Below are 576716 nucleotides of genomic sequence, written 5' to 3'. Positions count from 1 at the left end.
GAGCTAAAATTGAATGAACAAACAAAAATGCAGAGATGCTACAACAGACCAGCTTCCTCCATGTGGCAGAATTACTCCAAGTAATTGGAGTAGCCCAGTCCAACGTGCATCCTTCCTTTCCTCCTTAGCGACAGAACTACCATTTTATTCAGGGCAACAACGGTTCTCAGCTAAAAGACTACATTTTCCAGCATTCTTTGCAGCCAGGCTTGGCCATGTAACTAAGTTCCCGCCAAAGAGATGTAAGCAGAAGAGTTAGGACTTCTAAAAAGGGAGAGACAAGCTCTTTTTTCTCCCTTTTGTCCTTGCAACTGCTTAGAAAGCAAATAAGATCATTGAAGTCCTGCACCCTTACTGGAACATGAGATAACCTGGAGGCTGGAAACTACACTGAGGACAGAGAAGCAGAAAGACAGGAGCCTGACCTTGGAGCTTTCTGGCTGGTCCTGCACTGCCTACCTCTGGATTTCTTTTACATAAGAGCAAGACGTGTATCTATTTTATTTAACCACTGTTTTGTGTGTGGTTTTGTTTTGTTGTGGCATGGGCGGAGTCAGGGTTTCAGTTAAATGCAGCAAAATCCAATCTTTATTCATATGCTACAATGAGAGTGTTTCCTATTTACAGCATCTTGAAGCAGAAAGGATCTGACTGGCTTCCTCAGTTCTTATTTTTAAAATCCTAGGAAAGTTCTCAGGTTGGCCCAGCCTGGGTCAGGTATTATCCCTGGACCAAGCAGCTGTGGTCATAGGAGCGCGTCCTGAGAAAGGCCAGGAGCTGAGAGGCGACAGGATGGCTCCCATGCTGACCACTGCCAGCAGAGGGAGGGGTCGCAGGCCTTAGATGTAAAGAGAGAGATGAGGAGACAATGCCCACAAGCCCACTATAAGAAGGGGTGGGTTTAAATTACCTTAATTTCCCCATTTCCGGCACATATCATTGTCACCTGTAATGATATCCTTTTATGTTTGTATAAGGCTAGACACTTGTGTGGCAAATTACAACATACAATCCATTTTCACAGTGATTACTTCATTGGATCTTCACATGAATCCTGTAAGGTAGTTATGTGAAATCCCCATTTTACAGAAGCAAAAGGAAGACTGAGAGAGGTTGAGTAACTTGTCCAAAGTCTCAAAGTTGGGGAGTACTGGAGCCGGGTCTCCAGGCGAGGGGCAATTCCTAGCCCACCAACGAACAGATTCATTAAGCAATAACTGAGCTTCCCTTACAGAGAGAGGAGGAGATTAGAGCTGACTTCCCTCCTCTCCCATCCCTACCTCCACGCCCTAAAAAAGACACAGCTCTGTAGTCACAACACTTAGAGTCTAACTGGTGGGGCAGGAGGAACAACAGTGCAGCTATTTAAAACTACAAAGCAGAAGCGTAACTGTAAATTAAATAACGTCTCCAGGAGGGAGGGAAGGTAAAGACCGCCTGTGTGTGAAGCGAGGAGTGGTCAGAGCCAGGCGGCAGGCCCTCCAGGAAGGCGGGCCATGGTGCCTGGTGCTGGTGTTAGCCCAGGAAATCTCCGACCCTGGCGGCGAAGCTGTGAGAGCAACAATATCTCAACTGGGACTTTTGTAAAAAGAGCTTTTGATTAGCCTGAAACGTTAGTGTGACTTATTTTCTCAACTCTGATAAATATTTAATTATCAAAAATAATGGTGTCTTTTTTTTTAACCTTTATGAATCTAGATCACAGTGAGAATTTTATTAAGGCTCTCTTGGCAGTGAACGGCATCCTAGTGTGGCATCTTTTAACTGACATTCCTATAATTAGAAGCCATTGTCTTTTCATACCACAAATTTGAACTGGCTAATTACTCAATGAATATTTAGCTTCTTACCTAGGCAAATATTATGTGAAGAGAGGAACTTTACTGAATAAGAATGCAACCCAGAAAACTTCCTGGGAGCCAGCTGTGGCCTGTTCTATTTGAGGTCTTCTCCACTATCTCTCTTCACCCTATCTCCCAACCTCTTCCATCTCAGACTCACACACACACACACACACACTACACATTCTGGCACTTCTGGGAAAGCCAATGGGATCCTTAGTTGTCGTTGTTTGAATTTTCACATTTTTCCTTTTTTTTTTTTGTGGAAGATTAGCCCTGAACTAACATCCACTTCCAATCCTCCTCTTTTTTGCTGAGGAAGACTGGCCCTGAGCTAACATCCCTGCCCATCTTCCTCTACTTTATATGTGGGACGCCTGCCACAGCATGGCTTGCCAAGCTGTGCGTAGGTCTACACCTGGGATCCGAACTGGCGAACGCCAGGCCGCCAAAGCGGAACGTGCAAACTTAACCACTGTGCCACCGGACTGGCCCCTCACATTTTTATTTCTTAATAAAACATTTGCTAAAATATTTCAACCATTCAAAAATCTTAAAGAATAATATGACAAATACCCTATGCCTACATTGCAGCATGATAAGTAAAACACCCCCAATACAGTTGGATGCTCACGCACTGCATCCCCTCCCCACAGGCCTCTCTTCTACCCCCTATTCCCACTCTCTTAAATTTGACCATCTTGAATTGGGCGTTTATACTCCGATGTATTATTCATAAATAGTACACAGCATTATTTTACACAGCTTACTGCTTTTATAAGTGGTATCGCAGTGTATATATTCTTCTGAATCCTGCTTTTTTAGCTCCGTGGTGTTTTGTAAAATCATCCATGTCGATCCATGTAGCTCTACTTCATTCATTTTTATTACTGGAAAGAATTCCGTGGCGTGAATATGATACAACTTATTCATTTTCCTGTTGATGGAAATTTAGGTTGTTTTTGGGTTTTGAGGGTTTTTGTGGGGTTTTTTGTTATTACAAATCATGCTGCTATGATTCCCCTGCTATATATCTCTTTATGCACTTATATGAGTTTCTCTAGAGCATATACCTAGACTTGCCAAATTGTAGAGAAATGTGTCTTCAACTTCACTAAATATAGCCAAACTCCACTGCTCAGCGAACAGCCGATAAACCACTCAAGAAAAACTGATGGTTTTTAACTCATCTTATGGGTTTGGGCCTGAAGAACCATGTCAGCATTCCTTTCCGATACCCTCTCGTGGCTCCAGTAAGTTTCCAGAGGCCCCTTCTGTGTTCCTTTCCCAAAGGATGCTGGTCTCGGTGAGGTACCAGTCAAAGGCACAAAGCCATGGCCCCAGTGAGTGGACTGGGAAGACTGGCCTGCCTCATTTTCAAGCTGGTCTCCTCTGAGTCTCAGAGACTCACAGCAGGCAGGTAGCATGATGGGCAACTCTGCCTGCCACCCACTGCCACGAAATATCGAGGACCTGTGACTTGTGCCTCTGCTTCCCAGGGACTGAGCAGGGACCACGAGGCCTCAGGAAACTCAAAAACAGCTGCAGGGGATGAATATATTGGTTCTACGGCCCCACAGAGAGAGCTGAGAAGTCTTAAGGACTTGCCCTGTCCAGGGCTACTAGCATTGTCCTAGGAAAATCCCAAAGGGTGGAAAGCTTTCCAGATGGAAGAACAAATGAATCTCTTCGGAAGGATGAGCAAGCACTGTGGAGACGGGAATAGGGGAAAGATTTAGGGAGCAGGGCGCAGTGCGCTTCCTCAGGAATCACCTTTTATAAGGAGCTGCTGAGTCAGTCCTTCATCAGACTCTAAGGTGTGGGGAATTGGGGCTCCCGTGCTTGAGAGCTCACCTCTGGTCTTATCAAGGGCAGACTGGGCCAGGCGTCCGGGAGGCAATCTGGCAGCACCACCACTAGCCCCGATCCAAGAGCTCCCTTAATCCCAGGCCTAGCCAGCCCCTTCCAGGAGGACTGGCTCCTTCTCGCTCAAGCATGCTGCCAGGTCCGAGTCTACCAGAGAACTTGGTTGGGCCCCCAGGACTTTGGGGAGCTGAGTGCCAACCTCGAAGAAAGCTGCCTTCTCTGCAGATCCCCAGGCCAAGAAGGAAACACCAAGGCCACCTGCAGCCTGACCCGGGGGGGCCTGACCACAGAAGGTCTCCAGGTAGCTTTGTAGCCTTGAGATCCTCCCTCCACCTCTGCCACCACCTCACCACCCAGCACTTTACGGGACCCATTCCCTCATCTGGCAGCTGGAGTGGTCTCTTTATGAGCCTGGTGGCCTCACATGCAGCTGCCTCTCTGTAAACCTGGAGAGGCTGAGGCACAGCTCTCAGTAACTGAGTACTTACTTCTGCCCTGAGCTTCTTCCTCATCCTCCCCTCCCACTCCCCTGGAACTATCGCTTCCATGGGTCCCAGTGAAGCTCAAAACAGAAGCCAGCTCCCAAGCCACCCGGCCAACAGCAGAGCTGGAATTTGCCATCAGAACCTCATCTACAGAGAGCAAGGTGCCAAGATGCTGGGAGCTCAACTCCGGCGGGGGACAAGGGGAGCTCATCTCCGCCCCCTGGCTGGGTAGCCCCCCACACCCTTTCAGCCCCTCCACAATGCCTGAACTAATTTCATCCAATTCTACTTTAAAAAAGGAAACCCGGGAAATAATTACTTCAGTCAGACATTATTTACTTAAGTAATTCTTTACTCAAACGTCTTTAGGCTTTATTTTACTAATACTACATAATTACGTAATTGTGTAATTAGGAAGAAATTAAATGACAAATGTTTGCTGAGAACAAATGGAAAAAAATAGATCCTTTATTTCCCTGAGTGCTCCTGGCTCAGTACGTTACATCTTCTTCCCCCTCGTCCCAGTTCCCCGCCTCGTCTCCCCCGCCCCCAGCCTCCCTCGAGTGGGGATCTAGAGGGTGGAGTACCTGCACAAGTAGCAGCGGGTGCGGGCACCCTGAGGCAGAAAGCAGATGCCTGTGAGAACTAACCTGTGTCTCCATTCACAGCCTGACCTCCCTCCCAGGCTTGGGCAGCAGTTAAGCCTCCTCTGCTTTCCCCTGACGGTCTCTAGGCCCAGGAGACCCATGGAGCTCCGATGCACAGCAGCCTGAGAGAAGCAAGGACAGCTGGCCCTAACGCCAATTCAGCTTTTCCTGCAGACCCGCTCCCAGGGTGGCCAGCTTCCAAGGCTGAAGGAAAGAAACGATGGGCCCACTAGGTTGAGAAGGAGGTGGGAACACATCTGCTTCACTCCCTTCACAGGGACCTACAGTGTCTGCCTCGAAAATCTACCCAACAAAGAGGCATGGCGTGCACCCCAGGACTGAGCTGCCCACGGGGGACCCATTCACATGGGCCACCACACCTCCTTCCCTCCTTCCTTTCTCCAACGTCAGCAGCTGTGGAAGCCAGTGGAGCTTCCTGTGGGTAAAAAATTCAATCAATCAACCACCCACCTGACACCCGTGGAGCATGTCTTTTGTCCAAGTTCTGAGGGGACGCAAAAGAGCAGGCAGGCCACAGCTATACTCACTAATACGTCAGCTGCTTGGAAGTTGGCGTGCAGAGCAGCGCTATTCACAGTAGAGAGTTTCCTAGGCCAGCCTGCCAAAAGAAAGAATCACTTATAAATGTCCCCAGCATCCAGGACCAAGTAGCAGGAGTCTGAGCCGTGGACTGAGGTTTGGAGGTTTAGGTTCTGTCTCTAACACTTAGAAGCTCTGCCTCTGCACAAGTTACTAATCTTGCCCTCCCTCCATTTGCTCATCAGTAAAATGGGAACGATGCACACCCTACTAGATTGTTGTGAGGGTTAAATGACTAGACATCAGTAAGGCACTCAGAACAGCACCAAGTGCTCAGTAAGCAGTAACCACATTTGTCAAAATGGAACTGCAAAAACCAGCCCAGACAGAGTAGAAGGGTGCTGCACGAAAGCACCCAGTTTGGGTGGCTAGCGCTGGAGGCCTCTCCCCACCTCCAACAGCTCTGAGCCGTCTGTGACTCATGAGCTGAGGGCAGGGCCAGCAGAGCAAGAGGTGAAAAGATGAGAAAAGCAGCAAAGGGACTCAGGTCCCAGGGGAAGGAGCACGGAGCCCCGAGAGAGGGACTTCCTGCTGACCGAGCTCCCCAGAGAAACTTCTGCCTGGGGCCTCTCACCTTGGGGGCCAATTTTAGAAAAGAACACAGTACCACATTCTGACACCCTTGAAGACAGTACTTTCGGAGGTTGTCTAACTTTTTTTCTTCCCCAAAACAAGAGTGATCAAAGTATGAAAGTGACTTCCCCCAAGGTCTCTATTCAGTTTCATAAGAAACAGACAAAACCACGTATAAGCACATAAGCACTAATGGTGGGTCTTTGGGTGTCTGCTGAGGTGAAGTCCGTTACAACGAGGGGAAGAAACCAGGAAGAAACCACCTCAGGCTAGGGATGGGACTGGAGGTGGAGGTGTGCAGGAATAATAGACACCAGCTGGGCACCTTCAGCCCGTGGGACAGCAGGAGAAGGAGGAGCCCAGGACCCTGCCCTCCCCACTGCCCAGCCCTCCCTGGAGTAGACAGAGCAAGCACTTCCGAGTGTGAATCCCAGCTCAGCCAGCTGCTATCTGAGAGACCTTGGGCAAGGGGTGTGATCTCTCTGAACCTCGGTTTCCTCATCGATAAATCAGTTCTTATAAAATGATTGAATGAACTTTCATGAGATTGTTAGAAGGATTACATGAAATAAGGCATTATAAAGCACTCAGCTCAGGGCCTTGGCCGGTATAAGAACCTCACAAATGGTCATTCATTCATTCATTATTATCATTATTATTTAATGGCACCACCACTAGTCCTGCTACAACAGATCAGGTCCTAGAGGGGATGTCTCGTTTGGGAGCCCAGGGAAAGGGTGGGTTCCAGGCCACTGCAGGCAGCAATGAGGTATGCAGAGGAGAGGGGAGGGGTGGCCCGGGAGGAGGGGAGTGAGGAAAAGCCTAAGCAGTTGTAGAAGATGGACATTTCAGAGTCCCATGTGTGATCCATGGCCAACCAGCCAGGGCTGCCATCCCCCCACACTGCCCAGATATAAGACACGGTTAGACTGGGAGAACTCTGCATAAGACAAACTTCCACCCGACAAGGAGGAAATTCTAACCTCCTCTCTCTCTCAAGCATCCTCCATAAAGCTTCTTATTTCCAGGAGCCCCTTTGAGGTCTGTCAGTTATAATCCCCTGGGGTAAGATTCACTCATTCTCTGTCAGAGGCGAGCCTCAGAGAACTGCCTTTTTTAAGATTTGCCTGTACTGACATTGGGCAGCTCTCACTGCCCACACCTCCTCTCCCTATTCAGCCTTTCGAGCTCCCTTCCCTGGGGCTTGGCCTGGGCGTGTGCTGTGTGATGTTAACCAGGGCTCTCGCTCTGGTCATGATCCAACCCTGCTTTAAGGCTGGGTTTGGTGTCCGATCCACGCTCTCCCAACCTGGCCCTTATTCTGCCTTTGCTGCTGCCCCTCGTGGTGGCCAGCTGACTGGCAGAGGCCTCCCTGACCCCCTGGCTGAAGTAGATCCTCTTACCTCACTCTGTCTGCTTCTCCTTTCCAGGCAGTGCAGGGTCAAGCAGCAAATAAGCCAGGGAAGCCAGAGTGAGAACAGCCACACCACTTCTCTCTAGGTCCAATTTCAAGTTTAATTCAATGCAATAGATACTTACAGAATGTCTAATACGGGCGGGCTCAGAACCAAGTGTGTGTGAGTATGTGTACAAGTGTGAGTGTGTGTGTGTGTGTGTGTGTGTATGTGTGTGTTGGAGGGTCCTCTGATGGGACAGATGGAGAGTCATCCTTGTTGGCTCACCTCATCTTTCAAAAAATGAAATTCAGGACTACTTTGAATGTTTTATAGAGCACATTGCAGTGGGTCAATACTGACCAACGGATGAACCAAGTTTTTGAATCCCAGGGTTTTCTCTCAAGTTGGGTCCCCAGGGTCTGGAGGAAACCCTAGCCCACCAGCCTTCAAGTCTGCTCCAAGTCTCCTCACTAAGCCTTGGCTTTGCCTCCTGTGGCTCCTTGGCTGAGAGCTGGTAGCAATCAGGATAAGTCTGCAATTAACAAGGTCCCCCCCCTTGGCTAACCTTAACGAGGACAGAGACAGCCAGCGCACAGCCTGCCCTCACCTTCTCCTCCGCGCTGTTTGTTAGCCTCGCCGATTATTATTAGAGGCTCCGCAGCGTTAATCACCTCCCTGGTGGACACCCCACCTTCCCCTGGCTCCTGCTCCTACAGCGTCTGCATCTGACCTTACTTCCCAGGGCTCCCGGGCTGCCTGCTGGCAGCTCCTGAGGAGGAGCAGAGGTGAGCCCACCTGGGGAGGACTGGGAGATCATCTCTCCCAGGAGGGTGACCTCTGCCCTGAGCCCCCAAGGACAGGGACTGGTGAGATAGAGGGGCGGGAGGAGAGAGGAGGAAAGGAGAGGGAGGAGGAATTTTGGAGAAGTGCCGAAGCTGAGGCTGCCCTGGTGCTTATTGGTGTCTGGTTGAACCCTTGTTAGTACATCCAGAAGGATGCCAACAGGGAAAGGAAGGAAGACCAGGTGATGGCAGAGCTCCCCTCCCACAAATCAATGCCCAGTAATACAGGAGGGTCATTAGCATTTCTCTGCTTCCTCAGAAGACTGCAGAAGAGAAAACAAACTTCAGTTCCAGTGGAAGAAATTTAAGTAGCCCGGAGGAAGAACTTCCCCACCGTGAGCAGGCTTGGCTTCCTTGGAGAATTGCCTTGCATCCTTCCGCAGCCGAGCCAGTCCTCACCAGTTTTCACCTCGCTCTCCCTGCTCAAACCCTCTCAGTGGCATCCACTGGTGGGGAGGAATTCCAAACATGGGGCCTGATGTTCAAGCCATGCCCTCTCCACTTCCGGGCACTCTCTTGGCCCCACTGCTCCAGCCATAAGTGCTCCTTCCTCACTCTGGCCTGGCATTCACCAGGCACCACAGCCTTGTTCCAGGGGTAGGGCCCAAGCCTTATCCATCTCTGAGTCGCCTCCCTCCCAAGCGCAGTATCTCAGAGAGAGGTGCTCAATAGAAACCATGTGTTTGCCACAAGGGACAATGTAAGTCCTGGTGTCCTTGTCATTTGTGGGATGTTATAATCAGAGTTTTAGAATAACAAGGAAGAGCAAGAAAGGGAATATAATCATTTACAGGGCCTTATTACCTCATTTCTTCCTTGTGACCACCCTATTCAATCGGCATTATTATTCCCATTTTATGTATTTGCAAACTGAACCTTAGAGAGTTAAGTGCCCAGGACCACATAGCCATTAAGAGGCAGAGCTCTGCCACGTGAATTGAGGTCTAACCCCAAAGCCTAAATTCCCTTCACTATGGGATAGCCCCCTTGGTCAAAACTCCCTTAGATGTGAGGTCAATTCCACCCAGCCTTCTAACAAAGAACTTGCACAGGATTTGCAAAAAGGTGGAACAGGTGAGATTTCACATTTCATATCACATCCATATCCCCATCAACCCTTTGGAAGAATCCCATTTCATCTAGTGATTTCCGGGAGTGAACGGTATTCATTAATTCAACAAATTTTCAGTAAGTAAACTGAGTGCACGCTGTATGCCAGGTTCTGCTTTAGGCGTCAGGAGTACAGCAGTGAATGAGACAGATAAAAATGCCTTACCCTCTCAACAACAAAGAAACAAATAACCCGATTAAAGAACGGGCAAAGAACTTAAATAGATATTTCTTCAGAGAGGGTATACAAATGGCCAATAAGCACATGAAAAGATGCTCAACATCACTAATCGTTGGGGAAATGCAAATCAAAACCACAATGAGATATCACTTTACACCCATTAGGATGGTTGTTATTAAAAACAAACAAACTAAAGCAGAAAAGAATGTTCACAAGGATGTGGAGAAATTGGAAGCCTCATATACTGCTGCTGGGAATGCAAAATGGTGCAGCCCCTATAGAAAATGGTATGGCATTTCCTCAAAAATTAAAAATAGAACTACCATATGATCCAGCAATTCCACTTCTGGGTATATACCCAACAGAATAGAAAGCAGGATCTCAAAGGGATATTTGTACACGCATGCTCATACAGCATTGTTCACCACAGCCAAGAGGTGGAAGCCTGCTGGTCCATCCATCCACAGACGAATAGATAAACAAAATGTGGTCTACACCTACAATAGAATATTATTCAGTCTTAAAAAGGAGGGACATTCTGACACATGCTGCAACAAGGATGAAAGTCGAGGACATTATGCTAAGTGAAATGAGCCAGTCACAAAAAGTCAAACACTGTGCAATTCACTTATATGAGGCTCCTAGAGTAGTCAAATTCATAGATTCAGAAAGTAGAATGGTGGTTGCCAGGGGCCGGGGAGGGGAAATGGGGGGCTGCTGCTTAACGGATACAGAGTGTCAGTTTTGCAAAATGAAAAAGTTCTGGAGATTGGTTGCACAACAACATGGTTATATTTAACGCCACTGACCTGTACACTTAGTTAAGACGGTAAATTTTGTTATATTTTTTACCAAGATTAAAAATTAAAATTAAAAAAAAAAAGAAATGCCCTGCTCTTGTGGAGCTGACATTCCTGCACTCTGAAATGCCACTGGTTTACGCCCCGTGGCTTTCTCCTCCTGGGCCCCCTCCCCTTCTATGGGGAGGGGCCAGGCAAGAGGTCAAATAGCCATGAAGATTGCTTCCCCTGCCCCCTCACCCTTTCCTGCACACTCCGACCTGCCAGCCCTTCATTTCTTTGCACATCTATCTGCCCAAGCTGGGAGGGTCAGGCCAGCTCCTCTCCTGACCTGGCTGTCACTTGCCTCGCTCTCACTGGCACCCCCTGGAGGGGAGTCATGATGGCCGTCATAGCACAGCCCTGCTGGAGGCTCCTTGAGGGTGCCATCGGAGGTTTCACCCCATAGAAATCAGAGGCCCTCTCCTCTTCCATTCCCTAGACTCTCCTGGGCAAGAAGTTTGTTGACCTGTCACAGATCACCTGACGGGTGTGCATGTGGATGTGCGTACATATGTGTGTGCACGCCTAGGGGTGGGGGGCTAGGAAAGTGGAAGTGGGAGGTGTGCTTCCAGAAGGACCACTAAATTTAGCCAGCTGCCTGCAGGCCACCAGACAGCCCGGCCTTTCCCCAGAGAGCCCACCTGGCGCTAATTGTTTGTTGTTCTGCTGCAAATGCAGCTTCTCCCCTAAAGTCCTCTCTGTCCAGATGTTGTCATCGGCCAACCCCATCAGGCGGGGCTGGCCTGGGGTCTGGCTCTCGCCTGTCAGTCCTGACATCTTCAGTGGATAATGGAACGCAAGGATGTGAGAGGCAGAGCAGGTGCATGCTAATGAGGAGATCAATTTTAATTATGATTTTAATTAAACACCCGATCCAGTAGGAAATATGACAAGAACGAGGCTGGGGCTATGCAACCTGAAAGGAGGGAGGGGTGCGGGGGAGGGAAGGCACCTCCAGGCCTCCTCAGGATTTAAAAGAAGTAAAGGGCAGCACTGTTGGGAAATAGAGAAAAACCTGAGCAACCTGAAATTTGCACATAGTAAGCCTTTTCCTCTAAAGAGCTCTCAGACAGCTAGACTCCTGAAAGAGGATCTTAGCAACGAGGGGACCTTGGAGATCCATGGGCCCTGCCCCTCCATTCACATGGGGAAATGGAGGCCCAGAGGGGGGACGCGACTTTCTCTCATCTGTTCTCCATAACGTACTGTCCATGCCTCCGATAAAGTACTTATCACACTATATAATCATTAACTCTTCACAGCCTCCCTATCTATTTATATTAAATTATAATAAAGTCAGAGAGCTGTTCGTGCAATGCAAGCCCTGAGGGCAAGGCCACTTCTGCAGAGTTGTCTTTGCACAGCCAGCAAGCAGACGCTAAGATGAGTGTGGATGCTCATGGTGGTGATGCCTCCTCTACCGCAAAGGAATTACAGGTAATAAAGGGTCCTCCCCAAACTCTGCACTCCACTCCTGCTCTGAACAATACCTGATACGTAGTAGGCATTCAGGAAATGTGCATATGACAAAAAATTACATAAAGTCCGTAAAATTTAATGAGAAGTCAAGAGCAACACCCGATTAGTCCATTGTTTTTAGGCCAGGCTATCAAATTTCTCAACACTGCCCTGATGGAAGAGAGCAATGTGCATGTGCTGTGTGTGTGCGCATTGCTATGTGTTGTGTTCTGTGTATGTGGTGGCAGATGAAGGCAGCTGGCGGGAGGAGGAAACTCAAGGAGGCAAAGGAGCTAATTCTGCAGGACTCTTAGTAATAGGCAATTACAGAATAATGCAATGGCACAACTGCAAGAGACTTTGTAGATGAGCACTGTCCGATAGAACTTTTTGCAATGATGGAGATGTTCTCTGTCTACATTGGGTGATACAGTAGCTTGTAGGCACATGCAGCTGTTGAGCATTTGAAATGTGGCTAATGCAACTGAGGAGCTGAATTTTCAATTTAACTTTATTTCAATTAATTTAAATTCAAATAGTCACGTGTCACTAGTGGCTACCATATCACTTAATCTAATCTTCTCTTTGTTCAGCAGAGGAAATTGAGGCCCAGAGAAGTAACCCTTGGACATCCCCCAGGCTCATATATTGGCCTTCACAGGCAGCACATTAAGACTCAATCCTATTATAGCTTTCTGGTGCATAAACAGAGTGGTTATAAGGGGGTTCCACTTCCAGGAATGTTAATGGAGTCTCCCTATAAGACCTAAGGACAAAGGCCAAAAAGATTTCCCCAGTTCCCCAGATAAGCTTGGACTAGGAAGAGCTGGAGGCCAGGGCGAGACCTTGGGTAATAACCCAAGCACGCTTCTGCCCATTCCACCACCTCCACTGATGCCCCAGCAGCAGGGTCCATCTGGTTCTTCCCACCTGGGTAATATGAGGTCTTTCTCATCTCTTCACCTGCAGCTAAAGTCCCATCACTGGCATGAGCAGAGAAGCTGAGATTGGAGATGGTGGCAGAAGTTAATTGGGATTAGATGTGCATGCTTCATGGCTAACTAAAGCACAGATGTTCTAAAGCCACTTCTTAAGCCAGATCATTTTCGAAACACTCTCCCTCCTTCCTCTCTGCCTCCTCCCCACCCTACCTCCAGGTGCTCCGGAGGTATCAGTTGGGTTGTTTCTTCTTCAGGAATGTTATGACTCAATATCAGTTAAAACTTTTCCATAATGAATGAGGTCATTTGTGGGAGGAGAAAACAGGGACTCCTCGCCTCCCTCTGACACACCCATCTCTCCTCCTTTCCTTTACCCTCAGGTCTCCTCTGCTGTCTGCTCTATTCTTCAGGCTGCTAAGGCGAAGGCAGGGTACGGACAAATCACCCCTTATAGTCAGAATACAAAGAATGCCCATTATCGAAACACCTTTCAGGCTCGCAGATTGGCAGGGATGGAGAATCAGGGAAAAGCATGGCTACGAACACCCAGAAACGCTCCCCCCCACCACAGCCTACCTGGAAGCCCCTCACTGTTAGGACAATTGAATTCCAAGCTTCAGATGAATTCTGGTTCTCAGATTCTGGGTGCTAGTTCACCAGGAGCACCTTCTTAGAAAAGACGAGTTCACAACTCTCTGCTCCTTTCAAGCAAGCAAGGGATCAAGAAGGACAGAAACTTAAGCAATTTCTGTCTGTGATTCAAAAAGCACTTTTCCTCCTCATCCCACATCTGAACAGGTTCCATATCAGCTGCACCCTGGAGTGCGACCACACTGTCCCCAGACCTGACTCTGATTCATGCATTCAATACCGTCTAAGGAGGACAGAGGCCGCCTCGCTGTGGACACTGCAGTCTTCCTGGGAAGGTAAGACCCTGCCTGTCGGAGACACGTTAGCTGAAACAGACAAAAATCTAAAAGACAGCCTGCTGACCCACCAGGGCACAGGGGAAGGGAGGAGCATGCCAGGCGAGAAGGCCGCCACGTGGTAAGGCAGGCTATGAAGCCATCAGCCAGGAAATGGGTCAGGGACAGACAGGGCGGGTAACCCTGTCAAGCAGGCCCTTCTCACCCTAAGTGGGGTCTCAGTCTGAGAAAGAAATCACAGAGTGGTTTTGCAACTCCCAATCAGCAATTCTTTCTGCTCGTTTCTTAAGGAACTCCTTCCAGAAAGCAGCCCAGCACTACTTTGTTATTGGAGCCCATCCCTTGTGCCTTCTCCAATTCTTTTCAACAAAGTCATCCAGCACCTACTCTGTGCTTTCTTCTTCTTTCTCCTCACCACTGAGGACCTCTTCCCTTGCTAGAACAATGCCTAGTCCTCTTTTAACAGGATTCCACCTCTAGAGAACAATGGCTCTGGATAGTGAAGGCTGGGGAGGGAGGCAAGGGCAGAAGCAGAATTGGGAGCAAGGGGGAGGAGTGATGGACACCATGTCTCTTAATTGGTATTCAGATTCTTGCCTGACTCAGCATTAGCCTGTCTCCTAGAGTGCTGCTTGCATTGGATGACCTTGAAGGTCCCTGAAGGTGAGGGCTTGGCTACGAAAGGGTTGGACAGCTCCAACTTTATCAACTGGAGATGACTCCAGGCCCCAGACCAGCTCCAGGTGGCATGCTCGCTACATACCTCCAGGGCACTGCATTCAAAGGCAAACAAACCCAGAACACTGTGTTATTTTAAACTGCACGCCCACACAGTGCTGCTAGGAGGATCTAGGATGGGAAACCAGCAGGGAGGCCAAGATTTCAAGCTGACAGCCAAGGGGACCCACATCTTGCCCCTGACTCTGCACAAACACATTTCTTCTCCTACCTAGGTCTGCCCACCCACTACCGTTCTTTGCTGGCAATTAGCAGGCCCTGACCAACATACAAAGAACTGAATTAGCACTGATAACATCTCCTGTCATCCCAGGCCCTTCGCCCCAAGGTCATCACGCATCCTGTAGGCATGAATCCTCTTCTGGTCTACTCCTCTGAGATGGGGGAGGCGTGGATGGAGTTGCTCCTTGCTCAAATTGAAGACATTCCAACCTAGGCTCAGAGCTTAAGAAACCCGCTGCCGGTCAGCAAACAAATCCAGGTGGAGCCTTGGCACCCTCATCTTTGAGATCTTCTCACACCCACCAACATATCAAATCCATCAATCAGTGTTTAGTGAGCACCTATTACGAATGAGGCAGCACAGAACACTCACAGATGTGTAAGACAAGACCATTGTCCTCACTTAAGAAATTTACAATTTTTTGAGGAGGTATATCCAGGGTGTGCTGGTGACTACTCAGGTGTGAACTACTCAACTCCAGGAGTCCAGACATGCGGAGCAGAGCACAGCGGCCCCGGGAGTGATGCCCATGACTATGTTACTAACAACGGGAGGAGGTAGACGCCAAGCACAGTAGGAATGGGAGGAGGATTACTGTGGGAGGAAGGGATGGAGCGGCTTCACCCAAGTCTTAGGGCTTGAATTTAGCTTAGAAGGATGATTTGGGTTTAGTTGAGAGGAGATGGGTGCAGAAGACATTCCAGGGGGGTGAAATCCCAGGAGGCAGGAGGTCTAGTCAGAAGGAGCTCAAGAGGATGAACAGAGCTCTGTTCAAACTATTGAACAGAATAGTTTAGCTGGAAAGGAGAGCTTATGTGGAGCAGAGATGGGAAACCTGTTTGAAGAGATAAACTCAGGACCAAATACCAGTGAAGAGCCCCAGGCAGTATTCCTTCTTATTGGAGAACCACGTCCTAGATCTTCCTCGTGTTGACAAAAGGATCTCAGATTTGAATTACTGGAGGAGGTTCAGATCCAGACTGTGGCAAGCACCTCCAAGTGCACGCTCACCCTCCATGGGCAGCAGGGCTCCCGTTCAGCCTCCCTCCTGAGGACCACCCTCCCACTTCTCCAGCAGAGCCTCACACAAACGTCTCCATTCACTTCACTCCCATGCTTTACAGAAGCCTCAGCTGCCTGCTTCCAAACCCACATCTTCCCTGCACCTGCACCCAGCCTCCCTGCCTCCCTCCCATCCCAGTGGAGGTAGAAGCCAGTCCCTCTACCTGTGCTCCAGATCTCACCGGCTCAAAACACTTCAGAAACTTATCACACTGATCATGCCATCTCTCTCTCAAATTTTCAACTTCCCCTCCCTGCTTGACTTTCCCATCATTATTCACATACACTCTAGAATCCCCTCTCTTAAAATCAAAACCTTCGTGGACCTCACACCCACCTTTAGCTACCCACCTTATCTCTGTATTTATTCCCTTCCCAACCAAGCTGCCCCAAAAGGCTCGTATACAGATACTTTCTCCATTTTCTTCCTTCAACTCACTCGACTGTGTCTTCTACAGCCCCACACATACACGCCCACCCACAAACACACCCCACATACCACTGATACTGCTTTTCCTAAGACCACGAGTGACCTCCAGATTACTAAATCTCATGTACACTCTCTGATGTCTCCATCCTCTTGACTCTGTAATAGCATCTGACCAGCTATCCCCTCCCTCCTTTCGGAAGCACTCTCCCTTCAGTTCCTGTCACATCACACTCTCCTGAAGCCTCCTCTTTCTTAAGCAAACATTACTGACTCCTACTATTTGTGCAATTCTAAGCACTTTATATTTTTAACTATTTTAATCCTCAAAACAATCCCATGATATAGATGCTATTATTTCCCCCATTTCCTAGGTGAGAACACTAAGACACCTAGAGAAACTTTCCCCAGCTTACTTAGCTAAATATTGCAAAAGACAAGATTTAAACAGACAGTTTGGGTCCTGATCTATGCTGTTAATCACCATGTTATGCCATCTCTTTACCTGACTATATTAATAAAGATAGGATAGAACAGGCTGCAATAATAAACAACCTCAAGATTTCAGTAGCTTAATAGAACAAGAGTGTATTTCCATCTCATGCTATAAACCCAATACTTCTCCCCAGAGAATCTGCTCCACTCAGTCACTCAGGGACCCAAGGAATAAAGTCCCCACCATCTTGTAGCTGCAGGATGGAAAGAGAGAGACACTGGAAAATCATATAAGGGCTTTTCCCTGTCATTTTCACTTATATTTCCTTGACTAGACCTAGTCATATGACCCTACCTTATTGCAGGGGGAGGGGAAATATTGTGGGCAAATGGCCTATTTGCTGAGATAACTGTATATGCAATAGTTAACTTTAAATGTTGGAATTTCTCCAGCCCTAGTCTTAGGCTCTCATCATTTTTCACTCTCTACTCATCCTCGCCCATGACTTTAGTATCTATATACTGAGACTTCCCAAATTTATATCTCAGCCTCCTTTCTGAGCTCCCATCTTGTCTACCTAACTGCTTACTTGATGTCTTTAAAAGGGTATCTTAAAAGCATATTAAATTTAACACATTCAAAATAAAACCCTTGGAGTTCTCCCCCATCACAATTTCTTTCCTCCCAACCTGTGTCATTTCAATAAAGGATACTTCCATCCATTTAGTCACTTCTGCCAGAAATCTGGGGATTATTCCCACTCCCTCCCTTTACTTCCCATATCCAACCTATCACCAAGTCTGGATAAGTCTATCTTCAAAATAATGTTAAATCTACCCAGTTATCACCAGAGCTGTCACTCTTGTCTAAGCCACCATCATCTCTTACTTAGACTACCGCCATAGCCTCCTCCCTGTTTTCCCTATTTTCTCTCTTAACTCCTTCTAGAACCTTCTCCACACTACAGCCACCATGATCTTTACAAAGTGCCATTCAGACGTGCTACTCCTTTTCCCCCTGAATGATTGTCCATATTGCTCGGGGCGGTGTCCAAGGTCCTTAAAGAGTCCTACAATTCCCCCCAGAATCTAGCCCCTGTGTAACTCTCCAGCAGCATCCTGTGCCACTCTTGCCCTCATGCACCACTTTCCAGCTTCATAGGTTTTCTTTGAGTTCCCTGAATGTGCCATGCTCTTACCAGATGCAGCCTTCAAACATCCTGCTCTCACTCCCTGGAACGTTCTTTTCACACTCTACCTCACAAAGTCCTTCTTACGCATGGGTCTCAGCCTAAATGACACCTCCCAAGAGACCATCCACGTAAATGTAAATGAGGCCCTCCCAGTGTATTATCTCATCACACCCTACTCTTTTGCTTTATAACACTTACTACAATTTGTAATTACATCTCTATTGTGACTTCTTTGTTTAATATCTGGCTCCCAGAGAACCATAAGCTCCACAACAGCCATGGTAGAGAACATCGTTTTTCACCTCTGCATCTCCTGCACACAGTATCTGGCATATAATAAATCACCAGTCACTAATTGTTAAATGAATAATCCAATGACAAGATAACCTCTTGCTCCAGAATACACCTGCAATGGTCAGCAGATTCAGCCTATGAAAGAACTGGCTTACCACCTCCCCATCCCCCTACTCTCTGTTGATGTGTTTATGACGAACCAACAATGACCATTTGTTTCCCAGTTCTCCAAAGAACACGCAGATCTTCATCACCTAGAATGAGCCGTGAGCCCGGCTCCTGAGGAGACTGGGGTTGCATCTCCCAAAGCTGAACTGTTCTGGGTCATAGACTCAGCAGGGTTGTAGTCTGTCTATCTATCTATCTATCTATCTATCTATCTATCTATCTATCTATCTATTTATTTATTTTTGCTTTTTCTCCCCAAATCCCCCCAGTGCATAGCTGTAGATTTTAGTTGTGGGTCCTTCTAGTTGTGGCATATCTGATGCTGCCTCAGCATGGCCTGATGAGTGGTGCCATGTCCATGCCCAGGATCTGAACCGGTGAAACCCTGGCCGCTGAAGTGGAGCTCACGAACTTAAACACTCGGCCACGGGGCCGGCCCCTCTTTATTCATCTGTTAAAATTGATGAATTACTAACTGAACTCATTAGTCCAGTATGCAAAGTCTTTAAAGATTTTTTTTATTTTTTATTTATTTTATTTTTTTTTAAAGATTTTTTTTTTATTTTTTTCCTTTTTCTCCCCAAAGCCCCCCGGTACATAGTTGTATATTCTCCGTTGTGGGTCCTTCTAGTTGTGGCATGTGGGACACTGCCTCAGTGTGGTTTGATGAGCAGTGCCATGTCCGTGCCCAGGATTCGAACCAACGAAACACTGGGCCGCCTACAGCAGAGCGCGCGAACTTAACCACTCGGCCACGGGGCCAGCCCCATATTGATGTGTTTATGACGAACCAACAATGACCATTTGACCAACAACAATGACCAAAGTCTTTCACAAGCTGAGCCATTCTGCTTTTCAACTCTATTGCTACTACAACCAGTTGCCACAAACATAGTGGCTAAAAACAACAAATTTATTATCTTATAGTTCTGGAGTTCAGAAGTCCAACATAGGTCTCAATGGGCTAAAATCAAGACGCTGGCAGGGCTACATTCCTTTCTGGAGGCTTTAGGGGAGAATGTATTTCCTTGCCTTGTCCAGCTTCTAGAGGCTACTCGCATTCTTTAGCTCGTGGCCCTACTCTTCCATCTTGAAAGCCAGCAACATCAGGTTGAGTCCCTCTCATACTGCCTTCTCTCTGCTTTTCTCTCTTCTGCCTCCCTTTTCCATTGTAAGGACCCTAGCGATTTCATGGCGCCCATCTAGACAAACCAGGGCAATCTCCGATCTCAAGGTCAACTGATTAGCAACCTTAATTCCATCCGTAACCCCTGTGCCACACAAGCTAGGATTTAACAGGTTGCAGGGACTAGGACGTGGAGGACCATTATTCCGCCTACCACAAACCTCACTTCCTTCCACCTCTCACCCCGAATTCTATCCTTCCACCTCTCACCCCAAATTCTATGTTTTAACCACAAATAACTTGAGACTTAAAGCCATTGTTCTGAAGAGCCAGGGCAGTAGGAATGAGGATCTACAGGAAACAATACAAGTTACCTCTGAAAGTTCCCCCCACATGTTCTGCCTCTTTTACCTCTTCATACCATAGATCACCACCTCGCACTCTTTTTTTTTTTTGAGGAAGATTAGCCCTGAGCTAACTACTGCCAATCCTCCTCTTTTTTGCTGAGGAAGACTGGCCCTGAGCTAACATCCATGCCCATCTTCCTCTACTTTATACGTGGGACGCCTGCCACAGCATGGCGTTTGCCAAGCGGTGCCATGTCTGCACCCGGGATCCGAACCAGCGAACCCTGGGCCACCGAGAAGCAGAACGTGTGAACTTAACCGCTGCACCACCGGGCCAGCCCCCATCTCGCACTCTTAATTTTCTCACTTGAAAATGAAGATAAGGATGCCCGCTTCTCTCGGCCGTTGAGAGGATTAAATGGGTTAACCTTTGTACAGTGTTTAGGAAGTCAGGATAGTGGATGAGAAAGAGCTTATGCTCTGGCTTCAAAAATCTGGGTTCAAATCTTGATTCCCAACACGTAAGACTTGTGTGGCCCCAGCAGAGTATTTAATCTCTGTAAATTCCTTAAAATCTCCATTTCCTCAACTATAAAGTGAGGGTATCAATAATACCTATCTTATAGGGTTGCTGCGAGGATCAAATGAGATAAGTTATGCAAAGTGTTTTGGCATATAGTAATTGCCCCATCAGATTAGGTATTATAATTATTAGACCAGAATCCCTAATAAATTGTAGCTATTCTTTGTTGTTATGGCACTTTATTTCATTCCTTTAGCTGACAAACTCTCAAATCTCAGCTTTCATATTACATCTTCAGGAAAGCCTTCCCCTTTCTCCCAGCTAGAGTAGTCACTTATTTCCCCCATGCATTCCTGGACCACCCCGCCCATATTTGTATTACAATGGATTGAATTAAGTGCCTTTGTCTACCCCACTGTCATCACCAACACACACACAGAGGACCATGAGCTACTGGAGGCAGGTTCTATATTCCATACATCTACGCACACCCAGTGCCTCCTTCAGGGTCTAGGCAGTGTTATGTTTAAGAAATGTCTGTCGATTGAACAAACATAGAATACTAAGTTCTTACTTAGAAATTGCCATAACATAGAATATTTGTTCATTTGTTTGTCTAAGCATCTGTGATGTCACTCTACTCTCAGTATTCAGGTTGGTGAGGTACACACTTTGTTCCCTGGGTGCAGCAGTCCTTGGGGTTCAAGCAGAACTGGACCCCCAGGAGAGCTGCAGCCAGAAAGCAGGATGGCCCCATGGCCAGCACCACTCTAAGAGGAGTCCCATGTCGTGTCCCTCAGAACACAGCTCCCCCACTTGCAGCCTAGGGGCTTTCATTCCCCGCTTCAGCAGCTAGGCCCTGCAGAAAAAGTCTGCCCCAAGCAGAACAGGGCTGAAAATCATATTTTCACAGGATGTCAAACCTCCTCTCCTACCTTAAATGAAAGGTATTATTTCTGAGAGGAGAATGTCACACTCTACCACCAAAATTCTGCTTCCTCGGCAAAAACCCCGGCAGTTTCTCTGCACAGCTGGCAGCTCTCCACCCAAGGCCAATGCTCGGAAATTCACCAGGCACCACGCAAATCGTGGCAGCACGAGCTCCTCTGTGATCAAAACAAGGGGAAGCAAGCTCAAGGAGCGTTCGCTTTGCAGAAATGGAGTAGAGACAGGGGATACGGTCCACACACACCACCCCAGGACCCACAGCAGGTCCTGACTCTCCTGGGGAAATTCACCCATCACTTCGCCAAATAAATTATCCCCAGCTCAGCAACCTCTGGGCCTTTCCTGTAATAGATGATTTTCTTTCAGCTTCATCTTTGGTATATATAAAAATATACCCTTCTTAGCTGCCAACAAGCTATCAGTCCCTCGTCTCTAAGCAATTCATGCTAGAGACTGAGACCTCTTTCTGATTCACCCACATGAAGCTGCCCTGGGATAAAAAGCTCGGTACAGAGCTGGGAGGGTGGAAAGGTGTCAGGCAGTGACTGAATTCGAGTAAATGGGAAACTGTCTTTACTTTTTAATGAGTGAGAAGGCGCTAGGGAGAACGGGTCAGAAGCCGCGTTCTGTCCCTTGAGCCTCCTGTTGTGTCAACTTCTGCGTGTGTGGCCTGGGGGCTGATCATGCTCTTCGTCCCTGGGAGTCCCAGAAGCACTAGCTGCCTACCTAGCCGCCAGCTCTAAGTGTGGACACGTGGCCACTGTGGCCCCATTTTCCCAGATCTGGAGGATTGGGGCTGACTTTTCCTCTCCAGCCACTCCCAGAGGCTCCTGCTTCCTGACAGAGATGTGAGTCAGCCCTGGGCAAGACCCAGATGACTAGCTCAGGAGTTCTGCGTCTTCTGGGTGCCCTGTGGCTGGACTCAGGTGCAGACCTGCTCCATCCTAGCATCCTCCGTGTCAAGGATCCAGCTCTTCTGAGTCCAAGAGGCCAAGTGTTTTGCCAAGATGGATTCAGGTACACAGATGGTGACTTATGTGTGGCCTGTAAGCTCTCTCGGTAAGGCACCCCATCCCCCACGCTGGGACCTGAGCCGAAGGGGTGTGCCATACCTTCGTGGAATGCTTTCCCAGGGTGCCCATCTCCTCTGGAAAACTCCCAGTGACTACAAGTGCCCTGCTTAGCAAGGCCTCTCCACTCAGAAATCTCCAGCCTGCTCTGCCAGCACCTCGCTCCACGGCAGGACCGGGACTGTATGCAAACATTTGCTTTGATTTGTAAAATGATCCATATAATTAGGGAAAAGAGTTAAATAAAGGGACTGATTTCAGAGAGCAGGCTCTTAATGACACTAATACCTGACAAAAGGGGTCATTATGATGGGCTAATGGGCCTTGCCTGGCGTTCAGCTCTCTCAGGACACAATCCAACACACTCAATTATCTGCTAATCAGGGCCATTTTGTCAGAGGTTATTGCCCTGAAGTATCAATTATAGGAACATTATTAATACTTTATGGGGAAACCACTTGCATGAAAGTGTTAAACTCACGGGGGCGAGCCCTTCTCCCTCCTCCCTCCACTTGAACCCATAAGTACCGTCTCTTCTTGCCCCCATTTAACTCCCCAACTGGGGCTTTCCGTGACCCATTGGGTCTACTGGGAAGGAGCCAGGGCCATGATGATGTTCCCAATCCTGTCACCTGTGACCGAACTGGCACTCCCAACTCTTAACGCCACCAGCTGGCAACAGTGGCTTAGCCCGAAGCCAAGGTGTTACTGATTCAAGATGCAGAAGGGAAGCCGGGGGCCATGGGGCCGCGGGGACAAGTCTGTGTGTGAGTGTGTGTGTGTGTGTGTGTGTTTCTCTCTGTCTCGCTCTCCCTCCCTTCCTCCTCCTCCTCCGTTTTCCTTTCTCTCTTTCTGTGTGTGTGTTTCTCTCTCTCTGTCTCCCTCTCTTTCTCTCTCTCTTCCCCTCCCTCCCTCCCTTCCCTCCTCCACCTCTTCCTCATCCTTCTTCCTCTCTCTGTCTCCCTCTCTCTGTCTCTGTATGTATGTGTGTGTCTCTCTCTCTCTGTCTCCCTCTCCATCTCTCTGTCTCTCTCTCTTCCTCTCTCTCCCTCCCTCCCTCCTTTCCTCTTCCTCGTTCCTTTCTTCCTCCTCCTCCTTATTCTTCTTTCTCTCTTTCTCTCCAATGTGGTCCTTTCAAGGAAATGGAAAAGAGATGGACAGGAGACCTCGCTTCAGGATACAGCCTCTTCAGGATGCAGTCTATGCTGCTCCCTAGAACCCACTTCTCTTCCATGCTGGACACATGGATTTTCCACCTCTAAGGAGGCACCATCCAACACAGAAACCGGAGGAATAACTCTAAAAGATGATGTGATTTCTTTCCCATCATACAAACTATAAAGAACTTTAGAGTCAGGACAAAATATAAAAAGGACTTTAGTGTCAGATCGGTGAGAATTCAAACTTCTGCCCCAGCACTCACTGGCAGTGGGATCTCAGGCAAATCACTTAACCTCTCTGAGCAGTGGTTTTCCAATCTCTGGGGAGGCAGTGTGTCATAGTGGGGAAAAATGGCTTTAGGACTGGCTTAGAATGCCACTGTGCCACTTCCTAGCGGTGCAAACTTCAGCAAGTTATTTCACCTCTCTGAACCTCAGCTGTTCCCATGTAGGACAGAGAGAGTTATATCCATATGCCAGAGCCATGGGAGTGGTTAAATGGGAATATGGACATAAGCACTGGTACAGTGCCTGACACATTGCATTCCCAGGGAGCATGATATTAACTTTGCAGCTGGCTCTGAGGTTGAAATATTTGTTCCTAAATAAATAATGAACAAATGCACAACAGAAGTAGTTTCTCTCTGTTCCTCCACCCCTGAATAATTAGACAGCTACCAGGGCTGGAAAAGTTAATGGATTTTTCCAGCTAGAAAAGAGTAGTAGTGGCCCCTTGAAAAGCCATCCAGTGTTCCGGCATCATGGGGAGGTGCTCAGCCTGCTTGGGAGAGGCTGCCTTTTGGGAATGGATGGAACTCTCCGCTTCCGTGGCCCCGCAGGCCTGGACCTGCCCCTCACAATCAGGGCTAAACTCGTTTGGTGCCTCAACAGGAGAAACGAGATGCAGCACCACGTGCGCCTCTCCTAGAACCTGGTCGTAGGCAGAGTCTAGTCTCATGAGAAAAAGGTAGGCAGAAGGGATGGGGGATTTTGCTCTGGCACCACAGGGATGGTTACTGTCATCCCTGTCGACCCTACTCTGGTTTAGAAAAGAGAAATTCAAAACATAGTTGTGTCCGTGCGTTTGCTAATAGTCATTGAGGACCTCCTATGAGTTCAGCAGGGGGATCGCAGTCTGAAAGGGGGAGGCCACACAAGAACAGATCAATTCTGCTTGAGTTTGACCCGTGCTCTAATCTAAGTATCTAAGTCCAGAGCTTCCTGCAATTCCTGGTCAGGCTGAAGGACTGTAAGTTGTTCTGGGGATGTGAAGCCCAAGAACAGGAGTGCAGAAAAAAACTCAAGTGTTAGAAGAACTGTCAGAAATTGGTGATGATCCCCAGTTCAACTGAGTACCCACGTCACAGAGATGAATGTCGTTCCTAACTCTGAGGTTTTAGGGCAAGAGTGTTAACCCGACAGCAGTTTAAAAAAGCAGGAACAAGCTGTGCACCCTCCTTCTTGGAGACCAGAGAGGCAGTCAGGCATTTAGGGAGAAAGCGGTCTGGTGCGGTGTGATGACCAACACTACATTCCGTATCCCCCGGATGCGGCCGGAAAAGAGGAACAGACACTTAGAAGTGAAAGGCCTCACATCCTGCTTGGGGCAGCCTCACCCAAGAGTCAACGGTGACAAGTGTTGGTTGAAGGCCCAAAGGTGCTGGGAACCCAGCCTCCCGATCCTTGATTACGGCTTATAAATGTGCTGTTCGGTGGGCCTGGGTAATTAGCGTTTGCGTTAAGCAGTTACGGGGTTAAGTGCTACCAGGGGTTTGATCTGGGCTGACAGCGTCTGAGCTGCAGAGTGGGGTGGTTGCCTAGCAACAACACCTGTAGCACATTAAGCAGCCAGTCAGCTTTGTCAACTTCTAGCAGGGGCTTTATAGAGCGGAAGATGGGGGTGGAGGAAGGATTAGGGGCCAGAGAAGTGGAAAGCTGGACAGTGGGTCTCAAGATGAAGAGAACGGGAAAAATCAAGTGTTTTGTGAGGCCCTCGGAACAGCTTTACGTCTAGTTTCCTCGAGCAGGAGGCAGGGAGGCAGCTCCAGGTGTAAGCCCAGGGTAGGTGTCCTCGGTACAGCTCTTGTTGCTTCCTGAGACCCTCACACCGGCAGCCGAGTGAAGCAGGAACCCCTTCCTCAACCCAAGCCCTCTCTCAAATAAGACATCTCAAGATTTGGTGATTTGGGGGTTGGGGGCAGAGGAGGAAAGGAGGTGCCTCTGTGGTTTTGTTTTCAGATTCAGGAGGATCGGCGGCTCTTTCTGCTGACTCCTTTTTGAGGACAGGATGGCACGGAACAAAAGCAAAGACCTGAGACAGTAAAATCTTTCTCACTACCTTCCTTCACACCTTCCTATACGTCCCTCACGTCAACTCACACACGCCCGAGATATGACTGGAAAAAAGAAGAGATTTGGGGAAGGGCAGGGAGAATGTATGCAGAAACCAGGAATATCGTTGCTGCTGTCTTTACAGAATTCATGGTCCAGCTGCCCCTTGGCTTTTCTCAGAATTCCAAAACTGCCTCTGAGTGGGGGCTGGAGGGACGGAGAGTGGCGTACCGGTGGGAGGGCGCTACCCAAAACGTAACAGAAGACTTGGGGTCAACTCCACTTCTGTCACACGTAAGACACATAGCCTTTGGCTGACCCCTGTGCTGAGACTCAAGTGTCTCATCTGTAAAGCGGGGGGTAATTACATCTGCCCTACTTACCCCATGGGGATCAAAGGAGGCTGTTACGTAGAAGCATGTTACAAATGCTATAAATGCCCCTACATGTATAAGGTATTCGTAATACAAAAAAGATGCCAATCTATCTGCTCTTTTGGACTGGCCTGAGGTATGTGCTGTTTGGCCCAAAGCAAAAGAGAAAGGAGCAGCCACGAAGCTAGGTTGCTGGGTAAGTCGGTGGTAGAATGGCTCTGAGAGGCAGCCTAGTCAACTCTGCTGGTCTGGGTTCACTGGTTCAAATCCAGCCCTCGGCCAACAATGACTGTAATCATTGGGTTTGGAATTCAGAGAGTGTGACCTTCAGAAGACCTTTTGCTTGTCTATTACCCACTAAGTTTTCATCATACACCTCTGCAGGAGGTTACAACAGCAACTGAGCGAGGCTGGAGAACCCGGCTCACAGTCCCAAACCTATCTGCCCAGCCTCCCCTCCACAGATCAAGGCCTCTGCTTCTAGATTATCTTAAAAGGCAGTCCAGTGACTGAGGGGCGCGTGTTATCTGCCCTCTGGCTTAGGAAATGAGCATCAGCCAGCCGAGCCATGGCTGAAGTGACTTGAGGGTCTCCCGGCCCCACCAGGATCCTCCCTTCGTGTCTGAGAAAGCAGGCGAGTCTCCCTTTCCACATCACACTTAAGACACTTCCTCCCCCACGCTGTAAGTCACACCACATCCGCTCGGAAAAAAGGAGAATGTGTGCAGAAACCAGCAGATTTCAAGGCCTACCTAGGATAAAGGAGCTACTCACAGCCCAGGATGCACCAAGACCTGTGTGTGTTTTGTGGGCTTCCTGCCTGAGTGGCCACAGGGTCGGTGGAGGCCCCGCCACATCCAGGGTGCCAGATACTGTGACTGTGTATGTGAGCTGCTCACCCTACGGCTTCTCCGATCCCCGTGTAGTGTCGTTATTTTCATGCTCTGGGTTATATTTAACTCAAGTCATAATATTTAGGGGGTTGGAAGCCTGCTGTTTCACCAAGAAAGGCATTTGAATATTCTCAGTTCCAGAGAATTCCAAGGGCTCTGGGAAGAGAGTGAGGCGGTTGCCCCAGATTTGTCTGACACATCGTGGTCACGTGGACTCCATTAGCTGATGACTGAGGCGTTGAGCAGGCAGCCTAAAGGAATGTTGTAGAAACGATGAAGGGGAGCCAGTGAGTGATGTCGGCAGGAGGCTGATGCCTCTGGGGGTCCCGGGGCACTCGCCCCACATATCCCCACAGGGAGGGAAACTCTAATTGGCAATATCGCCTGCCTTGTCACCACGCCACCTCTTACACCTGGTGTCAGTCTGACGAGGGTGCACAACTAAAGTCCCACGTGACAAGAGGAGAGGCACACCCAGCTCATCCCAGACTGAGGCTCTCACTCCTGATGCTTCTGATAAGAAAAGAAAGCAGCCAAAGGGAGCCCCATCCTAATACTGGGAGTCAGGGTTTCCCCCAAAGAAGCCTCGGCCAGACCAGCACGGGGCAAAGCACAGGCTGTCCACAAAATATGGAGTCGTGGATAATATTATTTTATTCCTTACAGTGTGAAGATATTCTTGAGGACGTGGACTCAGCTGTTTCCAGATTTTATGGACAATCTGTATATACTCTGAAATTCTGAGTCTCCAAGTCCATCTTCTGAAAATTCGTTCTACGTTGTATCATACAACACATCTCTCTGGGAGACTCAGACTGATTCCTTCAGCACCACTTCCCTGAGCCACAGAGGGAAGTTTGGGCAGTAACCAAAATCCACTGGAGTGGAGTCTATGAGTAGATGGAGAGTGAGGACAGGCCGGCTGGCCACGTGTTTTCTGGTATGGTATCTAGACACAAGCAGGCCTCAAAGCTTCAGGAGAGGAGGAGTGTCGTGTCCCAGGGACCAAACACTTTCCGGTCTGAGCCAACTCCAATCCCCTCACCAGCGAGAGCAGCTGGCATGAGACCTGCAGGGTGTTTGGTGAGAAAAGTCCTGCTAACGCCTCAGAGGGTCTTGCCAGGTGGAACGGTCTAGGAGTCGGTCACTCAGGGAGCAGGAATTAAGGGGACCTTTGCAATCACGGGCTATCTGGGTCCCCAGCTGTTGAGGCCACCGTCTCATCTCCAGCCTGAATGAAAGCACTAAAACCAGCATTTGCCTCACATTCATGGGAACTGACATATGGTATAATTTTTTTTTTTAAATCTTCCAAGTTCCCTAGGCAGCTTTGACGTGAATATTAATACTAACATAATTTCATGATGATTAGAGAACACAATTAGGGGCTATTAATAATGACACAAATAATGACATTTAAGGCCTCATTTTAATTTGAGTAATATTCTGTCTGGTGGTATTTAAACAGCTCTGTCTAGCACAATTAGTACAGTGCTGGGGTGCAGTCACTGCTCACAGCATCCATCAGTCCCACCTCACCAACCCACCTCCATGGCAAGGGAGACGGACAGGGAACACTGCCCCGAACCCAAGGGGCACTCAGAGAGAGCCTTCAGCTCCAGTCACGGCCTGGCTGTCAGGGATCGGTGCCTCGGACAGAGGCCTTGTGAAGTGATTGCAAGAAAAGAGTCCAAATTAGGAAGGATCACTGGTGGCTGGATTGGAGCCCACGCAGCAGTCAGTGGCTTCCATCCCTAGGTACCACTCCTCTCCCAAAAGTTGGAGGGATAGTTTAGGTTCCCATGTTTCCAGCTTCTCTCAGTTAAATCCTACTTGACATGCAGAATATGACTTCCCATTTAGTCCCAGAAGCCTCTCCAACCATTCTTCTTCGGTCCCATTATTCCACTTCTGTCATAGGACATAGTCCATTCTATTGTAATTAGCTGTTACTTATCCACCTCCCCATCAGACTGCTCTCTTATTGGGGGATTGGGCTGTGTCTTATTTTGCCTTTAAACTCTCACCTCCCAGGCACATAGTAGGCTCTCAATGGGTGTTTGTTGAATGACTTAATGACCAAATGACTGAGCGTTCTGCCTTCCATCCACTGGACACATGTTTGAAGCTGAAATCCAATTACAGCATTATACTTGCAGAGCTCAAACCTGCATCTTTTGGATGTTTCTTACCAACAGCAAACTTCTGAGAGATGACTGGGCTGGCTGAGGGAGGTGCACAGAGAGGAAACATCTGTGAAATTCAAAACTTCAGTGGTTAAACAGGTAGAAGCCAGTAGAAGCCAGTGGCCCTAAGGACTGAAAATAACCCAAAGTCCCTGATGTGTGCTTTGACCAGTGAGGGGAAACACACCCTAGTTTCATGATATATTTTGGAGTTGGAGACTAAATTCTGTATGAGGAGACTTGGTAGATAAGGCTGTAGCTAGAAGATAAGAAGAATTGGTAGAAGATTGCTAGAAGAATTGGTAGATAAGATAGAAGCTAGGTTTTCTCCCAATTCAGGTTTCCTAGGCAGAAAGGAAGAACCAAAAGAACAAACTTCCTGATAAGTGAGGATCTTAAATGAATATATGGGGGCGGGGGGGAGGATGGGGAGAGAAGGAAAGAATAGTCGTTGAGCACTTATCCTGTGCAGGCACTTCTGGTACCTTACTCCCGCTATCTTCCTGGATCCTCACCGTATTCCTATGAGATACACATTGTTGTTATTTTCATTTCACAGATGGTGAAACTGAAGTTTAAAGAAGCTAAGCTAACATGCCAGGTCGCACAGCAATATGTGGCTGATCCAGGTTTCAGACCCATGTCTGTCTTACTCCAGAACCCAGATCACAACCACCCACTGTGACCGGGAGGATGAGGAGCATGTGGGATGCTTACGGCTCACAAGAGGCAGAAGGCCACCTCCCAAGTGGACATGACAGACAAGGCAGCCTCTTGATGTCCCTCCCATCTGAGGATTCCCTCAAGGTCTGTAGGGGGAGAAACGGAAATGCACAGGCCAAGGGCTAAAGCAGGCAGCCCTGGAGTTGAAAAGGGCAGGAGGCTGGCCCGCTGGAAGGGGTGGCACCCAACATGTCTGAGGACAAGGTTGGCAGGCAGCTGACTCCAGCGAAGGCCCACGGTGCTTTGGCCGAGGTCAGCGAGGCTGCAGAGGCTGGGCCAGGGTCTACAAACAGCTGGGGAAGTTAAGTGGAACCTTTCTGGGTAAGTGACTCTGTCTGCCCACAGGACCCCCTGCCAAGCCCAGGCAGGCCCCAGCCTGACACACAGCAACCTGTCTGGAGTCTGTTCTACAGAGGCCGAGGGCCTGGTTGACAGCAGGCTGGTAATTTTGTTATAAGACTCCCCCCACCACCTCCAGTTGCAAGCCTCCTTTCGTCTGAATCCCTGATATGTAACTCAGGGAACCATCTGAATCTATGGCAAGGGTGGCAGCAGCAGCAAGGTGGCCAAAAGCTGGGATAGGATCCAATGGAGGATGGAGGCTGGGGTGCTCCAGGCTGAGTCCCTCTATTCACCAGAGGCCATCCACCTTCCCTCAGCATCCCTTCCAGGCAGTGAGCTGGTACCCACCACCCCTCACAAAGCCACATGCACACTTATCAGACAGGCCTGGGGAGTTCAGAAGGGCACTGGGTCCCACATTAAGGGATTCTTGTGTCAGCAGGAAGCCCTTATAAGCCCCAGGGCTAGTCACTCATCCATTTTCTCCTCCCAAGGCACAACGCTGTTTTCCACTGCCACCTACCACCCTCCACCAAATTCCCAAATCCTCCCGTCTCTCCTAGTCCACACAGCCTGGGGCTTCTGCCCACCCATCCCTCACACCCAACTGCCCCGAGGCCAGAACAGGAAACAGGGCTTGCTTCTGCAGGGCCCCAGGATCCTCATGGCCTGACCATTTGGGGAAGCAGCTTAGAGGGCATGCGGGGGGCACAGGAAGGGCTCAGAGGAGAGAGAAGGACAGGGCTCAAGAGCAGCATGGAGATGGGGATCTCAGGACCCAGAGGGGGCAAGGATCAGAGCAGCCACGTAGAATCAAGCCAGGGACCAGGGCAGACTGCCCTTCCTGGGTTTCCTCTTTCGGCTCCGTGGTTGCCTCTCACTCTAGTTTAACACAGGTTCACACCAAACTTCCCATCTTCCCCTGCTCACCTGCAACTCCTCCCAATGCCCGAGTTCTGTGACTGACACGGCTCTTCTCCCAGTGGAGAGGTGTCTCGAGTGACTCCTGAATGCACCCACCACTAATTAGAAGCAGAGTAACACTGGGGCCACCTCCCAGTGCCTCTCTCCCCTCTACACTCCATCGGGACCACTCGAGGTGAAGGCCTTAGACACTCTCGCCCAGACTACAACAAGAGCCTCCTAATTAACACCTGGGCCTTCTCTCTCTCCCCGCTCAAGCCTGCTCGATCCACCATTATCAGAATGAAATTCCCAAAGGGAGAAAATTGTATCCAACACTTATGAAGAGCTTCCTAGGTTCAGGCGTTATTCTAAGCACTCCATATATTACTTATTTGATCCTTACAACAACTCCATGAGGCAAGTACTCTTCATCATTCCCACTTTTCAGAAGAGGGACCTGAGATACAGAGAGATTAAATAATCTGCCCAAAATTACCTCCATAGCTAGGAAAGGATAGAGCCAGGACTCAACACCTCCACTCTCACGCCTAAGTCAAGAGTAGCAATGATCACATTATATGCCCTCTCTCCCCAACAACTTCTAGGGGCTTCTCCCTATCTATCCCACCACAAATCCCACCTCCTTACCTTCCATGCCATCCCAAATCTGTGCTGACCCACCTTCCTACTCTATCATCCTCTAACCCCGCCTTCCAGCCCCAGTCACTCCCTTTTCTTCCCCCAAGCACTCTCCAGCCCGGGTCTGTTTGTTTTCCGTGTACCTTCTGTCGCCCCATTTCCCCCTGCCCCAATCCCTCCCTTCTCATCCCCACCCCCGCCTGAAGCCAGTCTTCGCCCTTCTTGAACCCCTCTTAGGAAAGCAGATTGTAACGGGGCGGGAGGACTGGCCTGGGACATACGGGGTTAAAGTGCTCCCACTGACGCCGTCACCTTGACAAAGCAAACTCACCTGTGCGCATCCACATCGTTTCCATGTCCGTACAAAGGGGGTGCTGAGAATGGTACTCATTTTCAAGAGATTAAAAGAAGTAATTTGGGAAAAGCACCCGGGTCCTGAAGGACTCTCAGTCGGGGTTCATGTTCTTCCCCTCCGCTCCCCACCCTCCAGCACTGACCACGTCTCCCTGACATTTCAGCCGTTCATTCGGATCCTCCGCAAAGTGTAAGTTACTTAGGGGCGGGGTTGACCTGACGGTCTCTGAATTCCCCTACACACCTTCCAAGTGCCAAGCATTCTTGGGGCTCAATAAATGTTTTTTGTATCAATTTCTTTCAATGCTTGACCAGTGTGAGAGGCGATTCACCTGCCAAAGAAAGTAGGGCCAGATGATTTTTGAGTTACCTTCAACCTTGAGAGCCTAAAACTGAAGCAACCTCCATAGAGAGAACTTGTGCAAAACACAGAATTCGTTCCGCATCTTACACTCATGGTTACCAACGATATTAGCTTGAGGTCACAATGACTCTTCCGATCGCCTTCTAGCTCCCTCACATTTTTCCCCTCCACATTATTTTTGCCAGGGGTCTGGCATTTCCAGTCAACACCAGGAGGCTGAAGTTCTCTGGCAGCCCCCAAAGCACGGCTGCCACTGGTGGAAAAGTCAAACTGGCAAATAGAAATGTCACTCAATCATTCCTCCCCGCTTTCCTCTCATTGGCCTTCCCCACCGCATATAATGAGAAATTCTTTTTGCCCAAATATTGTTTGAATTTCAAATACACAATTTCCCCGGGGGTGACCAGATGAAAAGAGAAACCTGGTTTGCAACACAAGACCTCTACGCGGAAGTTGCAATGGAGCGAACACCGAAACTAAATTTTTATTGAGCTCCTTGAAATGACAGAAGCACATCAAGGCAACCAGGATCCCTTCCCACTGTGGTGTGCTTAAATTCTTTTAAGTGAACACCGAGGAAGCACCCCTCCAGGAGTGAGGAAAGAAGGAAAGGATTTTAAACGCAGTGGGCAAAATGAGAAGTCTGCCCGTGGTGTCAACCCGCTCCCTGCATCTACCCCAGCGTGTGCCTTCCTACGCGCCTCTCTGTATAGGCACTGACTGTCCACAGCCATTGTTCTTAATCTGGGGGGAGTCTAAGAGGTCCTAGGGCAATGATTCTCAATCCTGGCTGCATTCGAATCTCCTAGAGTGTTTTAGACAAAAAACACTCATGCCCAGACCCTACCCTGGACCAATTAAATCAGTGTCTGTATGTAAGGCCCAGACCTCAGAATTTTATAAAAGCTCTCAGACGATTCAGGTGTGCAGCCAGGGGGCCGGACCCGTGGCTGAGTGGTTAAGTTTGCATGCTCTGCTTCGGTGGCCCAGGGTTTCGCCAGTTCGGATCCTGGGCGCAGACATGGCACTGCTCGTCAGGCCACACTGAGGCGGTATCCTACATGCCACAACTAGAAGCACCCACAACTAAAAATATACAACTATGTACCAGGGGCCTTTGAGGAGGAAAAGAAAAAAAAGAAACAAACATATAGCCAGGGAAGGATGTATACAGAAAAGAAGGGTGTAAGCACCCTGCAACGGCAGGTCAATTTTTGCATGCATGAGAATGTGTGTGTTTTGCTGGGGTGAGGGGTCATAACTTTCAGACAATTCTTTAAAATATATGCAACCCCAAATCAAAACTACACTAAGATATCACCTTACACCTGTTAGAATGCCAAAAATACCCAAAACCAACAGTGACAAATGTTGGAGAGGTTGTGGAGAAAAAGGAACCCTCATACACTGTTGGTGGGAGTGCAAACTAGTGCAGCCACTATGGAAAGCAGTATGGAGATTTCTCAAAAAGTTAAAAATAGAAATACCTTATGACCCAGCCATCCCACTACTGGGTATCTATCCTAAGAACCTGAAATCAGCAATTCCAAAAGTCCCATGTACCCCTATGTTCATCGCAGCACTATTTACAATAGCCAAGATGTGGAACCAACCTAAGTGCCCATCAACTGATGATTGGATAAAGAAGATATGGTATATATACACAATGGAATACTACTCAGCCATAAAAAAAGGACAAAATCATCCCATTCACAACAACATGGATGGACCTTGAGGGTATTATGTTAAGTGAAATAAGCCAGACAGAGAAAGACGAACTCTGTATGATTCCACTCATAGGTGGAAGTTAAGATATAGACAAGGAGATCTGATCGGTGGTTACCAGGGGAAAGGGGGGTGAGGGGGGGAGGGCACAAAGGGTGAAGTGGTGTACCCACAACATGACTAACAATAATGTACAACTGAAATTTCACAAGGTTGTAAACTATCATAATCTTAATAGGATTGGCAACAGTTGTTAGCTCAGGTGCCAATCTTAAAAAAATATATATATATATACATATCTGCAACCCCATAGAGACCTATTCGATCTTCAGCTTGTCTCAGGTTCCTTCCAGCTGGAAAATAATACGTACCTAAGATGCTGTTGTCCCTAACAGGGGAACCAAAGGTGAGCGTCTGGTTCCTTGAGGAATAACCTTGTCGATGGAGCTCTCACATGGTAAGAAGCTGTCAAGGAGGGGCCCAGGGACATCGATGTGGGGGGAAGCCTCACTGAGAAACAGGGGGAGGCATTCTTGCAGGAAAACACTGGGCACTCGGCACAATTTGTTATGTAGGGAGCCCTGCCTGAGGCTCAGCTGACAGCTGTGCCCAGCTTGGCCTCTGAATCCAGACATTAGAAGCTGAGTCCATGGAGAGGGGCGAATGCCCAGGATCTCTTATTTTTGGGAGTTCCACGTTCCTGGCTGATGAGCACGCTCCATAAAACTGTCCTGAGAGCCAGCTTCTAAGTGTGCACTGGGGGGCTGGAGGGCGACAGATCGGGGTAGGGTCAATAAAGAGAAGGGCCCAAGTCTCTGAACGGTGTCCACAAGACTAAAGAGGCCCTTGGAGCCTTCAGCATCACTAGAACGTGATTTCAATAAACCCAGGGTGTGGGCTTCAGGCTTGTGTGCAACGATCTAAGCCAGGTTGAAAGGGAGACTGGGACAAGGACGGAAAGTGCTGAGTCCTCCAGACCCCAGCAGCCCTCCTCCAGGCACTGGAGGCCACTCTGTTCTGAACTTCACTGGCCACTCTCCTCCTGCCCCCCAGGGCCTGGTCGGATCTCAGAGTTTGGGCTCTGCCAGGGTACAGCCAGGCCTGCCTGGAACCCTACTGGTGCCAAAAGGCAAGAGGATCAGCCTTGGGGCTTCCCAGCCCCAAGTCAGCTGCCTAAGTGCTCAGCCCTGCTCATGAAAGGGCCCCCTCTTCCTCTCTTTTCAGCCCTGCGCTCTAATTTATCCTCCCCTTTGATAACCAACTCCAAACACGTTCAGCCGAGGCCAGGCCATCAGCGCACAAAGGCCTGTGCTCTCCCGGCTGAATGCAGCACTTCACTCTTGGGGGGATTTCTATAGAAGGCAAAATCCACCAAACAAGCTATTACACTTAAATCAGACAATGCCCGAGGTGACGGCGAGGCGACCAGCGTTAATGACTCACCAGCAGCGGGCTTCTCTATTAGGAAGCTGTACCGCAGCATGGGAGAGCAACCCGCTGCCCTGCCCAGCCTCTCGGCCATATCCCTCTCCTCCTGCTCCCGGACTAGAAAGTTGACCCTCTGTGTCTGCCGGTTCTCTGAATCCTAAGGGTTGATTCCCCCAGGCCGCACAGACTGACTCTGGACTCCCTCTTCGCCTAGGAAAAAGAACCGAGAAATTAAGTCTGGTCGGCCCCTTTCTCTCTCCTTTATTCTGAAGATGAGGAAACCATGGTAATCGCTGAAAATCACACAGTCAGCTGGTGGCAGAGCCAGAATTAGAATCCTTGTCTCTCGCCTCATTCAGTTCATACAAGAACCAATAGAAACGAGATGATGCACAGAAAGCGCTCAGCATAGTTTCTGGCACATGAAAGCACTCAATAAATATCAGCCGTTGTGATTCGTTATAACAGAAGCAGCATCATTTTTATAGAAGTCATTCAACTACTCACGGGGTGCCTGTCATGAGCCGGGCAGTCTTCAGGGTGCTGGGGGTGAAACAGTGATCACGACACAGCCCTGCCCTCCTGAAGCGCATGTTCTAATGGAAGGTTCAAACTGGTCAACAGGCGATTGCACGACCTAGTAGCGACAGGCCAGGGGAAGTACTGGGTGCCTCAGCAGTCCACAGAAGGGCACCTAATCCAGACTGTGGGGCTCGGTGAAGAGAAACCAGTGTCTCAGCCGAGACCAAAGGATGAGTTGAAGCTGGCCAGGTGAAAGAAGTGAGAATGAGGGGGACAGGGTGGGGCAGACACAGACTTCTAGGAGGAGGGAGTAATTGTGCAAAGGCAAACAAGAAATGCCAAGAAGGAGGACAAGATGCATTCAAGGAAATGAACAAAATGTCAGTATAACAGGATAACTGGGCATGAGGGGGTGGAGAAGGGAGGAAGGCAAATGGTTGTGGCCTGATGCTAGAGAAGTAGGCACAGGTCACATCCTGAATCACATGGTGAGCCACAGAAAGGACCCCAGACCTCATCCGGAGGAGTAAGGGAATGAGGTGATTGATGGGCACGCTAGGGATCACAGGATGCACGTGGGAAATGGACAGGAGGGGAGCAAGGCGGGCAGCAGAAGACCAGTTAGCAGGTCAAGTCCCAGTTCAGCACTGATTCCATGTCTCCCTTTCAACACTTTATATGGCTCTAATCTTGAGTCACCAAATAAGGCCCACCATTAAGAGGGCTCACAGAAGGGGAAATAAGCTGGGGCCACAGGAACAGAGAAAGGGAACGATGGCTTTCCCTGGCCACTTGGATCATGATCCAACAAGCCTGGAGCACCACATAGTGAAAGCAAGCTCTTCTCCACCAACCAGAAGTGTGACCTTGGGCAACCTCCATTTCCCCATCTGTACAATAAGGCCTTTTTCCGTAATTGGTAAATTGGCCTTACCAATCTCCCATTCTGTGGTTCTATTACTTGAAATACACATCATATATTTTTATTCTAAGATGCCTTGCTTTGCATTTTACTGTTTATAAAAACAAGACAAAATGGTTTGCATCTTATAATAGCGGAAACACAGCTCACCAAAATCAAGTGTCCTGCACAGGATCACAGACATTTCCTCTTCTGGGTTCTCATCATTCTGTCCAAGAAAGGCCCAGCTTTGACAGTGGCCAGGAAAAGCTGGTGGGAGCTGTGTTCCTGAGCTGTTTCAGCTCTCCCTGCAGCCTGTGTAGACTCATGGTCTTCAGAAAACCCTCTTTCCTGGGCCCCTTGCCCTCAGGAGTGAGCTTCTGCAGACAGCCACAACATCTTTCCTTGTCCAATAGTTCTGATAGCTACTAAGCCAGAAGCCAAAGCTCCAAGGATTTTCGGCAGGTGAACAAAAAAAACAAATTCAGGCTGGGGTGGGAGAAGAAAAAACCACCTCAGAGCTGTTTTTGGTTGGAAAGTGCTCTCCATCCTGTAGCTTTAGGACACAAGCAGCATAGCATCCAGAGGCACACAGCTGCATGGAACAATTCAAAAATTGCCTTGTTGGACTACAACGTGCCAATTTTTCAAATCTAGAGCCATTTTCACTATTACAGTCTGTGCAGCCTAAGCCGGGAGAATTTTCTTCTGGGAGGGAAAATTGATTCCGAGGTTACCATTAACCCCCATTAGCACAGCATGCCCCATTCCAAAACTGTTCTTGGGAACCGAGGGGGCCGGAGGAAGCTATAGAGGCCCATGGTGAGGTTGGTGCCCAACATCACAGGTGCTAACAGCCAAAGTCCATCAGCCCCATGTCTCAAAGGGCAAGAGAGGGAGTGGGAGGGAGCAGGCAGGGAGAGAGGGCGTATAAAAGGATCTGGCCATGTGTTTTTCCAGGAATTCCCAGGCTTTGGAAGTTTGCCTGCATGCCTCACTTCATCTGGGTGGACTCGGAACTGGCATGAGCTGGACAGTAGAAACCAAGATTAACACCTGCATAGGTTCTCTTTATTTTTGACCTGCATCCCTCACCTGTGACTGCCCTCTGACAGGAGCCAGAGCCTGGTAGAGGGGTGTTCTCCAGAAGCTGGCTTGGAGGTACCCATCCCATCTCCATTCCTTGTCCTCCTGCTGCTCAGGGCCCAGTGTTTGCAGCCACTCTGCTCTAAGACAGCTGGCTTTGCCCACCCGAGGTGGAAAATCACTCTAAGCTATTCTAAGCACAGTCAAGAGCCGGCAGCCTCGACCATGGGGTGTGCTGTGAGCTCCATGTTTCCAAACATAGAGCAGAGACCTACCAGCCCTGTGGAGAAGGCAGTGGGGACAACGGCTGCTGCAAAACAAGGAGAGAAAGACAAGTGTGTGAACAAAAGGGGACAGCAGGGGACCAGGAGAGCAGTACATCCCCTGAGCTTCAAGCATTATTTTTTCACATGCTACCATAGCAGTAGACACTGGTCTTGGATCTGGCAAGCCCAGTCTGAATTCTGGCTCTGCCACTTGTCCTTGCATAAGTTACACTTTCTGAGTCTCTATTTCTTCTCCTATAGCCCGGAAGGAAAAATAATCACCTGGCAAAGTTGTCAACATTAAATGAGATAATATAGGAAAGGAACGATTATATAACAGTTGCTCAACAAATATACGTGTGTGTATACATATACACATATATGTCTGTTTGTATATACAACAAATATATATCTGCATGTATATATACAAATGACTAAGGAAGCCCCCGTCTATTCCAAAAATGTCTCTGTTGTTCATAGAATGACATAGCTTCATTGTTGTGTTTGCCTCAGAGCCTGAGTATTGTGGCTACATGGCTTCCCAGCTCTGAACTTCGAAAGTTCCTTTCTCCCCTCACCCCTGCCCCTCCTCCAGTACCACCATTAAGCCATCCCTCCTCCATGACTCTCCAGGGATGCCATCAGCTCACGTCACTGTTCTCTTCTCCCTGGAGAGCTAAGTCTACCGGAAGAGCATTGCAAAGGAAGGCCTCTGGGGCTGGGGTTACTGGAGAGAGAAAAGTGCTCCAGGAGAGCACATCTTCCTTTATTCCACAGACATTTAGACTGTCTGCCACACGTTGGGCCCTGTGCTAGGCCCTGGGGGTACAAGATGAGCAAGATCCTGTCCAGTCCCAGCCCTCCAGGAGTGCAAGGGAAGCGGAGGCACCCGACCCACGCACAGCCCATTACAAGGATACCGTGGTGAGCAGAGGGCAGGCTCCCCAGGAGCAGGCGGGACAGAGGCGTGTCATGCAGGCAAGACCAAGGAGGGCGCCCCTAGGGGTGGGCTCGGGCACAGTGGTTGCTTCTCTCCCCTGCAGACACTGGGAAGTTGACCTCTCTTAGTCATCGGACGATTTGTGAGGGAGGGGAGGGGAGCGCGCCAGGCTAAGTGCTGACGGGATGTCCCTGTCAACACAATGTTCCGCCTGGCCGGGCCTTCATATATAAAGATATTTAATGAATTAGTTAATTAATGAGAGGCGTTTGATTGATAGATCATATGGCGCTCGCAGCAGGGTGAGTCTGACCCTCGATATCGCCGCCTGGGCTGCAATCCGTCCCCCTCATTGGTCGGGAGAGCGCGGTCGCTCTGGCAATTTGCATGCATTTAATGTAGCTCTTTAATAGGATGTAATGTTAGCGAAAGCCAAAAGCGCAGCAGCTGTAACTTAAAAGACAGCCCCATTACTGCAAGCCTTATAATTAGGGTAAGAGGGAGACTCGGTCTGCCATATGTTAAACTCTTTTGAGGTTAATAGCTCTGTAAGATTTTTGCAATTTAAAAAAATTACACTTGAAGGATGATGACAAGGCTCATCAATGAGGCGCCTCTCCACCGGAGGGAAGGGACAGGAGTATCCCATGGCCCCTAAGGCCCTCTTCCCCAGGGACACGGGGAGGTGGCCTCTCTCCTGCCACAAGTCGCTCCTGTCCTCACTGGCGTCCCCCACCCCCGCCCCATCAGCGCAAAGCTGCTGCGTCAGCTCCGCGGCCTCCGAGCTCTCCCCACCTGGCTCTGCGCAGCGCCCCGCAGCCCCCGCTTCCGCGGGTCCCGGCCTGGGGCTGAGAGGGCGGGCGCCAGGCGCGCGTGCACCCGGGGCCGCGGAGCAGCGCCGCGCGTGCTTACCTTGCAACGTCCCAGGCAACTCCAGAGCAATTACGGGTCCCCGCAGGTTACCTGGCGCTGATTGTACAACCGGGCCCGAATCGGGGGACACGCAGCAGGCACTGCCCCGGGGGGAGGAGAGGAAATCGCCGCGAATTTGGTAATTACGTGGCACAAGGCCTTGGGGGTGTTTCCCCCTCGTCTGTGCCCCAGCCCACGAGGCGGGGGGTGGGGGGCGAGTGTGGGGCCGAGCCCTGTCCTGGGCCCGAGGGGACCGAGCCCGGCCGGTGGACCCGGAGTGCTGGCCCCTGCACCCCAGCTGCGACGTGGAACAGGAAGGCCTCCCTCCCGCTTACCAAGCCCCGCGTGAGCCCAGCTGCACCCTCCCAGCCTCTGGTGTCTTTCCCCAGTGTCCCTCCCCAGCGGCCCTGGGCACCAGGTTGGGGGCAGTCAGGGGGAGTCGCTGTAGAGACCAGAGACGGTCTCTGGAGACCAGAGTAGCCCCCACTGGTTCGGTCCCCTCCCTCCGCCTGTGCTCGGCGGGGCGCGAGGAGAGCGGCGGCCGTTTGGCAGATTCTCTCCCCCAGGAGTTCTGCCTCCCGCATCTTTCCCCTCCCCCTCGCTTCCTCGCGCAGCGCGTGGGTGTCGGACCAAATTCCTGATGACAGACACTCCAGACAAAACAACAACAAGGGAAAAAAAGAAGTCCCTCTTATTTTTTTGTAAAGGGGGCTCTTGTTAAAAGGAAATTACAGGAGGGATAAAATTACTGCTAATTGCACAATTATCTGATTATCTCTGCTACCAAAAATACATGAGATCTTTTTCCCCTCCCAGCCACTTAAAGAATTCTCAGGGACATCTCTTGGGGAAGGGCACAGATCTTTCTTCCGCTAAAACCCAGAAAGACCGAAGAATACGAGGAAAGGGGTGTGTGGATGAGGGTAGCAAAGAAAAGATGCAGGGAGGCAAATGAGCGTCCCCCAGAGAGGAGAAGAGAAAGTTTAAGACAGGATAAGAAAAAATGGAGTGGAGGAGACGGGTGGCAGAAGATGGCAAGAATGCATCTTCCGGTGAATTACATGCCAGAGCTCACAGGGCTGAAGAGGGGTGAGACCCATGGGGGTTAAGCCACTTGTCCAAGGTCTTAGGATCTGGAAGGTGTAGGGGAGAGGGTGAGCTGGTGTTGGGAGGGCAGTAGGGGGCAGTTCCAACCCTCTAAGCCCTCATTGTCTTTTGGGGGCAGAGACTATGGTGGGCTTCTGTGACCCAGGTAGAAAAGACTTGTTTGTATGATAAATCACTTTTCGAAATGCTGCTTACTGGTAAAAGTGCACTGCTGAAAGGGAACCCAACTTTTGTCAGTGCTTTATGGTTTATAAAGCATTTTCCCATCGGCTTTCTCACGTGATTCTCTCACGTACCCTGTTCCCGATCAGAATCCCCATTTTTGAATGAGCTAACCAAGACCTGGAGGATGGAGGGAACTCCCCAGAGCTCTCACAAGTTGTCTCTGGAACACCCCCGGCTCCAGGCCCAGCGTCTTTGCACCTGTCTCCCAGCCTTTCTTGGGGAGAGGAGCTGAGGCTTACAGGATTTCTCTGCATGGACTGAGGACATGTAAGTAAGATGCAGAAGCTAGGTGTCATGATCTTCTCTGCACTCATTATTTTTTTAAGTCAATAGCTCAGGCACTCTCTCCTCTTGGATGTGACCCAGTCATCTAGAGCTGTTTTCCCACGGGAAGGGACTTCACTTGGCGCGCCAGCCTGAAATGTCACTTTCGGGTCACCAGCGATGCCTCAGCTCCTTGATGGGAAGAGGCACTGGCAGGTCCTGGATATAGAGTCCACTTCCTATACTCCCACTCCCCCCTAGTCAGCCAATTAGGATAAGGGGTGAGATTCCCCCCCCCCCCACCTTCTTCCCCATCCTCTCTGCTGCCACAGGCTGGGGAGCATGGAGATTCAGAGGCTCCATCCCCAAGAACCTTGGCTGTGCCATACAGAGCTAAGGACCACTGCAACTTCCTGGAGACTCCTTAGCAGTCAAGGCCATTCCTCCATGATCACCACATCCCCACCACTCGCTCCCCCACAGAGCACGGATGGCTGCTTCAGAATTACCATCCACAGATCAATTGCAGGGCAATTACTGGGCCTTGCGTGCAGCTGGCCGGGCCCGACTCTGGAGCAGCGTGGGGATGCATGCAGGAACATGGATTCCCTTCATTAGGGCAGCCAGCCTCCAAGGGAGACCAGAGCAGGGCTGGAGACTCCCAGGACTGGGGGCTGGGAGGCCTTCGAGGAGGCATGGCTTTGACCTGAGGATGAGTGAAGAAGAGAAAGGGTGAACTGGCCTAAGAGGGCCTCTCAGAGGAAGAGGCTGACCTTGGGCCAGTCCACCCATGGAACCAGATCCCAGCATCCTCTTCCCCTACAGTCAGCCCACTTGAGAGAAGTTAATGAAAAGTAAACAAACTGACCCTTCCCATCCACCACCCCTTGACTGAAGGTCCCGGTGGCGGAAAGGAATGATCAGCCAAGCAGGCTCTCTGAGGCCAGAGCAGGCGAAGGGCTCAAGCTTGGGACCATCTCCTGCTACAGGCCTGCCTGACAGAGGCCCCAGGCTGTAGGGACCCAGTTTTCCTAAGACCAAGCCCTCCATTTGTTCATCAGACATGGTCCCTGTGATGTGGATGCTGAGGATTATCCATGAATCAGACTTACCCTTCTAGGAAGCTATAGTCTGGTGGGAAAGACAGACAAATGGCCACTAGACTTGGAGAATATTAGATGTCTCCAAATTCAGCACCCCCAAACTATAAAGAGGAAACGGAGGTCAAGAGTGAAATACCTTGAGCAAGCTTTCACAGTGTGCTGCGGCAGGCTCATGGCTAGAACCAGGTGTCCTGACTCCCAGCCCTGTGCTCTTCCCACCTCAAGGCAGAGTTAAGTAGATGCCAGCCCTGAAATTTGGCCCCAGCCAGAGCAGCTGGCCTTCCTTGCTCTCGCCCAGCCCTGGCCACCTTCTCCCCTGCTTCTCCCCTCCAGGTTAAGATGCCTGATCAGCAGCTGCTCCTCAGCTCTCCTCCATGACCGAAGGTTTGGTGTTTCATTTCTACCCAGCAGACGAATTGATGACATTTAAATTATTCCATACCATGCATTCTCAGGCAGGAGATGGGACATAGGGAGACTGGGACAGGAAGAAAGGGGGCACAGGTCAGGAAGAGGGATGGTGGACCACAGCTGGAGTCCTCTTCTGGTCACCAGAGGAAAATGCATTTTGTATTCTACTCTCTTTTTCAACAAGTATGGGGTTGGGGGCTCCTTGCTATTCTTCTGCCTTGCCAATCTCCCACCTCAGGGCCTTTGCACTGGCTATTCCCTCTACCTAGACTTTTCCAGATATCAGCATGATTCCCTTCTTCAGCTTCTTTAAGTCTTTGCCCCAAGGGAGCATATCATTGGAGACCTACCCTGACCCCCCCCCCCACCCCCACTTAAAACTGTAAGACCCTCCTCCCGGCATTCACCATCCCCCTCCCCCAGCTTTCCAGTTCCCCATACCACAGAATGACTTCTAGCTGATTGATTTCTTCATCATGCTTTCTGTGTGTGCGTTTCACCTCTGCCACCCCTGGAAAGCGAGTGTCACGAGGGCAAGGGTTTCGTGCGTGTTGTTCACAGTAACTAGAACATTACTTAGCAGGTAGTCGATGCTCAGTACATCATGGGTAAAGGAATGAATTAATGAATCAAGAGTCTTCAAATGGGAGAGCTGGGAGAGACCTTGAAGGCACACTGATCTCAACCCCTCAATCTGGGGGTGAGGAAAACGGCAGCTGGAGAGGGCAAGAGAAGCTTCCATGCAGGCAGTGACGTGGGAGCTAGACTTTCTTTCCCTTCTTCCCTTTTTCCTCTTCTTCAACTATTTCATTTTGTGCATTTCTTCATTCATTCATTCAGAAAATATTTAATGGACACTTACTACTTACTAAACACTGTGCAAATAATAATAATGATATTTAACATGTATTGATCACTTTGTTCCATTTATCTCATTTGAACAACTGTAAGCTTAGTACTCTCATTATTCTCATTTTACAACTGATAAAATTAAGGTTCAGGGGGCCGGCCCAATGGCACAGTGGTTAAGTTTGCACGTTCCACTTTGGCGGCCCAGGGTTCGCCAGTTCGGATTCTGGGTGCAGGCATGGCACCATTTGGCAAGCCACGCCGTGGCAGGCGTCCCACATATAAAGTGGAGGAACATGGGCACGGATGTTAGCTCAGGGCTAGTCTTCCTCAGCAAAAAGAGGAGGATTGGCAGTAGTTAGCTCAGGGCTAATCTTCCTCAAAAAAAAAAAAAAAGAAAGAAATTAAGGCTGAGAAAGGTTAGGTGACCTGCCTAGTCACATAACTAGAAAATGGAGGAGGGGAGACATGTACCAAGGTCTGCTTGATTCCGAACTTTTGCACTGAACCACTACATCTCCCCCCGCCCCCCTTTCCTTTTTCTTTTCCCTTCTTGTCTCTTGGGCCAGACTAAATGGCCCAACCAAGGTGGGAGGTGAAGGTCACCCAGAGCTGGAGCCCTTTTGAGGCAGCACAGTCCTGCTACTCCAAATACCCTACGAAGCCGCCTCTCCCCATCCCATCTGCTCTCCTCCTCCTGGCCCCCCACATGCAGACGCTGGTATGATTCACAGCACCGAGATTGGTCCCTGGAAGGAAAGAGAGCTCATAAAACCTTACAGCAGTTTTATAAGGTATTCTTAGCTTTTACAGGCATACTGGGCGGCCGAGGCTGGCGAACAGCAAAGTGTCCTGGGTGGATGGGCGGACCCCATAGACCCAGAATTGGCAAGATCAGCTGCAAGTGTTTTGTGAAGACAGCACCATCTTTTAGCTGCCTAAATAGGGAAGGGCGATACCAGGAGCAAGCGTTTCTTCAGATCACTCTAGTTTAAAGAGCACTTTGACAGTTAATGGCCACCAGGTAAAGTAGGCCTTATTTCAGAGTCACAGATGAGGAACACTGCACAGAGAGGTTGTGTAGACCACTGGTGGCTGAGCTACGACTCACCGTCCAGCTTTCCTTCCTGAATTCAGATCTGATGCTCTGTGCCTGGGATCGCCCGGCGTGGCACTAACTCTCAATGACTTCTGAGCTTGGGACTTTGGTGGAGACATCCGGTGGGCCAATGCTGTTATTAGTACTTGATACGGGATTGTCATGAGGATTAAAGGAGCTACCATATATAAAGAGTGGCTAGCAGTGCCTGGCACAGAGTGTTGACAGTGTGGTATAGAAGTAAGAACATGGACGCCAGAGGCAAATTCTGGAGTTTGGACCCCAGCACCACTAGTTCCTGGCATTGTGACCCTGAGCAGGTTATTTAAGCTCTCTGTGACTTGGTTTCCTCATCTGTGAACTGAGAATGGTAATAAGAGAGCTTATCTCATGCAGTCAGAGGAATTCAATGAGGTAACAGATACGATGCATGTAGAGAAGTCCCTGGCGCTCAGCAAGGGGCACGCAAGGGTTTACTATCTTATGATGAAGTCCCGTTTCAGTCTTTGGTCTTCTTATTATTGTGGCCAGAATCCAGAAAACTCAGGCTTGAGTTCTGCCTCCCGCAATAAATGGCTGCTTGACAGGAGGCAAATGGCTTAACTTCCCTGAATCTGTCTCCTTGTCTGAAAACCGGGGACGGTAATGCCCATCCCACTTACCTCGATGGGTTAATGTGAGAGCGAAAGCCCTTTGTAAACTGTAAAGAATAATAAAAGTGTAATAGACAAATGAAAAAGTAAAGTCGTAATACAGTGTTAAGATATTTTTTGAATTTGTGGCAAAGAGGAAAATATAGAGATAAGCATGCACGCTTGTACAGACGCGGGAGATTTCTCACAGGATAACTAATGGACCTAGGAGATGAAAGAGTGGGCTCGGGGACTTTTACTTTTTACTTTGAACCCTTCTGTACTATTTGAATAATTTTTTTTAAAATAAGCATGTTTTCCTTGCATAACTTAAAACCAAAGCAATATTTTTCTAAACATTACGAATTATTAGTAGATGGCCTGTGAGTTCAGGTTCAGACACTTGATTCTTGTCCTGGCTCTGAGGTAGACACGAACAGGTACCCAGCCACTTCACTGGTGGCCTCAGTTTTTCTGCCCGTAAAATGGGATGGCTGCTCTGTTTTCACCTCCCGGCTTTACGAAGCTATGGGGAAGATAAAGAAGGGGTCCTTATTAAAAATAAAGATGAAGACAAACACAAGACTGTTTTTGAAACTAACTTATTACCTCAAACCTAAAATCGGTAAGCTTCTTGGCCTGTCTCAGGCATAAGGCATGGCTCCCACCCACAGCCTGAGGGAGAGGAAAAGTGTTTTTGTTTGTACCCTGAGGCTCCCTATTGATGTTCACAGTGCGTTGACCCTGCTCCTAGCCTGAGCAAGCCAAGGCCCCTACCCTCGCATCCAGACTAGCAGAAGAACAGACCCCATAAACAGAGACCCAGGAGTTCAAGGATCCGGAGTCAAGGACTCCCGCGAGGAGCAAGCCCTCAGAAGAAGATTACAGTACTTCCCGCCTAACAAGACATCCTTGCAGCTCCAAAGGGGAGGAGAGAGGAAGCCAGACTGGGCAAGTGACTTGTTACCCATTCCTTGCCCCCGCTGCTTGGCCCATTTCTTCCCTCTCCTCTCTCGGTGCCTCCCTAGAAGCTGCCACATCCCCGAAGCCTCGCTTCTCTCCCTTCTCTTCGGCAGTGGCTGCTTGGTATTCACGCCATGTCATCCTTGCCTGTCTCCATTTGGAAAAGTCTCTTTTTGACCTCTCTGTATCTCTCGGTTGCCTTTGTGGGGGGAGAGAGTGAAGGGGAAGGGAGAGAGAGTGCGTCTCAGCATTTACCCAATTAGTGGTAATTAGAAGGCAAGGCCCGGGTGCTCTCCTCGCAGCTGCTCGGAAGGACAGAGCCTGCTCCGGAGGAGCTGCTACATGGGCATTGGACACACTCTGTCGACCAGCCAGCTCCTACCCCTCAGATCCCGGTTTCCTTCTGCATGCAGTGTACACACTCATCTTTCTCCCCACAGCTGCTTCGCCCAGGCGTTACTCCTGGGGTTTGCCCTTGATTCTCAGCCCCCAAGACAGCAGCCCTGGGCTATATCAACCTGCCTCAGTCTGGTGCCTGTGCTGGGCTAGCGGCCTGCTTCCCACGGTAACCCCAGCCCCGCCTCCAGGAGGGCGCAGCTCTAAGTAGTAGGCACCCACCACTTTGGTTCCTAGTTCCCCTTGAAGCGCCGTGGTCTGGCACAGAGACCCCTGCAAGGCAGTGCAGCACGGGTCCTAACTCCAGGCTCTTTGGTTTGGTCACAATTCCTCCTCCGCTCACTTGAGCCCAGAGAGCAGGTCGGGAACTTTAGTAGAACGTCCAGTCCACTGATGGCGTCTCCAAAGGTCAGCACATCTATCTGTCCTCAGCCAGATCCCAGTAGGTGGAGTGGAAGGAATTGAGAAGCCATTTTTATCAGGAGCATGGCCTGCCCTGACCCCAACATCAGGCACCAGCTGTTTGGTCCTGTCCATCCTGTCAATGCTTATTAATGATTCTGATTAACCTCTATGGAGATCCATTATCGCCATGCCAGGGAATATACTGTTAATTCCCATCTGTGCCGGATTACTTACAGTTAGTGGCTGGTACTTTTCCATGGTCTCACAACACATCTTAATCAGATGGTGAGTGGGTTTAATTAGCCGAAGTATAGGTTTTATTTTTTTATTCATATAACTACTTAATCTAATGGAAGCCTATTATCTGTGGCTTTTTTCCCATGCATAATTATTGCCGTTTTTAATTGATGGTGCATCAGGGGTTGCGGCTACAATATGGCAGCTGGAACACAAAGTCGCCTTTCGCCGAATGAAGGTTGAGAAAATGAGTTGTCAGTGAGGCATCAGATTTCTTGTTTTCACTGAGATGTGAGCTCCCATGTGGCAGCTGCTGGCTCCTGCCAAAAGAAAGGAAACGTGGTTCTCAGCTGGGCAACCCCTGGGCTTCGCTGTGAAATGCCCTTCAGGAGCCCCGCGGCTGGAGCCCAATCAGGAGCAGCTGGGGAAGGTAGCGATTTGTCAACCAACCGGATCACAAGCAACCCCAGGGCAGGGACCAGCTCTTTTTGTTGTTCTGCTCCCTCCATCCCACAAGCCCTGGGATGGGCTCACGCGCCCTGTGTGCTCGCCGTACGCACGCAGTGAATTAAACTCAGGGCTGAGGTGGTGCAGGAGACCTGGACTCCCGCACAGAAAGTCCTTTGTCTGAATACGAAGATGGACCTGAGGCTCCCTCTGCAGAGAGAGGGACCCACTTTCAAATTTGGGCAAGAGCTCTCATTCAACCTACAGAAGATCCTAGCTGTGCCTATTTAGAATAAGACCCTGATCTTCAATGGGATGAATTGTCAAAGTTCCAGGGACCACTTAGGACAGAGCCAGATCTCCAAGAACATGAAAGTGTCCCATTTACACAGATTGTACAAGAGATAAAGGTGGGAAAATGTCTGGTCAAAAGTAGGAATCCATCGATTTTCTAATAACTCTAGAACATTTGGGCTTCCTAGAAATAAGCTAACTCGAGGGATTAGTGGGGGAACCTGGCAGCCAGTTAGCAAAGCTCCCAGCTGACCCAGAATGGAAGGATTCCAGGGTCTGTGATCAATTTTCAGAGTACCCTGGGCTGAGCAGGACAGGGAGCCCCAGTCACCCGCAGAGAAGCTGAGATATTCACAAGACAGAGAGTGTTGTCCCTCTTGCTCTCTCTCAGATGCCCGCCCCCTCTCTACCTCTTTCCTCCAGCTCTCTCCAGACCCGTTAGCTCCAGTCAGAGGAAATCTGCATAGTTGGGTTCAAGGACTTGTTTCCCCTCCTGCTTGTCTTTTCCTGTTAAATAATGTGACACAGAAAGGAGGCCATGGAAAGAAAAGGTTCTGGGGCTTTCTGGTTGAGCTGTCTTTTCCAGGAGAGTCTGAGTTACTGGGGCAGGAGACGTGGACTTTCTCTCTCAGCCCACGGCCATGCTGCGCTATTGTTGTTGATGGCATTGGGTTTATTCCTTCCTTCCCATTTTGCAAAAATATTTGTACAGAGACTTCTGTGCCTGACCCGCAGTCACCAGCAGACAGGAGCCACGGATTCCTCTTGCAGCGTTTTACAGGGTGACGGATCAGATAATGTACACTTAGCGAGTGCACAAATAATGTGAATCAGGGTTGGCATAGTGCAGTGAGGTGTAAAAAAAGCAATTTGAATTGTTCTAGGGAAACGCCAGAGCCGCTCTGACATGCTTGCTTGCCAGAATGCTGCCCTGTGCCCCTCCGGAGGGCTGAGCTCCTGGCTCTGGCCGGAATGGCAACGAGGCTGCCCAGCACTCCTGGCCTGGAGGGGAGCTTCCCCAGAGATGAGAGAAGCTCTGCCTCCACACAGAGAAGGGAGAGGACATGAGTGACAGGATGAAACAGAGCTCCAGTTCATCCTGGAGGGGATGGTTTGACCCACTGGTCTGTTGAGACTGTCATCGGAAGGAGAGAGGGAAAGAGAGTGAGAAGGACTCTGCTCTGCGTCTGCGGGCCTGACCACACAAGGGCAGGCAATCTGACACTCTACTTGGGTAGGTCTATCCTTAGTCTTCTTGAACTTGGACATGTCATCCAGCCCATCCCCCTGCCTCCAGACAGAACCGTGCCTCCTCTCCCACACAGCAAATGGGTTTTGAATTTGTTTCAAAGGCTCTCCAAGGGAAGGAGATCTCACATCCTCTCTTAATCACCTGCTCTAGTGTCTCACGACACCCACCCTCCGGAAGTTCTTCACATTCAGCCTAAATCCAGCCCTTCAGGCCGCCTTCAGCTCACACATTCTCGTGAGGGTCTGGCCATGCTTGGGAGGTTGATGGCACGTGAGCCTGTGTGCGCTTAAGCAAAGACCTAGACATAGTGCCAAGTTCTCGCTCTCCTGGTGAGAGGTGGGAACGTGAGCAGGTAGCCGGCTCAGCCCTCAGGCCAGCCCTCCCTCCCACTGTCCTTTCCAACCCTGGCTGCCCTGAGCCGGTGTTCTCAGGCTCCCGTTGCTCTCTGACGCTGCAAAGCCAGACTACCCAATGACACTCTGCAAGTGGACGTGGCTGATCCTCTTTTCGTGCTGTCCCCGTCAGCCTCTGCCCTCACAGGCCCTCCTCCCACCACGCTGCTTCCATGAGGTTTTCTGTCCAGCACGGGTGACAGGCTGTTTATCACGGTGACACCTGCTGGGCAGTCTTACCTTGCAAAGCCGCGGAGTCTCTGCAGTCCTCCCAACCCTCACCTCTCCCAGCCCTAACCGTCATCTCCCAGCTCTTGGGGAAACCAAGACTATGCACACAGAAGATGGTCAATAAAAGGGTTTGGATTTATTTTTCAATAACAATAGGCAGACAACGCCAACCTCCTCCATTAAGTCTCTTTGTCAAGCCAAGCTCCAAGCCTGAAACTCAGCATCTGGGTGCTTTACGAGACCTGGTCATAGGGGAAAGTGGTAGGAAATCTCTTGATTGTTTCAGATGAAAGCCGATTACAGGGAGTAAGAGAGTTTTCTAGTGGCTCCGGAAGCTGAGAGGTTCCCGGATAATGGATGGTCAGGCTGCTACCTGCCCACCTGCATTACCGACCTCAGAGTGGCCAGGCAGGGAGCCCGGCGTAGATTAAGAACCCAAACAAAAGGGAAGATAGGACAGGCCTGGGGACAGGCAGCCTGCTGAGGGACTGGCGGAGACCTCCAGATTTCTTTCCCAGGAAATCTGGGGACACATTTCCATGTTGTCTTTGCATAAATTTGTGTGCTGATTTGCATATATTTGCATTTTTGCCTTCAAAACACCCAAACTCCCAGAATATAAAATAAAATGCGCTTGATTAATTAATTGGTAGGATGGACGGCAAATGTAGCCATACTAAAAATACAGGATTGGTGAGGGACCCTGATCAAGGGACAGATTTTCTAGGTTGTCCCCCTAGGCCAGGATGGATCTGGGGCTATGGTGCAACCTGTTCTGAAGTTGTCTGTTTCCCCAGCTAACAGTAGGCCCTTGGGAGCAGGAGCGTACAGAACTCTTTGATCTCTGTATCCTTGGGCTTCAGCACAGGGTTTGTCACATGTGAGACTATTAATAAGTGTTTGTAGAGCATGTGACCCAAAGGCTAAGTGAATGAATGACTCCCCTGTAAACTTATGACCGGATGATGGGATTAGAAAGAACTGACACTCCATCCTCCTGGGAACCAACAAGGCAGGCTCAGAGGAGTCCTTGGAGGGAAGTGGAAGAAGTCTTCACAGACCTGCTGATCTGGGACATGGTTCCCGGCAAACCCTTAGGGAGGACTTCCAGGAGTGAGTCTGGAGTGAGTCCGGAGCTGGTGGGCAGTCCCAGCCCAGTGGCAGGGGCTCTTGAGACTGAGCAAGTATAGACAGAGATCTGGAGCGTGTGATGGCAGGACCAAGAGAACAAAGTAAAGGCCATAGAGTCAGCCCAAACGAGGCTTTCTGGTCTTCCGAATCTGGAAAGCACCCAAGGAAGTGTCCCGGCCCATCCTCCCTTGGTGCCTAGCACAGGGCCTTGCACAGAAGAGATTCTCAGCAAATTCTGGTTGAAGTACCTTCCACAGAATACCCAATAAGTATTGATTAATCCACCCATTGATTCTCTGGTCACCTTTCTGCAGCCCTTAATTCTCTCCCTGACCCAACTTCTCACTCAATAGTCACTACTTCTCCATGCTTCGAGACACATGGTTTTTGCAGACCCTAAGAGAGCCACTATTTGGTACCAGGGTATCCCATACGTATGATATGGCCCTTAATTCTTTGAAACAGGAAGTTGTACGTGATGTCTCACCTAATCCTACTTACTATGACAAAAGTCTGCTCTTTCTTACCCCCAAATTGGAAAACATCAAGAATAATTGCTTTTTGTCCTATGCACACCTCCCCTATGTTGACCCACAGTGAGAAATGGTCAAGATAATGGACTTTGCAGCTGAGTGTCCAGATTAGAATCCTGGCTCTACTCTGCTTAGCTCTGAGACCTTGGACAAGTTGTTTGACTTCTTCCTATCGTCTTTAAAATGGGGAAAATATTGAGAGCTACTCCATAGGATTGTCCTGAGGATTATGAGGTAATATGCATAGAGTGCTTAGAATATTATGTGGCACATAGGACATGCTATTTGAGTATTACCTATTCTTATTCTTCTTATTTTTTGCTGAGGAAGATTAGCCCTGAGCTAACATCTGTGCCAATCTTCCTCCATTTTATATGTGAGTCACTGCCACAGCATGGCTGACGAGTGGTGTACATCCACACCCAGGATCCAAACCCGCGAACCCCGGGCTGCTGAAGTAGAGTGCACCTAACTTAACTGCTACACCATGGGGCCGGCCTCTATTCTTATTTTATAAGATAGCTCCTCACCCTTGCTTCAGAGGAAAAGAGAAAACAAAAATGGCTGAGTGAAAGTGATGAGGAGATGCAAGGAGAGTTTCACAAAAGTGGCTGTTCAGGATGCAGAATGAGATTTAACAGTTTCCTCCTCACTGTGTGTCTCTCAAATATAAACCCTGCAGCTAATGCCTCAGAGAAGCCAGGATGCTGTTTGGATAAAGAGACAAGGGATTCTCGGAAGCTGACCCAGGCATCTCTGGCAGTCTGAGACACGTGGCCTTGTCGGGGACACCAGAGAAGCCAGGGATTTGGGGATGCGCCCCAGGCTTTGGGGATCAGGCTGATGTGAGGCCTGGGAGAAAGGCTGCAGAGGAAGCAAGTCCGCCCAGGTATTAGCAACCAGGGCATTCTTGGGCTTTGGGTGCCGGGGAAGATGGAGGAGAGCAGCCCTCGGTTAGAGGACACTGGAAGATACCAGAAAGGAACAGTTGGTGCTGACACTGTTTCTTCTCCCTTTGCCCTGGCTCTAAATGCAGCTTGGACACATGACCAAAAAGAGGAGAATTTGAAGAGACAACAAGCTTATCCATCAGTTCCAAGGAAAACACCAAGTAGGGACCCCAGAGCCACAAAGTTTTCCTGAATTGATGTGGAAGGCATCAGGAGAGAGCTGGGAACAGAAGTGGTCTATCTCGTCGAGTTCCTGCTGCTGGGCCAGGTGGGTTTTTTGCCTACTTTATTTAATTTATTCTTTGCAACAACTCTGAGATGAAGGTGATATTGTTCCCATTTTACAGATGAGAGTAAGAGAGATTATAGATTTGCTGAAGCTCAGAAGATAGGTAAACGGAGAAGGCTAGATTGGAGTGCAAGTCTACCCAACTCCAAAATCTGCTCCTTTTACAACTTTGGAAGAAGAAAATCACAAACTGGGGAGAAAAAAAAACATGGAGGCAGAGGTGTTGAGAAATGAAGGAGATGAAGGAGCTCGGTGGGGGTTGGGGAGGAGTATAAGCAAGAGCTGGGAAGTTGTATGCATATGACATTAAGTAAATAGTATGCAGATGAGATGCAAAAACCACATGCAAATGAGTAAGTGGAGTTTTTTTTAGCCAACCACTCAACTCCATTTGGCACAATTGCAGCACAAGGCATACCTGCCCAAAGCAAGCAGCATCCATGCTTCAAGCAGAAATAACGTCTGCTTGGATTAGAGATGCCCCTTGCTCACTCTTGCTGGGATCCCTTCCTTCATCCTGCTGCTCTTGTCCTTTGTCCCTCACCCCCCTCATCCTGAGCCTGAGGCCAAACACGCACGCATCCCTCCCTCCAGACACTCCAGAAGACAGCTGGCCTTGTCAGCCTCCTAATGGAGTGATCCTTCACCTCTTGATCTGTCTCCACTTCTGTTTACCTTCACTGGGAGGCGTTCTGGCCACCTGGGATCAACAATTCCCATTTTCCTGACCCCACTTGTCAAATGAATCTCCAGCCCACTGCCTTCCTTTACCAAATGGCAGCAGAAATGAAACGTACCCTTTTAAGTAACTGCCTCTGACCTCAACCACGCTCAGCAGCTTCTTAAGTTAAGCATGACAGCTGCTTCCCAGCCTTGTCTCTGGCGCATCTGGAAGAAATCTTACAGGATAATCTTGTCACGCACCTGCTTTAGTAGACAGTAGTTGGTGGCCACTCCCATTCTCGGAGATGCCTGAAAAAGAATCTAGGGCTGGCCCTGGCTATCCATTCCAATTTTAATCTCTTCTTTTCTGTTTGGAAGTTCTTGCCAAAGTCTACCTGATATCCTCACTTTTGTAGTGTCAGTCTATTCTCTCTATTTTGTCTTTAGTGGGGATGGAGAATCTCTGCCCTCTTTCCTTTTGACGTAAGAAAGGAATGGGGAATTGAAAAGAATAAGCTTAGCAATAGAGAGTTGAGACACTTATTGACAAAATGCTGGGCTTTTATTTTCTCCTGCCTCCTCAGAAACCATAGCTCATGTCCAGGGCTCTGTGCCAATGACCCATGAGACCTCCTGCCTCTTGGCAAGGGCAAATCATGGAATCTGAGGAAGGCAGTGATCTCTTTGCACTATGCTTTTTATGTTTCCAAAGGGGGCTCGGGATAATCATTTCATTTTTAAAGTCAATATCACTAGAGCCATTTGCAAGACAGACTGTCCATGAGAGGAGATCATTGAAAGACAACATCCTATTGGTCAAAGTATTCTGAGGAGTTTACATAGTCCAGCTTAGAGGCCAATTTCTTTGAGAAGCTTTCCTGCCCTCTCCAGGTTCAGATTTGGATTCAAGCAACAAGTGTTAACTGTATATTATATACCAACCACTGTGCTAGATGCCTTCATATATATTATCTCTGTAAATCCCATTATCATAAATGCCTTCAAGACAGATATTCTTATCCCCATTTAAGAGATGAAGAAACCAAAGGTCATGGCTAATTTAATAACTCCTCAGTCTTCTTTGGGACCTTAATAGTCAGGAAGTCCTATCAGATGTCTTCCTAAATGCTTTCTTAATGTTGCTATCCTCTCATCATCTTCTATTCCAGTTATGGAAATCAAATGGTTGGTAAGCTTGAACTACCTTCTGTGACTCAAGGTTGACGACGGCTGCAAATCCCATTCCTCAACACCGCGCCCCCCCCCCCCCAACCACCATGATTCAACCCACGCCTCTGGATGGCAGCTCCCCAGCAAAGGTGAGTGGTGGTGGAAAGACCCTCTGGCAGGGTCACGGGCAAAGTGACAATCCCTTCCAGCCCCCTGACTTTGCTCTAGAATGACTCACAATTCCAACTTCAGGCACTTTCTCTTTCTTTTGATGTCGCTGTTCCTGGCATCTTCAGCAAGGAGGCTGGGGAAGCAGGCTAGAGTGTTAAGGGGACACACGTAGGCTGGTGACTGCATTAAATGCTGCAACTTGGCATCTAAGTGGGCTGCTGTTTTGATAAATAGCATTTTCATCATCCAAATCTTTTAGTCATTGGGCTTCTGCTGATCTAGTGCTGGGCTGAAATGTATATGAAGTGAGCAATATGGACATGGTTCTGCCCTCTGGGAGCTGAGGTCTGACTCCCCTCAAGCTGGATAATCACCATCAGCAGAGCCAAACCCTCCTAAAAGCCATGAGACCAGAAAGCTTCAAAGAAATCAGAGGTATTAAATTTGGGCAAGGCAAAAATTGCAAGGTCTCCTCTAGGCCACAAGGAAAATTCCCAATTTCCCCTAAAAAATTGCTCTACACTGATTCTTCTCTATACATGGGGGTCTCAGGAGCTGGAACAGTATGGGACACAGAGTAAGCAGCAAATATATGTTAGATGGATGGAGAGATGAATGGATGTTAGATGAATGGATAGATAAAAATTGGATGAAGAGATAGCGTGGGGAAAGTCTTCTCCGATCCCGTAAAATTCACCATCCACACGGGTCAAATGGCCTTGTCTTACTGTCTTGCCTCTGTCTGTACTCTGCTACACCAGCCCCTAGGGAGTTTGAATGTTCCTTCCTCACATCTCTGTGCAAAGACACTTTAGACACCTCCGTCTGCCTGGGGAAGCTTCTCTCTAAGCCCTGGGACAGCTGGGACGATGTCTGGCCCCGAGTTCTTTATAAGGAAGCCTTAGACAATGGAGGTCCAGCTCCTGGGAAGCCAAGAATCTTTGTTAAAAAGACAGCTAGTTAGAGAGTGGACAGGATTTTTAAATGCATGAATGTGCTGAATAATTAAGCAAAAACTTTTGTTTTCATGGAAAAATTTCCTCCAAATGCTATATCAAGCAGGGCACTGAATTTGCCACAGGCAGTTGTTGGCAAGATAGTGAGACTGTGTTTCTTCCAGTCCGGGGAAAGGAAATTCAGATCAAACCTCCAGGCTGTGGCCCTCAGTTCAAACAGAGCCCATTCTTTCTGATGCAGAACAGTCACTCTGGGCGAATCAGGCAAGGTCTTTCCAAGGTCATTAAGCCTTTTCCCTGCCTCTCTGATGAAATCACTCATGCTCTTCCCTCTGTCTAGATTTTCACTGGATCATAAAATTTTGGAGCAACCAATCCTCCATTTTACAAAGGAAAACATTGAGAACCAGAAAGGTCAAAAAATTTGCCAAAAGTCCAACAGCAAGTGGATGGCCAAGCTGATTATCTGAAATACCCAATTCTTACCCTTTACTATCTTCTCTGCCAACCCAAATGCAATTCATCCTTTAACACCCGGCCCCAGTCTCCTAGCCCCTTCCTCAAATACTTTTTTGAACCCACCACCCTACCAGGATCTTTCTCCCCTTCTCCGAATTCTTAAAACAGTTACTTCTTAGAATGTTTGCCCTCTGCATCATTTATGATATCATTGGCTCCTGCCAGGTTGTATTGTTAGGTAACTATCACCTGTCAATATCTTTTTGATAAAACAGATTCCAAGATCATGAAGGGCAGGAACTCTCTCCTACACCTCTTTTGTATCTCCCTTAAGATATAGCATATGATACTTGATAAACATTTGTCACAAATGTAGATCAATGGATAGACAGAGGGATGGACTGAATGATGAATGATAGTGTTTAATAGGTACTTAATGAATAAGAATAAATAAAATGATAAATTAATAAGTTATTCCAAGCAATTTAGTATCAGTTGTTTGCTTAAAGATACAGCAGCAGCTTACAGATACATATATGTATATATACACGCACATACAGTACTTAAGCATAATGGTCCTCACGCCATCTCACTTTGTATTCATTTTACAGATGATGAAACTGGGCACAGAGAAAAAAGAAGAAACCAGCCACTCTCTCATGGCCAGGAAAAGATATGTGCATGTCCACCTTCATGAATTTTTGTTCCTTCAGACAAGCGACGAATTAGAATAACCTAGGACGCCTTCCAGTGGATGCTCTCAGGCCCCAGGGAGCACAGAAAACAATTCTGCCCTTCTAAAAAAGAAAAAGAAAAGAAAAAAGAAAAAATTACATAGTAATGTTTCTTCTTCTTACGCAAAATTACAGGTGTGACTGATGGGTTATTAATTACAAAACGGCCTTATTAAGCTCTAATGAAGGCATTGGGTTTTTTTTCTTTTATTCTCTAAGTACTCGTAGAAAAATTTAGCATTACAAATTACTCGAGTCAAAATTATTTACCAGTATGGTAATTCTTTCCAAGACAACTCTAGACTTGAAGTCATTTTCCTTACCAGTACCACCCGGTAGAGTAATTGGCTGCAATTAGCGATGACTTTGTCATTCCTCTCCGAATCTGGCTTCAGCATCCGTGAAACATGCAGATCCTTTTCTCTTTCCCAATAGGGATTTGGAGCTTCTGCAAATCTTGTCCTCCACTTAGAAAGGGAAAAGGAAGGAGTTCCCCTGTGTAACACATCACCGCATCGCAGAGATGGGGTGGGGGCGGGGGCGGGGTGGAGGGGGGGCTGCCGTCATCTAGCCCGGAGCTCCTCAGAGGGAAGCACAAAGGTAATTTTAGGTGATACGTAGATGAACCTTAAAGAAAATTAGTAGTTAAGTTTATTTTAATATACGTTAGAATATATGACTTGCACACCAAACCCATGTATTATGGATCGTATGTTTACAGTGAGGACAAATTTTAAAAGTAAGCCAATTGAAAGAAAAATGAAGCTCTGTCAAAACTCAAGAAAACAGTACCTGAATAAACTGAAGTTTAGAAAATATGATAGCCACACACCCTCATTTTACGGGACCAGAAACTGAAGCTCAGAAAGGCAGCCCCGTATCTCCTCTCCTCTACACCAGGCAGCATCTCCCTTCACCCTGGAGCAGATATCAAGAACCATGTGAGATTGGGAAAGCTCCTTTTGTGTCTAGGAAGCCACGTTTCAGGATTGATCTTCTCTTCCCCGAGCCTCCTTCCCTTCTTCCCCCACTCCAAGGTCCTGATCCCCCAGTGAGAAAACTTATGCTCAGATCACTTCAAAATCCGCCATCTTCCCCATCCCTAGCTACTCAGACACTCATCAAACCATACTTGTCCTGGAGCCCCATCCTTCGTGGCCCCATTTCAAACCAGTTATCCCAATGGTTCAATATGCTTCTCTTGGCTAGTTACACATGTATGTTTTTAGAGGTACCTCCTAGGAGCAAGAGAAGGGTTCTAATGGTAACATCACAGGACAAGACACAGGAAGACCTCTTCTCGCCTTTCAAACATCAACTGGAAGATGTTATCTCAACTGGCTAGGTTTTAGTTTCATTCTATGAAACAGTTGTTTAATTAACACTGCTTTGCAAATAGTGTCCAACTATGGGACCCTCCTTACGACATTATCCTTCCTACCCTCCAGCCTGAACCACGCAAAAACTGTACTGATGATATTTTATGAGGTTTCTGTGCATGTCACTGAGCCCAGGTACATGGGCAACCAAGTCACTGGTTCCCCAGGCCAGGACCTTCCAGGGAGCCAGAAGAAAAACAGCACTGGTTGATCAGCCCTATCCAGTGACCAAAACTGGACACCGCTCTTAGGAGTTCGGCCTCAGGGACACTTGTTCCTTTCAGAGTTTGGTTGTCTAGGAGTGTTAGCCTCATGACCTCTCTTTCTTTATCCAGAAGTCTCTGGCCATTGCTGGCCTCCCCTTCTTTAGCTCAAGTCTGGGTCTTACGGAGGAAGCTGCCCAGTTTCCCGGCCTCCCTCAGTCAATCTCATGTGGCTTCCACGTGTTCCTCCAGCACATGACGTAGAGGTCTCTGGGGGCTGGGGCTTGATCAGTGTATCTTAGCTGCTGAGCCAAGTGAAGGCAAAGTCAGACTCACCCCTTCCTGGGCCTCAGTTTCCTTGACTACAAAATGAAGAGATGTGATTTAGAGCCAGTCCAGGGTGCCCATCCAGCAGTCTGTGACCTCTCCCTGGCACCATGCTTTCAAACCTTTTTCTCTTGCATTTTTCTCTCTGTATCTCATAACCTGCATTCCACACAGATGATAAAAGAGCTCAGGGTTCATCGTTAGATACCTTCACAAAAGAGTTCTTCAGGGTTCCTACTTGGCCTTGACAAAGACTTTGAAGCTGAAGAGTCATACACACTTCTTTCTCTGAAAGGTCCGGGTAATGGAGAGTGAGGGGTCTGAAGGAAGTCCAGGCTCTGGAGTCAGGCAGCCCGGGTTCTGAGCCCGGCTGCACCATCGCTGGCCCAGTGCCATGAGCCAGTCACTCAGGCTCTCTGAGCTTCAGAGTCCTCATGGGGAAAATCGGGAACCACGGCCCCCAGGTTACAGGGTGGTCGTGAGCCATAAATGAGGTCACTCACGTGGCTGGCACATAGAAGACACTCAGCAAGTGCCACCTGTTGAGTTTGAACAACCATTTGCTGAGACCCGAGCTGATCCCCTTAACATCAGCCTGCTTCCATTAATGACTTTCTCCCAAACCCCGGATTTAAATTGTGTGTTGAGTTTTATCTCAAAATAAAAGACAGGAGAGTGAAAGACTGGATCGGGTACAGAAAGCCAAAATAACAGTCAATGTTGCCCCAACCCAAATAGCAAAAAAAACCGAGAGGGTTCTGGAAGTCTGAGTCCCTAGTTTCAGTGTTGCTACTTAAACCTAGAATCCTTATGCCCACCACTATCCCCTCATCCCTTTTCATCCCTTCTCCTTTCAATCAAACACTTCAAAGAGACGCCCCGAGAAGAGAACTGTGAATTCTCCGCTCACTGGTTTTCATGAGAGGAAACCAAAGAATGTTTCTTTTTGAGACTGCGTCTGCTCATCCAAACCAATTTTACTAGCTGAGGGGACTTGAGCTCAAAGGCAGGCTCAGGAGCTGATGAAATTCAGATGTGAGGCTGCAGAGACACCACAGCACCAACAGGAAAATGAGAGGAGCCCAGCATGGCTGAGCAAGAGCCGGGCCGCAGGAGAGGGGACAGGCAGAGGGAGAGAGAGGCCCCCAGGGAGAGCGGCAGACAGGAAGAGAGGAAGGGAGCCCAGTGAGGCTGAATGAGAAGAGAGCGGAGGAGACAAAGCCCAAGAAAGCATTTTATTTTTCTTCTTTAAAGAACAAAAAACAAATACTCAAACTGTTTCAACTGACGGGAAGTGTTCGTCTGCCGAAGGCATATTAGAACGAGAGATAAGGAAACCACAGAGATAGGAAATAATTATTTTGTATCTGTCTTTATAAATGAAAATGAAGGGCATTAACTTAAATAGGATTTAGATTTTTCAGGGACAGAAGGGAATGAATTAGGAAATATTTTGATAACATAGGAAATGTTTATTAAAAGGTCAGGGGGCTCTTGAAACTGACAAGCCCTCTTGGGCCAGATGAAAACCTGCTAAGCCGAGAAGGAGAGCGGGAGGGCCAGAGCTGTGGGGTCTGGGGGCACCACTTGTGCGAGATAATTCAGATCAGGATAGAGGATGGATGGAAAAGGTGACTGACCCCTCGGCCGGACTTGGGAGTCAGTGACCTAAGTCAACAGGTGTGAGTCAGGCAACTGCGCTGAGAGAGCAGAGCGAGCGGATAAGCACAGAGGCATCAAGCCAGACTTAGTCCCCGCAGGCTCGCTCCTCCTGACTCCTGCCCTCCCACAGTTCGTGGGAGGGGGTGGAGCACGGAGAAACCATGTGGGAAGGGAGCCAAGTCCGTGAGGATGCCACACTTACCGTCACTGAGCATTTCCAGGCTCCCAGAGTCGCAAACCCACAGACTGCAAAGGCCTCTGAGAAGACCCCTCACCCACCTCTTTGTCTCGGGCAGGTACCCAGCCCAGGCCAGACAGAATTATCTCCAGCATTTCTTGACTTTTTCCAGGGAGGCGGCTGGAGAGCAGCAGGGAGAAGCCCAGACTCTGGCATCAGTTTGCCTGGGTCGAAATTCTGATTCTATCTCTTTCCAGCTGCTGACCTTGGATAGTTATGTAACTTATCTGAACCTCAGCTGTCTCAGCTGTAAAATGGCAATCTAATGATCATCCTTCTCTTGTGGCACAGTTGGAGGGATTAAATGAGATAATATAAGAAAGTTCTTTGAACAGCAAATACAGTAAATGATAAAATGTGGTTATTATAACACAATTATTAGTGGCATCCTGGCTTACCTTCAAAACCACGTAAGTTCCTCTCTACACCAAAGCTGAGTCTCTCCTGCTGCCATTTGAGCCTCTCCTGATTGGAAACAATGGTTGCTCGTGTCCACTCACATCCTCCTGCCTTGGACCTTGAACTCTGTCACAGAAACGGCTCCTCCTCACCACCCTCCTTTAGAACCACTCAACATCTCCTTCAGGGCCCATCCAGTGGCGCAGCAGTTAAGTTCACACGTTCTGCTTCTCGGCGGCCTGGGGTTCACCAGTTTGGATCCTGAGTGCAGACATGGCACTGCTTGGCAAAAGCCACGCTGCAGTGGGCATCCCACGTATAAAGTAGAAAAAGATGGGCATGGATGTTAGCTCAGGGTCAGTCTTCCTCAGCAAAAAGAGGAGGATTGACAGTAGTTAGCTCAGGGCTAATCTTCCTCAAAAAAAAAAAAAAAAGCAAACTCCTTCAACAGCCCCCAGCAAGGCTGCAGGTGGAAAACTTTCGACTGCTGAAACCAGCATATGACTGACCATGTTAAAGGCTCTCACAGGAGACAGCATCTGCGGCTCAAGTTCAGGATGGAGGGAAGCCACACATCACCTAATCTCCCAGCAGCCTGTGGCAACATGAAGTTTGGAAGACACTTCAGTGTGTCCACCTCCACCTCCGCACAGGTACCGTAAGGAACCAGGAGGCTTTCCAGGGGCAGAACTCCGCGAGGGACCGCTCTGCAGGTGGCTAAGCTTAGCATTTCCCTGAGGAAATCTGGGGGCTGGCTCTTTGGACTCGCTGAAAGCTCTCTGCTGACAGAATCAGATAATCAGCTAATACCCGACCCTGCCGCATCCTGAGCCTTGGGACGGATACATAACAATGTCATCAGGGCTGCCTTCTAAGAGCCTTAGCCAGCTTACTGCCTCTTTGAGTGAGTCTGCCCCGGTAATTATTCCAGGCTCGGGCTGTGAGGAGGGCTAAGTGTTGTGTCACTGTAATCCTCTGGAAAGATCTCTCATTGGCCCCATCAAAGGGTTGCGCACACAGCCTATTCTCTTCTCTTCTCTACATTTAACTCTCTCAAAGTTCTGTGTTGGCTCTTGGAGACAGTAGCTTACTCCTGCCAAGGGATAGTTCCCATAGATGAGTTCCAGAGGAAATGGGTCAAAGACTAGTCCTGGGGTCCACGGTGGGGGGTACAGGGGGGTACACGTCCAAAGAGCCTCTGTTTCAGGAATCCCAAGCTGGAGTCAACCCTTCTCAGCCAGCCTTGCAAATGACCAGTGGCTACTCAATCAGGTCAGTGGAAATGGTACAAATGGAATTGCAGAGGCCCAGGACTTCCACCTCCAGTCCAGAGGCATTCTGGGGAGGGAAAAATATTTGATATGGTGGTAAATTGTTGTTTGTGCTTGTGTGCAAAGCTAGAAGAGTAAACTGCTCCTCAGTCTGGAAAGGGTACTGCAGAGTGGTAGAGCAGAGCAAGATACTGTTGATGATAATAACAGCAATAATCACAATACCTTATTGGTACAATAATACTTATTGTAGTGGTAAGAGTGGGGGTTCTGGAGACAGACCTGGATTGGAATCCCAGCTTCACCACGTGTGAGCTGTGGGCTTCCCTTAAACTCGGAGCCTCCTCAATGTCCTCATCTGTAAACAAGGGGATAATAATAGGATCAACCTCACAGGGATTTTTGCGAGGATTAAATGAGCAAGTGCACATAATGTAACGGCCGGCACATCATGAACGTCCAATACATTTCAGCCTTCCTTAACTGCTTGTATATTAATGCAGCGTTTTACAGTTTACAAAGCAATTTTACACGCATTTACTAATGCAGTTCTCACCAAATCCCCCTAAGAAAGCCATTATGAGCTCCAAGTTTTAGGTATGGAGCATTGAAGCTCAGAGAAATCTCATGACTTGCCCAAGGTCAATAACTCACATTTTAAAATAATCAAATAGAGGCCAGTGGCTTGCGTAGGATTTTGAATATTTGGTTCAAGTATCAAGCACTCAACACCAAACGAAAATCATGACCCACTGCTTGAAGTGTCTTGCAAAGGAGTAGGGTTGAAGTTTCCTACTCACCTGGCCTCTAGCTGTACCTGAGTCAGACCAGATCATGGCCCTGTCTGGGCCTTGGTAGGCTTGGGGATTGATCAATGTCATAATGCAAAGTATTTCAAAGCCACTAGGATTCAGGGCTCCATCGTAGCTCAGTGGAGGGTGTAGAGAAGGGGGTGACAACGTGGCACATGAATAATGCATACAGGGTGCTAAGCTTCAGTTTCAGCCAGATCCAAATGCTCATGTCGTCTTTGATTTTCCCGTCTGGCTGTGCCATTCCCTACAGCCACTGATCCCAGGGACTTCGCTGTAGCCGTACGGCCGCCCGCTAAATTGGCTGTTCTTGATGGTGAATAGAAAGAGGAGGGGGGCTTGGGGCAGAGAGAAAAAGAAAGATAAGTCGAGGGGAGGGGATTAGGGAAGATGAAAGAGGGAGATGAGAGAAGGAAGATCTTTCGCTGGACTACTCTTACTCAGACTGCCACGGACCCCGAGAACTTGGCGAGGTTTTGTTCCAGGAGAACTTTCCTGGTCTTCTCACTGTGTGGTTGTCACAGACTGAACTCTCTTCTCCCCAAGAAGCGGGAGTGGTGGAGAGCTTGGGTCCCCGCCAGAGGGAGAGACCAGAAGAGGAAGTCTGCCCCGGTTTGCAGGGGAATGAGAGGAGAAAAGCAGAACCTCCAAGACGGGCATGTGTCACACAGCATGACCCAGAGCCCAGCCGAGGGAGCCGAGCAAAGAGAGAAGCAGCAGCATGGATTTGCGGGGTGTGACACAGGCAGCTTCTGTCCCAGCTGCAAATCTGGAAACAAAGGAGGACTACAAAACCGACTTGCGTTTAGCGAGAGGCCAGGCACCAAAACAGAAAACATCACCCTCACCACTGCTGGGCGGTTAAGATTCCCACTAGACCTTGGAATGCAATGTGGCCTCTGTGGGTCAGAGGGTCAGAAGGTCAGAGCCTGCAGCAGCATCAAGGGGGGACCAGGAGGGGAGGCAGGACACAAAAAGACTTGTGAGTCAGCAAGTCACCCCTTTGGGGGGGGAGTGGATTCTTTAAGGGGGTGTTCTCAGTTCCAATCCAAGGAAGTCAGGCTTTGACCATCACAACTAAAGATGCTTCCAGTTGTTCTCTTCTTAAAAACCAGTAGGTCGACTACTCCAGGATAAATCACCAATAGCTTTGTTTTCTTTGGGGCAGCCAGCCAAAGCAGCTGCAGCTGATTTTAATGAGACGTGATAATATTCTCTCAGTTCTGCAAGCTATAGACTGAGCCCACCGAGGGAACCTGCTCAACCCCCAAAATGATGAGACTTGTCAAAATATGATCATTTTGTTCCTTATTATAAATGAAAAGAAGATATGATTTAAGTGTCATCCTCTGGGTGTGTGAGCCAGATTCCTATAAATCAGTCATCCAAAATAAACTCTTTGGAGTGATTTCACTACAAATACGCTGGAAACAATTTCTTTAAACAAAGCATAAAAGTATTACTGTATCTCTCCAACATCGAAATGGGTTTAGACATGCATTATTGGGTTGCTGGGGTATTCTTTGCCTAAAATATGTTATTTATGGGTTTGCGCCTGACAGATGAAGTCAGGGCTGCCTGCCTGCTGGAAATCTCTTGCTTGCTTTTGTGTCAGGCCCCACAGTGAACTGGTGGGAAGAGGAGGGGGTCAGGGCTAGGGGGAGATCTCAGGGCCAGGCTGGGGTCCCTAGCCTTTGCAGATGTGACACTTGGCATTTCCAAAGTGCCATATAGTTTGAACCTCCATCTTGCCCCAGGGTGCCTGCATCCTCGATGTTAGAAAGAAGACACTATGGGGATGAGTGTGAGGTACTCAGAGGTTTTCCAGAAAGGAGGATTTTTCTATTGAGCCCCACGGCTCGCTCCTTCCCATCTCTCTGCACTCACCTGGACAGGCATTCCTTCTGTGCCACATTTTGTAATGCTCCAGTCTGTCCGCATTTTAACAACCTTGTACCTCAGTCGAGATAGAGTCTGAAAAGTTTAATATCATGTCAAATGAGAGAGCCAATAAAACTTGACATTATTAATATGATGTCAAGGGTTTTTTCCAACTGCTTAGGGAAAAAACATTGTGTCCCATTAAGTATAGCTCCTTGCACTAAGAAATATTAAGTGACTTTTCAATGACTACCAGCTGGAACTATTAGTTTTTCTTCATAAGCGTTGATGCCGTCGATTCTGAGAGGCCAGTGGAGAACCTTTCAAGAAGATGCTGGATGAGCCCGTGCAATCAGAAAAGCTTTTAGGTTTCCCAGGGATCTCTCTTTAAGTGGGCCTGTGTATGGAAATGGGGATATGAATTATTAAAAGACTTAAATACATTTGGCTGAGTGAGCACGAGCTTTCGTACTCCCTCTGTCCATTTATCCCCACAGGACAGCTGTAGCCTCTCAGGACAATTTGGTGTGGACTTAAAAATAAGTCCAGAGCCCCAGAAAAATGGAAAAATAGGGCCTCCCCTCCCTGCCCTGAGGTCCCTTCCCCAGCCTTCAGTGGCCTCTCAACGGGCACACGAGCTGCTGGCACCGCCTGCCCCACGGTTCCTGCCCCGGCGAGGGAGAGAGGTGTGAGTGCTGACAGCTGTTCCCAGCCTCTGCTTACACTGGGCTTCTGGGAAGCAGGTTGTCAGGGAGGTGGAGGGGGCCTCTGTTTCCCTTGGCCCAGGTCCATGGTCGCCTTCCAGCACGTGGCTTTCTGTGCCGGACTCCCTTCCTGGGAAGAGGTCGGGCCTTAAAATAAGCCGACGTGACTCATGTCTGAGTTGGGAGATGCTTTGCACAAGTGCTGGCTTTTCAGGAATGTGCAGCTGAAGCAGCTGCAAAGAAAGCTCCAGAGGCTCAGACCTGGGCTTGCAGAGAGTCTCTTGGCTGCTGAAGCCCAACTAAGATTGTTTTATCTGTTCCCGCCTCTAGAACACTTGGAAACCAGCATATGTCCTCTGCTTCCCTATTCCTGAGAGAAGCAGAGTCTGTAGCATTTATTCCCATTTCCCACCCCACCACAACACCATTTGTCTGCCCACCCCATTGTCCCGCCACCTTCACTGCGGGATGTCCTTTATAGTTCCTAGCCACGACCCTGTCTTACGGAATGTACCGTGTTTTCATTCTTAGGAATCCAGGGGGCTGGCTAAAGAGGCAGTTGAAGGCTGGCGCTTATTTGTATAAGGCTGGAGTATTTATTGTAGGGTTGTGTTCCTTTCAGGAGATCAAAAGAAAGACACGGACCACAAACAGAACAATCTCTATTTATACGCTTCTGATGTTCCAATCGACATGCTTCCCCTTGCTCTTTGGCCCCACTGGTCCTGCACCATCTGGGGGCACCTGACCCCTGGAGCTGGCAGATGGAAGGCAGCTTGTGCATCTTAAATTTCACGAAACGCTTGGGAGACCCCTGGGGAAAAAGCCCTTGGGATGACCCTCATGGCACCTAGAGCACTCACACCCCAGCTTGGCTGCCAGTAGAGGTGATGAGGAGAGTCCCTGTCCGTGGGTTCCTCTCTTCCCCCTCGAAGCTCAGGATTGAGAGATTCAGCCACGGGCGAAGAAGGTTGAGTGAGAGACTTATCTCTTACGGCATAGATGACAGTAGTGACACCTCTCTGTTCCCACAACCTTAGGACAAGAGGGAAGAAAATTATTATGATTGTGGAAGGGACTTAGGCAAGATGCTAGAATCTCCCAACTTACAAGATGGCAGCCTTGATGAAGGCGTGGAATCTTTTTGAGTGTAGCAGGTCCCTTTTCTCTGAGCTCTTACCTTCACCCCAGCTCATATCTGACAGACCCTAGGCTGCCCCTTTCCTTTCCTGGGACACGATCTAAGGGGTTCAAATAGCTGACTTGGGGCTCTGAGGCGATAAGTCCAAGATAGGAAAGAGGTAAGTGAACCGGGGATAGGGAATGAGATATAAACAGGTCTGCAGCCCTGGGTTACCGTGGAGGCAACCTGGTATTGTACAAGGGAGAGGAGACTGGAAATAAGGACCTCCAGACAATGGGTCAGGAGCAAATTCATCTCTACCCTCTAGACTTTGGTGTCACCCTCAGTAAAAGGGGGAAAATAAGACCCGCCTGGACCTACATTAGAATTGTTGTTATGATCAAGCAAGGTAATGGGTACAAACATCTTGAGAAAAAAGGTAAATTACTTTAAAAAGTGGGGAGGATTGCTCTTCTTAGCAGCCAATCTTCCCACTCAGAGGTGGCAGTGAGGGTGTGCTCCAGTGCTGAGAGGTAGAACCCACACATTTACGATCCCTTCCAGCTCTAAGAGTCCGTGGATATATGTTCATTTTTCCCCTGTAGGTTCAGTTAACCCAGTCTTCATCAGAGGCAGGGCACGGAAGCAGAGTATATGAGCTGGCAACTCTCAGTCGACTTAGAAGAAAAACTGACATTAGGGACACATGCTACAAAATGATGAACCTTGAAGACATTATGCTAAGTGAATTAATCCAGAGAAATACAGTATGATTCCACTAATATGAGGTACCTAGTCAAATTCATAGAGACAGAAAGCAGAATGGTGGTTGCCAGGGGCTGGGGGGAGAGAGGAACGGGAAGTTAGCGTTTAATGGGTACAGAGTTTCAGTTTGGGAAGAGGAGAAAGTTCAGAAGAGAGATGGTGGTGGTGGTTACACAACAACGTGGGTGTACTTGATGCCACTGAACTGTGCACTTAAAATGGTAAATTTTATGTTGTGTATATTTTACCACAAGAAAAACAAAAACTGACATCAGGTCACACAGCTATTAAGTAATAAATTATAATTCAAACCTAGGACTAAGCACTAGCTACTAAAATGTACTGTCTCTCACAACAAACTGACCTGCCGCAGTCCCTCTGTAGGTTGGCAAGGCTGTCCTATTTGCTGTTCCATAGGTGAGGCAGCAAGGCAGGGTTCAACACTGGTGTGGGGGTGTCATAAGTACCCCTAGGTACCAAGTGTGGTACAGTCCACAAAATCTGGGGTGTTGAACATGAAATCAATAATTCAAAAAGATCTATGCACCCCTATGTTCATTGCAGCATTATTCACAACAGCCAAGACTTAGAAGCAACCTAAGTGCCCATTAAGGGACGAATGGATAAAGAAGATGTGGTATATATATACAATGGAATACTACTCAGCCATAAAAAAGATGAAATCATGCCATTTGCGACAACATGGATAGACTTTGAGGGTATTATGCTAAGAGAAATAAGTCAGAGAGAAAGACAAATAATGTATGATTTCACTCATATGTGGAAGACAAACAAACACATAGATAAGAACAATAGATTAGTGGTTACCAGAGGGGAAGAGGTGGGGTGAGGGCGAAAGGAGTGAAGGGTTACGTATGTATGGTGACAGATAAAAACTTGACTGTTGGTGGTGAACATGATGCAATCTATACAGAAATTGAATTATAGTGACGTACACCTGAAATTTACACAATGTTGTAAGCCAATATGACCTCAATAAAATAATTTTTAAAAGAAATCTGGGGTTCACAGAAAGCACTAAGGCTGCACCATCGCTGTTGGGATAGCCCAGTGCCATCTTGGACCCAGCAGTTGGAGCCTTTCTCCAGGGCAAATGGAGGGGAATTGTTTCTCACTCCCTCTTGCTGCAGCTCAACCTTCCTTCACCTTCCTGCTTTAATGTCTTAATCAAGTGGCAGATGAGAGGAACTGATCCATGCAAAGGACAGAAGGTTCGACAAGATGTGTGGAACCCACTGCCGCTCTCATCCCCCGCCCCAGAGTCACCGCCCCACCAAAGAGAAAGACAGGGGAGACAGAAAAAGAAAGAGAAAAAGGCGAGAGAGATTTTGTACCCTTAAGCCTCCACTGCCGCAGTTCAAAAGACCAATCTTTACTGAAAATAAATTTAAAGGAGAATTTTTGATGTATATTATGGTCTCTGGTGGTAGACAAGAGCCCTGCCAGCGGTATATGGAGTTATGCAAAGCCAAAGTGGGATTACTTAAAAGTGTCTGTAGTGCTTTGATTAACTGGTGTGTATTTTATTTTTTATATGACACAATCACAGGCCTACATTGATAATATCTTGCTATTATTGTCTGACGCTTGACTCTCCCTTTTCCTATGACTTAGAAGTGGGATCTCTTCAGTCTGGGGCAAGGGGCAAAGGATCAAGATGATCCCAAAAGGGATAAGATGGAGACATGCCCATCCCAAGTTATTTTTTTTTTAATGCATTGTATAAAAGCCCTAGGACCAATCACAGAAAGCTAAGAAGTAGGAAATCAGACGTGGTGATTCAAGGAGCAGGCCAAGTGCATGGGCTGTAAGAGAGTCCAAACTACCTTCTGGAGTTCCTCATGTCTGTCTGGAAAATATTCCCTCATTAATACATCCTCTGGGAATAAGGCTCTGTGCCAGTTCAGCTCCAAACCCATCTTGCTGTGTTTTGCTTTGTGATACAGGGCTGGGATGCTGCAAACTGCCTTTCTCCTTGGCCAGCTGGCTCCTGTTTGGTTCTACCAAGAGGGGGAGCTAGAGGGAGACTGGAAAGCTGGAGGAGGGGAGAAAGGATTTGCTCCTTCCTACTCACTTGCTGTTTCCGCCAGTGTCGCCCCAGCATCGGACCCCTTTGCCCAGCGGCAGCAGTTTCCTGTCTCCAACTTCCTTTGGCTCTCCCAGGACCAACCTCACTGCACCCCATCAGAGGTCCCCCCACCACCCAGGCAGTGCCCCCTCCTTGGAAGTCAGAATCCCCACCCTGCAGAGCCCCTTCTCTGCACTCCTGGGGTACTAGCAGCAGTAGGACACATCCTTACCTCAGAGCTCTGAGCACTGGGGCGCCTCCTTCAGCACCCTCTCCTCTAAGGTCTGGATCCCAGCTCTGCAGGGTCCCTGTGTACTGATAGCCCCAAGGTCTTCTCTTTGTTCACCCAGGTCTAGATCATAACTGCTTGCTTCCATGGAACCAGTACCCTGTGTAAAAGCATTTCTGTCTTCCTGACTGGACCCCAATGATACAAGCTCCTTGAAACAAAGTTGTCCTGAGCACAGAGGGTGCCGTTCTCCACCATCCTTGAGGCAAATATGCAGACCAGGGCTGGGGCGTGGCTGGGCTGTATTTCTGAAGCTCACAAAACCCAAGAGGAGAGGCCCATGGAGCCCCATCAGAGAATAGTTCTGAGGATGGTAAGGGCACTGACTTTGGTGGCTGAGAGACCTGCAGAATCCTCACCAGCCCGCTTGGAAGGAAAGAAAGAATGACCACACCCTTAAGATAAGGCAAGGGGAACATCCATTCAGTCCTTTGCTTGGGAGCCCTTTCTGCCAGTGAAATGGGCTGCTGGAATGTATCTTCTTTGTTTGGAGAATGGGCAGGGCAGCTGTTTTCCTGGCTGGCTTTCCCCAACTGGGTCCACCGCTGTCCTCCTGTGGAGTTCACAAGGACAAACTCAGAGACTTATTTCTAATTTCCAGAGATTTCTCAAGTACCAGGTTGGCTCTCCCTGCACCCTAATGCCTTATGTCCCTGCTTTATATCCTCATGAGCTCACACACTACACTATAGTTCTTGTCTGAAGCCTGGGCAGAGAATGCCGTTGTTGACCTTGTCATCCTCATCCATCGGTGTCTAAAAATAGGAGCAAAGTCTCCATCATCACTGTGCAACCGGGGTTTGTGTTTGAAGGCGTGAACGCCATACTGCTGTGTTCGTGGCCATGGCCTTCCTGCTTTCCCAGCTACCCTGGCAGGACTTTGGACCTTTAGGAGTCATTTCATGCCCCCCGGCCCAGCCAGCTTCTCTATCTAAACTTCATCTAAATGTAGTGAGGAGTCCTCTATCTTAAAACACACCATGAAATTCCTTTAGTGCTGAGCTCTATTGTCTTCTCGTTCACTCAGGTTGATCTGTAAGCATAGTGAAGTCAGAAGATGGCCTCTTACTAGCTGTGTAACTTTTAGCAAATTGATTACTCTCTGTGAGTGCCAGCTTTCTCCCTTGAAAATCCGGGTGAAGACCGTCTATTTCACAGGGTTGTTGTGAGGGTCAAATACGATAATATATGTGAAAGCATTTTGCACACAGCGAAGTCCCGTACAAATGGGAGGTAATATTATTGCAACAGTCGCTGCCCAAGCCACTCACTACATTATTATTATCTAAGTCCTCCTTCTGGTGCTCTAAACTCATTTCTTTTTCCTCTGTCTGGTTGGTAATGGCTGTAGATTTCTCCCTGGGGCTCCAGCTGCAAAGACAGAAGAAGGCCGAGCAGCCATGTGTCTCCAGTCCCGACTCTCAGAAGCTCCTCCAGGCCTCTGGCCCGCCCAGTTCCCCAGAGCATGGCCCAGGCTGTCCCTGGGGGGGCCATATGTTCAGGCCTCTCCAGTTCCAATGTGGAGCCTCCTCAGGCCAGGCTGGCAGGAGTCCAACCGGCATCTCCATGAATCATAACTGCCTGTGGCCCATTATGCAGGTCAGGGTGACTGCGGAGGAGGCCAGGGCCCTGACCTCAGAGGTCCCTGGATTATTTATGCCTTTGGCTTCATGAGCTAATTTGTGCCTTTGTCCAGCCCTGGGGAAATGGCTTCAACCCCCTTCTTCCCCAAGGGCTAGGTGAGTTCCATTCTTCATTTTCTACCTTATAGGAATAAATAACGGGGAGGGAGAAAAAAAATCTAAGCACTCCTATGTACTACGTCCTATACTAAATTCTGCAGCTAAAGAAAACAACAGCAGATTGAAGAGAGAGGACTCCAGCCTTCAAGGAGCTTATAAGCGGAATGAAAATTATCACCTAGTCCCACAATGCTAGACCCTTTTGATCAATCCAGTTCAGCATACGTGCTGAAACAGCACGAGGCCGTGGGGCCATCAGATTTGGGGAAGATTAAGGGAAGTAAGAGTAATCAGGGAATATTTCTTAAAGAACACCCATTTTTCTTTCTTTTTAAACATGTGCTTTGCAGAAAATTAGAAAAGGGGCAAGTAAAAAGAAGAAGAAAATCACCCATAATCCCTACCCGAAGAGAACCCCTGTCTACAGGTTGATACATGTCCTCCTAGACATTTTTTGATGCATATATTTATATTCATACAATTTTAATAAAAATCAAATTGTTCTGGGTGTACTATTTTATAACCTACTTTTTTCATTTAATTTCATATGTCAATAGATATATATATCTTCATTATTTTTAATGACTATCAAGTATTCTACTGCAAGGATATAAAAGAGAATGTGTGATTTTTCTTACCAGTCCTATTCTCAGACATTCCAGGGATTTCCAGTTTCACACCACCTTAAACAATGCTGCTGTGAACATCCTGGCACTTGCTTCTTCGTGTACAAGGATGATTGTTTCTTTAGGATAAATTCCTAGAAATAAAGTTACTGAGTCAAAGGATTAACATATTACTAAGGCATTTATTATACTCTATCAAATCCCTCCTTAAGTTTTGCATCAAGGTACACCCATAACCGACAGAGGAATGCCAAGTTTTAAATTCAGCTTTGAAGGTAGGGAGAGATGTGGACTGGACAATAGGCATGGAGACAAATTTGTCCTGGGGAGAGCAGGGTCCTTTGTTCAACAAACATTTACTTAACCCTGACTAGGCCAGACACTACACTCAGCTCTGATGTACAAAGACAACAAAACCTTTGAGAAACTCACAAGAATGGGAATTAGAAAGAATATGGTTTGGGTTAAGCAGAGCATCTGTGTTAGAAGAATGGAACGTAATAGAAAAGTGCCTAACAAAGATGGGCTTTGAAGACCTGACTGAGCAGTGCGATGAGGGCCTGGTTTTGACAGTCCATGAAATCACCCTCAGGGGTTAAGAATGAGGCCTGAGTCACAGATACCTGGATGGCAATCCTGGTTCATCCACTGCCTAGCCATATGACCTGAACAAGTAATTTAATATTTAGAGTCTCATTTCTTCAACTATAATATAGGGAATATAATGGCTACCACATTTGGCTGTCATGAGGGGAAAATTAGCAAAGGCACGTTAAGGGCTTAGCATGAAGTAAGTGCTCAATAACCATTAGCATTATTCTTGTGTTGAAAGGAGGTGGAGAGCAGGTTGGTGCAGGTGTGAGAAGATGTAACAGCCCCCACATCCCTGGCCCAGCAGCAGGCTGGGTTCTGGCCAATCCACACCCTCTGTACAGCCTGTGGGCCCCTTTCATGGCGACTTCATAAGGGCTGGTGTGGAGTGGTCCAGCTGGCTCTCTGAGAAGGCAAAAAAAGAAATAAAGCTGAAGAAAAATAACATCCCCCCACCCTAAGTGACTCATGAGGTCCTGAGGAGGGGTCACTACGACCCCAACATTCCTCATGCCCACCTGTCACAAAGGGCCTGCTGGCCAAGCTCTGTGGCGCCTTCTCTAGGGGCTCGCCTCGAGTCTCCCGTGCAACACGGGCTGCCAGGCATCTCTGTGAGCCTGTGATCTGCCTGTTTGGCCAGTGACTACCTGTCAATCTCCCTCAGTGTCACTTCCTATAAACAACTTGGAGAGAGTGACACCTCGATACATCAATTCCATCTGAGAGTCCCCTGACAGGCCTCACAGCTCTTGAATCACCAGGGGTGATTCATGACCAGGCGTAAGCACTGATGGACCCTTCCTACCTGCCGGGCTCCCTGTCAGCCTCACGCCTGTCAAAGGAAACGCCAGTCTTCTCCTCAGACCAGGCTACTTTTACCATCTCTTGCCCACTTTCCAAGGAGGAGGGGAATTCATTTGTTCTTCCATCCATCCATCCATTTATCAAAGGTGTCTGGGTCAAATCCAGTGGTAGCAGGAGCCTTAGAGTGGAGGGAAAAGATCTGAAGTCAGTGTCACAAGATCTGGGTTTCAGAACTGACCCTCCATCAGTTTTCCTGCAGCTCTTAAAGTTATTTAACCTCTTTTAGATGGTATAACTACAAACATCTCTGGTCCACAGGTAAGAAGAGACATTGAACAATCACAGAACATCAACCTAAAAGGGGAGATCTTCAAGAGCACCAGGTTTAACTGGATTTATATTCATCCATTGCACAGATATTTACTGAGCATCTATTACGTGCCAAGCACTATCCTAGTGTTGAGAATATATCAGTGAACAGACCAAAAAGTCCTACACTCATGGCGCTTACAATCTACTTGAAAGAGACAGACAGTAAATGAAATAAATAAGTACATTATATAGTGATAAGTGCTAGGGAGAAAAATAAAGCAGAAAAAAGAAATGGAGAATATTGGATTTAATTTTAAATAAGATAGTCAGAGATGACCTCGTGGAGAAGGTACTGTTTGAATGAAGTGAGGGAGCCAGCCATGTGGCTCTCTGGGGAAAGTGTGCTCCAGGCAGAGGAAACAATATGTGAAAAGACCCTGAGGTAGGAATGGCCTCTGTGTGCCGGGAAACGTAAGTTCCATGAGGCTGGAACAGAATACAAACGGGAGGGGAACAGGAGGTCAACTTGCATAGGACCTTGTAGGAAAGGACTGGATTTTATCCTGAAGGAGATGCTGGAACGTTTCGAACAGGGGAGTGATACGGTCTGATTCATATTTTCACAGGATCATTCCGATGCTGTATGGAGAATAAGATAAAAACAATAGCAGCTGATGCTTCCATAGCACTTGTCATGCACTAGGCCCTATTTTAAGTTCCTTATGCGTATTAACTCAATCAGTCCTCACAACAACCCTGTGAGGTAGTGTCTGTCATCGTCCCCATTTGACAGATGAGGAAACAAGAGCATGGAGACATTATAAGTGACTTGCCTAGGTCAATAGCTAGGAAGTGACAGAGCCAGGTGTTGTTTTTTTTTTTTTTTTGAGGAAGATTAGCCCTGAGCTAACATCTGCTGCCAATCTTCCTTTCTTTTTGCTGAAGAAGACTGGCCCTGAGCTAACATCCATGCCCATCTTCCTCTACTTTTTATATGTGGGACACCTGCCACAGCATGGCTTGTCAAGCAGTGCCATGTCACACCTGGGATCTGAATCAGCGAATCCCGGGCTGCCGAAGCAGAACGTGCAAACTTAACCACTGCGCCACTGGGTTGACCCCAGAGCCAGGTCTTGAATCTAAGCAGGTTGGCTCCAGATTCTGTGCTGTCCCCACCCTACTCTCCTGCCAAATTGGAGCAAGGGTGAAAGCTACTAGGGGTAACGCCAGTGGTCCACACTAGGTACATGATGGTGCCGGTGGAGAGAGAGAGAAAATTCTGGCTATTTTTGAAGGTAGAGCTAATAGGTTCTTCAGATCAGATGTGGGGTGGAAGCAAAAGAGAGAGTCACGTTTGTTTGTTTTTTTAACTTGAACAACTGGACAGATGGAGTTGCTTTTAACTGAGGTGGAGGAAATGGAGGAAGCGGAAGAGCAGGAGTTTGAGACACAGTGTTTGGAATTCCTATCGGACATCTAAGTAGTAGGAGGTCTGAGCCTGGAAGAAACTGGGGACCTGGGGTCTCAAGTATTTGCTCAGTATCACAGAGCTAGTTAGTGAACGGGATTAAACCCTTCAAGGATGAGCATTCCCCCCACTTTGTGCTTCTAAGCACCTTTCCGATCACGAGGGGGAAGCAAGTCTACCCGCACACATCATTTGTTTATCAAAGTGGAAATCCGGTGCTGGAGGAACCTCCTCTTCCCCTCCTCTTCCCGTGCTGGGGTGACGGTGTTTGCCTGCTCCATCTGGAGTGGGATGGGGTACCTGAGGGAGCTGGTAACCCAGGTAACTCTCTCTCCAGGTGGTGAGAGAGAGCCGCCTTTAAATGTTTGCCGAATTCTATGATTTCTCCCTCCTCAGAGGAAGGCACCCCTGAGGAGCTGGTGTATGGCCTCCACAGAAGTCCATCTCACGTTGGCCAGGAGATGGCGATTACACGGGGTACCACGGCAGCCTCTGCCGTGGGAGCTGGAAAGAGCTGCCGGTGTTTATTTGGGTGGTGAGCTGCTATTTAAAATCAGGCTTTGTTTCTGAAAATGAGACAGCTGGGGCTACATTTGGTGGATAAAGACATTTTGTTGAACTTTCAAAATGGGGTATTATTTTCCATTTACACTTATTTCACGGAGAATTGTAAGAAGATGAGATTGTAGATGTGTCTGTGATATGCAGTAATGAGTGATGGATCTTTGAAGGTAAAAATATCACTATGATAGTCTTTCTTTTCTCTCTTTTTTTTTCTCTCTCCTCTGTCTCTCCTCCGGGTCTCAAGTTGGGTGGGTTTAGGTTTTGTTTTGTTTTGTTTTTAATATCGAAATGGAGAGTGTCTCTAGTGGGAGTAGAGACTGTTCTCCGCTCAATGTTTGTCTTAATAAAGGTTAAAAGAAATGAAATAATATTAAAAAGGCTCTCAGGAGACAGGAGTAGCAGATGCTTCCAACTCCTTGGATTGTGGGGAAAGGAGGCAGGATAGCAAGTCTGGGGAACCCACAGGGCACAGAGCGGCTGATCCCTCGAGGCCACCCACCCCAAGGCTGAAAACCTCAGGGAACCAAGGAACAAGGGGACAAGACCAAGAGGACAAAGGAAAGGAGAGGAAGTCAGATTCCAGGAAGACATTGCCAACTCTCTCTCCATGCCCAAGGCCCTCTGCTTCTCTAGGGACTGGCGTTGTGAAGGGTACGCATCCCAGAGGATGCAACATCAAATGCGACATCTTTCCTCCTCGTTGCTCTCTACCTCCTCTTAATTGCTTTGGAAGGAACCCAAGAAAAGAGAAACTAGAAGGAAGAAAAACATTCAGCTTGATTTTCTTGGTTAAGAACTTAGATAAGGAAACCCATTGGTGTTTATTGAATAAATAAATGAATTAATCATTAGCCTATCAGTCACTACATCAAAGAACCAATAAATGAATCAGGGAATCAGTGAATTTGGCATAAACTCTCAGGATTTCTTAACCTCCTGCTCCCGAACACAGACCTCTGTATCTTTGTCTGACAAGGTTAATATCCTAAAAAAAAAAAAAAAAAATTGGAACTTATCACCATCCAAGGCCTGTACCATGCAAGGCCCACACCCAGCTATGTCCTCATAAAAGTACTGGAAAGACCCCTCCCCGTTGTGCACAAATATTAGGTAATAGAAACTAAAATGTTAAAAGGAAGGAAGCAAATATTTTCCAATATATTGAGTTCAGACCAGACACTGCATACTTGTGGCCTAACTCAGCCATAAGGCAGGGTTAAATTTTAGAGTGTTGCAACTTTTGAAGGTCCCTTCAACTGTGCTTTCTTCCTCAGCACATTCTGGGTACCACTACCCTCCAACCTACTGCTATCGACTGATGTGATGGGGTGTGTCCTTCTTCAAGCTGAGCTCCTCTGGGGACAGGTCTGCGTCTTCCTCCTCTTGATATCTCCCAGCATCTCTAGTGCCCAGTAACATGGTGGCAACATGGTGGCCATCAGTAGAGGCCTCTTAAATTGAATTCAAGGTAGTCATGTCCAGAGTGTCAGCTTTTCTCCCAAAGACCATGCTTCATTAGGCTACAGCAGATGTCAATCCATGGTCATTTGTAAATAACAACTTTGTTTTTTAAGACCAAATACCCTGGAGTCATCCTTGACTTCTCCCTGGGATGTAATCCATAAATTCTGCTGGCACTGGTGAACCAGACTAAAAGATACAGCGACTTGCCAATTAACTCTACCTAATAACTGGAGGCAGCTGAGAACATGATACATAAGAGTCCGTTAAGAGAGAGTGTCCTGCATTTTGATCTGAGGGCAGTAAGAGAATAAGGAGCAAGAAATGAAGAAATATTTGTCTCTGAGAGCATAATTTACACTCGATAAGTTGAGTAGGATCAACTATGGAGCAGGAAGCCAAAAGAAAGTCTCAGGTCTGGGAAGAAAGGACTACAGGAAAGCAAGAAATGAGCCAGAGGTCCCCAACAGCCCAGAGCAGGTCATTTTTGCGGGCTTTATTGGGCAGAGGATGGGGTGGCCTGCTTCAAGATTCTGCGTCTGTCTAACAGGGAGAGAGGGAGACGGAGTGAGAGACAGAGACGGGAAAGAGGTGACAGTCTACATGTGAGTGACATGTACGATGCCCAACTCCTTTTCCTTACCTAGAAGCAGAATGACCTCCTTCTCTGATGTCAGGCCATGTAGGGGGTGGGGAAGTTTGGCCTGAAGAGAGAGAATCTCGGAGGGTCAGAGAAGGAAGGGATCTGCGTGGTCATCTCGCCCAAAGCCCCCATCTTACAGATCAGGAGACTGAGGCTCAGCGAGGGAAGACTGAACTGCTCCGTCTGAAATCACCTCCTGTTCCACAGCGTTCTGTAATTTCCTACCTCCCACACCCATCCTCACCTAGAGGATTAGACTGACGTTCCAGAAAAGCACACCACATCTCTGATCGTTTTTTCTTTCTTTTTTCTACTGCCTTTCAAACAAGTCCTAGATTTTGAAAATAGAGTCTCCAGCCCTGACAAGTTTGAAAACTGGAAGAACGAGGGGGCTGAGGAGGCCTCTGTGAGGTAAGGGGTTGGTCCCTCCCTTCTTAGAAAGGAAGGACAGCAAGCCTGGTGCAGGGTTCCCAAATGCCAGTCACCTCAGGAGCACATGGAGAGCCTATCAAAACTACAGACAACCTTGCCTCAGCCTTGAACACTCTGACTCCATAGACCTGATGTGGGAATCTGTAGTTTTCACCAGCACCCTAGGTTATTCGTACCCGCTGGGTTGGGGACCCCATGGTAGAGGACAGCCCTCAGACAGAAGCAGGGAGCTCAGCCTCTCACTTGGTATCCGGATGTACCAAGCTGATTTCTTTTGTCCATACAATGGGAAGGAGTCCCCACACACCACTTCTGACCTCCCCAGTGAGTGAGTCAGTGAAGACAAACAACATCATTGGATCCGAAAAGATGCTGGGCTCCTCTGAAGACACTCTGTCTGTCTGGGATATTACTGATTCAGATTTTAATTATTATCAGTTCTATCATTCAGTCCTTGAAAGACGGCTGATCTGAAACAGCGCCACACACACCCAAAAGTGACTCCCCACCCCACGGTTCACCTTTTGCCAGCCCACCTGGGACATGTACCTCAGCAGCTGACCCCCATTCTAGACTAGCCCTTGATTTAAGGCCACGGGGGAAGTAATTAAAGGTAATTGAGGCTGCAGCTTCTAAATGAAGACATACTGCCACCCGGGCAGTAATTAATCACCTCCTCCACCCTTCCCCCAACCAACATTTGGTTCAGACCAAACCAAGCCTTTGTATCCACATGCACAGGCAGACTTCCAGCTCCCTCCAAAACCTCGTCCTGGTTGACATGCTTTAATTACCACCACGGCTTATCCACCAAGCTACCCCACTTAACATTTGTTTTTATGTACACTGAAGGCAGCAGAAGCCCCCACCCGTGGCTTCTGACCATCTCACTTCCCCAAGTCTGTTATGGAACATTCCAGAAAAGATAAAGAGTAATGCTCCTCAGTTGGTAAATGTCAACCAGCTAGGTTTTCTGCACAAGCTCTGGGTTTTACGTGCCCCACACTATTCTAAGCTGATAACACAGATAACCCATCTGGTCATGGCCTGCCTTCCCTCCCAGGTGGGCAAGGGATTATAGCTGTTTTAACGCTGGGAGACTCAGAGCTTGTAAAGAGCCCTGTGCTCTGAACAGAGGGACAGTTACATAAGTCCACCTCGCTCTGACACTGCAGGACAGCAGGCTCCAAGTGGCATCTAATTACAGGGAGGCTGATGGCCACAGCTGAAGATACTGTCAGAGGACCCCGGTCTTGGCCTGCTGATGTCCCGCCAGCAGTTGCACTAAAACGGAAATTAAGTGCGGTGTCATGGCCATTTAGGGCATTAGGAATGGACAGCGCCCGGGAGCTGCTTCTGGCCCCTTGCCCACCTTATTAACAAGGTGCAAACAAGGACCTGTGCTGGGAGAGGGAAACAGCTGGAGAAAAGAGACCTTCTCTGCAGGTAGAGATATGAGGAGAGGAAGGGGATGCAGGGAGGCTGTGTCCCAAATCACCTTGGCTGAGAAGAAGATTGGCTTGATAAATGAGGAAAAAGCATCAACCTCTTGCTGAAACTCTTTAAGGAACATTTTCTAGGTTGCAAAGTTTCTCCAGGTCCTGAATTTCTACTCTAACCCCCACTACCCCCCAAGACACACACACCATTGGGGGCTGGGGAAAGGCAGAGGACCAAATCAATGTTCTTTGACACCCACCTCTCATCCTTTACAACTGGCTTGAGGCCTTCAGGCTAGTTCGGCAAGGCCCTGCAAGGCTCACCAGCCTGCCAAGTTCTCCAGCTCCGAATCTGGGGAAATCCTGGCCTTGGCCGCCATCCAGCCCTTGGATACCAAGGCTATTTGCTAAATAAAGACCACAGGCCCCAGTGCTGGAGGAGGGCCTGAGAGCTCCCTCTTCCCTCCTCTCCTGTCACCCTCCGCCTCCCACACACACCCTGATTTCTCCTCCTCGGTCACCCTGGCCTTCATTTCTAGCCATTGTCCTGGCTAGATGACTGACAGGCTCCTCCTAGAAAATGTAAACTCAGCCAGATTTGGATGACGCAGCAAAGAGAATGAACAGCATGGCTCCACTCTGCGTCCTCTTCACCCCATTCCCACTGGAACACACACACCCCAGGGGTGCTTGTCTTACCTCCAGCCCAAGTGCAGCTGGGGTTGGGAGGATCCTAGGAGTCTCTAAACAGCCAGCCCGAACCTTCCATTCTGTGCCCTGCTTTCTTATTTCTTTGCCAACAGCCGTAGCAGAGGTGAATTGGGACATGGGAAACACCAGCTCCCTTTGGATAGGGGAAAAAAATTAAAAAGCCCGTTTTTCTGTCCTGTCAGGTCTATTTAAGTATTTAATGAGGTGAGATAGTACCAATAAATTTAACATGGCACAATAACTCTGATGATGTGGGCCACAGACTAATAAGCTTCCATCCCGGGGACAGAAGAGTGATCTTGCCTTTGCGAGATCTTATCGGGTTTGATTGCTTTGTTCAGATATTAAAAAGGTTGAGCAAGGACTTTCGGCACTGCCACAAATCTGTGCGAGTCCTCCCAGCCTAGAGAGATTGAAGCCAGGCTGCGGAATACAAGGCTGTTTATTTTAATTGACAATTGAGAGGAGTGGAATAGGTAGAAGGTGGAGGGTGGAGGGTGGGTGGGAGACACAGGGGGCCCTGTGATTAGGTGGCTGGATTGTGTGTGTGTGTTCTCCTTCTCTTCAAAGCCTGTGGCAAAGCTTAAAATCTGAAGGTCCATCCAATTGAGTGTCTGCTCCTGAGGCTTCAAAGAGTCTCTTCCCCACTTGTCTTGAGTGAGGAGACAGGCCATTGACCCGTGTGTCACCAGTGATTTTTGTCCTTGCCTTCCAGGAGCTGAGACCGGCTGCAGACATTTCCCAACCACTCGTGTCCAGCCTGGGCTGCTGCTCCCATTTGCACAGAGTCTGTCCTCTCCTTCTTCTGCAGATTTATGGGGCTGTCGCTAAAGCTCTTTGAGGTCAGAGACCGCAGGGTCCGCTTCTAATTCCTCCACAGCATGCAGCAAAGATCAGAACTTCTAAAGTTTGAGACACACACTTTTGGGGTAAATGCAATAATTTTACACTTAGCACATCAGTGAACATTTTAAAGTTAACTTTTAGATATTTATATTAGTGTATATTGTGTGTACTATAGAAATATAACTAATACATCGCACATAATTTCACAGATATTATTACTGAGGATGAGGCAAAGGCGGAACATAAGTTTTCAAAGTGAGTCAAGTTCAGGTAAATTATTAAATAAATAGCAGTACAGGGAGTATCCAAATGAGTGAAGTTTGGGAAACACTGTATTAGCTGATTTACTAATTGATGAGTTAGTTGGTTGGTTGGTTGTTGGCGTTTTGATTGATAGATTTTTTCTCCCTCTGATATTTTATTATGAAAATTTTCAAACATAGCAGAAAAGTTGAAAGAATTGTGTAGTAAACACTCAGATACCCACCACTTAGATTCTACAATTAACAGTTTGCTATATTTGTTTATCATGTACCTGTCCATCTAGCCATCTCCTCTCGTGTCCTCCATCAATCCTCCAATTATGTTTTTGGATGCATTTCAAAGTAAAGTACAGACATCAGTGCTCTTCACCCTTAAATGCTTCAGCATGCATATCATTAAAGTTCAGTATCTGTTTACAGTCCTTTTGGAAGTAAAATTTACATACCACGAAATGCACAAATCTTAAGTGTATCGTTCAATGAGTTTCAATAAGTGCCTACACCTGTGGAACCCAAAACTCTATCAAAGTACCCAGCATGACCATCACTGCAGAAAGTTTCCCACGCGATTCCCAAGTAAGCCCCATTCCCATCCTACAGAGACAACCACTGTTGTGATTTTTTCACTGTATATTAGTTTTGCTGTTAGTCAGGTTCATATAAATGGAATAATACACCATGTCCTCTTGTGTAAGGCTTCTTTCACGGTGTAAGGCAAAATGTTTTTGAGATTCATCCACGTTGGTGCATGTATCAGTAGTTCCTTTGTGTTGTCAAGTGGTACTCCTCTATGTATCCATGCTCCTGCTGATGGACACGTGGGCTATCTCCAGGTTGGGGGCTATAATTAATAAAGCTGCTATGAACACTCTCCTACAAGTCTCTTTGTAGATATATGTTTTGTTTCTCTTGGATAAATAACTAGGAGTTGTATTGCTGATCACAAGATAGGTATATGTTTAGTTTTAGAAAAAATTATCAGATCTTTTTCAAAGTGGTTGTACACTGCCACCAATAATGTATGAGACTTAGAGTTGCTCCCCATCTTTGTCAACATTTATGTTGTCAGTCTTTTAATTTTAGTCATTCTAATGGATGTCTAGTAGTATCTCATTGTTGAACATTTTTCTCATGTGCTTATTGGCCATTTGTAAACTTTCTTTAGTGAAGTATCTCTTTAAATCTTTTGCCCATTTTTTTATTATGTTGTATGTCTTTTCATCATTGAGTTGTAGCAGTTCTTTGCATATCCTGGATTCCAGTTCTTTTTCAGATATGTTTTGCAAATATTTTCTCTCAGTCTGTGGCTTGCTTGTTTTCCTAACAGTGTCTTTTGGTGAGCCAAAGTTTTCTATTTTGATAAAATCTAATTTATAATTAATATTTTTTACTTTATGGCTATTGCTGTCAGTGTCCTAAGACACCTTTACCTACTCTTAAATCACAAAATTTCCCAGGTTTTCTTCTAGAAGCTTGACAGTCTTAGCTTTCACATTCAGGTCTATGGTCCACCTTGAATTAATTTTTGTATATGGTATGAAGCAGGGGTCAAGGCAAATTTTTTCATATAAATAGCAAGTTGTTTCTGTAAAAATTGTTGAAGGACTTTCCTTTCCCAGGTCGATGACTTTTGCACTTTTGTGCAGTCAAATGACTATCTAAGTGTAAGTCTGTTTCTGGGCTCACGGTTCTACTTCATTGGTTGATGGATTTTTTTTTCTCTCCAAAGCCCTAGTGCATAGTTGTGTATCTTAGTTGTAAGTCCTTCTACTTCTTCTGTGTGGGATGCCACCACAGCATGGCCTGATGAGCAATGTGTAGGTCGACGCCCAGGATCCAAACCGGTGAACCCTGGGCCGCTGAAGCAGAGCACGTGGACACTACACCACAGGGCCAGCCCCTGATTGATGGATCTTTAAGAACAAATTCTTAGACTGTGAGAGCTTGAAGGAAACTTATAAATTCTTTAATCTATTGGTTTGTAAACTTTCTTGGCTTACAGATCCCTTTAAGAATCCGATGAATATTTTGGACCATCTCTAAAGAAATTGCACATAGATATAAATGTTTGCATATAATTTTCAGGGGCTCATAGACCCTGGAAGCCTACCTATATCTCAACCTATATATTTACAGAAGAGAAAATTGAGGCCTAGAGCAGTAACGTGATATGTCAAAGGCTATAGAGTTTAGCTAATGACAGAGCTCAGGCTAGGTGCAGGGCTTTTTATGCTGCTACACTGACCCCCTCAAAAATGAGCAAGTCACAGTCTCTATTATCCAAGAGCTTACATTTTAATGAGGAAGTCAGATATGTTCACAACTAACCATAATAGAAATCATCATTAGATAAGAAGCAAATCAGAAGTATGTGCCTCAAGATCACAGAGATTCTGGGTAATGAGGGAAGGCTCCATGGAAAAGGAGGCATTCGAGCTGGACCAAAGAGACGTGAAGAAAGGATGCTCCAGTCCAAGGTATTGCACAATGAGCAGACTAAACTGCACAGAGCTAAAACCTGGGTCTGCGTAGGTATGAAGCAGTAGACATTGGCACAGTAATGAAAGTGTTTTGATGGTCATAATAATACTCCTCACATTCCTGCGGATGGAAGAAGAGTAAATGGCTGGGGAAAACTTCCACGGGTTGGTATTTTTTTATACTTTGTCCCTGAAGCTATCACTACTATGAATTGAAAACTCTGTGTTTCTGGGTATATTTAGAAAAGCAGGTTGAACAACCTCAGGGTGAGAAAAGAGGAGGAGGGGAAAGGAAGCAGTTGAGCAGAAAGAATTCATTAGTTGGTGTCAGCAGACCCAAAATTGAAACTTATCACTAAAATTTACTAATTGTGTGATCTTGCACAAGTCATGTAACCTTTCTGACTCTCGTTTCCTCGTTGGTAAAATGGGACTAATCATAAACCTGACCTCACTGGGTTGTCGCAAACTGTCAAAGAAATAAAATATGTGAAAGCACGTCACCCTGGGCAGAGAACTGTGCAAAGGGGAGAGTCATCATTATTATAAAGAATTGCCTTGGGCCTCAGCTCTAGGAACACACACTGCTGGTGCTGGGCAATGACTCAGGGGGACAGTCAGTGCCGGGGGGACAAAAGCACCCATACTTACAGCCAACCTCTCAACAACGCCTTCCCTCACCAAAGGCAAAGAGTTGGGTGGATGCTCCAACATGACCCACAAGGATAGGCTTCGTTTTCGATGTGTCCCATTCAAAGCTGCCGTTGAAGTTTATTTAACTCTCTCTACTGTGTCTTTGTGGGGGGGGGGGGGGGGGTCTTAGGAGAAGAGGGGGAAAAAACAGATATTATTATTTCCCCAGACTCTCTTTCTCAGTCAGGATAGGCTAGGTTACACTGCAGTAACAAACAAACTCAAAGTCTCACTGACCCACCAGAGCAAAGGGTCTTATTTTGTGAACAACACAATAGAGTATAGAACAGAGCTGAGGATCTTGCTCTGTGTCTCCTCACTCCAGGAATAGACTAACAGAGCAGCCATCATTTCAAGCATGACCAGTCACTGTGATCAAAGGAAAGACCATTTGGGAAGATCTTGCATCAAAATTAAACTGCTCTGGCCTTGAAGTGGCAATCGTGACTTCTGCTCACAACTCCTTGTCACATGGTCACACAGTCGAACCCAAATCTAAGGAGTCCAAGAAGTGCAATCCCAGCATACATTTAGAAGGTGGAGAACTGGAAAGAGGATAAAGAACTCTGAGGACTGCCCTCTTCCCCGAACCATGGGTTCACGCTGTTTCACATTCAGTGGCTTTTTACATTCTGTTTCTTCTCTTTGGAATGCTATTATCTCTTCCTAGAGAGTGCCCGTTCATCTTCTAAGACTCATTTGAATGTCTCCCCATTTTGAAGCCACTCAAGAACCCCTTATCACACTGTATTGCAAGGTTGAATTTATCTGTACATTTCCCTACTGTGCCGAGAACTCCTTTAGGGAATAAAAATGAACACCTGGGGGCTGAATGAATGAATTCTGATACTCCTTGCCCCAGATGGCCTGATCTGAATTCCCCCACCCCAACCTCATAAAAGGCCCTGAGTGTCACAGAAAGAGAAAAACAAGTTTTGCCACACCCTTCCCCAATATGTTCACATAATAGTTAACATTTAGCAAGCACTAACTCATATCAGGCACAATTTAGAGTGTTATTTATATCATCTAATTTAATCCTCACCACAACGTCATAAGGCTCCTTGTGTTAGAGATTATGACATTAAAGTTTAGAGAGATTTGCTGACCTGCCCAAGGTCGCATAGATAGTAAGTGAGAGAACCAGGCCCGGAACCCAGGTTTATCAGAAGCTAAAATCTATGCTTTTTACCACTCACTGTGTTGCCTCCACATGTTACAGAGATAGGCCACTGATACAGGCCCATCCTTGTGTGAGTCAGATTGTTCCACTTTCTCTAAGCACACTGCTGACAACAAAGAGAGGAGAGTCCCTCTGTCTATAGTCCCTAATCAAATGTGTGCAAAGATTAGAGAGTGAGAATACAGTAGAAGCTCCACTCCATTAAATTCATCACAAAGTTCATCACAGTTCCATTTTTCGGGAGCCCAAAGCAAAACCCATCATGGAAACTGGGCTGTCCGACCATGACAAAGAGAAGACTGGTATGAATAGTTCAACGAATTGGGATTATTTAGCCTGAAAAAAGAAGACTAAGAGTGACTGAATAGATGTTAGTTGATGACCAGATGTTCACTAAATCCACTGAGGATGAAAAAGACGGCACTTAAAATTCAGCTTGCGGGATTTCAATTAGGCAGCAAAAGACTTTTTTAACAAAGGAGTATTAAATATCTTTGACTAATGAGGGGATGGAGTCCTTCTTTGAGTCTAAGGTCTCTATTCAGTTATTTATCTGTTTATATATTTAGCCACTTACACGTTAGTTCTTTTAGCAAACCTTTATCAACCAGGCACTGTGCTGGGTACTAGAAATACAAATAGGAGTAAAAATAATTCTCTGCCCTTGAGATTCTCTTCCTGGAATCTTTTCTCAAGATGTAAACTTTCTTTGAAAGATAAACGACAACTCATAACATTTTAATACAAATACATTTTTTACATTTCCCAGGAAGGCCCTGGTTACCAGACTTGGTGTATATTGCTTAGGATGGTCTGAAGAGAAAGAGGGGGAAAATTAGGATTCCATTGGTTTCCTACTGCTGCTGTAACAAATTACCACAATCTTAGTGGCTTAAAAGAACACGTATTTGTTCTCTTACATTCTTGGAGGGCCAAAGTCTGAAGTCAGTTTCACTGGACTAAAGGCAAAATGTCAGCAGAGCTGATTCCTTCTGGAGGCTCCGAGGGAAAATCCTTTTCCTTGACATTTTCAGATTCCAGTGGCCACTCATATTCCTTGGCTTGCGGCCCCTTCCACCATCTTCAAAGTTCATCATTCCGGTCCCTTCCTTCTGTCATCACATCTCCTATCTCTGATTCTGACTCCTTCTGTTTCCCTCTTGTAAAAACTGTTGTGATTATATCGGCCTCATCAAGAACATCCAAGATAATCTCAAGATTCTTAATTTAATCATATCTGGAGAGTCCCTTTTGCTGTATAAGGTAACATACACAGGTTCCAGGATTAGGACATGGACGTATTTGGGGGGCCATTATTCAGTCTTCCACAAGGACAGAAAGACTATTACAGCAACTTTCCCCACTTGGCAGTTGTATCCAAGATTGGCCCTGACATTCCATATTGCTGAGGTTATAGACGATGGGAGGATGTCTTGACCAATGTCACACAGTTGATACTGTCAGACGCACTGGATTTACTCTGTGATATGACCACTCCTGTGGGGGAGTTTACGTTTTGTACAGGCTAAAGGCAAGAGAATGGAAAAAATAAATCTTTCATATCCAAGCTATAACAATAGCTAACACTTATTAAGCATTTATTATGTGCCAAGTATGGCACATTTATTATGTGTCATGCTAAGCACTTTATATGTATCTTTCAAAGTTATTTATCAAAATAATCTGTGTACATAGGTAAAAAAATAAATAGTACTAAAAGACTCACATTGAACAGCGGCAGTCCCCTGATTTACTCCTCCTCACTTCCTTAGTCCCACAGAGATAACCTCTCCCAACTCTTAGCATCTTCTATTGGCATTCACCTCCAATATTAAAAAACATATTTATAGTGCTATTCCTCAAGTTTATGAGTTTTCGACAGTTTCTACTAAATTCCTACTATTGCAGTTGAGGGTTTCACTCTCTAATGTACTGCCTTCCTCTTCCTACTTTCTCTCCCCTCTCCTTTCAGTGTAATTACATCACAATTTGGAGTTAAATTAATAGTCTGTGTTTATGACTATTATGACCACATAAGCATTGTTCGCTGCTGAGCCAGGTAGGTTACCACACTTATGTGGCATTTCTCACACATTGTTTTTCCTGGAGTTTATAATTGCCCTTTTTTTTTTTTTTTGTAATCTGCTTTTTTACGTGAACTAATTACTCTTTTTCTCCCCCTCAAATGTCCCAACTGATCGATCACCTAGCAATAATTTTCAAAACATTTATCCATCAGTTCCTTTTCTTGCCACAGTCCTCCATTCTCTCGCTTCAATCTGGACTTTTCCCCTTGAGGCTAGGTACAGGGCTGTTGCCCAGGGGCTTGGCTTTTACCGTCTTCCTACATTGGATACCCAAAGGCCCCACAGCAGATAAGTGTCAGACCGCAGATTTGAACCCAAGTTTGTCTACACCAGAAACCCACACCCTTAGGGGCCACAGGATATGGCTTCTGTAAGTCAAGCATTCTAAAGAGTGGCTGTAAAGTTTGAGCGGGAGATAGTTGCTGCGTAGAAGTAGTTACTGTTGGTGGTCGCACTGCTTTTGAACTCTACGCTTGCACACACTTTCGAAACAGATGACAGTTCTCAAAGTGTTGGGATTTGCTCTTCACACCTGGAGTAAACAGCACGTAAACAGGGAATTTTTTTTTTTTAACCTCACAGACATTTCCATGTAAGTTTGTTCCCACTTTGGGAATCCTCCTTTCCTACTGTAAGGCTTTGTTCAGAAAAAACATCTGGTGGCTGTGGATTGGTTTTTTTTTCCTCCCTGATTTATTTATTTTCTCTACCTTTCCCCTGAGGTCTAGGAAGACTTCCAGTGGGCACATAGCCTGCCCAACCTGAGGGGCAAGGTAGCTTCTATCTGAACCACGCACCCCTCTACCCACCACCCCCACTCCTTGTACACTCGCACACACACGCACACACACAGACTCCCTGAGCACTCGGCCCCAGCCCTACTGAAGATGAGAGAAAGGTCTGGTCAGTGTCAGAAGACATGAGGCTTATCAACCTGTTTGCACTGGAATCATGAGGGTGAGAGGCACAAGGCGGGGGCGGGGGCAGGGGGAGAAGACAGAGGTGTTATGAGGGGATTTAAAGCTGCTCCTAATCCTCCTAAATGCCAGTTTGCATCTTTAATACTCCCAACACCCCCACAAACATAGACATACACCCTGGAGAAGCCAAAATTGCAATCAGATTTTACCATCTACCTAGGTGAAACCACGGCGTCCCCAAAGGGCAGAAACCCTTTCAGAAGCAAAGTCCCACTGATGCGATCCCACTGAAATGGACCTGCACCACAGTGCTCGCTCCCACTTTCTCCCTTTCTGTTTCTTCCTTTTTCTTCTCCCTCCATTTTTCCCCCCTCTCTCTCCATTGTTTTTCTCCGGTGTTCCTTTCTTTAAAAAAAAAAAAAAAAGAAAGAAAACCCAGCCACCCTGTTGTTTATCTGTTTGTGCTGTGTGTGTGGAGCTCGGGGACCTCCCTGGAATAGTTTATTACGGCTTTTCTGTTTAGCTCGACTGCAATATAACAGAGGTAATACAATCATGTCTCAGCTCCATATGGTCTCGGAGGCTGACAAGCAGAACAACCTCTGCTTTGTTTGTGTTTTACTTATGGTATTATGTGAGCCACGTGGGGCTGCTGTGCTGGGTTCCTCCCGCAGGACAGATCAGAGAAGGAGCCAGGTTCCATGTCGTCTCTCCCCACCCCCTTCTACTAACACACACACACACAACACAGGGCCTGTTGGAGACGAGACGATAATGATCAAGCCCCGAGCACATTAGGGGCAGACAGGGAAGGTGATGTTGTGGGGAGAGTGAGGATGAGAAGAGGAAAGTAAGCAATATTTATTAAGGTGTGCACATATTTTACTGGACACTTATGTAATCCTCATACATCTCTTTGGAATATATATTGTTGCCTCACTTTCTTCCAGAGAAAACTGTGGTCAGTAATCTCCTTGGCCTTTTCCCTATTGAGTGGTAGACCTAGAATTGAATCCTTAGCTGTTTGATTCCTAAGCCATTCACAGTCTACTACCATGTTTCTGTCTACAATGAGTGTGGAGGGGTGGGGGGCGGGTAGGTGGGGTTCTGAACAGCTCTTCTGAGCAAAGAGCCTACATACTAGGCAATGACACAAGATAGATCACCACCCTGCCAAACTTGATCTAAAACATAGTTATAAGGTCACAGGGGTTTAGCTCCAAGCAGGCATAGGGCCCCCAGCCACTGGAGCAAATGAGGTACTGTATCTCGAAAGCATTTTGAAAAGTGAGATTTCAGTACAGCATACTTCCAAGGTGGGTCGTCTTTGCTGCAGTTACCATAATGAGGTTTTACCTAAAAATGCAAAGAGAATGAGTCAGTGGGGAGGAGTTAGGAATATATTAGAGATGGAACAATGGAAGACCCAAGCCACTAGTAATTACTGAGTATCTTCAAGGTGCTAAAAATATAAAAAAATTAAAAATTAAAAAGCATGTGGTAGACAGATCCACTGACCATATAGCTTAGATTTTTCTGGACAATTCTAATTCTAAATATTCTCTTTAAAAAAACAGAACCAGTGGCAGGTACTGGAAGTTCCATGATTTGGGCATCTAAATCATATGAAATAATAATAATAGCTAATATTTGTTCCATGAGCGAATTCTGTTCTAAGTGCAATTCGTTCCCTATCTCATCGAATCCTTGCAACCGCCCAAGGTGTAGGTGCTATTATTAATAGTACCTGACATACAGAGGTGATCAATAAATATTTGGTGAATGAATCATCGTATCTGTTTACTTGGCTAGAAAACGAGCCCACAGAGATACTTCATCACACGTCCAATGTCACACAGCTGGTGAGGGATCGAGTGACAATGTGAACGCAGGCCACCTAATTCGGCAATCTACTTTTCCACCTGAAAGCAACACCAAATCTTTCATCGGATCATGTGGTCCAATTTCTAATTTGAAATAGATGACCAAATACATGTGCCAAGTGTGCCAAAGGGACCCTGTGTGGCTCCAGCTGCAAAAGGACCCTATAAAAGTTGAAGATGCTCTAGGTGGTGAGACCTGGTTTCCAAGGAAAAGCAAATAGTTTGACTGGAGAATACTGAGGTCAGCCCAGGGTATGAGCACCACCACCTAGGGAGACCCAAGGCTGGCTCCTGTTTAGTCTGGGCCTGAAGAAGGGATCAGTGGGGAATCTCTCTGTTATCAGGACAGTGGCGGCCCAGCTCAGGAAACATCATGGTCCCAGCCACGGGCAATGACTATCTTCTCCTTCCCTCCTCCTCTGCAGGCCTCAGGCCTGAATCACACAGGGCGATCCTAGACTCACACTTGTATCCAGCAACAATAATCAGTTTTAGTTGTAGTCGCTGTGGCCATGGTAGTGGTGATAGTCAGCATTCACAGAGCACTTCTGAAGTGCTAGTGACTTTATATACATCTACTCACTATTCTCATCCACTTTATGAGATCAACTTGATGAACCCCATTTTGCAAATGCCGAAACTGATCTATTAGAGGTTAAAACCAAGGATACACAAATTGTCAGCATCCAAATAGGATTAAATCAATGTTATGGGTAGCCTTGAAGGAGAAAAGAAATTTTTTAAAAATCATGCTTAGGGCTTAATCGTGGAGAAAGTAAGGAGGGAGGGTTCCGTTCTTTCCCTTGGAAACAGTAGAGGGTTATGCGGTGGATGCTATGGATATGAGCATCTGCATTTTTTAGTACAAGCTAATTGAACCACCTGATTCTCCGCCACCATCTGTCTCCCAGACTCACTATCATCCTCCCCACCCACCCCTCGGCAGCAGACACTATAGCAGCCTGGAGCCCAGAATAGTCCCTAATTTCATCAGAGCCCAGAAGAGATAGCTCTGCACTCTATGCACCCATGACAGGGTGCCCCTAAAAAGGAGGCTGCCTAGCATTCATTCATTCTACAAGTATTTATTGAGTGCCTACTGTGTACCAGGCACGTTTCTAGACATCAGAACAGACCAATGAACAGAGCAGACCAAAAAACTCCTGCCTTCATGGAGATTACATTCTACCAAAGAGACTTAGAGTGTTCAGAATCAACAGTCCACTCACCTTCCTCAAAGAAAAGTCAGTCCATCAACGAGCCCAGGGATAATGATGGAGCTTCACGCAGCTAAATGAGACCTGATGTCACACCCTCCCAGCACCTGCCCTTCCCTCACCAGTCTTTTGTTCCAACAAAAGCAGGGGTGAATGTCCAATTCTAAGTCAAACCCCACCCCACCAGCGCCTCTGATTCGGCCCCCTCTCCAGACCCTGCACTCTAAGCCCCTGCTTCTTCATTGGTTTGCATCATAAATGTGTAATGCCAGTCTAAGAAAAGCACCCAGCCCAACCCGCTCTGCCTTGCATCCATAACAACCTTATCAAAGGGTTTTTTTTCTGAGCAGGGAGAACAGAGAGCCCTCCAGGTTTTGATTCATGGCAGGTGAAGGCTGGATGTGCTGAAAGCTGATTGAAATCAGCGAGGTCAACAAAATACAGCTGAGAGTGCACAATAATTGGGAGAGAAGCATCGCTTGCTTGTGTTTTTGTGATCCCCTGCACTTTCTAGCTCCTGTGTTTAAAGGGAAGTCTTTGTCTTACACACTTTATTGCATTGGTGTGTGCTTTATTTGTATAAACTTCAGATTTTGCTGACCCACAATTTCCTCTCCCTTTGTCCTGTAGCCAGCTAGATATTTTGGTGGGGGTGGGAGGAAGAAGGAGATTGAAGGGAGGGAGGTTTAGACTCTGGATTTTCATGTCTGAAGGAAATACACACCCATACACACACACACACATACGCACGCACACACACACATACTCCCTTCCGTTTTGTTTCAGGAGAGGAAAGTCTGCTCTCTACCCGTGGCCCTTTGATGCTGAGAGAACTACTGCTTATCAAAAGGACAATTCTAACTCAAGGACAAGTGACCACACTGTATTTAAAGTCTGCATCCTCACATCCTCACACACATCCACACATACTCTCCCTTTACAGAGGTTCTATCTGGACTGAAAGTTCTCTGAAGGCGGGAGAGCTTTGTCTTGTTCAGTGCACCCTAAATCCTCAGCACAGAGCTCAGCACTTGGTTGGGGATCAATAAAAGTTCATTGAATGAATGAATGCTCAGCTGAGACTTGGTGATGCTACTAGACTCTCCAGAGCCTCTGCTATGCAAGCAGGGATGAAGCTATAGGTGAGTTTTAGCCCTCAGAGGAAGAAAGACAACAATCATGTGGCCATTGCACAGAGAAGATGACACTGGGACTAACCCAGAGCCTTGGAGAATACTGGTGAGGCAGCAAGGACTTCAATGGAAAGTGACATTCTTCAAACTCTCAGGTCAGAGAGCATCTCCATTAGCTGAGCATTGTGGCTTTGAAGGTGATGTTGATTTGGAGTCTCATCTCTTCTGGCCCAGGGAATTTTATCCATTGGATTCCATCCCATTAGAAGAAACTCAGTCCTGTTCTCCCAAGTGTTGATGATTATTATGCCATCTCACTCTCTGCCCAAGAAAGTCTGCTGTCTATTTTGAGACCTTCCCTATATAGACGAGGCATGATCACTTAATCCCTGGTCACATCGTTGAACTAGGGAATTTCTCGCAACTACCATCTAACCCTGGTGACCATCAACAGTAAACACCAGAAATATGTTTCTTCTTGAATTGAAAGCCTTTCCTGCTGGCTTAAAGGGGACCCTGAAGGCACATACTGACACCCTTGTAAGGGAAGTGGAAGCTTCTTTGTCATAGTAGAATGTCCATCTTCCCATTTGTAAATTCATAAGGTTGTAAGTCAAGAAAATAGTAACAATATTAGCCAGATAAGCAGCCAATTCTGCCATCATCTCTCATGTGGGCTGCTACAAAGTCTTCCTAATGGATCTCTCTCTATGTCCATCTATCATTCAAACTGCTGCCCCAATAATCTTCCTGAAGAATAAACCTGACAGATAATAACAAGTGTTGGCAAGGATATGGAGAAATTGGAATGCTTATATATTGCTGGTGGGAATGTAACATGGTGCAGCTGTTTTGGTAAATGTTCCAAAGGTTACCATATGACCCAGCCATTCTACTCGTAGTTATTTACCCAAGAAAAATGAAAACATATGTTCACACTAAAACTTGTACATGAATGTTCATACCAGCATTATTCATAATAGCCAAAAGGTGGAAACAACCCAAATGTCTATCAACTGATGAATGGATCAATAAAACATGCTGTATCCATACAACAGAATATTATTCAGCAACATGGAGGAATCTCAAAGTATTATGGTAATGAAAGAAGCCAGTCACAGAAGGCCACATATTATATGAGTCCATTTATATGAAATGTCCAGAATAAGCAAAGCTATAAAGACAAAAAGTAGATTAGTGGTTTCCTAGGGCTGGGAGAGATTGGTGAAACGTGTGTGTTGGTGGAGGGGTGTTAGTGCCAAAGGGTATGAAGTTTCTTTTGGGGGTGATGAAATGTTCTGAAACTGACTATGGTGATGGTTGAACAACTTGGTGAGTATACAAAAAAACATTGCATTGTACACTTTAAATAGGTGCATTGCATGGTATGTGAATTATATTTAAATAGAACTGTTACCAAAAAATAGAGGCAAAAGAAGTTAAACCTTCTCATTTTCCTACCAAGACTTCTGCTGATTTCCTATCACCCAAAAATAAAGCCCAAGCTCCTTGGCCTGGCACAGAAAAAGCCTCTTGGCAACTTGGTTCTACTCTATCTTTCAGCGTCATCTTCCATTCCCCTTGACAAGTACCTAAGTCCTGAGCCTCTGAGCATCTCCTATTCTGGAACACACCACGCTGTTGCTGCCAGGGGCGTCCCGCCCTTTGCACTGTGTTATTGCCACCTGGAGTGCCTTTCCCCTGATCTCCACCTGACAAATGCTAGTTTCTTCCTCCAGATCCAAGACGAACATCACCTCTTCTGAAGCCTGTCCCGGCTTTCCCAGGGAGCATTTCTGTCACTTCTGGGCTGCAACGACATTCTGTTTATAGTGGATCCTGGTGCTTATCACATTTTATTGTAATTACCTGTCTGCATAGTACCTTCCCCACTCGCCTGGACTGTGGCCACTTCAAGGACAGAATCTTTGCCTTATTTATTTTCGTACCCTTCTCTCCACCCCATTCCCAGCACATGTCATCAGACAAGCACACAGACAGAGACTTGCACAGTTAAGACTGCACAGCTTAGTGTCCAACACATAAGAAGTAGTTAACAAGTGTGAGCGAGAACATTTGATGTCTGCAAATGTTAAAGATAGGGGCAAAGGGAAAACAGTCAAAGACGATGACTCTGGCACTGGAAAAACTAGGCGTGACTCTCATCTCACTCCACTCTGCCTGAGCAACCTTGGTTAACAACTTCAGTTTTCTCCCTCACAAAAGATAATGCATAGCTGGGTGGTCTGATAATCAGATTGTGTAACAGTAGCTGAGTGCTGTGTTAAAGGACTTTACATTCTCTCATGAACCCCTACAACAACTCTTTCAAAGAGGTATCACTGTGCACATTTCACAAGTAAGGGAGCTCAAGACATTCAGAGTTCTGTTTCCTTCACCCCAAAGCCTGAGCTTTCAATCATCCAGACAATTTGCGTGTGTAAACTGATAGTTGCTACTGATTACTTAACGTTCTTCCAACTTTCAGAAGACCCTGGAGGGAAAAAGCACTAGGTACCACTCTGAGAACATCTTCCTGATGTGAGCTATATTCACTTCAAAGTGCTCTGCCCTTCAAAATCAGTTTACTAACCTGGGGACTTCCAGATTTTACCATGAGGCAAACATCTACACAGTAACTTCCATCCACTGCTCTCTGCTCTCGGCCCAGCCAGTCTCCCTCATTTTTAGGACCCAGCTCAAATCCAGTTTCCTTTAAAACATCTTCTTAAACAACATTTTTCGGTATTCTTTAAGACCTTACATTCTGAACCACTTATTTTAACCACACACCTCTAAAGCTTGCCCTCCATTCACAGACAAAACTGTCCATTTATATCCCTACTTCTATCTCCTTAATACCCACTGATTTGCTGACACTCTGCCATACAGATCCTGTCCTCAGCACTCCGTTAGGACTACCTGCTCCAGCATTACCTGCAGCCCTACCTCAGCGCCAGGTCAGATTCATTTTTCAGAGCGCTGCTCCCTGACCTGCAGCATCTGACTTTTGAAAGCGCTGACTCTGCGTCCTGGACACTCCCCCTCCCTCCTGCGGCCTCCTCAGCAATGTACCGCCCCTTCCCTGGCACTCTGTCTCCCTACTCCCTCACTGCTTTCCCTACCTGGGCCTGCCTGAGGCTCAGGTGTGGCCCCAGACTCTCCAACATTCACACTCTGCACCTTGAGGTGCGATGTCTCCTGTATGTCAGGCTCCAGCCCTGACTTCTTTCCTTAGCTCCAGTTAAGAGTCTCCAACTACCTTCCGGACATTTCTGCTTAAATACCTCACTGTCGCTTAGCATTTAATACGTCTAGACCCTGTGTGTGCTACTTATGAGCTGTAAGTATCTTGAGAAACTATAAAACACCTCTCCCATTTTTCCTCAGCCCCACACTAACGTGGTCTCTATCAGAATGACACGTGAACTTGTTTATCCCACCAAACGAGTCAGCTGAGATGGGAATGTTCACGTTTTCAGGAAATATCTACATCATATATCTATATCTACGGATATCAGAGCCTGTATTTTGTACCGGAACCCTTTCAACTAACAGTCAACAAATCATCATTTGCTGTCTATTCTGTGCCTGGCACTGTGCTAGATGCTTCTTGAGATACGATGATGATTGCTATATAAAACCTATCATCAAGCGGATTACAGCATGTACCTTCTCAAAAATAGCATAGCATAAAACCACACTCATCATCTTCCCCCATAGCTGACAATCATTTTAGTCATCCATGTTTATAACAGTTGAAGGATTTTTTTCCAATTCCTTCTTCATCTTTTCTATCCTTGCCCCTAAATTGGACCAATCCCCAAATCCTGCTAGTTCGTCTTCCTTAGCATCCTTTGTACCCATTCCTTCCCACTCTTTGCCTCAACATATACGTTTAGGCCCTCATTGCTTTATGATAAGACCTCTGCAATGAGATCTTTCCTATGCAAATCTTTCTACATCCTCTTCCTCTTCTAAAGAACCTCTCAGACCTTCCAAAGTAATCCTCGCAATATACCAGTTCCAGGAATTCACTCCCTTGTTCAAAATTGTCATTACCTACAACAGCTTTCACAAAATTATGGAATCTTAAAGTTAGGAAAGATCATGTGGGTCTTTGAGTCAAAACTCCTACCCATTGTCTCCCATTGTCCTCCCGTCTCCTCCTCTTGAATTTAGCAAGGAATGAGGAACTCACTCCATCCCAAGGAGTCCATTCCATCGTTGCCCTAATTGTTAGAAAATCCTTCTCAGATTGACTTTGCTGTTTTCTTATCATGTTCACCCAGAGGTTCAAGTCACCTTTTTTCACTTCGTACTATCTCCTCCCACTTTACTCTAGTTCCCTGAGAATCCAGAGACTTTCTCGTCCTCAAACTCAACTCCACCCAGTCTTCCTGCCTCCAATCAGCTTTTGTCCTCTCTGTCCTCATCTTCTGGGCAAAGGAAGGAAAAGGACAGGAGGCTGATTGTCAAAAGGACAAGGTCTCTGTAGTGCCCAAAAGGAAAGTGCGGCCTCTTTAGCTTTCTCTCCTGGTTGATGTTTGATGTGTGTGCATATGTTTTGTGTATTCCTAAGCAGCTCAGTTCAGCTGGGTTCAGTTTTCTGTGTTCACTCAGTGTTTCTGGAGGATGAAATCCTGCATAAGCAATGCACATTTTGCATTACGCTTAAATTGTTCACTAATATACCCATCACACTAGAACAAACCCACCTTTAATCAGTGAAAACTCTTCCAGTCATTTACTATTGCATGCACACTCACACACACACAGAGGACATTAAGAGCAAAGTTTAAAAATAGACCCATAGGTTAACATTCAAATAATGAAAAAGTTGACCTGGGGTTTATTTCACTGTTTATTACAGTTGAATCTGCAATACTCTAGACCAGTGGCTCTTCTCTGGGGGCAATTACCTTCACCCTCAGGGGACAATTGGCAATGTCTGGAGACATTCTTGGTTGTCATAACTTTGGGGAGTGCTATTGGCATCTAGTGGTCAGGGATATTGCAAAACATCCTACACTGTTCAGGACAATCTCATCTCCAAGACAAAGAATTATCCGGCCCAAATTAGAGTAGGTTGAGAAACCTTGCTGTAAACCTACTCCTCTATTTTTATTTTTTCCTCCTGGCCTGCCTAGATTTGAAATTCTGTGTCAGTGGGACTGGCCAGAGTGCTGGGAGGCAGCCAAGGGAACACCCACTCCCTGCAGACCTGGAGGTTTGTGGTGCGACCTCCTCTCCCATGCCCTGACCTCTTGTGCCCCAGGCAAGCCCATTGAGATAATTGGGTCAGAAAAGCAGGCACTTGGCTGACCACCAGCTGCTATGTCGGGCTGAGTTTCCCCTGGGAGTGGGGGATGAGGGGGGAAAAAGAAAACAAAGGCAGGGAAGATAAACTACAGGGTAAGGAGCCGGTGGGGAGGGGCGGGTGGAGAAGTCGGGGCAAGGAGGTGTGGACGAGTTTGCATCATTATGACAAGCCTGAAGATTTCTTACCTTCCATCAGCTAATGACAAAAACATTTCTCCTTACAGCTTAGTAAAACCTTACAGTTTGCAAAGTGTGCTGCGCTTGTTATCTCATTTAATTCTCACAACCATCCAGCAACACAGGGAGGGCAATTATACTCGTCAGTTTATGGAAGGAGAAACTGTGTATCAAGAAGACTCGAGATCCCAAAGTGAGCTCAACACTTGGTAGGTTCTTGAGAAATATCTAAGAGGGAGAAAGTGGGGAACAGAGGGAAGAGAAAAAGAAAATAAATGAGATAGTGAACGTGGAGTCAGGACAAATAGAAAGTCTTGAACATAATAGATGTTCCACGAATGCTTGTGTGTTCTCTCATGATTTGTCTTTAAGAAGATGAAGTCTACGGGAGGAACATGAGGGCATGACCTTAACATAGTGCAGGGGAAAGAAATCTAGACTAGGAATCCCAAATCCTGAAGTGTACCCCACTTCTGCCCTACCTGACAGGGCTGCCTGGCCTTAGTGGACCAGGCTCCTCTGAAAATAAGGAGGTTGAAGTCTCGCCTCTCTGGGGCTCCTTCCAATTCTTGAATATCTAGCCTCCTCCATTTTGAACATCCCAGGCTGCTCAGCCCCGAGTTCAGCCTCTGGCCACAGGCCGTAGCATCTGGACAAGGGACTAGAGGGTGCTAGCTTATTCACGTCCTTGTAAACAGCACTTGGAACTTTCCAAAGCACTGTCATAGGCTCTGCCTTTCAATCTTCACCACAACTGGCTGAGGAAGCTAGGGCAGGATAACAAACCCCTCCCTTTCTGACAAGAGACAACATGTAATGACAGAAAGAACACTGGATGAGGGATCAAGAGATGTGCATTCTCTTCCAGGTTGGCCCATTTCCTTACTCTGGGTTCCTCCCCACTTCAAACACTGCAGGGGCCACTGTTTGCAATTAGAATAACATCCGGTCTCTTCACCTGGACCCCTAAAGGGCTTATATGACCCAGACCCTGCCTACCTTTCTGACTTTATCTTCCATCACTTTCTGCTTTGTCACTCGCTCCAGTGACACTGGCTTTCTTTCTGCTCCTGGAACACATCAAACTCACTCCTTCTGTAGAGCCTTCACCCTCACTGCCCCCTGTCTGGAAAACTCTTTCCCCAAATACTCCCTTGATGGCTCTTTCCCATCATTTGGGCCTCCCATCAAATGTCACCTTCTCAGAGAGCCTTTCCTAACCACTCGGATTAAAGGAATTTCCATGTTCCCACCTCCCCACCCCTTACTTGCTAGCCTCTGATTTTATTTTATTTCTTCATAGATTTAGGAGAGAACATTGCTAATGTTTCCTTCCACATGGAGGATCCTTCCATTAGACAGAGTCATACTACCGGTCTCTCCCAGCCTTTACTCACTTCTCCGCAAGGCAGGTGTGTCTTATCTGATGAGCAAGTTTGGAGAAGTTGCTGAGGCTACGTGGCTCAATCTCTCCCTCTCTTTTCAGGATCTGCTTCATGCAGAGAGTGTGAGCGCTGGTCTGCTGTGGACCAAGAAGTAGGCTTGGTGGTAAAGCTTCCACCCCTTCCCAGGGGAGGCCTGAGATTGACCATCACTGCCTGGGACTGGATGTGCAAGTCTGTCTAATTCCAGGGTACAGCACCATGAAGCCCATTGTTGCTGCCCTCCTGAGCCACATCCTCCAACCCAGCTTTGATGAGCCATAAAGCTGGTGTTTGGGTCTGCACTGTCTGACTCATACGTCTGTCTCTCCAGCGGTTCAGAACTCAGGCTGCAACAGCAATGCCGTTAATGGGCTTCACTAAACCACAACATTTACCTCTTCCTGAAATCATCATATTTATTGTTTGATTCACTTGTTTACACATCTATTGTCTGCCCTCCCTGCCACCCCCCTACACCCCTCCCTCTCCCTACCATCCCGTACAGAATGCAAACTCCTTGAGGCCAGGAATTCTCTCTCTTGTGTTCATATATTCTGTGCCTGGAACAGAGCTTGGTTCAAGTAGGAGTCAAAAAGTACCTGTTGAATGAATAAAAGAGACTTCTAGATACCTTGGCACTGCATAAGACCCCCAGAACTTTGCACAGCCCTTTGGGTGGGGAGTCCCATTAATGACTAAGACTGAATTTCGAACTTGCTCAGAAGAATGGGAATCCAGAATTGGATTCAAGTTGATTTAAAGAAACTTTTAGAATATTTCTTACAATCCTAAATTGTAGATGGGATTCCTAACCATGAAATATGATTTCCCTAAGATAGGGAAACTGAGGCATACAAAGGCTCAATTACTTACTGAGGATTCTCCAGTCAGCCAGTAGCAAAGCTCTGGATCGAGGCTGCTTTACTCCATACACTTCTTCTCCACCCGCAGAGGCAAATTGGGCTCCTGCCATTCCTTTATTCGGAGAACTACTGAATGCCGATTTTCCCGTCCTTGTCTTTCCCTGGGTCTATCGGTCAGTGCCAGGTTTCAGTTTCATTCAGTTAGAGGCCCTGAGGACCTTCATTCTGCTGGCTCAGACTCTCTTAGGCTCTGAGTAGAAGCTAACTCAAGCATGGGGCCCGTGAGAGCTCCATCTGTACCAGGAAGCACACTCTGAATGTTGCTGTCCTAAACGCGCTATCTGGTGGGCTTGGGTCCCCTACATGCTCCCCAAGCTTCAGCTGGCCCCACTCGTGATGGGCCAGGCAGTGCGATGGCTCCTGCTCTTGTTCCTACTAGAGTCTGGGGCTGCAGAATGCCCTGAACCCTTGCCTGCTTGGCCAAGTTTGCATCATCTTATCCAGCCCTCACCAGCTTCCTTGGCCCCCTCCCTTAAGGACTGCACCTGTCCTTGTACCTGAGCCACTACAAAAGTTTCCGTGGCAAACTACAGAAACCTTTCCGAAGCGAGCTCTGCCTCCTGACTGATTTTAGGATCGCCGCCGTCTGCAAAGTCCCGCTCTGGATGTCAGGCCTGGCCTGGCGCCAGTCTGACTTCACCCCTTGGGAAGTGGGCTGAGAATTTCTGCTCCCACCATTTCTCTAAAAGAAACCCTTTAGGCCCACCTCATCCACTTGCTAGCCTCATCCTCATCGGCCCCTTCACCAGTCTCAGCCTGGCCCTCCAGGGAGCCACTCCCTGTTAGGCCTGCTGTCTGAGTGGCCCCTCCCTCTGGAGTGACTTCCTTCCTTGGGCGTTGGCTGGCCATTCTCCAAGCAGTCCCTCTTCCTGAGCATTCCAGCTATCTGCCTCAACTTCTCCCTCCCGCCCAGGCCCTTCCTCCTGTACATTTCACGTTTGAAACAGATCATTTCTTTACTACTGCCTCTTGCCAGGGTTGTGAGACACATCCAGTCACAGAAAACAAAAGCATGGAGCTGCTTACCACTTCTGGAAATGAATGAGGCGAAAACAGGGAAAGCACAAAGCAAAAAAACAAAAAAAGAAAAAGCTGTGGCTTCTGGGCAAAATGCAGGAGCTGCTATTTTTTTGAGAGTCTCTGCCTGACCCGGGCTCTGAGTTAAGAGCTCAGGTGGTGTGGTGAGTGTTAACCGCGAATGAGGGACCCGAGAGGGCTGTTTTCCCATAAAAACAAAAATAGTGTTCTAACTTTTCCATCTTGTTACCCCAAATGAGAGTGGAAGGCTGGGATCCACTCGGCTCCTGTGGCTGTAGGACGCCCAGCCTCATCTCCCACCCCAATCTCCCTCCCCAACTCCCTTTTCCCTTGGCTAATAAGTAATCCTGAGAAGGTTTGTGCACTGTGCTTATTGTATTTGGCTCAGAAATACATTCTGTTTATCACCCCCAACCTCAGGCAAATGCTTTCTGTTATCCACTTGTATGCCTGAACACATGGAGCAATCGGGTTTAATGTCATTTTCTGGGTAACTGCAGGAAGCGGAAGGTCACTGGGCACAGCAAGGACTTGGCTCCTCTGGGGAATTAGATGCCCGAGGTCTGGTCAGCTCCATCTCAGGCTCAGCAGGTTTCTCCCAGCCATAGTGCCAGGCCTCTGGGACACCCAACTAGTTCTGTGTCTTCATCCTGTTCTCCTCCTGGGGTGATTCCTGAATCCGCCGAAGACTACGCTCACATTCCATAGAATTTGCATATAGCACGGCAATTTATTGCGACTCTAATGGAGCAGAATAACTGACTCAGAAATTACCTACGTCTTGTTTTCCTCTGCAGCAGCCTCGACACAAAGGCACGGAAAGTATTTCCTTCTCTCTTCTCCCCGCCTCCTTCCATCCCCTCCCCAGGCTTTTGTGTCCTTGAGGTCTAAGTCTCCTCACTCGGTTCATAACATTTACCTCTGTTTCATAGCACAAAGGAGAAGTTTCTGGGATGCCATTATTTTTGTTAAAACTCAGGGACAATCAAGCAGTTATATAGGATTTGTCATATAGAGGAGGGGCATGGTGGCTTTGCAGTGTAGGGTTTGAAGAGGAAAGGGCTGGCAGAGAAGGAGAGCCTGCCGCTGACCCTGGAGACGATGACTGGAAACTCAGGGAGGGGAAGGAGGAGAAGGAAGACGCCTACAGTTTCCAGGGAGGCGGACACCTGAGCCCCAGAGAATACAGCACCTCTGAGGAGGGAGGACTCACGTGGGGAGAGCTGCAGGGGTGCCTGTGAGCACTGAGCCCCCTCGCCCTGGCCTTGGGAAGCTCCACGAAGGCCCCCGATGACTGAACTAGCACAGAAGGCATCAGCTCATCCGTGTGGACCTGGGCAAGGAGCACAGCAAAGTGACCCCCACAGACGGAGGACAAGACTGGGGACACCTCACTTCCACCTTCTGAGACCTGAGAAGCCCAGCTGTTTTTTTACTAAATGTGAGGAGGCCCTGAAAATATGCAGACACTGGCAACCTTGGGGTCCGTGCTGGGCATGTTTTTATCACATGCTTTCCAACCCATTGTGAAGTGGTGGGCTACTTGCCTCCAGGGAACTGAGCAGCAGTGGTTATCCTCTGGGGACAGGGGTAAGATGGGCTTTCAGCAGCTCATACAGGCTCCCAGAAGCTGCTTAAGGATGTCTGCAGCAGGAGCCAGCACGCATTTAACTGGATCCCATATTAGTCTGATGGGCCTCATCCAATTATCAGACCTCTCCATACTTATTTTCTGACTCTCCGTGTTCTGTTGCTTTCTCTGCTTCGCTGTCCTCTGATCTTTGGCTCACATTTGTGTCTATGATCCTATTACCTCCCAATTAGATCTTGGTGTTTTCCCTATTAGTCCCTGGCTTCAACTGATTTGCCTTTAGGATTGAACATATACTTCTGGTCCTTCCTATATTAAATTTCCACTACTCTTGTTTTCAGAGCCTAGCTTTGTTTCTCATTTTGGAGCCTAGCTTCATGTTGGAACAGATAGCTATGTTCAACTCTCTTTCTCTCTTGAGGCTTTTGAACGCATCCAAATGTGCTCCCCTTTTCCCAGTCCCACTGCAGCCACTGACTGACCTCAATCACTTCACAGATTCCTACAGATCTTTGACCCCCGGCTCATGAGTCTTCTCCCCATCTGAATCTCTATTGTCATCCCAAATGGCTTTAGTCTTCAAGAGGATGACTCATCTGAAAACTTAACCTCAAACTTTCTTGATTTCCTTTACTTCAACAAATTTAACCTCCATTCCATTCAAGTGACCCACTTCCATGGCAATACCTTAGATTTTGTCATTACCTAAAACTGTTCTATTGCCAAACTCTTAAGGTCAAAAGGCCCACTCTCCAAATCCAACTTCTTATCTTTCCATCTGTGACTCCTTTGAGCTGCTCATCACCCTCCTCAAGAACGCTAGTCTCTTCAGTTCTTCCCATCTTCTCTTGACCAGTCTTTCTGACTTTCCCTCCAGATTCAGCCATGTAGCCATTTCTCTAACAAGAGTGGCAAACACATGGCATTATTTGTGCTAGACCCTATTAAAAGCTCTTTCTGTATGTTAACTTTCTTCATCTTTTTCATCAGTTTACAAATGAAGAAAATGAGGTTGAGTAACTTGCTGAAGGCTTCCTAGCCACAGCCAGCTACAAAATTTGCAGAGCCCGGTGCCAAATGAAAAGGCAGGGCTCCTTGTTCAAAAATCAGGGTAAAAGCTACCCTTAAAAGTACTAATATATAAAGTTCTTTCTTTTAAAACATCTTATCCCTTATGAAACATAATAGGAGAAATCACCATTCTAAGTAGAAATTTTAAATTATTAGCATACATTTTACTGTTCACGTTTGTATTGTGCAATGCCAGTTGTAAATGGAAATATAAGAGCATTTAACGCATATGCAGAACCACTGGTATTTCATGCTCATACGTGCATTTGTATTTTACTCTTACCAGAACAGCGGAAATGCTTCCAAAACTAGCTCTTTTTATTTCATTTCTTGATATGCACACATTCTTTCAACACTCCTTGTCTTCAACTTACTGGTGAGTAAAGAAAGACGGAAAGGAAGAGGAACTACGTGTTGTCCTGTCTTTCCATTTCCTCGCATGTCACGATTTTGGCCATGAGTGGTTGATTGATACAGGAAAGCAACGCAAGTGAGAAAGGATATGGTAGGGTTCCTTGGTCGTCTGTGTTTCTTAGAATGCCTTTGCCTTCTTTCTGCTTTCGAAGCAAATTCTAGTTGAAGGAAAGCATGGCCTGGTTGGGCTGTCAGTGCCAGCTCATTCAGTCATAGAAATGTTGATATGAAACATGAGCCCAGAATTTGGTGGATCCACGATACCTGAGAGTTCTGCAAGGCTCAAAGTGTGTACAAATGAAGCACGTTACGGAAGCCACATAGCTGCCTGGATGCTAAATGCAGATGAGGCAGCAAGGACTGAGGGACATGCACACATACGCATCTCCTCTGCTACATGCATGCTCCATTGCACCGTTAAACTTAACAATACACAAGTTTGAACATAAAATTATTAAGAATTTCAAGATAGTGTCAGTAGAGGTTTTAGCGAAGTGTAATACCCTTCTGAAGGCAAGACTCTGTCAACGGCATTTGCCGCACACCCAAGAAGCCAGCCCTGCCTTTAATTCATAAGTGATGGTGTCACAATTTGAACCCAAGAGCCTGATTCCAGAATCTAGGTTCTGAACCACTACAACTATACTACCTCTCTTGAATGATATTGCTTTTCTTACTGTGTATTAATTTAGCTTTGTCTTCTTCACCACTGCTCCCATGTCAAAATTATTGGCAATAATCACACAGCTAGCTGATTGGGACCATCAGGCTACTTGACATTCCTTTCTTCAGACTCCAGTAAGCTTCCTTTCCTGTTCCCATGGTGGCAATTCTTAGATATTTTTCAAACTTCTTCCTTAGATTTGAGTCTCCTGATTGCCACCAAACCACAATTTTTCCATATCGCTACATCGTTTTCTTAATTACCACGTATTTTGTCCAAATGATATATCTGAATTTACTCAGCCATTTACCTATTGCTGTACATTTAAGCTATTTTTAATTTTTCCTCTAACACTACAATATTGCAATGAATCACATGCATCTCCTACTTTTATGAAATAAACTTGCCTCCAATTTTACAGGAGAAAATAGAACATATCGGGTCTAAAATCCTTCTTTCCCAAATTTATATATATCCCCATTTAAGTTCACACTTTCTGTCACTGGTTGGGTTCCCCGGGAAGCAGACTCTGAGAAGGAGCTTAACATTCAGGATGTGTGTTAGGGGTGCTCTCAGAACAAACACCTATGTGGGGAGAGAAGAAATCAAGATTGGGCAGAGGGAGAAATTGGGCTGAAGTGCCATCACAATGAGGTCTCAGCCACCCCTGCAGAGAGCTCTGGACCTGGAACAGCCCTCAGAATTTTCTGGGTTAGAAGGATGGAGCTGGACCTTCACATCCCTGGCTAACCACTCGTTGGACGTCTGATGCCCCAGGGAAGGGTGTGGCCTCGCTTGAGGCAACTCTTTTTAACTGGGCAATTCTCAAAGAAGTAGGGAATGCCCATCAGCGGGGCAGTTTAACTCCTGCAGTCCTAAAGGGTAGAAGTGGGCAGCTCAACCCAGCATCGGGGACACCTTCCCTCCTACCGCAAGGAAAGAGACGATCTTCCTCTTTCTAGGACAAACCTCTCCATCAGCCCAAGGTCAATCTTTCCACATATGCTTTATGCCTTCCTCTTCCCCTTCCCTCAAATCTTGTCCAATTAATCATCCCAACTTTTCCCAAGCTCTTCCATTTCCTCTCTGATAACAGCTCCTTTAAATCAGCCTAAGAACATACTCAAGTCTTCCCCCATTAAAAACATCCCATTACTCAGCTCTGCTTCCTCCAAAGCTACTGTCTTCTCGTCTTCCTACCCATTAACATCCTTCAAAGAGTGATCTCCACTTGAAATCTCAATTCCTCACTGTGCATTCACCACCCAGCCCAGAGTCATCTGGCTTCTGCCTCCCAAATTCTGAAACTTCGCCCACTAAGGTCTCTCAGACCTGCTCATCCTCATGCTCAGTAACTGCTCCTCAGCCTGACTTCTTTGATGCACACAACACAACTGATCACTTCTTTCTTTAAGCCACCTCTCCCACTTCGATCTTTGCCACAGCACACTACTTGCTCTTGTCCTACCATCTTTTCTCCACTGTTCTTCATCAGGTCCCTTCACTGCCTCCCCTTTATTAACCCCACAAAGGTTGTTATTCTCCAAGACTCAGTTTTTGCTTCTCTCTCTGCCTGCACTTCCTACCTGATTTCATCCACCCTCACCAATTCTTTATCTTCAGTACCCACCTCGTCCTAAGTTTTAGATCTATTTATTTTGTAAAAATAGTCTTGATTGCCCAATACTTCAGATTTTTAAGTTACTTTTTTAAATTACTCAAGTAATACACGGTTTCTACGGAAGATTGGGAAATGTGGGTAAGCAAAAAGAATACAAAATGCAAAACCCTGAAATTCAAACTTCCAGAGATAATCACTACTGATATTTGGATGTATGTCTAACTTTATGGGCTCTCTCTGGGCAAAATATTGAATTTTGGGTATAAAAATTTCTTTTTTCCAAAAATTCTGATCATATTTTACATATGACCTGGTAATCCTTTTTTTTATTTTTGTCTTTCAAATCACTAAATATAATTCTACAACATCATTTTAATGGCTGCACAGCATTCCATGGTGGGACGAGATCAAAATTCTTGTAAACTTTTCTTCCAATTTCTGCACATTAGTCTTGTTTCAACATTTTTCACTACCATAAGCAGCATGGCCATGAGTGTCCTTGTGGCTAAATTTCTGGGAGCAAGCATACAAACATTCTTAAGGTCATCCATAGATATTGTCAAATTACGCTCAAACAAGGGTACCAATGTATATTCCCACCAGCAGTGAGTGAGAGCACCAATTTCTCCAAACCCTTGCCAAGAATAGATAATAGCATTAATTTTAATTTTGCCTATTTATTTTTCTTACCTTTTCAATAGTGTTTATTTTTTCTATTTGTTTAGTGTCCACTTGTACATCTTTCTTTGAAAACTACACTGTTGTTTTCTTTATCCATTTTATTCCACAAAGATGTTCTTTTAGTCATTGATTTGTAAGTACTTATAAGTACTATTTCTAAGTACCTACAGGATGGCTACAACTAGATTTCCCCAGAGCACTTCAAGATCAAAATTTCCAAAACCAAAGTGATTGTCTCCCCCATGAAAAACACTTACCCCTATATTCCCTCTCTCACTTAATAGTGTCATCATCTCCTACATTAGCCAAGACGGAAACTTCAGAATTAAGCACATCTCTTCCTCCTCCTTCTCTTCTAACCCAGTTACAGAGTCTTGTCCATTTACTCTCAAATAGCTCTCAGGTCTGTCCCATCTCTTCTGTTCTTCCTGCCACTGTCTTAGCTTGGTGGTAGTCATAACCTCATGTCTTGATCTCATCGTTTCTTGTTTGAACTATTGCAAAAGGCTCCTAATGATAGCCAGCTGTCTCCTCCTCTATTTCATCCTCCTTGCTGACACAGAATAATTTTCTTGTTCTAGTGCAGAATAGGAAAGAACAAATGTGGTCGTGCCAATCCCCTCCTTCAGCTCCCACAGCCGTTCCCCATCACGTTCAGTGTAAGGTGATCATTCCTTAGGATCGCATGGGGGGCCCTGCGCAATGTGGTTCCGAGTTACTTCCCACATTCATCTACATTATTCTAGCCTTTGCACTTGCAGCCGGTCCTACTGAATATAGTTCCCCCAAAACATCAAGCTCTTATACTACTTTATGTCTAATCTTTTTGCCTGAAGCGCCTGGTTACCACTCCGACTTACAGCATATCTTGCCCCTGGAAATCCCTAAGAAATAAGTCAAACATACAAGCTTTGGATCTCAGCTAACTGGGAACTGGGATAAAAAGCTGACCCCCTTATTGCTGGAAGCCTGACTCAAACAGTAGCTGAAGGAGTTCTCAGTATAGCGTAGTATCTAAAAGACACACTGCCTGGGTTCCAATCCCAGCTCTTCACTTATTGGTTCTGTGATCTGGGGCGAGTTCCTTAACTCTTCTGTATCTTAGTTTCCTCATCTTGGAAATGGTAAATCACCATTATGACTCCTTATACGTTCTCATAAGTATACGTAACACACTTAGAAGAGTGCCTGTCATGAATACAAGTTAGCTATTATTCAATGTTTCTTAAATAGATGATATATTTGAGGTAACTAATGTTGGTGTCATCTGACTATATATGAAAGTGGTTAATTGGATGAAATGGTATAATCCGGATGCAAGCTCTTTAGAAAATTTAAAGCACCATGGAATTGTCCAATATTACTATCACTCTTAATTTTAAACAAGGTAAGTCTCTATACTTCCAAGAAAGTATATATCATGATCTAACTCATAAGATCCTTATAAGAATTAAAGGAGATTTTTGAAAAATTTTTTATACCCCATCCTACTACTAAAACTGAATTTTTTTTTTTTTGAGGAAGATTAGCCCTGAGCTAACATCTGCCACCAATCCTCCTCTTTTTGCTGAGGAAGACTGGCCCTGAGCTAACATCTGTGCCCATCTTCCTCTATTTTATGTGGGACGCCTACCACAGCATGGTTTGATAAGCGGTGCTAGCTCTGCACCCAGGATCCAAACTGGCGAACCCCAGGCGAGCGAAGCAGAATGTGCGAACGTAACTTCTGAGCCACTGGGCCAGCCCTCAAAATGGTTTTGAGTAGTTAAATTTAACCTTAAAACTTATATAAAAGCAAAATGATGGAGTAGTAAGAGCACTTAAGAATTAGACATACTGGGGTATAAATCCAGCTCCTCTCACTTATTAATACAATGACTGCTCCAAGGCCTAAAGATGTTTGTGAAAAACTGGGCATTCAGGAAAGATCATTATTGTCACTTGATTGAAAGAAGACCACCACATCAAGGCATTGTTGGCACCGGGAATAAGACAGACAATCAGAGGAAGGAATTAAAGGCTAAATGATGTTTAGTCATTCAGAAGAACCAGAGGACAATAGCCATGCTTCTCAAGTAGCCAGAAGCTCCTGGACTCACCCAGCCTAGACTCAGATTCTAAGCAGAGTCTCAGAATCTCCAAGCAGAAGCCATTTCAAATGCTACTATTTAGCCCTTGTTCCATTCAGCTTTCTATCGTAGTTAATTATTTCTGTCTCCTGCACTAAATTGTATCTTCCCTGAAGTCGGTGACCTCACCTTTGTAAACCCAATACCTGCACAGTACTTGGCATTCAGAATCAGGCGTAACTGCTCCCTGAATGAATGAAAGAAAAAATACCATCTGCCCGGTGAACTCCTAGACACGCATTAAGGCCCAGTTCTCTCTAAAAAAAACCGAATTGAGAAAAGAAGAACACAGATTTCTTTCAGAGAGAAGTAATGAGGGACCTGGATGGAGAATCCCAATCCTAAAGAAAAGTTTCCAGAATCATGGGGATTCAGAAAAACTCTGCCAAACTGGACTCCACATTTGCACCTAGATTACCAACCTGTGTGCTGTTTTACACACACAAATCCCCATATAGATTGTGAAGGAGTCTAGGTCTCTGAAAGTGGCTGGGCCTGTAGGGGAAGCTGTTGTCAGAACTTCCTATGAGTTGAGCTCAGCTGTAACTGCAGCTGGTGTCCGGAGACCTCAGACAACAGCAGAGACAAGCAAAGCAGCAGTTACACCACAGGGCTGACTCTGCAGCGTGGGAGAGCTTGGCAGGTGCTGAAAAGGGACTCTGCTACTGTCCCCCAGCCCATGCCCAGCAGTCCACATTACTTCCAAAATGTGCTCATCGTGATGACAGTGACAATCTCAAGTCTACCGGATGAGTCTCAAGTTCCAAGCCTTTCCAAGGGATGTTGGGTTTCTGTATCTGGGTCCTTTCTTTGGGGCATGCCCTTTCCTTTGTTTTCTACCAACCCTGTTCAGCCTAACAGTCGGCCTCACAAGAGCTAATCAATACTCAGAGGCAAAGTTTCTTAAAAAAATAACCAAACATAGTGGCTGAAGGTTTCGAAAGGTTTGGATCTCCTGGAATGGTAAGGGGGGCCTCTCTCATCCCATAGCCTGAGCATCCCTCCCTGCCTGTGGGATTCTTCCTCCAAGGTTGATCTGGACCTGGGAGCGGGTAACATTAATCTCATGGGTCTAGAACGTAAGGATCCACGAGGGGTTTTCCAGTGATTTCTAGATGTTGCATCTGACCAGCAAGCCACGTGGAGGTAAGACTGGGTGTAGGCATGTGTGTGCAGAAAGCAGCGTGCGATTGCAGCTGGCCTGGTCTGGGCAGAATGGGGTCCAAACCTACGCATCTGTGTGTGTCTTCTTCTCCTTTTTCGTCTTTGTTCCTTTTCTCCCTGTGAATGTTTTCTTTCCCGAACCTGGGGAGTCAGAGAATCCCAGCACATTGTTATTTCCTTCAGTATTTGTAGCAACTTGTGCTCAGATTAGCCCTGCTGGTTTTAATCGGAGACATTTGCAATTCCAGTCAGTCGGGTCCTTGGAGTCCCAACCCCAGATCACATCTCTGGGGTCTGCTGGTCTCTCCCGGGAGTGTGTCAGGGCTGGATGGGGGCAGGGAGAGGCCACAGAGGGTGAGCAGGAGGAGGGAGTCACACACAGGGGGCTTTTGTCCCCTGGACTCTGCGTTAAAGCAACTACAATGTGAAATCAAAGAAGACATAGAAGGGAGAGGCTGTACCGCATCCCAGTGTGAAGAAAACAGCCTGCTCTGAAGTTATCGCGTCTCGGAATACAATGTAATTTCTTCTTGGGCAGTGCTGTGATCGCCTGACCAGCAGGAAGGGCTGGAAGCTGTGCAAACCCACCAGAAGGAGAAGGCACAATGAGCCCGGTACTGTGGTTCCAGGCCCTGGACTCAGGTTTCTCCAGCCTCTCATTTGGGCCACAGACAGCACCGGCGCCTTCTTGCTGGGCTCAGACCGAACCTCCAGCCAACACCTTCCAAGCCCAGTCCACCTTCCTCGCCTTCCCCTGCTCTTGAATCCCAAAGACCCTTTGCCTCTTTTGTCAGGACTAGAGAGTCCACAGGGTACAGAGGTGACGTGGGCACCTGAAGTTAGAAGAAAATTTCTGCCAAGAATTCCAAAATACCCAGAGGCCAGAGAGCACAGGAGGTATACAGGCAATTCTCTGGTCCCAGAGAAGCCTCCGCTCAAACCCTCCTGATGTCCGACACCCCCTTAGTCAACATCTTCAGAGAAGGATTTATCTACATCCCTCTGCACCCCATTCTAATATCCACCTACCCCCACGTCATCCTTCCCACTTCAGCTTGCGTCCCTTTCCTACCATTCAGGCCCCAGACGGCAAGAGCTGCCTCTCATGAGTAAGCTCTTCCTTACCCACATACAAAGACTTTCCACCACCTTTCACAGGGCCCAGAATTATGGGAAATTCAGAAGAAACTAGCTGCATGTGGGTGGGGCAATCTGCGTCTATTGTTTTCAGAAACTCAGACGAGGCTGACTCAGGTTATCCAGGCACAAGCGAGGTGTCATTTCAGTTATCTAGGTCATTGTGTCCAAGAGGCCCTGGCCGCAGAAGTTGCTTTTCCTTTCCTGCCAAGTCATGAGGGAGAAAACACTCCGTTGGCTGTGTCTCCAGGTTTCTTAGGACGGGAAAAAGAAAAGGACTTGATTGACCCTTCTAGGGGCCTGAGACTTGGAAGAGGGATCCAGCGTGGGCCTGTGACTCCCCATGTACTTCAGCAGGAAGACGGGCGTGGAACTGTTTTTTAGGCATAGAGAGAGGGAGCGGTGCTCATTGTACGTTATCTCTTGCCCCCAGCAAGCTCTCAGTGGGGGAAATGGCTCCAATGTGGGGTGAAGGACTGTGGGGCTGAGCTGACAAGAAACTACGGATTGGCTGTGGGCAGCCCACAATTTTTCTTAATTAGACATGGCATCTTGCCCATCATCGAAATAAATAACAGGTGTCCCCTAAGGACACCACATGAGAGGTGCCATTTATCGCCGTTCTAAGAGGAAACTGACAACATGACGGGTGACATAGCAAAAATAATGAAGAAAAATGGTAGTAGGCAAGGCAAGGCCCCATCAGCGGAGCCTTGCAATCAGTCCCCAAAGGGAAGCCCCCTGCCCGGCACTCCCCTTGGGAGAGCAGCACCTCCCAGGGTGGCCCTCTTCTCCTGGCAGAATTTAGATCTTCCGTTTTCACTAGGCAGGTGCCATGTGGTAGCATTTCAGGGTCATCTGCAGTTCCTCCTGGGCCCATCATGGGTCACTGCGAATGTGGGTCAGAGCCCCTGAAATGCCACTTTGAGAGTTTCATTATTTTAGATATTTCAAGTTCAAGCAACTCAAATTTGTCTGTGTGGATTATCTGTGCCAAATGTTAGATTGTAGGCCACCAATCCACCACCTGACATCCTTCTGGCCATTCTCCTCCTCTAATAGTTGGTTGCTAGATCCAGTCTAAAGGTGAAGAGATGTCCCTCTCCTGTCGAAGGATTATCCCCCTGCCTGTGCTCAGCATCCTGTGCCCTGCTGCCTCATCAGAAATTTCTCTCCATCAGTTATTTCCTCTCTAACCATTATATTTAACTCTTTCTGTCTACGTCACCTCAGGACTCAAAAATACTCAAGTCACTTCTGTTAAAAACAAAGCAATCCAGTCGGCCCTCACTGCAGTCTACACACCTCTTTACTACGACCCCCCACCTCCTCCCCTCTCAGCCAGCTTTTCTAAAGCATCCTCACTTCTTACCCTTGACCACAGTCTATCTCAGGTTGGCTTTTGTCCCATGATCACTGAAACAGCTCTTTCCAGAGTCGCCAGCGACATTCCAAGACTAAATCCAACAGTCACTTTTCAACCCTATTTTACTTACCACTCCTCTTCCTTGAAATTCTTTTCTCCCTTGGCTTTGGGGAGGCCAACTTTCTCAAATTCTGTTTCTACTTCTCCAGCCACTTCTTCTCAGACTCCACGGCAGATCCTTTTCCAGTGCCCCATCCCATAAATGCTGGGAATCTTCAGGGTTCAGCCTCAGCCCCCACCTCTTCTGATTCTGCCTGAGCTTCCTGGGCAGACTCATGGATTCAATGATCTTACAGGTCTTGACAATTCCCAAGTCTGAGTCTGTAGCCCAGACTTCTCCCTTGAATTCTATTCTCATACATCCAATCATCTACCGGAAACCTCTCTGTGAATATTCTATAAGCACCTCACTTTCAACACGTCCAGAACTGAATTCCCCTTTCTCTCTCTTTCACACTTACATGCACGCACACACACATACACACTTAGCCAAACTTCCTGCTCAGGAATGGCACCATAACCCACTTTTATGAAAGAACAGTGAAGACAGGGAGCTGGTAGCCACACAGTTTTTATACTGCTTCTCATAGTCCTTGGTGCTCTGAAGTCAACTGGCCAAACCTTACTGGCTGGGACCTTGGGGTGGACCCAAAGAGTCCAGAGTGCATATGTCTGCCCACACAAAACTGGGCAAAGGCAAACACAAGTCTGAGGGATTCTAAAGATCAAGAATCAAGTGAGGCCGAAAAGCAGAAATGCAGCCTTGACGATCTATCCACATACAGCAAGACTCTTGCAAAGGGCAGATGGATGTGGAAAGATGGAAGCAGCCCCAGGAAGGGAGACAAACAGGAATTCTTAGAGACCCCATCATTGATGAGTTTCAGGGCAGTGGCCCCAGCTGGAAGGGGCTTGGTCATACCAGACAGGGAGCCCAGAAGATTTTAGAGTGGGAGAAAATTCCAGAGTGGGGCATCAGAGCAGAAGTCCTGGCCTATGGACTGAATAATAGTAGAAGCACAGGAAATACTCTGACTAGCAGGCTTCTAGGTATCCAGGGCTCATCCAAGTGCACCAAATCCTGGGTCCAAGAAAATACAACCTAGTTCCAATCCCCACCAGATGGTTGGCTGGAAGCCACTGCCTCAGTGAAGACTGCCTTAGAAACTAGGGTGGGCCTGAGCTTCCAGCTCAGGCTCTTCTTTGGATCCCTTTGGAAGATGGAATGATGGGAAAAACCTAAGGCAGGATAGCAAGCGACGGAGCCTGGCAGCCTGTGTCCTATATAATTGTTCTTTTGTATGCATTTTGTACTGTGGCATCTAGAGGTCAGTTCGCTGTGGTTAGCTGGCCTTTTCGCTCCCTGGGCAGTTTGATTTGGAGTTGCATGTTTGGGGAATGAGGAGAACAGGGTGGCTGAGGGCATTTTCTACGGGCAGCAACAGTAGAGTGTTGTCTTAATAGACGTTTTGCCCTCAGACTCATCGATGGGCCAGAAGGGGCTTTCTAGTGTTACAATTGAGTCTATTGAAGACGACTGCAAGAAAAAATAGCCTTGGTGATGTAATCAATGTGAGAGCCCAATGCCTGCTAAGTATAGATACAGCGTGGACCTTTATGCGTTGATTGAGGGTGTCTTTTGTACAGGGATGAGGCTGCACTGTAGCCCCCAAGTCCGCCTTCTGATGGTAACATGAAGGGGAGTCTGGAGAGGCCTAGGATGGGAGAAATGAGAAATAGAGAAGAGGAGAGATAACTAATACTTTCCTTGCCTTTACATTTACTAAACTGGATGTCAGGCTGTTGGGTAGGCGCTAGAGGAAGAGTCTCCGCTCTCCGGGAGTTCACAGATTTGGGGAAATGAATATGTAAATGAAACATTCTAATGTTTTAACACTAGGTGGTAAAAACAATAGGAGTAATAAATGATACTTGACATGGACTGAGCATTTATGACGTACTACATATCGTGGGAAATGTTCTCAATGCATTAGATTATTTAAACCTCCTATCAACCCTAGGAGGAAGACTATTATTATTTCCATGTTACAGATAAGGAAGTTGAGGCTTCCAGAGGTCAAGGTCAGGGAACTCATCTGAGATCACTTAGCTACATGGAGAAAAGCTGAAATTCAAACCCGGGGTATGTGTGCCTAGAGCCCACACAGTCAACTCCTCCACCTGCTGCTGCTTCACTAGTTAAAGGAAAACAGAAGAGAGAAGGATCAACTCTTCCCAAAGAGTGCAGAGGTGGCCACAAAGAAGCAATGATCTGAGCTGACACAGGATAAATTCGTAGGCATTGATGGGAGACAAGAGAAGACAAGGGCGTTCCAGGTAAAGAGAGAAGCACAGACAAAGGCAAGGTCCAGAGATACCACCTCACACCCATCAGAAGGGCTGTTACAACAAAGGCCTCTTACTAAAAATTTTGTGTTATTAAAAAGGACATTATTAAAAAACTTTTATTCAAGTGTTGGAGAGGATGTGGAGAAAAGGGAACCCTCATACACTCCTGGTGGGAATGCAAACTGGTGCAGCCACTGTGGAAAACAGTATGGAGATTTCTCAAAAGATTAAAAATAGAAATATCATATGATCCAGCTATCCCACTTCTGGGTATTTATCTAAAGAACACAAAAACAGTAATTTGAAAAGATCTACGCGCGCCTATGTTCATCGCAGCATTATTCACAATAGCCAAGCTTTAAGTGACCATCAACTGATGAATGGATAAAGAAGATGTGGTAGATACACACAATGGAATACTACTCAGCCATAAAAAAGATGAAATCTTGCCATTTGCAACAACCTGGATGGACCTTGAGGGTATTATGCTAAGTGAAATAAGTCAGACAGAGAAAGACAAATACGAGATGATCTCACTCATATATGGAAGATAAAGAAACAAACACATAGATACAGAGAACAGATTGGTGGCTACCAGAGGGGAAGGGAGTGGGGGGAGGGCAAAAGGGATAAAGGGGGTCATTTGTATGGTGAGTGATGGAAACTAGGCTTTTGGTTGTGAACATGATGTAGTCTATACAGAAGTCAAAATATAATGAGGTACACCTGAAATTTATATAATGGTATAAATCAATGTAACCTCAATAAAAAAAATTAATTAAATTATTTTTAAAAAGGCAAAGTCCATTTGGAGAACTAGTCAGTATGCATACGCCAACACACAGTCACATGTTCACACACAGCCACATACATGTACACCCACTCACTTGTACATGCACAAACGTGTGCACATATTCTCACACATTCTTTCACAAATGTACACTCACTCTGACACACACATGTACAAATAGCCAGACCCATGCTCATGTACACACCTGCACACACACTTTACTTGTCCCGTGAGATGTCTGCCTGAGGGGTATATTCATTCCCATCATTCCTCTCTCCTTCCCAGTCTTCGACTCCAATGGTCCAATAATAGAAATAATTACCCATCACTGAGCTCTATGCTCCAGGAACTACACTAGGTGCTCTCTACACACTATCCTTAAAGCTCATAAGAAACCAACAAGGCAAGTATTGTGATCCCATTCGACAGATGTGGTTACAGGCCTCAGACACTCTAAGGATCTCCCCAGGGGCCACATAATTCATCACTGCCTTTAAACCCAAGTCTTGTCATTTTCTGTAGCCTGAGCTCTTTAAACCGCTAAACTGCCTCTCAATATATAAAAGCCCCTAGAGCAGACTTTGTCCCAGAAAGGGGTGATCAAGCCCAGGCAGCCTGGAGAGCAATGGGCTGGAGCTGGGACCCACAGTGATGGACCCCATGGAGGCAACCCCTTCTCCCTTCAGGCTCCGGGGCCTGTGAATGGTGGCCAAGATGTGGAAGAGTCACAGAGAAATGGGAGTGCTTCGTATCACTGTGGTGACAACAACTGCAGTCATCACAGAAGTTTGGAGTTCCAACTGATCTTAAAGGACGAAGAGACTGAGGTGTTGGCCAAGGGTTAATGGATTTGCATCCAGAGACTCAGAGAGATCTGGTAACAGGCCTGATTCTAGGCCCACACTCTTCCCACTGGCCATACCACCTTCCAGCCCTTACAGTGCTGCTTAGAAATCTTCACCATGGGTACTTTTTATTAATTAACTTGCATGAGCAAATATGTAGGATTGACTAATTTGCATGGACGAATTTGTTTTGTTTCTCCGCACATGCTCTGGTTCCCAGGAATGCACAATGCTGAGCAAAGGCCCGGTGAGATCCCACCTTAACAGATGGCCTGGTTGTAGCCCAGAGAGATTAGCCAAAGCAAGAAGCTTAGAATAACATCTTGAAGACCAGATTCTAGATGTCCGTTGTCCCATATCCGGTCCTGCCAGGTTGGTGCAATTTTTTCTCTTCATGTTATTTCCTCGAAACATCGCTCTTCCTTCCTCCCCCGACCTTGTGGGTCTCGCCCCTCAGGTCTGTATCTTTCCTGAGGGGTTATTTTCCTCCTTACTGTATCCCTTCCTTGATTTTCCCACTCTGCACTGAGCTGATTTATAGGCCAGAGTCGTCCCCTGGGCTGGGCAGAAAAATAGCAAGGAGACAGATTAATGATCCCCTCAGCATTGCCCAGGAAAATGCCAGCACAGGAGAGGGAGTGCGGCACAGCGAAAGCTGGAAAACCTGCATCCATCTCGTATGTGCGACTCTGCTGAGCATGAACATGCCCATCTTGTGCCGACACCTGGTGTTTGGGGCAGGGAGAAAAGATGTGGAATGGCTCTGACCATCCGCTCCCACTCCTTGAATTATTAGGGTAGAATGGAGGACTTGCGGAGCAGCAAGGTGAGGATGGAAAGAGACATAGTACTTAGGGGTTCCCTAGAGAAGCTGTACTGCTGAAGTTGACATGGATTAGTCTCCAGATAAAAACAACCTTTGCTGCATTGCTCCTCCATTTGAAGCACAACACACCAGAAATGTGTACCCACAGTCTTGCACCTCTTTACACACTCACACACACTCACATTTTGCTATAGGCATATCTACATGCAAAGCCACATTCCTGGCCCAGGACCCGCCTTGACTTTAGCACAGGGCCTGCCTGGGTTGGCAGGTACCGTAGTGGGAAAGGAAGAAAGACACGGAAACCTTTGCAGCCCCGGGTCCCCAGCACGCAGTCCCAGCTCCCTCTAAAGCCCCGGTAGGCTAGGCTGGCTCCCCTCCTTCCTCCTTTTCTAATTATGACACGCCCCAGGGGGCCAGAGCGAAGAGAGGGGAAGGCTGAGTGAGGACTGCGCGTGGGAAAGGAGGGCACGGGTGGGGGATGGCGGGGGAGGCAGCTGAAGCAGACATTTTGTTCTGGGGAGACACAAAGAGGAGTCACACCTCACCTTCCCTGCATCCTCAGGGAGGTGAACCCGCAAGAATTCCACAGCCACCCTCACTGTAGGACCAGTGCAATGGAAAAGGGAAAAACCCTTTAGGCTTGAGTTTCAATAGTAGGCCAACTTGTCTTAGAACCATAATCAGGTTCAATGTCATTTATTCTGCTGATCCTTCTGTGAAGCAAGGAGACACGAATGGTTTTTGTCATCATTTACGTAAGGGAGACTGAGTTGATAGAACCACGGGACTGAAGCCACAGGGCGTAGGCCTATTTGCTCCAATCCAATGCATGCTTCATCGCTTTCCCTTCTTGGAGGACTGGCTTTCTCTTACATTCTTGGGGTTAGAATATATTAACAATAACCTCTTCCAAGTGAGCAAACATAGATGTACCAAATAATCCCTCACCATTCATAAAACGAGTTCACAGTCATTTGATCCAACTGAACAGATTTTTATTGAAGGTTCCACTATCTGCCGGGCACTTTGCCAAGCGCTGGGAATGTGGGTCTGGGTCAACCCAATCCTGGCCTCAGGGAGCTGGTGGTCCAGCAGAGGAGGCTGAATGGAGGGCGATGGGCCTTGTTATTTCATGCACGGTCCCAAGAATTCTGTTAGGCCAAGGCCCATGGGAAGGAGGAAACCTGCTCACTCGTCAACCGAAGAGAGAAGGATAACCCTGGTGAGGAGGAATTCTCCAGAACATCTTCGGCTTTGGTTAATCCCATTCCCCGGGCCCCTTCTCTTCCCCAAGACTTAGAATTAAGTTAAAATGTCAGGTCCTCTCGAGACAATAGAGTTTCTTCTCTTCCTAGATCTGTTTTGTTGTGGTCATGAAGACTGCCCAGGCAGAGATTCAGAAATAGGGACTCTTCCAATTAAGTGAGATTTGATTAAAGGGAGCCTCATGGCCCTTCACATGCGTCTTTTACTTCATTCTTGCCTTGCGACCCCAACTTGGGCTGACAAGCATAATAGATCTCCTTGATACATCTCGTGCTAAAATAAAACGACTCGTCAAAAGTGCTTAGAATCCCTCGAGGCTGGAGTTGGCTAATGATGTCATTACTCCACAGGGCCTGGCGTTATTTTTAGGATGGCCATTTCCTCCCACATTAAGGCTCATTAGGGTTTTTTGTCTCTGTAGTACTCTACCCACACAATAGAGGTCACACACAGAGATGAGGCCTGGTCTGAGCCTGAGGCAGGCCACTCACCCTTTCTGGACAGCTGAGTTCCAAGTAAGACCACTTGAAGCTGAAGGAAGCTTTTCTTTAAGGGTGGGAGGCCAGACTAAGGTCAAATACTGTCTGGGCTGGACTTGCGTCAACATAGCCTGCTTGCCAAAATAGAAATGGCCAGGTTCATGTTGTCTACACCCCATTTACCTCTTGTCCCTTCATACCTTTCAGCTACTAGCCAGTTTAAGATACTTCCAACCCAGCTCAAATCACTGGGCTAAAATAGCCTTGCAAATACCCATCACCACAAGACAAGTTCTCTGGACTCCAGGGTGAGACAACCTCTGCTATGCAGAGAAAAACATTAATCTATTTTTACCAGCATAGGCTTTGCAATCAGACAGATCTAGGTTCAAATCCTAGGGTTGCATTTACTGCCTGTGTGACCGAGGCGAGTCTCTTAACATCCTTGAGCCTTATTCTCCTCATCACTAAAAAGAAGACAATAATGCTATACGCACAGGACTGCTGTTAGAGAACAAATAAGAAAATACATGTAAGGCACTTAGAGTCCCTGGCAGGAGGAAAACACTTATTAAATGCGACTGTTGTTATTACTCATCATCATCTCTAGTATTATTATAAATCAACAATCTGCAATTTTGAAATCCAAAAAGCTCTGAATGCGGAAACATTTTTCATAACTTATTTGGCAGTAAAACCTGACCTGGACTAACCTGACTTTCTTTGTAGTCCTCATTTATCCCACTTAAAATGAATATTTGCTGCAGAAATCTGAATGGTTTTTCCTTACAAGTTGCTATTCTAGACTCTGCTGGGGGGGATTGCGTAATAGTAACTGTACCATATTACTTTTCTAAAATCTAAAAAATTCCGAATTCTGAAACACAGCCGGCCCCAAGGGATTGTGGCCAGTATTCTTTTTCAAGCCAGACAAATCTCACAAGGCAGTGCACAAGCCACCACTCTTTCTCCCTACCTAGAAAAATACAAAGAGTGTCGATTTCCTGACTGGCTACAAGGCGGTCACCCATCTCCCGGAAATCACAGAGCCTCCAGGAAGAAAAATTGGCCCATTTTGCCACTCACAGACCAAATCTGTTACTAGATCTAGATTCTTGGCAAATCTGGACAGAAAGGGTAAAAAGGAACTCTAGGCTTAGAGTCGTGCTTTCTCTGAAGATCTTATGTTCCCATATAAGCAGCACTTCTGTTAACTGAGCACTCACTGTCAACCGTGCTCTTTACACACATCCTAAACCTCACAACCAGAACAGAGAAGGTATTATTGTCCCCACCTTGTAGGTTTGTAAACAGGACCTAGAGATGATAGGAACCTAGACAAATTCCAGCCTGATTTCAAAACCACTGTTTTTTTCTCTATAGCCTTGCTTGCTGACTCTCATAGAACCACAGGGAAAAAACAAAAAGGGAAAGCTTATTGTAAATTTATTTTAGTCCCATTGCTATTATATTTTAAATATGTAGCTTTATTTCTTTTAAGAGCCAGGCCCTAAAGAAGGGTCAGTTTGCGAGTTTGAGAAATAGTGACTTTTTCTACTGCAAATGGTCTCTAAATAACCAGTGTTCTCAGAAAATGACATTGACCTGCAACTCACCTTGTGGGAGGAGTTTGAGGATTGCGGTGGTGGTGGAGGTGGGTATGTTTTCCCCGGGGAGAGGTGTTTTGTAGCTGTGTTCCTTGTTTGATCTGAAGAGATCACTTGAGCATGAAGTCCAAAAAGGGAGATCTGGCAACCTTGGCCCTGAACCCACTGGTGAGTGTTCCAAGTTACGCTCCTCCAGCACACAGCGTGCTACACCAGGCACGAGGCTCTAGCCATGACAATCCGCCTTTCCTGGAGCCAAAAGTAGAAATCAAAGGCAGCACAAAAGATTAAAAAGCAAGTGTCCAAAACCAGAGAGAGCAACTCACCCTCCCTCATGACACCCGATGAGACAAAGACCCCGCAGTAAAGGTGTCGTGCAGCCCGCAGATTAATCTACACTATGCAGAAGTGGTCCTAGTCCTCCTTTCCCCCATAATAGGATGCCCAGGAAGCCTCACAATGAATGCTTCAGTCAACAAGATAGCAAGAACTCAGGCTGGCTGGCGGTGTATTGTTTACCGGCTACCTAGGGCTTTGGATTATGAAAAGATGCCTGAAAGAGACTTTGTTATCTCATTGTACCTTTGCAAGTCACCACTCAGTTCTGTGAGCAGCACTGCTCCTCTTAGAATTCCTGACTTTTGATTTGAGGATGTGATTGCTCCTAGGCCTGACAACAGGAGGCTTGAAACCCAAGGGTAGCCGCCGGGCCTGTGGTCGCCTGCAAAATGGAGGTGCAGCTGGGGTTTCTGACAGGCCCCAGTGAATTCCAGGCAGCCTGCCAGGTGGCACAGCTGTCAGTGATCCATGAGGTCACCAAGGTATGAATCAACGTTGGCGGCATCCATGGTTGCATCCATAATATAGATGGTTCATGTAGCATGTCACAGGCCAATGAGAAAGTGACTTGTCTTGGAGGGTTTTTTCTTTTTTCTTTTAATCCCAGTAGCAGGGAAAGCAATCATCCAAGAAATGGAGAGTGTGAAACAGAGAGCCCTATCCAGGTGGGATACTCCTCCGGCTCTGACATGTGGCCATGGAAGTGGCATAAATTCTGGTCACCGTGCCCCAAATTACAACAAAATTCTGATCCCATTTCTTCTCTACCATAGAAAGCTAAGGCCATGTCCCTGCTCTACTTTCTTAGCAGCTGCTCAAAGACTCACTAAACATCTTGTCTAATAACCACACTTTACAGATGGGAAAACTGAGCTCTAGAGAGGGGAAATGACTTTTCCAAGGTCACAGAGTACACTATGACAAAGCAAGATGGAAGTCATCTCTCCTGATTCCCAGGCTAGTTTCATAATCCCAACCGTTTCCTAACCACCCCTCACTCAGAAACAAACACCCTCAGATTTTCGAATCCGGAAAAAGAAACATATATGCGAGAGAATGTTGTAATTTAAAATGGAAATCTGCTCTAGAATGCTGATAACAACAACTGATGACTACTGATGAATATACCGATAGCTTGACATTAACAAAATCAGGTGCTGCTGTGTGAATAAGTGTGATGTTAACAGACAATTCTCCACAATATATTTTTCATGAGCAAATGAGAGGATGTGAAATATATATTATGGAGGATGGTGTTAACGTCATGTTTATCTGCTCTGCAGCAACGTGATATTCTTTGCATTATACTTGCATTATACTTTGCATTATACTTGCCTGAAGATAATATGATTCCACGAACCTTGAAGTTGGCTCCAAACTTTTCACAAATGCAATTGAGGGTCTGTCCTCACCCTTGTTCCCTGCTCCTCGCCCCCACCACACACACACCCATTGAAGGATGGTTTCAAAAGATAGGTCTGTATTTTTAACAGACCGGTGAACAGTAATGAATTCCCCCCAGCATGTGCCATTATCTAAGATTCCTAGCTGGTTGCCATTTTGCTTTGGCATCCTTCCCAAAGGACCGTCTCTCCCTCGCTGCCATTACATCATTCACACATTCTAGTCACTCAAGGGTTTTAAAGCCCTGCACATTCACCACTCAGGGCTGACCACCAGAGCAGAACTCCTCAGGGGTCCCACCTACCTCTCGACTGGAGTAGAAGAAGGGACCAGTCTCCAGTCTTCAGGTGAAGCCTTGCATGTCCCCACCGAGGTGTTTGGCAATGGTAGCAGCTCCCTCCTAGGATGTCCCTCTCCACGTCTGGCACCGAGGAAGGCAAAGTTAGACTGACAACAACACTAACAAAGATTAATTCCTGTGTCTGATGAGAGTTAATTTCTCTGATTAGAGGACTCTCAAAGATGTGCAGTGACGAAATCCTGACTGGAAATATTCAAATGGCAGAACGACGGGGCTAAGAGCCCCAGTCGCACACCAGCACCTCACACGAGACCTTCCTGAGCCTGGGCACGTTATGAGTCAAACAAATAACAGGAATAAACACACTAGGGCAGCGGGCTCTGGCTGGCTAGGTATTTATGTATTTATCTATTTCATTCCATTTGTTTATTATTTATTTTCCTTTCCAGAGCTTCTTGGAAGTTCTTGTCTGAAAGCACATTCATTCAGAAGGGCGAGATGAGAGGTGCAGAGGGCATATCTACCTGGAGAAACATTGTCCGGTTGGATGGAAACTGATGGCTAATGGAGCTGTTGCACTGGTCCATCCGCCCATCCCCCAGGAGTTTGCTTTGGATCATGGAGGAGGAAGAAGCTGATGGACAATTGGGACGATCCACTTCTAGATTGCTGCCTTCTAAGGGCATGTGCACGCGGGTAAGGCAGATGAAGGAGGTCATCCGTCTAGAAATAGTTGACATTCGGAATGCCAGCCTCACTGGGCTCTTATCAGAGGGAAAGTGGGAGGTGGCTGGAGAGGTGCGAGCTTAGAAGGCAGACTGACTTGGATTTGCATTCTGGCCCCATCGTTCCCATCTATGTGAGTCTGAACAAGGCACCTAACTTCTGAGAGGCTCAGTTACCTCCTCCAGAAGGAAGAGCATCCTGTCTATTTTAACTCCTTGGCACACACAAGTTGTCAAAGAGCCAGCCCACAAGGTCCCCTCTGTCCCCATGCTACTCCTCACCTTTGGGATCTGGCCAGAGAAAAGTCCTCTGGCTTCATTCTGGGAAGATACAGAGGCTGTGGGATCTGCTACTTGTAGAGAAGTTTAGCGACTTCTGGCTAAGAGAGAAATATAGTCTTCCTACTGGCAGGTAGGAGGGCAGAGGAGAGAGCCACTTTTCATACCTCTCACACTGTCCCATCCCTTCCCTTCCCCCTTAGCCCAAACTGTCATTCATCGTCTCATAAACACATATTGAGCACTCACCAAGGGCCAGCACCATACTAGAAGCTGTCCACAATGTGATGCTCCAGCTCCCTTTAACAGAAGATCTCTCTACCACAAGAACATTTACCAACTTCATAAGTGTTCATTGAGAGTCTATTTTGTGCCAGGCACCATAGTAGGCTCCCAGGGTAGGAAGACAAAGTCTCCCTCCTAAGGAGCTCATAACCTGTGGATGCAAAAGAAGCTGGCTTTGGTCCGAAGGCAGTTCATTCCTTGGGGTTTGGGATGTGAATGCCCAGCACTCCCCTCCTGCACTGGGCTAGTACAGATGTAAAGCTGCAGTCAGCACACTGCTAATGGGGCTTTGAAAGTCTCTGCTTTATTAGGGCATCCAGGAAAGCCGATTTCAGCTGCAAATGCCTTCATTGCCTCCCCAGCAGAAATGGCTAATACCTGCTTTCTGGGACGCGCTCATCAAAAGGAAACTCTCAAAGCCCCATTAGCAGTGTGCTGACGCTGGCTGTACATTCTGAAAGGGCAAAGTCCAGCGGAGTTAAAGGAATCCAGCCTATTTGTCAACACCAGAATGAGTCAGAGCTCCCCACACTACCCAGCCCACCACCCCCAGTCTTTGCTTCCTCCCTCTCACCTGGGGGCCTGAGGGATTACGATTTCTCAGCAGGGGGTTCTAGAATTCTACAACCCACACACTTCTCCCTCCTTCCTTTGGCTCCCCGCTCCCACTCCCTGCCAGTCTCAATTAATCCTACAACCCTAGAGAAGCCTAAACAGCCAGCATGGGCCTGTACGCCGAGGACTGCCCTGCTCTGCCATCATCTGACTCCACCTGGAGAAGCTCTCCAGCTCTGTTGTCCTGAGCACCTTCAGTGGCTACCCAGGCTCCTAGAGTCTTGACGTTGGAAGGAGCCTTCAAGGTCAGCTGGCCCAGCCTGACGTCCAGCAAAAGAACTCCTCCCAACATGTGGTCAGTTGGTCTCCTAGGAGTAAAGATGACTGTCCCCAGAGAGCTTTTGGAGGCAGACAGACTTGAGGGTCCAGCCCAGCATGCAAGCTGTAGGACCTTGCTAGTGCACGTCAGGCTAAAAGGAAGAGCTGCCATCACCATCTGGCAATGCTGTAAATGCCAAAAAGATGATCTCACCTGAGATTTTCACCAGCCAGCTGTCCCCCACCCCAGACCTCATCTCAACTCCTGCAGTGACCCAAGCTCACATCAAGAGGATGCCCAGTACCAAGAAATACTGGCCTTGCCCTCTCCTTGGGCCACCCAAGAAGAAAGGACAAGACAGGAATTGAGATTCTCTCAACTTTGTTTATCGTCCTAGTATTCAATAGACAAGCAAGGTGATGTGGACCACGAATGAACAGGAGTCATTAGAGAATCTAGCAACAAATGCAAGATTTCAACAACACCGAGCAAGCCCTGCTGTGCTGCAGGCACGTGGTAGCCCCTGGGTATACAAGGCTGAATGATAAACTCAGTCCCTCACACTGAGGACTCATGGCTTAGTGGGTGAAGACAGACAGAAATAGGAATTATATGTAGCCTGATACATGCTTTATCAGCCATGTGAACAAATGGCTTTGTTTTATTTATCCTATTTGCTGTTGCCATGGCGTTTGTCATTGTTGACCACGACCCCTTTCTTAAAATTCTCTACTTATTTGGTTTCTGATTTGGCTTTCTCCTGGGTCATCTTTTCTTCTGAGACCACTCCTCAGTCCCTTTCATTGCACCTCTCCCTCTGTTCACTCCCTAAATATTGGTACTCCCTAAAGAATCCATTTCTTCCCTCTTTGCTGCTCTTTCTGCAGCTTACATTCTCCCTGGAAAATATCTTTTGCTCCTAGGCACTAACAACACCTATATATTGAAGGCCCCCAAATTCGTATCTCCTATCCAGACTTTTCCTGAGTGACATCTCCAGGACATATATTACTTGAACATTTCTTTAAAATACCATGTACCAATAATATTCTAAATGCTTTGCAAATACTAACTCTTTTAATCCTCCTAACAACATAACAACCCTATTGAGGGGATGCTATTGTTGTCCACATCTTAAAGTTGGGAAAACCAAGGCACAGAGAGGTTAAGTAACTTGTCCAAGATCACACAGCTAGTGAACATTGGAGCTGAGTTCCAAACACACATGGTCTGGCTCCAGAGGGTGTCATGCCATGCTGTCTATATACCTCAACATATTATAGGCACATGAACATATTATGGCAAATATAAACTCAGTTATCAAGAAAATTTCTGCAACAAAATTAAATGAATATGTGTAGGAAAAAAGAAAAAAAACCTTGGTTATCTTCTCCCCAACTCCACTCTTCCATTTGTTTAACCAAACCTTCCACTTTTATTAATGGCATCATCATCGATTCAGTCTCGAAGAAAGAAACTCACCGCCTGACACATCAAAAATGTTCAGTGAAGGCTTCTGAATTATATTGAATTGAACTGTTCTAAACTGGATTGAAGTGAAGCATGAAGGGAGCTCACAGTGAGAACTTCCACTGGAGAATTGAGGAAGATTTTAGAGAAGGGGGGACATTTGAGCTGAGCAGGATATAGCACATTACAAATTGCATTACATATTCACACTGTTAAGGGGCTAAGAGATCAGGCAGTTCCATGCTCTCATTTTACAAACAGTGAATCTCAGGTAGATAAGAGGAACCAGTGATAGGAAGAAGTCTGGAACCTGGTGGGAGAGGAACATTACTACTTACTACTCAAAGTGTGGTCCATAGACTGATGGGACCAGTGGTATTGGTGTCATATGGAGGCTTGTTCCTACAGACCTGCTCCATCAGAATCTCCATGTTAACAAGATCTGCAGGTGATTTATCTGCCAGTAAATTTGGAGAAGCGTTGCTCTAGGACTGTTTCTGTATTGGCCAAGGGAACCAGATTCGTCATCCAAACCTCACAGAATCCTCATTACTCGATTCCCTCTGGAACCCCTGTAAGTTCTGGTAAGCACATCTCTCCACTGGCCCGCACCCTGCTCCTGACAGCCTCGTGGAGATTAATATGATTGCATGCATACACGTCTCTGTTGTCTAGAGAAGACTTCATCCTCAACAGCTCCAAGGAGACACAGTTGTGAATGATGTTGGTAAATGTTCAGCAGTTGGTTTTGACAAAAGGAAGACAGAAGGAAAGAGGATGTTTTTGTCCGTGGTGTTAACTCAGCCCCAAGCCCTTTTAGTCCATGGGGCTAATGGGCCTGCTAGAAGTGGGACATAAGTGCCAGGAAGGGAGTGAGGAGATATTGTTAGAACCAGCTTGCTTGATTAATGTGGTCCAGGGGGGTGTTGGTTAAAGTCCTGGAACCTGGAAGTATTGGGATGATCTCGGCCTCAGAGTATGGGACCGGGATGAAGGCTATTGTGAGTTAACTGAGGATCTCGCTCAATCCACTTTAGCTGTGGAAGAGAAGCCAAGGTCCTGAGGCCTGGGTTAGCATCAAAGGTGGATGCTGTCAGATGGAAGGGGTGGTACATCTGATAGAACCAACAATGGAGGGTGGCAAACAAGGTTAGGAATCAGGGGAAAGTATAAAAGTGTGGGCTACACATAATAGGAAGGAAATAGTCAATTAAAACAAAACAACCTTCAGCCACAGGTGCTGTGGCTCAGGGCCACTTGACAGTTGGACACAGGCTGCAACCATAGAGGAAAGAGCAGCTAATGGAAGGGGGGAGTCTTCCAGACAGTTCTTCACCCAACAGTTACTCTTTTCTTGACTAAACCCATGGAAGATGATAAAACCCCCTCTTCAACAGCTGGGAAAGCATTCACCGACATTTTGTAGAGACATTTTGTTGCAGAAGCCATTCATGGAACAGGTTTACATTGGAAGAGAATTGCATCTCCTGAAATTCCTGCATTTGCATGAATATGTGTCGTAGCAAATAGGAGCAGAAATAGCTAAAGTAGGAGAAATGCAGGGAGACATCTGTCTGCTTTGGAGCGAACAGTTGGAGGCTAACTACAATTCTGCCATTGGCCTATCAGCTCTGCTGCAAGGAAGGGATGGGTCCAAATTCCACTGGCAGGAGATGCAGAAGGGGACTTGTGGCCAGTGCTGATCCAGCAGGATAAGAGAAGAAGGTTCAGAGAGGATCAGGGCAAAGTGTCCAGGGGCACCTAGCACAGGACCAAACCAGAGTTCTACTGGTATACTAAGGAGAGCAGTTAACTATAAACAGACCAGAATGTTCCTTCCACAAAGCAGGTCCTGAACTTATCCTCCTGTTGCTGTCTCTATAGAGTTTAGATAAAGAACCGCTTCAAGTATTAAGAGCAGATGGATATGATCTCAGAAAGGATTAAGGTGGCAGAATCCCTTAGAGATGGTATATATTTGGCCTGTCCCTTTCTGTCTCCTCCTCTCCTGCTCAGGTCTCCAGTCTCCTTTCTTCCCTTCTTCCCCATCTTTTCTCCTTTTCTTGGCCTTCTTCTGATTCTCCTGGCTCTAAAATGAAACTGAAGTTCATATTTTATTATTTATTACAGAGAATTTTATGTTTTCTGGTCTTGGTTTAGAAAATGAACAAGCGAAATAGCTTTATTTATTTATACATTTAAATAGACTAAATTAACTTGATTTTTATGTTTGCTGTCCTTTGCCCTAAAGAGATGGTGCTTTTGGTGCCAAAATGGCATCTACCCAGGTCTGTTACTAACACAGCATTTGCAAAGGATGTTTACAGAGAACAGTGTTGTAGGTGCCTTCTGAGCCTGCCTAGTAATCCCAGCCCTTCAGAGGGTAACATGAAACCTCTTATCTAACACAATGAACTGGGACTCGAGCCAGGACAGAAAGACAGACAGGTCAGGTAGCAATTCAGCGGTGTCCACTGATGCTGGGGATTTCTCTATTTGAAGGTCACAGAATTCCTACTTGCTCACCTCTTGAATCATCTGCTTCTCTCTGCAGATGGTGCCAGAGACCCAAAAAAACCTAAAATAGTCATCTTTCAAGGTTAACAAGATGCTGTTTAGAAGCCCCAGCATGACTGTCAATGGCCAATCAAAGGAAGCTGTCAGTGGGTCCCCTGAGCAAGGGTTTCAGTTAATGCAGAGAGTGAGGCTGGGGAGGCCACACATCGAGAAGAACCAGCTGTTTGGCTTCCTACGTGGGAGCCCAAAGCTCAAGGCAAAGGGGATGGGCTTTGCCATTCCCCCAAGCAGAACAGACCAGAATGGTCCCGATAGTTCGTCTGCAACCAGGGGAAACTTGCTACAATCTGGGGCTCATTCAGTGAAATCCATTGTCCTCTCCCCATGAGAGGGACTCTCAATTAACGTCCTCCTCAGGCCCTTTTCCCATAGTGATCTGTTTCTTGCAAGGCTTTTTTTTTTTTTCCTCAGATAATGCAAGGTGGACTCAAATGAATACTATAATTCCAGTTTGGGATCAGATTTATGCAATGGCTTTTACCAAACATAAGCTTCAGTTTCCTTGTTTGTAAAATGAGGGAGTTGGCAAATACAAAGGGTAACACAATACCTCAACACCACAAGAATACTATCAGGAATTATTTTTAAAGAGAGTTCTTGAGACTAGTGAAAATTAAGAGTTTTCCTTCAGAATCTTCCATAATCTACCTCCTTTAAGTCCAAGTGCAAGAAGAAGGGAAGAAGGGAGCAGACCACTTGTGACAGGTGACATCATGCTAATAGACAGCGGAGAAAATAGAACTTCTCAACTCCGTTTACTTCTACCTTCTCTGCCAAGGAGACCCATCCATCTTCAGTCTGTGAAGGGTAGAATAAACTCGAGCAGGAACAGACTGAAGCCTGTGATGGGTAAAGAGATAGTAAGCTTCATATCAACCCCCCAATAAAATTCTAGATTGCACTATCAAAGAGAAGATTGGGAACACTCGGTAAGGAAAATGGGAATCGTCAGAAGCTGGCCTGGGTCCAGTAACAGAGTCATTCTAGGGATAGCTCTTCCAATATAATGTCAAGTTGGGAGAGAAAAGCAGGATATTTTTAAAAGTATCTTTTAATAAAGATTGCATTTAAAATATTATTTATTTATTCATTCATTCATTCATTCATTTACAAATCTCTACTAGAGTGTAAGCTTCATGTGGACAAGGAGTTTTGTGGGGAGTTGTTGCTCTTTTGTTTACTGCTGCACCTAGAACAAAGTTTGGCTCATAGAAGACACACAGTAAATATTTTTTAATAAATCAGTGTATGGGCATAATAAAAGACTGGAAGGAGACAGAGCAAGAATTAACGGAGATTACCTCTGGGTGATTAGATGTTGGGTGATTTTAATTTTTTTCTTAATGCTAGTTTTTTTCTCTATTTTCCATATTTTCTGTAATAAGCATAGGTTACTTTTATAATCACAAAAATAAAAAATACTGTCCTCTTTGAAAGACTTCTTCATGACAAATTAGTCTTATTTATTCTCTTTGGAAGTATCACTAGACTGATAGGCCAGAGGAATGTGGATTTCCGTGAAGTGTTTCCCGAAACCTCTCATGCCGTCCTTTGACCCAGAGGAAGAGTTGTGGGCTCAGTGATGGCTGAACTGAGTGGATTTGTTGAATGACTAAACCCAAATAGTGTTGATTAAAAGATCAATGCCAATTCCAAGGAAAGTCTCCAGGGGTGTGATACAGGGACCTGTCTCATTCAGCGTGTTCTTCAGAAGCTTGGATGAAGGCCCTCCTTGGAGGAAGGCCTACTTGCTTCAGTTGTAGACAACAGATGGCTGGGAAACCTAGCTGATACGTCAGAGGACAAGATTCAGATCAAAAAGATCTCAACAGTCTTTAACTATGGGCTCAAACCCAAAAAGTTAAACTTGATAGGCCCTATGCTCGCATTCCAAGAATATCTGTAGCTCAGAATCTAAAATAGAAAGACCTGCTTAAGAAGGGTTGAGAAAAGACCCAAGCAATTTAGCTAGGCTTCAGCTTCTGATGAGTCAACAGAGCAATGCGGCTGCTCAAAAAGCTAATGCAACCTTGGGTCACATTAATAGAGTTCTTATGTCTAGATTTAATGTTGACTTCAAATTTAGCATTCTGTGATCTGTGACAGCATTCTCAAAGTGTCTTATGGAATATTCCATGTTAAATCGGAGTTTGGTGGTCATGTACATTTGGGAATCACTTTATCCTCTGTTCCCTTTTTGGAGATGCACAGCGCATATTAGCATCTTAAAGGAGGTGAGAAGAGCTGCAATAAAGGTCGTCCTAAATTATTTTACTAGGAAATGTTTTTTGTTTTTTGTTGTAACACCTGTTAACAATCAGAGCACACTTCAGGAAAAGCTGATCTACCATAAACCACTCTAGGTATGAACTATATCATATATGTCTTTGTCCTCCTTAGCAAATAGCACAGGGCAGGGCACATAACAGGTACTCAGTGCATTCTTGTTGAATGAATGAAAAAGAACGTACCAGAATACTATGTATCACAAACTCTTCAAATCACATCATGTAAAAGGTGCACAGCCACCAGGCACATGTCCAAAGGAGAGCCAACAGAATGGTAGGTTTGAAGCCTTGGTTATCTAAGCGAGGCTTCGCCTGGAAAAGAGAAGTGTTGGTCAGAACAAAGCACTGGTAGGATGAGGATGGGATAGACTGAGCCTGGCTGGGATCTGGAAATGAGACAGATCCACCAGGAGCAAGTAGGGCATCACAAGTGACTAGCAAAGTCCCAGGGACAAGCGTAGATAGGGAAGTAAAGAGCCTCAGGGTCCTGGAGCACATTTCTAGGTGAGAGACTCCAGAGGGACCATTTGGTCCAGTGATTCTAAGCCCTGGCTGCACATATTAGCCCCCTGCATAGTTTTTTTAAAAAAATACCAATATCTGGACCTCTTCCTGGACCAAATAGATCAAAATCTCTGGGGATTGGCTGTGGTACTGGCAGGATTGGGACTAGGATGAGGCAAGCCAGGTTCCTGGGACACAAATGTAAGGAGATATCACTCTCAGGGTCAGACGAGTGCTGTGTCGGCCCCTGAGAGTGATGCCCTTCCATTTTGCACGCTAGGAGTCCAGTCTGCCTCGCCCTAGGCCCCATCCAGGTACTAGGACTCTGGAAAGTTTCTCCCAGGTGATTCTTGGATGCAGCCAGTTTTATAATCACTGATATACTCAAACTCATTCAGTCTTCAGGTTAGGAAAGAGGGACTCAGAGCCATACAGAAAGTTAATGTCACAGGCAGGGCCAGAAAAGACCAGCAGAGTCCGGCAGCAGGCAAGGGGCCAAGGAAAAGCACTTGGCGTCAAATACTGAGGACTCATCCATAGGGACAGGGGTTTGGCTCCACTCCTAGGATGGCCTCTTGAGGGAAGACAAGGCCCCAGTCCAAGTACTGGGTCCCAAGCAGGGAGCCGAAGCAGAAAGCTAGGTGTTAGAGAACAAGTATTTCCCCAGTCACAGGAGCTGGACCACAGGCTGACTTAGTCATCATGAGCAGACGTGACCTAGTGATGGGGCTGAGAGGGCAGCTCAGGAGCTGGGGTCTGCGATTCAGGGGCCCACAGTCTCCATGCCTGAGCAGGACCGAGCCGGCAGGATGGGGCTCCACAACACAGTGGGAAATACAAACATTTGGAAGGAAATCGGATGGAAAAGGAATCAGATTTATTCCAAGGGATTTCAAAAGGCAGGACTCAGACCAACAAGAGAAATCACAACCTCGTCCCAGTATTAGGCATTTCTCTCAATTGGAGATTCCCAATAATGGAGGACAGCAGTGTGCATAACCTGATGAGAAGTACTGAGGAAGGTTTCAAGAGGGTGGTCTCCACCGGACAAGGGACGACTTTGTTTTAAAAGACTGCTGTTGCCTTTCAAAGATTCCAAATCCCTTGTTTTCTTTTTTTTCTTACGTCAAGGAGCTCCGCTCAGATTCTACAAAATTCTCTATCAATCCAGGTGTACAAGATGGTAAGGGAGACCACAGGGGCATTTGAATATAATTAGATTATGAAAGACTGAGGTTTGGATAAACCGGGTAGTCTATTCACAGGTAATTTTCAGGTTAAAACTACATCACTGCTCCGCTTATAGTCATCATCCTTTGATTTCTCTCTTCTATTTCTCCTCCTCTACCTATTTGCATTGACCCAGATCAAGTCTAATCAAATCAGCCAGCGTTTGTAGAGTGCTTACTGTGAGCCAGGCATTGTGCTGGACACGGATCTTCACCTCAGAAGTGTGTGGCAGAGAGAAGATTGAGCCCGTGGAGTCAGGGTTAAGGGGATAAAGAAAGTCAGGGTGTTAGATAAACTTCCTGAGGCCACAAACCCATTCCCCATCCACTGAAGCCCAGTGTGGAGAATAAAGATGCAGAATCCCCCAGATGCGCTTCCTACAACTTCCACACCACAGTCCAGAGCCAAAGTCAAGAAAAGAATGGATCCTAGGAATTCCAGAATGTACCCATGAGGCTTCCATGATACAGGGCGAAACGGAAGATTCTCAGGCCAAGGAAGCCGGGCAGTTGGTTCCTGGGTAGATAGTGTGGCAATATTGAGTCAGGAGGAAAGACATGGATGAGCTCCTGCTTGCCTTAGGACCTCTGTCCATGCTGTTCCATGGAGCCTGAAGCCCTCTTTGTGCCCTCCCTGTCCCCCTACACTAGCCCTTCAGAGGCCCTTCACTTTGCTTCCAAAGTCCCTTCCTCCAGAGAGCATTTCCAATTCACCAGATGAAGTTGGTCATCTCTCCACAACATCTTCAAGTTTCCCTGTGTAACATTTATCACAGTTGTACCAGGTAACCATTTGTGTGACTGTTTTCCCTCTAGACTATAAGCTCCTTGGGAGTAGGGACCTCGAATGAATGAATGAATGAATGGCATAAGTCAGAAAACAAAGAAGCAGCAGCCAACAGGAAGCAGGAGAAATAGATAGACTGAGGCTCCAAAGCTGGAGGCTTGGCTGGAGCAAACAGGAAACCAGGAGCAAAGCCTGGGGTCAGGCACAGATCAGGTAAAGAAGGAGCAGGGGCTGTGGGGCCAGGCTTGCAAAGGCTGGATTTCAACAGTGTCCCTTGGAGGGAAGGTTTGGTGCTCTCTTGTTGGGAGTGGATCAAGCTTTCAAGAAGAGGGCTCCCCCTGGACCCTTGCTCCCAGCACAAGCAAGATAACCTTCCCATGACAGAACTAACTATCCAATATAAATTAGGCTGCACATGAGTTTATGGGACATCTGTCCTCAGACCACAGGGATTTGAGATCCCTACTTAGCAAGGCTGCCATGTCTCGCTTACAGCTGCCCTGGCCTTCTGTTAGTTTTTTTCCAACTATAGCTGAGGGGACTTCATCAGCCCCTCTCTCTGCACCCTGGCTATCTGATGCCCTGAGTACCTCCTGATTACCCAACTGAGACTCCTAGGGGAACTTAAAAGATAGAAAAAGGATGATGCGTCCCAAGGGGCAGGCAGAGTCAGATCTTAGAACACAGCTGGACAGGGACTGATTAACTGTATTAGGACAGGAAAGACAGCAGGGGGTCTGCGATCTAGAATTAGACTCATCTACTCAGGTGGGGCAGGCACCAAGGGGAGAGCAGAATGACCAATCCAGTGGGAGGAACATAGAACTTGACAGATATAGTAACAGGCCACAAGAGAGTCGGGGCAAGAATTTAGCTTTGGGGCTTTTGTAGGAAATATTAGGGAGCCCCTCCTGAGTGGATCCGCACAGAGATGCACATAAGAAATAAGTCAAATAGAAGCAACGCTCAGGAATCCAAGGAGGCAGGAAGCCACCTCTGGGGATGTCTTTTTGCAGGTAGCAAGGTCACAAGGCAAGATGCAGTCTCCAAGGGGACTGGAGTTCAGGGCAGGACACTCAAGGAAGGAATGTCCTCAGCCTCTGAGGGCCTGAGTACCAAGAAAATAACCAAGGCAGGGACTTATGGACAGAGATCTATGCCAGAATATCCACTTGTCAGAATGAGTCACAAGATTAGGGACAACAAGCAAGTAGCCAGGGTGACAAGAGCAAATCTACATTGTTGGATGGCAGCAGCTTAAATTCTTCCAGCCTGAAGTCAGAATTGATCCTGGAGCCTGGGCAGAGCTGAGCCTGCATCCGTGGCAGCCAAGTGGATTCAGCTGAGGGAGGAGAGCAGTGCAGTGTCTGGGAACAGGTAAGGCCTGACAGACAGAACACAAAGGATGCCCTGTTCTGCTCCAGCTGTTTCTGATAGCCTGACTTCTCGCTCAGGGGTTCAAGAAGGATGAGGAGTGGGCTGACATGGGCCTTGGAGAGCAGCCACTCCTTGCTTGGAGCAGGAGTGGGGCGAGTGTGTGAATGTGGATTTGTCAGAGCATCTGCATGTCCCGAGAGGGCGAGAGGCCTCATCAACTAAGAGGAGAACCATGATTCAAGCTCAGACGAGGGGTCTGAGTGCTCCACTGCAGCAAGGACATGGCTCCTCCACAAAGACAGAATGCACTTCTCACCATCTGAAATAGTTTCATACATGTTTCTCACTTTTCTTTCTTTTTTTGGGTATTTGTTTAGCTTCTCTCTTCCTCAGTAGAAGATGGCAAGGGCCCTTCCTGTCTTGTTCATCGCTGTACCCTCAGTGTCTACAACAGTTAGGCCCCATAAGGATTTGTTGAATGAATGAAGGAAGGAAGTAGTGAAGTGATCCATAGTTCTGCAGGCATTGTGCAGACTGCTGCTCAGGATTCGTGAAAGGAACCCTTGTTCCATGCTTCTGCCGGGACCCCAGCCAGCCCAGCGGGTCTAGGAGCGCTGATCTCTACAACAGATTCACCTCCCCATTCCCACTCAGTGAGGGCAGCAAAGCCCAAATTCGGGTCAGGCTCCACGTCACGTGTCTACGACTGCCTCCTCCCTCTCAGGATCTAGCGTGGGCTGTCCAGGTGTGTTTGTGAGAATCTGGAGCAGCAGGGGAGAGAAGCTCTGACCAACTGGGAAGAACTGGCTTTTCATGGGACCCTATGGCCAATAGATGTGTAGCATGTGCTAGCATGCCGAATCCTGAACGAGGGACCCAGGAACCGTTCATCACGCCAGGTAACTCTGGGCTGGGGGGAAGGGGGTCACCACTTTAAGTGAAATGTTTCAAGGAAAACAGAAATAAAAACAAAAAGCGACAACAACAACAAAACAGAAAATCAGGGTTAGTGTTGGAAATTCATTGATTTCCCACGTGGGTATGAATTACAAATGGGGTGGGAAGAATGACAGGTCATAGAATTTCTACTGTGAGAGCACGTGAGAGCCCTCACTGTGCTCTGCCTATTCCCTGAGTGCCTACTGTGGTCCAGACACTGTACCAGGTGCAAAACATATAGTAATGAACAAGGTAGGCCCGGGGCTTGGAGACAAGAAGAGCTATAATTGGGAAAACAGAGAGTCCTGTGGAAGCATAAGGGGGCACCTCCATCAAATGTGAGGGATGAGCCAGGTCAGGGCAGGCTTCCTAGAGGAAATAACAACCAGGTTGTGACCTAAATAAGAAAAGGATTCACCAAGCAGAGAGAGAGGGAAGAGCATTACAGGGGGAAGGAACCATGTGCATGATGCCCTGAGTGAAGAGAAAGCCTGTAGGGAACTGCAGGGGCCTCAGTCTGATTGGAGTGGGCAGGAGAGAGAGTTGAGAAATGAGAGGTGAACAGAGGCCAGATCATGAAAGACCTTGCAAATTAGCTTCAGAAATTTAGATTTCTTTTGTCGATGGTGGGGTGGGAATGGGGTAAGGTGGAGAGCGCCAATTGAAAGATTTTAAGAGGCAAACGTGATAACCACTATGCTGTAGAAACAAAGCTGAAGGATTTTAAGAAAGTGTGTTCTGGAAGAATCTCTTCCTATCGGTTCTTCTTAGAAAACCCCCTCGTAATGTTTTAGGAGGAGGTGTCTTTCCATTTTCACTGATCTGTTCCTAAATTGTCCTCTTCAGGGACAGTGGTCCTGCTGTCTGCATCCCCTGGCACAGTGCCTGGCACATAATAGATACTCAACAGACAGATGCTCTTCCTTTCCTGAGGAGCATGGTAAGACTTAAATGGCAGAAAGGACATGTTCACTGCTGTTCTGTCCTTACCTCAAAGGGACTGGAGGAGGAGAGGGTGTATACAGGCAATCTGAGGGAGACAGTGAACGCCAAAACGGTCCCAGCCTGCAGCAGAGACAGCTAGGCACTCCTCAAACCCCATTTCCTCTTCCTCCTAGGCAGGCAGCAGATGACATTTGTCAGCCTTCTTTAGAGTGAGACATCAACATATGACTGAATTCTAAACATGGAAATATGGGCAGAAGAGAGACTCTCCTCTCACAGGTCTGGCCCACAGATCTTCTCTCTTATAGTCCCCAATCTCCTTTGCCTTCTTCCAGTTGAGTGAAGAGGAGTCTGAAGATCTGCAGAGGGGTAGACCACAATGGGGAAGGAGCCTTAGTCCCCAAATGACCGAGAAAGCTACTCAACTCGGAACAGCCTCACTGAAGTATAATGTGAGTGAGTAATGAACTTCTGTTGTACTGAGCCACTGAGATTTGGGAGTTATCTGTCATAGTAGCCAGCCTCACTTATCCTAACGAATATGTAGCTTACTAAGCCCCACCTTCACCAAACCCATTCCAAAGGGCCCCAAGAAGAGGCTTACTCTATGCCAAGCTGTCTCATTTTGGATGACAAAAAGCACCACAATGCAAAAAATGCCCGTTTCTCTCTGTGAACAAAGTTCTACTGGAAGAATGCTGATCCTCCCACTTGAGAGAGTCTTAATACCACTCCTGGAACATTTTCGTATTAGTTGTTCTGATTCCCAGTTTATGGAATTAAAAATGAAATCTCTAATTGAAACAAGCAACTGACTCCACCATTCAATTCTGTGTTCTTGCTACACATGTTCACACGTTCACATGGATGTGAACACAAACTTGTTCAGTAAAAAGAACCTAGTGGTGAAGTAATACGAGACATAATATATAGTCAATGAGTTCTACGTGCTGGGGAAAACTTTCCTGGTTATTACTAAAATGAGGAATTATTCTCTTCTCCCCCCACTCTAAAAAAAGTCAGGGACCGTACATCTCCTCCCAGTGCCTCACATTAGCTGAGAAAGTACACAAAGCAGAGAGACAGAGTACAGCTATAGTGTATAAAAAGATAACGTTCTTGGGGTTATAGATAATTTCATAGAAAATTCATAGAATGAATACACAGATGGTTCAGTATTGCATGGATCTATTCAGTAGCTGTTATAAACAGCAGCAGCTAGAGCTACAGAAATATAGTTGATGGAGATTCTGTACTTAGATGAAAACTTTAAGAAATTGCTGCCAGAGAGACTGAGAATTGTTTACAGTTAGCATGGAAGGAAGCAACCATTCAAAATGAGGTGGACTATCCACAGCAGCCGGGAATATACTCAAAGATACAGAACCAAGGAGGGGAAAAAGGAATTCACACAGAAGCAGGACTTGGTTGGCTAAAGATTTTTTAAATTCCCTAGTGAGAAGGGAACTGGAGTTAGAACCACCTTAAATATGATATGCCACTTGAGATGTGCCTACAGTTAAATCCATCGTATATCATTCAAGACAGATACCTGGACCAATAGAGCAAGAGACCCCAGCTCAAAATTGCAGTCAAGTTTCTTATGTCCCAGAGTGGGCAGATCAAACCAACCCACAGCATTCTAAAAGAATGAAGCCCAACCTGGCTTTATTCTAAGTGTGTTGCACATATTGTATAATTTCTTAGAAAGCATCTTCAGATTATGAAAGCTCTTCCCCCAAAATAACGCTTGTGGAATTCCAGTTATATGCTTGAGTAACAAATGTGATTTGGGTAGTAAGATTCATGAGTGTTACCTAGATTCAAGCAAAGCCATCCCTCAACTCTCTCTTCCCTCGCCTCGTTCTCCTTTTTTTCTCCAACCAACTCCATCTCTCGGTCTCCCTCTCATCTCTCCATCATCTTCACTAGCACAAGTCCTTGGTTCTCCTCATCTAGAGATTTTAAAAAGAATGAACCTAAGATATCCATCTGTATCACATTGAATATGTCCCCATCTACCAGGTCTGAGTGAGTGGGAGCATCTTTCTGCCACAAAGGACCCTGACCTTCTGCTACAAATGACAACGGTCCATGATGTCCCCTCCTCCCTGATAGGGCCTCAGCAACTGCTGTGAGAACACTTCTGCATCAAAGGGCCCAGTGTGAACACCAGCAGCTCAGCTGGGCCCCCAGTGGCACTAAGGGAATTTGGCTGCTATCCTAAGAGATAGACAGAGCTCAGGGGACAGCAGAAAACAGCAGGAGAAGGCCAGGAGACAGAGAATGAAGGAAAAGGAAGCCTTGTGACAGAACCCTCCAAAAAGAGCAGCCTGAGATGAGCTGACTGTCCAAGCCGAGAGTAACCCTCCCTCTGGGTTGATAATGCAGAGGAAGCCCTGACCCTTCCTTTAGAAAGAGAATGATTTCAATATTCTATCCCAGGACTTCAAAGCATTCCTTCAACTAATTATTATGGAGATATGTATTAATTGGGAGGCTGCACCAGCTTCTTAATACTTGCTCTATTACTAGCTTGAAAAGCAACTCAGAAGAGAAAATCCAATTGTGTCCAAGGTGATTGGGATGGTGGGCAGGGGAGGTCAGAATGGTTTGATGCCAGCCCTCAGAGCATTAGCAAAACAAAACAAGATCTGATGAGCAGAAGCAGCAATAAGATCGTTACTACCACCGATATGAAAAAAGGTCCTAGCCCACTTTTCATCCTTTCCCGCCATACCTGCACCCTTCCCAGTCCCTCATGACTAGGTCTTCTAAGCAAAATAAGCCAGAAACAAAAGGACAAATAGTACATGGTTCCATTTATATAAAACATGTAGAGCAGGCAAATTCACAGAGACAGAAAGCAGATTTAGAAGTTACCAGGGGCGGGGGGCAGGCGGGGGTGGGGCAGTGATTGCTTAATGGTTAGAGTTTCTGTTTGGGGTGATGAAAAGGTTTTGGAAATGGATAGTGGTGATGGTTGTACTTTATGAATGCAATTAATTCCACTGAATTGTACACAGAAAATTAGTTAAAATGATACATCTTGTGATATCTATATTTTACCACAATTTAAAAAAGTAATAATATAACATACCAAAACTCACTGACTTGTACATTTAAATAGATGAATTGTGCGATATGATGAATTATATATCGATAAAGCCGTTTTTAAAAAAAACAAACAAAAACTAGGTATACTAATGACCCTCACCTGCAGGCAGATTCAAGCCTCTTCTAGCTTCTTCCTTCCTCATTCACAGGGAACCCCTTATTTGCCAGGGACTCTGCTAGGCACTGAGGAACAGAATAGACATGGCAGGAGTTGTTGAAGTAGCTTAAATCTCCTCCTTCCAGCCATCCGATGACTTTAGCATTGAGTATCCCTTTGCTGTTGTTACTCAGGTTTAGTTTCCTAATACCGACCACAGAACTATATGTCTCCAGGTTTATTTCTGATTCTCAGCTCACTGGCAGCATCTTATCTGTTACAGACATCTCTGTTTTCATCTCCACCCTGAGTTCCTACTCCACCAGCCTGACCAATCTCCAGTTGTTCTAGAAGGCTCTGCTTTCTACTAAGTCCCTTTCTAATCATCCAAGGTCAGTGGTTCTGACTTAAATTCCCACTGTCAGAGCCTTGGTGCTCTGTAGAGAGACTCACTGATGCCCACTGCCTATCTGTCTGAACTTCTAAACACCCCCCACCCCAATTTACTTTTACCATATTCTTTTCCTTCCTGACAGGTAACTTTGCAACTTTCCATGGACCCCCCTGTTATTGACTTCATATGTGTATTGCAACTAAAAATCCTATTATGCAGTCATCCCTGCAAACAAGTTTTCTCCCTATCACATGTCCCAAAGATTAGGTTCTGGTATCACCTTATCTCCCTTGCCCCACCCACTCTAGTGATCCATGGCCACAGAATCTCAAGATCTGACAACTGTCTCCAGTGTTATATCTGAAACTCAAACATGGTCCCACCTGGGCCAGGAGATCACTTACCAACACAAATGCATCTGGAGTGGTAGCTCTCAATCTTTGCTCACACTGGAATCACTTGGGGAGCTTTTCAAAAATACTGATTCCAGGGACTTCTCCAGCAGACTACCTTCAGACTTCTGTACGATTGGCTCTCCTAGGTCTCCATTCTCCTGGCCCACCCTGCAGATTTTGGATTTGCCAGCCTCCATAATTGTGTGAGCCAATTTATCCCTAGACCACATCCCCAGAGATTCTGACTTAAATGGTCTGGGATGGGGTCCAGGTATGGGAATATTTTTAATGTGCTTCAAGTGACTCTGATGCATATCCAGAGTTAAGAGCTACAGATCTAAGGGGACCAGATAATATCAGAATATATTTACTCCTTCGTTCAACAAGTATTTATTGAGCACCTGCTATGTTCCAGCCATAGAGTCTAAGATAGAATGAACTAATCAGTAAAGTGTCCTGTTCTCAGGGAGTTTCCCATGGTTGGTGGGGAATGAGAAAGAAAACAAAGAAGTATGATTGTATAGCTAGAGATAAAGCAAACATAAAATATATACAGAGGATTTTTATAATTTGTGCTCAGGAACCCTGGATTTAGGTTTTCAGAACTTATGAGTAGATTATTGGCATCAGGGGGTGGATCCCAATGGTCTTCAGAATTAGGTATGAAGTAGGGAAGTCCCCCTTCAGAGAGTCAGAAACTCTGTCCCTATCTCTTACTGAGCTTTAAGCCATTCATAAAACCAGGGTGGTGGTTGAAAGACAGCAGCTGTGTTTTCATGGGGGAAAGAGCCAATGACAGAAATCTGGTTGGTGCAAGGCTTTTAAAAGCGAAACAGGATAAACAGGTTTGATGGCAGCCTGTGGGAGGCAGAGGGGGGATTGAGCCTTCCATTTCCTTCTTTCTACAATTGACGCTTTCTTTTTCTCTCACTTCAAGCTGTTAAGAAGGAAACAATATGGAGGGGGCAGGTTTTCTCAACTCATTCTCTCTCCCCTGAACTCAGTGGGGCTTTGATTGGAGATCCCAGGAGAACCAGGCTGACTCAAACCTTGCCAACCCTTGTGTGCACCAGATCCTGGCAGTCTGTACTGGGATCTGTATACTTCGTACTTCCAGAGGAAAAGACACAAAAACAGGATAGCAGTTAGTTGGCCCACAGTCAAACACAGGGCTGGTGTCCTGCCTGCCATTGCTGCTTTGGGGAAATCCCTGCTCTCAGAGAGCTTACAGTCTGGTGAGGAATTGGAGAATAAAGTGCTAAACAAATAGAACGTAGATTTTCAGGGAAGTGGACAGAAAACTAAGTAGGGTACCATTTTAGGTGTTTTCAAGGAAGTTCTCTCAAAGTAAGTGACATTTGAGAAAAGGCCTGAATGAAATAAAAGAATAGACTCCAATTGCCTAATAAATAGGAAGACTCTCAACAACATATGGCTCTTCCTTTTATCCATTCAAATAACAAAACTGCCTTCCTCCAACTATCCCCAACCCAACTCTTCCCTAGAAGCTGCTTTCCAATGGTTCTGGGGTATAAACCATCTGGATCTGGGATCTCACTCCATGCCTTCTTCAGTAAGCCATGCCTACGGTCCATAACTCCTGTTGCTGAGTTCAAGTTTCCTTATTAAGTTGTAACCCCCGAACTGAGACCCTCCAAAGCCTCAAACCAGCTCTTACTCATATTCATAGACAGAGCTGGAAACCCCTTTGGAGGTGCGTAGTTTCATTATATGTCACATGTTATCTGGGGGAGGCTGTTTTCCCAAAGATAATCACAGCCACCAAGTCATCACTCTTGATACTCACGGTAAGTCCTATTGGCTAGAAATGGGAAAACAGTGAGACCTCCTAAGACAGCCTCCTTTTCTCAGAAGCCACGCACACAAAGTCACAGTCTCTTCTGCTCCCCACGGAATGATCATCGGGAAGTTCTTCCACGTACTTAACTTCAGTCTCTTTTGTTCTAACATCACCTCTTCTATTGCCTTTACTTGTATTTCAGCAATGAGCTGGACAGAGAAGGGGCAGTTCTTGCCCAGCCAAAATTCACCCCCAAACTTCTCCTGTATCCTCTGTTGGTGAGGAATAGATCTGAGTAAGTGCTAGAGGAGAAGAGAAGGGTGGATCGAGGCCCTATTAGCCACTCTTCCTGCGGGGATGGAGTTCAGGGCTGGTGGGCATGTCACAGCCAGAAGGATGATCTAGACAAATTGGATAAAACTCAGGAAAGAGCAACACACCAAAAAAAAAAAAAAAAAAAAAAAGATGATGAAGAGGCCGGAGGGATTGAATGATGAGGAGAGATTAAAAGAACTAAATATGGACAGACTGGCTAAACGCCGATTAAAAGCAGCGATCAGAACTGTCTGCGGGTATCTGAACACCAGCGGGGAAGAGGGGCCGCACTAGCAGGTGTGGGGTCAGGCAGGGGGGAAGTGAGGTGGACTGAGAATAAATGAAGGGAAACTGCTAGGGGCAAACTGCTGGGTGGTGAAAGAGCCTCTATTAAGGGAAGAGGTGGGAGGTGGGCAGGATGGGGGGAGGTGGGCATAGAAGAGGGGGACATTTAACATATGGATCTCCCCCTGAGACTTCTAAATATACCCAGTGATATTAAGCAAACCCTAGAGGGATAGAAGACATGCCCCAGGAGACCCTAGGTGTGTCACATGGCCTGTGTCCTTATGTAACATCTAAAGCCACAATGGTGAGTTCCTGCAGGCCTGGATCCAGGGCGGTCAGCGGTCAGGAAGGACAGGACCATCAATCAGGGCATTGGGACAAGACATCCCAACTGACACTGACCTCTTATGCCCCTTTTTGTTTTAAAAAAGTAAAATCCCGAATCAGAAATATCCCCTTTCTGCAGAGAAAGAGGCAGCTGGTCAGCTTGACAGGCGGAAACTACAGCTTTCTCGTTAATGTGCAATCCTGAAACGGTGATGTATGGCTGGTGATAGATCATGTTGGGTTTCCGGAGAGCAGGGAAGGCTAAAGCCGGAGCCTAATTCATGATGCATGAACGCATTGATCTTCCTGGCTCTGAAAATACAGTGTAATGAACCCCCGCTAACACATCATTTTTATTCCACTGCACCTCGCTAATATCTAATGATTTCACCTTCTACTGTGATCAAACATAATTGTATGGGAGTTTCAACTTTGTTCTTTGATACGAGAACATCGCTGCCCAGCACTGTTTTGCTCTTTACTATTGGTAGAGTAAGTCTGAAACTTACACATATAATGATTAAGATCCTGCAGATGAGCTGTCCTATGGCCTTTTGAGGAGCTCTATGTGTTCTCATATGCACACACCGGTGTGTGTCTGTGTGTGTAGGAAGCACAAGAATGTGTTTTATGCATGTGTTAAACCAAAAGCTAATTGAAGGTAGGAAAGATTTTCAGAAGCAGGTGTATCTTCCCTGGGTTGGCTATACCCTTTCCCATCAATCCGCCCTTGGGAAATGGCAATTACTTAGAATGGAGATTACCTTGTAAATGTTATTGTTTGTGGAATCCCATCTGCTGATTGAAATCACTATAATAATCTGGTTTGAAGTCCAGGAAGCTTCCTGAGGGCCTCTTGCCAGCCTGTCCTTGATAGCATCCTATCCTATGTGTAGCTCATGTTTCTTGGACAGAGCTTTCAATTGCACTGCTCCATTCTTCATTTTAAAAAGAGCTTTTTGGAAAAAATTAATATTAATTTTATAACTCCAGCCATCTGGCCTGAAGGTAGTTGATTTCTGATGAAGGAACAGACATTTACAGCCCTTCTGCAGATGAATTGAGCTCTCCTTTGCCAGGGCTGTACTTGGAGGCAGGGCACCAGGGTGTGAGGCCACTTCTGACACTCACTAGCTGTGTGACCTTGGGTAAATCACTTAACCACTTGCTTCATTTGGATCCCAGTCTCCCCAAGATCACGGAAATCCTAATGTCTTTTCTTGTCTGAATGCAGGTGGCTGAACCAAATGATTTTTTAATGTCTCTTGCAGCTCAAGGATTTATGATTCCATGATATCTTAACATCCTCTTTTGCTCCCCGATCCTGAATGCTCCTTTCTTCCTTATGTCTGTAGAGTCTGCACTCCTTGGAGACCCTGCCTTTCCCACAATGAGAGTTGGACATGTGTAAATCATAACCTCACATCTTGGGTAAAGAGAGAGACCTGCATTTCTGATGTCCTTTTTTTTCCCCCCCCTCCCCGGTCTTGTTTTTTTTAAAAAAAAGAGTGAATTAAGCAGAATGATTGCCCAATTATTTAGATTCTTTAAGGAATCTGTGGCAATATTAAGTTAACGCAAAACTCAGTTCTCAAGGTCAAGCTCCCGTACAGCTTAATAGGTAAAACTTTGACCCCTGTCCAGGCCTTTGATTTTGGCCTGTGCTCTGTTCCATGGGGAGCTGGTGGAAGGTTAATACATCAAAAGCTAGCATTTGAGAGAAATACAGTCCAGAGCTCGTGATGCAGGTCAGGGTACAGTATCTGACTGCAATCAATATGCACTTAAATGTTTGGATGATCTAAACCTCCACTTGGCACAAAAGATCTTCAGAGAGACCTTTCTTAGGAGCAGAGAAATTACTATTCTAGAGCTCATTGTGGGTCTTCTCAGCCCATTTGGGTTTCAATGGATATGGTGGTGAAAGGGGCAAGGGAGGACCCTTTGGGATGAATTGGCTCTAAGTCTGGCCACCACTGCTGAGAACAACTGGCCCAATTCCTAATTATTACCTCTCATTCTCTGCCTCTGCAATGGGGGTAATTATTGAGATGTGTACAAGGTGTGTTGAAGACCATCGGATAGAAGGCAAATATCACTGTTTACACTCACAGACTTGACAGAGCTAGAAGAGAAAAAGCTTTGAACTTCCAGTCACCCATTGTTCTAAGGCCCAAACTGCAGGAGAACATAAAATGTCATCTGTTTATTTTCATCTTTGTGTTCCAAAACCCTACTAATTCTGTGACCAGAGTTGGGTTCTAATTCTTTATTTTAGTTTTCAATGAGTCACAGACCAGGGCTGGATTAAAACTAGAATTTTTTTTTTTCTTATTACTTTGCCAATTTCTTGAGAGACATAAGAAATGGAAAGTGGAGAAGAAGTAGATAGACCCCAAGAAGCTCGGGATGGAGTCCAAGAATGAGAGCAGAGACGCAGAGCTAAACTTGGGGTTGAAGGAGGAGAGGCATACCGGCTCCTGTTTTGGTGAGGAACAGAAAGAACAGATCCATAGCAAGAGGGATATGTATTTCACATGTTACATACGGATATCAATTCATACATTTCCTTAAAAACCAAATGATATTATGGGGAAGATCTTTGGTTGGGAGTGAAGCTTAATTATATGCCATGTCCTGGATCAGAGCAATGTGGGTGGTGGGTGTTTTTGAAGGACTAGGAGTAAACATAAAGAACGGGTTAGAGACAATATCTTAAATTGTAAGGCAGGAATTCAGAAAAACATAAGGCAGAATTTATTGGTCTTGTTCAGTGACTGAATGCCAGAACAGGCAACTGAAAAAGCCAGAAAATCCCCTTCCACAAAAAATTTGAAAATGTGACACCCTTTCCTGAAGGGTTTGGGTGTATTCCTACCTAGGGACTCGGTACTTGACCAGATAACCTGGTGAAATTCCTTACAGGTCTAGAAGTAAATAAAGGCAAGCCCTGGTTTAGCACATGGATCAGTGAATTCTTTTAGTAGATTACCCTTTTCCCGTGCACTTATTATTTGGCTTTTTAGGGCAATTTCACTCCATAAGACTATTATATATATATTTTTAAAAACACTTAAACGTTAATGCAAAACCTGGGGGAGAGGGTAAGGATGTCAAATACATGAGCAGCTCTCTGAAGGGATGATGTCTCTGCTGAAGGATTTGACCCCGATAATCTAATTTGCTTTAAATTTGAAATGATCCTTCATTCTCTTATTATAAGGCTCCATGTTGTTGGCTCATAAAGATTACAATTTCTTTTCTTCCAATCGTAATAAATCCAATTCAAGTACCCTCTTGACTTGAAGTTCATCACAACAAAACGCAGAGGGCAACGTTCCCCTGATGTGCCTCTTGGGGAGAACATACTGGTCTCTTCTGCTGGAGATGATGCAAGACTGTAAAGTGAGACTCTGTCTTCCCTCTTCTCTCCCCCACCCCCCGAACCTCAATATAATCTGTGAAAAGAATACTGTGTCTAAATTATAGCTGATTCCTCATTATCCGGCAGTAAAAAGGTTAGGCGAGCCAAAAGCCAGACTGACTACAGCCTCACATTTTATCTTTCCGCCTGGGAACAGTTCAGTTTCTCAAATCCATTTGAAAACACTTCAGCTCATTCCATCCAATCTAGGGATTTTAACCTTTTTCTTCCTTTCTTTTCTTTTCTTTTTTTTTAAGCCGGCAGCTGAGAATTATAACTGACCAGCCTATCGCCTGCATATCTATCTGTCTATTGATTAGTCATGGGTCTAGGGTCTTACAACAGAACTTGACTTTTGGATAACATTTGATATTGATTCAGAGCTAAATTGGATGGATGTTTGAAGGACCTGGTTGTACTATTGAGGGGTTTTTGAGTGATAAATCTTCATAAGAATTACAGCACTTGGTACAAACTTAGTAATCATAAGGCCTCTGGCACCCAAAGATATAGCTTTGCCAACCAGTAACTATCCCAATATGGATGGAAAACTTGAGTTCCAGGCTACCACAATTTGTTACGTTAATTAGTATGAACTGACGGAAGCCAGCTGCTGTGATAGGGCCTGAAGACAGAGAACAGGGGACCAAGAAGGAATACTGGTGCTCTAGACAAAAACAGTAGCTCTAACCCAGACAGCACAGCTAAGTCTACAGGCATAACCATTATTAATAGAGAAGACACATCTCAAGGACAAACTTCTCTGTCACAAACATTATTACCAGACATCGAAATATATAGACAGTAGAGGGATGTGTGCCAAGATACCAGCCAACAAAGATTATGACCAAACCAATATTAAATACTAACTAAAATATAAAATAGTAACTAAAATAACAAAGAATGTATCAGAAAACCTAAACTGTGCTGTCTCCCTCTGGCAAAGAGAAGGAAGGGAAAGAAGCAGATTTAATGCTGTGGGAGGATTGGGGGAAGGAAAGAGAAGAGATTTACCCCTAGAGTGGTTCTCAACATTGGCTATGAATCAGAAACATCAAAGGAGTTTTTTTTTTGAGGAAGATTAGCCCTGAGCTAACTGCTGCCAATCCTCCTCTTTTCGCTGAGGAAGACTGGCCCTGAGCTAACATCCGTGCCCATCTTCCTCTACTTTATATGTGGGACACCTACCACAGCATGCGTGCCAAGCGGTGCCATGTCTGCACCTGGGATCCCAATCGGTGAACCCAGGACCGATGAAGTGGAACATGCACACTTAACCACTGCACCACCGGGCAGGCCCCCAGAAGAGCATTTAATACAACATTTCCCACTTAGAGAGTCCGAGTCAGGAGATCTGGGGTGGGGTCCAAGAAAAGCTCCCTCCACCAGAGGTGGTGATACATCTCCAAGATGGAGAACCACAGGGCTAAACTATATGTTTCATGAGGAAAAGAACAATGTCTCGTTCTTTGTTTTATCTCCAGCGACCAGATTGGTGCCTGGTTCGTAGTAGATGCACATAATGTTTATTTTAATGGCTGACCAAATGGCAGACTGACAAACGGGATGAATGAATAAGCAGTTATTGTGTCCACTAGGTGCAGTGTCTGTCCTAGGAGCATTTGTAGTATCTCCTATCATTCTGCCTGTTCTCAATGAGGGAGATGTTATTTCTCTTTCAAAATTGGGGTACCTAAGACTCAGGAAGGCTAAGTAATTTGTCCAAGTTTATATACCAGACTGGATGATGGAGCCTAATTGGTAGTCATGTAAGAAAGGGAGGGGAGAGGGCAGATAGAGGATCTGGAACAGTGACTGTTCCAAAATTTCTGTAAAGGAGTGTAGGGATGGCACTCTGGTTGAGTGGGGTTTGAAGACTTGTCCTGAAATTCCGTTTGAAGGCAACACGTTGATTTTACCTATAAGTTTACTTGGGGAACTTGGTGGGGGGAAGGATAACAAGGATTCTGGGAGCCCTCACTCCCACTCCATCTTATCAACTTCCCAGCAAGTCACTGGTCTGGAGGAAAGAGTACAACAGCTCCCAGTTCATCCTTCTAATGTCTCAGGGAAACAGAAAAGATATCCCAGAGTTCTCTTAACTTCCCTCATTTCTCTCTGTCTGCCAGCTAATGCCTGAAACTTATGTTAATGAAGAAAAACTTTGGGTTCCCATAATAAAATATGAAAGACTTAAAACGCAAATCAGATTGTGTATTGAAACTCATTCACACTAAAGTCAATCTACCAATAAGGGTAAATGACTGATAGCAGGCACTTTCTTATTTTGCAAAGGAAAGGGAGGAAAGAGAACACCTGACATTTGCCACTGAGGTGGAATAAAGGAATCTTCTTCGTCTTTACAGATTTGCTTAGGATGAGCCCTATTTACATTCAACTGGGAGGGGACAAATAGAAGCTGTGCTCAGAGGTATTTTTGTCATGGGCAGCTGTGAATACATGCAGCTTTTCTTCAAATGATTTATGGAAGGTTTTTTGTTTGCTTTTAAAATGTGGAATAAAATAGCTCCATTCCCTGAGGCTTCATCAACCAAGCTACCACCATCCCAAAGCTGCCTGGAGAATCTGCAATGTGCCAAAATCACCCAAACCGGAATCTGGGCCTGGAAATCAAGAGGCTCGCTCTGTCTCCAGCAGGATGGGGGGACTTGAGCAAGGCCCTCATTCTTTTAGTGTCTCGGCTGTAGGACTAGGACATCAGCACCGGCATCTGTGTTCACGGAATATTTGTCAGACAGTATGTGAAGCGCTTTTTGTGCATTATCTCACTGAATCCTCACACCACCACCACGAAGTACACACTCATATTTTTCGATTTTAGAAATGAGTCTTAAAGCGCTTAATGTGGGTTGACAAACTAGCCCAGTTGGTAATTGGAAGATTGGGTATTTCAACTAAGGCCTTTCTGAACTTGGAGTCCACTGTCTTAGACACACTATGTTATAACGCTGCTTCCTGGGGAAGTGATGAAGATAAAAAGAAATGATCTGAATGAATATGCTTTGGACAGTTATATATACACGTTCACATCTATTGTGATATACATATTTACATACATATACATTATATATATTTATATCTCCATTTAACACTGCCCCACGCAGCCCAGATTGCTTATAACGTGATTTAGTTCTAAAATAGGTATATAAATCCTTTTCTTGACACCACTGGTTTTCAAAATGCAACCCCCAGATCAGCATCAGCAGCATCTGGGAATTTGTTGGAAATGCAAATTCTAGAGTTCCACCCCAGGCTACTGAATCAGAAACTCTGGAGGTGAGGCCCAGTAACCTATGTTTTAACAAGCCCCCCTGATGATTGTGATGCATGTTTAAGATTGAGAGCCACTCAGTACTATTGAGCTAACATGGCAGAGGGTACATTCTCGGCCAATGACTATAAAGGCCCCAGACTGCAATTTACTCATCCATTGAGCTCTCCATTGGCCTGCAGAGAAACCTATGGCTTGTCTTCTTGCCATTTATTTTATATTCTTGTTTTGACCCTTAATGACCAAGAAAAAATCGTGCATGTAATAACACTGAATTTACCTTGAGGAAAGAAAGGATGAGTATTATGCTGAGTGTTAATATAAAGGCTCCACAGAGGACCGAGGTGCATTAAAAGAAACAGTCCAGGAAACAGAGAACTACAGATGGGTAGATATTTTTTCTATTATGGAGGACATGGTAAGCATCAGTGTATTCTGGGACAATTGACCAACATTTCTAGAATGAGTAGCAGAAAGAAATTGGTTGCAGACATGCCAAAACATCAGGGGATTTGAGGAGAACCAAAGAGCTATTGCAGAAAACCATCTTCATAAGAATGATGCTAAAAAGGGTACATGTACGTGTTTGCACATGTGTGTGCATCCATATTATTTACTATATGTTTAGCAATACAACATGGACTTCAGAATTAGACATACTAAGGTCTAAGTTCCTAACTGGTTTCTAACTGGTTCCATCACTTACTAATGGTTACCTTGGGTAAACTACTTAATATTTCCAACCCACAGTTTCCTTATCTGTGGATAAGAATAGTATCTCCCTGTTACAGAAGTATTGGCTTTGATATAGCACTTAGCATAAACCCTGGCCTGTATACAGTAAGTGTTCAATAAATTATTATTATTATTACTAATAGACAAAGTAGCAATGTTAGTATTATTTCCTTAATAAACTAGGAAGCCTTCTTAGAAAAGATGAGATTTTAGTTGAGTCCCCAAGGAGAGAAGGGGAGGTATCTAACAGAATCCAGTAACAGACCCCAGAAGTTTCTACCTTAGCTTATTCATGGCTGATTATTGTCTTCTTTGTGAGAGGATATGATTTTTAATCATCTTTTTCTCCTAACCTGTGGATTGCTAAGCATGGCCATTTCTCCTCCAACCCTTCACAGCATCTTTACCTGACTTACTGAGTCTCCAGCTCTTTCTTCCTTTCAAAAGTTCCCTCTCTTGCATTTGGTTTTGTTTTGCCTCCACTTTTTGATCTCCAGATTTGGTTGTTTCCAATTATTTGGTCAGTAGGGTTGAACTGCCTCCTGGGGTCTTGTTGCGGGGTTTTTTTGGCAGTCTTTAGGATGTTTTCAGCACCATCTAGGTATGTCTGCTTCAGTTGGAGGCCACCCTCTGAAAGAGTTTTTCTTTTTCTTGCAGGAAAAGCTAAGAGGATTGTACTCACAGCCCTTTGCTACTTGCATGTTGCCCCTTCCACATGGATGCTCTGGCTCTCTTCTTTGGCACCACGCTAAACCTTATTATAGTACAAACCCTAGCATGTTGCATTGTATACTGTAGGTGCATAATGAATGCTTGTGAAGTGAATAGGCCATGTAGATGCTTACATTTTAATAGAAAAGAAAGAAGATGTAGAGAGGTCAGCCCCTGAAACCGCAAAAAGACTTGCAAAGGAGGTGGTACAGAGACTAGGGGTAAAGAAGCAGAAGGAAAGAGATGGAGGGCCCTTCCGCTATTTTTCAAATGTCACATATGATCACCTGAAGAGAGGAACACCGTCTGAGAAGACAGTGCTGGAATCCGAAAACCTTTGTCCAGAGCTCATCCTGTTAAAGGCCTCAGGAGCAGTATACCGGCTGGGACTTGTTATATGACAGCTCCTCATGTGCAATACCCCGGGGAAGAAGTGTTGCAAGAGGGCACACCCCCCAGGCTGGGAGGGAAGGCAGCAGCTCTTCAGTCTTCTGCCACTGGTGTCTGGGCAGCTGGCATCTCCTCCCCTCATGCTGTGTATTTACCCAACTTCAAAGGCCAGGGTAGCCATCAAAGGGAGGAAGAGGAAACAGATGAAATTAACTTCCCCCCTCCCCATCTCAGCCCCACTTCTCTATTAGAAAGCCTCCTTTGCCAAAATGTTAACTAGCAGCACACACTGTCATCGTCAGATATGTGTGTTTGCAGCAGTAGCCAGGAGGAACTTCTCAATCTAGGGCCAAGATATGACTCCCCCAGGCAGGTGGGAGCTAAGCCATGAGGGTCTGTTCTATACTGACTGTCAGGCGCAAATCACTGTCACCTTCCCCAGAAAGAAGGCAATGGTGTTTTGTTTTGTTTTAAACTAAGTTAGAATCTGAGCGTATGTGTTAGATTAGAATGGAACCTGTGGAGCAGACAGAAGGAAAGAAATCTACACACGGACATGTTGAAGCTGGTTGCGTTTCACATCAGGCTGGGTTATCCTAACCTGACACAAGAATGACTGCCAATCAAGAAAAAGAAAGACACTGAGAAAATATGGCTATGTGAAAAGAGCAGGGGATTTCGAAGTCAGATCTCTGCAAGTTACTTAGCCTTTCTGAGCTGCAATTTTCTCATCCGTATAACAATACTACTCAGTCGTCGCAAGAATTAAATGAGATGTTCTATATAGAGTAACTGGCTCATAGTGAACATTCAATAAACATTAGCGTCTGTATTAGTTTCTTCAGGCTGCTGCATCAAATCACCACAAACTTGATGGCTTCAAACAAGAGAAATTTATTCTTTCACAGTTCTGGAAGCCAAATGTCCGAAAGCAGTATCCCTGGGCCCAAACCAAGGTGTTGGCAGGGCTGCACTGCCTCTGGAAGCGCTAGGGGAGAATCTGTTCCTTGCCTGTTCCAGCTTCTCGTCACTGCTGGCATTTCTTAGTTTGTGGCAGCATCACTCTGAACCTCAAGGCCAGCCTCTTTTTTTTTTTTTTTTTTTTTGAGGAAGATTAGCCATGAGCTAACTACTGCCAAATCCTCCTCTTTTTGCTGAGGAAGACTGGCCCTGAGCTAACATCCATGCCCATCTTCCTCTACTTTATACGTGGGACGCCTACCACAGCATGGCGTGCCAATCAGTGCATGTCCGCACCCAGGATCCGAACCGGCAAACCCCGGATCACTGAGAAGGGGAACATGAGCACTTAACCACTGTGCCACCAGGCCAGCCCCCAGTGCCAGCATCTTTAAATCTCTCTCTGCTCCATCTTCACATCACCCCTTCTGTACACATGTCAAGCAAGTTGGCAACTCAGAATAAGAAGGCATCAATATTAGTAGGTATATATCACTTGGATGTATAAGTGTACTCGTGCTTTTTGAAATTTGGTTATATTTATAGTCGATTATGTTATACAAGATCTTTTAATTTTACTCATGTAAGGGACATAAGCTAGTTCTCGAAGTAACTATATCTGTACAATGAGGACTCATTGAACAGGATTTTAATATACTTGCCTAGCTTTTTTCCTGTACATATTAGATACTTCTCATATACTGCCTTGAGCTATTAGTTAACTTTTCACAAATCTTATCCCTTTAACTCAGTTATAAACTCTTTGATACAAGAGATCACATTTTGCACAGCATTATACCTTTCTTAGTGCTGAACATAGTATATTGGTCAATAAATATTTGCTTGATTGATTAATTTTAAAATACTCAAGAAAGTAATTGTGAAGGAAGATGAAGGCAGGTCCATTCAACGTTTGAGCTTCGTGGAGAGAGAGATTAGAAAAAAATATCTTAAACCTTGAGGGAAATATTGATGCTTCTCTCTCTTATTCCATACTTCTCAGTTCTGATTAAAATTTGTATACCTTTGTCAAAATGCGTTTCCAACTAGCCAAAGAAAAATAGTAATAAAGCATTTGAATACAGATTCTATCTGTATTATTCCTTTTATCCAGTGAAGTAGCTTGACAATCTGGATCCCCTCAGCAAAATTTCAAATAATGTCCCCTTAACCTTTTTTAGGATCAAAATAAGCCTATTTCAAATTTTTCTGCCAGAAACGCCTTTGTATGATATGCTTATCAGTGGAGAAAGAAAGAGAGTGCTTCTAAAAAAGACTTTATTATGCATGTGAGGCAAACCAGCACATATCCTGGCACAGAGTTAGTGTTCTAAAACACTAATTTCCTCCTGTTTTCCTTTTTGCTTTTTCGTCTTAATAAACAAATTTAACAGTCAACAGAATGAGCAACTAACCTTCAGAAAAATGATAATTGCTTCCAGAGTAGAGGGTTTAACTGAAATGCAAAGTGTAGATGATATATTTTATGGGAGGTTAGAGACATAAAAAGAAATCCTGTAAATACTCTGAAATAAAAAGAGAATTTATTAGTGAGTAGGAGGCTATGGTAATAGTCTTCCTACTGCGATTTCTAGATGTGCTGGTGTCCTTTCAGTGACTCTGAGTTTGGGGGCTTTGCGAGAATGCCGGGAACAAGGGGGCTCAGCTGTCTTTAAGGTGGAGTCTTTGTCTTTCCGGGAAGAAGGTGAGGTTTTTATCTTCTCTTTAGTGTTTATTTGCAATGCCTTTCGGAGTAGAGGAGCAATCTTTTGAAAATGATGAGAATATGGAATTGGCCATTGTAACCTGATTCAGCAGCCCAGTTCCATTTGGGTGATTTTTAGCCTGCCTCTGAGAAACAGAAATGGACAGGTTGGAGTCTCCCCAGACCCCAGATAATTGAGTTGAGCTGGTGTTGTGTACTCGGTGTTTGTGCATTAGCTGCAGCCCTCTTGCCCTCTGCAAAACAGATCTCTTTTCTCAATTATTCAAAATAGATAAATCAATGATATTGTTAAAAAAGAAGAAGAAGAAAACACTAGAAATATTCTCCTCTTTGTTTCCATATGGAAAGCACCATCTAAACTTCAATGATTTTAAAGACAATTTTAGTGAGGGGAGAAAGCCCATCTGTACGGCTCAGCAAATTAATTTTAAACATTTGAAGATAAAAAGGCTGGATTCCTAGGCACTAGCTTTAAAAGTCACAATCCATGGCAATCTGAGGTATTCACTGACTAGGGGCTCTTCTGTTTATTCCAAATACCCCTTTATCATTGGTTTTGAAAGAACCTGGCTCTCTGTAAAGCACTGCCAATTGGGAAAAGAATCAGATAATGAAGAAGTGATGCTACCACGATGACATGCCTTTAGGTCCTCAATAGGATTTCTTCTAAATCAAAAGACTGCTTTACTAGCGCATTTGATGGAGGAGGGGGAAAGGAAGGAGGAGGACTTTTCCTTTTTTGCTTTTTCATCTTCATAACAAAACACATATTGAGTGAAAGCCCCTGGATAAGCCACAATGCAAACCCAGAGGGTGAAAGAGATAATTTTGTAAATTGTAAATCAGAAATTCTATTTGCAGTAGATGCTGAACATATGTAATTTACCAGCATAACATTGTTACCCTGAATGCAAGTGTGATGGATGCCTTGTAAGTTTGAAAAGAGGGGACAGAGTAATTTAAATATCAAGTATGATGTTTCTAGGTCCTCTGGAACTGCAGTTTCCTTGGGAGATCCTGTAGGAGCAGAACATAGACCAATTGGCATTACCTGAAGATGGAAGGCTGGACAAATGAACTGGGAGTCCCCCTTGGGCTTCTTTCATGCTCAAACAGGAATGGAATCAGATGAAGTGAGTTGGTGACATCTGATATTAAGGTGATCACGCTTTACAAAGTGCCTCTTTAGGAGACGAACATGGCAGACAGCTGACCAATTTAGGATTGCTAACCTTTCCTAAGTTTGAATCGACTGCATGAGATTTTTCTCCTCCTTTGCATTAGCAAGCAAAATGTGCTCCTCAGGTTGGCCATATGAGAAGCCAGGTAATTGACTCTGGTGGGAGGACATGAGTGGATGGAATAGCAGAATAGGATCAATCCAAAGTCCCATGGAGTAGCTCTCCAAGAAGAGTAGTAGGCTTTAGGGTCCTGATCCTTGATTTCTCTTTCTCATCCTAGTGTGTTAAGCAGCAGCTGTATACTTTCCCTACTGGCAATGCTATTTCTGGGCCAAAGCTACACAGACAAGAGGAACACTTTAGATGAAAGATAAATAACAATTATTGGAAATCATAAGGGCTTTTATTTTTTTGTAATTGAAGTCATGAACTGTACTAATTGCCTCTGAAACTATATGCTATTTACTGCCTTTTATTAACTGCAGCGTAGGAGAGTATGCCCCTTCTGTGTATTGGCATCTTGTTGATATATTGAGATTTTTTGCATAAATGTGTTATTCATCACAGACCAAACCACATAAATAAAATATATAGTGAGATATTAGTACTGCAACGAAAGTCTTAGAGAAATAGCTTAGTAAGTGACAACGCTGTCAATGAACATGAAAGACTGAAATTAAGCATTGCTTTTCTTCAAAACACGATCTTTAAACAAACGGAACTTCAGTTCTTCATAGTCTGGGGACAGGGGAAAGAAGATATTCAAAGCACCACGTGGGGTGTCTGCTAGCTGACAGAAGGGTATCCTTGGAGAGCTGAAATAACTTTTAAAAGAGAAAAAAAACCTACCTAAATCTGCAAAAGAGTCAGATGATTATTCCTCTTCTGGAACCCTTTTGACAAACCCCTACATTTTCAAAGAGTTACGTGGGATTTAGCCAGCCATTGACTTTAATGTGAGCTGCATTGCTAAACCACATGCAGTCCTTTGGAAATTTAGGGGTTGGGGTTTGCTGTAAGTCAGACAATGGTTCGACTTAAGTCCATAGAACTTAAAGAATGAACAAACATGGGCACTTTAGAGCAAAAATACAAAATCTCTAAGTAGCCTACTAATCAGGCGGGGATAACCAGAAAGAAGAAGAAACAGAAGTAGAATATCCAATTCAAAATGCAGTTGAGGGATCTGAGTGTCATTTGAAACCATAAGGACAAGCATGAAAACTTGGACAGGGCCATCGTAAGACCCCAAGGATGGGCGTTTGAGAATATCCTCCTAAAACCTTTTCCTGTTTGGGACTGCAAGATAGATGATCAAGACAATTTCTATTCAGAACTTGTTCTGTTTACAACCCATATTACAAAAAGTTATATTGCCATTGTCATCTTTTAGCAGCATGAGTGATACCATCTCATATTCATAATGTGGCTATTTTATATTTGCAGCTTTATGAAAATCTATAGATATCAATATCTGTTTTTAATGGATCTTGCTGAAATCCTGCTGCCTGAGAAGTTGTGCTGTGCTGCTAAGGAATTATCACAAAGCTAGATCTGACAATTATGATATCACATCAGGAAAGTATGGCTTTTAAAGGGTGGGAAAAACTTTCACAGCATCATGACCAATCATATTTTAGTTTGGAAATAAAAACTAAGGTCTGTATGTGATAATTAGTTGAGTTACCTCAGTCGCAACAATCCCTCTATCCCACCCAAGGCTGTCTGTCAGTGTCAATGAAATTGAATGTCAAATTGAAAAACTCTAAAGCTATTTCTTCCATATGAGAAAATCACTAGCAAATCACATCTTCCTTTCCTACTGGCAAGATAAGCAAAATTAGCACATATCTCTCTCCTTGTTTTGTCAAACTTTAATCAAACTGTTTACCCCAAGTGTGAGGCTGGTCTCATCCTGGATTTCAGCATTTTCTCTCTAATGTCAACCCTTGATGATTTTTGTGAAATGTATTGATTTGACTTCTTTGTAGCAATTGACGTGGCTAATCACTCCCTCTTCCTTGGTTAGTTCTCTTTTTGTTCTTTCCCTATCCTCATGTCCCTTCCACTCAAGCTCCATCCACTCCTTAAACAGTTAGCATTCATCATAGTGGTACTCCTGGCATATTTTTAAAATGTCCTTCAATACACTTTCTCTGAGTGACCATCACTCTCTCCTGCCCTCACCCAAGTGCATGGCTTCAACTTCCACTACATGCTCTTGACTCCCAGCTCAGTCACTTTCCCAAGTTCTACACCAGCATTTCAGGTAATTTATTGCCTGGCTGAATATTTCATAGACACCCCAAAGCCAACTTGTCCCAAAGTGAAATTATCATCTTCTTTCCACTGCCCATCTCGCAAACAAATAGTCATCAAATGGACCTGTTCCATACCCCTATACGTGTCTGGGAGAATGGTACCAGCATCCACTCAAATGCTGAAAGAACAAATCTAGGATTCGTTTAAAGACTTTTCTATCACGATACTACTAGAATAATCTGTCTAAAATGTAAATCTGACCATGACATTCTACTAATTCAATGGGTTCCCATTAATCTATAATTAATCAACAATTGAAACTTCCTAGCTTGTCAATCAAGGCATTCCCTGGTTCCTGTATATTTTTCCCAGCATCTTCTCTTACCACTTGTCCTCTGGCAAACCTGTGATCCAACCACTCTATTTGTCATTTCCCAAAAATGCAGCAGGCTCTCCTAAGCTTTTGGGCCTTGTAAATGACCTCCCGTCTAGTCACACCTTCCCTCTCCTTCAATAGCATCCCTGTCTATCCTGTGGAGACTTGTTCAACTTCCAAGACAGCATGATCATTCTCCTGTGTGAATTTTTCTCTGGTACACAGACATTCACATCTGCCCTTTGGGTATAGTTGGGTTTCTCCTTTCTCTGTTCACATAGAGCTGTGTGCACATATTACAACAACATTGATCACGTAATAATCATGGTGTACATCTGTATCCCCTAATATACTCTGAGTTCTTTGATGGTAGATACAGTTTCTCATTCATCTTTTTATTCCTATAACTTAACAGTGACTGTTCCATTGGGGTGCTCTATACTTTTTTTTCTTTTCTTGAATATTTGGATCAGCCACATACACCTGGATCTATTTCTAGATATCTGATTGGAACAAACTATGACTTGAGTCCCTGTGGAAAATTTCCCTTCCATGGGCATTGGAGCTGCTCTGTGACCCAGGTTATATGTAGCTTTCTGCAACCTATGTCAGTTCTTCCCTTTCCTTCAAACTGATATCCAAGAGTTACTGTCAACTCTATGATTCTCAAAGAATAAACCTGTGAGTAAAGTGCTTAAGTACTCATTTAGGAATATGGATTCAGCTGGCTTTATATTTCATAAAGATTCACAGACTGATGACCCTAAAGATGAGCTGCTTAGCCTTAATCTAAGTATAGATGAGCTGTCTACTAGATAGACCAAGAGTCTATCTAGTCCAATATTCTAACAGACTGCTAACTTACCTAATTTAAGGAGGACTTTCTATAAAAAGCTGACATTTATTACAATTGTAATACACCTTTTGACAATGGAAGCTGAGGCTTAGGGATTATTTCAGTCTGCTCAGGCTGCTATAACAAAATACCACAGACTGGGTGGCTTAAATAACAGACATTTATTTTCTCACAGTTTTGTAAGCTAGAAAGTCCTAGATTAGGGTGCCAGCATAGTTGGGTTCTGGTGAGGGTTCGCTTCCTGGCTTACAGATGCCTCCCTTCTTGCTATGTGTTCACATGGCCTTTCGTTGGTGCCTATATGTGGAGAGAGAGCTCTGGTGTCTTCCTAGGGCATTAATCTCATCATCGGGGCCCCGCCATCACTTACTTCATGTACAACTAATTACATCTCAAAGGTACCACTTCCAAATATTATCATATTAGGGGTTGGGGCCCCAACATATGAATTTGTGGAGGACAGGGCAGAGAAAAATATTCAGTCCATAAACTGATTAAACTACTTTTCTACATGTACTCAAATAATCCAGTAGCAGGGCAAATGCTGACTCCAAATACTGTTTTCTTTTCCCTAATAATTTGTCTTTATTGCTTTTTTACACACGGGTACTCCAATAATTAGCATTATAAAAAGCAAAATGTTACAGCTCTCATTGATTATCTCTGACGTATTCCCTAAAACATGAATCTCTCTTTAACACTTATTTTTCATATATGTGTATCCATATTTCTCAACTGTTTTAGTGAAGGCAAACAATATAGGGTCTCTCTCTCGCTCGCTCTTTAAAGTTTTCTCAGAAAAAAAAAAAGAACCAGGCTCTTGGTGCTGCTGGCAATTTTATTCTACACAAGTAGCACCCAGATTGTAATTCTGATAAGTATTTCAGTTCTTTCTTGAAAAATTAAATTCACAAAACAATTGATTATCAGTTATAAATGGCAAAAACACCATCTGGTTTTCAAAATTGGTTACATCCATGTAGCAAGGGGAAAAAATGTTGGAACTTGTAGTTGGCGAGGAGTTCTAGTCCACGAAGCAGAAAATGACGAGCTTTACTATGAGAAAGCCAGAGTAGTCATAACTTGTATTTAGCGGCTGCAGGAATCTGATACGTTCTTCACAAGTTCCATATGTTAAATCGCTTGGCGAGATCTTCAGTGTGAAAGAGCTGAGGGTGGGAGAGGAGTGTGGCTAGCGGATAGGGTAGCAACAGCTTCATCTTAAATTTTCAGCTCTGGTTCTTTCCATGTAGACCCAGTGCTGCAGATGTCCCGTGACCTGGGAAATCGGATGTGCAAGTTCCTTAATCTTACGGCACAGGTGGCATTTTTTGGTGGAAATTTCTAAAGCTATTTGCATTCCTCTGGTGAGGTAAGTCATACAGCATTAGCATTTCCCACAGAAATGTCCCATGTTGCTCTTTGCCAAGTGGAAATTTGAGTAGGTGTTCATTTGATGTGCCAAGAGAATGAAGGGAGATGAAAACACTCCACATCTTCCAATGTCCCCATACTGTGTTCCTAGTGTGGGAGGACTGGGGCTTGACTAGATTCTCTTGGAGATTCAGCCTCATGAGGAATGCTTTTCCTTAGGATTATAATGCAGTCCTGTTATTTTAAAAAATGTTTCTGAGTTGCTGGCATATTTTCACCTTATGTTAAAAATGTAGCTATCCTATGCTTATTATTCACGCATTGTGATGTGAAATTTATTCATTCACTTAACGAATATTTATTGAGGCACAGTATAGCATAGCGGTTAATTGCATAAGCTCTGTCTGCACCTTAGAAACTCTGACCTTCAGAAAATGACTTAATCTTTCTAACTATGTTTAAAAAATATAAAATAGGAGATAAAAGTAGTACGTACTATGGGGATTGTTCCAAACATTAAATGAGATTAGGCATGCAAAATACTTAATTAAAAACTCCATAAGTGCAAAAGTAGCAGTAATACTAATAATAGCAAATATTAAAATTATTATACACTAGGCTCTGTGCTAGGGTGCTAGAGTTCTTGACATATAGGACCTTACTTTATAGTTTACACATCACTTTCAACATACATATGGCCTCAAATTTTCTATCCTAATTTTGGTGGGACTCTGCTTTGCATTTTGGTCTGAACCAGGTAGCTTTACTCCTAAAGGTGTTAAGAATAGGTAAGACTTTGCAGACTGGACATTATCCCAGTGACTGTGTGGTGATGGTCTCCTGCCTCATGCAACGCTATTTGCCTGCTGGAGCTTTCCCCACTTCTGGGGGACTGCCTGTAGTTCATGCATGGGGCCTGTAATTACAGAGCAGAATATCGAGGGCTGTGAAGACAGGGCAGTCTTGAAATTAGTTTATGCATAATGGATAATAGGAGGCTGTTTTTAAGTGTAACTCATTTGGTGGGTTGGCAGATCTTGACTTCCTTTTTGATATGTAACATTTATTTATTTATTTTAGCAAGATGAGACAGAGGGCCCAGCAAGTCATTTAGTGCAGCTCCTCTAGACTATAGCTCAGACTTAGCAATTTACATTCAGTAATCTCTTGGTCATTTAGCCACAGATAATTTGTCATGGTTTGTTTTAGCTGTTGTGATATTGATATTTATTATGCAAATTGTATTTCCTACATCTTATTGTTCTGCATTCTATGAATACTTAAATTATTATAAACCTTTACACTTAATATGGCTCGTCCTTCAATTTGATGCTTGAGCAACAGAGGGTCAGAGCGCACACGATCTTCTAGAGGGGAAGAAAATAAGTAATTAAAAAGCAGACAAACAAGAGAGCCAGCTGCCTGGTTGAAAAGAAAGCAAAGGCAATTTCGGGGAGAGAGAGCGAGTCCGGAGAAGCAAGTGGCTTCAGCTGGGAGAGCCTCTCCCAGAGACGCGGGAAGCTCGGAGCACCTGTTGGTCCCCAGACGCCTCAAGAGGGACAGGGGGCGTAGAGGAAGGGGGAATGGGTTTGAGCCCTGAACGAGAAAGATGGTAGACCCTATCTTCACACCCCTCGCCTCCGCCCTCCACTCCGAAAGCTTAACAAAAAGATTTGTTATTGAGTGTGTGTAATCGTAAATATATAATATCGCATGTGTCATATATATTAAGTACTCATATATATTAAAGCCAGGAAGGAGACCTTCAGCAAGCTGAGGAGTCTGAGTCGACCCTCCTAGATCTACCTTTCCTACCGCAAAGACACCGACTCGAAAATCCCAGAGCCCAACGCAGGCTCCTTTCTGCCAACTATGCCCAAGTCTACCGCTAGGCTGTTGAGCGGGCTCTCCTGCTCCGCCGGACGTGCAAAGCACGCATGCACTTCTCCCAGATTGTTTTGTCAATCCGGGGACCTGCATTCTCACTCTCCACTCCCGAATAGCCCCCATTTCCCAAAGATCTATTCCTTCGGTGCAAGGTGAGTGACGGAAATTTGGAACCTCTGGTTTCCAGGCCAGATGCACTCGGTTTACCGGTCAGGGGAGCCTCCTGGGGAGACTCTCCAGTCGTCGGTCTGATATAGCGATTGCTATAAACACTCCTAATAAAGGTGTGTAGGAAGCTAGACCCGCCCCCTGGAGCCCGAGCCCCCAAACGCCAGGCGCCCACAACACTTTTTCCTTGATCCCGGGGAAGCAAAAGCGAATTTTAACATAAACATATTTGCATACGCCCCTCCTCTTGGCCCCGCCCCTAGGTGGCGCGGGCGCGCCGCCGAACGCCAGCGCAAGGGGGCGGGGTGGGGGAGGGAGCGAGTCCGCCGGGAGCCGGGTTGGGCTCGCGGCCCTGCGATTGGTCCGCCCAAACCCCGCCTCCAGTGCATGTCATTAGCATCTAATTAGTTGTCCGCTCGGGCTGGAGAGGAAGCCAGCGCCGCCAGTCTGAGGCAGGTGCCCGACATGGCGAGTGCTGTGCTGCCGAGCGGATCCCAGTGTGCGGCGGCGGCGGCGGTCGCGGCGGCGGCGGCGCCTCCCGGGCTGCGGCTCCGGCTTCTGCTGTTGCTCCTCTCCGCCGCGGCACTGATCCCCACAGGTAGGTGTGGGCACCGGCCGGTCGGCCCCCTAAATTTCCTAAGGCGCCCCAGTAGCCGTAGCCGTGGAAGGGGGAAACGTTTCCATGACAACCTTCCCCCACTTCCTAAATCCGAAGCGGAGGGAGTGTGGAGAGGAAACTCAGGGCTGAGATGGAAGGGGCTGAGAGGATCGGTGATCCCCCTTCTCCTTTGCCCAGCTGGGTGTGAATTAGAGCCCTTAGGGATGGTTGCACCCACACCTTTCCTCCCCAGCTTTGCGCGGGGTGCGGAGTGGAGTGAGAATGGGGGGCCTGGGGCTAGAGAATATGGGGGAAGGGAATGTTGGATCGAAGGCACCCCCCCAAACCTTCCGGACCCTCCCAAACTCGGTGTTGTCCCCGTAACTTGCGGGTCCTCCCGTCTCCTAGGGCTGCCCGTTCGCCCCCGCCTCTCCAGCGGGCCCCCAATTCTCCATCCCTGAAGCCTCCCCATGGCTGACTAGAGCCGCCTCCAGCGTGATTCCTCACTGGTCCACAGGACATCCCCAGACTTGTCTGACCGCTTCTGGTCTCCCGGCGCTCTGCCTTTCTCCCTTGTCCCCGGAACTGCGCGCCCCTCGTGTCTCCCTCCGGCCGAATCGCGGCCCCTCCGCCCCCTCCGCCTGGCTGCGGGTCTCCTTGGCCCGGGTCCATGCAGGGAAAGTTCCCGCGGCCCGGCCCCGCGGGGGAGCGATTGCTGTTGCCACCTCTGCGGGAAAGAACCGAGAGTCTGCAGCCCGCCTGCCCCAGGGCGTCCTCCGCGGCGAGTGGGGACACTGGATTTCCAGGCTGCCCGTGCTTTTCGGCAGTCCGGGGGTGGTGGAGGGAGCTTTCGCGGCCTCTGCGGCCAGGCGGGCACCCTGAGGGCCTCCGGGCGCCCCCTGCGTGCCGAACTGTCTTGGGAATTTGCCCAGGGGCGGCTCTGCACGCCCGGCGCCTTCCCTGAAGACGCTGAGCACTCGGCACGAGCACGATGTGTGGCTGCCCGTGCGCTGGGCGCGTTGGCGCGGTCGGGAAAGAAGAGGGCAGTGTTTGCTTTTGTTAACAAAAGGGAGCTGGAGCTCTTCCCCAGCGGAGAGGCCGGCCGTGCTGCACCCTGCCTCCTCCCGTTCCCGCCACCGCCGCGCTCGGCGGTCGCGTAGCGTCCCCGCGCCCCTGGCCGCCTGCTGCATGCTCGGGGCGCGGAGCCGGGACCGAGAGGCACGGGGCCGCGGGGGGACGGAGAGGTGCAGGAGGGGATGCAGCAGGGCTCGGCGCCTGTAAAGCCCCTCCTTGCAGCTCAGGAGCTGCAGGACCCGTGAGCAACAAGTGGCGGAGGACACCGAGAGCTCAGCCCCCACCTGCGGAGCCCCCGGCCCGGGCGGGCGCAGCGCTGAGGCCACCCTGCCGCTCCCGGGGCTCCTCTCCGCTTGGGCTGTGCCTTTTGTTTACACGCTAGAGGACACACAGTTACGTAAACACCGCAGGAGACACACTGTAGGAAATGGGGATGTCTGAGGGTGCTACCTTTGGGTTTGGGGAACGCCGGGTTGGTTCCTTCCCCCCAAAACAGGCTTGCAAGGGAGCTCGGCTTGGGGAACCTATCGGCGATGAGTAGGGATGGGAAATCTGGCAGCAGCTTCAGTTCCAGAGCTGAGGATTTTTTCTTCCATGCCACTATCTGTCTCCGGATGTTGTTTATGTGTTTTCCTCTGTGAATTCTTAATTTATGTGTTACGAGGTAATTGGGTTCAGCCGATGCCGGTGTGGTTACAACTTCATTTCGGGTGATGTCTCTGACTGGATGGGTTCAATAAAATCTTCCTGAAAGAGATCCCTCGTGCTGCTGCATTGTAAAAAGCGCCAGTGTCAGTTAAACGTGAGCGTGAGTAAAGGCTCGGTAACTGGCGCATAATAGAGGCAACAATAGACTTGTATTGGCTGCAAGAAGAGAGGGAGAAAGCGCTGGTCGGGGATATTGCCTTTCGACTAAAAATGGGAGCCGTGCAATGCCGCTTGGCAGCAGAGTAGGATTAGATTATACCTCCTCTGTGTCGAGCCTGCTCGTTGAAGGCACCAGGTAGTAGCAGCAGCACTGGGTTCGTAACTATCTCGCGGTAAGAAGTTGCCTGCGCAGCGAGGGATATATGCTGACTTGGAAAGGCGCGGTCTGGAACGCAATCGTGCATGTCAAAGCTACAAGAAAATTCTGTTGCCAGTTACCATGGAAGCAGCTTCTTGCTCTTGTGTACATCCCTGTTTTTACGCTGGTTATCAGACTTGTGTTCAGATTAGGAAGTAATTGGGTTTGATTTGTAGTGAGGGGGTGAGATGACTTTCTTTAAATCTTTTTTTCTCTTAATGCATTTTTCTTGGTGTGATGGCTTTGAGCAGGGGTCTTGGCCTAGCCCTGGGTCCTAGACTCAGAGTAGAGGTCAGGTGTGCAGCGGGGGACTTTTCATCCTTAGTCCTTTTAGTTTGAGCTTTCTCAGAAGCCTCCATTTCCCACTCCCAGGGTTAGAGGAACCTGTTGGTGCTGCCTTCTGACTTCGTGAGGCTTGTTTCATTTCCATCCTCGTGGGGATGGCGATCGACGGCCCTTGTGCAGTAGGTCCTGGTTCCGTCTTTGCTGTAACTGAATGCATGCCTCCACTGGAGAAAATCTCCCATCCCTCCTGTGGTGTTTGGATGAAATGGATGTTAAGGAGATGCAACTAGAAGGGGGTTGTCTAAGCGCACTCCTCAGTATAAATCACGCCTGTTCCGTTTAGGTGCCCACACGGTGTTGTTTCTGAACCATGGTGGATTGCCCTCCTCTTCCGTTTTTCAGCATTAGAGAGGATGGCTGAAGCTGGGGGTTTGTGGTGGTGACGGGAAGCCCCGGGGCTGAGGTTTGCTCCTCGTGGCCTGTTGGGGCTTGTATACCCGGGCTAGGGACTTTACAAAAGTGCCGCCCTGCTGTTGTTGCCTTTCCCTGCATCAAATTGAATAGCCGCAGGAGGGACTTGCACTTGTCTGTGATAGCTTTGATAGAATATCCCTCATTAATGCCACTTTATATTTACAGTGTGTCACTGGAGACGCACAAGGCTTCATTTAGTGACTTGTGTGACGAGACAAGCTTGCATTATTTGCCTGGGACATTTTGGAGGAACAAGAGATCCATTGAGTAATCTTTTGAAATGAACAAATACGGAAAAAGGGGGGAATAAAAGAGCAGGCAGTTCTCCGGAACAAAGAGCTTTATTCATATGGATGTTGTACATGCTTTATCCAGTTTTCCCCAATGGCCCTCCTGGTACAGGGCAGTGGGACAGGGAAGACGCCAACAGGCAGGACACTTTTGCTTCCTCTCTTACTTCCTGACTTCATGTTCTTATCCGAGTCGGTCCTCGGCTCCCTGACTGCTCATCTCGCTCCACTCCCTCTAAAACCCCAGAAGGTAACGGGTTCCTGGGTCTAAAAGGGAGAGTTTGAAATCCTTTCTCCCAGTACTGAATTTCAGCAGAAGGAAGTGCTAGCTACCTGTTGAGACTGATGGTGGTTGGAGGATATATTGGTTGAAGGGAAAGACATGTCACTTTTCTATGACATGGGTCAAGGAATGGTTGATAGCGAATGTCAGATTGGTAAGATGTCTTGCAATTATAATGTTAGCCTTTCTGTTTATTTTTAAAGAAATGTGGAAACTGAAATCCAAAATCTTCATTATTATTAATGGTACTCTTGGAGTTTTAGTGATTTTTGCCCACACCTTGTACATTTTAGCCTCATACATAAGTGAATTTTTATTATTCCTTAGCCTGTTTTGCTAAATGATTTTCAGGCTTTAAAAAGTTGATAATATTCCTGTGAATATAAACTGTCTCATTCTCTGGGTTTCTGTATGTGACATTTTAATGCCTAATCGGTCACTTAGTATTTACATTTTAAAAATGGTTTTGTGTGTGTGTGTTTTTCACAAAAGGCCTATTTTTATGTGGGGAAATCTCTTAAAATTGGGCCAAATTAATCGATGCTATGATTTGAATGGAAATTTACCAGCATATGAAGAAAATTTATAAGAGATAAATCCGAAGGATTCAAATGCTGTATCTTTCTCTTGGGAAGAATAGGACTGACCATTATGCTGGGCATTTTTAACTGAAAATTCAGCACAGAAGGGAGAAATCACACAGCGACATCTGTTGCAGAATTGAAAATTTGCTCCTTTGAGTTGGAAGCAATTAGTCCTATGTAAGCACCTAATGGTGTCAGTGTGTGTGTGTGTACTCACACAAATATAGATATATTTGCAGTTATATATACATATATATGCACGTATACAGAAACTCACCCAACACAATATTCGTATTCTCATTTTAAAGTATTTATTAGAAAATGTAACATTTTAGCACCAAATCTCTTTTTCTTAATATTACCTGTTGAAGAGTTAGAGATTCTTGTAATCATGGAATTTTTGAAAGAGGAAGCATATTAGAAATCATCCGGTGAAATCCTAGTGTTTTGCAGGGAAGCAGCCAAAGCCCAGAGAGGGAAGGACCTTACTTACCATTGAACTGAGGCTGAGTTAGCTACGCATCCAGGGCTAGGAGCAGGTCCCTTGACATGGAGCCAGTGAACCTTGTGTTCCTCCTCCCAGCAGGGATGCCCAGTGAGGGATATGGATCGTGGGTATGGTTCTTGGCTAGGAATAGTTTGTATTCTGAAGGCAGCAAGATTAATTGTTGCTCCAGGTAATAACCCGTGGATCAGAGGAGTGACCTCTCGGGAGAAAGGACCAGTTCTTGGTAAGGTTGTTTTTGGTGATGACGAATGATTCTAAACTTCTGGACTTTATTTGGCAGCCACAACAGGAATGTCATCCAAAGCACCTTCATAGGGAAGAGCTCTGGATTTGTGTCGCTGTAATAAAAGTCAGATGTGCAAAAACTAGGCTTCAGAAGACTCAGCTTTAGATTTTTAAGCTTTTTATTTGTCTTTTCAAGGATTAATATTAACAATAGAACTGGTTCTACATAACTAAGGAAAAAAAGAAGAGTCTTTGAGTCAAGAACAAGAACACATCTTGATTTTCTTACCAGGTACTCGGTACTCGTCACTTTTCTTTAAGCTGAGAATAATTTTTTTCAGGAAAAAATTATTTTACTTTTTAAGATGATCTTTTTCTTTACATCAATCATATTTTCTTTATTTTTCCATTTTATTATGGAAATTTTTAAATATTTACAAAAGTAGAGAGAATGCCATAATTCACCCTGTGTGCAGATCACCCAGTTCACTAATTATCCACCTGTGGTCATTGTGTCCTCCGTATGCTTCCTCCCCTTCCCAGATTATTTTAAACAAATCCTGGACATTCTGTCATTTCTTCCGTAATTGACTTTAGAATGAATGTCTATAGGATACATGCTCCTTTCCCCGCTCTCGTAATAACAGTATCATTAACTGAATGTACATCTTCTCAACTGCTATATAGAATTTTTGTCCTACCCTAGCGTTACGGAGGAAGGTGGAGTGAGGGGTTGTTAGAGGTGGTAAAAGCTGAGGCAGAAACCAGAGAAGCTGGAGTGTGATTACTGCCTGCACTGAGGAGACCCTTTCGTGTGGTTTGGTTTATTTTGAGCAAGGTTTTGTTTGGATCGGAGGAGATGAGTTTTATTGTTGTGTAAATATGGTTGTGTAAATATGCAGTAATTGTAGCTAATCCCTTAACTGTGGCGTGCTGTGGAAAGCACCCATGGAGAGATTGGCCATTTCCAGTTGTTCTTATAATGAATACTCTCCATCTGCGGACTTCTGTAAGGAAAGGCTATTTTAGTTGATGGCTGTGAGATACCTCATTCGTATATTTATCTTTAAATGCCTTCGTGGTATAAATGTCTTTGCGTTTTGTAAATATGTGGCTTAAAAGAAAAAATGTCTTTTCCCATTTCTAACTGGCTAAGTGCTAATTTCAGCCTGTATTCTTGAACTGAAGTGATCACAAAATGCCTTCTTTGTTGTGGGAAACCCATACAACAAGCTGTAAGTATTTTGGGTCTTATTTTCGTAGGATGGGGGTGTGGGGTGGTTGGGAGAGAAAAGACTATTACTTTTACTTCTCAATATTTGCCCCATTGATTTAAAATATGAATTTTTAGTTTCAGCTGGAAATGTTGGAATGCTTCAGTGTTAATTTTTGAACTTCTTTGGTTTCTCAGAAAATAGGTTGGTTCCAGTTTCCATGGTTCGGGAAATGTGAGGTTGTGTATGTGTGTTTTAAGAAGTTCTTTCTCAGATGTATTTAATGTGGACTATAAATCTGAAGCATTTAGTTTTTTGGTTTCCAGCCAAGCAAGTAATTACACATGAGATGGTTTTGAGGGGTCTGAGCAGCCCTGGCCAGGTAAAGACCCGCCTCCTGCGCCCCTCTTCGGAACTGGCCACCGTGCGGGAGCAAAGCACAAAGGAATCCCTACATTCACGGTTTGGGGAGCGCCACCAAAATCGAATAAAAAGCCTTTGTTTGGAAACCATCAATGAAGGAAGGAACCCACTGGAATGTTTGTAATTACAAGTGGCACCTCCTTGTTTAAATTTCAGAAGCCACAGTTTCTTTTTCAGAGATTTAAATTGCAGGCTCTAGCCAGCAGCTGCTGTTGCGGTTAATGGGCACTTTCTCTTTGAAGATCTTCCAGTGCTGGTTCTCAAAAGCTTTGGGTGCAGTTGGCCTTGAACTAGGGTTAGAAGAAGGGGAGAAGGAGGTATTTTATACACGCACAGCAAAAGTGACTTGTGGCCTTTATTATTACTCAAAAGAGAGACTTGGCAGTAAGGTTGAGAGAAAGCGAGAATTAAGAAAAATCTTTTATGAGTGACAGGTGTCTTGAACGGGGTGATTATCTCAAGAGAGATGTGAGGTGGGGAAGATTTTTTCTTTTAGTAGATGTTTTACTGGAATATAGTTATTTGACCCAACATTTTGATCTAGGTATTTCACAAATGTTAAATAGGCTTGAAATGAAAGTGCTGTGATATATATTTAAACGCTACTCCCTGTTTGAAGTTGATATTCCAGTGACATGGACTTTTAGAAATGCCTAGAATAGGTATCTTGCTCTTGGCAGTCTTCCTTGGTGAGGTAGGCGCTCTGATTCCTCTTGAGCTATCCAGCACTGGACTGCAGTGTCAAGTTGGAATTAAGTTATGAGGTCCCGGGGGTAGAAGGAGGGCAGAATCTGCCTGAAAACAAAAGATTCACCTGCCTTGAATCCCCCGTTGTCTGTACCGTATCTCCACTTGGCTTGGATTAACCAAAAAGTTAACATGTCAAAAATTGAAGCTTTCATCTTTTCTGCTGTAGGTATCAGCTTTTCTCAAAATCTGCATTATTGCAAATGACACCATCGTCATCCTGGTCACCAAGGCTCCTAAATTTGGCCTCCTTTTTTCCCCTCCTTAGCTTTCACTCTTGGACTGAAATGAAATGGGGCTGATTGTTTCTCCGCGACATCCTCTGGAAGCTTCAGTGTCCTCTCCAAACCACGTATTACTAGCAGAAGCTTCCTAGCCAATTCCCCTGCCCCAGCCTCTGCGCGTCAGAATTTTGGTCTACCTACTGCAGTTGTCATTCCTTTCTGGACAAGATCATGATGCTTCCCTTTCGGAAATCCTAATCTCACATTCTTGCTTCTTGCATCAGTTTCACAATCCACACTGTTTTGTCTCCAGGTTGTTCCTTCCTCAGTTGCTTTCTTACTCCCTCTCTAATTGCCCTCATTTCTTGTTACTTTTCAGCCCAATCCTGATGAGACTTGAAGACTGATGATTCTCCAGTGAAATTGAGGAAGAAAATGGTTCCCCTGATCAGCCTTCAGCTGGTTGCCTTTGCATGAAACTGCTCTCCTATCTGTTTTTCTCTTAACTGTTTTAGTTTGTAGACGTAGGCTGGCTGATTCTCCTCACCTACCTCGAGAATAAACATCTTTCCTTTGTGTCTTTCAGTTTAACACATGCTTATCTAAAATATACCCCAACCAAGACATTTCTTTTCCTGCTTTACAGGTGTATACATGAGCATATTTCTTTACAGGAAGCCAAAGTGTGTAGATATTATGGCCGTCATTTTAATGAAAATTTTAACCTTTAGAATGCCTGAAAGTTTATTGCTCCTATTTGGTAGTACATGTTTGAATATGGGCATTTACTACAGCATGAAAATGGTGTAATTGACTAAATAAATTACAAGTTGGCAAAGTAAGACTTTCAGACAATAAATTAAGCCCTTTAGGAGCAGGAAGACTCCAGAAGGGTCCGAGTCAGAGGGCATTGTCTGGAGCTGCTGACTTAGCATGAATGAGATCGGTCCCTCTGAAGATGGTCCAAAATATACCACCTTAGAAGACTGTTTGGTGCTCATGTTTGGTACGTCTGGTTACTAAGTAGTACCTACCTGGGAAACTAGGAGGGACACGTGCTAAAACCTCAGCCTTTATAAGCTGGCGTTTTAAAGAGCTCTGACTTTGGGAGCAGTGCCGCCTAACTAAACGTGTCTCCAGCATCGTGGCACATCGCAGCATTCTAGTCGGTAACGTAGAGGGTGAATTGTCACTGGCTTCAGAAGAAAATGAACATTTGTTTCTCAGGCTCACTGCTAAACTTGTTATCTTAAGGATCTTTGCAAAGGCTTTATCTGGTAGTAATATCTGCCACAGTTCTTCCCTTATTTTTTTTCTTGTCTGGCGTCGTTCCCCTGCAGAGTTCAGTTATTGCTAGTAGAAGGTTCAGCAGCATGATAATTCAGTGATAGGAAAACTTGATTATCATGGAGTATTTTGGGGCAGTCTTGGGGAAAAGGTTGTATGTCAAAATGCCAGATGTATTGGCTCTTTGCACAATATGCCTGTGCTAAGCCTAGCCACTCAGATGTACTGCAAGTCTGCAGGGTGATTCTCTCTTTGAGTACTAAAGGAACGTTGCTTCATTTCTCTTGCAGAAACCCTTACTTAAACAATGAAAACTTCAAAGATAGGGAGAAAAAAAAACAAGTTAATTTAGTACTAAATTACTACTCAAATGGTTTTATCTCTTAAAAGGTTGAAGTAGAGATTTGCTTAAATGACACTGAACTTCACTCTTCCTCGAGCATATCTTGTGAGCATACGTCATTGTGAAGAGACCTTCATGAATGTTAGTTGCTGTTGGTTTCCTTCCCTGAAGCAAATCTCTCCATCTCAGGGCCGGGTTGGCAAGCAGAATCCCGGTTCAGGTTACAGAACAGTAAATCCTAATGCTTTACTCATGAGTTAAAAATAGCACAAACAACCTACCTTACAGGGTGTTAAAAATAAGATCATATGTATGGATGTACTTAAGAAGGTGATATTTTATATATATGACTTTTATTAAAACAGCCACTACTTAATGATAGGGGTTATGGCTCTGGCTACTACTGCTCCTAATCACATTGGCAAATCCCTCGCATGTTTGGGAATATTGACAGATACTCTGCCGAAAGGATTAATTCAGTATGTACTCAACTGTCTGTAAGGTGAAACCCAAGCACCAAGCGGCAGTAAGATCCCACCTGGAGTTGAATGTTTTGTCGAAGTAGATGAAATCTTCCAGTTACTTTGGAGAAATGGAAAGTGATTATAATATCAAATTTCTGGGCCTTGTAACATAGCGAGGACTTTATTATTTTACTTAGCTGCTTATATTTTCTATACTACATTTAATAAAGAGCTTGTATTTCTGTAGCTAACCCATAAAGCGTTTGGTAGAAAAATCGGCATTTAAAAATTATTTTTAAATTGAGTATATGCTTTATCCCAGGCACGGTGTGAGGTGCATTTGTAGCTGAGTAGATTCGTCGCTGTCTTCCAGAAGGTCATAGTTTATTTTTTTCAACTTTTATTTTGAAAAATTTCAAAACCACAGGAAAGTTGAAAGAAAAGTACAGTGAGTGCTTGTACACCCCTTGCTTAGATTTATCAACTGTTAACATTTTGCCCATTTGCTTTATCTCTAGCTCTCTGAATAATGTATACACACATATATATTTTTTTCTGAACCACGTGAAAGCAGGTTGCAAGGCATAGTGACACTTAACCCTTGAATACTTTAAGCACATAACTATTCAAGAAATTTAATGTTGATTCGGTAATGTATCTGATATCTAGTCCATATTCAAATTTCCCAAGTCATCTCATTAATATCCTTTATATGTGTTTCCTTTTCCTCCCTGATCCAGAATCCATCGGAGAGGACACACTGGATTTGCTTTTCATGTCTCTTTCTCTTTTAATGTAGAACCGTTCCCCTGCCTTCCTTTTTTTTTTAAAAGGTTTTTGAGAGAGGAGGTGTCTTTTGTGGTGGTAACCTTATGTGGGTCCAGATCCGCTGTTTTGTAAAATGTTCCACAGTTCTACAAATGGTTTGATTGTTTCCTTGTAGTTTGATTCAGGTTACAATTGTAGGCAAGAACACCACGTAGCCGATGTTGCCACGTTCTTAGAGCAGCACATCAAGAGTTTGTCATATTATTGGTGATGGTAAGTTTGATCCCTTGATTAATGGTGTAAGTTTATTCACTTAGTTTAGGTGGATTTATAGATTTCTCCTGGTGCTACGGCTGGGTTCGTTTCCCAGTCAGGGAACCATACTACCTGTCTGTGGGTTGTCATACGGTGGCAGCCGCATGTTGTGATGCTGAAAGCTATGCCACCGGGATTTCAAATACCAACACAGTCACCTGTAGTGGACAGGTTTCAGTGGAGTTTCCAGACTAAGACAGACTAGGAAGAAGGACCGGGCCTCCCACTTTGAAAAATTGGCCACGAAAACCCTATGAGTAGCAGCGGAGCATCGTCTGATACAGCGCCGGAAGGTAAGAGGATGGTGCAGAAAGACGGACGGGGCAGGGGTCCCCTCTGCTGTACACAGGGTCGCTAGGAGTCAGAATCAACTTGTCTGCACTAACGACAAACACATTTCTCCATTTATAATTAATAAATAGTTGTGGTATATTTTGAGACTGAATATCCTGTTCTCTAACACTTCACCTACTGGTTTTGGAAGCATTGATAAACCTTGTCTGAAACAAATATTACACCAGTGGGTACAGAATTGTGCTTTTTCTAATTCTGTTCTCTACATTGGGTAGAGGCATTCTTACATAAAGAAGAGCTTGCCTTTCCCCCTTCTCTCCTTTTTATTGAAAATCACAATGGACTCATAGATTAAAAAAAAAACCTCAATGTGGTACATTTCATTTGGGTCCACTTGGGCCGGTGGGAACCCCTTCAGTCTGGCTTTTGTATCATTTTGATATATCTCTGTTGCTTTTTAAGTACTTTCTTATTTTATGCTGCAAGAAGATGTCTCAGCTCACCTTGTATTTCCCCTGTCCCAGACCTGGAATTGGCTATTACAACAAGAAGTCCTGGTTTCTTTTAGTTAGAGAGTAGTATTTGGATACCAAAGAGGTGTGCTCATTGCTTTTGACTTGTTGTTTCAGTGGACAGAACTAGGAGAGAGAGAGAGATATATATATATATATATATATGGGAAATATATATATTTTTGCATGTATATTGTATAGATGCATATTCATTATAAATAAATAAATTTATTTATATATAAATTTATATGTATTTTTAATTTATATTTATTTACCTAAACCATGAGTTCATACTGAGGCCTTCAATTCCAGTCTAACACCCCAAGGTTCTTTCTCTACTTCTCCCATTCCTTATTTGTATCTGTGTTCTCACATGGTGAGAACCTGGGTTCCCAGCCACATCCGTGTCTTATAATTAATATAAAATTGTTTTGGAATTACTCCACCAAGAGCACTGGAGACAACAAACCTATCAAGTAAAACTCAAGATATTTCTGCCCTTGTTTTTGCCTTTAAAATAGATCAGAGTGAGGTTGGCAGAGTACTGTGTTCACAAGTTCATGAATTACTTCCTTGTGTGTGTGTTATCAGTGAGATAACACAGGGTCATTTGTTTCTGTTTGGATTCAATTTTAGCTTTTTTCCCTATCGTTGTTGATGTAATTATATATTTTGAACATGTAAATCATCACCATGGCTCAAAAATCAAAATTATATAAAGAAGTCTCGCTCTTCCCTGTACTTTCCAGCCCATTCCCACATGCCTTCCTGTAGTAGCCAATTTTGTTCCTTTGTCATATGCCCTTCCTATTTTCCTCTTGGAAAAAATAATAGATAGTGTTGTTCTTTCTTTTTAAAAATTTATCCACAAGCCATGTTAACTTCTGCCTATACTCTTCTCCTTATTTGACAAATCCTGGGTCCTCATGATTTCCATCCATCTGGCTTTAGTTTACTTTAGGAGCCATTTTTGGTTTTTTTCCAATATCTTCCTATCTCTTCCATTTCTACCTTCTAGGGAAATAGTTCTCTTTGGGTAGATGGAAGAATTCTGTATCTACTTTTTCATTTAATTCACCAAATTACTTGCAAGAAAATGGGGACTGCCCCTTTTCGTATAATGCAGTGTTTGTCTGATGTTTAATAACCATGACTTACTTTGCTTCTCATCAGTCATCTTTTGTCCTTCTCCTTATCCAATAAATTGGCAAATCTATGTCTCGAGGCTCAATGCCCCACTTCTTCCCACTTATTTTTTTTTAAATTATGGTATGCTTACTTACTCTAAAGTGCTCAGCCTTTTGAATCTTAACCTCAGACCATGGTCTAAAACTGCTTATTGGACATCTCAATCTGGATGTTCCATGGTTATTCCAAATGATATTAATGACAAACAGCAACTATCATTTATTTAGTATCTTTAGTCATCATCTCATTTAATCCCCACCATCACCCTCTTAGTAGTTACGTCTCTTGCTTCATTTTACAGATGAGGAAACTGAGAGGATGATAGGTTCCTTGTCCAAGAGGCACAAATAATAAGTGGCAGAACTGGGTCTGTCTTCAAAACTCATAGTTTTAAGCATTTAACTGTATTTTCTTAAAATTCAAGATGTCTGAAACTGAACTTAGCATCTTTTTTCTCCAAATCTCCCTTTATCCTGTATTTCCTATCCTAATGAAGGGTGCCACCATATACCCAATGAGTTAAATAATCCGGGAGACATCTTGGAGTATTTCCTCCTTCGCTCTCCTTTCCTCCTATTTGTTGCTAAGTCCTGCTTTTCTCTTGCATTCGCTCCTGTCTATTTCACCACCACTGTCTTAGTTTACCCTTATCCTCATTTTATGGATGACGAAAATAGATTTAAGCTGATAGAACAGCCCCTTAACTGTTCCATTTACCTATAGTCTTATCTCTTGTAATACATCCTTAACACTGCTTCTAGACGGATCTTTCTAAAACACATGTTAGATTGTCCCTTTCTTGCTTAAAATCTGTAAATGTTTTCTTGGCACCTTAAAGATGGAGCTTACACTTTTTCAGCATGACCTACAGTGCCCTTCATCACCTGACTTCTGTGTTCCTCTGAGGCGCATCTCTTGCCAGCTCTACACACCACGTTCTTACTTTAGGACCTGCTTTAGGGGCTACACACAGTGTTCTTTACCACAGTAGCTGTGTCCTAGGTATGCCGTGCTCTCTCAAGCCTCTGCCTGTTGTGTGTTACCTCCTCCTCCTAAAGCACCCTTCTCTTTATGGCTGATTCCTGCCTGTCTTCTGAGATCCAGCTCAAGTGCTGAATCCTCAAGGAAACTTCCCTGACCTCTCAGGTTGCTTAGGTGCCTTTTCTTTGTGCCCTTTTTCTTTACTTCCTTAAGGGCTTTTTCTGGCTTATCTTCTTCCTTCCTATCAAACATCCTCTGAATTGCCCCAGGTTCTCTCTGTGCATTTCATGTTTGTCCAGCTTGTTTCCACCAACAGAAATGTCCCACCCTCTGGTCTTCCATGTCAGCTTGTTTAAATCTTATGCATACATGAAGACCCGAGTCCAGTGTTTCTTTTTCAAATCTTACATGATTTCCAAACAGAATATAATGTTTTCCTTTCGACTTCTCTGACAATTTCTCTAGCCATTCCATGACATTGAACATGTCTTTCCTTATTATATGTTGACATGTGTCTGTGGATGTGTGTCTCCTTGCCCTTCTACAGGAGGAGCTGTTTCTTATTGATCTTTGTGTCCTTAACAGCACAGAGCACAATGCCCTACACATAGTATGTGCTCAGTAAACATTTGTTGAAGCAATGAGTGAACTGGAAATTTGGTATCCATTGCCCATTAAATAATTTCTAGTCCTTTCAGCATAAATATGAACAGGAAACATGGTGATATTAATTCAGTCTTGAAGACCAGTATAAAAATGAAGCACTCCCAGGTTGTTTATTGCCTCACCATTTTTTTCTGTTATATAATCTGATTTCTAATATGTATAGCCTATCTTTTCTCATTTGTTATGAATACTGCTATTTGGATATAGAATTTGTACTAGGCCTTTGTGTTTTTGAATTTAGGTTAGTGGTTGTCTTATTATCAGCCTTTAGAACTATTAATTCTTAGTAGAAGTTATTTGTTCTCTCATAATGGATGAAGAGCTGTCGACGTGCCTGACTTTTTCACAGCCTGAAGGACTGACTTCTAGTGTGTTTGTTCATACTTGGTTGTTGGGCAATCGTTGAAGACACTTAAACTGCCAGCCCAGATAAGGTAACCTCTTTCCATTTATTTAATCACTCCACAGGCCTGGGGTGGCTAGACTTTGAGTCGTTACTAAGGCCATATCGGCACTTTAGAGTTGAATTAACAAACCAAGAAACTTCTCTCTGAAGCCATCTGCTCCTCTTCGTCTCAGTGTTCATGAAAACCTTGTCTTGAAACTGAGATATATTCTCGGGAGAGGCATGATGAGCATAGGGAATTTAAACCTCAGGGTAACAGTTTTCCTCATACAGTAATAAAGATAGATGTGGAGTCAGTGGCTACAGATCGAAAAATAGATCAGTAGTCGGATCAAACGTGAGAAATGGCTTTTGCTATGTTTGGAAAAAATGAGATGGGTAAGGCAGTCTGTTTTGGGGAGATGCCTCCACTATTTGTGTGACTATATAGTTGGTGCTAAACAAGACTGTGGCAAAATTAAGCTTACAAAGTTAATTGCCTCCAACTGATCTAGTTTTAAACAGAAAGATTTCCTGTCGGTCTTACATAGAAGATGGGAGAGATTTTATATGCAGGCAGAGGGAGAGATTGCTACCATTACCTTTTAATTTAAGACAAGTTTGGAGTTTGTTCTTTCCTGTGAATATAGAGGTGGAACCCACTCTAACCAGAGTTTATTGCTGTAATATTTTTTAAATGCATTTGTGACACTGATATATCTGTGACCTTGTAAAGGCGTTTTTGAGGGGTGGGGGTAGCTAGCCTTTTTTCTCACTGTCGTAAGTGGTGTCTGCTCAATAACTCTAACGTCCCTACAGTATTGGAAGGGGGAGGAGGACTTATCATAACTTGTGTTTTATGGCCTGTTTCTAAAGTATTCCCTTCATATTCACATCCATCCATTTAGACTTCTCTTTTCCCTGCCTAAGGCGTGCATCCAGCCTAGTCTGTGTTTGGTGCTTTAAATGCTTTGAATTATGGAGAATTGTAGCGTTTTTATCGATGCTTCCCTTGTAGCTATATAGCTATGTATTGTCTTAGGTTACACAGCTTGCATTTTTTAGACATTGTGTGTGGATTATTGCAATTAGTTGAGGTTTGAGTGGAATGACACGTCTTCCTTGATTTCTGCCATGTGCCGTTTTCCCTCTCTTGGTAGACGTTTGTTCAAGGATTGCCTTCTTAAGCAATCCTTCAAGTTAGAAGCATTAAAGCCTTCCTTTCCACCGTAAATCTTGGTAAATATATCTATCAGCATGACCTACTGTCAAGTAAATAATGATTTGGTAGCGATATTCTAGAAAAATTATATCTTTGAAATACAGATTTTGTCAGCGAGTTAATGTATAGTGTATGATTGGTATTACCCAAGAAAAAGAAAAGATTAATTAATCAGTTCCTTCTAGAATTAGATGGCTAATGCTTCAAGCATCCTGTTTAAAAACAATTGCATCTAGGTCCTGTTGGCAGGATTGCATACTTCATTATTCTGGTCATTTGCATGAAAACAAGTTGATGATTCTTTAAATAACCACCCCATTCAGTTTTCTTTTTCTCTTGAAATGTTATTCCTCCAGCATTCCATTCCATTCATACAGAAGCATGAATCAGGTCTTAGAAAGTCAGAATGTCAGGCTGAAGTAGTAGCAGAACTTTTCCTCACCTTTTTTTAACCAAAAATGATCTCCTATTTTCATATTAATTTGCATCTCTTTATCCTTGTTTCATACAGTGAGTGCGTACAGAGTTATGCTTTAATAGAATATTTTTCAAGGTTTTTGAATTTTTTTTAAGTGAGGCTGTCACCTTCAAGATTTTGACCTGAACTTTTCATGAACTAAAGGAGCAAGTAGAAGATAGACCAGAAAAAAAGAGAGAGATGAATATATAATCTCCTTATAATGGAATAACTGATCAGAGTTAAATTCATTTTATAACATTTATCTGGAGCTAGCACTCTACCATTTCAACAAGAGAAGCTTCACATTTATGTATTTCATCTCCATAGGATTCCCTTTGGAAAAAGCCTTCTGCTTTTTTTAAAAAAGGTTTGAAAACCACTGGCCTAAATATAATGAGTTCTTCAGGTTCAAAACAGCAAGGCTGTAGAGAATGACACCCAGTTTACCGAGAAAAGGTGTCAGGGCTGAGGCCAGAGACAGAGGCAGTAAGGAGGAACACTCATTTGCATGATCTTTGCATATTCTCTTTGTGGCCACTGCAGATAACTGGATAAGAAGCTGAGATTTCAGATCACTGTCATCTTTGTCTTTCTGTCAGAGGGATAAGGAGTAGCATGGAGTCAGAGTGTAGAAGGCTTTCCATTTAAACAAACAAGGTCTTGAAAACATGGGGAAGATTTCCACCGAGAAAGAGATGAGAAGCAAGGACAGCGTTCCAGGTTGAAGAACACTGTGAATAAAGTTTACAGGTAGGAAAGCTAAAATGGTATGTGATGGATGGGATTAGCAAAAGATAGCCGGGGGGCCAGATTGTGGAACAACTTTGAATGCCAAATTTTGATTTAATTCAGGAGGTCATTGGGGACTATTGAAGGGATTGTGAACAGTGAAGTAACATCAGCTTGGTGCTTTAGGAATGTGAATCTGGCAGTGGTTTATGATTAGATTAGAAATGAGAGATTGGTTAGGAGTCTAATAGTTCAAGTAAGACTTAATGAAAACTTGAACTAGGGCAGTGGAGGAAGATTGGAGACAGAATTGAGTGGATTTGGTGCCTGAATGGAGAATGGGGATTGAGAGAAAATAAAAACTAGAAATGAAGGTATGCTTTGATTTTGAACTTGAGTGGCTTAGGATAATGGCTATTCCAATGAACAGAAATGAAAAGATCATATGAGTGTAGTAAGGGAGGACAATGAGCTTGGTTTTGGATATGTTAAACCTGAGCTACCATTAGAACAATGTGGAAATGTTTAGAGAAGGTAGTTGGAAATGCGGTATTAGAGTTTAGGAGAGAAGTTGAGCGTAGAGCTAGAGCTACAGATTTGAAAGTCATCAGTAAGGCGTTGATTGCTGAAGTCCTCCACTATGCATTGATTCAGTTACTTATTTGATAGACATAGATTGAAATGCCCAAACATTGTGTTAGGTGATGGAGATGAGTACATGAGAGATCCTGAAGGGATGGTGCGTAGAGGTAGAACCTTATGAAAGGTGTGTTTTTAGGGGACACAGTAAGGAACTGTGATGAACACCAGGAAGGACTAGTCAGAGGACCAGAGGTTAATGGTGTAGAAGGAGGAGGGGGTAGTAGGTGGGAGATAGTCAGGGTTGATGTGGGATGGAAGTCTGTTAACTAAATTGCTAAAGAGTTGTGAAGAAGGGAAGATCGTCTTCGAAGTGAATAAACTCTGGGGAGGAGGTTCTGTAAGAATGAAGTTAGACTTAGGTAACTTAGCCAGTCACACAGCTGGGATGTGACAACACTGGAACTAGATTCCAGGTTTTTGGACAGGCATGTACTGCATGGAGCCCAGTTGTAGTACACCAGGACACCGAATTCTGCCTCTACCGTGCTATGGGGAACTGTGGTGAGCCTGTTCAGCCCGTCCATATTACTTAAAACGTTTAATTAAGATTCTTGAGGTTGTGGTATTGAATAAAGAGCGAATTAATGAACCTCGCAACTGTCCTTGTGTTTCGTGTAATGAATGACAGCTCTGGCAGGCATCAGCGTGGAGGGAGGATAGATGGAAGCTGTTTTTCTGGAAGCGCGCTTCTTTAACAACCACCACCAGAGAACAAAAACAAATCCTAGTGTAGCACAGGGAGCACTTTCAGGATGGCAGGAAGAATCTAGGTCAGCTTAACGGCAGCTCCTGTTCTTTAGGTAGATTAATGTTTGCCACCCTGGTTTTCAGCATGCTGTGCAAAGTCCAGAAAGACTGTGCGTGGTCCCTTAGCGTGTATTAGTCAGCGGGGGGTCACGAATTAAATTGATGTGTGGGAGCATTTTGATTTACAGTTGAGCAGTGAGAGTGTAGCTCAGGCCTAATACGGCAACCTGCTGAGTTGTAGTCTGCATTTCCTTAACTGTTTTATGCAAAAGTTAGATCCTTTTGGAATTTTTGCATATTACTTTTAGGAGATGACTGGTCTTCTCCTATAGGTAGGATGATCAGAAAGTAGCTCAGTTTAGCAATGGAGCCTGAAACTTGAGCTGGCTAGTCTAGCATCTTTAGCATCCCTTTTCCCAGCCACATGCCTCTCCAGCACTGTTCAATAGAACTTTCTGTGGTGAGGGAAATATTCTGTATCTGTGCTGTCCAATATAGTAGCCACTAGCCACAGGTGACTATTGGGCACTTGAAATGTGGTTAGTGCAACAGAAAAGCTGAATTTTTAATTTTGTTTAGTTTTAACTAATTTAAATAGCCACGTATGGCTAGTGGCTACTATATTGGACAGCATAGCTCTACACTAAAAATTAAGATGCCAAATTCTCATGCTGATCATTAGCATTAACTGGTGAGAAGAGGTTGGAAAGAGGAGTTGAGTTAGGATATTGACACTCACTCCAAATTCAGTAGATTTGTATTGAATCTTGGACTCAGCTATTGTGGGCATCCAAATTGTGCATTTTTCTCTACCTTTCTCTTGCTTTTCATGTGTAAACGTTTCTGGAATATCTTAATTGTCCTTTCTTCATTTGAAGAATTATCCCTTTTGGCCTTCGAGAGGTATAGCTCATCTTGTGCACAGATTAATAGCTCTAGCTTTGTCCTTAGAAAGCTAAATCTTGAAGGTTACTGTTACATGACTGTACTGCCGTATGCCAATTCACATTGTTATCTTTTTTTTTTGTGATGCTGAAAGTGAGTGAAATGTGAAAAAAACATTATTCATTTTAAATAGTTTTGACTGCCAGGTTAATGCGCCTCTTAAGCGGAGCTTCATGAGGTCTGGCCATAGTAACTGCTTTTAACTTGATTTAAAGTTCTTAAACATTCTGAATTGCTTCACCTAATCTTTTTATACTGAACGTACAATTTTCAGGCTCTTTTTTATTTTCAAATCCATAACTGACAGCTGCTCAACACCTCATTCAAATAGTTTTAAGAGTTTTAGAGAAAAGTTGGGACAGGCTGGATTTACTGACATCAGTAGGATTGAGATACTGTGGATTTAAAGATGATAGAGAAGGAGAAAGAAAAATATGAAATAATTATTGCATGTTCACTGCTTGCCCAATGACAGTGATTTGAAGCCTAATAACTAACAAAACTGAGAGATAGCAGAAGGACATTTGAGTTAACTTTCAAAACTTAACGTAGGGGATGAATATTCCATTTGAAAACAAGATTTTCATGTGCGGTCCCATTTGTTTAATTACATTTTAAAGAATGTTGATGCACAGAAGTGTATGTGTACTAAAACTTCACTACAGACTGTTTTTGAAATATATTCTAGAGATTCTGAGAGACTGTAAGCTCCTTGAAGGAGCTAACTCTTCAGGGGAGTCTGCGATGTCTAGTACACAGCAAATATTTCTCAAATGAAATCGACCATTTTATAAGAGAAACAAGGTCATAAGATCTTCTACCTCTACGTCCAATGACAAATGGAACTGCCCTGTGACTCAGCTCAAGAAGGCTCTGTGCTGTAGTAATATAGAGAAGCTTCAGGGTGTAGCGTTGGTCCAAGAGTTAAAATTAAAGTGACTATAAATTTTATCCTCAGCCTTTTGATGCCCTTTGCGTAAATGCTGCATGCATATCTCTGTGTGTGTTTCTGGGTATGTGTATCACCTCCTATGTGCTAAGCACTGATAAGAACTAGATTTACAAAGGTGAATTATATAGGGACTCTCCCCTCCAGGGACTTATATTTTAGGTTCTTGTGCAGGAGACAGTAAAAATAACAATGCTGTATGCTAAGAACCATAACAGACATAATTTGGGAATGCTGCAGAAGTATAGAAGCGGAGTACCTAACTCAATATATAGAGTCAGGGAGGACTTTCCAGGAGTCCCTTGAGTTGGGTCTTGAAATATAGGTAGGAGATAGCCATCCAGATGGTATTAGGCATTTTTCCACGTGGAGAGATAATATGTGGACAGATCTGGAAGTACAGAAAGCACGGGGGATGCTGGGAACTGCAAATAGTTTGGCATGGCTGGGGGTAAAGCCTTTGAGGAAGTGGGAAGAGATGAAGCTGGAGAAGGTACGTGGGAGTCAGATTATGGAGGACCAGCTTGGAGGAATTTAGTCTTTATCCCATGGAGAATGTCAATAAAGGGTAGGGAGGGTGGGGTGAGGAGAATCAGACTGGCTGCCTTTGTAATAGATTGGGAGGATTAATGACCAGAGATAGACGAGTTAGGGAGAAGCTATGGAAGACCAGCTGAGATTATGAGGGGCTTAATTAAGGGACTTGCTATGCAGTCTGGGAGGAAGTTGGTTTCAAGATATATTTAAGAGGGTGGAATTTCATGACTGAACAAGGGAGTGAGAAGAAGAGAAGTCTAGGTTAATTCTCAGGTTCTGGCTTGGCCACCTAGGTGGGTGATAGGTCCACTAACCAGGACAGAGAGTTGAGAAGGTGGACAGTGGATGATGTGCGTAGCTTTGCAGAGGTTGGTGGAGTATCCAGGTGGAGATATCTAGCAGCAGTCTACAGCACTCATTTGGAGCCGTGGTCATGGATGAGCTCTCCTATACACTGGGGAAGAAGAGAAGGGGAGCCAAGGACAGAATTTCAGGGAACATCAACAATTAAAAGGAGGCCAAAGAAGATGAACCAGGGAAAGGAATGAAGAAGGAATGGTCAGAGATTTTGAGGAAAAGCAGGAATGCTATTTGTCTTAGGATCCAAGAGAGAAGAGAGTTCTAAGAAAGGCAGGGGAAAGCACAGTTAAATGCTACAGGGAGGTGTAACATTAGATACAGGGGGCTGTTCATGGACATAGCAATTAGGCATTTATAGGGGAGCTCTGCCTAACAATTTCAGTGCAGCGGTGAGTGGAAACCACACGGCAGTGGGTAGAGCAAATGAGGCAGGAATACAGACAAGTGTTTTAAGAGTCTTAGCTGGTGAAGGTAGGATGAGGGAGAAGGAAGTGGAAATAAGATGTAAGATTGAGGGAAATTTAAAAAATATGTATTTTTATATTAAAATATATATTAAAATTATATTAAATATATATAATTTTATATTATGTATATTTAAATTAGTGAGACTTGAGTATGTTTATATATCTCAAAAATAAGAGGTAATGGGGCTGGCCCTGTGGCTGAGTGGTTGAGTTCGCACACTCTGCTTCAGCGGCCCAGGGTTTTGCCGGTTCAGATCCTGGGCGAGGACATGGCACCGCTCACCAAGCCATGCTGAGGTGGCGTCCCACACAGCACAAGGGCCTACAACTAGAATATACAACTATGTACTGGGGGGCTTTGGGGAGAAGAAGAAGAAGAAGAAGAAAAAAAAAGATTGGCAACAGATGTTAGCTCAGGTGCCAGTCTTAAAAAAAAGAAACAACTAAGAGGTATTCCAGAGGGAGATAGAAGATGGAGAAGTGAGAGTTGGTCACTGGGGGAGCAAGGGCCTTGGTGAAGGCCAGGAGGAGGCATTTGCTTGAAAAGGAGGAGGGAGAAGAGATCATTTTTTTCTTCTGAGATGGAGGTAACGGGAAACGCCTTGAGAACACGGGTGTGTTGTTGGATGGCATGTGGGAGGGCTGAGGGCCTGAGAGAGGGAGGGTCTCCTTGGGAAAGCTGGAGGAAGTTGTACCTGCTGACGGTGGAGGGAGCCGTGGGGGATGGGATGCTAGAGGGAGAGATGGGGAGGTTTGAAACACCCCCCTGCGGGAATTCAGAAGGTTGCAGATAGCACCCGGCTGAGGTTGGAAACCTCGCCCTTGGCTGCTGGCCTCGCCTGGGGCGGCAGACTGGGTGCTCCTCCTTCCCAGAGAGATGCTTTGCTACTGGCGTTTTTCCTTGGTATATTCTTTCCTTCTAGAGGGAAGGCAGGTCAGTATATCACCGACCTTCAGAGTTGAGGGGACTTTACAGATCGTAGGGGCTAACCTGAGCTTGTAAATGAAGAAACTGAGGCTCAGAAAAGTAAAGCGACTTACTCAAGTAAATCCAAGGCCAGGACTGAGCCCCTGACTTGCAGCCCAGGGCTCTCTTTCCTCTACCCTTGCTACCTCCTTGATAAGGATTATGAATAAATCTCGTTCATTATAAATGCTCTTAATATTCTATTTTGGACACAGGGAATTCTATACCATTTTCTTTCTCCCAACTTTTCTTCACTTCTCTCTGCCAGGTTCAAGCAGGTATAACCATATTCTAGAATGCTAAAAATAAGTAGGCTTGTCTATTTTTTCCTAAGTGTAGATGCTGTTTGCTCAGATGAGAATATTATTCGGGACTTGTAAAGGTAGTTCTTAAATGGGGAAATGTTTGGAATTTCTAGTCTTATAAACTATCTAATTTTAAAGATAGGTGAATGTATTCGTTCATGCATTTATTCATTCCACGTTTTATTTGTTCTTTATTTCGAGAGTAAGTACCTACTAGGTGCCAGGCATTGTTACAATGTAGTAGCACAGAATTCCCGTATCTGTCCGAATATCTGTTGAGAATTGGCTTTCGTATTATACACTCTCCATCTAGAGCATCAAGTTTAATATCAGTAACTTGTGAATGCCTCTTTGGGATCTGCCGTCTACGCCTTTAGCCTCCACAAGAGCTAAAGCAGCAGATAATAGCGTATCTGTTGGATAAACACAGATTTGGCAGTTGTGATTTAGTGTGGAGCAGGGGACCCTTAATTAATTATCATTGTTTATAATACATTTTTCTCCTTTGTTTCCAAGAAAGAGAATAATTCAGCGATACGATTGATAAATAAAACATGAAAGGTCAGTTATGGTTGCCCTGGTAACTATATTTCTCAGCAAGTATTTTGTTTGCCATGAAATGTGTCCTGGGTGATTTCCTGGAAATCAGACTCTGAATGTCATGACTTTTTGTATTCGAGTTTCTTATGCACTCATTTGGGAGTGACAGTTTGGTAGGGTTTTTTGGGTTGGATTTTGAAGTTGTGTGTATGATGGGGATCCTTGTGTTTTTTTCTTTTTTTTGGAAGACAAACAGAAAACTGATTTGTGTGAATCTATTTGAGTCAAAGAAGAACTTTCAAGTCTAATGTGGAATTTAAGAGTATTTGAATGATTTTTGAGATACATGAAATTTCTTAAAACTGGAATATTTTTATGTAGAATGTAGACAAAGCATATTTTCTAATAAGTGTTCAGGAATGTGTTAAAACATACCTTTTGATTTAATTCCTATGCAATTAATTTTGAGTAGAATAAATTATTCTCAAAAACGTATTAAAGATGAAAATCAAAATAATTAAGCAATTAGAGCAATTGCTACCTTGAAGATTTTTGGTAGTATGAATTAAAGTTAAGTGGATAATTAAAAAAAAAAGTTTAGCATATTCTATGACCCCGAGCAAGAACCTACTTCAAGGAATTCAGCATACGGAAATAGTTTAAATATATATGCAGAAGGGGGTAACTGCTGCATTGTTTTTAATAGCAAGAAATTGGCAACAACCCAAATGGCCATCAGTAAGAGACTGGTTCAATAAATTATGGTCTGTCCTGATAATAGAATACTTTGTAGCCATTAAAAAGAGTGATGTACATCTATGTCTACTGACAGGAAAAGATTCTCAAGATATATATCAGTAGGTTAAACAAAAGCACCTTGCAGAATACTGTATGTGTGGAATGATCCTCTTTTTCTTACAAAACTTCTATTTCATGTATAATTAATCTATAATGCATACTATGTAATTAGTCTATTCATTTCAAATTTGAAGACTAACCACAAAGCTGTTAACAATGGTTATCTCTGGAGAGTGGGATTATGAAGGCCTTTTGCTTTCTAAGTTATATTTGCATATTGTTTGAAATTTCTATAACGAATATGCGTTACCTTAGTAAAGAAAAGATACAAAGCCTGCTCTTTAAAAGGTCCAGAGAAGTCAGCTGAAATGGATGCTGCATGTAAGTGCCCCAGACTTTGTAGAAACCTTTTATTTACTGTTTGTGTCTGCGTACCTCGGACTTGGAAGAAGTGTTTATATTTACGTCTCCTATGCCCTTTACCCTGACTGATTTTTAACTCTTTCCTAGATCTCTACCAGCTATTTTATCTTCTCATGTTTCAGTAGTTTTCCAGCATATGTTTTTCTTCAGATGATCGCTTTGCGAGGTAACCTGTTTTATTTCTATTGTTTAGTTGCTGCCGATTATGCTTTGATGGACTTTTGCTTTTTGTTGAAAGAATTTTTGGTGGCCCAAGTTCTGGATTTCTTTTATTTTAAAATTTTGTAAACTCTGTATACCAGAGAATTTAGGAATGGAATTTGTGGTCTTCAGGATTTCATCTGGTTGTGATTTGCTAGATCCTGACTGTGGTACTGAATGTATAGGGGGGTGTGTGTCTGTGTTCATTTGATCCCAGTCTCTCTCTGGACTCCAGTTGCAACAGCAGTCTGGAGAAGAGCTTTTCCGTAGTACTATCAGTTTGTCTTTTGGGACAGTGCAAACAGGATTAGGAGGAGAATGCACGTGGGCCAGCCATTTATTGCCATTGTCAGCGTCTAAGCTTAGTTTGTTAGCCCACACAGTTGGAGCAGAAAAGAGCAACTATTTCCGACCCTCGCTGAGAGGGAGGCTGACTGAATACACTGATGGTATATGTTAGGGTAAATCTGCGTAATGAGTAGCTCTTAGGTCACAGTGCTGACATTGTGGATATATTTTATGGATCTGGCGACTTAATGCAACTTTAGCCTTACATTTGTTATTTTCTCCCCTTCTGCCTTGGTTACATAAAGCTGGATAGGTACTTTGTTTTCTTGGAAATAACCATTGCTGGTCCTTGGGAAGAGTATGAAAATATGCTTTTAAAGAGGTTTTGGATAAGAGGTTGCTATATGATGGATTAAGTTTTTCAGTAGTTTTTTAGACCATGACGCATGCAACCGTATGCACAATAAATTACTGCGTTCGGTATACCTTGTTGTTGTTTTTTTTTCATTATACTTTCATATTTCCCTTCTTTTCCCTTTTCTGTCAGTCCAAACCTAGCTGCTGTATCCTGTCCACCTTAATCTGTCCATTCATTTTTGTATCCTAGCCTACCCTACTGTACCCTACTCTATTCTGTCCTGTCCATTTCTAGTCTATTTCATTTAAACAAATGCTGGGTGAGACCCATTGAATTTATTTTAAGACCCACTATTTGAAAGTCATTGAAAGGAAAGATGGCAGATTGTAGTAAGTAAAATTGCCAAAGTGCTTGGATGTTATATTTATTTCTTTGATGTTGCCTGTCATTTTCTGTGGAAGTCGGTGTGTTGTTAGCCTTCGCTTATGGTGTGTGTCCCATGGCTTATTCGCTAGCATGGTAGGATGCCAGAATTAAGCTACCTCATTATGAGATGTATACAGTTGTTGATTTCTAAGCCCTCTCTCTCCCAGGAAGAGTTTTTAACGAGGAAACCTTGGTCATCCAGATTATCATTGTGTAAATGTTGAGTAGTCTGAGTATTCAGTGATGCTAATAAAGTCTGCATTTTCTCAGTGTGGTTTATGCACTACCGACTGTTTAATTCTAGGATTACTTTCTCCTACCACCCAGCGTGCTCCTGGCCCCTCCTGATGCTCGCACAGAGAATAGGAACCCATTGCAGTGCTGGGCGATGCCTCTGGGCCCGAGCCTCCCAGGTGAGGTAAATCTGCCTCTGAGAAGGAAAAAAAAGGGAGACAAATCACCAGTCGCCCCAGTATACTACTTAAAACCACATGGAACTGATCTTGGCTTATCTGGCTTTGGTCATCTTTTATTGTTGGTAATTTATTGTTGACTTTGCTCCTAAATAATTTTATAACTGAATTTTGACCTTAGTTTTTAGATTATATAAACACAATATAAGTTACATTCTTGAGACTCTTGACAGTACAGATGCTTATATCTATCTTATATTTACTGTAGAAGCCAGCTCTGTGCCAGGACATAATTCATCCTTGATAAATGTATTGATTTGATTTGAATGTGAATGGCATATTAAATGCTGAGATCTAATATGCTATACTATAATAATTTTAAAATTTACTGTGTGCTTATTATGAGCACATTATATTCATCATCTCATTGAGTTCTCACAAATATTCTGTGAGGTGTAGGTACTCTCTTTCTAGTGATAATTTTGTTTGATACTTTTAGGAATTTGTTTTTAAATTTACAATAACTGAAATTTATTTTTTTTGAGGGTAGAGTTCTGTGAATTGACAGATGCATAGATTCGGGTAACTATGTGTGACTACCACAATCAATACACTGTTCCCTCACCTGCCCCAGCCCCCTGCCTGCTGGCTCTTTGTAGTCAAACCTTTCCTCTACCTCTGTTTCTTTAATTTTATGTTTATTTTGAGATATATGGTATTTTAACTAAATAATTTGTAGACTAACCTTTCATTTTGAATGTGAGTCTAAAATTTTGCAAGGACACGAAGTGAAAATATAAAGGAATCGTTATTAAAAATTCACATTTTACATCCAGAAGACTTTGTTAAAAAAAAATCATGTGTCTTGCTTTTGTTCTTTGTGCGGAGTCTTGAGTAGATTTGCCAGGACGACAATATAGAACAAAACTTAAAAAATATTCTTTGACATCTTTTGAATTGATACTTGGAGTTCTGAGGTTTATTATAATGTATATTTGCATCTCTTCTCAAGAGAATAGAAAGTCTCCTTCCTTTAGTGTTAAATTTATTCAGCTAAGCTCTTTAGTATAAGCTTAAAGAATACACTTCAGTCCACCTAAGTTTTAATTCATGAAACTCTGAGACAAGTAGCCACCGATCTCTTCTCCATTCTTAATAGTTTTGTGTCTTTGCCAGCATGTCATATAAATGCAGTCATACTGGATGCAGTCTTTTGCATCTGGCCTCTTTTCACTTAACATTGCATCAGAAATTCCTCAATGTTGTTGCACGTATATTGCTAAGCAGTATTCCACTGTATGGATGTACCACAGTTTATCCATTCATCTATTGAAGGACATTTAGGCTATTTCCAATTTTTGCTGATGTGAGTAATGTGGCTACAAATCTTTGTGTACAGATTTTTTTTGTGGACATGGTTTTCATTTCTCTTGGGTATATGCCTAGAGGTAGAATTGGCAGGTCGTACAGTAAGTATATGTTTAACTTTTAAACAGACTGCCAAACTAATTTCCAGAGTAACTGTACCGTTTTTCATTCCTGCTGCAGTGTATATAAGAATGCCATTTGCTCTGCACCTTTAACTAAGAACTTACTGCCTAATCCACGGTTGTAAAGATTCTGTCCTGTTTTTTTTTTTCCTAAAAGTTTTATAGTTTTACATTTTGCATTTAGGTCTGTGATTCATTTTGAGTTAATTTTTGTGTAAAGTATAGATTAAAGTTTATCTTTTTTGCATATGAATGTTCAGTTGTTTCAGAATTACTTGTTGAAAAGACTATCCTTTCCACTTGGAATCACCTTTGTACCTGTCAAAAATCAATTGGCCACATTTGTATGGTTCATTTTTTGGACTCTCTTTCGTTTTAATTGATTAATGTGTCTATCTTTTTGCCCGTTGAGGTACATACTTTTTAAACCTCAGATTACTGATGAGGAAGCTGAGTCTGAGTCAAATTAAGTACCTTGCCTAAGGTAATTCAGCTAGCAAATGATTGAACCGGTACTCAAACCTTGCTCTCTGGCTCCTCAACCCACCATTTGCTGAGAAGTGATGTTGCCACCTGTTTCCATCTTAGTTATTTTGCTCCTGGTAGAAATTTCTGGTTTTAAGGAGATGTTAGAACAGAATGTTTTTGGAAGAGTGGATGTGACAAGTAGATCTCATTGAATTATCTGAAATGTGAAATCAAAGTTTTTTTTCTGATTACGAGGCTATTAATTGCTAGGCCATATTAGTTAGCAATATCTTTAACAAGGTATAACCTTCTTTTCTAAATCCGGCTTAGCTGTATGTCATTTTCCTTTATTTTAAAGAGAGCAGTAGAAGTATATGGTCCTTGTATGGCAAGGAAAGAATGTTTAGGATTTGTGAACATGGGAACACAGATGGGCTAACAGTGACTTGCATCCAGATGGCTTATGCAAGGAACTTGGTAAGAGGTGAGAGAGTGACACTAATGTGGCAGTGAATAATAAATTAACATTTCAATGTTGGCAAACTAGGGAGTTTTGAAGAATGTCATGTTTAGTTAACTTCTGATTTTGAAAACTAAGCTTGTACATTGATAGGTTAATAACTAGGTATACTCACACACACACACACACACACACACTCACTCATATGCACACCCCTGTATATACGTTTTGAGAGTCATCTTTAATGGCTTTAGCCTAGGCACTCTGTTCTTTTTTTAAAAAAATTTTTATTGAGGCGTAATTGACATATAACATATTAGTTTCAGATGTACAATGTAATGATTCGATACTTTGTATACACTGTGAAATGATCACAACGGTAATTCTAGTTAACATCTATCACCATACACTTTTTTTTCTTGTGATGAGAACTTTTAAGATGGCACTCTGTTCTTATATAGTGTTGAACCACGTAAGGATGTTTCAGTCAACGACGGACCGCATATACAATGGTGGTCCCATAAGATCAGTACCATATAGCCTAGGTATGTAGTAGGCTGTATCATCTGGGTTTGTGTAAGTGCACTCTATGATGTTCGCACAATGACAAAATCGCCTAACGATGCATTTCTCAGAATGTATCCCTATCGTTAAGTGATGCAGGACTGTATGCTTTTCCTTCTGAGAACCCATTTATTTACTTTCTTCAAGAGACGAAAGACTTCAAAACTTGTATCTACATTCCATTGTGAAACTTACTTTCGCTCTGTGGGCTCTGATGTCTGCTTAACTGTAGGATACAACTACTAGGATGGCCTTTTGATACTGGAAACTTACAGACAGAACTCTTTCTCCTTAGCCTCACAAATAAGCAACCATTCTCAATTTCCCCTTTATTTTCTATAAGATAGACTTGCTGTTTGGAACTGCAGAATCTTTTTTGACTTCTCTCTCTGGCCCTGGTATGATCAAGTCCAAGGCCAGTTTCTGCTGATTGTTTCTGCATGGTTGATTTGGATCCACCTCCTCTCACTCCTTACACTGCCTCCCATGGCCCCTTGCCCTCTTCCTCCTCCCTTCATGTACAGCCATCAGCTCTGTTCAGTCCTTACCAGCTCCGGTACATGAACCCCTTGCATGCCAAAGCAAATCTTCCTAGTTTTATTACCACTGTTCTTGTCACTCATCCTATTCAGAATGTTCCCCTTCTCCTCCAGTATCTGCAGATTGAAAGTGAAGCATAACTCAACTGCCATCTCATCTGTGAAACCCTCCAGTCCACTCTGGTGGGTATGTTCCCTCCCTCCTCTGATCCTGAAACACAGCCAGCGTATTGCCCAGGCCGGCAGCATCAGTATCACCTGGGAACTTGTTAGAAATGCAGATTCTCAGACAGACCCCACTCCAGACCTATGGAATTGGAAACTTGATGGGGAAAGGCAGCAATCTGTGTTTACAAGACCTTCTGGTCATTCTGATGCTTGCTTGTTTGATGGCCACTGCCCTATGTATACCCGTGTCTGCATACTCAGTCCCAAATGCTGAGTAGTCCGACCCTACTTTTTAGCTCACTTCCATTTCTTAGTATCTGTCAGTTTTTTCATTTTGAATACCCATTTCTCTCTTTTGAAGCCACTTCTAATTCCTCATTTAAAATATCAGGCTCAAAATTCACTTCCTTGAGAAAGGCTCAGTTTACTGTCTGAGTAATAGGGATTCAGTTTGTACTGTGCTCATTTCTCCTTGTTGATCATGCTCCTCTGTAAGGGCTTTGGCTGATTGCTGTATATATGCTCTGTTTTTTTCGAAGGGTGTAATGTGTTCCCCCAAACTGGCATAGGATACATCTGGTACAGATTTTTGGTATGTCAATTTCACTAGCAGATTTGAGAAAAACATTTTTTTAAATATCAATAAGTACATTTACCATGTAGAATGCGAAATGTGCATGAATTTTCATAGTTAGCCATGGCTGTATTCAGGCAACGTTTGGCTGTGTCTTAAGCCACCTAGGGTGTACACTGTTGCCTCTCCTCTGCTGGTGGAGTGTCCTGGTTGGAAAGTCTGGGATACTTTGGATGAGATGAGGAAAAGGGAGCATGCACTGCAGACGGAGGGCTGCTTTTGCCTTCTGGGTCTTTTACTTCTTACCATGATTGAGTCACATGTTTGATCTTAGTTTCCTCATTTGAAAAATTAGGATAATACTGCCTACTTCCTATGATTGTTGTATTGCAAGGATTAAGTGAGATTTGATAGGCAGTGTCCTCATACAATCCCTGTCCTACTTTAGGGGCTTTATAAATGGTACCTTTTATCATTAATTCCACTAGGACGGGGCGTCTTTTCAAAAAATACTATTCCACAGAAGCAGTTCTATTCTCTGCATACTAGGCATTTAGTAAATGTACTGACTGAGATATACGGCATTTCATGGTTCTGTTCTGTGCAGGCATCCTAATTTGTACAGGGCTTTGAAGTTTTAGTGCTTTGTAATCATTAATGAATGGTAAGAAATATTACTTGACTTTTTTGACAAATCTATGGCATTTCTTAAAATTTTTCCATTCAACTTTAGTTTTAATGGATGATAGCTTACTTTCTAATAGTGTTTGAAAGGTTTTTATGGTTTTTTCCAGTAGAATAAATTAGGCTAGCTAAATGGGCTTTTTGACACAATGCCCTACCAAGAATGTTGTTTCATTGTCATTGCCTAGTTTAATCAGTATTATTTGAAGACAATTTCGAACTACTCTGGTACTTGGTGCTTTATTTAGTTTTTATTCTTTTCCTAACACATCTAATTAATGGAACTGTCCAGTGGTCTAACATGGAGAAGAAGAGAAGGTGACATTATGAAAAGTTTAATCATTATAATGGCAACTAACATTTCAGACAAATGTTATAGTTTACAAAGTACTTTAATATGCATTATATCAGATGTCACAATATCATGTGAAGTAGGCATTATTTTTTAAAAATTTTGTTGATTAGAAAACTGAAGCTCATATTAATGACTTGTCCAGGATCCTGGAAACAGAAGGTAAAACAAAAGCCCCCGAAATTGAGGGTAGTATGGTTATGATGAGCAGTTTCACTTCCTCGTGGGTTAACACATAGAAACAACTTACGGTTTCATGTCATCTAAAAGCCCTGTCTCCCACAATTTATAAATGTGCCCCAGGAGCCAGACCACTTGGGCTTCAAATCCTGGCTCTGCTAATCCCTTTTGTGTGACCTTAGACAGGTCATTTAACCTCTCTGAGCCTCAGTTTCCTCATTTGTCAAATAGGAAGGATAATAGTATCTACCTTATAGAATTGATGTGTTAAAATAAGTTAAATAAATATAAAACTATTAGAGCAGTCCCTGGGACAAGGTAAGCACTATGTAAGTGTTAACTATTATTATTTAAGGGGAGTGGTTGGAGTGCCTTACATGCAAAGGGAAGTCAATGCATTTAGATGTAGCTAAAATTAGAGAAGTGGAAATCAGGGCTTCCATAAGAGTTTGTTCTGATAGAACCGATTAATTCTTAAGCCAGCCTCTATTAGGGTGGAATGCATACAGTGTGCATTTTAGGTAGCTATGTCATAGCCCTGTCTGGATTTTCTTGAACGTAAGTTTGTTTACTGCTCTGGCATAAGTGAAAATTTACAGCACCTGATTTGTGTTTGTAAAAACTCATAACCCGCATAAGAACTGCAAAAAGGGACCCCCTCGCCCCATACCGGCGGACTCTTTTGCCTTTCTGAAAGAAACACACCCACTCCACCGCATGGACGCACACGCCCCTCCCTAAGATATAACGTACATTAGCCATTTCTGTGATAACTAAGTTGTTAATTGCTTTCTTTAGAAATCGTAGTCTTTCTGTTTGGATTTTCACAAGTGAGACAAATATCCTATTCATGAAGCTTTGTCTGTTCTTTTCTTCCGGATTTGGCAAATCACCTGTTCCAGGAGAGCCTTCATTATTTTAGAGAAAGCTCCAAATCTGGCTGTCTTTGAGCTTTTTCCTTCCCAGTCCTCCTGTCACATCTCACATAATGTAGTGCTAGGAGTACAAGACTGACATTGTGGTGCCGACAGTCTGCCTTCTTTGTAATTTTCTGTGTGGCTTGAATTTTTTTTCAGTAAACATGTGTCTGTTTTACAAAATGTGGAAAAACTTAAAAAATTAAAATTCTGGTAAATGTTGGAATTAAAATTTGCAAACTGCAAATCATTCTTAAAGTTTCTACTTGTCTTTCTTATGGATACCGTATACCGAATGCTTTTGTATTAAAGTCTCTTTGTGTATGAAAGCCACAGGCTGAGTGTAGCACCTGGCTATGAAATGAAATGCTTATAGAAATGTATTCACTTTTAATTTATTAATGGCAATAATCAAGATGAAAAGCTTTTCTTAATAATTAATGTCAAGAAGAGAAGGGTAAACTTAAGACAAGTTTGTGACTTGTCTCCAGGGGATGTATAGATGTGACTGGGTTTGTGATTCAAAAAAATTTTTTTTCTTTTGATTTTTTTCTTTTGTTTGAAGGTCCTTGTGTTTCAGCCTTGGCTTGCTGTAGAGTTAGGAGCAAATTCTAGTGTACTTATAAACTCATTCATTCTTAGAGAGTGAGAGTATTTTAGATTTCCCTCCTTTAGAAAAATATTAAGATTACGATAGTATTGATTCAAGTGGTCCCTGTTATGGCCCCTCTTTTTTTCCCTGCCTAACAGCCTGGAGTGGCTTGGTGACAAGCCACCTGTTGCACAGGGTGTGTATTTCTTTATGGCTTGGTATGCCTAGTAAAACTCAAAATGGAAATGTCCTAGAAATTGAGCTGCTTCATAGTTGGGTGGCTCCGTGAGCATTTAGGAAACGCTTTGTGAAACTCTGGGCAGCTTTTGTACTGCTTCTGATGCTTCCGTCCATCATTTTGGGATCATGGCTCTTCTAAGGAAAGAGCACATTTACACCTTCAAGCCTTTCTACCTTCAGTCAGTTGGGTTTGCGTATTCGAGCATATTCCATGCTGTGATTGGCAGCCTTTGTGTTAGGTACCCACTCTGAAGCGTCCCATATCGTTTAGAAGGTCGAAGTAGTCATCAGTGACTGAAGCCTAATTTAGATTCTTAAATCAAAATCATTGTGGAAGGAGCCTGCTCCTCCACTGCAGACGTCTTCTGCATCTCATGAGTGTGTTCATCAGAGAACAGGCTCTCACCCGGTCTCTCATAATATAAAAGTGTGTTTTAATCCCTCTTAACAGGTTCTGCTGCAGTTTATTTATAACCAATGCATTAAAATGAAAAATACTGAAAGGGTCCTAAGTGGAAGGCGGCCGTTGAAATATTGCCGTATTTAAATTATAGAATTTTGTCAGGCTGATTTGTGGAAAGGACAAGTCAGTGTTGGCTGGTAAGTGATGTACGCACTGGCTTCCTGTAAGTTTGGATGGGGCTTCCTGCGCTGTGTGTGAGTGAGTCGTGCAAAGTCTGGTTCTTGCAATTGAGTTGATTGCTCCCTTGCATATTCATAATCATATTCATATTTGGTCAACTTTCACGCTCTTTGACATTTTTTATCTTTATGAAGCATGACATATGTTAGAACTCTATTGGCCTTCTAGACTTATTGCAGCACAAAGACTTGAGATCCCCATTGAAAGAATTGTCAAGTGTTTTGTTTAACCCCTTTCTTCCCAGTCTGAGTTTGATCTCACACATGGGGAACATAAATATACGCTTCAATATTGGTGCAGCATGCTAAGCATCTGAAGATCCTGTTGATTTATATTTCTACTGCATTTTCTCTTTCCTGAAAAATCTCGCCAGAGACTGAAGTAGTTGGGCTGTATTAATGGATGTTTATGTTGTCCTGTGACAGCTGGTTTTGCTAATTTGTTTTTACAGGGCAGTTTATAGTAAATGAATGGCATGCTGAATATTTTACTGAGATTTCAGATTATCTAAAGAATATTTTCCGGTTTACTAATTGGTAGATAATGCTGAGTACATTGATGTTGACATGAGCAAATGGATTTAAAATGATTTGAAGTGAGCTTCATTAAAAGATGCTCTAATCACAGTCAGCAGGAAATGTCAAACTGGTTTTGCCTTCATTCACTCTGGTGGACCAGGAAACTTTGCGGACTTGGGGTGCTATGAGTCATTGTGGTTCTGGTTTTAGGGTGGCCCAGGGTGGGGGAAATGATAGAGGCCTTTTTGTAGCATTTTGGCCTTTACCATCTTTTCCAGAAAGTAAGTAACACATAAATTATTAATTACCTGTATGGGTAAATGAGCATTCTCTGAAAATCATGGTTGTCTTGCTGGAGTTCCATAATGCATTATGGATGGATACATGGAAATCATGTTTGCTGCCCACTCAGAACTGGAAGGCAGTAAATTATTTGGTACCCATTCCAGCAGAAGCCTATTCTAGAATTAACGCTAATGTGCTCATCAAACCGTCAAGAAAACCCAGGCAAATGCATTCTAAATTCCCACGTTAAAACCTATAACACTGGTTCTACTTTTCATTCCTGTAAAAACTTACACAGGCTGTTCGATCAAAGTTGACCTCTTAGGGAAAAAAAATCTAAGGATATCAAATATAGGAAGTAAAGATAACAGTGAAGAAGGCAGATTCTGGAATAAGACTTTTCAGGATTCAAATCTCATTTTTTCCCATACCAACTGTGTGACTTTGTGCAATTAACTTGACCTGTCCGAGCCCTAGTTTTCATATCTGTGAAATGGGGGATAAGAATAGCTCCCTTGTAAGGTTATGGGAACATCTGTATATCTAAGTGTAGGTTTATATTTGTATCTACAAAATGCTTATCAGAGTATAAGGCACTTGGTAAGGTCTCCATCACCCTTAGCTAATGTAGTCAAAGTAAATTTATTTCCTCTTTCAGATACCTGTAGAAAGGTTGTGGGCTTCATATACCAAGGCATTAACCAGACATATTATTTCTACTGATTTTAAATTTTATAAAAGCCTCTCCTGTCACTCGAACCATAGCTTTCGAGAATCATTACAAAGCTCCTGATGAGAATATGATGTTAGATATGATGACACTAGCCTGAAATTCATGCAGTAGGTTATTGGGGAAGCTTGGCAGTAATCTTATTTTTCTCTTTGAATCCCATCAAAATGCCTTTTTCCTTCTCGGCCTGACACAGTATGCTGAGGTAGTAGTGCTCCCAGGCAGAGATCAAGGGCTCTAATGATTTCACAGTAAAAATAATGTGAGGCAGGAGTTTGTATAATGCTAATGGAATCTAGCTACATGGCAAGCAACCTGTTCTTTTCACTCTCCTCATTAGCATCAGATTTGCCCTGCTGTGCGGCTGTACAGTTTGGGTCCCTTTTAAAGAACACTGGGCTGGGTCAGCTGACATTGTAGCATTGTGAGCTCTGTGCTCCGTAGACAGGAGTGCCTTCTGGTAATCACTTGAAAGCATCGTACCAGATTAGGAGATTGATCAAGTATGCTGACACAGGTGTAGAATGTTCTGGACCACACAAACTACATGGCTGAGTGACCTAGTGTGGTTGGTTCTAAGCTTCTGGCTGTATCCGTGTGAATTCGGGGTGTGTGCTTGAGTAGAAATTGTCCAGCTCATCCACTCAGGGTTCTGCGGGGCAGCTGTGAGCTGTGTGGTCCCACCTACCCCTGCACTTAATGCCACAGTGTGTTTTAAAGGTGGGGGAGGGAAAAACAAAGCACAGCTTCTCCCTGGAATGACCCTATTAGCTTTTCACTGTTTCCTGTAAACTGTGCTGGAAATGTAATAATCTGTGATGACTCTGAGCGCAGGACCCAGCCTCTGTTGACAACACCAAATGTACGAAGTGGCACACCGGACTGCAGATGTGGTTTGTGGGTTAGTATGGACTTCCCTTGTCAATGGGGAAACGGGGCTTAAGTCAGGCTTAGAAAATGAGAAAAATGCTTAAGGGATGTGACTAATGTCTCCAATGTGCACTACGCTACATAAACCCATTATGCGCTTTAATTTAATGTTCTCTATAAAGATTCAGGACCTGTCAGGAGAAGGAAAGAAACAAGCAATCCATCTTCAGTGAATTGTGAATAGATTTTTATATTTTTAAAAATACGCATTCACCTAAAACATACTTTTCCCTTTATTCAATTTTCTCCTCGTCTGGCCCATTCCCTATCTTGCACTGCCACTCCCGAGGCTGCTTGTGAATTGTTTTGTTCAGTGAAATAAGACTAATGTTTTAAATATTTAACATTGCTAATTGATTCAATGTAAAGGCAAAGGGAATAGGCGCGGAGTGGAGTGCCTTGCGTCGCTGTCGGCAGACTTGAGCAAACAAGACTTCGCAAAGTCTGAATTGAAGATGATTCATCTCAGAAGCTGTCGGCCTGTGGATAATAAGGCATTTCTTGCAAGTGGCGATGGGGCTGGGATGGGAGACAAATTAACTTGCACCTGGGCGCTGGAAAACTGAATACAGATGTATTTCTATAGAAAATTTGGCTCTTTTTTTTTTTTTTTTTTCCCTCTCGAAGCTTTTTGTTTTCAGGCTTCAGGGGTAGATTGGGAGGTGACCAGGAGGATGTGGCATTTCAGCGTTGTCTCCTTTGCATGTTGGGAACATTGAAACACTACCTGTACTTCACTAAAGCGAGCTGAAATTTGCTGATGATTTTAATTGATGAGTGAGGAAGTGGAAACCCCAGTGGGTCAGTGAGAATTTTTCCATTATAAAAACATAACCTTTCAGAGAGTACCCAATGGCAGTGAAATGTCAGGTACCTGGATTTTTACAGAGGAATGGAAGGCAGATCTGTGTTAAGTTACCTATAATATGATTGGAAACATGAATGTACGTATATACCTCATTCTCTTTTGAAGTTGTTTGTTGGCTGCTGTGTGTAGGTGAAAAGTAATTGTGACAGTGGCATCATTTTTTGCTTTGAGTTGACTTTTTTTTAATTGGAGAAGGCTAACGGCATGTTAAAAAACTAGTTATAACCAGGAAACGTAAATATTGTAGCAAATGTGGATATTGGGAGTTAGGCTCAGCTATTCTTTTTATCTGCAGGGGAGATATTAGTAAACTGAGGCAGAGACAACTTGTTTCAGTGGTTGCGGTCAAAAGTGTAGGAAAAAATAGACTTGGTGAGATGAAGCAGAGCTCCCATGTGGGGGCCGTGAGAGCCCTCAGGAGATCAAGGGATGGCCTTCAGTGGGTCTGTGAATCTCTGGAATCACATGCCATGTTCTGTGTAGGTTTTTCTGGAAGGATCTCTTAATCAGAGTCTTAAAGGGTTAAAGAGAGCATTCTGAAATAAAGCCACTCCTGCCTGCTATCTTAAGTGCCCATTTACCAGGTTAGCTGGAGCTTTCTGTGTTGTGTTATTCTTCTCCTTCCTTCCCTTTCACCGTACCCTTCCGCAGAGCGCACCCATGTCCCCCTGCTTCATCCCCCTTCGTACTTGCTTTCCCTTTTATCCTTTACCCCACTGCCTCGCTTATCTGTGACCTCTTTAAAAAAAGACGATCTAGGTGCCAGCCATATCGACTGACACACAAACTCGAAGGGTCTTCCTTAAGCCTTCCTTGCCTCAAAGTCAAGGAAATTGACTCCCAGGCTGGGCAGGGAGAGAACAATTAAGTCTTGTTTGATGATACCCCTTACCTTGTTGATACACAGATACTTTTCAACATAATGATGGTTTCCTATCTTCCATTTCTGGCCTCCCTCCCCCTCCTTCACATCAAAAATAAATTACTTGTAGAATATTTAATAGGTTCATGGGGCTCTGCTCTGGTGTTATCTGTTTTAATTCTGTCTGAGATGAGATGCGGCACTTGTCAGCAGAGGCCGCTGGTGATGTCGGTCCACCTTGCTGAGCACGGGTCACGGTGGCCTGCAAACCTAAATTGGGTGGTTCAGCGGAGGGAGCGTCATGCTGTTGAGTGGGAGGATGAACCCGAGGTGCTCACATTTAGCTGCTGGATATCGTGCAGGTGGGATGGAAGGCTGTTTCTTTCCAGTTTAACTGTTGCCTTCCTCTGCTGCTCTTCAGCCCTTGATCTGTCTGGCAGAAACAGCCGGCTGTCTGCGAGAGGTCTGCAGTTTAACTTCTGTCCCCTCTGCTGTGCTGAACTGCTACTTCTGAAGGTCACCAAGCACCGGTGGCCCTTAGTTGAGCATTATCTTCCTTGCCTGCCCCACTGTATTTGGCACCATTAACTCTTGTTTCCTTTTAGAAATTCCTCCATTTCTTCTGCTCTGCTTCTACCTTCTTGGTTGGCTTTTTTGGGCTGGCTCTTTTTCCTTCTTCTGCCAGCTAAATGTTTCCCAGTGTTTTGTCCTCAGCCATTTTCTTCTCCATTTCCATAGGCCCTCTCGGGTGTTCAACTCTCATTCACTCCCACTGGTTCAAGTGTCGCTGGTCTCTCTAGCATTTTTTTTGTTTAAGTTCCTGAACTGCATTGTCAACTGCCTCCTGTTCTTGCCACCCCTTGGAATCCCACCGCCCCCTCAAACTTCTCTTGTTTAAAGGAGAACTTATCTCCACGTAGCCCCCATCCCAGTTCCCAAACAAATATACAAATAGACAAAAAGACAAAACCCCGGGTTAGAAAGGCTGCCCCTGTACCACCACCAGAAGCAAGCCCCTGACCAGTGTGTCCTTGTTTATTACCTTTCATAGCTCCCCATTGTTCTTAGGTGGCCCCCGGCCTGAATCTGCAGACGTCTTCATCTTCCTTCCATGCTTCATGTGCTCACTGGGTTCTCTTGACCTTTCTAATAAAAAATTTCTTAAGTGGGACTTCCCGGTGCCGTGGCTCAGGATCAGCTGTTGATTGCCTTATGGCTTTTGTCCATGCAGCCCCCGTCCATCCCATGACTGCAGGCAGATTTACCTTCCTTATACACCATTCTGATCCCTGCCTGGCTCCAAAGCTTCAGTGTTTCAAAAGCAAAATTCTTCGGCCTGCTGGGCTCACCCACTGCCCTCTGGTGCCAGTCTGTTGTCCCAACTTACCGTCATCCACAATTTGCAGTTTCTTACTCCTAAGAATTTGTTTCTTAACATTTATCTTCTCCCATATTGTTATATTGAGATATTATTCACCTTTTATATTTCTATATGAAGATAAAGCCTTCCCGGATCCCTTTGGCTTTATCTCAACTGTTATTATTCTTTATGAGCTTTGTAATATTCAGTTTTGTTTAGAGTTATTTGTGTTTGTGTTTCCATTTTTTCACTATGCCAGACTATACATACTGACAGAGTAAGAGCCTTATTATATATATATATATTTAAATTTCATATGCCACTAGCACAGTACTAGCTACATGTCAGGGGTCCAGTAAATATTTGTTGAATGAGTTAGTGAACTCCTACACTGAAATTCTACTTCAGGTTAGCAGTCTAACCCAGAGTTACTAAAGATCTCTTCCTACTAAAGATCTCTTGTCTAATTGTTTTTGGAGCCTTTCTACTTAGCCATGCAAATTAGCATGAGTTCATAGGCGCAGAACCTGAAATAAATTAATCTATACTTGAAAGGAACCAGGCTGTGGCTGTATAAGGGTTTTAGTAAAAGGAAATTGGAGAGCAGAGAGCCAGTGCCCCGTTGTCGATGTAAGTGATGTGCTTTTCTTTTTCCTTTTCCTGGCACGTGGGCAGTATAAGGTGGCTTTTACCTTCAGTGACTCAGGCCAGAACCTTGGCAGTGTGGTTAGAAGAGCTGAAACAAGACTAAGATACATGAGAGGAAGAAGGTACGATGCCTGACCTTATTAATTACTCAGTAAAGAACTTCAGTATTATTATTATTGCTGTTACCATTCTGTTTTCACCATTTATTGTTACTTTAAGACAATACCAGGTACAGGGCATTTAAAGAACTTCAGAGGGAATTATGAACACCCATTAGTGAAAGGTTACGTGTGGTTTTTAGGCCCTCAGATGGATTTGTACAGCCCTTGGTTACTTGTGGGAAAGGACTTTGTCAAACTTACCAGTAAAGCTGTGTGTAGCGGAGTGGTATTGTTTCAGGCTATTTGTAAATAGTGCATTGTGTGGCACACTTGCAGCACCTGGAAAGCTTGGCCTTCGGGACTGATCGTCAGTGCTGTTTACAGTTGTGGCAAACCAATAGCCACGGCCAAAGGGAAAAGGTTGTGCATTGGGAGTCAACTTAAATGAAAAGGGTGGGTGTTTGGCTTCCTTCGCTCTGTGTAGACTGGCTGTGCTGCTGCATTTGCTGCCAGGAGATAGGATTGAGACGCTTAAGAACGCCTAAGCATTGGTGGGGGCTTTCTCCAGAAACAGAAGCTTCTTTGTGAGTCTACCTGCCAACTGGAGAAAAAGGGGGCGAGGTGTTCAGGTGCTGGTTTGCAGGTACCAAAGCACCCAAGTACATGTACAGTTCTAAAATTCAAATCCTATTTGTGGGAAATCAGTAGAGGGTTTAATAGAAGGTTAAACAAATTATACATATACACACAGAAATAGTCTGGCCTGAGTATGGAAAGGCCAGGAAGTCTGAATGTTATGGTGAAGTGCTAGGAGGTAATTTATTTTTAAAATTTATTGAACCCACTGAAGCATAAGTGTGAGGATAAGAGAAACCATATGCACATATGGTCCAGAATGAAATTCTTCAGATTTCTGAGATGGATGCAACCAGTGACTAAGCCATTTTGAATTAACTTTATGTGCAAAAGTCTTTCCAATTTAATCTCTTCAGACTCACTAGTGGTGGAAAGACAACTGGTTAATGCTCCCATTAGCCTGGACTTCTGGGAGGGAAATAAGACTCTGTTCATCCTTGCTCTGAGCTGACTTTCTCTATCAGGGGAAAAAAATGGGGCGGGGGGGGGGGGGGGGGGACATAGCTCTATTTTTTTTCCAGAGAGAGAAGCAGGTCTGAATGAAATTTTTCTCATAGCTTTTGGTTTCTCCTGGGAAGATGTAATTGTGACATTGTAGTTATAAATTTTAAGCTTATAAAGTCTAAAACCATAACAAGGGAATATATATTTTTCTTTTTTGGTCTTACAGTTATTAAAGTCAGGCCTTTTGTTGGGTGGGGGCAGTAAATGCAGTAAGTGCATTTGTAGTAGAGAGTAAGCTGCAGTAAGATCTAATCAGAGGAAGAATCTAAAGGAGTCAGAGCAGAGACAAATCACTGACTGGAATACAGAAGTGCATTGTGCAGCAACAACACTCCTTTCCATTCATTATTGCAGTTATAATTATGGAACCCAACATATTTAATTGGCGCGGTGTACTCTTCTCTACTGAATAGATTGCATTGTTCCTGTTTAAAAAAACCCTCATGCATCATGAATCCACGCACATGTTGCTCTTTGGCTCTCGAGAGGTTTCTTTGTTTACATGATGAGTGATTAACTGAATTGTGGAGCCTTGCTATGCGTCATCTGCGAAGATGAAGTGAGAGGGGGTCTCTGCGCTGCCCTAACTTTGAAGGGCTTTGATTAATTAAAAAACTCTATTAGATCTTTGTGAATATGTGTGCCTTAACTTAGAACTATTTAAATGGCAGTATCAGTTGAGTTTGATATCTGGGCTAGTCTTTTATCTGATTCCAGAGGACCTGTTAAAGGAAATTCTGTCTGGTGGGAGTGTGACTGGTGTGTGTGTGAGATTTCGAGTTTCAGAAGTGGTATTGTTGAAGAAGTGTGTGGTTCCTGAGCCCCTGTAAATGAGAGCAGTGGTAAACGTGGATGGGGGGAAAAGGGACCTTATGTAGGACTTGTAGGTGAGTACCAGAGACTTTTTTCCTAACTTGCAAGATGAAATGCATGCATGGACAGGGGCAGGGTATACGAATAGTTATAATTATTATTGTGTAATAATAATTATTATTATAAAATTATTATTATTATTACAGCTAATATTTGTGAGCACATACGGCCAGCCGAGCACTGTGCTAAGTGTTTTACATTCATTGTGTCCTGGAATTCTCACAGCTCTTCCTAGTGTCTTCTGTTATCCCTCTTTTACTAATGAGGAGACCAAGCCTTGAACAGATGACTTCATTTCCTTGCCTGAAGATCACACAGCTAAGGAAGCTGAGACCTGGTGCCAGTTGCCTCTCACGGTGAAGGCCATGCCTGTTTCTGCTCTTTGCTGTAGAACATACCGGGAAGGCCTAGCTCATTGTTGTAAAGCCTTTATAATTTTAGTCGTGTTGTTCCTCATTACATATACTCACTTATACTTTTGAAAATTACTCAGAGCTTGATGTGCTTGGAGAATCTCTGCGGAGATTTGGAGGGGTACTCTGGTACCCCTGGAACATCAGCTTGTTGCTTCCCCAGCTAAGACCGACCAGGGGAAGGAGGAGAGCACCCGCATAGCTATTTCCTGTGAGTGCCACAGGTAGTCCTGCTGCTTTTGGATGCAAAAGGTCTCTAGTTCAATTTCTTGCTGGAATGGATTCTTCACAAATAAGGATAATCCTTCATTTGATGTTTGCTCACATGGATTCCTTCTGTATTCTGTACTGTCCACATTGGGTTTTGCAATTTTTATATATTCTTGCCAGAATGCACTTATTCATTAGCTGTTTTTATTAGTGTTACGGTTGAGATGACATTTTCCATTCTAAACTCCAATTTTCTGTGGCTTTTAATTTTACAAAACAATGACCTATCAGGCTGGAACTCCTTCGGCTGGTTTTTTGCTCAGAGAGGAGGTTTGGATGTAGGTTTTAAAGTCTGTTTCACTTTTCTTGGCAGCCTAGACATTTAGATTCATGTAAGTGCTCTTTAAATAAAGTTGCAATTGCTTAATTATTTAAATAAACGGAAGCTGAATTACTTAAGGATTTGCTGGCAAGACAAAAGATTCCAGATTTTCTCTTCTACCCCTCACTCAGAATTTTCAGTCCCATTTTGTGCTGGCCAACTAAGAATGCATTTCTCAGTTGTGTTTCGATATATCTGCAAATCCAGGCACACTTTTTGGAGATCTTACCCAGGCTAAGTCCGTGGGTTTTATAAGTCAAGTTTGAAATTTTAGGTTATACTCAACTGCTTACTTCAAATTATGTCTTTTCATGTAGCATTATGGTTAAAATGAAGACTTTTTATCAAATTCAACTTATTGAGCACCTGCAATGGGAAAGGGAGAGTAGCAGAGTGGAAAGAATAGAGTTTGGGAATTTGAAAGACCTAGGTTTGGAGCCTGACCCTGTCATTGATGTGGCTCTGTCACCTTTGCAAAGTTATTGAACCTTGCCGAGCATCCGTTTCCTCTTCTGTAACCCACCTCATACGGTTGAGGGGGGGATTAAGGAAACGTGTGCAAAAGCCCTGAAGCACCTAGTGTTTAGTAGATGCTCAGTATGTAGTAACCACAGAGTCTGTGCCTGGCACTATGCCAGCTTTTAGAAGTTCTGAGGTGGATAAAACAGAGGTTGTTGTCCTTACTGAGCGGGTAGTCTGGCAGTGGCAAAGCATTTCAAGTAGAGGGAATAGCATGAGCAGAGGCAGGTTTGGAACCATGCAAGTCCTTCAGTTATTTGGCAAACTGTTGATGTTCCAGCATGCCTAATCTTAACATTAATATAATTGGAAATATTAAGTTGATATGGTGTTTTTGTGCTTTATAATACACATGACATACATTGTTTGATTTGATACTTGGAAAAACCCTATGTGGCAGACAGGGATTACTGTCTCTAGTTTATGAGGGATTTGAGTGATTTACCCAATATCATGAAGGTAGGGGAAGAGCCAGGATCAAAGTCCTGGTTTTTCATTTCCTGCCCAGTGCTCTTTCTGCTGTATCGTTCAGCTAGACGTATGTCTTATCTGTATATGCAAGTGCTGAGCCTTTAATGATAACAAGACTTTAAGAATTTTCTTTTTGCTTAAACATTTTTACTCAAACTCATCTGACTTAAATTATACAAAATCAAATTAAGGTTCTACTTTAGCCTCTATATGTACGTCTCTTGTGACCTTGTAATTAAAAAAAAAATTATAGTTGTTTCCTCCCTCCCGCCCAGATATTGTAGAGTCAGAATTTCACCTCTTAATTTTACTCTAAGTGCAGGTTCCTTTTTGCATCAATCTATTTTATGATGTCTTACAGAATGGATGAATCACTACTTACACACATTCAGATTTGCTGAGTATATGTTGTAACCCCAACTACCCACTTCTTCTTCTTCATTAATGACAACAATACATCTTTAGGGGGAGGTGTTCTCTTTAAGGGCCCACATTTGTTTCACTGTACTTGTTTCAAACATGTTGGATTTTGGCTGAAATTGTTAAGATTATAGCTCTTTTGATGTCACTGATTTTTTAAAAGCAATTCCATGAATAAGAAACTAACCGCCCCCCCGCCCACAACGTCCATTCTCTTTGCTCTCTAGGAACCGTGCCCCTGTGCCTGTTGTAGGTTGTTCCACAGGAAAGGCAGAAGCACGGCTCCGCTTCTTAGAGTACTTACTTGAACCCTGGAGTTGCTTTTGAATCCTGCCAGTTATTGGCATTTCCAACTAAGAATGCAGAGCATGCCTGTGCTGTCAACTTGATCTTTGAATACGATGTTCCCGTGAATGGATAGAAATGCTAATGTGCCAGCGATCTGTGAAATACTTCACCGTGTTGGGCACACAACAAATTAACAGGTTCTTTCCTCTCATGAGGAAGAGCATTTGAAGGGACTGTCTTTTGGTTTTGCTGGGCAGATATTTTAAAGCTGTTCCTTTCCGTTAGGGAAGAGGCTGCTCAGGTGTGAGCGTTGGGTCACAGAACTGGTGTGGCTTTCCAGGAACACTGGAAGATTTTCTTCAGGGGCTTGACTCTATTGGAACCTTTGCCACACTTGAGAGAGTCATTGAACATTCCAGGAACTTTGTTCACATTTGAATTCTTAGTGCATTATTATATAGAGTATGTATGGGGATTTTCCACCAGACACTGTATTTGTTTATATTTTCTTTTTTTCCCCCCATTTTTTTCCCTTGAAGTCTTTCTATTCTTAGAGATACTCCTGCTCCCTGCCCACACGCACCTTTTTTTTTTCTGAAATGGATTGAAGATTTGCAAAGACATGATTATTGGACTTTTCACTGGGGGCTGCTCGTCATTTTTGGAGCTTCTTGTGTGAGGCTTTTTGAGTTTCTATTTTGATTTGGCAATTGTGAAAAAAATGGAAGGACTTAAAGCTGGTAGGCAGTGAGATCCAAGATGGATTTGCCATATTAATAAAAAGAATCAGAAAAGAGAGCCCAGAAAGAGCTGGCTCCCCTCCTTTGCGGCCTTTTCTGGTCTTAGCTGTCAGAACAGTCACTCACCACCGTGGGATGGAAGGAAGGTTGAAACTTCCTCTCCAGTACTTCCAAGAAGCTGAAAGTTTTTATTTTATGGACTTTCTTATTTTATGAACTGGCAAGAAAACTGGGAGGGGCAGGGAAATGGTTTCTTCCTAAAATATCTGAAGATAGGGTGCAAGATTTATCTGTTAAAGATAGACAGGTAGACAGATATACCATAGAAGCACCACTAAGAGATGCCTCTTTTAGGATGAAATTTGCTTAAGGAATGGTCTTTGACCCTCTCTCATGGGCCCTAACCTGAAATGAACTCTTGGAAAGACACAAAGTCTTCTCAACTTCACAGAGAGGAGGGAGGGCCTTGACAGTGGGCAATGAGTGGCCCTCAGTCCGGAATGGCAGGCGTGCACCCTATCGTCCCATCTCCTACTGGAACTTAATGTGCCTTTTGGTTTGTCATTTTGCCCAGGGGCTTTCAAGGAATTTGAAAGGTGATATGATGTAGTGTCTTTCCAATTTATGAGGTTACGCTGAAACTCTTTTCCTTGACCCTATGGCAAAACCAGCTTCTTAAGGTTTGAAAATATTTTTTAAAATACGGCACAAAAGTGAACATGAAACACTGAAGGGAAATATCTGCCCAGCAGACTGTGGTTCTGCACCAAGAGGAGCGCTTTACTCCCACCTTGATTTACCTGGCAGGAAAGTATCTTTTGCAGATGCTACTGAAGTTATTCTTAAATTCCTGTGCTTTGAATTATGTCTCTGGGAGCCATTCATCTTTGTCACCTGCTTTACTTCTGCTATTTTTAGCCAGTGCCAAAGACCTTACAGCTTGCTCCAGTGAAGGATAAAGAATTAAGATCTGTTGTAAACAAAGGCTCATCACCGCGTTGTTTTTTTTGGTCTGAGAGCTTCCTTCAAGTTTTCCTTTGAGTCAACTTTAATTGCCTAGAACCTGAAGGGCTTAGCCTCTCTAGGAGAGAGAACTTTGTCAATTTTGCTTCCAAATCCTCAGAGAGCAAGGCCTTTTTTTTTTTTTTTAAAAAAAAAAAAGGACATTCTAGAAGAATTGACCAATAAAGGACTGCTCTTCCATCTCTATTCTCATGTCAAAACGATAAGCTATATATATTTGTTTAGAAAAATAAAAGTGGGTGGAGTGCCTTCTAGATCTGGGAGGCTAGATCTGATGAGCACGTTTCAGAATGTGCCAGTATTTGTTTAGCTTAATCTTGGGATAAGGAATTATAGTGTTTAAATTTCATTTTTTAGGCTGCTGGGTGGGCAGGGATACTTATGTTAACAGTCATGAGGGCTCGTCTCTTTGACTTGGATTTGTGGTAAGAAAGTATGTTTTTGGCGTAACTCACGACCACCTCTGGGAAGAAGCGGTTCAAGGCACACACCCCATGAGTTTCTCTCTTTCTATGCGACCAGTGCATTTACAGCACAACTAGACTAACCAGACAACTAACGTAATTTTATCTAAGTAATTAGGTAAAATTAACTAACTAATGTAATTTCATCATGCAAATGTTAGATGCTTATAGGTTTAGTTTTTCTCTTTAAGAAAGTGAGGCTGCCTCCCGAATCATTTCTTCCATCCCCAGGTTAATCACTCCCACTTTCCCCCCATAAAACTTATTTAGGAGGCTGAAGTATAATAGATGTTACCCAGTAGTGATATTTCTTTCCCATATGAACTTTGTGCTTAATTTTTTAAAAGATAAAGAAAAATGTATGGTGAAATATTACATATGCACAGAGCCCAGAAATTGCATTTTATTCTCCTGTTCTTCCAAGTTGAGTTTTGTGCTGATCTTATTTTTATCTCTCCATCTATGTTTGCAGGGCTGTTTCCCCCAAGTGTTAATGTAAACACATTTTATTTTGAGACAGATCAGTTCACTTCCCTCTGGAAATCCATTCCTATAATGTGGTAAACCTCAATATAACTCTCTGGTCCGAATGACATTTCATAACTGTGTACAAATCAAACATACTGTTGATATTAAATGACAACATTTAATGCTTGTGTCAACAATTCACTTAAGTCTCATTTCATTAAAATACTCCTGATCTGGAGAGAAGCCGCTTGTCTGAGCAGATAAAGCACTTGACTTTCACCTCTAGTTTCCAGGTTAAAGTGCAGGCAATGAGCTGTAATTCAGGTGGATTTCATAGCTTCTGGCCAAGGGGATTGGAAGTGAAATCTAGTTCACATAATCAGAGGAAACCTTGGGTCACCTGGATGAGAGAGCATCAAACCCAGAGATTTTTGCTTTATTCCCTGTATACGTCAGCTTGTCTGTGGGGCTGATTTTTTCCAAAAAAATCTTTGAAATAAGAAAGTTAAGTAAGAAATTAGCATGGTTAAGAAAGTCAACGCGATCACTACTTGATTTCTTTTCCCTCCCTTTCTTACCCTTCACTGCCAGCTTCAGGCCCCTCCTTCTCGCCTGGAGGCTATTTTGAGAACCTTTCTGTTTCCTTTTAGCACTAGATTCACTCCTGTCATCTCTTCCCAGGACCTTCTTGAGGGGACTGGCTTTTAATGTTTTCCAGAGTGTCACCCTGATTTATGTTCCAGTGTTCTATACACATTTACTCCTCTGATTGCTTCCCTGTAGTTAGGAAAGAAGCCAGCCCAATTAGGAACCCCCTCTTATGCTAAATTAGCAAGGACCAGTGTTTCCCCACACTTCATGGTCATGGTACCTCCACTTCAAGAAGAGCCTCTTTGTTGGGATCACTTGTGTCTTAAGCTGAAGCCACTGCATAGTCCCTAACTGTAAGTGGTCTGTAAGGGACATTTGAATAAATGCTAATAGTTGCTGCTGCTATATAAACAGTCCCGTAATGTTTTCATTTTGTATGACTCATTGAAGTTTAGGGCTTGGCTGCAAATCACCATCTAAACCCTTTTTAGTGTTGCACCTCCTGTGAGCCCTCAGCAAACGCAGGGTAATAGAGAAGCAGGGCCATGAGCCTTGTGGTTGTGAGTAACTGACATCTCCACTTGGCTACAAGTGGTAAAACTCAGGGATTGTGCTGAATTTTTACGTACCTGTGCAAATGCAGAAAGACCCCGAGATGAATTACAACCCTTTCCATAGTGGAACAATGGTAATGTGAAGTAAGTGGCTGTTCGGCTTCTCTCAGGTCTTGATAACTTGGGAAGGCAGATAATTAATACAACCAAGATGACAGTGGACCGTAATTGGCTGCGTGTTATGAAGTTTAGACGTTTCTCTCCCTTCTGTCTCTGGGAGAAAGAAATTGCTCTAGCATATGTGCGCAGAAGACATAAAACTTGCTACAGCAGTATTTTTATTTCCAAATTATTCTTAAAGCTATTTAAAAGTCACCACAGAACGTACTTTACAGAAGCAATTTCATGGCTCCTTTAGGTTTTTGTGTAAATCCAGATAACTGAAATGTTAGCCCTGATTCATTATTGAAAAGGACAGAAGTACACCAAAGCTGGTGGTGAAGTCTGGGTACAGTGTAAAGGAACTGGGGGTGAGAGGAAGGAGCTCCTAAGAGTGTCTTCAGTTCTTTCAAAGAATTTCTGTTGTGATTGGTAATGTTGGGGGCATTTGAGAGACGATCATTATTTGAGAAATGGTTCTGAACTAGAAACTTGCTAGCTTTGACTCCCGTTAATACTCACTGGCAACGATAGCCATTTTCCATTCCATGAGATCAATTTGGAACTTGAGCATAATTTTATTTCTGCTTCACAGTTCTTAAAATCCTGTTTGGAAATGTCATTAGGAGGATAAGGGATGTAATGAAAAATACGTTTTCTCATGTACCAAATCAAAGTGTATAGTTATGGAGCTGGCTATCTATACTGAACAACAGTTAACAAAATGAATCGGCTGCTTTCAGCATTTGAAGTTGTATAGTGTAAAATTCAATGAAACATTCAATAACTGGAAAGATCACATCAGCATCAAGGATGCATTTAGCAGCTTTCCTCCTATCATATTACTGGAGTAGAAGCACAGTTTAGAACCAGGAATAAAAGCTATGAATGAAGTTAAGAACTGTGGGAGGCCTGGAGGTAGAAAGGTAAGTAGGAGTGGCTGTGCCTTGGAAACCCAAGCTTGGATGCAGGTGGAAAGAAACTGACAGAAAGATGAGCCTTTGGGGACCAATATTTTATAAGAATGGTACTCTTGTCAGCATCTTCCACTGAAGCCTGAAAGTTATCTTTTGAAACTGGCATCTGTCAGACCCCTCCTTAGGGCAAAGGACCTTATTTTTAGTGGTTGAACTTGCTAGGTCAAATAGAGGGACTATGTCCAATTCTCATGTAGTATGGAAAAACTACATACTACATACATACAATACACAATTATACACAAAACTACATACATACAAATCGGATGGGATGAAAGGAGCTTCCTTTCTAACCAAAATTTTTAACACCTTTTTATACTGGGAAGTTATCACATCAAGGAATGAATGAATGAGTGAACAGATGAAAAAAATTAATGACAAGCTTTGTTTTTCCTGGACAGGTTTTGTTTGCTCTAAAGAGATCTGGCATAATCTTGTTTTCCCTGGTATAAATCCAACAAAATGCATACTTAAGGGGTGTGGGGTGTGTGTATGTGTATATGTGTTTGTTTCACTATAATGTATAATGAGATTGTTGAACTCACTAGAATGTTTGGAACTATAAAGTTAAGCTGTTTAGAAATATTGCTTTGTTACACATTGGCTTAGGGAAATACATGTTTTCGTATAAAACGCCAGGAGCATTAAGTGATGACATTGCTGGGAAATGCACCTTGCCATCTCAAGCAGTAGAAGCAACTTTTAAGAATGCACATGTGAAAAACTGACAGTGGGAAAATTACAAGAAGCTCATATATTCTTGAATTTTCTCCATCTGAGTTTTAGGCAGGGGCTGCTTCTGATTATGGCTCTTCCAGGGGGAAAAACAGTTTTATAGGACTGACCTTACGTGCAAAATGGATAGTAATTCAAAGCCCTGAGGGGGCTTAAGAAATGAAGGTGGCTTATTGGTGTTGGCAGGAAAAGGGTTGGCTGGTAAGCCCATTGAGCCCCTTAACTGAAAATGCTGACAGGCTGAGCCGAAAGCCTGTGTGCTATACCAAGCATGATCATTATTTTCATTGGCAAAATGTATTGCTCGCAGTTTTGGGTAGTCTGTCCATTTTGTCAGTAATTTAATCTAGGTCAGGAAAGGCATGGGGTATGACTGCTATTGTTCAGCATCCCTGCAGGCATCCTGGCAGGGTCCGTTCCAGCTTTTAATGAGGAGCCTTGCTTTATGTTGGGGTCCTGCGGTGGCTTGCAGTGTCTATTTTGGGGTGTTTTAAGATGGGGGTTAACTCTTGAAATTAGACACAGTGCTTGCCTAAAAGATGATGAGATTTTTTTTCCCCCTTGGTCTCTGCTCCTTGTTAAATTGATAATTAGGGGAGACTTTTAGACAGAAGTAAAAATATAGATGACATGAGATTGTGTCGAAGGTGATAGTTTTCCTTTCAGAGGAAGAATAATTCTGAGGATTGGAAATAAAGAATTTGAAGACAGAAACTTAATACATTTGAGATCTTCTACATTTTTATACTAATTTTATTTCACAGTATGTACTAACAATAGATGACACCTTGGATAATGTATTTTTATACTTCTTTACCCAAGATTTAAGCCGGTACATTTACAAGATGAGGAAATACATGTTGACTTTGTAATATTGCTCCTGAACCCATTCTGTCTCTCTCTTCCCCTTTGAGTGGTGTTCTCTCACCCCCAGACCTTAACACAAATTTGTCAGTTATTCTAGGATAGTTCCATGTTTTCTTTGGTTTTTCAAAATATTGTCGTTTATTAACTTGAGTTGAGAAATGAAGAAATAAGATGATTGCTACTTAAATTTTTAAAAGATTCATATACTAATGAATTTGGTTCTTTAGATCATTTTGGGACTATCCTTGGCAAGAAAAAGAAGGCATTTTCACACTTTGTCATGTCGTCTTTAAGTCAACCAAGGAAGTTGCAGAAAGAATTTTCTAAGCCGCATGCTGGATAGGGGACATGTAGTTGTGACGCAGCCTGCATTCTTTTCTCATCAGATATTTGGCAGAAATTGTTGAGACATTCTTTTCCTAACTTCCTTGATACTCCATGTACACCATATAGGGATTTTTGTAGTAGAAATAGGTTCATGTTCTGATCAAAGTAGAATGAGGAAGGGAAAGTATTGCCTCTTAAGAATAGGAATGAGAAGAACGCATTTATAGTTATTATTACATTGTACATTGTTATTCAACATTAGCTATACATCGGGAACTTAGGGAACTGTATTAATCTGGGTCTAGCCAAGAGAGAGAAATCACAGTAATTTGAACAGGGAAAGTTCAATGTAGACTCATTCTCTATAACAGAGGGTTGGGATAACAAGGGATTCGCTAGTAAGAAGTAAAGAGAGCTCTAAAGAATGTAGGAGTAGCAGATATAAGCAGCAGCCACTACACTGGGGCTGAGATAGAGCACTCAAGGGAGGCACCCTGCCTCCTTCACCAGGCTGAGATCCAGACTGTGTTGGAGCAGAGAAGTTACTGTGGTGCTGTGGAACTTGCTGGAAATCTGCCCTCTAGGATGCTGGGGAAAACTCTTCATGAGAACGTGTCTCCTTGGAGGCACTCTAATACACAGTTGCCTGAGGAGGGTGCTGGGGAAGCTGGCTGCTCCTGGTTGCCCTGCTCTGTAGGACCTGGGAACTGGGGACTCTGTGTGCACCTCAGGAGCTGGATGCTGGGAAGCCCTGTTCCTTCCGCAGCGCCCTCTACTGACAACGCTTAACATTGTGCCAGTGGGTAGAGGAAAAACATTTAAAGGGCCCAGATCCATTTTCACAGAGCAGGCAAAAAGGGTGAATTTGAGCTTGAGAGGCAATAAACCAATGACCAGCAAGGAAATCTCTGGTTCTTTTTCTTTAATCCTAAAGAGACTAGAACTAAGTATTGTTTATCCCTTTTTACAGGTGAAGAAATTGGTTTAAGCTCAGAGAGATTAAGTGACTTGTTCAGGGCTGTGTAGCTAATAACTGACAGATCCACATTTCAGAGCTAGATTTATAATTTTTAAGGCCCATGTGCTTACCACTGGCCTCTCTGAAATACAGATACCAACAGTTCAATCTAGAAACTGACATTTGCACTAAATACCCTTGTCTGGATATTATACCAGAGATCACTATTGAGTTCACTGTATAGTTTCCACTGATAATGGGAGCTAGGTGGATAACTACCTGTCCTGTTTTTACCATAGATGATCAGAGGTTGACACTTAAAGGATTAGGTTGTACCTCTTTCAGTGGAGTCCCCACAGCCTCCCTGCCCGAATCTTAGCTACGTTCTTCTTAGTTAACTAGTGTTCAGGCTCCATGCCTGGTTGGCCATTTGACAGCTCCCAGGGCTCTCCTGGGCTCTGGAGCGTAGGGACAGAAGGTGGTGATGGCTCTTGGCTTTGTATTTAAAGTGTTCCCTTTTCTCCCTCCAGCCTCTCTCCCCAGGACGGCCCTGGAAAGGCCGCCCTGCTCCTGGCTATTTCCTGGTTGAGACTGAATTTGCAGCCCTCCTCTTTTGGAACCTCTGGGGTCCTATTGGGCTTCTTATGTTTACCTCATTTTGCATAATAGATTTATACCTCAGATTTTTGTAAAAGAAGTATATTTCCGTACTGATGTACACTATAATTGTTAGAGCTACTTTATGTTTTGACTTTGCGTGAGTCACTTAACCTCTCTGGGGCTTAGTTACTCCATCCATTCTTTAATCTATAAAGGGGGATGGCCTTTCTAAAGCTCCTCTCATCTTAAAAACACTCCATGGCTATTTCTAGTTTAACATCTTTTGGCAGCGGTTCCAAACGCACGAGCTTTCTGTTGCCTGGTCCTCTCCCTGGCAAGTAGTTGATGAACTACCAGTAAATGGAAGACGTTGTGATGTGCTAGTGAGAGCTGGCTTTGAAGTCAGACCCGCAAGGGTTGAAATCTTAGTGCCAAAACTTAGTTGTCATGAGGCTTTAGCCACTAATTCATTTTTCTGTGTCTGAGCCTTTTACCTTGTATAATGGGAACAACAGTGCCCGTCCCATTGTGTGCATGCGGAGTAAGAGAGATAATATATGTAAAGCACTTCGTACACAGTCACTAGCACATAGTAGGTGCTCTATAAATGATAGCTATTATTATGACCATAAAATGTGAGCTGCTTGAGGGCAGGGGCCCTGTCTTAGTCACCCTTGAATTGCTTGTAGTTTCCCATATCTAACAGGAGCTCAGTAATATCACCGTTTTGAACTGAAATGCTTACATCCACTAGGGGAGTCCTTTCCAGGTGGAGAGTCTTTATAAAAAAGTAAATACTTTTCATATAAATAATCACCCTGGAGTTTATCTATTTTATAAGCTTGATTGCACATATTCTTCTGTCTTAAAGCAGTACATCTTTATGCTTTTATTAAATTTCTTGTTAGTAATTTTCTGTCTGACTACACGATCCTTTGATTTTTTTTAAACCACTCTTATGTGGTATAATAGTAATAGTAGCAATATTATTAAGGATTCACTATGTGCTAGTCATTATTCCAGGCAATTTACACATTCTAATTCCTTTAATGCTCATAATCCTCTTATAATCTCCGTTGTCTAGGTGAGAAACTGAGGCACTGACAGGTTAAATAACTTGCCTGAGGCCATGCGGTCCGTGAGAGGGGGGCGGCAGTCTGGCTCCTGAGCCCCTGGTCTTCTCTCCTCTCTTGTGTTACTTGGTTGAACTCTGGCTTTGGAACACTTCATTAGAGGTCACTGACGAAAATCCAATCAGACCAAATCGGCACCGGTCTGGAATGAAAGGGAAGGCGTATACTTCAAGGCAGCTTGACATAAATCTGTTTTTAAGCCTTTAAATACATTTTTGGGGGATTACCTTCCCCTTTCTAAATAACTTCTGAGATCAGATTGAGCAAAAGCCAAACACATGTAACTTTTATGTTTTAAGATTAGCACTGCCTTTGACACCACGATCCCTGGCAGTCATTATTAGTCTCCTTCTGTGCCACACACTTAGCCTCACCTCTCCCCTCCACATCCTTGGCCCCCAGAAAAATAACAGCAATAATAACCTTCCATGCCGTGGGTTTCCATCTTCCTTATATAGGATCTAGGGTTAGTTTCTTCCTCCAGTGTCCCTAATCTGCCTACTGGTGTTATCTTTGCTATTTAAGCAGTCTTTTAAACATGCGGAAGATAAAGACTACTTGATTTTCTACTGATAATGTGAAGTATTTGTGATGTAATTTCACAATATTGATAAATAAAAAAATGGGACCAGTGACTTATTCTCAGATCATGTTAATGAGGCCCCAAAAGTGGTCATCTGGCCCCCTCCTCCCGTCCATTTGGAGGTAGAGGCCGAGAACTAGGGAACTCGAATGAAGTATGTGTTCAGATGCCAACAGCCTGTTCCATTTCTCCCTTCATTTTAGTAACAGCATTATTTTCACCGTTAGGACAAAGATTGGCTCAGTAGACTTTAGGAACCGCTTTAGTCCGCGTGGATAAATGAAAAAACACAAGTGATCAGCTTTCATCATGACAAATGGAAACTGTCATTTAATTTTTATCCCCAATTATACAGCTCCGGGACCAATTTTTCAGGTGGAATGTTGGAGCCATTAAAAAGAAATAAGTAAACTATACCATATTCCATCATTTTTCTGGCAGCTAACCAATGATCTGTAGCCTTATTACATGTACGTTTTTATAGAGATATTTTTCTCTTAAGTTTGTGGAAGGCTTTATTAACTCTTTACTGATTTCTCCTGGAATATGTTTTTCCAAATGAATTTCTTTTTGTCCCTGAGTGTTGGTTGGGATTTACCTCTGATTTTGCCTGGCAGCTGTACTCATTCTCATCTTTTACGTTCTTCCGTTACTGTCATTGCATGGAGTAATGTTTCTTTAATTCCAACTGGAGTTATGTTAATGGTCCTAATGTTGGCTACACACCGTGTTCCATTTGGATTTCAGAATGTTATTTATTGGAAGTAGAATACATATATAAAACCCAACGGGCCACCCCTAGTCTCCTACCTAGACATGACACTGAAAAACTTGAGTATTCCCTTCTCTGCTCCCATGGCATTATTGTCCATTCTTCTACTGTAGTACTTAATATGTCATGTTGTAATTTATCTGATGTCATGACCATCTTCCCCAGTAATCCGAAATTTAAGGACTATGGACATCTTGTAATTTGGCTGTTTTATCTTTGTATCTGCAAAATTAGAGGAATGCCTGGTACACACTGGATATACAAAAATTGTGTTTTTAAAGACTGATTAAATGCTTTCTTTTTCCTTTTGGGGGATATTTTATAATTAAAAATTCTTCAACAATATTGAGATCCAGTATCTTCCGAGGACTCTAAAACCCTTTGTAAAACCATGTGTTTAATCATTTTTATTCCCTCTAGAAAAATTTTGCATGTGGCAGGTAGTCTTTGAATTTTACAGGTGAGAGCAATTGACATCAAAGGTTACTAATGATTTGCCAGATATTAAGAACACCAGAGACAGGCATCGCTGGGATTGGAATCGTTGACTTTTGCCTTTCAAACCAAAAGAGGTTTGGGAAAAAACCCCAAGTTACACTGCTTTGGGGCTTTGTGCTCAGATTGTACAATCTGCCATTCCTTGTATTATCAAAAACATCAGTGATTTATTTTGATGCATAATTAATATGTAAAATGGTGGTGGGGCAATGGTCAGAAGACCAGGTTGTTTGGCTTTGTAGAAGCTGGTTAACGGATGAGGCCTTTAACTGCATCTCTCTACATATTAATGTTTTTTTCTTGGTGTTCAAGTCTTTTCTCCTTCGTTCACCTAATTAGTAAATCATGGGAGCCTTTGGCTCAGAGCCAGAGAATGTTTGCATCTTAGCATCAGAACAGTTAAACTTACTTTTTAATAAAAGAGGTACTGGAGTATATTATGAACAGTAAGGCAGTATTGCCTTCAGATGCATGCCCTGGCATATGCTTGGAGGAGAAATGATACCCTCTTGTATCTACTTATAAAACTGTCATCTGGTACTGTTACCATTAGAATATGCAAGTAAGCTTATAAACATGCTGATGAAAGGACTCTTTTGGCTTGGAACCTTGTTAAGCAAAAGGTGTTAGATCCTGTCTCTTGTCCTCAGGGTGCTGGACCGAACAGCTGCACTTACCCTTTTTAGTGCCCGTAGACTCCTGCTTCAGAAGAAGCAAATGGCCTTCTGTTAGAGTTGCTATAATATAAAGTTACTTTTAGACAAGCTATTTACTGGGAATATTAACATCTTAGTCTAGCTTGGCTAACAGCAAAAAACGTAGCAGTTTGGGAATGTCTTTCCTACTTTCTTTTTCCTGCTAGTTATAGGAGGAAATTCAATGAAATAAATATACATGATTGCTGATCTGTCATAACTCATTGCTTGTGGTAGGTATCTATTTTTAAGGCTACATTAGGTCTTCCAGTGGGAGGAAGAACTCTTGGATTTGGCTAATGTACCTGCACTGATGGAGAGATGATAATATTCTGTTTATTCTCTTGTATTATAAATGAGAGCTTTTGTTGAGGGTGTGGGGTGTTGGGATTTGGAAGTGGTGAGTCACAGAATTGCGGAGTTAGAAGAGACCTTAGAGATTGTACTCAGCATAAAGATTTGAAGTAGGCCTTTTCGTTTTTAAATAACTGTAAAGACTGATTTTTCATATATTATGATGTTATTATTCTCTGTAACATCCGCTCGTTGGTCTCTTGCCTTGCACTCCAGAGTCTAATCCTGGCTTGTCACTGTCCATTCAGTGTGACATCCTTGCCTGTGCACAGTCTTATATATTATATGCTTTAACATCTCTATGCCTGTGTCATATGTTGTGCCCTCAACCTTCCTTGTCATCCTAATCATTGAATCAAATTTAGAAGTCACTTCCTCTGTCCAGCTATTCCTAACATTGTTTCTCCACCTCTTTGATGCCCGGATAGAGTTAGATGGTCTTTCCACGTTGTGCACCACTCCCCTTTCCCTTTGGCCGGCCTCATACCTCCCTCCCCGACTTAGCACATGCCTCTTATCTGCCTGTACTTTCTATGTACTATATGATAGTTTCCTGTTGTTCACCTGGCTCCATGCTGGACGGCATTCTCTGAATGCTGGGATCAGATCTGAATGCATCATAGAATTTTGGGTTCCTAGTACAGTGCCCAGCTTTTCGTAATATATGTTACTGGATGTATATTGTTTCTATCAGCTTAGAGTAGAAGTAACTCTCACTTTTCTTGTTTTTTCCTGTGGGTATAGCTTTTGAGAGTCTCTTGATCTCAGGTTTTACATAATGTTGAGGATGGTAAAATAACAGGAGGGGTGCTAAAGGTGTCCCAGGACAATTTTTCATTGATTTCAGAGTCCATGTTGCTTTCTGAAAATATTAGCCTGTGGCATTCAGGTGGTTGGTGTGAAGAAGAGTCAGTATCTCGCTCACTTTCTGTTAAGTTTGATTGTGTTCATAAATTTAATAGCACACTGAGCAATTTTCTCGTGCAAAAAATCCCTCACCTCATCTTGAATGTCATGATAAAAACTTGCCTACTGTTCCCAGGCAGTGTGCTTAATTTTTTCTCCAGTGTGTTTGCAGTTCTGTGTAGGATTTAAAATATTATTATTAAATGTCTTGGTAGAAAAGAAGCAGCATTCTCGTTTTTCTTTTAATCTTGTTTTTGTCTTACGGCATATTCAATATCTCTGTAAGCTTTATCCATTTTATATTTGAATAGTTAAAGCTTCAAGGCATCGAGGTTCAAGTCATTGTTTTCATCCATATGTTCCATCCTTGCTGGAAGGTGGAGCACGTCCCATCCTTTTCATATGGTGGGAGCTCCCTCAGCCAGCATCTGGGTGATTCCTCAGCCTACAGAAACAGGCCTGAGAAGGCAAGAGCTTCACTCTCTTGGGGTTTAGTCATTTGTTTTATTTTTTTTTTTCAGAAAGAGAAAAAAGATATATTTCTGAGAGCAGTGATTGCGAAAATCTTGAACTAAACTTGACTTAGGTTATTGCACTTGAAAAATGAAAGCCAAAGGGCCGTTGAGTATCCACAGTTTTCTCAAGTCTCTGAAGGAAAACTTCAGGAACCAGAGTCTATTGGATTGTTACTCAAACGGTAGCCTCCTGGTCCTGTTGAACCTAGTGCATTACTCTATGGAGTAAGTGGTGTTTCCTCAAATTCACCTTTGCTGTCTGCATGGAGTCAATACATGGATACCTGCATTTGAAGAGAAACAGCTCATGTCTCTGAAGTGGTAAAGCATCTTATTTATTTAAGTAATTTGAGATTGGGTATAATTTCTTTCTTTATATTTGATTTATTTTTCATTCAAGACTTTAACCAATTCGTTGAGCACCTATCCTGTGCCATGGGCCATGCTGGATATTGGGAAATAATGGTTAACAAGAGAGAATCCCTGCCCTCCAAGAGCTTAGAGTCCAGTGAGAACACAAGCAGTTAAACAACTACGGTGTATCATGGGTGGTAAGTGTGGGGAGAACGTCTGTCAGGAGGTGAAATATGTGCCGCATAGCGTATTAATACAGTGGTTATATACTCTGAACCGAAATTAGAGCACAAAGGATTATGGGAAAAAACAATTATGACAGGTTTGTTTTTTTTTTTGCCAAGACCCACTATGGATGGAAATCTTAAAAATGTAGTTTGGGTATTAAAATATATGAATTTCTGGGACATTTCAATGATTTGTGAGTACAAAGGAGTAGAATATTTGAAATCAGACCTGCCTTGGCAAATGTGGGATAAATGTTTGCTGTACTTCCTGGTTTCTGAATTTATGGAGCTGTTAATACAGGGAACAGATTTAAAGGAAAAAAATTACCAGCATATAACGAAGGCATAACAGAATTTATTAAAAGTCTGACTTACTTTAAAAATTCTGAACCCTCCTTGAGTGTTTTGATGAGAAAAAACAAACCAGAAAAAACGAGCAATTGTCATGCTCTCAGTGCAGATATTATAAAAAGACCTTCTGTGCTACTGGAGTGTTATGGATTCCCTCTCTCAAAACACCACTTGGCTGTGCTTTGTCACTAAAGTTGTTCTGACAGTTTCCCATAGATAACCCTGAAATGAGTGTGCATTCATGACTTTGCATAATAATTGTATGCCTTTAATATTGCTGAGGTCGGCATGTGGACATCTCTGCAAAACATTAGTTAAAGAATTGGTCCTTTTAAGCTGGAGTCTGTCAGCAGACCACATCCTTTGAGGCCATGAATGGAAATGTGCAGTGCTTTAGTGTATTAATCTACACAAGTTAGTGATCCACAGGCCAACAAGGGTGGTATGGAGGAACTAGAAGATGAAGATGCTTGAGTAGTGAACAGTTTTTAGAAGAGAGCAGCTCTCTGGTCTAGTTTTTCCCGCAGTCAAGACTATACCTAAGTCATCTGGGATGGGCACCTATCTAGGCTCTTTTGAAAATGCCATGACACCAAACCTTTGGAAACGTGAAGTCTTCCTTATGCCCGTAATATTATGTTTTCTTTCACTCCATTCCTTTACCTCTTGGCCAGTTTTCTCTTTGGTAATAATAAACAACTGGTTGGCCTTTCATTATAAAATCATTTTATTAAGAGTCCCTTGCTGGAAGTAGTGCCGGGGGCCCATAGACTGCATTTTGAAAAGTCCTTTGGGTTTGGGTAAAGTTTTGTAACTGCTTTGTATGTCAGGTAGAAGACCCACTGATGACGTACTGTACCCCTCTCGGAGTGGGTGCTCTGATGCTAATGCTTCACTTTTAATACTGCTTGACAGGATTTAACCACACATGCAACAAATCAATGCAGTCTAGAGCACAGAAGCACTTGATCTATATTGTTTGTCTTCTTTTGACTGATGCAGGCAAAAGAAACCATCAGATAGCTTCTAGGTTAATACAGCTTTGTTCTGAAAAGGAGGCAGTGATGTATTCGGGGGTACATATGGCCAAGGCCTGAAATGAGGAAGGTATTTACTGGTTGGGACAACAAATAGTCAATATCCAGCTAACCAGTGCTACAAAAGGAGCTTGGTTCTTTGGAATAAACCATGTTATGCTCAAGTTCTCTGACAGTTTATTAGTATCACTGAAAAACATAGCCCACTAAAAATCCTAAAGGATTATTTAGATGAAAGCTCTGTCATTTGTGAGTGTCACTTACCTATACATTATTTTAGAGCTGTGAAAATAAATTAGACATAAGGCTGATGGTTTATTTTTATTTCTTCTCCTTTTATTTTTTTTGCCCCTTCCAAACCTCTGTGAACAGTTCTCTCTGATTTGTTTCATCGTTTCCTTCTCCTGCCTGTAGAGCATCTGTTGGAAAATAATGCTTGTCCTGTCAGTTTCCAGAATCCTCAGCAAACCGAAGTGTGTGCTCAGGGTAGATGTCAGCATTCTACTGCTGCTGCCACCAGGCTACTGAAAGACAGAATTAATCCTGTACTCGTAAAATTCACTTTAAAAAAAGGTCTGAACACCTCTATTTGGGAACAGGAAGCTCATCCCAAAATGGACCCAACAGAACACTAACAGAGATGTGAATTTGGGCCAAAGGCACAAATACAGGATGATTATTACCTGGTATTTAGTGGATGATTCTTTGTTCTGAGACTAGGTTATAGTGTTTTGCTGAAAGCTCACAACAGATCAATAGTAATTTTGTTATGGGCCAGATGTCAAAACAGAAATGTGCTCTGGAATCCCACTGACTTGCTATGACAAGTAGTATGCTAAAAGACATTCGCCCAGCAATCAGGCATTTCACAAGATTCCTGTAGGTCTATTTCTTTCATGTGGAGCCTTAAAACTATGTATTGTTAGCTGAGATTCTCTTATTTTTGTTTTCCTTTCTCTGTTACATACTTCTTTTGACTGAGAATAGAAAATCTCCTCAAACTCGCCCCTTTTTCCTGCCTCATGTGTTGAGTGTAATGTCTACATGGTAGCTTCTGGTTACAGGTGTCATTTTTATGGTAATAAGTAAAATCTGTGGTAGGAAGATGGCTCTGAAGGAAAGCAAGCCAGCAAGAAGCCTGTTCTTTTTATAGGTCCTCTGTAATCCAGCTTTGAAGTTTTAATTTTGGTCTGATTAGGATTTGAGAGTTAAACGACATTTTGTGATGAAAGGGAATTTCAGGGATGTTGGCTTGCCTTTTACTTTGGTATATTACTATTTCTCTTCTTCTGCTTCTCTCTCCTGTGAAACTGCTGATTATCCACCAGCTTCTGGATAGGATTAGGACCGCATTCTGTAGTCGAGAAGACTTCTTCCTGTGCTGATTTGTTTTTGTAGAAATATTCAGAATAAATCGGATGGCAACAACTGGCAGATTTTGGCAGATGCAGTTTGCTGGTGTAATTTAAAATGGCCTTATTTTCTTAAGTCCAGAGAGAATTTGGCCTTATGTCTTGTCTCTCTGGACCTGGCCTCCTTCCTCCCCTTCCCCCCCAAAAAAGGAAAAGAAAAAAGGAAAAGCCTTTCCTTCTCAGGCCATAAAAGGATTGAACAAGCTCAGAATTATGTGTTCAAATGTGATAGAGCCCTCCATTCCGCCTCTGGAACAGGTCTTGCATTTCTTACCATTACCCCTATCTTTTGGAGGGGAAATATCTCCAAGTGGAAAGAAACATTCCATCCAAGGATGTAAGCTCTCTTAGAGCTTATTACTCTGCCAGATTTTGTTGAATATGAGTATATATAATTCTTGGTGCTGCTTTGCAGATCCCTCCAACAGACATTTTCCTCACTCGCAAGAAGAATTACTTGGATTCTATTGTTCTTTCATGTCTTTGTTGCCAGAGCTGTTCAGAGCATTGGTGCTGATAGGAGTAAAGCGAAGAGAACAAAGGTCAAATCAGACTTAGGTACCTTCTAAAGTAGCTCTTCAATGTGTTGACTGACCACTGAGAGAGGGCTTTTTTTTTTTTTTTTTAAGCAAAAATTAAGTGCACTGGGGCTGGCCCAGTGGTGTAGCAGTTAAGTTTGCACACACCGCTTGGGTGGCCCAGGGTTCGCTGGTTTGGATCCAGGAAGTGGACCTATGCACCGCTCATCAAACCATGCTGTGGCAGGCGCCCCACATATAAAATAGAGGAGGATGGGCACAGATGTTAGCTCAGGGCCAGTCTTCCTCAGCAAAAAGAGGAGGATTGGCGGCGGATGTTATCTCAGGGCTAATCTTAGTCAAAAAAAAAAAAAAAATGAAGTGCGCTCCTACTGCATTCCAGGCTCTATGGTAGAAGAAGGAGGGAGTTGCGTGATTAGTCAGTCTGTCCCTCCATCTCAGAAACTTACAAGCAAGTCGTCACACAGAGGCACTGCCCTCCTACTGTCGGGTGCAGGGGAGCATGGATTTGCGCACATTGATCCTCATTCTCTTAGTTCTCCTGACAGCTCAGTTCATAAAGTGCCAGATCATGGGACAGAGAAGCTAAATGGCCCGCTGAGAATTAAGGCCCAGACTTGGACTCATGAGACAGAGCATTTATTGTCATTGTTGTTACCTCAGCTGTGTTTAAGTGCAAAAGAGTCAAAGTACACGATGTAGGAACTTGAGACATAGAGCAGAGAGTCAAGAAGAGAATGCCAGGTGGGTCCCCCCCAAACAAAATGCAATAAATGGGTTGGGTTGAATACAGGAAGTGCAATTATTACCTGAGAGCAAAGTAGCAAAGAAGCTCAAGAAGGTGAAGCATGTTTCCAGGAACACTTCTGGAAAAAGCTCCAATGTTATATACCCAAATGAAAAGGTATAGAGCATTGCAGAATTAGAGAAAAAAGAACAACATAGGATTGCCTTGCCCCTTTGTGCATGTGATGCACACGAAGTGAGCATTCCTCTTTGTCCGGGGTACATATTTATAGAGAGATTTTTTTCTAGTTCATTTTAATGGATAAAGTGGGCTGGTAAGTCAGATGAAGAACAGTAGACAGTTCCCTTTGTCCAGCTCAGAGCTCCTGTCACCATGTAATAGGCTGGTCCTCGCCCTGTTGGAAAGTGTCTTTGTAGAGATCCTTAAGTAATGCCATGTATGGTTTTCAGAGGGTTTAGTAGGTTTCTTAAATGTTCCCCATCATGTATCAAGCTTTTTCCAAACCGGTCCAGATCAGGGATTGGCAAACGTTTTCTGTAAAGGGCCAGATAGTAAATATTTGAGGCCTTGCAGGCCACACGGTTTCTGTCACAACTACTCCACTCTGCTATTGTAGTGTGGAAGCAGCCACAGGAAATACGTAAGCTAAAGTGTGTGGCTATGTTCCAATCAAACTTTATTATGGATATGGAAAATTGGAATTTCATAGAACTTTTGTGCATCATGAAATCTTCTTCTTTTGCTTTGTGTCAGCCATTTAAAAATGTAGACACCGTTCTTAGCTCTTTTGGCTGGATTTGGCCCGCAGCCCATAGTTTGCCACCCCATGCTCCCGACCCTTTATTGGCTATGCTTCCCAAGCCATGTTATTAGTTAATTTGAAGCTTTACCATATTATGATTGAATTTGGTAGCAACTATGTGAGAAAGTGAAACATTCATGATAATCCTCAGAGGACTGGTTCTCTAATTAGAACACAACTTTCAGAAAATCTCTTTGAAGGAATATAGTTCATTCCACTTGAATCGGGGCTGGGGGGGGGAATTTTGTGGCTTGAAGAATGGGAAGGCAGAGGTGGAAACAAAGAGGAAGGGGCAGTCGTGACACCAACACTGTACACACCGTGTGCACCAACACTGTGTTAAGTGCTGCGTACAAATTACCTCACTTGGTCCTCACAGGATTTGCACAAGGGGAGAACTGTTCTCATTGCCATTTTACAGATGAGGAAACCAGGCTCGGAGGGTCGAGAATCTTGTTGAAGCCAACAGAGTAAATGATGGGGCCTGGATTCCAACCCAGGCTCTCTGGGACAGGTGGGTGGTCCAGGAAGGGAAACACAAATCATTTGGCTGATGTGGAGCACGTAGCCGGAGCCCTGCATGTGGTCGCTCCTGTGTACCTGTTATTGACTTGTCTGTAGCAAAGCGGAAAGGTGGGGTGATGAGGGAAGTAATCAGGAGGCATTAGGCACGAAAGAACATTATACCTTTGTCAGAGGTTCAGTTGATTGTTGAAGTCAACCTGTATCTTGTCAGGCTTTTGAAACCAAAGAGGAGTAATAAAAAATAAAACGTTCACAGAAACTCATGTATTTAAAAATGTGGCAAATCATAGACATGGAGAACCCAGTGGGAAGGTCCTCACTGCTGAGTTCATGAACTCCCATTTGATAGCTAGAACGTCGTGTTTTAGAAAGCTGGAGACGTTTTGACTCATTGCCAGTCATTTACTTAAACGTAAAAGATCTTAGTGTTAAAATTACTTATTTGAAGTGCTGGCTACCTAATAAATTCAGGGGGCTATTTTAAACATTGCCAATCTAAAATGTAATTCTATTAAAATAATTGAGTGTTTTCTGAGTGGAGAATTCCCTCGTCCTCCTGTCCACAGTCTGCAAAAGGACAACATAAAAATGTCCTGGAATGTCCTCTGAACAGCATTGAACTAACCGACGTGTTTGCACAATGTAAACCTCGTCAGCAAAGAATTTCCTTGACTATACATATACCCCTTTAAAAGGCAAAACCCCCAACATAATATGACAAGTTTATTCTAATAATGGGAAATGGGGATTACATTTGGAATGATACCTTATCAGTCCTGGGAACCTTCTGGGTTTGTTAATTTGTGCTCATTTCTCTGTGTGATTGAAGATCCTGTGTAACTTGAAACGTTTGCGTTTTCTTCCCTCTGTTCATTTCTTGGGCTCCTTTTCATCCAGCAGCTTGGGTTACCTTGAATTAAATTGGTTTATGGCATGCCGTTTTCGGTAAAACTCTGTGAAAGAAATGGTCACATAACTCAGAAAGGTTTGCCCTTGGAGTGATTTAGTCATGCTGGATGATAGCTGAGGAGGCTTATTGACTCTGAGCTCCCTTTGGAACCGGATTCAGAAAGCTGTGCACTTCTGTGGCACCTGTGAGGCACTCGCTTGAATAGAGCTCCTGAGAAAAGCATTTCAGTTATTGGCATTTTTCCTAATGCATTTTGTATGTGTCTATACCACAGGGAGAAATGTGTGGTTATTGTTGAAATATTATCTACATGGCTTTGCAGAAGAGGGAAAGCCACTGTACAGCAGTCATCAGATGAGCCTCAAAGCGTTGGCATGATTCGGGGTCTGTGCGTCTGACCCCTCAAAACACCAGAACAGATACATGGCTGCATTGCTTGGATATCCTTATCGGACTCACAAAATGCATTAAAGGGACCTTGACCTTGACATGGTGACCATGATTTGGAATGTTGTTTAAATACTACCATTTGTTCACCTGGTTTTGACCAGGAAGCTGGGCCTTGACCATTGGAGTAACCGTGCTGTGTGAATCTGATAGGAAATCGTAGGAGTTAATTTCTCAGAAGTGCGTAGGGGTTACTTTCTTTGTCCCTTTGAACAGATAGGCTCCTGTTTAATCAGAATTTGTGTGGACAGATTTTTGTCTGTCACGTGTGAGCTAGGCCTGTTGGATTTGTGTAAAGGGAGCAGTTTTAAGTAGGTGGATGTGTAATGCCCTTAGGCTGTCAGAGCCACCTTATTCGTTTCAACAAATCCCTTCTCATCTACCAACATTGCGGGAAGTTTGAGTAATTGATTCTCCTGAGCAATACAAATATTGGAATTCTTAATCATTCCAAGAGATGGGCAGAGCTACTGCTTTTATATTTTAAAAACATCTGTTTATTCTTCTCAGGCATTCATTAAACAGTTATCGATCGACACTCTACCACGTGCCAGGCTCCAGGCTAGATGCTGGGGATGCCAAGAGGGAAAAAGGCAGACTCTCTGACCTTCCAGTCCACTAAGGAAGGCAGATCCCAAATGGATAATTATAATGCATGCATCCATTAATTCAAGACTTTTTAATTTAATTAATATGTGCTAGGTGCTGAATGGGAGAAGAAGGGGACGATGGTCAGCCTAAGCAGACTTGACCTCTGCCCTCATGCTCCTTGCAATCAAGGAGTAATTATTAAATATATTTAATATAATTATTTATTAATTTAATATAATCATTTAATAATATATTATTATATATAACATGATAAATATAGAATTTAATATTATTCATTGATTATTATATATAATATATTTAATGTAGTTATTTATTAACCAAACAATCACACAAATGTACAATTATGAAGTGGTACAAGTGTCATGGAGGGGAAAACTATGGTGCAATGAGCTCGTATACTGAGAAAATTTAATGTGGTCTGGATGGCCAGAGTGGCCTTCGCCCAGGAAATGATGAATGAACTGTGGTCTAAAGGCTTCGTGTGAGTTAACCAGGCTGTAGAGGGTAGAAAGAGCTTTCCAGAGGGAACCAGGTGCATCGAAGGAATGGAAAGTAGACTGTTGTGGCTGGAGTTGGAGAGCTGGGGCAGAGAGGTGGGTAGCTGCCAGATTGCTCAGGCCTTGCAGGCTGTGGGAAAGACTGGGGGCTTTATTCTGAGAGGCGTGGGATGGCTTTGAGGGGTTTTAAGCAGGTAGTGAGGGGTAACATAATCCTAGTTGTTTTCTGGTTGAGATTGCGGTGGGTACAATGTGCAGGGGTGTGAGTGGATGCAGGTAGGAACTGATGGTTTAGGAGGTGACTGTCTGGACAAGAGGTTGCTGTGGGTCGTATTAGGGTAGTGGTGTGGGGAAGAGGAGAGAGATGGATGGAGTTGAGTAGTATTGGGGTGAAATCTACAAGCTTGGTGATGGATTGGATATGGGCTGTGAGGAAGAAGGATGGTCCAAGGATGATGCAGTCAGAGGTCATTCAGTAACATTTTATACTGATACATTAAATAATATGAAATAAATCCTTACTTTACTTCTTCAAGATTAAATTTTGTCTATTTCTTATAGTAGTTGTCAATCTATTTTCCAATTTTCTGGTACTTTTTTGTATCTTTGAGAAAGAAAATTGTAGTTCTTACCCCTCCTGCTCCTTTTAATATAATTAAAGTGGTGGAAGTACTCAGTTATGACTCCAAAAAGAAGCGCAAAAAGAAGCAGATCCAAGCCAGAAGATAATATCAAAGTAAAATATTTCCAACAATGTCAGCAAAATGTAAAGATACTGTCAGAAACAAACATTTACTGCCTCCTGCCTTCTCTACCGATTTTAACTCAAAATTTAAATGATTTTTCTCGTATCAAAAATGAGTTAAAATACTAAGGAGTCTTTTATTCTTCATAAACTGAAGTTGGAGTAATTTATTTTATCTGGAGGAGAGTATTAAATTAGCTGTCAACTGTGCTACACAGGTGGATGGTAACTTTTGAATGAAATGACCACATCTCCAGTCCTGAGGCATTCATTTTAATCTCTGCTTTCCATTGAAATAGGCAAAACATGAAGTGTTGAAATAATAGTACTAAAATTCCAAGTAATTGCTTTTGTTAGCTCAACTCATGTTTACTCATATTAATTACTGAAATTTGATAGCCCCTTTGTTTTCTACTTAGCATGACTCTGAATGCAACGGACAGAGCTATAAATCAGGTAGGCGGTTCTCACTAAAGACAAGACTCCTCTGCTTTGATGTTGGCAGCTTAGGGCTAATTCCCTCTGCTTGATAGGTTTATAATTCAAGAAGATGTGATTTAACGTTGATGGAATTTATTTTTGAAATGCATTATAGGAAGAAAACCTTTCAAAGTAAAAAATGAAATTTTGAGGTAAGTCTTAAACAAACAAAGACTGTGTCAGCGTCTCTAAACACCCAGCTTGAGCGATCTCTATAGGATGGGTGTACGTGTGCAATGCCTGTTCACCTTTAGCTGGAGGACAAAGTGACAAGAGAACACATGGGAACTCTGGAGTGCTATGAATAAGACACGCCATTAAAGACATCGACGTATCGTTTCCTCTCCTCTTTCTAAATTTATTTCACATTACCTTCTTTTTATAATATTTCATTCATGGTATTCCTTACAAATTATTTTTCCATAGGTGATCCTGAGAGGTGTAAATTTTTTTTTTTTTTTTGATATTTAATTTGAACTATAGGTTTAAGAATTTGGAGAAATCCTGAGTCCATTTCTTTTTTCAACCTGCTGATTCATAAACTTCTTCAACCTCTCACCCATTCCATGTATTCATTCCCCTAGGAAGCACTGAGTGCCAGGCTCTGTTCTAGGCACTGGGGATTAAGCAGGGTATGAGCCACACTAAGTCCTTGCCCTCATGGATGTCCTCGTTTTGGACACTACTATTATTAGTACCACCTGAAATCACATTCTCTATTTTTTTGTAACCTCATGGCACTGTTAATTCAGTAGAGCTCAACAGACAAACCTAGTGCATGCTATTTGATGAAAATTTATAATACCAATTCTCTGCCTTTTAAAAATATTGTGTATTGAATTTTGTATAAATAAATGACTTGGGATCTTTTAGAATACTAGTTAATATATTTTGCTTAGAGACTATTAATATGGATTGGTTGTTTTGTCCATGGCACACTCAGAGAGATTGCTCTGCTTTTTGAGTTCTCAATAATTTTTTAAAATAGTTTTTTCTGTCTCCTCTTTTGCTCTCAGCTTTTTATTTTCCCTTTTTAAAAATTTGTTTTGATTCTGTTGTAGGCTGGAAAATAAGAAAGCTAAGATAATCAGAAGTGTATGAAAAAGTATGTTAATAGAGAAATGGTGAGGGCCTGTTGTCCTCCATTTAATAGAGTTAAATGTCGTCTATGACTTAAATGGGACTTAAGTGGGCCTGAGCCAGTTGAGTAACTGAGATGCTTCCCCATGGGATCTCTGACACCTGGAGGTTGGGCTTACCTAGTACCTGGCCTCGTAGATGAGATCTGACTATTATCTTGTCCAAGACATACTCCTGTGAAATCCTTTGCGGCAATAACCTCTTAATTGTAATGTAGGATAATGTTTTATAATTTTATCCTTTCTGGGTTTCCACATGTAGTCTCAAACACACAGAGTGCTAGCTTTTTTCTCCTCCATAGCTAAGCTCTGGTGAGTGAAGTCTTTAAAATGACATCTCTACATTCTGTCAGTTGTATATTAAGAATTATAACAAAGCAAGGAATAGTGAAAATAAGAAAATTGAGGAGCTTATAGACAATTGCAAAGCTTCTAGACTGGACACTAGATTACATGAACACACAACATATTGATTTGGGGAATAAAAGCTGTATATAGTTCAGATTCAAGCTATGACAGATGGGGCTTCACTAGCAACAAATCTGATGACTTCTAGGCACAATTCCAAACTATTGAAAAAATTCACCAGATGCAAGGACGCTTGCCGTTCTTAATGGATTCACTTTTATATAAATGAGTCCCATTTATATGTTTTCTCCCATGGCCAATTATCCTGTCGGCATTATAAGAATTATTATTTTATTATTATTTTTCCATTTAATGGATGTATTGCCATGTGATGGTAGGGTAGTTATATTGGTAAAGTTGGCTGCTTTCTAAAGGACCCCATGAATATCTAGGTATTTTAAATAAATGTCTAGATATTTTGAGTTTACATAAAGTCACAATCCATGGAGAAGAATTTTTTCCTAAGTATTTGTACCCTTGTTTTGCAATGCTTTTCAAAATTGACTCTTTCAGAGGAGGCAGAACAAGTTCATGTACTGGGCCTTTTATAGAATTTAGAAGACTCAGACATGTTTCCTTTAGTTCTTGACATTATCCCCTTTGATTACTTTCCAGTTCATTGTAAATATATTTTCCTTTTTTTAGGTTTCTAATTAATACACGTCAAGTAACACACGAATATATTTCCCTTTACAGAATGTTTTAGATATGGCTGAAGTCCTACCAATGACCCCTGATCCATCTTAGCATAGCTGACTTATTTTCTTCTGTACTTTTCATCTATGTCTGTATGAATGTCTGTATGTGTGTATGTGTCTAGATGTAGATAGAAGCATGGAGTCCATAGACACTCAGTGGGATAGCACGTGTATACTCATCGTCTTGCAGCTTGCTTGCGTTGACCAGCAGTGTCCTGGAAGCATGGCCATGCTGTTACATGCAGGTTTGGCTTCTCTGTTTACTTTCTGCCTTGTATTCCATAGCCCATATATACCTCCTAGCCACTCCCTTGTTGATAGACATATGGGTGTTTGCAGATTTTTCCTACTGTAAACAGTACTTCAGTGAAGATTCTTGTACTTGCCTACCCATGCACATGTGTGAAAGTTCATTTAGGATAAACACCAAGAAAACTGGCACTGCTGGGCCACAGAGTTTGCACATTTTAAATTTTAATTGATATCATCCATGTCTGGCTGCCGATCATTTAAAACTTTCTGTCAGTAACTAGGTGGTTTTTTTTTTTTAAGTGAATAGAGTGGACCAAGTGGTGTTCTTACGTGGAACAGAAAGATGGTTTTATTATGCCCTCCTATAGTCACATGCCCTCTCTATCCACGACTTTTATGGAGTTTTAGAACAGATTAACTGAAGTGTGTTAACATACATGCCTTGGGGGAGACAGTGGTGTTTTCCTGGCTCTTGCCTTGTCCATCCCATTTCTCTTCCTGTTTCTTCTTAGTCTATCTGTGTGAATGGTAGTGACCCAGTCCTGCCATTTCAACTAAAATTATCCAGATTTTAAAAAGAACTAAAATAAGGGCCGGCCCCGTGGCTGCATGGTTGAGTGTGCACGCTCCGCTTCAGTGGCCCTGAGTTTCACTGATTTGGGTCCTGCAAGTGGACCTAGCACCACTCATCAGGCCATGCTGAGGCAACGTCCCACATAGCACAACCAGAAGGACCTACAACTAGAATATACAACTATGTACTGGGGGGCTTTGGGGAGAAGAAGAAGAAGAAGAAGAAAAAAGATTGGCAACTGATGTTAGCTCAGGTGCCAATCTTTAAAAAAAAAAAAAAAGAAGTAAAATATGCCAAACCTTCTAAGCTGTGGAGAGACCCAGAGGGAGCAGAGGGAAGCGGAGAGCAGGGTGAATGAAGAAAAGAATTTCATGGATGAAACCAAACCTGGTGGAGCAGAGCCCACAAAGACCTTGTCCCAACTGATGTAGAGTAAAGGGCGAGTCTCCTGCCAGAGGCATCTTTCCCGGCTACACTAGGGAGGACCTCGAGGCGAAACTCCTTGAACTCCTGCTTCTCAGAGCACGGGGTGAAAAAAAGGGAGAGCTGGGGAGTGAAGCTGCACTGCGAATCCACCTCCTCCTGCCTCAGGAGAGAGTGGGCAGCCACACTTTGGGTGACTCTGAAAGTAGAGAAAACAAAGGTCTGTGTCAAGAAGAGGCTGAGGGTCAGAATCTGGTCCTGTGTCTTGGTACTACTCTTAATTGTGGTTTGTTTCCTTCAATTTTACTTCGTATGTGAGAGAGACCATTCCGCCCCATTGACAAATTGAGGTGATAACATTTTCCTAGCATCCTCTAATCATCCAGCATAAAATATCCCTGAAGCTCAAAAGAAAATTCTTGTTTGGGAGATGCCCTGTGCTGCTTGCTAAGATTTATTTTCTTTTTAAAATGTCAGTGTCTGTTGCCTTTCCTGCAGGTGGGCCTCCTGCCTCCTTGTCGCCTGAGTCCTTCAGTATCTTAGGTCGGGCTGCATCTGTTCCCGCAGAGCTTTCCCTTTCTCCAGCAGAAAGCTGGTTTGTTTGGCTGACAGATGGGGTTCCCGCTTTGGCCTAGATGCGCCTAGTTAAAGGGTTTCTGTTTGAAGCCCGCAGGTGAGGCCCACGTCCACACAGACCCCTGCTTCCAGAGTTCCCTTCATGGTCACGTAAAGCAGTAAGGAAGTTTTTAATTGACATTGTCTACTGTTAAGAGGGCATAGTGTGGACATCTTTCGAGAGGGTTTACTTTATCTAGGCAGTGTCAGGCTATCAATTCATTGGATAACACGGAGTATTTGCTTTGAGGAAGAGAGGAACATGTTATTGTAGTGGGTCTTTTAGAATCTCTGCACATCAAAATTCCCTCAGAAGCAACAATCCCCCAAACCTATGTCACAGTCTAAACCAAAGCTTAAACTGTTTGAGTGATAGGTGTGGTTAAAATAACAGTATTTAATGCCCAAAGCACATCAAATTTGGGTGAACGGGATGCATTCTGCATAATGCCTAGAGATGTCTCGTTATGGTGTGGTTACCTAGCAACAAGTGGAAACTGTATGAAAATGAGGTGCTTATCTGTTGTTGAAGTGGGCGCAATGAAACTTATTACGCTAGCCTGTTTTGCTTGGCATGTTATTAAAATCACAGCTAATGTGGAAAGAACTGGAGCCTGTTCCCATTTGATACAGAAACAGTGTTAAATGCAGCTTCTGTAAAATGCCAATACTTTAGTCAGGAAAATAGAAACTTGCAGTCTCCTTAAACACCCAACATTGAAATGTTAGAATTTGATTTATATTATCAAAGATTTATTAATAATAAAAGAGCAGACGGAATCTGTAGGGTGACTTAAGAAGCAGCTGGTTATTTAGATTGCTAAAAAAATTCAGAGAGCCATTTATAGTTTCGTCTATAATAATAGCCTGGTACAGCTCTGCTTCTCCTCGCCAAATTGTATTTAACTGTCTGCTGAACTTATTGATGAATCCTAACCACAGACTTCTTAAGTTTGTTTAATTTACAGAACTGTGATGCACTGTCAGGAGCCTTAAAAAAGGTTCTATTTTTATTTAATCACTTTAAAACAAGCTGCAAATCTTTTATGCTATATACTGTTGTGTATTTTGGGAAATAGCAAAGCTTCTTATCTTTAGTCTATCATTGAGTTTTGTTCTTGTTTGTTTGTCTGTTTAGAAAAGTATTTTACTGTAGGCCTGTCCTACCACTTGTTTGTGTATACTTCAGGTGGCTTCATATTGAAGTCTCATTTCACATATATTTTTAAAGAATATCAAACTGAGAATACGTACCAAAATATCCTCTTCTGGGTCGTCTGTGATCCTAACATGACATAGCACCCGTTATCCCAGGGATGAAGAAAAGTTCAAATACATTCTCTGCCCATCAAACACCTGTGATGACACACAGAAATCTGGCATACAGGACTCAACTCTGTTAGTTGTATTCTGACATTACTTCTGGGGCTTTGGAATGCGTTTATGTGTAGCAGATGGAGCTATTAGTTAGCTGTGCTATCTTGAAGAATTGCTTTCCCAGGTAATCAGCTCTGCTCATTTAGGATGTCGTTTCCCCACCTCGATATGTCAGCTTAAGAAGCAGGAATGATTAATCGCTGCGACTGGACGGTGCACTGGAATAACTCTGTGAGGGGGACCATCCTCTGGTGCTCCCATGCATCAGGGAGTTCGGAGTGCTCTGATGCAAAGCAAGCAAGATGGGAACGATGACCAGGATGCTTCTTGAAGCTTACCTGTCAGTATATAGAGTTGCTGTGGCAACCTGAAGATTTGCAATTCATAGGAAGAGTAGAGCGAGACAAAACCTTAAGTCGTGGCTGTCATCACGGTGGAATGGGTGCCACCAACACCTGGCAACCTCTATTACTTCAACTTGTTTCTTTTCACGCTTGGAGGAATAAAATGCATGAAAGATTAATATGCATAGTAAACCTTTTGTTAAAATATGTATATGTTCTGCATTTCAGATGAGTAAAAACTTCAAGGGTTCCCCTTCACTTAAATCAATATTAGTTAATAATGTTCACAGTGAGCTTGCCATCATACTCTTGAAAGAATAAGAACTATGATGCAAGGATAAAGATAATGCACCACATTCTCTTTCTAATTAAAAAAAGGGGATAGATTGCTGTGTATTTTAAAAATGGTTGTCCCTCCTGGAAATGTTTGTGCTGTATTAATCCAAGTTATGTACCCTCCCTCCCCTTGGCCCCCTCTCCTTCTTGCTGCATAGCAACAAGAAAATAAAGTTCTGAGTTTGTTAGTTCTCAAAGGACGTTTCTGCTCCTGCTCGTTAAATGATGGGTATTTTAAGTTTATCTAGGTGCAAGTACAATCCATAAAGATGCATGAAAAGCATACACTTGAGGATTTTCTTTCTGGAAAAACAAAGCATCCCAAACTGCTGAAGTTTCTAAATATGGTCACATCATCTATGCATATTCTGTAATTTCATCAGTTGAGGGAATGTAGGATTCCCAGCATCAAACTGACGTTCCAGTTGTCCTTCTTAGGGATTCCCTTGAATGTTGGAGATGGATGGCTACATAAATTAAAACATATTGAAGTTTTGCCCAGTTGTCACTAAGGCTTAGTTTTTGTATTTGCTGTATTAAAAATGCACAAATATTTTTAAAAGTGCGTGCAGCATTTTCTAGGTTTATATTTTAGTGTGTTTAGTGACCTGTCTTTTTTGCTGTAGAAGAAAATATTTTTCCAAGTATGTGTTTTAAAAACAGCTAAAGTGAACTTTGCTTGGAATTTTCTGGGGTACAGAATCTTTTGGAAATCTGTGTCTGAATGTCAGAAAAATGTAGAGTGGCAATAAAACCACAGCCGTCGGTTTCCTGATAAGTGCATTAGTTTGGAATTAAATCTGAAGGGCTGATGTGTTAAAAACATATTAAATATTTAATATTTAAGATGAGCCTATAGTGTTTCTCTCATCTTTCCGAAGGGCAAAGTGAACTCTCAGTGCCGTTCTAAGGAGTTGCACTTGTAAAAAGGTCTGTTCGATTTAAACCAGGATCCAGGAATCTAGGTTATGGCTAAGAGGATGAGAAAACAAATAGATGTGTTCAGCTTCCACAACTGCCTTGATGGCTTAGCTGCCATGTTGTCCCTGTTGCGATGGGAAAGCTTTGTGACTGGTGTGTTGCCGCTCACTGCCGCGTTGGGCATTTCTTCAAACCGGCATAGTGTTGTAATTGGAGATGATCTTCTTGAAGATGGAGCCTTTTATTTTTGTGGCTTTCCGGGGAGTTGTAATGCCTGCCTACTTTTCCTTTTAATCAGATATTTGAGAGCTGCAGCTTCGGGTCAAACGGGCATATTCACACCTGATTTTTACAGTATTTTCAGTCACTTGAGTATTATGTTTAAATGGAAAACTATCCTGAATAGTCCCCTTTTAGGAAATAGTCTGCCCGCGAGCAGCATTTTCCAGCATTTGGTGGATTTGAGAGATGGCACCGACACCTATAATTTGTAACCCAGTAAAAATTGTTTACCTTGCCTGGACACACTTGTGGACTAAGGGAAAGCTGCTCGTTTTAAGTTTAGCTGTGTAATTTTACTTGTATGCCTAGACGTCCTTTAATTTATTTTCTAGGGAGCTAATAACAGTAGGAAGATTTTAAAGTTAATTGCCAGATTCCAGGAAGGATTCCCATGGATGGGCTGGAAGAACACCCTTAGGGCATACGCCTGTGTGTGGATATGTGACAGAGTGCTAATTCTGAGTTCACATAATCATTGTACAGAAATATTTAAGATGGGGATCTATCAAGTCTTATCTGTTGAGACGTGATCCCTTTTATATCTGGCAGGCCTTATGCAACAAATTTTCTTTCTTTTAAGTGATCTCTGAAGCTGTCAAGTTCATTTGAGTGAACCGTGCTTGAGAGAAACGTGTACAATTTTCTCTGGCAATGGCATGCTGCTGATGACATATTTTTAGAATTAGCTTTTTCTCTCCCCCACCCTTCTAGAAACTGAACTTTTATTTAAGCTCCCTGCTGTTAACATTGGAGAGAAGTTTCCTGTGCCAATGTTTGCCCAAATGGAAGAAAATGTTTGCATTTTGTATGCAGTGTTCATAAACTTGATGAGTCTAACAGTTTGGCACCGCTGGTGAGCACGTCTGCTTTGAGTTCTGAAGGGCAGGCAGAAACAGTGCAGTACGGCACTGCAGCCACTCTCAGAGGTGTGGCTGGGACGCTCCTCTTAGTGGCTGGAGGACAAGAATTCAGAATTCACTTTTCCTAGTGCATTGAAGGTCAGTACTTAGGACAGAGGCCTCCAGTTTTGTCACGTAGTTGTGAGCAAAAGAATCATTTCTTCCCTCATTCATTTGGTTCAAGTTAGCTGCGACCCTGGATTGATTTGATTTCTCTAGGCAGGATTGTTTTAGTGAAGCCCTTTGACCCTCTCTTTCTCGACTTTTGATTTTGGTTGTGAAGATCTTGCCAAACTTTGCCAGGGTGGATTATGGACATTGAGCCCTTCGCCCTGGAAGCTGGTGCCACCATATTCAGTATCTGTAACATGTTCTAGGCACTCTGTAAAAAAAAATCACTGCAGCTTGATTTAATGTAAAGTGAGATTTTTTTGTGTGTGCAATGCAGAGTTCAGGGAACACAGAATTTTTAAAAAAAATCCCTGCACAAGCGAGTCATTTGCATAGAAAACTCGCCACGGATGATAAAGAGTATGAAAACAGTAGGGCGTTAACTGATAAGCGTACCGCAAATGACCTAGACAAGGATCCAAGCAAGAATGATTTGTTCCAAGAACCTGTGTGAGACGATTTAGGAAGATGCTCTTTTCTTTGGCCCCCATCCTACAGCAGCATTGAATCGGGTAAAGGAAACTGCTTTGGCTTTGCTCACCATCAGTAAGCCAAGAAGAACATGGCATGGGTCATTAAGATTTACAGCTCAAATGTAAATAATTCAGGACCCACAAACAATAATTAAAAAACCAACTGTGGCACTGCTTGGAGTCAGGTCCTCTGGACCTCCTTTGAGGGGGAGCCTCTCCTGTTTTGGCTGGAGACTTGTCCATCTGGGTACAGATGGTTCTAAGAGCTTTTTAATGACCTTTCCTAATGCTGTTGAATGTGTCTTTGGACACCATCATAACCAATGGATGAGGAGGGTGGAAACAGCAGGACGGTGGCAGCTGAGGAATTAAATGTCCTGAATTTGTTAGACATCTGCAGAAACATGCAATTTGTTGGGCAGGAAATTGTAAACAAAACAGACTGAGTCAATTATCAATACACCTGTGACACCCCAGGATGCCAGCTCTACTAGTTTAATGGCAACTTTCAAAGTCCGTACCCCCTGGAGCAACCTGTTGAATATTCCAAAGGAGTGCCAGGGCTGTTGGATGCTTCCTTTGCCCATGTGGCCAGAGCCTGGCTGATAGCTTTCAACCAGCAGAGGAGCAGAGGATGTTCACAATTGTCAGGAGGATGTCACCTCCAAGTTCTCTACTATTGGTTGTCTCCTTGTTTATGTGGTGATCCTGTGTGGCTGTGTCTTTTCTTGTTACATTATACCCATCGTTCTTAATTCTAAGTCAATGATGCTTAACCAATGGTATGTTTCAGAGGCGCTTAAGGAGCTTAAAAAGTATACTGCTTAGAGCCTTCTCCATGGAGTGTCTAATTCAGTAGTTGTGGTATGGGGCCTTGGATATGTGCATTTTTTTAAAAAGTTCCCCAGGTAATTCTGATGTACACACCTGGTTGAAATATTCTCAAGAGCGTCTCAAGGTAACACTGGAGAGTGTGAGAGGTTCTGGACCAGGTCATGGGAAGCCTCAAACTGAATTCATTGATCAAGAAACCAACTCAGTGCGCAGATAAATATCATTCCGGGCTTGGGCACAATTGAGATGAAAGTGGCTAAGGACAAAAATGTGTCCCCCTGACTAATTCTAATAGAACAGCCAACTGACTGACTTTGGGTTTGGATGGAAGCCACTTCTTGATTCTAGCATCTGTTCCCAGCTCTGGATCTTCTCATTTAAGGTCCATTCTGTCATCGTGTTCACCCAGTTTAACTAATCAGATTATTGAATCTCAGGGGCTCCTTTTCAGGTTCATGGTCAAAGATTTCTTAATTCTCTAGAGGATTCAGTTAATTTCCTACTTCAAAAGACCAGATGGGGTATTGGCTTTATGAACCTGAAAACATAGCTTTCATTAACTGGGAGATTTTTGCAAATTGGAAATCTCTGATGATTGTAATTTGTAATAATTATTATGAGTAGTTTGAATTTTAAAAATTCAAAAGGAATATGTATGTTTATGGTTTGTTTCTTAAAGGCAAGGGATGGGCATCCGAGGGAATCCCCAGCAAACTTTCTTTTACCTTATACTGGGATTGGGGAAAGAAAGGAAAGGGTAGAAATGTTGTTTAAAATTACTTGCGTGCTTTAGAGTGTTTATGAGGGATTCAGCACTATTATGAGAAAGGAGAGTGAGCAGGAGATTGATCGAAACGAGGGGCAGTCTATAAGGAAGAGGCAGATGATTGGAAATGATTTAGGAACTGGAGAAAAGCAGAAGGTGTGTGATTGTGACAATATTAGAATGGAATGAAAGGGGAAGGGGATTCTAAGTATAAGGACTTCAAAAGGGTCTGTCTGGCAAGTGTCATATGCTGCCAGTAGCAGACCATAGCAAAATTAGAGACCCACTTGGCTTTGTGTTAATATATTTACATTTTCACCCCTTATTGATTTTGGTTCTTGCCTTCAGAAGAATTTTGCTTGTGCATTCATTTATGGGACCCAGTTAACCGTGCAGTCTCCTTTTCTTCCTTTCTGTAATATTTGTATTCTAAATTATGATTTAATGGGTTCCTGAATCTTTAATCTTTAGTAGATTATGATGTTGTATAGTTTATGTAAATATTTGTCTTGAGGTGCTTTAAGTACTTGTTCCTGTAAAGCCTCACATTTGAATTGTTTTATTGCAGTCACTCTATTTAAATTGAGCCCTAATCTCTTCAATCCTATTGTCAAGGCCTCACTCTTGGCTTGGGTTTAATGGAGATAGAATTTGGTTGGTTGCTTAATGTGGTATGTTTAATTTAATTTTTCAGGTAGTGATAAACATTGAGGTTTGGGCTATAGGCTCTTTGACATTAATATGTATAAACCCTGATCTCAAATATGGAGCAATTTAAAGTGTTCTCTGAATGCAATTTGCAGCAGGATTTTTTTTTTTTTTAAAGAGGATAATATGCAGTAATATTTCTGGTTCTCATTCTGCTGTGGATCTTAGCTGAACCAAACCCCCAATGGCTCACGCTTTCCTGAGGCTAATAGGATTTTTTGGAAGCCTGGAAGAGTAGTAGTTTGATATTTATTTCACTTCTCATGTACTGTAAGTTTTTTCTAAATATAGCCATCTTGACTATAAATAGATCACATGAAACAGTAGACTAGTGGACTGTCCATTCTTGTTATGGCTAATAATATAAACCACTCGACTGTTCCACTCCCCTTATATCTTCGGGCTATCTTCTTAAAGAAGTTTCATCTTCTTTTGTGCATTATCAGAATACACAGAGCATAACCATTGAGCCATCAATGACCTTTGCATTCCAGGATGGGTAAGGCAAATATTTTTCTCTTAGTGTCTTCAGAAAATCTTACTTTGCTGAAGAAAGACTTTTTTAGATGTGAAGGGGAGGGGAGGAGGGCGAGCAAATTTTTCTTCATGTCAGGTTGAATTCCTGTACTACTCATTGATATATTGCTTCTTACCCACTTCTGAATTAGGTGTTAAAGCGTCAGATACATACTATAATTTGAGGTAGATAAGTAGAAATGCAGCATCTTTTCACTTCAGGGTCCTCTGCTTTAAGCAGCCTTGAAATGTTCATATCTGAGTTCTGTCTATCAGGGTGATGTAGTTACTTTAGCACAGTAATGAATTACTTCACCACAAGTTTCCTGCAAACAGTGAGCTCCCTTAGTCATGTATTGCATGATTCAATTAAAAATGTTTTGATTTGCATTTAACTTTGCAGGAATTGACTGTCAAGGTGATATAACAGTTTAATGAGCTACTGGGGAAATTGTGTAGTCTCTAGCCAGACAGTTTTCAAGTGAGTTGAGATCTATTTTCCCCCGGATGCTTAAAGAAAGATATGTATTGGACCACATTTTTCCCCAGACGTTTTGTCCTGTGTTTCTATAAACACACCTACACATACATATTGAATTATCTTAAAACCTCTGTTTATATTTAATAAATATCCATCTCAAAAGCCACTCAGTTCACTGATGCTGCTTTTTCTACGTTGTTTTAGAAACTTTTCCCCTTTCTCATCTCTGCTGTCATGTTAAACTGAATGCCCTGTGGCTGTTAAGATTCAGTCTAAACAATAATTATTTGAATAGTTTGAAAAAGCCAGAATATTATACAGAACATTTTCTATTTCATTTCTTTACTAGCCGACCACATTTTGTTGCCTGCCTGAGTTTTTAGACTGCGAGTATGAAATCTACCAGTGTTTTTTCCTGTGTGTCTGTAATCCTTGCGATTAACCAGCATGAAGGGGGCCAGTGGCTACAGTCTCTGACAGTAGACCCCACAAGTTAGTACTGTGGCTAAATGTCGAACCTGAAAATAAGCCATCTAGGTTTGCGTAGGACAGAATACTAGGATACCAGGACACCAGATGAATTTAAATAGTGTGGTGTGCTTTATCTGTGGTTGTTGGTTCTAACTGTCTCTGCTGCTTAAACACTGATAAGGAGAGTCCACAGGAATACTAGATGTGATTTGTGCTACTTGAGTTTACTGTTACCCAGCAGATTTATTCCTTCCATGTTTACAATCTGAGCAGTTCTCTTCATATCAGGGTTTAGTGATTCTGATGGGCAGAAATAGAAATATATTGTTTCATATTTTTTTCACTCTAGAGATTTAATACAGGAAAGCAGCGGACAATTGGCCAAAGATGCACAGCTTTGACTATGATTCCTGCTTTTCACAAAAATGTGTCTTTGATTATCTCTTCATAAACGCATGACCTGCAGCTAAAATTTTCTGTCACTGTCTTCACTGGAGTTGTATATTACTGGTTTGACTTGGCATTATCAGCACAAGAGCTATGCCACTAGAGTATTTTAAACTGCAAGCCAGACATGGCAGGTGGCGTGGTAGATAATAATGAATTGAAGGTCTTCACAAACCCCATATTGCTTTGTCAACATCGTCTGTGTTTTGGGGGTTCCTTTTAAAGGATGAGCTAAACATAGTGAGGTGGGTGTAAGGCCTGTCAACCCTAAGATCACCCTGCCTTATCTTTCTTTTATGCAGCTTCTTCCAGGAAGCCTACCCTGATTATCCTAGTTGGAATCAAATTCTTTCTTAGGATTTCCACTGTTTCTTGTTTTTACAACTCTGATGTCGTATTACTTATTTACCTTGTGTGCTAATTTTTTTCACGTCTTCTCTTATAACTTTTGAAAACTCATAACTCAAGCAGACTCTTAAAAACAGCTATCTTGTTTTAGTTTTTAGCTACTTCCCACAGCATCTAACAGATGCAACCAATAGTCAATCAATATGTAATATATGAATGATGAATCTTTGGTGAAATTAACTATCAAGTCATGGAAATAGAGGATGAGTATAAGAATAACCAGCATTTGGCTGGCTACTTCAGGTTAAAAATCACTCTCACAGGTGCTGTCTCATTTTCTCTTCATAATAGTACTTGAGGTAAGGAATATTCCATTTTCCAGGTGTGAAAACTGAGAAGGTTAAGAGATGTTCCCGAATTCATTGCAGCTGCTGTGCAATTTAACCGGGATTAGAAACCAGTTTTTCAGACTCAAAACTTTTCCCTCATTAGACCACTCTGCTAGAAGATGTGCTGGTTCTCCTTCGCCCAAGCCTGAAGCTGTAAGTTCCTTCTAAAATGCAGCTCGGGTACAGGAGATCCTCCTTATTAGAGGATAATTGACGCCTGGAAAATGTCGCCAAAGTGAATTCACTTAAAGCAGGTACCAGAATTTCATAGTAAATAGAGAAAAGAACTTTGGTTGAACGTCATCATGGGGAGTGAAACTAAAAATTAAGAATATTATTTTATCTTATAGTTAGCAACATTTAAGCTATAATTGCAACTCTGCAAGTCTTAGAATGAGCAAAGAATCAAGTGTTGATTGTTTCTGCAGTGCAGTTTTTCTGGTGAAGTTGGATGCAGAATGCCACAGCGTCCTTTCCTTCACTCAGGTGCTTAGCCTCTCTTAATCCTTACAGTTTCCCTCCTGCTTGTCATTTGGTCTCACTTTGCCAGGTACTCATTGGTTAGTGATGCAGCTTTATCATCACTTTCATTGATTTCATGACATTCTGCATCTTTGATAAGAGTCACAATCTTATGGTACAGTCTGTTGTTTCTGTGTATGCAGTGTAGAACAGGTCTCTTCCAGAGACCTATAAAGAATATAATTCTGTGGATAGAGAGAGACTGTAGTGTTAATTGGGTAGGGATTAATTTTATAAGTGGTTGGCTTGTTTTTTTAATGTTATAATGACTTTTGCCTTCTCACTATGGGGACTCAAATGATGAATATTAAGATAGCCAGGACTCCTTGAACTAATAAAAATATTACATTATTAAATATCATAAAGCCTTTCTTTCCACAGTAGAAGTGTTAGGTGTTTTCTTTTTCTATTCTCTAATCACGCACGTACTTTCGTGAAAATAAAAGTCCATCAGGTTAAACATAATCACAAAAAATAAGCAAATGGTTCTAGAATAGGACTTCATTTTAATGCATTCAGCATTACTTAATGAATTAACAGCTATATGTGGGGGGTGTGTGTGTGTAGAGTATTTACATAAAGGATTACTCCTGAGTGTAATATCATGAAACTGATGGTAGGTATCAGCTTGAGATTAATTTTAGCTTAGTAGTTAAGAGCTGAATTCTGGAGCTTGCCTGGGATCCTGTCCCACCTCTGCCATTTCCTAGCTGTGTGCTCATGTTCAGGTTCTAGAATCTCACTGTGCCACAATTTCCCTGTCTGGATAATGGAGGTACTTAGAGTATCTTCCTCATGGACTCATTTCGATAATTGAATGAGTTAATTTCTGCAAAGTGTGTAGAACATGGTAAGCACTCAATAAATGTTGGCAGTTGTGATTTGATCATTATTAATATTATAGAGTTTTTGTAGGAGGAAACCAGAAGAAAACTGGTTTAAGTTGGGCAGAGCATGTTAGGCCTGTCTTTTGTTTTGTTGTCCGCAAAGTAATAATCTCATAAATATTTGTTGAAAGAAAAAACCAAGTTTACTGTTGAATGATATATGAGAGCTCCTAATACTCTTGAGCAAACATTTTTAGATCGTCTAAACATTTAAATGTAGAAATGTTGTCTATGCACATCCTCTGTTCCCCCTCATGTCTCTCTATTCTCAAATCCCCTCCCATGGGTAAATAAAGCAGACATTTCTTTAGGTTTTTACCAAGAAACCTTAAAGTGATTAATTTAATGGCTGAATGAAATGGTAGTTTTTAATTTCTTAGGTGTAAACACAGTGGATGTTCAGTGAGAATTTATCTTTCAGTTGATTACTTGCTTCAGGTTTTAGGAGTGATGGTGACAGATGAACAGTAATTGAGGTGTGAATAAAATTTTGAAAAAGATAAATGATGTCATTTCTTGCGGAAAATGTTGCATTCTTCCATTATGGTGCGTGGCTATTTATTAGCTATTTTTAATGGGTAAATGTTCTTGCTACTTGTAAAATTCCTATGGTTTTGAATTGGCTCAGGATATGTTAATGGTAAGTGATGTCCTGGAAGTAGGGACCTCACTCACTGGCAATCACCGTTGCCCTAAATGACAGACCTAGTACAAGACAAATTTCAGCAATAAGACTTTGCTTCTCTTTTTCCCTGAGAGATAATGACTCAACTGAGGGCTGTGTCGCTGACATGCTGGCTCCCTCACCAGTCCCCTACTTTAGAACCAGTTGGAAGACTGCATTGTTCTCCCTTGTATAGACATGCAATTGTAAATCACTTTTGAAAAGCAGATTCAGTGTAATTTTTAAAATGCTTGAGTTTGCTTCATAAAGCTGTTTATAAAGGCAGATTCAGTATTAGGGTTTTAATTCCTTAAGTCCTGCTTCATATAGCTGTTTATATGCTTTCTCACTTCAACTTGGTTTAGTTGTAAACCCAAAAAAGGGCCATATATTACTAAAAGTGAAGCTAGAATGTTTCCAAGCTTTACATGAAAAAATTCTCAAAATCTGTCATTTAGGGTTTTGTAAAAATTTTTGGTTTTAGTCTGGTAAGGAAATGCTTCATGAAAATCAGCCAACAATTAGAATGAAGAGACTTAATCACTCTCTTTTATTTTAGTTCAAAGCATTTGCTGTGTTTTAATTGACTTTGTATTTGTTTTTATCAAACTCTGGTTTTATTGGGTGAAATGAAACTTCAGCAACTTAGGAAGTTCTAGTTTGCCATTAAGGGCATAGAAAATAACAGGCAACAAATGACTAAGGATTAACTTTGTTTTTGTGAAACTCTTCTGATAGAATTTTCACTGTCTTCACTTTCTTTGACCGGAAGGAATTTCACTTTTTCTAATTGTTTATTTTAAGGGTAAAATAAGTCAGAGACTGTATGGGGTCACCAATGGGTAGGCTTATTTTGTTGTTTAAATATCATATGACAGTTTGGAATGGGGCTCTCCTAATTCTTAGCATATTCTAGTTCTTATTAAATTTAAAAATGTAAGCATTTCCTATCATTCCTTAACTAAATGTAGTAACGAAATTTTATCTGAAGTCGGGAACATTATCCAAATCTGATTTGATGTGTATAGGACATTGCACATTCGTTGAGTGGTACAGATTGTGTTAAATGGGCCTGAAATAATGTTCAGGCAAGAGAATCACTTTCTTTTCTTCTTGACACAAACAGTTTGTCACAGATATGCATTCCTATCCCTATCTTGTTAGTCTAGTCGTTATATTTTTCATTACAAGTTTTATGCAAATATCCTAGTTTTCCTTGATTAGGTTTACATGACTACATTGCAATTATGGACTAGGTGTTATTAATATGTGCAATTAAACGTGTAATTAATATGTGTAATTACACAGTGAGAGGTATGCCAGAGCCAGGTTCTATGCTGATTTATTGTATGGGTGCTGCACGCACAAAGACATTGTTAGGATTTTATGCTTAACATTTACTCCCACTGTAAATCTGCAGTGGTTTGTCACCGGGGTCTATGCTTTTTCATTTGAGTGCAGGAGAAGCGTTTTTATGGTTGTGGGAGCAACTGGATTGATTGTCTTTGTGGCTCTATCAAATATTCTACCCAGAGAACCCACAGAAGAAAGATGTGGTGTGATGTCCTAGTCCTGAGTGTGTGAACACCATGCTATGCTTGCCACACCGGGAAGGCACAGATTTTATATTTTTATTTTATTTCAATTAATTAAATTTATATTTTAGCTCCACATTAAACTCATCTTTTAAATAACCTTTTCCTCTTCCATGTCCTGTGTTTGGTTACTTTCCCTCTTAGCTAAATTAACCCATTTTAAACAGCTAAGAGCACCTTTCAGCTTTATTTGCTCCCATCTGTGCCCGTCATATTCTCAGCCATGCCATCATCACCACACGTTTTGTAAGCTCTATACCAGGCATAATGCACTGCTTCCTTTTCAGCATTTCTTCTACTGCTCTTTCCCCATGCCCCCCCCCCCCCTTGCCTGTATGTTTCTTTTTCTTAGAGAGGAATTTTGAATTAAACCATGCCAAGAAAAGAAAAATGGCAATGAGACAGTATTATAAAGGACTAAAGTGGTGTAGAAGCAAGTGAGATTATTGAAATCTCGTGGACATGAGGAATTGACAAGGGTAGCTGAGGTTGACTATGGGACATACCCTTTCCTCAAGTAATTGTGCTGGACGTAGACATTATTAGAGAGAAGCTAAGGAGCGTAGCTTATAAGAGGCTTACAGTGGCAATAGCAGGCATACTTACACATGGCATCATTAATGAGCAAAGTAGTCCAGGTCACAGTTGGTTGGAGTCCGCTCAAAATCTTCTGCAACATGTTGTTTTCAGTGTTTTGGTTAGGGCATTGGGATGGCCCAAGGGCTCAATAACTACTAGCATATAATTTTGATTTGAGTGCTTAAGTAGATATGCTTTCCTGAAAAAACATGAGCATTAAAGGTTGACTTGGATTTGTATTCGGCATGTTTCCAAGGGGGACCTGGGAACAGATGTGTCGTCTGCTCTGAATGCATTGGGATCCATCCATGTTTTGCTTACAGACCCCCTTCTGTCTGGTGCACTCTGCCCTCTAAAAGCTTCCTGAATTGCTTTGTAAACAAGGCAGCTACTACAGCTGCAACTGTTGGATTTGGACTTTCGCCAGCTGGAAATTTATCCCTGCCCTAATGCTATATATCTGGGAGCAGGCAAAGTGGAATTTTTTTTTTTTTTAAGCATATGGAAGCATTCCCAGAGGAAGATTGTGTCGAGGGCAAAGGAGCTCAGATTCCTTCTAACTGCTTGCATTCTCTGTGGATTTATGTTGACTTTTTTTCTTTGCCACCAGGGTCAGATTTCGGCACCTTTCCTTTATGCTCCCCAGTTACTTAGTTGGGCTACTGCTTCATTAAAAACCCATAATTCCGATGCCCTTTATCTTGGTGGGCCCCCTTGGGTTCAAGAGTACTTACTTCAGCCGCTTGAGTGAATGAAGATTGTTTTTCGAGATTCCTTTCTTTGGTATGCTAATATTTAACTATGAAAGAAGAGAAAGACCAAACAAAACAAAATGAAAAACCAAAAAACAAAAAAGGGATAAAGTAGAGAATGCGCTTTCTTAAGAAATCTTGTTCAGGGATTAGCCCTACCTGGCAGTTGCTTCAGAGACCGAATGCTGCACGGATTTCAGGATTTCACATTCCCTCTGTATACAGAGAGGTGTTGCGACGTCTTCTTTGAGTGCCAAAATGCCAGTATTCTTGCAAAAATGGAAGTTTAGTTTTGCTTTATCATATTCTTGGCTTGTTGATGAGTTTCCCATTTAAGCCTCTTTCTTTGTCCTCCCTTATCTCGCTTTTGAAGTCTTCTGCTCAGGTGGATTCCTTTATGCCTTCTCACTAGATCAGGATTAAAAAGAAAAATGTCTGTTCATTGCTTCATATACTTTATAACTGCCTGGGCTTCTTTTCTGACCTCTGAACTGATGATGTGTGACACCAGAGTGCGTTTAGAGTTAGCATTTGCCCGTCTGTCTGCTTTTGGTTTGTTTCATAGTACTGGATTAGAAGTAAAATCTATTTCATTTTAGTAGCAGCAGCAAGCACAAAATCTTGAGGTTCCTACCAGTATTCTCTTTTTGGAATAATATCCAAATGTAACTTTTCTGTTGGAATAAGTATTTTCTGGCCAACATCTCCCCCGTCCCCAGCTTGTGTGTGATGAAATAACGTCGACTGCTCGTGTCTCAAGGTTTTGGTTATTTAGGAAGCCCTTCCACGTGAGGGTGATGTCTTAACTCCCAGCTCTTGGAGTGGAGATGATTCTGAGTAAGTGCTAGAAGGAGGAGCTGTGTAGAACCTTTGTGATGCAATATGGTATAGTAAAAGGAGGATTAAGTGAGATTTCCCAGGATTAGGATGGGAGCAGATCCGTCCCAGGTCATGTAATTTTAGATCACTGACCAGCGCAGTCGTGGACTTCCCCGCTGCTTTTGGCCGCCCCTCATCTTGGAAGAGTGCTGGCCTGCGTAGTGGGTTGGAAATGCAGGCCTTCATTGATTTATTCCTTTTGGTTGCAGTCCCAGATCTTGAGCTGTGCAGGGATTTCAACTGATCAGGGACAGCCAACTTGCTGGAGTAGAAAGAAGCGAGCTATTGTACTGGGGAAAAATTTGCTGTTTGAAGAACTAAAATTGACACATTTTCTTTAGGCAAAGGAAAGTTAATAGTTGGACTATTATTTTTTTTAAGGGGGACATTATTGCTTCATTCTTATTCCCAGTGTTCACGTGTAAAAATAAGAAACAATGTGGCTTTTGTTTAAGCTGTTGCCAATACCAACATTTACCACCTCCTTCTAAGTTTTTTTAAGGGACTCTGTTTGCCTGAAAATTTGCTTAGGGCTGAAACTTGTCATTCAGTTTCTGAGCCCAGAGGCAAGTTATTTCCCCTCCCTTTAGAGCAAGAACATTTTTTAGAAATTGGATAGTTGAGCTTTTTTGCCATTTTGAATTGCTTATCCTTATTCAATACACAAAAACTAAAACTCAGGCTTTTAGACAACAGCTGGTCATTTCAAAGTTTATCTTGAAACAAAAGTTGTCCTCTTGGCGTGGGGTTTTGAAACCTTCTTGTGTCAACCATCGGATTACTGGGTGCGTATCTAGTTAATGAATCATTGACTAATGCTCCAGCCTTTCTGCACCAAGATGCTGCTGGCCCACACTCCATGCCTAGGCTTTGGGTCTTCTTCCTTATGCTGATGGCAGATTTGCATTCAACAGTCTAGTGGCTCGACTTGAAAGACGATAAGCCAAGGTTAGGGCACCAGAGAACAGCCTTTTTTTCCCATGTGAAATTAATACGTGGCAGAAATGCATTTAGGTCCTTGCCCTCATTGTTAACATATCAACCGGTGGAGCTCAGTCTCAGAAAAGTACAGCGTGGGGTCTTTTTAGCCTTCACCCAAACCTTTGTAGCACATCTAAGGCTAGAGTATGTTGACCCGCCAGGTGGTGAATCATTACAGTCACTCCCAGTGAAATTGAGCAGCAATAGCACATAGTACTTAGTGTGATATGGGAAACTGCCTCTCTTGTATATATACCCGACACTAGATTATTAAATTTTTATCATGCTTTCTCAACCGTGGGGTATTTCACAATTATATATCACTTTTCAACATAGAAATTGCACAGTAATGTATAACCTGACATTTATTATGGAAAATATGATTTTATTTGGTTATTAATCTTCATTAAAGGCATCGTAAATGATCTGATTTTTTAAAAAATATCAAACCTCCTTAAAACATCTTAACATCCTAAATATATTCTGGGGTCTAGCACATTCCAGGGGGATTTGGTTATAATTTTTCTGAATAGAAATCCTTAAGGAAGCAAGTGAATATATGAATAATGAGGGAGGAAGTATTTGAGTATTTTTAAGGAAACAAAAGGCAGCTTTATTTTTAGAATATGGAGTCTAAAGATACCCTGTATATTTTTATACCAATATAAAAATCAAGAAAAAAATACCTTAATGAAAAAGCTGAAAAACTCATCAAAGTTAAGTAAAATCTAATTAGTCATTTAATTATAAAGGCCCAGATTTTATTATGCATATTCTTTTTGAAATTATATATTTTGCATTTATAGTAAAGCTTATAGAAATAATATAGAAAATATATAAGCACACCTAGCTTTGTCACATCTTGTCACATACTTTGCCATGTGTGCAAACCCTCTATTCCATTTGCCTCTCCCTCACCTCATTCCCCATCCCCCTTCCTAGGGTTAAACTATAATCCTGAATTTAGCGTTTATTACTCCTATATCTGTTTTAGTCATTTTCCTACAAACGTGTTCATATATAGGATGCAGTATTTTTGCATGTTTTTAATAAAATACTAAACACGATATATAAATACTATCATGCTGCCATATTCTGAAATTTACTTTTTACCTTCAGCCTTTATTTGTGAGAATTATTCATTTTGATGCAGCTAGCTCTAGTTTATTTATTCTCACTGCTGGGTATTATTCCATATTGTGAATATACCACTATTTATTTTGATGAGCTTCTAGGTCGTTTCTAATTTTTGACTTTTATCCCAGTGCTACGACGAATGCCCTTGTACATATCCTCCTTTATACGTCCTCCACTTTTGAACACCTGTAGGAATTTCTCTCGGGTAGTTCCCAGAAGTGGAGTTACTTTGGCCATCCCCAGCTTTCCTAGGTGAATCTATGCCTCTCCAACGTGACGTGCTCACTGATGCTCCCCCAAGCACTGTGCGAGAGCTCCCATGGCCTCCCGTCTCCTCCAACACTGGCGTTGCTGGATAATAAAATTCTTGCCAATTTGATGGTAGTGAAAAGATATCTCCTTGTTTTAATCTGCATTTTCCTGACTCGTGAGGTTGAGTATCATCATTTCATATTTATTGGCCATTTGGGTTTTCTCTTCTCTCAGTTGCGCGATCAGATCCTTTGTCTGCTTTTCTACTGGATTTTGTCTTTCTTTTTGATATGTAGAAATTCTTTATGTTCTGAATACTAATCCTTGTCGTTGGTTATATGCATTTCAAGTGTATGAAAAAGGCAAGCGCCTTTTTGCTTTGTTTATGCTATCTTTTGTTGTACAAAAGTTTTTAGTTTTGATGTAGGCAAACTCAAGGTCATAAAAATGTCCTCTTTCCTTTTCTAAAAGTTTCGGGTTTTTTTACTTTCAGATAGCCTATCAGAAATTTTTGTGTAAAAAATGTTAGGATCTAATTTTAGTTTTTTGCATGTGGATATCTGATTGTCTTAGTGCCTTTTTTTTAAAAAAACATCTTTTTTTTAAGAACTGCTTTTTATTTTTTTAATTGTTTAAAATAATTTTAACTCAAGGGGCCGGTCTGGTGGCGTAGTGGTTAAGTTCGCACGCTCTGCTTCAGAGGCTTGGGGTTTGCCTGTTCAGATCCTGGGCACGGACCTATGCACCGGTCATCAAGACACACTGGCAGGCGTCCCACATATAAAATAGAGGAAGATGGGCACAGATGTTAGCTAAGGGCCAGTCTTCCTCAGCAAAAAGAAGAGATTTGGCAGCCAATGTTAGCTCAGGGCCAATCTTCCTCAAAACATAAATAAATAACTAAATAATTTTAACTTGAAAAATAACTTCAGATTTATAGAAAGTTGGAAAAATAATACAAAAATATTCCTATAAACCTCTCCCCCAGGTTCCCCAAATGTTAACTTCTACCACGGTAGGCTAAGGCACTATCTGCCATATTTCTCCAGGGTAAAATGACTATTTCTCCCTTTGTAATTTTAGCATCCATTCTGGCTTGTGGTGTTTGCCAAACAATTTTCTATTTCCATCATTCTTTTCACTTATTTTTTCAAGTTGTATCAGTACCATTTATGGAGGAGTCCATTTTCTCTTCACCAATTTATCCTTTTACCTTTATACTGATATATAAGTCGACATCTCTGCTGGAATCTGCCAAGTCCGTTCTTTAGGGGTTTGTACCCTTTTGCCTTCTCAGCAGCAATATACAAATGTACTGTTCCCCCTCAGCCTTACAAACAGAGTATGTTGTCCAACTTCTGGATTTTTGCCAATCTGATCAGTGAAAAATGAATGCATGTCTCTTATTATAAGTAACATTGAGCATCTGTTCATATGTTTGGGGCCATTTTCACTTATTCTTCTATCTACTCCCTGTTCATATCTTTTGCTTATTTTTCTATAGGGATGTTGGTATTTTTTGTTTAGATTTTTTAGGAGCTCATTGTGTGTAAGGGACATTATCCCTTTATCTGTGAGAAGTTGCAAATGGTTTTTTCAACTGTGTCATTTGTCTTTGTGCTGATGGCATTTTTTGCTATGCAAAATATTTTTATTTTTAAAAAATTTTTTATGTAGACAAATTTATTAATCTTTTATTATTTGTGGATCTGCCTTTTCTCGCTTTTAGTTTATAATGGAATCCACCCAAGTTTTCTTTCTTTCAATAAGTGCGTGATTTTATCTTTGAATTTAGATTTGTGATCCATTTGGAGTATATATGCTGCTACATAATGTGAGATATGGATGCAATCTAATTTTTTTCCAGTGGCTATCTGGGTGTCCAAACAGCTGTTTATTAAAAAGTCCACCTTTTGGGGTGCCCTGTGGCTGAGTGGTTAAGTTTTCATACTCTGCTTTGGCTGCCCAGGATTTCGCAGGTTCAGATCCTGGGCGTGGACCTAGCATCACTCATCAGGCCATGCTGAGGCCGAGTCCCACATAGCACAAGCAGAAGGACCCACAACTAGAATATACAACTATGTTCTGGGGGGCACTGGGGAGAAGAAGAAGAAAAAAAGAAGATTGGCATCGCATGTTAGCTCAGGGCTAATCTTAAAAAAAGAAAGTCCATCTTTTCCTTCGTTGATCCTCCGTTGATTCGAGACGTTACCTTATCATCTGCTAACTTTCCATGGAGACTTGGGTCAGTTTCTGAGCTTCTTGTTTTGTTGCATTGGTCTGTCTCTTTATTTATGCAATCAAACCACATTATTGTACTTATAAAAGCTTTCTAATATGTTATTCCACCTATTAGGGCTAACTCTATCCCCATTCCGACATAGAACATAGGCACATACATGTACACACAGACACACACTCACACTCTGCTTTTGTTTTTCAGGTTTTCCTGGTAATTCTTTGTTTGGCTTGTTTGTTTTTTATTTATTTAAATTTTGAATTTTACAACCAACAGATCTAGCTGGCATCCAAATAGTTGTCATTTCTTTGTTATTTCTAGAGACTTTTTTTTTTACCACCTATTATTGACCAGTTTTTATTTATGTGTCATGTGTGCTTAAAAAGAATGTGCCATTTCTGTTTGCTGGGTGCCAAATTTTGTACCTTTATCACACACATTTTTAGGAATTCAAAGTTTATGTGGGATTCTAAAGCAATGTGACGCACGTTTCAGATTCAGGGATATTCCACAGTCTCGTCTCATATCCGATGTTCATCCCCACAGAGTCGGCGGTGGACTGCAGGACGACTTTGAACCACTCTAGAGGTGTCCTGTAATTTTCTGGGGAGAGGACTCGTCAGGCTTTTAAAGATGTCCTACCCTCAAAAATGTAAAGTCTATTCTACGTTAAAGTGGACAAAAGAATGGAATTTAAATACTCAGTGACAAAGTATACGAGGTGCCCTTGGAAAATTAAGAGATATAAAGAAGTAGCTCTGATTATACTGTTGTGCTCGGGAGACGTTGGTTATAAAATGAAAGTCTATATTAATATTTCCGTGAAGTTTCTGAGAGGTAAATGTGTGCATTTACAATAATGGTGTCTTTCTCTCATCTTTCTTTTAGGTAAGTGACAATCTTGGACCCGTCAGATTCGGAATGGATGGATGTGTAGGGCTCCATCCCTCATCTCTGATGCTGTGCTAGTAAGTTGCGGTTGACATGTGTGCTGTGGTCTGGTGTGGGCAGGGGGGTTGCCTTGACAAAAGAAATTAGTTTTCTGTAAATCCTTTCTCTCTTATTTGTTATACGTGTTTTGTTAAGAACTCTTTGTACATGTGGTCACTGAGATTACACAGAAGAATAAAAAGAAGGGGTTCCCGCTTTCAAGAAGACTGGATTTCAGTAAGGATATAGCAGAAAGAACTTGCTTCTTGGAGTTGTGTTGTGTTGGAATTCCACTGTTCCATTACTAATTGTTGCATAGCTCTTTCCTCCCCAGTTTCTTCATTTATTAAGCGGGTATAATAATACCTACCTCATCAGACTGCTGGGAGGATCAGATCAGGGAATGTTTGTGCTTATCCGACTGGTCCAGTATATAGATTTGTCTGTCCTTTCTTCTTTTCAACTCCAGCTCTTTATCCAGAAAGAAACAGCAAGGTCTAGAAAGCAAGAAAATAGAGACCAGCCCACCTCCTCTTATCTGAAGTGTCTTTGGCTGAGATTCAGGAAATTTTGGAGACCAAGTGCCAAAGAGTTTTCTGAAGGAATCTGTAGTGGGTTCAAGAAGGCACTTTGCAAAGCAGCACGCACTCCTTTGAACTTCTCGTAGTCACATTAGCAAGGCCTGGTTAAGTGAAGCTGAGGTATTGGTTCACCAGTGGCCTTGGTTGAATCCTTGTGAAAATGCTACAGCATGATGTTGAGAAAATATTCCTTTGTTTAATCTTAAAATGGAATTCAAACAAATACTTAAGAATGTAAGCTGAAGTCTTTTGATCTCATGTGATTCTTTAAATAATTGTCACATTGTTGTGTTCAGAATTATCTAGCTATCTGGGCTAGTAAACAGATGAGCAGTATTCACTGAGAAGAGGAAGTATGCACAATCTGGTTTGGAAAGTGGCAGAGAGCTCTGCCTAAGTTGGAAATACATAAATCAGAAAAGGCAGAGGGAAATGCGGGCGCGGGCAGTTTAGTTTATATGGCTCAGATACTTCTTACCCAATGGCGAACAGCCTAACTAGAAATGTCCCTCTCTAAGGAGAGGCTGGGGCAAGGGAGACTACAGTTCATTGCACATTCAGAGATTAAAATATCTCCAAATTAGTTCCAGTGAATCATTTTAAATTATTTTAAAAGCTCTTTATATTTTAATCAGAGCCTATTCACGACCAGTTAATTTGGATGGCACGTTCTAAAATTACTTTCCTCCAATGATGTGTTGTGCCATTGCCTTGGAATGAGGAGACCTCCAGGAAGAGAGGAACTGGGGAGTCTGGAGGTCCCGAGGAGCTGTCAATCTTAGTCAGATATTTACTGGTTTAAGGGTAGAATAAGATTTTGTTCTTGCCACCTGATTTAGATGGGATAATGTTAAAATTGCTGTTGTAGAGAAAGTAGGTGATTACACAGGATTCCAGAGGTCTGGCAATGCATCCATTTCCCCAAATATTCAGGGAAGACTTGATGCGATGGCGTTGCTCTGGTGCGTGCTTTTGATATTTGGGTGTAGTCTTTGGTTTAGAGAAGTGCTGCTTTAACAGCCTTTGGTAACCTCAAAATGTTTCTCCATCATTTTGTCAATCTTTCCTGCAATAGTAAAGTTGCAGGCCTTGTTAAGAAAAGTTCTCACTGCATGGAACACTTCCTTAGTCATTAAGGTAAACATCAGAGAGTACAGTGTCCTTCATTGTCACTTTAGAATAAAGAATAGAGGGCTGTCTGGATCACATGTTGGTCCCAGTTAGACTTTCATGCCTTGAGCTCAGTGGTACCATTCTACATCTAGCATGCTACATCTTGATATATAGACTTCTCATTGTGGGAGAGGGCAGCATCGTCTTCCTGGAAGCCATTCCTTTTGCAGTTAACTACGGTAGAGGAGCCAATAATGTTCAGTATTTCCATGCTTTCCCCCAAAAACTATTGGCTGAAGGTGCCAGAATCCATCTTGGGAGGTTGTGTATTACCCATTAGTCACCAATCTTCTGTAGGGAAAGAATTAAAATAGGAGAAGAAAGAGATGGACAGGATGAGTTTTTAAATTATCACACTGAGTAGCAACTGCTAGTCAAGAATTTTTTGGCAGTTTGTTAGAATCTCATTTTAAAGCAATAACACACTCAGAGTTGTATTCAAACACTGAGATAAATGCATCAACCTAAATTCATGGTTTTGTTTTTTTCCGTGTAGCTGCTAATTATTGAACATAACGAGGCTTGTTCATAATTTCTTTTCTCCTGCTTGATAGCCGTAATCCTGTATTTGTGCTGCTGTCATTCCCATGGTAACAGACTAATGTTTGAAGCATAAGATTATTAAATACAGAACAGAACATTAAAATAATGCTCGGGTTCTGACTTACAGAGAGACTTTCACACTGGGGCAAACTTCAAAAAAGAGAACACTTATACAAAAAGCAGTTTACTTGGCCAGTAAATGTTTAGTATTCCCATAGCAATTATGGGAGACATTTGTTTGAATTATAGCCTCTTCCCTCCCAGCCCATCATCTCCTTTGGCTTTGCAGCCAAGTCTTAATCTGGTGTTTGTGATGTCAGTCTGTTGCCATGGGAGTTATTCTGTCACCAATGTATCGTGACTTCACTGCAGGATCGAGGTAGAAGAAAATTTAGGATGAAAGAGAACAACTCTAAAGTTAATCTTTAGCATGTCTGTTTTGCAAAGAGATATTCTTTTCACCTTTACGTGCTATTAAAAAAAAAAGTTAGTTAAGCGATGCTTTGTTGAAGGTTGACCCATCATAAATGTCGCTGAAATCACCAAAATGCCAAAAGCCAGCATTAAGGAAAAAAATGTTACGCAGCTCGACCTTAGGTCTTTGAAGAGTGGTCAAGATTTATGTTTTTAATCCTTTGCTGCAGTAATGAAGCACAGCCGTGTTTGCAGCACATAAATTGATACACCAATTTTCCTGGTTTTCTTCTAAGAGAATTTCTTGTGTCTTAAATCTGACGTGATCGCATGCACAGGGACATGCTTCTTGCCTCAGCGCCCTTTGCTTCCACCGCCGTTAGCAGCCACGTCGTCACCGTTCACAGAGATGTGTGGAAGCGCTGCCAAACCGAGAGGTGTCTTTGAAGCCAAATTTTGTAGTGCTCATAAGCATGTTAGCATTATGGTCCCTCTGGGGCCCCTTCGTCATCTGGTATCTGGGACATTCTCCCATTTGGATGGCATAAAAATAATCTATACTCTTTCCTAGGGATGAAAGATTTCCGCACATTTGAGCGAAGCACACAGGTGGTGCTCAGTACACGATGAACTCTTTGAATGTCATGAACCAGTAGTACGCACAGAACACATGTACCTTCACCATTTTTTAAAAAGATATAGGTGATAGAAGGAGCTAGAGGGGAAGACAATGTTATGTAATGAGTCATCTTTTGGACCATGTTTAAATATTCTGTATAATTAGAAAATTAGCTACAATGAGTCTTTTTTTTTTTAATTGGGATTACATGGTTTAGGATTTTCTTCTTTTTCTTCTTCGCCATCTTTGAACTTAATGGAGAGTTTTAATGTCCTTTTCCTTCTTAGAAGAAAAGCTAAGGTAGCCGAGGCTAAGCAAGTTCACATGCTTCAGACATCTCATTCTAATTGCTGTCAGTTTGTCCCTCGAAGGCTGTGGTGGTCACCTTGGAATCTGCATGAGCCCGCTCTGAGTTTGTCGTAAGACTCTTTCCCTTCTGCTCTCTCACCGAAGTCAGCTTTCTTCTTAAAGGAATGATGCTGTGCCGTATGAACTCACGTCAGCATAATATGCTGTGCACCTTTATAATGATTTTTTCAGCATTTTGTTGAGCCAGCTTCAGTAACGGCAGTGAGTATATGTGGAAATGATTTTCTTTAAAAAAAACAGATATAGATTAATACATTGGTTTAGCGACTTTTTTTCCTTTTCCTTTCTTTCTTGTTTTTTTAATTCTGTGGAATGACATCTATGGTAAATCTCAAAGAAGGTAGAGGAATTTGTTTGTTTCTATACTTTGTGTCAGTGGTTCTTAAACCTGGGGCACTTTAAAAAGCCCTGATGCCTAGTTTCATTCCCCAAAGATTGTGGTCTCATTATTGTGGGGGTGTGGCCTGGACTTTGGAGTTTTTAAAAGATCTCCAGATGATTTTAATATACAGACAAGTTTGGCAACCCACTGCTTTATACGTAGTAATGGGTGAAAATTGAAATATCAAGGGCAAGTCTAAATATCACAGATGTATTTGATTTGTAAGAGTCTGTTTTCTTGCTCCCTACTTTATGCTGATCTCCCTGGCACTTTCTCATTTCCTTTCTCATAAACACACACCATTAAAATAATCCAAAAATCCTGACCCACTGTTTTTTCCCTTTCTTCGGGAGTGAGAACAATGGATGAGCACTAATGACCCTCTGGTGTTTTCTTTGGCATTCTACTTTTGTCTTTTAAAACCATTGACTTCAAAATTTTAGAAGATCTTGAATTAAGACTATGAAACCAAAAAAAATCCTGCAGCTAGTAGGGAAGAGAACAAAGCCTCCTGTTTTAGAAACTTGATTAGCACTGGAAATTGAACTTCAGTTTTGGACATTGGGTTCCACACTATGCACCATTGTGCTCAGCCTGCATGCAAATTGTTTTCCTTAAGCTCTTTATAAATGATGGGATGACATTAAAAGAATAGTTTAATCATGTTTTTGTTTTTCAATATGTAACGCTAGAGAAGAAGAGGAAAAGTAGATTTCTTCATCTCATAAAACAAAGTACCTTTGCAATAAAGTTCTGACTAAAACTTAACTCGGCATTTTTTCATTTATCTTGGTTATTGCTTTTCACATGTCTTGTGGTTCTTGTAAACATGATTTCCCCTCTGGATCTGGATACAAAGCAAAGGTTATAAAGGAAAGTGTTGGTATCCAAGCATCTTCCTTCTGATGTGTAGCCGTAAGAAATGTGTTTGAGCTTAAAAGAAAAGTAATAGGGTTGCTTGAATTTTCTTACCTTTCCTTCAGATTCTCTTTTACCGCTTCTGTGGATAGCCTTAAAACTTGGTTTAGATAGAGATCTGATGTAATTTCATGAAGCAGTGCTGTCAGATGACTGCAAAGGATGTTCATATTTCTGTTGACAGTCTTGTAGATTTCCAAAGAGCATGCGCAGCTGTGACACCTCTAGATCTGTATCTGTAAGCGCAACCATCATCTTTGTTTTAAATGTTTGAATTTGTTTTAAAATAGTCTAAATGATTACTCTGCCTGTCCAGATTAAGTAAAAGGGCTTCCCTAAGAGCTTGAGTAGTTTTTTCTTTTGATCAGCCATAAAGATAGATTTGTTTTTATAAATTCAGCCTTCTCCTAGCACATGATTTATCACTGTGATCGGTAACTCTATATTTGCCTGATTTATTGAAAAGTCCATTTATTATCAATAATTTTAGTTTACATTCATGGCGAAGGACAGTGCGAATGCCATGCCATAAATGCTTTCTTATTTTCTCTCTCTTTTTTTTTTTCAGGTGTTTTCCTCTTTCGTAGCTCTTTGAGTTAGGAAACAAAATTTATAAGATTTCCTGTCAAATTTCATATTGAATTTTAAAAGAAAAATCCTAAGAATTTAATTTTGGAATTAAAGGAACCTATAGAGGTTCTTCAGGGCTGTGGTTTATTATTTGCTGTTTTTTCTATAAAGGGGATTCAGGATACTCTCTCTTAAAAATGCTTCTGCTTTGTCTTTTCAGATACTGCTGACATTTGCTCCTGTTTTCTAAGACTTGTTCTTCTTGCTAATAATGATAGCTCTTAAAAACATATTTTATCCCAACTCCTCTATGAAATCTTTCTTTCATTACATTTTGTTTTCTGGGCCGGCCCCGTGTCCGAGTGGTTAAGTTTGTGCGCTGCGCTCTGCTGCGGCAGCCCAGTGTTTTGTCAGTTCGAATCCTGGGCGTGCACATGGCACCACTCATTGGGCCACGCTGAGGCAGCGTCCCACATGCCACAACTGGAAGGACCCACAACTATGAATATACAACTATGTACTGGGGGGCTTTGGGGAGAAAAAGGGAAAACAAAAAATCTTTAAAAAAATTTTTTTTCTTTTCTGTTATAAAAGTAGAACATGTTTATTTTAATAAATAAGAAAATTCAGAAGAGTATAGTTTAGAGAATAAAATTCACCAATAATCCTACTACTCAGAGATAAATACTCTTGATAGTAATATCTTCTGCCTTCCTTTCCTATTGCCCTGTATGGTTCAGAACTGTCTTGGCTTACCTTTATTTATTTGACGTTGTATTATTCACAATGTTTTGTCTTTATAAAGTTCTTCAAGCATACATTTTAAAGACTGTGTAGTAATTGACTTGGTGGATGAACCACAATTGACTGAACTGTTTCTCCATTGTTAATCCCCTAAATTGTTTCCAGAATTTTCCGTTGTTAATAGTGCTTTGATGGACATCTTTGTATTTGATATTTGTCTATATTTCAAAGTATTTCTTTGGAGTAAGTTTTCACAATTAAAATGCCTGGATCAGAGATACGGACATTTTCAGCTCTAAACTCTTATTGCAAAATTACTCTCTAGAATGGTGGTTTTAATTTCACTCCTGCTGGCTGGGAATGACCACTTACTACACTGTCATTGTGTTGGGAATTTTAGTTTTTAAAATCTTTGCTCATTACTCAGAGGTACAAATATCATTTTTATTTTAGTGTTTGGTATTGGTGAGTTTATTTTTCTGCAAATGTTTATTAAGCATTTGCTCTTCTTTTTAGCAGTTCTTGTTTAGGTTTTTTACCCATTTCTGAATCAGTGTTTAAGGATGTGTGTGTGTGGTCTTTAATCAATGTAAATAGGCTTTTCATGTAAAGATAATAACCCTTTATCTGTCCTATTATAATTCTTTAAAGATTCTCTGCCTAATTTTTGCCTTTTCTGCTTGAATAAGAAGAGCTTTAAGAAATCATTTTGCTTAATGAATGATTCATTCATTTAACAGACATTTATTGAGTGTCTATTATGTGCCAGCACTGGGGTCTGTTACTGAACTAACAGACAAATACCCTACCCTCTGTAGGACTTATATTCAGGGAGGGCTGGGAAGGGAGGCAGTGAGAAGTAAGCCATGAACATAATAAGTGAGCAAATTATATTGTGTTTTGAGGGTGAGAGCAGCTATGGAAAAGTAGAGCAGCGTGAGAGGGACTGGTAGTTCTCCGGGGGCATTACAGTTTTAGCTGGGGTGGGATGGTCAGCATTTGTCATAATGAGAAAATGACACTGGAACAAGATTTGGATTTATTGTTTTTACTTCTGTAGGAATATTTGTTCTTAGTGGTGATATTGTTACTGTGGACCTACTATTTTTCTTTTTTTATAATAAATCTGGTTTAATTTTGTGCTGTGCAGGTGATCTCTTTTTGAGGATAGCCAGCAGGAATCACCTGGGTCCAGAATCCTCCTTTTACTTTGCTGGCGGGTTTTGGAAGGAGGTCTTCCCGTCTGAGTGCGTCAGTAGGATGCTTTTAATCTGCTTTTAATCAGGGCTCCAGCAGCTGCAGCACCAGCCTGTTGACTTTGTGGCCCCTGTACGTCAGAATGTGCATAGCTGTAAAGAAGGTTCGTAAGTGTAAGTTGAGAGCAGAGAGGCAAGAGGTAAAACTGCAATGAGATGGATTCGCCACTCGGTGAGAAATAACTGAATGTTTCCTACAGTGAGCCTTAGTGATAAGTTTTGTTTCGGGGGAAACAGGAAGAACAGCGAGAGGAGTGAGTTTTCACTTTTCATTATTTGTGTGATGAAATTTCAGGGATTCTCCCCTCTATCCTCCTCTTCTTTTTTGCCTCCTCTTTATTATTTCTACTTCTTCTTTTTCTTGCTTAATTCTAGAATGTGATAATGTTGCTGGGTGTGACGTGTTCTCTGGCGTAACCATAGCAGTTGGTTTCGGGGCCGTGTTCCGAGGCCATTCATATTTTAGGACGGAACTATGTTGTTTTGTCATTCATCACTCAAGTCTGAAAGACCATTGTAGCTGTTTTGCTGATAAAGAAGATGAATGCAAAGAAGAAATAGTGGTGAACTAGACAGCTCTGAGAGTTGTGTTGCCTTGAAAAGGAACATGGGATCAGAGAGAAGTTCCTTATTTTTGTTTGTTCAAATTGATAAATTCTTTAAATTGTACGTCTAATTGTACTCATTTTTTATAATTCAGTGCAGCAAGGTTGTAAGATTCTAGAAACTAACGCACATTGATTTCTTTTGCGAGTTTGGAGACAACTGTTGATTCATGAAACATGACAGGAACTTTGGGTAATTGTCAATTGTGGGACTCTTTCTTCTTCGCGTTCCCCTTGCTTTGCTATCGGCAGTCATTAAATTGATTCAACTTGAAATCTGAATGAGAAATTAGTGTATTCTTATGAATGTGCCTCACATAAATTTTAAATGAAGTGTTTGACTTTTTCATCCAAATCAAGTTGGCAAAGAATTTTAATTATTTCATTGGCTGAGTTATGAGATTCAGTGGAAGTTCAAGACTACTCAAACCAGGGTATATTCAGAAATAAATATAATTAAATGCTCACAAATGTGTGTGTCTTAAACAGGAACTGAGCTGTAATATTTGTTTAATCAAGGAACTTCCTCTTTTGTTTTGTCATCCGCAGTTCTCTTAATAACCTCCTTTAAAAAAAAAATAGCCTGAGGTTTTGGCAGTGCCTGTGGGAGCCTCACGTGCTTTTAGAGAATGAATGGTGGTGCTGTTTCAGTTTTGCTTTCAACCTTTCAGTTAACCAAACATTTACATCTCATCATGGTCACCTACTTTTTAAAATCTCCCCCTCGCCCCCTCTCTGCCTGTTTCTCCCTCTTTCCTTCCCTCCTCCCTCTCCTTCCTCTCCCCCACCCACCTTCTCTCTCTCAATGAATGCCACCTCGAACCTTGTATGCAGAGACAAGTTCTCTGGACAGAATAGTTGGGCTTGTCCCCTTCCTCCAGTAGGATACCAAAGTCCCTGAGCAGGACTGGCCTGAAGAGTCGCAGCTGGAATGTGTGCTCCTGGGCATCTGAACAGGAGTGGTAGGAAATGGGACTATTGCTCAGCAAGGTACAGGGTGAAGAGAGCGAAGCCACTGTTACGTGCTAGTCCTTGTTCAGGTCTTGTTTTTTTTGTGGGGTGCGGTGGGGTGCGCGGGAGTGCCGCGGGATGTGGTGGGGTCGTATAAAGTGATCTCACCCCCTTCCGATGGCTCAGAATAAGGAGAAAGGAGGCATCTATGGCTCATGAATGTATGGATTCACAACTTTAAATAAGTTCTACTGAAGACTGTCAACATCCTAGGGTGACTTCCCCTTTCTCTACTTTATTTCCCATCTTTGGAACCAGAAGTAGCTCAAATTAAGTTTGGGTAGCTGAACATCCGCAGTGTCATTTACTGTGGACAGCAGGTGTCCCTGAAGAACTTAAGCAGATTAAACTGATTTCTGTGTACTTCTATTAAGTTGGTCTAAGAATAAAGCTTATTTTATCATAACATTATTATACAAGCTTTATACATTTGGAATGTACAGAAAGCAGGAGGGAAAAACATCAGTCCATAAGCCATCTCTGAGAGACAGATGACCAGTGTTAGCATTTTCTTCAATTTTTTTCCTAACCGTTTTTCTATGTTTTTTCCCCTTTTTATCTGTCTGATTTACCTATATGTGATTATACTATATATATCATCTTTAATCCTGTTGTTTTCACTTAATATTATATATTGTGTTTCCAATTGTTATTATAAACTTTATACATACCTTTAAAGGCTGCATAGTGTCCTTTTGAATTTACATAGCATAATTTAATTAACCATTACCTCTGTTTTTAAAAATACACATGGTGTTTTCAAAAGATTTTTGCTTTATAAACAATGCTGTGATGAACATCTTTGTGTATAACACTTTCTCCACATTTAAAAGATATTAACAGAAATAAGGTTATGAGATTAGGAACACTTGCGTATGTCATTTTAAATTCACTGAGTTGTGTGGGAGAGGAGGTTCATCTTTTTTTTTTTTCTTAACTGTTTTTGGAAATAGTTTCAAACTTACAGAAAAGTTGCAGGAATAGCACAAAGAACACCCATATTCCCTTTGTACAGATTCACCTCTTACTGACCTTTGCTCCCTATGCTTTATCGTTTAGTGTATGAACACTGTTGTTCTCTTTCCTCAGGCCTTTTTTTCTGATCCATCTGAGATTAGGTTGCATACATCATGTCCCTTTGCTTCCAAGTACGTCAGACTGTATTTCCAAAGAATAAGAACATTTTCTTTTGTAACTATGGTACAATGATTGGCCCCAGGAAATTTAGCATTGACGTAATGCTGTGGTCTTCTATCCGTGTTTCAGATTAGTCAGTTGATCTACTGATATCCTTTATAGCATTATTCCCCCTGTAGGACAATGTCAATTCCGGGATCACATACTGCATTTAGTTATTATGTCTCCTTTAGTGGGGGAACAGCTCTTCAGCCTGTCTTTGCTTTTATAACGTTGACATTAAAAATAAAAAAAGCCCCCAGGGCTGGCCTGGTGGCATAGTGGTTAAGTTTGGGTACCCACTTGGCAGCCCAGGGTTCGCAGGTTTGGATCCAGGTGCAGACATGGCACCACTTGTCAAACCACCTGTGGTGGCATCCCACTTTATATAGGGGAAGATTGGCACAGATGTTAGCTCAGGGCCAGTCTTCTTCATCAAAAAAGTCTCTCTCCCTTTTTTTTTTTTTTAAATAAAAAGGTCCTCATTTGGGTTTGTCTGACATTTCCTCATGATGAGATTAAGGCTACATATTCCCAGCTGGAAATAATGCCTAAGTGACATGTCCTTCTCCGAGTATTATATCCAGAGGCGTCCACTGTCCTTCTGCCCTTCATTGGTGATAATAATTTTGATTATTTCAAGGTGTTGTTTGATTTTTCCACTGTACAGTTACTATGTTTTCTCTTGCAACTAGTAAGCAATCTATGGGAATACACTTTAAGATCATGAAAATATCATGTCCTTCTTCAAAAATTTCCCCTTAGATTTAACTTCTATTGATGATTCTTACATGAACCAGTCTTTCTTATGATGACTCTAAACTCTAGCATCAACATTCACCAGTCAGTAGTCAACATTCTCCTGTAAAGAACCCTTCCTCCCATCTACCCATCAATCTACCCGCCCATCCATCCCTCCATTCATCTGTCCTTCCATTATCTATCTATCTATCTCTCTAATTTTCTATCATTCGTATTGACTAATAGACTCCCCTTTTTAATGGTTTATTACTTATTACTTTTCTTAAATATTTTTATGCTTAAATTCTTCTAGATTTAACTAGTGGGAGCCTCTTCAGGTTGACTCCTGTGTTCTTTTGACACACTCCCACGATTTTTTTGAGCGCTAATTTTTTTTCTGATGTAAGATGTTCTAGGCTCATCTTGTACCTTTTCTGCTGTAGCCCTGTAATCAACCATTTCTGTGAGGATTTCTGGTTCCTTTTAGAGGAGCATGGTCGTAGAAACCAGTGTTGGGGAGCTAGGTGTGCTGTTTACTAATGGAATAGATTTGCTTCTGGGCCTCTGTAAGAGTCAGAGTTAGGAAAAGTATTATGCACATGCGTGTGCACACACGTACATATTTTAGAAATCGTGAGTTCACACTAGTGCTTCCAAGTCCGGACTATTTCCACAGGGGCTGCTTCTCTGCATTCTGTTTTTGATTCTCCTTCTTCCGCAGTGAAAACCCTGGCTCCTAGCACATTTACTCATTTGCTCAGTCCTATAGTACATCTAAAAATAGTTATAGAATTGCTTCGCCTATTCCACTACAGGAAACAAACCTACTAAAAAAGGTCAGGGCGTGTTTGCAATCTTCCCTTCATGCCTTCCTAGCAGAGTATGTAGTAAAATACTAAGGTCACACTTGTATTACTCTTCTCCTCCTCTCCCTTCAAAGTGGTTATGTTATTAATTTGAAGTACGTTTTTGTTCATTTGCTTCAGCTTGCTTTCAATTTTAGGTTTCTATTTTTTCCCACTCTTGTTTAACACTATTTTTTGAATATGTAGAACACTAACATGTTCCCCAAATTCCAAACGCTATGTAAGGGTAAACTGAGATGCGTGTCACTGCAGGAAGTCGGTCATTTATTTAAAGGAAATATGGTTCCTTCTCTTAAAGTTTACAATTATCCCCTTACTTTATTCTTCTACCTTTTTTTTTTCTTTTTCCTAATCAAGTGTACTTGTCAGGAATTCAACGGGAACAAAAGCCACTTTTGCTTCTTACAGCCAGCCTTAGTTTTCATATAGTAGAAAATAAGAAATGGTTGGATCACAGGTTGGGCAAGTGCCAGGTACTTCATGGTGTTCCCTTTCTTAGCAGGCGCTTTGTCTGTGTATCTTGGTGACAACACTGTTGCTACCTGTTTGGCTTTTTTCTTTCTCTTACTTTTTTGTAAGTTTATCAGTGTTAAATTTCATTAGTTCCCACTCTCTAGTTGAACTCTGAAGACATCTTTGAGTGGTGGGCATATCTTCATTTTTCAATGGTTAACCTTCTGGCTAACTGTCCTTTATTTTTTTTTAACAAGAAGGCGTAAAATATATTTAATATAAAAATCTGACATATACTCCAGAGCTATAGGGGATCTACGTGTGCTCCTCCCACTTTGGGTCATGGTGAGATTTACAGACTGACTTTGTTAAATATTTGTAATTGATGGACTCTGCCCATGCGATATTCTTATATCCTCTTCTTGGTCAAAATTGTACTTGGGGTTTGTGGAGTGATGGACTCACAATAGTTAATCTTGAGTGTCTTAATGAACTGCCACGTAGCTTCAGGTGAAATGTGTTCGGGAGAGACCTTGATTTGTAGAATTAAGGGTACAACAAGCTTTGCAATTGCTCCTTTCATTCCAGCAGGTAGTTTTTTTAGAGGTAACTCATGTCATCTTAATATCTCAATGTGTCTGGTTTTATCCTGTCTTTATATAGGAAAAACCTCAACGCATGGAAAGAAATAAAGTAGCTTGTGCACCAAAGACGCTTTAGAATTAGTGTCTGGGGGGCTGTCAGCAAGCTTTATTTGTATTTTGGATGCTGGTCAGTTGTGACTCTTTTAAGTCCAAGAAATTAGAAATGGATATGAAAGGAGATTGCCTTTGTGTAGACTATTAGCTGTCCTGAGAAGTCCATTTGAATGGTGAAGTTAAGGCTTCATTTACTTGTATTTGGGAAGGATTTTCTGATGAACAGATTGTGAAATCTTCTTGATTAAGTTAGCCACTACTCTAATATGTACCTGAGGCTGCCTTTTTTTTTCTTCAATCCTTCAAACTTTCCTAGCTATAAGAAGTGAAAAATTTGGCTTCATATTAGATAGACCTCATATACATTCCAAGACAAACTTAAAATAAAAACCGTTATTTTGAATGCATATGTAATAGAATAATTGAGATGATCGTCAAAAGTCTGTCCCCTAGTAGAGTCACATTGATGGCACTGGCCAGCAGGATGGAGGCATTTCTTTACGGCCCTTTCAACTCTAAGAGAAATTAACAGATGGAAACTGTATTAAATGTCCTCACATGTAGGAAAAGCTTTGGAATATCTTTAGCATTTTACTTAGCAGCAAATCTTATTTCCACAATTTTATATATTTTAACATGTCGTGTTGAGCTTTTCTTCCCACTTGCATTTAATGTGTATGTTGTTTTTATCTTGTTCTTTTGAATTTTTTAACTGAAAAATCTATTCCTTTGAAAATGCATTTTTAAAAATAAATAAGTGTTGTTCAGCTAGGTGGTAAAAACTAAAATTAGTATGAATGTATGCTGAGAGCAGTAATAGGGTCTCTTAAGCTCTCCTGTATAGGAAGGCGAGCGATCCATCAAAGGCACAGTCTTGCAGTTAGGTCTTCTATTTAGATCAGGAATGTTAAGAAAGATGGATGCTAAATGTCTTTTAGCTGCATTGTCCCCAAAACATGAAATGAAATCTAAAGACTCTCAAAGAAAGTTTCAATTACACTAGCAAATGACTTGAACAAGGATTGGGGAAGGGGAGGTCATGGGCCAATGGAATGCCAGTTGTGGATTTATATTGTTTAAAATGAAAACATTATTTCCATTAACCCCTTTCCACTAACACCTCCACCAGAGTTATTTTCAGATTGTACATTTGTAGGTGTTAGTCATACTTGATAGAAATACCTTATCACTAGTGTGAATTGCACAGCCTGTCCATGGGTGCATTTTTTCCCGTGTCCAATACACAATCCGACGTTTCATTTGGCTAATCCTCTAGAGAGATACTGGCATCCCTGTGTTCTCCAGACTTGATTTTTAAATGTGGCAGTAAGCTACCCAGTTGCAAAGAAGCATTTATAAATGTTTTAATTAAAAACAGAAGAAATGGATTCTGTGTTGTGCTTTTCTATGATAACAGCCAATCGGCTGCCAAATCACACTGGGTACTTGAGTTTAGGGAGGGAAAACTCTGGGTTTAAGGATGATTCTGAATGGATTTGTCCTTAACTGTCGATGTGGGTGTGAGTGTGGTTTTTGCCCTCTCACTGCAAGTGGAGAAAAGAGTTGGTAAGCAGAAGATGAAGCATCCTTTTAATGAGTCGGCTATAGTGTGCACTCAGGGCAGACACTTTAAAAGAGCACCATTAATTTGAATAAAACAGGAGAAGGTAGGTACTTTGTACATCCATAAAGCACTGAAGGGGATAAATCCAATTATCTGTTCAATATTTAATGGCCGTAAAGTTAAAAATTTTAAAGGCAGCACCTCGGAGACTGCTTAGTCAATTCTGTCCATATTATTTTTGACATTCAAAAGTCAAGGTAGAATAGCCCTATTGATGACAGCACTCATCATATTGGTCTGCTGATTTAGTGGCAACGACCCTGGGACTTGTGTTTCTCTACACAGATGAAGATCAGTTGCATTTTTTTAGGAACTGTTACGGAATCCTTGGGGTCTGCTGAGCTCTGACTTGCTTTTTTCGGTCCTTTGCTGTTGGTTCTTGGTATGAAAGGTAACTAAGGATGGTTGACTAGACAGGCAGAAAACAAAAGAACCAGAATAAAGATCAGCTGTTTGTACTAAAATATTGCTTTTAGAGAAAACAGAGAATTTTTTCGTAGGACTTAAAAAATCCCTATCTAAGAAACTCGATTAGAAATTCTCTTCAATCCCAAACCTATTTTTACAGATTTTTTTGCGCGAAGTAGGTTGCGAAGAAAAATGATAATTTATTAATTCTGCCACCTCGATCCAGTCTTTTCCACAGCTATTAGCCAGAATACTTTTCCACAGTATTTAGCCAGGGATGCAGGTGGGCAGCGCTCTAACAGTGGTTCAGAGGCAGGTGAATCATAAAGCGCCTAAGAAAATCGATGCACTAGTGACAGTTGGAATGAATGTCAGTAAGACAGTGATTTTGTGATATGGTAAAGCTTTATTCTTCTTGCCTATTAGCTAATACAGGATCCTCATTAGCCATTAACATGCTCTCACCTTGTGTGGTCTAAACTATAGAAGGGTATCTTGTGTTTTAGAGAATGTCACTGCTAGTTATGTTTTTCTTATTCTGTTTTATGTATTTCCTTTTGCACTGAATATTCCCTTTTTGTACATCTCTGCTGTGGGACTGTTTGTTCCCTGGGCATTAGATCCCTTTCAGTGTGGCTTTGGTTGCCTGTAGCTTTTTATGTTTTTATTGGAAAAAATTTTTTATCAACTAATACTATGTGTACGTAAGTTTTGACATGATGGAGGTTTACTGTTAAATATTGTAGAGGAATTATGCAGGAAGACAACCTCGATATTAAAGAAGCAAAGTTAACATCCGTATTGCGTGAATTGTGAGATGATAACAGGACATTTGTTTTGTTTTGTTTTGCTTTAAGATATCGAAGAATTTCCAGAAGTGTCCTGCCTGTTGTGAGTGTTTTTAAGGAGTCTGGTTTTCCTTGGGAATACATATAAAGTCCTTTTCTTTTTCTTTCTTATTTGGCTACCCATTTCCCTTGAAAGGGAGACTTAGTTTGTTTTACTCCATTTTCAAATGCAAATGTAGCTTATTCCTGTCGCATGTGTGGTCTCTAAGGATGAGACTTGCTGAAATCTAAAACCATTTAGCTTTCTGGGATTCTGTAGTTTTAAGTGGCTTGTTCCTTGTTTTGCTCCAAGTGTCTTGAGTGATTTGGCTGTTAAACCAGCGGATATCTTTGTTTTCTTAGTTTCCTATAAAGAAAATAAAGGTGAGAAAATAATGATTTCTTGGATAATTCAAAGAGAAGATTTAACATACAAATCCCTGACATGCTACTCTACTAGGACTTCCAAATCAGCTTATGTTACAACTCAGCACGACAATTGTTCAACTCATTTATTTTTAAAGAGCTTTTATATGTGATACATGTTAAAAGAGCCAAGGAGAGAGGGACTTTTGATACCATTCTTGAATATGACCGTGAACTTGAAATATGTGGGGTATTTCATCCATTTACTCACTTGTGATCCACACAACCCTTAGATTGTAAGCTTTTTGAGGACAGAAACCCTTTTTTATGTACATATGTATTCCTAAAACGTTTCTTTTTTGTATGATTTTTTGGTATATCTTTATATTGCCAGTATTATTATTTACATAATATTTTCCTTTAAGATGATTTGTTTTTTTTACCCAGCCTCATCCAAATCAGTATTTGCTGTGAAATTACGGGTTTGTTAGGCTGTGTTTTCTTTTAATACATGTTTATAATAAAATCTCAAATATTAAAATTTAAAGAGTTTTATGTACCACTTAAAATCATTTCCTGTATCATATTTGAGAAACAGCGTCCTAGCCTTGTCTTGCATGTCCTCAGATTTAGTGAATATTAGTTTAATTGTGTAGGGAGGGAATAGATTTATTATGTACTTAGTGTGCCAAGTACTATTTTCAATGGTTTATATATGTTTTCTCATTTAATCCTTTTAACAACCCGATGAGGAACATGTCCGCATTTTACAAATAAGAAAACCGAAGCTCAGAAAGGTTAGGTGACAGTCCCATGGTCAAATAGGTTAGTGAAAATTAGAACTGAGAGATGAACCTAGATGCATCAGATTCCTAAGTCTGTGCTGTTTGTGCTACAGGTTGCTGACTCCCGATAATTAATGAATTCACCTTCTGCATTCATATAGTGGTCTGCTTTCCCATTGCTACTCCTCTGTTTGAAAGAGCGTTTCCTCTGAATGGTGTTTATAGTTTGTGATTTTCCTCTGAAATTGCATTTTGCTTGGTCGTGAAAGTTGTCATTGTCTCTGTCCTTTTAGGGCTTCTCCGCACTTCTGAGAGCTATATGTTCACTTCTGATTTTTTAAAAGTATCACTAATTAAGGGTTTAAAACAGATATTAAGCTCCTTATTTAAGTTAAAGCTAGTCTCTCTGTAGTTGTTTTTCATTTTATGTGGCCTAAATCTTGTGATACTTTGGAGATAAAGCTTGGAGATGATCTGATCCTTATCCAAAATGACTGTTTGAACCCTGTTTTCAGCACATGTGATCACGTGTGTCATATATCCTTAGCTTGATTACCTCCAATTATGGAGTCTCAGTATCTACCCTGTAGCTGTTACTAAAAAATGAAAGAGGGCTTATGCAACTGTAGTCTTTCAAGATGAATTTCCTAGTACTTAAAAGTTTCGAGATAGCCCAATGCCTCCTTATTCAATTTATTTATTTTGGTGGTAGAGAACAGAAAAAAAGTTTTAAAATGACTGTTTGCCTTGTGATAAATTCAGAAAACATATTATTATATTTCCCCTTAAATCATTTGGTTTCCATTTTGGATCATCGTTAGGGTTTCATTTTCATTCAGCTGGATGGCATACCCAGAGATTGTTTAATGGGATCACTTACATTGATGGATGGTTTAATATTTTGAAGATAGCACACAGTAGCACTTTTAAGAGAATGATCAGGCCTGGCATGTGAGGGATGTGAATTGCTTAAATTCGACATCAGAGCTGGTGTAAGTGTGGTTTTGTGGAACTTCTCTTCAGCTGCTAACTGAGCATTTTGGTACTTCTTTATTTTTTTCCCCAGATGGTACCTCTCTTGATTTTCTATCTGACTTATTTACCATAGAAATTAAGGGAAATGGGGAAATAGGGGAACCACGTGTCTTCCTTTCTGAGTATAGAGTCTGGCTGCTCTGGTTTTGAAGGGGCTGGGGCCACTGAGCCCTAGGAATCAATGTGGTTTAAGGGTTGGTGCATCTTCATAGCTGACTTCAAATAGGTTGTTTTCACCCCATTGATTTGGCCTATATCTCTTGATTTTGTGATATAGTCTATACTGCAGGGGGAGGAAGAGGCTGCTGTTTTATTATTCCCTCATAAAATTAATTGGCGCCTAAAACAAATATTATTAAAGATACTCTATTTTACAACATTCCAAGATGATTGATATAGTTTCAGTGTGGAGTTTATATTCTGTGTGTGTATGTCAATAAACTCATAAAATCTGGAAAAGGAATTAAGCCGTAATTTCAATTTTAGTCTCAAAACGTAAAGTTGCTCGGAGGTGGTGACCACATAGTTCCCCCAGTGACTCCAACAAGCAGATGCTTTAACATGCCCACATAGAACTTTATTCATTTCGAGAAACCCAATCACCGCTCCTTCCCTACTCGTTGTAGAGAATTTGAGCTTTACTGAAGCCAAAACTCTAGTGCAGCGTTTTGTCAGTTAGAGAATATTTTGAGCTTCTGTGTTTTGCCTGATGTTTTTTTTTCCCGCAAATGTGTGAAATGTTGGTATCACAAGAAAACCAGGCTATTTTTGCTCTTCTAAAAATGCACCTCCACGGTCCCCATGCTGGACTGAATTTCTTTTTAATGTGCTATTTTCTTCCATCTAACCTTTCTGGAGGGAGGAGTAATAAGTTTATTGTCAGTATTGTGGATATTTTAATTGAAGATAAACGAGTTTTCTTTTTAAATGTCTTCAATATTACGTATCTTCAGTTTTATTATCCTAATTTCAGTAGATTGGCAAAGCCAGATAAGCTTAACAACCTTAACCTGATTCTGCATTCATTACAGCTGCTAAATCAAATAAGACCTGGCTAATAGAAACACGGCTTGTGCAGCCATTCTTCAATTTAATTAGAATATTGTACATTGCAGTGCACTTATATGTGTATACCAGAGATAGAACTTCATAATCAATTTGGAAACACTCATGCTGCACCCACGAGCTAGAGATATTTATCATTTATTGTGAAATCCTGTCTTTTGGGGGATGTCTTTAAATTATTAAATATCAGGATTGATTGAAGGAAGGGCGATGGGGCTAGCTCACTTGATGTGCCCAGCGAAGGTTAGGATTTTAGATCCCATTTCATGACAGCAGAGATTGGTAAACTTTTTCCGTGAAGGGCAAGATAGTAAATACATTAGACTTCGTGGGCCATACGGTGTCTTTCACAACGACTCCGCTCTGCCACTCCAGTGTGAAAGCTGCCACAGACAGTATGTAAACGGATGAGCGTGGCGGTGTTCCAATAAAACTTTATTTATGGACACTGAAATCTGAATTTTCATGTAATTTTCGTGAGTTGTGGTATATTATTCTTTAAAAAAATTCCTTTCAACCATTTAGCAATGTAAAAATGATTCTCAGTCCGTGGGCTGTACAAAAGCAGACAGCGGGCTGGATTTGGTTCCTCAGTCTCAGTTTGCTGACCCTTGTATTACAGGGTCCCATTTCTTCTTGTATTTTAACTTTATTATTTATATATTTATTTATCTATTTACTTACTTTTTCTTAGGCGATTTGCTCCGCATCTTTGCTTGCTCAGTTCTCCATAATACAAAAGCTGCGAGTGGAATGACTTTTTCCTGTCATTCCATTGTCTGCCCATCTCTGCTTGATGTGGCAGAGGAGAGTCAGCTGTTCAGCCTCCAGTGAGAGTAATTCCTGTTATCAGTTGGTAGTTGCTGTTTAATTCTCGAGGTGCAGACAGTGGAGCAGAATTGACTTATCTCGTTTTCACATTCTGGGAGATGATCCGTTAGTCCTGAGGATGCTGGCCGATTTCTGGTGTTACTCTCCCTGCATGGTCATTAACAACAGCAGAGCTCATAAACTGATCCCAGGTTTGAGCTGTAAGTTGTTGGCCCCGTAGACTTCATAGACAGACTTGCTGTCAGTATTTATATCCATGGAAATAGTCTCAGCTTGGCTTTGTTACTGTAACCTAACTGACTAATACCTGTGTCAGTAGATTTTTAGGTTGGGTTACAAGAGGGTTTTTGTTCCAGAAACTTGCTGCCAGACACATTCACCTCCAATTTTTACGAGACAATGAATGATTCAAACTTGAGGTTGGCATTGTCTTTTTAAAATGCTTTTCAAGAAGGACAGGATTAATTTATAAGATCCAGATTTTGAGAAATTCTTTTCTAGTGAAAGTTCAATTTGCTAATAAATCGGTGAGAACTCTGTCATTTGACATTATGGATGCTTGTCTCTTTATAAATATAGAATTAGTCATTTAAGCTTGCCATTGGCATCTTTTGCAGGGGTGGACATACTCTTGTCTCTCTAGAAGATACCTTCTAGATTGGTTGAGAATAAAATACTATTAGTTTCTCTCTTGAATAGTGGAACTTAAGGATGCATTTAGGTTTATGAATTATTGCTGTTGCCCACTCATTCAGCTTTGGTGATTGCAACCAGCATTTTTCTAGAATTATTTGTTAAATAAGAAATTTAACTAGCTGTCTTCTTCGTGAGTTTAGCTAAGTCCTGATCAGATCGCCCTGTGGTTTGTTGCAAAAACTTTTAGTCCTTGTTTTGCATCACCATAGAAGAAAATTTAATGGAAAGATGAGTGCTTACCCTAACTCCTGACATTTTTCTTCCTTCCTTCCTTCCTTCTTTCTTTCCTTTCTTCTTTCCTACCTACCTACCTACCTGGTGACTGGAACATACCAACTCTCTCCAAAAATGTTCTGCCATTTCCTTCCCCCCAATAAGCAAGTTATTCCTAAATGACTTGAAAATAATTGCAAGTATTGGAGAGGTTTCTTTGCAACTACTGTTGGCAGTTTTTTGGGTGGTACACAAAGTTCTGTAGGTCAGCTTGAAATCATAATGCTTGCAAGGAAAAAAAAATTAAAATTGACTTCAAAGGACAACTCTGACACGGTCAATTAATAATTAAAACAGTTTTTTAATGAGCTATGCAATTACCTGTATGTCCCTGGAGATGATGGTTTATGGTATTATTGCAGTGCCCTTTCTTTAGTCATGGCGCATGACATTTGTAATTTAAAGCCGGCTAGACATTAAAGTGACAGAACTTTCATTAACCTTGTCTAAAGTTTGCTGATGACAAATGACTTATAAAACATGCTGTTGTCAAAATATACCACATATTTAAGTACCTTAGAAGTCCTATGGGCTCTGAGAGGCTATGAAGCCTCAGAGAGAGACCAGGGCCACCAGTGTTCTCGGGAATTACCTGACAGGATCCCCAGTGACTGGCACTATTTCTTCATACTCAGGTAAGTGGGCCCTGCTTCACACAAGAGCTAATCTACTTTTCATGGCTCTCTGGTTCAGCTGGGTTTCCCATGGGTTTTTGTACCCGTGACCTGATTCTCTCAACCAGTGGTTTATGACTGTTGAATGATTTCTTCTAAATCTGCCTTGGCATGTAAACTTTAAAGTCTAACAGCAATTTTATTTTTTCAGCTCAAAACCACTACAGCAATTGTTTAATTTTAGCTTTTCTGGTACCTTGCTTTTAAATTCTTAGCCATCCCCTTGTGCTATATCCTATCTCTTATTTTTTTTATGTCTTCTCCCTCTTGTTTCAAATAAAATATTCTCTTTTTTTGCAGAACCCGTTAGGGGCGTTGTCAATTTTGTAATTTTCGTTACCATATTTCTTTTAGAAGAGTATTTTGAAAGTACCGAAGGAGACATTGCAGAGGGATATCCTTTTAGAATGAGAACAGTAATAAATAGATAGTAATTAGTGTTTAATGAGCAGGTAGTATGTGCCAGGCACTGAGCTAAGAGTTCTATCTCATTTAATCCTTCTAGTAACCGGAAGTGATGATACTGCTACTCCATTTATAAATTCGGAAACTAAGGCACAAAAAGATTAAGTACTTGCTTATTGTCACACAACTTGTAGATGAGCAAGGATTCCTAACTGACTGAAAGCAAATATCTTGCTTGCAACTCTTTAGTAACATGGCCTCTCAACTCACATAAGTTGCTTATTTGTTTACTATGCTTTCATCTTTCTACAGTACAGTAATTTCATCTTTGTACTGTCCAATATACCAATAAATACCAATAAATAAATGTACACTGGCTAGCGTATCAGCAAAACTGAATTTGACAGTAAGCAAAAGTTGAGTGTTTGTATCTTATTTGAAAGAATTTATAACCACCTTTTAACTCAACTAACCCATAATAGATACTTCATAAGTATTTGTTATTATTATTAGCATAATTCCCGCATTTAATCTGTCCCGATTCTGTTATGAGTCTGTGTCTTATGATTAGTTCCCGTAAGGCGACACAACACATTGTCTTTTTCCTTTTGATACATGTCCATACATTTCTTAAACACTATGTATTATGCATTACAAAGTATTAAATACTTCCATCTTATTGAATACATTTCTTCCATATATATTGCTGAATAGTAGTCTATATTTCTGCATGCTAATCTTAACTATTTTTGGTTGAAGTATAACACCAGAAAGTTGCACAAAATGTAAATGTGTAGTATGGTTCAGAATTTATCACAAAATAAACACCTGATTAACCATTACTCAAGTCAAGAAATAGAATATTGCCAATAGCCCAAAAGTTTCTGTCTTGTCCTCTCAAAATTACTATTCTTCTCTCCTCCTTAAAGATAACCCAGATTTGAACTTTAAGGCCATAGCTTTGTATTTTTCATTTCTTTTTGCTTTGGATATTTTTAAACTTATGATGGGAAATGTCAAACAGACAAAAGTGTATTGGACCCTTCTGTTCCCATCACTCAACTTCAACAATTATTAATGCATGGCCAATGTTATTTCATTTATAATTTATCTCACCCATTTCCACCCCTCCCCTGATCACTTTAAAGCAAATCGTAGACATTATATCATCTCATCCATAAAGATTTCAGTGTATCTCTCTAAGAGACAAGACTCTTTTTTAAAAAATACTATTTTCATACCTAAATAAATTAACATTAATTCCTTAGTATCAACAATATCCAGTCAGTATTCAAATTTTGTAGTTATATTATTTTTACTTTTTACAAAAACTTTTTGTTTGTTCGAATCAAGAGCCAAATTAAGTTCATGAATTACAACTGGACAATAAATATGTCAAATCTCTTAACCTATGGCCTCTCCCTCAGTTCCTCTCTGTTCTCCCTTGAAGTTTGTTGAAGACACTGAACTGTTTGTTTAATAGATCTGAATCTGATTTTGCTGGTTACAGATGTTCTTTAACATGTTTCTTTATCTCTTGATTTCCTGTAAATTAAACTAGATGTATATCTGATTCGGGTTTGATTTTTTTTCTTTTTTTAGGGAGGGGATGGGTGGATAAAGGGCAGGAATACTTCATAGGTAGGCATATAATGTCCGTACCTTTTTGAGTGTTTTCTGATGCTAGTAACTATTTGAAGATAGATCATTGCTTAGATTCGTTCTTTTAATAAGGGCTGCAAAATGGTAATAATCTCATTCTATCATTCCTTCATAAAGAGAAACTTCCCCTCATCATTTACCTTAAGATTCAGTACACATAGGAAGGGCAAGATAAATGACTGATTCTTTACCTTTACTGACTAATTCTTAAAATAGTTGGTTCTCTAGCACCCTTCAAAGGCAATCATGGAAGTTTTGTTTTGTTTTAGTATTATTTTGAACTCATAGCTTGAAACATGCTTCAATCTACTACGATTATTATTCTATTGATGCTCAAATTACCCTGTTTTTGCCAGGAGAGCCTCTTTTTGTTGGTTCCTGAGCCCTTTTAACATGACTTCAGAATCTTCATTCACATTGTTCCTTCCTGGTTGTTAAGATATTCCAGGTTTATTTTATATGGTTGGCTTTTTGCCATGTCAGACCTGGAATCAACTATTTCTCCTAGGAGATTGTTCCTTTTAATGGGAAGTGTTATTTAGAAACCATAATCTGGTCACTAGGGGATGCTTATTAATTTTGGGTAGATCACTGTTTTTCGATGTTTTTAGTGTACAGAGCTCAGAAATGCATCGTTGTCTTAAAGATAAAATGCATAATGACTTCATCTTGTCTCTTCCGATTCAAATTCAGGGCTACGTAGTTTTTGCTTAAAATCATACATTTACTTATATCACATATTTGTATTTTCATTCATTTATGCCAAAAATCGTAGTTCCTAATGACACCAACATTGGAGGTTCTCGAAATGGGATACATCAGACAGTCACTGGTATAGTCTCTGCTTGGTAAAGCTCGGCATCTGCATTTTTAAGTTCACAGATGATTCAGATGCTCACCGAAGAATGAGAACCACCAGTCTAGTCTATGAACTATTGTACATTATAGGTAGTCAACTGTATCTCCTATTTTCTTCTAAGAATTTTCCTTTCTCCCTTGATTGACCCTGTTCTTGGTGAGCCACCTGTGTACCATCTGAATTCTTTTTTTCTTGTTTCACTCACTGCTCTACACATCTAACAGAAAAGACGACGGTTATTTCACTCCTCTGAAAGCTAGGCCGCGGCTGTCTTTGACCACTTGGAATGCTAAAATACAGGTGAACCGCACAACTGAGGCTCTGCCTGAGGCCAGAGGGAGAATCCTCACTGCTTTGAGCAGATTGCCTGATACTGGAGTAGATTTGCTTAAGGGCAATTCTGCATTTGATAAAATATCAGAGCAATTTATGTCCTTGTCCCCTTGTTCCCTTTCTTTCCTCTTATGCAGAAATGTTAATTGACAATCAAAGGAGTAACAAGTGCATACCTGAAGTCATAAGCCTTTGGGGGCCCATCTTTAATACTTCTACAGATCCAGGCCTGGTTTGGGTTATGCCTTTTTTTATGCTCGCTCACCTGGGAGTGCCAGTGTTTTCCTTGTTCTTATTTCTGAATTTAGAGTTCTGAAATCTAACTCTGGCTGGTCATTTTATTGCTTCCCTCTTGGAACGGACTATAGGTCTATGTGGGTCCATCCAGCTTTTAATTGATTTCATATTAATAAGAGAGGAGAAAAAGAGTTAGTTAACCTGGAAATGACTACATCATAAGATCAGATTTTGATTCTAAAAATCTAACCACATCAATTTTGATAATCTTTTAACTTCATTTAATATTAACTTAGCTTTGTTTCTAAATTTGCAAACTTTCACATTTCATTAAGGTTTTTAAGAAACAGGCAAAATGACCATTGTTATTCTCACTTTATGGTGGAAAATGGAAATTCAGAGCAATTATTCAACCTCTCTGTTTAGGTCACATATCTTATAAATGGTGGAGTAAATACTCATGTCTGGTTCCTGATATTCTTTCTGTTATAAAGCGCAACTTTTCAAAAAAAAAAAGAATGTAAAGTACCTTCCAGAATATTACCATGCAGGTAAAATAATTTTATGAGAGGTCAAAAACCAATCAGACGAAGAGAGTGAGAATCCTGCTAAGTGCCTGGGATGGATTTATTTTTAGACCATGGCACTAAATTGAACTTTAACCTTTCTGATTGTTAGCCAAGACATAAAGGGGAAGCTTTGGCTCACATAATACTTACCTGTTTAAAGAAGGCACATGAATTCACATGGAATGCAGATTTTTTTCCTGGCATTGAATTCTGTGGAGATTATATTGTATGACCTTACTAAGGGATATTTGTAACAATGAAGCATGCTTTCCCTGATGATTTTGTAAAAGACTTAGAAATAAACTTCAAATGAGAACTTTCCATACTCTTCTTGACCAATATCATGTGAATTCATTGGCAGGATTTTATAGAAGGAATATCAGACACTAGAGGTACAGTGCTTATGGGAAGCATTTACCCTAGGTTTTAGTGTTGGCATGATGTATCTTTTCAATGTTAGCCTATTCGTGTCTTTATCTTTAAAGAGCTTTTCTTGTAGTAAGTATATAGTTGGGACTTGCCTTTTAAAAAAAACAAGTCGGCCAGTCTCTGCTTTTTAATTGGAGTATTTAGACCATTTACTTTTAATGTAATTATTGACATGCTTAGATTAATTCATCTTATTCTTTGTTTTTTATTTGTCCCATTTGTTTTTTGTTCTCCTTTTCTATCTTTTCTGCCTTCCTTTGTGTCAAATGAGTACTTTTTTATGATTCCACTTTTATCTCTGTTGGCTTATTAGCTATAATTCTTTTTAAAGACATTTTTATGTTTTTTGTGTTTTTTTAGGGTTTGTAGTGTATATCTTTAACTTGTCAAAGTCCATCTACATGTCATGTTATACCATTTCATGTGTAATGTAAGAACCCTACATCCTATACTTCTCTTTTCTTCTCCCAGCCTATGTGCTACTTTTTTCATACATTTTATTTTTGCATATACTATAAACTCCACAATACATTATTATTTTTGTTTAGTCAATTAATTATCTTTAAATAATTTAAATAAGAATTTAAAGATATTTTAAAAATAATAGTAGAACATTCTTATACATTTACCTGTGTAGTTAATGTTTTTGGTGTACTCTGTTCCTCTGTGTAGAGCCATGTTTCCATCTGATTTCATTTTCCTTTTGCCTGGCAACTTTTCTTAACATTTTTAAGGATATGGAACAACACAGAACAACAAGGAACTACATTTTCTGTTCCCATAACTGAATGATTTTGTTTTATTTTTATTTCCTTTTTTGTCTCTATGTTTCATTTTGGGCCATTTCTATTGTTTTGTCTTCAAAACAAATCTTTTCTTCTGAAATGTCTAACCAGCTGTTAACCTTATCCAGTGTATTTTTCATTTCCCTTATTGAAGTCTACTTCTAGAAGTTCCGTTTGGGCTTTTTAAAAAATATCTTCCATGTCTCTATTTTGAGCATGTGGACTACAGTTATATTAACTATTTTAATGTCTTTGTCAGTTATATCATTTGCATCAGTCTGGGTCAGTTTTGGTTGGTTGATTTTTCTTCTCAACATGGGTCTTATTTTCCTGCTTCTTTGCTTGCCTGCTAATCTTTGATTAAATGCTAGACATTGTGGAATTTTCCTTATTTGGTGCAGGATATTTTTGTATGTACTCTTGAGCTTTATTCTGGTGTGCAGTTATGTTACTTGCAAATAGTTTGATCCTTTTGGTTCTGCTTTTAAGATTTGTTAGGTGGAACTGGAGCAGTGTTTAGTTTAGGGCTAATTGTTCCCACTACTGAGGCAATACCTTTCTGAGTACTTTATGTAATGCCTGGGAATTATGAGGTTTTCACTCTGTCTGGGAGGAACAGGCACTATTCCCAGCCTTGTGTGTGTCTCTCACTGTTCCCTGTAACATTTCAGATGTTTTTCTTCCCAGCCCCGGGTAGTTTATTACACTCATGCACTGATTAGTGCTCTGCTGAATATTTGAGATGGACCCTCTGCAGATCTCTGGGGTTCCCTCTCTCTACAGCTCTCTCCTCCTTGGCACTTGGTCCTGCAAACTCTAGCTGTCTTGGTCTCTCTGGGCTCCACCTCAGTCTCCTCCCTAGGCTGTGTCCTGGAAACCCTCCAGAGAGTAAGCTTGAGGTAATAGTAGGGCTCACCTCATTTGTTCCCTGTCTTCTCAGGAGTCAGGATCCTTTGTTGCCTCACGTCCCAGTGGCTTGAGAACCATTGTTTCTTTGCCTTTATCTTGTTGTTGTTGTTTCAGGTGGGAGGGTAAATCTGGTCCCTGTTACACCATATTGTCAAGAAGCATAAGTCTTCATTAGTTTTAAGTGGAGGTTAAATAAGAGTCATTAATGCAGAACCCTTTAATAGCCAAGTTATGTGACATTAGGTTTTCACTGTGAATGCTTCTGACTCTTTCTTCACAGGTGAGTATATAGGGATCAGGATGGCCAACCATAAAACCCAAGTGGGGGGTATAGTTTTATTAGTCACCTTGGGGCTGCTGTAACAAAATACCATAGACTGGGTGGCTTAAACAACAGAAATTTACTTCTCACAGTTCTGGAGGCTGGGAAGTCTAACATCAAGGTGCCAGCAAGGTAGATTTCATCCTGAGAAACGAGGTCTTTATCACTGGAGAGAGAGCAAGCAAGCTCTCTGGTGTCTCTTCTTTGAAGGGCACTAGTTCCTTCACAAAAGCCCCTCCCTCAGGGCCTCATCTAACCCTAGTTACCTCCCAAAGGCCCCATCTGTAAATACCATCACACTGGGGATTAGGGCTTCAACATAGGAATTCTGTGGGGGGACACAAGCATTCAGTCCATAACAGCAGCCATAAGTGAAGTGTAGTGTTCTGGGAACCTGCGTCTTTCCCTGCGTAACTTGTGCAGCTTGCGATTAAGGCCCCTGAAGCATACCTCTGCTCTGATCTCTTTCTTACTGCTCTAGGAGGTCTGTGGCAATATAAAGAATGCTTTACCCCTCCATACATTCGAACCTTACCTGTACTTTTCTGGCAAGAGAATTTTTGTTCCCATAATTCTTTTTGAAGTGCCAAGAACTTACTCAGTTCCACTGGATTAAAGAGAGCAAAATTATCTGCTTGAATCAGGAGCAACTTGTAGGAAGAGATCAGGGCTCTGAAGCCTGTTGGGAGATGTGCATTTATAAGGAGATGGCTTCAGCAAGGATAAGTCATATCTTAACATCTTAGTCTTAAATGACAGATTTGTTGCAAAGAAAATGGGAGTGGATAGAATCAGTGCTGTGTCTTTTTTCCTGTTGCAGCATTTCAGAATAATGTATTGTAGCTCGATTTTTGCTTGTGCTTCTCCCTTCAGTTAATATTAGAGTCAGAAGCCCGATCAGACACAGTGCTGTTTTCTGGTCCTAATCGATGCTGGTGGACAGATGAAATCTGCAAGGATATTCATGAAATCAAAAATCTTCTGTGAATGAGGTTGTGGATTTTATTTCAGTCATTAATGTTGTATAAATGCAAATATGCTTCTTTTGTTATAGAGATTCAGGGATGCCAATAGGCCCTTAGATTTGTTCAGGATTTTATGTGGCATCAGAATTTTGTATTTTAATTTACTCTATAACTTGGTAGCTGTGTTTTCTCTGAACATCTGAGAGAGATTTTTCTTCCCAGTTTTAAAGATTAATTTTAAAATAAAATCATGGCTACGTTTTGTTAACTAATACATCTTCTGCCAGGCTTCTTGTAGCAAATGGGATTATAAATCTTACGTGTCCAGTTTATATTACTTTCTCAGAACAACTAGTTAACCACTCTCATAGAATCCTAGGACTGTTTAAAAATAAAATAATAGCCTCTTTAATGTTCTGCAGGTTTGCCCAAGGGTTGCAACGAAGGTGCCGTTAGGAGATATATGCTTGGATTATGGAAATTGTCTTTCTTTTAATGGCAGCTTTGCAGTCAGACTGGGTGGTTCGAGGCATTTGAGTTCTTTTACGTAGGACAATCTGCCCTGACAGTGATTTCATGATGCCCTTTTTAGGGAAGAGAAGCCTCTCTTCTTAGAATTCTTCTAACAAATTATTATTGCTTAATTAACTAAAAAACCAAAACACAGCCAGATTCTCCTCCCTCTGGTAGACACTGGGGGCTGTAAGGACTGACACACTGCTTTCTCTCTAGTCCCACATTATCAAATAGGGCAGCCACTAGTCACCTGGGGGCTAGTTAAGTTTAAAGTTAACTAAAACTAATAATTCAGTTCCTTAGTCGCATTAGCCACATTACAAGTGCTCAGAAACCACAGGTGCAAGAACTTTGGTCATTGCAGAAAGTTCTGTTGGACATTGTTGTGCTAGAGGCTATTATACAGATTCATTCACCCCAAAATGTGGTTGCCCTGGTATTGTTTTCAGTCTCTTAGAGTCGCAGTAACCAAGGGACAGACAGGAAAACAAAAACACAAACAAAAACATGCTACAAGGAAAATTACCATGGCTGTTAATGTGTTCTTGTCATTACATGTGCTCCTAATATTAGGATTTTTTCCCCCAAAATATTATCCCTCTAAAAAAGAAGTCATTATATATATTCAAGTTCTTACAAAGGCTCTCATGTTATAGATCAATCTCTCAATTACTTCAAACATCAAAATGGCCTTCATGAATGCTTGCTTACGGTGCTTAAAAAAGTCACTTGGTAGAGTCAGATAAAAAAAGAGTAAGAAATTTAATATAAATTTAGTAATTTGAGTATGACCTTATAAGTGTTGAATATTATTGTAAACAAGCCTTTTAAAGAACAGATAAAACAATATCGCAAGTGTCTTTGCTATGGAGATCGCAATTATATGCCTGAAAGGTGTATGGATACTGTCCTACTATTTAGGGAATTGGTGCTTGTGGCAGCTGTGTCATATATGAATTTTAAAAAGTGCTGTGTCTCAATCTCCAAGGGAAGATGATTTGCCCAGGTACCCCTAAAAAAGAGTATCTAGCGATAATGAAGATGCTTTTGTGCCTGGGGAGTTCTTAATGGAATGTGAGAGGAGAGAAAACAAAGCACTTTTCTGAATTAAACATGCTCTGTAATATTCTATGTGATTTTGTTTTTTTGTTTTTTTAAGGGAGATTAGCCCTGAGCTAACATCCACTGCCAATCCTCCTTTGTTATTTTTTTTGTTGTTGTTGTTGTTGTTTTTTTTTTGGTGAGGAAGATTTGCCCTGAGCTAACATCTGTGCCCATCTTCCTCCATTTTATATGTGGGACACCTGCCACAGCATGGCTTGGTAAGTGGTGTGTAGGTCCGTGCCCGGGATCCGAACTGGTAAACCCCAGGCTGCTGAAGTGGAGCACATGAACTTAACTGCTAAGCCACCAGGCCGGTCCCTTGATGTGATTTTGAACATGTACATTTAAGTAAATGAAGGAGATATATCTAGATGTTCAGCCATCTCAATCTCAGTCCTAAAAGTTAACATAGTCGAGTTATAAAAAAAAAATTGCCTCGGGGCTGGCCCCGTGGCCGAGTGGTTAAGTTCGCGCGCTCCGCTGCAGGTGGCCCAGTGTTTTGTTGGTTCGAATCCTGGGTGCGGACGTGGCACTGCTCATCAAACCACGCTGAGGCAGCATCCCACATGTCACAACTAGAAGGACCCACAATGAAGAATATACAACTATGTATCGGGGGGCTTTGGGGAGAAAAAGGAAAAAAATAAAATCTTTAAAAAAAAAAGATTGCCGGGGCCAGCCTGGTGCCGTAGTGGTTAAGCTCACGTGCTCTGCTTTGGTGGCCCAGGGTTTGCAGGTTCGGATCCTGGGCATGAACTATACATCACTCATCAAGCTGTGCCTTGGCAGCATCCCACATACAAAATAGAGGAAGATTGGCTCAGATGTTAGCTCAGGGACAATCTTCCTCACCAAAAAAAAAAAAAAAAAAGGCACCTTTTTTTTGAGGGAATAATCTCATGTAGAAAATGGGAGATTTTCTTATATTTCAGATTCACTTAAATTTGGACATATCAAATGTTTACTTTTAGAGATGATCTTACTGGGTTTTTTCCCCCCAGAAACACTTAGAGTTTGCAGAGGAGGATTTCCTTAAATTTATTAAACCAATGAAAGTAAAATCAGAGGTCAGCTGAATAATCTCCTTAAAATAATGTTAAAATATAGAAGATTTATGCATATATTAATGTGCTAAAACTGCACAGAAAAATAAAAATCTGGAATGAAACAAAATGTTAACAGTGGTTGACTCTGGACAGTGGGGATTCCTGTGATCTCTCTTTGCTCCTTTATTCTTTTCTGTTTCCTTTTCTATGATGAATATGCATTAGTTTTATAATTAGAATAAAGAGAAAACTTTATCCCTTAAAAAGAACATATTAAAGAGAACTCTTGATTTGATTTATAGGTGCGTACTTTGTATGTTAACTCAAGTAAATGGAAAGGAGCATCTTTGCACAAAGACTAGTTCCGTGTAGGCACTGGATGCTTTTCTAAGAGAAAGTGTATCATCTAGCCAGCCTCTCTTGTTTATTTTCATCTTTAGCAGTATTCAGAATGTCATGCAAAAAATCAGTCTGGACAATAAGTCTTACATAAATTATTCAGCCTTTCGTTTCCTCCAGCATGTATGGGTAACATTGCATGGCCCGTCTAATGTCCCAAATTCCAACTGCCAGGATGCTAGGATACTCAGAGGAAGGATTGACCACATGTGAAATAGTTTGAAACTGCTCAGCTCTTTTCAGACCATTTCACATTAATTCCTGGTGAAATAATGTAGAAAGATTACTTTGGAGGTGAAAGTAAATTAGGTCTACTGTTTTTTTTTTTTTTTTGTCATTGACTTACTATGACCTTGAGTAGGTCAAATTATATATTTCTAATTTCCTCTGTATTACTCCTCATTTGATACCTTAGGAAGCTTTTTTTCCTGGTAAATTATTTTGACCTAGTTGGAAGAAACGCATGTTCTAAGAAATTTGAACTCAAATCTATTCTTGGTGTGCTATTTTTCTTTTTTCCCCACTCCAGTGCCACTTGTTACATCACACAGACTCACTAACAAAAAGACTTCTTTCTTTGCATATTGTTGTGGTGAGTGGAAGAAAGCAAAAGATTAGAAACGTGCTGCCTTTAGAAAGGGGACTTTTTTCAAGGTGTCTCGGGAGGTGAACTCCTAGGTAGTAGGAGACTAACCCTCTTTACCATCTTACAAAATGCATACAGATGACCTGCATGTAAAATGCACTGCCTGTTGCTTTGGACATCACTTGACACTAAAAAGCTATGCATTTTGTATTTTTGCATGTCGGAATCTTAGCCAGAGGAATTAAAAATAAATATTTAAGTAGGTTCCTGACTTTTCCTATCAAGGAGGCACTGAGACAGGCAATTTGCTTAGCAAGTCTTTTTGTTCGTTGTTTTTGTGCTGCGGAGAAATGTGATGTTTGCTTCTGATGATTCCAAATGCGCATGTATTATATGATCAGAGCAGAATAGAGAATGCGCCAGTGCTATCTGTGGAGGGCTGTTTGATAACGGGTGACCCTAGTGACAGAAATAAATGTGCCCTGGCAAAAAGGAGCCATTAATCTGGGTGAAAATATTACCACCCAGTGTGTGGATTAATCCACATGTATAAAACCTACTCTATGCTCTCACAGACGCCAGATCTGTCAGCAACCGCGCCCACGTTCACTGGGACTGTTGTGGGCCACTTGCGTAGAATTTTCCCATGTTATTCAGACTGAATTTCGAAATGCTCTGGTCCTGAAAATTGATTCTTGGTTTAAGCAAAATTAGCAATGTGGGCATTTTAGCATTTTTGGTTCAATACTTTGAAAATATTCATAAATTTGGGTCCAAAGAAAGGAATTTTTTTTTGTCGCATTCAGGATGCTGGAGGTGATTGAAAAGTTATCTAGAAGTCGTCTTGTCTAGTTTGGTTGACACTAATAGTTGGCTCATCAAAAAAGTTGTAACAAATTACAAAGACATACTTTCAACTTTTTATTTTAGCATTTATATCTATATTGTATACATACATATTTTCTTTTTTTACTTGCCAATATTTGATGTTAGATCACAGCATTTTCTTTTCTAATTGGAATTCCCTATCATCTTCCTTGCATAAACCACACCCACAATGCAATCTCTATGGTTTCCAGTCCATGTGTGTCTAAATTGGAGTAATAATTTAAAGACATTGTGAAACAATCTCAATGCAGAATCCTTCTAGACTTTTACTAAATTTCCCTAGAAACTTTTCAGTTGTCTAACCTACATCTGATTCAGTGATGCCTTTTTTTTTTTTGAGGAAGATTGGCCCTGAGCTAACATCCATGCCCATCTTCCTTTACTTTACATGTGGGGCGCCTGCCACAGCATGGCTTGATAAGCGGTGTGTAGGTCCTCGCCTGGGATCTGAACCAGCAAACCCCAGGCCGCCAAAGCAGGGGGTGCAAACTTAACTGCTATGCCACTAGGCTGGCCCCCAATGATGGTTTTTAAATGACTCATCTTTATGAAGTCCTTTCAAACATTCTGCTTAATTTTGATAGAAACGACACATTGCTTTCCTTTTACTCTCATATTTCATTGTTTTACATGATATCTGTTTACATACTATTTAATTACATTTTGAAGTTACATTAACAAACACAGCTGGAATAAATGGGTTTGGGAACAAACCCAGTGAACTCATGGTAAACATGCAACTCAGCTGGTGGGACTAGTCCTGCATGGGCAGACTAGAGAAGCCTACGTGTCTGATTATTTAGAATGCCCCGAGCATCCGTTAACGTGTTTTACAGAGGGAACGGAGATCATTATTTAATGAAGCCCATCAGGTTTTTCTGTAAACATCTATAAATAGCTACAGCTGAAAAATGATAAAGAATTTAATTTTTGCCATTGTATTCCTTTGTCTTTTCCAAATTAAAAGCCATGGTATGGTTAACAGTAATGAAACTGTTATTAAATGAGGTACATGTCAACACTGATATTCTAAGTTCTGAATTGGCTATTTTACTATTTGGGCATTTATTATGGGTGTAGTATATTAATAGATTGGTTTGTGATGCTATTTAAAATTTTAGAGAGTAGAGAGTGATATGCTGTCAAATGTGAAATAAAATCAGAGAGGTGAAATTGTCAATGACTTTAGTATTGACAGTTGCAGGATTCTAGGAGCATCATAATACCCATATACTATGTCAGAAGTATGATATTATCAGAGTAGATCTGGTCCCTACCAAACAAATTAAAAATAAGGCATTTTCTTCTCCTCCTCCTCCTCCTTTTCCCTCTCTTCGCCTTTCCCCTGCCCCTCCCACTCTTGCTTCTCCTTGCTTTATATTTTACTCTGCTATAGCAAATGCATGGGGGGACTTTTTAAATGATGGTACATATGGCTGTGGTAGATGTGTGCTCCTACCAGACCAAGTCCAGATGTTTCCATTGGGAAAACGGGCAAGGAGTTGATTTAAGCAAATGTTTATTTAAAAAGGAAAAGGAGTGAAAGAAAGATACAAGAGAATGTTATTTGGGAGGGTTTCAAGTATAAAAGGGACTTGATGGCTGTAAATGTAAATGTTAGGAACACTCTTGAACGGAAAACTTGCCCTAGAAAAGAGTTAATAGAAGCAAATATTTCAGGAACTGTAGGTTTTGAGACTGAGACACACTCATTGCTAGAATAAGAATGAACATATATTTTACTGAGAAGGATCACAGATATATTCAAAATTAGAAGAAGCAGCAGTCCCAAGATCATTTGATTCAGGCCCCAGTAAAAGCACTAAAATAGTCCGAGAATCTTAGCCTTTCCCATTAGGGAACAAAGAACATTCTTCAGCCTTTCCTAGTTGAACTGATGCAATGATCAGTGGACCTTGAATCTAAGGAAACAAATTTCTGTTTATCTTAAACCTCCTTTATTGTGCTTTTGCATGCATTCATCTTATTCTTTCCATTATTCTTAACTTAGTCATCCAGGTTGCTGCTTAAAAAGGAAAATTACCCTAAAATGGGCTTGGCAAATAAACAAATTTATCACTGTCCAGGGTTTCTGAATCCTTCTTAACACATTTCTTATAAGAAGAGAAGGAACCATTTTCTTTAAGATTGAAAAGTCATTACCTGGAGCACGCGTAATCAACCTTGGTCCGCAAGTTGAATGATTCAGTAGAATTTAGAGGGTTCTGACATTCAGAGAACAGCAGCCAACTGTCAAAAAACGGTAGGAGATGGTAATAATGACCTCCATTTAAGGTCACTGGTGCTTGAATGCATGCTGTATTTTGGCACTTGCTATGGCATGTCCTGCTGAGCACGGAACTGGTGCCAGGTTTACTCTTTGGGGCCAAAAGAACTGTGAGTGTAGTGACGAGAGGCAGAAGAGCTTGAGCTCTAGGCTTGTAGGATTGATCCTTAAGAGAGGATTTATCTGGACTGGGCATGTCTGCCTGGTTTTCCTGTTGGTAGGGACTTGAAGAAATCAGTGAAGGAGATACACATGAACTTCAGATCCTTTAACAGATAATGATAGCTTTACTCTGTATTCCTGTCACTTAGCACCTAGTGGGTGCTTGATTGTTTGAATGAAAATGAGCTGAACTATGTTTTCTAGGTAAGAAACATTGCGTAGACATCTAATAAAATTAATGTCGGCATTGGATTTGCAAAAGTGGTGATGTTACTGGTACACATTTAAACAATGAGGAGTACTTCCTTTGGGGTTATAAGCATAAAAATACTCAATGACCTCACAGCTCTATTGGTGTTTATTTGTGAAGAAGGATTAAGTAGTATATTGCCTTTTTTACTTTGCTTTTAATCATTCATTGTTAAATAGAGGCTTTGGCCTTCTGTCTTTGCCAAGACCTACCTAGCTATGAAGACTGAATTATAGAGATACTAATAATAGTCTGTTTATACTGTTATTCTCCAGGCATTTGCCTAAAACAGGTTTAAGGAAATTTCCTACCAACTAAACCACAAATTTACCTGTTAATTAAAACTATTTTTGTTGACTAGGTCTCAATGCTCTTGAGGCCTATAGGAATTGTACTTAGCTATCTTTTTTCTTGAAGACAGAAAACAGGAAAGCTTGTCAGGTTTAAAAAGTAAAATACAAAACTGTCAGTTTTCTGATATCAAGGTACATTCTGTAGAGAATCAACATTCCAAATGGCTAATCTAGTTAATTCTCAGTGGTACAAGATAGGGCAAAGGGGATTGACCGTGTTTTGACACTTGATTTCATTTTGTTTTACACCAAGTGCTTCTTAGGCAATTCTGCCTCATCAATATTCCATAGGTGTAGGCATCATTAACCTCAGTGAAGAGTTTATTACAAGCCATTGTTAGAACTTGTTTTTGAATAATATTACTCCATTATTTAAATGAGACAAACCAGCTATGCCCACACTGAATCAACAGAGTTTAAAATTGTTCAGAATATGGAAGGACAAGGTTTACGTGTGTGATTGGGGGCAGGGTTGCTTGTATGTATGAGCGTGTGTGGGTGTGGGTGCACGTATGTGTGCACGAGCATGTGTGCACGTGTGCCAACACACATGCACAATCTGAAGATCCAGTATGAATGTTCCGTGAAATAAATTTGGTTCTTAGAATTGCTTCCTTCTCAATCAGATGCAAAATACGGCAAGGAACCATAAGCAATCATAAATAATGGCTGTATACACCATTCAGGGTCAACTTCAACAAGACACAGGTCACTCAATTTATTCAGAGGCCACAGTGCTGAATCTACTCTGGGACTCTTAAAATGTTTCGAGTGACAGCTGGGTAGTCATAGGTAGAACCTGAGTTATGCACTGATTTCCTTTACGGGCTGTGCGTTAACTACAACACTACTACTTCGTTATGATCCTACTGACTTCTCTCTGGCAGGAGAATTACCAGGTGCCCAGCTTTTGCATGTCTGGAAACCTGTCAGCAGCTCTAGTTTAAAAACGATTGTTTGTTAGTGAGATTGCAGAGACAAACACTAGGAGCTGATGGCGATTTAATGTGTGCTATAAATGGTGTTTTACTTGCTTAAAGGTGCCTTTTTGTTTTCCATTTCTCTAGCAATCTCCCCCCACCCCACAGTATTTAGTGGAATTTGATATCCAAGAAATAGGGCATTCTCAATTACATATAGACATTATAGAGTGTTTTAGGGGTTCTTAGTCAAAATGTAAATTATAGGTTAAAACGTAGTTTTGAGTACTTTGAATGCCAGGTAGATTTGTACTCGGTAAATATTAGTGGTTGCCATGAGGACCACAATGTAACAAGGCAGCTTCATCTTACTGTCGAATTAAAATCTTAAAACAATGAGTTCTTGTTGGATCTTGTTGAGTGGACTCCAGGAGCCCAATAAGACTTTAAAGGAAGAGGCCCTTTAGGAAGGGCTCAAGGTCACAGTCATCACTCTGTCTTTGAAAACATGTGCGTTGCCTCCCAGACGCTTTTATTTTGCCCTAAGACTGCGACCATCTTCCGTCCAGGGGTTCTGCTGACAGCGTGACCGCACAAGTACAGTTCCCTTTCCGTGCATCAGCACAATCAGAGACTGCAATGCTGTTTGTGGCCTTTAGGACTTAGTCATGGAATGTAAGGAATTTTCAACAGGAAATGTATCTGGCTTTGAAATATTTTCATCCGCTGCAGTCGCTTAACCTGCATGCCTTGTGGGTGTCAGCATTTAATTCCAGGATTTCGTGTGGAATGTGTGTGTATATGGTTTTCTCTCTCAAGTTACCCGTTTGATGCTGTTCATGTACAGTCCCTGTTACCATTAATAATCATGTAAGCAGTGTTAGCAGGTTTTGGCAAATGCTGCATTTCATCTATGCCTAAGAACGTAAAACTTTTATCACAATATAATTTAATTTCACTGTATGTTTCTGGTTAGGATGCAGCCACAAAGTCAGCAAAAAGTGAAAGTTGTTTTCAGGTGGCTCCTTTGTATTATAGTTGTACCGATTTGATCTGGCTGCTTTTTAAGCCTTCAATAACAAGTACAATGTCAACGTCAGCTTTCAGATATGTGATTTAAGCAAAAGTCAAAGTAGCAGGTGTATCATTTTATTGCCAAAGAAAGGCTTATTTATGCCCTCCTCTAGGTGAGTAATATTCTCAGCCAGTTACCTGTAGAATTTGACACAGCGGTGCCTGGTACGTAGTAGGTACACATATTGTGGCTGTTATTGAAGGCTCTCAAAATATGTTTGAGTGAAGGGTACCTAGGAATGGAAATATCAAGGCTATTGTGAGGATAACTGAGGAACACTGAGTGGAGCTTGTGTGATGTCACATTTTAGTGTACACTTTCTTGTTTTCAAGGCTCTCAAACTTAACCCTACTAGGAGATGAATCGCATTTGGAGCAGTACAGAGTCCATGTGTGTGTGTGTTTGCAGATGGCATTCTCCTATATTTAAACTAAAGAAATTTAGAACATTCAACAAAGATTGAGTCAGGGCCATCTTATCTTACTCATTCTTAAAAAACCAGTAAATATTTGTTGGCCAACTAGCGCAGGGCTGAATATATAGGAGATAGGCAATTTTGTGGAATGACTGATTGAAAATGTAAGATTCGCTGTAATCAAGGAAGGGACCCATTTTTCTAAGAAAGATTGTAATCTGACTATGTCGCATCTGTGCCTTGCGCTGGTCTTCTACCAGGAGTGTTACCTCAATAAAGCAAAGCCATTAGAGTACCTACTAGGTGCCAACCATTGTACTTGGTGCTTGAGATATCTCCTCATCTTGATATATTGTACAAGTCAGAAATATAAGAAATTTGATATTGAAATGAAAGAGGATTTTTTTTAAAGATTGGCACCTGAGCTAACATCTGTTGCCAATCTGCTTTTTTTTCCTTTCCTTCTTCTTCTCCCCAAAGCCCCCCCAGTACATAGTACTGTATACTCTACATAGTTGTATACTCTACAGTACATAGTTGTATATTCTAGTTGTGAGTGCCTCTGGTTGTGCTATGTGGGACGCCACCTCAGCATGGCCTGACGAGCAGCGCCATGTCCGCGCCCGTCATCCAAACCCGCGAAACCCTGGGCCGCCGAAATGGAGCGCACAAACCCAACCACTTGGCCACGGGTCCAGCCCCTGAAAGAGAATTTTTAATCCAGCTTTTAGATCCTGAAATTACCTAATGATCTGTTGAAGGGAATGGCTTGCCTTGCCATCTGCACTGGTCGTCTCCCAGTAGCTCATGCCTCTACAGTATACTGGACCACTCAGCTGGAAAACTGTCAGTCTTTGTACGAATGATATTTTAGATCCTAGAACATCTATAGAACAGTTTCTCAAAAATCCTCACCATCTTAGGACGAGCCACACGGATATGCCTCTCATTATGTAGTATTTTCTGAAAAATGGTAATGCGTATATGTGTACAAGCTATCCTGAGAGTCTGCTTTGACGATTGATTCAAGATTACTCATCTTGGTTTGTTTGCTTGATGTGAGAAGCATAAAACATTTATCTTTCTGTTCTGACAATAAAAATATAGTGGTTGGTATGAAATACTCAATGGGCATGTGAAATGTTGAATGATAAGGAAATAGTGTTTAACATATCGCATATGGGAAGCAGACTTAGAAAAGTGGTTAATTCTAGATTGATTTGTACTCCTCAGAGTTTGTGGGGTGAATTGAGTGAGAGAGATGATATTTGAAGCAAAAGTAATGGGTTTGCATACGGTGGACTAGATGAGATGATCCTATTGTCCGATGTGTTTTAAAATTATTGATGTAACACGATGAATCTCAAAATAATTATTCTTAGTGAAATAAGCCAGATAAAAAGAGTACATACTGTATGATTCCTTTTATATGAAATTCTAGAAAAATGCAAAATAAACTACAGAGGAAAAAAGGGCATCAGTGGCTGCTTGAGAGGTGGGTGGGAGGTGGGGGTACAGGAAGGATGGATTACAGATGGGTACAAGGAAATTTTAGGGTTGGTGGATGTGTTCATTATCTTGATCGTGGTGATGTTTTCACAGTTGTATACATATGTCAGATCTTATTAAATTGTACACTTTATATGTGTGGAGTTTATTGTGTGTCAGTTATACCTCGATAAAGCTGTTAGAAAAAATATAATTTTTTATGGGACTTGCCACATGGTAATCAACTCATGGTTTAGTATCTGTCTTTTATACTAGACTGCAAGCTCCGAGAAGACACGCTCTTTCTGTGTTGTCTTCATCTGCATTCCCAGTGCCTAGTCTGTGAGGGGTACCTCCTGGGCACTCATTTAAGTATCATGAATGAATAAGCAGATGTGTTGCTGAGCTAGACCACAGACAGCTCTCATTTACTCTGTAAGTCACTTGCTATGTGCCAGGTACTATGCTAAAAATAATCTTCACAACATGTTTTTCGAGAGAGACCATCTTATTATCCCCATTTTATAGAAAAGGAAATAGAGCTTAGAACAATTAAGTAACACGCCCTAGATCACTGGCTAATAAGTGGAGAGAAAACTAGAATCCAGGCTGTCTGATTGGAAGTCTGTGATGACCTCTGCACTTGTGCCCTTGGCGTTTCTTTATGGTTTATGTGGGTTTTTATGAAGCCGTGACAGAGAAATTTGCAGGAATATAAGACTCTGTTCCTAGCACCTCACCTTCAACACAATAGAAACTCAGTAAACATTTAAAAATGAAGGAATAACCTAGTGCTGAAAGGTCTTCTTACAGGAAAATCCTTTTCCTTTTGTTTATTTTCCCAGCATTAATAGAGCAAAGTTGTCATATTACATGCAGCCCTGTTTGTGCTGCCTGAAACCCGAATGCGATGCGGAAGAATAGGGCAAGCGGAAGAAGAGGGTAAGCGGAAGAAGACACCTTTAGGGGCGCAGGGGTTTCTGCCAGCACGGCTAGGCTAGCCGGGGCTCCTGGAGGCTCTGAGGAACTCTTCTGCCCTGTCACATGTGAGGTTTTGTGCGGGAGGGGGAGGGAAACAGCATATATTTACATTTTCTTCACAGTTGTATTATTTGTCAGAGTCCTCTAAAAGCTAGTTGACTTTTATAGACCAACATTAAAATTCCAAAAAGGGCTTACAAAACTGTTTGCATTGTAATATTATAACACGCTCAGAATACACTTTTTGCTCCCTTTTGGTTATAATACCATCTTGTAAGAATTGTAGAATACAAAGAATGGTTACATTTCTGAAAATTTATGCTTTTCTTTTTAGGTAGTGGAGTTTTTTTTAAAAGCTGTTAGAACACCAGTTTATCTCCAGGGTTTTGTGTGTGTGTGTGTGTTTAATGGTAGTGCATTAAACTTACAAACACTGCCAAAATTTTTTGAGTTCAACTTAAAAGTAGTAGTTCCCAACCAGTGGTGTTCTTTCTCATCTGTAGAGGTCACATTGGGATTTATGTGGGCTGATATTTTCCATGTAAGCGCTGCTTAAATAAAACACCTGGGATGCTTTATAGCCCGATTGAAAAAAAAACCCCTTGTAGGGAAGTGGGTATACCACCTTATTTCATTAGACTCATCGTTCGTTGACGTTCTCTTATTTCTTTGTTTATTCATTCAAAACCATTTATCAAGGCCACTCCATGTGCCAGGGCGCATGTTAGGTGTTGAAGGTAAGTGGGGAGCATTCATGAATGCCTTCTCCTTTAGTGGAGGGAATTTATCCTTTCTGCCTGTCGTTTTGCTTTTGGAGATAATGGAAGTATCAGAATTGTTAATACTTTTATTTTTACTCTTCAGCTCTGACAAAAATCACAGCTTCTTTAAGTCAAGGTGCTTGACCTTGCTGCCCTCGTTTCTTTTTTTGTAGAATGGGCATAGTAACTGCTTCTCCCATGTGAGTTCTGTAAAAACTAATGTCCTCCAGGAAGAGAGTTATAAAAATGCGTAAAATATAAGAGAATAATTCAGTGATCAACCCACTTTCTGAATTTGTGCATGTGAGTGTTTGTGTGTGTGTGTGTGAGTGAGTGATTTGAAGTTGAACTATATCTATTTAATTTTTGATTTCTAGGTAGTTTGCCTATAACTTGATTTCTCTTGAGAGGACTTTTGAATTAATTATTTCCTTATCTTTGTGTTCTGGATTGAAAATGCTGAAAGTTTTGGGTTTTGGAGTTTGATAGTTTCGATTAGTGTCATTCTAGCAAATTAAGCTTCTCCAAGGTGTGTAGGATATTTGTTCAAGTAGAGGGAAATGGGCACAGACAGAATTTCTTTTAACTGGCGTAGGTGGATACATTAGAGATGTTTAGGGAAATCCTCTCTACAGTGTATTGGCGGTGAATAAAATGAATGCCTAATATCTTATAATTAAGTTAATGATCACTAATTCGTAGAGAGTCCTTCTTTTTAATGATATCGAGGAATACTCTGGAGACTCTGAGGTGGCTATCCTTCATTTCAGTATTATTTGAAAACTTTTAGTTATTATAGTCCTCTAGTTTCCAGGGGAATTTCTTATGCACATAAACTTGCTTTTTCTCATGACCTCCTATTACTATTTAGGGTTTAATTTATCTTGTGTTGGGATTATCTAGCCACTTGCAAATCCCTTAAAGGCAAAGACTATGTCCTATTGAAGTTTGTGTCTCCAGTACTTTGATCAGGTCCTGTTACACAGTCAGCTGGGGAAATTGTTGGCGCTTGACCATTAACAGAAGGGTCCATCACCAAGGCTCAGGGAACCTCCTGGTATTTCTTGACCCTCCCCATCGGCCTGCTTTGCCCAGTTGACTTCCAAGTCCTGAGAATCAGGGTTGTGTGGGTGGAAAGAGTTTGCTTGGTCCCTTACTGCAGACGTATCTAAGCTTGCATGTCTCATCCCAGCTGTGTGACCTTGGGTAAAGTTACACATTCTCTGGGCCTTAGTTTCTTTAATTTGAAAGCGTGAATAATCATGCTTAATTTATAAAATTGTGAAGACTAGTTAAAATAATAACTAGCATAATGATTTGCAGTGTGTCCCCAGTAAAGGATAGTTTCCCTTTATCTTTTTGTCAGTTAGCCCCCTTCAATAATTTTTAAAATCTTACTTCACACCAGATTATTGTAATAGCCTCTTAACTGTTTTCCCTGATATTTTTCAGTCTCTTCTGCTTCCAGGTCAGCTTAGATATTGCTGCTAGTTAAATATTTATTAATTATTTACTGTATGCTATACACTAGGCTTTTTCTGTCCTGTTCGTGATTTAAAACAAAGAACCCATCACTGCTTTGGACCCAGAGAGTAAAATATACTGAGGTTGGTGGCCCATAAACTAGTTTTCTAGCCTTATCTTTTATCACTTTCCTTCACATATTTTACAGTCCTTACAAACTGAATACACTGTTCTTCCTAGTTGTTAGGAATTGGGATGAGAAATCCAAGGATGTAGGAAGACTCAAACCCTCTCCTGTCAATTACTTCTCCCCACCTAACCACCCTCTCTTCCCAGTGCAGAAAAGTACAGAATGGGAATCTAAGTACCAGCCCCCGAGACTCCAGTGTCGACCTCTGAGAGGAACTGATTTGGGCCATAGGGTTAGACTTGAACTCAAGTGATGCTTTCAGCTCCTCTGTCTGTTCCACATCTTCATCCTGGAATCTTATTAGTGCCTTTTGGCCAACCACGCTCAAGACAAACTGAGAAGAGAAGGAGCAAATAGAGCTTAGGAGAGCAGGTCTGATTCTAACCCTCCTGGCTATATGGAAGTGAGTACAAATAGAACAGCCACTCTGCCTCAAGAGGCTAGGCCTTGCCTAGCTCTGCTTACTGCAGGAAGCCAGGAAGCCAGTCCAAGAGAGAGCAAAAATAGATGCTGAGCCTCTAACACTCTGATCCTGCCCACTTGTAACCCTCAATGCCAGAGACTCTGTGCTGTCATGATAGGTTACAAAATCCTCCTTTCGTGAAGATGAGTTGCATGGTATCTAGGAAAGCAGTGAGCAAAGGTGGATGGCATGGAGAAAATGGGATAAAAGTTCCATTCTCTCTACTCCTGTTACGTGGCCTGAGCTGACAATTATAATGTTCAAGGTATTTCCTTTCTTTAAAATTTACTCCAGCTCTTATTCCGCTTAGAATGCCTTCCCAACTCATTCTTATACCTTCGCCTATCAGCCCAAAGCAATTTTTAAGTTATTTCTATGCATTATGGCAAATATAACTTCCATCTTTCATTACCATTTTTCCTACTTTTTGGTTAGTTCGATAAGGGTCTGTTCATTGCCTACTGCCCGTGAAGTTGTAATCAAGCATAAGGCTTGATTTCTAGTCCTTGAACGAATTAAGGTCTACGTGCATCTAAACAGAACACTACAAGGAGTTTGTTATTTCCAAGAAAAGGTGCAAGTGAGTGATGAGGCTAGAAAGATTGGCACTGGCCAAGTTATCGTGGTCACGGTTTACCATACTAAGGAGCCTGGATTTTATGAGTGAATGCTCACTAAAGGATTTTACCCAGAAACGTGCCCAGGTCAGACTTGCATTTTAGGAAGTTCACTCTGGGAGTTTTGTGGAAGATGGATTTAAAGAAGGCGATACTGGTGGAAGGAAGACCAGGACAGAGACTGTCACAAAGATCCAAGTGAAACGGGGCCAATCAGGAGCAGTGACAGTAAGGACCAAGTATGTAGAATGGTCAAGAAACACAAAGGAGACAAAGTCAACATGATTCCAGGATGACTTCCAATTTTTGGCTGGTTTGTTTGAGTGGATGCTGCTGATAGATAAAGCTGGGAGCATGTTTGTGAGGGAAAATGATAAAAGTTTTATTGTGTCTTCTTTCCAGCATTCTAAGTTTCTGAGAATAAGATCCTAGCATTTGTCCATTGGTCTGTACATCATCCATTCATCCATCTATGCAACATTTATTGGTACATAGTATGTGTCAAATACTGGACAAAAAACGTTGTGTCTATAGTGTGTGAGTATGTGTTTTTGTAGCACTATATCTGTTTATCCTTAGAATAGCTTATAATAGATGCCCCGTAGTATTTGCTGAGTGAATTATGTGAAAGATTTCCTGAAGATTCTTTGAGAAACATGATTTAGAATGATAATACCTGCTAATGCCTCCGTCGTCCGTCACCCCCGACATATACTCACAGGGAAATATGGACAAAATGGGGTTCACAAGTGATAGAACTCTCTGTATGTCAGAGTACTATTATCACTCATATGGCACATTGAGTAGCTATTGAACCTTGGCTTGTGAACCCATAGACAGAAAATTGCTAGGACTTCACTTCACAAAGGGTGACATATATAACAGATCTTGCATTTCATTAGCTGAACAAATTTTTCTGTTATAGGATTAGACTTTATAAATAGCAACATGTGGCTGTTTACATTTAAACTTAAGTAAAATTAAAACTTCAGTTCTATAGTTACACTAGTCATATTCCGAACGCTCAGTAGTACATGTGGCTGGTAGTTTCTGTGTTGGACAGTGTGGATGTAGACATTCCCATCATCACAGACAGGTCTGTTGAACAGTGCTGCTATAAAGAGTGTAGTGTAGATTAAAAGCACAGGCTCTGCAGCTAGACTGCCTGGCCCTCAGATCTGCCTGTGCCAGGCATTAGTTGAATGAAACTTACCTCTGTCTTAACTCAACTGCAAGGTGGGGATGATAAATAATACCTGTTTCATATGGCAGTTATAAGGATTAAAGTAGTTAATTTGTGTAGGTTACTTAGAACGTTGCCCAGCCCTGAACAAATGCTGTGTTTGCGGCTGCCACCATCATCACCATCACCATCATCTTTTGTCTCCTTATTGAGGAACATATGTTCCTTGAATACGGAAGAGAAGGGAATTTGCTTTGCTCCCTCTCTAATATTTTTTTCCTGGAGATGAGCTCTTATCTGGCTTCTGGGGAGGAGAAAGAAAAAAAAAAAAAAAAATATATATATATATTTTTTTTTTTCTCCTTCTTTATTTTAGCCAGCACTCAACATAGCCTTTGACTGTTAAATAAAAATGTGAGTTTAGATGTGTTAGAAGCTGTTTTGGAAGACTATTCCATATAAATCGTTCGTTCATTCACTCAGCGAGTGTGTGGGGATTGCTTCTTAGGTGCAGGACACTGTGTCTGCGTGCAGTGGGGACTGAGGGGCGTCGTTCAAGGCTGAAAAGCCCTGTGCTGAAGGGATGCTGCTCTTCGTGGGGACCGGGGTGGGCTTTCCTTCACAGGTTTCTCGTGATACTCTCAGCTGAGATGTTGCACTGAATTCCCTTCTGTAGATTTGTATTATTTTGGAAATTTTGTTATGGTAACTTGAGGGCCTTTAATTTGTTTTTATTAGATTCTTTTTTAGCCTGTTAAGGCAGTGGGCTTTTCATCACTGCATATGTACAATTTGTTATTGGTGTTATTGGGAATTGCTGATGTAAAGCGTTCTATGACTTTTGGGAATATTAATAAGCCTCTTAAAGTACTTGTTCAATTAGATTCCCTGACCTGCTGTCCAGAGGTTGAGCTATCATTAACTGAGGAAGCTTTCTCTGGTTTAAATGGTGACGGAGAAAACCATTGTCTTTCTGCTCATCTCCGTCTTGCCTGTTTCCTTGGCTGTTTCCCTGGGAGCAGAGGAAGAACAGGACCCCCGTTCTGGAACTCCGAGGGTCTTTCCTGCCCTAGAGAACTAGACAGAGAGCCGGTTAGATTTTATATTACTATTGTGCCTATTTTTGATTAAAAAAATGTTTGCTATATCCAAAGGTTTGAAAGATTAATAATTTGTTTTACTTATGTGGAGAATTGCTTCCTTCTGCCTCAAGCATTAGGGTCAGAGTGCCATATTTTGTTTGCATAAAGTTTGAAGTGTTTTCTTTAGGTCTTAGAGGAGTGAATAGGAAGACTTTAATTGTTTACTGGTTTCAGACTTACCGATCTGGGGCCTTTAGATCAGCTTACGTAGGACAGAAAAACCATTCCTTTTTAATGACACTGAGTACTGTCCCTTGGGACTCCAAGTAGCCATGAAATACTTGGGTTGATGCTGGTACCTCCTGCTATCAACCACCGATCTGTTGTGAAATTCTTTTGTTGTCAGATTTGTGGTTTCCTTTTCAGATAATAGATCATCTGATTTAGAGCATGCAGGTACATCTTCCTAAGTTTCTATGACAGAAAGATATTGAAGAGGAGGGAAAAAGCCAAATACCAGAGACTGGACGAGCTTGCAGGAAATTGCAAACATGGTGGAATTTCCAGTGCTTTCCATTTTTTGAAGTCATGGATAATTTAAAAAGTATTTGCTTTTACTTTTGTTTGTTTTTTTGCTTGCAACCACGTCTGTCTGCCAACCTTTCTAAAATGTCATGATGTAATTATTTTAACAGGCACTGTATGCTCCTTTATTTGGGGGATATTAACCTTTCTAAACAAAAGGAATGTTAATATACTCTGGAGACACAACTAATGGGATTTCATTTTTCTTGTTAGGCAAGAAGCTTGATTTTTTTTTTTTTTTAACTTCTGGTAAAAGAATGCGGCAAGTGAAATAATTGCCTTAAGCTAATCCATGATAGCGATTTTAAACGTGACTTTCCAGATCACTTTTATATGGCTTAGGAAGAATAATGTGATTTTCTTGTTTTTGTTTGCTTTAGCTAAACAGTGTTGAAGGATGATATAAATTCAATGCATTCAAAACAAAGAAAATGCTAATTGCTAATACGCTGAGTTCTTTTAAGGCATAAAATATAGTGTTTAATTCATAAGCCTTGTTTAATTTTATATAGATTTAGTCAATTTTTTGAAAGTTGGTATAGGACAAACTCAGAAAAAATTAGCTAGCTAGCCATTTTCTTAATCACTGTGTGTTCCTATTTGACGATTAAATATATATGACCTGAGAATGTTGTCCTTTTTATGAAAAGATAATGGTCATAGGCTTTCAGGTAGTAAGGCAGAGCACTTTTAGCATTTTTAAAGGGTCCTTCCTCTCTCGCTGGTTCTCTCCTTCCTTCCCTCTCTTCTTTCTTTCTTCTTTCGTCCTTTCATGATGAGTATCTACTGAACCATTTTCATGCACTTCCTGAATCACCCTTTGACCAGTAGCATGCACTTGCAGTGGGCTGGCTGATGTTAGAGATGGTAAGACAGTGAAACAGATTAAGACTAACTGGTCCACATGGGTGTCAAGACCGTGACTTTAGCCTTGTTATTAAGGACTCTCAGTCATGGAACTGCCCAGCCCACGGTCCTACAGACAGGTGCCTACAGACAGGTGCCGTCCGAATGAAATATGCATCATTAATCCCTTTGCTGATGGGGGGGGATCTAAAACAATGGGATGGGGAGGAGAGGAAAGAGAAGGCTGTTGAATCGAACTGTGATCTTCTCTGCCAAGCCCTTGAACAGCTTTCCCTTTAAGCAACAAAGATGACAAGTTTTTGCTATTTTGGATTAGTGAGATGGTATGAAATGGTTTCCCTTTCCTTCCAGGCAAAAATACCAACAGAATCTGCCTTTGGAATGAAAGTGCTAATTTCATTTGGTGACTTTCAGACTTGAAATATGGGCTCAAACAGGAATTGTGCATTAGTCAGCTGAGGCAGCGGAGGTTATTTTTACAGTGCTAATTATTATTTCATGACAGTGATTTACTTTATGTTTTCTGGCGTTTACACCCCCAAACTAGCCATTGTTTTGGGAATAGAATTGGTTGGGTTGTCATGCTCTTTTTCAAAGACAGATCTTACTATTTTATGGGTACAGATACTTTCCTGCAATAAAGAAGAAAGCTTTATTGAAGAGAGTCTTGCATAGGAAATGTAATCTGGATAAATATTCAGAACTAATAGGTTTATATTTTAGTCCTGATTTTTAAAGTATATTTTTCTGACACCCTAATCGCCTTGCTTTATCTGCGTTAAACTTAATCTGTTTTACTCGGATACAGCTAAATTTTTGTTACTCACATTGCACTTAGAAAGGAGCAACACGTATAGTTAACAAATAAATACAAAATGAAATTGAATATAACCCCTTGATGCGTAAAGGAAGATGAGTGGAAGGCTGAGTTGATTGCATGTCTGAAGGCATATCTGCCTGATTTATGCTCTAATTTTAGTACTGAGTTTCCTTTGTAATAGTAAAATGTCACATTAGCATGTCCCTTTTAATAATCTAATATGCTACCAGTGACAATAAATACATGCACCAAGTCTAGCTCAGGGTTTCTCAAACTTCATAGGCCTGTGACCCTTCCCGATGTAGTTAAATTGCTCAGATGACCCTCCTGTCATATATTTTTAATTGTAAAGCACTTGAAATTAATCATGTTTTATTTCTTTTTAAATAAGCACCTCAAGAGCCGTGGCAAGCAGTTTTGCTCACGGCACTTATCCACTCTTAAAGAAAATTAAAGGTTGGAAAGGGCCTTGAGTCTCGGTGGCAGTGAAGCCATCTACGTGGGGGAAAAACAGAGCAGAGGAGAACTGCGTTTACTGCCTCTCTACACAGTCTCTTGCCTGCGCACTAGTGAAAATTGGCATCGGTGACTATAACAAAGTAAAAGCATTTTGAATTATTACCGCACATCTTCAAGTGGCCGTAACCCAAGATCTCAAGCGCCTCCGCGAAGGCTAAGGTTTTCTACAATTTGTATGGTAACTGAGTGCCTTTAATTTAAACTACACTGAGCTAATCTTTAGGAGAATTGGAATCTGCCTCTGAAGTAATTATGATTTACAGAAATTGATAATTTGTCTTCTGCATGTGTCTGCAGGAAGAAATTACTATTAAATTCGATTAACGAATGACAGATATCAGCCCAGTAATTTGCCATCTTTATTAGCAAACTTGGAAAACTTCTAACTGTAATCTTTTCACTCAGATCAACTCTATTCTAGTAAAGTTTATCTAGAAATAACAGATACACATGGCTTTATTATGACCCGCCTTACCTTTAACAAATAAATCTTGGTGTGGTTTGTCTTTTTAATCCTCAAGCACAACCTAGATGCTCAAACTGATTTCCCATGATACTTGGAACTTAATAATATGTAATTAACTTCCAAAAATGAATGCTCTGTTCTTTTGAATACATTCCTGAAGAATTCCCTCGAAATACATAAAATTGTGTAAAAGAAAGCAGAGCATTATATTAACCTTATTTGTCATGCACCACTTCGTCAAATGTTTTTCTTTCTCTTTAAGCAGGTTGTAGTTGTGTGTAATGGACAAAACTGTCGGTGAAAGCTGAGCCATAATATATGATTGACATTGTGAATGGCTCTGAAACCTACTTTGGATGTACATAGCTGAGATATAAAGCTCTTGTAGCATGGCAGTAAAGTGAGGACATGAAGCTTTCTTTACGTGAGTAACATGGCGTGGTTTTTAAAATTATATTAGTGTACATGTTTTTATACAGTTAAAAAAATAATCTAGTATATGAAGCAGCTTCATAGAACTGTCACAGTGGTTAAAAATGCTCTTTCATAATTTCATGTCAGGAGAATCTTCTTGCATGTCAAAAAGGGAAGGCGAACTATTAGCCTTTTAAAGACCCAGAGGTAAAGTTTAATTTTATAATGACATGAAATAAATGTTCTATTATCTAAGTAATAGTTCACCAGAAAAGTCTGAAATGGCCTCCTTTCTCAAGGATGCAGCTTGTGTGTGATGCTAATATTAAAATGGACCTGCCAAATTGAGTGATGGGAGGTGCTAATAACTCCAAGTGGGGCGATGAAAACAACATATTGCACACACCTGCTCTCAGCTTTATGTCAGTCTCATTAAGTTATTGAATGGGTGAGTGTAATGGGGAGGGAGGGAGGAAGGGAGATGTATGCCAAGAAGAAGCTATGTGTGAGGCTAGGGCCCTGTAACGTTGAGAAAGGGGGGTGTTCTTTGCTTAGGAAGTCTGACTGTCACTGAGGTTAATCCTTGACCTTTGACCCGAGAATGCAAAAGACATTTAGACTTTCATAGCAGTCTGTTCCAGGCAATTGTATTGGCGGCGAGGATTGTTTCTTTCATCTGGACTCACACCTTGGTTTATTGGTGTTGCATTGAAAATGTATGTTTATATACTCATGTTGTTTAGGTGCACTCAATTTTGTTCTGTTTCTGACTTTTAAAATAAACCAATGGGTGTTTTTCCCTGACAATACATGATATCGTTATTCTTTTTTAAGTAGGGTTATACGTAATCTGATTGGATAGAAGGATTAATTCAGGCAGTTTGCTAGCAGTTGTTGCTAGTAATAGTCACTATCCTGAACTGGGACCGTTTAACTACAAACAAAACAAAAGCCTAGGGACTGAATTGTGCGGCAAGCCCTCATAAGGTATGATGGGTTCTGGGGGACTCCAGAGGGGACTCCCTCTCCCTTTGGCCCAATCTTAGGCCTCTTCCTGACAGCTTCTGTTCATCCCAAGGAAGACAGGGAAAAGTTGAGTTCCAAAAAGAATGCTGGTCAGCTCTCCATTATTCACCCCAACGGAAAAGAAGCTTCATGAAATGTCTTTCAACGATGGATTCCTAAAATTATTCAGTTGATTTTGTAGTGTATTATAAAATTTTACCCATGTACATTAATCTAATTCTGTTTTGCGTATTCTCACATTGACATTCATTCACAGTCCCTAAGCATATAACTTTTCAATACAAGCCCAGCCATATAGTGTGTGGCAAGATAAGTCAATGTGGGATTAAAAGCTGTCAGGGATAATGCTAAACCACATGTGGGTATTTGAGAGGGGCCTGTGTCTGCTGTGCCCCTGTCCAGCCTGCAAACTGAGGATCTTTGGGAAGAGGAACTTTTTAAGATAATAGGATTCATATGAGCAGAAGGGTCCATCAGAGATTGTCCACTTTCAATGGTGATGATCAACAGATAACATAGTGATTGGTCAGGCATAATGCGGGATAAAAAGAAAGGACATCCGGAAAGCCTAATGAAGAAGATGATTTCAGCTTATGTTTTCAGAGGAACAGTTAGATGCATGTACGTTTTCCTTTTTAATTTAGAATTCAAAAAATCAGCTTGAAATGCAAACAAAAATGATTGAATGAAGAAATGCTTGAACATCTGGGAAGTGAAGCAGGAGGGTTCCTAGTTCCTGATAGGGTACGGAGCACCACGGTTCAGCTCTGACGAATGGCACCCCTGCCACTGGCCTCTCTCTCAACCAAAAGTGCTTCTTGGAAACGAATAATAAAACAAGCAGGATGTAAACATCAGCAACTTAAGTACTTGCCAGCTCAGTTGTTGGGGATGGAGGTAAAGCTAAAGATTAAAGACAGCTTGACAAAATCCTACACACCATCCAGCTGGGCTTTACACATTATGAGATGTGGTAGGACAGAATGAGGGTGTTTAAAAAAATTATTGCTATTATGCAGCTGGAGGGCAATGGGCTGAGTTGGGAATATGCCAGGAGAACTTGTGCTGCTTGTGTAGATAAACTTGCAGGACTTCAGCTTTCAACTCCATCCAATCCTTTCTGTCAAATTCTCTTAACCTTGTCCTGTCCCTTGCTGAGCACTGACATTTTCAGAGCAGAAGAAAATCATGTTAAATTTATGTATGAGGAGGGGGTTGTCTGTGTGTATTGCTAGACTCTGGTTTTAAGTGTTTGGGCTCTTTTGATTAGTTCTGTCTTTGGTTTGTTTTGTAGTCTCAGAAGAGCTCATAAACCAGTGCTGGTTAGGCGTCTCATTTAGATTCTTGTATTCTCTGATCTGCGTGGAGGCGGTCGGTCCTTTCTTGTGGTTCTGCAGAAGAGCCTCAGCCCCTACTGAGGAGCCAAGGGGGTCCCCGAGTAGTGCAGTGCTCCTGGACCACCTAGGCGTGTTCCAACGCAGACAATGCTGTTTTAGTCAATTTAATTTATTGGGATTTTGCCCAAGATTTTGTCTGATGAAAGAGTTTTGAAACTGAGAAATATTTGAAAAGCTCCTATGTTGGAGGATTGTGAGAGACAGGATGGAAAGGAAGATTTGGGCTAAATTGTAGACAAAGAGGAATATATCTTTATTTTACCTGTAGACAAGTAATGGGGCACCATTGAGGATGACGGAGCCGGGGAGAGACAGTGTGAAGGATGGACTGGCGCGAGACTTGTGTCAGAGTCTGCTTAGAGGGCTGTTGCGGTAGATCGGTTGGGGTATGATAAATGGTTTGTGTTAGAGTGCAGGAGTAGTCATGAGACTCAGGTCTTGGAATTTTCCTCCTAAGTGCTTTTTCTGTTGTTCTGAGCTATCTTTTCTAGAGTATATATGATACAGATTTGAACTTTATGTATAAAAATAAAGGATAAGCAATGTGCATAATCTGATGGAATAACTTGGAGAAGCGGAGATCCTGGCAGTCCCCGGCTTTTTGCCCTTTACATTTTGCTGCTTCGTTCGTATATTCATAAATATATTTAAATCAGTCTGAATATTTAGGTCATTTCTGTCATTTGCTCTTTTAAATAGGAAAAGACAGTTCAAGTTAGCCTGCGTCCCTAGGTTTAACTCCAAGGTCTGCTACTCCTTACTCAGGAGAGCTTTGATCAGCTTCTTTACCTCTGTGCCCCAGTTTCCTTACCTGTGAAATGGGGATGATAATTGTGCTTCCCTCTTAGGGTTGCTGTGAGGATTAAATGAGGATGGATATGTAAAGGCCTTAGAACAATCTTTGGTACTTGGCAAGCTTTTATATAGTAAAGAGCATAGACTTTGGAGTCAGACTTTTGGGTTCAAATTCTCCATCCATCTTTTACTGGTTGCTTGACCTTGGACGATTACGTTGACTTCTCTGAGCTTAGACAATAATATCTACCTTATAGGGCAGCTATGAGAATTAAGTGGGGTAATACAGATAAAGTGTTTTCACGGTACTTGACTTGAAATAAGGACACAATGCATGATAATTGTTTTTGTTATTACCATCATAATCATTGTAATTTTGAATAATGCTCTAATGAACATCCATACACACACACTTGTGTATGTCTTCGTGAATGTTTACTTAGGGTAAATTCTTAGAAGTACTGTGTCCTCTTGACTTTCTAAAATGTCGTTAATAAAAAAAAAGCTTTAATAAAGCTTAGTATATTTTAAAAAATGACGAACTTTTATTGAGCACATAGTAGGCTCAATTTACCACCCATGTATAGAAGGCAAGACAACGATGAACATTTCCTTATATGTATTGACCTTATAATCTTTTTTTAAAAAAAATTTTCTAATAAGCTTTTTTTTTTTTAAGGGAGTTTGGCCATAAGCTAGCATCTGTTGCCAATCTTCCTTTTTTTTCCCTCCTCCTCCTCAAAGCCCCCCAGTACATAGTTGTATATTCTGGTTGCAGGTTCTTCCAGTTCTTCTATGTGGGACACCGCCTCAGCATGGCTTGATGAGCGGTGCTGGGTCGACGCCCAGGATCTGAACAGGCGAACCCTGGTCTGCGGAAGCAGAGCATGTGAATTTAACCACTCGGCCACTGGGCTGGCCCGATAACCTTATAATCTAGTGTGAGAATTAAGAGATGAAACTAAATAACTGTGAGAAAGTATACAACATGACACATGTCTTTGAAAAGGGACAAGGTACGATGGAAACACATCCATTGGAGAGATTAATTTTGGCTGAGGGAAATCAGGAAAGGCTTCATGAAAGAGGTGACAAAATTGGATATTGGTGATGGTTGGACTTTGATAGATCGAGATAGGAAAGGTTGTTCTGGGCATAGCAAGGCCTGCCATATGGCCATTTCTGTCACTGGCGGGGGGGGGGGGGGGGTGAGTCTTAGGGTTCAAGCACATATACTAGCCATTGGCTTTGGAGAGTTAGACACTGGTAAGGAGCTTATCTTCTCCTCTCCACTCAGGGTTCTTCCACCTAGATTCTCTTTATCTTCCCTCCGTCTGCTTCAGGACACAGGCAATTTTTAGATTTCCTAGCTTCTCTTAGAAGCATGATGCCACATCATGTATTACTTCAGACTATTCGGGCCGGAGTACTCATGCAACTCTTAAGCCCGTCAAATGGAATTCAGTTTCTAGGTTCTCTATGATTACTTTAATCTGGTTTCTCTGAAGAAAAGTTCGTCTCTCGTTACAGTGTGATGGCAGGGCTTTGCGAGTTTAGGTATTTTAATGGAGTCACAGTTCTTAAGGTAAGTTAGAGCCTTTCAGTTGTTACTTATTTTTCAGTGACACTTATGACAAATGGCTGGCATAATTTATTTTTGCTTTGTAGATGGTATAACTGGAGGGAGATCTTGTGTATTGGGTATGCATTCTTGTATGAATTCATAAAATTTCAGCCTAGAACATTGGATTGGATGTTAAAGCATTTATGTTGACAAGCAAGAAGTAAATTGTATTCTGATCCAGTATGTATAATAATGTGCAACCCAATTCACTAAGTTTGTATTGGTAATTTTGCATTGCTTTGAGACTCAAGTTACATATATAAGAGTTGACAGTCATTTCAGCATGTGTTAGACTTGAACTCCAGAAGGTAAAGGAGAAGTTCTGCTACTTAATTTCTGGTCAAAAACAGTCAAAACAGTGAAAAAAGGATGCTTATGTTATTCTCTGCCTCACATTGGTAAGTACACAGTCTAACCGAATCCAGGATTAACCAATGCTGTGAGCTACCTAGGTAGGTTGTTTCCTTAAAGGTTTCATATGACAAATTTGTAATTTTATATGTTATTTCTAGGTCAACAGTTAGATTAATGTTTTATCTCCTGAGCAAAAGCACAGTACTTCTTTGTAAATTTTATCTTACTCAAACTGAAAATTGCAAAACAAAGAATTTTCTAGTTCTCGCATTCCTTGGTGGAGAGTTTTGTTTATACAGAGGTTATCTTGAGGTTTATTTAATATTCCACTTAACTCTAAATTTTCTGCAGGTGAAATAAATATCCTATTTAAGATTTTCAAATCTTAATTAAAGCTAGTTAGTTGTCGTTACTGATCGTTTACTAACTTTTATTTATTTTTGCTTTGTTATAACCCAGCAGGAGGCCACTTAAATTGATCAGAATATAAGTCTGTCCTGCTCACTAAAATATACCTGGTGTCTAGCCACAGAAAATACTCAGGAAATATTTGTTGAATGGGTAAACTAATTATGTCTCTGACCTAGGGGGGTATAAATCTAAAAAAGTAGTTTAAAGTATACAGATCTCTCCATCAGCCCGAGAACTGGTAACTTTGGACATTTTCTTCTTCTATTTGAGCTTGTATGAATTTAATTTTTTTTTGAGGTATTATATGTCACCAGTTCTTAAGTAGGCATGGGAACTCATATTAATGTTATTTTTGAAATGTATTACATTTTGGAGATTTTATATCAATATATTCTTCCATTTTCATGAATTGAAAATGTATTTTGTTCTGTGACCCTCCGATTATAGGAAATTTGATTTTAAATAGATCCCATTTTACCATGTGTATTATTATCCTGCTTTTTTTTTCTCTCTACAACCCCATCCTAAAACTCGAATACATTTCAGTAACTGTGTAAGCCTCATCATTAAAAACTCTGTAGTGTGGCCAGTTTTAGCTGTTTGTCAGGGAGTTCCTAAAAAAGACATATCCGAAACAGGATTGTCATAAAGAGTTTTGTCTCTCCTCACAGGGACATTTGTGACCAAAGGTGCAACTAAGATAATCATAGACATGACCCAAATGCCATAAAAGCAAAAATGCAGCCGTAAAACCCACATGTTATTTTATCTTTATTTTTATTTAATAAACATTTTAGGTATGTCAGGTATGATTCTTAAGTAGTCACTGTGCTCAAAAGAATTTTTCAGACATCAAGGGAGAAAGACCTGATGATAGCGGACTCGGGAAGAATCATGGATGAAGGCAGCCAGGGGTCGGCATGCACGCTGGAACTCTGGTTTTATGGCCTCTGGGTAAATTGGAATCCCATCCTTCTAACTCGGATGCCCTGGTTTGGGATGGTAGAGCAGATCTGATAAATAGACTGATTTTAAATTTGATCCCAGGTAGTTTGGATGATCTTACTGGAAATACAGGTAAAATTTAGTATAACCAGAAGGATCAGTACTTTTCCCTCTATCTCTTGTTATCTAAAATGTTATGAATTTCAGTTGGGCTTGAGAGATAGCAGATTGAAGAGAGTTCAGTGCCTGAGCGCTCGGGTAGAAGATTTGATGCACTTATTCTGTGTTATAGGTTGAAAGGAAATTTGTTCTCTGAGTTGATGGTTCAGAGACTTGCCAAAATGGAAGTTGCCCAACTGGTAATTAACTTTGCGTCTAAAGCTCTTTCCTGCATTGCCTATATTCTGATATTAGATAGCTGCTCGTATGGCCATACATCATTAAATAATTGGAAAATGTTAAAAATGGAAAATAAATTCTGAATTAAGTAACATTAGCGAAGAGGCAACAAGGTAAGAGAAGCCTCTGTGAAGCTCTGTGACAAAACCTCCATGAAACTATGATTCGATTTTCTGCTTTTTAATTCCCAACATCTTTAGATAGTAAAAAAGATGGAACAAACCTCTTTACAACAGCAGGTACAGGATCTTACGAAGTGTATCACTCTTCAGGTCTCCCTCTCCCTCTTGATCAGTTTTATGCCGGGAAAGATTGCGGAATCGGGATATTTGGAGAGAAAGCAGAGTGAGATGTCGATGTCCAGGATTTGAAGCCAGTTGAGCTGTGACGTAGACCAGAAGAGGTCTGCTGTGGCCAGTTTTGGCAGCAGGCAGAGAGACAAGGAGTCGTGCGCAGTGCGGTTTCTGGGTGGAAGCGTCTGCCATTGGTCACCAAGAGACTTCAGAAGGCTTCAGTGGTTATGATGCTTGAAAGCGTGTTGGGTTCAAGCATTTATAATGTTCTTTAAAAAGAAATGAATTCAAGGTCAAATAGGAAGAGTGCACTAGTATGTGCCTAGATATTAGTTCTTTAAATCTCTGTCCAAATGGTAACATCTCTAAAATTTGAGACATAAACACTTGGTAGTTTAGTCTAAGGCAAATATTTCAATAGTTTAAGTGAATTTATTGCATCACAGCCCTGCTACTTCCTGTCCGTGTAACCTCAGGCAATTATTTAAATTTTCCTGTGACTTAACTTTCTCATCTATGAAATGCAGTTAACAGTGGTTCTTATTTCTTAGGGTTTTTGTGAGTTTTAAATGAGTTAACATATGTCGAGTGCTTAGAATAGTGTCTAGCTAATAGTGACACTCTCTCTGTGTTAGCTGTCATGATTATGATGTTGGTGTCCTCCTCCTCTTCCTCCCTCTTCTTTCTCCTTCTAGCATCTGTAGAAGTGTGAGCTTTCTCTCCGGTCAGCCATTCACTCCTTCAGAAGAACCGGTCTTCCGGACCAGTATTTTATACCCCAATATGTTATAACCCACTCAGGGCCAGTCAGTATGCTGGCAGCTTTGTGCTTAGGTTATTCCCAGCCAATCTCTTGGAAGCAGGACTTTCAAATTCAGCCTGAGTTCAGCAATGGTCATTGTTTCTCTCTTGTTATCCCTGAGGTGATTTATTACTAGAAGCACCAGTGTGACCCTCTTATAACGTGTTTATCTATCATCAGTTCCTTAAGAATGGATTTTTAGTAAATCATTATTACAACTCCATGGAGTTGTGTGTTGTTGAACTCCATGCAACAACATTTGTGGGCCTCTAGTTTATGTATTATTGTGATACAAGTTATGGGGAATACAAAGAAGGCAACAAAACTTAATTGCGAAGATACAAGAAATGCGCGTGAAAAGTTAAGTGGCATTATGAAAGAACATTAGTAGAGAGCCAAGGGAGATTTGAGTAAGGAGACAGAACACCTGCCTCCAGTCTTGGGGGAAGAGTTGACAGAGGTGTAAAAGGCAGGATCTCAGTAGGTAGAAAGGAGGAGTGCAGGCCGAGAGGCAGAGAAAGGCTCTCTGGTGCATTCAAAGAAATCCCCATGAGCTCCTTAGTTTTCCTGGGAGAGAGAGTTTATGTTGAGGAATGATCGAATAGCAAGTTGCTAAGCTAGGAAGATGTACAATTATGTGGAAAGAATGAAGCTCGTGTTAAGTGTGAGACTTAATGTCTACAGCACATCAAATTAACACATGTATTAAGCATTGACCCTACCGACTGAATCTCAATAGGCAGCTAACTGGAGAGCATCATCAGGGATCGAGCTGCAGATGCCTATCAGAGCTGCTGGCCCTGGAAACCACTGAGAAGAGGCGAGAACTAAGAGCCTCGTCTTTGGAGCCGGTCAGGCTTAGACAGACTTCGTTTTAAACTCAGCCCAGCTACTTACTAGTTGTATTAGTGGACAAGTTAATTAATTTTCTGAACCTCAACTTCCTCATTTGTGTGCAGGTGGCACCTTTGAAATGTTGTAAGGATTAAATGAAAGAAATAATATATATAAAACTCTTGGAAATTCAAACATATAGTGAGTACTTAATGGTACCTAACAGCAGCACAGTATGTTTCAACCAGATAGAATAACTTCAATTTTATTTTTTCCCCGTATTGAGATACCATGTAAAGTGTTAACTGTTTAGTGTTCCGCGTCTTTAAGAAAAAATTGGAAAAACACTCCTCTGCTTATTTTTAACCTTACTACTGTGAAATGACAGTGCTTCTAATTATGGCTGTGAGATCTAGTAATGCTTTTAAAAGGACCGTATGGTGAACACACACAGCAGGAGAGGACTTAAATTTGGTGTTTACTGAGTTCATGTTTTGGTCTCAATTAATATATTTTAAATTTTCAAGAAGGGTAGAAACCAGAAGATAGGTACAGTTGACGAGTTAACGAGAAAATTAAATAAGCGTCCCACTTAACCAAGTGTTTTAGTAATAGAAGTTTTGCTGTACTAGGAGTCCCTGCTTCTTTTTCCCCAAATTTGTCACTCAGTTTTATTTTTAAATGTTGACGTGAATCCGGTTTAGTTTTCCAAGCACTGTAATATGGTGGAACGAATACAGACTGAACAAAACCCCAAGTTCACTTTCCTCGGTGCCATTTTCTAGCGTGTGTGATCTGGTGTAAATCATTGCATATTCTTGAGCCTCACTTTCTGTAACATGGGGATAGTCAGGGTGCTTAACCTACATGTTTCACAAAGTATTCAGGATTGAAGAAATAATATATTTGAAACTCTTTTATAGACTCCAAAGCGTGGTTCTCAAAGTGTGGTCCATGGAACCCTGGGGATCTCAGATCCTTTCTGGGGCCCCATGAGATCAAAACTATTCTCATCACACTAAGACGTCATTTGCCTTGCCAGTGTGTTGACCTTTGCACTGATGGCGTGTAAGCAATGGTTTGTAAAATTGCTGGCACCTTAGCCTGAATCAAGTTAGTGGCACCGAACTGTCCTTGAAGTCGTTGTATTCTTCACCTCCACATACTTGCAGTAAAAAAAATGTCCCTAATGAAGCATTAGAAATTATTAAATTTATTGAATCTTTACCCTGAGTACAGGTCTTTTTAATAGTCTGTGTGATGAAAGGGGAAGTACGCATAAAGCACTTCTGCTACGTTCTGAAGTACAATTGTCTAAGGAAGAGTACTTGTGAGACTGAGTTACTAGCTGAACTAACCAAATGTTTCATGGAACGCCATTTTTACTTGATTGAATGATTAACAAACTGTGGTTATTCAGACTTGGGTATTAGGCAAGAATAATATTTTCTCAAAAATAAAGTGAGCCTGGGGGCAGGCCCAGTGGTGTGGCAGTTAAGTTCACACGTTCTTCTTTGGCGGCCCGGGGTTCGCCAGTTCGGATCCCAGGTGCAGACATGGCACTGCTTGGCAAGCCATGCTGTGATAGCTGTCCCACATATAAAGTAGAGGAAGATGGGCATGGATGTTAGCTCAGGCCAGTCTTCCTCAGCAAAAAGAGGAGGATTGGCATCAGATGTTAGCTCAGGGCTAATCTTCTTCAAAGAAAACAAAAAAACACACACAACATAAAGTGAGCCTGTCATTTTAAGGGAAACAATGGACAGTGTCTCTTCTCAGTGATAAAATTCAAGCTTTCAAATGAAAATAAGAATTTTAGAAAACACTTATTCTCCACTGAGAACTTGACAGCTTCCTAATACTTTTCTGATGAGATTGGTGGTGATACTAATGAACGTGATTCTTTTTGTATAATAAAGAAATGTGTCAACACATGGAAGATCTGCGTAACTCAGGGAACTAATATGTTCTAGGTGACCAATCCATGCCATTGAAAAAAAATCAGGCACGGGTAAAAGGTTCGTTCAAAGTGCAAGACAGACCAATGGATTTTTTTTTTTTTTGAAAGATTGGCCCTGAGCTAACATCTGTTGCCAATTTCTTCTTGTTTTTCTTTTTCTTCTTCTCCCCAAAGCCCTCCACTACATAGTTGTATATTCTAGTTGTCAGTCCTTCTAGTTCCTCTGTGTGGGATGCTGCCTCAGCATGGCTTGATGAGCTGTGCTAGGTTAGCACCCAGGATCCGAACCGGCAAAACCCTGGGCCGCCGAAGCAAAGAGAACTTGACCACTCGGCCACGGGGCCAGCCCCAGACCAATGGATTTTTATGTAGCAGAGTATGAAAGTTCTTGGATGGAGTTTCCTATTCCACATTCTAACTTAGTGTTAAGAAACCACCACTTGTTGAGTTTTGGTATAGTATCAAAGAAGAATAGTCATAATTATTCGAAGAGACTATTAAAATATTGTTCGCTTTCCAACTGCATATCTTCACGAGGATGGATTTTCTTCCTTTATTTCAATCAAAACAACATATCACACCATATTGAATGAAGAAGCAGATAGAAGCCAGGTGTCTACTATTAAGCTGGACATTAAAAAGATTTGCAGAAATCTTTCACTAATCTTTTTTGCTTTGGAAAATATAGTAGTTTCACAAAAATATTTATGTTAATGTAATGGATTTATTATTGTTTTAAATAGATTAATAAAAATCTTTAATTTTTTTTTTTAACTTATAATATGGTGAAAATCCATAAATATAACCCACATTAACAGAAGCTTTTTAGGGTCCTCAATAAGTTTTAAGAGTTTTAAAAGGTCCTGACCTCATGAAGTTTGAGAACCACACTTCGAAAGTGATGATTAAGGCTTAGGATGTTTTATGGTTTACCAGTGCATGCTATCGCCATCTCGTGACAAAATAGGGAAATGCAGGTACTTGTGAAGAGCTCAGCCTCAAGGCCCTTGGAAAGATTTAGAACAATTGCTTCTTGGAAATTTATCAAGAGAAAAGAAAGATATAAGCTCATATTTCCAAGGGATTTGTCTTAATTAATATTTTTGGCATATATATCTTTTCAGAAGGCAAGTAAAGAATAGTTAATTAAATGGTTATTTTTAAAGGCTAACATTGGTTTTAGGCCAATCTTATGATAAGAACACATTTAGTTGTTCTGGTCAGTGTGTATATTTCATAGTACACAGAGCCCCCTTGTATGTAATCTTATAGGCTACAGAATGCGTATTCACTGTTTGAAATACTGATAAATGTCTATGGTGGTATTTTATTTTGGTGACATATCATCATCCCGTGTGATTGATTTAAGGTTCAGTCGTTGGTCAGTAACACAAACTTTGATGGTCATATTCTTCTGAAGGGGAATGTGATCAGTTTTTTCTGATGAGGATTTTAGGCCCACACTATGGTGAAGAATTTGGATTCACTGCCTTTAGATGCTACATCCCAGCAGCTCTCTATGATGTGTCCTGCACAAACATGCAGAGTAAGCATCGTTCCTTGCCTTCTGGTTTCTCGAGAATAAAATATACACTGTAAATATGCACAAACATGTCGAAGGACATATAGGCAAGTAGAACCTAAGCCAAATCGTGAAAGATGCAGCTGCAAAGAAACAGGCTCATGAATAATGAACATTTATGCTATGGAATCACTTCAGTGTGTCTGTTTTTGCATCGCTGAGCTATGTGAAAAGGAAGGAACCTTGCTTCATTTTCATTCAGTTAGAGGGAGGCCCACTGGCCAGTTTTTTGACTCAATTCAGCTGATTGTTTTCAAAATAACCTGTTCTTTTCAAACAGTTGTGTGTGGGGGGACAGCTGCACTCAGCTGAAATGACTGCGAGCCCTACGCTCTAACTACTGTACTAATTTTCTGCCTATATTCACTATGTGCCCAGTGACCCTGCTGATGAATATTTTAGACATCTGCATGAATAATCAGACTGCCCACAGGAGAGCCACTTGCTTGTTTGTGAGGCTGGAAATGCTATCAAGATGATGGTGACTCTCATTCTGTGTACCAACCTGAAAAATAATAAATACCTAAGTAAATTCTTAATCTGGATTGCTTTGAGCATCCACAGATGCTCTGAAACTGGATGCCAAATTTTACATGTAGGTAGATGTGTGTGTTTGTGTTTTTGAGAAAACTCTGATGCGGGATCGGTGAGCCGAGGAGTCGAAAGAAAGATTTCTTAGACTCTCAAGATCTGGCAGTAGTGCTCTTTTATTTAGAGAATAGTGTGGAATAGCATGGGGACAGGACCCATGGGCAGTCAGAGCTTCTGCTGCTGCCGCTTCTGCTGCCCCCGCTGGCATGGGGACAGGACCCATGGGCAGGCAGAGCTGGTACGTGGGGACAGGACCCACGGGCAGTCAGAGCTTCTGCTGCTGCCCCGAGTTGAGGGTTAGGGCTAAATTTAAGGCATAGGTATATGATTCATCTCTTTACAAGACAAAGGAAAGAACATGAAAAAAAGTTAAAATGGTATCAGTGCAGGTGGGGTCTGGTCATTGGGTGATCCCATGATTTTTAGACAAGAATCAAATCGGATTAAGTAAAGGTTAGAAAGGTTAGACGCCACCACCCTAAACCAGTTACATGAGATTGCCAGACAGCAACCAACTTAAGTTCTTGCCTCTGGCATTGACCAAGAGCCTCTAGAGATAAGACCATCCCCCCCTCTTCCTGGCACAGAGAGGGAGGCATCTTCACAGATAGAGGTTTCCCTTAGAAATGTAAATGTTTCCCAACAAAGGGGCAAACAAATTCCACTCCTTGGAGCCTGAATCTCATCTGTAGTTTTAAAACTAACCAGCCTAAAAATCCTCATCATAAACTGTTTTAAAATTAAGCAACCTAAAAATCCTCATCAACTCCAGAGCTTTTACCAGTCTTTCCAAAGGGACTGTGACCCCATAAAGACTGAGAACCATGGGATGCTGCTTTATAGTTTTCAAAGTGCTTCTCCTTGCATTTTTATTTGATCCTCCCAACAGTTCTGAGGGAGACGTGGCAGGTATTCTCTCTCTCTCTTTTTTCTTTTTTAAAGAAGAGCATGACTGGGAGCTTAAGTGGTCTTAAGTTTCATCCTGTAGGGACAGGGAGCCATTGAAGGTTTTAAGTGAGGAAGTGATCTGATCAGATTGTTGTCTAGAGAGACTGCCCTGGCAATAGTGTAGAGGATGTTTCAGAAGAGGGGGAAGCTAGTTAGAAGGCTGTTTGGAAGATCAGATGAGAAAAGATGGTCAGCCCTAAATTTGTGGCTATCAGATTGGAAAAGAGCCAGTGGATTTGCAGAATAGTTGAAATCCTTTGGATTTGTGTACCATTTGGTGTTGGAGGGAGGAGGGGAAGGTAAGGGGAAAAAACAGTTTTTGAAGATGACTTTCTGGCTTGGTTGACTAAGTGAATAGAAGCAGTGGGAAGCAGGAAAATGATAAACTTAGTTTTAGCCATGTTCATTTTGAAGAACTAGTGGGACCTCCAGAGAGAAAGACCAGTAAGCAATTTGAAGTGCTAGTGTGTAGGGTGAGAAGTGAAGAGTGCCAGGGATGGAACAGTGAGAAACTATCAGCCGGCGTTCAGCCAGCTGGAGCGATGGTTTCAGGGAAGCCCAGGGAAATCCAAGGGTAGTCAAGAAACATCACTTTTTTTAATTCTCTCTATTCCTGAGTGGAGAAGTAGGGATTAAATGCATTTCTTGACTCTCTTTATTTACATCAGATTGCTCCATTTTTTCTGAATGACCTTAAATTCATTAAATTTACATAAAACAGATAGGCTACAAGCTGCCTTCCAGTCAGTAGGGGCATCAAACCAAAGCTGGGTTGAGGGTACTCCCTTATAATCTCTGTAATCTTCCCCATTCTTAGATATGGCAATTGACAGGTTATCAAGCATATGTAAATGCCATACCAACCCAATTTTAAATACCTCCCCTCAACCCATGCTCCACCTCTCCTCCCAGGTAACAATGCTGGAACCACAATTGCTTCAAGATAACCTCACATTGTCCTCAGTGATTCAACACAGGCTCCTCACTAAGTATAGCATTCCTTTTGATGACTTTGCCAATACTCAGATCTCATAGTTCTCCTCCCTAAACTAAAATGACCTTCATCTTCATTTCACTTCAGCTGTGCACACACATGCCACACCTAATAGATCTGCTCCACTTTCAATATTTCAAACTCGATTAGTCTCCTCTTTGAAATAGCCTTCTAACTTCTATCTGCTCCATCTCACTTTTTCTCCTGAGCCTGCTGTTTTCTCTCCTCCTGGTCTGCATCCCTCGTTCACATCCCTTGTTCTGTCCTTGTTTTCCAGTGGGGGGAGAGAGGAGACCGGCCACTCCCTTCAAATATCCTGCTTCTGTCCCCAGACCAGAAATAATCAGATGGTTCGGGAATGATTGCACTTGCCCTGTGGATTTCCTCACAGTGTTCTTTGGTAATCTCCAATCCAGCTTCTTTCCCTATCATCTATTTTTTTCCCCCCTCCTACTTTCAGGCAGCTGGGCATTGTTAGAAAATCTCAAAAACTGAGCCAATCGGATCAATGAATCTAAGTTGAATAAAGGAATCTATCAAAGACGCCCTCTACACGCACAAACACCCAGGGAGGGGGACCTTAGAACTGTGCTGAGGAAAGATAGATCTGTGTTTCATTTTCATTTCATTTTTTTGTTTCAGCTAGCTTTGTCTATGGGAATATTTTTATGTGTGTGCGAATATTTGTATCACTGATAGCTCAGAAATTTGGGGTCTTCTTAACTTTGTATGTATGTATTAGAAAATCAGCCTTTGTACATTTTTTTTCCCTTACAGGTATAGACTTGATAAAAATCTTGATGAAAATTCCCCCAGATATTTACCCTTTGCGAGTTAGGAACTGAACTGTGCAAATGCTTTTTCTTACTTCTAAGCCGTGAGTGATATTTATTTATTTTATTTTTGTCAGTTGGTTCCATGGTTCATGAATTCTTTATTACGGTAGGAGTCATCAATGGGCTGGAGAATCATTGAAATTGTAAGTTTAGGACATTAGTTGGAATAACCTGAACAATGTGCTTACCTTTTGGGCCCTTAATTTAATTTAAAATTAAATGAGTCTTATGATAGCAAGCTTCACAGATGTGCCTGCAGGGCTTTCGGGATGAGAGTGTGTGTCTGTGTGTGGGGAAGATCTGTTGTTCAGTTGGATAGGATGGAAATCTTTGCCTAAAAACACTCATTGTTTAGGGTGCATAAATAACTGCACGCAACATTCGCGAGAAGTTTCATTAGAGACTGAACCACTGGCTTCCAAGACTATAGCAAAGTGAGTGAAAGTGCTGTGAACAATGTCTTTCTTATTTCCTTTAAAATACCCATGAAATTGTCAGAAAAGGAAACAAATCCCCAGAAGTAACCACCATGAGTATCAGGCATTGAGCCCCTTCTAGGTTCTGGAAGGAATTTTTATTGTTTCCTGTGGTTGAAACCAGATTAAGAGTTGCCCCTTTTTCAGCATCCAGCGTGGTGACCTGATCCCCACTCCCTCCTGCGCTCCCCCCCCCCCCCCCCCCCCCCCCCATTTTCTGTCTGTTGTCATGGAATCCTGCTCTCCTTGTACTGGCGTGTTTTCCCTTTCATTTGTCTCCGGTGCTGTTAATTGCTTTAGTTGATTTGGTAAATAGCTGCTACCTGCTCCTTCTCAGATTTACTCAGCTTTTTTGTGGGGTGCAGAGGAAGGGGTGGAAACTGCTCCCATTGAACAGACTCCTGGCTCCTACTCCGGTTCTGGCTTGGCCTGTGACCTGCTGTTTGGAGGTCAAGCACCGGGATTTGCACCTGCCACCAATCATCCTTTAGCCCTCCTTTTGTCACTAGGGTGGGTTTTGTTTATCTCCTCCATCAGTGAGCCCCATAAGGATGGGGAAGGAAAAAATTGGGGGGTGGGGGTGGATTCCTTCTCAATGAATCCCCAGCACCTTGCTCAGTTCCTCGCACATGATAAGCTTTGAAGAGATTTGTCAAATTCATTAATGAAACTCAATCGTTGGTGAGAGCTTTAGAGCAGTCCTCAAGTGTGGTAAGCATTCAAGGCCAAGGTCAACAAACCAAGCTCAAGGACATAAAAAAGGAACCAAACCACATATTATAGATGAATAATTAAAACAAATATGAACAGGTCCGAAGCAAAGAAGTTGTAGGAATCTGCAGCAAAATCCTTCTGAAACAGATTTGCTTTATGAAACAGGAAACTGTTAGGAAAGCTCTGCTTTGAAAACTCAATGAGATACATAAAGAGGTTGCATCTAGTAAATGAGAATTTTAGAAAGGGTGTAATGAAATGAAAACTATAGTAAGTAAAGTAAATCTTCGTTGTAAATAATAAAAACCAGACTTAGAAAACACAGTCAATGATAGAGAATAAACTTCAGGAAAATGCCACAATGCAGGAGAGAAGCCTAGAATGACACATCTCCAACCCAGAATGAGAGGGATTATTGAGGAAGACAGAGCAAAACAAATGGATCAACTGTGACAGTTTTTGGAGGGGCATTTTTTAGGTCTAAAAGAGACTTGATCTTAGGTATTGGTATGCCATACCACATTCCAGGTAGAGTTTCTAATTATAAATCAACACCAAAAAATACACGGATGCTTTTTCCTTTTTTACTAGAAAACTGGTCGGTAGAGTAAGGGAAGTAAGAGTGCTAAATTATTGCTCTTTCATTAAAAGGAGACTAATGTGATCTTCTGGGGTTACGTTGAGAGTAGACACATAGTGGTTTGAGGCTTATTAAAAGTTTTTATAACTAATAGGAGTAAAGAGACAGGATGCCTATAAAAATTAATACAGAAAACAGAATCAGACAAACACCATAATCCCATATAGCTACAGAAAACAGACCCACATTCCTTGCCTTTCTTCTTCTGCAGGCTCACATTTATATCTCATTTTCCAAAGAGAGGTTGAGTTTGGAAACATAAAAATATATATATTTCCAAATAATATGTCATTAACTTGACTCTTAAAAATCTTAACTACTCCTTTCAAACAACTTGTGTGATCTAGGCAGAGAACAGAATTTGACACTTAGGACATTGTCTTGTCATTGCAAAAGCATATGATCCAGCTACTATGGCATATAGTAAGCATTAAAGAAATATTTGTTGAAGGAATGAATGCAGACATAGATCAATTAACTAAATATGTACTTGGAAAATGTAATTTCATCTACAAACAACAACTTTATAAGTAATCGTACTGCTTTTCCTTCGTTGTAAGAGAGAGAGAGAAAAAATTTACTCTGAAATCTGGACAAAACATCTGTCGTGATGTAAGACATGGAGGAAATGTTGAGATTAGCGTGCAGTAATGAACATGTGGGTAAGTGCTGGGGAAGGCAGAAATCAGAACTTAAATAAGTCCTAATTTTTAGGCTCTCAAAAGGTTAATTCAGATTGTTCTGGATGTCGTCATATCAGAAAGATTTGGCCAATCTGGTAGAAAATCAGAGGTCAACAGAAGTGATTAAGCAGCTAGAAAAATCAACTCCAAAGGAAGATCATAGTATATAATTTAGAAAAAGAATTTGAATCTCTCTAAGCCCAGGGAAACAGAAAGATAATTTAGAGTGATTTGGAGAGCTGTGAAGCTGATGGCATCAAGTTCTTAATAGACAAAGGAAAGAACCATACAGCATCCAAGGAAAGCAATAAAGATGTTTTGATAAAATCTGACACCCCAAAGAAAGACAACAGCTAACGTTTATTGAGTACTTACTATGTGTCTGGCACTCTTCATGCATCGTTTCATTTAATCTCCTCAGTAGTCCAAGAACTTGGCACTCACATCTGCATTTTACAATGAGGGTGTTGAGGCTTGGTCACCTGGCTGATAGGAGGTAGCACTGTATTTTGAATTCGGGCTGCAGAGCCCAACCCCAGTCACTATAGGCTCCTACCTTCCAGACTAGGCAGTTGGTTACCAACAGGTATGTTGTGCAGAGATTTGACAAAATAAACCAGCTGGTTTTTCATATGCTAAATAGATGATCAGGACAAGCCATTTTTAATTAAGTTAAAAAAAAATGATCTCATGTATTCCAATCAAAGGTACACTTTTGTTCAGTCTTCTGGATGAATGAACCCTTGCAGAAACAAGATTTGTATACGAGAAGGCTTTCTTAATACAAATGTAAAATAAATAGGTATTAAGCTGTGGACCCAGTAGGGTGAGTCATATCGAGCAAATGTCAGGCCTTCAGGAGGTTTGACATGCCAGAAAGTTGGCTGCATAGTGGCGTCTAGGGTATTGGAGAGAGAGACCTGAGTTGGGATTCCCTTTCTACCTTTCATTTGCTTATGACCTCAAATAAGTCATCTAACCTCTCTGGGAATAATAATACTGCTTACCCCTTGAGGTAGAAAATTTGATATGATGATGTAAAGATAGCATGCCTGTATACAAATAAGATAGTATGTATGTGTGAGATGATAAGAGAAGATATATAGTCTCTGGCCCCCGTTCCTGGCACAGAGTCCTGAAACCCTTGTAAATTCCTAAGTGAAAGGGCAGTAGGAGCATCTCTTGTTCTAATATTTGGTCTTTGATCCCATTCCAGACACAGGGCTTCTAAAACCCTTGTAAATTAGTAAGTGATAAGAGCATTAGCAGCATCTTTTGTTCTGTTGAGGCGACTCTGGGTGGGGTGCTGGATGGCTCCTGGGTGGGGGCTGGTCCCCAGAAAGACCAAGGCATGATTAGAAGCTTGGAATTTTCAGCCCCTCCCCCACCCTCCAGAGAGGATAATTGATCATGTCAATGCGAGGAAGCCTCCGTAAAAATCCCGATAGTATGGGGTTTGAAGTGCTTCCAGTTTGGTGAATACATCCACATACCAGGAGGGACGCACCCCACCTCCACCTGGACAGAAGCTCCTGTGCTCGGGACCCTCACATACCTTGTCCTGTGTGTCTCCTCATCTGGCTGATTATCTTTATCCTTTATCACATCCTTCAATAAACTGGTAAATAGAAGCATTTCCCTGAGTTCTGTGAGCTGCTCCAGCAAGTTAATCAAACCCACAGAGGGGGTCTTTGGACCCTCCAATCTATAGCCAGTTGGTCGTAAACACAGGTGATAACAAGAGCCTGTGACTGGCATCTGAAGTGGGGGTGGACGACGGTCTTTTGCGACTGAGCCCTTACATGTGAGATCTGATGTTATCTTTGGGTAGACAGTGTCAGAACTGAGTTAAATTGTAGTACACCCAGCTGGTGTCAGAGGCTTGCTTGTTGTTGTGGAGAAAAGCCCACACGCATTTGTGACCAAAAGTGAAATGTTCTGTGTGAGGAGTAAAAGAGACTCACAGGAGAGAAACACAGTAGGGATGAACTGGATTCTTCCTAAACAGGAAGGAAAATAACCTCAGTTTTTCAGAATGGCATGTAGATAAGGTAACATGTATTATGTATGTAAGGAAATTGCTTATTATCTCAGCGCCCAGCACAGAATGACCATCAATTAATAGTAGCTGGCATTATTGCTATTCATTGTTCAGTCCTCAAGTAAATACTCTAAAAGTACAGCCAAGTGGTACTGTAAGGTGGTAAGTTTTAAAAAAGATTTTAATTTTCTGCAGTCCTCTCAGATGATGTATTTAATAGTAAAATTCCACCCTCTGTATACTCTTTTCACAATTTTTACAGAATGCTTTGGTGTTTTCAAGGCGGTAGTCTGTTCACTGGAAACGTAGCTTATGACAAATTCAGTGGTTGCCGAGCTCTAATATGTTAGGCAGAAGCATGCTTTTAATATTCATCATCTTTAAGTGCTACCAACTGACATTCAGTACTAAACGTGCAGATATGGGTGCTGAGCAAAACAGAGCTAGGAAGAGGACTTGCTAATTTGTATTCTAGATGGAAATCTGAAATTAGTTTCCAAGATTTTTAAATGGATTTTTAAATGCTGGGCACATAGGAGATTGAGTTCCTATTAATATGTATAAGGTTTGAGAAGATATTTAGTGAAATATTTGTATAATTTAATTTCGGTCATAATCAAGTAGAAAACCATAATAAGAAGGACATTGTACTTTAGTTTGGTGACTGTTTTGTGGCTCATAGTTAGGAATATCTTTCTGGAAAAGCCCCAGACAACATATACATGCTTGAAAAGCCCTTCTTTATTCGAACCCAAAAGTCAGAGGTTATGTGTGTATAAATTACTTGCGTTGGATTGTTTTATGTTAATTTCACTTACGTTAATTAATTTAGAGATCAGTATTGGTAATGATTTTTTTAAAGCATTTATTGATAGTTGTGCAGAGCTCTGTAATCTAGCTGCTTTTATATTCCTTATTATACAGCGCAGCACCGTTGGTTCACAGAAAACCTGGTTCCTGTAGTTTTGCTTAGGGCTAATTGAGTTTAATGTAGTTTGGTGTGCAGAAGGTATTGACTTGTGCATAGTATTTAATTTGTGTAAATATGTGTGTATGTAATGTTTTGCCCCTCTGAGTTTTATTTTAAATGTAACCCTTGAAACTGGGATAATAGAAATTCTTAGCTTAGGCCTGCTAGCAATTGCAGGTGCCAACGGTTTAAACTGCTGTAGAAATACAATTATGAGCAGCCAAGAGCAAATCTTGTTTTAAGGTCCATGTGTAATGAATGCCTGTTAGTATCATAGAATACAATTAAAAAGAGGTTTACCTCTCCTAAGCTGTGATTGGTTCTTTCTGATGGAAGCGTAGAGTCCCATGAGTAGAATGTGTACTCTGCTCTCGGTGATTTAGACACCAGTGAGCCTGGCATACTGCAGGCTTGGATAAATTCAGGGCAGTTATAGTCAGGCAGAGATGGGAAAAGACTGAAAGATTAATGAGGGAGCTTAAAACAAAGCTCCAAAAATGAGAGCAATGCACTGCTTGGTCTTATGTAATTGTGCCGAATGGAAGTCAGTCTTGGCTGCTGTTCTTTAAAAATTGTAGGAGCTTGGCAGGAAATGTGTGTTTGTTAGAAAAATCGGATCTAGAGAGTGATAGTGAAAACCTGGGACAAAATATCTAATCCTTGTTTGCCTGTGTATCCCCTCGGAAACACACCCTTCTCTTCAGCCTCCTTTATTCCAGCTTGACTAGCCCTCCTGTGACCCCGCTGCCCCCCACTGCTTCTTTCTAGCAAGGACCCTTACTGAGAACTCGTTGAGATCTGATCCACCGCTGCCTCCCAGAGCAGGGCCACCAGGAGATGCATGTCAGAGGTGTGTTTCTGGAAGTTGACACTCTTTTACCCCAACGCCTGAAAGATCTCGAGCATATACAGGTGTGAGAGCCCTCTGAGAAGGGAATCCAAGTTATTGTTGGTTACCCGTGGCTATTGTGGGTACCAGAAACAGGGTTATTTCTGGTTGATGGTTGTAAATAGCAATTTTGTTACATTTCCTATAGATCTTAACTTAAGGGGTCCTAATGGCTTTAAAATGCTATTTTGCCTTTGAAAATCCTTTTAATAGATGCTGTAACGAACCTTCCATTCGTGTGATGGACACAGTTGAGCTGTGGAGTGCAGCTGGTCATATTGCTAATGTGAGGCTGGGCACTTAGAGGAGAAGAAAAGAAGCTCATAAATAACGCGATGTAGGTGAATCACTTCTAAAATTTAAAGCTTGCCAATAACAGTGAAGAAAAGCTGCCTGGAAAGAGAAATTGCCAACTCACAAGCAAATTCTTTAGCGCTTCAATCTAGACACACACCAGCTTTTTAACTTTGCTTTCTGTTTCCTCTTCAAGGAGTTTGGCGCCACCTACAGGAAGCAGGAAGCACAGAAACCAGCTCAGCCTCTCTGCGTACAGTACCTGGGTCCTGCCATTGGTCGTTCCTCATCTTTAGTTTTTATAAATGTGATCACTTGTTCATCATATAGTATTTATCAGGCTTCTTCTTGGCCATGGAATGAAGCTAAGCTCTGTAGAAAAAAAGGTTACATCTGTACTAGCTGTTTGGCAGGAAATTCTTCACCCTTAATTGCTTTTTAAGGTCTCTGTCTGTTTCTGCTGTCATGCACCTTTCCCACAGACACACCAGCAAGGCAGAAGAGAGTTATCGATTGGGTCCCGGAGTGTATCCCATGTAGAGGTACTGCTGACTCCTTCACATCGCCTTTTGTTTCTTGTAGAGAATGTGCCATCCCAATCTGCATGTTTCTTGTTGAGGTTGTTTCATTTTTCTTTGTCTTATTTGGAGAGAAATGTTAAAAACCTTCACAACAAAGAAAGTTCAGGGTGCATGATTCAGGTTGGAGAAGGCTAAGGGGAGACACGGGATTACAGGTGCAGTAAGAGGAGCAATTATCTTCATTCATCAGTATCTCATAACTATATCACTCAGTTAAGTTCCCCATTGTTTCAGACTAGAATGATTTGGCTTGAAAGGAGTTAAGAACAATGCAGGACTTTTTTCTTTGCTGTCTGAACAGCTGGCAGCTCTTTATTTCCCCACAGCATCTCTAATCCAGACCCTGTCCCTGGCTCCATGGTTGTGCGTCCTGCCGGGTTCTTTGCACAGCTCCTCACTCTCCTGCCCTGGAGCACCCACTCACATAGCCTAGACCAAATCATTGTGGCCCAAATTGGATTGATCTCATTTATTTTTTCCTTTTTCGTATCTCTTACCTTCAAAGAGCAACAACTCACCATCACATAACTAGGCCTCCTTCAGTAGGTCTGTGTTTTATTTTATTCTCTTCCCTACCCCTTCTTCTGGGCTAATGATACCATAATTCATCCACTTTCATAGAAAATAACTCTTAGCTTAAAAACTTCTCCACTACTGAAGTGCAAAGCAGTCAAGTCCTGTTGCTTTACCTGTGTAACATTTCTTGAATTTTCTTGTTCTGAAGCTTAATTTGTGCATCATTCTTCTCACCATAATTTCATCTTCTTGCATTTTCCATAACTCAGCCATTCCCGGGTCACTCATCTTCTTTGGAAATTCTTATCAGTTGACTTCCAGTAGATTTGAGAAAGATTTGGGCTAGAAAGAGCTAACTAGTCAACGGTAATTTCACCCACTCACTCACCCTTCCCTCCCAGTTAAATTAGGCTATAGAATTTCAAGATTGTCTGTTTTTGGACATTTGTGCTAGTATTTTGATTTAAACATCAAAAGAGACTTTAGAGATAGAAAATATATTAGTGGCTTGGTGGCAAATGTCACACATTGGTGCTGGAAGATTATAAATATAACACTTAATATATTTTTATCAAATAGTTAATTAAAAGTTCCTCAAAATATATAGTGCCTCTCTCCAAATAAGATATACAAAATGGCCAGTACGCTCATGAAAACATGCTCAACTTTGTTAGTCACTAGAGAATTTCAAATCAAAACCATAGTGAAATACTACTTCACATCCGCTAGGATAGCTAAAATTAAAAAATACAGACAATAATAAGTGTTGACAAAGATGTGGAGAAATTGGAATCTTCATACGTTGTTAGTGGTAATGAAAAACAGCACAGCCAATAATGTAAAATGGTGTGGCTTGGTAGTTTTCTCCAAAAGTTACACATAGAGTTATCATACGACCCAGCAGTTTCACCTCTGGCTGTATACCCAAGAGAATTAAAACATAAGTCCACACAAAAATATGTACATGAATGTTTATAGCAGCATTTTTCATAATAACCAGAAAATGGAAACAACTCAAATGTCCATCAACTGGTGAATAGACAAACAAAATGTGGTATATCCATGCAATGGAATATTATTCAGCAACAAAAAAGAATGAGGTGCTGATACACGTTATATATAATGTGGATGAACATATTATATGATTCCATTTATATGAAAAGTCCAGAATAGGCAAAGCTCTGGAGACAGAAAGTAGATTAGTGGTCTGCTGGGGGCTTGGGGAAGAGGAGAACAGGAGTGGCTGCTAAGGGGTGTGAAGCTATTTTTGGAATGAGCTGAATGTTCTGAAATTAGATAGTGGTGATAGTTGCACATATCTGTGAATAATACTAAAAACCATTGAATTGTACACTTTAAATGGGTGAATTGTATGATATGTGAATTATATCTCAATAAAGCCATTATATATACACATTATAGGTACATATATACATATATATATAGAAAGAGTGGGGTTATTAGCAGCTGGACATAGTTAGAATTTCTGTCTGATTCATCTTTGCATCTTCCAAAGTACTAACCACAATACCTTGCACATATAAGTCCTTGATAAATAGTTGAAGAATGAATGAATGATCAAGCAAACAAATTAGTGAGTGGTCTTATTACAATGTGTGGAAGAATCTTTTTGGGAAGTGCTACAGGAGAGAGAATAAGAACAATGGCCAAGGACTGAAGCTTCTGTCCACTCAGGCTGACAGTTCAGCTGTATTGTTATCAGCACATTGATCTGCTATCGGAGCAACAGAATCATGCTATGCTCTGACATCAGCTAGATGGTGTATTTCTTTTTCTTTTGAGTGATAGGTTGGCCGTATATACTTTAGCAACTGTATGTTATGTGGATGATGCATGATGCTAGTACTCTGTTGTGACCTTTATTTTTATGAGCTGTGAGGATTAAGAACCTACCAGTTTTAGTTTAATTAAGCAGTAAGACACAGCAGATGGTGCATTCCTCTGGCTCCCTCCAGCAGAGCTCTAACCCTATGGAATGCTTTACCTAGAGTGTCACACCACCACTGTTGCAAAATTACTAGGAAGACAGACACTTGGTATTAATGTATTTACAGCAGGACTTGAATACCACGGGAAGTTCTAGTGGTTAGCAACTATTGGAACTAGGCTGTTAGGAAGAGGGATCCATGGCATTATGGTTGTGGCTGTTTACTGCCTATCTTTATTCTCCAATATTTACAAGTAAAGCATATGAAGATTTTTATTACCCTGGTATTCTTTTGTGTAATCTGGGTCAAACATTAAGAATGCACTAGAATAGCATTTGCATCTTTTAAAGTGCTCAGAGAAGAATAGGTAAATGGAGAAGCCCTGAATTAATGGCAGGTTGTTTTATTATGTTTGCTTTTAGTCACTGCGGAGGGCGTAGAGAGTGTCCTCCGATATGCATTTCCCCCAAGGACTATGTGCTTACCGCCAGCATATTTACTCCAGAGCATGTTAAAAACATACATAAGCAGAGAGAATATGGAATTAACCCGGCGCTGCAGGTCTTCAGGGAGAAAACCAAATTGTTAAGTTGAATTACTTTCTCTCATTGTTAAGGAAGAGCCTGTCTGTCTAGCTCAGATTCTTTCCCCTTTACTGTCTTTGAAAAACTGAATTACTTGAAAGCTGGCATAAAACTTGTAATTACACAATATTTTAGATCCTGAGATAATATGCCTCAATTTTTCTCATTAATGCAATATGTGAAATCATCAAAATGAAATACATTCACTTACTGGCTGTAATGTTGTTAAAAGTATGAACTATGTGGCTATTTTAAAATATAGCTATAGTCGCTTTAGAGAGAATAACCCATTTGTCTCATCTCTTTGCTACAAAGACTAGATTTGGAATTCTAGTTAAATCGTGAACTTCAAAAATAATATTTTAACAAAGAGGATATAATTTCTCTTTGGAAAAGCCCACGTTTTATATTGAATTTTTTTTCTAAATTATATAAAGAAACTGTTTCCTTTGATTTTTAAGGGGATTGTCACCACAAAACCCGTAACTACATCATCCTTCCAGATAGTCTGCTTGGAGACCTTTTATAATTAATTAAATGAAGCATTTCTTTTCTGGCTTCCCACCAACTGCAGTACACTCAGGCCTTGAAGATATAAAAATGAAGGTGTAAACACTAATTTGGCAATTCTTCCTGTAGGAATAAAAGATTATTAACCTTTTAGTTAATACTCACCACTATGTAATATAGGGAAATATCTCTATACATCTACCTGCATAGGAAATCCAACATAATAACTGACGGTAGCCTATAATTATTAATGATTTCGACAGGAGAAATTGCAAATTATTTTTATATGGAAGCATATTTTATTGCAAAATTAATGGTATTTCATTTCTTTACAAAACTTGATTTTCCTCTAATTAAAATTTAGAGAAGGAACTAGATTATTTTCTGTTTACTCAGTGTGTAGGTAATTTGCCAATTCTTTTGTAGCTCTGTTTAATAAAAGTGTTCTACAGGACCCCAAAATGAGACCTCAATAGGAAGATAAAATTATGCCCAATAATATTAGGGATGTTAGAATTATTTATTTTAGTTCCCCCAAATTGGTAATACATTAATTCTGTATCATCCAGATTGTTTATCTAATGATAATACTTCCCTTTTGCAGTGGTGCTGTATATTTTGCATTATTTTTGTGTTAGAGGAAGTAACAAAATCTGTCAAGATGTGCCTACACCAGTAATTGACAATCTGCAATTGTGGCCTCAGTCTTTCCTGAGCAGTCTAGCCCTTGTGTTAAGATTCAGAATTTCTTTCTGATTGAGAATCAGAAAGACTTGCCTTCAAATCCTGACTGTACTGCTTGCTAGCTGTGTGACTGTATCATTTAGGAATTCCTTTTGGCTCTAAAAGAGACTCCCAAAATAGTGGTTTAAACACTAGTTTATTTTGTCACCTACAAGAAGTCTAGAGATGGGCCAACAATTCGGAGCCTCCACCTAGTCTTCAGGAACTCAGCCAACTTCTTTCTTTCTTTCTGTTTCCCCATCCCCAGTTGGTGACTTTTATCCTGGAGGCCACCTCGTAGTCCAAAGTGACCCCTGGAGCTTTAGCTAGGACCACTGCCTCTTAGGCAGCAGGAAAGACAAAGAAGAGCTCCTCCTGCCAGAACCAGTTTCTTTTCCAAACCTCACAACACTTGCACTTACAGTGCATGACCTAGATGTGAGGGAGGTAGAAAATGTTATCTTTGCCACAGACAGCTAAAAAAGAAGGGTTCTGTTACCAAGGGCCGGGGGTGGGGGGAGGGGGGAGGTGGGGAGAGGGGAAGAATGGATATTTGCTAAGCAACTAGCATCCTCTGCCGTAGTGACCTTAGGCAGCTTAATATCATTGAGCCTCAGCTTCCTTGTCTTTAAAAATGGTTGTAAAATTAAGATCTAATTCACGGATCTTATTGTTTTGGGTGTCAAGTGAGTTAATAAATCTAATGCATTTAGCACAGTTCCTGGCATATAATAAGTAAGCAATAAATGTTAATTAATATTCTTTCTAACTACTTTCTTATTATCTCTAGGTTAATATGCTATACTTAAAATGTTCAAATGTATTACAGATCTTTATTGCCCTCCCAGCTCACCACCTACCTATTCTTACAAGCTAGAAACCTCAAAGCAATCTCTGAATAACTCTTTATTGTTGTCTGTACCCCATAGTCACCAAGTATAATTCTGCCTGCAAAATTGTTCTTGGATTTCTCATCCCTCTCACTCCATGTTCATTGCCGCTATCTGAATTCAAGCTGTCTTCATCCCTTGCCTTCCACAGAACTTCACTGTCTATCAGATAATGTCCAAACTCCTTAGAATGGTATTCAAGTCTTTATATAATCTGACTGCAGTATTAACAGTTTTATCTTGATTCAACCACACCTCCCTAGTCTCTCTAAATCACACATTTCTTGTTCTCTAACTTCATTGAAAACTCTCTATTCTCCAAATAGGACATTGTGACTCTAGTTTCATCCTCAGGATACATATTGAAGAATTCTCAAGTTGAAACACGAGGAAGCTAAGCATAGATGTGTTTTTCAGTTTATAGTTTTGAATATCAAGGTGTGATTTCTGGAAACTCCTTTGTGATTTTGTTGACGAGGCCAACAGATAGATAGGTGTACCAGCACTCCCTGTCATGGCTGGGTGTCTAAGCATATAAACATGAAAAAACAAAGGGCTCTTCAGTCAAAGGAATGGGTGCTGGGGAGTTGATGTCTCTCTAATGGACGGCTTAGTGTGTTCAGCAATTCTCAAAGTGTAGATTTAAGTCTAGAAACTCATTATTTTTACTTTACTAGACAATAGCATTAGTTTAGGTACTTAATGTGAGTATTATGAATGTATTTGGCTTTCAAATTAAAATAAAGTAGACAAGGTTACCTTTATTGGTGTGTGTGTGTGTGTGGAGTGCGTAATAGGATGTATAATATAATTTCAAAGCCCTCTGATGCAATATTTTGAAACTAAGTTTGTAGTACAATTAAAACATATCTTTGGTCATAGATTACTTGGCCTTTTGCCATTTTCATAGGCAATGTCCTACTTAAATAGGCTGGATTGGCTGAGAAAAATAATTGCTGCTATGAAATAATTTTGCAATTACCGCTGTAATTAAGGGCAGTTTGTTAATGAAAGTGCTTGGTGAATAATGACTGCAGGGCACTCCATCTTGCAGCTTCATGCCAGATGATTGGTTCGTGTGGTGGAGGCAGTTAGGGAATTAGTGACACAGCTGTCATGGTTACAGGATGGATGTAAATATCCTCTGCAGTTGATGATGAAGAACAGTCATTAGCCTCCTGCCCCTTGGGAACTGGTCAGAAGAACAAAAATAAACTTAACACATGATGGTAAAAGCCATTCCTTATGTCTGCTTTTCTTCGGTTTGAACAATTAACGTCCTAATAGAAACTGCAGAGAGCATGTGGATGCGCCCTCGCCATTCCAGGCATGTTAGTGTGATAAATGTTCCTCCTGGTAGGGCATTGCTTGTTCACAGTTTATAACTGCTCTTATTAGCTTATGGGCCAGTTAAAAACTGCTCTTTAGAGACCCACGGGCCCCATTTAAATTTTTCTCGTTCATCTCCAGGTGTTGTGTATTCAGTTCGACCCTTTGAAGAGTGCCCACGGATGGATTTTTACATGCTGTCTGCATGGCTGCAGGGGCAATTGAAGATCACTTTTCTGTGGTCGGGCTTATTTGCCTGTGTAAAATATATATTGTTCTGAAGACGACCTGGATGCTTATCTGGTCTCGCTTTGTAGCTTGAAAAAGTCATTGCTGAAGGGTGAGGATCTTTTCCTCTTCTTCTTAAAATAAGGCATCCTAGGTGTTTAAGTGTGCTTCATGTTTATATTCATTTCACTTCCTTGGTGTTTTGATGTTGTTTTTCATTGTAAATTTGCTTAAGCAATCTTTTGTAGAGTAATTTCATAACATGCACACACTGTGGTTTTACATTGAGATGCTCGTGATCTGCAACTCATTAACTTTTGCTGACTGGGAAGTCAGTATAGCATGTTGCATTTTTTCTCACTTTATCTTGCTACGTAGTCTGTTTCATTTCTTGTAAAAGATGTTAGCAGAACGCTTCCGAAGAACTTAAGCATGACTTCTCTGGATGACCAGTGTACTAAATCTTCTCTTTAGGGCCCTGAGGATAGGTCATCAGAGTTCGTGTCGGTACCTCGAGTCAACCAGATAGCCTTGCTAAAGGGACATAATGGCTTTCTGGGTTTCAGCTCAAAATGACTATTCATAGCAACACTACACATTGTAAGGATGAGTTTTCGCTCCACGTCTCTGTAAGATTCCTTGCATTTGCTTAATTCTGCTTTCGATGCCTGTGTCTCCTCCTGGCTTTAGCAAAAGGAGGTGCCAGGTGGAAGGGATCAGGATTTTGCCTCAGAACTATCACACTCTGTGGCCCAAACCTCTCCCTCTTCCTTTTCCCTTCTTTGGCCGTCACGGAGAGAAGGAAAAATGTCAACAAGCTTACGTGTGAACAAAGCCTTGTTCTGTTGTTAAAATGCTCCCTGGGCTCCTGAGTCATTCACTCCCCCCAGACGAACTCGTTTTCTCATTGTCCATAGACCAGTCACTGTGGAGATTTTTCTGGCTATCTTGATTGTGATCAGACATTCTAGAATACAAGTTAGCTTTCTGGTCCCAAATGGTAGGGGTGAGTCCCTAAAAGCCAACTGACCTGAAAAACCTCACATATTGAGCATTAAAAAAAAAAAAACACACACATATGTGTGTGTGTGTGTATATATATATATATATACATACATACATACACATATGATCTCAGGCCAATAAATGACAACTTCCCTTTGAAAGATTCTCAGGCATGGCCATGGCTAGCAAAATTATTTGGGTTCTGGTGGGATGTGACTTTCCAGGCATACTCTTCACAGAATGTCTGTGTGTGGGAGGAGCTGGTATGGCTTTACATTAAATCAACATTAGGAAGTAGGTAGAGAGACTTGTGCTAGAAAACACCCTCCCAGCCTAAGGAAATTGCATTGCGTTATTACTTATTCTGTCTTTTAGCTAGAGTATGGGCCTTTGTGGTAGGTCAAGATAACTAAAATAGGAAAGAAAAAAACAATTGTGTCTTTAATTGGTGTCACTCGAGGTAGGGGGACTGGGGAACTTTTTCCTCCTTTAGGAGAGATGTGACATGCTGCAGTATTTAGAATTTCAGTGTGTGTTCCCGTTATTGTTTTCTTTGGTGGCGTATTGATTTTTTTTTTTTTGGCTAAACATATGAGACCTGCGTTTAATTGAATTTCTAAGCCAACTGTACAGGCACCTTCATAAAGTATATTTAAAGATGCACTGCAGATTCTTAGAGAGGTGGTCATGTGAATTTAAGAATCTGCAAGGAGCAGCAGGGGAGAAACAGTTTCTAAGTTTGCATAAGTAGTTGAAATTCCCAAGTAAAAGAGAATCTGTTCTCATGCAGTTTTCTGGGCTAGTTTGGACAAGAGTTGGAGTCTCACTTTTTCACATAACAGCTCTGGTTGGGTTTCCCTCATTTCCTCAGGACAAGTCAAAAACTTGATAGTTCTCCACAGTGAAAATGGATCGTGTCCCATCCTGTCCTATCGCCATCCTTTCTATCAAAGCAACACTAATTATAAAAATTGAACATAAATTTGTACTGTTTAATAGGTTTGGGTTTAATTTTGCCTCAGTGGGATGACATTCGATTAAAAGAATCCTTTTTTCCTCCTCCTCCCCCCTTTTTCTTTTGGTAGAACAGTTAGTAAAGGCGTAGGAAATTGATTTTAGTGTCACAAAGGACATTTCTGACAGGAATGTACTTTGAAATGATTCAAGGCATCTGTTTCTCATGCATATGCCCAGCACTGCTGAGAGCTGTACCTAAATTAAACTGTTTAACGTGGCAGCTCTGAATCTGGTCACAATTTACATCCCAGTTGCTGGGTTGGAATTTTTAACGTTTCATGAACTTCCTCCCCTCATTTACAAAACAAGCGCTCACTCAAAGTGACCATTTGTTCTAGATGCCAATATGTCATGGTCAAAATTGATTTAGCTTTAGAGTTATTTGTTTTCCTATGGTCACTTTGCCTATGAAATGAAACCCTCTTTCCAGTCGGTACTTCTCCTGGCCGCGTTCGGGGAGCATCACTTGGGGGGCGTTTTTGTTACTGTGCGTCTTCCCCTGGTGCCGTGTCTGTCATACAAGCTGGCTCCCGGAATTCCACCGTTAGTAGTTCCTGAGCACAGGAATTATGTGCACCCTGCTCACTGCCACCTCCATGGCATCCAGCATAGTACCTGGGAGGCGCTTCAAATACATCTTTCAAAAATGAATGGGGAATGAACGCTTTCCACACAATCCTACTCTTGTCTTAGACTCTTGACTCCAAGGGCTCACTTGTCCACCCTGCTCATGTTTCTTAAAAATTAGTGAGGCTCACTTGTATCGATTTTAGTGAGGCATGTCCTTTGAAGTTGAAGGGCTGGGGCAATTATTTTGTGTGTATGAACTTTTTACATTCATAGAAGAAGTAATTTACTAGGGATGAGAAGGAAAAGTGACTAAGTTGATGCATAATAGGGACCTGAGCTCATTAACTTAATTACTTAGTGGTTCCTGACAATTCTTTTCTCCCCCAGTGTTCACCCACTTATCCTTACACAGTATTTACCAGTGAGCTTTGATTCAAGAATCCTGAGGGGAATGGCTGCTACTCCTGCCTTCTCTATGCTTCAGTCTACAACCAACCGAGGTAGTGGTGGTGTTTGTACAGGGGTATCCTGGGACAGGATACTAGGGGTATCCTAGTGCCCCAGTGGACTCACTTGGTTGACCTTGAAGATTAACTGGTCACTCATAATGAACAAGTTGAGAGCATTATTCATAACATTGTTATCAATACTCTTGCGTTGCTGTTAGCAGTTCTCTGGGACTGTATTAGTGAGGATAGAAAGCTTTGAATTTGAAGGGACATAATATTTAGAAATTTTATTTCTTTTAGTAATAGTCTAGAGTGGATGTCCCAGGTCTGTGGATAGCCTGGCTCCATGCAGCCATTTAGTGACCTAGGCTAAAGGTGGCTCTGCCATCTTCTACATGTCGCTTCTGGGATCATTCTGGTCACCCCATTTCAGCCTCCTGGAATGAGGAAAGAGAAAGTGGTGGAGGAGCAGCCTGCTGTTTAGGCGCCAGGCTAGAATTGGCACATGTCACTTGCACTCACATTGGAATGAACTTGGTCACCTGGCCAACTTAGCTGCACAGAAGGCTGGGAAATGCAGAATAGCAGCCCAGCTTTGTGCCGGGCTACTTGGAAGAAGGGGAGAATGGGTTTGTGGACAGTTGGCAGTCTCTCGGACCCTAGGCCTTTCCTAACCAATTAACCTCCCATCACCTTTGTTTTGCAAAGTCTCACAGTTGATCTTAGACTCTAAACAATAGCTAATGCTATCTGCGTAGGGTGATCGAGCCCCCCTTAAGGCTCGTGGGACCCACGCTGCTCATAAAGATGACTGTAACAACTGGGAGAGCAGCTAGCTCACCTCCTTCTGGTTAATATCAGGGGTTCAGTACTTTGCACACATGTATTTTACACTTTGATCACAACATAAATCCGTCTGACAAATACTTGCTATTTTACAACATTTGACTGCTTCATTTCCTTTCACCTTTTTGTCTGTGGAAAGCATGGTAGGATGGGGACGTTTTGGTAGATTTGTAATTCTTTTTCTTCATTTGAGAAGACATTGTACATACTGTTTTTTGCTAATCATTATTCAGGAAAACCCAGAAGGCATAATCACTGTTGTCTGCAAATATTATTGTATGTCATATGCAGATGGTCACTGCCTAATGTAAAATTAGGTTTCCATTCAGGATCTTTGTTCAGAATCAGTTCTTGAGTTGACGTGAGAAATGTTGCCAGTATTATTGCTTTGGCTTTTCTAGTATATTTCCTCCAAGGATCTACAGCATATTTTCCCCTACCTTGATTAGATTTTAGAGACAATGTCTGATTTTCTGCTCACATTGTTTAGAGAAATTATACTCCCAAACATCTCCTGATGCTCGAGGATGAAATATGTCAAGATCTTTGAGACATTTGAACCTGTATTGAGATTGGCTTTAGTCTCCTCTGCAACTTTACCACAAACAAGTCATTGTCAGAGTTCTTGTCGTGCAATTAATGTTATTTTTAAGGGAGGATTTAGATGATAGTCATCTGACTTTTTAAGTATTAGCACAACCAGATGGTTTTGGTTTTGCACAGACACAAATCACCTTGAGTTTTGCTTTTATTTTTGGTGAGGGAGGGGCAAGAAATAAGTTAGTTGTATTCCAAGCCAGGGTCAATATATGCTCTTTGTGTAGAAGGTAGCTTCATTTTAAATATACTATTCTTTGATATATCTCATTGGTCTAGTATTGACACTGCATAAATAGAAGTAGATATTTTTTGAAGTTTTCTGAGTATGATTCACTATACGCTCATGGTCCTGTGATTTCAGCTGTATTGAGGCTACTATTAATGGATTAGGACACTTCAAGAGTATATTTATATAGTGTCCTACCCTCCAGTGATCAAAACATGAGATGCTTTGGTGGAGAACTACTTGCTAAAGGCAGTGGGGAGAAAACACACCTATCTAGTGGTGATATTAATCTGTTTTCAATGTCTTGTGAATGTGCTTAATGTCTAGGACATGTTAAATTGGAGTTAGCCAAAAATAGAGTAATCCAAAAATGAAGTAGCATTGGAGCAAAAGACACATCATTTTTTTTCTGATAGTTAACCAATTGCCGCTTTGCTTTGCTCACTTATTACAGCATCTCTTATGGCTGTCACTGCACTGTCCCATTTCTGTGTTTATATCGCTGTCTTCTGGACTAGACTATGAGCTTCTTGCAGGAAGGAGACATGCTCTAGTCAAGTTTGTGTGGCACATCTACTCCATAAATGGTTGATGAATTACAGGAGGAATAAATATCTTAAAGCTGGAAAATCTTATCCCTATGCCAGTAGGTAGAAACTAATCTAAAGGTACTCCCTCAAAGTTTAGAAAAACTGGCATTTATGTTTTCTGTATATAGGAAATCTTTTTGCTGCCCTTCTCTACTCATCTGATCACTTAATCTAATGTTTCTTAAAAACAAACAAAAAAGGGGCCGGCCCAGTGGCACGGTGGTTAAGTTCTCATGTTCCATTTTCATGGCCCAGTGTTCACTGGTCAGATCCCAGGTGCTTATCAAGCCATGCTGTGGCTGATGTCCCACATATAAAGTAGAGGAAGATGGGCACAGATGTTAGCTCAGGGCCAGTCTTCCTCAGCAGAAAGAAGAGAGTTGGCTGCCAATATGAGCTCAGGGCTAATCTTCTTCCAAAAAAACAATACACACCATGTATATTGGTCTAAAATGATAAAAAAAAAAACCAAAAAAAACTTGTTTTATTCACCTCGTTGTAAAAACAAAAGTTCATGAAAAGAGGGGGAATTTTTCTCCCCTGAGATGTGTCTGACCTCACCAGCAAGCTCCTCACCCACCCTAAGCCTGTTTACTCATCTGTGAAGCTGAAGCGATAATGGGGGACTTACCTCAGGGGCCGTGCTGAGGACCAAAGCGAGGTGTTAGCCCAGCGGCTCCCACGCGATGAGCTCCTGACGTATGTTGGCCACGAAGATAGTGATGATTATTCCAGTTTGTTCTTTTCCTCAGAGGTCTTCCTCCATTAACTTTTTTTTTTTTTTAAAGATTTTATTTTCTCCTTTTTCTCCCCAAAGCCCCCCAGTACATAGTTGTGTATTCTTCGTTGTGGGTTCTTCTAGTTGTGGCATGTGGGACGCTGCCTCAGCGTGGTCTGATGAGCAGTGCCATGCCTGCGCCCAGGATTCAAACTAACGAAACACTGGGCCGCCTGCAGCGGAGCACGCGAACTTAACCACTCGGCCACGGGGCCAGCCCCACTCCATTAACTATTTTAAATTTCTCTTATATATTGTTGTTTTACTTCGTTGTGCTCTTAAATAGAACCGTTTCCACAGAAGTCATCGAGTGGCAGCCTCCATCACTGGGCACAGGGCTTCCGGAAAGTTAGGTGGAGCTCTGCACAGTCGTGCAAATAGGACATAATAAGATCGTCCCTCTGCCTGCTTCGTGGAGGTGTCAGGTCGCAAACTGGGTGAACTATGTAAAGTGGCACTTGTTTGTCTTTCAGAGTATAATGCACGTACCTAATAGAATCCCCTGCTATCAGATGCTTCTGAAAGCTGGCTCACAGCATAGTGAAGTGATAAGACGCTGCAGACTTTTGTTACCTACAAATACTCTTTTTCCTCATTTTAAAAAGTAGATTTCTAGGTCAGAAACTGAAATGTGTTTAAGGAATTTCCTCCCCAACCTTTTGTTGAAGAGAGTATTTTCTGTTTTTTCTAGGATCTGGTGACATGGTAGAGTGCACCCCAGTTATCTGGAGGTCACATGTCAGATACCCTCAGCTATCTGGAACACCACTGAGGGGTCTGGGGGAAGCCACAAAGGCTTCTTGAGCTGCCATAAAACACGTCACAAAGTATTTGCTTTAAAACTTCGGCGAATTATTTCAAGAAAAGCCCCTGGGGTTTCACCAAGATGGAATTATTTCTTAGTTTTATAATCCTAGAGAACTTGTACAAAATCTTATCTGTCTTGGTTTTCTTTGCTCCAACCCCCACACAATGGAGCCAGAAAATTTGAGGTTTGAGAGGTGCAGAGTGGGGGATGCTGCTGGATACAAGTGGCACGAAAAGTTCAGTGATAACGCTGAGCAGGATGCCGATGTGACCTGAATCAGCAGTAAGGTGAGGTTGTTTTTAGTTTACTCTGTTTGAGAGGGCAGGTACTATATAAACTTTTAGAGTGTTGTCATCGATATAATTTCAGTAAGAAAGAAACTGATTATATGGAAAGCTTCATCATGATTCCAGATAAATTAGGAATTCCCCCTTTTTTCTAGCATTTTCTGCCAGCCCCGGAATTCCTGGGGCGTAAAACTTGTCCTTTTTTCGTCTTTTGCCTTTCTCTATTGTGCAAATATGATTCTCTTCTACCTTATTTTTTCCCTTAAAGGAATTTAAAATACACATTTAGATAGCAGAGAAACTTAAGATGTCTTGAATATTGGATTTATCAAAGTTTGGATTTTTTTAGGGTGAAACATCCTACCCTGCATTAACGCTGTTACCCCAAATATTAAACAATAACCACAGCCACAAAACACAACTGTGCCAGCACCTACTTCCCCTCCATAACTACATTCATAACTTGAGCCTTGGGGTTATTCTCCAGAGTATCAATGGAATTTAGCAGCAGGCCGTGAAAATAGAAAGTGCTCAGTAATCCTTGCAGCAAACAGTTGGTGGTAATAGGTACTGTTTTTATCCCTGTTTACAGATGAGTTGTGGAAGTTAGAACTGAGTGGCTTGCTCAAGTCACACTGCCGGAGAGTGACCAGCATCAGCCCCGTCGTCCATGTCGCCAACTCTGTATTTGCTGCAGGGCTTACTTGCTGAGCTTCCAGAGAAACCTGGTATTCCTGGACTTGCCACCTCAGTTCTCTATAACTTGTAAGAACTGAGTTCCTGTCTCCTAATTGACAAAGAGTACAAAGAAAACAAGAACTGACTGAAATCTTTTATTGAACTTCTCTGGATGATTGAATTGGCATAACTGCCTAGCTCAAAGAAAAGGAACTATTTTAAGAGCACTGATATTTCATGATTCACCTCCCCCCACCATTCACCTACTCTTTTATTTTCTTTTTTACTTTGACAGAATTCTTGGGTTGTATACTGAAAAGCCTGTGGGTTAAAGCTAATCTGTATGTTTAAAATTCTGCATTGACAATCCTTCTTTTGGTTTTCCTTTTTTAACTTTTTTAGAGGGTTGACAACTTTAAAAAAACGGCATGTTCCTTTAACCCCAAGAACATTTTATTTAAATTTAGTCACTGGTTTGGAGAAAGAATAAACAGAACCTTCACTTAAATGTTCCCCTGTCTTAGAAGAATGAATGGGTAGTGATATGATTTATAGCTGGTATAAGAAAAAAGAAGATAAAAGAAAATGGAAACCCAAAATTATTGGTTTCAGCAGAGCATTTCTGATTTAATTCTAAATTGTGAATACAGTTTACGCCTTGCTTAAATGTTTCTTGCCAGGTTGTGGAAGCAAATCTCTAGCTTTTGTGTAACATGTAGCTTAATTCAATGCTCATTGTCTATATGGATAATTTAAAGTGAGGAGAGGAAAGCCATCATCCATATTTATATCTAGCACAGTCCCTCAGTGAGTATTTGCTGATTGAATAAATAGAAGAATGAATGAATGAATGAATTTCACTCAAAAAGTAAAAGATTGATGTGTTAGTGTTTATACTATGTTTAACAGTTAGATTTTATGAAAGTTGATGATAAAAGGAATAGTGCAGACTACAAAATAGTTTTTTTTGGTGCCATTGAGGCCTGTTCCTTGCTACAAGAAAACCCAAGTGGGAGAAATGGAATAGGTTACTTTGTTAAAGAATTCACTGTAAGAATCTGATATTTTCCTTAGGGACCCCAAAGGTCAGCTTTGTACTGAATGGAAATTATCTTTCATGGCCTTCATCTAAATGCTTTCTAATGTATTTAGTGAGTGAGAACACGGATTTGGAATTAATAGTGGTTACAGTTTCTGTATATGTGAACATATCTACTGCTGTGCATGACTTATCTCTTCTTACATCTGAACTTCAACCATGGGTTTCCCAAAGTTGCTTCTAGAAAACAGCATTGGATGTCTTTAAGTGACAGTAGAATGTTTCACTCGAGAGTATTGAAACTTTCTGTTTTGATGTTTAAAACTTTCCCCCGTTAAGGATAAAGACTTTCTTGCAGGTAAAAAAAATACATATGTATTTTGTGTCTTTTAAAGTAATCATTTTAGAAGAGCCTATAGACTTATTCCATCATGGCTGCCAGTGGGCAAAATCTTTTTTCTATTCTTTTTATGAGTTTTATTTGGATTATTTGAATAATCTTAGCAGTAGCAGATCTTTATCCTTTGCAGTAATTTGATGTGTTTGGAACCAGCCCAAAGTCATTCGGAATCACGTTCTTAAGGTGGACATTGTAGTTGTGGCTTTAAAAAAAGAAAGCCCAGGTAGGTATAGCTACAAAACACAAGGACGTGGGTGTGACACATTGGCTGTCATGGAAGGGAAGGGTAAAAGGTGTGGTGCAAACTCTGGGCGGGGGGGGCAATGGCAGTGTTCCTTGAATAAATATATGTTTTTCCAAGACAACTATTTTGAAGGATAGTACACATTTTAAGTTTTAAATCTTTTAATTCCAGTGATTTTTCTTGAAAGTTTTAAGCTCATTAATTAAAGTCTCGCCCTGTACAGACTTAAAGACCAGTGTGCAGCCCTGGGCCAGGAAGAGCCTGGTGCCTGGGGCCTGGTTAGTCCTAAGAACTGAAGGGGAACGTGAGCGCCACATCAGCCTTGGCGTTAGGTGATGCTAGTAATTGGTCCTCTGCATATCTTCTTCTGGCTTAAATGGTTGAAAATCCATTTTAAATTGTTCTTCTGACCTTATTCTTTTGTGTGTATATTTTTGGTCTCGTCTCATTGAAAACATAGTAATGCTCTTTTGGCTTTCCTGTTGATGGAAGATAGGGCCCTTTGAGGAACATATTTTCTGATTTGCAGAATCTGGCCACCTGGGGCATTTTACCCTTTCATGTTGCTTTTTGCGAAGGAAATTTTTATTGTCAAAAAACTATCTAGACTCTCGTTATCATACATGCCTACTTCTGATTGAAGTTTTTACCAAGCAAGCATGACCAACACATACTTTCAATGGGTTGGAGGCATGTCTATAACAAATATCCCTGCAATGTGGGAAATTAAATTTGCCCTCAAGTGTGGAAATCCAGATCAACAGAAATAAAAGCATTTAAAATATACGTTATAAATATTTTATAATAAGTGTTTGATTGGCCTGAAATACTGTAACTGTTTTAATGCAGCAGCATGATGCCCAGCTCTGCCTCTGCATCCCTCCCTTCCTCCCTCCCTCCATCGATCTGGTTCCTACTATATATGTATTGATGGACAACTTAAATACTTCTCATTTTGAAAAGTGAAGGATAAGTAATTAAGCAATGCATCCATAAGTTGGTTACCAGGTTTTTACTGAGGCCCAATAATGAATAAAAAGTGCATTAACCAAATTAAAACTCTTGCATGTCTGTATCTTGGCTATTGATGTGTTTTTGTGAATTTCATTAGAATATAGTGGAGTCATTTTCATCAAAGGGCTTCCCAGAAATTTCTCTTGTATTAAAGCTTTGATTTACTTTTAAATTGGTTACAGGAGATAATCCTGTGACAGTTCATCTTGCTCACTAATTTACGTAAGATAATCCTAATTCTCAACGACTCGGAAATCTAGAAAACGTATGACAGGATTTTCTCTTGAACCGTATTCAGTGCACGAATAAATGTTTTCCCAGATTCTGTTCCCTATCAGTGACAATTGGGATCTTTAAAATGGTGCACTGCTAAGGTGAGTGGATGCCTGTTAATCTAGTAGGTGATCTGTGTGTGTGTGTGTGTTTGTGTGTGTGTGTGTGTATGTGTGTTTCCCCCCGCAAATAAACTTTAAAGTTTTGAGGTTAAATAATGCATATTGCTGAAAGCAGTTTGATGCTTAGAAAAATCGGTTGGAATTGCATCTGATTGAAATTAGACATTACACTGCCTGCAAGTTTACATCGTGTATTCTTTTGTTTCACTTGTAACAGAATTGGATCAGAACTAAATATCCTGAAATGAATGACCAGTCTGTTTCTAGCTCTAACATGAGTCACAAATAAAGGATTGAGGGCACCCTTGGTGCTTCACCTCTTTGAATGCTTTAGAATTGGGCTGTTGCCCATCCAAGAAAAATCTGAAGTCAAGATGCTAGTTCCCTATTAGCTGCCGAAAATACAAAAGGAGGGAGCTAGTGGTGGTGGAAGGAACTAGGTTTTAACAGAACTTTAAAGAATCCCCCTTCCATTGTGGCCAGCCAATGCTCTATTTATCCTTTATCTCATTGTGCTGTGACTCTCCAAGCTAGAGAGGAGAGAATAGATTGAGAATCAAAGTGTGGATAAGAAGCAGAGAGCAAAAGGACAAAAAAGCAAAAACTGACTAGAGGAAGCAGAGGACTGCAAACACAGAAAATGAGAGGAATTTCAGAGACAGAATTGGACAGAAACGTGCTGAAACCAGAAGAGGAAAGTTCTTTCTGATAATGCAAACTGGGTTGAGGTCTGTGTACATAATCAGAGACTTGTCTGAGTTGGAAGGAGCCCATAAGTGGGAGTCTAGGTAATCTTCTGGCCCTTCTCGGGGTTAGATGGCAGGTGAGGCCACAATCTAACTTTTTTTCTGTCTCGACATCATCTCCATTAAGCACTCGTCAAGCAGTGACTTGAGGGCTCCAAGTGATTTGGGTTCCAGTCTCTCTCTCAGAAGTCGGTTTCTCACTTAGTTGAATGAGTTCACATTTCACCATCTGAGCATCTGTGTCTCCTGTCTGAGTTTCTACTTCTTGCATGGTGAGACAGTCCATGCCGTCCTGGATGATAGTACCGACTGACAGGGGGAGTCCTGCCTTTGCTCTCCATCTCTCATCAGACATGGTAGGTTGATAGGTTTTTCCTGTTGTTTACATAATTATTGTGCACAGGTATAAACACAATGGCAGTAATCTCGTATTACCAGGTAACAAGACGACTCCAGAAACAAGGACAAAAACTGACTGTGTGAAAAGAGGCATTTAATAAAGTGAAGCTTGTCATTTGTTTTGTTTTTCTTATTTGAATTGTGAATTTACATATATTTGCTGGTTATTCATTTTATTAATATTTATATGTGTATGTAACAAGGTTTCATCTTAGGCGGTTTTAATTCTTTGTATGTCTGTATACCTGTTTGAAGTATGATATCCAATCAGGTTATTTCTTTGATAATTCTAAGATGAAATGCATAAGTCGTGGATGTGTCATTTTTAGCACAATGTCTCTATTTAAGTTTTCTTTGAAGCTAGGAAGTTTGGACATAAGCTGTTTATTATGCCATAGTTATATCTCTTCCTAAAGAAAACCACCATTGAATTAACTTTTGCATAGTGTATTTCTATCAAAGCATTTGATCCTTGTTTCTGCAAGATAATCCTAAGAACTTTTTATTTTGAGAATAGAAAACCATGATGGATTTAATTCATAAAGGGAAGCTGCTGCAAGGAATGTAAATGTAAGCGCTTGATAAAGTAGGATTTCCTAGTTGCTATGGCAACCTTTGGGTCATGAGCCTGAGAAAATATAAAGTAAGTCCTGAAGCTGTGAAGATGATTATAAAATTTAACTGTCATTCTTCATTTAGAGTTGATGGCAAACATTATTTACTTAAGTTTATCTCAAGGCAAGCGAGGATCCGTTTTTAAAAATCTGAGAGTCAGATCACAAATGAATCCATGTCGCACATGTCTAACATTATAAAGCACACACAGCATTTATTATTCTAACCAGACTATTTGTACATAATATCCCTGTAGATTTAGTCACCTTCCTATGGAAGCCAACAGTTTTCATCTCTTGAATTCTTAATGAAAACTGTAGAATGCAGCTGTATACATTGAGTAATTTTGCAAAAATACATGTGCTTTCCATGCCAAACACAGGGCCTAGGGGATTGTGTAGGAAGGAGGCCTTTGTGCCTTCTTTTCAGGTTCAAATATAAATAAACTGTTTGGGATGGACAAGTGCCAGGAAGGGATGTTAATACACTTGTATATTTTCAAAATATACCACAACCTGGAGATTAAAGAGATGGGTTAGAATCTCTTTCATTCATGCTTCCCCCCTCCCTGCCAGTGGGTGGTGGTGGTGGTATCTACTTTTTCTACTATGGAAGAATGAATACAAGGTGTCAAATTCCTCAATTGAAAAATGATGCTTAACTGTGCACTATGACAAAGTATTAGTTTTTCTTGCTTTATCTTTTACAAAATGCTGTTAATTTGCGCTAATGACCTATGAGACCCATTGCAAATTACCCAATCTTGCAAATTAGTGAGTATGTGAACAAACACTATAAAACTATCAGATACCGCATCAAACAAACGTAGTTTATTGCAGGAAGAAAAATAGACTTGCATATTGAGAGGGAACACATTTTTACAACCAGATAAGGACCTTCCCGTCGTCTGCTTGCCCACTGGGGAGTGTCAACACATTATATGGTCTGTGGCAGCCAATGGCTTACTGGCTCTTGAGCAAAAACATCACTTTTTAAATGCAGGCATAGAAAATTGCAGTGATTGCATGCAGACTGTTACCTGGCATTGAATTTTTTTCCATACCCTTTGCTTCCTTAAAAATTTCTCTTTCCAACTTGACGCTAAACAGGAGAACAGAATTTAAGGTTATTAAGAATAGAATGTATACTTGGCTGCCTCTTCCGTACCGCACCCATTTGAGTCTGAACCTGCAGGATTACTCATGCCCTCCCTTTCAGAGGATGAGGTAGAATCCAGCCCACACACCCAGCAGTATACACTCTGCTCATCAAAGCACTTTTCTCAGTTGGTTTGTTTTCATGTCTGGCAGCAGAAATAGCTGCTCTTTTTCTTCCTTTTTTCTCCTGGCATCTTGTAATTGCAACTGGTAATGTGTCGTCTTCCTAACCTGGGAGCAACACAGAGATGGCAGCCTTCTCCCACTCACACACAGCCTAGGTCCCAGCTGGGACCCAGGGACAAGTTGGCACAGCACCATTTTACTTTTCGTCACTCTCTCCCCCTTCATCTCGAACCTTCCCTGGGTCTACCGGTTGCTCCCTTTATTCTTGCCTCCCTGAGGTTACATGTATTCTGCCTGGCCTGCTAATAACCACAGCAGCAAAAACCACATTGGTAATGAGCATTTTTAAATGCTTATTTTTTGTTAGGCACTGTAATAAGCTCTTTGTTGTTTGTTTGTATTTACTGAATGCTTTACTCAATGTAATTTATATAGATATACACATATTTTTAAATTTTTATTTTAAATTATCGTACAGTAAGATTTCCTTTTGGTGCACAGTTTTATAGATTTTAACAAACATACACATGTTGTCAAGATATAGAACAGTGCCATCACCCCAAAAACTCTCGTGTCCTGTGATAAGCCTTATGAATGCATTTGCTATTTAATCTTCATAATATTCGGGGTATGTACTCTTATCTCTCTTTTTTACTTTTTTGATTTTATTTTTTTGGTGAGAAAAGTAAGACTCAGAGAATTTAACTAACTTAGTCAAAGTTATCCTAATAAACAGTGAAGCCGGGATTGGAACCCAGTTCTGTCTAAGTCTAGAACTCAAGCTTTTAGGCATTATTCCATATTACCACTCAGGAAAAGTGGCTTGGGGTTGTCCTATCAGTAAGGTCTCTGTGTGAGTTTTAAATGATACAATGTGACGTTACGTCTTCTAAAGGATCGCAGATATTTTTATGTGCTGGACTTTCAAAAGACCCTAGTAGACTAGGGTTTTTTTTTGTTTGTTTTATTTTGTTTTTTCTTCAGGTAAGACCGGTAAGAGGAGTGACTTGAACATCTTCGTGATTCAGCTAGAAACCATTGATGCTTTTTGGACTCAACTGCCCAACACCCATGTCTCATTACCATCATGCTTATTTCCCCCCTGTGTCATTCAGCTACACATAGAAACTGGAGCTGGGCTTTTCCATTAGCCATGGTCAGCTCACACTGTCCTCTCTCTCTTTTCAAAAATAAAACCCTTTTCAGTAGCTGTGGGCTCTTCTGTGAGGGTGAGTCAGCTTTAGGCATAATAACCAGAATCTTTCATCCATGCTTTCCCTCTAATGTGCTGATGGTCCAATCCTAAATATCAATACAGCATTTTGCTTTAGACTAGGGATTCTTGTGCCATCATTCAGTATAAATCCCCTGAAGTGCCAAAGAAAGTATGAGCAATAAAGGAAGTGCTAATATTCTGTTTGGAGAAAGAAACGGGGGGGGGCAGAATGCTTTCTTCAGGTAAAGGCTAGTGCTTCCTAGATGCTTAGAGAAGCTCCTGTCTCCAAACTGTCACAGCCTAGAGCCCGCCTTCAACTGAGCCCGATGAGGGTAAAGGTGATTCTATGACCAGAGCCTACATGTATGTTTAACAGTTTTAAATAATGTATTCAGTTCCTCAGAATGGCCATAATCAATGAGGATCCTGGAGAAACTATGAGGAAGCAGCCCCTACATGTTCTCATTGTCTTTTCCTCTTTCTTTCTCATAGTTTTGCTTTAAATGCAGTCATCATAGATCTAGGCTGTTAAGATACATTGTGAATAAAAGATATGAGCGTTCTCTTTGTACAAGTTCAAGAACATTACTCCTGAAAATTTTGCTTCAAGAGTTCTTCTTCAAGATATTTGGATAGTACTTGTTTTGTGTGATATATGTGCTTAAGAAATAAGATCCACCTTTTATTGGTATAAAAAAAGGAAGGAAGCCAGATATTAACATGAAATCATAGTTTGGATTCTTTGATCCTTCTCAAAGCATCGTCTCAGACCTTCCCTCCTGTTAGAAAACACATTCCTGTCTAAAGACAGATGACAGTGCCTGTCTTTAAAGTGAGGACTTGAGTATTAAAAGCCTAAAAGCCATGAAAAGAGTTTTTCTTCTATTTGTAACACCATTCATGATGAAGAGGATAAGAATTATTGCCATAATTTAGCTGAGGGAGCCCCCTGAAAATTCTTGACTTGCAATAACTTGTCTCTAAGAATGTCATTCATAATTATCTTTGAGCAGCTAATAGTACTGCAAGTTTTATGTGTCTACGTAGGTAGTTGTGGTTCTTTATTTTATTTTACTATTTTTCTTCTCTATTTGTAACCTAATTTAGCCTGGATCAACTGAAAAATCTGTTATATTTGCCTTTTATAATACATTTGGAGTAGCTAATCTGAAATCACAGTTTTCAATCAGAAAGGAATATTGGATGCCTTTATGGAAAGATTACTACAAACTAAGTTTTCTTTCCTTTTTTCTGATTTAGATTCCTTGAGTACACTTTGTTAATATTTGAACATTGAGTCAAACAGTGTATTTCTCCCATTTTTAAACTCTGCAAATTCAAGGCAGGGGCCTCTGCTTCTGTCTTCAAATGAATGAGAATACCATTTTAAGGGAAAATGGCGGCTACAATGTCAGTGCTCTGTATCACCTCTATCAAAGAGACTGATTACAATGTTGATGGTGATTCTCAAGGCCATCTCTGTCTTGCTTCTGCTTCTTAAGAATGTATAATGCAGTCCAACCTTAAGACAAATAGGTCAAACTGCAAAACTCTGCAGGAATATAAGAACGAATTTCAAAATAATAAAGCAGTCCAACTTTGAGATTCTATATACTGTATAAATATCTCCTAACTTAGAGGAAACATGTTTTAAATGGCTTTTCCATGATGATGCATATTGATATCTGGGCTTACCATTCTAACTCCTTTTCAGCTGTGGCTTCTAGAATTTGTTAAGAGTTACTGATATTTAATCTTTAATGATGGTTGAAGGGGGATAAAAAGTCCATACACAGTGTTTCACCAATTTTTGCTGCTAATGAACTATGGAAAAGATTTGTTATCCTGTGGGGCAGGAAAGAATATTTTTGAGAATATCCCATGTGCAGATAAAGTAAGTGGCCATTTCTGGACCTGTCAAAGATAAAAATAAATGCAGTGTTCAACTGTATTAAATACCATTCTTGAGCATAAGGCAGAGTGCATTTGTCTTATTTCATTTGTCTTCCCAGCCTGTGCCCATTTAGCACTGCAATAGCAGTGAACTCCGTGGGCAGTCAAGCCGACTCTTTCATGTTTCCTTCCAGTTCTAAATTGAAAATATTTTTTTGAAAAGAACTATGACAAAAGCAATTTGAGTTAGTGATATCTTGAAAGAGAACCCAATTTAAGATTACCTTTATGGTTGGTCATTGTTACCTACAGTAGGCAGATGTCATGGTGATCTTCTTAATATTAGTATTCTGAGAGAGTCTGACCTGCCAGTGTTCAGGTAACATCACAGATTGGGCTGTAATATTGAAATTTCAAGTGCTGGTTACAAGGGCTGCTCACGGAAATCTAGTGCAGAGAGAACCACTGTAACTGAGAGGGGTGCAGCCATGCTCATGCTCTGTGACAGTCTTCTAAATTTAGCCAAAGCCACGTGAACCCGAGCCGTTAATTAAAGTGTGTCGAGAAGGGGCTTTGTAACTGTAAAATGTAGAGAAGGAAATGGGGAAACAACTGGTGCCTTAGCTGATTTTCCGACCTGTAACTTAAAATGTTGTCTCTCTCTATTTGCTCATCAAAGACCCACCATGATAGTATAGAGCAATCATATCTTTTAGAGTTGTGCCATTACAAATGTAACAGAATCAATGATTCATGAACATATGGAGCTAAAGTCTTTTACAAGATGAAGTGATGACTCTAGAAGGAGAAATTGTTGTTAAAGAGGACCATCTGTCTTTAAAAGTGTGATTTACTGGGGCATTCACCTCTCCCTCAAGCCGTAAAAATAGGTCTAGCGACTGGATCTCTTCCTCTCTCTCTCTCTGCCTTCTTCCCTTTCTCCTCCTCCTCCTCACTCTAATCCTAGCGCCAGAGTCAGTCAATAGATTCTGTAAGAAATGATGCTATCATGAGTCATAGAGCTTCTAGAGAGAGGAATGCAGCATCCTGGCATCTTATTTATACTCCTAAAATCCCTCCCAGACAAATCACAAGTGTTAGAATTGTCTGTATGTGTCAGAGGAGGAACCCAAGACAAGGAGAGAATTGGTGTGCCTAACGCAGAAGAGGTCAGTAACAGTGCTGAGACTTGTGCTCAAGTCTCTACTATGTGGATTATTCACAGCAACTATTATTCCCCAAAGGATCCCTAATTACCACCTACATCCCTGTCAGTTGGTGTGTGATCAGGGTATCTACTCTTATTTTAAGCTATGCAGAAATGAAATGAAAAACCAGTGTTACTTCTAAGGGACCATGCAGTGCATTCCAGAGGCAAATATGAATGTCATTTAGCTCTGCCATTGTGGCTGATCCACATTAGTGCAGCTCTCCATTCTTCAAAATAAACAAGAGCTAGTTATTCTTAAGCCTCAGTATCCTGCCTGCTGGTTCACTGTTTACCATCGTTTTCCAAATTTACGGTCCCGTAGTTTGTTTGGCTTTTAAATCCATTTTGGTGCTTATAGTTCGTGTCATGTTCTTGGCCCTTGGGGATGTTTTGGATCACATAGGATGCTCTATTGAATATATATTAGTTTCTTGATCTCAGCAGAGTAAAGGATGCTGAAATATTTCAGAAAGATGTATTCTGTAAAGATTCACGAACCGCATACTCTGCCTGTGTCAGAAGCACAACATGTATGATTTTACTTGTGGCTTAATCAACAGGAAAAAACGCCAAGCAGCTTTGACTAGCTGGCAGTGGATCTGTTTGTGTTTGCCTTATTTTTTATATAAGACACCTGCTGGAGATGAGAGCCGGCAGAAATACCGAGTAGGTATCCAGGGCTTCATTATAGCAGTATCTCTAATGATCAAAGAAGCCTTTTTATACAATCTTGTTCCTGATCATGCAGCTGAACATCTGTCTACCTGTCTGTCCACCTTTTAATTGCATCATCCAGGTCTCTCTGATCCTAGACGGTTCTGTCAATGCAGCTCTGCTTTCTACCGTTTCTGATCATAGTTAACACAAAATTTTCTGTAAAGCAAACCAGTAAAACCGAGAGCTTTCTAATAAACTTGAACTAAACCATTTTATGAGCAGTTAATTTTGTATTGCATATCCAGTGAAGCTCTTGTGCTAATTTAGTCTTCAAAGCCAAATACTGTATAGCAAGGAGGGGAGTGTGTTTTAGGAGTACTTGAAGCATTATATTTATTGGATACAAAAGGAGTTTGTTCTACCTAGATGCTGCAGTCTGCTAAACACTGATTTGTTTTTTTAAAAAAATTGGCAGTAGGAGTCAGGAATTTAATTCACTGATTTCTTTATTAATTTATTTGTCAAATACTTAGAAGACAAACCCATTATGTGTAGTACTGTGTGTGTGATTCAAATGTGAGATACTGTTCCCACTCTAAAAAGAGATGAGATATGTATAGATTAGTTTTAAGAGAAACATTATATATTGATTTTTATATGAAAATACTCAGAAAGTGGTAAGACACTCCAGTGGAGGAAGAACTCACTTCTAGTTGGACTGATCAAAAATGATGACATTTGTGAAAGGAGGGACCCTTAAGTTGGGCCTTGACAAATGGGGAAGATTTGTGACATATAAGAATATAATAGGTGAAGGCATTCTAAATAGAGGGACCAGCATGAGATAAAGCATGGGAGCAGGAAACCCCAAGTCTTGTTGAGAGAATGGTGTGCTGGAGGCTAGTTTCACTGAAACCTAGGGAGAGCAATCACGAGAAATGATGCTGGGAAAGTGGACTGTAGTAGATCCTTTCAAGATTTCAGTGTTACATTAGGAACTTTGGATTTTCTTCAACAGAAAGCAAGTCATTCAAGACATTTAAGAAGGTGAAATAGCAGAAGTATATGTGGATTGCAGAAGGGAGGGACTGAAGATTGATCACAGTAGTCCAGCCAAGCAAGTAGTGCGAGCTTTTACCAGGGCAGACGTGGGGAATAGATACGAAGACCTCCAGCATGTAGAATGTACAAAGTCGGGGCCATGATGGCAATGAGAAGAGTCAAATGACTAGAGAGGATGCCCTTAACAGTGATGGAGGGGCCAAGAGGAGGGACAGCTGGATGGATCAATGCGATAGGTTTGTTGTGGACTTATTGAATGCTCAGTGATCCAGGTGGAAATGTCCAGAACTCTGTTATCAGTGTAGATAGGGGAGTGGATGAAGTGTGTAAGAATGTTGAGATATTTGAGAGTCTTCTATATACAATTAATAGTTGAATTGATAGCAAATTTGTGACAAAATATGTCTAAGCAAACTGTTTTTATTAAGTAATAAGCATTGTGTCTCATTGAGCTGATAAAATTCTATGCAAGAGTTAAGACTTTCTGAAAGTTTTATATGGCCTAAGACTCCTCTCTCCACTTTGTTAGGTATGAGGACCCTCAGAGGAATAACCACATTTAGTGGGCAAGGAGAAGGAGAGCAATGGGGAGGAGGGTACAAAACCCAGAAAAGTCAGCAAGGATAATAGGGAAGAGTTTTGAGGTGGGAGTGGGTCAGCGCAATGTTAAATACTGCGTGAGCCTGAGATAGATGAGAAGAGGCTATTGGATGTAGTGCCCAGGAGGAAGCTGTTTCAAGAGAGTAGCTTCCGTAATTTGGTTGGAATCCTAAGAACCGAAGGAAGGAGTACTGGGTGAGAAAGGGGAAGCAGTGAGTTTGGACAACACTAATGGCGAAAAGACTGGATTTCCCCAGGGTACAAGCGGAGGCCTCCTCTTCTTGCAAATATCTGACTTGAGAGGGCAGCTCAGATTCCCTGGGAGGAGCCTGCAGCGGAGTGCAGGAAGGGCCACCTAGAGGCTGCATCTGAGAGGCAATCTGGCTCTGATTATGTTCCTTGCCAACAGCCCTATGAGTGCCATCCTGGTTATTGCCTGTACCACCAGGTACTCTACAGTGGACATTGGAAGCTATGGTCACTTCTCAGTGATTGGCTCTCTTATTTGTGCTTGTGAAATAACTTAAGATGGGCCATCTTGATTTTCTTATTTACCTATCTTAATTATAGTCTGCTCAGAAAGATTATTTATCAAGAATAACTGGCCTACTGGTTTAGGAGAAAGGAAGTTTGCTTTTTGTTCTGTTCCTAAGCCTGACATTAGGACTTAGAATATGTTGATTACTAATCAAAATCTGCAAATCCTGGTCTGTTTCTTAGCTTAAGCAGCATAATAACAGAACTCATCATGGCCAATAATAATAAACGTTATTAAGCAATGACGACACAGAATGACTATGGTTATCTCGTTCAGCAATACTGACTCTAGAACAGGACAGTGTAACATTTATTTGTTTGCTTCAAATTAATGGTTTTGGATTAGATGAGACTGTCAGGTAGAAACTTTAAGTACAAGTTAGTTTTGTTGTTCCTGTGGTGTGGAATAAGGGGTAAGAACCCCTGAGGTCTTTAAAAGATTTTGTGGGGTCTCTGTAGGACAGAGTACTTACATGTAATCCTTGAGCTATAAAGAAGTCATTGAAAATTTTGGTTTTCTGCTTATTTTCCTTTTTAAATGTTATGTCTTCACAGTGGTTTAAATGACAGCTAATTGTGCCGCAGCTTTTGGTAAATGTCATGTACCCCACTTTTCTAAAAGCAGCGAAGTACTGTAAACACATGGCTTCTTTCTTCAAAAGATCTATCCAGTAATTATCCGGAAGGCTATTACAATATGCAAATAACAAGGAGTGTCCTTGTCTCCTAAATTAGACTACCAATATTGATTCAACACGTGCAAAAAGAAAACCCTATTTCTGACCAAATGTTAATCCTGTTGCAGGATAGTAGAAGTAACACTGGGTGTCAAGATTTGCCCAGCCCTGAGTTCTGGCTGCCCCTCGAGTGATCTTTTGCAGGTCACTTGCTGAACTGCTGCCCCTGGTTTCATTTTCCTCATCTACGAGATAGACATGCTAATGTCTGTCGTGCCTAACACACAGGCTCCTCGGAGGATCAAGTGTGATAATGTACTCGGTGCACCATAATGTGCTATACAAGTGTAGATTATTATTATTTCAGAAGAAACTTTGTCGTCTCTGAATTATTAATTATTACTAATTTAAAATGTATTAAGCATCTGATTTGTTCCGGCTTCCACATAGAATTTAAATTGGCCTTGGATAGGGATGTGAGGTAGTTCCATTCTTTTAGGTTAGGGAAATTGAGGCATGTAGAAATAAAATTGACTGCTTTTTGTTTTCCATTTAAATCATTTTTCCCTTGAATATTATTAATGAACTTAATGCACTTATTATAATTAAATTCAGATTGCCTGAAATTACTGCATGAAGCTACAGAAAAGAATTTCTTCTGAAAATTAAATGATATAATCTCACAGTTGCCTGCCATTTTAATGTAAACAGGACAGCCCCCATTCCCTTTAATACTCCCATCTTGGGGTGCATATATGTCTCTGGAATCCTTTGACTTCAGACTTGAACAAGGTTGTCAGTGACTGTTCAGAAATAAAGTGTTCTTGCCGTCACACCAGGTCACTGACCCCTCCAGCTGTTGTTTCCGTGGGTGGTAAGAAAGCGAGACAAGCCCCTAGTCATCATTACTCTTAGACCTGAAATTCTTCTCCCAGTGTGTTTTCCATAGGTTCTCAATGTACAGATTCCTTCCTAATGTCACTGAGACGCTTCTATTCTCAGACATGCCAAAGAAAGGCTGCTCTGTACTTCTTAGAATTATTCTCCCAGCTGAATTTGTCAGGCCACATTTAAAAGAGGAACATACAATTAAATAATCATTTTTAATTTTTGATTCACTCACTGCTACCAATCACGTTTTATAAGCTTTCTCTGACTCCGTAGTACTATATACTAAACTGTTTTTTATTATTAATTAACATGCCTTTTCAGGCCCAAGTGATTATGAGGGAATTTGGCTGGACATTTGGACAAAGTAATGCTAATTTGTAGGTCCTTTCCATGGAATATTATGGAAGGGTGTAATGATAATATCAAAACAGCGTTTAATTCCTGAAGAGGAAGGAAGGGTAGCACATGAGAGACAGAAATCTGCTGTTCTCTTTGTAAGTGAAAGGTCATGCTACTGAGCGCTGCGGGGTGGATTGGTGAGAAATGAGCTCCCGTTTGCTAGGAATTAGAATGAGTCTATCTGATTTTCCTTCACTTGTGACCTTTAAAGATGCAGCTTTTAGATTGATAAGCAGGTGGATGCTTTTAGTAACCCAATGCAGAATTTGTTTCATATAAAAAGACTATCTCTCAGACACCGAAGATATTGCTTCCACAAAGGGTTTTTTCCTACAAAGCCTCTGGAGAAAGAAATTCAATGATTATATCTTATCTGTCACACAAAAAGAAAATTCAGAATTACTGTATGTTCAATTAGATCGTTTTTTTTTTTTCTCGAAACATTAATCATTTTCAGAACACACATCCTCCAGTTAAGCATCTCTAGGAAGGACTGACAGTGGGCACTCCTCGTGGCTCTCCCCTCTGCATCATCCTGCTCCACGCAACAGAACCTCCTCCACACCGCCGATAAAAGAGCTTCCTGGGTTGCTATAGTGATCCTTTCATGTTGGGCCCTGTGCTATCTTGAAGGCAATCAGATGAGAACAAGGAGTGGGGAGCAATACAGAGTTAATGTCAGGCAGCTGAAGGTGATCTGCGCTATTATATTTGGAGATGTTTGGTTTGCAGCAGGCAAGGATGCCAGTCTATGCAAAACTTTAACCCACTGCAGACCCAATTTGATGTTTGGATATTTAAATATAGAATTTGTTATGATATAGGTAAACTCTGAACCTGCTTTACTTTATATTTTAAAAGATTGAAATAGCTGACTTTTCATGGCCAACAAGCTCAAATTTCTCTTCCTCTTTCCTTGTTTTCAGGTCTTAATTACATCATCCATCTTATTTGTTCTAATTTCCTCCTTTTATTTTCCTTATCTCCTCAGCCATCGATAGCTCAAGCCCATCAGCGTCTGTTTTATTTTGTCAAATGCTGGTGTTTTCTTGGGCTTCTGTGCTGTTTCTATTTCTCATTTGATATTCCTACCTGATAATAAGTTCTTCATAAAGGACCCCTGATCAGATACATCAGGGCTTCTTTCTTTTCCTGTGTTCAGGTTTTAATTTCCTACTCAAAACCACAGATGAGGTTAAAAAATTCCTTCCTCCCGCACAGTGTGCCCGACTTTGAAATGTTTTAGGGAAGCAGAGGAATGAGCTGAGTGACTTCCATCCTGTCAGACTTCCTGCAGCCGGCTCCAGCAAGAATGAGCAGCTCGGTAGAGCCGGCTTTCACATAGAAGAAGTTCTTCTCTAATTTAAAATTTTTCTTTTCTTTTTTTTTCATATTGGCATCTGAGCTAACATCTGTTGCCAATCATCTTCTTCTTCTTCTTCTTCTTCTTCTTCTCCCCAAAGACCTCCAGTACATAGTTGTATATTCTTAGTTGTGGGTCCTTCTAGTTGTGGCATGTGGGACGCCACCTCAGCATGGCCTGATGAGCGGTGCCATGTCCGCGCCCAGGATCCGAACCGGTGAAACCCTGGGCCGCCGAAGCGGGGCACGCCAACTCAACCACTCGGCCACAGGGCTGGCCCCTAAAAATTTTCTATTTAAAAAACCAAACACAGTCGTGTGTTGTAGGGTCCACACAGAAAATCATTCCCGTCAGAAGTGTCTCAGAATTTCAGAGCTACCATGTATAGAGAATGCCAGCATGTTCACGGTGAGTACAGCCAGGCCTCTGCAAACTCTGACCCCCCCTTGCCACCGCTCCTTCCCTCTGTTCATGGGTGCATGTGTCATTCCACGGACACTCACTGGGAACCTCCTAGGCCCTGTTGCAGGCTGTGAGCATGACCAAGGCTCTGGCCATTGTGGAACTTGAATTCAGATCACTTTTGACCCGTCTGAAGGAGAGGACACTGCTATTGGAGGCTCTAGACCAGTGCTGTGCATCACAGAAGCCGCTTAGCCCCATGTGACTATCTGAATTTAAGTCAAATTCAGTCCCTCAGTGGCTCTAGCCACATGTCAAGTGCTCTATAGCCTGAATGTCCAGTGGCTACTCCATTGGACAGTGTAGGTATAGAACATTTCCATTATCACAGAAAGTTCTAGTATACAGTGCTGCTCTGGACCAGCCTCCATTCTTAAAGGTAAACAGTTATTAAAGAGGCAAATGTGTAAGTAAATAACATTCTTATCTTTCATCTTCAGAAATGTTTAAGCTTCTTTGGATTTCTCAATTCTTCCTGAGAACAGTCAGCTTGAAAAGCCATTTTTAAGCCAAATCCACATGCTGCTCATCCTCAGCTGGGGCAGTGTGCGGTAAATGGGCACAGGACAGGGAGGGAGGAGGGCAGCCAGGACTGAGGTGGACTCTAGGCTGTCTGAGTCTTCTATCTCCTGGATGGAGTCAGAGAATAAGGTCAAGATAGGGAAGCTGAGTTCCTGTCCAACTTTTCATTCTTCTATTCCACCAACTTTTCTTAAACATTGAGAAGCCATTGAAGTAAATGAAACTCTTTTTTTTTTTTTTTTTTTATCTTAGTGGAAGGAGACAAGTGTCAAACAGAGACAGGGCAGCCTGAGTGCCCTGATACAGGAATGCATGACTCTGTGGGAACATGGAAGACATTGTATCTGACTTCCTGGGGAAGTGGGAGGAAGGAGAGAGATGGAGGCAGGTACATCAGGGAGGAATCACAAGTGGTGCCTGAGTGTAGTTTTTGTTTGTATGTTTTGTCTTTAATGTACTCTTCTTTAGCATAAGCTAGTTAAAAAATCTAGGTTATATTGACACAGGGGTTGGTTGATGGTTGATTGTGTAAAATAAGCAATCATGAAATTCTTCAAGTTGCAAAACCCAGTAGTTCATTTGAAATATTTGCTGTAAAATGTTCGTTTTTCTCCTAGTATTCTGGAGGGAGAAATATTGTTTGATTTGGTTCTAAGTGTGAATTCCTGGAAGATGAGCCATTCTCTCTGTGTCACCATCTCTTACTCCTGGCCATGCTGGCTTCCTTGCTGTTTCTGGAACACACCAAACTCATTCTCCCTGTAGGGCCCTTGCTGTGTTGTTCCGTTTGCCTGGAACTAAAATACACTTCCTCTCAGATGTCCATTTGACTCTCCCACACGTACTCCAGATTCTGCTCAAATGTCATTTCATCACATAGCCCTTGCTGACCACCCTATATGAAATTATCAGCCTCCCATACGTGGTACTTCCCAACGCCCTTCAACCTGCTCTGTTTTTCAAAGCACTGGTCATCACCCGACATATTATATGTTATTGTCTCCATGGTTTGATTCCCATCTTTAGAATATACACTCTATGTAGACAGGGACCCAGGCTTGTTCACTGTCATGTGGCCAACACCTGCAGAAGTACCTGGCATATAGTAGCTCTCAATAAATATATTTGTTATTGTTAGTACCGTTGAGTCAATTCCAACTCCTAGCGACCCTGTGTATAGCAGAGCAGAGTGCTACCCAGTCTTTTTGTACCATCCTCTCATCTTCCCACACTATTTCTGAAAATTCTCCACTGCTATTCATAGGGTTTTCATGGCCAGTTTTTTCAGGAGTAGCTGGCCAGGTCTTTCTTCCTAGTCTGTCTTAGTTTGGAAGCTCTGCTGAAACCTGTCCACCCTGGGTGACCCTGGTGGTATTTGAAATCCTGGTGGCACAGCTTTCAGCATCACAGCAACATGCAGCCACCACAGTATGACAACTGACAGACAGGTGGTGTGGTTCCCTGATTAGGAAACAAACCTGGGCCGTGGCGGTGAGAGAGCCGAATCTTAACGCTAGACCACTAGGGCTACCCCAAAAGTCAAATTCTACCCTGATATGTGACATAGATCCTAAAAGGAATGGTTGGGTTAACCATTCTTCTGATTGTTTCTTTATTCCTTCTGTAAAGATAATTGGGATTTGCATTTTGTAGCAATTCGTAACTCAGTAATTCTCTCCAGCCAAATCTTAGAGGCCACTCCCACTTTCACTGCACCAGCTAACCATTTGGCCAGGCTGATGCTCTGTGCTGTCCATCAGATAGCCAGTGTGGCATTGCTCGAGCACGGTTCAGTGTGTTTGAACTTCTCCTGGCACGTGACTAGAGTGCTGGCAGTAGACTGCAGCACGTCTGTGTGGCCAGATCATTGAAATCTCAAAGAACCATCCTGTTTTTCTGATTTTAAACCAGGCATCTGGGCTTGCCTCCTCCCCCGCCCCCCCTTCCTTCCTTCTATCATACCTTTCAATAGAATAATAGCAACTAATAAAATAATAAAACAGTCCCTATGGAGGCATGTGTTAAAGTCATATTCCCAAGAACCCTGTTATCAGTGCAGTAGATTATCAATGTAGAACTTCAGAAGAAAAACCTTGGTGCAAGATATACAAAGCCCTTTTCTTGCATGGCATGTCATTCTTAATTGAGAGAACGCAATGTGTTCTTGCTTCTCTTTGGCTATTTGGCTCTAAATCTAAACAGGAGAGAAAAGGAAAGGCAGTGTTTCAAACAGGCAATGGTTAGGATAAGGGGTCGGGAGAGAAGTACTTCTCTTTTATTGATTCTGTGAAATTGTTAGAAGAATGATTCAGCATTTGGGGGTATAAAAATAACAGCTTCGAGTCGCTTTTCAATTAGGCCAATGTACTTTCACTGAAAGGTTCTGTTGTTCTTGAAATGCACTTTCCTTCTGTTCTTTCGGAGTCCCTTTAATCAGCAGTGATGTGACAGGAGGTACAGCAACCTCCCTGACACCCCCTGCTTCTTCTCGTCCCTTGCTTTTGTGAGGCTGAGTCGCCAGGAAAACTGATTGGCAAAATTGTTCCTTAATTGGGGAGAAAGGTAGTTCTATAAAGACAGGCGCTATCCAGAACATAACAAATTGAACTACCAGAATGTATGTTTTACCCCAGTTAGGGTTTGTTTCAACTAGAAATCCTAAGCAGGCATGGATTTGGTTTGAAACTGGCATTTATCTTAACATTAAAATATTACTGAGGTTTAATTTTTTTAATATTATAATTTAGAGCATGGTAATGAGAATTTTGTTTTATTATTGTGTCCGTTGTCAGGTCACTGCATTGAAATTCCTTTTAAAATGCATACAGTAATGAGTTTTGTGTATAAGCAGAACGCCCTGGGCTGTAACAAAATGGCTAATAGGTGTTTAGTGGCCTAAGGAAAATGAAACTCCTTTGATCTCCATTCTGTGTGTGTGTGTGTGTGTGTGTGTGTGTGTGTGTGAGAGAGAGAGAGAGAGAGAGAGAGAGAGAAAGAGGATTATAATATAGCATTATATTTCCTCTTGTTGGATATTTATTACAGTGGGTCATACATGCTTGCCCTACATGCAGAATAAATTTCAGTGGACATAGGGCTAATAACAATTTTGCTTGCTAGTTTTTCAAAAACATTAGTTATGCACATCTAAAATACCATGTCCTTTAGAAGAACGACTGAAGAACTAAGAGCTGATTGTGCTTATTATTGTCTGTGCTTTTACAGTTTACATGTGTTTCTGGCTTTAGAAAGTTTGCGATGCTTTCTTAGAAATGATTTCAGTAACTATGTGTGGTGATGAATGTGTTCATTAACTTGATCGTGGTAATCATTTCACAATGTGTATGTATATTAAATCATCACATTGTACACCTTTTAAAAAGTCACATTGTACAACCTATAGACAATATGTATTCCTCAGTCCTACCTCAATAAAGCTAGGAAAAAAAGGAATTACTTCATTTTCTCCATACAATAATCACGCCTATGATAGTTTTATAGATGAAGAGTGTTGAGGCTCAGAGAAGTTAACATCGCTAAGTGAAAACAAATATTGAATGTCAAGGTTTCTGGCTCTAGGCCAGGCTCCAGGGGTTCATGGTCACCAAGAGCCGCGCTCTGTCCCGCAGGAAGGAAGTGACAGGAGAGCTGTGGTGGCCAAGAGGTGGGGATTCACCTAGAGGTCCTGAGCTCTGGGCTCAGCCACAACCACCTGTGTGCTCCTGTACAAATTAGTTTCTCTCTTTCCTCATCTATCAAAATGAGACTACGAATACCCACTTTGTATTTGTTTTAGGATTAAAAGAAATATGTGGAAACACTTAACAGTCACTCAGTGAATGTTAATTTTTCTTCATATTTCTAGTCCAAGTCTAATGCTTCCCCTTATTACACCACTTTGTGTCATAGACACTGCATCTGTAAACCTCTGCCAAAGGTCCCAGCATTCACCACTTACAAGCTGGGTGACCTTGAACAAGTTAGTAAACTCTCTGTACCTCAGTTTCCATATTTGTAAAATAGGGACAAGACTACTATTTCCTTGGGTTTTTGCTGAGGATAAATGCATCTGAAGTACTTTGAACAGTTCCTATCAGAGTAAGTGCTCAACAAATGTTAGACATTATGAGCTATAATATTGGCCTTTCTCCTTTAAATTGCAAATTACATTCACAAGTGTTTTCACTGTGAATGCATCTATTAAAACACTTTAGTAAGTTCTAAAGTGTTTGATCTGATTTTAAACTTGAGTCTTGGACTGTATAAATCAGGGGGTTGGCAATTTGGTTTCTGATTCCTTGGCATTGACTGATCAACATTTGGTTCATTGGTGAGCATTTAAGAACCACCGGTGAGAGCGTAAGAAATTAGCCATCCTTCATACTGTCAGGAAGCCTTGAGATTGAGCTGTCAGAGGCCAAGGGTGAATGCTTCATTGGATTGAGCCGCTGAACCAGTTGGATTCTTTGTCTTCCCTGGCATTCTTGGATAGAGTCCATTTAACTAGGAAGTAAAGACTGGTCAGTTCATTTAATAGGAGCAAACTTAGAAAATCCTATGTTAATAACCACTTAGACATTGAAAATAGGAGGACTTTAGTTATTGAGCTAAACGCCTATAAAAAGAAATCAGGAAAATGCTAAGTCAGGAAGTAATGTGTAACCTTTGACTTTAATATACAGCCTAAAACATCCCTTTAAAGCGTTAGAAAAATTTTTTCCTTTTTTTTAATTCATCAGAGTGGCCGTGTTTATTGGCCACTGGAGTGTAGTGTTAGTGATGAGAAAATGGGAAAGGAGAAATCGAGCATTTGGAATTGTGGTTGATGATGCATTCTAAACTTGTATGAATGTGCTTTATTCTTTTTTGAAGACTATCTTCCTCTGTGTTTTTCCTTTTTCTTTTTTTAAACAAACCGTCTCTGACTGACTATAACCTTTAAATAATTGGTAAACTGGAGCAGTGAAACTGACATTAAAATCTAGTGAAGAGAAACAGAGGGAGGGAGCATTATTCTAGTAAAGGCCTGGCCTGCCTATTGTCCCCCTATTTTGTGCTGGGAATCGGAATGAGTTCTTTTGGCCATGGGCGACATTGGCAGTAGTGGTATGAAAATACTTCACATCTCTTTCTGTTAGTAATAACATAATAAGTCATCTCTAGGCCATGAAATAATTGACCCATTTCTAGGAGCAGAAAGTCTTCCAACTACAAGTGCTTCTCTGTCCAGCCACGGTCTGCCTTCTTTACCTACGCGCAGCACACACACAGTCTTGCTCGTAAGCCTCCCCCTTGGTTCCTGCAGGTCCCCCTGCCTGGAATACCTCTTTCAGCCTCAATAATTCTGTCATCTTTGGGAGCTAGTCCAAGACCCAAACCCCCTAAGAGCTTTCCCTCACTCTTCCTCCATGGATTGTCTTCCATCCAATTCCAGAGATATTGATTGAGTGTGAGGCCTTGAAGATCCCACACAGAACAAAGTGGGAGTGGCCTCTACTGTCAAAGACCTTACAGGACAGGGGGATGCATGTCCCTTTACAGCAGCATGGTGGGTGCTAAGATGGGGTACTGGGTGCTAGGGGAGCTGGACGGGGCGCCTTGCCCAGACCTTGCCTTGGCTGCTTCGCTTTGCCCTGAGTATCTAGAGTAGCTATAGTGGCCTCCAGGAAAATTGGCATTGTGTTGTATGCTGCCTTGCATTGTTCTCTTTCTTGTCTGTTATCTCCCTAGCTGGATGGTAACTACCTTGAGAGTAATGGCCTTTATTGTATTTTATTTTTTATGCTGCCTGTTAAAACTCTCTAGGGTCTTGCCCAACACTCAGTAGATGGAAAATACTCAGCAAACTCTTACAGATTTGCTCAGAACCTCTTCCCTTCCCTCCTTCTCTTTGGGCTTTGCATGGGAGTCGTGTCTCCTCGCCGCATTCCTTCACATGCCTTCTATAATTTGAAAACGGCTGGCCTCTGAACCTTGTTTGCTTATGGGTAGTGAACTCCATCCGGCTGATTATAGTCTTGTCTTCTGGCACTCGGTTCCTAGGCAGCAAATGTCTTCTTTCTACCACCACATCCTTTCTTCCTCAGCACCCATCAATTTAATTATACTTCAGGCTTTCCAGCACAGATCTGCCATCACCTCTTTTGCATAGCTTCTAAAATGGTTTCCTCTTTCTGGGACTGTTTTCCTAATGAGGGGGGAGTATAATTTAGAGACTTAATTTTAGAAAACTATATGAAGCAGCAGCCCCATAAAATGTTATGATTCACGACCACTTGTTTGTTCTCATAATGCAACCTAAACTAAAAAGCCATTCATCAAAGCTATAAAAGCTGCTCATGGCTGTCTTTAGTATATCGTGTGGAATATAATTCACCCCACAGAAAGGCAAAAGATGGATTCATGGGGCCATTTGCCTTGGTGTACAGTAGAGGCGAGTAATTTCTGAGTTCTGTGGAAGACCCTATTTTACTATAAACCTAGATTCTTTCTTAACCCCACTTGGTTTTCCTTTCCATTTTAATACTGATGTGTCCTTATTTATAGACACTCTTTCCCCTGTAACTCATTGCCAAGACCCTGACTGTCCCTTCATCCATAGCTCTTCTAGTCTCTGCTCCCTTCATCTGCGGAGGAGATTGGTGTATGAAGATGCATTGCTTAGAAACCCAAAATGCAGCCTCTGTGGAGAGTTACCTTGGTCCTTTGTCAGCTGTAACAATCCCTAGGAGAACCCTTGGTCTTCCCCTCACAAATCCCCGGAGGGCAAATAAACATTTTCCTAGAAATGAATGAGAGAACAACACCCACGGGCATTCTAGGCTGTTTTTTCTAGTGTTACAGTAGAAACTCAGTGGTTATTGCTAACATAGTGTCCTCAATAAAACTTAAGATATCTCTTGTATTGTGATTCATATTTCAACACCGAGGTTAAGTGCCGTGTCAAACCTTCTACGTTTCTTCATGATCATGTGTCGAGGTCATCATACTTAGAAAGTACATATGAGATAATACCTGGAAGTTGGGCGCTTGGGCCATAGCGTAGATGAAACTGGGTTTGAATCCTGGCTTAGGCAGCTATTCACCTGTGCTCCTTGGGCAGGTCACTTAACCTCTCAGTTTTCTCATGTGCAAAATGGGGTTAATCACTGAACCTATCCCGTAGGGTTACTGTCAGGATAGCGTGAGATAATCCATCTAAAATATCACCATGGTACTTGTCACACAATAATCAGCGATACTTATTTATCAGTTGTTATTTTTATTAAGAGCCTACCAAAAAAGAAGAATTAGAAGGAAGGGAACTAGAAGGAACTTACTGAATCCAGATAAAGTAAACAGCTTTAGTAAAACTCCAAAACAGATGACTTGTATGTTTTTGATACATCTTGTACGTTGTAAAGCTGGTTCAGAATGTGTTGTAAGTGGAAGTACACCTGAAAAATGAACCAGTTATTTAACTCTGTGGTTAAATGTTAATGACATGGTGTTTTGTCTGTTTCTTCAGTTAGCTTTTAAATACAGTATTATGACTTTTAACTTAGCTTTTGCACGTCAGTTGTTTAGCTGAAAAGCAAACTCTTTTTTCTATTGGGAACTAAGCTTTTTTTCATTGCAAACCGCTGTAGTTATAGACAGCTCATGTATTTCCACTTAAGCGCACCTTGTACTGCATATTTGCCCTGGATCTGAAGATCCATCTTTTTTAGCAGACTCATTTTAAACTCTCTGAGAACTAAATGATTTCCTTGAAGAACAAGTTTCATTATTTGGCAGATGAAACTGGCAGTGGCCATTCAGAATCTTAAGCTGGATAACAATGATTTTCAAAAGCTCAACAACTTTGAAACAAGTTTATGCATAATTCATAACAAGAAATTGGTAAAAATATTTGAGAATTGTTTTGAAAATATCTTCATCCCCCTTTTTAAAGATCTATTTCCCTCCAAGAGGTAAAAATAGGGTTTATCTTGGTGTTCTCTTTAAGCTCAAGTCTTGAGGGGAAAAATTTCTTAGAGCCAAACTCTTGATGTTGACTGAATTAATACTCCCCTTATTTATTATTTCTTTTTATTGGGAATTCTTGGGCCTTCCCTGTACTTCAAAAGAGCCTACCTCCTATGCTCTGGAGGGGTTTGCTAGGTCTCTTCAGAACGGCTTGGCATAACTGTGGTCAAGGGTCTTCCATGACCCATGGCTTTAGAAAGGCTTGGGCAAAAAGACACTGCTTGGTTCTTTCTTAGTCCTTTTCCATAACAAGGGAAACAGATTCTGCCTTGTACTTGGGTGGGTTTCCCAATCCACTGGGAGTCCAATCCATTTATAGCTAACATTAGGTCAAGGCCAGAGGGTCCATGGCCCTCACAGTTGTCATTAGTGAGCTCTTATTTCTATTCCGTTAAGAAGCTGAAATTGACAAACTGTCTAGGGAGATGAGCGGTTCTTTGCTGCCTGTTTTTTGAGCAGGATGCATTAACGATAAGTTAGTTGTCATGGTAGAATTCCTCATCATTAATCACTGAGAGACCATATTCCTAGGTAAATCAGTAAACTTGTTGATAAAACCACATCTTGATAGAAAATGTACCTTTTTGACATCCTCTTGTCTGCTGGCCTGGTCAGCACTGTTGCCACACGCCCGGAGCAAGCTGCCTCATTTCATTCTGATGATGGTCACCCACCGTGGCTCCACAAAGATCTGAGCCGTGGCTGCTGCATGAGGCCTGCTTTGATTTGTATACAATTTGAATAACTGTCTGTGTATTCGGCATGCTATAATTTTTTTCATCTTCTGTGCCTACAGGGACTATATTACCTTATCAGGGTAAAGTTCATTCTGTAGGACTGATAATTAATCCCCTGTTCCTTTTCTTTTCCTGCTTTCTTATCTGGTGGCTACGTTATATATAAATTCCAGCATTTTTCATCACTATGCCAAATAAAGCAATTTGGAGATGCAAGCAATAAAAAGCTTATTTTTATAACCCCTCTAGAAAGAAAACTGCTCAAATTCCATTTTAGTGAAAAAAGGCATTCCATTTGTGGCCACATTTACATCTACCGCCCAACCAAGTGCTGAAGAGTGAGACAACCAGCTACAGCTGAGTCGTCTCTGGTCCTCTGACCGCGACCCAGAAAAGGCAGTGCATTTGAGATATTCCTGGTACCAGTGTTGTTCCCTGCACACACCACGCTATCTGTGCTCCTTTGCTTGCTTTATAACTTTTAAAACACAGAAATAAGATAGTCTGTAGAGGTTATTCACTCAAGATTCACATCCTTAACTGGATAGCAAATGTCTTACTAATTGAGGCTTGTATTTAACTGGATTAAATCCAGTGGCTTGATGTTAGCATGCAGTGCAGCCAAGTCTGTTGTCCTTTTATGAGAAGGGGCTTAGCTTTGTACAGCTGTGCAGTATGCAAGTCACGCACTCGTCCTGGGGTACTGGCTTGCCATAATTTCATTTGGAGACAGGGGAACATTGCAGCACGATGAGCCAAGTACAAGCTAAATATTTCAGATGTAGGAAGGAGTATTGTTCTAATTAAACTGAATTTGGTGCCCGTGGCAAAATATGTGCTTAATATATTGGGATATGTGTGAAAAATTACACGTATTTTCATAAATGGGTTTTTTCCCCTGTCTCATCCTCGCTGAAGGGGTTTTGTTTTGGATATTGTTTACTATAGAAGAATTATCTCATTAGAGATACTGGACAGCACAATAAAATCTGCAGAGTCATAACAGTTACCCTGGCCCTTAAATGCTCTGTTCTTTGGAAGAATAGGGAAGAGTTCAGTCTTCTCCTGTAAGTTGGAGAACCAAAGAGCAAAATTCTTTCTGCATTATCTAATACAGAATCTCTGGTACAAATCCCTGGGCTCCTAACTGTTTTTCATTTAGAAAAGAAAAGCAATTTTAGCATAAAGTAGACCTTGGATATTCCAGAGAAAGTCAAGGCTGAGCACAGGATTTTCGCCTTCTCAGCCTGACACTTTTCTGTGAGGTGGTCTTTGTGAAATATTTGACTCGAAGAGTCGAACGTTAGATTTGTCTGATTTCACTTGATAACCCACTGTAGGCATCGACTATAGCCAAACCCCATTTTTGCAACCTTGGAACATCTGTTTATTGATACTGTAATTAGAAATGGTGCTAATGTGTGTAATTTTCTGATTTGTGGGTTGTTAAAGGGTCTGTCCACAAAGGGCCTAGTGGCAGGTGGGTTTGGAAGGGATGACATTCTTAGAAACGTGACTGTCTTGTGCAATCCTGGGAATTTGCCTATTTTCCAGTGGTCTCCAAGGGTCTGATTCAACTCTCATCTTGATTGGGATGATTCCCAAATCTGCATCTTTCTTTACTCTTGAGCTTGCTTTGAAAATGGAGACCTGCACATCATTCAAGTTTGCGTCATCTGCTTTGCCCTACCCACATCCTCCAGGCTTCCTCCCGTCTTCATTGAGAGTCCTGGCCCTCTAGACGCAGTCTTAGCTTTGACTTTTATTCCCTCCACCCTTCTCCCACACCACCATTTAGAGATGGACCAGGTTGTATGAACTCCTCCTTTGTCGTTCTAGGATCTAATCTTTCTATTTACGACTGCAGCTCCTCCTCCCACCCTGGTTCAGGCCAGCATCAGCTTGCCTGGCAATGCTCTAATAACCTCTTAGCTGGTCTCTTCACTTCTGTGGTCCCCTCCCTTCCCACCCTCATCACACATTCATCATTCAGTCTGTCTTGCAAGCCTCTGTAGATTCTTGTTCCTGGAGCATGGTAGGGTACATGATACCTCTTTACTCCTTTCCTCCACACTCAGACTTTTAACTACCTTCCATCACTTTTCAGCATCCATAGGTTAAAGTTTATATTTCTTTCTCTGGCATTCAGAGCCCTCCATAGTAATCTCAGAGGAAGGCCCTCCTTCTCCCACCTCAACTCCTGCTCTTTTCTCACCTCAACTCCTGCTCCTTTTTTAAACATTCACAGGATCTTTCACATACCCTGTCCTTCATCTTAGTTATATGAAGACCTATCTTATCTATCCTACTAAATCCTGAGTTGCCAGAGGACAAGTTCTTTTTCTTTAACTTGCTCATCTCTACCACACATAATGACAATAAGCTGTGCCCAATAATAATTATAGCTAGCATTTACTGACCATTTACTATGTGCTAGTTACTGTTCTAAGTGCTTTATGTATTTTATCTCACAAAGCAGGTTACTATTATTATTATTTCCATTTATAACAGTGCACATGGAATTCAGAGAGGGAGAAAAGATCACTTTCGTGCAACATAGCCAGGCAAGCCTTCAGGGCAATCCACAGGGCACAGTAGGGAGGGAATTTACTGTACAGATGGGCAGCCATGAAACGGGGATGAGAACGTGCTGGTGGGGCCAGGAATTGCAGCATAGGGAGAGAGATTCATAAGCCCTGTAAGTATGATATCAGGGAGGAAAGAAACTGATGATGGGAATGAATGTGGTACATTGTCAAGCAGTCAGGAACGGAGCGCTCACAGCTTGCCGCCCATACTACTCACTCAGTATTTAGCACAAGCAGTTTTGTATTCTTCTTCCTTTTATTTGTCTAGCCCTTCTACACAGCTAAACTCTAAGGTCCTTGAGGAAAGGGGATGTAGCTTATTTGTTTTTGTAGTCTCCACATTTAGTCTGTAGTAAATGTACAATCAGTGCCATTTGATGATGACTACAGAACAAAATTTAAATTAACATATTACAACAGGCAGTCTTCCCTCCATTAGTAGAAGCCTTCTTCCTGTGAATCTGGCATGAGGATAGCGTGTAAAACCTTTTTGGAACAGGGACTTTCTGAAGTATAGAAGGGCTTCTCAGTCTCCCTTCTTTACCAGTTTGACCCCGATCATTGTATTGCTTTAATCGCTGGCATCAGAAGGGACACAATGCGGTGATTATAACTAGCATTCCTGCCAGTTAAGTTCTGCTTCAGTCTTGACATTCAGTGGAATGGTCACCATAATTGCAGTGGACCGTGGAACTATTGTTATTGTGGTGGTGGTGGTTATTATTATTGATGGTGTTCTGCACATTGTGGTGTTATTAAATTAAAGAAGAAAGCGTACCTTACTCTTTAGCATGCATTTCAGGGAGCTGTGAGCCCTGCGTATCTTGTCAGGCCGTGCTTTCATCAAGCCTCTGCAACAACATTAGAGCTGGGTAGCTGACTGTGAGCTTTCAGGGTGTCAATGCTGTATAATGATACTAATAGGTAAAATAAGACAAAACAAAACTTGTCATAGCAAAAGGTATTTCTGTGGCCGACGGTGTGGTGGGCATGGTATTGGTGGTCAGCACTATGTTCTTGTCTACTCAGGCTGGCTATTGGCTACCAGCTGTGAGATGCTCCCTTGCTGACAAGCCTCCCCCATTCTGTACTTTGCCCTCAGGCTCGCAATTTACTGGATGCAATCTTGTTGAGAAAATGTGGTCTTTATTAGTGTTCGGCACAGATCGACTTTTCTTTGTCCGCTTCTGCAGAGCTAGTAGGATGCTTAGCACAGGGAAGAAGCAGGGGACTGAGGACAGGAGTATGGGAGTTTTCAGGTGCTCAGAACCAGAATGCTGGCTTCGCATAGAGATGATTTGAGCATGCAGGGTAGAAATAGCTCATCTGCACCCACAGAGCCTGGTGCAGCATTCCGATCAACGACTAATTATCAGAGAAATATACATGTCAATGAAAATGGAGTTAGTTTCTAGATTCATGAAAAATAAAGAAATTTATATGTAAAAGACAGTTCTGGCCCTCCAGATGTTTATGATGTAATGAGAACACAAAACTAATGTGTGTATTGATATCTTCCACATCACTGTGGATTTGTGTGACTTTGTATATAATATTTTATTTTTCATTGTGAGGGTATATGCGCATATTCTTGTGTATATTTCCCTGTCACTTTCCTTCTCGCTTTGTTGGCTTGGCTCCATTTTATTGGTCTAACTTATTCTACAGAAAGATTTGTGAGTGGCATGCTACAGCTACTTTTCCTTCTCCCATATGCTGTCTCTTTAATAAATGCCCACACATGTGACTTTTTCCCTCCTAATCCTGACGGTGTACGGTGCCTATTGTTTGAAACAGTTCCTCAATTTATAGGTGCTACTGAGTAGCTTTTTAAGCACAAATACAAATGCTTTGCGAGTAGAAATTAGATGCCAGAGAGTCGGTAAAAAATATAAATCAAAGTCATTTAAAATAGTCATTCTATAAAGAACTGGAGAAACACGAAATTAATAAATACTAGCATAAGCATTAAATATTCACTGCCTGCTACTTCTGAAATGGTACAACAGCATCATTTTTTAATGATGGGTAATGATAAAACACATCAATTTTAAATAACCTGTTTTCTCCTTCCCTCTTTCTGAGGCTATGAGTTGGCAAGCTTGAAATTAAATACAAGTAATGGTAATAACGAAGCTTCTGCTAACCTTAGTCATGGAATAGACACTTTTCTGTGTTTTCTGGCTGTTCTGTGGCTATTTGGAAAGACGGTAAATTGAAAATTGGTGCTAATGTTATCAGCTTGAATTTAAAGAAAAAATACATCTCTGTTAGTGGAAAACAAAAAATGTAGAGCCTTAAATAGCAAAAGCACCATTATCTTCTAATGCATTCTTATTTGTCTCCTTAGTAAGGCTCACTGAGTCTTCTTACAATAGTTAAAATGAGCCTTTAACTAAAATACATTTCTATGCCTTCTCCAACCCCCTCTAAAATCCCTTTAAAAACACCTTTATTTTTAATTATGCCTCAATTGTTATTTAAGAAGTCAGTTGCAAAATACAAGAGTAGGATCAAGGAGCAAACAATTATAATATTGTAAATTCATCTGTCTCTTTGCTATGAAGGAACTGTATATACCTCTTATCTTCAATCTTATATGCCACACAAATTTAATTGACAGAGATTTTCCTGTCTCATATAGATGGGAAACACTAAAGCATCTGTTTCCTAAAGTCATGTTGTAAAGGAATTTAAGAGCTTGTAAGTACTAAGACGGGGAAGGGCAGGGTGTTGTGGAATCCTGAAAGGGGTCCTGAGTCTGTCTAGGGAGGGTGGAGTCAGTCAGGCCTCAAGAAGGAAATAGTATCTGAGCTGAGATTCTGAAACCTGAGTTGGAATTAACCGGGCAGCAAAGGGGTGAGATGGAAGTCGAGGAGACGAGGATGTTTTCAAGGCACGTGGAAATCGTCATATGCCTGCAACCAAGGGCCAAGCACAAGAGGCAGCCTGATACTGTTGGTGGACCTGATTTGGACAGTGATGCAACGGGGGAAAGGGTTTTTGCGGAATTAAAAGGACTGGGTTTTCCCAAGTGTTTTTTGATAATTCTCTCTTGAGCTGGTTAAGAGAATGGCAGATGACTATTTAGAGTGGTTGAAATATTATCTTGACTGAAGGGGAAAACACCTCAGTTCTCTCGGCTGAAAAGGACCATGGGGTTGGGGGTGCTGTCCTGAGTCAAATTCATGGGAAGGGGGTTTGTAGAGGAACCAGGGCATGTGGGAAGAGTCAAGACAGGGACAAAAGGGGAGCGCTGGTGGTGGATTGGGGAGAAGACACCGCTTTGCACTCCTTTGTGGTTGCTGAGTCCCTGGGAAGCTACTCCACCCCGGAAATACTGGTGTTTATAGATGGCCTAAGCATCTAGCCTGTAAGGAGACGTGTAACGATGTTATTAACAGCATGAGGACTGTACACATTAAAATCTCTTCCTAGGGATCCACCTTCTTTATTCGCGGTCAAGAGCTAGTTTTGACTCCCTCCAGCTTTTGTTGCTGCTGTTGTCCACTCCCCCGGCTTTTGGGCACCACGCTACAAAGGACAGGAGTGGCTCTGACAGAAACATTGCCAGTGGCATTATTACCCTGGACCATTGTCAAGATTTTATATTAACAAGTTGTGTGAAACTGGAATGGGCACAGGGGAAGAAGTGGACTTTTTTAAGGCCGGCCATTTTGTTTTTCAAGGGACAAATCTCCCTGGGTGATAACTACCAGATTGATGGGGATAGTGAAATGGCACTCAGAGAGGAGAACTGTTAACGCAGTGTGCTAGCAGAGCCTGGTGCTCGTGCTTAAGCACCTGTGCCATTCTGTGATTCAGAGCAAGAAATAGGAAACAAACCCCCGTTGTCTAAAGGGAACCTAGCAGGAATAGTCCCTGGGTTTCCATTTGAACAGAACTCCATATAAGAGATTACTAACTAAGAGGCACTGAGGTTTGTGGTTGAATAAGCAATTGAAATCAAGCCCTAAAGCTCATCTAGATGAATTCACACGTTCCTCTACCTGCAGAAGTTGGCTGGAATTACACACACCTTCTGTCGATATTTAGAAGCATGGGGTAGGGGATATGATTTTCAGGGAGGAAAATAGACCTTGAAACCCCACTGACATGTACTGTGGTTGGGGGACCTTTCTGAAGAGAATAGAATTTCCATTAAATGGGTATGAAGATCACCACTTTAGTATGTCAGTGTGTGTTTTACTGTGACACTTCTTTGTCATGTATTTTCAAAGATGGCATTGAATTTGTCACTAGCTCTAGCCATCTCATTCTTTCTCCAGGCGATGTTTTGATAAATGTTGATGAGTTTATAACTGTAAAACCAAATGACATTTATAGTGTGATACACGCTTTACCCATTGCATAATTATATCTAATGGCTTTGCATGTAGAAAGGCATTTACCATTTACTTTTGTGTAAAATGACAATCTAAACCCCCAGGCCTAATTTTTTTTTTTTTTTACACAAAGATAAAGACTTAATTAAAAACCAAACACAATTTATTTTTGTATCTGGCATTTAAGGTACCTAGTTCTTTGGTTAAATATGTGATAAAAATCATGATGCTTCTAGTAACAAAGATCAGTGGGTTTCATTTTTTCCCTCTGTCTTTGAAACATTGGTGAACTCATTTAATTATCAAGCTGATATCTGGTATGACTTCTTGTTTCCCGTTTCTAGTTAAAAGAGCTGTTTTGAAATTTAGCACAGAATTGAATAATGTGTTCAATTAATGAGGAACATTTAAGAGACGTTTCTAAATTTAATTTGATAGCAAAATGATAAACCATCACAGTGGTACAGACATACTTTCTTTAGTTAGCAATGATGCTTCAAGCGTGTTGGTTGCGGCCAAGCCAAGTTTTATTTTGTTTTCTGATTCTATGTTTTTTTTTGCATTGTGGCATCTAGTATAGAGGTAGCCGTTTGGGCCTTTTAGAGTGCTTATGGTCATAAAGTAGGTAACTTTAATAGAACGAAACAGTTTTGTTCTTTAGCCTTCCTGTCGAAATATAGCTTTTAGTATCTTGCTGGGGTATCTACTGCGTGTTCATGAGGAGACAGCTGAGTAGCTTTCTAGGAAACTGGCCTGCTGTAGTAGTGGTTTCTCTCTGGCCCTGTTTTGTCCCTACCACCCTGACATGAAGGCCTCTGAGCTGCTTACCAACGAGCAGAAGTTAAAGTTGTTCTGTCTTCCTTTCCAGCATATAAACTCTGTGACGTTGCCTTCTTTCTTCAGGAAATAAGACAATCAAAAAGCTCTCTTCTCAGGTGTTTGGTCATAGGAATATTCTTGTTTTGAGTCTCCATACTTCTGAAAAACAATTCTTGAGTTATTTATGAATATCGTGAAGTCTGTCCTCTTCTGATGGCTAATGTTGGATCCTGTTGAAAACTTAAGCTTCATAGAATGCTGGCGAGTTAAAAGATTTTTTTTTTTGATGTTACACTCATAATGATCTGGTCATTTTAAAAGTTCTATTTAGTTCTAAGTGATTTTTAAATTAATTTGGCTTCTCTTTTTTTCATTCATATGAAAATGTGAACACTAGTTATTTATATGCACCTGGACAAATCTGAAACCCAGGTAAACTATTTGATAATAGACAAAAAAATTTCTGTTTATAGTGAGTGAACTCAAAAAACTGATTTCCGAGCTGGGACACAACAGTGGAAGAAATGTTGCAGCTGAGTGTAATCTTCTGGCTAGGAGGCTTTAGAAAAATGAGAACTGTACTGACTACAATGAAAATGTAGGTGTGGGGCTCTTGCTTGTGTCTCAGGTCAGGATTTTAATAACACATCTTTGAACTGCTTTCTTTTGCCTTTAACGAAATCATACAGCAATCATCTTTGCAAGTTCCTAAAAAAATCTATAATAGAAGAAGTGATGTTAAACCAATATTTAAGACCTTCCAGAGAGCCTTCAGAATTTATTGGAAGAAGGACCTGAGTAATTTTCTGTGGAAGAGCGGTTAGGAAGAACCATTTTCATGCTTTTAGTCTGGGACAGGTGGTATAGATTAATGTTGAATACATACAGAATCTATTGAGACTAATTAAAGATGCATATCCACATGGAATACCACATCTCAGTGGATCTTTGGCAGCCGATTCAACCAGCACATATAGTGTTTATACCAAGCATTTTTCAAATTTAGCCAAGAATGGTATTAGTGTAACTTCTGAAAACTGCCTTGAAAATCCTTAGTCTCTGTGTTATAGAGCCTCTCTTAAGAGTCTCCATCTCCAAGAAGTACTTCTTAGAATAGAAAGATTATAATCTGTGTTCACCTACAATGGCTACGAATACACAGCCATGTAGAATAAGTAGTTGACTAGACCTGCCCAAAATCTTACACATGGAAGAATTTCAATTTAATTATTTGGTAGTGGCAATAATAATGTATCTTGGCCCTGGACTTCCTGGGAGGGCATCCATTTCTAACCTGATGCTTAGCCCAATAAAGATGAAGCCATACTAAGGACCTGTCTCTGGTGTTTAATCTAGGAGAGTGAATTAACACATCAGCCCCTAAGCCTCTGTCCCTCATCCAGGTTTGCTTAATACCCTTTGGTGACTTGATCATTTCTCACAAATGCTAATGAACGGTTCACTTTGACACTGTAGACAAACACAAGCTGGTGGTTGTGTTCAGATGTTTTTCATACTTGCTAATGAGTAAACTCCCAGTGGTTCACAGGTAGCTGAAGTAAGCAGTGACTTCAGGTGTAGCCCAAAAATGATTTATTGCTATGTCTAAAACAGGATTTTAGAGAAAGTGAGAGTGCTTTTTTTTTTAATTCAGGGGTTCAGGTAAGGAGGATTATATTATATTTTATTTATTTATTTTTAAAGATTGGCCCCTTGGCTAACAACTGTTGCCAATCTTCCTTTTTTTTTGTTTTTAAGGATTGGCACCTGGGCTAACAACTGTTGCCAATCTTCCTTTTTTTGTTGTTGTTTTTAAGGATTGGCACCTGGGCTAACAACTGTTGCCAATCTTTTTTTTTTTTTCTGCTTTATCTCCCCAACCCCCGCCCTGTACACAGTTGTATATCTTAGTTGCATGTCCTTCTAGTTGTGGGATGTGGGAAGCCACCTCAACATGGCCTGACGAGCGGTGCCATGTCCGCACCCAGGATCTGAACCCTGGGCTGCTGCAGCGGAGCATGCAAACTTAACCACTCGGCCACGGAGCCCGCCCCGGAGGATTATATTTTAAATAAAGGAACTTAATAATCTTAGATATACTCCATACTGAAGTTTCTCTTGGGAGCAAGGGTGAGAGTAGGGAGCACATACAAGCAGATAAGAGTGCCTGTTTATCAGTTGGCAAAAGAGATATCGCCATTTGTCCATAACGCTTTCTTTTAAATAAACATTGAATTGGAGCTTTGCTGGGCCATCAGCTGCCCAGTCTGTAATGGGCTTTAAAGAGGCTGCCCTTTTGAGTCCTTTTAAGGTTTAAACCAATAAAGCAAATCCTGTAGATGCAGCAAGAATAAGGGGGAAATGTTCTGGAAGAAAAGAGGAGGGGGAGGCGCAGAACTTATGGCGAATAGATTAAATTTATAGACATCAGCATTGGTCTCTTACCAACATTTATAACTCCAACAGTGGCAGATTGAGGGCTGAATCAACATTTTTCCCCCTCTGTAAAATAATAAATATGGTAAAGTAGCTCTCAGAACTGCCTTTATCATAGGGATAAATCAGGACAGTTTGTGTTCCAAGAGAGACTTAAAACTTATAAATATGTTGCCCTTTAGGCTACTATTCATCAGTGTCTGATATGAAATCTAGACTAAAGGCTTTTGTTATTGTGTGTCTGCTTATTCTCTTTTGGAAGTATAAATTGGAAAGAGCGCTGTCATTTTGGTCATCCTGGCCTGCTGTGCTCCTTAAATGCCTGTCCCTTTTGGGATGTATTTGAGGAGGAGGAAATAGTGGGAGTTGACTGCTGCACACTTTTACACAAATCCTCTTTGTCGCCTAAACCTTCCTTGCAGAAGGCATCATTTCCAGCGGGAAAAATACAGCACATAACTGCTTGACAAATGCCCTATTTTGGTGCAGTCAACTTTCTAAGATACTAGAGCAGAGAAGTTGTTCCTTAAAAGCCTCATAAAATCCAGAGGGTCCTAACTTTCCTTCTTGGGGCTCCCATCCAAATGTGTCCCCATGGGCATGGCTAAAGGTACTTCCACTCTTCAGGGATGGGGGGGGGAAGCCTGCCAGGCTGGTGACAAATACTTTAAGTTGCGTGACTTGATAGATATTATTGTTAATGAAATCTCACACTACTTTGCAATTCTGAATCTGAATGTCTTGGCTTACGTGGTTTGGAGTCAGAGCTGAGGCTCCAGCCCTGCCCTGCACTCCCCTCGGTGCCTTTAGATGTTGGATCACATATGGTGTGTGGAATCACCTGCCGTGTGGAGGCCCCCCCAGAGTATGGACTAAGCAGTTTTCCTTTTTTAATGTGTAGTACAGCTCCTCGTTTTCAAGAATAACTAATTGGGAGCATAAACCTCGCCTTGCCCTTGAACAGCTTGCAATTTAGGAGACCTGAGTAACGGAAATGGAGAGCCTACAAAGAAGGCATTGAAGCGTGCTGCAGTGTGACCATTGGCCCACTTGGCTTGGGTAAGCTGCGGGTGGAGAACTGCCCTGGGAAGAAACCACAGGCTCTCTCAGGTCTGTGGGTGGTTTATGATGGTGGTTTGGGGGAATTTCGAGAGTTGGGGAGCTCTCACTGACCACTTGGAGTCTCTATCCTGCCATATCACATTTCACAGGAGCAAAGTATGCGCCACTGGGTTAGTCTGCATTTGCTTGAATGCCAGCATGTCGAAGGTACTTGATTGGAGCACTGGAGTGGCGCCACGTTACGTTCACGTACGGGGATGGTCATTCTTGGGACTCTGCTCTGGAAGCCACATTAAGGTAGAGAAATACTTTGAACCAGCAAGTCCAAAAATACTGGTCCCCATCTGACACCCAAGCATTTTTCTCTCCTGCTGGTCAGTGCAGCCAACCAGAACGAGGCAGTGTTGTGATGTCAAGTTCTACCTGTCTAAAGGACTGAAGACCGCGGTGCCGCGCCCGTGCTCGCTCTGTCGAGGTGATGGCAGTTTGACTTGCCAAGTCAAATTTTTTGTACTCTGTACAAGTCAGAATGCCCAACCTTATCACCGGTAACTGACTCTAAAGAGGGGCTCAGGACCGGGAGAGCACAGGTTTTCTCTTTATCAGATGCCTTTAAAGCCGCTTCGCAGCACATCCCTGTGATTGCTAACACCATTATGAAGATTGACAGTTTCATCAAGAAAGCAAAGAAGAAAATCTGCAGACAATAAATGGAGGCAGTGCTGGGCCCTGCTCCCCGTTACCCTTGATAGCGCTTCCGGAGCGCTGAGCCGGGGGTGGGGGTCCTTTCCTCCTTGCAGACCTGGGGCTTTTTTCTGACCATGCAGCCTGAAGTCTTCTGTGGCCCTTTTCCTAGCACTAATAGGTAACATAAGATGTAACTGAGGAGAGCGCTCCAGAGAGCTTATAGAGACAGGCTTGTTTTGTCGTGGTGGTAAGGATTTTTTTTTTTCTTGCATGATGAAGAGGATACTCTGAGAACAAGCCTGCAGCATTTTCCACCAACTTTTCCACCTCCCGAGCTGAAATACACATCCCTAAGTGGGCAAATATTTTCATACAGTGGCCAAACCAGAAAAGCTCAAGTGTAGAAATCAAGAATGTCTTCTAAGGTCATGCAGTCTCTCTGAATCGTTAACAGTTATCTACAGCTAATAAATAACTCGAGGCACCAGCCTGTTACCCCAAGCCAGCTGCTTCACAAATGTGTGGGCTGTTGGCTTCAAGGCCAGGGGTGTGAATGATTCTGTACAAACCCAGCAACACTACTGGAAAAACACTTCTTAGTAAAGACTTACTGAAGATGAGTCAGGGAAATCCTCAGCAGAAGGGAGCAGTTGTGTGAAACCACCACTCCTCTGACTTTGAGATGTGTTAACGATATATTCTCAGAAGTAAATAATCTTTTTGCTAACGAGACCTTATTGACTCAGTTTTGTTCCCTTGAGGTTGGAATTCAGCCCAGTGATGGTGTCATAAATATGCTTCTGACCTCCAAGGGGGCTGTTCCTGAATCTTCTTTCGAAAGCGTCCTTCTCAGAGGTTAAACTTTCCGCCCAGCTCTGTTGCCTTGTAATCATCATACGCTTTAAAGGAATCAAAGGGGTTAATTGGTTTCTTCAGTAGGGAGACTTGTGCCGGAGAAAGCAATTTTATGTTAGTTTGTGTAGTAGACAGGGAGATGCACTGTAAGGGGTGCAACGTGTTTCTGTCGTGCAGATAACCCACATACTGCTGTAGAAATGTGTGATTTCCAGCGCATGCTAAAATAAGAAGCGGTTGTTTGATTTATCTCCCACAATAGTATGGCATTCTCTTCTTAAGTGGCATTTCATTCGCAAGCCAGGCACTGTAAATTTGAACTGAATATGTAAGTAAATATCCCTCAAGGAGATAGCATACTGGCTGGCCTGGGCTGAGACGACACACCTGAAATGAAGCTCTTGGCTTTCGGAAGAGGCTAAGCGCCTGAGCTACATCAGCTTCTGAAGTGGGGGCCTGGTGGAGGAGCCAGCCAAACAGGCTGAAAGCTGGTCTGGGCTATAATTATGGAGAATCACCTACAAACAAAGTGGTATTCGGGTTCTATCTCGGACATTCACCCTGAAGCACTTGAACTTCCAATCAATCCACTGCAACTTTGCTTTGAACTTGCTCGCTTGGGCACCTTACCTCAGAGCACGGGAGCTTGGTACCTTATAGCTGTTAGTGTAGCGTCTTTGCATGGCAGGGACAAAGACAGTGACAGTGTTTTATCAAGTCCTAACAAGATTGCCTCTGTGCATAATTGTTAAACTAAAGGGCTGTCGATCCACTGATGTGGAACAGCCAGGAAGCTTAAAGAATGGAGAAAACCATAATCGCGGAGAAACTTGTATTGTGATTTATTATTTATCACATCACGGTTAAAACAATTTCCTACAGTTTTGTGTGTTTTTAATATTTTTTTGACATTGAATTTCACCTAATGCAAAGGCAGGTTGCAGAAACTTTTTAAACATTTATATATGCAGGTAGTTAAGGGGGAAAATCCCTTTTTTATTAAGATACAGAATACATGTTTATCAAAATTCATCTCAGATTCCATTTAGAAGTATGGATATCTTGGGTTTGAAAGAGCTTACCAAACTACAAAGAGTGACAGATATTACTGACAGAACAAAGTTATGAATGATAAAAGAACCTAGGAAATGTTTATACCCATGTGGCTATAAATTAGCTGGTAGTAGAAGAAAAAGTGCTATTCGTTGGTTCACATAGAGCAGGCATGAAGCCGGTAAATACACAAGATCACACACGTGTATGTCTTGGTTCTGTTCAGGGGGAGGTATGGAACCTCCTCTGTGGCCCAGTCCCGCGTGGCTGATGGAGTCTGAGCTCATCACCCCAACCAGGTTTTCACTGGCTGATGGAATGCAGACATCAAGGTGATTGACTGGTTCTCTCTTCTCATAGAGATGATGAACAGAAGGCCATAGGAGAGTAGAGTGGTATAGTAAGCCCTGCGCAGAGATCCCAGCTGTGAACTAGAAAAATTGGGAGTTGTAAATGTTAGTTAATGGTTCAAAAATGTTATATTTTGCTGCTGTGAGCAGCATCTGTCAAAGCCACTAAAGAATAGTTGCCTAACATTAAGGCATAGCTGCCGACTAACGTTACATTTATCTTAAGTGGAGTAACCGATTTTCTGGAATAACTGGTGCACTCCAGGCCCACAGCAAATCCTGGTGGCGGATGCTCTGGGCACGCTGAACGCTGGCAGGTGCAGGCTGCCCATCTCATCTCTTACCACAGTGTTTCTCAAACTTTGAGGCATCCGAATCACCTGGAAGCTTGTTAAAACAGATTGCTGGGCCCCACTGCTAAAGCTATTGATTCAGTAGGTCTGGAAGGCGGCCTGAGAATTTGCATTTCTAGCAAGTTTTCCTCGCGATGTGAGGCTGTGGTCCAGGGACACAATTTGAGCTCCACTGTCCTACTAGTTGAGTTATGTGCTCCCCAAGAATCAACTTCATTGGTTCGCAAGCCACCTCAAAGAAAAGGCTTGGACTTTACACCAAGAGATTGGTCAGTGTGTTTACAGCTGTATGCTTTAAATTAAAATAAAATGTTTAGGGGCTGGCCCCGTGGCCGAGTGGTTAAGTTCGCACGCTCCGCTGCAGGCAGCCCAGTGTTTTGTTGGTTCGAATCCTGGGCGGGGACATGGCACTGCTCATCAAACCACGCTGAGGCAGCGTCCCACATGCCACAACTAGAAGGACCTACAAATAAAATACACAGCTATGTACCGGGGGGCTTTGGGGAAAAAAAGGAAAAACATAAAATCTTTAAAAAAAAAATGTTTACAGCAGATACTTTTTTTATTGTTCTCCCCTATAAATCATTTTGTGATCAACCCAGTGAACTGCTGGTCTCAAATACATCTAATAAGACATTGTGTACTGTAGGAGGAGCATTTGTGCTTACCACACAGGTAGATATGTATAATCAGTGGTGGAGATGAGAAAATCTTTTTCACGATTTTATGAAAGATGAGCGCTGGGGCCTGTAAGAAAATACACACAGAAAAGCATTTTCCTTATGGATAGAAACAGGGCTAAGTGGCTGTGAGGAGTGATGAAAATATAGAAGCTTCAGAAAATACAACAGCAGAGTGGCCAGCCTGGTGGTGTAGTCATTAAGTTCATGTGCTTTGCTTCAGTGGCCCAGGGTTTGCAGGTTCAGATCCAGGGCATGGACCTAGCACTGCTTGTCAAGCCATGCTGTGGCAGCATCCCACATACAAAATAGAGGAAGACTAGCACAGATGTTAGCTCAGTAACAATCTTCCTCAAGCATAAAGAGGAAGATTGACAACAGATGTTAGCTCAGGGCTAAATCTTGCTCACACACACAAAAAACCCCAGCAGGAATGCACCAGCCAAGGTGCCCAGATTTGGCATGGCCATTTTATGCATAAAACTCCAGAGGCCCAGGAAGATTAAGAGGCAGGCAATGGAGAAGGAGCCATGAGCAAAATACACAGGGCCCTTCCCTCATAGAGGTTAGACTCACTTTTTTTTTTTTTTTCTTATGAGAAAAGAGGAAATTTCAGTATTGATATTGAATTGATGTTAGGATTCCTTGGTTTTAAAAATTGGCAGAACATCCATCTCCAGACATCAGCATACTTAAGAAGGAGGGGGGGATGTGGAAGGTGGCAGGCAGTCTAGTGTACTTTGCTTCAAGAACCAACACAGTCTAATGAATGCCTTAAATTTTTTTTGATGCTGACTGACTTTTCGTAGAATAGAATGGTTTGCATGAATGCATTCCCTCCCAAAGAGATGGAGAAATACCACTATTCACTTACTTCTTGGGTCACGGAGGTCACCCCACATCCAACGTATCCCCTTTTTTAGGTGTGGAAATGAGGATAGTTAAGAGAAATCATCATCACTGTTATCATATAATAGCAGATGTTTATTGAACCCTTCTAATGTCAGGCCCTAAGCACATGCATCCTCTCATTTAATTCTCACATCAGTCTTCTGCAATGGTTCTTAATATTTTCATTGTTGTAGATGACAAAATGGAGGCTTAGGTTAAATAACTTACTCAAGGTCATAAAGCTTATACAAGTGGAAACAGGATTTGAGCCTAAATCCGTCTGATTCCATGATCATTACTGCAAATATCCTTGTACAGGAGCTTTCCTTGTGTTCATGGAAAAAGTAGGTCTCTTCACCCTCCATTTTGCACAGAATGTTTTTCTGTGGTGTTGAGAGAGGGTACACCTGTCCTTGGTCACAGGATAGATGACACAGATGGAAGGGACTATTTTAGAACTGAATGTACCATCTCTTAGCCCATAGAAGGGGGCCATTTTGGAATGTTTGTTTTTTCTAATTGTGTGTTAAGTAAAGTGATTGGACAAACACTCCTCTCCCGCCTGCTAATCTGCTATAAATCAACCTTCAGATGTTAATAAAACAAGTCAAGACTGGCAAAGGAAGTTCCATTTGTATTTTAAACTCCCAATTCATCAGGGTCTCCTCCTTTAGATCTTCTGTGAGAGTGTCCTTGGACTTAATGTAGCTGGAAGATAAAACGTAGATAAAAGAGCCATTGTCTCAGAAGAGCATTAATAAAAAATGAACGTTGATCCTAATTGAGTCGTATTTAAACATACGGGGTGGAGGCAGCAGTCTGCAGGGATCATTTGAGTCTGTTAGAATTTGATTCTCTATCTCATCTTCCTCCTCTTATTACAGTGCCCTCACCACCCAGCTGCCTTATAAGAACGTAAACCGTCACACTGGAATTAGAAAAGATATATATGTAGAAATCGTACTATTGCGGATTCCCAGACCTTTTCCTATTGTTGTTCTTATTTTGAGACAATGTACTATTCCTTTCTTTCTCTTTTTCTGAAATTTTCAATTACTTCATTTTCTGTTCTATCGTGTTCATTGACTGTTTCCCTTGTCTCCCGATAACTTAGTTTTGAGTTCTCCTTAATCCTGTTATGCTAACAGAAGGAGTTCCCAACTGCCAAAGGTGGAGCAATTTGAGCAATAATATTAATAACGCTAGTATTGGACTATAAACAAAGAATAAAACAAACATCCATTTGAATCCATTACTAATATACATAAATGACTGAAATAAATAAGAGAAAAGGGAATGCTCTTCTATACAGAAGAACTTCAATTAAAGGAGAGCTAGAAATAAAACACTACAACTTGCATGCCATAGTCTAATGGCTGCAGGCAGGATCCGCCCGTGAACGCCAGAGCGAAAGTTTAAGGAGAAAACAAGATAGTTTCATAGCCTCAAAGTGTCTGCTCTGGAATCTTTATTAATTGCTCTGCTTTACATATCCATATATCCACAAATTCTTGGATACTTCTCCCTCTAGGAGGTGCAGCTGAATCGCTCTCGCCTGAGTGTGGGCTGGACTTGAGTGACTCTGATTCTAACAAACAGAAAGGGAAAAGGAGTAATTTTCCAGTGGAGAAAACTGGCGTCCAATACCTTAACCCAGTGACCAAGGTTAACATCACCAGTAGAAGACACTGATATCATGCAGTCCCTGATATTATGTGAGGAGAAGGGCACCTCTGTGGTGTTCTTCCCCAAAATCCAGAATCTTAATCCAATCATGAGAAAATGTCAAACAAACCTGTAAATGGAGGGACCTTCTACAAAATAGGTGACCCGTACTCTTCAAACCGTCAACGCAATGCAGCAGTATGGTACAATGTTAATTTCTTAGTTTCAATAATTGTGCCATGATTACATACGATGTTAACATTAGGGGGAGCTGGGTGAGGAGTTTATGAGAACTCTCTGTTCTGTTTTTGCAACTTTTCTGTAAGTCTTAAATCATTTCAAAATAAAAGGTTTTAAAGAAGACACCTCAAGGACATAGGAAAGTTTAAAGTAAAGAAATTGTAAAAATTAATCCTCTTTTATTCGCTCATTCATTCATTCACCAATGTTTATTGCCAGGCAGTATATGGGGTGCTGAGAATGTAGTGGTGAAAAAGATAAGCACGTGCTCTTCCTTTGCAGAGCTTGGTACAGTGCCTGGTTCAGAGGAAATATTTGGTCATCACTTGCTTCTGTTAGCATCACAGCTTAGTCGGGCATGTGGAGGTTCAAACAGGTGCTGAAATAGGACAAGTAGGGTGCTTATGGAAGCGTGGGAGTGGCACTTAAGCCAGTTGGGAGAGACCATAAGGGTTCTCTGATAACCCTTTGTAACAGGAGTAAACAGATTGTTTAATCTTTCGTTTAAAATGTATTCATGTTTTCTTAAGAAATGAATACTTAAAATTTTGAAGTTGATTTCATCCTCTTAGAATCTGAATGCCTTAAAGGTAAGAATAGTGTTGTAAGGTTTTTTTGTGTGCCTCAAATCCTAAGGGATGCTACAGGGTTTTTCTATGGGGTCAAAGGGTCCTCAAATCTTTTGGGGTTGGAATCAATATTTTGAGTTATATTGAGCAACAAAAAATATGTAACATAAGGTATATGATGCTGCTATGGTTTTTGAAGAATTGAATAGTAAAAAACATACTGGAGTGCATGAAATTTTTTGATGTCACAAAGACGTTCTCAAAATATGCTGACATCAGAACAAATATTGATGCAAAAGGATTTTCATTGAAGCATTTTTTAAAACCATAAAACTTAGAAACAATCTGAATATATAATGAGCACAATGTCTAAATAGCTTTTCTGTTATATGATGTACTATAATACAGTAATTAAGAACTTTATACACATACACACACCCTATATGTGGAAAGGAAAAGTAATACACTAAAATATTAGTAATAATTATCTCAGAGTTGTGGGATTTTCTTGCTTATACTTTTTTGTTTTACTTTTTTCCTTGACTATGTATAATTTTTATAATTAGAATAAAAGTTAAATTTTTTAGAAAGGTATTAATTCTTAAAAGTAATGGTGTAGAGGTCCCAAGACTCCTAATGCAATGGTCGAATTACAGATGCTCTCAGTAAAATGAGAATCCTTCCAGAGCTCAGGACAGCTAGCATAAGTTGTCTTGTGTAGCATAAGTAATAACTGCCTATTAGCCTCATTTTTGTGCACCATTTCTCAGTGTGCTTTTAAATAATGTCTTTGATGGTTTTATGTAGGAAAAAAACATTGTGTCCATAACAGGTATACCCTCACAGTGTTTAGCCCACCTCATGGTTCCTCTCTCATGGCTTGTAAATCCCAAGCGTTGAAAAGTACCTGGCCTGTGTAGCAAGAAGGTGAATTCTACATTGCAAATTCCTAAAAGGTACTGATAGTCTCATTAAAAGCATATGGAGGGGGTCAGCCCCGCAGCCAAGTGGTTAAGTTCACGCACTCTGCTTTTTGGCGGCCCAGGGTTTCCCTGGTTTGGATCCTGGACACAGACATGGCGCCGCTCATCAGGCCGTGCTGAGGTGGCGTCCCACGTACCAAAACCCCAGGCACTCACAACTAGAATATACAACTATGTACTGGGGGGTTTTGGAGAGAAGAAAAAAACGAAAACAGAAGATTGGCAACAGATGTTAGCTCAGGTGCCAATCTTTAAAAAAGCGCATATGGAAATCTTTCTCTTAAAATTAATTACAATGTGGTAACCAGGCACAACCCCTCATCTCTCAGTGTCAGTCATTCTCATGTGGTCATTTGACCTATTGTCGGCAACTGTAGCCATCATTATTCCAAAAACTTAGGTCTGACCTAGGCCACTCAGGCACAAAGACAGAGGCCCATTGACCACACTGGGAGCTTCCTGATACAATATGCTTAGGTTACCAACCAGAGAAGGGCATAGTTCTTCGAATTCTGAGCCCTGCCTGCCCAGGCGTATTCTGTGTGCACAGATCATTAGGGGCTGTCCTAAAACCAAGCCAGGGAGGTCAATGCAAGCATATTCAAACAGGAGGGTGAAGAAGAGCTGCCATCTTGAAGACGGGTCAGATGATGGAGAAGCAAGCCAGTTGACTCAGGCACTAGAGCTTGAGACAGGACTGAGCAAATGGGAGGCTGGAATCAAGGTGATCTGAAGAGAGACGGCATGGAGCCCGGAGTGAGAGAGGGAGGGAATGATGCAGGATGGTTCAGGAGTTCTTTGGACGGCAAGATTGCTACTTACAGTCTTTTAAGGAACTGTTCCTTTAGCCCCACCTGGGCAGTACTCAGACTTAAAGGGGCAGACTTCTAACAGGTAGGAGCGGATTCTAGGCCTGCTTTTTTTCTGTAGATAAAACAACTCTTCCCTTGGAAAAGAAAAACCAAGTTAGAAAGTTGCCTTGCATGTTCTTTAACAAAAAAGCTTTCTAGAGAATCTGTAACTACTATTCACTTTTCTTAATGTGTTGAACTACAGTCTAAAAAATTTAAAAGACTGTACTTTTTATCTTCATTTTCCCCAAAACTAGAAAGGTGGATGGAGAAAATAAAAGGTAGAAGTGAACCTACCATATCTTCTTAGATTTATTTAGGCCTTGCCTCCAAAGAATTCAAATATCCTATTGATCTTGGTAACATGTTATAATAAAAGTAGAGTTTTAGCCTCTTGGCCTCACCGCCCAGTGTCCATGGCAAGGGTCACCAGAGATGGTTTTGGACCCAGGACCTAGTTCTGAGCAGCACTATATTATATGGCCCAACTCTTAAACAGACAGTTGAGATCCAGAGCCGGGTTCTGGAGTATGTAGAGAAACACAGCTGGTGACGCAGTACTTCCCAGAGTTCTCTCTTTGACCTGTTACCGGCCTTTCAGTGAGCCTTGTTTACCATGCTTTTCTTGTGGTTTGTGACAGATAAGAACTGTATTGATTCCTAGCATCTGCTGGCAGTAACCTTTGAAAGGGCAGGCGATGCATCACCACAGAATTTTATCTATCAATATCGGAGTAATAGAAAGACAGGGATGACATCTAATCACAACACTGCTGGCAGATCATAAATCTGAGCTGATATGGGACTAGTAATGGGCAGTAGAAAAGGGACGCGGATTAACATTAGGATAAAGTCAGGGGGACATTTAGCTGGAAGGGACAAGATTTGGCCATGAGAAAAGTCCTAATGGCAATGGTCACCCTCACAGAGACCTGGAGAAGTTAAGTATGTTGCCCAAGTTTATGCAGCTAGTAAGTTGTAGAGGCCCTCTCTGAGCCTCAGTTTCCTCGTCTGTAAAATAGACACGGTGAAGGATTCCGTAAGATGGTGTGTGCCGGTTCTCAAAGCCTGGTCCCTGGATCACCAGCATCAGCATCACCTGGGAACTTACTAGAACTGCCAATCCTTGGGGCCCACCCATACCTGCCAAATGAGAAACCTTGAGGTTGGCGCAGCCAACAAGCCCTCCAGGTGATTCTGATGCACAGCAAAAAAAAGTTGAGAACCACAGATGTGTGCAAAACAGCCAACACAGCACCTCGCATGCAGCTGGGGTTCAAAGAAGCAGCCTTTAATTGGTGTCTTTATTATTATTAATATTATTTATTCCTACCATTTATAATAATAATTTATTCTGCTTAAAAACTCAACAGTCCTCATACTTGTTTTGATTCATAGGTGAATTAGTGGTAAAAGAGACGTTTTTGGACAGATAAACATTTATGACTGGTAAGCAGTGTCAGAACTGAATGTGTAATTCCTACACTCCTGTCATTCACCAGGCTAGAGGACACCAGCATTCTAAAGGTTAATTTCTCACTTGTGCTCTGGACATATTAGTGCTTTTGACAGGTCGGGAAGCTTCCAGCCTGGACAGTGAATAACGCCACAATTTAATAACATAAATGGAGGCTGTCTGATTCTGCAAAGAAACGGCCTTCCTTAGGGCCCAGAATATATAGTCCCCGCTGCAGTTACACTCACAGTATTTTTAATCATTTCATGTTTTTATTATATCCCAAGTACCAGGTGCTACAAAGAGTCCCTGGTGTTGGCAGTCACTCAAAACTTGACAAATCTAAAAAGTGAATGGAACAGCAAGTAGCCCATTAGAGGTTTTCGTTTTTCTTTTTCTTTATTTAAAAAAACTTTTAAAAAGAAAAACTACCTTATAAATGTTGAGAGGGTTGATTTTGGCATCTTATACATGAAAAGTAGTAGTAATAAAGTTCCCCAATTGTTGGCCTTTTCTCTGCAGAAATTATGGCTGTGCACGCCTGTGGGGGTTTAACTGTGTTTCCATGAAGTCCGTAATTCACACTCTCGATGTGACAAGCATGACTGCCCATAAACCTAACGACTTTTTTAAGAGACCAAAATTCAGAACATTATTCTCTCTGAAACTGCACTTTAGTAACCCGGCAGAAAACCGTTCAGAGATCCGCTCCCATTGCAGTAAAAGCATCTGGGCGCGCCAGTGGTAAAAAATGCTAAAAGCTTTCCTACAAGAACACATTTGTTAGAAGAATGAAAGTGTGAATCAGTTGCAATGGCCATACATTAAGAAACTAGGACCTGGCAATGACCGTTTTGCTGCTCCACCCTCTGTTCCCCCCACCAAAAAATAATTACAAAAGTTTATTAGGAAACTTACATCAGGTTGAAATTCACATATAAAGTTTCAAAGTGATAGGAAAAAACCTCCCCAAGCTGAGATTCTTGCTGAGGTGGAATTTTTGCTTCTTTTCTTTCAAGGTAAGTGTTATTTCCTCCTGTGAGCAGCTGTTAAGGATGCCATTAGCCTGCATCCGAATGGCAAGGCACATTCACTCTGAAGCCGCATACAGGGCCCACGGTCCAGGCTGATCCATGGATGTTCATTAAAAAGCCATGTAAAAGTGAAACTGTTTACCTTTTCTTTGCCTGAGCATTCTACGAGGCTCTTTCCACGTCTGCTTCTTTCTGCCTCCAGCTGAAGACTCTTATTTCTCTTAAACTTCTGTTTATGTTGTTACCTATATTTTTGCAGCAAATTTTACCTACTAGACACAGTGAAAAGGCCTGCTGTAATGGGTAATATAGCTTTGATTTTTTCCTTCCTTCAAATCATAGAGTGGAATTTCATCACCTTTGTAACAAACCTCAGCAGCCTCCTCTCGGTTTTCATTTTAGACCACTTGCTTTGTTTCCCTTTTTGTTGTTTGTCTTCACTGGCTCAACGCACATGAGCCCAAAATATACAGTAACAGTAAAACTGAAGAAGCAAAAATTAACCAGGGCACAGCATGTGAACTGGCAAACCCGCTAAGCATGAGGGCCCTGGCTCGAAGTAGTTGTTTTTGCAGCCGAATGCAGAATAATCTATTTGTTTTGGTCGAAGTCAGCTAGCTGCTTTGGGGGAGGATTTTGCATTTGTGTAATGCTTGTTCTTTGAAACTTGAGGAAGAATGCTAGGTTCTAGTTCCTATTGACTTTATAAAGGATCCACATCATTTTATCATCATGCAAACTCGAGTCTTTTTTTTTAAGATATGGTTTTTTTGGTGAGGAAGATTGGCCCCAAGCTAACATCTCTTGCCAGTCTTCCTCTTTTTTTATTTCTCCCCAAAGCCCCAGTACGTAGTTGTGTATCCTAGTTGTAAGTTGTTCTGGTTCGTCTATGTGGGATGCTGCCACAGCATGGCTTGATGAGTGTTGTATAGGTCCACGCCCAGGATCCAAACTGGCGAACCCCAGGCTGTCAAGCAGAGCACGCAGATTTAACCACTACACTACTGGGCTGGCCCCCCAAACTTGAATTCTTAAAATATATTTTTAAATAAGAGGTTGCTGAAGCCATGTTTCTCCCTGGAGACTGACCTCACTTGGTGATGGGGATTCATGATCTTCTCTATCCCACGACTCACTGATGGACCAGTTTCCTTGAGACAAGTTTGACTAGGAACCCGCCTCTTTCGGAGACCTTCCTGGGTTAAGCCATCAGTCTCATGTTCATGTTCATGATATCAGGGAGTGATTAGAATTACTGGCCTCTAGGCCAGAGCTCCTCAGACTGTAATGTGCATGTGAATGATCTGTCTTTTTAGAATGCAGATTCTGAGTCAGTAGGTTTGCTGTGACTTTGAAATTCTGCATTTTTAATAATCTCCCAGGGATTTTCAAAACTGCTGGTCAACCACACTTATTAGCAAGGCTCTAGTGGGGGTAGGGGTCAGGCAGGGGCCACCCAGATTTTCTAATTATATTCTTGGTATAAGTGAATGCTACAAAAACCCATCTCAGTAGTGAACAACAGATGAGCATATGTGTGCAATTTGCCTTCTAACTACTTTTTAAAATGAGCTCTGTGCTGGTCTTTCCTTAGAAGGCCACTGGACATGAACTGGATGGTAGACGTGACTCACAATCACTCAGGGCCGCCTTCACTGAACTGAAACCCCAAGCCCTCGTGCCTCACCTCGAAGTATTCTCGGCTCCTCCTCACTCTCCTTTTCCTCCCAACCTGAGCTCTGCTTTCTCCCCTCCGTATTCCCTTACCTGGCTCTTATCAGCTGTGAGTACTCTGGGGCTGTGAGTACTCTGTGGCGCAAGTCTCTTAACTGATCTTCTTGGCTCCAGCCTTTTTCCTTCCTCCAGTCTTTCCTCCTCCTCCACATAGACGTTATCTTTCAAAACACAGGTGTGATCATATCACTTCCTGGATTAAAATCACTTAATGGCTCCCTATTAATTACAAGATAAAGTGCAAATTCACCAGCCTGGCATACAGTGTCCTTCAATATCTGGACCTAATGACCTTTCCAGAAAGCATCCCTGCCCATCACTCTTTGGAGCCCACCCTACTCTTCCCTTTGTTCTAAATGCGTCAGGATCTCAGATTTCTCCTCTTCCCCACCCTGAGTAAGTTGTTCCTCCCTCCTCCAGTTTCCCACAGCACATTAGTATACTTTTGACTTATGTCTTACCCACATTGTGTTGTCACTGAAATTAATGTCAATAACGAACTAGTGTCCGTCACCAATTTTTTTATTTGCTTCCTACATTCAAAGGTATATTTTTGTCTAAAAATATTTATTAGTGTCAAAGTACAATTGTCAAACTAAACCAAATATTACTAATTAAGTTTTGGCTGTGTACTTTTTTTTCCTCCAGTGTCCCACGAGGGGGGAGAATTAGACCTCCTCATGCTGCAGTAGCATGCCACTTAGTGAAGGGTAGGTCTCTAGAGACCTCAAACACCCTGGACACACCCAGGAACTCATTAGAAGGCAGAAAAGGTCTGAACACCAGTAGCTTTCTCAAAGCTCTTACACTTAATAATAAGGGAAGGAATTATCAGCAAGAAGTGACAGCCAGCATTGGAGGGAAGTAGCAGGCACATATGCAAGCCTAACAGGCTGAGATTGTTTAGAAAGGGGCCAAATATTCTTACATATTTCATTAACCCACAGAGGCTTGACAATAGGGGCATAGGACAAAGAAAAGGGGGAAGCCAACAAGCCTTGTGGAGATTAATTTCTTTTTTCGCTGAGGAAGATTAGTCCTGAGCTAACACCTGTGCCAGTCTTTCTCTATTTTTTATATGTTTGACACCGCCACAGCATGACGGACGAGTGGTAGAGGTCCACACCCGGGATCCAGACCCACAGACCTGGGTCACTGGAGCAGAGTGTGCTGAACTTAACCGCTAGGCCACAGGGCTGGCCCCTGTGGAAGTTATTTTTGTTTCATTTCATTTCGCTTTAATTTTGGCATTTAGAGATTCGATTATGTAGAAAGCTCACTTCTGTGGAACGTCATATTCCCTCAGGATGCTAGCTAGGTATCTGAGGTGTTGACTGCTGAGGTTTTCCAGTGAGGATGGTGTGTTATGTTGCTAACCTAACACTTGGTGACCCTTCCCCTCCTTAGAACATGGAGATTGTTCTCTGAACTAATATGGCCCTATATTCGAAGGAGGAAAACCAGAAAATAAATCATGTTTTTAATGCTATAGATTGAACCCAACTTCAAATATCCAGTCCTCTGTCTACATCTGCAATTTATCTTGTACTTTTCATATTTATGATGGTTTTACTTTGCAATTTAACATAAGTGATGAAGATGTTTTAATTTACTGTGTGCTTTTTAGTTAGCTTTAGAATGAAAAGAGTAATAGCTGAAGCTCTGATATTGAAAAAAAATTCCAGCAGATTACAGAAGATCATAAGAAGGTTCTAGTAATAATGACAGAGGTTCCATGTAGATAGTGATGATGCTAATGAAGAAGTTGGAGGAGGAGGAGGAGAATATAGCCTTTATTTAGCATTTTTGGAGCTTGAAAAATACAGTATTTCTACATTTCCTCACTTGATTCTCATAATAAACCTGGAGGAGAGATACCGTTTACTCTCTTTAAAATATAAAAATAGGTTCAGAGTTTCAGAGTGTTTTCCAGTTTCACCAACAGTAAGCTCAAAACTGCAGCGGAAATTCCTGTCTTCCAAGTCTGATGATCTTCCCATTTCTCCTTAGATGCTTTCTTATAAATGAGAAATAAAGCACAAGCTATGTCCTTATCACATATCTCTAATTTCAATGATGATTGATCAGCAACCCACACTTGGATGATACTAATCAAGTTATTTTTATAACGGCACCAATTTGGAAAGTTACAGCGCACATCTGACTGATATAGGCTTTGCAGTGGGGACTCAGCAAGCATGAAAGAATCTGGAATCTTCTTTAGCCACTGACTTCTCTCCATATGCCCTCATCGAACGCTGGCTTAAAACGAGCTTTCTAATTCGTCTGTTTCTTCCCAGAATCAGCTGGGACCAACCAGTAACTTGAGAGCCCAGAGGTTAAAAAACTACCACTTGCTTTTATCACTGACGGAGGATGGAGGGACTAACTCACCAATAAGGGCCTTAATCATGGAATCCAATTTCCAGCTAAGAAATTGTCATTTCATCTAATGGTCCAAAGCTACTTGGCTTCCTGGTAGGAGATGTAAGTTGAATGTCGCAGCATTATTCAGCATGATAATTATCATGGATTTACAGCTGTTTCTTGAACAACCATATTACACACACTCAGAATACTCTCTAGAATGAGAATATGAACTGTTTATCTCCTCCCATTTCCCCATTTTCTGTTTCTGTAGTAATGTCAGTTGAAGCTGACATTCACTCTGAGTCCATATCTGATATGTTCCAACTGATATCCTTACTTGCTTGTCCTGTCGCTTCTAAGCTTTAAATTTGGAAGGTTTTCAATGGCTCTTGTTGGCAGGAGAAATGAACGAGGAGATGTAGAGAGAGACTGCTATTACAGCCAAATTTCAGTCACAGAGATTGTCAATACTAATGAATGCCCTTGAAGCAGATACTGTAAATGCCTGAAGTTGGAGTCGAGCTGCCTTTCGAGTCCGGATCATTCAGCAGAACAGACATCTCTCTAAATACTAAGGGCTTGGTATTTAGGCCCTGGTTCTAGAGCTGATTTTATCAGCGTGGCTTACTGGAACATGCCCATTGTGGAAAGGCTTCAAATTCCTTTATATGCTGAGAGCATAACTTTAGTTCTATTCCTAAATCATGTAGGTGAGATACAGTGGATTCTTCCATTAGTTCCCCTCTGTTCTTTGAGCATCACAAAGGCCCGTTAATACAGTGCAATTGTTAATAGCACTAGATGTAGATTTAAATAGACGGAGGTGCAGATATTGCTTTCAGCCACTTATTTAATCTCTCTAAATCTCAGTTTCCTCATCTGTGTGACGGGGATGATGATAAGACATTGAACCACACAGGATAGTTGTGAGATAATGTAAAAAAAACAAAACAAAAACAAAGCCTAGTGCCTGGCACATAGAAAACACTTTAAAAATATGTTAGCTATTGTTATCATGTAGATGATTAAAATAATGCCCCCTTCAGAAACAGTGGGAATTTTCTTGATATTGAAAAAATTAAAATAATTTTTAATAACAGAAAAGAAATAATTTATTTCTCTTGCTTCCAGACGTGGAGAAAAGCAGTCCCTTCCCTTTTCTTCCCTATGTTAGTAATTACTGTTACATGTGCCTTGTGCTTTTAAATATCTTACACTGAGCGTTAGTCTTTTGACACCCTAGGGGCAAATGTAAAGAAAAAACAATCAGCTTTTAGTGAGTTGACCCAAGCAAAAAGTGACCCAAGTTTAATGTTGGTACTTCTTATCAAAGGGAAAATGATATTAAATTGGATGCTTAAAAGCAGAATATAAAAAATAGGGGAAATATGTGCCATCTCCTTTGAGACTTGAGGTTGGGGTTCTAAGGAAATTGAATTTAAAGAACTTTGTAAAGGAGCAGGCAGTGACAACAAGTCTTGTAAACAATCTGTCTCTAACATGCTTAGACTTAGGGGAGCTGAGAAGTCTCAGTTAAGTGCAAGTGATCCCGGTCGAGTCGGTCATCTCCATAAGCTTTGAAATCCCCAATTTTTCTTTGCATGTTACAAAAAGGCAAACATTTTCTTACAGAGTAAGAGCTCACTCGAGGCCACTGCAGTGTATGTAGTAAATGTTTTGGCTACTAAGTTCTCTTCTGAAGTGAGAGAGAAGTCCAAGTTCCCTTAAATCTTTCTAGAAATAATGGAACCTCATGTTTGTATCTTCCTTTGTGGTTTTCGAATATTTGAATATGTATTTTGAGTAATCATGTAAACCTTTTATTTAAGTTGTGAATAGCTTGTATTTTGGGAAATGTAGATAGCTCTATGTGTGAGTTAAAATTGTCAATTCCCACTATCCCAGGCCTCGGCTGATGTTGGGACCCATGGCCACGACTCTGGATGGTGTGAGAGTCTGTTTCGTCAGCTGCCAGCCTCTGTCTACACAATCCATCCCTTTCAGAATGTGGTTTTCTTCCCCAATATCCCTTGCTCACGGACAGCAGAATTTTGTGCAACTAGTTTTCACTCTGCAAAGTAGTCAATTAATATATCCCAGAGACTATAACATGATAGTCAGTTCGTTAGCAAAGTAGTTGATGCAGAAGATCAACAGTCGGCCTTGAGCACGTTTGGTCTCAGAAACAATGTGTTTTGAAATGCTGGAACACCAGCCCGGCTTTCACTTGCTACTGAAGCCGCTCAGTCTAACACTCTTCTTTTATACTTCTTTTGCCATAAACGAGCATCACAGAATCAACTCCATTGAGAACAAACTACTTACTTTGCCAACACAATTAGTTTTGTAAGAAGCCTCTGTCTTCAGATTGTTCTCCAAAGTCCAAGTTGGATGACTGTGGCTATTTTTTAATTAATATTTTTCAAGAGCTTCCTTTCTCCCAAGAGCCTCTAAGCAGATTTTGTAGGCTTTAAATGACTCTTCCACAAGGTGATTTCAATGCCATCTCACAAACAAATAAAATAGTGACTTTCATACTTGTGGGGCTCTATTTTTCTCTCTCTGTTTTAATTCTCATAAAACCTGTCCATTGCAGGGAGGTTTTCTTCAGGGTTAGGCTATCTTCTCTCCCAAAAAGATGCTATCTTTTTGTTGGACGAAAAGGCCATGAAACCTGTCCAGCTATGAAAAGGAGTAAGAGGAGAAAAAGGTCTGGGATTTTGACCTTTCAGGGTGAAGAGCAAAAGGATTCAGTGATTATTATTATCTTTTATGGTTTATTTTTGTATTCCTGTTTCTTTTATTGCCCTTTGCTTCTTTGATAAGTGAATTTGAGTGGAAAAGCTAATTCAGATCTTCATGTTTAGTGGATAGGTGTCGCTCCCCACAAGCATCCTGTAGAGGGGACTGCACCTCTGCATATTATGGGATCAGGCAGCTCAGACCTGAAGCATCATAATTGCTTGCCCTTTTAGTGCTGTGGGTTCTGATTAAAGTGTCCTATTCAGCTCAGAGTCTTTTAAAAGGAAGGTGCTAATGTGATGGTTAAAACTGAAATAGCACAGGCACAGATGCTATAACTACTTTCGTTTGTCACCGTCCTCCTTGCAAAGAGTTTTCACACATCTAATCAATGTTTCCTTTCACAAAAGACATACTCATCCTATATGTAAATACAAGCTGGACTGTGCTTGACCCCAGTGCTTCAGCCTTAATGTTGAAAACCAATAGACACAAAGGTAAAAGCAGCTGGATGCTTTTTAGTCTTTAAAGTGAAGACTCGGGTCACCTTTGGTTTGGTATAGGGGATCATTCTCTTGGAAGAGAAAAGCAGAACTCGCTCTTCTTGCAAATGAAATAGTACAAGATTCAAGGATTTCATGAGGATGAGAGAAACTTTACATGATTCTTTACAATAACTTCTGTCCTATTTTAAAACCTCACTACTTTCCAGTTTGTAAGTTGACGGCAGAATTATCAAAAATCTATTCACTGGGGAAATTTCGTTGGTCTTTCAAAAACTAGAATTGGGAACTGTGAAGGCTGTGCTATTTCATAGCCACGCCTTCCGAAAGGAGCTTCAAAATAGAAGCGATATTGCAAGACATGAGATTTGCAGAAGTGGACCTTTGTATAACTCGGTATGGTTGATGTTCACTGAGGCCCTGAGCTGAATGCATTGTGGGAGCCACCACCATGAGCATCAATATTCTTGGCTGTTCCCCTTTATGTGCATTTTGGAGTTAAAGGTGAAATTCCATCTTTAACCCCCTTGTGGTTGTCTGAACAGTGATTAATGAACTAGATGTGATTCCCTGCAGACCTTTCAGAGGGTGGATGAAGGATGGAATTTCAGCCTTTTTTTTTTTTAACCAGGCCTTTTGCTTAATACAGCTTTTAAAATTAATGTCCTTTTTTGAATGCCAAGAAAACAAAGGAAATTTCTCAAAAGTGTATGCAGCTTGACACAATAGGCTTTAATTGGTGTCAAGGAGATGTTAGGGAGAATGGGAAAATGCCCATTTAGCTGATAAGACTGCGAAGTGGAGCCTTGTTATGAGCTGTCATCTCAACGTGTATTTAAGCTATAGCAAAACTGAAACATATTTGCCATATAGATCATAATGACTCCAAAGGAGCCATTATACTCTATTATGTAATTACATAATCAAAGCATGCATAGTAATCAGCTTTTGGAATTCAATGCTAATCAAACATACCTGTAGTATGTGTTTAAGCTAAAATAGAGAACGTTAATTTGCCATTAGTCAACTAAACAAGAATGTGTATACAGAATATTCATGAATAGCTTAATGTTGTGTCAGATGATATTTTTTGTTGTGTATTCAGGGGAAATCAATGATTTTAATTGAAGAAAAAACCAGTACTGAGGAAGATTACTCTTTAACTTGCCGTTCAAAAATTTGCCTCACCTTTTACTGATCATAAAGGAGATTAGATTAAACTCAGTATTTTTTTCCTTCCATAAGCTCAAGTGATACAGCAGTAATTGTATTACAGGAGATTCTTGTGAGCGCCTGACCATCTCCATGCTATAGAACACAGGACACATTGTTGTAAACACTACATGTAAAACAAAGCTTTAAAAAAAATAAACCTTGAGCACATATTGCTTTTGCAATTAGAAACAAATTAATAAATGTTATTTAGAAATAGCCAAGAATAGCAATACGTTGACGACCCATAGGAGATGTGGCCTCTGCTCTTGTCTGTGCCTCACACTTGCCATGTGATCTTAGGCCTCTCTCCTCCCTAGGTCTCTGTGTCTTCATCTATAAAATGAGAGAGTTGATCTCTAGGTTCCTTTGATTCCAGATGGGTTCTACGAAAAAGGAGGTGACACAAATGAAATGTTTTGGTCACTGTCACATACTCTTGCCCACTCAGTTGTTTGTTGAGTTGGTTCAGTTGATTTTAACTCTGAGGTCGTGAGCTCTGTGGTTCGCATTCACAATTATTTTGACCATTGAGTAGAAAGTCCTTGGAGCAGACAATCAACATATTGGCCTTCACTGTTTGGGATGGCAAAACATGGATGAGGATCAAAAAGGTTAAGAGAAGCTTTGTAAACAGCACTCAGATTGAATGCTTTTGATTTTTAAATAAACATTCAAGTATTCACAAAGATTGAAGTATTGCCTCTCTTTGAAATAAAGAATTGTATTTATGTTGAAGAGGTCTCACCCTCACCTTAATCCACGTGTGATGGACCCATCCTATTGGACGTTGGTTCTTACTGTCTCTTCTCTGCACATTGGATGACTAAAAATGTTGCTATAATATTTAAATGGGACTAAATTCTTTCATCAAAAGCTTTCGTGGCTCGAACTTCAAATAATTTATTTTCAAATTACTTTTACTGTAATTCTTATTAATTCAAATAGGTTTCTGATTTGATATAAAACTCTGTAAATGCAAGGAACAGTTTAATGAATTGAAAGATAGGATTGAGTCTTTTAAAGGAAATGTACAAAATATGCTGACAGTAATTGCTTAGATAGAAATCAAATCTTAATGGCTTTGTTAATGATTTGTAGTGAACACTGTGTTTACGTTGACTTGGGGGAACATATGCAGTTAGAAAGATTTTTCCCTCTGGGTTTCAACAGAATCTTAATTTGTTTTTTCCTGAAATTTACTCAATTCTGTGCTAGCTCTCAGAGATGGTAGCAGGAATTGTGGTCCCTTTATTGGTGACGGTTTTATTTGCGCAGGGGTAGGGGTTATTCTTTCAAGTTGGGCCACATAACTAACATGGTTGTTAAAATGGCATCCACTAGAAATGAGAACGGGTGCAAAGCCATTTGAAGCTTCGAGGCACAGAAGGCTCTCCTACTAATAGAAAACAAGGTTTCCAAAAGCATGCGAGTCCTTTGCTTCTTTGGAAAGTCTAATCTTAGGTACCTCTTGGAGGAAAAGAAATTAATAATCCTAAGCCTTTAATTCATGTGAAATTTCAAGAACTGTGGTGGGTTTTAAAATTAATGAGTGCATCGACCATCGGCTGGATGATGTTTTTTTTTTGGATAACCTTTATTTTTGGTTCAACTTTTGCCTATTTGGACAACCTGACTGTGCTAATTTAATGTTAGCTTCAGTCTTCATACAGCAGAAAGAAAAAAAGCGGGTTTCCCTAATATGATTTTGCTACTGAAGGAGCAGGTCAGGGGGCTTTATTTGCTCTCTCTCTGGGCAAACTGTCTTCCAGTTAAGAGTCATTGGTGCTCCTCGGTGTCAGTAAGAGTTTACATAGCTGCCATAGTATAAACCGAAATCTGTTCTAACTATGACTTGCCCTTTTATTATAGACTTGACTGGAGAGACTCCCTGGTGTAAATGAAGTGCTTTATTTATTAACAGCCAGGCAGCGGGGGCGTGAGCGCTCGGTGCCGGCAAATGCCGGCCGCGCACTGGTAATAAAGGCGTTCTCCCGGGGCAGAGTGTGCGATGCCGAGAGGAGCCGCAGTAGTAAACAATATGTTTTACATTCAGGATGGTTTCTCTCTCATCTTGAAGTGTGTAATTGTGTTCTGGATAAATTATGGAAATAAAAAAAATCAGAAGTTGCTCATAGGGAAGTAACCCTCTTTAAAAACACGTAAATTTTCCAAGGCAGAGCGAGTAGAACCTTGGCAGCGAGTCCTCATGTTGGCTGGTTGAGAAGTACAAGCTGTATGGGCTGGAGAAGCTGACAGAACTGGGTTCAAACACCAGCTCGGCCACTTAGCTGAATTTCCTTGGGCAACTCCTTTCGATTTCTCCGCATCTCAGATTCCTAATCTTTAAAGTGGGAATGTTGGAAACTCCAGGTGTTCGAGAGGGAAAAGTGTGCGAAGCAACCAGCTCTGGGTAAAAGCTGCCTTCCCCATTTGTCTGTGTGTGAGAACGCCATTTCCCATTTCAGGGTCTTCCTTTAAGATTCGCCCTCTCATCCCCTTCACGGGGCATATTGTTGATTGAATAGATTCCAATCGATGCTAGTGTTTTGTGTAATGCCATTTAAATAGAGTTTACAACAAAATGAGGTTTTAGGAAAGAGTCCATGAGTTAAGTTAATTGAAGGTCGAATTAATAGGGGATTTATGAGCCAGCTGCACCCCCACCCCCACTCCAGCACTAACCAGCTCGCTGAAATGGTCATTACTAATCATGAAAATAAATTTTGTCTTTTTTTTAAGATAATATGCTTTCTCTTCCTTGTAATGAATGTCTAGCAACTTCTAGTTTCCTATGGGAGAGTTGCATGTGAGTGAATGGGCCTCTCCAATGCCAGAATTTTTTATTTTTAGAAATTGTGGGGCAAATAGGAAAAGTATAGGGAATACAGTTGCTGGTATAAATTAAAATCCATGGGGCCAGCCCGGTGGCGCAGTGGTTAAGTGTGCACGTTCCACTTCGGCAGCCCAGGGTTTGCTGGTTTGGATCCCAGGTGCGGACGTGGCACTGCTTGGCAAGCCATGCTGTGGTAGGCGTCCCACGTATAAAGTGGAGAAAGATGGGCACAGACTTCCTCAGCAAAAAGAGGAGGATTGGTGGCAGATGTTAGCTAAGGGCTAATCTTCTTAAAAAAAAAAAAAATTCCAGTTTGATTCCATCTCCTACACATCACCCATATGTACTAATTAGCAGTCAAAAATGTCTATACGTATCAGACGTTGTTCCACCCTTAAAATAAATTACCTTGCTGTTAGCAGCCTTATTTAATGGCCATGGTATATTGTACCTACTTGATTTCTTTTGCCCAGAACATGTGCTCTTTTTGCCTTGACAGTATATCTGCTAATTGAGTTTTAGAAAATTGGAGAGGTTTTTAAAATGGATTATTTAAGAAAGGCACCAAAGTTGCCTGTTTGTATCCTTCTGCTACACATCAAACTGTGTTTTGTAACAACCTAATTGTCATGATATCTATTTCAAGGGGAAATTTATCAAGTCACAGTGCACCCTTCTGTTGGGAAGAAATATTTGAGGATGTGAGCAGAAATTATTTTTACATAAAGGCTCCAGGCAGTTAAGAGTACTGACATACATATCATATTTTCATCACTGTCATTCACTTTCTTTGCCTCAAATAAATAGGTCATTATTATTCCATTGCAGCCATCTTATGGTGCCTTGAAGTATGGAGCTCTGTTTAATATAACTGCTGTCCAGCTGACCCGTATAATTTATTGGTGATTTTTACAGAGTGACATCCTTGGGCCACCACCATCAGCCAAGGCACTTTGATACCTTTCAGCAAAATATTTCATTATCACTTACAATTTTTTACCGTTAGTGTTGTAACCATGTTAACATAGCTAGGAATTGTCATTTTCTGAGACACTGGGTTTTAGGTTGACCGTAGCAATTTCAAAAAATAATACAGTAATGATGATGATACCACCATGGATTTGCAGAGTACATTATCTGCCAGAGCACAGCGAGAGCAAAAATCTACAGATGGCAAAAATTTTATCTGAACAATTTACTCAATAATGACACATTAAAGTGATCTGGTCTTATATTACTTAATTATAAGTAATAATTAAGACTATTTAGATGTTTAAAGAAAGAAACAAAAACTTTCTGATTCTGTGGTGTTACCTTCATTGCTTAAAACACAAAATCATGGTCAACTCCTGTCTGCTCCTGTCTCCTGTGTAAATGTTTTACAGCTTTAATATGAACATAAATACTTCTCAGAATATGCTAGGATTCCAAGTAAAGACTGAAGTTAAAGTGTATAGTTATTTCCACAGAAACTGTTCTATTAGAGCATAATTGAATTGCCGCTGGCTGTCCGTCCCCGTAGCTGCACGATAGTGGTCAGGATCTGTATGTTGAAGGGGTTAGGGCCTGTCACCAGGTAGCCTTTCCATGTGTTCCTTCTGTAAATTGAAGATTCTTATTTGTGTTGCTAGGTAGAAGAAATCTCTCCCACAACCCAGTGGACCCCATTTGGTATTCCAGTCTCCTCAAGGCAAGTCCCATGACTTGAGACAGTTACAGCATTCGAATCATGCAGTTTAGGTTTTCCTTAATTTTCTTACTAGATTGGGTTACCCTGAGGAGATAAGGGTATTGTCCTTTCTGTACATACTTTTACGAGGACCAGCAAAACCACCTTGAAAAGCTGGCTTGATTGGCAGGAGTTCCCTTGTCCTTGTTGTTTTCTCAAATCTGGGAATAAACTGCTCCCTCCAGCTGGGTTCTGAATTCTGTGTTTGTCACAGTAATCCACTGAGGAAGAAATAAGCATCCCTTCGATTTTTCTGATCGCTTTTTCCCTTTGTTGTGATCCTATAACACTGTTCAGCCCACCAAGCTCGCACTGCCGGATCAAGCCGGGAACATTTGCCCTTTCCATCTGCAAGCCCCGTGGGCCTGCGTTCTCACACCCAGGTTAATTCCTGGGTCTGAGATCTCAAGGTCGGGTTGCATTTTGGTTTGCTGCTTGAGCACCAAGAATTTTTGTTTATCTGGGGCTCTAATAATTTTTTCCTTATCCCTTAGGTTTCCTCTTTTCTAATCCTCTACCAGAGGCTGAGCTATTTCTAGGTGGATTTGGCCTAAAGCCATCTTAGACACCCCTTCTTGTACTTCCCACTGTGTCCTGCCAAAAAAGGATCCTTCAGCAGAAATAACGATAGCAGGTGGAAATCCTCCATTGACTCTAATTGCATCTCTATTTATGCTGGCTCTTTTTTTTTTTTTTTAGAAGAGTATTTATCTTTGACCTTTGTTTCCTAATGTGACACAATATTTTAAGCAATGAAGAAGCAACTGAGTTGATGTGTAAGTACATAGAGAGCTCCTTGAGAGGGACGGTGAGCTTTCATTCTTGTATCCACACTATTCCCGACACATAATAGTTGCTTAATAAATGTTTGGCTATGACATCTAGAGAAATGATGATGATGGCAGCTATCATTTATTTAGTTTTGTGAGAAGCTAGACACAGTGCTGAATGCTTTATTATCTTTCTTAGTCCTCCCAACAGCTCTGAGAGAATTTTTAATTGCTATCCCCATTTTGCAGATGGGAAAGTGGTTCACGGACTTGAAATAATTTACCTGAGATCAGGCAGCTAAAAAATAATTGCTCTCTTCCCCGGCCCCGATTAACCATTACACCTGTTGCCTGTACTACACTTTGTGTTCTCTAAGTGGGGATTAGGTGTCAGTTTCCACCCACATTGCAGCTTCCTAAAGGCTAGGACAATGTCATGTACTTCTCTAGCCCCTGCCATGCCAGGTGCAGAATTGGACATTCAACAATTGCTTCATCTTTTGCTTTTGAATTGAACTCTCCTCACCTCCTACCCGTGTCGTGGATCAGTTAGGACATTTATGAGGGGCCCTGGCCACTGTCACTAAGCTTAGAAGCAACAAACTAGAACAGATCTGGAGATAAGCCTTCTATCAGTGGCTCTGAAAGCCTTGACCTTTTGACATGTTCTGAAAGAGATTTTCTAAATGGCTAGAAGGGGGTGGTCTGCAGAAAGGACATGGTTCAGGACTGCCTGGGACTTTGGGGGAGTCAAGAAGGCGTGAGTTTCTGAGAGCAAAGTAACAAACTGAACTGTAAGCCTTGCCGGAATTGTCCTGAGATTCCAAAGAGTCGAAGTCGGGTAGGTGCTCACTCCCACACAACAAATAACAGAACCGCCTATACGTTAGCAATGGCCACGTCCACTGACAAGACGAGATTGTTTACCGAACCCTCCCACCTACATCTATTAAGCGGCCCCTTGAGTTTTCTGTGAGGTGACCAAATAGCTTTGCTCAAGGGCGTGTGAGCTACGGTTGAGTAGACTCCCCTCTCCATTGGTGAGAGCTGCAGCCTCACAAAAGCCAGTACTCTGCCCTCTCCATGTCTCTCCAGCACACTACTCAGCTAGTGTGAACGCCTGGAGGCTAGATCGTTGGGATCACAACTTTTGAGAGCATGTCGGTTCCAGGCTTAGTTCTCTTTTGCCCTAGATCTATCTCAGATTAATAGACTCATTTCGTGGGCTGTGGAGAAAGGTGTGTGAGCCATACCTAGTGTACTACTGGTGTCCATTTTCTAATGCACTTCTTGTTTCTCATTTTAATTGATTCCATTAACCAAATTTTCGTTGATGGAACTTTTTCTCTGACCTTTCTTTATCCTTTTTTAAAGGTGATGGACAGAATTTGTTTACGAAAGACGTGACAGTGATCGAGGGAGAAGTTGCAACCATCAGCTGCCAAGTCAATAAGAGCGACGACTCTGTGATTCAACTCCTGAATCCCAACAGGCAGACCATTTATTTCAGGGACTTCAGGCGTAAGTTTCCATCTTTATAGTATTAGATGGCAACTCTTTTTCCTACATGTTGTCTTGATAAAGAGATTGCCGAGGCCTCCTTTTTTTAATTTAACGTTAGATGCTTAAGGTTGAGTCAGTTCTTCAGAGGGAAGAAGAGACATGCAATCATAATCTTTCTACTTAATAGAAACTGTGAATGGTCCCTTTTAAAAGTAAGGCAGTCTTACTTTGCAATAGGAATTGATTGTAGTAATTCAAGGTGAATTGCAATTGAGTCCCAAATACTTAGCTGGCACAAACAACTCAAATAGGGTAAGGCAAGGAAAATACAGCATTCTGAAAGGTAATCTGTTTGGTTTGAAGATTGAAGTTTCCAAGACAATCTGTACCTATAAAGACAAAACCAAATCCCCTGTCACCTTAGCCTCTGGTGTATAGAGGTGTCCCCGTGCTGAAAATCTTTCCAAATGTGATATCACAAAAACCAATAATCAAAACTTAATTGTGTATCATAGAAAATGGTTCAAATGGGTGTCAGGGCTTGGCAAGAGCAGAAATAAGGTCTTTCGAAAAATTCTTATTTGAAAACATTGGTGCCTAAACAAAGCAGGTGTTGAGCATGTCCCTTCCCATCTGCTTGACCCCCTTCTCCCCAGCGCCTCAGAACATTCGTGACGTGTGGAGAGAGTTGATAAATCTAAGGAACATTTGAGAGGATGAAGGAGGGTAAAAGGAGAAAAGCCATCTAGCCTTTGCCAAAATCAATATAAGGACTTTAAAAGTGAATATTTAAAATAAATAAAAGGTTTTGTTTTTGTTTTTGTTTTTTTTTTAACCTATTATTACTTTTGTGGTGACTCTGATTTCCTCGTGCCTCCTCAGTTTCATGCTGTGAAGCTGAATGTAGTTAGAAAACTGCAGGGTGGGTCAAAGGCCTCTGTCACCCCGGGTCCCGGACTTTTGGCAGCTCCACCTCAAATCACACCAAACAATATCAAGTACAAAGATGCTTGCAAGTTAAACAGGATCCTTTTGCTGTCAAGTTAAAAAAAAATTATTTTCATTTTGCTTTTGAAATTACCACTAATGAATTTTTGGTTTCTTTCATAATTTGGAACCACTGTTTTTTTAAGACCTCAGCTTTTGAGAGACAATATAAAAGCCTGTGGGCCCCACTCCCCGAACTTTCAGTGCCCAGAGGGGGCTCAGGGCCTGCCCTTTGCTTCTGTTTTCATTTTGCCCATCTCCCATGGAAAATCTGAAACAATTTATGAGTAAGGGCTGAAAACAGGCAGCACTTAGAATTGTGGCAAGGTGTGTGTGTGAGTGTGTTTCCTTTAGGACGGGGTTATTTGTCTACATGCAGCTATTGGGGGAGCCCAGAACAGTAATTCAGGAAGCACAAAGAAGTACCCAACGGGTGCAGAAGGACTTACTCAAGTTTTCTCCTCTGTAACTGCCTCTCTCGGCACCTGACTTCTTCCCCCGCTAGAGAAGGAAAGTAGACTGTCCATCATCTTTCCCACGGTCACTAGCTCTGTGTTTTGTTACAGCTTTGAAGGACAGCAGGTTTCAGCTGCTGAATTTTTCTAGCAGTGAACTCAAAGTGTCGTTGACGAACGTCTCCATTTCTGATGAAGGAAGATACTTTTGCCAGCTGTACACTGACCCCCCGCAGGAAAGTTACACCACGATCACTGTCCTGGGTAAGAGTGCGTGGGGGCATGTCCTGGGAGCGGAGTGGGATGGCTCTTACTACCAGATGGCTTCCAGCCACGAGGAGAAGGTTAATGGTAAATTTTACTGTTCCAACTTGTTTTAGGAAGGATCACCGCCCATCTTGCTGAATTTTAAAAATAGCCTATTTTACCAAACACTCTAAGGAATGGCAATCAGCAGTCTTTATAGATTCCACCTGCTCTTGGGTTTCAAACTGCCCCCCCCCCCACCCTCCACCCCCCACCCCAAAGCTTCTGAAGCAAAGATCAAGAGAATTCAGAGCCCTCAAATGAATCACTCACCACGTGAAATGCCATCGCTTCTAACTACCAGGGGGTTTTTTCCCTTCTGTGCAGGAGAGGGGGAGACCGGCTACTACATCTGTACCCCGTGCAGATTCCGTTATGAAATCTGCTTAATGATTTTTCCTTGTGAGTTACATCCTTGCTTAATAGCGTTGATCTTCTTTTCTTTGGCTTTACTTATTGCCTTGTTTATTGCTTATACTCTAGATTATGCTGTAAAAATCATACCCCATGAACACATACTTTGCCACAAAATTGCAACCATTGGATGTAAAAGAATCAAGAGCTTCTAGGGAAAGAAGGCTGATAATAAGCAAGGACTGTTGACAGGCTGCTGGGTCCCCCTCTCGTGAGTTGCATGTCTTCATTTATGATCGCCAGATTGTGACTTTCAGCAAAATCCCAGTAGCCAGGTTTCCACGTCTGTATTTTGATATAGTCAGCAGATATTCCTGTGTTGAAGGTGGTCTGAATTAGTCACCTTTTCGACAAACATATACCCCAGTGCATAGCACCAGCTGATCTAGATTTTTGCAACTGAGTTTTCAAGGACGTACACTATAGCGTGAGGCAAGATCTCTGATTTACACCTTTGGGAAGATGATGAATCAAAGTCTATTTGAGGCGGCAGACGGCAGCTTTTCGGTGTAATGATATGAAGATTAAAGAGGAAAGATAAATATGAAGGACTTTTTGCTTAGTGTGTGTGAACATATATGTATTTATGGATGTACATATTGAGGTGCTGTCTCATTACTTTAACACAGCTGTAAAAGGGAAGAAATTTTTTTATTCATTAAACTAAAACATATCCCTAAGGCTCACCTATGTGTTCTTGATAAGAGGAATGCTGATTTTGGGAAGTCATGTTTCAAGTATGGCCGTACCATTTGTGATGTGGTCTGTGTTTGATGACAGATGCCTTTCCGGTGTTCATGTTTGTCTCTAATTGTGGCTTTAATCCGTATTAGACCTGCAGAAATAATAAGCATGAAAGGTTTCGGTGGGATGACTATTTTGGTATTTTGCAGATGTACCAAAATCACAAGCATGCATTTGAACTTTTCTGTCCATCTCCTTGTGGAGAAGTATTTGAAAACACTGTTGGCCTTTTGGAATAAGTCATTTGCTGCATAGTTGAGCATCTGCCCATTGACCCAGCATTGTTTATGGCATTTCCACAAAAGTGACAGCAATAAAAAGGAATACGCTTACATCATTTTGAATTTTCAGAATGTTTCACTGCATATACCTTTAAGTCTGAATGTCTTTATTTCACAGAAGGAAATGAGAATGAAGGAGGTTAGCCGTCTTGCCCAGATTACAAAGCACATGGTGAGAATCAAGGATCGTAGGCTTTGAAACAGACCTTCCTGTCCTGCCTCACAGCCTTGAGTCTGCCAGCCTAGGTCGTTTTCAGTAAAATCCTGAATGCTGCTCCTTCAAGATTTTTTCCCTGAAGATGCACATCTTTTGTTTTCAGGAGTATATCTGGGCATTGGCAAGCAGTTACTGCCTGTCAGTTTCTGGCGTCTGGTGCATTTGTCCTCAGACCCCCTGGATCGGGCCAGTTTGATTGAATACACCCAGTGTGTAGGAGTCCCCATGCCAGCACTAGACTTTTGAGAGGCGTTTATGCCTATAATCCTTTTGGAGGGCTGATTATTCCAGAAGTAATAGGTTGCTGCTTGTATTGTATAGAAGCATTAACTTAAATATACTTGAAAGTAATACTAGTAGATGCTCTTTTTGCAGATATTATGCATTCATTTAATATTCTTTCCATTGAATTTACTCTAGGATTCCTTGATGGAGTAAAATTGTTGTCATCAATGTTTGAGTCTTTCATATTCCAAAATCTGACAATTTCCACTGATACTCATATATTCAAGTCTTTTCCCTAAGGTTTATAGTTTTCAGATATTATAACAAATGAAGAATGATATATTAGCATTTTCGTTTCTATCTATGGTTCTCTGAAAAGGGCTCCGAATATACTTACACAGCTGTCAAACTTCTTGATAGGTTGAAGATGCTCATTTTGGTGCATGTGTCTGATGGTTGTTTGAAGCATTCAGCAAAAATTTCAGCATAATTATAAGACTTAGGGTATTCTGTTAGTGACTATTATGTTTATTATCTTATCCGTGTAAAAACTGAGCACTCTCCTATGATGTTTTGCATGCATTTGGGTGCCTTTTAGGCTATTCATTCACTCCTTCCACTTGTATTGAGTTTGTTTCTCTCTCCAGATCATCGTGCGGGACTCTCTTTATACTACTGTTCACGGGAGGAGTTGAATGGGAAAGAGAATACGCTGCTTTAAGATTAATATAGTTTTAATAGTAGCTAATATTATCACAGTCCTGTCCTTCTAAGATTAGTGTTCACTCTTAAGATTCCAGGAACAGGAGAGCCTAATTATTTTAAAGGGACTTAGAGTGAGATTTCATGTACTGATCAGCTTTAAGACCCTTCTTTTGTTGTAATTAACATGACTCATCTTGATATTGCTGATTTTTTTTTAAATGTTGTAGGCGTAATGTTTATAATTAGCACTCTTATAGATTTCAGGTTAGCTGAGAACAACCTTGACATTTCTCTGCTGTTTTCTAGTATTTCCCTGTACGTGATTTTCATTCAGGTTTTCATCTATATGCACCTCCTTAGATTATCTTTGGTTATTTTCATTAATGGCTGCAGGGAGTTTTTATTAAATGTGTGTGTTTAGTGGACCATGTATAAGTATATTCTCTGGTTAGTAGCAATTTTAATTCATTTTCCCTACAAATGGATTTTTATACTTTACCAACCTCTTTTGTATTAGAGTAGATGTTAGGAAGTTAAAGGGAAAACAGTAGAATTAATAGACCAAAATAAACTTAAAGATTTTCTTATCCAACACTGTTTTTTCAGAAAGATAGACTTAAATCACCCCGTTTATATTTTCTAAAGCTGTCTTGCTCTAAAAAAAAAAAAAAAAAATCTGAGAGAAGTCAGCTTTATAACTGATATCAATAAACCATTAGGATTCACATTATCAGATTGTATTTTATATTTGTAAACCAAACAAGTGTCACTGTACTTGACTGTTTCTTCTTCTAATCTTAGTAAGGATCAGAAATACTCATCACAATCTTGAGAAAATTCTTTATAGACTTGGAAGAAAATCATTCAACTGTTTCTTAGGATGCTCTTCTCAACAATAAACAAGTCCTTTATTTTTCTACACTGGTCACATTTTTCCAACACTTGAAGTTTTCCTCATGTTTACCTTAGGCAGCAAGTTAAAAATGATGTCAGCTCTTCAGAATGATAATCCTAGGAGCTACAGGAATCACTCTGAAGGGCTAGGGAACTTTACAGTATATCTGTTGCTATAGAGGAGGAATTAGCATGGATGATACAAAACAATAGGTAACCCAGCTAAGGACCTATTTGCTGTCAGTCACGCCCTCAGCCCCTAAACAAAATCTAAGAAACATTGGTAAATTGTCCTCTGGCCTTTTTTATACCTACATCCTTGCCATCTCCTTACTTTGAACCAGCGGACATTGTTGATAACGTAGAAAGAACAGGCCATCATCTTTATGACCATCTCCATCTTTTGAAGAGAAGAAATTCTTCCTCCACTAAGAAATACCACAAAGATGAACAGCTGGTGGAGGTTATGAGAAGCCTGTGATGAGGAGAGCTAAGATGCCTTCAGGTCCAGCATGAAAAAGGAGAGAATGAAGGAAAGATACCCAGGAACATGCAGAAAACAAATATCTGACAAAGACTACGTTTGAAGCGAAATGCTGTTGAGACCTGGCAGTGCTGTGTGCTGGAACCTTTAACAACTTCTGGGTCTGTTCCCGACAAGAAGATTCCCGGGTTACTGCAGAGTGACCATCAAGGCTTTCCTCCCGAAATTATCCACGCGAACTGGAATCTGAACTGCTCCACTCGGTAGTATTTTCCAGGAAAGAGAGCTCTGTGTGTTACAGTAGCTTTAGGTATTTGCCCTCCTTGTCGTATCCCAAGAGAGCACCTTCCTTGAGTATCCCATAATCAAGTTGAGTTCCCTTAAATTGAGAGGTATCATATCAATTACATTACTCAACTACAATTCTCTTTGAGAATCATTGTGCATGTCACCATCAAAAACTACCTTCATCACTCTATTTTTTATTTTTGCCTGGACCTTGAAAGAAATTGTGATTGTTTGTCTTTGATTCCTGCATTTGTGGGGAGGACATTCCTAGGTCTTTGACTCCTTAGTTGTTTCCTTTTTATCCCTCTTACTCTGCTCCTCATAGCTCACCAAGATCTTATTTTCTTTAGGCTTGGACAGTCTTTTCCTCTGACATTTGCTCTAACTGTAGCATTTCTTTTCAGTATTCCTATTATACTGCACTCAGAATTCAGTAGTATTTGTTGGTCCTAAACATCTAGTCTCTCTGTGTATTCCCTATGAACTATCTGGGTACGTGTGATGAAAATCTATAACCCTCCCGATTGTCATCCAGCAAGGATGAGCTACGTTGAGGCAACGGCTCGCTGAAGTCATCCCATTTACTTCTGTCACTGCCTTTCTGTGTCTCTTAAAATGCTGGCAGATGTGCAACTCCAAATTGGATGTTAGACTCCTCTTCATGCTTTTTTTTTCCTTAAAATGTAAGCAAGGGCACTTCTTTACTGTGTTTAACTGCTCATTTGGGCCATATCACTTTAGAAACATGTCCAATTGAGCAAATGTGTCATTTTTCTTTTACATAGAGAACAAAGAGGTCTGCTTTTAGTCTAATAGTTACACACACAACCACCGCCCCCCCCCCCCCCCCCACTACACACTGTCTTGCTGAGGAACATATGCAACAAATCATTTTGCTTTTACCTGTCCATCGTTCTCTAGGATTTTCCACTGCTTCAATTCAGTGTACAAGTCTTCCTGTGGGCAGGATTTTCACCTTGGACTAGAATAGTTGGAAATCCCAAATACATGGTTTAATCCCATGATTTATTGAAATAGCAGTATCAGAGATTTATTCTTCAACTTGATCATCAGGATGGCATGTTTATACATATTTAATTTCTTGTTTCTCTTCTGAGTTGAGAAACTTATTAATCATAAGTCTCCAAACGGTCTCTGCTTATTCATTGTGGTCAGGGCACATATTCTTAGATCCACTCTATTGAATTCAGTACTCTTACTATTTTTATTTCAAGAAACTCAGTCGTGAGGTAAGGTTGCACCTTCTGTGAGTTTCACTGTTAATTCAGTTTCCTAAAAGATAACGTGCTTTCTTCTTCATCACCGTCATCCTACAGACTCTTGATTTGGTTCCACATTTTAGCCCCAAAATATTTTATTCTGACCATTTTATTACATACATGTTTAATAGGGTTAGAGAAGGGTGGTTTTAATTCTGATACGTAAATCTACTTGCAAGCACTTAATAGTTTTTTTTTCACATTTAATTTATAAAATCTGGAGCGTTGAATTTCTCAATATGGAAAATTACTGCAAATTAACTGGTATTTCCTATATTACTGCATCTTCATGGCCAAAGGATTTTATTACTACACCATCCATCGGAGGTCATGATTATATTCTGGATCTCGATGAGTAATTTTAATGGAAGTGGTTTTGAGGCACCATTTTTCTGTGTATGTTTATGGTGAGTGATTCTTTTAAGGGGCTCCAAGTTTTTGATCTTTGCTGGTTGGCTTTGAAATCTTTCATATGAAGAGTGAGATCCAAGGGTTGAGTTCAAGGAGAAATAGTCCTTTCAGAGACTTTCAGGTAAGAATGACAATTTCAATAGTGTGTACTCCTCTTACTTTTATATCTCCTTTCTGGTCGATTTTCTAATGAGTGATTGATAATCTAATATCTATATTGCTATAATTTGGTCACTGATAACTTAGAAGTGGGAGACTGGTCATTTTATAGGATAACTTTAGGAAAGAAATTCTAAATTAAGTGATTTTGCGTAATTAAATTTATTTGATTATGACTTTGTATTTCTTCTTTTTCCCCTTCGGTGGCAGTTTGTTTTAAATTCCCATCAGGAATGTCCATTATTTGTCTCCTTTTTTGATAGCAGTGGTGCTAGTTTCTAATGAATAGAAGAATATGTCCAGAAATAGATTCTGTGTTTAAAAAGCACACATGTTTGATTTGTAGTCCCTCCACGTAATCTGATGATCGATATCCAGAAAGACACTGCGGTGGAAGGCGAGGAGATTGAAGTCAACTGCACTGCCATGGCCAGCAAACCAGCCACAACTATCAGATGGTTCAAAGGGAACAAGGAGCTGAAAGGTAAGGTGCACATTGCCCTGGACAGAAGTGTTTAGTCAGCCTTTGATTCCAGCAGGAGTGTACCTTTGTGGAAATTAAAGACAAATGCAAACAATGCCCCTGAAACAAATATCCATTTAGATATGGTCTCTAATCAGTTACTAAATGAGTCAGAGGCCAAAGCATAACCACATTTTATTGGCTCTAATTCATCTCCCCATGCTGTGGTTGGAGGGTTCACAGTGATCTGTGTTGCTGGATTTTTACTCAGATGCTCAGAAAGAACTGAACCTGTAAACTACAGCTCTTTAGACCAGGAGGAACTACTGCTAGTTGTGTCCTCTGAACTACGGCTGTCCACGTTGTACCCTCAGTTCTCACTGCTTTTGTCCTGTGACCCAGGGTGGGTCGGACTCCAAATTCTCATCTTTCACATTTGGAAAAGTATCTAACAGCCCTCACCGTGGTGAATTCCACGTCCCTCTAACATCTCTTGCACTATCAGCTGTGCTGACCATGTGCTTTCCTACAAGGGTGGTTGTGCTAAGCACACTGAGGATTTTATCTTATTTGTGAATTTGCAGGCAAATCTGTAATTCAGTTGCCCGTTTCGCCAGCCTGTTCTTTTGCAAAGTTTCCGATTTTGTGACAGTGGCACAAGCCGTACTTTTGATCCTACTCCCATCGTCTCTCCCTCAGTCTAGGCCATCCCAGGTTCGATTCCTGGATCCTCAAATATCTCCACCCTAGCCGTTGCACTGGTGAAGGATACTGTCCCTTATTTGACCCTAAGTTCCTCGTGTGTATCAGCATCCCAGTTCCTTCCTTTTCAAGGTTGCCCTGCTACTTAAGTAGTACTCAGGCCCAAGGACTCAGGGGCTGAACTCTTGGTCATTTGACAGAAATGCTAGCCAAGTGCCTCAATTTCCTCTAAAGTGGGGATATTAATATTACCTACTTTAGGTGATTCTTGGTGAAGATGAAATGAGTGAATATTTGTAAAGCATCTAGCTAGCATCTGGGCCAAAGTAAGTGCTCTGTGTGTGCTTGTTAAATAAATAAAGAGTGCCAGGAAGAAAAGAATAAGTCCTTTTAGAAAGGGAGTATAAAAAACCTATATCTAGAAACAGATAAATCTATATATAACAGCTTAAGTTTCGAAAAGCTTGCTCTGTTTTAATCTCCTATTTGCCAGGTATGGTTTTAGAAGGAAGGAGTTTCTCATTTCCCCTCTGCTGTTCTGTCTAAGTGAATTGAGCCATTAAATGTGTACCGATAAGTACAAAACATTAAAAGACAGTTAATGGTGCGCCATGTCCCAGGGAGTGCTCGGTTCAGGAAAGGGGCTGCCTCGGCCTATTCATCCCGTCCGGAAGCCTCCTCCCTCCTTTTCTGCTTGTTCTTGGACGTGTCTCCGTCTGGCCTGAAGCCTATATCTTACTTTGCTCTACCCACTGCCACTGCATTTTCTATGGTCTTCCAAAAGTCTCAGAGTTTAAACATTTCAATTACAATTTCAATTATGTAAATGCATTTAGTTACTTTTCCTCTTAATTGCTGCTGATGGGGGTAGGCAAGGGGAGTTGTTTGTATCTTTACTACTCATTGAATTACTTGGGCATTTGGATGATGTCCTGGAATTTTTAAACCACATGACAGCCTAGATGTTTCAAGTTCAGAAGGTTGTAGGGTGAAAAGCATTTGTCCTTTTCTCCTCCCAAATGCCTTGAAGAGTCAGATGTCAAAATGGTTCCCCTTTTTATGGGAGGTTTTCGGATAGAAGAAACATATGTAATATATTTAAATAAAAGTAGTATATTCTGTCGGGTTGAAATATGTCTTAAATAGTATCCTGCAAGATTGAAAAGTAGAAAATTATTGTTTTATCAGTTATCTACCCTCAGATTACCCTTATCCCAAGTGACTTCCTTCATCTTTGTTAAAATAGCAATGTTGGAGCAGAGGATATAAAAACAGTGATAGAAATTCACTCAGCTCTGGTTTCTTGGTATGTTTTATGTCCCCTCAGGCAAATCGGAGGTGGAGGAGTGGTCAGACATGTACACTGTGACCAGTCAGCTGATGCTGAAGGTGCACAAGGAGGACGACGGGGTCCCAGTGATCTGTCAGGTGGAGCACCCTGCCGTCACTGGAAACTTGCAGACCCAGCGGTATCTTGAAGTACAGTGTGAGTACCTGTCTTACTCCATTTGGGCTGTTATAACAAAATACCATAGACTGAGTCGCTTATAAACTACAGAAATGTATTTCTCACACTTCTGGAGGCTGAGAAGTCCAAGATCCAGACCCTAGCATGGTCATGTTTTGATGAGGGCCCTCCTGCTGGTTCATGGCTGATGCCTTCTTCCTGTGCCCTCACCTGATGGAAGGATCTAAAGATCTCTCGGGAGCCTCTTTTATAAAAGCATTAATCCCATTCTTGAGGGCTCCACTCTCATGATGTCATCACCTCCCAAAGGCCCCACCTTCTAACATCTCATGTTGGGCATTAGGATTTCAACATAAAAATGGGGGAGGAAGGGTGGCACAAACATTCAAACCATAGCAGTACCCAAGTATTTTATTCTGAGAGCATAGAGTAGCAGTTGCTTAAAAACACTTCGGAAGCCGTTTATTGAATACATATGTTTTTAGATGGTATAGATAGAATTTTTATCTTGTTGTCTTGGTAGAAAAATAATCAAAGGATTATTTTACTGAAATACTGCCATATTACAGAATGCCAATGAGGATTTTGAAAATACTGCATTTAACCCAAATGTAAAACTTTAAAATGATTCCAATCTGCTCCAGCACATGGCTTAATTAATTTTGTGAATATTGACTATAATTATTTCCATGCCAACTTGAAAATCTAAAGTAATCCCCTCCTTCATTAAGCCCATCATAAATACTAAATGTTTTTATAGAAGGGATTTTATTGCCATTCTACGTGAGCACTTTGTTTTAAATTGCACATTCTCTTCCATTTTTAGCTTAAATTATAGCAATGAATCTAAAAGTGGAACTCTTTGGGATCAGTGCCACAGTCTTGATGGCTTCATCAATAAAAGCTAGATCCTGGTGAGTGAGGTTGTCTCCTCACTGTGCCCTGTAGACTAAAGATGCTGTCTTTTACTTGTGAAAAAATATGTTTTCTGCACAAAATCATCCTTGCACCAAAGTTGTGGCCAGGTAACCAGCGTCTCATTTTTCGTCAAAAGGCTTCTGTAACTTAGCCTCTGAGAAATTCCGGGTGATATTTGAGTAAGCATAGTGACGATGTTACGAGAGTTTGGTTGGAAAGGCCATGACTGGGTGTCTGATAAAGCAAAAGCATTGCTCTGTATGAATCCTTCTATTAATTTCCTAGAGTTGCCGCGATAAATTACCACTGACTTGGCGGCTTAAAACGAAGGAAATTTATTCTCTCGAGTTCTGGAGGAGAGAAGTCTAAAATCCAGGTGTTGGCAAGGCCGCACTCCCTCCGAAGGCTCTAGAAAGGATCCTTTCTTGCCTTATCTGGCTTCTGGTGGCCCCAGAGACTCGTTGGCTTGCGGCCGCATCCTTCCAATCTTTGCTTCTGTCTTGACATGGCCCTCGTCTCTTCTCTGTGTATTTCTTATAAAGACACTTGTCGTTGGATTTAGTGCCCACCCAGATAATTCAGAATGAACTCATCTCAACATTGTCCCCTTTTCCAAATAAGGCCACATTCATGGGTTCCAGGGGTTAGGAAGTGGGCATATCTTTTGGAGGCCACCATTCAACCCATGACAGTCTTTATTACATGTTTAAATTGCCTGAGCAAGATAGGGGGTTGGGAAAGTTATAAAAAGTTGCTTCTAATTACTCCTCAGCTTTTTGGCTAAAATCAAGTCTAAAAAGTTGCTTCTACGAGACCATCCCTTTCCAACCTTTTATTACTCTGTGAGCTTGGCTCAATTTAACATTACATAATGCAGGTTTTTCTTGTTAATTCATTTCATCTCCTTCATTATGTAGCTTCATTAGGGGCATCATGCTTATAATTTTCATATCACTAAAACTATTGTGGTGTAATGTCCCTATAATGGGAAAACAGAAATGATCAGATATTATCGAAATTGGCAGATAGTGGATTTCTTGTGACTTTGTTAAATATGTAATTTATTTAAGCAAACTTAATATCCGTTAACTTTCCTTGTAGGGGCCCATTAGCTTTAATAATACATTAGCTCCTTTGTGAGACCTGAGGAGATCACCCAGTTCCCACCCCTAAACTCTTTTAGTATCTTCTAAGTAGAATTTAGCCCCACCCACCTACAAAATTCTACTCACTCCCAAATACAAAATATTTTAAGCACAACTCCTCCTACCCCTTGGAAGACTTGCTGATGAGCTTTATAAGCCTTGTCTTCCGTCTTCTGTGGATTCAAGTGAGATTTGTCCTTGTAAGAAAAGGAATAAAACTCCATATCTGAATCCATTTTACTTCAATCTTACTAAGCACTGCTGGCCCTTAACTGCAGCCAAGTGACTCTGGTCTTCCAAAAACGAAGATGCACCTGTTGATCATTTTAGACTCTTTAACATGGCGCCTTTGATGGGCGACTCTCTGTTCTTTTATGCGACATAAGCCACACACACATTTTATCCTCCATACTCCATTTTTTTGGAATGCATATAAGGAGAAAAGCCTTTCTGCATAAGAGAAGGTTGAGAATTACCAAGCGCTGTATTAATCCGAATGGAAATTCAGTCTGGTTTGGAATCCTCAATAAGAGTCTCCATGCTTGAGAAAGTCACCTGATGGTTCACTACCCTCCATTCCTAGAGCGCTGCTGAGAACCTTGCAGAATCAGCCAGGAATTTCTTAGGTAGCTTCTTCAAACACGATTGGAATTCTCTACATCATTTCCTACCAGCTTTACTCTCCTTGAACACCGACAGCTGTACAATAATCTACATCATTTCCCACCAGCTTTACTCTCCTTGAACACCAACAGCTATACAATAACTAAAAGCCTTGTGCCTCAGAGCCTAAGGCACTCAGTCATTGGGTGCTAAAATTTTATCAGGCCTTAGCTGGTGGTGTTGATGGTTCAATTCTATTCCTGCTGTAGGAGTTCTTCACTCTGCAGACAAGCAGTACCATGTCTTGATGGCTATGAGAAAGGAAGAGATACTTGAATGCACGAGAGTCAGTAGCTCATCTGCATGGATATTGAATTATTTTGGATACCCTGTGAGGAGTAACATTAGACTATTATTTTTTAATTGGCCCAAACCCATAGAGTCAGCAGTTCTTAATCTTTTTTGGGATCACTGACCCCTTTAAAAATCCTTTGATAGCTATAGACCTGGAAAGGATTAACAAAATCACATATTCATCACATTTTACTTATAATTTGAGGAGTCCATATACCGTAAAGAGTTTTCCTTACTTCATTTATTTGAGGGCCACTTTCACAAGTTTTACCCTATCCACAAGTTACCTGTAATCTTATCTCATTTAGAATTTTTCTTTAAGTCGCTTTATTGCTTTAACCTAACCAAGACCTATGTAAAAAGTATCTATAAAATTAGGAATTTTATTTGCTATCAATATTGTATCTAATAAACATAAAAACAAATATACAGCTATTATTTTTTTAATGTTCTTTCCTTTGCCACCTAAAGAGATTTCTTGTAATATCAGTGTTAAGCATTAGCTTATCACCTGGAAAAGCTGAGCTCATCCATCCATGGAACTCAGATTAAGAATTGCTCTACTCTGGGTAAATAAGACTACCCTGGGGACCAATCTCACCTGATGGGATTGGTATTGAGTGCACTCACTTGGTTCAGCCCTGGCCTGTTTTACTCCATGAAGGTTTATGGAAACCTGTCTCTACTTCATCCAAGATGAGTAGATATTAACCAGGATATGAACAAGGTTAAATGACAGATAATGAATTTGAATTCTGTATAAATTAGGTCCTTTAAAAAATACATTATTTTTTTAAAAGGAAGTGAAATAATGCAAATCTACATTGTGTGCCATTAAATATCTTAATATGACAGGAACAAGGAGGAGGGATAAAACAAAGGGGAGGCTTACACTTCTCTTTAAAACAGAGTGCTACCATATTGCATAGAAGACAAAGCTTGAGCTTCAACTGGAATTGCTTTTGTCTTGTGGATTTAAAGTCCTAATTAATTGAACATAGAATTTTGCAGTGTTTGTTTGTTAGGACCTTATTTGCGGTACCAGGAGAAATGGTTGTGCCCAATTATGTGAAAAATCAACCAGATGTGTATGCTGTCATACTTTTAATAATCCTTAAGTTTTTGGTGAGTACAGATATTAATTGTGTAGTATGCATTGAAGTGATTAACATCAATGTAATTTATCATCTGGAGATTTCTGAACATAAATAAATGAGTTGTTTTGTTCAGCAAGGTGTTGACCCCTTCAGAGTTAGTGAATTAAAGTCCCCCCCTTTTTTTTATTATAAATATGAAAGGCACCACAATCAGCCAAGTGTTCAGTTATTTGATTTTCTGGGGCATTAGCCGCTCTTGTTTGTGACATTTCCCTGTTGGGTGCTCGTTTGCAAGCTCATTAATAAGGTTTTCTCATAGGAACGTGGTTGGGAATGAAGAACATACAGTAGGGCTCTTAGTTTTCTAGCTCTTATTCTGAGACTCAGCAAGGATACAGCAGCAGCACGCAGTTAAATGTTTAAAACAGAAAATAATTATGCTCACAAGCTGGAATTCAGAGCTCTCTTTCCTTAGATGTTAGGCAGAGAACAATTTTGCCTTTTAATGTTCTGAGCTCTGTGACCCTCCATTCTTTCTGTACATTTTTTTCTCGCGAATGTCTGTGTACATGGCGGTGCTCAAATTTACAACATGGTTGATTATAGCAGAATGTGATACAATTGTAGCACGGTTAGTGGAGCTTCAGATCTAAAGGAACCAACTCTTGTCAAATGAAAGCCTGTTTAAACGAGAACAGTTCACTGTCTGAGCGTTAAAAGAAAACTGTCTAAATAGCATCAAGGTGGCAACACGGAGCGACATGAGCTGGGAATTCAAAGAAAAGCTGTGACCCTCGGTATGGAATTCAGATTGCTCTGCAAAGGGGGAAGGCCTCACTCTGGACTGAGGTGAATCTGAAGCTCTTGAATTACTGCTGTGTGTCTTTTACTTTCCCCCATCGTAGCCTTGCTCTTTAAAATGTTTTACAAAAATCCTCATCTTCTGAGGGTTTTGTGTGTGTGCATATTAGTAAAAGAAAAAAAAAATTGAGATGAGTTTTGAAAGGGAGAATGAAAACAAAGACTCTAGAAATGGATATTTGAATGCCTTCCCTGCTCTGATTATCATCTGACAGTTAATCGTGTACATGGGCATCATTTTCAAAATGAGTTTTATTGACTCGATATAGCCGGGTATTTTATAAATCCATATTCCTGTTCATGCAAGGTCCAAAGAAGCCTAGATTTTTTTTTTTCTTTCGTTCCCCCAATTGGGGGAAAATTGGGCATTGAAGAGATGATCAAAACCTGTTCTTTATCTGTGCCAAAATAAATATTTCTCTGGTGTCGATAGTGCCCTGCAGTGAAGGAGGGAGAAAAACCTGGAGATTAGAAAATCTTTCCTGCTTGGAGTGGAGGATAGGACATAGTTTCCAAGAGCAGCAGCTACATCACGTCTCTCCCCCATCAATTCTGTTCCCAGGTTGTATTCTTCAAAGCATAATAGCTGGCGTTTTCAGATTTGGCCTGTTTCTCTCTGGTCTCCAGTCTCTTTTTTTAACAGAATACATTCTTCCTCCCAGTCTCCCTTTCTTTTATTTTTTTAAAGCAATGAATTGAGTTTCAGGGAAGTTATTTCAGTATTTACTATTCCTCATGAGAAATAATCAAGGCATGGGGACCCCCTGATTCAAAGTAATGTTTTCACCTATCATTTTGTGTTAACACAGAGTAGTGGTGGGTCCAAGTTCCTGATACTATTATCTCTGTAGATTCTTAATGAAAGTATTCTGCAATGCCAAAGGGGGCAGGAGGCTGAGTAACCAATATTCAAAACACAAAGAGTAAATGTAGGGCCAAATACATGGTGAGCAAACTTGAATGACATGACCCTTACCAGAAGAAAGCCTTTGCTGTGATCCCTGCCTTCTAAAGGCACGCCCTGGAAAAGGAGACCTCTTACCAGACTCTCTTCCCACATCTCACTGTCTGACCTAATATATTTGGAAAAGATGTGTCTCTGTGGCTGTGGACATTGAATACTTACATAGCAAAACTGGTCTTCTCATGTGCACTTTTAATGGTTTTTAACTCAAGGTCAAATTTTGATTCTCTGGAAGCTTAAATGGTTGTGAAGCTGGCATCTAAAAATCTAAAAAGAATGGTCAAACAACATGCTTTATGATTTACCTGAAGATACCACCTTGAGATAGACCAGAAATGCTCAATAAATGTGTAGTGAAATGGAAGCATGTAAATTGGAACGCCTGGGCTGAACCTCAAGTTTTGGGAGCTGGGTTGACCTCCCAAAAGAAGAATACAATTCTGTTAAAGTGATTAAACAAGGAGGGCACTAGGCTGGGGTGACTCTAATGCCTTTGGTAGCCTACATAAGCAAACCAAAACCTAAACCAGAGTCAGTGCACGCCAAGAAAATGAAACTGAAGCACATCCGGCCAACCAGGCTTTCCCAAATAAGGCCTTTGCTTAAGCAACAGCCAGTCAAGCAATTTTCTTCCTTTGCTTTCAAGTCTGCTCTATAAAAACCTTTCCCCTATCTCCTGTTGGTAGAGCGTTTTCAGTTGCGTACTGCCTATTCAAATCGATATATGCTTAAATAAACTCTTGAAAATCTTAATGTGCCTACTTTACCTTATAACAGAGCTAAGATGTATTCACGGTCTGATTGTTTTTTTTTTTTAATCAGCAGAGCTAGGAGTAGGAGTCTGTGTCCTAATATTTCTCCACTTTCTCATTCATTCATTCATTTGGTAAATATGTATTGAATATCTACAGTGTGCCAGGCACTGGCACTGTTCTAGGCACCAGGGATAGAAAAAAATCAAAAACTTTTCCTCTTACAGAGCCAAAATTCTTGTGTAGAAAATCTTGCTATAAGGATTTTTCTTGCCCAGTGTTCACTTGGAAATTCTGATGATTTCTCAAAGATATGGAAGAGTGCTGTGTGGATGAGTGTGCACCCCACTTAAAAAGCACTGGAGGGGCCGGCCCCATGACCCAGTGGTTTAAGTTCACGTGCTCCGCTTCGGCAGCCCAGGGTTTCACTGGTTTGCATCCTGGGCGGGGCCATGGCACCGCTCATCAAGCCACGCTGAGGTGGCATCCCACATGCCACAACTAGAAGGACCCACAACTAAAAATATACAACTATGTACCAGGGGGTTTTGGGGAGAAAAAGGAAAAAATAAAATCTTAAAAAAAAAAAAGCCCTGGAAACATCACTTTCTGCTACAATATCACAGAATAAAATTTGATTCTGTTGGGTAAACAGTAATATAATATCCACAAAACTACTTGTAAGTTGCAACAAGAGGAAATTGCCTTCCACTGTGGTGATGTGGCACATGCTCTTTGGTCCCACATCAGTCCCACCAGATTTGACTTGTGCCACTCATAATAGCTCAGCCCTCCTCGAGAAGTACAGTTGAAGTGCTCCGATTCATACAGCAGAGGTACCAGCAGGAGGTCCCTCACTTTGCAAAAAAACAAAATAAATGGCAGTGAAAATTATTCATGAACGTATTATGACAATAGAAAGCAAACCTTTTGCAAGATGTTCTCTTTAACTTTTCTGAGAGCTTGGTGTGACTCCGTTCTCTAACCAGTCCCGGTGAGCTGGTGTCACTGGACATTGCCCCCCTTCAGTGGAAAGCCATCCACTCCCAACAATTTAGGCAGCCGTATTGTAGGGGCTGATTCTTGCTTTGAGCTCAAACAGCCCTTAATACTCACAAGTCTCAGGTTAGTCTTTGCATCGTCACCCTCTGCCAAACTGCAGTGATCCTCCTTGATTGACAAGGACTCCTCAGTCAGTGCTTCCCCACCTGAATGCGCGGCACTGACCCCAGTGTTTTCCCCACCACTCTGATACATCTGCACCCACGCTGCCCTTGAGCTCTCCCTGGTAGGCCCTGAGACAGTTAGCACTTGGTCCACAGGCATCCAATCCCGGTCTACCCGTTGTCTCAGAACATTGGGTGCAATCTCGGTAGGAGACATGAAGGGCCTGTGTCCCAAATCTAGTTGCAGGAGTAGATCTGCACTGAAGCCCTTGGGGCTGGTTGCAGTCAGCTGATCAGAGGACACTTGATGCCCACATTTCTGATTTAGAAGTCCTCAGGAAGAGAGGGAGAGGTCAGGAGGCCCTGGGATCATAGGTCTCCTGCCAGGACATCCCGGACACCTTCCCACTGGCCTTGGCTCTACTCCTCTCTGTGCATGGGAAGAATGACGTCTCCTGCGAAAAGGAAACTGTGAAGTGTCTTTTTTTAAATAAAACTTTTTAAAGACCTGCGTTAGTGTTGTGATCTAGAGAGAAGGAGACTGCCTTTTCATTTACATAGGAAAGTGAAATACCGGTTACAGAGCCTTGAGTTTCATCTTCTGAAAAGATCATAGAGTGTGGTGCAAGGTCAGACTGGCATGAAATCAATTGTAATCTGCCAGCAAGCCATTCTAACCTCTTTAAGAGTTTCCTTTTATATATATATTTCCCTTTATAGAGAGAGCAAAACGCGTTTAAAAAAAGTCTCATCAAATCAGAATGTCTTTCTAATATTATTTTTTTAATTGGTTGCTACTGTAGTGTGACCTAGAGCCTCCTGGTAGTTAACCCTCTGTGCAGCTCTGACCAATGAACGAATTTTGTCTGCTGTAGCAGTCTTGCTAAATGTCTTTTATGAGGTTTTAAAAAAATGACAGTGTATTATGAAAACCTCAGATCCCCCGACCTAATTGATTGGCTGCTGGTGATGCCATCTCTGTAACTGTAATGTTCCGTAAGTGCACAGACCTAACTATTTTTCTTATTTCTTATATAGCAGTTCCATTTTATAATGACATTTAGCCATTCTGAGTGCTACATTTCTGGACAGTTATTGTACTTGGGTAGAAAGTGTCATCTGGCTTTTAGCCTTGTGCCTTACAACACCAACCGAGGCGTAAAATGATCACCCAGCAAATGTACTGGGCCTTATCTCATTACTTAAAAATAAATCTTGGAGTCTGGTTCAGTTTCAGAAAAGATTTGGTGGGTTATAACATTTGATTTATGAACATAATTAAAATATAAATGATGAGCTCTGGGCTATTCAATCAGCCATCTGGATTGTTCAGTATTTTGATATACTCATATTGTAGTGTGGATCTTCCTGGGAAAATTAACATCCCTAAGTTCCGGAGGTGCCAGTGGAGTCCCAGGGTTTCTAGTCCACCTGTTGAGAATGCTGAAGTTCCTCTGTTAGGGCAGAGGAAGGGGAACAGGATTGGTTTTTAAGTTTCCTTAACCCAGGGGGTGGATCTTGGCACATAGACCCTTTATCTGGTTCCTAGGCTGGGCGTCAAAATAGCTCAGCTGCCCACGGTCGGATAATATGCCTATAAATACTGCACGTGTCAACAGAGGAGGGCATTTTTCTGTATAATACAAGCAAGATTAATGTTTACCTTTTCAGCTAGCTATTAAGGTAACTTTGGCAGCTGTACCCATAAGTAGATGGTAGCTGTTTCTCCAGAAACCTAAAGAATAAATTGGGAAAATCAGTTATCAAAATTGAAGGTATATCTTCTATGGGTTAGTATATGATTTTTTCTTTTTTAATGTAAGTTCCAGGTATGGCAAGCCCTTAGTGTGTTCTTCCTAATTTATATGAGTAATTGACAACTGGTAAACAGCCATTAGGAACATAAAAAAGCATTTAACTAAAACAAACTCAGTGGTACTGAAAAGTCAGGGTGCATAAATTTTCAACACTCTCTTTAGTATTACTGGTTGAGCAGGTAAACCATTACTGTGCTGTGCTGAAAAATGCACCCTTTCTGTTTGCTTGTAAATTACACAAAGGGGAAAAAAAACAGAAAACAAAACTTCCACATAGGCCAGCAAGCATTCTGCTTCTCCTTAATTATCGGGCTGAAGTCAGCAGTACATGGATCAGAGATTAACCCGTAAGCAAATGTTACATTTTAGCTCAAATTTTGTGCTTTAAATTTAGCCTCACCCCAAGTGGTTCATGGGCAGGAATGACAGAGGTCCCCTAACCCATAGGTGCTCCTTTTTCCAAGTGTGAACTGTGAGAGAGCAGGTCTTTTGTTGTCTGTGTTTTCAGTGGCATAACCTTCTCCCATTATTTTTTCTGTATCTTGTATTTTTTAATAAACTCCACCAACTAGCTCTGTGTGTGTGTGGCTATGTGTGTTATACCACCAAAAATAATAGACCCACATACGTCACCCAGTGGTTGTGTTTAGCCTACAATATAGTCAGCAGCTCTCAAAGGAGGGTGCCTGGGAGCTCTTGCTTCCGCCCAGCAGTCAGTGCTCATTCAAGGTCATCCTGTTTATCCTTGATGAGTATTTCTTCCTTTCCTTAATAACTGCCTTCCCAACCCAGTTTTCGGTATCTGGAAACCTCTATGCCATTTTTCTCTTAAACATTCTCTTTGCCAACAAGTCCAAGAATAGAACCGTGTTACTTGCAAGGGTCAGCTGGAGCTTTCAGGCCTGTTAACTTATGTTCTCTGGCAAGTGACTTAGCTTCTCAGAAAGCATCACCAGTTCACAGTGTGCAGTGCACACTGGTGTATGAGAAGGTTCTCTTGAAGGTTTTGAATGCCACGTGGTTTTCAGAGACCTAAGAGGAAGATCTGTGATAGGAGTGAGACTATCAAAATGCATCTAGAAAGCAGCCATTCCCAGAGAGGATGCCTTTGTGCAGCATATTTAGCTGTGGACAGGCTGAGATTGGTTGGGCTCTGCCATACTTCTATTTTCTCCCGTATTCCGTAGGATGAGTGTTACTGAGCTAACCACGGCTTGTAAAAGGCCATGGGGCTGTTGTTTAGGTAGTGTGATTCTCTGAGAAAGTAAAGTTATGGAAATTGTTTTGACCTGTCAGCCAACTGATGTCTTGCCCTCTCGCATTTATTACACTTGGGTACATTTCCAAAAATATACAGTTACAGAGCCACAGAATTAAATGAGAAAACTGATTTAGGGATTAATAGCTTGTTAGTTCAGCATAGGGAAAAAACCTCCCAATTCCACTCAGATTTTATTTGTAAATATATTCATACATGTATCTAAGTTCATTTCACCCCCTTCCACCTCCCTTCCTATTCCCTGCACCTCCTGTCATTCATCTTTTGTACCCATACCCACACAAACTCACAGACATGGTTTTTAAGTAACTAATGGAGATAAGAATACCTACACTGGGGCCAGCCCCATGGCATAGTGGTTACGTTCGTGCACTCTGCTTTGGTGGCCCAGGGTTCGCCAGTTTGGATCCTGGGCACAGACTACGCACCGCTCATCAAGCCATGCTGTGGTGGCATCCCACATAGAAGAACTATAAGCACGTACAACGAGGATATACAGCTATGCACTGGGGCTTTGGGAGGTGAAAAAAGAGGAAGTTTGGCAACAGATGTTAGCCCAGGGCCGAGCTTCCTCATCAAAAAGCATACCTTAAAAAAAAAATGTATCGAATACTGACAATGGTTTTTCTTTTAAAAAAGAATACTTACATCATTTACCTAAGTACTTCACTGCATTAGGAAGCTATACTTGGTTTTAATTATGGATTGCCATTGGGAAATGTGGTTTTGAACAGAAATCCCTTCCAACATAGATTTAATGCAGCTGTCTCTCATTATGTTATCTCTATGACCTTAGACGAGCTACTTCATTCTCTGGGTACCAGTGTTCTCATCCCTAAAACTGGGCTTATTCCACCATCAATAGTGGAGCCTATGATATTAGGCTCTCAGTCACTGTCAGTTTCCTTCCTTCATAAGTGTTTACGTTGAGATGTCGAAGAGTTCCATTAGGAGCCACCAAAACCTCCCAGTTCTTTATTCTGAAAGCCATTTGCATGGAATTCACAAGTTTTTCCTTTCCCATTTGAAAACAAGAGCACAGAAGAGGCAAACTTATTAAAATGCAGTGTCACAACATATTGTCACGTAATAATATATGATATATGATAAAATGTATCAATTCTGAGCACCACAAATATCTGTGGCTTCACCTCAGCATGAAGGCAAATGAGTTTCCTTTAGCTTGAGTGAGTTTGGAGATAAACTTCAATGTAACAAAATGTGTTTCACAGGAAATGTTTGATGTGGCGCAGTTGGCTTATGAATCTCTTATCTATTTGCAGTTCACTCCTTAGAGTTATTAGTCAATTTAATTTGAGCAAATGCCAGGATTACTAACTAATTAGAAGGATGTTACTGAAGGCATAAGGATGGGAATAGAGTGAGTTCTGGTAATACGGGGTTTGTGGCAGCATGCAAGTCTGATTTTGCCTGATGATATCGTTTGCTAAACATTCTGCTTTGTGTTGTTGTCACACAGATAAGCCTCAAGTGCATATTCAGATGACTTACCCTCTACAAGGCCTAACTCGGGAAGGGGACGCGCTTGAGTTAACATGTGAAGCCATCGGGAAGCCCCAGTAAGTTCTGAAGGCCAAGGTTGGCAGAGGGTCATGAGCAGTAAATGTCACAACACAGAGATGTGCATTCACAACTCATTGGCCTGTCACCTGTCTCCTGCTGTAAAGGGTGGAAGATTTTTCAGAAAATAAAAGATTATTCAGTGAAAAGTGGAATAAATATCTGTGGTTCTTAATGGTCAGGATTGGGAGAAAAATGAAATGCCATCCAAGATTGAAATCTCAGCTAATTCTGTTTTATTATCATCAACGTGATTGTCAGAACTATTTTCTCTCACACACAAAAACTAATCCTAATAAATTTTTAGTGTGCCCACAATCTAATGACATATCTGCTACCTTCTCTGTTAATGTCTAAGCTGCTGGAAAGATGGTTTTCAGACTTAAATTAAGCTGCTGTGTTTAGGACCAGCTGCAGACAAATGAATTTGCCCTACCTTTAATTTTATTTCTTCCCTCCATGAGAAGTGTCATACTTGACTCCCAGAAATGTTTTTGTTTGTAAGGAATGGTTCAGGAATATATATATGCCAATGCGTGAGAGTAAAGAACCAATTAACATCTTATTGAAAAGTATCAGGAAGCTACTTTACTTGCCCTGCTAAATGATCTAGAGTAAGTTAAAGGAACTGCGTATATTATCACTAATTCAGCAAAAAAGCCATGTGGCGGCACCCCTTTCGACAGTATTCAGTTTAGTTTGGGAAAGAGGGAGGAATCTTTCTTTCATCTTTCTAGTAGAGTGAAGATTGTTTTTGACTATTTCTTAGAGAAGAAACCAATCCATGGAAGGAGACAATGGAACGGCAGCAGGTCAATGTTGGGAGTGAGAGCACTCAAAGTTCTAGTGGTCCCCAACAAAAGGCAGCATTGAGCTCCCTCTGCTGTCCCTGTGCTATGATTTTTTTTCTCTCAGAGTTTTGCTAACCAGCATCATTATCACAGTTGTCAAATAAGGAACTCAGAACATCTTAACAAAGTTTCCCCAAAACCTTTGGAAAATTCTCCCTGTTAGAGCTAAGGAATGATTTATGATAAGAGGCCAGAGAGCCAAAGGGAGCCCGGCTGCTGTCTCTCTTCCCACCTCAGCCCTCCCTCTTCTGCTCTCACCTCTGCCTGGACTGGAGTTCGCTTCTCTCTGTAGCCGTTTGGAGATGACCTTTAGGAAGGAGAAGGTGGTCTTGGTTCTGTTTTGCTTTTCCTCTGGTATTTCAGAGTTATTTGGTTTTAAATGCTTCAAGCTTTGGCAGAACGGTCTTAATGTCTTTTGAACACTGCAAAAGATTCAGCTCTTTCTTTTTGGAAACCATTTGAACTATGCCCTAGTTAGCAGTTTCCTTACCTCCAAGACAATCCAATGGAGAATAAAAAATTCTCACAGGCCCCTTACCACTTGCAATACCTATGTTCAGTTGTATTAACCACATTTACAGTATCTGGCTTGCTAACCTGTATTTTGTTTCTGTGTTTTTACCCCTGAAGAAGGTACTGTGTTCAATTGAATGTGCCACGGGGACAGTAAATTACATGTTTCCTTCAGGACGTTTATTCCAGAGAGGGTGTTTGCTTGTTCCTCTCAAATAGGAACGGGTATGTGGTTGTATGAGCAAGCACGCATTACTTGGCTGCTATCCCTTCTAGCATATTACCTATTTATTTTCTCAAGAAATTGCATACAATAAAAATGGTAATTTAACTTGCCATTAAATGTTGTGAATATTCTCTGCAGTTACCCCCACTGATTGTTTCAGCTGTCAAGCAGCAGGACATTAGGTCTGATTGCCAGGCAGACCCATTTGCCATTGCCTGCAAGGAGGACATATGCAGTACTAATTTTTAAATAATTTACTGGGTTGTGATGACAAACCCATGTGTAATTAAAGAAAAATTGTAACTTCACATCCCATTTGAAAATTGGAATGCTGCTTGACGGGGCCAACTTGAGTATCCGTACCTCACTGAGCGCGGGTCTTCTGTCACGTCGCTGCTCCTAGAGGTAGCCTCGGGAACTGAAAGGAACCTCCTCCTGCTGCGCTCCAGTGTAGGTTGCCCTTCCTTGAAAATGAAAGTTTTCAGGCACAATCCTAGACATGGCCTTGATTGCATAGGAGGTTGAGGGAGGCACCTTGAAGAATGGAAGTTTTAAATTCAGTGAGTTTGAAAGGTACTTCGTATGTGTGCAATTTTGGCTCTGGAGCATCTTGTGAAATATGCTTCTTCCTAATGGATACAAATGTGTCCTTTAAATCACTAGAACAAACTTGTCTCTCATGAGCTAGTGCCGTAGGAACGAAGGAGTCCCTGTGGAGATGCCTCTGCAGTGATTAACCTAGGACTCTCCCTCTCAAGCTGCGGGGCCTGCAGCTGCACACATTGGGGGAGGAGGGTAACAGTGTGTGGGCCTTGGCGAGCCAGTGAAGGAAGGCATTCTGCCAAGGAACTCATAGATAAGATGGACTGGGGCAGCAGAAGGTGAGGTGGCATCTTGGTTTGGAGGAGGGCAGGTTATGGTTAGAGGTCAAGGGGAGAGGAAGGGATCGCATCTTTCCAAAATGAGAAGAGGTAGTTTTTCAAACAGCAGAGGGCAAAAGAAAGTGCTATTCTGATGTAAAAGTCCATTCCTTTCTGTGGAACTGGAAATCCATTTAAATATCACAAGTGGCTTCTAAGTAGGTGTCTTGGTATGTTAGTAACCATCCGATTAATGCATGTGTCACTAGCCAGGAATTTGATTTTTTTCCCCTAATTAATGAGATGATTAACAATGGGTGAGCTCTGTCCTGTCTGAATTGGTGTGAAACCACACAGCAGGGCATAAAGATAGGGTGCACTGGCTTATTTGCTGATTTGTTGAAGATGAATTGGAAATAATGAGACTCCTGCTTGTGGTCTGTTGAAAGTTTTTCAACACCTGGTGATGTTTAAAAAAAAAAATTATATTCCAAACAGACTTTTGGAGACTTCACGGTTGTAATTCTGTGAACTTAAGATATCGCCAGTAGGTCCTCTTTAATTGTGTCACCCTGTGTGCGATTCATTAAATGCGTGGCTGAGAAGTTTGATGCGGACATCCTAGTGGGGAATAATAATGCAACCTGTCTTTCTCCCCTTTCCTCTGCAGGCCTGTGATGGTAACTTGGGTGAGAGTGGATGATGAAATGCCTCAGCATGCCGTGCTGTCCGGGCCCAACCTGTTCATCAATAACCTAAACAAAACAGATAATGGTACATACCGCTGTGAAGCTTCCAACATAGTGGGGAAAGCTCATTCGGATTATATGCTGTATGTATACGGTACGTGAAAGATAAAACACTCTGCTGTTAGACTCATTTACATGTAGCTGCCACTTGTGATTCACTCCCAAAGCTTTTTGGTCAAGTCGAAAACGATAACCCGGTTGGTTTCCTTCAAGAACTTAAAGAAGCCTGGCCGGAGGTGGACCCCAGTGTCTCCACTAAGAGGGCAGTGACTTTTCTTCTCTCTCTCTAATCGTGGAGATTTCCCGCTAGATCACACTCTCTGGTCATGCTGAGTAAGAAAGCTGTATCCTCAGGCACAAGCTATGGAGATTATCTTAGAAATAATGACTCCGGAATTCAGCCTCACCAATTAATGGCTTTTCAGCTCAGAAAGTTTATTCCCAGTGGTACCTTCCTATGATACCTGGGCTAGCCTTTCTCCTGCTTGATGAGCAGAACTGTCCTATTCTCAGCATGAAGCCGTTACATTCCAGGAGATGTTGCAAGCCAGTAAATGCTGGAAAAAATATAAGGTCTTTGCTAGCTCCATTAACCACCTGTAGCTACTGCTTTAGACACAAATGCTTTTTTTTCCTTAATTTGTCTGTTTTCTTAATATCTTTTTACAGGATTATTAAAGCATGTTATCATGAATTTCATTCTCTAAACAACAACTATTTATTGAGCATCTACTGTGTACCAGCCATTTTAAACTTATTTCCCATTTTTATCATATTGTCAATTTTGCGTATGGAGAATATTCTCTATTTGGTGGAAGAGTGCACTACTTCTCTAATCTTAGGGTGACAAATTGACTCTCTTCTGGCCAATTGAAGTCTCTCAGTTAGTTTTATACCAAGAAAAATAGTTACGAACTGACATGGCACAATGAGTCACCATAGGCGTAAAAATTTTAATGTCTTATAAATAAAAGAATATGTGTATTTCTTTCTTCATGTTAGCGGTGTAAATAATCCAAGTGTAAGCATATGTGAATATGCACATATATATACATAAACATGCACATGGAATATTTACGCCATGATGTCTCAGACCCTGGCCACTCTCCTTATGAAGAATATAGGAGTAGCGATCTTTTTGATGAAATAGAAGCATACTTTACACCATACCTACATGGATATTAAAATAATCCTTAGCCTAAAACTGGAGGGTTTTGTTCCCTTAGCATAATGCAGAATTAAAGGATCATGTCTAATCACCTTGATTGTAGACTTCTGAGGTATGTTTTCTTTGTACACTACCCATGTTGTCTGTAGTCTACACATAATAGCGTTCATTCTCCGCAGTAGTTGAGGAGATCAAAGTGAAGGGGATGGCTTTTCCATGTAGGTGAGGGGGCACCGCATGCCCCATCTTCAGTCTGCGATACCCACAGCCACCTCTGTTCCTCAGACTGTTCACAATCTGCTGACGGAAGGGAAATCCATCCCTTTTGCTCTGCCTTCCTCCCCTCTGCTCTCTTCACATCAGGCTTTGAGCCTCATGTGAATCCTCTCCATGGCTGCTACCCAATTTACAGCCCTACATCCAGCCCTTTTTACTAACTGTAGATTTTAAAAAGCAGTGACAAATTTCCACCAGTCTATTATATGCTTCCTTGATTCAGTAGACTAAGTTATCTGGAAAAACAATTTTGATTTATTGTACCTACTGTTCCTGCATCTCAAGATGAGAAACCTTTTGTGGATTTGATAGACAGATACATTTGAATAATTGTGGATACTAGCTTATGGCTAACGTTTATTGAGTGCTCATATCGTTCCACGCCTTAGGATGACTGTTTTACATGCTTGGTCACCTCTCATCTCCACAATAACACCATGAGGTAAGCATAATCATCATTCCATTTCACAGATGATAAAATGAAGTTTAGAAAGGTCACGTAAGTTGCCCAGGTTCACAAAGTTACTTAAATATGTTTCAGAGCCACAAAACTTTGAGTCCAAAGTCTGCAGCAAAATCCATGTCTTTTTTTAGTTCCTCTTTTTCTCACTACTTCCCATTAGAACAGTTCCCTCTAATATAAGATTGTTCTTTTGGAATTAACTCGCTGGGCCGGAGAGCGTTAATTGAAATCCAGGAAACTTAGAGACCCACCTGTGTAGGCAAGCATGCTGCATACACGTCTCCCCAACCTAAGATGGTGCACTTATCCTTGTTGAAGGGTTTGGTAGATCTGCAAAATACTTCTTCCCTCCCTTCGTCTGTGCTAGTAGCATTACTCAGAATGGCAGGCTAGAATACTAACCTGAGGTGTTGTTAATCTATTAAAATATATTCTAGCAATTTGAGAAGATGGTGATTTATGGTAGTACTCCAGTTAACTTTCCAAGTACTTTATGAACTAAGAGCTAACACGCCTTTAAAATGGTTTAATTCTCTAGAAGTAACTTCTATTCTAGGAGAATCTAGCTGGTTAGCGCCTGAGCCCCATTTGGTTTTGTTCTTTTAGCCTCTTTGTGTCAAACACAGCTCATTAGCTCCAACTCAGTATTTTCTTAAGTTGTGGCCTCACATTGCTCTTATTGCTAGAAATAATATAAGCCTTGAGGTCATACCTCTTAAAGGAATCTGATTCACTCAGGTCACTTGAGCCAGATGTGAAAGACAATAGTTACTTCAGTAGTGATGAAAGTAATTGAAAGTGTATGATTTTTTCACAAAATGAAAGGGACTGGTGACCTTTTTCTGAAGTCTCTGCCCTCGTTAGTTTGGTCCACTCCTTATTCCTAATCATATTTTCAAATCACCTTCAGGTCCACTTTGATTATATTATGGGCATCACACATTTTGTGCCAATACATTTGAAGATAGGTACTGACATAGCATTAAAGTATATCAGAAATCTCCCAGGTACAGATGATCCTTTTCCATGATAAATACTGTAATTGAATCAGAACAGAAAAAACGCATTAGCTATCCACATGCTGGGCAGCAGGCACCTCCCTGGGTACAGCTGAGTTGGGCAGCGGAGGGAGCAGAGCATCTTCAGTGCTCGGCTCAGGGGCCGGTGCACCTCACTCATCTGTGTCTGCTCCTGCGCCTGCAGCGGAGTGCAGGTGCATTCAGGTGACCTGCCAGGGCACAGAATACTTCCCCACCTGTGGTCTAACTGCTACATGGTCTAAACTGCTTACAGCCCCAACTTAAATGAACAAGGCCTCTAGGAAAACAGAACAATTTGCTGTTGACTTTTCCCTATCAAGTTCATCCCTTCGTGTCTGTGTGAGAGAAGTCTGTGAGGAAGTTTAAAACCTCAGATTACTGATCACTGGTAGGAATCATTTTGAGCAGACCTGACACCCAAGCACCAAGATAATGTTTTTATAAACTTTCAGAAAGTTGTACGGAACTCAATGAAGGTGCAGTATATAATTAAAGTTGTGATGGATTAATTAGACAATCTGAGAGCTCACTTGGAGATAAAAGGACACCAAATGTGTCAAGGAGAAAAAGTTGGCATGCTTTAGATAAAAATTAAAATCAAAAGCCTTCAACTCCTCTTACGCTCTATTCTAGCAGAGTGATTGCTTAGTTCAAAGTCTCGCTGACAATTTAACACATTCAGTTTGATCATTTGGGCTTAGAATTTTTTTTTCTCTTTCATATTTGCCCTTCCCTTTTCCCCCAAATAGTTTTTGAGATGATAGAAGAATATACAGAGGATTCCCTGTTGGGTTCCTGGCTTTGAGGGTCAAGCCTCGTTTATATTTAGTCCTCTTGTTTACAAGACGGAAAACGTTCTTTAGTTTTATCATTGTCGTCCACTTAGGTCAAGCTTTTAACATGAGCAAAGGCAACAAACTGATTAATATTTATAAGTTGTAAAATTTATTGACTTTTAAAAAAGAAAATCTCAGTAAAATCTCACATGCCTGGAACTTGATATTTAGTGGTGACATTCTCTCTTCTTTGTATTTATTACAAGTATAGAAGTAGTTTTTACTTCCTGCTGGGAGGTATTGATGGAGAATAATGAAGTTAACAGTCAGAGAGAGCAAGGGAGCCGGAGCACCTCATCCTTGGCCGATAGGAGCCCTTTAGACAGAGCAGCGTCATCTCCTCCTCCTTTCTCCCATCTGTGAAAGTATAAAACGAAATGACAACCATTGTACACACTCGGGTGCCAAGTTGGTTTAACCTCACCTTTGAAATCAGATTGGGGTGGGGGGTGTCATATATATTTTGATTTTTCTTCCCTTCTCGGCTTCCCATCCTCTCATCTCTAGTTCCCTTCATTAAAACAAATCTCTTTGCTTCCTTTCTTAGCTCTTCCAGCCAAGGCTTTGGGATATGCACCACCTAACGTTTCGGTCAATGACAGACCACATGTACCACGGTGGTCCCATAAGATTAGTACCATAGAATCCAGGTGTGTAGTAGGCTATGCCACCTGGGTCTGTGATGTTCACACAAGGACAAAATCGCCTAACGACACATTTCTCAGAACGTATCCCCATCTTTAAGCGACTCATGACTATAATTAGAAGACATAAATCTTTGGGGGGAAAACAACTTTTGGTTTTACAGGGGGAAGTCATCAGACAAACATCTCAATGTCCTCATGCCTTTGTTTTGTCATTACTGATCATTGTTGTGTTCAGCATTGTGGGTTTGATTTTCCTTTTTTTTTTTATCCAGATCCCCCCACAACTATCCCTCCTCCCACAACAACCACCACCACCACCACCACCACCACCACCATCCTTACCATCATCACAGGTATGGTACCTTCATTACCATTGAAAATGTCCTCAATGTATAATGTCTTTCTGGTATGTATAAAAAGAAGCCTGAAAGTTCCCTTTAAATCCTTGGAATTTAATTGTTCCTTTATTTAGGAACTTCAAAGGCATTGGATACTATGTTCTCAAGTTCTCAGAAAATCTTTAACATCCAGGCATTTAACAGTAGATCAGATATGTTGCAGCTTTCACATAAGAGAGTTCTTTTTTAAACGTCACTATTCAAAGAAAAATGCTAGGGAAAATGACAGCCTGGCTATTACAGACCATGCCAATAGCTTATGCTTAGCCATGGTTGACAAAATGGTAAGTATTCTGGCTTTGGATCTTCTCCTTGTCTTAATTTCATCTTAATCCATTTGAAGGAAAATATACACCCTTTAACATGCCCATGTGGGTCATGTTCCCAAATGCGTCATCGTCCTTCCTGCCCCAGAGAGTACCTGCTGACAGTGTTGCTACCTGTGTGTTGCCTGGGTAGTCAGTCTCAGGAGATCAGAGGGACACTGTCTCTTCCGTGCTGGGCACTCATGAACCCCTTGCTGCCCTTAGTTAAATGTTGGAGGGGTGGAAGTGGCAGCCACAGCAGTTGTAACTGTGTGGCTTTCTCTCTTTGGACTGTCTGAAACTCTTATTCAAAATGAGTTTCACTGTCTCTTATTCTGACTGTCCCTATGGGAGGGGGTATGCCATCCATGCCTGCCTGGCATCCAGTGGCTCTCATCCTGCTTGATGTTGCTTGTCTGGGAGCCTTGGAGTTTCTTCTGCCTACCAAGAGAGGAAAGGCCATGGCTGCACCGTGTCAACTAGACATACAGAATCTCCTTAGGGAAGGCCTTCTCCACCCACTCTTTACAGGGTCCTACCACAGAAATGTGCAGAAGTAATTATTCTATGAGAAAAAAGAAAATCTCTTTAAAAAATAACTTTTCTGCTTCTTTCTGTTATCTGATGAGACTGCAAGTTCTCTCTGAGCCACGTGGCCCGTATACAATCCTATCGCTGAACTTCTTTAAAAACACTGAATGTTTTACTCATCGTTCTTCATGTGTAAATCCTCTTTACCACCCTGGATATGGCAACCATCCTTTACGTTGACTTTCTGGAGACATTTTCAGTTTTCATGGGAGCTGGTGAGATAGAGATGACAAAAATTCAAAGTATTCAGTGAAAGAGGAGGCTTCATCAATTTGTGAACTATAACAATAATTGTCTAATCTGAGTTTTCTTCACCTTTCTAACCATCACAGGGGAACAACGAGAATTTTTAAATAAGCCACTAGTAAGGATTTTTCTGAATGTTGTTTATAAAAATATCAGTGCCTGCGCTTAGTTTAAAATCTTCTGAAAATCCATCAATTGGTTTTTGTGTCTCACTGTAAACTCAGCTCCATCCAGACTGCTTCCTAAATTCTTGTCTGTGTGTATTTCTGTTTTAGCGTTTTGTTAGTTCCTTCTGCTTCTTAAGTAAACTCGGTTTGTTAGTTTAGTGCGTAGATTCCTCCCGCTTTCTGTATCATTAATAAGCACAGCAAAGATGCTCCTTCTTAACTCTGATTTCCAGAGCAACCACACCATCAACTTTCCACACCGTGGACTGGGTGTTTACCTTTTATGATTTCTTACCTCTTCTCCAGGTAGAAAAAAACTGAATCAGGCTTGAGCTCTTGTTCCCAGGTATTCTAGTTACCTGTGAACGGCGCTCTGGCTGTCTGTGTAGATCACCCGTGTCCACTGCCCTGCGTGTGTGAAAGCCCCTCAGTGGTCTGTCTCCTCCTTGCAGAAGTTGCCCAGGTGTGAGCCAGCCTTTCTTACCTCTTGGTGTAGAAGGTCCCAGCCAGGTAGCTAGCCAGGTTTACGTTTGAAGGCAGGCAAGGCCTTATTCACTCCATATAAACACTGCATTCCTCTTTAATATGGAACAACACTTTCCATTGTGGCCAGCCTCTCACTAGCTTAGGCTTTTTTTTTTTTAAGACCTTTTCTAACACCCCCTGAACCCCTCCCCCCTCACAGTCACTCTCAGCCATGCAGCAAAGGCGCTCCAGTTCACAGCTCTTTAATCCTTCACTCCAGACTAAAGCTGATCTCATGTCCTCCAACAGCTACAACTCACTGTTATCACAGTTCCGACTGCAGAGACTCCATTTAAGAGGAAAGTCTAAAAACAAACAAGGCTGTATTTCTGTCCACATCCAAAGTACCTTTAGTAGGGGCTTGTTGTTGCTTCTCTCTCTCTGCTCCTGGCCTCTCAGCTCAAGGTAATGTAAGATGATCTCAGAGATGCCCTTTAGCCCCTCGATGTTGGCACTTGAACCCTCTCCACACACGGAATGCGTTTGTGGGAATGAATGTCCAGATTCTCACCGGCACACCCAGGAGGAATTCGACTAAAATTGCCACTAAAACAACATTGTAGAATCCGCTGCCTTAATGGATGTGATCTTATAGGCTTACTGTGTCTTAACAAGCTGTCTTATATATATTTATCTTGCCCAGAAAGTACACTTGTGCAATTTAACATTTGCTCCTTTCTTCAAACAGATTAAAGGTTATGGAGCTGAATGATTCCGTGTCCCATTTTAAAGGTTCAGGCTATCCCCAAGATTTAGATTGGTTCCTAAAAAATCCCCCAACTGAATCTTGACAAATGGATAGCTAAATTAATTTCCACTCTTCGTCTCTCCTGCACTGTTTGGTACATTACAGCCACCATTAGCCTTAAAAGCTTCAACAGCTAAATCCAGTGACAGTAACATAAAGCCCAAGCTTAAAAAAAAAGAAGCCCATAGTCATCTATTTCTTTTCTCCCAGTCAAATGCAATCACTGAAACCCATTCCCCAGGTCAGAGTTTCATTATAAGAAAAATGTACAAATGCAATAGAGAAATATTTTTAAACTCAAGAGGTCATAGTTGATTTCTGATTTCTCCAAAAGGAAGTGTTCCAGTGTTATCTTTTATCTTCCGTAAGCAGGATAATCGAATTGTTCCCCTTGTTAGGGAGGCAGACTGCCATTGAGTTCCCAGGTATCCAGCTCCCTCGAAACATGTTAAAGCTTCATCCTCCAGACCCTGGAAAGAGAGGAATCGGGAGCCAGCGTGAGTCGACGTTGCTCACCCAGAATCATAGACCTGATGGGTGGGAGGAGCTGGGTGTCTCTGTCCCCTGTCCGTCCTGCGCAGAGCAGGACTCCTGACTTACAAGTGAAGGCACACGTCTGAGGGTGGCTTCCTCTAGGCAAGAATTTTCATAGGCTCTCAAGTACTGAAAGGAATATTTGATGTCAGTTTGCCATATCGACATTGGGTGGGTTTACAACTATTAGGCCATTAATGTCATCAGAATCTCTTTCCAAACAAAAACCACTGGAGGAGCAGAATTGGGACGGGAGCCCTCCGGTGCCTCGTTCTGATTTGCCATAAGATTCTTTGGGGTCTTTGTTCTCTTTCATATTCATTGACGTTCTGGCCATATATTTCTGTTTCCACTTTTGCTATTGGCAGGCCCCCACTCCTTGTTTTACTTTTTTATTTTAAATCACGTCAAGTTGTCCATGTGGTTTCATTCATGAAGATAAATGCCACAGTGTGGAAGAGCACACTGCATAATTTAAATTGTTCCCGGAGTCTTCTGTTAAAATACAGAGAGCCAGCCATGACCCGGCGTAAGAGTCCTTCATGCAGATTCCTCTCAGAGACTAGAATCAAAGAAAAATCTACTGCCATACTGGGGTGTTTTATTTGTTCGTTTGTTTGGTTTTGAACTTTCTTTGAGGTTAGTGGACCTTGTGTGTTAGGCATACATGAAATTACCTGATTCTGTGCTTGGAGATGGTCTTCGCCCCTTTCTGCCAGTTGGATCAAGCTTTTTCCTGTCATCATCTTACGCAAACATTTTGTGTTTACCTTCCTGGTTAATGTGGATTTTGTATTGTTTCTGTCTGGTTGCATCCTGGTTAGATGCTTGGTGAGGAGTACCGTGGAAGGCACTCAGCACTTGGTTTTAACGCCTTTAGGAGCTTAAGCATAAAACTCAGGCTGGGAGGAGTTCAACTTGTAGGTCACACGACACATGTGACTGTCATAAATTAAAAAATTAAAATCACCTTAGAATAAGAAATGAAGGGCTATAGGGCCAAATTCTGAAACACGTTTAAAAATCCTTTCATAAGGATGAAGTAGGTCATTTCTAAATTTTAAAATACATATTTAATTAAATATTTTGTGTTTCTTGGAAAAGAAAACAGCAAGGTTTTTCTTACTGGCATCTAAGCACTCAAACCCAGTATACCTTGGAGAAAGTCCCACCCCTGGGCTCACATTACCATTTTGGCTTTCATAGTCTCCTATCTTAAGCTTTTTGTGTGTAATGTGGATCAAATCACATAAATCAATAAGGTGAATACGGCCCTTATCCTTCAGTGATATTTGTAGAATTTGCCAAATTGGGGAAACTCAACCCCCTAGCACATGTTTTCAGCTTCTTAAATATAAAAGAAAGAAGTACACCTGTGCTTAAGACTAACTCTATGACATGACCATCTCAATTACAATAGAGAGCTTTGCTCTGCTCGACAGAGAGCTGTCTGTTCACCAGGGTCTCAGCTAAATGATTCCTACTCTGTGCTGTTGATATTTGCATGGTGCAAGGGGTATAAGCTTGTCTGCTTTTAGGCATTCCTTCAACAAATATCAAGCCCTCATAATATGCACAGCACTATGCTAGTGCCTATAGAGACAGAAAATTCTTCTAACCCCTTAGACATTGTTGAGAGAATAGGTATAGACACTGGAACTCGATGCTGAGGAGAGCATCACAAGAGAAGTAGGATTTGGTCTGTGCCATCAAAGAATGGAGAGAATGTGGATAAGAAAGGATGGCTTTTTGGAAACTAAGCATGAAGGCCTAACTTGATTTCAAGCTTCTATCTTCCATGTGTGTATGTTTTGTGTGTACTTATGTTCTGGGCATACATTAAGCCATTGTTGCTAGGAAATACACATCTTTCATCCTAAAATGTTTACTAAATTGCCTTTTTTCTAGAGTTAGCATCTACTCCATTAAGACTGTTTTTCATTCATCATTTATCGAATATTTATCGAGTGCTACTGATATGCCAGTTTGCCTGGTGACAGGAATATTATTAGGGTACCAGTAAGTACTCACCATCCACCTTTTATGTAATGAGCCACCGTTTCAAGTTTTTGCCCCAAAAGTACATGAGCATTTTTTTCATACTGTCTTTAAGTGTATACTTTTTTATTCTGGTGATGATTATAAACCTGTTACAAATAGCATCATAGCCAACCAGTTTTTGACCCATATTGATTTATGAGGGATAGATAAAATTAAAACACTACAGTGATAAAGGTCACCTGATTCTGCATTTTTTGAAAAAAGGAATGAGATGGGAAGTGAGTGAGATTTTTTCCTAATGCCTTCTATCATAATTTTCATACTTTAATGCTCCTTGTATAAAAGTAACCCAAGCAAGGGGCCAGCCCTATGGCCTGATGGTTAAGTTCAGCATGCTGCGCTTCAGCAGCCTGGGTTCAGTTCCTGGGTGTGGACCTGCACCACTCGTCAGCAGCCATTCTGTGGTGGTGGCTCACATACAAAATGGAGAAAGGTTGGCTCAGGGCAAATCTTCCTCAAGCAAAAAGAGGAAGATTGGCAACAGATGTTAGCTCAGGGTGAATCTTCCTCAGCAAAAAAAAAAAAAAAAAGAAAGAAAAGAAAAACCCCACAAGCTATTAAGACTTGACATGTTTCTATACTAAAGCTTTATCAACAGTGCAAAAAAAATAAGATGATAAATACAGGTTTCTCAGGATTAGAAATTGAGAGTGGGAGCTATCTCGGGAGCGAGAAATAAAAGACTAGCCAGAAGGACTTGGCCCTCCAATGTCTAACACAAGATGAGTATTAGCTACGATTTCTGGAGCCACTTCCTTCCCTCCACCGTCACCCTCCATGCAACACTCTCTTCTTTCCTCCCGTCTGCCTTCCTCCCCCTTCTGTCCCTCCTTCCTCCCAGCATTCACACACAACATGGTGTAAGAGTTGTCTTCCTTGTTAAATGAAACCACTGTACAGATTCCTATTATTTTCAGAACATCTGGTTTGCAAATGAAAAGATCTCAGGGGCACAGCAGCACGAGTGAACAATTCTGGAGAAGCTTTTAACAAAACTTGAAATTGCCTAACCCAAAAAAGCACAAATACCCACTCCCCTTCCTGCTGTTCTGGGGTGCACAGTGTCTTCCCTCAAAGGGAAGATGACGTTAAGAAGAAAGCGAGCTCTGTCATGGCTCTCCTATCTGGACCTTTTAGCTTCAGTTCTGTTCCCATCCACTTCTCCCATCCTTGAGAAATGGGAGTTTAATTAAAGTATTACATAGATGGAAAGAAAATTTAGTGGGAAACCAGTAGAAAATAAATTTCAAAGTTTAGTTTTCCAGCACATATTTTTGCTTTCAATAGATTTCAAATAAGTCAAAAATTAATTAATTAAAGGGGAAAAAAACCCTATGTTTAATATATATTGGCCAGCACAGCACAGCTATGAAAATAAAATTGTCAGGGGAATTCCTTGCCTGCCCTGGCATCCAGATTTAAAGCAGCTGCATAACACCAACTGAAGGGGAATTCAATTAAGAAAACCCATTGGCTCCTTATTGACTTTGGTTCAGAAAACAAACTGGGAGAAAGTGTATTAAAATATGTCTGGACTGCTTAGTGTGCTTTCTTTTAAGCTTATGACAATCAAAACGTGAGAATTTAAATTCTTTACAATTAAGCTCTGCTTTTGAGCACGTTGGGTTCCCCAGATTCTGACACTGCGTTTTTTAATGTACACCCCACTCACACCCCAAAATGCAGCCTTGCAGTGAATCTGTGCGTCGTAAAGCAGGGGCACCACGGAGCAATTGGAGAAGAAAAAGTATTTAAGGTTGTGAATTTAATTTTGTTCTAGGATTTTCATTTTCAGTTATGGCACCCGTTGTGTTTGAGACCACGGACTAATTTATGGATTAGTTTTAAACCCCCGGTCTGTCACACTCAATGAACAATTCTAAGTTGGAGAGAATCCATATGAAAGGATTAGAATGTGCCACAGTGGAGCTTACACATGACTGTTTCAACTAAATATTGCCCAGCTGCCTCTCATGCAGTAATTTTTTTTTTTTGGGACTTGGTTAAATGGCTGGTGTCGCTAATCTCACGCATTCTCAGAGCCTTTTCATTTTGTAAATATCTTATACCGTAACGTGAAATAGAGGTGATGTTTCGTTTATTCAAGATAGGGTCCCATAAACTGAATGGCTGGGAGACAAAGAAGAGGAGTCAATATGTAGTGAAATGTGTGTCTTCCAAACAGCAGTGTGGGGCCCACCCTTGGATGCCTCATTTAGATGATGTGCATAAAACAGCCAGAGACTCACTCTTAAGACCGTACACACTTACTGGGTTTGCAAGAACATGGGATTGGTTTTTTTGTTGACTGTATAAAATAAATGTACAATAAATTTGCCCTCATGGTAATTAAAATTAAAATAGGGACAATAGCTCAGCAGGCCTTTTTAATTTCATGGCCCTACAACACTATAAGTCCAACTCAACTTTTTGTGACCTGTTTTCCTCATAGACCCAGCTGAATAAAAGACAACAACAAAACGAAGTTTAAAAAAGCCTTTGTCAGGGCAATTAGGCAATCTCGTTTTGCAAGCTATTTACAGCATTTATAACTCATATTGGAAATTTATAATTTGCATTTTGCCTGTACACGTAGAATGTTATCAAACAATATAGTGACCCCACAAGTTGATTCACAGGGGTGGGCTTGCACATCTCTCCAGTCTTCTGATTAAGATACTCTAATAAATCCTACTTCACAGAGCTGCACTCACTTCAGAGCCAGGGTGTCTGTGGTTTCGGCATGAAGTCATAATGCAATTATGAAGGAGAATTACATTCTGTCACAGTGCTCTCCTGCGGGGAGCACAAAGTCACTTCTAAAGAATGTTTTTTTTTTTTTTTTTGTTAGTTCTTTACTTGAAATAGCCTCTGTTCAGATAGCACACCAGATGCTCTTGGAGAAATGGAATCCACGACTCCCCCGATACACCCTCAGTCTTGTTCTAAACTTCGTAGCCAGCCTGTGTTTCTGGTGCGGTCTCCTCCTCCATTGCTGATCGTGGTTTTACTGTTTCCCAGCTGCAGTAACTGTGCTGTTTGACTTGAACATGTGTTTGCTTTCAACTGTTTTAGAACATGTTTTTTCCTTCTCAGCATCCCTGTCTCCTCCCCTTTTGGGCACAATTGATGGATTTCCCATCCCCGGAATGGGGAAGCAAGCTGCACTGTGAACTCTCCTGGGTTTATTTTTCCAGTGCCCACATCGAAGCTGACACTCAGCTTCACTTAGTGTAATTTCGTCAGAAAGCTGACATAATGTTGTGATGTAAGAGGATAGTAAACTGGGAGTCACTGGTTAATGCTAAATTACTATTTTTGAGGACTCTACCCTTTAGGTTTTACTCTGCCCCCTTCTTTTCATTTTACACTAATGATTTACCTGTGAAAATAAAGCATATTAGAAGCACTGCTACAAAAATAATGAGCCAAAGTGTTTGTTGCTTTTTTTGACTTCAGAAAGGAGCCAGTGCCTAGCCATAAAATATATTAACATGTGTATAAGTGTTTCTGTACAAATGTATATTTGATTTTACCCTTCAAATTGAAAGCACCTCAGACTAACCCTTGACTTGGATATTTCAAGTAAGGAGATGTGTCAACTGTGTCATGAGAATTTGGTGTAGAGATGTTTCAACTGTACAATTTTCGCTATTGTTTTTTGCTGCTATTTTATGCATACAGACTTGACTTGTAAGTATTGTATTCTTATGCGGTATATTTTATGTTTTTCTTTCCTTCATCTGTTCTTCAGAAACTCAGCTATAAGTTATCTAAGCCTCAGTGGCCTCTCAGACTTCTTGTGAATCCTGGCTCCTTAGAAGGGCTCCAGTTTTTTTTATGGTATAGGGTCTTGAGGAAAGCATGCCAACTGAAGGGGAACACTGGTGTGAATTCATGTGTCATGTTTATAAATCAGAAGCACCAGGCTCTTTTGACCCCAAAAAAAAAAGTTACGTTTGGCATTCCAGTGCATTTAAACATTGCCTGTGTCGAGTCTGAAAGAGTCTTTGGAGTTTCCAGAACTCATGAAAATAATTACCAGCCAAATAGCTACATTATAAAAAAGGACAGATAACTTTTGCAGTTTTAACCCAGAATCCCACTTCAGCTAGATGACTAGCTCGTGTGTCAGTGTCACCACCCCTTTCTGGCCAGAAGGGGATAGTGGAAGGAAACATTTCGAGAGGTGTAGAACTGAAAATTACAGCATGGCCAGATGGGTTGACATTGGAATGAAGTTGGCTTGAAGAGTGGTGTTAAAACGACTCTGGAAAAAGAATGTCATCGTGCATTTTGTTAGTTATTTATCCCACTCCCCCTGTAGCCAAAAATAAAGAGAAAATTTCTTGAGCCCCTTGAGGAATTTCCTGTGAAGAGGAGCCCGTACAGCAAGCCTGGTTTGGAAGCCTGGTCGAAGAAGGGGAAAACTTGAACAGCATCAGAAATAGAAGAAGAAAAGAGACAAACCACATTTTCTTCCACCCCAAGTGCAACTGGCAATGAAAAGAATCACGTGCCATCTCCTAATGCAGCCATGAAGGCAGGACTCTTGGCAGCTCACGATAGTGAATGTAGTTCTGAATTCTGAGCAAAGGAATGGCTGGAGACTTTAATTTTTGGAATGTCACGTGGTTAGAAGTGGTGTTTAGCAAATTGTGTGGGCTTGGGTGTTTCCATCCCAGACCTTTGCTCTTAGATTATAACAGTAAGATCTGCAGAGTGAAGAATGGATTAGCGTGTGCGTGCGTGTATCTGTGTGTGTGTGTGTACAGAAACTAATCTGAAAACCTTTAACATGTTCATGCCCGTGGCCTCCCAGTTAATTGAACTTTCCAGCTGAACTCTGCTGACATATTACACTGGATGGAAAACTTGGACCCGTATGTTCATCTACAGGCATCTGAGCACAAGCCGTAAAAGGATACTAAAAGTGCGATGGATTCAAAGACGTCTAATTGGCGGTCATGAAGCCTGTGTTCCCTGGGTGGGTTGGGTTAAAACAAAGGCAATGTTTGAATGTATGAATCCATTATTCAGCCAGCCTTCCGACCGAGCTTTGCCGTTACAGTCCTGAGCCTCGATGCGTTAAGAGCCATCTCCCAGTCACTGAGTTTGCACTGGTGTTCTCATCACGTTGCATGTTCCCCTGACTATTGACTAGCAAGTAGATGTGTCCTGGCGAGACCCCCAGAACCAAAGAATTTACTGTTTTCCTCACTGGCTCGCAGCTTTGAGCTGAAGGCATGTCTTAAAACAGTGCAACTCACTTCAAATGCTTTTTGCTTTTCATTTATTATTGCTTGTCACGCGATGTTCTTTGAAAGCTTGCTCATATATTATCTGTTCCATTTTTTTCCATTTTCCCTTTTTTTGCATGCCGTTCCTCCTGTTTCTTCCCTTCCTCCAATCCTCTGTTCCCGTCTGTAGACACAACGGCGACGACAGAACCAGCAGTTCACGGTTGGTATCACATTACTGTTTATCTACTTTCTCAGTACTGCTGAGAGGCAAGGCAAGCTGGGAAAAAGAGAAATGTAGTCTTCAAGGGAAATCATGTTTCAAGTAGACTGATCTCATAAATATGCTGTAGTTTTTAAGGCTTGAAAGGATGTCGAGTCTTGTCATTTCTGTTGTGAGTTCAGTAGCCACTGGTCACCATCTGAGACGAGCCATTTCCTCACTGGCTGCCGGGAGCGGCAGGCGTTTCAGTTGCACGAAGTCCCTATTTATATAACACCACCAGACATCGAAATACAAGGGGCTTCAAAAAAACCAAAATATGCCTAAGTATCGTAGCGTTGGAGTGAAAGGCCCAGTTGCTTTCTTCATTTATAGGCTAGAGTCCCAGGTACGTTTTGAAGAGGAGTCATCTGTGTCATTTGGTGGTTGGAACTCAAGGACAGGTCAAGGCAGAAGATCCCTGTTTAAATTCATGAGTTGGCGATGAGGAAGATCATTGCTCTTCTTTTAATTCTGTTCCCAGTCATATTTACCTTCCACGGCCTCTTGCCGGTTCACCCTTAATCTCTGTGTGCATAAAAGTGGATGCTAACATTTGGCAGGAAGCCTCTCCAAACTCAGAATGATACCGTATGTAAATTTTAACAGCGTTAACTGGGACTTAAAAGAAAATCATCAGTTGTGAGTATCTCGTAGACAAAATACTAAAATGTTGGTTAAGATTTTCATCAACCAAAAGGTGATGAAAACCGAGCGAGTACAGCTCAGGAGGGGGCCTTGGGAAATCCTTTTCCCAATTTCACCACTGACTTACTAGGTTGGAATAAGTCTATTAACTTTTCTACATCTCTCCAATCAGAAAATTAGAATCATGTTTCATCTGCATATTCCTTTATTACTTAGCTCAAATCTAACCCAGGTGAAGTTATGCTCTTAGAGAAAGATATGTTACTTAAAAAATGGGCTAAATTTTAATAATTGAATCCAAGGGAATTATTTGGTAAAGGGCCTGCTTAAATCACTTTGCATGTTGTGCAGGGTTGAAATCTATCATTTAAATGATGGGAGGTGATCAGCCAACCCTGTACTGTTCGTTCAACTTTTAGAGAAACATCTCTTCCTAGCACGACTGACTTCCTTAAATAGACCTTCATTTGAGGACTTATCGTTTGGAAATCTCTAAGCAAAACCTGCGTCATGTGAACTGTCCTTCAAGGTCAGGCCTTGAGGCTTAGCAGATCAGCCCCATATTTGGACTTGCTGATGAGGAATTTTGAGAAAGGAAAACAAGCTTAGGTATGGAGCAGTATATTCCTCCTCACTCTACTCCCACCTCCCCTGCCTCCTCCTGTCATTGGCACAAAGGGAAAAGTTCATAAAATAAGTTAAAGGGCCAAATACACCAACAATCATGAGAAATCAATTAGGTATAAAACTTCCACTTGCTAAGGTAATGCCCCATGGTGCTTGCTACATCTCAGGCACTGCACTCCATTAAGCTTAGTTATTTGTAGGTTTCATCATTAATTGAGCACTTCCTGACTTTTATCGATTATTCTCGGAGCTTTAAGACTATTTTAATGCAGTTCAAGAGATTTTGTTCTATTCTTTTTAAGAATCTTTAAGTTCTGAGCTTCCTACAATTAACTACTGAGTCAAATGTAACCATAAGATTCCTGAATTCTGTGAGATCTTTGAAGAAATATTGATCATTTGTCTCCTAAGACTCCAGAGTTCTGCTCTTTAGGTCCCTCCAGTAAAATCCGTGTACTTAAGTGACTCTAGTGGATGCAGGTCTTAGAGTTGGGTGGGCTTTTCAAATAGGAAATATGTCCCCTGACCTAAAAAATGAGAAGATAATTTGGGGGCCAATCCTGATTTTAGGATACTGTTTTTGATCAGGTCTTTCCCTCTGGAGAGAGAGAAAATGAAGGTGTTCTCTTTTTGTGGTATAATAAAGAGGCACTTGGAATTATAGCATTCCTGTGACAGGACATAGGTGCCTGAATACTATGAGAAGCAGTCACTGTCTTACTAGTTCGGGGACAGTGTTCAAGACAGTGATACTCAATAGCATGTTATTGACTGGCAGTGCATGAGAAATACACCTAGAGCCAAGAAATTTGGGGAGAAAAAAAGGAAATAAGAATAGCCATGTATATATACACCATACATATATATATATACATATATGTATGGTGTGTATATATATATATATATATATATAAACACGATTCCTTAACAGCAGGAGGAGAGCAGTGATAACCCAGGTCAATCCCTGTATAATGCATTTATAAATGCATTCTGCAACTTGTCTAAAATCCTCATAGCATCCTCCCAAAGGAGTCCTACCACTCTTTTGAACAACACAATCTCCAGCCCACAGCAGAAAGCTTTAATGAAAGCCAAGGTAATATCTAGAATTTTACCTGACAGAGGGGAAAAGTCTTCCAGGTCAGTTGTCAGGATAGAAAAGGTTATAGAATATGGAGAAAATTACAAAGTGAGGGACCCGATTTCCAAAGAGATGGTTTTATTCAAGTGAATTATGGCTAAAACCCAATTTCTTTGGTGCAGCAACCATTTGACTTGGATTCATTTGAGAATAATCTGGAGATCTTCATTATGGAGCTCTGGGCCTAGAAAAATGTGATTTGATAACTTCTCAACTTAAATGACAAGACGTATTAGGTCAGCCAGTTGTGACCATTTTACTGGTCTTAAAAATTTTCATACTGGATTTCCTTCCATATTTCTCTTTTATAAAAAGGAAAAGAATAATTTTACAAAGAGCTTTCCCTTTGAAGACTCATTAAAATGTTTTATTCAAGCTTGTGTTGCTAGAGTATGTATGAAGTATACCAGTTGTTTATGTATGTTGACCATTTGTTCTTAGCAATATCTGATTGGAATAAGCATGTATTGGAAGGTTAGAAGTGCATGGGCATGATTCAAAATCAAATGGATTTTCTCCAAAAAGAGACCAAACAACAATCAGCCACAATGTCTTTTTAAGGATCTAATTGATAGTAAAGATAAATGAGTGTAAGAATGGGATTTTTAGGCCAGGGTGACCGAAGGGATCTTCTCTGAATAAGGATCTTGAGCATTTGAGTTTTTGGAGCTCATCCTTCAGGCCTGGACAGGAAGACTCTTGTGTTGTGTATGCATGTTGAGCAATGCAAAAGACACTCTGCCAAACCCTGGTACCACATGGTCTGAAATTGATGGCAGAAATGCATGAGTGACTTAAAGCACGGATGGTGTCATCGTTATTCTGATTATTGATGTGTGGGTGCGTGTGATGGTTTTTATTTGTTTGCTCAAATGTGGGCGCTTCTCTGTAAGTGTCTTGTGCCTTGTTCTTTTTCAGCCCTTTGTGCCCCCTCTCCCTTCCCCCACCCACCTCCCCTGTGTGAGGTTTTGGGTGACAGCATGCCCATGGTCTGGAATAGTGCTTGTGCTTTTGCTGCACTGCAGTCAGCTGGCTTCTTCCGGGTTTGAGGTTCTCTCTGTCTCTGTCTCTCTCTCTCTCTCAATCTCTCCTATTTTATTACTTTCAAGTCTAGCTGCCCTCTCGCTTTCCACCCCTTGATACATTAGAGGCTGATAATCTCATGAATTTGTATATCCCAAATGAATTTTTAAACAGTTTTTAATTCAGTATGTAATGGTAGTAAGACTCAAACTGGGAGCCCCTCAGAAATAATTTTTCACTTTCAGTTTTGGTTTCAAAATATTTGGCCCTTGCTGAGACATGCTCACACCCTAGTCCACTGCCCTTAGGTAACTGCCCCATGGATCTGCCTTTAAGTAGTGTCAGCCATGATTGAATTCTAAAAGCACATGAAATTCTTATCTTACTTTCTATTCAATTGTGGGGAAATTCTGAAGCCCATTTTAAAGAAAAATAGCCAGCAGTGCGCATTATTACAACCTCTATGTCCACCATCTGTGTCTGTACCTCTATGCACATCTCTCTGTATGAGTACACGACAGTGGCATTCAAAGGCTGTCATTCAGTCAAGGGACTCTGCAGACATTGTGTGTTCTGCTCAAGAACAAAGCTAAAGAGGTTTACGAATGGCTGCAGGACCTGAAGATTGTGTTTCAGCCTTGATATGCAGCTCGGAAACAATGTGCTACTGTTTAACGGCGTGAACCAAATTTCTGCTAATGGGAAGAAGGGAAAAACTCTCCACAAAAGCTGACAAAGCAGGAAGAACAGGATGACTGAGCTTTTAGATTAAAACTACCGGGGGCGTCTGAACTCTTATGGCTGGTGATGGAAGTAACAGTTTCCATAATATGGCCAAGTGATCAGATGTATGCCGCTTAGGTAAGAGAGAGACCATCGCCTACTTTTTCGTAATGGGAATGGTAGTAGGGCCCTAGAGGTTTTATTTGATCATTCTTCTTTGAAGTTTTCTGAAAAAATGAAACTGATGAACTGAACCCACAAGTATTTCAATTTTACTTGACTTTGAATTTATTTAAATATCTCTGGGATTTCTTACTGTTTCTAATTTTGGAGGTTTTCCTTAACCTGGTTTAAAATTGCCACAGCATACCACTTTTAGAAGGCAGTGATTTCTGTTGAAAAGGAGGAGTAGCAATTGCAGAAGTCCTGGGGTGTGTGCAACACATTGGAGGACCAGGAAGAAGCAAAATGCACGTCTCCACATAAGAGACAATTATAGCACCCACATTAAATCATCATGTTTGCACCTTAGGATTTTATCAATTGCTCAGGAAAAAATCCCATATGGACCAAAAGTAAACCTCCATTTGTGTAAGACAGTTTAAAGAAATTTGTTGAATACATTTTAATTAGAAGTGACGAGAACGAGCTTTAACGGATGATATGAAAGTTTAAAGAGAAAAACCAAGAAGTAATTTCCCACTTATTGTTAAATTGTGAAGTTTCCCTTTGAAGAATATTCTCTGCTTCATAAAATACATCTTTGTCTTTTTCTTTGAGAAAATGAGAGGTGTATAATTTTTAACATGAAAGAAAACGACCTAAGCCAAAGCAATTTCAGGAGGCAAATTTTTCTTGTCCTCACTTGTACATTCAGTGCTTCAGTAAACTTCTCCTAATTATATTTATTCAGAAATTATCCAACTATGGCAGAGCACTATAGATTCATGAAATACAATAGTAGTGCAAAAACAAATTTAACGCCACCAACCTAAATGGCTTCCTACTTTCAGATGGAATCTGAGCAGTAGATTCCAGGTGATTTGCTGTATTTTAAAGTTTATGCCATTAAAACTGACAGATTCATCTTTAATGAGGTGTGTATCAACTGTCTGTTACTTTTTAATGGGATACTTTGCATATCAATGATATTTCATAAACATATTTGTCTTTATATTTTAAAATTAGCTTTCTCTTGCCTTCCCCAAGGAAACAAGCCTCCAAGCAGTAAAGTTGCCTACTTGAAACATCCTTGTTTAACATGGTTCAGTGGGTGCCAAGCACGTATGTAGAATGCTTTGATATTCATTGGGCCACGTAGAAGTGAGGGATTAGCCTTCTGTGAACTGCAAATTCATAATTAACTACAGTGAAGTACTTTATGTTGCCCATTTATAACAATTATTCAAATAATGGTATTCATCAGTCTTTATACAATGGATAAAGCCAATTAGAAATAGGAAGGCTTTCAACCAATCAGATTTAAGAACAAATGGATAGTATCCCTATTCAGTTGTCTCTATAATTTATTGCATTACTCATTGCTTTTCCTTTAGTTGTCTAAGTCCATAGTTTGGGAGCATCTGTGGACTTGCATCTTCCCATTTTTAATTGACACCTGCCCTTGAATGTTGGCACCCAAGGATCGTAGAGGGTCGCAATTCTTATTCAAGAGCTGATAGGGTGGCTTCCTTTCACAGCACCAGCCTAGCTATCTTTATTCATGTGGCTTCTTTATAAAACAACTTAGAAAATCCAAGCTTTTACTAACCATTTCTACATGACTGTTTCTGTTAATTTGGGTTTTTCTAAATAGTGCGATCAGTTTGACATTGCTTGTTTCCAGAGCATTTGTTTTGCTTGCTTTTCTGCTCTGGCTGGTGGTTCACTGAGCATTACTCCCAAATCATTAGTTCAGCAAATACTTACTGACAGTATACTTTGTGCTTGGCTATAAGAGAAGGGAAAGAAGAAAAAATAAACAAGATGTGCCCCTTTCTTCAAAGACCTTGCAGTCTAAGAGGTCTACAAATATCGTTGAAAGTGACAAATCTCATTGGAGAAGTGTTAGCAAATTGTTGTGTGAATGAGAGGCCCTGGAGCAGAACGTGAAGGACGAGCAGACGCCTCCTGAATTGTCTTAACGTTTTGTGGTGTTTAATAAGCTTCCTTAAAGGAGCAGCTGGTAAATGAAGCACGGGGAAGTGGAAGCCATCTCATAGCCGAGCCTCCCATTGTTTATCTCCTTCCCTCTTCACCTCTTTTAATTCAAACCGCAGCCAGCTGAGAGCCATCCAGTTGGCCAGCCTTGGTGGTGATTCGGATAGGTATTTCAAGCCCCCACTGGCTTATCTCCTGACCTAACTGCTTTTTCAGCTTTGAGGGTTTTATTTTTCAGGAATACCACTAATTTTTGAAATTCTCTTCCTTGAAAAATGATTTTGCGAATCAGATTTTCTGATGAAGGCATAGCCTGCAATCTGCAGTTAGCAGATGCTGTGCCATTCTGAAATAAGTGATCCAACATCATCATAAATTGATAATGAACTGTATTTGTCAGTATTGGCAACGGATTTCAATTTACAGTAAAATGTGAAATAAGACTTACATACATCAGTATGTGACATCTAAATATATTTGTATTTAAGAGAGATCAGAGCATTGACAGCTGACAGGCTTTATTTTTTTCTTTTTGCATGCTGTTATGGATGAGTGATTTTAAACATTCACCTTCAGGTTTCATGTGCTTTGAAAGTGGAGACTGAGGAATCTTTCTGCCTCGATTGTGTATCAATAACAAAATTAAATGATTGGAGAAATGTACTTACGGATTAATACCTTCGAGCTATCCAAAAAAGCAGAGAGATAGCAAGAGATTTGGCTCATGTTTTTTAAGAAATTCATCCTCAGTTCTTAAGTGTTTTGTTTATGTCCCTTGAGGAATGAAAAGAAAAACGATTTGTTTTTACTTGTAAGGCCTTACTCAGTTGCCCAATTCCGCAGAAGAACTGGACAGTGAGGACCTCTCAGGTAAGGGCTAGTCATTAGGTAAGGCACTGCTGTGTCCAACCTGTGGGTGCTCTGTCCACTTCTACAAAATGGCCATTTGGTTTGCTGAGCAATCCATTAGCAATTGTGGATTTTGAGACTAAAGAAAAACCATTTTTCATGAACCCTTTCTTCCTCCCCACCCACCTCTCTTCCCTCTGGTAGTGGCATGTGTATTTCAGATTGGGGCTGATACTGTTAATGCAGTGGAGGTCAAGCCATCTTTGAGATTGTACTAAAGCCACTTCAGTGTTCAGTGGCTTAAACTAATTTTTATGTTCTAGCTATATAATGCTTCAAGAGAAATTTTGTTGCCTTACAAAGCAGTTTAAGGATGTTGGATTATGAGGCAAGATCTTTATTTTAAAAAAACCTCATATTGACCATTTACTTCTGTGGAATAGACGAGAAAAGCCAGGTCACAAGTTATCTTAGAAGTAGGGGGTGGGGAGGGGCAGGGAGGAGGAAGGGGGCAATTGTTTTGTCACACACCATGATGTAAACTAATTATCCACCTCAGACCTTTTTCACAGCACACTGAGCTGTTGCAAAAGTAGGTTTCATGCTTGATTCCAGGATTTAGGTGTTACTAATCCAGAATAAGAAGCATATCCTAAAAAGGAGGAGGGAGGAGATTTCAAATGGTCAGAGCTAAACAGTTATATGAGCTCCCATGATGTTGTGGGACTTCACTGCCAACCAGCTACAGCTTCTTCAACGTTTTGATCAGTCACTTCTTAATAAATCGATAAGAAGTGCCCTTCCTCCTCATTGCAATGGAGAAACCAAGGCATGGGACTGTAGACGCTTACTCCAGCCTGTTGGAAAGAAGGGTTCCATATTGTCCCTTCTTGAGGAGATGTCACTGCAGCCCCCTTGAATGTCCGTTGTCGAGGTGCAGTCCTTAACCACAGGTCTTACCCAGTGAGAGAATAAGATGGTACCACCCAGTCTTTCCAAATGCAGTAGATTTATTGCCTACTATGTACTTCTGTCAAACCTCAGGGATGCCTGTTTTCCTGTTATGTAGCATGTCCCGGTTTGAGCCTGGCAGTTGGATTTTCCCACAGAGTGGAAGCTCTGGGAGGCCATATTGGTTTTGTTCACTGCTATATGCCTGACGTGTAGTCAGCACTCGACTGATACTTGTTGGATAGATAAATGAACCCCAAATCCCAGTGAATTTAGAGAGATAAATAGAAGATTAAAAAGCCAGCCGGCCCATCAAGGGAGTGTTTCATTTTTGCCTCTGTTTTGTGGTATATCTAGAGAAGCTGCAGAAACATTAGCCCAATTTTCTTTTAAAATAAGAGTGGCTAAGTCCTTCACCCTGCCTAGAATGTAATGTTGATCCTGAGTGATCCGCTCTCAGTTCTGATCCTGACACTAAATAAAATAGCTCTCTGACAGTGTCCCTGGCAATCGGATCTTCTCAAGGATCCTAAGAAAGGACTGTGTTCTCGTTGGCCTGATCCCTCTTGGCCCATTAGCCAGACGAGGATTACTCAGATATGCAGAAGTAATTTTTCTCCTCTTTAGGAAAATGGGACTAAATCAGCCATCCACCCCAGCATCATCAATTAAGGAATACTCTGGATCTCACAGCTCTGCACCGAGTCAGCTGTGGCCTTGCTGCAGTTCTATCAATCACCCCTGAGTCAGGAGCAATAAACCAACAACTGTTTGTGTTCATAATAATTCAGTTAAATTAATAATTACGTCGTCTCCCTCCCCCACCTTCTCCAGGAATGCTGCCGTCCTGTATTGCTCAGGAGCCATAAGTCATGTAGAACACTGATGATCTATCAGGCCAGGGCTGGGCTGCCTTCGCATGTGGTTTGATGAACTAATCAAAAACTGATTAGCACCTTTGTTCAAAGGGGATGCTGATTAATCAATTACTATTGATTGTGAGCTTGGCTTCACTCGGCAGCAAAGAGACATCTGAAGGGAAAAAAAAAACAACCAATAAAAATTGAGCAGCTGTCATCGTGTTTAAATTTATTAAAACAAAATACATTATTTTTTATGAAGCTGTCTTGCAATGGGTCACTGAAGGGGAGCATATTGATTGAGAAAGGATGAACTTCTCAAATTTCTGTAGCCTAGAGACTGAATTCAATTATAATACAAGACAAACAGGTTAACACCCGTCTTAAACAGTCCGTCAATAAATTAGAGTAGGTGTTGCACATTTAATGCTAAACTGTGGTAATGAATAATATTACCATCCATTCCCTGCTCCATCTGGGTAGAAATTTCATCCTTTCCTTATTACGGATAAATGTTACATCCTCCGCTTCCTTCTAAATACTAATGGTCTGTCTCCTGCTCGCCCTCTTCCCCACCTCCCCCGCTCACCACTGCTACCTCAGCTAATGACAATTTCATAAGCAACATATGGTGCTCCATCCTCACCCAGCAAAGCAAGTTGCCCAGCTGATCCTCCTCTTTAATCTGCATTAAAAAATTATGCTTGTCTGTACTTCAGTGATTTAATTATTGGCAGACCTGGGAAGCTTATCCACTTCTACTTTGAACCCTTTCATTTACTTTTTGGGTGTTAACTTTATTGACGACGGATCCACAAGAGTTTTGAATTGTTTTATCAATTACATCTGCTGTTTCCTGGTGACAGCTGGTGGTTATTGCCACCCATGTGGAATAGAATAGCTTTAAGCATTTATCCTTCTATTTTATTTTAAAACTTTTTTAAAAATGTCTCCACCTGCCTCCCTCCCTTGAGCAATGGAAGGGCCCACGGGGACTGTGTGGTGAGAGCGGTGGTAGATAGACAGTGTCCCAGAGAATGGCCCTCCAGCACAATCAGAGCAGTCCCTCAGTCTTCTGCTTTTGAAGCAAAGGGCCGACGAGAAATTCCAGAGCTGTCATGCTTCCCAAAAACGTGTTTTCAGCTCTTGCCCTACAAACGAGAAAGTGATCTGGAAAACTCCTGCAACATTTCCCTCACGACACATAGGAAAGCGTGAGGGGAGGGCGAATTCTAAATGGCGCTGATAATCGTGCCAGGTGTTAAGGAGGAATCCAGATGAGCCAACTATAGTGCCCTAAATGGATTACAGAGGAAACATGGGCTCCAAATACAGTCTCTACTTAGATAACGGAGGCCCTTAAAGCCCTTTGGGTCCAGATTATCAGTTCCAGGGTGGGATGTAAGACCATCTGGTTATTTTAAGTGTCCTCAAAGTCTGTCTGAACTTGCTTGAAATGTGTGTGAGAAACTGCTAACAGGCATAGCATTTTGAGGAACTCTTTCGTTAATTAGCCCCTACCTAAACTGTGGCCCAGATTTGGCAAACAGGCTATTTCATTTCTTTGGTAGACTAATAATAATAACAATAATGATAAAGAAAACAAAGACCAGTGGGGCTGTGTAGACACATTTAAGGTATGGCCCATAAATCTAAAGTGTGGTATCATTTAGCCCATATCTTCAGAGTATGTATAACTTAGAAGGCTCTTTCATACGTATCAGTGATGTCATTTGATCTTCATTCATCCAACACAGTTGTTTGAGCTCCTCCTACGTGCTGGCCTCTGGGCTGGGCAGCAGGGATGCAGCAGTGAGCAAAACCACCCTGACTGGAGCAGGCATGGGTCTCACATACCAGGCCTCGGCTCTTGTACAGTTCCGTTCTAGAGGGGGAGACAGGCTCAAAGCACAAGATGCTGTCAGACAGTGACAAATGCTGCGAAAAAAGAAAAAGTAGGTAAAGCAAAAGCGAATGGCGAGGGCCGGGAAGAGGCAGCGGCTAGTTTAGAAAAGCTCACCAAGGAAGGCCACTGGGACAGAAGACCAATGGATGACAATGAGCTGGCCATGGGAGGATTTTCATGAAAATCCCATGAGGTTGCTCAGGAAGGGTTGTTAGTCTCGGTTTACAAATGAGCAAACTGGGGCTCCAGAGGTCAAATGATTTACTCAAAAGGCAGAGTCAGAATTTGAACATACGGGTCTTCCTCCCTCTAGGAAATGGAGACTTGGGTTTTAAAATGGTTATCCTTCCCCCGTGAAAACAAACTTCCTTTGCTCTGGGGTCTTTTTGGGAATCTGTCTCCTCTTGGACCCTTTTCAGTTGAGTCTGTGCATCCAGGGGATGAGGAGGGAAGAGTGAGGTTCTCCAGAGCCCGTCAGGCGGAGAGCTGTGTACTGACTGACCTGGGAAGATCTCTTCCAGCATCAAATCAAGCTCTTGCCCCTTCAAAGAAGACCTTAAACTCTGCTCAGATGTTTTCAGTGCCACAGTCCCATTGACTCTGAAATTATGGGATCAGTTTCCCAGTGAGAAGGTCCTAAATGCCATGGGAAAGTGTTGGATTACAGAAAGTTAAAACATGTAGATTCCCTTATTTTAAAATTCCGTTTAGTAGACTGACAAGTCGTATTGGGTCCCGGCCAGCTTCTCCATGGCTTTCCCACAATGTGAGTTTAAACTTCATCATACTGCTGATCTTCCCATAATCCAACATGCTACTGTTTCCCCCATGGGGAGGAAGGAGATCATTAAACAGGAAATTTTCCTCCAAACTAAAAAGTTGGCAGGCTACAACACAAAATGTGAATTCCAGTTCTACAGGTTGGACACTGCTTTGGGGTGATTTCACCATATTCATTAATCCATCTTCCTCACACACCCCCCCCCCAAATGCCTGAGGTCCACTGAAGCATCTTTCTCCAGAGAGAGATTCTAGTGGGAAATGTATGTCTGGAAGTACTTTACAACTGTCCTCTTTATACTCCTTTAAGGAAAACTCTGGTGTCATCCTCGGTGCCTTCCTCTTGCTTCAAACGGAAAAGGCGATCACACTTCAAAGTCCTTGTTATTATGAGAGGAATAGAGAGGACTCAGGAGCATGCCTTTTGGTCTCTCTGGTGATGCTAAATGTCTTGGGAGGATTTGCATCCTGTTGCATCAAGTCATTTCCACTGTTGGTTAAATTAACTAAATAAATTGCTTGGAGTAAAACCAACTTAAAAAAAAAAACACTTGTTCTCATATTTAGCTGACAACAAGTATTTAATATCCTTGTTGGTACCCCTGAATCATAACTTGGACTAGGTGGCCTTCAGCCACCGGGCCCATGGCCTTAACTGCCACACAGGACAGGTAGGCCATCAGTCACACTGTGTGCCATTCTGCATGAATGAAAAGAAGGGGCTTGGCGACTTCAACATGGCAAGTGTTTTGGGTGATCTTAGCCTCTCAGAATAGGATTGAGTATGCAGTACAGCCCTTCCCCACAACGAGCTGATAAGTATTTGTCTTGAATCAGTGATGAGAACTGGAGTCCAGCCCTCCTTAGGCTTTAATATAGTGGATTTAAATAACACTAATTGAGTGTCTCTGATGTGCCACGCCCTGGGCCAGACAGGCTCTTTCCTCTTTAGCAACACGTTGGTAATGGGTCTCAAAATGACCCTGCAAAGTGCATGATTGTGCTCAATGGCTCAGAGTGGCTGATTGACCTGCCTGAAGTCACAGAAAAGTCACAAAGGCCACTTTCTACCCCAGAACTGACGGCAAGACCAGGGCACTGTACATTGGGCCGTGCAGGAGATGAGCTCCCAACTCATCCCGCATCTCCTGTTCAGGCCTGTTTCTGGAGGAGAACGTAGGCAGTAACAGCCTAGAGAGCCCGGAGCCCTGATCGCTGAGGAGTGACAATGTACAGCCAAAGCCGGTGTGCAGTGCTTGTAATTTAAACGAAGGCACACTGAGCTCTGTGTGGCACGATGATGATGATCACTATAGTTTTCCTTCGAGCAGCTTAACATAGTTGCTTTGAAATGCTAGCGTAGCTGCAGTTACACTGCTAGAATTAAATGCAGCTGAAGGGGAGGACCAGCGGCCTGGGATGCTGTATGGGAATCTTCATGATTTCTTGCCTTACATTTATTCCTTCCCTTCCACTTTCTAAGAAGACAGAAAAGAAAGGTTATGCTGCAGAGGCTGGTGTGCTCCAATATATATTAACATCTTAATGGGAAAGCTGTGCATGTACTGTATACATTTACTACTCTGACAAGAGGGAATTAAATGTCAGAAGGATTTGTAGCATCTATAATTGAATTGGTGCTGAGAAAAGCAAATCTTAAAGAAGAATAACATATTAGGATTAGCAAATAATGTGGCATTTTGTCAGCGCGTGCCATTCAGTTTGTTCCCCTTCAGTAATAAAGTTGTGCTTTTTAAAATGCACGCTTATTTTTGTTGCCATGACAGGAGCTACAATAGGTGTTGAGAATGAGGAGCTACATTTTTCAGATGGTGCCAGGTTTTTTTGTTGGTTTGGTTTTGTCTTTGAGGTCAGATTTTGTTTTTGCCTCAGATTTGCAAAACTCACTGTCAGGCTTTTTATTTCTTCCCAGTGAGAAGTAGCAATTGACATCCTAGTCATTAAACTTCCTCTGAGATAGACTAATCCTACAGCCCTGGGAAGCTGGAGGCAGCATTTCCATTATAAACACTGATTGTAAGAGTTTTTAATGAAACTGACTTGTCCAGCAAGACCTCAGCCCAGGAAAAAGACTAGAACTAAACCAAGTGAGGGAACTGTTGCAAAAAGTTAACAATTCCAGATTTTCTCTGGTCATCCGTAGATGAGGAAGTTACAGGAGATTGAGCATCTGAATTGTCCAGTAAATAGAAGATGAATCTCCCTCATGTTTTAAATACTAATTTTTAAGATGAGACCTAAGGTAGTTTATAACCTAGGAAAAGAAGAGGTAGGCGCATTTAAGGGGAATGTCCACATCTCCCCAAGTTATTAAATGTCCCTTCAAGCCTGAGCCGGGGATGTTTTGAAATGTGAAGCACAGGGTGACAGCATGGGGTGGCTGTTATGCCCTGTGCCATGCGTTTTACCATGTATTACTGTATCACCCTGCAGCTCCTCAGATGTAGAAAACTTGGTGTCCTTTTGGCAAAAAGACTGGCCTCAGACTGAGCAGCCCGGGCTGCAACGTGGGCCGGCTGCAGATGCCATGAGTGATCCGCTCGGTCACTTCCTCTGCCAAAGTCCTTATTTGCCAGGAGCTTGTCTAGGATATACTGGCCATTCCCTGGCTATCCATGGATCCCTGCCTTTGGCAGCAGAGCCTTTTGGGCTTATCGCAGATCCATGATTAAGGCACTCGCTTGGCACTTGATGTTCGCATCCCGTGCCAGGTGGTAAAGTAGCCGTAGAAACTGGGAGCTGTCGCCGAGCTCTGTTCTCACACAGGCAGCGTGACTGCTAGAGCACTGCATTAAGGGTGACTCTGGCAAGGACTCTGAAGCGGGAGAGCAGGTAGAGAAAGAGGAGTCCCTGAGAGGGAGGGGAAGGACACTGAAGTTCCACTAGCAATCGCTTTTCTTGTCTGGCCCTAGGGGACTGCTGCCTTTAGAACTCCCTCCTTCATATGGCCCATGAGCAAGGGATGGGGCCAGGTCACCTGGCCCAAGGTAAAGAAATCTGAGCAGTTTGGGGCCTCACTCTTGGGAGTTCTTTGAAATGTTTTTGTCCTTGCAGTTTCTAAGATGCTAACGCAAACCCAGGGTGGTTGAAGTTGTGACCCAAGCGGTAGTAGGCAACTTAACATTCTGCCAGCAGCCTGTAAACTCTCACCTGGAGCCAAGTTGTTCCAGCTTTTTGCCAAAAGAAAAGCTAACTCACGAATACTAAACAGTTCATCGTTGATCTATCCTTAAAGAGACTCATGTCACACTTAGAGCCATAGACAGCTGCAGGATGGGACAGCCCAGGCAGGAAGAACCGTGCCACAACTGTGAGTTGTCATGAATACTTCCCAGCGTTTACAAAGCACACCTAAAAACCAGACTCAGGGAACAACGAGGCCTAAGTTACTTAAGGTCACACGTGAAATGATTTGGATGACTTTCTTCACTTCAGTTGGACTGTCACCCAAATATGCTTGACTCTTCAAGGTTGCACTAACCTTTATACAATAAGCGCACACCAAGCAGAAACATGGCTCCGCTCTGCAGGATGGCGGGGCAAAGCTTAGTCCCAGAAACGTGGACATTCTTACACCTGTTCCTAAGTGAGAGGAACAGTTGTAGTCTCTTAGAGAACAGGAAAACACTGCCTTCTAAACTGAAGAGCGGTCCACTTGCCTGAGGATCCGTTATGTTTCTAAGTGCCGCTTTACATGCACACATTTATTTTCAGTGTAGAAGCTCAGGGCAGCTGGAGAGTCTGGCTCTTCGGTTTCCTTCTCTGTCTAATTTAGGAAAGGACCCCGAAATCTAGAGAGGATGTCCCCGGGAAAGTTCACAGGACCTGAGTGAAAGGGTCAGCACCCCAAGAGGAGCAGGATCTCGGGGGTGATGGTGATGGTGAAAGTCACAGACTTACCCAAGTTTTTCACTTAGAAGTAATTTCTCAAGGAACTGGCCAGAGCTCTTGCTTTGTCAGTGAAACAGGAAGGGCCAAGTGGCTGATGGCCTTTGTCAGAGCCATGCTGCTTCTGGTGGTCGATGTTTCTTTCAGTTTCCAGTCTTCATCCTGCTCCATTAGCCCCGTGTCTCTTTGTGTAACTCTTACGCTGTTGCTTTGTACCATGAGCGAGGCCCCAGCCCACACAATGCAGGCAGTTCCAATCCAGCAGTAGGTAACTAGCTTTCACGCTGTTCCCCCCACCACTTTGGGCCAATCAGGAGCACTGTGAAAACTCTCCCACCCATCCCACACATGAAAACAAGAGAAAGGACTGAGATGAGTCTAGAAACTGCACTGCTCTTCATAGAGGAGGCCAAACCCTGACAGAGGCGCTGGTGAGCGGCCACAGCTCCATCAGTACCTCCCGCAGTAAACCCAGGGGTGGGGTAGAGGTGGGAAGAGGCGGTAAGGAGCTTGCAATCTGGAATCTTCCCTGTAAATTAAACATCAGTTACCTTCTGTGTCCGTCTGCAGTAATTGAAGGCAGGAAAAATGTCTCAGTGATTAACTGGTAGTAGTAAACTTTCTGATCAAAGTGAGTATCAGAAGATAGCTGGAGAGATTACCCTTATAAATAAGTATCTGTAAAATATGTGTGTCCTTGAGGGCAGGGAAGGTAACTAGAACCCGCATGTTTAACATGGGAAGAAAGAGCAGCCCCAAGCATATTTAGCTCTCAGTTCATGGCGAGCAAGGTCAACTGAGTAGTTTTGGCTAGAGAAATTAATACCACAGATACATGCCCTGTGAGGTTTTGTTTGTTTTTCTTTATGACAGAGCTTCTTGCTCTCACTTGTTAGGCTTCTAGAATGTTCCTGTGCCTGGGCATGGAGGAGGCTGTCTTCTAACAGTAGACATGAGAGTGCCTTCCCCTGAGGGGTTAGGTCTTTGCCTGGGACAGCTTCTCAAAGCTTCTTTCTGCTCTGAGTCTTCCCGGGCCAGGACCTGTCTTCACCTCTTGTGCCTGACTTTCCCCTCCCCTCAATAGCTAGGATCGCTTTGTTTTCCTCACCCAGTTCTAAGACATATGGAGTTAGTTGAAAGACCCTTGTTTTTCAATACATCTGAAGCTCATGGCAGTTGGAGATTAGTCAATTCTCATTCCCACAAGATCCCCCATTTTGACAGCTCCCTGAGGAAAACACAACTTGCTGGCTCTTCTGTTAACTTTTGTCTCCCCATAAGCAATTTTGGTACCTCCAGGTACCCCGTGTCCAGGGGCACCCCGAGGGGAGTGCTCCCCTCCCACGGCTGAGCTCCACCTCGTCGAAATGACTTTCAAGACACGGAGGCTGTTGAATCTGCAGGAGGCACACTTTTGGCTGAGGAGGGAGATTCCTCTCCGCCACGTTTCAAGTCGAGCTTATTAGACGTGTTGCTGGAGGGGCTCGCACATCACGGAGCGGGCTAATTGGCTGCAGTGCTCTCTGCCTCCACCCCATCTCCATTCTCCAATTAAACGCCCATCAGCCTGTTGTCCTGGGCGACCTGCCGCTGCCTCTGATTCGGCGTTTCTGTCCGGGTTTGGATTTTTGGTTTTTTTGTAGTCCTTTCAAAGGTAACTTAATGAAACACTTTAAATACGTCATTTTTTTTTTAATTTAAACTCTTTTAATTAAAACACTTTTCATGGACCCCTCAGTCACGAGTTATTTCCCCACATCCTTCAGTACTTAATCTCAGAGCAGAATTGGAAATATCGATAGAAAGTGTAAATCACGCTCTCCTGCTGAAAGCATTGTATCAGGTTTCGGCTCAAAAGAGCACCATTACCTTTAGCTGTCACGGATCTGTACACTTGATCGATAAACTTCAAATATTATTAGAGGTGGAGGCTTCAGAGATTTGCTCTGTTCTTTGGAGAGAGACAGAGATAAATCTTTCTTAAGAATTGACTTGAATTTGCACTCTCAGTCTTCCTGCTGAAATGCATTTCTCTTAGGCGTCCAGCAACTGCAAGGGGACAGATTTATAGGCCATGTGCTTCTTGTACTGAAAGATTTAAATGGTAAATCCTTCACATATGACTTCACAAATCATGTAAAGTTAAAAGATTTTTACCGTTTCTGTTGCTGCTGTGCTTAAATTGTAAGGTACAGCTAGTAAATCATTTTAATGGAGGTGTCGTACTTGACTCAATAAAAAAAAAAGACAATGGTTTAGCTTCCACTCCAAAATGTTAATGTATTAATCAACGGGAGAATAATTGTTTTTTACTACATTATAAATCTCGGGTGCCATTAGGATTTCAGCAAGGGGTGATGTAGCCACATTCCTAAATTAAAATTGTTTACACTGCCATACATCCATTCTGCATCGCCATAGCTCATTCCGGGTCCATTTTGGAGTTGTTCCCCAGCCAAACATGTCGTTCCTCAGTCAGAAGAAGACACCCTGAGGGAGTGAAGCTTATAAGGGAAAATTAATTGCGTTGTGAAGTGTTAAATAAATAAAATAAAAACCGTCTGTGGCGATGGACGATTATTCCTTGCTGTCTCTTTTGAAATAGGTTTTTAGGTTTTAGATTGAGGCTTACTCCCTCGTACATCCTAAACGTAGCAAGCACGTCGCTTGTCTTTAGTCTTCTAATCCATGTTTTATCTCCAGGCAGCGGTGGCATTTGAGCTCCTTACTTTTCCTGTTGCATATGCCTATCCGGGAAAGTCACTGGGCCTCCAGCCTCCCCTCCACCGCTCCTGCTACTGCCCTAAGGTGCCATTCTGACGCCCTTCAATAGTTAGGGCGGCCCTCCTTAATAGGATCTGCAACTGGATACAGATAGAGTGAAGGCTAAGACCAGGTCAGGCCTGGATAGACTCTCCTTCTTCCCTCTCTGCTCCCTGAGCTTGTTCCACATGCATTAGCGCTCCTCTGCTGCTTATAATGAAATTGCCTTGTGGGGAGAACAGATCAATTCAGCCCTGGACAGGTCAGTCTGTTCCCTCGGTGTAACTTGATCCATCTCGATGTTCTCTCTGACTCCTCCATTAAAAAAGAAGGTGACCACTGACCCTGGAGGCAGAGTCTCCAGGGCTCCTGGTGTCTCGTAATGAGCTCTACATCCCTATTCCTCTTCTGATTTCAACAGATTCTCGAGCAGGTGAAGAAGGCGCCATAAGGGCAGTGGATCATGCCGTGATTGGCGGCGTCGTGGCCGTGGTGGTGTTTGCCATGCTGTGCTTGCTCATCATTCTGGGGCGCTATTTTGCCAGACATAAAGGTAAGCAAGGGGCTTTGGCAGGCAGGAGGCCTCGCGTCACCACAGCCCCTGCATTTCGGGACCTTACAAGGTTGTCCTTGATAGGCAATTCGGTTTATGTGGCCACATAGCCTCTTTGATTCCTGAAACCGAGAGAGGAAAAAAGCAAAAATCTTAGCGGCTGCTGATTAGGCCTCTGAGAGCTGATGAGTAGCACTCCTTGATTTGGATTTTCTCTAAATATAAAACTTTTTAGATTTGTTATTCTACAATCCATAGTTGGGGATAGAGTAAAAAATAGGGGCTGGTGTGGTGTGAAGCCCAATATGATAAATATGGAAAGAGCATACCCATAACTTACCACTTTCTGGGAAGCAGGCGGGCTCTGCTCCCTGGCCCCCAGCTCTGGGTCAGCTGGTCACAGAAGTTAGAAGCCTTCCTTGGTTTGATGTGCCTTAAAAGCCACATAAATATGTATTTTTGAAATTATCAGTGCAATTGATTTAAATTGCCATTAATCATCACACTTCTCAACTGTGCAGTCTGGATGGGCAATCATCTTTTCCAACGCTCCTCCTCTCTGCCCCATGCTGCTCTGATCCTCTCCTCCCCTCTTGGTAATTTATTCTTCCTTTTCTTTGTCGGCCCTTGTCTTTCTCAGTTATTTTTCTGAAGCGCTGTGCAATGAGCTTGCAGGGCTTTCCTGTAGGATTAACCCTAGCGCTTGCATACTGCTTGATTGTAGAGCGTGGGCTTGGGGAAGTCCCCTTGAGCACAGCAGGGGAGGTCCAAGGTACTTGACAGCACCTTTAGGATCTGAAGTGCCCGTCTCGAGCGTAAAACGGTTTGGGACCCTCAGCACCATGCGTAGCCTCTGTCCAAGCCCAGGGGTTTGTCTGTTTGACTGAGAACTCCCAGCCTCTTGCTGTTGAGCTGATAGAGCCAGGAGGGGAAGGCCAGAGAGCAGGGCCGAAGTGTCCACAGCAGCTGCGGAGAACCAGGGGCAGAGGGCACAGTCCGCAGAGGAAAGGATACAGGAGGGGAGTGTTGACTGCCCGCTTTCTCAGATCTGTCCCTTTGAAAACCTGAAAATACAGCGAATGTATCAACCTTTTTTTCACTTAAGAATTTTCAAGAACGCACTGTATAATGGGAGGAGGGTGATTGGGTCGTGAGAGGCAGCGTAAACTCTACCTATTTATCACACCGAGGTGCAGTCCTTGTCTTTCTCCATGCAAACTCTTGGGACTTGCTGATGAGAGTGTCGCCAACTTTGTAACGTTCTGTCTGTTGTCATTATAAAGTGGCTGTGCCAATTAGCAAATCCATGAATCCGGGTCCGGCCTAGAGTTACCTTATGAATGAGAATCACTTATTCCTTAAGGCAGAGGCCAAGCCTTCATTACAACTGTTATGCTATCAAATTATTTCTCGATCTGGAACCCCACTCCCAAATGAAAGGCAGAAGATAACCAAGCATCCTTGTGCAAGTTCAAGCACACTGTCACTTACCGATAGGCAATAGCGATTTGTGGAGACAGGAGACAAGGGTGCAGATAAACGATTTGAGGTGACAGTAGAACATCATCAGGGCCCTAATTCATTTATTGGCTAATTGCTCTTCCTTGCTTTGGTCTTTAACCATGTATGTGCACATATCTGGTCATTGGTCCTGGGTGTTTACTGTGTATACGTTAGTCAGCAGCTCTCCAGCTTTCTACATTTTTAGCTCCCACTCACGTCTTCTTCTGCTGACATCCTCTGGTCATAATCACTGCTCTAATGTCTCATTTGCTGAATTATATCGCAGCGGTTCAGTTGGAGTGGTGCCTTTGGAACCCCCGGATCCCCATTTGTCTCACCCACCTTGCTTTCTTCTTCCAATTGTTTTTTCCCCTCTGCTGCCTGCACACCACTTCGGCTGATGATGGCCATAAAGCAAGTTGCCATCTCTGTACCACTTTACACAGAGGCCATCAGACAGTCACGGTCCTTTACCCCTTCATCTTTCAGGTACATACTTCACTCATGAAGCCAAAGGAGCCGATGACGCAGCAGACGCAGACACAGCTATAATCAATGCAGAAGGAGGACAGAACAACTCTGAAGAAAAGAAAGAGTACTTCATCTAGATCAGCCTTTTTGTTTCAATGAGGTGTCCAACTGGCCCTATTTAGATGATAAAGAGACAGTGATATTGGAACTCGCGAGAAATTCGTGTGTTTTTTTATGAATGGGTGGAAAGGTGCGAGCCTGGGAAGGCTTGGGATTTGCTGTGTAAAAACAAAATGTTCTTTGAAAAGTACACACTGCTGTTTGACACCTCGTTTTTTGTTGGTTTGTTTAATTTTTATTTCTTCCTACCAAGTCAAACTTGGCTGCTTGCATTTAGTTTGGATAGATTGCAGAAAATTCTGTGCCTTGTTTTTTTGTTTGTTTGTTGTGTTCCCCCCTTTTTTTTTGTTTCCTTCCTTTGTGCGCATTTATTTTTCCCGAAATATTTTGGATTTTTTCCAAAATCTCCCATTTTGGAATTTGCCTGCTGGGATTCCTTAGAATCTTTTTTCCTCTTATTTTGTTACCGTTTTGACTTTTTCCGTTTATTTCTGAAGTAACTGCTTTCTGTTCAAAATTCAGTTTCATAAAAGGAGAACCAGCACAGTTTAGATTTCATAGTTCAGAATTTAGTGTATCCATAATGCATTCTTCTCTGTTGTCGTAAAGATTTGGGTGAACAAACAATGAGCACTCTTTGCTGCTGCCCATGTTTCAAATACTTAGAGCAGTGAAGACTAGAAACTTAGACTGTGATTCTGAAAATGTTCTGTTTGCTGTGGAACTACATTACTGTACAGGGTTATCTGCAAGTGAGGTGTGTCACAATGAGATTGAATCTGTCTTTAATTCTGTATCTGTAGACGGCTCAGTAGAGATACCCCACACTGTCCAGAAAGGTTTGGGGCGGAAAGGTCTCCTCCTTTTTCAATGCCCTAAACAGACCTGACAGGTGCGGTCTGTTCCTTTTATATAAGTGGACAAATTTGACTTGCCACAGGAGGGGAAGTAGGGAGGGGGAAAGACAGTTCTGCTCTGGTTATTTCTGTTCCAAATGATTCCATCCACCTTTCCCAATCGGCCTTACTTCTCACTAATTTGTAGGAAAAAGCAAGTACGTGTGGTGTGCGAATGAGTGGGACAGGGTTTTTTTCTCCTTTTGTGCTTAGTTAGGAAGGCAGTAGGATGTGGCCTGCATGTACTGTATATTACAGATATTTGTCATGCTGGGATTTCCAACTCGAATCCGTGTGAAACTTTCATTCCTTCAGATTTGGCTTGACAAAGGCAGGAGGTACAAAAGAAGGGCCGGTATTGTTCTCACACTGGTCTGCTGTCGATCTCAGTTCTCGAAAGGTCAGAGCAGAGGTGGAAAAACAGCATGTAGGGATTTTCAGTTACTTAATCAAAACTCAAATGTGAGTGTTTTTATCTTTTTACCTTTCATACACTAGCCTTGGCCTCTTTCCTCAGCCTTAAGAACCATCTGCCAAAAAATTACTGATCCTCGCATGATGGCAGCCATAGTGCATAGCTACTAAAATAAGTTACCTTGAACATATCTTCGATGGGGAGCCTTGGGAAAAGGTAGAGGAGTCAAGTTACCATTTACATTTTTTTAAAGAAATGTGGGGATTTTCACTGAAACGTCTAGGAAATCTAGAAGTAGTCCTGAAGGACGAAAACTAAACTCTTACCATATGTTTTGGTAAGGCTCCAGACTCCAGAATACAGTCCCTATGGAAAGATGGCATCAAAAAAGATAGATCTATATATATATAAATATATATTATATAACATTTTCAGTGAGTACTTTTGGATTTTGCAAGGTGCATTTTTACTATCGTTACATTATGTGGAAAACTTATGCTGATTTATTTAAGGGGAAAAAAGTGTCAACTCTTTGTTGTTTGAAAGCGTGTTTATTTTTCTTGTCTTTACTTTAACCTTTGATAGAACCATTGCAATATGGGGGCCTTTTGGGAACGGACTAGTATGTAAAAGAAAATCCATATCGAGCAGCATCTCGTTTCCCCTCTCCTATCCCCGGGCACTTAACCAAGACGAAAAGCCACAATGGACATCCCTTTTTCAATGAATTTTATAACGTGCAGCTCTATTCCGAGCCCTTAGCACCCGTTCTGACCATAGTCTAACCATATCAAAGGGTGAGAACCATTTAGCATGTTGTTGAAAGGTCTTTTTCCGTTGTTCTTTTTAGGAGAGAAAAACAAAAAATGAAAAAAAAAATACCATTGCTCACAGAATTGGCATCTCCTTTTTGGGACCTCCCATCTTTCTGTTTTGAAAAGTGTACAGTAGTGCAGTGTTCCTGATGTAACTTTATGGCTTACAATGTTGACATGTCTCAGGTTCATGTGTTTCGATTGGTGTTTTCCGTCTCAGGTAGATTGCAAAGTGTAGGCCCCACACATTGGAAAAAAAAAATAATAAAACAAAGCAAAAACAGGAAATTAATGGATTTTAGTTGTATATTGGTTTATGTATTTTTTCTTAAGTATACAGTGCACTGTTTGAAATGTATTGTTGAGTATTACTTTGTACAGGTTGATCACTTTTTTTAGAGTGAAGAAAGAACAAACTTGTTTTTTTGTGTTTTTTAAAGGAATATAAAATATGAAGGATGTATAATTGATGCCAAATAAGCTTGTTCTTTAGTCACACCGACGTCTTATTTTTCCCTTTAGGCCAGTTCTGTTTCTGAGGTGTACATGAACAATGTTACAGTGTGAGAAACTCCATATCCATATGTTCCCATTCGCATTTTGTATTGGTTCATGTATACCATTTTTACAAAAAAAAAAAGAAAAAAAAGTACTATAAAATATCTGTCTTCTTAATAAAAAAAATTAATGTTACAAAGTGATCCTTTCATCTCATTATGGACTTCTTACGGACACCTCGGCGCGAGAGAAGAGATGGGCCCCTGGTCCAGCTTCCTCCTTAGGACCTCGCACAGGGCCACGCGTGCGGGTGGTAGATGCTAGGAAATGCTGCCGGCTGGGTTTCCTTGAACTGCTTTCTCTCTCCTCCTCCTTCTCCCCTCTCAGTGGACAGGTGGGCCAGGTGCTCTGGCAGCGTTGACTCAGCGATTTGTGCAGGTGTGCGGGATGCAGTGGCGGGCCCGCCAGGACAGGCCCCTCCTGTGGATTCGTCTCCTGCCTCCCTCTCCCTCTTTTCACCCACCACCCCCACCAACTTTCCTGTGTTGGCTGCTCCACCTGTCTCTTCCTTTGGGATTTCGTGTCTTAACAATCCATTCCGCCTTCTTCATTTCAAGTTCTCTCTCCTTTAACAAAAAGATGACATACTCTGCAGACGACTGGCTTGGCCCCCTACGGAAGATTGTTCTCACTCACTGTTCAGGCTGCTGAGACGTCCAGGCTCGGGGGTACCGTAGGATTCAGTCTGTTGTCATCCTCCTTGCCTTGCAGGCTGAAGTGAGCAATGACTACACTTCATGGTGACTGAGCTTACAAATGCACAGATAATATATAAATCAGCCCCAAACTACCCTTTCCCTTCACTCCCCCAGCTGCAGTTGAGTTCCCCTTTTCTCTCTCAGACAGATAATGGGGACAGCTCAGCAGTGGAAGAGAAGGTAAGCTCCAGAAAGCCAAAGGTCGTGTATCTCATTTCAGCCTCTTCCATCCTGGCCTGGTCTTTGCCTATCTCTGTAAAAATCAGCTGATCAGATAGATATGCACTTATTGAGCACCTGCTGTTTGTGAGAAACACAGAGAAGTATAAGGTGGTCTCTGGAGGCTGACTGTGGCATCAGTTAGATCCACATGAAAACGTGAAGTGATCCTCAGCTATAGGGGCCACACTGAGTATAGTTAAGGAGCCCAGAGAATGCTGTGGGAATTAGTTGGAGAAAGGATATCATTGAAGGCTGGCGAGTCAAGACCGCTTCCCGGAGGAGCTGGGACCCCCGCTGGACCTGAAAGGATGGTTTAGTGAAGAGGGAATGCGAGTCAAAGGTACAGAGGGCGCTAAGCCCAGCCAGCCTGCTCATTGGCACGGGAAGAATAAAGTGAAAGCAGATGAGGTGTGGAGGGTGGGATCAGTCTCGTGGCTGTTCTCAGAGTCCAGGCAGAGGAGTCAAGATTTCAGGGGCCTCTCTCAGCCTCTGCCAGAGGGCAGGGAGCAGTGGGGAGCACTAAGTCATCAGAGCTCTATAAAAAGACCCTAACGATGATAGAGGGTAGAGAGCAAGAGAGCGTGCTAAGAGACTGCCTGGGTTCGAATCTCTGCTCTGACACTTACTAGCTGTGAAGCCTCCGGCAAGTTACTCACCCTGCCTGGCCTTGGTCTCCTGCTCCGTAAGGTAAAGGTCACCACAAGGGTTGTTAGGAGAGAGAAATGAGACAAGCGGTAAATGCTTAGCAAATAAGTTGCCAGACACCGAGTAACAGGTTGGTCATAATACAAGATAGAGGCAAATGGTAATTAAAAAGATAGAAGGTTACCCAGGGCTACCAAGAAGTGGTCACTACCCAAGTGGAGGGCGCTCTTTGGACCCCTGTGCGGGTGGACACCCCATGCCCTGTGAAGCTTGCCATGGAATGTTTAACGAGCCCTTTCTTCCCACCATTCATTAGTGTGGTTAGTCCAGACCACGTGGCATGCAATGTGTTTCGTGTCCCCAGCCCCCTCCCCGTGTCTAGCATGAGGCTGCAGATTCAGCTGTAACCTACAAAGAAGGGACCCAAGAGGTTCATTGAACTGAGGCAGATGGGAGGCAGCGACTTGCTGCACAGTCGCGGTTGAGTTCCACAGGGCATGCAGATGAGAAGGCACCAGAAGCATCCACCTTAGCAGGAGCTTGATAAGTTCCCTGGGCCTTCATTGGTATGGGAGTGAAAACGGTCCTCGCTTCCTCTGGAGACTTTGTACAAATGTTTTGGCCTGCTTGCATTCTCCAAATACATCAACTGGAACCCCGAGGTGATATGCGGGTGTTAATTGGTGCAATCTTTCACTGTCCTCTGTCTACTCGAAATGTAATTCTTGTGCTGCCGTGGACTTACTCCATGGAGAAACGTTCCTTTGATTCTGTCATCCAGAACCTTAAAGCAGCCATGCAGTCACCAGGCTACATGTAGAGAGACCCTGCTTATGCGCAGGCATTTTGTTTCATTATAAAATTATGCCTAAGACGAACATGCCTTTGTGCCAGGATGCCAAATATACAGCCCTTAGTCATGAAGACTTGGCTGCCAAATCCCTTCAGAGTGAAATTTTTATCCGCAGCCACACATACATAGTTTGGAAATATTTCCGAAATGAAGCACTTGGATGTCCTAACCCACTATACAAGAGAAGGAAAAGGGACTCTTGGCCATCATCCAAAAGACTTTGTGCGCCAATATTTTAGTCAGTCGTAGGCCCGTAGTAGGCACTCAGCAAGTAGCAATTCCTTACAGGGAGTCTAGCCAAGCATCTGCTTGCCAGAGTCCCACTTTATATTCAGTCTGAACAGGTCACTTCCATATTTCAAACCTTGACGTTTATAAGTCCATCCACCCTCAATATAGGTAGCTTTCAGGTTGGCCTTGAAGGAATGAGCCAGCCAGCCCTGAGTTTACTGCTATTGGTACTATCATTCTCAAGGACCTGCCAGGACAGGATACCTGTTCTCCCCCACGGAAAATGACATTTTTGGTAATGGCTAAGCAAAGCTTCACCATTGCTAGCATACACGGTGAGGGGCCTTCAGAATGAGGTATGGGATGTTAGAAAGATTCAAACCATATTCCTTGCCTTCTTTGTGAGATGTGCCTCCGCCAAGAACCACAGTATTCAGTGCCCCCATGTCACCCCCCACATTCTTACACATGCCAGAAAGAGAGTGTTAGGCACAAGGATAATGTGAGCACCTTAAAACTGAGACTTGAAGGCAAGAATCTTCTGTTTTCAAGTCTTCTGATCCTCAGCTTCCAGGTTCTTTCATACACAGGAAATTTTGTTTTGTTTTCTGTTTTTGTTTTTCATTCCCAAGTGAGCATGAACTGTCGAGTGCCCCTGGTGGTCAGTGCTGGGAAATGCAACTCGAGCCTTGCGTACTTAAGTATGGCATGAATTCTAACAAGGAACCAGACTTAATGTCTACTGCTTTCTCTCTCACACACATGCACACCTACCCTCAACTCCCATTTCACTCCTCCCTAATCCTTCGAGGTGTTGGGCTGTGGGGCGGTGATTCGGGGGAAAGTGCAGACTACTACTGAGGGTCAAATTGGTGTGTGCTCTGGGCCCAGGACTTCTGCACCTGCCCTCCAAACGTGCGCTGGTTCACAGTCATATTTCAGACATGATCGCCTTAAATCTTCCTTAAGTGCTATCTTCTCAGGTTAATTAATCACCAAGCTTAAACTTGCTGTTACCAGCAGGAAGTCCATCCTGAAGTCAGCAATGTTACGATTGCATCTTCTAATACTATTTATCCCGCGTTAGTGTTTACTTAGGGGGAAAATTGATCTGTAATTGATATTTCAGTCTTCCAGAGCTGGTGTTGGAAGAGCCTAATACAAGCGCTTTAGTAGCAAGCAAATATTTAAATCCCTTAATGGTTGCTGAATATTGAAATGTGTGACTTTATTACTCTTTTTGGTTTGTTTTCTCTGTAGTTGTGTATTTCATCGTTTAAACTTGCAACGGATGCTGGCAGGCTCGAGTCTAGCTAACCCGCAAAAGCTGTTTGCCCAGACACAGCAGACCTGATTAAAAAGTATTGCTATGGGAGGAAGTCTTCCGCACTAATCAGTTCCTGTTAGCTAGTGATGAAATTACTATCCATCTCTCTCTCTTTCTCTTTCTCTCCCTCTCTCTAGGCCTGTTTTCTCTAACCTCCTCTCCCAGAATAAAGTGATGGGGGCAGCTATAGTGTTGCAATTAGGAGCATGAATCTTTTATCGTTTGGACAAGGAAGGGGAAATGGCATTACTGTCAACTGAAATGTCCTACTTGGGTTTTTTGCTCCTACTTCCCTGCCAAAGCCCATTGCTGCTGCTGAAAGTGTCTAACATTCACAGCTGTTCTTGATGGCTTGATTCTTAACACAGCCAGAAACGTAGCCCGGGAGATGCTTAAGACAGTTTATGGAAAATAATAGATTTCCTTGCAGAGACATCAATGCACCGAGAAGGGCCTTGCGTCACATTAGACCCAGCCAAGATCACCAGTTTTCTCCCTTTCTGGCTTCAGTTACAAAAGCTATTGCTAAAAAAACAAACAAACAAACAAAAAAACCAATCAGGCCCTCTTGAATCCTCTTGTGTTTTCCCGGTTGGTTTCTATCAGCACGCACAAGTCTCTGGCTGTGGCCGCCATTGTCTCACCACTCACCTCCAGCAGCCGTGAGATCTGACAAGAAGCAGTGCCTACAGAAGTGGAAAGAAAAGGATGCTGCTGAGCGGAGAAGAAGAGCTCCTGGGAAAGCCAGCCAATGAGAGCTGAGACTAGGTCCACCAGCCTGGGGGCTCCAGAGACAGAGGTGGCTGTGTTGAAGGCCACCACTACCATCCTAGCACAAGGGTGGGGTCCTTCCCTGTGTGGCATTCCCATGTGGCCATCAGGAATGCCAAGAAGTGGTGTAGTTAGTTCCGCTAGCTTCAGCCATACGGCCCCAGCGCCGTACCGCCTCTCAGACCCACCCTTAGTTAGGAACCTCTGGGAATGAAACTCCCTTTAGCAGGTCAAGAGGGAGCAGCTTCTCAGTCACAAATGTTTGGAAGGCTGCAAGGATGAAACAGCAAAACAGTACATCACAAAGTTGCAGCGTTCAAACTGTTTCTGCAAATGCATGTCAAAAAGCCATGTGTTTCTTCTCCCCAGAGTGCCTCCCCAGTCATGGCGGGAAGGAAAGGCAGAGGGCACAGGCCAGCAGGCACCCGCCAGATCTCCCTTGCCCCTCCCTTCTGGTTGCAGCCACAAACACCCCCAGCCGAGTTGCCGCCACTCCCCCAACTGTTTTCGTTCTCAGCTTCTCCTAAATGGAAACCATTAATCATACTAAATTGTGCAATGATTCCATGATAGGGAGAATGCTGATGGCAAAAATCATTCTCCTTTGTTGTGCCAGGCAGGCAAAAGGCAGAAGTATTAGCTCGTTGCCCTGCCTGGCTCCTTGCAAATGCTGACCATGTGTTTGCCCACGCAGCTGCCTCTGTGCACACAGCTTATTTTAGCACTGGGCTAAGGCATTCCAACTGGTGACAGAATACAAGGCGCCTGGCCACCTCTTCCTTATTCCAAGGACTGCCAGTAAGACTCGTAACTGCAGGCGCTCCCTGAAGTCTTTCCCATCTAAGGGCCCCAGATCAGGGCGGGGGTGGGGGGGGGGAGGGGTGCTCTGCAACCATGGAAAACCCAAAGTGGTCCCAGATGGGGTGAGCTGGTGAGGTAAGCTGTGCCACACACACATTCCTGCCAGCTGGATTTCAGAAGAAGCCAGGTGTGGGTACCAAGGAGGCTTTTTGCCTTTCAGAATTTGATGTCTGCTTCGCTTTCGACAAGCCTCTTTGTAAGCCACCCCTTCTGAATTAGAATCATTTTCCAAAAGCTCTTAAGCTATGATTAATGCCAGGGCTGTTTTTAACAATCATCCTGCCAGTCTTAAGCTGTAGTCATTTTCAATAATTTGGAGTGCTCAAAGGCAAGCGAGGAGTTTGTTGACAACAAAACCCATAAGAGCACAGCCAGGCAGCCACAAAAGATGGAAAAGCAAAGGGACCATTTGGGCTTAGCTGGCTTTCTGCTCCCAGAGTTTCGCCACTAAAAGTTTGATTGAACGCTCACAATGCATTAAGGATCCAACTGTGAACATGGCTCGGCGAGAGGGCTGCCAGCCTGGCTTTTGTGTGAGCAATGTGTTTGGAGGGATCCTGGTTTATTTATGGACATGTGTGGTTCATTCACGCCGTCCCCAAACCAGAGAGCCCTCGTTTGTCTTCCCTTTGCCAACATCAAAGACCAGGAAAGAAATGCAGTTGCTTTGCTCTGAGGCTGTTTACTTCCCGTGAATGCTGAGCAAGTCCTGGGCCAGGATTTGAGAACCCAGTTCCACCAATGGCTCCAGCCACTTCCCCAGCCATGTGTATTAAACTAGCCCTCTCTTTCTCATCTTGGCAATTTCATGCTAGAGGATCCATCTGTTTGATAGCCCAAACTGAAGCTATGGCTTGAAATGTCCATGATCACAGATTTACTTAGACACAGCTTCAGAGGCCACTTATTTCTAGCTCATTACTTCCTCGGATAGGAAAGGGTCAGCCATGGGTGATGGGACTTTAACCCGGTGAATTTGGTGGTTGATAAATATCTGTGTGTCAATCCAACCGTGCCACCACACTAGCTATGACGTCGGTTATGTTCCTAACCAGGGAGAATACAGACTCCTGGGCAGAGCTTGGAGCTTTCATGAGCTGACTTCCGATAAACTCCCTTCAATCATGAATCACGGCAGGAGCTCCAGACCTGCCTTCCACATGGCCTTTTAGATATCTGCCATGTTCCCTCTTGATCCCTATCGATTTCAAGCCCCTTCCTTCTGAGGCCAAATGAACAGATTTCTAGCGTTTGGTCTCTGAGTCACGTTTCTGTCTTGACCAAGAATGCCCAAGAAGAAACTCAAAATCTGCCAGTGACTCTTCACATTGCTATTCTACTCACCTCTTAGAGAATGCTGCTGGGTTTTCCCGGCAGCTTTTCAAGGGCCTCATTGGAACATCATCCTCTCCAGCATGGCACCTGCCTTAGGATCATGAGGCTTTGGGGAAATGAAGTTTCCTCCAAACCTGCTCCTTCCCTTGTATTCCCTTTCTCAGTTGATAGCATCATCAGTCACTCAAACTAGAAACCTGGGAGTCATTCTCAGTTCCTCCCTCTCCCTCGTCTCCCACTTCCAACTTGTTCCCAATTCCTGCCCACTGCCCCCTAAATGCTTCTCCAACTGGACGCAACCTCGTCATTTCCATGTCACTCGCCTAGTCCAGGCCGTTTATCTCCAACTGCACGAATGTAACAGCCTCTTCTCTGGATCCCCCGTGCCTCTGCCCCCAGCCCATGGTCAGTCCTAACTGGAGTACGCAGAGTCCCTCCCCTGTTTGGAAACTGTTTTTGGTTGACCTTTGACTGCAGAATAAGTCCAAATGCTCACAGTCTGCCATCAATTTAGTTTGGCCTTTCAGTCTCACCCCGTGACCCCCCACCACTCGTATGCCCTGCGCCCTGCCCGTACCCTTCGTTCCTCGTGTCCCTTTCATTACCATTCACACCTCCGTGCCTTTGAACATTCCGGGAGCCTCCTTCACTCTTAAGTGACTTCTCTGTGCTTTCCCAACCGCTCGTGCTTACCTGAATTGGTGTCCTTATCACATATTGGAACTGTTGTTTACCTTTCTGTCTCCCTCAATAAAACAGTAAATTCCTTGAGAGTAGAGACTGTATCTGATCCAGCTCCGTGTCTCTGGAGCCAAACACGGTATCTGGCCCTGTGCTCAATAAATAATTGAACAATATGAGCGAGATTTTTTTTCATCTGTGGTTGGATTGGTCTTTCATCTGCCCGTCTCTTTTCTGGAATTATGCTGGTAAGGCCTGCTCTCTTTCTTCTTTCTAACCAGCAATTCTATAGGTTCTAGAACTCCCTCTGTCTGCTTTGTTAATGTTTGCTTGTTTCGGTTTGGTTTTGATTCTCTTTCTTCCTGTCCTGGTCAGTATCGTTGTTTCCCATCTCTCCTTTCTTCTGTCTTTCTGGGCTGTTGTAGCTATTAAGGTAAGGATGTATAGTGACTATGTCCTATAAACATTTCAAGGGCCTGTGAACATATTTGAGACCTGGAAAGAAAAAATATGAGCTCCAAATACCGAGAAGAAAACTGTAAAAGCAAAATTATTAAATGTTTGATTAAATATCTACAAAACCATAACGTTGTCAATTCGCAAACAGCAACCAAACTGAACTGGTAAATAGTCACGGATAAATTGTGTTCAACATGGGATTGCAATGTATTGGATACAGTGCAGGATAGAGGCTCGTAAAAAGAAGTCCTAGAGGCTGCAAAGCCTTTAAGACAGCCCCACCTCTCTCCTCTTTCTTTTCCTCTTTCTCTCGCCCTCCTGCGCCCTGTATCCTCTCCTTCTCTGAATCTTACACCCCAACCCTGAGCACATCACCCAGGGTCTGGAGGGAGCCAGCCCAGAAAAGGCCCAGACCTGCCGTGTGGGCAGACTATAACTGTTCTGTAAGCCATCAAACCCTCCTGGAAGGCTGACACTTGGCAAGCATCTGAGGAATATACCCGGCGGCTCAGGATCTAAAGTGGGCTGCCTCACATATGCATAGAATGCTGCAAACTTTCCTTAGTGACTCTTCTGATTTCTGCATCGGCAGCCTGTAGAGATCTCTGACCTGCACCCCCAGCTTCCAATCTGTACAGCAAATTGTCAGCCTGGGCACCCTGGGCTTTGCAGGGCAGGCGACTTCTCTGCCCTTCTTCTGTCTTCTGGCTTTTCGTTTTTGTTTTGGTGTGTGTGGGAGGCGGGTAGGCCAGTGGTGATGCGCTCTGACTCCAGGAGCTGGTATTCATGAGGAGTGCTTCCAGTTGTGCCTCTGATTCAGCCCGTGACCTTGGGCAAATCGCTTACTCTCTGCGCCCTGCTCTCCGTCTATAAAGAGCCTCAATCCCAAATTGTTTCGAGTTATTTGTTTGTGAAATACTTGGACATCTCAGATCCAAGGCCCGGTAAAGAGCAAAAATGCTGCTGCTGTTATAGTACACTTAAAACCCCAAATAAAGGGGGCTGGCCCTGTGGCCGAGTGGTTAAGTTCGCGCGCTCTGCTGCAGGCGGCCCAGTGTTTCGTTGGTTCGAATCCTGGGTGCAGACATGGCACTGCTCATCAAACCACACTGAGGCAGCATCCCACATGCCACAACTAGAAGGACCCACAATGAAAAATATACAACTGTGTACTGGGGGGCTTTGGGGAGAAAAAGGGAAAAAAAAATAAAAATAAAATCTTTAAAAAAAAAAAACAAATAAAATGCGTTGCCAACTCTCGAGTCGAAAATTAAAAAGCTGTAATAATTGACGACTAATTCCACTGTGGCTTTGTGGTATCTTTGCCATGCTGAGATCACCCAACTTTTTGCCCTTTTTCTTTAAAAATAAATAAAGGCTCCTTTGTGAAGAATGGATTTCATTTAGTGAATAATTTTGACTTGTGTAATTACTTCTGTGACTTTTCTTAACAACTTGGCTTTGCTAAAAAAAAAATGCCTCGCCCCTCCTCGGTCTTCCAGCCACTGTGCTCCATTAAGTGATGGTGCAATTAGGAAGAAGTGGCGGAGCGTTGCGTCTCTCTATATTTTAGGTTGTGAGTCTGCCTTTGACTCCAGCTTGCTGGAGTGGGTGAGCCAGCCTGTTATTAAAAAAACAATTATGCTGTTAAAAAATCAGGAGCCTCACAAGTGAAGAGCATCGATTGGTGAGAGCTGGTCAGTTATCACCAGAAGGTCCTGACAACACACTAATAGGTTTTTCTGAAGATCCAATCAAATTTTCTAGGCAGAGGCTTGAGGTGTTCCACATGGGATAATGCTTGTCCTGGCCCGTATTGATTTCGGTGTGGCTCTCCGCCTCTCCCCTCTCACTGGTTCACACTGTTCAGCTGTTGCTACCCTTTTTTTTTTTGGAATAAAGACTTGAGCTTTGTATTCCCTGTTAACAGTTTGATGGGGGAGGGGGCGCCTCGAAAGCCTTGTCTGCCCTTGCCGGTGCCTCTCCGCACTATCTCCTTTGTTACTCTATCCTTAGAGTCAGACACAGCATCGCCACTTCCCGCTCTGCTTCTCCCTGACCTTGCGGATTTTATTCTCATGGCTGCTTCCAGCCCAGCCTGCAGCCCCTCTTAGAAGAGATTCAGTGCGAAAGCCTGCTGGGAAGGAGGGACGAAGCGGCTGGAAGTCACAGAGGTTTCCAGTACCCCCCAGGGAAGTGTATTCCCTGGGCAAGAAGACGGTGTCAGATGGCGCATAGGGGCGCACGCACGCACATGTGTGTGTGTGTGGGGTAGGAGGGAGGCAAGGCTACCAGATACAGTCATACAGATTGTTCACCTGACAAGAGTGTCAGGTCGAGAGAGTGCATGGAGACAAGGATCCAGCCCAGCCTCTGTCAGCCAAGCTTGGTGACTTGATGCCCAGTTGCGTCTTCTTAGAGGAAGGCAGGCCTTTATTTCAGTTCACACAAAGATGTTGTATGGCCCCTCGGCGGCCTGGAGAGCAGTGGTGGGAACCCGAGCCTCCAGGACCCAGAGCAGCTCTATTGCTGTGCAAAGCCCCATCTGGGCCCTGGCCACTGGCCACGAACATTCCTGGACAACAAAGTTCGTACTTCTTGCAGCCATTCCACGATCTTTAGCGTTCCCATTACACTCAGGGACCCCAGGAAGGCCTCTTGGATCTGCTGAGTCAGCTTCCACCTCATCCACCCAACCTCCTCCACCGCTTCCTCTCACTCAGGACCCTCCATGTGGCCAAGACAGGGGGCACCTCGCAGGTCCTGCCTGTCCCACCTCTCTCACTCCCCCTGCCCCATCGTTTGAAGAACCCAGGCTGTGTTATCAGCAGACGAAGGTTCTAATCCCGACTTCTTCACTTAATAAAAGTTGACTTTGGGCAAGTCTCTGAGTCTGTTTCTTCATCCTTAAAATATCCTCCTCACACCAGGTGGTGGGATCACGTAGGTAAGAACGCTGGACAAATGTTAGTTACAGGTGATTGTCAAACTTCTGGGCTCCAGGAGTCGTATCTTCTCCCTGGGGCTCCCCGAGCCCTGCCGGTCGCCCCTAAACAGACTCACGCCAATTAGCACTTGGCTACATCCTGACACATTTCCTCTCATTGCTCCAAGTGTTTTTGTCTCCACACCAGGCTGGTGGAGGCTCACACAGCCGGTCACATCTGACGTTCGTCCTAGATTCCCCGGAGCCCTGCCCCACGTTGAATACAGCGGCTATTCAATAACTCCTTGACTTCTCCGAGAGTTCACTGTTACACAATTTTTAGTCTGTAGCACTTCCCACCTAGGAAGAGACTTAAATGCAGTCTGTAGCTTTGGTTTAGTTCATCCAATCCTAGAATATAGGATGTCAGATCCACAGAGCACCTCGGAGCTCACCCAGTCCAACCCCCTCATTTATACACTTCGATTGCTGGCAGCCTCACAGGGAAGTGCCGAATACCAGCACGGGGGTGTTCCGTGCCTGATCTCCCCCTCCCCCAACCAAGACACCTCCCCCGGCCAAGTGGCCAAGTTATCCTCGCCACTCACCCCAGGCAGCACGCTGCAGAGTGGTGGGTCTCAAACTGTGGGCACTGGACCGACAGCATGGCAGCACTTGGGGCTCATCAAAAATGAAGATTCTCGGGACCCGCTCATCTCTTTTGAATTGAAAACTCTGGAAGTGGAGCCTAGCACTCTGCACTTCTGGGAGCCCTTCAGGGTGCTTTTGACGCATGCTCTAGCGTGAGAGCCGCTGGCTGCTGTAGGGGAAAGGGTGCTGGGCTTAAAGCCAGCAAACCTGCATTTGAATGCAGGCTTTATTCGTGAGCATTAGTGTCTTCATTTGCAAGGCAGGAACAGCACTCAGCTCACCAGCCTTTTGTATGCACTAGCCAAGGTGACACGCCTGGCACATAGTAGGCACTTAAGAAATGTTCTCTGAATCTGAATTGCCACTTGTCTTGGGTGAGTGGCTGAACGGCTGATTGCAAGGCTGACTGGAGGACATGCAACTTTCATCACCTTCATCAGGAAAAACAAATCTATTAAGTGCCTAAACACATGATACTCTGTTCTCTAGACACTGAGAAAAAAAAGCACTGCCTAAGCCTAGGAAGACAAGGCAGAGGGCATACCCCAAAGGTCTTGAAGTTGGGAGGATCGTGGTCCGAAGCCAGCGTCACCACTGTGTGCTCACTGGGTGATCCTGAGCGACTCGCACTGACACGCTCATTCAATCCACAGATATTTGGGAGGCTCACACTCTGTGCCAGGCAATGTGCTGGGCATGGAGAACACACAAGAGAACAAGCTGGACAAGGTCCCTGTGGCAGATCAAATACTCCACCTGCTTCCCTATGTGACCCAGCCCCCTAGCTCTTGGGCAGAGGATATGGTATTGAGCAGAAGGGATGCGCATTCATTTGGGGCTGAGGCCGTGTTTTCCTTGCTCATACATGACTCTCCAGTTTCTCTCTTCCCCTGCTGCAGCCACCGAGAAGCCTGGGTGTTCCAGAAGGTGCAGCCACAAGATGCTGAAGCCTCTGCTGTCCTGGATCCCTGAGTGTCCAGGTGGAGCAGAGGCCTTTGCTGACCCACATGGGACAAGTAGCATGAGAGAGAAACACAAGATTTGGGATTTATGTCTCCACTGCATAGCCCAGCCTCTCCTGACCCACACAGACCCTGCCCCATGAGTCTCGCATTCTAGTAAGGCAAATAATACACACACAGTTGCGTATTTAGTTACAGTTGTAAGAGATGCTCTGAAGGCAACAAAGAGGTTGCTATCAAAGCATTTATTAGTGGGGCCTCATCAAGCCGGGGTGATCCCAGGAAGTCTTCTCTGGAGAATGGCAAGTTGAGACCTGAGGGATGAATAGGAATTATTTCAGTGAAACGGGAAGGGGAGGTCAAGGCCAGGCAGAAGAAACAGGATGTTCAAATGTCCTGAAGCAGGAGGGTAAGGTGGTGTGGAAGAAGAACAGGTCAACGAGGTAGGACCTGTTCCTCCCCCTATAGGGGGGCAGGGGATGAACAAGGAAGTGGGCTGGACCCAGATTGTGCAGGATTCTATAGGTCATGTTAAGGATTTGGGATTTTATCCTAACACAAATGGAAAACTAAAATTTTAAACAGAGCACCTTTGAGCCTCACCCTCCTCATCTGTACAATGGGCATAATGACATATATGCTTCAAAGACCTGTGGGGATGGACTGAAATATCCTCTGTAAAACAGGGTGCTGAGCACATTGTTAGCACTTAAGAGGCCCCAGCCCTTCTCCGCGTCTGGTTCCCTCCTGCTCAGAGTTCACATCTCTCACAAGCATTCTGGTCTGTTCTTTGTGAGGGAGGCTGAGATCTGCAGGAAGAGACCCAAAATACCATTGCAATAAAATAATAGTTAGGGTTATTGAGCACTTCCTGTATGCCGGGTTCTAAGTATTAACTCACTGTAACCCTATGGATAAGTATTACGACTATTACACCCATTTCACAGAGGGGGACACCTGGACACAGAGGGGTTAAACTACTTGCTCAGGATCACACAGCTGGTCAATAGCAGGACAGGACTTAACCCAGACACTCAGACTCCGGAGTCCTCACTCTTAATCATGACACCTCACTGCCTCTTTGAAAGAAACGGGATGTTAGGGAAACAAAGTGGTTTGAGGGAGCAGTTCCGGCCAGACCCAAAGAGGTGAGTGGAGAGATGGACCCAGCTTCCCATGCTGAGCAGACTGCCCAGAAGAACCGCGGGTGCACCTTCCATGTTCTCAGACCGTCTGCCCCTGCGAGGCAGAGGCGGAACCTCACAGCCCACCCAGGCGGTCGCCCGGCCCCTACATCCTCCTGGGCTAGAAGTGATGCAGACTCTCTTTCACCGCTATCAGCTTCCAAGTGTCCCTTCTAGAGATGATCCCTGCCAGCACACGGGCTCCCTGCTCGGTGAGACCCTTAGAGCCACAGCAAGGCATGAGTAGGGGTGTCTCCCCGACAAGGAGGATGCTAAGGAGCCCATCACAGGGCCATGGGAACATGCCTGAGGCACACGGGGGCCACAGAGCCCTCTCAGAGGCCAGCCTCCCAGGATGGCCGCCCTGCTCCTGCCACTGTCTCAGTCAACCAGAAAGTCAGAATATGTGCTTGGCGACCAGTGAAGCAGATGGCTGAGAAGATCGTGTATATACAATATTTATGAAATGTGAGCTGAGCAGAACTGTGGCTGAGACTCTCGTCCCAGGCAGAGTAATTCAGCCCTGTGTGATGAACAAGATTGTAATTGGGGTAGTTCCAATTTACTAACCATTTGCAAAAGATTACATACCTCTCACATATTATCCTCTCCTAATCTTACTTTAATGAACACTCCTCTATCTGGATGTATAATTTCAGGGCGGGGGAAAAAACAATTTCTAGCCTAGGAGGCAAAGCTGTAGCTAATACATTAACATCCAAATTAGAGAGAGGGAGAGTAATTGTGCGATCTATAGCTAAAGTAATTTGCAGCCTCTCTCCCCTTCTGCACAGTACAAGACAGATGTACAGTGGAGGCGGTTTCTGTACCAACCAACCACTTGGATGTGGGGGTTGAGGACTGTCCCTCCAACATGGCAGCCTCACCCGAGACTGTTCACTTCACCTGAAGAGGGGACCCCACAGGAAGGTGTTTCTCAGCTGATCTTCACCGCTTGAAAGGGGCTGTTCTCATATTAGGAGGGAAGCAAGTCAGACTAGCAGAAGAACTTGCATGGAGGACTGGCTATTGGTAAGCATGCCTTGCCTAAGGCTAGGAGGGATGCTGAGGAGTGAGTTAATGAACTCATCTCTACCTCAGTTTCATCATCTGTAAAATGGGGGTGGGGTGGGATAATCACTCTGCCAAATCCACACCTTCATTCAACAATTTTTATTGAGATCTACTATGTGCACAGCACTCAGCTAGGTGCTGGGAGACAGAAGTGAAAAAAAATAAAACTCTCACGAAGCTTATATTTTCATGGGGAAAGAAAAATAAATACTCAGTATGTTAGGTGATAGACAAGGATGCTCTCCCTGCATCCAGAGGACTCGTGACGGGCTTGTACTCCTTCAAAAGTGAGGGTGACACAGCTGACTTCCCAGCCTTTGGACCTGGGAACATTCTTCGAGTCCCTTTCCTGTCTGTGGACAGTCCAGCCCTGAGCCATCCCCACTCTTCCATGGGTTTAAGTGACATTACTGTCTTGCGGGAAGCCGCTGATACCCAGCTTCTGCTCCAGAACCAGGGCTGCAGAAAGCAGAGACCCCGTGCCCAGGGCTCTCTCCTGCCCAGACCTCTGTCCCTGGCTGATGGAGGTAAGAAGCTCTTCCAGCCACCCACCTGTTCACCACAGCAGCTTGTGAAAGGGGCAGGGGACCCGAGGAGGAGGTCAGAGAACACAAGACTCCGTCCCTGGCTGCCATCTGCAGGACTGGAGGGCAGAAGCACTCAACTGTGCTTGCCCTGTTCCTGATGACTCATCAAGTCCCCAAGAGGGTGGGTGAGGCTGTGGAGAGGGGCACAAAGCACAGTTACAGTCCCTCTATCAGGAGCCAGAACCCCTGCCAGGCACCTACTGTGTGCCAGGAGGGGAGAGGCTCCCCACCACAGCTTTCCTGACTGCAGCTCTGCGTCCCGGGTCAGAACTGTGCCGGGACAGAGGCTGCAAGACAGTGCGGGTCCCAGATGTGATGCTCATGATGCTCTCCCCCTCCTGATCCCTGCCCCCAGGAATGGCCAGGTAGGGTGATGGCCAAAGCCCTGGGCCCCATCTATTTGGAGCCCCTCCTGGCACCTCCCTCCCAGCTCCCTCCCCTGTTCTCCCTTCCACTCTCCTGTGATTTGCCTCCTAGAATTGTTTGCAGGGCTGTATTAGGAGAACTTGTCAAGTAGACCCGCCCACTTGCACACACATGCACCTGTCTGCTCTTCCCGCAGTCCGACCCCTGCCTGCTCTCTAGTCTCCTCCCTCTGTCTCAAACAAGCACACAGACACCCGGACAGCAAGGAGCAGTCCATCCCACGTGCTAGGAAAGGCTTGATGAAATTAACAGCTAGTGAAGCCCGCGTGGGGAGGAGGGGACACAGGCTGTAGGCAGGGGCTCTAGATCCTCTCCATTCTCCCAGCCACCGCAGGGACCCAAGAGGCTCCGGTCGCCAGTGTCTCCAGGGACACCTCCCCTCTGCCCAGCAAGAACCTTTTGTATGAAAAAGCAACAAAGTTGAGTTGGGCCCCCTCCCAGACCCCAGACCCTGCCTGGTCGTTTCACAGGCTTCCCCCATCCTTTAACAGCTGGCCCTGGTTTCTGCCTTTTCACGTGTGTATCTGTGCCTGCCGCATAAGCACATTAAGGGTCGGGAGAGAAGAGGAGAATCTAGGCTAAATAAATAGATAAAAGAAAAAGAAAGGAAGGGAGGAAGGAAAGAGGAAAGGAAGAAAAGAGGGAGGGAGGGAGGGAAGGAAGGAGACAAGGAGGGAGGAAGAGTATCCACATGCCAATGCAATATGTGCCAAGCCACTGCGTACATGATTGAACATGTGGCCTCACTGCTGTCTTCTCAGAGATGACTGTTGATGATCAACCATCCCAGTGTCCCTGGGAATAAGGAGGTTCTTGTAACAGGGACTTTTTCAGTGCTAAAACCTGGACCAGTTGGTGGCCCTTGTCTGCCCAGCTCCGTCTCCCCGCAGCCTGTGCTTTAGAGTAAGGCCCTTGTCTAAGCAAGGCTGGTCCTGAGCTCCCAGAAGGAGCTGGGGACAGGCCCCTGGTTCTTGGGAGGTAGGGAAGGAATCACATTAAGAAGAAAAAAAGACCTCTTCTGGGACTGGCCTAGTGGCGCAGTGGTTAAGTGCACATGCTTCGGCGGCCCCAGGTTTGCCAGTTTGGATTCCGGGTGTGGACATGGCAGCACTTGGCACGCCATGCTGCGGTAGGCATCCCACATATAAAGTAGAGGAAGATGGGCATGGATGTTAGCTCAGGGCCAGTCTTCCTCAGCAAAAAGAGGAGGATTGGCAGCAGTTAGCTCAGGGCTAATCTTCCTCAAAAAAAAAAAAAAAGACCTCTTCCTTGTTTCTCCTGCTCCTGCATTTGTTCTGCTTCCTCCACTGTTTTCACAGCAGTGGTTTCTGTGGCAGCGGATGTGAGGTACTCAACACAATAATCATAGGTCACACTTACGTGGGGCTGGTTCCACGGCAGGCGCAGTTCCCAACACTTCAGATGCACTAACTCATTTCACCTTCCTAACGGCTCTTTGAGGCAGGTATTATTATTGTTGCCATTTACACATGAGGAAACTGAGGATGGAAGAGGTCACATGCGCCCACTGATGCAAAGCCAGCAGTTGGGGTGGGGTTTTCTGCTGTCGTCTGTCTCTTGGTGCCCCTGTCTCTGCTCACCCACAGCCGTGCCTCTGGGCTCGGCCTGGCTTCCCATTCCTTACCCAGGGGCGCTGCGGCCTTGTGTGCTTATGCGAGCTAGCGGGTCGGGGGAAGTGGGGACACTTGGACTTTTTCCTCTGGAAGCCACATGGTCTAGGAGTGCTTCTCCTGCATCAGAGGCTGAGTGGCAGGGCGTGCGCTTGGGTCCTTTCAGCCATTGAGGCCATGAGTGAGGCTCTGTGGCTGTGCAGAGGCCCCGCCATCCCTCCTGGTCCTTCCAGGGCTGACAGCCCCTCCTCTCTCTCCAAGGACTTAATGACCTGCTCCTCCATGCTGTCAGGCACCACGTGGCCTTGTGGCAACGATTCTCCAAGCCTGAAAAAGGAGCAAAAGGAATATTTGATCACAGGTGGCTGCTGTCAGCCGGCAGCCTCTGAAGTCCTGGGCCGGTGCTTCCTGCCCGCTGGGAGTCCTTGGAGGCCCTCCTTCACGTCCGCAGCCCCAGCCCAGGCCTCCGCAGCCACCTCTGCAAGGAGCAGACGCAACATGTGCCTCTCAGACACCACCCCTCCTTCACCACGAAGGTGGTTCCTTCCACGGAGCGGTGAGCAGTCAGTCCCCATCCAAGGCTGTGAGGAAATGCCCTCCGAGCCCTCCCCACCCATCCTCCCCACTGCCTCTTTCCAGCAAGAAGGGAACCGTGTGCCTTGGAAAGAGTACGACTTCTGAAATCATTCAGACTTGGGTTCAGACTCAAATCCCATGTACAGCTAGTGGTGACCTTGGCAAAGTCACCAAACTTCTGTGAGCTTGTTTTGGGGAAGAAGCACCCACCTGCTAGGTTTGAATCGAGGCTTAAATGAAACAGTATACCCAGAGCGCCTGGATGTGTGTCCAGCCTGTAGAAGGAATGGATAGATAGTAGATACAATTAACTTGGGTCGGCAAGCTCAGAGGGCAGTGGGGTCCATCTGCCCCCACAGCTCAGAGGAGGCGCACACACAGTCTATCCCAGACTAATGCATTGCTATGATTCCTGAACATTCTAGAGAAATGGAACTTTTGAAACTTCCTGTTGCGTCCAATTTCATGTTTAAACAACTCTCCTCTGTGGTAATTCCTTTTTTAAGTCTAACCTGAGCCCCCCACGCAGCAAAGCAAGTTAATTGTCTTCTGTCTCCTTTTCAGAGGAGATTGAGAATCACCCAGTCTCCGGCCGATATTTCTTCAGGAGCAGAAAGACCTTTCCCCTCCTGGCTGTGAAGCATAGAACAGCAATGCTCACTTGGTCCTACTCCCGCTTCTGAGGGGCAGACAATGGGTCCAGGGAGGCACCTGCCTTCCCCAGACTCACAAAGGTGAGCCCGTGGCAGGTGCAAAGACCAGGATCCAGGTCCTCTGATTCCCTAAATCTGGCTCCCATAATCTCACCTCCTGCAATCCCACGTGCTCTTCCTTCTCTGAATTCTCTGCATTCTAGAACTTTCTTGGTTCATTTTCTTGAATTAAAAAGAAGGGTGGGGATGAAATGGAGGCGGTGGTGGGGAACTTTCCAAGAAGCCTAAATGTGTCCCCATTCAGGGAAGAGGCACAAGACCCCTGGCCGCAGTTCAGGCGGGGCAGGAGCCCTGGGACCCGCGAAGGCGCCAAGGTAGGGGGACTGGGCCGCCCCAGCATATCGGCCCGGCGCGTCCTCGCCCGGTGCATCTGGCCCTGCGCATCCCAGCCCTCGCCCGCTCCTCATCTGTAGGCGCCGGCTGCGCTTCCCAGCCATTTGCTGTCCTATAATCAGCACCATTATCTCTGGATAATTTTCCCTTCTCTCGGCAATACGGCCTGTGAAAGGAGCCCGAAGAAGGACCGGTGTTTCTGGGACTGTGAGAAGGGGGGACGTGGCCCTGATTGCAAATGAAAAATTAAGCCCGCGTGTCTCGCATTCATGCGGCGTGATTGCGCCACGGTCGCTGTGCGTCCCCCGCCCGCCCGGACGCCTGAAGGGTGGCAATGATCTGTCTACCTTTTCTTCGGCTTGCCTCTCGTTTAGCAAATCTATAATGCATTTAATCTCCGAAAGCCACTGCGCTTGGCTTTAAATGCCTAATTTGCTGTCAAGAGCTCCTGCAATTCTCTCTCCGCTGTCGCCATCGTGGAACTCGACGCTCTTGTTTGTCCGATCAGATCAGCTGGCTCACCTTGGGGTGCAGCGCTCCGAATTGTGCCTTTGATCCTCCTCTGGAGAGGACGAGAGAAAACAACCCAAGAAGGGGCTCGTGGGCTCGCTCCCCGGGCGCACCCCCACGTGCAGGCTGCTCCAGGAGCCGGGAGCACCCGGTCACCCACCCACCGCATCCTGCCCCCTCTTCATGCATTCTGAAACCTGCCTGAGCTGCAGAGATGACAAGGAACCAGGTCCTTTCTTGAGGAACGTGCGGGCTGTTGTGGGGAGACAAACCCACAAACGAATAATCACCACACAATCGAAAATGTCTTAAGAGAGGTGTGTGCAAAGTAGTGGAGAGAACAGACGAGGAAGTGACTCATGTTCTCTTGGAGAGCTGATGGAAGCTGCTGTGGCCCTAGGGGTGAGCAGAAGTTCATTAGGTGGGCAGGTCAGGACAAGGTTCTCCCGGCTGGAGCAGCATGCGCCGACAGGGGACCAGTTTGGGAGATGGTGAGGAGTTCGGTGACGGTGAAAGACAGGCTATGCCAGGAGAGAGGGCAGGAATGGTGGGAACTGAGGAGGAAAGTGGGGCCTCAAATTCCAGGGTGAACATCTTATTCTGTGACAGTAGAGAAGCCACGGAGGTTTCATGCAAGATTACACACACCTAGAGTCCTAGATATACACATAATATATAGATATACACATGTATATCTGTGCACACACATACACGTGTGTACACATATATCTGTATACACACATACACATGCATACACATACATAATATTTAAAAGTGTGTATTTATTCTTCTATTTATATAATTTAATTTATATTTTGTGTGTGTTTGCTGCCCAGGCTGCCATAACAAAGTACCACCGACTAGGTGGCTTTAAGGACAGAAATGTATTTTCTCATATTTCTACAGGCTGGAAGCCTAAGATTAAGGTGTCTGCAGGCTTGGTTTCTCCTGAGGCCTCTCTCCTTGGTTTGTAGCTGGCCGCTTTCTCCTTGTGTCTTCAGGTGCTCTTCCCTCTGCATGTGTCTGTGCCCTAATCTCCTCTTCTCATAAGGACATCGGTCATATTGGACTAGGAGCCACCCGTAGGACCTCATTTTATCCTAATCACCTCTTTAAAGGCCCTATCTCCAAATGCAGTCACATTATGAGGTAATGCTTCAATATATGAATATTGAAGGCTGGGACTTCAGTATATGAATTGGGAGCGGGGGGCACCATTCAGACCATAACATATATGAATTCACGTTTATTTATAAATTTATTTATTTATAATTTTCTTCCAGAAGTGTCCCCTAGTCCTTGGCCTTCCTCAGCAGTGGCTTGGAGGTGGGGAGACTGCTGCAGATACACTGCCCCCCTCACTCCCTACCAGGGCAGCAGTGATGTGTCTCACATCTGAGGGAGGGGAAAGGCTGCTTCTCACAACCAGCTCCGGCCTTCCTACCCTCCAGCCCGGTTGTTCCAGAGCCCCAGAAGCGGCCTCTATTGTCAGGTAAAGCCCAGGCACCTCCTCGGTTCAGAGGAGCAGGGATCCCCAGAAATGCGGGGCCGGCTGTGGTCTTTCCTAGAGCAGAAAGTGGCCCACCTGCCACCAGCATGGGGCTGAAGCCAGATAATTGGGCCTGTTGACTCATTTACTCTGCTTTTTCTTTTTTTTTAAAGATCGGCACCTGAGCTAACATCTGTTGCCAATCTTTGTGCTTGCTTTCTTTTTTCTCTTCTCCCCAAAGCCCCCCAGTATATAGTTGTATATTCTAGTTGTGAGTGCCTCTGGTTGTGGCATGTGGGATGCCACCTCAACATGACCTGATGAGTGGTGCCATGTCCGCGCCCGGGATCCAAACTGGTGAAACCCCGGGCTGCCAAAGCAGAGCGCATGAACTCAACCACTCGGCTACGGGCCGGCTCTAACTCTGCTTTTTCTTATATCAATTAGGACTCTTCCGGTTGCAAGTGACAGACCACAAAACGCGGTAGGCTTAATATCAAGAGAGGGTTTTATCGGCATATGTACCTGAAAATTCCAGAGGGTAGATCAAGATTTTCGAAGTAGCAGGATTCGGGGGCGTATGACATTTCTGTCCACCAGCCCTGCTCTCTTTTATGTCAGCTTCTTTCTCAGGCAGGGCTTAGGCAGTGGTAAGATGACTGGCCTCAGCTCTAAGCCCACATCCCACCAGAACCAAGTCCAATGTCACAGAGAGAGAAAATGTTCACAACAGGCTCATTGAAAAGAAAATTGTTTTCCATGTCTTATTTCTCATCGGATCTGTCTGGGTCACAGGAACATCTCCAAACCCATCACTGTAGCCGGGGAAATGAGTGACCGTTCCAGGGTTACGTGACACACCCATCCCTCCTCCCCGTCTCCATGGAGCCAACTACATCCAAAGCAGGGGTGGGAGTGATTCCCCCGAGAGGAACTGGAGTTCTTTTCCCCCAAAGAAAGCTGAATGGCTGCTGGTTAGTGAAAGCAAAAGACATCCGTAGACTGAGAGAAGAGGCCAGTGGAACAAAAGCATAGCAGGCTGTTACGTGTGAGTGTCTTGCTTGTGTGTTTCAACAATACTCCTGGTTGAATGGCAACGTTGGATGTAATTATGTTACAAGTTTCCTGCTTCTTGCCTAAACTCGTTTTGTTTCTGTGAAGTGGACTACTGTTTGTAAGAGAAAGAAATACATTTCCTAAGCAGTTAAAAAAAAAGTGTAGCATAGCGGTTAAGTAAGACCTCGGCGCTCTGGGGTCCCCACTCTGCCACTTGACAGCCAGTTGACGCTGAGCAAGTTACTTGACCTCTCTGAACTTGTTTTCTCTCTGCTAACTGGGGTTAATGAAAGCTGCTTCTCATTATGAGCGTTAAATGAGATGATGTGCACAAAGCACTCAGCACGCAGAGCGGGCTCTGTAAGTATTAGTTGTTATTTTTAAGAGAGAGGCTATCAAGAAGTGACGGACTGGCTGCATTGGACCTAAAAAGTGTTTAGGATCATCACCACGTTATTCAGTCGAGAAAGCTGAAATAGAAAGAGGCTAAGCAGCCACTGCAAGGTCACACAGCTCACCAGGTGCAAAGGCAGGTTCGAGTCCAGGACCCCTAATTCCTAGGGGAGCTGCTATATCATATTTTAGCCAATCTCCTACACCAGTCCAGGATGACGACCGCATTCCCATGACATGGAGTTCACGACTCAAGTCTCTTTGAGCCTCTGCCTGGGAGAGGAGCTGAATCTGCCTTTGCAGAGACGCTTGTATGGTGAGGGGAGAGCTCTCATGCCTGAGATCCAGATGCCTGGCCTCTGTGTGTGTCTGTGTGTTTGCACATGTGTGTGCTCTGGCCCCATCATTGGGCCCTGGCTCCCGAGGATATGATAATGGAGCAGGGGGCAGCTGCCTACCTCACCCTGCACCTCTCCCCTCTCCACTGCCTGAGAGGCACCACTTTGCCGATCAGCCCTACGTGTCCCACAGCTTCAGGCTCCACGTAGATGAGCTGAGAACCTTGTTAAGGGCTCCAGATCCTGACAAGAGGCCAGTGTTCTCTGGCAAGGCAAGAGCTGTGATTTGTGTTCCCCTGGGAGAGGACATAGGATCTCACTCTGGTTACTTAGGGGGTAGAGGCCGACTCCGACCCTGATAAACCCAGGCCCCCGAGCCTGCAGAGCACTGGTGCCAGAGCCCTGCTCACTGAACACCTGCTCACATCTTTGGAAAGGACATGGCAGTTGGAGTCGGGAAAGAGTCTGAGGCCTCATTTTGCTTCCTTCTTACCTGTCGTGTGCCCTGGGGCAAGTCACTTGTCCTCTCTGCACCTGTTTCCTCACCTGTGAAATGGAGACACACAAGCTGCCCCATGGTTGCTGTCTGAGTCCTCCCAGGCTGCTATGACAAAATACCACAGCCTGGGTGGCTTAGAAACAACAGAAATTTATTTCTCACAGTTCTGGAGGCTAGAAGTCCGAGATCAAGGTGCTGGCGGATTCGATGTGGTGAGTGCCCACTTCCTGGTTCATAGATGACTCTTTTTGCCAGGTCCCCGCATGGCAAAAGCGGTGTGGGAGCTCTGTGGGGCCTCTTTTTTTAGGGCACTAATCCCATTCATGAGGGCTCCACCCTCATGACTTAATCACCTCCCAAAGGCGCCATCTCTAATACTGTCACCTTGGGGGTTAGGATTTCAACATATGAATTTGAGGGGGCTACAAACATTCACTCCGTAGCAGATGCTGCAAAGATGAAACGAAATGATGGATGTGAAAACTACTTTGTAAACCATGAAGTACTATATGCTGCTGTGGCTAGGATTAGAGATTAAAAATGGATAGCATGCTCCAGAGGGAGACTGTCACAGACAGGTGACCAAGCTGGGGCTAACACAGGGACAATGAAGCGTATCAGGGAGGCCAGGGTGCCCCGTAGGGATGGGAGACAAGCTGTGTCTGTGTCCTGCTCCATCCCTTGAGACGGATCCCTTCTCCTACTACACACATGCACACCTTCCCCCAGCAATGCCAGCTTCAGCTAGATGCCATGGTGGAAAGGATCCAGAAGGCTGATCAAGGTGTCGTCGTGTCTCCACTTTAACCAGGTGTTACCCCAGAGAAGGAGGCACAGGCAGCAGAGGCAGCAATGGGGGAGCTCTTAAGGCAGGAAGCCCTCCAAATTCTGCCGTATGGGCCACTGGTTCTCAAACCTGCCCGCACATCACAGTCATCTAGAGAGTGTTGACAAGAGAACCCACGGATCCGCAGGTCCTACCCAGGCTCCTCTGAATCAAGATATCTGAAGGTGGGTCCCAGGAATCTATATTTTCATAAAGCGCCCCAAATGATTCTGATGCACAACCAGGTTGGGAGTCCCTAATAGAGCAATCGTTAACACATCAAGCTGGCCATCAGAAGCAGCCACTTACTTCTCCCCAGTATCCCAGCCCTTAGCTACAAACTGTCCCTCCCAGGCCCCAGTGTCAATTGCTTCTGAAAACAGAAATGAACCTTCTTTAAAGATTTATGTGGCTCCTGGCAGACTGGGCTGCCAAGTCCCTGGAAAGGCTGGCATGGATGGTGGTGGCCCCCCAGCCCCCCTGGACAGCTGGAGCAGGCAGGGTTCCTGGAGTGGGCATGCCCTCTGGGGCTGGGGTTCCTGCCTGCAGATGCCTATGTTTACTCAGGGTGGGCTGGACAGACCTGGATGCTGAGGCTGGTTCTCAGGAATTTGGACAGCTGTCCCTGGACAGCCACCAAGACTCTGCCTTCCAGACAGAGATGGAGCGCAGAGCATGTGGGCACGGCGCGCATGCTACAGGTAAGCGACTTGGTCTTCCCGGTGTTTTCTGCCAAACTGGCGTCTGTCACCTTACATTATTGTCATCTTCCATTTAGGTCCCGCTTTGTGATTCTTTTTTAAATAAAAAAAAAGGCAAGGGAAGCAATCTGTGGCAAGGCTCCAAGCTTCTCTTAATTGCAAATTCCCTTAAGTACCACTTCCCGGGAGCTACAGGCCCTGTCTGCTAGTCAGGGCTGCTTCAGCCTGGCTGATTTTTAATAGGCATGTGGTAATTTTCAGCCTCTTCTAACTTTCTCTTTTGTTCATCTGCAAATCCTGGCATGTCCTCATCGTGTGCAAGGGATATCAAATTATTGGAATGAACTCGCCCCTTTCTTTCGTCTTTATATTAAAAGGAAAGAGAGAGAAAGGGCAGACAAGAAAAGGGGAGAGAGTGAGAGGAGAGAAGAGGAGGGAGGGAGAAAGAGTGATTGAAATTGAGTGCTGGAGTATTAGCATTCACAGGTCGGGCTGATATGGCAGCACAAGGATGTGCAAATTGATCAAATATCGAAATACGTGTGGACTCACCGCACTGATGTCCCTGAGTGCTCGCTCACTCCCCTTGCTCCGTCCCCTCCCCTCAGACCCCATGGACCTCCGCTGAAAGGGGCACGCTCACCTGGCACAACAGGGGCTTCCAGAACCACGCTGGGTCCTAAGGCATTTGTTCTGCTTGGTTGGTGCCCTCGCCTTAGAGGTTGTTAAATATTTTTAATATCACCTTGGGCCAAAGCATGGAGACAAATGGGGGTAGTTTTGCCGTTTCTCTTGAGGGAGATGGAAAGAAGAGCGGAATGAATAAAAACTGGATGTGGAAATCAATAGGCAGCATCCCAATGTGGCAGGTCAAGTAACATTTGTGCGACTCAATTTCTGCTTTTGTAAAATGGACCTGACCATATCTGTTGTCAAAGTGCTTCGAAGCCGTGCAGGTGTATTATCAAAGGTCCCAGCTGGCCCTTAGAGCCATGAGACTCCACTCTAAGTCTGGCTTGGGGTAGGTCAGTCTCCTAAGCGAGCAGGGCTGGGCCCAGGTGGCGCCTGCTGCTGCCTTTTGCAGCCATAAGAGGTAGTATGAGAGCAGAAGAGGTAGCCTGAGAAAGTCCAGGGAGAGTTAATATCAGAAATTGCTGGACTGATGCAAAATACACTTGCTAAATTGCCCTGGTGCCCAAGCAAACAGTCGCACAATGTTATGGAGGGAGCGAAGGCCAGGAGACGGGAATTGGTTGGGACGCTTCATTCTTCCCTGACTCCATAGACCTTCTCTGCTGTGATTGCCAGGCCAGTGATCTGGGCATGGGCTGTTGGCTCCCTGAAGGCTCCAGGCAGCTGTCCTCCTGAGGGAGAGGCATGGCTGGTGCAGTGGTTGGAGCTGAGAGCGTCCGGGAGACCTGTCCCCAGTGCTGTCCCCAGAGCTGCCACTGGCTGCTGGGTAGCCTTGGGCAAGTCCCACAACCTCACTAGGCTCTGGATTTCTTGACCCAAATTCGGAATAACAACACCCACCCTTTGTGGGAATGGAATGAAAAATGGATAGGAGAGTGCTTGGGAAGGGAAAATTGATTTGCAGAGACAACAAGGTCATTTTCATTACAGTGTCTGTCTCCCTCACCAGACAGTGAGTGGGCTTCTTGTGGACAAGGACTGTCCTGTTCATCTTTGAATGCTCAGTGGCTAGCGCAGAATGAAGCACTGAGCAGGTTCTTGATCAGTATTTGTTGATCTGAACTAACTTATTTATTAGGATGAGGGTGATTATTACTTCCCTGGGCCTACTCCCTGCCAGCCCACGTCAGACTCACTCTAGACCCCAAAGGCAGAAATGTACATGAAGCTGCCCTCTTTACCCCTTGCACTGGGCACCCCTTTCCCCTGAGACTATATCTGTGGAAAGAGCAGGGCACTTGGAAGATGGGGTTGGGGCTTGGGCTGTGTCTAGGCAGCCATGGTGGTCACTGCAGGTTGAGGTCTATGTGAACAGCGCCCCCTGGAGTTGTGTAACCAGGATGTCCTGCAGCCAGTTCCTGGTGGAGTAGAGGAGGTCTGCAAACTATGGTGAGAGAAGCTCCCCCACAAAAAACTTTGGGCTTGTGGTCCTGCCTGACTACTCAGGCCAGGGTGTTGGGGCCCTGGAGGCCAGCTGGACTGGCACCATTGCTTGAAGAAGTGAACAAAGAGACCTGATCCTCCCTTTATGCCCCCTACATACAAACCCATTTAAGGCTCAGTTTCAATGGCTCAAACCAAGTTGGAAGCTCCACCTAAAACTCAGTGACGCTTAATATATCCCCCCATTTCCTTAAGGCCATCTACCCTTGTTAGACAGAGAATGGAATCTGGAGCCAGACATGATTGGGACCACTGCTTTGAAACCTCACACTCTCAACCTCGCTGAGACCCAGTTACCTAATCTGTAAAAATGGGGTCAGTAGTACCCACAGCCAGGGTTGTGAGGAATCAATGAACTAGGTAAAGAATCTGTATGGTGCCCAGCCCAGAGGAGAGCTCAGCCAGCACACTTCCCCTTCTCTCTCTGCACCCCACCTGGTGGGCCTTAATATCCTCATCTTCAGCCCGCTTTCTGTAACGTCTGGATAACAAGACCCTTCTCACAGGGCTGTCAGGAGGAGTCCATGAGACACGGTGTAAAGGGCCTAGTACCATGCCAGACCCATCGTAGGTTCCCTCTCCCCTTGTCTCCCCGTTTGATTCTAGAGAGGAAATTCTGGTTATTTGGGGTTTCTGGATTTGCAGTCAACCTGCATAAGTTTCTGACCAGAAACCCAGTCCTGCCCCAGGCTCCAGGAACATTGGCTCCATCTGTTGACATTTGGCTTCTCTCTCCACTCCCTGTTCCGTCTCAGCAATGCCTGACCTTGCTCTTCCCCAGTATCTCTCTCCTTTGGGGCCTCAGAGCCCCATCCCCGCCAATAATCCTGGCTCTTGGCTGCCCCACGCCAAAGGCAGATGGTGTTGAGTAATGGGGCTTCTCCCTCGGTTGGATGGGCCAGCGTCAGCAGAGCTGACTTCAGCATCCCGCTGGCACCAGCTTTTGGAGCTTAGCACTTCTCTTCTTCACTATGTGGGTGGGGAAGGGGAGGGAGGCAGGGATGGCTGTTTTGGAATCTTTCCTGAAGCTGGAGTGTTTGTGGACAGATTGCATTCTGAGCCTCCAACTTCTCTGCCATTGAACTTCCCCGAAGACATCTCTCTTTTTTTGCCTGTATTTCACTCTGTCGGTGTCTAAAAGGCTTCTTCCATTTGCTTTTATATATTCATTTGAAATGACTCTTCCAATATTTAATCTTTATCAGAACCTGGAAGCCTGGTATTTATTTTACAGGTCAGTTGCTCATCCATTTTCCTTGAGGCCTCTGGCAGGAGGCTGGAGAACCCGACACCCCGGGGGGGTGCTGCCATCAACATTCGTCCTGGTGACAGGAGGACAAATCAAAGCACTGCGGGCTACCACTGAGAAGATAAATCTGGCAAAAGGCTAATGAGTAAACTGTGGCTGCAGCAAGAGAGGGTCTTCAAGTTTCCAGGCCTTCTAGTTGTGGGGAGTGGGTCATCTTCTGGGGACTGGAGTGAGGGGCACATGGTTGGCATGAGTGGTGTTTATCCAGGGTAGGGCAGCTGGGCACCACTCCTGGGCAGTGAAGAAGGAGATCTCTACTTCTCAAAGTGTATGGCTTTTATCTCCCAGGGGAGCCCCAGAGCACACTTACACTGCAGCCTGAAGGATTTGGGTTAGACACATGAAAGAAGTTTTAGAGGGTAAGCCTTGACCAGATACCTATGGAAAGTTGTAGAATAGCTTTCCTTTGTAGGTTCAGGGGTGGTTTGGAATGCACACTCATATGTCTAGGCAGGGGAATAGTCATCCGTTTCATCTCCAAATACTTACTGAACACCTGTTTTATGTGGGGCACCATCCCAGGCTCTTAGAATATAAAGGTAGTGCCCCATTGTGAGGAACTCATGTGGGGGTACCAGAGAATCAGGATGGCAAATAGGTCTTTTATCTCCTGGTTAATTCCATTTGATTAGAAGTGACTGCTCGGAGCTTCGTGTTAAGAAAATTTGGAAAGCTTTGTCTAGGTTTAGGAAGAAAGAGTGTAGCAATCGTCTAGTGATGTCTGCATTGGTACAGCCTGGGTGACGGTATCTGCTGGCCAACCCTGCCAAGGGGATGGAACATATTTAATTCAGCAAAGATATTTTGAACATCTACCAAGTGCCCAGCCCTGTGCTAGGAACTTGAGAGGTGGAGGCAGGTGTGTTTTTAAGTGGAATCCAGTCTAGTTGGGGAAATAGAGGAAACAGGGATGAAACAGTGTTATCAGCACTTGTCTAAACTCCTCAAAGAGGGAACTGGGGGAGCTCACGGAAAGGAGAGGAAGGGTGAGCTGGAGTTCTCAGGAAGGCTTCCTGGAGCGGCCAAGGGGAAGAGGAACCCAGCACAGGAACAGCTAGGCCCACCTGGAACATCAGTATTCCTCCAACAAGAGCCGTTCTTGAAGAACAGGTGAGAAAGGAGGGACCAAGGAGGGCAGCAAGCCCAAATGAGCCAGTGTGTTCTTTCTTCCTTTTACCTGTCTCTGCCCCCTTCTCTCAGAGCCTCTGGGACAGAGGGGGGCCCCAGCGGCGCTCCCAGCCTGCCTGGGCTGGTGCGTTTCAAAGCGCCGCCTGGGTGCAGAAGCTGCTCCTGGGAGGCAGTGTTGACCCCGCTCTTGCAGGCGTATGATGAATATTTCATAGACAGATGTAATCCTGTCCACAATTTTCTCTCCTTCCCCTTACCGGCACCCCTCTCCTCACCGTCCTCCACCTCCACCCCAGCCCCAGTCCCCAGCCGTGCCCAAGTCAGGAAAATCAGTCAAAACGTTTATCAGGAATCGGTATGAACCAGCCAAGCGCTGTGAAGAGCTAATCTGTGCAGAGCTAATAAGAATGAACAAAGTCACCACAGACTTCGCCATGGGCATCGCTGATAAGGATTTGTCAGAAGAATTGCAGGTAAGATCGGAACAGCCCCGGGAAGTGGAATGCAAATGTCGCTTCCCATCGGCTCTACTGGTGCCCCCTCGGAGCAGACTGGAACAGAGTCAGAAACTCACCCAGGAGTGGGGAGGGGAGGGAGGAAGCCTGGGCCACGGGGTTGGTAAGAAATTTGGAACAAAATCAGCTGAGCCAGTCTGAGTGTGCATGGGGATGGGGAGCAGTGGTGCATGGGAAGAGAGGTGGGGAGGGGGGCGGGAATAAGCCGGGAAGAGCTTCCTGTCTCCATTCCTTAGCAGGGGGGATGTGGTGTGTAGGCTGATGGGGCTGGAGGTGCTGAAACTCGATATAGAAACCAAGATCTCAAACAACTGGAAGCTGCTGAAGACTTCGGAATTGTCCACCTAGGAACTCGATGCTAGAGTGGTGGTCAGAGCGAGGGCTGTGGAGGCAGACAGATATAAGCGTGAATCCCAATTCTAATGGTTTCTAGCTGCTGAGACCTTGAGAAAGTTGCTTAAGTTCCCTGAATCTCAGTTTTCTTATCAATACAACTAGTATTCCCTACTTCATAGGCCAGCTTGTGAGCATTAAATAGGATAATGTCCCTATGAGTGTGGCTCTGTGCCTGGCATAGAGTAAGCTCAAAAACCATCAGTTATTATCCTGTTCCAGTTTAGTGGGTAGTTTTGCCTAAAGGCAACCTTTAACCTAAAGGTGTAATTCAGGCATTGGCAAACTTCTTCTGTGAAGGGCCAGATGGTAAATATATTAGACTTTCAGGCCATAGAGTCTCAGTCGCAAGTCCTAAACTCTCCTATTGTAGCACCTAAGCAGCTGTGGATGGAATGAGCGTGGCTGTGGTACAATAAAGCTTTATTTATAAAAACAGGATGCCAGGTGCATTTGGTCTGTGGGCCAAATCCACACCAGGTGTTTCCCATCCTGGAGTAACTGGCCTACAAATTTGTTTCAGCCAGTGCTTTTTACAGGCACTTCAAAGGGAGAGCAAGGGTCAGGTTGCCTTTGAGCCACAAGGCTTCCTGCAGAGGCTGGAGGTAGCTGAAGGGGCGAGACCCCACAGTTTGCAGAGCCTGTGCTCCAGGGCATGGGTGGGGGGCAAATTCTAATAGATCTCTGAGAGGATTTCCCTATAAATGAGACATTACTGCCCTGACTGCATGATATGTTTCCCCTCTATGCATCTTCACTGCAAAGTTTATTGTGGGGCTGATGCATTTTTACTGCATCTCCTAAAAGTAGACACATTTTCATCTTTTTCTTGAAATACATATCGTTAAATCTCTCTACCAATTCCTTCTGGCTTATTGGACTTGGGAGCAAGCTGTGAAGAATGATTTGTTTTCAGGCCACAAAGCCACCCCCAAGACAGGCCTCTGTCACACCCCTACAGCCACAGGGGAGAGGGGAGGTAGGGAGGGCGGGAGGCTTTGGTGTGGGGTGTAAATGAGGTTTTTGAATAACATTGGTTTCCTATTCCCTCACATGTTTTAAAATCTGATAGTTTTCTCAAGTGCTGAACTTGCCATTCTCCCCGCGCAATAATATTGTCTGGCATGCGTGTGGGGCTTTACAGCTTAGAAAATGTTTTCAATATATATATTACCTCTCAGTCTTCACCACCGCTCTGTAAAGAAGTCTGCAGATCCGGAAAACTCATTCCTGGACCACAGAAGGAATAACGGAGATTCAGAGAGGCTGCCTAAGATCCTTGTTCAAGATCTGGAGAGGTGGTGAGGGATGGTGCAGGAGGAGAGCAGAGCCCCCAGAGCGATCCGGGCCTAATCTTCGAAGCCTGTGAATGTTTCCTTGTTTGGAAAAAGGGTCTTTGCAGATGCGATTCAGTTAAGGATTCTGAGATGGGGAGATGATCCTGGATTTTCCCAGGTGAGCCCTAAATGCAATCATGAGTGTCCTTAGAGAGTCTGAGGGGAATTTCTCTCTCATACACACACACGCACGTACGTACGTATGTATGTACGGGCAACGTGAAGACAGAGCAGAGAGAGACTTGAAGGTGCTGGCCTTGTAGACCGGAGCAATGTGGCCACAAGCCAAGGAGTCCCGACTGCCATCAGAGGCTGGAAAGGGCAAGGCACAGATTCTCCCCTGGAACGTCTGAGGGAGTCTCGCCCTGCTCTCACTTTGATTTCAGCCTAGGGATATTGATTTCAAACTTCAGGCCTCCAGAATGGTGAGAGAACACCTTTCTGTTTTAAGCCACTCAATCGGTAGTACTTTGTTACAGCAACAGCAACCCCAGAAAACTAATGCAGGCAGTGAAGCAGGAGCTGTCTGTGGCGAGTCAGACGCAGGTCTCCCTTCTCCAAACCCTGCCCTGCCATCCATCAGCCTGGGGAAGGGCCCCTGCCTCCTAAGGAGGATCAGGTTAGTGGGGATGACGCTGAGCTCAGCCAACCTGCTGATCTTAACCGAGCCCTCACTATAATGCTTGGAACTTTGGGCTTAGTGGAGAATTAGAAGCTGTGATCCATGCCCTTAAGATGCCCCCAGGCTGGCTAGGGAAGCAGGATGCACAGGCATGAAACAATTAGCAAATGAAACATCAAACAGTGTTTGATGAAGTGCTTGCCTGTGAAAGATGCACCTTAATTTCTGAGTTTGTCGAGCTTCTAGCACAGGCTGGAAAATGCCCTGGGCTTCTCTGCAGATGGTCCAGGAAAGGGACCTAACACCGCACAGATTGTGTGTTCACCAATGGACTCTGAGACCCTTTATTTTAAGTATACTATTGGTGTGAAAACACTCTGTACGGCAGGCACTTCCCTCCTGTCATGAGAATGAAAGTGACCATGTCCAGGCAGGACCAATGACCAAGCGCCAGATGTCCAGGATCCCTGGCCAGGGCTTTACCTGGTGCAGGGGACAGGGAGGGTGACATTAGATGTGATCTCAAGGAAGAGGTGAAGGCAATAAAGAGAAGAGTGAAAATGAATTAAAAGAACATTGATTTCTTGTGTCTAATAGAGTTTTTCTTTCTTTTTTTTTTCTATGAAACAGCAGTTGGCATATATAATAAGACACTTTTGAAGCCACTCCAAGGAGTTGGAACCCAACTGAAGGAATGGGTTGGGGGCTCAGCTTCATTTGAATTTTCCCCAGAGCTAGCAGCCTTCTCAGTGTCCCAGGGAGCAGCTCAGTCACATGAGGCCAAGGGTCACCCTGCTGTCTACCCTGTTGACAGTCCAGTTAGGAGGGCCCTACCCTCTGGCCCACCTCTGGGAAAGTGGGCATAACTTTAGGTTGAACCCAAAATGTAAATATCCTAATTGGCATCTTATTAGTACAAGCAGAAAAGCCCATTGTTATGGAAGAGAAATCTCCCAATCCCCCACCAATTAATCTTTGGCTACAGGAGCTCGTGCTCGCCATATCAATGGGGGATGGGACTCTAGAGTGAGCCAGGGAAGAGGGAGCAGTGACAGCAGCAGATGTGGCTGCAGAATCTCTGAGCTAGAGGACCTGTCCTCACAGGGCCCATGTTCTGGTGGGGGAGAAGGCCCAGGGAGAGGAAAGAGCCCCTGCCGGTGGGCCATCCTGTGGGCAGCACAGAGGGAAACTGCTGTGGAAGCGAGGACATGGGTGTGGGAACTGTGGTGGACATTTGTCATTTTTTTTTCCTTTTTGAGGGCCTCTGCAGCATCTGAGGCGCTTGCTCAGTAGTATGGGGATTCCCCACCGTTTGAGTCTTGGTGGGAGGCAGAGCTTCCTTTCCTCTGAAGGAATGGAAAATTCCAGCTACTTGCTTTCCAAGCTGGGCTGCCACATGCCCCAGGCTGGGCCAACCTGGGCTTCCCACCCTAGGCTGACCCACCCAGGAAGGAGGTCAAGAAAGTGGGACAAGGCAGACTTCTTTCCTGTGTCTGCGGCAGGGGCGGCTGATCTGAGCCATGGGTGCTGGTTCAGCTGGTGGTGCCATCCAAGGAGGGGCAGCAGTGCCCTCAGGTTCTAGCTCTGTGATGCCATTTTGCCAGTGCTCCAGGCCACAAAGTCTATCTTCCCTTTGCCCATTTTCCAATGATCTTCCTGATAACTGGGAACTACTGGACATCTTTTAAATAAATTCATTCTCTGCTTAAATCTGCCAGAGTTGGTTTCTATTACTCGGAACTAACACACCTGACTAGGATATTACATTTTCCCTGACAGAGCAGGAGGTGAGGGAGGGAAATTCAGATTTCTGGAGAGGCTGGAAAGGGCTCAACCCAGGAATTGTTCTCTTTGAGCCTCACAAAACCCTTTGAGATATCGAATGAATTTTTTCCTTCACTTTACAGTTGAAGAAACTATGGACTCACAGAGTTGTCTCATGGGCCAGTGGTAGAGTTGGGTTTGAAGGGAGGTTGCCATGCTCCACATCCGGGTTCTTGCACCATGGTGACCTGCTCTGGTGACTGGCTAAGCTGAGTATGTTTCACCCTTGTGGAACACCTTCTTCTCTGTCTGGATCATCTCCACCCATCTTGTAAGCCTTGACATACACTTTTCTGGGAAGTTATCCCAGATCCCACACCCCGAGGCCAGGTTTTATGCTCCTCCTCTTTGCTCCTACAGTGTGCGAGGGGGAAGTCTTTTTCTAGCGTGAGTTCTTCTCCTCTGTAGTGCTGGCTGGTCGTCTTCTTTTCCAGAGACTCCAGAAGCCAAGAGTGAGGCTTCCTCTCATCGAGCCTTTTAACTTTAGCAGGTAGCACAATGCCTCACACTTCTTTTGGCAGTCAAATTTTGCTTATCAAATTAAGTTAATAATGATTCAAGTCTGGGCGATACAGATAAAACTGAATATGTAAATTTTTCAGTACAAAAGATACCATCTGATCCAATAGGGGGAAATCCCCATTGTGTCCTAGTGATGGAACCCAGAGGCAGGAGTAGTCGAGCTATGTACAGACCTCTGTCCTAATTAGGCTGAAAAAGTTCAAGGATGAATTTGAGGCTCCAGGTCTTATAGATGCTTTCTTTGGCCTCAGGGCTGGTCATTAGTGAAGACCTGTTGAGGGGCTAAGGTAGTAATGGTGGCTGCCCCTGTCCCTGTCTTTACTCTGCCCAATCCTTGGCCTTGTAGTGGCTTCAGATGCTTGGCTCTATGTGATAGTCAATGCCACTAGTGTGCCTCACATCTCCAGCTTCCCACTGGTACCTTCTGAGAATGGCCTGGCCTGATGAACTTTTCTGGAATATTAGTTTTAAGAAAAGATGTTAGGGTGAAGGAAAGCAGCCTGAGGGATGGCGAAGGTGGTTGGGGTGCTTCTGGCTCTCTCAGCCTAGTTCCTCACTCCCTTGTTGAGCTATACTAACAAAACATTGCCTGCAAGAGACGTCCTTCCTGTAGGTGGAGATATCTCAGCTGCTCGGCTCCGGGAGGCCATGTTTATATTCAGAACAACTTTGATCAGGTGAGCGCTCTATAAATATGACTCAAAAGACCATCCCGGACCACCTGTTCTGCATCAAGAGTTGGCCTTGGGAGGCAGCTCTTATCTGAGAGAACTTCCCTCCATTTCATTATAAAACTCCATTTTCCGTGGCCCAAGGTCCCCACCTGCCTGGAGCTCAGCTGACTGAGGGGGGTGAAGACTGTCCTTGGATTGTTCTCATCACTAAATAATTTCCAGCCAGCTACACAGGAGCCTCAGAACCATGCAAAGTGTTGTCTGGAGAAATCTTGCCCAGATATAACATTGAGACAACATTTAAAACCTCATTTAAGTGAACACAAAGAGAGGGCTCCTGGGTAAAAGAGACTTAATTAATCTCGTTTCTGTGTAGATACTTTTAATTAAATGTAACTCCACATTCCTTCCAAGTGGATTGGAAAGGCCAGGCAGCCCTGCTATTTGGTGGGGCTGAGTTGAGGGAGGCCAGCAGGTGGGCTTAGGCAATCAGAGATGCTGGAAAGTGCACTGCCAGCCGAGGGCTGGAAACCCGGGACATGACTCTGCCGCCTTCCTCTCTCCATCTCCCAAGCCAAATGTGCCTCTAAGAACAGGTCTGCCTTCCCAATCACCTCTTGGATGCCTCCTTCTCTCTTCATCCCACAACCTCAGCTCTAGTTCAGGCCTTGACTTCCCTCTCCTAGATTATGGCAATAGCCCCCTAATTGTTATCTCTCTCTCCAGTCTCAACCCCTTTCAGCCCATTCTAATTCATTCAGCTAAACGACTCTTCTTAAAACTCTACTTTGATTTTAATGTTACTCCCCTGGTGAATAACTCAAAATAGCCTCCAATTTCCTGATTAAATGCAAGCTCTTCTTTTTGGCACAGCTAGAGTATGGTATCTCAGAAGAATGGTCAAGCTTAGGAGTGGCTGTAGTGTCTGGAGAAAGAAATGAGATGGGTGGATCCAAGAAGAAGTCTCCTGGAGAGAAACTAACCAGACTCAGGAGGCCATACAAGTCAGTTTAAAGAGTCTAGGCATAGCGAGGGAATTTGGATCTGAGGCAATGTAAACTATGGGTCTAGAAGAGAGGCAGAGTTCCAATTATAGGTGAAACTTAGAGAAATTCCATGAGTCCAGGAGAGGTTAGCCACAGAGAATTTTTATAGGGTAATCTGCTGCCTTGGGCAGAGAGGAGGAACAAATTTGATATGAGTTATGACAAAGATTGGTTGCTCACTAATACCAATGTTTCTCCTCTTAGTCTTGGAACACAGTTAAACTACATTTTCTATCCTCTCCTGACTCCTTTGTCAATAAATGGGGTCATTAAACTGAGTTTTGGCCAATGAAATGTGGGTGGAAGAGATGTATACCACTTCCAGACCCAGCTCCTAACATCTCCTAAGAGGTCTTCTACACTCCTTTGCTCAACACCTGACTGTGTAAAATGGATCCAGGGGAGGACTCCAAAGCCTTAGAGGGTGGCAAAGACATTAGCTAGAAGGATCCTGAGTCTCTGAATGACTGTGTGGAACAGAGCCTCTCTTCCCAACTCCACCACCATATTGGATTGTGACATGATTGAAAAATAAATATGCACTGTTGAAGTCACTGAGATTTGGGGGTTGTTTGAGATAGCAGTTAGCCTGTCCTGACTAATACAATAGGGATCTTGCCACAGGGGACATCTAGGAGAAAAAGAGGCAGGCAGACCTGGACCACATTCAGCCCCTATGGTGAGGGCTTATGATTACTCCACTAGGGCAGAGCCACTTCTCAGCCTTATTGGTGTCTTCTGGCCCTTCTTCCCTGCTCCTCTGTGACCTTAAGGAGGCCCCCAATGACCAAGAGAAGAAGAAACTCAGGGCAGGCCCTGCCTTGAGAGGGAGGATCGGAGTACTATAGGAGTTGCATTTCTGCTGTGACATCACTGCAAAACTATAAGTTAACAACACAAGCCATTCTATTTCTCACTCACAGTTCTGTTTGTTAACTAGGGTGGCCGCTCTGCTTCAGGCTGAGGACTGTGTTCAAATCTGCTCCACGTGTCTCTAATTCTGGGATTGGCAGACTTATGGCAGATTGCAGAAACAAACCACCAAGCCAAACCACACAAGCATACTTAAGCTTCTGCTCATGGCACATGCGCTAACATTCCATTAATCAAAGCAAGTCACAAGCCCAGAGTCAATAGGGTGGAGATGTTTACTCTGCAGACTGTGAGCCGTGGCAGAATATCCCATACTTCATGGAAGAATATGAAGGGAAGAAGAATTGTGGACAAATCATATAATGTACCAAAAGCACCATCCTGCCTGAAATCCAATGTTCCTGGGCCTGAGGGACTGCGTTTGCTCAAGTGATGATGTAAGAGGTTTCAGAGAGCTACAATGCTTGGACAGTCTATTTCAGGTAATAGGAAGGAAATTGGAGTCAAAAGCCTTAGTTTATTGTCCTGCTGCTAAGTGACCATGGACCTTTGGCAAGTCACTTCTCTCTGAGCCTCGATTTAATTATCCGGGACATGAGAGACATGGGCAGGGTGATTTCAAATGTCCTTCCAAGCTCATACCTCTGAAGACTCTAAGAAACCTGTCTCTGTGATCCTAAGCCATGATCTTTGAGATCCTATTGTCTTCAAGCCAGGCAAACCGGTGGTGTGTGCTCTGCTCCAGCAGAGAATCTGGAGAAGATGGTTTCTGCAGAGGACCCCCAGAGGGACAGTGTAGAGGAGCGAGGAGCTTGAGAGAAGACTCAAGTATATTTCTATGTGCACTTCTAAAAGCCCTTAGAACAGGCTGCTCAGGGCCTGATAATTTTTCCATTAAGAGGAAATAATTTTCTGGGTCTGTTTTGGTTGTATTTATCTGCAGTTGACAGCATCAGCCGCCGCAGCCGTGACATGCCGCCCGTCCCCCAGACCAGGCATGTACTTGTGGGGGAAAAAAGGGGGCAGAGGTCTCAGCATCTCTTGGCCTGGATGAAGGGACCAGAAAGCTACAACATGACCCTGGTATCCATCTCATATGACCCAGTTGTGACTCAGGTACCTCCCACCCCATTTTCTTCCCTAAAAAAGAAATGTAAACAACAACCCAATGAAGAAACCCACCACTGTGCTATCTTCGCCCCAGCCCCCGCCTCCTGCCTATCGCTTCTTCTAAGCCAGCTTGACAATAACCATTCATCATGGAAAAGAAAACAAAGTACGCAGAAACAAAAACCAATCTAAGGCCGCAAATTGACGTCAAACTTTGAAAAATGGACTGTGAGATGGTTGTGCGGTGAGCTCTTTCTGCTTTCCAGAGCAGATGGGACTGGGCACCTGCTGTCACAAACCCTCATGGACCCAAGTTCAACTTGGAGGTGACTACAGTCCAGGGAGCAGATTTGACTTTCAGAGGTGACATTGGGATGAGGAGGGGTGAGAGAGTCCTGTGGGAATCGTGGCAAAGAAGAGCCACCCCCTGGGTTGGGAGCACACGTACCTTGGGCGAGCGTCTTGATTGGGCTCAGGCCCAGGAGAGGGCGATGCTGGCTCTATGCCATCCTTCTGGATTCTGTTCCCTGTGGAGCTGGGGTATGAGATCCTGGCAGATCTGGCTTCAGGAGACCTGGCTTCATGGAGGAAGGAAGAATCACAGATTTTGATGCCTTGCTCTTGTGTGTATAAAGGGCTTTACCAAGTTCAAGGCATTTTCATAGGCACGATCCCACTCCGAGCAAGCCTGGGACATAAGCAGAGCAGCTTATCCCATCTTACAGCTGAGGAGAGGGAGGTATGAAGATGTCCCAAGACTCACCCAGAGTCACACAACTTCTACGTGGCAGGGTTGGATTTGAGTGTAGGTCTTTCTGGCTCCAGAGCTGATGATCTTTCTCTTCGAGACACCTTGAACCGGCGGGAGTCTGAGGCGTCGTCACAATATCACTAGATGCCTCCGTTTTTCAGAAAGGGAATCTCAAGACCAGAGAGGCGAGCTGACTTAGCTGAGGTTCCACAGTCAATCGGTGGAGGCTGAGGGTCCAGGGCCTGGGACTCCTGATCCCCAAACCAGGTGGAAGTGCCGTGTCTGAAAGTCTCAGTGAAGACGGAGGATCCTACGGGGGGATTCCCCTGGGAAGCGGCTGGGATGGTGATTGGTGGGGGTCAGATGGGACGTTTTGCTCCTGGGCTTTGTCTGGGGACATGGTACCTGTTTGTCCCCAGACCAGACCTGAAGCAGCCACAGGAAGATGGAAATCTGGGAGGCATGGCGATTGGCCCCTAGTCAATAATGTGTGAAGAAGTCTTGTTCTGTCTCCTTGGGAAACCACTTTCTTCCCTCCTTCTCCTTCTCTTGGAATCACATTGTACTCTCCAAGCTGGCCACCCAGAACCCCTGGCCTGTCCCCTGATGCTCAGGACTCCCTAAGGCCCTGGCCCAGGTCTTATCTTGTCAATAAGCACCAGACACTGTGGGCACGCCCCACCCCGTCTCTGCAGCCTTCCTTCTCTCCTGATCTGTTTCCTCAGGGCCTGCACTCTGCAAGAGGATCCAGCTAATCTACAGGCTTAGTGTAGGCAGACTGCCTGGGTTCAAATCTGGGTTCTGTCACATGTTAGGCCTGTATCCCTGGGCAAGTTAATTAACCTTAGTTCGCTTCACTTTCCTTATCTGAGAAATGAGAATAATACTCCTTACTTCATAGGGTTATTGGGAGTTTTAAATGAATTTACGTAAATAACTTATTATGCCTGAACCATCATGAACATTCAATAATTGCTAGTTACTTTTAGTTTTTAAACCTATTCATGCTCCTGTCTTGGTGGAGGCTAATGACTCACTCCAAAGTTAAAATAGATGCGTTTTTACAGAGATCTCATTGAGGAAAGGCCTTATCAGAAAGGGATGGAGATTTTAGTCCCCAAGTCTCTCTTTTAGGGGAGACCCCATTTGAGTGGTGGGGTCTTCCAACTAACCCCCTCAGAGCACATCACAGCCTCCAGACGTGGATCTGTCTGCCAACATCCTCATTTGAACTAGACCTCATGCCCCTCAGCAGAAGGCTGGAGCAAGAGGTTTTAGAACGATAGCCAAGTTGATGCAGGGGATGCAGGTGGGGCAGTGAAGTGGGAAAGGCCAACAGGTCCCCATGGCCTGGGTACCATCTCAGCAGGGCAGGTTAGGATACATGTGGGCTTTACAATCTGATGACAAGGATTCCAGGATTCCCCACTCCCCCGTCCCCCATCTATTAATGGCATGCTTTTGGAGAAGGTATTTAATTTCTTTGAACTTCTATTTTTTATTGCAACAAGATTGAAAGAGATGATGTAGATAAAAAGCACTTTGTAAATGATATGCTAAAGTATTCTTTTTTTCTTTGCATAGCTTCCGCTTGAAGTCAAATAACTCTATATTTGGTAAATCTAAACCAGCCCTGGTGGTATAGCGGTTAACATTCGGTGCTCTCACCTTTTCCTGGTCAGGGAACCATACCACCCATCTGTTGGTTGTCATACTGTAGTGGCTGTGATCCTGAAAGCTATGCCGCTGGTATTTCACATGCCAGCAGGGTCACCCATGTAGACAGGTTTCAGTGGAGCTTCCAGACTAGACAGACTAGGAAGAAGGACTTGGCCACCAACTTCCAAAAAAATTAGTCATGAAAACCCTATGAATAGTAGCGGAGCATGGTCTGATACAGTGCTGGAAGGTGAGAGGATGGCACAAAAGACCGGGCAGGGTCCTGCTCTGTTGTACACAAGGTCTCTAGGAGTCAGAATTGACTGGACGATGCTAACAACAAAAATACTCCAATACTCATGAACTCTGTGACCTGTTGTTCTTGCTAGAGCTGTTGGTTGTACGGAGCGGAGATCCCTAGAAGGGCACTCAGGATGTATGGAGGGGAGGGAGAGGTTACTGAGGAAACAGACGTCTCACAGGCGTCCGAGGGCCGGGGTTGCGTGCCCCAAGGCTGTGTAGGGAATGAAGGTGAAGGAGAGTCTGGGTTCTCAGGAGCCCTTGGGAACTGCCTCTCTGTCTCTCTTGGGCAGCCTGGTTTTTCTCTCAACATTTTGGCCTTTCTCTCTGCATCTACTTTTTCTCTCTCCATCTAGTCAGCTTACCCTGCTTACTCATCATTTCTACTCACCTATAATTTCAGAGTGTTTGTGCCCATGGCCTCCCCAGCCTGTCTTTGTACAAACTTTCTTCAGTACCAGCCACTACCACCAACAGCAGTTTTCCTCTGAATGTGTTTGCTCAGACCCCAGAAGAACTTGATCTTTTTTTATCTCCCCAGAGCATAGATTGCCAGCGACTCTAGCGACCAGTTTCTCTTAGGTCTCATGCCCACTCCTTATCCAGTTGTCTGAGGCTGGAAGAGTGAGGTTGTGTGCTACTTAGGTGATGGGGTCTGCGGTGGGGCAGGTTCGCTTAGAATGGGCTGGAGCGGGGTTAGGAAGTGATCAGCAAGCCAAGGACAAGCAGGCAAGTCACAGCACCTCAACAACAAACTCTCCAGGTTCTTCACCTGAAAAGCAGATTGTAATGTAGATTCAATGAGTCAGTGGAAGTGCCACTGTAGATCTGACCCCGCTCTCCATCCCCATGGCCACTTTCTTAGTTCAGGCCTTTATCGTCTCTCACCTGGACGAATCCAAAAGGCCCCCAACTGGCTTCTTGGCCTCCAATTACACCCTCCTCCATTGGAGCACTCCTCTTTTCCACAGCACCACCGCAGTGAGCTCGCTAAATTGTAAACTTGAAGGGCTACAAGATCGAGTGCTGGTGAGGATGTGATCAAACAGGCATCTTATATTTTACTGATGGGGCTGTGTATTGCTGCCATTTTAGGGAAAAGTAAGCTAGGAATAGCTACTAAAATTAAAAATACTATATCCTTTGATTCTGCACTCCCACTTTTGGCAATCTATCCTGTGGAAATAAAAGCACTCATATATAATGCCACATGGGTAAGGCTATTTATTGTACCATTATTTTAGGTGTCAACATAATTGTAAATAACCTGAATATCCAAGCATAAATGGTCGAATAAATTTTACTCCATCCATACACTGGAAAATTATAAGCATATTTAAAAAAAATGAGTTAGTTCTATATCTACTGACTCAGAAGTATGTCGCTATATGAGATAAATAGCTTGCTTAGTAAATGATGATGTATTTTTGAAAAAACAATTAGTGCAAACGGTGACATATATATGTGTGCTCATATTTGCTCAGGGGTGGGGCATCATTAGGTGTGGGGCTGTATTTCTCAGGTCAGAAGGCATCAGCATCAACTGAAGGGCTTGTAGCTGACTGCATTTCTTTTTTTCAATTTTTTTATTGAGATACAATTGACATATAACATTATATTGGTTTCAGGCGTATAATATAATGATTTGACATATGTATATATTGCAAAATGATCACCACAGTAAGTCTAGTTAACATCCACTGCCACGGATACTTACAAATTTTTCTTTCTTGTAATGAGAACTTTTAAGATCTACTCTCTTAGCAACTTCCAAATATATAATACAGTATTATTAACAATAATCAGGTTGCATTTCTAGCAAGGTCCCAGATGATGCTGATGCTGCTGTTTTGGGGAACACCCTTTGAGAACCACCGATGCAGTGGGGTGATAGAATTGGGGTGGGAGGAATTACGATCGTTTTCTTTCTGCAGCTTTATTCTTTCACCAGTTTTAGTACACTTACATAACTGTGATCAATTTTGGAGAGGAATATAGTAAAAGAGAGGAGAAAGATCCTAAAAAAAAGAAAGGAAGCCTTCTTAGCCCAGGTCATGCCCTTTCCTAACATCCTTTAGTGGCTCCCTGTTGCACACAGGATGGAGTCCCAACTCATCAGCGCAGCATCAAGGCCTCTCAGATTGGCCCCTGCTTTTGACCTCCTCGTCCCCGTTCTGTCTGGCAGAGCTTGGCCAACCTATTCTGTAGCCATTTGGAGCTGCCGGCTACTCCTGACATGCCCGCTATTTCACACAGCCTGACCTGGCTTCCAGAGCTGTCTTTGGAGCTCCTCAACGGCGGGACCGACTTGCTTGTCTTTGGATTCCAGTCAGGAAGTGCAGTTCTGTGCAGAGACTGTAGGCGCGCAATAAATTTTGTTGAATGGGAGAATGAAGGAACGAACAGTAGGCACCCAAAGAAAGATGCTGAATTTGAACCTCCTCTCCAGAGTTAGCCCTGCTCTGCCGAGCATTTCTCCTGGGCGTGGGCTGTTTCTATGGTTCCCAGGTGCCTATGCATCACACAAGTGTAGACAAACCCAAACACCCAGCAGAACGGCCAGGTGTGGGTTGAGCAGTCTGTGCTCCAGACCCACCTGCTTCTCCTCAAAGCTCTTCAGCTCCTCCTCATCTTCCTGAACCCACTCAGTCTAAGTGGGTAATGGCATAGGGAGGATCGAGGGCACAGGGAGGTCCCAGCGTGTGATTTCACAGGGGGCTGCATCATTATGTTAATTTCTCTTTAGAGGAAGAGTGTGTGTGTATGAGTGAATGGGTGTCTATGGATGTGGGTGTGTGGGCATGCACATGCTCATCTATAATGAATGACAAAGCCTCACATTTGTGTGGTACTTTACAGTTTATAAAGCGTTTCACATCCATTATCCCATTAAGTCTCCATGAAACCCTGTGACTTATGCAGAGTGAGTATTATCATTTCCATTTTTCTGATGAAGCGAATAAGGCGTAGAGAGTTAAGTGATTTGCTCAGGATTACACTTTGATGCCCACCAAGACACAGAACAATGGTGTCACGTGTTCTGTTTCCGGATGCTGAGGATAGGCAGCCCCAGGGACCCAATTCAGGAGGTCCGCCTTCTTGGGACCCCATCAGTCCCTCCTGTGGATGGCTGCTCCAATATTCTCATGCCCTGTTAGTCAGCTTGTCACTCATCAGACAGTTGTAAAATTCTGTGATATAATAAATATGTATTTGCTCTTTGACCCAGGTTCCTGACATAAAGCTTCTTTTGGAATTTCCTGGGTGAGAACAGGGTCTTTTTTATGCTAATGAGAAGACTGGTGGCAGAGAGGCCTTAGATAGCTTCAGGATGGGGACTGTCACCAGAAAGACCAAGGCATGATCAGAGGGTTGAAACTTTCAGCCCCACTCCCTGACCTCTGGAGAGGGGAAAGAAGCTGGAGGTTGAGTTAGTGATCCATCATGCCTACATGATGAAGCCTCCGTAAAGATCCCTAAAATACGGGCTTTGGAGAGCTGCCAAGTTGGTGAACACATCCACGTGCACCCCAACTCTACAGGGACAGAAGCTCCTGTGCTCAGGACCCTCCCGGACCTCGCCTTGTGTACCTTGTTATCTGGCTGTTCATTTTTATCCGTCATCAGATCATTTATAATGATTGAGTAAATGTAAGTAAGTGTTTCCCTGAGTTTTGCGAGCCATTATAGAAAATTACTGAACCTGAGGAGGGGGTCATGGGAACCCCCCACTTTATAGTCGGTCGGTCAAACAACAACCTAGAACTTGTGATTGGCATCTGAGGTGGGGGGCAGTCTTGCGGGACTGAACCCTTACGCTGTGGGGTCTGTGCTAATTCTGAGTAGTTTGTGTCAGAATTGAATTGAATTGTAGGACACAGGGTGGTGTCCAGAGTTGGAGAATTGGTTGGTGTGGGAAAACCCTCCACAAATTGGTGACAGAAGTATTCTGTGAGTAGAGAAAAATAATGTTTTTCTTTTAAATACCTACTACGTACTCAGTCACTGTGGGGGACACAGAGCTGTTTGTTAAGAGGAAGTGTTTCATAATGGACAAGAGTGCACCTTTGGAGTCAGGCCGGCCTGGCTTTGGATGTCTTCTCTGCCTCTCTTGTTATCTGTGGGCTTTGCATAGATAATTTGACCTCTCTATGCCTCAGTCACCATATCTTTAAAATGGGATCACTAGTACCTACCTCATGGGGTTGCAATGAGTGTCAAGTGAGGAAATGCATGTAACGTGCTCGGTAGAATGTCTGGTACATAGTAAGCTCTTAACAACAACAATGGCAATAATAATTATTCCAGATGATGCAGTCAGGGAGGCCTCACGGAAGAGGGGCCTCTTTAACTGGGGCTCACTGAGTCCAACTGAGCCTCAGAGGCCCGGGGAGCTTGTTCCGATGTTTGGAGGTGTGCCTCAGGGTGTCTGGGTTGACCAGTCCAGCCTATTTTTCTTTGGGGATTTGTCCCTGGTGTGTGGGCCAGACCTCCCCAGGGCCACGAGCACTTGAAGAACAGGAGGAGCCCCTGGGAAGAGGGCCAGCCTCCTCTGGGCCCCAGGACAGCTAGTGGGGGAGCATGGGGATGAGCTCAGAGGACAGGGTGCAGAGGGACACAGTCGGGTGGAAAGCGCAGTGCTCAGCCCTGTGGCTGTCGTTCCGGGAGAGGGTGGGTGGGCTTTAGCTGGGAGATGTTGCCCCTTCGAGTCTGGAGGATGGGACCCACCATAAATGTGTCACCTCACATCTACTCTCCAGTCTTTCATTCTCTGACCCTGTCTTTTAGCCTCTCTCTTCCTATTTGCTAGGGTCTGAATGTTTGTGTCCCCACGAAATTCATGTGTTGAATCCTAACCCCCAATGGGGCCTTTGGGAGGGAATTAGGCCATGAGGGTGGAGCCCTCATGAATGGGATTAGTGCCTTTATGGAAGGGGCCTAAGAAAGCTCCCTTACCCTTTCCACCATGTGAGGACATAGCAAAAAGGCACCATCTCTGAACCAGGCAGTGGGCCCTCACCTTTATTGAGTCTGCCGGAGCCTGGATCTGGGACTTCCAGTCTCCAGAACGGTGAGAAATCAAGTTGTTTATAAGCCACTCAGTCTATGGTAGTTAGCAGCCCAAATGGGCTAAGGCACTACCATTTTTCTTTTTCTCTTTCAGTCTCTAGCTCTTTAGAAGGAGCAGTGGAAAAAACAAGAGTTTTGAATCCAGGTAATCCGTCTGTACTATGCCTTCCCGACTTACTAGCTGTGTGATCTTAGATTAGTCCCTCAGCTTCTCTGGGCCTCGTTCTCCTCTTCAGTGAAATGTGGAGGATGGTAATAGTACCACACTCACAAGCTTGTTTTTAGGATTAAGTGGAATAATGCCCCGAGCCTGGCACATGGAGGCTACGTGAGGAATTTGGGTTTCCTTCCCTGTTGAACAGCACTCTCCTTTCTCTCCCCTCTCACCAGATATCAGAAGGGCCGCCTGCCCATGGAGAGCACCTGGGTGAATATGCATTTTTCTTTCCTTTAAAAATTTTTCCCCAGGGAAAAAGTCTGGTTGTGGTGGCAGAGATGAGGCCACCTTCAGGACCAGAGAGAATTGGTGGTGGCACTCAGGAGAACAGAAGGAATAGGCTCCCTAGGCAACCATACCAACTCTCTTCTATCTTCAATGCCCATCCAAGAGATCCTTCTAGAACCTTCAGAATCACCTTTGACTGCTTTTTTCTGCTTCTCTGACATTCAATTTGTTCTCCTTTCTACAAATATTTTTTGAGTGCCTACTATGTGCTAGACACTATTGTACATCCTTCACTTCTATTTCAAACACATCCCTCCTATGATTTTGCCTGAGGGGGAACCTTCATTTGTTGAATGCCTGCAATGTGAGCCAGGACCATTGTGTTGAGTGGCTGATAATATTCTGTCAGTTAATCCTTACCACAGGCACAAAGGAGGCATTGTCTATATCCCCTTTTTACAGACAGGGGTCCTGGGGAATAGTGAGGCTAAAGGACCTGCCCGGCATCCTACGGTTAATGAGTGGGGGAGCCAGAATTCAAACCCAAGTCACCTGGCTCCGAAGGTTTTGCTCTGCTTCCACACAGTGGCTTTTTCTCTTGCTAGGACTTTGCAGTGACATCCTCATGCTTCCACACCCCAAACCATCCTCCAGGCCACTGTCAAAATGACCTTTCTAAGGTTCCAACAGCCTAGGTGGCCTTTCCAAGACTTCTCATGTTTTCCTCACATACCTTCCAGCCTCGTCTCCTGGAACCTCCCTCCCAGCCCCCAGCCGGAGCCACCACTCTCCAAGCAGGCCTTGTGTTTTCACAGCTCTATGCTTTGCACCCACAGTTTTACTTTCTTCTCTGAAGAGCAAAGTGAACACTCACCTCCTCTGTGAAGCTCCTCCTGGCCCTCCAGGCAGAATCAACAGTTCTAGCCTGTGTTCCCACAGCACTGCCTCGGATCCCTACTATCGCAGCCATCCTACAGAGCATTATAATTTATTTTTTTGCATTCCTGACTGAGTCTTATCTATCCTTGTATTCCCAGTGTCCCAGACAGTGTATGGCACATAAAAAATATTACAGAAGTGTTTGTTGAACTGAGTTGAAGTCAAACTGTGATAGATGCCCCTATGTACTCCCCACCTGGGTCTGCTTTCTGGTCACTGTTCTCTATGAGACCCTTGCCCACCCTTGCCTCCCAAACCTCTCCTGGGTCTCATTCCTTCAGCTTCTGACCAAGTGTCCAGAGTTATGCCCAAAGACGTGGCATCACTTCACTCTGTGATCACAGCTGGTCTATGGCCACTTGAGGTCCCTGTTGCCCTGCCACTCCCATCCCTTCCTGTACCTCACCATCACTAAAAAAAGTCTACTAAAAGTAGACTGAGCTCCCAGGAATTCCTGTGGTGGGGATGGGTTGGGAATTGTCCGGATGGATTAACGTTGGGCCCGTGTGGATGGAGGAATAAGCACTGTCCCACAGGTGGGAGTAAGTCACGAGGGACGGGATCATTCAGAGAACAGTTCTTTGTGCCTCCGGAGGGCTGCGGGCCTTCCCTGGGACTCTGAGACACCAACAAGAGCCTTTGACTCATCTGGTCCTCCCGGATGGGGTGACGACGGGGAGCTCAAATTTACTGAGCGCTTCTCCTAGGCTTTATAAACGCTGTTACAACTAGCCGTCCCCACCCCACCGAGGGTGGTCCCATTATCACCCTCACCTCACTGAAGAAGAAACTGAGCTCCCAAGGGGCATATCTGTGGTCCCCAGAGAGCAAACTAGCAGATGCAGGATTTGAATCCTTCTCTGAGGAAAGGCCTAGGGCAGAAAATTCTCTTGGATATCCAAAATGACTTGACTTAGAATAGTGATGGCCATTAGGATCCCTGAGTCTAACCTAATCCAGGGCAGGAAACAGCCCTCTCAGAGTTTCCCCTAGACTTCTCAGGGCTTTGCTCGATAACCACGCTCTTCCTAGCTGGCTGCCCATTGAGTGCTGCCCGATTTTACCAGAAAACCAAGACATTCCCTTCCCTGTCCAATTTCTCCTTCTGCTCTCCCCTCTACCCGCAGTGCCTTTCCAGTGGCTGCGGATAAAGACTGTGTCCTGCCCAACTTTGGTCAGGCTCCTCTGAGCCCTCTTCTCTACTAAACCTCCTCCTTGGGCTTCCAAGCCCTTCCTTGCAGAGTCCAGATTTAGCAAGGAGTCTGCTAAGCCAGTTTATAGGGCATCCCCCAAATCTTGATGTCTGATCATGTTGGCCTGCCGTCAGCAAGAATCCCCCTCCCCTTGATGTCTCCTCTTGGTCATTTTCCATCCTCTGCTCTTTGGGTATCAATCTCCACTTGTCCCTCCTGGATTTGGAGTTGAGCCCCATCTCTCTGCCCTACCGTGACAGCCCTGAATACAATCTTCCTCACCATTTTAACAAGTGCCAGAGTCATTTTCTGTTTAATGCTGCCCCCACATCCTGAGCATGGGAGAGGCAGAGGCAAGCAAAAGCCGGTGAGTCACTCACATACCCTCCCACCCACTTCTGTCTTCGGTCCTGACTGGCACAGTGAGTGGGAGCTTCTAGAGGAATCAGGGTGGGGCCGGAAGCCTCAGGACCCCAGAAACGAACCAAGAATGAGCTGCCCCCTGGAGAACAGGCTGCCTGGGGGTGGTGTCTCCCTGGTAACTGGAGCTGCCAGTCTGCGTAGTGAGTCTGGATTTTACCACGCTCTCTGCTTTACAAGGCGTGGCATGCTTTATTATTTACTTTTCAAATTCAGCGAGATCTGACGTTGGGGTCCCATCCCTCCAGGGTAGCAGAGACTCTTCCCAGCCCTTTCCCTTCTGCCAGGGTTGTGCACAGAGCAAGCAATTGGGAAGAGTCCTTGTCGTTGGTCCCCGCTGGGCCCCAGTGACACAGCCGTTTCCAGGCCAGCATGAACCCGGAGGGCAGCTGGTTCTGTTGCTTTCCTTCCAGATTTGGGAATGGGAGGGGACTCTGGCTGAGGCTCCTCAGACCCACCAATAAGCCAGTTGTTCCCTCTCAGACTCTCTCCCCTGTCTGGCCCTGGAAATTCCTCTGCTTCCTCTGTCTGCACTGTCTAGCTGTCTTGCTTCCCTCTCTGGGAGGGCCTGGCATAACGCATCCAAAAAAACCAAGGGTAGAAGTTGTTTTCCTGTAACTTCTGCTTCAGGAAATGGCTGGCTACCTTCCGAAGAGGGAGAGAAAATTACTTTCAGAATAAAAGACAAATTAACATCTCGGTAAGTCATCCTGCCTGTGCCTCTCTTCACCAGGAGGAAGGAAAGCTGTGTTCATGTCGCCAGGTTGGGAGGACCAGGAGGGGCGTTGCGAGGAGCAGGCCTTGGAGTAGGGTGGAGAGTTTTAATGAAAGGAGGAGCGCTACCTCTGTTTTTCCCTCCCCGTGTCCTGAAGCACCAAGCACCAGCGAAGGCTCCCGGAAGGGGAAACGGGCTGGTGAATCTTCTCCAGAGAGCTCGCCCGAGGTTTAACGAGGCAGTGCATTTGTTTATAGAATTTGAAATGGGGAAAGGGTCCAGAGGGAAGGGTGAAAAATAATAAAACTCCTGCAGAAAATAGCTGCTGGGGCTGAGCAGAGGTTTCTGTCTGTCTATCTGCTTGTCTTAACATCTGGTTGTGCACCGGGGACCTTCCTGGAGGGGAGTGAGTCCTGCAATGACCTCTTGGCCATGTCCATTTCTTCCAGTGTGTGTGAGTGTGTGCGTGCACTGTGCTGGGTGCCAAGGGACCAGAGGGAGTGGCTGTGTGCCCACCCACCTTGAGCGCACTATGCTAATGAATGAGGCATTACAATGCCATTTCCCGAGGGCCCCAAGCTCGATCACATCTCCATTAATACACTCCTGGAGTTCATTGTGATTGGCATCACTACAATAAACAGTAAATGAGTGAATAATAATTGGCCATCTATTTGAAAGTGTTACTGAGGTTGCCATGGCAATCACACCTTTCATTAAGGTTTATTAAGTTGCAGCTGCGGGAGAGAGGCGGTGGGAGCCGGGCCTCCCCGGGCACCCCGCAGAGGGTCTGACCTGCTCAGTGACCTTTCCCAGAAGCTCTTGAGGCACAGGGGCCAGATCCAGGGCCGCTGTTATTATTATTTTTTTTAACCATTCACCTCCTCTGGGGCATTTGGGAGGAGTCATTTCATCCTCAACTAGAAATGAAAAGGTTTCCCTCCAGTCTTTTCCTGTCCTCAAACGCTAGAGGAATAGGAATGGCGGACAATGTTGTTTTATTTTTGCCCTGAGCATTCCCCCTCCCCTCGAACAATGGTAAAAATGAAAATTAGAAAAATTCTGGAAAATAAAATTCATTTTAGGGGCAAAAATTGTATTCCTTTTATTTTAGAATGATGACTACAATCTTTTCGATAAGGTACTATTATCCTGTCTTTATTTTTCCTCTCCGTCCCCACCATCCACCAATGAATTCAGAATTCGTCTTTGCGAAGAAAAGATTTTAATGTGAAATTACCTGGGGTATCAGGTCATTGTAATTCCTGTCCACCAGGAACAAGCACTTCAGCATCATTCCCACATGCAAGAATGTAAGACACATTTCTGCATCGGGGGCAACACCATTTCACACACACACACACACACACACACACACACACACAGAAAAGAGGTTCAGGAACTTCCTTCTCTGCTGTGGTTCTTGCTGAATTCTGATCTCAGCGTCAGTGGATATGTTCCTAGGCATCACATCGGAGGACTGAATATAAAGGACCATCCCTTCATTTTGTGGATTTTAAAACAAGTAGCTTATTGTTACACCTGCTCCGAGCAGTCTGCCTCCTGCAACAAGAGCAGCAGCATCAGGCTTGGAAATGTTCACAGTCAAATCAGGGAAACATTAACTTGAAACATTTTTTTCCTATGAAAGGTATACATTATATTGTCTGTAGTTTATTTCAAAATACTTCAGTACAAAGTAGAGTGAGAGTGGTGTTGCCAAATATAGCAAATAAAAATACAGGACACAGAGTTAAATGTGAATTTCAGATAAATACCAAATAATTTCCTAGTATAAGTATGTCCCAAATATTATCATGTATATTTTATCTGGCAACCCTGACTGAGAGATATCCTTTTGATCCAAATTCTAGGGGGCGATTAGTTAGCATGTGAAGACACCTAATCGAGAATACACACTTCAGGGCTGGTTAGTTAACATTTGAAAGATTCTAATCAGAAGCCACCTTCTGGGCAGCTACTGCAAGACTTTCCACTATTTTTATCTCCTATCAATACCAGAGGCTTTGCTAATTAGCATAATGGATGTTAGGAATGGTTTTCTTGGGTGAAACAAGTAGAGGTTGAAATGTGTATATTGGCCAGAATGTCATACAGGAGCTCACCGTGCCATGCATGGGAAAGGTATGTTAATTTACTGAGTCCAGTGATAACATATGCTCTCTGGAATGGTGCCCTAAGATTTTAAACCAGTTTTATTTATAGCCACTAATCAGAGAATTTCAAAACCTAGCTCCTAACCCCCCCAGGAATATTGCCACATCTTCATGTCATGTGCTGTCATACAACCGCAGAGGTCAGAAGGTTGGAACTTCATTGAATTTATTGGATAGGCTGTTTGGGGCCAGTTTGCTAATAAATATTTGTATGCATGAGAGAATCCAGCCTGAAACGTGTTTTTATTGTGACACAGCACCTGGGAATGAGAGCATGACCCTCAACTATCTACAGAAAAAACCAAATTGGTCTAGGTTGGTTTGTAACAGAAGAGAATCTTGTGGTAGCCAAGACAAAGCCTTGGTTCTCAGAAGTGTGTGAATAGTAAGAAGAAATGGAGGATTTGGAAGAAACAGAAAGTACTGAAAGGACTAGCTGATCAGATAAAATGGATTCCTTGGGGGCAAAAATTACTTTCAGGGAATCTTTTTTTTTTTTAAGTTGTCATTTTAGCCAGCTTTAAACGTACAGTTCAGTGGCATTAAGCACATTCGCAATGTTGTGCCATCCATCACCACCATCCATCTTCAAAACTTTTTCATTGTCCCAAACTGAAGATCTATACACATTAAACAAAAACTCCCCATTCTCCCCTCCCCAGCACCTGGCAAACACCATTCTGCTTTCCATCTCTATGAATTTGCCTATTCTAGGTACCTTAGATAAGTGCAATCATACAATATTTGTCCTTTCGTATCTGGCCTATTTCACTTAACGTTTGTAAGTTTCATCCATGTTATAGCATGTATTACAACTTCATTCCTTTTAGAGGCTGAATGATATTCCGTTGTATATATAGACCACACTTTGTCAGTCCATTCATCCGTTGGTAGACATTTGGTCAGGGAATCCTTTCAGAGAGTGAGGATGGGGTTTGGGGTGAGAAGACAAGTCTGAGCTCTGCCATTCCTGTGTGACCTTGGGGAAGTCACTCAGCTTCTCTGAGTTCCATTTCCTTTATCTTTAAATGCACACATCTCTCTTTTTCTACTAGTCTTTCACTGTGAAAATCAGGTAAAGTGTGTAAAAGAGGCTTATAAACTAAAGGACTGCATCATGTTATTATTTGGATTCTCGTCCTCATTATGGGTACTAGAAAACAAAATGTTTTTCCACTTTAACGCTGGTGATTTTTTCTGTTTTCGAGGTTTTGCCTGTTTCTCAAACACCAATGAATACAAATCCCTTGAGGCTTATATCTCGTAGCTCAATTTATTACAAAACTTTGAAATATTTAAAGGTAAATTCAATTAGTGAAAGTGTAATTACTGCCTGAATAAACTATACTTTAAATTTTAATATGCCAAAGAGGATCATTTTATGAGCAGAATAAGCTCTATGTTATACATTTTTAATGCTCCTAAACTAACAAAGTGACACGTGATCTATAAAAGACAATGAGAAAATCATCACGTTCGTTTTCACGTTCCGCCTTGAATCTCGACCCCGTCTACAACCAGGGCAAATGAACCCGTTTTATTCAATGGCTTCCACAGTCCCAGACATTTTGCACGTTTCATTGCTCCTATTGTTTTCTAGGTTAACTGGTTCAATTCCGCTAACTGGAAGAAAGGAACTATCAGGGATTAGGCCTCAGCGTTCAAAGGAGAAGGGAAAAGAAGATATTTGCAAAGCAGCTGCCTGCACCTTGGTGCCAAGTCACTAGCCTAGAGCGACACCATTGAATTGGCTTCTGCTTCCAGGTGGGGCCCAGCTGGGCCTGTCTCAGCGCTGCTCCTGGGTTGGGTTCTTCTGAGCAGGTGCCTCCATCAGAGAGCTCAGGTGCTCAGCTCTACGGGGACGGAGCAGGATGCAGTGGGACGAGGCAGGTTGGGTGGGGTGGGGCTGGTCTTCAAAGATGCCAGGAGCCTCTGCAGCAGCCTCTGTTTCCTGGCCAACACCCAGGCCTTGGGCACTTGCCGACAGCCCTGAACCTGTACCAGAAGGAGAGGGAAAGGAAAAAGAGGGAAGAAAAGATGAAGTGCATGTTCACAAAGCAGCCTCACCCTCGCCCATCCACACTCTCATTTTCAGCTGGGCTCCCAGCTCACGGGAAGCCTCAGACTGGCCAGGTTCTCTCACCCGCCGTTTCCCAGACCCTTGGAGGGCCAGTAATTACCCAGTAATTACCCTGTTTATTGCCTCATTACGGGTGACCACCTTTTGGCAGGCATTTCCCTGGGAACGTCTCCTCCCAGCCCAGGTTTCTCAGCACTGGGAAGGGCGCAGGCAGGCCTGTGGGGCCCTGCTGTGGCAGCCACGCTGAATCGTGCTCCCCATGTACGCTCTCCCACCACCCCAGCTTGCCACCCTCTTGGCCCTGTACCGAGTCCTCCGCTTCTGCTCACACTGATGACTAGATGGGTCAGTGGGTCACACTAGACCTACTCCCTCCCGTTTATCATCCGCCCATCTCGTATCTCCATCACCATGGTGAAGGCCCCACAAGGAGGCTCCTTAGCATCTGATTCTCTGCCTGGGTCTCCCTGATCACCCCATTTCTCACACAAACGGTGGCTTCAGGTGCTCGGTTCAAATGGCCCATCTGGGGTCCAGACACCTTGACGCCTCTTGGTTCTAACAGCTCACATTCTCACCCTGGGCTCTGGAGGAGCAGCTTTGAACATATCTCACCCTCTGCTGAGCAGCATTTACGACCCTGCTTGTTGGGGAGTGGGCTGCGAGGATGGGGGCAGCTGGGGACGCCAAAGCTTGTGTCTTCCAAGCAAGTTACGTGGAAAATTGAGTTGGTCAGAGGAGAAGGGAGCTGGAAAAAAGAACTTGAGATTTCTTTTTGTTGTTGTTTTTTTTTTTTTACAAAATACAGAGGAGTAAATCCTTATTTTCCGTGGGCTGGGAATAGGCATGGATTCATAGTCATAGCTCCTCAGGGACCTTGGGGACCATCTAGTCCATCCTCTTATTTTACAAAGGAAGGAATGAGGCCTTGGAGCAAAGTGGCAACACACCCGCAGCAGATCACCAGAATCTCGTCCCTTCGCTCCCCATCCGAGCTGGGCCCCCTGTGGGCAGGCATCCTGTTTTTGCACATTCCCATCCATCATCCATTGTCTTCGTGTGCTCGTGCCTGCCTCCCCTGCCGTCACAAGTCTTGGTCCCCCTCGTTCTGAGATCATCTCATCTGTTTAATCGTGGCTTGTGAAGGATCCTGGAGCTCTCCTCTGACCATGACTCTGGGACCTCAGTAATGGCTGAAATATGCTTTTTTGGATACCTCTGTGATGCCCTCACCTTCAGCTTTCTTCTCACTGTTGAGCCTGGGGTGCCCAAGGCCTCCCATCCTCTCACAGGTCCCCCGGCCTGGAGGGACATCCTGCCCGCTTCCAGAAACTCCAATCTTGCCTACGAAAGATGCTCCTTATAGTCAGCCTGAGGAAAATTTGGGCCAGGCCTGCTCCTAACAGTAGTGTCAAGGGCTGAAGAGGCCCAGGGGCAGAGGTGCAGGCTCCTGTTTGCAAGTACTCAGCTCTCAAGTGCTGGGTTGGACCAGGCGCCTGATCTTATTGTCTGAAGCTCTCGTTGCTAAGTTACCGCGCCTTCCACGCGGCCATTAGAGCTGAGGAAGGGGAGATGCACAGGTGGTCTCAGGGTCCTGTGCAAGCAGTGTGCAAGGGCTAAAGCCAGAAGCCTTTGTTCAGAAGGAGGACTTTATCTCATCCATCCATCCGTCCATCCATCCAACAAATATTTATTGAACACTTCCTACATGCTAGGCTCGATGCCAGGTTATGAGGATACAGGAGTGAGCCTGCCTCTGCAGTCTCATCTGGCAGCCTATTCCACTCTTTGTTCACTAAGCTGTCCAGCTCCCTAAGAGAACAACAACGTGGGCAGTGTACAGTGATGGCTGTGACTCAGTCACTGTTCTAAGAGCTTACACACATCTACCCACTTGATCCTCACAACTACTCCATGAGGTGGTGGTTCCATGATTATCCCCATTTTACTGAGGAAACTGAGGCACAGAGATGGTGCCAACAATTTACTAGGCAACAGCTAGCAAATGGCAGAGCCAGGATTAAACCCAATGAATCTGGTTCTTAAGTATGCCTTTTTCTTTTCTTTTTGTGAGGAAGATTGTCCCTGAGCTAACATCTGTGCAATCTTCCTCTTTTTTTTCTTTTTAAAGATTGGCACCTGATCTAACAACTGTTGCCAACCTTCTTCTTTTTTTTTTTCCTGCTTTTTCTCCCCAAGTCCCCCTAGTACATAGATGTATATTTTAGTTGTGGGTCCTTCTAGTTGTGGCACGTAGAACGCCGCCTCAGTGTGGCCTGACGAGTCGTGCCATGTCTGCACCCAAGATCCAAACCAGTGAAACCCTGGGCCACCAAAGCAGAGCAGGTGAACTTAACCACTCAGCCACTGGGCTGGCCCCAATCGTCCTCTGTTTTATGTGGGATGCCACCACAGCATGCCTTGACAAGTGGTGCTAGGTCGGCGCCCAGGATCTGAACCCGTGAACACCGAGCTGCCCAAGTGGAGTGTGCAAACTTAACCACTACACGACTAGGGCAAGAGTGGTTGAAGATGGGCCTGTAAGGAGGCCTCGGTGGGTGTCCAAGTGACAGATGCGGATTAAACCACTGTGGGGGGAGTGGGGCTGGGAAGAATTGGATCAATAAAAAAAATCTTGTAAATGTTTACATACTTGGTTTAAATTTCCTAGTTTGCAGCGTCTGCTTTCAACTCTGCTCCTTTTCTGCTCCTTAGCACCTCGGACAAAGTCTTTAATTTTACGGTCACCTTCGGTATCTGGAAAACACAGTGCAGTCGAGTTTAAAATTCAAATCCCAAATCACACTCAAACTTCATCTGTTCTACTTTTCTCAGCTCTAACCAGGCTTCGGATTTGGAGCGGAGATGATGTACGGTCCTGTCTTTCATTCTCTTCTCACTTCAGCACCTCTTTTGGAGTGGAGGTGGCGAGCTTCATCTGGTTCGGGAGGGACCACCCCCTCCTCCTCCTTCTGAGCCTATTCCATCAGCGTTAAGACTGGCAGAGGAGATAGAGCCGCTGTTAGACCACAAGACGCCTTCCTAAGAATTGTCCCTTACTTGTAGAAAGCGCTCAATAAATATGTGCAGAATGAATGAATGAATAAGGACATTTAAAAATTAATAAATGAATTTATGATCCTATGGGCAATGCGGTAATGTTTGGTCTAAAATAGAAGCTCATAAAGAGCAGGTACTCTGTGTGTGAGTGTTGTGTGTATGTGTGTGTGTATCTAGATAGATAGATGGATAGATAGATAGATGGATAGATAGATAAAGAGACACTTTTCTTTGTGCTTTTCTCCATTTGATATCCAGCACAATAGTGTACTTTAGAGGTGATTTTTGTTTTTGAGGAAGATTAGCCCTGAGCTAACATCTGCCACCAATCCTCCTCTTTTTGCTGCGGAAGATTGGCCCTGAGGTAACATCTGTGCCTACCCTGAGGTAACATCCGTGCCCACCTTCCTCCACTTTATATGTGGGATGCCTGCCACAACATGGCCTGACAAGCGATGTGTAGGTCCACACCTGGGATACAAACTGGCGAACCCTGGGCCTCCAAAGCAGAGCATGTGAACTTAACTGCTGCACCACCAGGCCAGCCCCGAGAGGTAATTTTTGATGGTGATTATTCCGGCATTCGGTGCTCCATAGTCCAACCCACCTCTCCAATTATAACTCCCCTGTGCCTTTTTTCTGCTTTGGTAAAACTCTTTGCTTTCCAGTCTGTTTGGTATCTGTTTTTGATATTGTCTGTAGGTGGGGGCTAAAGCGAGGCGTCTCCCAAGATTCTGCAGGTAAAGGAACTAGGATTGTCTGCTGAGAATTAAACTTTAAGATCTGCACAGAGCAGACAGATGCAAAGTCACCTTCAGAAGGCAGAACGGTTCCCTGGGCGGCAAGACTTGACAGTAACCTGATTGAATGTATTAACACACCTACAGGAAGCGTGTGTTAACAAGAAGTGACACTGCTCAGCCCTGATGCATGAAGAAAAGAGAGTCACCAAGGCAGTGACCATACAAAAGTGATGGAGTTTGGGCCAACGGGCTTGCAATATTATGACCAGCCCTGTTATGGTGATGGAAGTGGGCGTCATGCCATCGTATTTAGAGTATTTCGTGGTCTCACGGGTCAGACCAGCCCTTTTGGAGAGATGGATGCATCAGTTCGTCTTAGTGTGATGCCATTAAATATTAAATTTACCTACCTCTCCTTTGCTTTTGTTATTTAGATAATGTGTCATGTGTGTACAGCAGAGGAAGGACCCAAAAAATACAAGCTGTTATTATTATTCTGATCATGAGTTGGTTATTATTCTGATTATGAGTTTCTACATAAGGAGAGAATGTACTAGTCAAACAAACAGAACTACTCGGTCTCAGGACAATACAGTTCTTGATAAAAAATAAATAAACTGGCATTCCACGTTTATATATGCTAAACGATAATATTAGATAGCCTCTGAAACATGACTCTTTTCTTGGTGAGCTGAGCAAATCAAGTGCTGACAATCAAACTCCAGATAGGGTGAATTTTTGAAGGGAATGGATGCCACCCTGAGCAGCCTCGGGGAGCCTCCCAACTTGCAGTGAAACCAGTCTGTGTCCCACCCCTGGCCCTTTCTCCTAGATAAAGCCTACTCTTCCTAGAAGGCTTGGCTTAGCTACGCTAACTGGGGAAGCCGGCAGCGTGTGCTCCCTCATCTAAGTTCCTTAGCACCTGCTCTCTGCACATGGAGCATAGCATGGGTGGGAGGAAGTGAGCTATAGGAGTTAAGCTTATGGGTTTATGTGTTACGGGTTCTAGAGTGGGACCAGCTGTGTAATTCTGGGCAAGCTACTTAATCTTTCTGTGCTTCAGTTTCCTTCTCTGTAAAATGGGTATAACAATAGTGTTGACCTCAGAGGGATGTTGGCGCCGTGCCTAGTGCCTAGTAAGTGCTCAATAAATGTTAGTTATTGTTGTGAATTGCTGCTTATCTTTCTAAGCACATCTCCTGTCTCTGCAACTCATTTGTGAGTTCCTTATAGTGGAGTCTGTGTCTAAGAGCTTCCATTCCTCCATTTATGAAATGGGAATAATGATAACCATGCCATAGGTTTATTGGGAAAATAAGTTGATAATAAGCATAAAGAGCCCAGGTGGTACCTATACATACTACATGTTCAATAAATCCTTTCTGTTGTTATTACTATTTATTATTGTTATACATATTTGTAAGCCCTCTGCTTGGCATAGGCCTTGAACATAGTTGTTTCAGACGTATATGTGATTGTGTGATGATGACAGAGGTCCCCTCACACAGTGATAGAACGATGTAACTACCCTTCCTGAGGTGCTTAGAGCTGACGCACATGGGCTAACTACTTGATTCCTATGAACTTTGAAATGGGCTATGAGAGAAATGGTACCTGCTGTCCAGTGACAGGGGCCAAGTACCCGTCCATCACTGGACCTTTGCACATGCTGCTCCCTCCTTCTGAGATGCCCTCCCCTACTCATCCTTTAAGGCCCAATGTTACTTACTTTGCTGTTTCTGACTTCCTCTTCCCATTGCACATCCCCTCACCTCTAACTATTCCTTCCTGTAGCTTTTCATGCGTTATCGTACGGCATGACTCATACCTTATCATTCATTCATTTATCCGTTCGTTCATACATATACACATATATATATACACACATGCATCCCTATACTGTATATATGATATATCTACATCTATATATTTGTACTAGTGGGCAGGGACTATGCCTTATTCATAGTTTAGTCTTCAGCATCTAGCAGCTGCTCAACTGATGTTATACACAAGATAATGGCTACAATGCTCGGTGGTGCATGTGCTTTGAGCTCCTTTCCCAATGCTGGGGTTGGAGTTGCTCTAATCCCCTTGGCGTCTTGCTTTAGGTCCCTGCTGTGATCAGCAGACCACTTGAGAATAAGTGTGTGACTTTGGAGCAAAGAGAGATCAAAATAACCTGGGCCCATCATACAGAGCCTGGCAGGGAGCAGACACACGGCAGCTCTTACTATTATGCACATGTGCAGGGTGGCAAGTACTCCTATAGCTGGGGACAGCAGGAGCAGAGGGGGTCTGGGCCCAGCTGTCCCTGGAGATTGCCTCTGGGAGATGCAGCTTCCTCTCCTTTTTTCTGGAAACCCTGGAGAAGACATGGGGAGCTGTTTTTGTTTTTCCCTTTGGTCCTGGCTGGGAGGGAGGTGAGCATGGCCTTGATCTCCTGGACTCTCTGGATTGCAGACATTGTGAGTGATCAGGACGAGGTGGAGGTTTTAGGACTGCAGGGAGAACGATGCATTCAAGAATCTTAAGGAGAAGATCATTGCCAATAAATAAACACAAGCACTGTTTTAAAACAGAATTTGTGTTTTTCTCTCAAGGGCCCCAGGAAATCAGCAAGCATCCCACGTAGCTGAGAACAGCTAGGCAACCCCTCCTGACCTCAGATTACTGCTAATGATCAGAGCTGGAAGCCTAGCTCCACGCACGTGAGGGAGGGGAGCTCGACCCCCTGAGGTTAGGGATGCGCTTCATCTTTTGGGATTTTCCACAATAGGTTTATTTTTAGCAAGAAAAGATTTGAAATCCCAGCAACTCAGTGCAACTGTTTGCTTAAAGCAAGCCTCTTCTAAGGAGAGTGTTGAGGGAGGAGGTTTGAAAATTGTCCTCTCCGGCCACAGGAGGTCACATCACTTTTGCAGAAGTCACCAAGAATCCTGATCCCAGCAGGTGAGCTTCTGGGGACACCTCTGAAAGACAAGGAAATGTTCTGCTCCTGTGAGCCCCTCAGCCACTCATTGTCCCTTTTCTAACCTGAGGTAGTCTAGGACTTTGTTTCCCAGAGAGTTTTCTGTGTATCAACAGTGCCAGAAGTTGTGGCTCCTGGAGAAAATATTATGTGGTCAGAGGGTCTGGGAAATGCTGCCCACTCTACTCTCCTTCATTCACTCTATTTGTTCGTCCTCAAATATGCCACACACTCTTGCCTCAGGACCTTTGCACTTACTATTCCTTCTGGTTGGTGTGCTCTCCCTCCAGAAATCTGCCTGGCTAACTCTTCTTCCATCTTTGACTCTTTACTCGAAATCACTTTTCAGTGAGGTCTTCATAGGATCCTTTCACATCCCTCTTCTCTGCTTTAATTTTTTTTTTTTCTTAGCACTCACCACTAACTTCAATGAATTACACCATTTTGTGCTCTTTCAGTTAGGATTGCTGAGTTCCATCTTGAGGGTCACCATGGCAGGAGATATAAACATGGCAAATTGTCTGTTGGCTTTTAAAGCTTCCACAGAAAGTAACACACATCACTTGGGCTTATATTTCATTGGACCAAACAAGTCCCATGGCTACGTCTAACTTCAAAAAGGAGAGGAAAACACCTTGCTAACTTGGGCTTGAAATGAGAACTGGACTACCCGTCAACACTTCTAACGACCACCTGCCCATTTCAGAGCCCAAGTGGCTTTTCATAGTGCATGGAGTGAAGCTCACATTCCTCAACAGAACTGAAAAATCTCAGCATGATCTGGCTCCTGCTTACCCCTCTTAGACTCACATCTCAGCCTGGACGTTGTTTCTTCCAGAAAGCCCTTCCTGGTCCCTCTATCTGGGTGAGGGGCTCTCCATCCCATGTGCCTCCATAAACCCAGAACTTCCTGGCACATCACTAATTACTTGACTCTATTTCCTCCTACACGTGTTTCTGATAATCCATCAGTTCATCTTAATTCAATTGCTGGTGACCAGTATTTTTAAAAATGAAACAAAACATAATAGGATGTAGAACAATATATCCTACATAGTAAGGGTTGGGGATGCTCTCTGAAACTTTTGTTTCAGTATGTGTGTGTGTGGATTGGTTTCATGTGTTGGGTTGACTTGTAAAATGTATTTCTTTTTTTTTTAATTTAATTTTTATTGAGTTAATGATAGGTTACAATCTTGTGAAATTTCAGTTGTATATTATTGTCTGTCAGTCGTGTTGTAGGTGCACCCCTTCACCCTTTGTGCCCACCCCCCACCCCACCTTTCCCCCAGTAGCCACTAATCTGTTCTCTTTGTCCACATGTTTAAATTCCTCATATGAATGGAGTCATACAGAGATTGTCCTTCTCTATCTGGCTTATTTCACTTAACATAATTCCCTCAAGGTCCATCCATGTTGTTGCAAATGGGACGATTTTGTTCTTTTTTATGGCTGAGTAGTATTCCATTGTATATACATGCCACGTCTTCTTTATCCAATCATCTGTTGAAGGAGCTCTTAAGTTGCTTCCACATCTTGGCTATTGTAAACAGTGCTGCAATGAACATTGGGGTGCATGGGACTTTTGGGATTGCTGACTAAGCTCTTTGGATAGATACCCAGTAGTGGGATAGTTGGATCGTATGGTAGTTCTATTTTTAATTTTTTGAGGAATCTCCATACTGTTTTCCATAGTGGTTGTACCAGTTTGCATTCCCACCAGCAGTGTGTGAGGGTTCCTTTTTCTCCACAACCTCTCCAACATTTGTTACTATTTGTTTTAGTTATTTTTGTCATTCTAATGGGTATAAGGTGATATCTTAGTGTAGTTTTGATTTGCATTTCCCTGGTGATCAGCGACGATGAACATCTTTTCATGTGCCTATTGGCCATCCGTATATCTTCTTTGGAGAAATGTCTGTTCATGTCTCCTGCCCATTTTTTGATCGGGTTGTTTGTTGTTGTTGAGTTGTGTGACTTCTTTATATATTATGGATATTAAGCCTTTGTTGGATGTATAACTTGCAAATATTTTTTCCCAATTGGTGGGTTGCTTTTTTGTTTCAATCCTGTTTTCCCTTGCCTTGAAGAAGCTCTTTAGTCTGATGAAGTCCCATTTGTTTATTCTTTCTATTGTTTCCCTTGTCTGAGAAGACATGGTGTCCGAAAAGATCCTTTTAATACTGATGTCAAAGAGTGTACTGCCTACATAGAATGTATTTCTTAATCTAGCTTGTGGTCAAAAACATTTGAAGCTATTGCCCTACCTGGACTGTAAATTTCATGGGGCCTGGGACCATGTCTGTCTCATTTATCCGGAACCACCAGTGCCTAAGACAGTCTTGCACAAAGTAGGCCTTCAAAAATTTTTTAAAATTAATTTATGAATGAATTCTCAGTGACCTGAGCTACGGGCAACTTTAGTTAGAACAGCTTGGGTGACTGGGCTGACTGTTTACCATTCGCATTTCCCTTGATGAATAGATGCCGGCTTGGATTTCCAACGCCAAAACCCCCTGCACTTCCTGAGCTGGGCTGATGGACACTCGAAGCGCCCCACCCACCTTAGCAGCCCTCTGGGCCCAGGCTTGGAAGCCTGGTGGAGCCATTTGTTTTAATCAAGGCCCTCTTGCCTTCCTTCTTAAATCCAGCGCCATCCTTAGGCATAGGGACAGTAGGATGCTATTACGCTGCACTAAAATTACTACCTGGAGTGAGAAAGTCATGAGTTCAAACCCCATTTCATTACTTACTGGTGATATGACCGTAGGTGAGGTGACTCTCTGAACCTAAGTTTCTTCCTTTGTAAAACAGAACAGTATCTTCCTTTCAGAGTTATAGAAGGATTAGAGAGAATGTTTATTATCCACATTTGGCATTGTAGGCATTCAATAAATCATGGCTATTTAGTATCATTATTACTATTCTACTGACTTTTTAAAGTACCTGAAATCCCTTTATTAGTAACTCCTTTGAGCTAAGGCATCGTTTACAACAAAAATGCTGTAGTTTCCCTGGGAGGAGCAAAGATCTGAAGTCATTAGCAACATCTTTAGCATCTTTATAGTAGGAGTATCTTTAGTATCTATAGTATCAGGATTTTTGGTATGTTTATAGTGTGAATATCTTTAGTATCTTTATGAGTACCTTTAATATCTTTTAGTATCTTTATAGTATATAGAACTATGTGTTTTTTCAGTGTGGGGTCAGAGGAGGTCTGGCTTGGTTAGGAGGGGAGGAGGAGAAATAGAATTAGAGAAAGAAGCCTGGGCTGAAGGAAGGATGTGCCCGAGGAGGTGGGGAGTCTGGAATGAAACGTTTTATCCTTCGCAATGGGCCCCTTCTGCCGCAAGAGGCTGCTGGGGAGGAGGCTGCACCTCAGCGTGTCAGTTTCCCCATTTGATATATAGCCCTTTGAGCAGAGTCAGAGAAGTAATTTTCAGGGACAAGTGCAAAACGAAAATGTGGGGCTTCTTGTTCAAAACGGGGGAAAAAAGATTTTTCCTGTTTCTCTTCGGGTGTGTTATGATGTTTTTATTTGCTATTTAGTGTGTGCTGGCTCGGGCATGTGATATCTGCGGGCAAGTACAGACCTCCGCAGGCAGCTGCGGCCTGGGCCTGTGACTTGTGTATGGGACACTCTGGCTGGGCCCTCCCACAGCTGCACTGCATCCTGGGGGAGTGGGCTGCTGAGAACCATCCTGAGGAGGCAGGAGGTGGGAGAGTCAGGACTACACGAAGTTGATGCTCCAAGCCCCAGGGCAGGCTCCACGGTCCCATTGGACTGACTTACAAAACCCAAATTCAAAGTTAAAATGATTAAGAATTTCAAGACGACAACTAAAGAGCATCAAACCCCAGGCATGGGGCTCCCTTCTGAGCACAGGGCCCTGTGTGACCACAGGGCTCACATGACCTGTGTGAAGCCAGCCCTGCTTTTAGCTCTGCAGAGCGCTGCTTCCATGATCCCACTGTCACTTGGCCTTCGTCTCCCTCTGACCTTCTCCAAACTTTCCGTCTTCATCCCAGACACCGCTGCACCCTGGGCAGCATCCTTACTACAGCTGCCCCTGTCTCTGCCCCATTCTCCCACAGGGGTCTCTAATGGGGCAGCCGTCTTTCTCCCCCGGGGCATCCTCGTCTAGTGGTAGTGGGTACAGCTGAGAGGCAGACCGACAAAGAGGAGAATGGTCTCCCTCCCAGCGAGTCTGCAGCTCCTGCCCCCAGTTCTTGTCAAGAGGTCTCCCAGAGTGAAAAACGACTATTTGTGCACGTTATTGATCACTCTACCCTTTTGCAGGAAAATGACTGTAACCTTTCCAACCTGGCAGAGGAAAACCCTCCCTCTGCCTCTGCCGACAGTGACCTCGGGGTGTAGAATGCCAGCCGGGCCCGGGAAAGGTTTGCAAATGGCTGGCCTGGCTGCCCACTGCTGTTCTGGCCTTCCCTTTCCACCTGGAAAGGAAGAGTCCTCTGACTGAGAGAACAGAGTTGTCAGATAACAACAGTCTGTACATGGAGGCCTCAAACAGAGGCTCAATCCACTGCCGAAAGAAAGCAAGAATAACAGACACTGGAGGAAAGAGAGATCTGGAACTCCCCAACTTGGGTTCAAGACCTGACTCAGACGTTTTCAAGCTGAGACCTTGAGACTCTGTTTTCTCATCTGCAGAATGTATACAAAAATAGTCCCTGCTTCACTCCATTGATGTGAGGAGCGAAGGAACTAACGTGCAAAGAAAGTGCTTCTCCAGAAGCCATAGAAATATTTGCTGGCCTCATGGGAAGTGACACAGGAAAAGAGCATGATTCATGACTGCAATACTGATGTGGCGTATTCCAGCGAGATGGCTCCTGTGCTATTTTTAAGCACAAAAGTACTAGTATTTTTGATGGTGCAAAATACTGTTATTTTTATAATAGTAAAATAATAGGATTTAGCTATTATAATTTATATAATCCTATACTATTACATACTAGTATAATGTTTATATAATATAAATAGAATTTGAAGTAGATTACTATTATGTTCTAATAAATACTGAATACTACTATTTCAAAAGTTTAAAAAAATGTGAAATCAGAATTATTCACATCCTGAGACATCCTGGGAGGGAAGTGCTGCACTCAAACTTCTAATCAAAGAGTTTTATTTAGAAAGCATTTTGACCACATCCTTCCTCCGTTTAAAATCTTCCAAAGCATCTTATTTTCATTTCTATTCCCATTTCCTAGCATCACTAGTAAAGTTGGGCATTCTTTCTTGTGTTTATTAATGATGTATATTTTCTCCAGAGCAAGCTTGGATCTCCATCTGCAGCCAGAGGTTCCTGAAGGGGTTTTCTTAGAATTGGGGTGTGACAGACAAGGTTAGGAAAAGCAGGAGGAGGGGGAGGTGTGGCCAGAAGAGGGGGAGAGGGTCCCTTCCTTTATTCTCGAACCTGGCCCAGCTTCCATCTTCCACGCTCCCGAGCTGGATCTCCTCTGCTCCCCTTTTCTTTAACCCATCGTCTTCAGCCCTGGAACTGGGTCTCTTTCAGTTGGAACAGCAGCTGAAGACAAACTTTGGAAGAATTGCAATTCAATCTCCCCTTGTTATAAAATTCCAGTACTCAATATTAGAGGAATTAAAGGGCTAGTTTACTTTGATGTTGCCATCACTATGGATAAAATATGGAAATTTGGTGTCAGACAACTCTGCCATTTCTGTGACCTCAGCAAACCACGTCACTCTTCTAAGCCTCAGTTTCATTATCTTTCAGATGGGAGTTGAATCGAATTGTTGCCAGACGTAGATGTGATTGTCCCTGACGTGGTTCGCACGGCACCTGGCACACAGTAGGAGCTTGGTGAAGGTGGGCTCTCCTTCTTAACTATTATTAGACTGCACTGTCCATGAATCCCACTGCTCTGCCCTCCTTCACCCCTAGACAATGTTTAATCACTTGGTCTAACATCTCAATTACACAATGTTTGTGGCAACGGTTGTGGCGGTGAATTGAATTCTCTGATTAACTGAGTGTTACTGAGACAACCTCTTTTGTCTTCACCTGTGCAGTCACGCATCTTTGTAAGAGAGTATAATCTGTTTTCTTGCCTTAGCAAGGAGGGCTCGAAACAAAACAGGCCATCAGTCTCTTTGATGACTCAGTGCCCCTCTCCAAACACGGCACAGTCCTGCATAGGAAGGGGAGAAGATGCTGAGCTGAGCGCATCCTTGCCTTGAAGATGGATTCCAGAATAAAACCTACACCCACTTATTAGCTTGCCAGTTTCCTCTGTCTTGAGGAAATTGAGAATCAAAAGGTATATGAATGAGCGGTGGGAGTGAATGGGAAGAGGGGTGTGCAAGCTGAATTCATAAACGAATTAAGAATTTCTGGTTCACAGTGGTTGGTTTTGGTTACTTGAGAATTTCCTTTAGTTTAGGAGTCTTTGAGATGTCTGTCTGTGGCATTCTTACAGCCAGGCCAGCCTCTGGGAAGTGCAGAGCCAACTCGCAGCCCAGTGTGCTGGAGGCAGAAGGAGCAGGAAAGGCTGTGGGCTTCCAGAAGTTCCCTTCGATGCACCCCTTCCAACAACCAGAGATTCTCTCGGTATGATTAACCAACAATTGTAGTCATGCTACTGTTTCACATGCATTATTGCCCCTTTCTTCCCCCAGGACAGTCCCTATTTTATAGGTAAAGGACGTGAAGGTCAGAGAAGTCAAATGACTTGTCTAAGGTGACCCAGCCAGAGCTGGGCTGATTGGGATGTGTAAACTCCAAGCCACTTTGGTCTTCAAGGCTGTATCTTATTCACATTGCAACTGCATCATGTTGAACTATGTTTGGGTCATTCACAGCTCAGTGAGAGTAACTTGAAATGCCGTGAGTTTTGTCCTCACATCTAAGTGATGTCAACCAGACAAACTTTGAGTGAGTGAGTGTGTGTGTGTGTGTGTGTGTGTGGTCGGGGGGGAGATGCAGGGCCATTCCCAGAGAGGGGCTCTGGCTAAAGAACAGCAGAAAAGAGGCACCCCAGGCGCCAGGTTAATCCTATTTGAGCCCTGCAACCTAATAGTGTGGACACACCACCCCGTTCTACAGACGACAAAGCTGAGGCTTGGAGAGATTCAGCAATTTTCCTAAGGTCGTCGGACTGGGAAGCAGCAAGGCCAGCTAAGCTTTTTGTCTCTCAAGTCTGTACTTTTCCACTCCACTTTGCTGTTTTCTAGAACATTGGATACCTGAGGGACCCGTACAGGGGATTATTTAGAATCCCAAAGTAAATTGGGGCTGAGAGCGCAGAGCTAGATTCAAGTTTTGTTTCTAGTGGTCCAAGGCCTTGGTGGCCATGGAAAAACCCGTGGTTCCCTCGGATGTTACCAAACTATGCTGGGCGTGTGGGTGAGGAAGCTTATGGCCGACCATTTTGGTACGACAGAAACAATAAAAATGGCGCAGAAAGCACAAGCACCACATCCACACTTCAACCTCAGAAGCAGCCGCCGTCCGGAAGCGCAGAGGTCATGCTTGAATTCTGTAGCATTCCTGAGGTGAGAGGCAGGCCTGGCACTCTCCAGATGACACTGTGGTCCCAGCAGTGACACAGGGGGACCTGGGAGGGGGCCCCGAATCCCCTTCCGCTTCCCAGCGTGCTCTGTACAAACAGTGGGCACGCTGTGCTTCTGGGTCAGGATGGGACGGCCTCCCAACGCTCCACCCCAGAGCCTTTCAGCAGCAAAACCATCAGGCGCTGACGGTCCCAAGATGATGAATTTCAGCCCCACAAAGGTCTTCAAGAGGCTGGGCCCTGTCTTGTTCTTACATACGTTATCTCACTTTCATAACAACCCTAGAGGTACTACGAAGAGGCCCATTTTATAGACAGGAGAACTGAGGCTTGGGGGGGTGCGTAACTTCCGGAAGGGCACAAAGCTAAAAAGTGGTAGGTGCGGAATTTGAACCCAGGTCTTTGAGATGCCCCAGTCCCTCCTCTCACAAGAAAGCACCTGAGCTTCCCACTTTCTGATTGACGTGGCAGGGTTGGTTGGTTACATCCGAATCACCTGGGAGCTTTAAACTTCCTATTGCTGGGCCCACCTGGGTGATTCTGATTAAGCCGTTTTAGAGCGGAGCCCCTGAATCTCCTTGACTCCATCCCACCCGGAAGAGCAGATATCCCGTAAGTGCCAAGTTTCTTCCGCTGTCTGCAGCTGACCGTGATGTCTTCTAGCTGGCAGCCCACCCTCTCCCACAGACCCCCAGCCAAATCCCCAAGGTAAGGGTAAATTTCTAACTTTGGGATCTGTTCCTTGCCTCTGTGCCTCACTTTGCCAGTTTCTTCTCTTGGAACAGCGTCTATGGTAGTTTTATGTGTCCGCCTGAGTGGCTGCAGTACCCAGTAATTCAATCAAACTCTAATTTAGGTGTTTCTGTGCAGGTATTTTGTAGATGTGGTGAACATATACAATCAGTTGGCTTTAAGTAAGAGATTAGCCTCGATAACGTGGGTGGGCCTTGACCAATCAGTTGAAGGCATTAAGAGCAAAAACTGAGGTTCCTCTCCAAAATCAGAAATTCTGCCTCAAGATTCCAGCATTAACTGCTGCCTGAGGTGCCAGGCTACCGGCCTGCCCTATGGATTTTGGACTTGCCAGTCTTCTCAATTGCATGAACCAATAACTTAAAATAAATCTCTTAATACATTTATATTGGTTTTGTTTCCCTGGAGAGACTTGACTGATACAGCATCCTTTCTTACCTCTGGATTAATTGTCCTCCTCACTCCCTCCCACCCTCCCTTCCTCCATCCTTCCCTTCTTTCTCCCCTCTCCTTCTTTCTATGATCCAACAACGCCTGTTGCATGTCAGACACCACACTGAGCAAAGATTACACAATCAATGGATAAGACGTTTTCCCTGCCCTCAAGGAGCTCAGAGTCCACCAGTTATACATGAAATCAGTAAGGGACTTAGAATCGATGCATCCCTTTCGCTGTGGTCTCTCCCTTAAATCCTGACGTAGGCCTTGGAGTTAGAAAGCACAGCCATCCATTATTCTCCTACCAAGTGGGAGAAGGCCGGGATGGCTTGTGAGTTGCCCCGATACACAAGGCGGCGTGAGAGAGGCTACTGTCCTGCCGCCCTGCGCCGTGCTCCCGCCCCCTGTCTCGTGGTTGGTAGTCATTGCTTCCTCCTCTGCATTGCATCAGTGCTTGTTTACGTTTCTCTTTTGACACATTATGTCATATCTTGCATTTCCTCCTATTTGTTTACATAAATGTTTCCTCTGCATTGTAAGCTTCTCAGGGGCAAGATACAATGCTTTAGTCAACAAGCGTTCATTCAGCGCTTACAATGATATGGGCACATTTTCATCTCTAGTGATTCCGAGTGGTGACTCTGGACTCAAACTGCTGGGTGTAAATCTTGATTTCCTCCCTGTGTGACCTTGGGTAAGCTACTTAACCTTGCTGTGCCTCACTTCCCTCATCTGTAAAATGGAGATCATAATGGCATCAATTGGGGTTACTATGAGGGATAAATGATATATTTACACTAAGTGCTTAGAATGGTGGCAGGCATGCAAAAATATTGGCTATTGATAAGAATAATTATTATTCTCAGCATCTCAGCAAAGAGTAAATATTTGCTAAGGCAGTGTCTGAATGAATAATGTAGCATTTGTATAACCTTGGAATCATTCCGTGTAATGTCTGCTCAAAAGCTGGAGTGCTCAAGTTGGCAGTGAAGGGAAAAACAACACTTTTAGCTGACTTGGGTTCTAATCCCAGTCTTGCTGCTAATGGGACGTATGCGTTTGGGCAAGTCATTTAACCTCTTTATGCCTCTGCTTTCTAATTTGCAAATAAAGTATATCGCAGTAGTTAGTTTAGAAGCCTGACCTCTGTCCTCATGTCTGCCTACCTTGGGTGTCAGGTGCACCTGAGGGACTCTGCCTGCAGGTGTGGCCCAGAAGCGTGCAGGACACATCACCACGCCCCAGATCTGAAGGATGGGTGCTCACAGCTCTGGACTTGCCGGCCTTGGTGATTAGCAGCGAGGATGTTGATACCAGATTTATAAAGTCAGCGTTTGCTGAGTGGTCTATTGTGATGGGCTCAAAATAGCCTTCCGCCTCTGTGCCGGGTATCAGGCCTTCTGCTAATACCCGGTAACTTCGTACTCAAAACATCAGCCAGCTATTGTGTAACTCCAATGACAGCAGGTTCTTGCTACAAATCCTGAAAGCTGTCTCTTGGATACCCTTAACGTATTCATAACATTGGTATTTATGTATTTATCTCTGAAAACCATAACCTTGGAAAAAGCATTTAGGCGAAAGAAGGCTGTAGTGATTAAAGAAAGCTCTGTTCATTTGAACAACATTAAATACAACCGGCATAATGACAACTGTGAGATCTGATAGAATATAGAGAAGGCTGCAAATAAAGGGCTTGTATTTTTCCCTGATGTAACATAATGGTCACATTTTTCTTTCACAATGGTTTTGCCGAGATAAAGAACAAATTATACTGATTTGATTGCTACTTAGAAATACTTAAAATTGAAAAAGACAGCAGGTGGGCCTGGTTAGAAAGGATGGTTATTTTAGCATAACAGATGCATGCATAAAACATTGCCCAGCCAATTTTTTAATCATAAGACCCCCCAAACTTTTTTTCTACTACTTTTCCTTGGGATGTGAGCAAGTGGGGGAAATAAGTAGGCACTGCTTGAGGGCACACTCTGGGCTCCAAAAGCCAGCCAGCCCCAGAGAAGCCTCTGGGAGGTGGGTGGAAGTGAAGCCAAGGCCTGGCAGATGGGGAGGCAGGGCTGGCCCCGAGGAGTCAGGGGCTAAGGACACAGGGTTCTAGGTCATAGGAAACTAAGCCCTACCCCTTTAAAATCCTATTTTCTGATTGCTGGGAATGGGATGTGATTAGCTTCCCAGCCTTTCATTCATTACTGGGCCTCCTTTTTCTTGCATCACTCCAGGCCTCAGTGTCACCCGAGTTGCAGGATGGCAGAAGCCAAGGACTCTGCCATACCATCTTTTTTGGCTTCCAGTTTCTCTGCTGCCAAGAAACGTGAATTGGAGATTGTAAAATGAAGATGTGCTGATGTGCCACTCCCAACAATGACAGTGGACCTGCCGTCTTGCTCCCAGCTCCCCGTCTATACTTCCATCTTCTCTGTTGGAAGGTACAGGAACCATCGATTTGCTCAGCTATTTGTTAAAAATGAAAGAATGACTTTATTCCGGGTGAGTAAGTCCTGGAGTTGGGACTATAGAAAATAACACAGGTTTTCAAATGGCTGGTGTGCAGCGGAGTTTCAGAGCTTAGCTTCGTCTTGCTTAAAGCCTCTGATCTTTGCTCCAGCTTACTTTACTCTCATCCAGGCAGACAATCACTTTCAGATTTGGAGACCTGAGTAAGCTGGAGCGTTTCTGACAGGAACCATGCAAAACCTCAGGTTCACAGGAAACTGGCTCTCCCCAAAGCACCCTGATTCTCCCGGCCTATAGCTTTGCTCTTGGTTTCCCAATGTTGGCAATCCAACCAATTTCTTTATTCTCTGAGCATTTGGCCTCAGTCTCCTTCTACAAAGTGCTCACACAGCTCAAATCCTCTCTAGTTGTTTCCTAGACTTTTTTAAAATGAAGTTTTTATTGTAGAATAGTTTTAGATTTACAGAAAAATTGGAAGATGGTTTGGAGAGGTCCCACATACCCCATCCCAGTTCCCTCTCTTGTTAATATCTTACATGAGTATGGTACATTTGTCATAACTAATAAGCCAGTATTGATAACATGATTAACTAAAGGTATTTTACTCAGATTTCCTTATTTTCCACCAATGTCCCTTTTCTGTTCCCATCCAGGACACCATATCCCATTTAGTAGTCGTATCTCCTTAGCCTCCTCTTGGCTGTGACAGTTTCTCAAGCTTTCCTTATGTTGGATGACCTTGACAGTGTTGAGGATACTGGCCAGGTATTTTGTAGAATGTGCCTCAGTTAGGATTTGTCTGATGGTTTCCTCATGGTTAGATTGGGATTATGAGGTTTGGGAAGGTAGACCACAGAGGTAAGGTACCCTTCTCATCGTGTCGTATCAAGGGTACATACCATCACTATGACTCATCACTGTTGATGTTGACCTTGATGACCTGGCTCAGGTCATATTTGCCGGGTTTCTCTACTGTAGTGACTCTGTTTTCCATGCTGTCCTCTTTGGAAGGAAGTCACTATTTGCAGTACACACTTAAGGAGTGACCAGTTCTGCTCATCACCTCCTTGAGAGCAGAGGGTCTACACAAATTGTTTGGAATTCTTTTGCCCATGAGATTTGTCTCTTCTTCCCCATTTATTTATTTATTCAATCATTTATTTATATCAGTATGGACTCATGGGTATTTATTTTACATTTTGGGTTATTATAAAATACTACATTATTGTGTTACTCAAATTTTTCCAGCTTCTGCCAATGGGAGCTCTTTCAGGTTGGCTCCTGTATCCCTTTCATCTGCTCATCCTTTTACATTTTGAGCATTGCCTTACTTCCTGGTACTATAAGGTGTTCTGGGCTCATCTTATGTATTTCCTGCCCCAGCCTTAGAATCAGCCATTTCTACAAGGAGCTTTGATTCTTTTTATTGGAGAATGGTATTAAAAATCAAGACCTGGGCTCTAGATGTTCCTTAGAGCTTTTAAAAGCTCAACTCTTCAGGTTCCTGTTTGTCTTACACAAATCTCCTCTCTTTAGCCATTTACAACGTAACTTCTCCAGCCTTTCCCAGTGGTCTGTCAACTACTTGAAGTTGACTCACGACCCGAAATCCATGTATACCTAAACATACCTAAAATAACCCTGATCTACAGCTAATGAAGACGTGAGATCCACCATGGTGAACCTACTTTTGAGGAAAGGCAGTAGTCATCACAGACTGTTCTCTCTCTTTATCCCTGTATTGCAAGTCTCTTCAGTGAAAACCATAACTCTACAGGCTGACAAGGTGAATATAGGCTCTAAGTTGACAAGAAGAAAATGTCTGGATATAAGGATTGTCCCAGGCAAAACAGGACACCAAGGAAGAGAAAAGAATTTCTTTATTTGGAAGGGCTAAAGATTGAGCCATGTAGTCTGAATGAGGGGAAACCATGATTTAATAACATGTGGCCCAGGGTGGCCTCTAAGCTGGACCCATCTGCTGTCACTTGGGGAACTTTATGGCTGACCAGACTCTCTGCTTGGCCTGGCCATGCATTCATTCTTCTTGTCTTTCCTGTTTAGTCTTCTCCACCACTGACATGCTCAGAGACATGGTTAGAACACAAAAGCTACTAGCACAATCTTAGTATATCATGAGTAGAAGGATCCTTGAGGGTTATTTGGGTCACTCACACATTCAGTGCCAGAGTCTCCTTTACAGTGTCCCCAACCATGGTTGCTCAGCCTCAGCATGAATTCCTCCTGTGTCAGGGAGATCATCACCCGGGCCAGAAAATCTTTTATGACTTTGGACAACTATAACGGTTAGAAAAATTATAATTGCCCCCAAATATGTTCCTAGGTAGCTATCTCTTATTGATATTACTTCTCTCTCTCCCCTCTAGAGCCTCTCAGAATAAATTAACTCTCTCTTCTACTTAGCAGCCCTTCATATGTTTGAAAGTGGTTTTCTTTTCTTTTCTTTTTTTATATCTAATTCTATATCATGAACATTTTTTCCACGTCTTTAAAATATTCTTTGAAAACGTGATCTTTAAAGTCTTCATAATATTCCAGTGTAGTTATGCACTATAATTTACTTAACCATTCTCTTATTATTGATATTGAGATGGTTTCCAATTTTGGGTTATTATATATTATATGCAGTGAACATCACATAAATCTTTGTATTCCAATTATTTCCTTAGGGTGGATTATTAGAAGTGGCATTTCTGAGTCAAAGGGTAACTGTTAGATTGTGTTTTGATGGAGAGGAGAGTCACTGTTATAGGAAGACATCTGGGCATCTCTCTGTGTTGTGAATCTAGAATGCTGAGATGAAATTTTTGAGTGGTTTGTGGAAGATGAGGATTCTCGATTGTAACTGAAACATGGTGTAGGGTAGATCACTCTGTCTGAAGAAGTAGCTTGGGTGACTAGAAGTATGTGTTGTCCTATGTTGACATGAAAGTGAGTGGCTGATGTTTAGAGCAAAAATTTAAAGTCGCATTTTGGATGAGGGCAAATAAATCTACAAGTGAGACCCTTGGCAAGTTAAAAGTGGCAAATGCAGATGGAGTAATGACAGAAGCAAGTCTCTGTGAAGGAACCCACATTTTTGAGGCCTAAGTCAAGCTGTCCACAGTGATACATGGAGCAGCTGTCCAATGGCCCAATGGAAATATTGAAAAGGTCAGAGATTTCGCACATTCAGATAGAAGGATGGCTGAAGAGTTAAAATTAGATAAGGAGACAGATTCATTCTGGAACGAAATCTGAACAGGAGCAAAGTTTTTATACAACTTTCACTATGCATTTTAAGTGATGAAGAGAAACAATGAAGTCTTGGCATTTGTTCTGATTTCTTTTTTTAAAGAAGGCAGATGAAATGATACATTTTGAAATAAAATAGTAACTTGGGGTGGTGTGCAGTATTGAAGAAAAGCATAGATATTAGCATCCGAGGGAGCTAGGATTAACTCCAGTCTTTTTCACAACTAGCCAGGTAAACTTGGATAAGTTAGTTAACCTCTTGAGCCTTGGTTTCCTTGCCTAGAAAATGGAGATATGATTCTTACTGCGTAGGCTTGCTGGGAGGGATACATAAGATAAGATGCAAATAATGATTTAGTACCTGCCATACGGTGGGTGTCTAGCTAATGTTTGCTGTTGTTGCCGTTTCTTCAGTGAGCTGGAAGCCAAGAGCCCTGGCGTGCCATGAAGAATTTCAGCATCTTTTAGGCCCTAGGAAGTACGAGCCAAGACCCAAAGTGAAGACGATGTTGATTTATTTCATTGACATCAGTAACACTATTCACACAGAATTCATTCCAGAAGGTTAAACACTCAACCAGGCTTGTAATATAGGAATCTTGAAGTTTTTGAGAAGGTTTCTCCTACACACAAGGAGTGAAATGTGACCCCTTGCTCAGGCAAGTCTCTCAGGTAGAGGAAGGAAGGGGAAGAACTGAAATTTCTTTAGTGCCCCTAGTGTGGCTGATTTTGGACCAAATCCTTTTCATATGTCATCTTAGTACAGCCTTAGAACAGTGCTGCGAGATGGATATTTGTATCTTTATTTTATAGATGTAGAAAGTGACAGAACCATCATCTGAACACAAAGCCTGGGCTTCCCGCTCAACCATGCCAACTCTAAGAGCAGACTTGTGATGTGATCTTGGACAATGGCATACTCTTTCTAAGTCTCAGGGTTTTTGTTGTTAGAAATGGCAACAGTTACACAAAAAAGTGGTTACTACTGACCGGAATGTGCTATTACGCACCTTGGTCACCCACTTTATTTACTGTGATTGTTTCCAAAAGACTTTGACTCTTTGCAAATCTCAAATTCATCCTCAAAGAGTGGAGATTAGACTTCACCAAAGACACGCATGTGGCCTTAGCTTCCTAGGCCACGTCAGCACTAGCAGAACGGCATAGGTAGCCATAAAAAATAACTCATGCTTTCCTCTAGGCCCTCACAGACTCTCAAACCCTTCCCTGCTGTTCCCTGCTGTTCCCTGCAGTTACTGAGTTGTGGTGTTCTCCTGGGGACAATTTAAGTCTTCTTTTAAAGGCAAAGAGGTCAGTCTCCTTACTCCCCAGCCTCTCGGCGTCTGTGGTTGCCATCCCACTGTGGCTCTGGATCAGATGGCCCTACCTCACCTTGTTCTGGGAGTCTGGCACTTTTCCCCAAGAGAATACCTCTTCCGTTCTCTGGACAGCCCTCAGCTCCAACAGCAGAGTAACACCCATTCCCCAGCTCCCCCCTCTACCACCAGGGTGAATGGTTCAAGGGCAACTCTAATTCCCCTTGTTCAGTGTATTTCAGAATCTGTGCACAGCTCCTTTAAGAATGAGAAGAAGACAGCAGAGGAGCAAGTGTGGCCAAAGGGCTGTTAGCTGGACCATCTCCTTCTGCGGCATCTGGTCTGAGCTCCCCTCTGCCTGTGGGACCCACCTCTCACTCTCTGAGGATTCCCTGAAGTCAGACCCACCTTTAGGTTCTGCCCTTTTCCCTGAGCTCGTCCTTGGTCTTTGCTCTGTTGACTTGCGCCTCTTTGACTGCAGACACGTGCAGGCCTCTGCCCTGGCCCACCTCTCCTGCCGTCCTGATCTGGACAACTGTTGGCTCCACTCTGTCCCCTGCTTCTGTCTGAGCCAGTGCTTGTTAACAGGTCTTTCGTGTGGCTCCTTCTTTCATATTTTATGGCACTCCTTGCCTGAACTTGGCACCAAGTCCCTCTGGAACTGTCCTGGGAGATAATACAATGTCACTGCTAAGGGCAACAACTGATTGTCCCTCTTCTTCGATGATCTGCCAGTGTCCGTGAGCTGAACTCTCTCTCCGCTGGGAGAAGTCAATGGAGGTCACTGCCCGAGAGATTGAGGGTCAGTCTTTGTCTGCCTTCTTGACAGCTCCAAAAGTCTCATGTTTCTGATGAGATCTGCTGAAGCCCTGTGGAGAGAAAAACCCAAGTGGTTCAAGCTGGCGTGCCTGGATTCCCCTGGAAACAGCAGGAAGGCCCTTTCTGGGGGCTGTTACTTGTTAAAATCGGTTACAGTGCATTCCAGGAGAGACGTTCCAAAAAATGCAGGAGCAATGGCAGCCTTGCCGGGATAGGAGCGAGAACATGGAACGTGGAGTCAGTCAACCCAAGTTTCAATGGGCAGAAGCAGCTCCTCACTTTCCAAACGAACAACCTTGTGCAAGTCATCAAAACTCCCCGAGCCTTCGCTTCTTCATCTATAAAATGAGGATGAAAAGAAGACCTTTCTGACGGTGCTGGTTTGAAGATCAAATAAAATAATGAATATGAAAGTGTATTGTGAAATGTCAGGCGCTTTTTAATGTTAACTATTAATACTCATGTGTATTATTATTAGTCTATGATTCCACTGAACACTTTAGCAACAAAGAACAGAAACTCTGTCTCAGACTGGCTTAACAACTGGGAAACCTATTATCTCCTGTAACAGGAGATTCAAAGGTAGATGAGGCTTCAGGGCTGGGGGGTTCAGGGTCTCAGCGGTGTCTTCAGTGCCCAGGTTCTTTTCCTCTCCCTCTTCGGCCATCCTGGGTTATCAGCTTTATCTTCAGCCTGGTCTAAGATGGCTTAGCAAATTCAGGCGTCACTGGTAGACACAGCACTATTCTGCGGAGGGAGAGAGACTCTCCCTGTAGCTCTCTCTTGAGAGAGAGAGGGGAAGCTTTTCAGAGACCCTCCAGTGCTTTCCTCTCACATCTTATTCTATAGGAACTGGTTCATTTCTAGAATGATCAAAGGCAGGGGACCCTTAGACCAATCAGGCTCATGGGTTTGTGGGACGGTTGTACTGGATGCTATGGGGACTCCAGCAGGAAGAAAGATGGGGTGATGGCTGCTTAGCAGACAATAATAGTATCTGCTATGGACTGTGTTATTGTCATTATCATTAGACTGTATGCTCTGAAGGTAGGACTATTTCTGTGTGGCCTGATGTAGCCCCAGTGCCTTTCACAGTACCCAGCACACTGTAGATGCTCCATAAATATTTGTCAAATGGGATAAATGACAGGCAGTGTGAACCTTGATGGGACTCTACCATTTAGGTGACTATGCTCAGATGCACCTCACTGTGTAATCAGCACCCCTTGCTGAGTGCTGGGACTGTGTTTCTCCCTTGTTCTCATGCTCCCAGCACCAAATACAGTCTCCTGCATAAGAAGTGCTCCATAAAGATGTGTTTAAGTACATGTATGTATGGATGGCACATATGTGATGGAAGAAATGATTACTTAATAATAATATCAGATATTCACATAGTGCTTCTATTCCTGATGTTGGGGTAAGGAACCACTTTATACGTATTAACTGCTATAATCCTCACAACAACCGTATGAGTGAGGTACTGTAATTATCCCTGTTTTACAACTGGGAAAACTGAGGCTCAGCGACCTCAGCTAACATGTTCCGGGCTACACAGGTGGTTAGTGGGTGGGGCTGGGATTTGAACCAGCTCAGCTGGCTCGGAGTGCCTGCTCTTAACATGGTGCCCAGCAAAGCTGCTTCTTCATACTGACCTCCTGCCTCTGTCCCCAGCAGCTTCTGGCCACTGAAGAGGGGACGGCCTTGTCTGGTGAGAGGCCTCTGCTGCCTCTCCCTCTGCCCTGCTCTTGTCCTTGGCGCCTGGCTGTGGGAAGAGCTGGTAGACCACCTCCAGAGGGTCCCGCACTTGGTGGATGGAGGAGACCATGGCGGGTGGAGGGAGAATGCAGGGCGGGTCGGCAGCCTCCCTGTAACAATCCTTCTTCTGATCACAGAGGCAGGTCACTCCCGCGTCCACCTTCCTCCCCCGGGGAGCTCCAATCTGCAGGAGCGCCGTTGTTTTGCTGGAGAAGTCTGCCATACATCATCGTTTATCAGCCAGCGCCCAATTCCGGTCTGCCCTCCTGTGTGTCAGGAAGTGGGACTATTTATGGGGCTGCCACTCTGCATAGCTGGAAGGGACTCAGGCTGCCTCTGCGGTGGCGTTGCTGCTGTCAGCTGGCCTGCTGGGGTGACGTGTCTGTTCGTTTGCAGGCCTGGTGCACCGTGGAGATAAGACCCTCTCAGGAAGGGCCCACCTCTGCACAGCGGCTCAGCTCCCCTCGGACAGCTGAGGGCCACTGGCCCCCTTAGGAGCTTTTGGTTCCATGTCCCTGACTTGGTCACAATGTCAAGAAGGGGGTCAGTGAAATAATAGTAATAATAATAATAATAACAATAATAATAATAAACAGCCATTCATTATGTGCCAGACACTATTCTACTATTCTAAGCACTTGGCATAGGTTCAATCATTTACTCCTCAAAACAAGGAGCTCCTTTGGTCCCCACTATGCAGATGAAGAAACTGAGGCATGGAGAAGTTTGATTGCTGGTTGGTGGCAGGTTGGGCTTCAAACCCAGGCACCTGGCCCTGGAGGCTGCGCACCCAGCCGCCCACACAGCCATTGCTGCTGCCTCCCCAGCCCTTGCTGTGGGCCAGGCCCGTTCTCAGGGCTCCTGCACTCTCTTGTTTATTCTTCCCAGCAGCCCTTGAAGATAGGAACTATTATTATCCAAGTGAAACCAAGGTTGAGAGAGGTTAGGTAACTCGCCTGAGGTCACACAGCAGCAAGCGGAGCCGGGATTCCAAGCCAGGCATCCCACTTGGGTCCTTATCTACCTGCTCTAAGCCTCTTCTCCCCTTTTGCAAGAGACAAGGATGGTTTGTCAGTGGAAACAGTTCAATCCAGCTTGTTCTTCTATTACCTCCCCTTCATCCTTCTAGTTCTTTCCTTCAGGAAGCTCCCTCTCAGGTGCAAGAGGAATGCCTCATGCAACTTCAGCATAGAAAGGGCTTGGCCCTGGTTTCTCCAAGCCTGTGTTTCATAGAACCTAAGACCCTGTGGCTAGAAGGGGCCTTCTGAGGTCACCATGCTGGCTTCCGGGCTCCAGGCAAGACTGTTCCAGAAGAGGCTGCTGTCCTGATGATGGCTTTCTTCCTGACGGTTTCCAGGGAGGGAGGGAGGACCCCCAGGGAAGATAAAAGGGCTGGCCAGACCCCTGCTCAGAGAGACCTGGCTCTAACAGTGGCCTGAGTGCCTGGAAGGGCAGGTGACAAAGGGACCTAGACCAGGGCCATCTGGAGAGTATGGCCAAAATTACCCACGGGCCCTGCCAGCCCCACCCCGCCCCTGCTGCCAAATGCAGCCACCAGCCTGAAAACAATTTGTCCGGCCTGTGAGGGATGTCTAGTACCAAAATGCTAATTAATTTGCTGTTGCGTTTGAGTTAATTTATGGGGTCTTCTCTTCACCAAGTAAATTTTAATTAAGAAGAGTAAAACAAATGACAAAGTAATTTCCAAAAAATTAATTTTCAGTCAACACAAGCCATTGTTTCTCTTTGTATCGATAATAAAAGTTAAAGTGATGCCTCCCTAGCCCCGCCACCCGCCCTCCGTCTCCCCCGCTTCTAGAGATGCAGTTTGAGCCTAAGCCAGGAGCTTGGAGGAGGGCAAATTAGCAGTCAGGCAGGGCCGAAAGGAACTGGGCAGAGAGCCTGAGAGAAATTAGGCAGCCGGCCTCAAAGAAATGCAACAATTGCTACTTCTCTCATGTTCATTGTGTATAATTTTCATCCATCTCTGTACCTTTTAGGAGCTGGGAAGGGAAAGCTGTGCTGTACTCGCTTCTGGTAGAAACGCTAGATGAGGAAGCAAGAAATGGAGGCGTTCTGTTCGTATATTTTAATTAATCAAATTGCATAATCAAATAAGAAGAAAAGAAGAAGGAAGTGGAAGGCATCTGCTTTGCGCAACACTGGGAGATGGGAGCTGGCTTCTCCCAGCGCACCGTCTAATGATTCTCTGAGGGAGGTAGGTCACTCTGGCTCCCATACTACGGATGAAGAAGCCGAGGGTGTGAGAGCTGGCCCAAAGCCACACGGCCAGTGAGTCGGATTTGAAACCCACTTTGCGGCCTCCAACCTTTCCACGTTATCACGCTGTCTCTTCAGTGACATGTGGAACAAAATGGTTTTTGAAATCCATTTATGTTATTGTGCTGGGTCTGCTGCCCTGAGCTGGGTGTTGCTGCCGTTGTGCATCTGGCCTGATCGAGAGTCAGGAATTTGGGTGGGGATGGTGGGCATCTGCAGCTGGAGGGAGAAGATCTGGGGAAAGCCATCTGAGAGCCACCCCAGAGGGGTGAGCAAAGCACACAGCCGAGGTGGGGACAGACCGAGCAGAAACTCAGAAGGATGGGTTCCTCCCATAGTGTCCCCATTGCCCCACCCCTCGAGCTCGCCCCATCTCCATCCTGAACCGACACTGCATTGCACAGACTGAGCTGAGCTCCTCCCTCAAGAAAGTGAGAGCATCAGCTTCAGTCCAGGGGCAGCCGCGCAGAGGTGAGGGGTGCCAGCCTGGGAAGCACAGCCCTGGCCATGGTCACCCAGGGAAGAAGCTGACTTTAGGGTGTCCGGTTTTTGACACTCTTGCCTATCCTGCCGCAGTCACTGGGGGCCCCTATGAAAGTATGGATTTGTCTGGGTTTCTCTGTTTAATCCCAAATCTGTCAGGCCTTGTTAAATTTGATGGGGCCTGAAAGGTCTGGTGTTAAGCAAATACTCAGTGACCAGAGTCTTTGATGAGAATCAAACTGAAGCTTAATCCTGAGGTAATGGCTTTCCCCATAATCCCAGGAGGCTGGGGATAAGCAGGGGGAGGCAGGATCCAGGAGCTGCCTGGAGCAGAGCTCGAGTGAGTGGGGAACGGGAGTGGGGGAAGAGGAGAGCTTGGCTATCCCTTTCAGCTAGGAGTCCCAGGTGACCCCAGCAGACCAGCCCTTTGAGGTAAAGCCATGAAAATGGCGAGTCACCTTGGGAACACATTCTGCCAGAATTGGGGTGAGGGAGGAGAGGACAGAGTCCTTTGGTCCCTCTTTATGCAGACGGCTTTGGGTAGAGGGGAAAAACTGAAGGGAGGCCAGGAAAAAAGGGATTAACAAGCCGCTTCAGCATCCGCAGGTGGGCAAGCAGGGGCTGGCCTTCTGCTTCGGTCTGGGTTCTGAGAACAGAGTTGTTCAAGCAGGGGGCTCAGCTGGGGCTGGCTCGGGGACCCTCTGCCTCCTCTCTGGGGTGGAGGGCCAGGTTCTGCAGGCAGCAGATTGGGGGAAAACGAGGACCCTCAGTCACCATCAGACTGGGGTGTGTGGGGTCAACGCGGCCGCATCTCCACTCCTTCTGCTAGCCAGAGAACTGGACGTGCTGGGCTTGGCTGGGGGACCCTGGAGGCACGGGCTAGGGACAGAGAGGCGGAGAGCGCAGGATGGTGGCCACACTCCGTGAAAAGCAGGGCCGATCACGCCACCTCCGGCTGCTCTCTGGAGAGGGCTGCTGTGCGCCTCGTTAAGGTACCTGATTAAACATTCATGGGGAAAAAATAAATAAAATAAACATTTTGCAAAGAGATGCTTAAGCAATCAGGCGCTTCAGGGGGTGGGTTCCTGCGGTGCTGTAACCACAAGCCCCGGGGGTAATCGGCATTTAATGTCGCCAGCATCTCCTGGGTTCCACACTGAGGGGTTGATGCCGCGCAGCCCTCCCCAGAGGCCCCAGCCTGCGGGGGAGGCTGGGATGTCCAAGCCGTTTACACTCAGCTGTTTATTCTTTTCTCTCTCCCTCCTCACTTCACTTTATTGCATCAAATATAACCCGTGTGGGAGGGAGGAGCCGCCCTCCCAGGGAGGGAGACTGTGCTGAGAGCAGCCCTAAAGGACAGGTCACGCTCTCCTGCAAGGTGTGGGCTTCCAGAAGCCTGTCTGGAGTCTGGGATGGAGGCACAGTGCTGCCCAGTCCCCCTTTTGTCCACTGAGTTTGTGGATCTCCAAGAAAGACGTGTGTGTGGCTCCTGCCTTCTCAGAACTGGCGGGTTCCCAGACAGTATTGATAAGGGGGCAGAAAAGGAGCATGCTGGCGGTGACATGTTCTATCCATGTGCCAGTCTCTGCTCTGGATGCGTTGGTGCGTTATCTCATTTAATTTTCATAACAACTGTATGAGGGAGATACTGTAGCCCATCTTACAGATGAGAACAGTCAGGCTCTGGAAGGATAAATAATTCACCCAAAGTTATACAGAGTGGGGTTTGAACAGATACTTCGATTCATCACTAGCTGCCCCTGGATAACTAGCAATAGGAAAAGTGCTTTGGGTAACTTACACTGGCTTAGGTGGTCGGGGAGGCCTTCTAGCAGAGGTGGCATCTTAGCTGAGTCCTCAGAGACCCTAGACTTGTCCAGCTCAAAAGCGAAGAGGGGTACAGCCACAGCTCTATGCACGGAAGTTAAATCCCAGGCATGCTGCGGTCCCCAGGCGAGACTGTCCCAGGGCTCGTTTCCTCTTCTTTGCCTCCAGCCCACAGAAATAAATGCGCAGTCATGGCACTCAGGGGCTGCTCTTCCTATGGGTGCTGCCCCATCGCTGCTGTGGGCATCACAGGAGAAGGGATGCTGACACGCAGGCAGCTGTACAGATGTTGGACTAATATGTTGATGAACGAAGTGAATCAAGTATTTACATCTTGAGCCTTTTTCTCCCACTGATCTCCCCTGAGGGTAGGGGCTCATCTTCTGGAGGGATCCATCTCTCCGGCAGCATAACAAGCTCTTCAGACCAGAGGAGTTTTCCTTGCAAATTAAAGTAATTCATGGCACATCTGTAGTCAAATACACACCTGTACCCTCTTATTAATATGATCTCTGTTTTAATTGGCTTTCTCCATAGCTAATCACCTGTCAGATAAAGGGTTACTCATTTCACAGAGGGCATTTATCCATCAGGGCATGGGCAAGGCCAGGGCCACAACACTGCGGGCAAACATCACCCTAGTGCAGACTGTGGGGCCAGGTGGGGTCCTGAAGTGGACTCTGCGAGGTGGTCCCCTAGGGGTAGACCAGAAGATAATGGAAGGGGGGAGGCAGAAAGCCAAAGATGCTCATTCATTTGCTCATCCCTCCATCCAGCAAGCCTTTCAGAACACTTTCTGAGCCAGCCACTTTGCTCGGAGCTGGATTTGTCACGAATCCGCGTGGCAGCTGTTTGACATTCCTACCTGACCTGGATAGGAATTTTGGAATCTGAAGACCTCAGATCTCCAACTTCCAGGCAAGAGCTAGACTTTTCTCATCATCACTGGCTGCTTCTTTGCAGTCTGTGCAGGACACTGAGAAATGAACTGTCCTGGTGGGTGGAGATCATGAGTATAAACTCTTACAGCCCAACGAGGCTTTTAAGCCAACCTCTTGATTTTGCAGAGGATGGAAGAGCCCAGAGAGGAGAAGAAAATTGCTTGAGGCCACACAGCAAAGTTGGGATTTGAACCCAGCTCTCTAGATGCCAAAGGCACAGCTTTTGTTCAGGCTGCCTCTCCAGTTGTAGGGCTGAGCGCATCCTTGATGGTAGACAGGAGAAGGTTACGCAGCAGCTGACCTAGAAGGGGTGCCTTTTCTTCCGAGCAGTGCTCTCGATGGCCCTCTCTTTTGCACTAAGAAACATTTTCTTTTAGAAAGTGGGAATCCTGGAGCAGGGCAGGGCTTGCCGGGGACTTCACTTTCTGTATCTGTCCAGCAGAGTCCATTGAGAGAGACAGGCCCCTCGGAGGTGAGTGAAGAGTGTTGCCCTGCTGTCAGGGAGGATGAGGGCTGAGCTGGTGATCGATGGTTTCTGGTGGTGACATTCTGGTGAGGCAGCTAGCGGGTTCTGGGCCCTTGGAGTCACATGGGGTAGATTCTTTGTCTGGGCCGCAGAGGAGCGCGCGCGTGTGTGTGTGTGTGTGTGTGCGCGCACGTGCATGCACATGCATTAGAGGAGGGGACACTGCCCCGGGGAGAGAGGCAATGATTTCTGGCTTCTCTGCAAGGAGTGATGGTCTATGTTCTGCTAAGGCTTTCTCAGCCTCCCCTGGCATTTGGTGGCTGCTCCTGTCCCTGGTGCTTTGTCCTGGGCTGTCATCCCTCCACTTCCTGGGGTGAGCGCACTGAGCTCTCAGAGGTGCTTTCCATTGTGCATCTCAGGTTTAGTGGAAAGTGTGCGGATGAGTTCAAATTCTAGCTTTGCCTCTTACTGATCATGTGACCTTGGGCCAGTTACTTAACCTCTCTGAGCCCCAGATTTCTCATCTGTATAATGGGACTGTTGTGGGTGATCACGTGACACAGAAGATAATAAGGTATTCACTAAATGACTCCCCCCATACCTAAGCTAATCCCATATCAGCCTGTAGCCCTCCCAACAAAGGGTCCACATGACTATTTTCAAATAAAATGAGGCAATGGGCAAGAACATACTTTGTTAACTCTAAATCGCCACTCACAGGTTGGTAGTAGTATTAGAAGTATGACAGAGAAGGCCAATTTGCATAAATGACGCATCTTTGTTAAGCACAAACCCTTACCTGTGCAGGGTGGAGGTCGAGCACAGCTTTAGTGTGAGATGCTAAACAAGAAGGTGCTTCCACTTTGGAGCGAAGAGTCCATGCAACCAGAATCCTTGGCTTCTGCCTCTCCCTGATTGGGCTTTTTGGACATTAGGGATGCTCATCCTTCAAGGTTCACATAAAGGGTGTGGTGGTTTTACCAGCTGTGAAATCTTGGGAAAGTTACCTACACTCTCTGTGCCTCGGTTTTCTCATCTGTAAAATAGGGACCATACAATACCTATATCACAGGGGAGCACCGAGTGGGTCAATGCCTTGCACACGGTAGGCACTCAAGAAATGGTAGCAGCAGTTCTTATTATTTGGCTTTGGTATCAGATAGAACTAAGTTTAAAGTTCCAGCTCTGCCCCTAATTAGATGTGGTCCTTGGGGTTGTTGCTTAACCTCCCTAAACCTCAGTTTCTCCTCTGTTGAATGACGACACTAATAGGACTGCCTTACGTGGCTATTAGGAGGACTCAGTGAGCTCATGTACGTGAAGTGTGTGGTGGCACCACCTGGAGCGTGGCAAGTCCTCCTCAGGTTTTGTTATAATATGTGGGCCCAGCACTGCCTCTGGGACCCGCTCCGTGGGTCATATCTCTCCTGCCTCCTGGTATCCATCCCAGACGCGGTGGTAGATGCCTGAGAGAATGGGCTGGGGGAATGTCCAGAACCGGTGTCTCTCCCATTCTTATTTGCAAGCCTGCTTTAAGGGACACCGCTGCCTTCAAGGTATGGAGCTATTTATATTTTTCAAAGTAATTTTGTGTCTTTAATCTCCGTTGGTTCTCACAGCAATTCTGTAAGATAGGGTGTCTATGATTAATCTTGCTTTATGGACAAGGAAACGGAGGTTGAGAGGTTAAGTGATTTTTCCAAAGTCATTTAACAAATCGACGGCATACTCAGGTCCAAAATTCCTGGTTCTGCAAAAATAATGAACATTCACTTATCGCTTTGTAATTAAGACAAACCTTCTCATACACCATTTCATCTGATTGTCACAAGAACTCTATAGGGGTACATATTATTATCCCCCCGTTCTACAGACACGGAGAGGTTACATGATGTGCTCGCAATTGCCCAGCAAGTAAATGATGAAAATGTGTTTTAAATTCATGTGTTCTGCCCTCATTTGTGTGTTCTTTTTACTTGCCATTTTTCAGTCCTCCCTTCAAAAGCCAGCTTAATTTAAGGAAAAAAAAAAGCAAAAACAAAAACCAAAACCCAATAATATACCAGCTAAACAGGGGCAGCAGCTCCCCTCAGATGGGCAGGCTGCACCGTAACTTTTCTGACAACAGCATGGAGCAAGGTACCCAACAGAAAGCGTGGAGTCCTCCCAGCCAGCTTCCCGCCGAAGGGTGTAATTAGAGCGCTGACGGGCTGTACCTGCGATGCTGCTAATGGGTCCACCTGTGAGAGGGACCTGGCGAGTGCAGGTAATTTGGACAGAGTGGTGCTCTCAAAGGAGATCCACGCTTCAGGTGCCCGCCCTGACCCCTGGGGCCAGCATCCTCCCCATGAAACAGGAGGAAAGGCCCGGCCTGGACCCTGCTGGCGACACAGAGCTATTTGCTGTGGTGCTTGCAACACATTATGCTAAAAGTGTGACAGATTTTAGAGGCAGTCTGGGCGGGAACCATGGCAACAGGTTAGAGAAGAGGAGAAGCTGATTGCTGTTGTCGTGTTCCTGAGAGAGGGGTGAGCTGGAGGGACGTGCCCTCCCTCCTCCACCATCCTTGGCCACTGCTCCTGGCCCTGACCCCCTGGCTGTCTGCAAGTATCACCCCTCCTAAGCATGCAGCCAAATCGGGGAGGGGAGGTGTGAGGCAGCGAGCGGCAATGAAAAATTCTGCGGGTCTTTAAGCCTGCTGCTCTGGGCTCTCACACAGGCCCCAGTCATAATAATAAGGTCTGATGTGCTGAATACCTACCACGCACCAGGCACAGTGTGGGTGCTTCCCCTACATTGTCTCCAGCCCTCTCAACATCTCTGCAAGATGGTATCATCACCCTCATGGTGTGTTTGAGGAATCCGGGGCTGAGAGATTAAGCAACTTGCCCTAAGTCACACGGCTACTAACAGATAAAGAATTGGGATCTAGAACAGTCTGACTCCCAAGGCTGTGCTCCATCCATTACACCACGTCCGCCCCCAAGACAACAGCATCCCTCTATGAACCTTTACACGCCAAGTTTTCCAACAAATCATTTAGGAAAGAGAAAGAATCAGTGAACTCCCCTTTCAACCTACATGAGGTCCCTGGGCTTTTCCACAGTGGTGGTTCTGTCTTCAGAGAAAGATCGAGATGGGATTGTTACACTTTCTGCTGGGGAGGCTGTTCTGTGGACCCAGACAGAAGGGACTGATGCTCCATGCTGTGAGGTCTCTTTCTGAGTCCTCACCAGCTCTCTCTTTTCCTGTGCTTTAGTTATGTCTATTACCATGGTTTCCAGACCCTAGAGTAGAGAATCCATTTTCTCTCCTGTCAAGAAGAGGGAAAGGACCCTGGATGTGTGGGCCTGGAGAGCAGCCCTGGTCAAACAGGGGAGTGGTTGTTGGAGTTGTTGACACTTCAGCCTGCATGGCAGAGCCTGAGGGGAGCAGTGGTTGCTGGCTGCAGTTTGTGATGGTGAAGGCGGAGGAGCTGGAACCCATCCTGGGAGGACGATACCCAGTTCTAAGATGTCATGACGGGTGCTTTCAGTGCCCAGAAGCCTCTGGCCCCAGAATGCCCTGAGCCCTCCTTTCGAGTGACTGAGATCACAGACTCAGGCCTGAACTCTTGGAGCATCTTGTGCTGGAGCACCCTGTTCAGAGAGGTTAGCCTGAAGTACGACAGGGAAAAGCTATGGAGGTGTGCTGACACTAGAAAGCAGTGGACTGACATGGTTCTGTACAGAGAGTAGGGTGGGGGAGGTCACGGGGAGAACACCGTGGGTGGAAACAAGGATGGGGACCTTTGCATGGGTGTTTTCTGGAGGGATGGGGAGCATGTGAGATGTGGCTTGAGTTCCACGAGACAGTGGATGAAGGACCAAAGCTAGCTAGGTCCTAGGATGAAGGACACTCTTAGCTATCCTCTAGAAAAGTTGAAAAAAATCCCACAAATAACCCATTGTTTGTAAATTCAAGTTGAAAAAAATACCCCACAACAGTTAGGGCAGAGAAGATGCCAGTGTGGGGTGTTGTAGATATCTAATTTTTATGTGGAGTATCTGTTTCTCTCTGTTCTGGGAGAGACATGTTCCTTTCGTGTTCTAGGTAGAGCCCTTCATCCGTGTTTATGATCTCATTCCTCTGTAAACCTGGCCCAGCGTTAGCACCCCCACCTTGTGCCACCTTGTAACTTCAATCTCTACTCAGCCGCTGCTTCTACCCGCAGTCCACGGACAAGTCTTTCCCTTCCTCAGAGCCACTGTCTGTCCTGCATTCCCTTTTCCCTCTGTACAATCTCTCTTTCCTTTCACCATGCATTTTCTTGAAAATTGAGCAACACTTGTTGTGTCTGTTTTTATTCCATTTGCCCTCCAGTCCATGAAAGTGAGTTTCTGCTCCCAGTATTCTCATTGGCATCAGCTGGCCAGTATTTATTGAGCATCTACTATATGCTACACATGCACCAGGTATGGGGGATATAGCCAAACAGTCCCTCTCTTTAGGACCTTTTTCCCACATAGTAGGGCAGGAAGACGTTAACACAGATGACATAAATAAATGCCAGGTGATGATGGTGAAAAGTGTTAAGAAGGCATGAGATGTGGTGCTATAAGAGCAAATAATGGGTAGATATGACCAGTCATATGGCCCAAAACAGTGTCCACCAGTCAGCTCATTGCCAAATCCAATAGATGCTTTCCAGTTGTGAGATGATTATGAGATCGCCCTTGAGGGAGACTTTGAGGAGTCCTCTGAGGGGCGGGAGAAGAGCAGTAACAGAATGGTGCACCTGAGGCCAAAGGCTGAGAGAGTTTTAGGAGGGGCATCTTTGGGTTCTTTCTGCCTGACATGCCTTCCTTTCCTCCTGTGATTGGCCACTATCTTTTCTGTATTAGAGAAATTCAGATCGGACCTTTTTTTGGTGAAGACTTCCCCCATCACTCCACTTCCATTCTACCTGAACTTTTCTCTACTCTGCGCTAAACAGCAGTATGCACACACTCTAACTCTCAGCTTATTGGGCTGGGGTGTATTTTTCACGTCTGCATGCCTTCCCCTCTCAGGAATGAGGGGATCGGGGAGCTGGACGGGATGTGATTTGATTCACTGTCTTAGGCTCCTGCCCCCCACTGTCCCAAACACACACCCAGCCTTGCATTGTAGAAGGAAGGGAGGGACTGATGGATGGATGGATGAACAAATGCTTCTGAAGTCACGTGCAAACACATCCTCATTCCACAGGGTACAAGGCCTCAGAAGACCTGAGTTTGGGGCCTGGCTGAGTCACTAAGAGTTGTCATTGTTTGCCCCCTTTTTTTTTTTTTTTGCATCTTTCTGCTTACTTTTCCAATGAATGAAATGAGAAAATTCGATGATTTGATTTCTAAGCCTCTTTTGCACTCTAAATTTCTAGTTACTTTCTATCTCATCAAGGGAGATAAGACCATCTCTTGGGTAGAAACAATGTTTTCTGTCAGATCAACAAGTCTTTACTGGCTGCCCAGTGTGAGGCCAGCAACCGCTTGGTGGCGTACAACTTTATAAAGATAAAACGAGGATGTGCTCCTTGCCTTCAATGAAATTACTGTTCAGTTGGAGAGATAAGTTTGGGCAACCGTCCAGGTCAGGAATGGTGAAAAGGAACCACTGCTTTCACCGGTCTCATTTGCTCTCAGAAGCCAAGACAAATGCCATCCTGACCCTATATCCACGGCTGTTCCATTTTCTCAGGAAAGGATTTGGCTCCTTCCAGCTCACTGCCTCTGTACAGAAGATTCTGCTCTGTTTGGGAGATGTTTCTAACCTCTAAGGACTTGCCCTGGTTGCTGTGACTCTAATTTAAACTGACAACAGACTTTTTTTTTTTTTTTAAAAAAAGTCCTATCATTTTCATCCTCCCCATTCAGCTTCTTCCCTCGTCGCTCCTTCCCCCAGCCTCATCATCCCCCTCCCTCAGTTGATAGTGAGGCTTATTAAGTGGTGCTGTGTCATAAACTGTTGAGTTGTGTCAGCTGGAAATGGAACATGATTAAGTATATAAAGGAGCCCCAGCTTCGCCTGCCACAACATTGCACAACAGAAGCCTTGGCAATATGCAAGCATCTTTTCTTTCTCCTCTTCCTTCCTGACAAGCAGTGAGACCCGCCTCTCACCATGTGGGTCCTGCTGCTGGGTCCTTGGCTCAAGTTTGCTAAGTGTGGAGGAACAAGTGGGTGGGACAGGTGTCGTGGAGAGTGGCTGGCAGGGGGTGATGCTTTGGGGGTTAGGATAGAATCAGGAATAGGCAATCCTGGTTAGCCACACTGGCGTAAGAGAAGCCTTCTTACAGGAGAGGCATCCCTTGAGGCTGACTATAATTCAGATGGACCCTTGGCTGCTGTGCTTCTTCATTTGTCATGTTTTCCCAAAAAAGATTTCATTGAGCCTAGAAGAGTGGAAGGAATTTGGATAGTGTGCTCCTGAGAGAGGCGCCCCCGGGTCAGGCACCGTCGCCAAAGGTGAGTGGTGCTCAGAACCTTGGCCAGCGCACTCTTCCCCTCACCTCCCATGTGGACACCACAGGAGGGTGCTACTTTCTTCTGTGTTCCTCCTGAAAGCACACTGACTCCCACCAAGCTTTCAGGACCCATCATATAATGCCTCCCTTTTCCCTACCAGCTGTCCCTGCTCAGTAGGATGGTGTTAAAGAGTTGGAGTAGAGATATGGACAAGCCCTTATCAGAGGCCCAGGTAGGATGTCTGCTCCTGGAAAGTCTGAGTGTCTCATGTGTAAGGCAGGGCCCAGGAACTGGGACCTCTTTTCTAGGTCCAGCTGCCCCTGAGCTGGCAGAATGTGGCAGAAATTGATGAAGAGTCGGTGCATGGTCCTGGTGAAGCCACTGAGGATGGCACTAGGTGGGTAGAACTTCTGGATAAACCTACAAACAGATATAGGAGAGCCCAGGATATCTTCTTGGGGCAGAGAGCTGAATGCCCCATGACTCATCTCCCTGCTGATTTCTGATTTGGTAACTTTTCTGTCTGATTGCCTTAACTCATCTGGCAGAACAGCGTCCTGTGTTGATGCTGTGGAGCATCTGGGGGCCTTTAACCACATCACCCTGTTTCTGGTATTCCCCCTGGCTCCAGACATCCTGCTCTGCATCTGGATTTTTAAGGCGCCTTACTTGTAAGTTCATTAAAATAGCACCTTGATTCAGTCTACCTCCTCTGTGTCTTACAACTGCCTCACTTTGTAAGTGAAACTGAAGCCCAGAGAGGGCATTTGACACAAAGACCTTTGTGTTTCTCAACTTCTTTTTTTTTTTCATTTCACAGTAATCTCTACTTTGATTTGGAATTATGGACTTTTGATCCACAGCAAAGCGTCATTCATGCCCATGAATCTGGGAATCATGGCTGTCCTTCTCTAGGACATGTGATGGTCCTGTCTCTCTGTGACCTTGAGCAGAGGTTACAGTAGCTATGAGGCCCCAAATTCCCTCCTGAGTCCCAGACCCTTATTTCCCAAATGCCTGCTGGGTATGTCTGCCACAGGTTTGTTCTTGAATTCTCGCTTTCCTTTATTGCTCACATTCAATCAACACCAAGTGCTATAGATTCTATCATCTAAATACCTCTTAAATCAGTCACTGCCTGATCATCTCTACAGCTATAGCCTGAGCTCAGACCCTCGTGGTTTCTTCCTCGGATTATTGCCTCTTCTTCTCCTGCCTGTTCTCCCTGCCTTCATCCCACTGCCTTTCTATCCACCTCGTTGCCTCCAGAATTATCTTTCTCAGACACACATCCGATCATGTCACTGCCCTGCTGAAAAACTTTCAGTGGTTCTCCATCATCTTTAGTGTGGTGTCCAAGGACTTTGACAATTTGGTTTCAGTCTGTCTTTCTAGACTCATCTTCTGCCGTTCTCCTGTTCCTATCCTATACTCTAGCCATGCCAAACCGCTTAGCATCCTCTGACATTCTGTTCTCATTCATGTTGCTGTGCCTTTGTTATACCCTCCGTCCTCTATCTGGAAGGCTCTTCCTGCCTCCCTCTATCTATCTCCCCTTCCTGGTAGCACTTACCCCATCTTTGAGGCCAGGTTGAATGCCTCCCTTCTCCCTGAAGCCTCTCCCAATGGCTGTTTGCATTTCATTCATTTTCCATATTGATCTATAATTATCTGTACATATGTAATTCTCCCTCGCTAAATAAAGAGCTTCTTAAGTGTAGGAACTAAACCCCTAGCATGATGCTTCGCATAGACTACAGGTGCTCAACAAACACTAGTGAATCGATGGAAGAAGTTTGCAAGATGAGAGCAGAGGGCGTGTGGGTAGGTGTCCACGAGGAGCTGAGAGGTGACTGGGAGAGGATAGCTTTTGTGTCCTCGCAATATCCCCTTTGGTCACCTGTCTGATTTTCACGGACTCACCAAATGTGAAATATTTAGTCCTGTTTTCTTCTTATGGACATACATTCACAAGTCAGACAAAATCCTTTGTCGGATTTTGTGCGTCTACTTCGGCTTTAGATAGCGTCGCCACCATCACTAAGAGGTGAGTTGGGCCTGTGCAAAGTGGCCCCGTTCCTTCCTCCCAGTGCCTTCTCGCTCACAAACTTCTGAGCCTCCTCATCTCTGTTCTGTTTCATAGAGGTCTACACATGTGGAGTGGGTTGGGATTTCTGGGGTGCGTGAGTGTAAGCTTGAAAATATGATCAGAGAGCACAGAACCTGTCTGGTTCCTTATCAGCCACCAGTTGTGGGGGGCTGCTGTTCTTCAGTTGCTGGAACAGCCAAGAGAAAAATCCATGTGTGGTTCATGAAAGCAGGAGCTCACCTCAGCTGCCCTTGGGAATAGAGCATTTAGCTGGCTTTTATTTGGCTTGCGATGTTTTGTCCAATTCTAATACATGGCTTTATGTGTTGAGCTTGTGTACAAAGTTTACTCTCATAAATGGCTTACATTCTGTCTAGAGGGAGTGTGAGTCCTGGGCTAGAGTCTGTGAGCAGAGTGTAATATAATTCTTGTGTTTTATTAACCATAATAACCAGAAGTCTCCAGCCACTAATATATCTGCATAGAGGCTTTTCTGAATTTCCAATTATTTTAACATTCAATATAAACTGGACAGAAAATTCATTCCAGTGCAGTTGAGCTTTTTATTCTTTCTAAGCTGAGAGTAAGTCAGCTGCTATGTGAACCATAAGTCCAGGGGCAGCAAGAGGCTGTCCTCAGGGACTTCTCCCTGCCACCAGCAGGCTTCTCTGGAGCCATATGGATTAAATAGATTTGGGGGAGTTACGTCCCCACTTACCTGCCCCTTCTCTGAAACTAGCGCCTCAGTTCCCAACTTTAGCCCTCTGAAAACTGACAGAAAACATCCGAGATATTTACCCCCTCCTACCCAAATAAAAATATGGACCTGTTAGGACAAGTTGTTGCTGGCTCTTTTTTCAAATTAAAAAAAAAAAATTCTGTCTATCCCTTTAATGGGTGATAAAATTGATTGAATCTCTGGCTGTAGATGACTTCAGAATATTCGCTGGGATGGTATTGATTTTTTTCTCTTGATAAAGCTTTTCTATAGAGTAAGCACCTGACGACTTTAAGTGACAAACTTTGAGTTAAATTATGAACCTTTTAGCTTTGCATTAGAAGTGGTATCTGGAACCTGATTTGCTAGATCAAACCACATTAGTTGTGTTATGTTATTTTCTAAAAACACATTTCAGAGAAATAACTCCAATCTGTGTTGCATTTTATAGAGCAAAATAATTGAATGGCGGCTGTTTGTAATTTTAGCAATCTCTTAACCTTAATCATATTTAATGGCTTTTCTCTTCAGGCTAACAGGAGAGAGAAAAGAAGGTTCCAGCTCCCTTCTATAACGGTGCTGCAGCAGTTTACCCCGGTCCTTGGCAGCGCTGTAAATTCCTCCTCTCTGAATTGTTGGTTCGGGACAATCATTCAGCAGGGAATTACTTTCTCATCTATGAAATAAATGAGATGTTAAACTAGTTTTCTGCTTCCTGTGGTACAAATGTATCCGTGTGCAGCCCCGTGCAGTGAGAAAACAAATGCCCAGGGCCTCCGACGATGGCAGCCAGAAGCTTGGGAGAGCTCAGGGCTCCGGGATCAGTGAGTGAGAGTGTGGCCCCGGGGAAGGGAGAGTGGAATGAAATGAGATGGAAAGGGGAGAGAGGGGGAATGCTCCGAAGGTGCTGGAGGTGCAAACCCTTGGATGCAGCAGAGCGAGGGAAGCGACTCATAAATGTAGGTGGGGAGAGGGGATGCCTCTGTCCCTGGGGGTCTCTGTGCTGCCGTCTGCTTCCTTCACACAGACAAAAAAGGAATTGATTAGTTGCAGGTGACACTCCCTGGGATTTCTTCTTTAGAGCACAAAACACATTTCCATGCAGGATCTCACTGGCTTTAGAAGCTGTATAGGACGTTGGAAAAAATGGGCAAAGATTCTTCCAGTTTTAGAGATGAGGAAGCTAAGAACCCAGGAAGGGGAGATGCTAAAGGCCATTGAGTTAAGGCTAAAGTGGGGATTAAAACTCAAATCTCCCAAGGAAGCATAGTCTGAAAATCCAAGACCCCTGGTGACAGATGGAGGCACGTGGCTCCTCCTGCAGGGACAGGGGCACCAGGCCCTGCAGCCTGGGTGCTGGAGATGCTGTCTCCTCTCTTGGGACCAGGACTTGATTTACTTATAGGACCCTTCTTGTGAGGTGGGCTTCATCATGAGGTGCCCTCCCCCTGGCACCTGTTCGCTTGTCCTGTCAGGGACTGCAGATTCCCTTTAGAAACAAGGCGCAGCTCTCTTGGCTGGGCCCTATGACCCTGCTCAGATAACTTGTCAGTCCTTTTCGTGAGAGGAGTGAGTAGAAGATTGAGTTGTGCTCCCTATGCATCTCATCAGCCAGAGGTTGGGAGGCTTCTGAAACCATAGCAAGAGCTATTTTTTATTGAGCACCTTTTAAGTGTCTTAAATTGTGCCAGGCACCATAAGAACGTAATCTTAGTGCATCCTTATAGTAAGCCTATGAGGTAGTTATCAAGTGCCCATTTTATAGATGAAGGTATCGAGACTCAGTGACTATGATTAACTTTGCACCTAAAATAGGTGATATGGTTGGAATTCACCTCCACCTCACTATTCTTAAGAATCCTTTCCTTTGAGGAAACTTTCTCCACCTTGCAGATTAGCTAGGATCCTTGTCATAGCCCTTCCTCCTGTTCCTTAGTTACTCAATTATTTATGTAATAATTTCTGTGTTTCCCAGTAAACTATAAACTCCAGGATGGCAAGAATCACGTCTTTCTTGGTCATACCCTTGGCAAGTCTTGAATAAATGTTGAATGAAGGAATCTTCATTCACTACACTGCCCGCTAAGCCTGCGGGGCTCCCAGCCCAGCCGGAAAGAGAAAGGATTTTGATGGAGGAGAAGATATGCTTCTGTGTCTGCTTGTAAGTATTCTGGTGCCTGACAGGCTGCGTGCCCCCACTCCATTCCAAACCAAGATTCTAGGGTTTTCAGAAGCTGGTATCTTGGATCGGGGAGGCAGCTGGTGCCTCATTCTCGGGCTTAGTTTAGCCCAAGACCCAGCTCTGCTGAGAGAACTGCTTTCAGATTGCCAAGGCTTTGTGTGTCGTTACTAATTAGAAAATTGCCTTTGGAATTGAAATATGTTTCACAGATGAATTTACTGAACTCCTCGCCGAGGTGTGATTCTCTCCTGCTTGTTGTGAGACAATCCCACTCGGAGGCGGCATATGGAGATATCAACATCTCTGCAAATTGCGAAATCATCCGCGCTCAAAAAGACTCTGCGTCTTGGGTGCCTGCAAGCAGTTGGGGAGCTCTGACCATTGCAAAGCTCTGGAGTCTGGTCTGTCCTCGGAGAGGGGCGGCAGCTGCCTTCCATTGGTTAGTTTAGCAATCTGTGCTGTGAGTTCTCTGCTCCCGGCCCAGGGCTTGGAGAGGCGTCTTCTAGAAACAAATCTAGAAGAACGGTCTGTGGCTCACTCATATACCCAGAACTGAGTTGAAATGCCCATCTTCACTAGCATTTATTTAAAATTGTACCGTTCTCCACATTAACTGGGATAATATTTTTGGCATTATCGGAGAACAATCCCTTAATGTGCCTAAT

At 43.2% G+C, this 576716-nt stretch overlaps 1 protein-coding gene and 1 long non-coding RNA gene across 3 annotated transcripts; both read left to right on the top strand.

Annotated features, from left to right (window-relative positions):
• The first annotated feature begins 40366 nt into the window (after nucleotides 1–40366).
• LOC124225882 (uncharacterized) lies at nucleotides 40367–57808 on the top strand. Its single transcript, XR_006885116.1, has 4 exons — nucleotides 40367–40454; nucleotides 53323–53504; nucleotides 55358–55507; nucleotides 57556–57808. It is a non-coding gene; the product is annotated as an uncharacterized LOC124225882 (long non-coding RNA).
• A 108309-nt stretch (nucleotides 57809–166117) lies between these two features.
• On the top strand, nucleotides 166118–479382 carry CADM1 (cell adhesion molecule 1). 2 transcript variants are annotated; one of them, XM_046685798.1, is made up of 11 exons: nucleotides 166118–166262; nucleotides 413720–413866; nucleotides 415402–415554; nucleotides 422045–422182; nucleotides 424191–424349; nucleotides 436768–436867; nucleotides 439989–440161; nucleotides 444770–444850; nucleotides 455503–455535; nucleotides 474336–474467; nucleotides 476460–479382. In XM_046685798.1, the coding sequence occupies exons 1-11, from the start codon at nucleotides 166130–166132 to the stop codon at nucleotides 476576–476578; spliced, it is 1368 nt and encodes a 455-aa protein (XP_046541754.1). In that variant the 5' UTR covers nucleotides 166118–166129; the 3' UTR covers nucleotides 476579–479382. The 2 variants fall into 2 exon arrangements, with proteins under 2 accessions (XP_046541754.1, XP_046541755.1); XM_046685799.1 differs by lacking the exon at nucleotides 455503–455535.
• The last annotated feature ends 97334 nt before the right edge of the window (nucleotides 479383–576716 follow it).

Source organism: Equus quagga, chromosome 14 (assembly GCF_021613505.1).
Source record: "Equus quagga isolate Etosha38 chromosome 14, UCLA_HA_Equagga_1.0, whole genome shotgun sequence".
NCBI classification, from domain to species: domain Eukaryota; kingdom Metazoa; phylum Chordata; class Mammalia; order Perissodactyla; family Equidae; genus Equus; species Equus quagga.
Note: the sequence above shows the minus strand (reverse complement) of the source record. Positions and strands in the feature narration are given on the sequence as shown.

What these genes read in the sequence shown, in the direction of transcription:
- CADM1 (XM_046685798.1), top strand. Translation starts at nt 166,130, where the DNA reads ATGGCGAGTGCTGTGCTGCCGAGCGGATCCCAGTGTGCGGCGGCGGCG. An exon ending in CGCGGCACTGATCCCCACAG is followed by an intron (nt 166,263 to 413,719) that starts GTAGGTGTGGGC and finishes CCTTTTTTAAAG; the next exon opens with GTGATGGACAGAATTTGTTT. An exon ending in CACCACGATCACTGTCCTGG is followed by an intron (nt 415,555 to 422,044) that starts GTAAGAGTGCGT and finishes TTTGATTTGTAG; the next exon opens with TCCCTCCACGTAATCTGATG.